The sequence below is a fragment of the Phyllostomus discolor genome, chromosome 2, assembly GCF_004126475.2.
Source record: "Phyllostomus discolor isolate MPI-MPIP mPhyDis1 chromosome 2, mPhyDis1.pri.v3, whole genome shotgun sequence".
Taxonomy (NCBI): Eukaryota; Metazoa; Chordata; class Mammalia; order Chiroptera; family Phyllostomidae; genus Phyllostomus; species Phyllostomus discolor.
In genome coordinates this window covers 200720443-201297158 of record NC_040904.2, presented here as the reverse complement: position 1 = coordinate 201297158, position 576716 = coordinate 200720443, and the positions used below count along the sequence as shown (strand labels likewise).

General features: G+C 41.7%; 4 protein-coding genes, 1 long non-coding RNA gene and 1 other non-coding gene across 14 annotated transcripts; 2 read left to right on the top strand and 4 right to left on the bottom strand.

The window, feature by feature from the left end:
- The first annotated feature begins 16268 nt into the window (after positions 1 to 16268).
- On the top strand, positions 16269 to 27296 carry ARL1 (ADP ribosylation factor like GTPase 1). Its single transcript, XM_028531627.2, has 6 exons — positions 16269 to 16486; positions 18729 to 18866; positions 21046 to 21127; positions 22110 to 22221; positions 25323 to 25501; positions 26223 to 27296. Exons 1-6 carry the CDS (start codon positions 16483 to 16485, stop codon positions 26251 to 26253), a joined length of 546 nt encoding a protein of 181 aa, XP_028387428.1. The 5' UTR covers positions 16269 to 16482; the 3' UTR covers positions 26254 to 27296.
- A 2952-nt stretch (positions 27297 to 30248) lies between these two features.
- UTP20 (UTP20 small subunit processome component) lies at positions 30249 to 118747 on the bottom strand. 2 transcript variants are annotated; one of them, XM_036019468.1, is made up of 62 exons: positions 118519 to 118747; positions 117481 to 117561; positions 114707 to 114773; positions 114467 to 114599; positions 113958 to 114146; positions 111326 to 111407; positions 110479 to 110616; positions 109870 to 110025; positions 109157 to 109303; positions 108939 to 109073; positions 107464 to 107541; positions 105486 to 105664; positions 99522 to 99677; positions 99287 to 99375; positions 97439 to 97544; positions 95358 to 95508; positions 95017 to 95079; positions 94051 to 94209; positions 92666 to 92742; positions 91125 to 91204; positions 90643 to 90886; positions 86626 to 86811; positions 82313 to 82403; positions 81110 to 81195; positions 80406 to 80531; positions 76018 to 76184; positions 74026 to 74234; positions 69174 to 69317; positions 68422 to 68501; positions 65560 to 65777; positions 64917 to 65061; positions 63770 to 63857; positions 61565 to 61708; positions 61396 to 61446; positions 61135 to 61287; positions 59456 to 59611; positions 58983 to 59123; positions 58403 to 58540; positions 55328 to 55467; positions 54996 to 55078; positions 52037 to 52353; positions 50508 to 50647; positions 50122 to 50278; positions 46921 to 47019; positions 45557 to 45724; positions 44180 to 44346; positions 43500 to 43641; positions 42550 to 42666; positions 40907 to 41077; positions 40540 to 40671; positions 39976 to 40086; positions 38903 to 38982; positions 38423 to 38492; positions 38107 to 38289; positions 37246 to 37377; positions 36634 to 36766; positions 34973 to 35160; positions 33627 to 33698; positions 32556 to 32852; positions 32219 to 32345; positions 30876 to 31021; positions 30249 to 30591 (listed from the first exon to the last, which is right to left on the bottom strand). In XM_036019468.1, exons 1-62 carry the CDS (start codon positions 118561 to 118563, stop codon positions 30436 to 30438), a joined length of 8406 nt encoding a protein of 2801 aa, XP_035875361.1. In that variant the 5' UTR covers positions 118564 to 118747; the 3' UTR covers positions 30249 to 30435. The 2 variants fall into 2 exon arrangements, with proteins under 2 accessions (XP_035875361.1, XP_035875363.1); XM_036019470.1 differs by having other exon boundaries at positions 52037 to 52326.
- A 14808-nt stretch (positions 118748 to 133555) lies between these two features.
- LOC118499167 lies at positions 133556 to 137026 on the bottom strand. Its single transcript, XR_004901689.1, has 2 exons — positions 136722 to 137026; positions 133556 to 135439 (listed from the first exon to the last, which is right to left on the bottom strand). It is a non-coding gene; the product is annotated as an uncharacterized LOC118499167 (long non-coding RNA).
- Positions 137027 to 171874: 34848 nt separating this feature from the next.
- On the top strand, positions 171875 to 211869 carry SLC5A8 (solute carrier family 5 member 8). Its single transcript, XM_028532725.2, has 15 exons — positions 171875 to 172263; positions 177096 to 177161; positions 179478 to 179529; positions 185675 to 185742; positions 186903 to 187057; positions 189671 to 189811; positions 192876 to 193005; positions 196025 to 196113; positions 197256 to 197368; positions 199745 to 199812; positions 201349 to 201435; positions 202403 to 202611; positions 205885 to 205988; positions 209524 to 209603; positions 209870 to 211869. Exons 1-15 carry the CDS (start codon positions 171913 to 171915, stop codon positions 209993 to 209995), a joined length of 1839 nt encoding a protein of 612 aa, XP_028388526.1. The 5' UTR covers positions 171875 to 171912; the 3' UTR covers positions 209996 to 211869.
- Positions 211870 to 227383: 15514 nt separating this feature from the next.
- Positions 227384 to 569039, bottom strand: ANO4 (anoctamin 4). Of its 8 annotated transcripts, none has more exons than XM_036019462.1 (30): positions 568498 to 569038; positions 555771 to 555854; positions 548964 to 549215; positions 410945 to 411136; positions 390440 to 390544; positions 376386 to 376522; positions 373282 to 373440; positions 346135 to 346235; positions 342595 to 342639; positions 330611 to 330742; positions 298902 to 299008; positions 291716 to 291771; positions 288444 to 288565; positions 283691 to 283825; positions 282532 to 282628; positions 278095 to 278155; positions 270877 to 270959; positions 267253 to 267393; positions 264423 to 264587; positions 258374 to 258410; positions 256249 to 256360; positions 255207 to 255264; positions 254969 to 255066; positions 253060 to 253202; positions 248423 to 248575; positions 247286 to 247433; positions 242497 to 242616; positions 232287 to 232392; positions 230312 to 230507; positions 227384 to 228150 (listed from the first exon to the last, which is right to left on the bottom strand). In XM_036019462.1, the coding sequence occupies exons 1-29, from the start codon at positions 568616 to 568618 to the stop codon at positions 230316 to 230318; spliced, it is 3462 nt and encodes a 1153-aa protein (XP_035875355.1). In that variant the 5' UTR covers positions 568619 to 569038; the 3' UTR covers positions 227384 to 228150; positions 230312 to 230315. The 8 variants fall into 8 exon arrangements, with proteins under 8 accessions (XP_035875355.1, XP_035875356.1, XP_035875357.1 ...); XM_036019463.1 differs by having other exon boundaries at positions 227384 to 228153; positions 230316 to 230507; XM_036019464.1 differs by lacking the exon at positions 342595 to 342639 and having other exon boundaries at positions 568498 to 569035.
- Positions 515468 to 515630, bottom strand: LOC114514296. The gene has a single exon (XR_003686016.1). It is a non-coding gene; the product is annotated as a U1 spliceosomal RNA (small nuclear RNA).
- Positions 569040 to 576716: the final 7677 nt, after the last annotated feature.

Here is a 576716-nt window from a genome sequence, read left to right as displayed (position 1 = left end):
ACCATTTAGTCCCCTTATGCCCCCTCCCCCTTCATACTATTTTTGAGTTGTCTCAAACATGATATCCATATATAGCTTGTAAAGAATTCTAAGAAAATAAGAAACATTTCTCCATAAAAATACACATATCTAGTATTACATAAGCAAATTTGGGAATCCAAGGCTTTTCAAATATTTTTCTTTTTTAATTAGTGGAACTAGGTTCTATAATAGACTCTCACATGAAATGTCAACATATAAAAGACACAAAAGCTGCCTTGATGGGAGAGGGGGCTGAAGACCCCAACACAATATTAATTTAATATTAATTTCATATAAAATGTTGTATTTGCTTTGCTACTTTATTATCAGAGTCCAGCAGAGGATTTGGCACATAGTATGGACCCAATAAATATTTGTTGACTATATTATGCTGTCTCAGTCAGTATCAAAGAGAGATCATCCCTTATAATATATATTTGAAAATATATAAAAATAACTAAATCATGTAAAAATACAAATTTTTTGTAATAGTAGTTGACCAGGTAGTAGTTGGCCTTTTAAAATATGTTTTAGGGAGAGGAGTGTAAGGGGACTGAATGGTAATGGAAAAAAAATATAATAATGATGATATATTTAAGAAACATATTTTAATACTTGACAAAGCAATGTGAATTCATCTTCATTTGAGAAGTACATCTATTTTTTTCATTGTCTTAAAATGAAAAAAGTTTGTCTTAAAATTTTTTTCAATTACACTTTACAGTCGATATTATTTTGTATTTGCTTCAGGCACATAGGATAATGGTTAGCCAATCATACACTTTAAAAAGCGTCCCCCCCTGGTATCTGCAGTACCCACCCAGCACCACACTCAGTTATGGCAGCATCATTGACGACATTCCCTGCACTGCACTTCACATCCTCATGACTGTTTTGTAACCGCCAATGTGCACAAGAAGTGTATTTTGAGTTCAACGGTGTGCCATGCCAAAGTGAACTGGAGAGATCAAGTAGCTGCCGTCCACTTTGCCTGGACACTCTTCCCCTGTCTTCCCATGGCTGGCTCCTTCTCATCTTTCACCCTTTAGGCTTCAGCTAAAATGTCACTTTCTTCAAGGCCTTCCTTGACCCTTCCATCTAAAATAGCCCTTTCTCCCCAGCTGGGTATTGCATTTCCTTACCCCTTTCCTCCATATAATTTATCACATCCTACAGATATCTTGTTTATTTATTTATCTGCATGTTGAATGGGACATGTTCTGCCTCCTTTGGGGCAAGGCGCCAGGGCCAAGCCGTGTCTGGCCTATCTCCAGGGCTCAATGAATATTTGTTCAATGAATGGAAGAATAAGTAATCAAACTTGTTCAGTGCCCAGCAATGGACAGCAGCCTGTGATGAACTTAGAATCTAGTAGGAGTTTGAATAGAAGTTGTGCTTGGAATGGCTGCAGATGGAGGGGTGCCCCACCCTGGAGAGGCAGTCAGGAGGAACACAAAACTTTAGTATCAGTTATGATCAGTCCTCTGTTTAAATCCCCAGACCCACTCCCTTCCATCTATGGTACTTATCCTCACTTTCCTAAGCTGCAAATGGCAATACTAACATTAATTTGATGCCCATTAATAAAGGTCAGTTTTGATGTCCATTAATTAAAATCCCTTTTCTCCATGAGAAGGGCTCACCTGAGGCAAGGAGGCCTTACAGAAGTGCTTCACTGTGTGTGTTTAGGGAATGAGAGGTAGGGGTTGGGATGACACATCTTGAGCCAATAAATACAGTTTCATTAAATGAAAATGGGAATATTTAAACTTTAGCTGGAAAGGGTCCACCAGAGGTCTGTTTGCATGAAAAGCTCAGAAGCTTCAAGGGAATTACTTAGTTACTGGGGAAGAAAGTCAGTTTCGAAGGCTGCACGGTTGGTTATCACTCAGATTTGAAGAGATGGTGCATCATGCCCAAGCTGGAACTGGACGAGTTGTTCTGAGAGAAAAGCTGTACTGGGACAAGGCAGGGAAAGGCTGCCCTGCTGTCCTATCCAGTGTGGACAGCGTGGTGGAGCTTCCCTGTGTGATGGCCCCAGCGGGTCCACCTGCATCTTTTCCTGTTATTTGGAAGCTGAGAGGCTGTATCTGTGGGATTTGCTAGGGGGCTAGGCATCTTCTAGTCTCTCAGAGAAGACAGAGCCTAAGAAACACTGTTTACTACTGTTAATACATTCCCACCTTTTCATCTTATTTTCTTCCCCCAAACCTCCCCAATATAATATTTTGTCACTGTTAAAAGAATGAGGTAAATCTATGTGTATTGATATAGAATGTTTGCCAAGATATACTGCTGTTAAGTATAAAAAGATGCAGAACAGTGTACATATTATGCTATCATTTATATTAAAGGAAATTTGCATATATATAATACATTTAGATGACTACACAAGAACATTTATAGTAATTAATTCTGGGAAGGTGACTTTGTGTGCAAGTCAGAGTGGGTAAAAGACTTCATTCTTAGCCCTTTTGTATTGTTTGAATTTCCTTTTTAGAGATATATGTGTATAAAATAGATACTCATATATGTCTCTAAAGCATGCATTACAAATCATAAAACTGAAATGGAAAATAACTGGTAAGTTAGTCTGAACTTTCTCATATTGACTATTACTATCTATCCCAAATAAAAGGGAAAGAACACTTTGTTTATTTACTATTATTATATTTTGAATACACCATTTAGAATATGATGTAGATGTTTTCAATTTTCAAATGAATCTATATATTTTTTAAAATTATTTTATTTTTAGACAGAGGGGAAGGCAGGGAGAAACAAAGGGAGAGAAACATTAATGTATGCTTGTCTTTCGCACACCCACTACTGGGGACCTGGCCTGCAACCCAGAAATGTTCCCTGATTGGGAATCAAACCAGCAACCCTTTGGTTTGCAGGCTGGCACTCAACCCACTGAGCCATACCAGCCAGAGCTGCATCCATATTTTTTAATAAGGAATTAGTTTATGGTTAATCCAGTTTCTATCTCAGAAGCAGAACACAACAATGATGCTTAAGAGGGCTGGTTCTTATGTCAGACAGTTTAGGATCTAATCTTAGCTCTGCCACTTAGTTATGGACCTTGGCAAGTTATTTAAACTACCTAAGCTTCAATTTTGTTGTCTTTAACACATGGGAGAATAATGGTATCTACTTTTCAGGGTTGATTATGAAAATTGAAGGAAGTAAAGCAGTTGAAGGGACTAGCCCACTCACGGACCCAAAGTAAGCACTTGATAAGTGTTATTATTAGAAAGTGTATATGGTAAAAATGAAGAGCATAAATAGAGGAGATGCCTAGAATAAAGTCAGCATTTGTTTTTCTTTTTGAAAAATGTGGCCATCCAGCGATAGGTAGTAAAACACATTTAGAGAAGTTTCATTTGTATAATTATCGATCTAGTAATTCCTAGTTTGAAGTTTAACTCCCAAGGGTGGCAGGCCATAGAGAGTTGAATGGGGTGTGGATAAAATGGCAGGGCTTACCATCCAGCCTAGAAGGGACTCTGTTACCTCCTTTGTCTACTTGTCTTTCTGGATGTTCTTACCGCTCTCAGTTTTCCCATATGTCACTTATTGAGGTGGAAAGAACCGAGGACTGAAGGAAAAGAGAAGAGTTCAAGCTTGACTCTAGCTAATGAGCCTGGTGACATGAGGGCCACAGGGTTCCCACTAGTAAAACAAGGCGACTAGCCCAGGTGATCTCCAAGTTTCTTCTGGATCTAATAATTCTATAAAAATGCCATGCATGCTTAGCCCTTCTGGTCTCTGCCAATTGTATATCCTGTATGGCTCCCTTCTGATGAACTCAGGCTAGGAGGTAACAGAGAGCTTTGTAAAACCTGAACTATTAAACTGCTCCCACAACTATTTTATCAGAAGGTAGAGAACTAAATAAAATAAAGATTAGTTAAAAATCAGTGTTAACATCTGTTTTCTGAGAATTTTCACTTTATTATTTATGTTATGAAGAGACATTTTCATCAGAGGCAGGAAAACTAAATTAAGGATGGAAATCTTTTGGAATTTAAAGAAAACAAACTGATTTAAATTACTAAACTCTAGTAAGGATAAGATTCATTGTGCTTTTATATGTCCTATTCAAATGATACAGCACTTTTACCGGATGGACTCATTTAACTTATATTTTTCAGTATTTTGCAGAAATGGAATACCTTACACATAATAATGGTTAAAATACTTATATTTGGGGAGCTGGTGCTTCACAGTTTACCAAGAGATTTTACAGTTCAGTAACTTAAACCCAAAATATCTATCTATCAAGAATTTAATAATATACAATAAGCTTTTTCTCTTGTCAAAAATGATGAATTGCTATTTATGTTAAAACCTACTTTATAAAACAAATATTGCAAATTGGTAAAAAATTGTTTAATGCAAAATGGGGTGGTATGTTCTGAAAGGCTTCTAACTTTTTTCCCACAATAGTGAGTTAAGCAATATTCAAATATTCAAAGAACTTCCTTATTTTAACTTTAAAATTTAAAACGGCTTCTCTATATCAATAATAAAGACTTTGTTTTTCACCAGGCAGGGAGTTCACTTCATTATTTGATATGCAACATGGCATTTGAGATAAAGCAAGTTGTTTAACCAGGCTATTGAAATTATGATATAATACCAAGTCATATTCTATAGAACTAATTTCTTATTGGATATAATGTCATGTTCTCATGCATAATAAAATATGTATATTTGGTTTTGGAAAGTGGGACAGAAACAGCAGTAGCAAATTTCATTATTTCAGAAACTGAAAAGGGAAATTTGAATTCTAATGTAAACTCATTTTAGATATTTTAATGTCATTCATTTTTGAATAAACCAAATTGTTTAAATTAGACTGCCTCATTTGAGTAGACTGGGGAAATTCCATTTTATCTCTTTCCTCCAAGTCCTGGAATATGACAAAAATCAACAGTAAAACATTTGATTTCTTTAAGGAGTAGAAATGCTGAAATGAGCCATTCATTCATTCATTCATATATTCAAGAACAATTTGTTGAGTACTTATTATATGTGAGACATTATGCTGAGCCTCATAGGAAAGTACCCAGTTTCTAACTAGGTACCTGCATACACACAATAATAAACAACTGCTTGTGGATGATGGGCCAAAGCCTAAGCAACAACAATATGTACTTCAAGGGAATTTAAAAAATCAAGAAGTAGAGCACTAGAGTACTGGGGGAAGGCTTTGCTCAAGAGAAAGTGCCTGGAAATGTGGGTTGGATTCATAGAGGGAAATAAATGGAGACAGCACCCCAGGGAGGAAAAGGAATATACAAAACATTAGCATGTCAGTCATGCAGAAGTCATACCCAGGAGATAATAAATAGGTTCTAGAACATAAAATGTTATAATTATTCAAAGAGTGGTCTTTGGACCAGTAAATTAGCATCTCATAGGAGCTTGTAGAAATGCAGAATCAAAATCTGATCCTGCATGCTCAAGGTCTTTTGGTGCTTTATATACACCAGGTCTGTCCAGAAGGTTTCCAGCAATGGAATATGAAAAATAGGCATTTATTGAAGAAGATACAAGAAACATTGTACTTAGGACAATGATGCCCCAGTCCCCTCCAAAGTAGGCACCTTGGGACCTCACACAGTTCTCCCAATGGCCATCAGCTGTCCTGTCATTTTTTCCTGAATCTCATTGGCAGTCTGAAATCTCTTCCCCTTTAAAGGTGATTTTAGTTTTGGGAAAAGCCAGAAGTTGCAGGGCACCAAATATGGGCTGTAGTGGGGCTGAGTCACCTGGGTAATTTGACATTTGCCAAAAAAGTCTACACAAGATGTGATGCATGAGCAGGCGTGTTTGTAATGAAGCTGCCAATCACCAGTTGGCCATAGCTGTAGCCTTCTGAGTCATCCAAATAGTTTTCATGGAGGGATGTTCAAGCTTAATGCAAAATCTGATGCAGATTCATTGTTCTACACACTCAGTCATTTTGAACGTGATGGCCACACAGTACACATGCTCACTCAACGGCATCTACCTGTCCCCTGACTAGTACAGTGAAGCCATCATTGTTCTCATATGCACATTCTAGTCCATTCTCCTCAGCTGCCAGGTTACATCAATGTCATGCAAGCTGTTCTTGTTATATCAACAATGGCTGGACTTTTTCTGGACAGACCTCATGCATTGAAGTCAAGGGGCTTTAATCTAAGTCAATTGTTCATTTTTCAGAGGAATCTGAACCACAGAGTGGCTGGATGGCTTCCTTGATGATAACGCAAACCTCACTTTAGTGAGAACCCTGGAAACTAAAATTTCCCCTCACTTTCTCAATGTTGGCCTGAACAGGAGAGAGTTAGTAAGTTGGATCTGATGGCGAGGTATTTGAATGCCAAGTTAAAAGCTCAGGCCTCATCCATCATTCATGAATTCAACAAACATCTACTGACCCCCAGTGTGGTAGCACTGGGGATAAAGAGAAGAATAAGATGGCCCCTGCCCTTAAGGAGCTCACAGTCTTCTGGGAAAGCAAGGAACCCACAATTATGAATATCTTTGTAGCAAGTTTTAAAGGTTCATAATAGAGAAATTAACCTGACTTATTCATTGAACATTTATTGAGTACCCGCTACCTGCAAAATGAGGGTGTTCAGGGGTATTTGGGAGTGAAGAGAAACAGAGAGATGCATCTGTTCAGAGGCTACTGCCCAAGAGTAAGAGATAAGGGAAGAATGAATGGGTTCCGATCACTGTGAGGTTGATGGGGGGCCAGAGAAAGAAGCAAGTCTGCATTAACCCAGAGGTTACAATAAGGCAAGGTAGAATTCGAACCACTGAGCAGAGCAATGGGGAAGTTGGGAGAGCAAACCCAGTTATTGGGGTTTTGTTTGCTTTACTTTCTAGTTTAGGGGAGAGAGATGTTTGGTTTTAGACATGTAGCTCTTGAGTGAATATCCATAAAGGAGTCTCTGGTAAGGTGTTGGAGAGTCAGAACTGGAGCTTAAAAGAAAAGCAGGGCTGAAGAAATCATGGATTGGATGTTTTGTCTTCCCAGCAACCCACTTTATTAACTGGGATATCAGTAGGATTCATTGTGAGGCTCCAAGTAATCTGTTGGTGGCCAGTTACATTTTGTTTTTAAATAAAGGTCCAAAGCCTTTGCTTTCTCAGCTGCTAGCAACAAAAGCTGATTTAGTGACCTCAGTCACAACCATATGTTCACTAATGTCACTTCATTTCCTTTTCCCGTTAGTCTACAGTAACAGCAAAAATTGCCAATAACCAAGCTGTTTTTAAACTCCATTTTTAAAATTCCACTATAGCACATTTTTTGTCTGCGAATGTTCACTTTTAAAATACATTGACTAACTTCAGAAACCACAGCTATCCTATATCCTATAAAATTCAACCAACTGTATAAATGTTTATTATAGTTAATGCATACCTGGGTGGCTTAAATCCCTCTAAAGTTAATTGGGTAATTTCATTTTAACATTCAGATTTAGGAACTGCTACATGTACCTGCTATGCTCTTGCTCTCTACCCCTCAACCACCTCCCCTCCCACCTCAATAGTGACTATTCAAACTTCTAGCTTCTGTCAGCTCCTCTCTCTGGCACGTATACCTATGGGATCGACCAATCATCTAGTAGGGACTGAATAAATCTTGCTGCGGTAGAACGGGTGGATGGAGTGTCTGGGGTGATTCCTGGGCACTGATGCCATTGCTTAGTAGTAGATCTCTTCTATCTGCCATGCTAACTCGGTTCACATAACAGAGCTTCCATACTGGTTTCCAAAGAGACACTTGTGATCCAAGAATATCAACTTTATGGGGGAGACAACAGAGACTCTGCAGAAGGAAATGTAGAGCTATAGTTGATGGTATGGGCTTTGGAGCTGATAGAATACAGCTCAAATCCAGGCTCTACCCCTTTTAAACCAAGTGATCTTGGGCAAGTAATTTCTAAAAAAAGCTATCTAGTTTACTTTTATTGGAAGTAATCCATGCCCATGGCATAACATTGAAACAGTACAAAAGGTGTACAATAAAAAATAAGTCTCTCTGCAATTCAGATCTGCAAACTCCTCTGTAGAGCAACTACTCTTAAGATTTTCTTGTGTAAACTTTCAGAATTTCCATGCATATACAAGCATGATACACTACAAGTGTGCCTGTGTAAATGTGCAAGCATGTCTATATCAATTCCTAGAAGTGGAATTTTTGCCCCCTGTCTGTGCATTTAGCATTTAGAATTTGGTATGTGGAAACTGCCCGATGGCGTGTCAAAAGATTGCACAGTTGGTGAGAGTGACAATTTTCCCACATGCCACTTCTTAAAAATTTTAACAATTCTATAGATGAAAATGACATTATAATGTGGTTTCTTTAAGTGTTTTTGAAATATAACACATGGAAAAGCCCACAAAACATACATGTGCAGTTTAATTAATTATCAAAGAAGCAAAAAAGTCAAGAAATAAAATATTAGAACATCTCAAAAGCATTCCTCATGCTTCCTCCTAATCATTACCCCTTTTCTCCTTTCTAAAAATGAACATCATAGTTCAGTTTTGCCTGCATTTGAACTTATATACATGGGGTCATACATAGTATGTACTCTTTGGTGTCTGGCTTCTTTTGCTCAATAATGTGTTTGTGGGATGATTTCCCCAGGTTGTTGTGTACAACTCTAGTTTTTTTCATTTGCATTGTTATATAGATTTCCACTATGTGAACACATTGCAAAATCTGGGTTGTTTACAGCTTTTGATTTTTATGAGTAATGCTATATAAATATTCCTGTACATGCCTCTTGATGTATCTGTGCATGCATTTCTATTAGGTTTACACCCAGGAATAAGGCACTGCCATGGCCATGCCAGATTAGTCTAGCTTCTTTAGGATGAAAGACCTCTCTCTCTTTAAGAGAGAGAGGCCAACCAATTTAGCCAATGTGCCAACTGAATACAGCCGCATGAATAATCCCAAGCAAGCCCAGAAAAAGAATTGCTCGGCCGATCCATATGATTTTGATATGTAATAATTATTGTTGGTTTAAGTCCCTACATTTTGAAGCAGTTCATTACATGGCAATGAGTAACTGCCACAGGAATCAGTACCAGAAGTGGTATCTGTCTCTAAAAGAATTACAATTGTAGCCTTTGAAACATAGAATAAACCTCAACAGGATTCTTTGGAAATCTACAGGTTTTAAGAGAGTTATATTGATGAAAGCACTTTCATTTTAGACTGAAAGAGAGAGACAATTACAAATGAAAAGAGACCTATGAGTCCCCAACATTTTAGGAGCAGAAAGCAGGACTTAGCCATGTAACTTGTTTTGGTCATGGGGACGCCAGTATACAATGCAAACAAAGGCTTATTAAAAAGCACATTGGGGTGTGGTCTCTTGGTTTGGAGTAGTTTGTTACACAGCAGCGCATAGTGGAAATACCACCTCCCATCTACAGTGAGATTTAGAAGGAAATAAAGCAAGGAGAGAAAAGCTCTCACTTTGGGTATAGTAACTCTGATAGAGACAAGCCAGTCTTTCCCATCTGAAAAGAGAGAAAATGAGGAGCTTAAGTCCTCCCTATTGAATGAGGATCTGAAATACAGTCCTGCTTTCAGGAACAATGAAGACTGTAACAGCAAACCATCGTTCAGGAGGAGCCATTAATGCTGTACTTCATGCCAGCCACATGCACTCCAAGAGGACAAAGAATGGTATTAGAAAATATTTGTAGTGAATACCTATTGTGTTCCTAGCCCACTTTCTACAAACTTCCCCTTTCTTCACCCTTAGCTATGCATATGGTGCATATAAAGTCAAATGTGACCTTCCAGGGGTTACTCTTCCTCTAGTCATGGTTAATTAGTCCAAGTGTGGGTATCTGATTCCACAGAATTTAGTGGAGAGTGTGAGGAGAGTGGATGCAAAGGGCAGGGATAATTATGAAGCAACACTGGCTATGAACTATGACCATAAGCTGATGACTGTTTGGACAGGTGTTAGGCACATGGAGGTTCACTGAAACTCATCTCTCAATATTTTGAAATTGTGCATTATACTCAGTATATTTTGAATATTTTCACAATGAACATTTTTTAAAAAGCTAAACTGTTCATTTTTGTTTTCTGCAAACCTGTACTTATTTTTCAAGATTAATTTTTAGAAATAAGTTAATAAAATAAATATTCTCATCTGTAGGTGACAGGACCATCCTCAGAGATAGTGAAACCTTGTCATAAAAATGTAATACCCCCAAACATCCTCCCTCTTTAATATAAGGGGAAAGAAAAAGCCCATATGCATATAATCTAGAATAAAAACACTTAACATGGTGTAAAGGAGTAATTCTTAATCCTTGGGGATCACAGAAAGATCCTTTGAGAATCTAATGGAAGTTCTGGATGGTTTTTCTGGAGGGGAAAATGCATGTGCATACAAATATAAAATTCTGGAAACAATTTCAGTACATTTGCAGGCTCCCAGAAGTCTGTCTATGGATTTGTGTGATGCCAGGTTAAGAACTTGTCATTTCAAAAAGGACAAAATACTCAGGAATAAGTTGAACCAAAGTGAGATATCTGTACACTAAAAAATATAACACTTCTCTCTAAGAAATTAAATATATCTTAACAAATGGAAAGACATCCTCTGTTCATGGATTGAAAGACTTAATATTGTTAAGATGACAATACTCCTTAAATGAATCTACACATTCAATACAACTGGTATCAAAATTTCAACTGCCCTTTTTTTCCCTTTTTTTTTTCAGAAATGAACAAGTTGATCCTAAAATTCACATGGATATACAAGGGGTCCTAAATAGACAAGATGATCTTGAAAAAGAAGAACTAAGTTGGAAAGTTCATACTTCCTGATTTCAAAACCTAGTACAAAGCTTCATGGCAGTGTGGTACTGGTATAAGGACACACAAATACATCATGGATTAGAACTGAGAGTCCAGAAATAAATCTGAACATTTGTGGTCAATTATTTTTGACCAGGGTGCCAAGACCATTTAATAAAGAAGGAATAATTTCAACAAACGGTGCTGGACCAACTGAATATCCACATACAAAAGAATGAGTTTGTATTCCTACTTCATACCATACTCAAAAATCAACTAAAAATGTAAAAGTGAAATCTACAAGACTTGCAGAAGAAAACATAGATGTGTATCTTCATGAGTTTGATTAGGAATAGTTTCTTAGGTATGACAAAAAAAAACAAGCTACAAAAGAAAAAATAGATAAACTAGACTTCATCAAAATTCAAAAAACTTTTGTGCATCAAAGGCCACTCTCAACAAAGTGAAAAGGCAACTCACAGAAGAAAGCATCTGTAAATCATATATCTGATAAGGTCTTCTATCCAGAATACATAAAGGATTTTTAGATCTCAACATTAAAGACACAAATAACAACTTAAAATGGGCAAGGAATTTGAAGGACATTTCATCAAAGAAGATACACACATAGCCAATAAGCACATGAAACCATGCTCAACATCATTAGCCATCAGGAAAGTTCAAATCCAAACCCTCCACACCACCATAGCTATAATTCAAAAGGTAAAAAATAAATGTTGGCAAGAATGTGAAGCAGCCAAAACCCTGAAACACTGTTGGTGCAAATGTAAAATGGTGGGAAACCGTTCCACCAAACAATGCAGGCATTGTGGAAAAGTTGAGTAGTTCCTCAAAAAGTTAGAGTTACTGTATGACCCAGCAATTTCACTCCTAGGTGTATATATGCAAGAGTACTAAAAACATATATTCCCACAAAAACTTCTACACAAATGTTTATAGCATCATCATTCAAATAGTCCAAAAGTGGGAATAACCCAAATGTCCATCTACTGATGAATGGATTAAAACAATTATATATCTACACATTAGAATATTACTCAGCCATAAAAAGGAGAATGAAGTTCTGACACATGCTATGGATAAAAATGGAAAACATTATGTTAACTAAAATAAGCCAAAACAAAAGGATAAATATTGTATGATTCCACTTATATAAAATATCTAGAAAAGGCAAACTTATAGTGACAGAAAGTAGATTAGAGGTTAGTAGAGACAAAGAAAGTGAGGAGTTACTGCTTAATGGGTATAGTGTTTCTCTTTGGGGTGATGAAAATGTTTTGGAATTAGATAGCAATGATAGTAACAGACTTCGTGGATATACTGTAAACCATTGATTTGCACACTTAAAAATTGTGAGTATTTTTGTATGTGAATTATATCTCAATTAAAAAAAAACCCTTAGTAAAGAGAAATTCTTCACTGTTGGCAAAATATATGTTAATGAAAGGAAACATCTGAAATATAATACATATTTCAATTTGTGAAAATCACACACCTTGTTATGATTTTAAAATGCTCCTTAGTTTAAAATGCAATTATAAATATATGGTAAGGTAAGTCCTCTGAAGCTTATATTGGTTACACTTATATATTTATACTTATATTCCATAGGTTTCTGCTTCAGGGAATAAAATCTGAGCAAAAAATGTAAGTTCCACAAGGCAGTGGATCACAACAGAAATGTTGCATTTGTAACTTTGGAAACAGCAGCTAATTCTTGAGGCATGGACGTGTGTTTGAAAACCAATTTACCAAATGTGTAAGTCATTTGGTAAATGGCTCCATTATAAAAGGCATTATAATCTAGTTGCCCCAGACCTGGAAACCAAACGATCACAGTTACTGTCCTGGCTCTGCCACTTACCTCGTTTCCAGTTTATCTGTAGTTGAAGTAGTTGGTTGGAATGGAGGTTCCTTCTGGCTTTAAAATTCTGAACTTATTTGACCTTTTTATGACTTTATAGTCATAGGTGCTTTGCAATTGTTTTACTTGCTTGGACTGCATTCAAACATTCACATTTTAAAATCCAGGAAATTATTACCAAACTACAGGATTTGAAATTTGAAAAAGATTATACTGTCCACTCAACTTTTAATAGATTGGACTAATGGATTGCTTTCTGCTGAGACTTTATGTGAAGCAATAGCACCACCTGGTGGCTTCTCTTCTAATATGACAACTTTCTTGAGGACGATAGTTTGGCCTCTCCTAACAAGTTAGGACAAGTGGTTCAGATATGCCTATTTCAGGAAACAAGTTTAATAGTGTTACATGAGATGTGTTCAAATTATCTAATGTTCGTGGCATTGGACCTAGGAACTTATTTTATGATTTAAAAAATTATGTCAACAAATGTTTAGTGTCCAACTACAAGAACAAAATAGATATTTGCATTCAAAATGTTACATTCTACGTGAGAGGATGTAGACAACAAATATTAAGCATAATAAATAAGTAAATTATAATATAGTGGGAAGTTGTATTAAAAAATCAGGATAAGGGGGCTGTTGCATAGGTTGCAAGTTTAAATAGGGTGATATTTGAGCAAAGGATGGAAAGAGGTGAGGTCAATTCTACACGCATGTCTGAAAAATAAAATTCCATAGGCTTACAGTCTAAACATCTAGCTTTAATTGTACAATGCTGCTATAATTCTCCTTCCTCAAGTATATTTTAGGAAGCAGAAGCTATCAAACCAGGTCAATATTAATAGGAATGACTACATTTTGAAAATTGGTGTTTCCTAAAGGTGTATACCTTTCCTAAAGTGTAATGGCTGTCTTTAAATATTCAGAGAAGACACATGAAATGGTTGTTTTCTTACCTTATTTTTCACCACCTTAACATAGCATTTATACATCGGAAATTGTGTTCCTGTGAAAGTAATGACTGTAGTCTTAGGAATTAAAAAGCAGGGAGAAGATGGTGGAGGTGGGATGTAATCACCAACAAAGATTATATTTCTCTAGACACTTTATGGCTTTGTTATGTATAGGTGTCTCGCTTTTTGAAGTTATTTGTGTTTTTTTGATATGAAACTTTTTAAAATGGTATTTTCCATTATTGTTTAACCCCTTTAGACCTCCTTCCTCCACCCCCTTGAAGCCATTTTAATTTTCTGTCTTAAATACGTTTGGGTTAATTAGTGCCTCTAAGAGCTAGAAATTCTGAGAATAGAGACTGTTTTAGACTATTTCATAGGTGTAGCATAGGTGTAACATAGTAAATAGTCATAAGTTATTTGTACAAAACTTACTTTAGAAAAATTTGAAAGGTAACACCTTAAATCTTAGTATGTTGGGATTTATCTTTACATCAAAGCTTTCAGTGAATGGCGAAGAGGTTTTCGTTTTGTTTTCAACACATCCAGGAAATTAGACCAGACCTTCACAAAGTAAAGAACTAAATGGATAAATTTTGGAAAATAAAGTTCTTGATCAATTGCCTAAAGCAGGGGTGCAAAACTCATTTTCACTGGGGGCCACATCAGCCTCACAGTTTGCCTTCAAAGGGCTGAAATAATTTTAGGACTGTATAAATGTAACTACTCCTTAACTGTTAAGGAGCTGAAATTACATTCAGCCCTTTGAAGGCAACTGGGAGGCTGACGTGGCCCCTGGTGAAAATGAGTTTGACACCCTTGGGTTTAAGGGTCTGATTTTTTAAATCACACTATTGTTTCCATAGTGACTTGTAATTTAGGTGCTTAATCTACATTATGAAAGGTCAAAATGCTATCTAGTAGTATTAACACTTTTTTTTAAAACAAGATTTTAGTTATTTATTTTTAGATAGAGGGAAAGAGAGGGAGAAAGAAAGGGAGAGAACATCAATGTGTGGTTGCCTCTGGAGCACCTCCAACCAGGTCCTCACCCACAACTCACTGAGCCTCACTAGGGAGTGTGTATTAACACTTCTTAATTTGTATATAGCACTTAGGTTTACACAACATCCTTATATATATCTCATTTGCTTATTTGGTTCAGACTATGCCATGTGAATGTAAAATTTGCAGTATCTTTCCATTTAGTTCTCCTTCAAGGAGAATCTGTTTTCAGGGAACTATGTGCATTGCACTGGAAACTTAAATCTGACACAGATACAAATTTGAAGAAGCAGTGGTCAAGAAGTGCCAAGTGGCAACAGCTGATCTTGGCAAAAGGAGGGTCTGGGGGTGGATGAACAATAGGTGAGAAAGGTCAGTGGAATCACAGCATGCTGAGGTTCAGCAGCTGAACAAGGCAACCCTGGGAAAGCACAGCATTAAAGGTCCAGGTGTTTAGGTGACAAGTCGGCCAACCCTCCGCTTCTCAAACAACAATAACAACAACAACAAAAAGAAACAAACAAAAGCTCCAAACTTTTCCTTTCAAGAAAAATTCCTGCGAACTTATGATTTGGGAGCAGAAGGGGAGCCAAGAGCCACCAGCAAATCTAGTTCCATGTTTAGATAGCTGGAGCAGTCTGAAAACTGAAGTCAAATCAACAGAGGCAGCCCATAAAGTTCTGTGGAATGGACGAAAATCTCTATTTGAAATAAATACATAATATGTAAAGATTATATTAGGAAGGAGACCCAAGAAAGTGTTAACAATAGTTACTTCTAGGGAGAACTTCAGGATGAGCAGCTAGGCAACTTAGTGTTTTTTTTTTTTTTTTGTCTTTACGAATTTTCAAGAGGCACGCTCAACCTTTCTAAAAAAAAAATCAATGAGTCTATGAGAATCCCGTCTCCCCCACTTTCCAAGCATTGCTGCCTTCCTCCCACACACCTCACTGCCAAGACCTACATTACTCCCAGCCCACGCCCCTAAAAGAAGCAGGTCTCCGCCCCTAATTCCCATAACCTGGACCAGCCGTTCCACACTACAAATCACGGAAAGGTGGTCAGGTGCATAGTCAGGTAGAATAAAGGGGACAGGGCTTCTAACGCTGACCCTGCAGACCAGTGCGACGCCAAAAATATCCAGTTAGCAGCCTTAAGTGTAAGGCTGATGCACATTGGGGGAGGAGGGGGTCTTCCTATTATTATTACGTAGTGCTATTGCCTTGTCGGAAAAAGCACCCAGGCCAACTTGAATCACCCCCCACGCAGTGCGCTTCAGTACTAGCAACTCCTCCGAAACCGCATACTGCGCCCGCGTCCAGTCTGGCAGCTTATCGAAGCCCAACTTGCCTTCCTGGTTAGCGGATTCGCCACTTTTTGGTGTTAGAATTTAAAATGAAATCTCGGAAGCCCTTCCCGTCCAAGAAAGTAGAAGTAGGACACACTGGGGATTCTTGACTTTTTTTTTTTCTCCCTCTTCTGGCTTTCACAGTACCTACAAACACAGCTTGCAGCGAACTTGCGTCGAAAGCGACGACGCGGACGCACAGGCCACGCAGCCCCGGCGCGCAGCCGCGGTGGCCGCTGGCTCCCGCCCACGCCGGGTGGCAGACGTGGAAGTTACTGGCGGAGCGGGCTTCCTAGGAAACCGCCTCCGAGCCCGAGCCGGAGGCCGAAGCGAGCGGAGGTGGCGGCGCCGGGACTCGAGTAGGAGTCGCTGCCGAGGCCTGTCTCTGACGATCGACGAGGGCGGACAGGCGGTTCACCATGGGTGAGAGATCTGGGAGAGACTGGCGCTCTGGCGCGCTTCAGGTGGCTGCGGCCGAGGCGGGGGTCGGAGAGGGTCGCTGAAGACTTCGCCCACCTTGGCGTTGCAGCTGTCGGGGTGGACCCTGCCTGGAACGGCCGCCCCGGCTCGTTTCTCTACGTCCCAGCGGTGTCGGGGTGGGGGCCGCGCGAGGCCGAGCAGCACTGCGCCCTGGGAGCCCAACCCCAAGTCTTGCCCTCGACCACGAACTTTCCCTCACCTCCTCGCCGGCCCTAGGTGGACTTGCTGGGCATAGTCGGTCTTGCACAGCTTGGCCATGAGGGTTCTTGGGTAAAAGATGAGATCTGACCCCATAGTGGAAGCTTGGTTCTCTCTCTGGTCGCTGACTGCATCCGTTTAAAAAATCCAAAGGGAGATGTTGCTCGTAATTTGGTGTTGCAGCCAATTTGGCAGTTGTCTGCTTATCTGTAGCTTTTCCAGTAGAGAATAGAGTAAGATGGAGAAGGAAATGGGGAGGGTAGTATTGGTTAGTAAATGAAATTTTAATCTCAAGTTCTGAAGTGCCAGTTGAGAGAATGACGTGGTCATCACAAGCGTCCGGGAAAGCCTCCTTCCCTGCTGGAGTCCAGAAGGGAAGTACACATTCTGTACCTTGTTTACGATTCTGTAAATGAAGATGGAAATTCTTTAGCTTACTTAAATCCCTCCACGGTTTTCTGGGGATTTTACTTCCTGCTCTGGAACATCACACGCACTTTCCTGTCTTTTTCCAGAGCCACCTTCAGTTTTGCTCTTCCGCCTTTTTTTTTTTTTAAGCCTGTAAGAGATGGAAAGGACTTTGCCAAGTCCCACCCCTTCTATTACACTTTCCCAAGGTTATCGAGCCCATGGTGTGTTCACTGATCCAGCTCTTAACCGTGTCATTTCTTTGTCAAACAACCGTGTATTGTTAGTGGCATCACTTCTGTCTTCAACTTTTATATATTGTTCAGCATACCTTTCAGTCTCATGTTTTTGGTGGAAAGGAATCAAGCCAAGGTGCTTTTTTTTTTTTTTGGTAATCATATAAAAAAAAGTTAAGCTTCTTTTGTTGTAAAAAGAATAACAAAGACTCTAAATTTCCATTTTCCTTAGAGGTTTTCTTGAACACAATCCATACCTAAGAGCCCCTGCTGAGATAAAGAATAGTTTTTTTAAAGTTTTTTTTTACTTTATTTTTATTGTTGACACTATTACAGATGTCCCCATTCCCCTGCCCCTTTGCCCACCTCCACCCAGCCCCCACCCCCAATAATGTTTTTTTAATTTTAATTCTTTCCATCTTTGCTGTTATATGATTGACAAATAAAAATTGTATGTATTTCAGATGTGCGAGATATTTTTTGATATATGTATACCTTGTGAAATAATTACCACAATCAAATTAACACATCCATTACTTCACACAGTTATCTTTTGTGTGTGTGTGTGCACTGAGAACCTCTAGAGAGCTTTCTTAACAAAGTCCAAGTGTACACTATATTATTATTAACTATAGTCGCCATGCAGTACATTCGATCTCCAGAACTATTCACTTTATAACAAAAGTTTGTACATCCTTCCCTTTCCCTGACTCAGCCACAGCTGGTAACCACAATCCTCTCTGCTGATAAGTGCTTTTGTATTACACCATACCTTGTATATAGGAAGCCTTCTGGAAATATTTCATGATGCATTGAATGTAGTTTTGTTAATTTTTAATGATTTTTCTATCAAGTATTCAGGGCTTCTGTGTCTCAATCTCTTGTGCTGGTTTGCTAATAGAAATCTTAGTGATTGAAGGTGGTTATGATGGCACTGCTGCTATGAGGCCACAGTAGTTGCTTTTCGTGTGCGAGGGTCTCCTTGTCCCACTGTCATTCGGACTCGCCCTCTGGTTTTTAAAGGTAGTAGGGGGGTCATGCCAACACACTCATTCTCTTGACCAGAAAGTGAGCTCCATAAGGGCATAAGTGGTCATCTTTCTCTTATTTTTAGTGTATCTTCTGTGCTTGCCTGATATATTATCTGGGACATGCTATTAGTAATTACTTATTTGATGTTGAATAATATATTTCAATGGAGGATGAAAATATTCATCTATGAATTGAGGAAAGTGATGTAATATTTAATTTGGTGTAGCTGTCAAAGGGCAAGATTAAATGTTTCGTGGACCTAGTTCATAAGATGATATTTAATACATTTTTTTGCTTTTATTATTTTTAAGGTGGCTTTTTCTCAAGTATATTTTCAAGTCTGTTTGGAACCCGGGAAATGAGGATTTTAATTTTGGGATTAGATGGAGCAGGAAAAACTACGATTTTGTACAGATTACAGGTTGGAGAAGTCGTTACTACCATTCCTAGTAAGTGTTGGTATGATAAATTGTAGGGGCTGTTTGCCATCTAACAGAACTGTATTTCTGAATTAATAATACACATAGTAAAGTAATTATAAGGGTTGTAAATGATGGTAAACTTCCATTATGAGCATGGTATTGATAATGCATTTTTTTTTCCTGTAACTGAGCAGTTTGGTGTACTATATAGACCTTTGGGCACAATTAGATTTTGCCCTTTAGAGCTGTTTTAAAAATTGCTTGAGTGAACTCAAGCCACTTAATCTCATTGAGAGCCAATCTCTTTATTGATAAAATGAAGATAACAAATATCCACTGGTTTTGAGTGGGGAAATATGTAAAGTGTATCAAATACTTGGTAGACCTCTTTAAAAAAATTATATAGATTTTAAGTGATACTACCTATGGAGTGATTTTTCTCCTTATATTTGTTACTGTGTATTTTAATTAATATTAGTTTCTCTTAAGTAATTGTATTGATTAGTTGTAAAATCTGAGTTGAAAAGTCTGAGTGTTGAATTAATCTTAGACCTAAAAATATCAAGAGAAGAAACGTCTCAACTTTCAATTAGTTGTTGATTGTTCTGGTGGGTGTGGCTCAGTGGATTGAATGCCAGCCCTCGAAATGAGGGATTGCTGGTTCCATTCCCAGTCAGAGCACATGCCTGGGTTGTGGGCTGGGTCCTTAGTGAGGGGCACATGAGAGGCAACCACACGTTGATATTTCTCTCTCTTTCTCTCTCCCTTACCCTCTCTCTAAAAATAAATAAAATCTTAAAAAAATAAATTATTTGTTGATATCTTGAAAAATATTCCCAAGTAGTCCTGTTTGACTCCATAAGAAAACTGTCCTGTTATTTATACTTTTTTTCATTTGTTGACCTGAATTTCCTTATAGATTAATACATTTCAACTAAGTTCTGGTGTTGATCAAGTTTGTTTGAGTGTTTAAATTATGCCTTTAAAGTTACTCTGTCATTGAAGGTATATCTGTGTTTAGTAGTAGTTAAATTTCCAGATTACAAGAAGGCAGCTAGTTTTTATGAAAGAACTTTTAAAACTCTATGGCATCTTCTATTTCTTTTTGCTACTTTCAATAAATTTCGGTCCCCTTGGTTTTTGCTTCTCAAAATTGGGTATGACTGCTGTGTCTGCGTGTTGGTCATCTTACCTGCAGTGCACATGGTCTGGTGGGTGGCTTTTCAGGGAATGCTGATTGACACTCCTTGGCACGTAAGCTGTGTTCCTAATGTTGGTGGCAGTGGCGATGACACTCCCACCTAATTTGTGGGAGATGTTACGAACGTGCTTTTTAGTTTTTCACTCTAATTTCTTACGTTATAGTTATGTTTTTGGTTGTAAAAGGCATACTTGCCACATATGCTTATGAATCATTTACCAATATAAACTTAAATCTAAAATAAAAATTGTTTAGTTACAGCTATCAGTTTGTAATGTGATTTCATAAGCTTGTAAAATCTTAGTAAACTTTGTATATATAACTCCTAAGTTTGTTCTTTTTTAGCATCCTCTGCACTTCCCCTTAGACTCCTTTCCACGAAAACAGTTGCATCCTGCCTTAGCTGAGTGGTACCAGGGCTTCCCCTAAGAAAAATGGCAGGGAAAAGGGATGGGACACCTCCCTTTGACCATGGAGCAGTGACTTTACTACAGATGAGTGCTTGAGCAAGTCCGCAGGGGGTCTCTGAGGTTGCCAGCCTCAGAGAGCCCAGCTTCCATAAAGCAGTATACAGCCGTTGCCATGTCCTTGCCCACTGAAATTTAAGTCCAGGCTTTCTTGGTTTTGCTCCCTGTTTGTTTGCCACCTACCACAATTCAGATTTTCATAATATGCCTGCAGCTGTTCTTTTTAAATATAACTTCCTGAACACTTCTATATGCTAGTTCTGTATTACAGGAGTTGAACATAATAGAATTTCCATTGAGCTAAGAATTATATATTTGCAGAGGTAACTGGGGATTCTTATATAATCTGAGGGTGGTGCTCATCTTGGTAATTGATTGTGTGTGTGTAGCATAGCACACTGTCTTGTCTTAAATGGAATCATATCTCAACCAATAATGTAATTCAACAGTTGCCCTTTGTTGTGGGAACTCCATTAGCCTGGGTACTTTGAAGGTAGAATGCATTAGTGTCTGCATAAACCACTGACTTATCTTTCAGCTATTGGATTCAATGTCGAGACAGTAACATACAAGAACCTTAAATTCCAAGTCTGGGATTTAGGAGGGCAGACCAGTATCAGGTATGGTACAAAGACCAGATTATTTTGTGGTATGTAATGTTGATTGGCTCTTGTAGGGTTAACAGCAATAAACCAAAATATATCTTCTGTTGTCATTTAAATGGAAGCCACTTAGTTTAAAACGAGGTAAAACCGCCTCTTCTTTCCACTGAATTATAATCTTAAGGAAACCAGTTTTTCAGTTACCACTTCATAAAAAATATTTTCATAAGAATTTCGAGATCTAATTTTTTACTAAAAGAGTCCTCCATTTAGTTCTTGTCCCTTTCCTCTGTGAGACAGACTATTCTACATTTCCTAAAAATACCTCCCAGAGCCACTGCTTTGGGCTGATGTGAACACAGATGCCCTCTGGAGCTCAGGTCTTCCACCCCACCCCGGCACTCTGTGCTTGACCCAGCAACGGTGACTATTCCGGTGACCGTCAGTGGTTGCTCACTGTGGTGTCATATTAAAAGAATAGCAGTGCGTTTCCCAAACGTCCTGCTTCCCTTTAACTTGTATTATTCCTTGAACCACTTTCGAGTCTGGTTCTAGCTTTAGCCATTCTACTTCTTGGTATCTTTAGTGAACAGTTTAATGCCTATTATTATATAAAGTCATTAAACAATTTTTTAAAAGAACCCATTCCTCTTAAAGAGTTCTTAGAGATTTAAAGATGTAATGATTAGGTTGAGTACAACTTTTTTGTCTGTACATTTAGTGGTTTAATAGGTTTTGAATATATTCTCTCAGCCTAAAGTCTGAATTCCTTGGTCCTGTGATTTAATGTTTATCAACATTCTTTCCACTGCCATGTCTGAGGGATATGATACATAGATCGATTAGAAGCAATGCCTCATTATGGCATTGATTCTAACATGGGTGGGGCAGGATTGGCACGTAACCCCCACCATCATTGCCAAATCCTAGTGTATAAATGAACATAACAGTTTCTTTTTTTCTAATAATAATATATTCTCTCTTTCTGAATTTTCTCTAGGCCATACTGGAGATGCTATTACTCAAACACAGATGCAGTGATTTATGTAGTAGACAGTTGTGACCGAGACCGAATTGGCATTTCCAAATCAGAGTTAGTTGCCATGTTGGAGGTAAGAAAATCTTACAGAGATGTGGGGAAATCATTTACAGTTGCTTGCTGTTTTCACTTATTATTATTACATGCGGGAATCATTAAAAGGAAAGTAGGGATATTTCCCACCATGCTTTTATTATTATTTTCTTTTATGTGTATTACTTCCTATTCCAGAAACACTGCTGGATAGATGATCACAGACAAAAAAATATCCAGCCTTGGGACTTTCTTTAAATGAGAATCCTTGATTCCCAGGAAGTTCAGAATGGAATATTTTTAAAACTGAACTATTTATTCTGTGACTCCTATGAAGTGATTTTTAAGAAAAATGTATTTCTGGTTCCATAAATTAGTTGATGCACACAGATATGGGTATAAATAATAAGCATGTTTGTTTGCTACAGAACTGTTAAAGTTAAGAGAAATGGATTTCTGGATTTCTGGCATAATTCTGGTCCCCGCTCATCTTTCCCAGCTTTATCATTCTTTACTCTTCCCTGTGCCTCAGCCACACTGACCTTCCTGTTCTTTGAATGCACCCAGCTTCACACGCGACACCGGGCTTAGGGTCTTTTGCATTTGCTCACCCTGCGTGGAATGCTCTCCTCCACCCCCCAAACCTTTGTATGACTATCTTACTGATGTATTTCATCATCCATGTTCCTGCCCCAGAGAGGACTCTGTTATTTTCTGATCCCTTATTCTACTTTGTTCTTTGTACCATTTATCATTTCTTTCCATTATTTAAAAATATTTTTTGTTTGCTTATATATATCTTGCACCCTAAAATGTAAGTTCTTCAAATTTACCCTAATATCCCTTGTATGTGGAATAGTGTACAGCACTTAAGAACTCCATACATTGCATTCGCTGAGATTCGTAAGATTATTTATTGGTTGAGCACGTGCTGCGAACCAAAGTGTCGCAGGTTCGATTCCCAGTCAGGGTACATGCCTGGGTTGCAGGCCGTGACCCCTAGCAACCCCACATTGATGCTTCTCTCTTTCTTTCTCCTTCCCTTCCCTCTCTAAAAATAAATAAATAAAATAAATAAATAAAATCTTTAAAAATAAAAAAAGAATAAGTATCTCTTTATTAAAAAAAGATTATTGGCTGACTGAATTCAGAGGCTGCATTAAATAATCAATTTAAAGTTAAAAAAACCTCCACTTGTTAAATAAACTTTTCAAATGTATTAATGATTAACTTAATAATGAAATTGCCTATGCTCATGAAAATTCAGTTTTTTTCTCACCAAAATTATGATTATGAATTATGTAGTCATCAAATGTTCTAGGCCACTTGATTTCCCTAGTAGAAATATTCTCAGAATACTTTGGATGTCTGACTTGTTAATGACTTGCAAGTCACTGAACTTTGGATTTTTTTTAAACACAATCATGTAGTATTTATCATAAGAGTTTCTTAGACCAAATTCAAGTATAAGGAATTTTATGGGATATTTAATTGCTTTGGGTATGGTGGGTTTTAAAAAATAAAAGCTTTGTTTAGATGTAATTCACATGGTATAGTGCATTTTTATCATATAAAGTTTTGCTTAAAAGAAATGGATTATTAATGTCAGTTTTACGATTCTCAAGTTGTGCTAGATTGTTGGTAGGTTATTTTTGTTAGGATTTCACTTGCATAAATATGGACTAAGAACTAAAAATTATTCTTTAGCAATTAACTTTTAATTGATTCAATCAACACATATTTATTATGTAATATAAAGTACAGGTAAAGTATGAGTCAGGACTATTACATCAAAACTTATTGACATGGCCCTGGTGGAGTGGCTCAGTTGGTTGGAGTGCCTGGAGGGTTGCATGTTCGATACTCAGTCAGGGCGCGGATGGGAGGCAGCCAGTCGATGTTTCTTTCCCACGTCACAATGTTGATGTTTCTCTCTCTCTCTCCCCCCTACTCCCCTCTTTCTCCCAAATCAATAAACATATCCTGGGGTGAGGATTAAATGAAAAAAAAAACTTATACATAATTATGTTATTTTACCTTCTTTGTACACAAAAATAAATTCTAAATGGTATAGAAAATTAAGTGTAAAATGGTTGTTATAACAATATATAAGTAAATATGTATAAAGTTTCTGGCTAAGAAAGGGCTTTCTAAATCAAAGGGTTGGAAGGAATTACAAAAGAAGAGAGAGATTTAATTCTAGTAATACATATAAAAATGCCCCAAAGCTCATCGGCCAGATAATGGGAGCTAAAGTGAGACAGGGAACTGGGACAGTGTTTTACAGCCGGAGCCTGAGGATCGGTGGTTTTAATCATACTGGCCTCTGCCACTCATCGGGTAAGTGAGCATAAGGCATCGACCCACAGTTCACAGGAGAAAAATGTATTGCTGATAACATTTATATTTTTAATACCCCAATAATCATATAATGAGTTGCTGTGTCTGGAAAAATACATAATTTCCAGTTGTACCAAGGCTGAATTACAGATAGGCACTGTCATATACTGTGGGTGGAGTCAAAACATTACAGCTTTTCTGGAAAGCAGTTTGTTTATACATGTAAGAAGACACTGGAAACATTTCATACTTTGATTCCATTTTTAGACAATTATGTTAAAGAAATCGAGATTTATACAAAGACTTTTATATAATGACTTGGGTCACTTGGGTTTCTCTAATAATTAAATGAAAAGAATCTAAAAAGAGTTTAATACTGGAAAAGATACAGTTTATGGTACATGTAATTATAGTATAGAGTATATTTAACTTTCTAAAAAATTTGATTGTTTGGAAAATCATCCACAATTTAATGTTTAGTTTAAATAAACTTCATAGAGCAAGGTATGGAACTATATGTAAATGTGATTAAGTGTATAAATCTATCTGTTAAGTAAACTGTAAATACCTGAATTACAAAGCAGTAAAAAAATACCCAAAATTTTAACAGTGATCATGTTTGGGAGGTCGGATTATGGGTGAAGCTTCTTTTCTTCATATTTCTCTGTAACTTCAAATCATTTATACTGGTCATTACATATTAATAATTAGGAAGTGTACTTTTAAAATTTTTGGCATGTCTTTCTAAACTCAAGTGAGCACACTGATTAAAGGAAATTAAATATCTTCTGTTTAATTTAGGAAGAAGAGCTGAGAAAAGCCATTTTGGTGGTGTTTGCAAATAAGCAGGACATGGAACAGGCCATGACCCCCTCAGAGATGGCAAATGCACTGGGACTACCTGCCTTGAAGGACCGAAAATGGCAGATATTCAAAACTTCAGCAACCAAAGGCACTGGCCTTGATGAGGCAATGGAATGGTAAGCATCATGTTTCCAGAATCCACCTGTGCATATGTGTGTGTTGTATGTGTGCAGCTGTGTACACGTGTAACTTCCCCTTTTGTCCTAAAGATGAAATTTAAATTACTTAGCAGCTTACCACGTTAAGTTCCTCCAGCCTTACCTTCCACTTTTCTTAATGTGCATCGGCTTTTATTTCAACACCTACCTGATCAGTTAGATAAGCCAACTTTCTGCCACTCTCGTCTTTTTCCTGCCTCACTTTGCCCTCTAATTCTTTACCCTTCGGGACTTGGGTTAAGGCTGTCCTCTTCAAGAGTCGTCCCTGATGTGTCTCATGCCCACTGCCTGCCACACACGTGGATGTTCTTGCACAGATCAGTGGTGTAGCACTTGTTACACTGTCCTGTGATTGACTTGTGCATCTCCTTGTTAGATGTGTCAGCTTCTTGAGGACAGAGACTAGTTTTCATCACTGAATTGACTGGCTGTAGAAGTAGCAGCCTGGAAAGTAGATACTTGGTGTTTTGGATTATTCATTCAAAGCATAGACAAAGTGAATACTGAAAGACCCTCTTTGAAGTTGAGTCTATAACATCATTTTCTAATATAACTATCTCAGCCTTCATCATCTAAAGTGCTTTGGAATTCACCTCCATTTTAAAGTTTATAAATGGTCATACTCTATACCTGAAAGTTTGAAGTTAATTTTATGAAACCATTTATTTTCTCTTCACAGGTTAGTTGAAACATTAAAAAGCAGACAGTAATTCAATCACTTCTGCGCCCCTGAAATGAAGACCGTATCACGTATCCCTATGGAAACAGCTGGTGTGCTTCACACTACTAAATGCTAGAACTGTGTGTGATTGTTGGCATATACTGAACTGACCACAGCATTTGTAATAAATATGAAAAATAAGTATTTGGTTGGAAGGGTACCCATCGTGATCGAACCAGCTGAATATCTGGTCTGTGTAATGTAAAATAGTCCTTCCTTTCTTGTGTTAAGGGTATATATTCTATTTGTGTGGAATTCTTATTCAAACACAGTCCTATTTAAAGAATGTGCTCTAATTGAGGGAAAAAACCCTATTTTTGAATTAGTGGTTACAGATTGTTTGTATAAACACTAATAAATATCGTAGCTAAGATATTTTTCCTCTAAAATGAATTAAGTTTTTCCAAAAGTTAGACTCAATAGAGTAGTATAGGAATGTAGTGTGGGCAATATAGTTTTCATTTACTTAAATGACCACTTTATTTAAGCTGTTCCATTTAAAAGCTTTTGGTTATAGGCATGAAGTTGAAATAATTATTTTGGTGGTTAACTTCACTGACTCGTCTGTAATTATCATTTTATAGTACTTTATATAGTTGTTGAAAAGGTTTTACGTATCCTGACCTAGTCAGTTTGTGCGGGAACCCTGTGATGTAGGCAGGACGGGTTGTAAAGTAACGTTGAGGGACGTGCGGCATCTCGGCTTGCTAGGCTGGCTTGCCCGACTGCTCGTAGGCTGGGAGCAGAGCTCAGGATGAGACTTCAGGGTCAGGGTCAGAAGCTGGTCCCGTGAACTACACCTTAAGTTGCTGAAATGTCATCTGTGCAACACAGATGACATAACTCCTTAAGTAAAATTATGCTAACTGAAGGAGACGCTGTACATTCAAAATAATGTCTGTAAATTTATTTGTCCATACTAGTAGAGGTAGCAGAAGCAATCCTAAGTGGTTATATTTGATGAATTCACAACACATTAAAGAAAAAATACGCACTGAAGGAAATAAAAAAGATGTATTTTAAGAAGCATTGTGAAAGATGTCTTTACTGTCTTTCATTCCTTTTATCTACTTTTTATTGGACATGTAAGTTTGGTGAAGTCAAAATCATGTTGGTTTTACAGGGAGAAATTAAGCATTCTTGGTTTTAAAAATTAGGTTTACCACTAGGCTATCAAAAATTTATGTTCGAAGGAGCTTTTCAGACTGCCTAGCTACCCACAGGCGGGACTGGCTGCAGTGTGACAAGTAGATACAGCCCTCAGTAATCACTAAAAATGGGAGAAATTTTTTAATTCTTTAATTTTTAAAAAAGATCTTATTTATTTTTAGGGAGAGGGGAAGGGAAGGAGAAAGAGAGGGAGAGAAACATCAGTTGGTTGCCTCTCACACATCCCCAGCTGGGGACCTGGCCTGCCACCCAGGCATGTGCCCTGACTGGGAATTGAACTGGCGACCCTTTGGTTTGCAGACCAGCACTCAATCCATTGAGCCACGTCAGCCACGGCCATTTTCTCATTTTTTTTTTTAAGTTGAACAGCTAGCATTTAAAAAAATCAGATGCTGGTAAAGTGAGCTTAACACCATTGTGCACCTTGTTTCAGAAACACGAGGTTCATTCTCCTGACCCCAACACTGTCCCATCAGATGTTGGCCTCTGGCCTCCTTCCCTTACACCTGTGGTCATTTTCTCAGCTCAAGTGAATGTGGCTTTCTCGTTTTGCCTGTGGGACTTAGTCTTCTTATTCCCCAGCACTTGGTCCTAATTTGCTGTCAGTGCCAAGTGGAGAAGTTCAGAATCACCGTGAGAACACAAGGATGGGGAAGTGAGGCCCTGGCTGGCAGGTGCTGTCTGGCACTGGGGCCTTGCGGTCTTGAACTCTGAGGAAGACCCATGAAGCTGTAGCCAAGGGCTGACCTTGGATGATCCTGATGTCTCTGGTTTATCACAAAGGCTAGGAGGGGGTATAAGAGTATATGCTTATTTTAATATGGTATAAATTATAAAGAAGGTTCTTTTTGAGTAGGAAGCAACTATACAGGTATTACAGGAGTCTGCATGTTGGTATTTTTAAAAACTAAAAACCAAGTTCTAGGCACAAATGGCCACTCTTTCAGTTCCCCATGCTCTATAAAACAAGACTTGGCCAAGTAATATCAAAGATTTGTTTGAGCTTTAACATTCTATTTTATAACATCAATAGGTGCGCTATGATGTGATTACACTGAAAAAGAAATTGAGAGTGGTGGAATTCTGTTTTCAGGATACTTGAGATGCACTTTAAACTTTGGAAACATAAGCTCGAGGGCAGGGACCATAACTCCCCCCACTCCCCTGCCAAGATTTTCCTTATATAGAGGGGAAGGGAAGGCAATAGAGGGAGAAAAACATCAATGTGTGGTTGCTTCTCATGTGCACCTTACTGGGGACCTGGCTCACAACTCAGGTATGTGCCCTGACTAGGAATCAAACCAGCGGCCCTTTGTTTTGCAGGCCTGCACCCAATCCACTGAGCCACACCAGCAGCCACTCAGTAAATACTGATTAAAACAAAACTGCTCAGTATACCTGAGATACTTGTTCTGATTTTTGCCTTAGTATTAACTTTTGCTTTTGGTATAAAAGCAATATATGCCCTTTAAACAAAGGTGAAGTTATGAATGTTTGAACATTTGATTCCCATGCCACCTGCTATAATATTCTAACCCCATAATTATAAGGAGCACAGACTTTCAGTCCTGGGTTTGCATCTCAATTGTGCCACCTTCAACCTAGCTCACCCTTAGGTAAATGATTTAACCCAAGTCTCAGTTTCCTCATCTGTAAAATAACCAATTTTAGGAAGCTCTGAGGAGTACCAAGAGGATTAAAAAAATGTTTGTGAAACGCATGGCATGTCAGGTGGCTCTTCCTCCCCACCCCCTCCCCGTTGCATTGAGCCCTGAAGAAGACTGCTTCCACAGCAAGTGCAGAATGAGGGAAGACAACACAGATTGAACAAGATGATGCCAAATTACCTTCCAAAGTGGGTTATGAGAGTTCCCTCTGCTCTGCTCGCCAACACTGCTGTCATCGACTTGACCGATCTGAAGTTTTCAAAATGGAGTTTCATTCTGGTGTTAAATTTTCAATTTTCCTTATTATTAATGAGGCTAAGTACAGGAGTCGTTAAAAATATTTAACTACTAGACATAGCTGATGCAGGAGGACCCATGCAGGTACTGACCCTTTAATTTCTGGTGTGGGTGGAAATCCTGAGTGTAGGGACTCAGGCAGCCGAGGTACACTTAGGGGTCTCAAGGAAGTAACTATTTACCAACCGGTGTGTATGTAACCTTACATGTCAGCTGAGCATTAACGTTTAAGGACCATTTGTTTTTTTCTGTGCATTGCTTATTTCTCTCTTTTGCCACTTTTTGGTGTTATCTTTGTTGATTCATAGATTCACTGTGATCCTTTATCAGAATACACCGTATCCCAGTTCCGTCTTGTCCTAAGAAGTCCTCAGTGTCAGTGAAGTAGAGTTTACCACGTGCTCCCTTCACAGATAGCACTTTTTGTATCTCTTTTGATATCTCACAGGAAAAGCCCCTTATCCTGTTCTCTTTTAAGAGCATCATGGCAATGTTCAGCTTATCTTCTGTAAAAATTTTAGAATAATCAGCTTGTTAGGATAATATGGAGAACTCGGGGGATTTTGCTCGGATATGCACTTAACCAGTGGGATTCGGCCTGGGAGAACCAGCACCTTATGACACCGAGTCTTCCCGTCCGTGAGCCTGGTTGTACTTCTCTATTTGTGCCGATTTTTCTGAATGTCCTTTGATGAAGTATCACAGTTTCCTCCAGAACGGTATCGTAAATCATTTGTTCGATTTACTCCTAACTTCTACATTTTGTCTTGCTATTTAAAGTGCATCTTTAAACTTTTTTTCAACTTCATTGCTAGTATCACATGCTTTTTAGACAGTGAAGATACAGTAGTAGTATGAAATGTTTTAATTAAAAAATAAGAGCATAATTATACTAAACTATATACTATACAATCTCTGAGAAAGTTCAGCTTAAATAACAAAGCCCGCTGTGGTATCTGACGGGCAGATACACTGAGAAGTTCGTGCTCTGGGGCACACTGAGACACTGTCCGCTCGGGGAGCACGTCACTCCACTGTCACTCCACCATCGCTAAGTCTTTCAGGCTGTGGCTCTTTTGTCTCTTGGCCTTGTAGCCCGGACGCAGGAGCTCTATCTTCCTTTTCTTTGCTTCACCTTTATTTTTGTGTTTCTTCAGCTTCTTCTTGGCAGCAATATCAGGATTAGTTACGAACTTGAAAAAAGAATAGAAATTTTCTATTACTTTAAAAGTGAATGTTAAACCAATAAAAATCAAATGCACATACAGACCATTTTATTCACCTCTAAACACAAGTGTTTACACGGCCACTAAAGTACATCTGGAGCCCCGGCGATAAAGCCCCCACTTCTCAGACACTTGGGTAAGTTCCTCTTTCCTCCCTGGGTGGGTGTGGTGCACATGTGTGCACACAGCCCCAGTTAAAAAGAGTTACTAAGCCTAACACACAGGTCACATATTTCTAACAGCAGACTCACCTCTAAAGCCTTTCTCTTCTTCCGGAGTGCCCTTTTCTCACTAGCCTGTTTCTGAACAGATGCAAAGGCTAATGAGAAGCTCTCCAGCCCAACCAGCTTTTTAAGTAATTCTATGATTTCCTGGGATAGATTCTTCAGCGAAGGATCTAATCACACAAAAAGTAATAATCAGAGTCAGTGATGTAGGAAAGGATATATCTGAATATAAAATCAACATGCGCGATTTTATTCAACATTAAGCGCTAATCTGACACCAATCCCTACATGTCTGAGATGAGAACCAGAAGTGCTGGACACAGCTCCAAGCCACCACCTCATCCAGGATACAAGGAGAGATGTCCACTTCTAGTGGACTCGGGCTCAGAAGACCTTATTTTGAGAACGAGACAGCAATGTTTTTGGTTACCTTTGTTAATCTGCTCAGCGCTGCAGATGGGGGCAGGTAAGTGTGTTTCTCTAGGCCCTCTCTAATTCACAGGTTACAGAAGCTTAGCTCTGTCCATAACATTTGGGGGTGGGAGGGCGGAGTATTAAAGATTCCTTTGTGAAGCTGATGAAAAGCTATGCTCTCCCATCTTTCCCTGCCTTCTTTCCCCCAAATGCAAATCACTTACAGATATTTGCATCAGTTTCAGGAGAGTTCAGCATACCTGTTCAAGTTTCTTGAAAATAGGCAATAGGCCTTTTCTCATTGTTGAACCCCAATGCCTGGCAAATATTAGGTGCTCAGTAAATGTTGGCTGATGAGAATCAAAGCAGACCTGACCTTTACCATTGCTTTTTCCTCTTTAAAGAGGAAGGAAACTTTCAGGGTTTTAGGACCAACACACTTCATTGTTTTATTTTAAAACTGTGGAAGAGAGGAAGGTAATATCTACTTTACCTTTTCTTTCCAGCCCCCCAATTTCCACTTTTCCTAGTATGAAAATAGGCATTTTAGGATAAGTGAGGCTGATGCACCAAATACACCAGGAAAGAAAAACATAGGAAGAAGTGTTTAAATACTATTTCATGCTTTTGCCTTCTAATTCTTGAGAATATAATGACATTTCATTGTTCATTATTGTTTATAGCGCTATGAGATTCAGAACCACCTCAATTTATAGTTTTCTTTGAGTATTTATGCTTAGGAGTAAAGTATCTCTTAAGGAACATTCACTCTTAGACATGAGAAAGTATAAGGGAAGGTAGTGAAATACAACACAAACACGCCTTATTTGTTTGCTATCAATTATCTCGATGTTTAGCAAGTTCTTTTTCTTACACTCCGCAAGGAGGGAGGACAGAAAAGAAGCAAGCACTCAGGGAGAGGTGCAAGTGTTCAGAAGAGAGGCCGCAGTTACCCTGGTCCGAATAGGTGCTGTTCAGTTCTCGGAACAGAGGATCTATGATCGCTGGGAGATACGGCTTCACCTTGTCTACTCCAAGGTCCATGGCCACAGCTCCGAGAAACTTAAAGATGCATGTTCTCTGAAAATACAGACTGTTTTCATCAGAAGTGTCCCTCTTACACTTACAGCCACACAAACAGTTAATTTACAAAACAAGGTCCACGTTGGGGCAGATACTGCTGCAGTTCTGGATGCAAAAGTTCCTAGGGACTTGGGAGGATCACTGGCGCCACTAAAAATACTTCGAATAAAAATGACTACTTTCAGTCACTCTGCACATTTATCGTACCTTTAAGAGGTTTCTAGGTGAGTAAGCTGCTTCCAGTTTTGCGATCCGAGACAACTTCTGGATCAACCACAGCAGCGTGGCTGGCTTGCTGTGCTCTTCCTTCCCCTCTTCATTCGGTTCTTCATCCGAATCTTTCTTCTCATCCGCACGGGCCTCTTGCTCTGCCTCCTCTTTGGCTACCCCAGGTCCTACAGCTGCTTGTGCTTCCAAGTCTTCTTTCCTCTCACCTTGCTTATCCCCAGAATTAAGTTCCAGTAAATATAAGACTTTGGCTACAAACAACAAATTCTTAACAACCTAAAAAAAAAAAAAAAGTTTGGGTATGCTAGCTGAGATCCCTCTTTACACAGAGCATCCACCTCGTTTCTGGTGCCCCTATTTCTTAGTCTATATTGCTACGCCTGGTCCGTAATGACTCACAGGAGACGTGGTCAGGGCTTGCTTGTATCCACGTAGCACCCGCATCACCGACCAGCCCAACTGCTCTGTCGAAAGGAGGTACAAGGGAGCGAGCAGTAGACTGACTATTCAAAACTATTTATATTTACTGCTTATTTATAAATGCCTTCTCTAAACTTAATTTTACATTATCATTAAATTTTACAACATGAAATCACATAAAGCTTTTTAGTGACAGAATTATTTGTCTTCTGCTGAGGAAAGACAATTCTCAGACCATGCAGTAGTATGAACATTATTTGCTTTCTCTTTAAATTCTAAGAAAAGAAATTCAGTATTGTAATTTAATATAAAAATAATCGGTGCCCTTCAAAGATCTGGTCACTCACTACAGATGAAAAGATTTAATGAACAGCCTCCCACTGCACCATCTTTGCTGGGAATGTTAAATGGCGCCAAGAGTAACCCCAAATGGACCCGAGAGTCAATTAGAAATATGTGCATAACTGAACATGTATTTGAGTGTATGTTTGTATTTCATTTAATTCCCCAAGCAGACTAGGAAAAAAGCCCCCCAAAACAAACCAAACACCAAATGTGAGCCCATTCCTAGAATGTTGGTAGAATAGGTCCCTTCTATTTAACTGGATAAGATTATAATATTGTACTTACCTGCTCTCCTTGAGATTGATCCAGGAATTTGGAATGCAACTGACGGCAGGAGGCTAGGGAGATACTTTTCATCTGTGAAAAGAAAAGGGACATCAGTACAAACAACACAGGGTATCCCTGAGTAACTAGCCATAATACAACAGCTAAGAAACTATATTTTGCTCTGACCACTTGTATACATCTGGAGAGGGAAGGTCCATGACCAAAAATTGTACTGGGTTGGCCAAAAAGTTCATTTGTTTTTTTCCATAAGGTGGCTCTAAGTAGCACTTAGTTGTCTTTACCTTCATTCATTTATTGTGACAGCTTCATTGTATTGTGACAGCTGTCGTATCAGCAGGCATTCAAAAAAAACCATCAAAATTGGTGAATTTTTGTGGGGCCATTTTAAAGATGGAAGAAAATAAGCAATTTTCAGCACATTATGCTTTATTATTTCAAGAAAAGTATTTCAAAAAATGCAACTAAAATGCAAAAAAAGATTTGTGCAGTGTATGGAGAAGGTGCTGTGACTGGTCAAACATGTCAGACGTGGTTTGTGAAGTTTAGTGGTGGCGAGCTCTTGCTGGATGACGCTCCAAGGTCAGGGAGACCAGCTGAAGTTGAGAGCGATCAAATCAAGATACTAATTGAGAAAAGTCAATGTCAGACCACAATGGAGATAGCCAACATACTCAAAATATCCAAGTTAATAAAGTTATTGGTGAGAATGAAAAATGTATCTTTTAGTGCATGGAAAAAACTAAATGTACTTTTTGGCCAACCCAATACAACAGTTCTCTTCTATCTGCCACAAGCATCTAAACCAAAGGAAGTGGGATACTTTTAAGCTCTGGCAAGACACAGCTCATGAGCCCTGAATTACTAGAGGAGAACCTGGCAACATTCCAGTACTTTTTTTTCTTCCCTCCTACCCTCCCTGCAGAGTTCCCACTATGAGCCCGGTGGTGTGTTAGCCCCTAGGAACTGAGAGATGGATGTAACAGGGTCCCCACCTAACATTTTCAGGAACATGATCTTATTTGGTTATAAGGTTTTGCAGGAGGCAGGACAGACAGTATTCATCTTATTTTCCAATGTCGACAGCTTATGCATATAATGAAAAATGAATGTGCTAAATAAAGCAAAAGTCTGACTAGACTGAGAGTCTAAAAATTATCTTTATAAAACCTTGGCCTTCAGGGTGACCCCTCGCTGGCTCCTAATATTCCTGTAGATTCCCATGTGCAACAAGCTGCAGGCTGGAAGGGCTTCTCCCAAGGGCCAACCCCAGGGCGGCTGCAAGAACCAGAATGAGTGTCTCACAATGATCACAAGGAAAGAAAGAGGTTTTAGAGAAACCTTACCTTTTGGTGAAGGTCACTTGTTAGGAACCTGACTGCTACAGGTTCTGAGAGTTTCTTTTTAGCCTTTTTGACATTCTGTTTTCTAATAAGCTCCTCAGGTTGGCAAGAGGCGAAGAGCAATCCAAAAATCTGGGCTGCGGTGAGCCACACCCAGTTGTGCGGGTGTCTCAGGTGAGAGTGCACATGACCTAAGGGAACCAAAATGCGTGCTCAGCTGTCTCACAGCTTTCCGGACTCTGGTGGTAAGCAGGACTAATCTAGGTACTTCTCGAGTACCTATTACACACTCGGATTTGGGAACTGAACACGGATAACACAGTCCCCGCTTCCCAGATGCTCTCACGTAGCCGGGGCGCAGTGAGGTCACGGACGCTGGAAACTGCTAGCAAACCAACTGCTGACTCGGTCAAGGGCACGGGAGAAGGGAGCCCAAAACCAGTTCCGTAACAACTGGTTTCCGATTCAAGGTCGGTAAGACAGCACCAACATTTACGATTTCTAAATTAAAATTAATGTGTGTACGTAATACACGTTATTTGTTTCTCATAACTACTGAAATTGGTGGCTCCAAGTAGCTTCCAGGAAAGCATCATTTATTGATGCTTCCTGTGTGCCAGGTCCAGACCTCTCAGACCTCACAACAGTCCTGCGAGGCCGGAGTCGTCACTTCCATTTCATATTACAGACGAGGAATCGATGTTTCAGAGGGGCTACGTGCCATGGCAGCGGTCACAGGCAGAACCGAGCCTGGGCTCCAGCTCCGCTGACCGCAAAGCTCATCCTCTTACATATGGCTCTTTCAGAGCCACGCGGTTATGCTGCACTGCTGTTCTCCATACACTGCACTTATAACACGGAAAGCCTTGTGGTGTCGGGGAACAGGATTAAAATTCTGCACTAATCATGTCATAGCTGAGTTTTAGTCTCGGTTGCTGTATTTCATGAACGTGGCTTTATTTTGGTTGTGCATGAACTTTTGCAATAACCTGGCCATGTCTCAGCGGAGCCACACCAGAGGAGGCCATACAGTGACTTAGTAATGGTTTGACTTCTCCTAAGATCATGGGGTCTCTTCAGACATATGGGCACTTACAGCATCCATTCTAATGTTTACTTCCTCCTGACTAATCAAAGTTGAACACGTTAAGTTTAAAATTCTGGGATATTCTTTTTCATTCAGAGTGATGTAGGATGATTTATAGCTATTTAAAGGGATATTTACTAACTGCATTATACTAATAGTAACATGATTACTTAGGTACAAACAGGATATAAAAGTCTATATGAAGTTATACAACCTCAAAAAGAAAGGGAAAAAACCCAAAAGCCTGGAGGGAAATACATACCAAATTGTCACCAAGTAGCAAGGAGGACTTTGGAAATTTCTTCCATTCTTATACTCCCCAATAATTAATATTCTTTCTTTTATAAATAAAATGTATTACTTACAAAGTCATAAATATATGTATATATATTCAGAAAGAAACATTTTCACTGTAATCAATACGAAAGGGCCCTTTAAGTCTCTTTCTCACGGACTTTTCCCCTGACATTATATATTTTCTGAAGTATTCATATTCTAATCTGCCAAATCTGCTCTTAATAATTCTATCACAGTTAGCGTGTTTATTTTTAGATTTAAAGAAAAATATAATACTCACTCCAGATTCTACTCAAAGTCTGAGAGGGCTTGGTAAACTGAATAACGTTACATTCCTTGATGAGTTTACTTATCAGTGTAAGAAAACTGAATAGAAGGCGATCTGCAGCTTTTTCTTCAGCCTCTTCCATGATCTAGAGACAGGATGGATGCAGACGAGTTAACACGATTGCAGAGCATCCGATGGACACTTTTATTCCAGCATGTAACTCTACACCCGGGCTTCTCCACCTCAGCACTCCTGACATTTAGACTGGGAGAACCTTTGCGGTAGGAGCCGCCCTGGGCGCTGTGGTGCATTCAGCAACATCCACGGCTCCTCCCCGCTGGACGCCAGGAGTGCCTCCTGCCCTCAGCTGGGACCACCGAACTGCTAACTGACTCCTTTGGGACAGAATCACCCTGCTTGAGAACCTCTGACTGCCCCGTATTACGGAAGATAACTTACTTTAACCCTCATTTAATGAAGAAGATCCAACTGCATTAAATTCTTGCTTTTATACATAAAAAAGCATTTCTGAACACATTATTTAATTTATCCACCATACCATCTGAAGCAAAACTATAAAAATTAGCAAAACTTTTATTTCCTAGCTGCTAGCAAATAACTTACCTCCTCAAAGTTTTCAGGATCAATTTCCTTTTCGATCACAGGGAGAACAGTTCCAAGTCTTCTTTCAAAAGTGAGTCCTTCACTTTCCGCAAACAAGCCACAGACCAGGGCAGCTAGCTGTCTATTTAACCTCTACCAAAAACAAACCACCACAAGACAAGGTCAACACGACGTGGGAGGCTGTTTCCGGTGCTACAAGGGAAGATGGGCATGACGCTGTTCTCAGCCGTCCTTCACAAGACCAGAAATCAATGGAAAACTGATCATTGTGGCTGACAAGAATATGGAGGAATCTTCATACCCAAGGGCATTTCAAAAAAGTGCTATTCATCATTATCTACTTTTCTCATTGTAAATTAAAAAAAAAAGGAAAAAAGTTTCATATCATCCCCTATCCGCCGCCCCCCCGCCAACTTCTACCTTTAATGATATGTAAACCAGTATTAAGACATGCTGTGTTGTTAATGTCCCACAAAAGATGGGCTAGTGGTGACAGTGGCAGAGTCAACAAGTGGACACAATCACTGACAAAAGTTACACTCCATCAACCAAATAAACAAAAAAGCCAAACTGGAAACAAACACTCAGCAGCGGGGGCTGGTAAATGACGAGACATTCATGCAGTGGTGTAATGGCTGGACATTCCCCACGTGGCGGGACTACAGGACACTCTCATGTTGTTACCTCTACAACGTCTCACATTTTCTGAAATCTTACTATGAAATTTTATTATTAACACAATCAAATGCAAATAATAAAGCTATCTGGGAAAAATTAATTCGACGATGTATATGCATTCTTAAAGTACAAACACCAAAAGCTAAGACTTTTCATTGAAACGTGACTAAAAGCAACCCTCACCTTCTTTGCTCCAAACCACTTGGTGACCATTTCGAAAAGCCAATCTTTCTTCTCAAGGTTGATTTTACTGAGTAAGGATTTGATGGTCATGGACGCCATCTTTTTACACATGGCGGAGTCGTCGTTCACCATCATCAGACACAGGGGGATAAAGAACATCCCGCAGTTCTCGTGGAGCAGCCCCTGAAGGAAAACAGGCACTTATGAGCACACCCAGGTGGAAGCTTACAGATGCCCCCCAAAAAGAGGACCTCGGGCTCCCAAGGGCTCATGGGAAACCCAGCTAGCAGCAGTGTGTCTGGGTGACGCACGGTACCTGAGGGAACGTGTCAAAGAGATAAGCAATCATTTCCAAGGTGGACTCTCTCCCAGTCTCGTGTTCATAACTAGGGCAAGAACATCAGAAGGATTTGTTAGTGCCTTTTAATTTTACCAATAATTATTTTTAAGAATTTGTAACACTGTCTTAAGGTGCCAGCCTATTTCTTAAAAAGTGGAAAACATTCCATTTTCCCAATTTTAATGCTTGTATACATCATGCTACTGTGCAGTGTTAAACATAATTTTGTTCGATCTCCTAAGTGGACTCTAATGAAAGCAACAGTTGGACTGAAGTGAAAAGCAATGTACAGAATCGCTACGTGAAGCCACACACAATGTTTGCTGGCTAAGTCAATGATCCACATCAGAGAACGTGCCATTACGTTTAGGTTTGTTCTTTTCAAAACAGCCGCCACATTGAAAGGAGAGAAGAAACTACCCCACTGCCTCTGTGCAGTTTATGGCTTAAACTTACTTCAGCTGAGCGAGCATGAATTCCAAGTTTGGTCTCAATTTATCACCCAGGGGATAGTCAAGAATGTATTTCAGAAAAACCTGGGAACAGAAGCCACACAAAAGGTTACTGGGATCCTATCTCTCCAGGACTCCTGTTTCCTCAGCTGCTTTCTGGGACACATGGGTGGGTGAAGAAGGCCTCTCAGAATAGTGATTGGTTCAGCGAAGTTCACCGCTGCGCCCCTTCCTCTCTCCTCCCCCTTCACCTGTAAAGGCCCTGCCCACAGGCCTGATGGAGTCAGGCCCTGGCCCACCCCTGGCATGCTAGCTAAGGGCTTGCTAAGGGCACCGGCATGCGCCACCCCCCTTTACTGGGAAGGTGAAGCCCTGTTCTTGCCTCCACTCTTGCTTCCACGCCAATGCTCAGGAGACAAGCCTCGCCCGACTCCCAGACTAGGGTGGTGTGGTCGTATGCTCTTACTATATGCTCTTCCGTATTTTATTAATTTTGAGAAGCGCAGTTTTTCACATTTTAACATCTGAAACGGGGATGAGTCTTACAATAGATGGCATGTTACCCTTATCATAGGTTTGGTTTGGTTTGAGACCTATCAATAATGGTGTGTCCTGTGATCAAATCTGATAATACTTCTCTCCCCCGGCACTAACAATGTCTGAAATTAAGTAACTGTTTGAGGAATTTTGTTTTGTGACTGTTGGGGAGAATTTCGCCATCTACTCTTCCGGCAGCCGTGACAGGCAAGGGTGTGTGTAGTCGTCACCGGCCGCACGGCTGCACAGAGATCTTGCCCGCAGGCTGTCATGCCGCAGAAGGAAAAGGCGCTTCTTCGTCTATCTGAACACGCCTCGTACAGGGGGCTACACTCAAACTGCTCCTTGTTAACAGAAAACCTAAGTCGAGGCTGAGACCCCTTCTCACACTTGGAGTGTACATGGGATCCCAAGTCACAGAATAACACATCAACACAATAGCAAGTCGCCTTCAGAACTCAGTCCACATCGACATCTACCTAACACCCATGCAGAGGAGGCAGGGCCAGCCCTTGCTGTGGGAGTGAGCTCTCCACACACCTGTCTGCACTGGACTCGGACGGGTTCGCTTTGTGCAGAAATCGCTAACTTGGACACTTTCCGCATGACGTCATCAATTTCTGGAACCAGCAACTTCCTTGATAAAATAGCCTAAATTACAAAGGAAAAGATATACTCTTCATGTCCATTGCAGTGGGCATAAGCTGACCTGATTAAAGTAGTCAAAGTAGTTAAAGGAAGTTAAAGTAGTCACAGGCAGTTTTCAAACATAATGCAAGTACCTCCAAAACAAAAAGAACGTACACTTAAAAATCATTATAACACGCGATTTTATGTTATGTATATTTCACCATAATTAAATAAAAGAAAAACAATGTCTAGTATGACAAATACAAATACATAGCTGTATTTGTACAGAATTCCTTGAAAGCACTAATATAAAGCTCACATTCAAACATTTTACTAACCACCAAAATTGTCATCTTTATAAATTGCTCAATTTTGAAAGTCTACAGCGAGTCAAAACACCATGTTGCATGTTATTTTAAACACCCGACGCGAGGCTCATGAACTGTAAAATCTGACATTCTGAAGACACCGCACCTTGAGGAGACCAAACGCAGTGGCCTGTCTTGACGTGTCGTAAATATCCTCCTCGGCATATGCTAGCAGAACCTGGAGCTGCTTTTCGGTTACCTGGTAAGTCTTCACTTTCTTCACAAGGATGGTCACACACTGCAAGTTACAACAGGGAGGTTAACGGCCAGGACGCCCCGCAAATCAGGATCCAGTGAAATCGTGAGGACTTAATACAGTAGCAATGCTTTTTCACATAGAAAACCAACCCTCTGACCTTAGCAAGTTAATCTGGAAAAAATTCTGACCAAAATGACAAAGGACAATGCAGAAAACTGACTTTGATGTTGATTCTGGGTCTGGCTTTTCCTAAGCGGAAGTGAAACTGCCTCACCTTGAAACAATTTACCACCAGGTGGAAGTTCTGGCCTTTGGCAGCCCCGAGTTTTGCATAGTCCTTCAGCAACAGGAACAGGTGTTTTGTCAGCTGTTCTGCTTTGGTTTCTATGGAAGGCAGAGGGAACCTCAAGACCCAGATCAGGCACTGCAATGCACCTGTGATCACCTGAAAAGCAAAACCAACAAAACCAATCAACTTACGGTGACCACACTCAACAGCCCAGCACCCGAGGCTGTGCACTCCACAGGCAATCGACGTGAAGGGATGCAACAACGCTCTGCCCAGCACACTCTGGACGAACAGTGCCCAGGGCGTAAGAAGACAGGCACTGTCCCACTCCTTGCCGTGGAAGAGCTGACTGCCTCGCCAAGGCAAGTGAGGATGCATCGCAAGCTCCCTGCCCGTATTCTCAACCTACATGGGTAAATAATAGCATAGGTTGGTCCATTTTTAACAACTTTTTTGAAAAATACATTATAAATGACTTTTCTATTTTCTAAAATGGTACTTCAATTTATTTAATCATTCTTATTAAGTTTGTATTATGTATACAAGACACTAATGAGTATTATAAATACAAAGACAAAAAGGATGCCATTGTCTATTTATGGAGCAGGTAGCCGGCCCAGAAATTAAGCATGGGAAACAACGAACTGTAATTTAAAACAGTTAACTCCTGTGCTAAAAGCATTAAAAAAGTAGGGTGGGACTAACTGATTTACACTAGAATCCCTGAACCACCATGCCGAACCTCAGAGATCGCCTACATCGGCTTGTTCACCTAGTTCCGCGGCACCTTACGGGCTCCTACCGCTCTGGCTGCCGTGATGGCCCTACTGCGCTGGGTTAGATGGAGACACAGAGGAAAAAGCTCCAGGGTTAAAAGACCGGCACATAAATCCCAGCTCTACAACTTTTACCTACTTGACTACAGAGATGTCACTCAATCCCTTGGAACCTTCACAAAATAGACAAGCTGAGGATGTGGGAGGTGGGGGCTTTGGTGTCTGAAACTGAGGCTCACATCCTCTATCACAGGTGGCAAACAAGGCCCTTGGACCGAATCCGGCCCTCCACCTTGTTTCTACCTGGCGGCAGTGCCAAGCTCCTTGCCCCTAGTTAAGGAGCAGTTACATTTACACAGTCCTAACATTACATTTGGCCCTTTGAAGGCAACCTTGAGGCTGATGTGGCCCCCGGTGGAAATGAGTTTGACACCCGTGTCCCGTATCTATGATCTGGGGCAAGTCACTTAGTCTAAGGCCTAGTCTTCTCATCTGTAAAGCAGAAGCAGTACTACTGTATGCCCCTTGGGCTGTTCTGAGGGTTCATGGCAGTGAGTAGTGGCAGTGACGGCGATGATGATCATTGACATGGGGACACCTCCACTCACCCTCATGAAGTTGCTGTGAGGATCCAATAAAGCAATTAATGTACCCAGAAGGGCTTTCCAAACGGTTAAGGGCTATTAAAACATATGGTTACTAAACTGGGGAGCAATTTAATGCAGGGAACAGAGGAGGTTCATGATGTCATAAATCCCTTTAAAAACCCATCTACTGTGTGACACAGGAGCCTGGAAGTTAAGTCCTAGGTGTTCTGCACAGCCCAGCTCAGGCAAAGGAGCAGGGGCTCACCTTCACATCCATGGAGCCCAGGCAGTCTATGAGGAGAGACACAAAGGGATCCAACATCTCCAGAACGTGCTCGCTCGAAGACTTGATCTTGGAAGTCTTCAAACTCAGATGCAGGAGCTAAAACATTTCAAAAGATATCTCACAGCAGGTACTCATAAGACCAAATGGGTTGGGCAGAGGTGAGATGATTTTAAGAGACAACCTGAAATGTCAAGATGCTTCTATTTGATATATAAACATTTTGAAAAAACAGAAAAACTGCAAAGGAGATGGGAGCTCACACTGCAGCTGAGGTTATAAGTTCATTCACCGAGTGGTTACTCGGCATCTACTTTGATCCCAGGCACGGGCTCAGCATGTGGGATGCAGCAATGACCAAGTGGGCAAGGTCCCTGCACGGATGGATCTTAGCCTGGGACACGGACTCGAGGAAATGATTCACTGTAAATGCAGGGTTCTGTGGGGCATCTGGGCAGAGGGAGGCCTGGGAGATGAGGTCCTGGGCAGGAATGGCGTGGAGACTTTAAGAACCGAAGGAAAGTCACGTGTGGCTGGGACACATGTTGAAATGGTGTAATAAGAGGCGAGGCCCTTGCAGCCCAAGTGAAGGGCTAGCTCTCTCCTAGGAAAAACGGAAGCCAATGAAGGGTTTTTAAAAGCTCACTGTCTTTTGAAAACATTCAAAGTAGTTTAGGGGTGCAAACTCATGGGCAAAGCAACAATGAAACCATAATAAATATGAAGTCAGAATCATTAATTTCAGGGAGTTATATCATCAAAGTCAGTACTAGAAAAGATAAATAGTAAATGGACCGATGTACCATTTAAAAAAAGTTCCGTAATTTATTTACGGTAAGGCATTTACAGTGGAAATAAGCAACAGAAATTCAGCAGAGCAGTAAAAGGCACAGACGCACTGTGGGCGGTGAGCCTCACTTTAAGGCGCTTACCCGAAGCCCAGACTCAATAAATATGTGCATGTTGGTCTTCCTGCTCACAACAGCTTTCTGCCCGCCTCGAACTGGAGTTGGGGGGAGCAGAAGACAGCTCTGGGGAGGCAGGCGTAGGTCTGGGGCCGGGGCTGCTGGATTTCTGTCGATCACAGTGAAATAAAAAATAAAGGAAAGAACACCGTGAGTTGCATTCACATAAGCTACTGCGGCCCTCTCTGGGGGCAAGAGCTGAGCACTAAACACAGCGCTGCTTGCTGGGTTTTTCTCTCCCTTGAGCACGAGAAACAGAGGGCAGCCCCGACTTCAGATGAACAGCAAGGGCACTCCTTGCCTTTGATTTCTGAACCCAAGTGCCAAGAGTCTCTTTTAGAACACAAAAAATCTAAAGGAAGCTTCCCAATATAGTATTTTTAAATCTTTTAAGGTCTAAATCTCTATTGGATCAGAACACAAGGTATATATTTAAACTCTATCCTAACTTCGAGTCAATAAATATCCAAAACAGAGATGGTATCAGAGAAATATGCCCCCCCCAAAAAAGTGACTGTCATAGCAACCTCATTCATCAGAAAAATATTAATTTTTTTCTAAACAAATTATTAAAGTAAATAAAAACTGAATGGCTTAACAGAAGCAAACACCTAAATGATAGTTTTTTTTTTTCTTTTTAAACTTACTTTTCTTTCTCTGTTAGCAGGGGGAGATTTTCACTGACCAAACCATAACTGAGCAACAGAATGGATTCTGCCGTCATCTCCCGATTTACAATCAATCCTGCAATGATTCGGCGTAAGGTCTCATGAACTTTCCGGGCCAGTTTTAAACTGGTGGTATTTTGTAAGATCTAAAGGCAAACACAAATGCCATTCTGAGGTAACACAGAATTGTATTTGGATTTGTTGTAACGGTAGTTAAAAAAATATATATATATATATTTATATATATATATATATATATACACACATATATAATTTTTAGTATATATTTTTCTAAATAAAAAGAACGTCCTTAATAAAATTTCAAATAGATATAACACACAAAATCAAATTTACCTATAACCCCAACCCCAGAGAAAACCCCAACCAGCGGCATGAGTGCCTCTGAGTTCCCTGCACTTCTCTCTGCTCTTCGCTGGTGAGGCCCAAGGGTGCACAGCTGGAGACAGGATGTGACACTTGCAAGATGCTGACCCTCCAAGCGCATTAAAAGCTATTCCTTTGTGTAGGACCTGGTAGTAATAACCTTCTTTGCATTGGAGGGATTTGATAACACGCATGGAAAATACCCGTGCTCTGGTCACTTTCCTTTATTCTCAAAACATATCTAACGTTCTTAGATCAGGCTAGATACATTCTAGGAACAAGTATGGAGTGAATCTAGCACCAAAACATTTGGAATTAGAGTTAATTCATGCCATTAGACAGTGCTTTTTGCTCTAGTTTTAGTACTTAAAATGGTGATAAAGAGAATTAATTAGTGTTTATTCAATGTCCACCCATGCAGCAGGCACAGAGAACTCTATGAAGGGAGATGAATTACAGCCCCTGCCCAATAAGGCAGAAAGAGCAGAAAAACATTAGCTTCAGATCAGAAAGGTCTGAAACTAAATCTTGACTTTCCTCCTCAACCATGTTCCTTATTCCCTTCATGAGCCTGAATTTCTCTGTCTCTAAGTTGGAAGTGCCACTGATCTCAGAGGGTGGCTGTGTAGATCAGAACAGGTAACAAAGCACGATGTTTAGAACATAATACACGTTCCACAAATGACAGCTTTCCTCCTCGTGGCAGTCTGGGAGCAGCAGTCTGCCTCCAAAGGCTACATTCTTAGCTGCTGACTGGACCAGCTGTACTACTCACTTGCTCTCTCCTTCTGCATCTCACGGTTCACATCAGGGACTCTGATTCTTGGATTAGAATGCTCAACTCAGGGCTGCCAGCTAGTGGCCACCAGGCACTGGTGTCCTTACACCAGGGAAATCACAGTCAAGTGCAGTGTCAAGGTTTGCCCTGCGAGGCTCTTTTCGAGATCCCCTGTACCGCACCCAAGTCCTCACCTCTTTTAGTGGAAGGATAAGTTTTGTAACCTGATCTTTTCCTACGAACTTGCCCAGGATTTCATACGAATCATAACTCTTGCTTCTTCGTGCCTCCATGACTTTGGAGAGGATCTGCTTTACTTCCTTCTCTTCGGCAATGGCACCAAAAAGCTCGTGATTAAAAATCTTGAAGACAAAAGAGCCAAATGGCAGTTATGCACATTCAGCAAGATACACCAACATAAGCAGTCTTTCAAAAGATCAATGGCAAGTCCAAATCAAGGAAAGCAAGTAGGACTGGACTGAAATTAGATGGTAGGAATTTCTATTAGATTTCACTTTTGTCCATGTAGTTTAGGGACCAGTTACTAAAAAACAAATACAGAAACATCTACAGGTTTATATCAGTGGGAAACAAAAGAACATGGTAAATTTTCAATGTCATCAATAGATTCTGCAACTGTAAGTGAAGTGACGTGTAACAAAACCAGTTTTACCATAGGCTAACTGATATAAACATCTCATCAATGTTGTAATAAAATGACATCATTCAAGGGCCTACTGTACTACAGAGATTTATACATAGAACTGTATAATATATACGGAATCTTAGATATTACCAAATAGCTTAATTTCTTTTTAAGAATTCTCATGACATTTCCAAACCTAGTCATCAAAATTAATGCATTTAATTCAAAACATTAGTGTCTGCAGTTTTAAATAAATGAAATGTGTGGCAAATTTAGTTTCTTCCTAACCTTACCCTCCTCCAACTTATCAAATTATTTGATTTTAAAGTTGTTATTAATTTTTCACTATTATAAGTAAAGCTCTGGCCATGACTGGTGTAGCTCAGTGAATTAAGTGCCAGCCTGTGAACCAAAGGGTTGCTGTTGCTGGTTCAATTCCCAGTCTAAAGCATATGGGTGGGTTGCAGGCCATGTCCCCAGTAGGGGGCACACAAGAGGCAACCACACACTGATGTTTCTCTCCCTCTGTTTCTCCCTCCCTTCCCCTCTCTCTAAAAATAAATAAAGTCTTTAAAAATAAAATAAAGCTCTGGTAAACACACTTTTTATAAAGCCACAGACCACATCTCTGATTACTGTTTTAAAACAGATTTTTGGAAGTGGTTGAAACTGTTGTCCATTTCCAAAGCTCTTGATACATACTGCCAGTTTCTTCCCAGAAAGGTCATACCAACTCATGACCTCCCAGCTCACTTCACTGGAGTCTAGCTTTTTGAACCTGCTCACCTGAGACATGAGACGGTACATTATATTCACTTTCACAGGCTATTACTCTTGCTTATTTTGTGAACTGATTTTTTGGTGTCTTTTGCCCACTTAATGAAAATTAGAATTCCTTTCTCTAAATCTTACCTCAATCATTATATCTAAAGAAGAGTCCAAATCTCCAACTTGTAGCTTGCCTGTGAGGCCATGCAGCAACATGTAAACAGTGAAAGTTAGCACGTGGACCTAAAATGAATGCATTAAAAAAGTATGAATGGTTAAGAACACCACACTAGAAAAAAATAAGAGCTAAAATCTACTGCCAGGGGAACGCTCAGAGTATGTATCTGTCATTATTGCAGGCAGAAGCTCTGACAAATAACACACTCCATCTAAAATCTTTCAACCCAGTGGTCACTTTGTACGAAGATGCTCAGAAACACATAACCATGCTTAGGATGACGGCAACTAAATCAGTCCCAGGATTTATAAAAGCACAAGAGCCTCGAACTTTATAAACCAACCCACAACTAAGGTGCTTGCCAATGCAATCAAAGCTGGTACATACATAGTGTTATGAAGGACACAAATACATTTTTGCCTCCAAGAGTAACCACAACTAACATTCCTAAGAGCTTGCCATAGGCTAGGCGTGTATTAATACCTCACATGTACTGAATCATTTAATGCTCACCCATTCTATGAATGATGTAGGTGCTATGTTATGAGCATTTTTAGGAGAGAAAGCAGAAGCACAGAGGTCAAGTAACTTGCCCAAGGTTACATGGGTAGGAAGCAGTAGAGGCAGGATTTGAAAGCAGATGAGCCGACACCGGAGCCCCAGCTCTGCATCACCCTGCTGAGCGGCCTCTCAAGCTTTCTGATTCTTGATACTGCTTCTCGAGCTGCGGGACTATCCAGGTAAACATCAGACAATGACCACAGGCCAAGGACACACACGTGGTTGTAAGGACATAGACTGGATTCCAGAGGCATAATTTCATATACATCTACTTGTGAACTTGCAGTAATTTTACATATGTAAAATTTTTGTTGAGGGCTTTATGGGATTTTAAAAAATCCTTTTGGGAGGATGAGGAATGGCACCCAAAGAGTACAATTTCGGCAGTGTTTGCATGCTTAACATTAAGATCCAAACCAGCTGTCCTCTATGTTATTATTTTTTATTCAGATTTTTTGGATGACATTGGCTAATGAAATCATGTGTTTCAAGTGTTCAGTTTTATAATACACCATCTGTATGTTGCACTGTTGACCCATTTACCCCTTACTACCTCTCTACTTTAGTTATTTTAATAAATAACAGGATGGACCTGAAAAACAGGTGGTTAAGAGCTACTCATTTAAATACCACTGGTGCTCCATTAAATTTTGAATAAATCCTCTAAGGCAGAGTTGTACTTTATTTATCTTTGTATGCGTAATGCCTGACCCATCAGATGCAGAGTTCAAAACACTGGTGATAAGGATGCTCACAGAACTCATTCAGTACAACAAAAACATAAAGGAAGAAATGAAGGTCACACTAAGTGAAATAAAGAAAAATCTACAGGGAACCAACAGTGAAGGGGAGAAAACCAGGATTCGAACCAACAATTTGGAACAAGGAAGAAATAAGCATTCAACCAAAACAGCAAGAAGAAAAAAAGACAGAGAATCTTAAAAGCAGCAAGAGAAAAGCAGAGAGTTACCTACAAAGGAGTTCTCGTAAGACTGTCAGCTGATTTAAGAAAGAAAGTTTGCAGGCAAGAAGGGACTGGCAATAAGTATTCAAAACGATGAAAAGCAAGGACCTACAATCTAGAGTATTCCAACCAGCAAAGCTATCATTTAGAATGGAAGGGCAGATAAAGTGCTTCCTAGACAAGGTAAAACTAAAGGAGTTCATCATCACCAAGCCATTATTACACAAAATGTTAAAGGGAATTATTTAAGAAAAAGAATATCAAAACTATGAACAGTAAAATGACAACAAATGCACAACTATCAACAACTGAATCTGAAAAAACAAAGTAAGCAAACAACCGGGACACGAACAGAATCATAGATATGGAGATCATTTGGAGGGTTATCAGCTGGGAGGGGGAAGAGGGAGAATCAGAGGAAAAGGTACAGGGATTAAGAAGCATAACTGGTAGGTACAAAATAGGGAGGTTAAGAATAGTATAGAAAATGGAGAAGTCAAAAAACCTTTATGCATGGCCCATGGATATGAACTAAGGTAGGTGGATTGCTGGAGGGAAGAAGGTTACTGGGCAGGAGAATGTAAAGAAGGAAAATTGGAACAAGTCTAACTGCATAATCAATAAAATATATATATATTTTAAAAAGCTTGGAAATTCAGAAATGAAGAAAGAGCAGTAGAAATGATAAATATCGGGACAAAGAAACAGACCACTCTTCTTGAATTCCTTAAAATATGTTTGATGACTAAAAGCAAAACTCTCACACTACCTGATAACGTTTTCGATATACGGCAATGTAATACAAAAAGAGAAGAGTGAAGGGATCTATACGGTATTTACATTCTACTTGAAGTGGTAAAATAGTGACTCTCAGTAGATCATTAAAGGTAAGTGTATATGGTAATCCCTAGAGCACCCACTAAAAAACCATACAAAGAGAGATGGTCAAAATGAACACTGATATTTTTAGTGTGTTAGACTTATGAAGTGTAGAACAGGGACCTTACCTATGAGCAAATGAGGACATGGGAGGGAGAACTACCAGGAATCTTGGCTGGACTTGAAAAGAACGAGCTGCAGTTTCTCTGACTTGAGCTCATCTTATTAAAATGCAGCTTCTGTAAGGTTGGCTGGCTATAGGGCCCTGAATCCTGCATTTCTAACGGACTTCCTGTAGCTGCTGATGGCGCTTGCCCAGCGCCCACACTGGGAGAGATGAGGAGCTAGCAAGTCATGTAACTACTCAGAGAGCTTTGTATTCCCCCCTGGAGATGATATTTTTATGACTTATGTCATATTTTTCAACTCTTAAACAGAGCGTATGTTCTTTACTGTTCACCTTTGTGTCAATACAGTCAATAAGCATTCAGCAAGAATCTTTGGAAAAACTCAGAGAATGCAGAACTTGATATGGTGACTTAAGAGAAAATGACAGGTTATGTAACCTAGACCTATAGTTTTTGCAAAAATCAAATATAGGGGCTTTTTAAAATCCTGATTAGAAACCTCTGACTCTTCTTGATTGCTACCTCGGCAGATCAGCCACACCGAAGACTGGCCCAAGGCACCGTGACTTAGTGTTCCAACTGCACACACGTAAACTCCAATCCAACTGGAAACTGAGGCACGTGATGCAGTTTACCTGATATCCGCGGACAAGGGTAGTCTGTAATTCTTTTAAAATATATTGTAGGTAGTGCACACCCAAATCTTCTATTATTTTCGAAAGAGTGCTGCGTGCAATGTCTCTGACTTCTTGTGCTCTATTCTTGAGAAGGGCACACACTTTCAGCAAAACACTAGAAAATGAGAAAATTAAAAAGTGACAAATAAAAACAAGTAAGCACATAAAGTATTAAGACCCTTTTCTTTCTTAATTGCCCAAAACCCCACACTCCCAATCAGGATTATAAACCACAGCAAATTATGACAGTGCTTCTCTTCTTCCTGATAAAAGAGATTCAGAAGTCAGGAAGAAAGAACCAATGTTTGAGTTCACGAAACTTTTCCAACTGTAACACAACACACCTTGGCAGATTAGTTTCCATAACTTCTCGTGGAAGGGAATGCATCAGTTTAACCATGGCAAAAGCTAAAGGAACTCGAACCACCTCCTCGTCATTCACAACCTTGGATTTTATGAGCTTGTGTTCTTCTTCCCTTTTAGTCTGTGAGAAGAAATTAGGTTAAAGTAAAATTGAAATAAGTGGATCAGGGACCTACCAACACCGCAACCTTTCATTTGCAAGATAAGCTTTTTTGATATAGCTCATGTTCGTTTTTAAGTTAGTGCCTTAAAAAACAGACCTGCAGATTATGATGCTAAGTGAAGTAAACCAGTCAGAGAAAGACAAATACCATATGATGTCACTTCTATGTGGAATCTAACGAACACAATAAACTGATGAACAAAACAGAAACAGGCACGGATACATGGAACAGACTGACGCTGTCAGCGGGGAGAGGGAGGGAGGGGACTGGATGAAAGAAGGGGAAGGGATCAGCTAGAAAACATGTATGTATAACCCACAGACACAGACAACAGTGTGGTGATGGCCAGAGGGAAGGGGGAGCAGGGACTGGGTGGAGGTGGGCAAAGGGGGAGAAAATGGGGACATCTGTAATAGTGCCAACATTAAAAATAAAGTTAAAAAAAAAACCCTAAATTATGGAATTTAAGAAAAAGCCTCTAAGAATTGTATAAATAGTAAGAATACAAGTGTTTTTACAGAGGAACAACCAAAAAAATAATAAAGCCAAGTTTTTACTAATGTGGGTACAACTGCTGTGAAATATATAGAACTCATACAATATTTTTATCAGTTGGGACTTTCAAATATTTGAGTGGCATTGCTGGTACATAAGAAATACAGTGTTTCAAATAAGATTACTTACTAAAATATAAAATGGCCAAGTCAATATTTTACACCAGGGGCTGGCAAACGTTTTTCTTAGAGAGTCAGACAGTAAATATTTTTGGTTGGCCTCCTGTTGGAACGATTCAACTTTGCCGTAGTAATGCAAAAGCAGAACTAGACTATATCTAAATAAATAAGCGTAAGTGTGTTCCAATAAAATTCCATGCACAAAAACAGGCTGCAGGCCAGGTTCAAGGCCAGGGCCACAGTTAACCCATGTTTTATACTTAGTAGGAAGGGCTCTGGCTTCACGAGGACCCACTGCTAAAAGCGCCCTGTTAGCCAGGGGGGAGATAATTTTGGACAGGAGAGAAGTGGCCAAGAAGTAAAAAAGGGAAAGAGGCTCTAATTTTAATAACCTGCTTTAGAAATGGGAGTCATCTCACCACCTACTTCAGAGATGAAAAAGCATATGTCTACCATATGAAAATGATAATGAAGAAGGTACACTACTGCCCAGTTGCAGCAGATGAACCTGAAGATGACATGACGGGAAAGGAGGTGAATCATGAAATGTTGAGATTAAAGAAAATCCAAAAGCTGAAGTCAATCAACAGTTCGGAGCCTAAGGCTGACAGGGCCCCACAAACACCCCAGTTCACACAGACCTGCTGCTGTGGCCCCAGACACAGTGATTACCGTAGATGCCAGGCACTTGTGTAGCCTGGGCAGGATATCCCCTGTTATGGCTCCTTGGATATTTTTAATCGTTCTCTCCAGTTCTTCCTTATTCTGCGGAAGGCAGGAGGAGGACTCGGTGGTACACTCGGTTTCCTTCGCTGGCGTTCCTTCACAACCGACTGGCTCAGGGTGTCCTGGTCCTTCGATGTGGCCTGACACACTCTCACATGGAGTTTCCATCTCCTCCTCACCCGAAAGCTCTAATTCCATGGCTTCAGGCTCTGGTAACCCAATCACTTCTGTTGTGTCTATGTTTAGTAAACGACAAAAGTCACCTTAAGTCAAATAAGGAAACAACACACTTGGGCTGAGCAGTCTTTTCTACCAACATCCAACAAAAAATATCTAGTCACCAACTACAGCAAGCTAAGTGCTGAGGAAACCACAGTCACTGAGGGGGTTACGGGGTTTTTTTTTTGTATTTTTATTTTGTTTTGCTTCCTCAGAGTTTAGAGTCTAATGAAGAAGGGAGACAAGTATACCAATAATCATAAAAGAGAGTGAACTCTGGGCACACACTGGAAGGTTAGTAGGGAAGGAGGGTCTTAAGCAAAAGAAAGCTTCCAAAGTACTGTGGTTGGTGGTTTCTAACAGTAAAAACCTACATTCACAAGCACGAAAATCATGATGGCAGCCACTAGTTCTCATGCAGAAATGCTCTGTACTATGTATGGGGTTCTGTTTATTAAAGAAAGTCCCGCAGCACAGTATCGTGGGTGGCGTCCAGCCAGGGCTCTGCTAACCAGCCCTGTGACCACAGTCAGTAGTTAACTTAACCCCCGGGGCTCTGGAGTCTTCGCCAGTAAAATGGAGACGGCATCTACCCTGCAAGGCTATTGTTAGGATTAAATGTGATAAAGTGTACAATGCGTCTAGAATACAGGGTCTGGCAGAAGTAACACCTGCTTGAGTGTGGCTGGTAGGGTAATGATATGGATGTAGTAATTTATAGTATTAATTTAAACATTTCACCTAAAATGTCATATGGTATGCTTGAGTGTGACATTGTTATGTCACAGAATTACATGTCTATGATTTTGTAATAAAAAAGGTGCCGGACTCTGTATGGTTCTGACACTTCACTGACTTTCCAAAAATGGAAGCTATCAGTCTGTTTTGCCTACTGGTTGTGTAGCTTTGGGAAAGTTACTTTGCATTTCTGAACCTTAATTTCTCCTATCAAACATACTGGGTAACCAGTAACTAAGGTTCTCATGAGAACAAATGACACAGTGTCTATAAAATCCCAGCTCACAGTAGGAGCTCAAAAAAGTGCTTTAAACTTCAGAATATCTAAGAAGAAAAGAAACAGTTAAGCAAATTAATTATTTTAAATTTTTAAGTTTCTATTTATGCAAAATTGCAAAATGCAGATTCAACTGGCTAAAGGTAAACTGTGAAAGGGCTTTAGTGCACTGTTTAAAGCACGAATGGTTCCTACACACCAAACCACCTTCTCCGTTCATTACTGTGGTTCTAGAATGATTTTGCCGTGAATCAAAGAATTAGAAAATTTTGAGTTAGAATGTTGGAGAAATGCAAACTGAGGGCCCGAATATTTCAACCTTTTTACCCCAAACAATCAGGATACATACTTTGGCCTGCCTGAGTATCCATTCTTTTCCTTACTTTTCTGTGCTGGCTAGAACTGCTAGTTTGATATTCGACGTAAGCAGCAGTGGCAGGTCCTTGCCTCACTCTGGCTTTAAAGCAAAGACTTTTAAACCTTTACTACTATGATGTTGCATTAGGTTTTTAAAAGGCATCTTTTAATAGGTTAAATACATGTTATTTATTCCTTGCTTGATAAGTGCTTTTATAACACGTAGATATTGAATTTATTTTTTATTTATTTTTAAAGATTTTATTTACTTATTTTTTAGAGAGGGGAAGGGAGAGAGAGAAATATCAATGTGTGGCTGTCTCTCACGTGGCCCCCACTGGGGACCTGGCCTGCAACTCAGGCAGGTGCCCTGACTAGGAATTGAACCGGCAACCTTTTGGTCCACAGCCCGCACTCACTCCAGTGAGCTATGCCAGCCAGGTAGATGCTGAATTTAATCAAAAGTTTCCCTTGTGTCTATTTAGATGACCAATATTTTTGTATGCTAATGTGTTAAATGCCATTAACCAGTTATTACAACTTCCTGAGTTAGTGGGGTGTGCCCTCTTTCAATCACCTGAAAGAGCTGGTGTTAAGGCTGAAATTACTCATTTCTTGAACGTTTGCAGAAGTTGCCTATAGAACAGTCTGAAGCTAGCATTTTCATCAGGAGAAAGTTTTTAACAACCGATTTCATTCCTTTAGTGGTTATAGGTCCATCCGGATTTTCTATTTCTTCTGAAGTCAGTTTTTAAATTTTATTTTTCTTAAGATTTTGTACATTTCAGTCAAGTACTCAACTTCGCAAATACAAAGATCATAATATATTTTACCTTTTCATTTGATTGTGACCTTTTAAAGTTCCTGATATTATTATGCCTTCCATTTACAGTGACTGGTCCATTTATAATCCTGTCAAATACTTATTTTTAGTTTGAGGATCCTTTTTTATTGTATCTATTTCATATTTCATTAATTCTTACGCTAATTTTTAATTCTTTTCTTATACTTTCTTTGCATTCATTGCTAAATAATCTTTTTAAACATGAATGCAATACTATGGATTTCTATGTAAATAATCTATAGCTCAGATTTTTTCACCTATATAGTTTAGACTGGCCTTCTCTATTGTTAAATAAGTTTTTACAGGTATACTCAAAATATTCATTTTAACTTCTACCTGACTCATTCACTGGTCATTGCTACAAGAGCGAAAAAAGAGGAATAAGTTGAATTTTGCCATCTTTACTTCATTATCATAAATTATCCAAACACAAAATGAAAATCTAGTTTAAGGAAGTTTTAAAAACTTACTTTCTCCATTCTGAATTTTTCTCATTTGTTCTTCAAGAGTTTTGTGGTCAAAGTGGAATGCGTCTAACACTATCACTAGCAAGCTGTTAAGAAAAGGTACACAGAAATACTTGGTTGTTTAATAATATCGTTTGATGATTAAAAGGAGAGGTAATTCAAAGATATAAAAACATCAAAATTATTTTTACCGGTTTATGGTATTTTTGACTTTAACAAACATTACCATCACCTCAATGATAAAATGTAAAATTAGATTACAGGGAGACTATTTGAGAAAATAATAAAACATTTACATTTTAAAAATATAATAAAAATAAGAAGCTTGACCATACCTGACACCCAACTTTTGATTGACCTGCCCTGTCTGTAAGACATGAATGAAGTGTTTCAAGTAATATAAATACGCTGACCACGGGAGATGTCTGCACACAGCTCCAATGATCTCTGTGGCGGCAATGGTTATATTTTCATGCTGCAAAACGAACCAAGAGCATCAGCATAAAGAAGGCATTTGCAAATAAAATACAGAGGTAACTTTGTACATTAAAAAGCTTAGACAAAAGGTGATTTGCAATTATAGAAAAGAATGCTCAAACTATACTCTATTTCCACCTTTGAGAAAAAATGCTGTCCATTAAAGAAATGCCACTGTCCTTTCATTAAAAGATATTAACACATTTTGAACTTACTCAGGCCTCCCCGATAGGTTCAAGCCCACAGACTATGAATGAAGTTAATTCAATGTGGAAAACTTGACAAATGCCCAAGTTAACTATATTCTGCACTGCTCAACATTCAAAAGCACACTCCTTGAAGACCTCGCTTTCCTGCCAGGATGGAGAACAGTAACAGGATTTGCTCTTACACCTTAAACTAGAAAAGCAAACAAAAACATACGAAACAACGGTTTTCAGACTTTAGATGTTACACAGTGCGGGACAGTGTCCCTGGCAGGAAGGGTAACACATGAAGAGCACCTTGCAATCACCCAGTCACTGTGTGCAGAGAATGGCCAGGTCACAGCCAGGAAGGGAAACCCAGGAAGGCCCCGTCCCATGTGAAGGAGGCAGAGCTAGGGAAATAGCTGTCAGAGTCCACAGGCCTACGTACCAGAGAGGAGAGAGCTACACAGACAGGAAAGCTGCACGGGTGCAGAAAGTGGCAGAAAAATCATCTCTAACGAGAAGAAAAATACCAACCAATAGAAACAGACCCAGGGATGACTGGGGTGATAGACAGACTTACAAGGTGAAGGCAGTAAGACAATTGACATACTTTTATTCCATATGATCAAGAATGGAGAGAAAAACATGAGCATACTGAGGAGAAACATGTAAGGTATAAAAAAGGCCCAAACTGAACTTCTGGAAATGGAAAAAACAATTTGTGAGGGATAATATGCAGATGGAATTAAAAGCACATAAGGTAGCGTGGAAGAAAAGATTAGTGTACTTGAAGACGCAGCAATAGAAAATAAAACAAAATGAAAACCTTAACAAAATGTTTAAGAAAAGAGCTTAAACGAGTTATGGACAACTTGGAGTGGCCTAATATACACGGGGTCTCCCAAGGAAAGAAGAGAACCCAAAAATATCTTTGAAAAAAACAATGATCCAAACATTCAAAGTTTTATGAACAGTACAAATCCATAAATCTAAGAAGCTAAATTAACATCAAGCACAAGAAACATGAAGGAAACTACAATAAGATACATTGTAATCAAATGGCTTAAAATGAGTGATAAGGAGAAAAAATTTAAAGGCAGCCAGGAAAAGCAAAAACTACATTACACTCAGAAAAACAAAGATAAGAATGACTTCTTATGGAAAATTATATAACCCAGAAGACAGCAGAGCATTATCTTCATAGTACTAGCAGGGAAAACCCTGAAACATTAGCTCCCAAAAGCAAAGGTGAGAAAAGACAAACACTGAAAGAATTCGTCACCAGCAGAACTGTACCACGAAAAAATTAAAGGAAGTCTTCCTCTCAGAAGTAAAACAATACAGGATTACTATCTGGATCTAGATATGTAAGCAAATAATAAAGATCTTTTCCTTATTTTAAAAGACCTCTCTGAAAGACAATTGTTTAAAGCAAAAGTAACAATGCATTTATTGTGTGAGTGGTTTAAATCTAATGTAGGCGTGAAACCTATACAATGATAACTAATAAACAGGCAGGGCGGAAACCAAATCTTTAAAGAATAACCAACTGATTCGATACAAAGTAGAAGAAAAGGAAAATAAATTGGAACAAGGGAAAAATAACCAACAAGACCACCGACTTAAACCTGATCATTTTAATCACCATGTTGAATGCAGATGGTCTAAAACCAATGAAAAGGCAGAGATTGTCAGACTGGATAAAAAAGCTATCTTACTAGAAAACAACTTTAAATGTAAAGTCACAAACAGGTTAAAAATAAAAGACTACTAAAATATGTATGATACTAAAGCTGGCCAAACCTAAATATAATTTCTTTTCCCACCTACCCCTCTTCCCTATTTTATTGCCATCACACCCCGAGTGGTTGTGCTTACTGGTTCTTTTAACTGGAATTTAAGGGAATATTCTTTTATTTACTTAGGTAATTTTTAAAACATTTTTTAATACCCTGAAACAACAGAGCAAATATATCCTTGTACAAGACCACATGATTAATAAAAGTATAAATTTAAGCCACAAGTCCTGATATTACCTCAATTAGATTTGAATTTCTGGGTACTATCTTTCCTTAATCTATTCAACCAATAAATATTTATCAAGTCCTTACTGTTTGCCAAGCACTATTCTCTTCTATGCACTATGCAGCATAATGGTGAAGGTAGTCCTAGGTTCAAACACTGGGTCTGAAACTGCATGTCTCAGAGAAGGTTACATAACCTCGCTCTCATTTTACTCTCTGATGAAACAGCGATAACAGTCTGGACCAAACAGGGTTGAGCTGTGGTGAGGAAGAAGTAATATTACGTAGTCAAGCACCTACCATAGTGCCTGTAACTGGTGCAGTGCTACAGAAAAGGTAGCTAATGTTTTATTTCATCTCTTGTGAGCCATTTGGGAAGACAACTACTCTACTAATCACTGGAGTTTAAGCTTTATGATACAAAATTAAAAAGTTATGCTGCCTTAGTAATGTGATCACTTCTAACAGGGGAAATATTCTGTGGTTGGCCTTCTGTGACCTAATAATAGCAAAAATAAAAATATAACCACCACTTATAGAGCACTGACTATGTGCCATGCACCATCCACAGGGCTTCAGAACTGTGCCAAGCCTCTAGCTGAGGTGACATCATCAGTTTAGATGCCACGATATTCAGATTCCATTCCGCCACCTGCACTTTGGAAAGCGTGGCAAAACACAGGAAGAAGGTTACCGGTTTCTGGATCTAATGCCCTACCTTGAGCATTTTCTCATCAAAAACTGGAGTCATGGCATAAGGCATGATGTAATTCTGGAGGGATTTAGAGGACAGCATGATTTTGCCTTCCATTAGTTGTTTTGCCAGTTTCTTCAGGGCTCTTGCTCTTCTGTGGATCTATGAGTTAGATAAAATATGAATCAGTTACTGAGTAATCTCACCTACAACCGGCTCCATTTCAGTATCGTGTTCCTTCTGCACGGAAAGATTAAGGGGTGAAATACAGTCTATGTGTTACATGAGCAAACACCTGTGCCTTGACTTGATTCCGGAGACATAATCCTTAGCGCTTGCTTAACAATGGATCGCCAAACATTTAAACTTCTTTTAGAAATGGCAGAGAAAGGTAACACTATTATCGCAGGTTGTGATACCACCAAGGAAATCAGACTCCAGGAAATGATCGTCTCCTATGCAAAGTTGGCTGATATCATGAAGACCAAGGAATGAGATGCTCACAACTTTTTGACAAGTTAAAATATATCTTTTTAAATGAGACAGAACAGTTTGCAATGCTTATTTTATAGGCAGGGGGTTAAAAAGCAGCAGTGTCTTCTACCTGAATGTGCTTCATATTCTCAAAGAAGTCCATTTCCGGGTCATGGCAGTCAGTGAGCTGCACCAAGTCTTTAAATTCTGGCTGATTTGGAAAGGTTTGAATTAAACAAGAAAGCAGTGTGGTATAATCCTGTTGAACACTCTGCAAATACCAAATTGAGAAAAAAAAAACCTTATTTTAAAAAGAATTTGCTTCCTGGATAATACAAAGAAACTCAGCCATTAAATTTTTTTACAAAGTAAAACATTCCCAACGGTATAAACAAACTACATCAAATCATAAACTGATTGCTCTTTCCATTCCCACTCCCAAATATGTGGTAAATATTTTTACATAATTGGCTATTTTAATGAAATATACCAAGACTGACTGCTTTTCTAAACAGAAAAAGCAGGGAAAAACAAAGGCATAACAAAAAACCACAGACAGTAAGAAGTACATAAAAATAAAGTAACAACTGCAAAGCCCGATACCTCTGTCGGGCTCTTCAACCCTCTCCTCAGTTTCTCCAGGAGCGAACGATGAATGATTTCTCTGTAATCTTTCTCCGTGACGTTCAGGGCAGCTAGCTTTTTGATGATACTCATTAAGCACATGCTGGCATTATCACTTAATGACATGTCTCCTAACTGGAAATGAGAAAAACACCCAAATTATTCCATGTAACTAAATATAATAAGGAATATTCTCATAATGAACAAGTTCAAGAAATTCTGCCACTGCACCGTATAAAAATTCCTACTAAGCAATGCCCCATGAGGACTTCACCCCTAAGGAAGAATCAAAGGTAGGGTTGTGAGGGACATAGTAAAATGACTTTGAAGTGCCATGCTTGCTGAGATGTGTCGCCCAGTTTCAGAAAATACTATGACATAGACTTTTTAATTAATTTGACTTCTCAAGGCAAACAGTAAAAGGTTCAGTAAACTGTTTTCAATATTCAGTATTAGATGATCACTGAAAATGACAGAGGTGGCTGGTTATAATTCTGGTTAGTTGCGCTTGAGTTCCTGGTTTGAAAATGCAGGCAGCGAGTACAGGGGAAGTAGTTCTAAGTCTGCCAAACAGGAAGCAATTTAGAATTCCGTGTGTTGGAGAAAACAAACAAAAAAAAAGAACCCCCCCTTTTGAAAACAAAAACAAAAACAAAAACACACAAATAAACAAAGAATTCCTTGTGTTAAAACTGGATATGATATATAGAGAATGAGACCCAAATGGTGAGATTACTTTTTCATGTATCAGATAATCCTTAATATCAAATGAATAACCATAAAATACCACAAAGAAATTACTGGTGCCATTATATGATTAACTATTAATTAAGGATTTCATTTTCCCTGGTTTGGGGTCTCAGTTCAGTTTAGCAACATGGTACTTTATACAGTCTCATCTCCTTTTATTTCTATTATATCAATATGAGAGAGAAAACTGTCAAATACTTAGCTACGTAACTTTGAAAAATTGAGATATAACTGACACATCATAAAATTTACCCTTTTAACAGGTACAATTCAGCAATTTTTAGTATATTCAGAAGGTGCTGCAACCATCACCCCTATCTAAACTCAGAACATTTTTTTATCCTCACCTGAGGACATTTTTTTTTCATTGCTTTTTAGGGAGAGAGGAAGGAAGAGAGAAACATCACTGTGAGAGAGAAGCATCAATTTGGTTGCCTTCCATAGGCACCTGGATCAGGGACTGAACCTGCAACCTAGGTATATGTCCTGACCAGGAGTTGAACCTGCAACCTTTCAGTTACTGGATGATGCTCCAACCAACTGAGCTACACCAGCAGGGATAACTTCAGAACATTTTCGTCATCCTCCACAGAAACTCTGTACCAATAAGCAGTCACTCCCCATCCTGCCCTCCCCCTGGAGCCACTGGTAACCCCTAATTTAATTTCTGCCTCTATGGATTCCTCTATTCTAATACACAGCTTTCTGACTTCCATATATTTCATTCAAAATCTCAGTCTTTCAAATCATGCAAATAACAATCAGGAATATTCTGCAATTAAAATAAATTTTATATTAAAAAACCCTTGTCCTCCTCAAAACACAGATTAAGAAATTAGATCATGTAGTTGTATTATCAAAACACTAAAAAAAAAGACAACTCACAAAGTTTAGCTATAAACGCCTACCTCCAGATTATAGAAACAATTGTGCATCACTGGAATGAGGTAGTTAACATCCACAGTCTGCATCTCTTTGACGTAGGCAGTGATGGTCTGGAACGCTGAGAAGCGGGCATCGAAGTTGATGTCATCAAGGTGTCTTTGATCAAAGGCATTGAGCTACGAGAAATGCCATTGAAACCATATTAAGTGAAGGCGTATAAACCTTAAGTAAACAAAATTGATAGCATTATTGAAACAGAAGTGAAATAAGATTTTCTTTCTTACCTTGACAACATCAGTGATATATTTTAACCCACTCTCGAAATCAGAAAGAGTCTAAAAGGAAGGGAAACAGTGTATTAGTGAATAAAACCTTAACTTTTCTGCCCACCTCCTGTCAATTCCCTGCTCCCACTCACAGAGGTGATTCAGGGTAAAAACGAATATCACAGACCTGGAAAATTGTGCAAAGCAATTGTCTTGACAGCTTGTTCTTAATAACTGAGAAGAGTTTCGCTAGAGGCTTAAGGAAGCTTGTAGGCTCCAGACAATGTTTTAACAGGTTTTGTATTGTCACCAGAATATCCACCTCTGTATCCTTAAGAAGGAATATTAAGAAAAATTATATTTCAGTAATTTATAAAACTGGTCAACTTGGCTTTAATACATTACAGCACAGAAAAGAAATAATTACGTGCACAGCAAAGGAAACAATCAAAATAAAAAGACCCACAGAAAGGGAGAACATATTTGCCTATATATCTGATAAGGGGTTAGTACCCAAATTTATAAAGTACTTACAAAACTCAACACCAAAAAAACAAACAACCCAATTAAAACATGCGTAAAGGACCTGAACAGACACTTCTCAAAAAGGACATACAGATGGCCAGCAGACATATGAAAAGATGCTCAACGTCACTAATCATCAGAAAAATGCAAGTTATAACCACAATGAGATACCACCTCACACCTGTCAGAACGGCTATCATCAATAAATCAACAAACAACAAGTGCTGGCGAGGATGTGGAGAAAGGGGAACCCTCATGTACTGTTGGTGGGTGTGCAGACTGGTGCAGCCACTGTGGAGAGCAGTATGGAGATACCTCAAAAACTTAAAAATGAATCTGTCTTTTGACCCAGCAATTCCACTTCTGGGACTATATCTGAAGGAACCTAAAACACTAATTCAAGAGAACATAAGCACCCCTATGGTCATGGCGGCATTATTAACAATTGCCAAGATATGGAAGCAGTCCAAGTATCCATTTAGTCATCAATAAATGAGAGGATAAAATAACAATAGGATATTTACACAATGGAATACTATTTGGCCATAAAAAAATTTTTACCCTTTACGACAGTATAGATGGAACCGGAGAACATTATGCTAAGTGAAATGAGCCAGTAAGAGGAAGACAAACATGATATAATTTCACTCACATATGGAATCTAATGAACAAACTGAACTAACAAGCAAAAACAGAGACAGACCCATACACAGATGGAGGGAGGGCAGATGACAGCTGGTGGGGGGCAGGGAGGTTGGGGGTGGAAGGACTGAGCAAAAAGGAAAAGGGACTTATGGACATGGACAACAGGGTGGCCACTGCTGGGGGAGGGGGGTAAGGGGAGTAAATGGTATTGGAAAAAATCAATAAAGATTAAATTTAAAAAATAATTAGGAATAAGAAGTAAAACTAGTTATTGGAAAGTTATTCCATAGCCTTTTAAGAGTTCTTAGACATTTTAACATAAAACCCACAATAATGTCCATTAACAATTTCTTCCTTTAATTCTAATAGAAAATAAGCATGGTTTTAAAACAAACTTTCTTCTACTGTAAAGCAAAAAAAGAGCCAAGAAAAATGAGCTTGCTAAAGAAAAATACAGGCCTCAGATTGTCTCCAGACCTGTGGTCTCCTGCACTGAATGACGATGCCATAACGGATGTTCCGTGTCACTACTGAGGCCTCACAGATGAGTGCAGGCCACAGGGAGACTCTTTGAATCAAGTCTGAACTAGGGTTTAAAAATCACATCAGAATCTGGCTGGCATAGCTCAGTGGATTGAGCGCGGGCTATGAACCAGTGTCGCAGGTTCGATTCCCAGTCAGGGTACATGCCTGGGTTGCAGGCTATAACCCCCAGCAACCGCACATTGATGTTTCTCTCTCTCTATCTCCCTCCCTTCCCACTCTAAAAATAAATAAATATAATCTTTAAAAAAAATCATGTCAGAAGCTCTTAGCTGTATCTAAATACTAGAATAGCCTGACTTTTCATTCAGCTTTGCCACTGTGATCCATGTTTAAGATGACACAATGCACTTCTTAGGTTCCAGATTTGTTACTCTAAGAAGTCAGACAGGAAAAACAAAATCCTGAAATGGATGAGAAGCTAAACAGAGGAAAACAATGGGCTAACAATTTTACCGTTACGGTAGATGGTGATGTCTCCATGTTCCTGCCTGCCTGCATTCCCGACTCCGTCCCAATTTTTCTCTTCTATTCTCAGTTTTATATTTCTATTTAAAGTCTTTTCACAAATACTTTGAGATAAACACATCGTAGAACCTAACCGATAAAATCACTGTTCACAAATAAACCTAATGAAGTGCCACTTCACAGACACAGTCCACGCCCTGCACGTTTATACCTGAGGGACATTGCCACGGTGGAGGAAAGGAAGCAGGAGTGTAATGAGCAGAGAACTCTGTTCTTTGTCTTTCATTAGTTTGCTGATCCTGGAGAAGGAAAAAAACCGGTAGGTAATAAAAGTACACAAACTAGGAGTGTTTCTCTAAGGAGTTACTTTTTGTAGACAAACATCAGGGAGGAAAGAAAGGCATAGGCGACGCAAGAGTGTGTGTGTGTGTGTGCGTGTATAAAAAGTTTCACTCGGTAGTGGTAGTGAGCGAGCGTCACTCCTTCTCTCCAGCTGTAGGCTCAGGCTGCTATTCTGTTGCTTTTGTAACATCTGACTGTGTAGGTGGGTTAGGGTAAAGGTCAGAGCTTTTCTGGCAATTAGTCATTTCTTAGTTCAAGGAAGTAACTTTTAAATGCCAAGATTTGTTTAAGAATATGTAAAGCAGTACAATGTAATTCCCACCACAGCTCTACAAGGAAGGGTTTCTGAGCTCCACTTTCCCCAGAGAAAGCCGAGACCCAGAGAGGTGGAGTCACCCAGCAGGGCGGCGGCGGAGCAGGTCTTTCCAACACTGGTCTTTCCAGTGCCCAATCTGTCATCATCTTTGCACCACCATGGCCTGTGATAAAACTTAATGAGTGTGTTTAGTGTGGTTCCCACTCTCTGCGGAACTTTGAAATACAGTAGTATAAATAAAATATTTAAAAGAAGTTTCTGGAAGATTCTAACATATTTTATTGTTGTTGAGAGTAACAAAAAAATAAAATAAACTCTTAACAGCTAAGTCCTAAAACAATTACAGCTTAAGGTACAATCATATTTTTGTACTCAGGTTTACCAACCTTGCGCTTTATAGAAATCATAATTATATATACTATTAGGTCTATTGCCAAAGAGAATCGTAAAAGACCCTTGTGAGATCTACTTGAAACAGAACTGTTCTTTCATGTAACTCAAAATTTTAACCGAACACGCAAAGGTAAATTAAGCAGATCTATTAGTCTACTTTAGAACTTTGCAGTCCATTCTCTTTTTTTAGTTAAATGAAGGCAGATGGATTTCTAATTAAGACTCCAGCAGAGAAACAAAACTCTACACTAACTTAAAATAAAACCATGGATGGTAATGTTATCTTTTAAGGACATGTATCACTTACTTGGAAAGAATGCCAAGTTCCTTACTGACTTGTGTCCTGTTCTTTTTCTTCTTTACTTTCTCTGCACTTATTGTAGTTTTGCTGAGATACTGGAGAATTGCAGGTACATGAGGTAGAATTAATCGTCCTCCTACTGTGATATACTCTGAAATACACAGTGACAAATGTTTTGGTTTTAATTAACTATTCTCTTAGAAGATAACTGAACGATATCTTCATAATGACAGACAAGGAAAGGCACTCAACTACTGTGAAAATTTAATAAACTTCAACTCTAAAGACTAAGTAACTTTTTTCTTAGAATAAGCAGCTGCATCGCTGGCTAAACGACAAATGTGTATAAGACACTCTGAGGCGTTATTTAAACCATTTCTGGCAGCGGTGGGAGAGCCGCAGGACGACACGGCGGGAAGGACTCAGACCTGGCAGCGGGAAGCATCTGATGATGGCCTGGAGGACAGCTGATCTTTCTGGAGCCTAAGTAACCTGAATTTCGACCACGGCAAAGACAACTCAGTTTGTGTAAATTGTTAGAGGAAAGAAACTTAGTAGCATAAGTTATTCAAAGAGTCAAATTTTCCTTCCTGAGGGAAAACGCTACCTCCAAAGTCTAGGAATCATCCGCTTTGTGCGGCACACGTACCATCTGCACTTTCTGGGCACACGCATCCCGTCACGGGCAGGCTCGAGACTGTGTCCATGGGCTCAAAGTCTGGCAGGGAGAGAAGGTCATCGGCTATGTCCATCACAATACTGGCTGTGGCTTCGGAGAGATTCTTTGCTGAGAGAATCGCAAAAACATTGAGCAGGATATCACATTCTGGGTGCCCAGGTTTCTGTTTCGCCAGCAAAGGGAAGTATCTGCAAGAAAAAAGACTGAAATCGTCACCTTATTTCTCAGTACTTATTTCTAAAAACATCCTCCACATGAATCTTTATATTGAGTTTAACAAATAGATGTGTTTGTGAACATTAATAGATACTCACTCAAAAGGGATATTACTGTAAAATCTAAAATTTGAGGGATAGTTATTGTAGGCACCTTACAAACATATATACTTAGGCACTTTATGTACTTTTCTCATCTAATCCTCATCAGATCTCTGGGGTAGTATCATTATCTCTACATTCCAGATGAGGAAAAAGACTTGTCCAAAGCCATTGAGCTAATAAGTGGTAGAGTTGAGATTTGAACCACAAATCTCCAAGTCAAGCCCTTTATAAAACAAAGATATTGAAGACAGGCCATATTTTCCATTGTAAGCCTTCTAGAATGTGAAGGCTTACATTTTTTTATTTGTACACTTATATTTGTACACTTTTATTTGTACACTTATATTTGTACACTCACACAAATGTAATGTACTACAACATGGGAATTAGGGGCAGAGACCAAAAGAAACATTTGCTGTGTCAGGATATGCACTGTTCAGAGATCTGTCGGGGGAGGTGAATGAGTCCATCCCCAATACGGAAAGACTCACAAAGGACGAGTGCACCCTGGCCCATAGACTGGGCAGAAAGCACAAAGGCGTTCCAGCCAAGAGCCAATCAGCAGTTGTTTTGCAGTTAGAGACGCAACGCTACTAGTAGGAAGGTCAACCTGAAAAATTCATCATTACTGGAAAAAGAGCTCAGGCACTTTAACACACTGATAGAAAAGTTCTAAGAGATATTCTTCAAACATTTTTGTCCAACAGATACTGGGCATAGTATGGACAGGCACCAACGAAGACACTTTCCATATTCTTTCCATTTTACAGGTGGTAAAACTGAGGCTCAGAAAAGCCAACTTTGCCAGAAAACACAGTGGTGCTAGGTCTTGGACCTAGGTTTGTGTGGCTTCAGCGACTACTCTTAACCATTACGTACAGTTGTCTTAATTTTTTTTCAAGCAGAAAAGGTAACAGAACTGCTTTCTTTTTTTTCAAAGTTTTATTTTATTTTTTAGTATATTTTATTGATTACACTATTACAGTTGTCCCATTTTTTCTCCCCTTTATTCTCCTCTTCTACCAGCATTCCCCCCATTTAGTTCATGCTCATGGGTCGTACACATAAGTTCTTTGGCTTCTCCATTTCCCATACTATTCTTAACCTCCCCCTGTCTATTTTGTACCTACTATTTATGCTTCTTATTCCCTGCACCTTTTCCCCATTCTCCCCTTCTCCCTCCCCACTGATAACTCTCCATGTGATCTTTATTTCTGTGATTCTGTTCCTGCTCTAGTTGTTTGCTTAGCTTGCTTTTATTTTTTTATTTTGGTTGTTGACAGTTATGAGTTTGTTGTCATTTTACTGTTCGTAGTTTCTGATCATCTTTTTTTTCTTAGATAAGCCCCTTTAACATTTCATATAATAATGGTATGGTTGGTGATGATGAACTCCTTTAACTTGACCTTATCTGAGAAGCACTTTATCTGCCCTTCCATTCTAAATGAAAGCTTTGCTGGATAGAGTGATCTTGGATGTAGGCCTTTGCCTTTCATGACTTTGAATACTTCTTTCTAGCCCCTTCTTTCCTGTAAGGTTTCTTTGGAGGAATTAGTAGATAGTCTTATGGGATTCTCCTTGATTGAGAAGTTCCCACACTTCTCAGTAAACATGTATTTGGTCTGTAACACAGCATCTCTGGGAATTGAACCAGTGACCCTTTGGTTTGCAGGCCAGTGAACACAGCATCTCTGAACCATCAGCAGATACAGGCTCTGTACACAGCCTTTGTCATAAACGAACATCCTGCATGACAACGGTATGTATGGTTCAATGGGACTTTACAAAAATAGAAGACATGCAGAAACATCTAAAAAGCCTGTGAAATTTTTCTGACTTTAAATGGGAACTGGGAAAAGGACAAAGAATGCCAATTACAAACCAGCTTTTATTTCTAAGCAAGCACACAGAAAACGGTAATATTTATGTGCTGATTTCACTATCTGCTGTGTTTCACATTCTGATTTTCCACTTGCCAGGCCAAATCAAACTGCTGATCCAATTATTAACCAATGGAAGAAGATCCCTATCAATTATAGTACTTCTGATTTTTAAGGTTTAATGAAACTGTAAAAATAGGAAGCATGTTTAAGTTTTGATAAAAAATGCTTTCTAACTTTACATTAAATTGCAAAATGTTATTTTATCTATTTTTTTTCCTTTTTAGAATCATAAATAACACAAACGCTCAAAGACACGTCATGCAGAGGCCCCGCCCCCACTCTGGCTCCCAAACCTGCACGGGCTGCAGTATCATGACAGCCTCCCATGTGTCCTAGATGTTTTCTGCTGCATTCCCGACCTGCATACGTGTACAAGCGTTTTCGGGAACTACACTATACATATTGGTCAGCAGCAGTGTTTTGCTTTAAACCATGTATTTTGAGATTCAGTTGCCTTATTCCCTTTAACCATACCTTCAGTAGTTCACTGCGTGGAAAGACCGTAAGTTACATTATTAGTGACCCTGACTAACGTAATCTGCCCTTCTGAAAGGGGGGAAAGGCCATACCTTGCATTTCTGCTCCAGACACTTATTAGTTTCAGCAGAGGAGTAGGGGAGTATTGACTCTCAGATCCAAGCCTGCTGATCTAGGACACAAAATAAAAACAGAATGTAAGATAAAAACATATACGGAACTACAGGACTATAACAACTGAAAGGCCTGACTGAGCACAGAAGCTGCACCAGAGGATGGAAGAGCCAAGGCACAGAGATGAACGGTTAAAGCACAGACTGAGGAAAACGCAGGTAATCCAAAATAACACGTGCCCGGGAAAAACTGCAAAGCAGCGTGTGCAAATGCTTGACGCTTGAGGGAGCAGGCAGTTTAGGCTTCAACTGCTCAGAGATGACGGGCTCAAGCAGCTAGAAATCTCTCCTAAAGTTAAGGCTCTGCTACAGTCAGCTTTGCTACAACCAATCTTAGCTATACCAAGTGGTTACAACCAGAGAATCAAACAAGGGAACGTGTAACAAAAATATGTGTATTTTCCCTCATGCTTGTTAAAATCTAGAGACACATCATGTGAGATGCTAAAAAGTTATGTAATATTTGCTTAAGAGACACAATCATATTCAAATTAGCCTTAAGAATAAATGCCATGGATTGCAGAAACTAGCTCTTGAGCTTTAGGTGGTAGCCTTGATGTAAAAGAAAAGACCAGGACAGGCATTCGCGTCTGGGTTTGGACCATGCCAGTACAGTAATGACAAGGGAAGAAGCAAAGGTATCCAGGCGGAATGCAGAAATCAAGATTTACCTGGGGCCAAACTGCACCATGAAACACGGCATCGATTTCTTCTGTTCTGAACTGATAGGACTCCCAATCCAAAAAGATATCAGTTACCATTTTGATTCCAAGACGCCTTAAATTTTTCAGTGGGTTGATAAACCTCAGCTGTATCTGTAAAACAAAGTTCTTCTCTTAAAAAAATGTGGTAGACATCACTTGAATTCTTGACTTCTCAGGGAAGTGCCCTTGCTCAGACAGCTAACAAACAAACTGGAAATCTTGCTATTAAGTCTGTTGACTTTGGTTCTGGTTCACAAGGAAAGGTCAACTAAGCAAGTCATACTGGTTTTTTCATTGAACAAGATGGGGAAACAGAGACCTAAAGAATCCAATGGAGAGATGTGCTCCATTATCACTACCCAGTAAAATCATACTAGAGTATCACAAAGAGAAAAACCCCCACAACTGAAACAACTGTTTTGTTTCCACATTGTTTTACTTTTCTATTGAAATAATTGTCTCAAATGAAACCCTGATTTCTGCCCTGGCTGGTGTGGCTCAGTGGATTGTGTGCCAGCCTGTGAACCTAAAGGTTGTCTGTTCGATTCCGTCAGGGCACATGCCTGGGTTGCAGGCCAGGTCCCCAGTTGGAGGCGTGAGAGAGGCAACCGATCGATGTATCTCTCACACATCCATGTTTCTCTCCCTCTCTCCCCCTTCCTCTCTCTTTAAAGATAAATAAAATATTTTTTTAAATCCTGATTTCTTCCTATGAACGGAACATTCAACCAAAAAAAAATTTTTTTTTGCCATCACAAAGCCTTAAATGAAAGGAAAAGCCTTCATTTCCAATAAGAGTCACATTCCTTAAAAAAAAAATGTATTTATGTTTAGAGTGAGCGGAACGGAGGGAGGGAGGAGGGAAAGAAACACTGGTGTGAGGAGCACTGACCAGCTGCCTCTTGAATGCGCCCCAACCAGGAACCAAGCCTGCAGCCCAGGTATGCGACTGACCAGGAACCGAACTAGCGACCTTCTGCTTCGCAGGACTACACCCAACCAATGGAGCCACACCGGTCAGAGCCCTTTTTACTTTCACATTTGTATTATTATTATTTTTACCTCTATTAAAACTAGGAGTTTTTAATTATCCTTGTTAAAATTAGTCTTAAGGTTTCATGCTTTCTCCATACGATGGAATACTTTGTGCAGTAAAAGAAAACGAGGCAAATAAGTGAAGGTATGGGAAGATCTCAGAATATGTAATTCAAAGAAAAACACAATTTGGAAGAAAACAACATTTGCTCCCATGGAGGCCCTGAAGCTGGAGTGGGGGGATGTCTGAACGGACAGAGGCTTCTCCTGTAAGAGAGACTGCGTCTTCTGCCGGCACCTCCCCCTCTGTGGAGTCACTGGAGTCCAAACATGGAGGCGCCCTGTTTGGGCTCCGAGCAGGACAACCCATCAAGCCCCCACCTATGGTCCCAATGCTATGACAGCCACAGTCCCAGCCTCAGCCTAAAATCTTTTGAAGGAAAATTTGTTAAATTATGTAGGAGACTGAAAATGCCAAAGACATCCAAGAGGGAGGAATTATAAATTCGAGAAGGGTAAATGAAGCTTTACAGAAGAGGCAGAGTTTCCGCAGGATCTCTGAGGATGCATAGGTTCAGGCCAGGCAGAGGGAGAGAAAGGCCTCACAGGTTGGCTTCTCCCAAGCACAGAATGTTGTAAAAACCAAACACAATGGGGGAGATTCAACCCCTAAATGTTTTTCCACTTGATGAATACACTGTGGACTCTGGATTTATAAGTGGCAACTTATTTTTACATATGAGTTTAATTACCTCTATCAAAATCTGAAAACCACCCTGCATATTAGGAAGATAACACCGATGCTCTAATAAATAAGTATCACGTCTTACGACCAAGATACTATGAAAAAACAAACAGGGGAGTTATTTGGCATGAAAAGCTGATATTCTGAACAACAAAAGGGCTTGAATCTGAGAGAATACATTTTTTACTATTTTTATTTTTTAAAGATTTTATTTATTTACTTCTTAGAGAGAGGGGAGAAGGAGGGAGAAAGAGAGAGAGAAACATCAATGTGCGAGAGATCCATCGACTGACTGGGTGCCTCTCACACGTCCCCACCTGGGGAACGGGCCCTGAACCCGGGCATGTGCTCTGACTGGGAATCAAACCTGCAACCTTTTGGTTCGCAGACCAGCACTCAGTCCACTGAGCCACACCAGCTGGGACTGAAAGAGCACATTTTAAATTTAAGTGAATAGGAATAAAGATGCCATTACTATACAAGTTTGAGGAATCTTATTTCACACACCCATCAAGTTTCTACCATGTACTTGTGATTAATCGTCTCATTATACAAGGTATAAAGACAGAGGAAATGACAGGCAAGGATAAGAAGGTGACACTGTTACAAGTCATTGCTGCTTCAATTCTACTGGTAATATTTTCATTATCAGCTGTATCATGTTTGATAAAAGATAAAAACTATTACTGATATTTGAAAACAACCTGGTATCATGATCCCCTGGAGCAAATGAGAAACTAATCTTAGCACGCATGGTATCAAATCAGACACCACCACCCCCAACCTTTTCCCCAATTGCACCCCCGAGGCCCCTCTCTGTGGGGTAGGATCCCTGAGTTCTATTCACTTCTACAACCATGGCACCAGCTGCCCAGTCTACTCAACAACTACTGAATAAGCTGGAAGAAAGCCCTGCAAGTGAGCAATTGTAAACTTCAGTTTCTAGAGGAATAGCCAACATGAGCGAGTTCATGTACATTTCCAAGTTACTCCATTGTTTAATGTACAGAAAAAATAAAACCAAACTAAAGCAACCCTCACAATACACATTTGATCCTTGGAGGATCAAAAAAAAAATAAATGTATAACAACTCAAACACGCAAATGTAGCATATTATTATGCAATAATTCTTTACAGCACCTCAAAGAAGTCTTTAGATTTGTCCAAAAATTTAAAAAGGAAATAGGAGAACTGCCTCCCCCACTCAGGAAGCTTATTAGCACCTTGCTGACTAATGAACTGTGAAATTGCACAAATGATCCTTTGAGTTACTGACTGTTGACACAGGAGTAAGGCTATATTACTGATTAACTTCGAAGTTAACCATAAACTTGGAGGGCTTACAGAGGGTTTATAACACCTTTAACCATTCAGATTTAGTGTATCAATGTAGAGATAAAGTCACTGTCACCCACTTTAAGGCATAAAAGAAAATTCTCACATAATGTTTGCCTGCTCTTTTCTGGTGGTTTTTCCACTTCCAAGTCAAATGGAGCTGGGGACCAGGTTTAGCCTCCCCTCTCAGACACTGAACAACCGAACCAAACATATGAAACAATAATTTTCAGACACTGGACAGCAGGCAGCAGATGGCAGTAAGCCCCGACAGAGAAGACACAGATGAGGTGAGCTCCACACATCCCCCACCATCCTGCCTGGCCAGTTTCAGGAACCAGTGTGAGAAGAAAGAGCCCAGGCCGAGTCCAGCCCTCTCTATAGGATGGGAAGACACAGCCATGTGGCTTGGGGGGTGGGGCCAAGGCAGCCAGAATTCACAAGGAAAAGTGTACCAGGAAGGAGAAAGCTACATAAAGAATGACTTCAGAGATCTGTAGATGGGTCTCATTTTATTTTCTTCTCAGAATTTGCCACCAACTGACATTATTCTAGTTATTTATTTACAACTTTTCTCCCCACAATACTGAGTCCTTAACTTTCTCATTCCCCCAACCTAGAACAATGCCTGGGACCCGTGTGGGATATTTACTGAATAAGGAAATGGACAAAAGCTTTGTTCACTGCTCCATCCCCAGTGCTTACAACAGTGGCTCACACATAGTGGGGGCTCCATTAATATTTGCTGAAGGAATGAATGAAAGAACGAGGAAGACAAAACCGTGCCTACCAAAATGGAAGGTGTGTTCCAAACCTCTGGATCTTGCTGATCACAGAATATTGTTTCATGACTAAAGCAGATTTGTATCTATGCATAGCCCCAAACGCAGCATACAATTTTGGCTCTCAACTTTTGGTTATCATGACCACATCTGAGAGGCAGTTCACCACCGGGCACAGCCATAAAACAAAGGAGATAAATTTCAGCCCCAGTAAAGCTGTGCCTGTTTATCCTGAACTGAGATTCAATGGCAGAAGCCTGAGTTTGGGTCTGCACTCCAAGCCCGATTTTCTCCAAGAAGCCTTTAGCCCATGAAGATACTAAGTTTCTCTAAACTCCAAACAGTATCCTCTGGCCACATGCCTATTTCAGCAGAATGTGCTGTCTTGAATACGATTCAAAAAACACTTTCTGAGCAGTATCGCATGAAACCTCTTTCTTGGCAGCTGGCTAGCTGACTTGTCTGGTCTGCCCTTGCTTCTGTGTTCAAAACACTGCACTTACACAGCAATCAAGCATTTACTTCTAAGAGAGCTCTGGGAACTCTTTGTCAAAATAACAAGAAGGATGCTAACAGTCTTCTATTCACTCTCCAACTGTTATGGATAAACAAGCATCGGAAGATGTCCTCCATCTCTAGGCTCTTAAAATGAAACTCTGTCTGACTTTGATTTCTGAGATGTATGTAGAAGAACTCCCTATTTTACCTCCTTGTAAATTATATACTTGATATAATTCACATTTTCTGGCTATACGTAAATATTTATAAAAATGGAGATCCTCATTTATGTGGAAAACTGCTTTCAAGACACTTTGCAAAAGAAAGATTTAACCTGGAAAGGCGTTAGGTATCCAGGTCCCAACCCATCTCCCAAAGAAAACACAGACTCCTGTTAGCCCAGGTTCAGCGGATCTCGCTCACCTTCTCCCGCTGATCAAGGATGTGCGACACGGCTGCCGTCATGCAGAGCAGGATCTGCAAAATGTTCGGTAAGTACGCGCTGATCAGGTGACTGATGTTCCTCAGGACCACTTCCAGGCTGTTCAAGATGCCATGCTGGCGACCTAAAGGAAGAACCTGAGACAAGTCCAAGTCCTCCACTGCCCGAATGACGGCGGAGTGGCATTCTCCTAGGGAAACAGACGGACAGAGATGTCATGTAAAAGGAAGTACTACTGTTACCATTTATAATTATGCCTCCTTTCAACTTCCCTCGGTAACACAGCATTTTTTATTACGTAACACTTTATAGATGATAATATACTTTTGTCATTTTTCTCCTGATCCTTACCAAATACATATTCAGTGGTCTAGGTATGGTAGGTTTTACTACAGGATGAGGCAAAGTAGGTTTACCCTTGTTCATTTGGAAAATAATACAAAAATTAATTAATAATACAAGAATAAACTCTTGTGTTTCATGTACTCACAACTATAAACCTACTTTTGCCCACCCTGTATTATCACTCTATAGGTGAGGAAGCTGAGATACAAAAAGAATAAGAAACCTGTAACAGAACGGAGTCTCTGAGCCCAACTCTCATGCTGCTTACCTTTCCCCCGCAAATCTGAGTTCCTGTGTCCTTTATTCCGCCGGGAAACTTGCCAAGCATTTTTCTCACTCACAGCTTTCCCTGACTACGCGGACTACAGTAGTTTTATAGAAAATGTTTCACTACATTTTAAGCTCTTTGAAAGCTAAGAATCAAATGTTTTGTCTTATAGCCCCTGGGAAATAAATAAAGCAATAATCCTTTGTTGTTTTATTTATTCATAATTTTCTTAAAAGACTTGAATTTTTGTTGACTGAGCTTTACTTCCAACCAAATGTATGGGGTCATGGCTCGCTGACACACAGGTCTAGAGTGGCCCGTCAGCAAGAGAGCCATTCACAGCACCCTCTTACAATGGAGGCTACTACACTGAACAGAAACTTGTATTCATTGGAGCCAAATTCCCTCACAGGGCAGTTTTACACCGAGTGAAAACCTTTGTAATGGTTGGATCCATTACCATAGGAAAAAAAAAAAACCAGAAAACAAATGCAACACATTACCCTACACATACAAATACATATATGCTGGCTTCAAGCAAAGCAATTATGGAACTATGTTAGAGGTTCTGTAGTCAAAAAGACCTGGGCTGAATCCCAACCATTTTCTAGCTGAGTAGTCACGGACGAAGCACTTAACCTCTCTAAGCCTCCGTTTCTACATCTGTAAAATGGGGAAAAAAGTAATGATACCTCATGTGGTTGTTTTAAGGCTCAACTGAATTGTCCGTAAAGGGGCCCATCATATCGTCTGGCAGGAAGTAAGCATTCAGTGTTAGCCATTATTATTATTATTGTTATGAATTACTAGCATGGCATGCCAGAGAACATGCCACAGAGCATCACAGCTCACTGAATACACTTACTACACCTACTTCATTTGGACTATGAGGTCAGGAGAGGATATTATAAATACTGAGGTTTCTATTTTCAACAGAGTTTCAGATCACAGGGTGTACTCAACAAGGCATTACTCACTAAGTGAACGACTCGGTGAATGGAAAATGCCAAGACAATTAAGATGAATTTTGTAGCACGCTTTAAGTTTGTAAGGAGAAGCCTATTCATTGTATGTAGATAAGTACCATTCTCAAGTGGCCGAAGTGCACAATCACAACAAAAATACACATTTTCTAATCTGGGGCTTACGAACACAGGTGCTGATCAGGGGTGCTCAACTGTGAGCAGCACCCAATCACTCAAAGTTCACACTGAACAGCATTTCAGTGAAAAAGACCACCACCGAGACGAGGGGAGCAACCCCGTCAGAAAGACCCAGAAGAGCGCAGGAAAGCCAGCCTGGACATCGGAAGTCTACAGCAGACAACACACATTCAAGGTGTCAGGCGGGGGACAGTCACCCTTTCTGAAGTGCTTCACGGGTTCGAACAGCAGGTCCAAGAATATTTCGATCTCCTCGGGTTGGGTCCCGGCGAGGAACCTCAGAACGATGGCCATGCGGGTGCCTGAGGCAGATTTCCCCTGAGTTTTACTCCCGGTCTTATTCTTCATTCGGCCGTACAAAATCCTAAAAGTCAAAAAACATTATTTCATTTGCATATTATACCAAAAGCATAATACTAGTTGTTTTGTTTTCCTGGAAGAGGAAGCAAAGCACCTCAAGAGATTTAAATGGATATACTATAAAACAAGAAAGAGTGAAACAGAAATTAGATAGTTAGCATAGAAATTTAGATAAACGACATCAACCACAAACAAGGAAGCAGGAAGAAAGAAATAATAAAGGAGAAAAAAATGTAATAAAATAGGCCAGCGAATGGTAAGTCTAATTAGAGAATGCAAATAAGTATATATAGACTAAAAGGAAATAAAGTAATACAACTGTAAGTAAAATAAGGAAACTATAAAGTTTTCAATTAAATGGGTAATTTTCTGGGGGAAAAAATCACACGTATAATTAAAAAAAAAAACAACTTAAGAAGAAAACCTAAATAGGCCAGTGATCATGAGTAAAAGTGGAACTCACGGTTTTCCAGAAGAATTTTTTGAACATTCAAGAAAAAACAATGTCCATGCCATAAACTTTCATAGAAAAGAGAAACCAAGAAAAGGTCCTTCACCATTTATGAAGATGGTATAACTATGATATTGCAAAGGGTTAAGGAACAAAAATAAAACCATATACCAGTCTTCCTGTGAACATGAAACATGGTATTTCTAAATACAGGATCCAGGGCTGCAAAAAGCAAGCCAAATAAGGATTACCCCAGAAAGGCAAGAAAGTCTCATTAGTAAAATCTATTAGATTAATATAGGTCAATGGCTCATAGGAAAAAGTTTATATGATCATTTTAATACATGCTTAATAGGCATTTTAATAAAATTAATCATCCATTCCAGATGAAATATTAAGTAACCTAATAATGAAAGCTACTTCCTAACATGATAAAACCTACTGACTTAATTAATAACATCATGAAGCAGGTTTTAACCTTGTGGACCTCATGACAGTGTCTCAGGGACAGCCCAAGTCAAGAAGGACCAGACCACACTTTAACACCAATAGCTGTTTAAGCATTACTGTTAAATCCAGGAGCAAGACAAGAATAACCACCACCACAGCTAATTCCTCTAGGCTATGAGGGTAATACGCACATTAAAAACAAAACAAAACAAAACAAGACTTCCTGTCAAGATGGAGGCCTACTACGTAGACATGCATTAATTCCTTGTGTAACCATACAAAGAATCACAACTAGATCTCAAAACAAATAACACCCAGAACTGTCAGAAAATCAAGCAGTATGGAAGTCTGACAACCAAAGAGATAAAGAAGTCACATTCATCCAGATGGGAAGGAGGGGCGGAGTCACAAGGACGGGGAGGCGGTGTAGTGCAGAATGGTGGCGGCAGTGGAACAGAAAGTCCCATAGTCACATTCATGTGTGGTGGATGAAAATCTGGAGGGACACCTTGGGAGCGAGAGATCCCAGCCCCGGGCCAGACAGCAGAGTCCAGGGTTCCAGCACTGAGAAGATAAATCCCCATTACCTCTGGCTATAAAAACCAGTGGGGGTTGGGAGGGCAGAAGAAACTGCCAGATTTTTGAGACTAAAGGGCCCACACAGACTTAGAAGATACACAAACCCACCCACTCTGGGATTCACCACCAGGGCAGCAGGTGGAAGGGCATCAGTCACATATGGGAAGTGGGTGAAGTGACTAAAAATGGGGCAAGTGTCGAGCAAACTTCCAGAAGCCAGGCAGTAGCACCATTCCCTCTTCAAACCTTCCCCCCCACAGAGCCACAAAGCAGTGAAGCAGGTTGCCCCACTCTGGTGATGACCTGAGACTCCACCCCACACAATTTACAAGTGTCCTTCCTACAACAGGCCACGCTACTAAGACAGGGAGTCAAAGGGACTCTACCTAATTCACGGAAACAAACACTGGAAGGCTGCCAAATAGAGAAGACAAAGAAGTGTGGCCCAAATGAAAGAACGGAACAAAACCCCAGAAAAAGAACTAAATGAAACAGAGACTGTCAACCTATCAGATGCAGAATTCAAAACACTGGTGGTCAGGATGCTCAGAGAAGTAACTGACAACAGTAAAAACATAAGGGAAGAAATGAAGCCTACACTAAGTGAAATAAAGAAAACTACACAGGGAACCAACAGGGAAGGGAAGGAAGCTGGGATTCAAAACAATGAATTGGAACAAAGAGAAGAAATAAACATTCAACCAGAACAGAAAGAAAAAACAAGAATTAAAAAAAAAAATGAGGATAGCGTAAGAAGCCTTTGGGGCATCTCCAAATGTGCCAACATCCAAATCACAGGGATGCCAGAAGGAGAAGAGGAAGAGCAAGAAATTGAAAACTTATTTGAAAAAATAATGAAAGAAAATTTCCCTAATTTGGAGCAGGAAACAGACATAGAAGTCCAGGAAGCACAGAGAGCCCCAAACAAGTTAGACCAAAGGAGGAACACACCAAGACACATCATAATTAAAATGCCAAAGGTTAAAGACAAAGAGAGAAACATAAAAGCATTAAGGGAAAAGCAGAGTTCCTACAAAGGAGTTCCCATAAGGCTATCAGCTGATTTTTGAAAAGAAACTTTGCAGGTAACAAGGGACTAGCAAGAAGTAATCAAAGTGATGAAAAATAAGGACCTACAACCTAGATTACTCTCTCCAGCAAAGCTATCATTTAGAATGGAAGGGCAGATAAAGTGCTTCCCAGATAAGGTTGAGCTAAAGGAGTTAATCATCACCTAGCCACTATTACATGAAACGTTAAAGGGACTTATCTAAGAAAAAGATCAGAGCTATGAACATTAAAAAAGCAACAAATTCACAACTATGAACTGAATTGATGATTAAAAAAAACTAAGCAAACAAGCAGAACAGGAACAGAATCACAGGTATGGTGATCATTTGGAGGGTTATCAGCTAAGAGAGGGAAGGGAAAGAATGGGAGAAATGGTGCAGGAATTAAGAAGCATGATTGGTAGCTACAAAACAGACAAGAGGATGTTAAGAACAGTATAACAAATGGAGAAGTCAAAGAGCTTACAGGCATGACCCATGGACATGAACTAAGGGGGTGGGACTGCTGGAGGGAAGGTGGATACCAGGCAGGGTGTGGGGAGCAGGAGGGGAAAATTGGGACACCTGTAATAGCATAATCAAAATATACTTAAAATCAGAAAAAAAGGTTTTATATCATAAAAAAAAACATAGAATTCATAATGAAAACCATGGAGTTCACCTCCTGGCTAGGGAGGTAATCAACATGAAAGAGGCTATGCTGAGTAATTTAGAACTGTGAAGAAAAATAAAGAGAAGCAAGGGACTAGGAAGTGATAAGGGAGAGGTGTGATTTTATATCAAGAGACCAGGGAGGCACCTCTGAAATGATGTCTGAGAGGAGGCTGAGTGAAGAGGAGTTAAGTGTCGCATGTTCCAGGCCGAGGGATGGCAAGTCCTAAGACTCTGAGGTGGGTTCTGATGGGGCAGTAAATGGGGGAGATGTGGTTAGGGAGTGGGTCTGGGGCTAGGCCATTCTGGGTCCTCTAAGGAGTTGTAAGGACTTCCTATTTTATTCTCAGTAAAATGGTTACCCCTAAGGGTTCTTTACATAGGGACTAACAATCCAAGGGATGACTGTCACTTAGTATTATCGTTTTGACCAAGAAAATCCAATGAAAACTATTAAAACTAATAAAAAAGTTTTGTGATGAGGATGGTTAAATAATTAACACAAAAAGTCAAGAGCACTTATATCCCATACTCAGTTACACACAGAATAAAGGAATTGGTCCTGACTGGTGTGGGTCAATGAGTTGGGAGCTGTCCCGCAAACTGAAAGGTTTCTGGCTGATTCCCAGTCAGGGCACACGCCTGGGTTTTGGGCTAGGACCCCAGCAGGAGGCCTGTGAGAGGCAACCAATCAATGTTTCTCTCCCTCTCTGTCTCCCTCCCTTCCGCTTCCTCTAAAAATAAATAAATAAAATCTTTTCAAAATAAAGGAATTATTTTTATTATTTCTCAATAATAAAACTTAAAGCAATACTGAATTTAATTTTATCATTATTATTTAGGGACAAAATATTCTGAAGTCTCTACAGCAGACTACAAAAGATCCAATTTTAAAAAAAATCCAGAGAAAATGCAAAATGAAATATTCTGTTACAACTACTGAAAGGACCATCATACCACTAATACTCACAATTGTTTTTGTGATCAACTATTAAAATAATCAGACTTTAAACAGTACACATACCTCATCAGAATAGGAAAGAGATCTGCTCGGTGGGCTGTTTTCACCACTGTGTTATCTTCTGAAATGCTGAAATGCACTATCTCTTCCTTAAAGCTTCTGTCTTCAAGCAATCTTTGCAAGTTTTCCCTTTCAAAATAGAATGCAGTACAAATCATCCCTCAATAACCAACAGTATTTTATTTTAAATGCAAGATAGCAAGAAGAGTATACTTGTAACTAAAATAGGTATTAAAGAATAGTCTATATAAAGTAGTTGACATCCATAAAGAAAAATCTTAACAGAAATACCTTTCAAAATGGCAGGTTTTCAAATTTTAAAGGATGAAAGGGATTATAAAGAGCTGGACTTAGTCAATAATTCAGCTGTTTCAAAGAGCGTAATACAAAAGCTTTCTTCAGGTCTTAGACTGATAATTATAATTTGCCAAGTACTCACCAAGATTTTTAAGACATTATATAAGCAAGGAGAAATGATATAATCTTCTCAACACATACTTCTCAATTAACATTCTCTTTCCTACCTTATTGCCTATGGAGGAGCACTCTTAGCAAACACACTCCCTGTTTTCATTTCTTACCTGAAGTAGCATTATGACTGCCTTAGAAAAGAAGGAAATTTCCCAGGCTTTAACAAAATTATTTTAGAAGAGGCCCTCAGGTAGAAAGATAAAAATCAACCACAGAAATAGCTTCAAATAACTCACCTGTAAGGGAGAATATGCGGATGTTTATACGTCATTATACAATCCAGGGTGATTTTCTGAACTGCTTGATCTTGGTGCAGCAACAACTAAGAATGATATTTCACAGATAAATCAATGAAGTTACATATACACATACCACAGGATAGTAATTCTTTTGTGTTAATCTGCAAAATCAGATTTCTTACAATCTAAATTTTTAGACATGGTTTCACACTAACTCCTGACAAAAGCCTAACATGTTCCCGGGATCAAAGGACCAAGAGAATACGTGCAAAGAACTAAAAAACCCCAGCTCTGACATCTGCATTCTGCACCCTAGACCTCCGGGTCCGTCAGTCTTTTGGCCAAGACCAGTTCTCTGCATGATCAGGAGTCGCACCCAATGAGCTGGCCCTGTGCCGAGCGAAAGCTCTTTATGACGCCCTGAAGGTGACTGCTGTCCATGACACGCTAGGGGAGACCTGGCTCTGCGGCCTCTCTGACCAGCAGTTCAGATTTCACTTCCTATGGACAACTGAGACTTTTGAGTTCTGACTTTACAAACAAGTTATACCTGAATTATGGGCAGACATAGATAAAGTCTGCTTAAAAGGAACATGTTTTATCTACAAAAGCATCCAAATGAAAGAAAATTTTGTTTCCTAGTAAGTTAAGAATGATATTCAATTCTTAACCTGCTTCTGATATCAAATTTTTTCTTCAACCTTTTCTAGAATTTGGGGTCATAAAATTGTGACTGTCACGGACTTTAATGCCAACTCTCTGTTTCCACTCAATGTAGAACATCCTGAAACTCTAGCCCTCTACCAGGCTGACCTACCCAGAAGTGAAAAGTAGCCAAGTGCTCTCAGCACAACCTCCACCACCTTCTAAAGCTACTTCCTGAGACAGAACTATGCTTCACTCTGCTCAGTATTAACACAGCCAGCCTGTCAAAGGCAGCCCGAAATGCCTTTAAAGTCAACTAAATCAGTACTGTCTAAAACTTTCTCAAGATACAGAAAATGCGTGTTAGTTTAAAATATATATATTTTATATATATTTTTAGTTAAGTGTGTGGCACTTAAAATGCACTTAATGCACACACTTAAAATGCAGGCATGGGCTCTATTCAGCAATTATTGAAAGCCTAAAAGTTATTTAGACAAAGAACATGGTAGAGAGTAGTGCACAAAAAATTGCAGAGGTGAAAAATTTACTTACCTGAAGATAGAGCTCATATAGTTTGGATTCCAGATACAAGGCCCGTGGGTTGGAAAACTTAGAGAAAACTTGCAAATGAGCAATTAACTGCCTAAGAAAAAGAGACAGAAAGAGGGGGTACTACAAACTTAACCAGAGATTATTTTCTTAAGATGACAGCACTCATCAATATTCGTCTAACAATTATTTCAAAAACCTTGACTATAGTTTGGCTCTTAATTATACAGTGTTAATTATTTGCATTTAGAAAATTACCCTCCCAAAATTCCCAATCTCAGGCAGGCCTTCCCCTTAAAGTCCCACTCCCCACTGCAGAAAGTCATTCAGGATGTGCTTAGGATGGCTCCAATCAAGCCCAAAGTAGACAGAAAAGTAATCAAATACTAATACATTCCAAAGTTGTGTGCAGATGATGATGGAATGATTCCTTGTCTAGTTTCTATGCAGTAAACAGGAAAGTGGTAAAATATATTCTTCCTCACTTCCGTATAACATAAATACTGATGTCAGGCAACAGATGCCGAGGTTCAGGCAACCATGGCTCTTGCTTACCAAGGAGGAAGAAAGGGCAATACTCTGTGGCTGAAAGTTCAATTAGAAGATGGGAGGGACTCAGGGTAAATTACATCATCTACTAAAACAATGAATGAGAAGAGAGCTTTTACTGCACTTACTAAACTTTCTAATCCACAGATGCTATAAGGCTTTAAAAATACTTGAGAAAACTGTTGCCTCTTTGGATATAATTTATAAGATGTATTCAAACTTAAAGGGGGAAAAAAAAAAAAACCCTGAATGAGTAAGCTGTTATGACATGGAGAGATTTCTTTTGCCTATTTCAGGGAGAAGTGAAGAGGTAGAAATCGAACTGCAGATGTACGACCCTGTCATTCTGAGCTTTGTGACACTGGAGAAAGTTACTTAATTCACGTCTCAAACTCCCGGTTTCCTCATCTTGACGAGGACAAGACCTCCAGCGGTGTTCTGGTGAGGACTAGATGAAAGAACACTAGTTATGGGGCTTCTGCTGCTAACCATGCTTTTCTCTGCCCCTGCACTAGAGGAAGCAAAACTCAAAGTCCTACTAGTTAATACAGAGAAAACAACGGGAAATTGTAACCTCATTAGGTACTGCAGAGAAATAGGGGAAAGTAGCTTAAGTGTCTGTGTAGCAGAGTATGATGTGTCCACTTGCCTGAGTCAGAATACTCACTCACGTGGGGTTTCACTGCAGCACTAGCCGAGGTGCTGCAACGGAAGTAATCTATAGACACTAACATCCACAATAAGCAGACTTTTATTAAGAGATTACCCTCAATAATGTGAGTGGGCCTCATCCAATTAGTTGAAGACCTTAACACAAACTGGTATTTCCCAAAGAAGGAATTCTACCTCAAGACTGTAACACAGACATCCTACCCTCTGAATTTCAGACTCAAGGCTATAGCATCAAATCCCACCTGAGTTTTCAGCCTGCCTTCGGGCCCTGTAAATTCTGCACTTGCTGGCTCCCATAATCACGTGAGCCAATGCCTTAAGACCAATCTCTTTGTACATACACACACACACACACACACACACACACACAACATACATAGGAAGTCTGTCCAGAAAAAGTCCAAACATTGTTAATAGAACAAGAACAGTTTGTACAACACTGATGGAATGGGGCAGCCAAAGAGAGTGGGCTGGAATGCGCATGCGTGAACTTCACTGTACTAGTCACTGGGGGTGGCAGACACCACTGAGCGAGCATGTGTCCTGTGTAGCTGTCACACTCAAAATGACTGAGTGAGTAGAACAACGAATCTGCATCAAATTTTGCATGAAGCTTGAACATTTCTCCATGGTAACTATTCAGATGCTTCAGAAGGCCGCAGCTATGGGCAACTGGTGATTGGTAGCTTCATCACAACAAGACAACCTTTCATGCCTCATGTGTAGCACGACATTTTTTGGCAACACATCAAATCACCCAAGTGACTCAGCCCCACTACAGCCCAGATTTGGCACCCTGTGATTTCTGGGCTGTTCCCAAAACTAAAATCACCTTTGAAATGGAAGAGATTTCAGGCCGTTGATGAGATTCAGGAAAACAGGATGGGGCAGCTGATGGCAATTGGGAGAACTGTGTGAGACACCAAGGTGCCTACTTTGGAGGGGACTGAGGCATCATTGTCCTGTGTGCAATGTTTCTCATATCTTGTGTCTTCTTCAGTAAATGTCTCTACTGTTCATATTACATGAATGGACAGTTTCTAGACAGATCTTGTACATATATCTCCATTTTACGGGTTCTATTTCTCTAATGCAATGTCTTTGTGACTACTTATCATGGAGTGCTTACACTTTAACAAGTAAACTTTAAAATCTTTTCCACTGAGACATCCACTCCTCCCCCAACACTTATTAACTATCTTTTTATGCACCAGTGAGCCTTAAATAGCTGCAGGCAACAGGAGCTAATCTTCACGTTCTCATTAAATACTTGCCACTGAGGAGCACGTTCCATGACTCTGAATATACTGAGTCTACGAATATACTGAGAGGCACCAAGAATGTCATTATCAATTTATTCCGTTTCAATCCTGGTATGTATTAGCAATAGCCTAGGTCTGGCTACACGTTTTAGGTAAACCAAGATGTGGACCTTATCCTTGAAGACTTTCTGATTTTCATGTAAGACGTATAAAAATGAACTACTGTTCAAGGCAAGAAGTAGCATCATGACAGAGGCCTTCATTAATGGCTGTTTTGAGAGTTTGAAGTCGGGTAAGAAAACTGTCAGTTTAAAAGACAAGAATGCCTTGGTGAGGGAGCTGTGTCTTGAAGCATGAACAGAATTTCCTTTGGCAGAAGCGAGACAAGGACGCAGCAGAAACTGGGAAGGTTCAGGGTGCGCAAGGAAGAGGTCTGAATGGATAAACAACTTATTCATTTATTCACCAAACAAATAGGACTAATTTTTGCTGGCTATTACGCTGAAGGACGTGAAGAGGAAGACCGGTATCTGTCTCAGAGAAAGCCATGGGGGGCAGGCCGGTGAGGGCTGTGAGGAGGTAGAAGCAGAGAAGAAACTATGCTTCCGACGCTTGGCCATGACCTTTCTTGCCTCTGTGCTTTGCACACTGTTTCCAGTAGCTGGCAAGTCCTCCCCCGCCTTAACTGCCAGCCAACTTTTGTGTTTCAGCGTCAAAGTACCTTATATTTTGTAAAAGTCTTCGCTTTGTGGTAGAATCGCCACTTTTTACTGACAACTCAACACCTTTAAAATATTTCCCCTAAGAAAACGTTTCACCAGGCATTAGACCAGGCTTCCTGCGTGGCAGAGACAATGTACTGTGCATCTCTGCAGCCCAGCAACTGGCAAAAGGCACTCCCGCAGCTGCTGAATGCATGAACTAATAGAAGGCTCATGGGAACAACTCAAGGAGTCGACGTGGATTAAGATTGAAAGTGTTAAACTAAGCCCTGGCTGGCGTAGCTCAGTGGATTGAGCGCGGGCTGCGAACCAAAGCATCGCAGGTTCAATTCCCAGTCAGGGCACATGCCTGGGTTGCAGGCCACGGCCCCAGCAACCGCACATTGATGTTTCTCTCTCTCTCTCTCTCTCTTTCTCCTTTCCCTCTCTGAAAGTAAATAAATAAAATCTTTTTTTTTTTTTTAAAAGAAAGTGTTAAAATAACACAGTAGCACCAAATCCAGGGGATCTCTGACACCCCAAATCAGGTCACCTTCAAGTAACTTTTATAAGCATGATCATTTCCTATTTTTCTAAGGTTTCTAACAATTTCGGTAAACAAACTGCCCAAAGAATGAGAGAGGACACAACAGCTGAAAAAAAGAGGAACCAGAAGGAGACAAGTCAGAAGGCAGAGTGAGACTGCTGACGCACGTATTTGTAAGGGGAGAGACGACCCATTCCGCACTCCCCGGAACACAGACCCGATGCCCTGGCACCAGGAAAAGCAAACACTACAAGTCAAAGAGCATTGAACAGCTCTGGGGCCTAGCACTCTCACACATAAAAAAAGCTATGATTAGGTGATTCTGACTCTTAACATTCTGTGTATAAACAAGAAAAAAAAAAGCAAACCACCACAAATTTTGGAAGACTAAGTTTTCTTTGGGCTGTAAAAAAACAAAGAAAAAAAAACCCCAAACTAGGGAGCTACAGTACTGATGTTATCTGAGCAGGTCACCTCGCCCAAGGCCATTTCCCGTGCAGGCCCAGGAGATCGCAAAACCCTTTTCTCTGAGAACCGAGAACGGAGAACCGCGGGTCTGCAATCTAGCAGCAGCGCTGAACTCACTTCGTTGCAGCTCTTCTTGTCCTTTTCTTCTGTGAGGGTTCGTCTTGGGGCACTACCTCCTCCTCCAACTCTTCCTCGTCTTCAGCAGCAGGTTCTTCTTCTGCCTCCTCCACCACCACTCCTTTGCTTCTCCTTCTCAGATCCTGGGTTGGGGCGACCTGCAGGTCTGCAGGGTAATACTCGTTGCTACAGTGGGAAGGGAGACACATGGCAGATGAAGCAGAAATGTCCTGATTCTGTTTGTGACAGACGTTATGTCCACAGTTCACAGAATCACACACGGAAGAGACATGTGAGGCACCTTAGACAAGCCTGTGCGATACTATTCTTTAGTAGTCAGCCCCTCTGAGGTACCCTATTTAACAGGTCAATCACTAACTACAGAAGACAGTCCACTCCATTGTTACACTGTTGAAAATATTTGAAAAGTCTGGTTTGGACTGAGCTGAAATCAGCCTCCCCATCTCTGAAGACACAACTGGGGAAGGCAGGTGCAGGGGCGGATTACAGTCAACACTGAAAGTACAGCATTAAGACCATGCTAATCATTTTTAAACCTAATATACCTACTTTGTATGGGGCTGTAACGAAATTCAGTCCTCTAGGCATGTGGTCTGATAAGACAGATGGAACTAACAACTGCATTGCCTTTGGGGCAGTCACAACATGACTCAGGCTTAAACTGAATGTCCAGGCAATAAAAATCATCTAAGTCTTTACGTTTGTGTCCTCTAAACTTAGCTTGTGCAGTTGGTATTCACATTTGTTCTCAATGAATTCCATCCTTTAATGTTGGTCCGCTGCTGAAGTTGACTGACACTACCCTGAAGGCTGCTGCTGCCATTCGATTCATTTGTTTTGTGTTCCTCTAGCCCACTCACCCAACAGTTATGTTTTTCTTGTCTGTTTTGTGCATAACACTAAGATACAGATGTAAGGGGATTTAATCAGACATTAAAGTCTTCACTCAAAAATACGCTGATAAAAATAGCGTGTTTTAGGATATTACCTTAACCAACACACCTGCAGGAAAGTCTGGGTTAATACACTAAACTACTATGGAGGGTTGAAATGCTACCATATTCAACTTTGTGTTCCCAGGTAGCAGGATCTAGCAATTACTAAATAAAAAACTGGATGAATAAATGAAATGAGCCAATTTGCTCATTTATAAACTGTATCTCATTGATTTAATAACATCCATATTATGCTCTCAACAGTCAATTAACCACATGGCATGTCTTTAACCTTTATCTCCATGCACAGCATGCTCGCTCATTCATTTATTAAGATATTTCACACAGAGCACTTACAAGAGTGTCTACACAGCAAGCAGTCATTCATTAAGTGTCACTGTTACCTATTATTGGGATGTTTTTGCCATTGTTAGTCATTCATTCCTGCTGGATTCTCATATGATTCTTCTCAGAGAATGTTGACGAGGGATTCGCAAATTAGGGCAACATCAAATTATGTGACACACATTTAGAAAGGTAAATTTCTAGACAAAAATAAATAAGTCCCCAACATATTTCAAAGCCAGAATTAAAGGTGACATTTGGGTTTTCCATTAGTTTGGATCATCTGTAAAAGTATTAGTTACAGGGAGTCAGTGTCAACTAGTTTTAATTTACACATTTTGCGAAATCATCTCTCTTTCATCTCTAAGTTTTCTTGAACTCAGAGACCCACCTCCTGTTATTGGCTCCTTTCTCTATCCCCACCCTCACAGCATCTTGTACTATTAGAGGAAGGTCTTTATCTTTAGGCTAAGGGGTAATCCATTTTTTTCTTGAGGGAAAAACTTAAAAAATTGAACATAATAGGAAATTCATATTCTACTAACACCATTAATACCAGCTTGCATGTGCATAGCTCTCTGCAATTCACAAATAACTGATACACATTATTTTACATGATCTTCAAAACAAGGCAAGGTAGCTAAATATTACTGTTCCCACCTCTATCAATAAATTAAAGACTAACAAGTTTTGTAAAAAAGAAAATCATTACTCTTTTCCCATCCCATCTACTGACCTGCCCACATCTTTGCTTGTGACCTTTGCCAGAATGAATTATTCATTTAAACCTTTTCACTTATTCATGGAATCCTGTCTCCTCTTAACTATTCAAAGACATGGCTTTAGCAATTTTATCTCCTCTTATATTACAAATTTTCCCCTCCCTTCTGGGTCTTTCACAGCAGCATTACACACATACATGCTGCTTAAATCTTAAACAGCAACCTTGACCACGGCTCCCTCTCCGCCCCTATATCTCCCTCCACTTACGTCTGCTTCTTCTTTTTTTCAATAATTGTTCGTACTTGTTATTCCCATTTTTCTTTTCTATTATCTCTTAAACTCATTTTAATCAGGCTCTCATCCTTACCAGATTAACCCAAACAACTCACATTAGGGTCACTTCCAAAGACAATGGGGGGGTCATTTCTTATTCATCACCTGACTGATGTCTCAGACACATTTGATTCCACTGACCACTCCCTCCTTGAAATCCTTCCTTCAAGGAATACTATGTGGTCCAGGTCCTTCTTTTATCATTTTCCTGGCCTGCTTATCTCCCAACTTCTAAATATTGCTATCAGTCCTTAGGAATCTTTCTCTATATTTACATGCTATGATGTGATTTAACTCCTTGCCCATAATTTTTAAAAACCATCTATATACTGACGAGTTTCAAAAGTATTATCTTTAGACCAAAACTTTCCCTTGAACTTGAACTTCCAAATTCAATAACCTATAAGACATCCCTAACTAGACGTCTATTCAGGACCTGAAGCTTACCATGTCTAAAAATGAACTCTTGATCTTCCCCCCAAATCCGTCAATTTCTGCATTTCTCCCAATCTCAGTAAATGGTAACCCTAAGGCCAAACCCTTGGAGACATCGGTTCCTCTCCTTCCTCCTTCCTGCACTTCTCCCAACTCTCAGACTCATCACGACACACCTTACCTGTTGGCAAAGCCTGCAGGCTAATCTAGCAGCAATTCTTCAAACAGGTATCGTATTGAATTGAAATCCTTCAAAACCATCCAGAGTTCAACTACTTCTCATTATCTACACTACTCTAACATTGATCAAGTCACCACCTATTCTTCCCCAGATTTTTGCAGCCTCCTCCAAACTCTCCCCTCTCGCTGCTCTCACCGCCACCATCCTACTGTCGATTCTCAACACAGCAGCCAGAAAACTCCTGAAGAAACCTTAAGTCATGCCGTCATGTTTAAACCTTCCAGTGGCTTCCCACTTCACCGACAATAAACACCCAGGTCCTTACTCTCACTCAAAGGTCCCACACCACTTGGTCTCTTGTTACTTGCCCTCGTCTCCAACTACTTTCTCAGGAGTCACTGCTGTAGCCACTCAGACTTCCTTGCTGTTCCTGAACCAGCCTGCTATGTGTGGTCTGCAGCCTGCTGAACTCAACCCTATGGCATCTTCCCAAGGAATTAAACAGTGTCGGAAAACATGCACGTATTGATTAACTAGGAGTGTTCCGCACACTACTTTATCTTTAGTTTTAAAGCAACCTGATTCTCACACAGCTTATCTGGTCAAAATGGAGCAATGCTCCAGAATGTTGCTATTTTTTTGAGTACATTCCTCAGCATCATGGGAAACATTCAAGAGGTTCAAAACAGAGAGGCTGGGTTGCTGGAAAAACACTTTGAGGCCGCAGGCAGACAACAAAACCATGAACAAACAGTGAGAAACAGCAAGGCCTTTGTACAACGAGCTAACACAGTGTGGCCCTTTTTATTTTGTAACGAGAAGTATTTTATTAACATTCTTTGTTGGCCAGTTAAATTCATGTAAAATTAAGTGGTGAACCAAACTAGTTCAGTTGTTAGCTGACAGCGCCAGGGCTTTACAGATGGGCCAATGATTTACGAACACGGCAGGCGGACAAAGAACTCGGCCAACTCGATACGCTGTACCTTCTCTTGCAGGCACTGAGGACACTCAACCAGGAACATGTCCCACGAGAACACTTACCTGATAAATCTCAAGAAAAGCGGGGAAAGCTCCCTGGACCGTGGCTCTACCCTTTCTGGAAATTTTGCCAGAGCCTTCCACAGCAAAAACCGAAAATTGGTGTGGTCCAGTCTTTCCTGACAGTTGGTTCTCAGTGCCAGCTGCTCAAGGTAAAGTGCTCCCACGTCTCCTTCCTGAGTTTGCTCCCAACTTTCCCCTCCAGAGGACGTCTCCTCATCTCCCATATCATTTTGCAGTTCTTTCTCTGAAAGAAAAAAAAGTCACATAACCACCAGAGAAATGTTAACATTTGTCCTTTGTGTTTCCTTAAGTAGCACCGTTCCTTCCTCTAGTATACAAGGGAACAGGAAATCGCACCCAAAGGCTATCGAAGATAACACAGTTCTCATCTCTGTTCCCCAACCTGATGAGCAGTTGAGCAGCAAAATTCAGCTGAAACCACCGCTGCTCTTCCCAGTCCCACCTGGCGCCCCCTCACATACCGGCATGTGTAGCTGCGTTTTCTAGATGTTCGTAGTAAACTTTCCAAAATTTCTTATTTTCCATTTCATGTGCATGAGAGCTAAGAAAAAAGACCACAAAACAAAATATGTGATATGATCCTTATGTTGTGATATAGGGAGAAAGAGTGAAAGGATATAACTAAAATGTCAGTTAAGTCATTCCTGAATGTGAGGTTATAAAGAACATCTGTATTTTTCTAAAATGCCTGCACTGACCACAAATTATTTTTATCGTCATAAAACACTAAAAGACATATTTAAAAACCTAAGTAGATCTTCATAAGACGACTATTTTTAAAGCTCAGTAATGGGAATGGGACATGGGGTGTGAGATAGAACCCATTAAGTAAAGACAGGCCTGTATTTAGGGGAAAAAAAAAACCCCCCAAAACTCAGTTTGTTCACAGATAACTTTAAAATGTTGGCTTTTCTCCCACCAAATGCAAATATACTTATTAACACAAAGGCAAAATAAATATTCACTAACTGCATGAAACATACCTTCCAGGGCTTTAAGAAATCAGCTCAATCATGTGTTCCCATAATTTATATCCTAGCAATAGTATTCTCAAAATGTTTATATTCTTTTTTGTAGTTAGTTTTCTAAGAATATGCACAACCTTTACACAAGACACAAACTGTGTATGCTGTTGACTATTTGTAAAAAATAAATCAACTTTTAGCCTGAAGGATGAACTCGACAGTGAGCGAGCCCAGCCAGATATGGAGGACCGTAAAAAGCACTCAGGAACTGGGGAGCTAATAATTTTGATAATGGGCTATTGGTAACACATGCCAGATTCTTCCTTAAGCATAATAAACGACATTATGAAGTCGGTGTTAGAGGCCTTGCTCCCAGCATGCTGGTCTGATGGCTTTAAAGGCCAGTAAATGGCAGACAAGGTGGTTCCAAATTGGCGAAGGGTTTGTTTATTCTGCTCTGTCAAATAAAAACTAAGAGTTAGGGTTTTGAGAGGCCACACATGACCTATTTCCAATCTGACAAAAGGCCAGAGTAGACCATCTGAGGTCAAACATCTGCCAAAGAACAGATTTCTACCCATGAGGCACAACACGCGTATTTTCTATGCAGTTATTAAGGTCCTTTTTAGGCTAAAGGGATTTTTGGATACTAGACAGCAAGAGCTTTTAAGTCCTTATTTTTATATTAAAGTTTGGCTCAATGATTCATATACATAAATAAAATTATGCAATTATTATACAGTATTTTGTTACTAAAAAAATTCAACAATACAGATGTCTCATAGAAAGTACAAATAGACAGTCCTTCAAAGTTATTTCAATGTACAAGGAAACAGACACATAACATTTGAACTGTTGAAAAACTTGGCATCAGACAGAATAATTTATGTTTGTTTTCTCTTTGCCTTGTCCCACAAAGGATTTATGGTAGCTATAAATACTGTATACACCTGCTCATTTAAATCATGCCTAGACGGAGTATAATACTGGTTCCACCACTCTGCAGCAGTTAAAACATCCATTTAACTCATGCTTACCTTATGAGTTCAATAACAGGATCCCAGAGAGCGCTAAAGTTAATATACAGCATGCCTAATAGATAGCGAAGTGGCACCTGCAATTAGACTCATTTAGTAAATGGGTAATGAACTACTATAGAACAGCACCGAGATGCAAATATCCCAACTCAGACAACTGGAGGTTTGGAAAGACACTTTATGCTTTACAAAAAAGTTGTAGGTACGAATTCAAAAAGCAGTGAGTAATAATGTTCTGACTCTCCCCAAAATGCCACTTGCTATTTAACACTGAAGAATCACTAAAGCAAACATAGTATTTAAACTCACTCCAGATGCTCATGCTCAAAGGATATATTTAAATAAACAGATTTGACTCATGATTGAATTCCCTCCTAACAAACACTGCCATCCCCATCACCTTAAAAGACAAAACTTGAACAGTAATCAGTGAAGCACAGATGGCAAGGAACCCAAGAAAGTCTGCTGGGAATGGCAGCTGCGGCTTCACAAGCAGATGTCTGAGTTCTCAAAACTATGCATTAGCCCTGGTCGGGTGGCTTAGCTGGTTGGAGCATTATCTCATACACCAAAAAGTTGCAGGTTCGATCCCCGGTCAGGGCACACACCCAGATTGTGGGTTTGATCCCCAATTGGGGAGTGTATGAGAGGCAACCAATAGATGTTTTTCTTTCACACCGATGTCTCTCTCTCTCTCTCTCTTTTCCTTTCTCTCTAAAATCAATAAACATTTCCTTGGGTGAGGATTTAAAAAAGAAGAGAAAAACCCCATGCATTAAAGGAGTTGCATTCAAGGGTCTAAAGTTTTCTCAGTGGCCTTTTGCGGTGAGTGGCTCTGCTAGCATCCCCATGTGCTAGGGAGGCACCATGCAGAACGGTAGTTCTATTACTATTTGGGGACGGGTGTTTGTAACCATTTTAGCAGCAGGACACAACACAGGATAGTAATACATACAGCAGAGTAGGAACAGAACTGGTCTGATGGAAAGGGGGATGCCTCCCACTTGGCCTTCTTCCCAAAGGGACTCGTGAGGTATCTTCAAGGGTCATGGACAGAAAATCTCGCTGCTGACTTTGTACAGCAATGAACAAAGCTGGAGAAGATCAGGCTTTAAACTTGATGTCGAGTCCTCCTGTCGTCACTTACTACCTACCTTCACAGAGGACGCACACCCTCAGGAGAAGGGGGATAGGAAATTACTTCCACTACTGCTGAAGTGGCCGACAGAGCCATCTACCTCAAGGGATCTAAGAAAACTGAGGATTTATCCAATTTCAAAAATTATTATTTTGGGTGACCCCTTGGTATGCTTCTCTTTTCAAAAGCCAGCCAAACAGATCTAAAGGCAAAAACAGAGGAAAACACAAAGGACAGTGTTCTATACCTCCTGCAACGGCCCATCAGGGACTGTGGCCCGCACCACATCGTGTCTGAGCTTTCTCAAATGGAGAAGCTTCTCTCTGTAGTCATTCACCGTTGCCGGGACGAGTTCCGCCTGGCGCAACACGGCGAAGGCAGACTGGCGCTCCGAGGGCACGTCGTCCTGAACAGCCAGGGAGAAGGCAGCAGACATGTCAGTACTGAGATTCTCCAAAAAAAGCATTACATGTGACCAAGGGTCTAAAAAATAAAAACTGGGGTGAGTTCATGTTTTAAGTAAAATAAGCGATATTTTTTGGGGGGGGAGGTGAGGGTAAATGATTCATTTTTCTTCACACAACTGACTTTCCAGTAGACAATTCAGGTTTATATCTAGCATAGAAATAAAGAAATAGGAAAGTGATTCTAAAAATGATTCAAATAGTTTGGTAACATCTGTTGAAATGAAGAAAATGTGTATGCATTTTCACTGTATAATTCTACCTCTGGTAGAAGTCATTTCTACCTCAAGAAGAAATACTCTGCATTATGGAAATACTTCCCTATACAAAAATATCTGTGTAAGGATGTTCACTGAAGTATTACTGGAAATACTGAAAAACTGTGAATAACCTACCTAGCAGCCATCAATAGGGAATTGGTTAAATAAAATATTTTAAACTGTGGGCTGCTATTCAAACTTCAAAAGAAATGACATAGTATGAGAGGTAATGATATGGAAAAACCTTCGTGACACCTTGAGTTTAAATTACGTGTATATATAAAAGTCTGAAATAATATTCACTGATTAATGTGGCTTTTCAGGGGTGGCCTTTGTGTGGTGGGATTAAGAATTACAAAAAAAAAATTCAATCTTTATGGTAGATACTGACCAAGTGAACGTTCTAGGAAAGTATAATTTTGCAAATAAAAACATTTATCAGATGACACATTCAAAAAGCTATCCAAACTGAACAGTTATAAATAATACCTCCATTAGTTCTGGAAGTCGAACCTCAAAGTGGTTTAGGATCCTTATTGTTAAAAGCCGAATCTGGAGAAAGTAAAAGGCACGTTTCAAAGTCCAAAGTTTAAACATAAGAAGAAACTGATGAAGAGTCAGTGAGAGCTAAGTTTCACAAAATTATGAAAAATGCATCCCAACTAAACCTGCTGCCATCAAACCGATGGCAGGTCAGTGCCCGGGGAACCCCTGCTTTACCAGGAATCACCCCCCCAGCAGCAGCTTCTGAAGACGGGGCTGGGACGACCGCCGGCAATCCGTGCAAACAGAATCCGAGAGACAGGGAGCATGCCACGAACCAGTGTTACCTTGGATATGCCAGTTGAAATGTTTGCTTGTAACTTGGGAAATAATTCCATCAAAGCTTCTTCAGAAAGGGGCCCTTTGCAGCCACATAAGGATAATCTCTGATAATAGAGATCAGCCAACAGCAACACAGCTGGCTCCAAAGGAAACCGTCTGTAACAAGATATTTGTTAGGCCCAAACTGTCCCATACACCCCAGAGCATTTGGACTACAATAGCATCCACAGAAAATTATCACTGACGAAGGAGATGGAAAAGGGAACAGGTAAGAGTTTTACTCGGACATTTACCATCATTTTAGAAATAAACCTAGTGACAGTGAGTGACATGCTCCAGGACACACAGCAGGTTGGAGGCAGAGGAAGGATTAGAAATGCTGTTTTGCCTAAAATCCAACGTGGTCTTTTCAGTCTACATCATTGTAAATTATAAGGACTCTGAGCTCCTGAGGGAAGCAGTGCAGAGGAGGGGTCCGGCACCCAGGCCCTGGGGTAGGGCAGCCGCATCACCCATCAGCAGTAAAATCCTGGGCAAGTTGCTTAACCTCTGTGTGCCATCCTCCTTTAACAAATATTTACTATTATGTGCCAGTGACTTTTCTAGACACTGGATACATGGGTAAACCAAAGACAAAGTCTCTATTCTCTTGGCACTTATATTCTAATAGGGGAAGGCAGCCAGTAAATAAATAACAATCAGTGTGACAGCGAGGAGTGTGGTGGAGAGAAGTTAATCAGGGAAAGGAGCCCAGACTGAGAGACTGGACTGTAAGGATGAAGGGGAGTAGGGGAGTGAGGGAGTGGGGGGTGAGGAGGAGTGCTATTTGATGTGGACATGCATGTAAAGAGATCCTAACTGGTTTCTCTTACTCCCCTTCAGTCTCTTCTCAATACAGCAGCTGGGGGGGGGGGGGGGGCCCTATTTAGGCCTAAGTCACTCCCCTGCCCCTAATTCCTTTATGTCCCCTTTCGCTGAAGTAAAAGACAAGGCCCCATGAAGGCCAAAGGTCATACACTGTCTGCCACCCCCACCTCTACGTCCTCTTGTGTTACTATCCACTCCTTGCTCTGCTCAGCCACAGGAGTTCCTTGTTGCTCAAACGGCATGCTTCCCCAGCCCTTGCCACGGACACTCCCTCCTCCCTGGGTCTGGAGGACAGAGAGCCCCAGAGCCCCAACACCCTCCTGCTTCCCGGTTTCTGCTCAGATGTCTCCTGTCGGTGAGGCCCTCCCTCCACTTATGTAAGACTGCTATGGCCCCCAACCTCCAGCCTCTCCCTGTCCCCTTCCTCTGCCTTAATTTTCTTATCACCACCTAACGTGCTATTTATTTTACTTATTTACTTCGTTTGTTGTCTCGTTTTGTTAGCATGTTAGTTCCACGAAGTCGGGGAATTTTCTGTTTCGTTCACAATGTCTCCCAGTGCTTAGAATAGGGTCTGGTACAGGACAAAAGCGAATGAATATTTACGGAAAGGATAGGAATAAATCTGTTTTTTAAACGCAGGGGAATAAAATGTTCTGAGCTTCAGAAACAGAAGCAAACTATTTCACCAGGTTTTCGGAAGGCCTGCCCTTTAAAAGGGTGCTAATGAGGGTGAGCGGCGCATGGCTAATGGCCCTATGTTAATGCCCTGACCAGAAACTTGAGAAAACTGGACTGTTCTGGCATCCGAGAGGGCCACAGGGAAGTGTTCTGGAATGCCGATCCCTTTGAGCCGAGACAGAACATGAAAGTAGCAGGAATGTGTTATGTAGGAGCCGCGCAACTACTGACGAGAGGGCAGCACTGAGCAATGTTACGGCTGGGGGTAACCAGCACTAAATACCCTTCACAGATTCTACAGGACCAGCTCGCACACACCGTAAAATGCCCCTTTGCCAAGATGAATCTGCATTTAAGGACTGCCAAGAACTGTATTTATTTTCATTGGAGTATTTAAATCCATTATAAATCTCCTAGGTGAATACAGCTCAGGTATAAAATAGATCAAAATAGGACTTATTATGCCCACGAGTTAACAAAAACGTAAGCTTTTATAGTTTATTTGTTATTAAGGTAAATGGAGAATATGTTTACTCACGAGACTAGATTCTTCACACGTTCCACAGGAACCAAATTAAGAAGTTCAGAAGATTCTTCTAAACTTAGCAGGGTATTTACAGCTTGACAAAGAACAAATAAGATTCCTGAAGGCAGAAAAAAACAAAGAAACCACATTACTTATACCTCTGACACAGTAACTACCAGGCATCTCGTTTATATGACACTTTATTTACACAAACTTCTTCAATTTGAGCCTTCTATAGAATTATCTGTCAAATGCCAGAACTTAACAGAAGGGAACTAAAACCACAAGGTTCCCTCCCAGTCTTGCATTTTAACTTTCTGAAGAGAAAAACAGATTCAGAATTGGAGAATAAAAATGCGTGTTCCATGAACTGAGATGAGGAAGTCCAATGGTCCCACTGGTTGGCATGATCGAAATGAGAACTTACGAGGGGGGGAGAACTGGACTTTTTAAGAGCTAAGACATTATCTTCATATAAAGCCCATGTGGATTTCACGCCTCCAATTTATAAGGCATTGCATATTCAATGGCTCCTACCCATTATCCACTTAATCAGCACTAACTACACCTTCATTTAATGCTAGAACAGACGTTGGCAAGCTACGACCAACAAGTCAAATCGTGCAGGTAGTCTGTTCTTACCTGGCTGGCAAGGTCAAGTTTTCTTTTACATTGTTAAAGCGTTGTTTAAAACAAACAAACAAGCCCTGGCTGGCGTAGCTCAGTGGATTGAGCGCGGGCTGGGAACCAAAGTGTCCCAGGTTCGATTCCCAGCCAGGGTACATTCTTGGGTTGCAGGCCGTAACCCCCAGCAACCGTACATTGATGTTTCTCTCTCTCTATCTCCCTCCCTTCCCTCTCTAAAAAATAAATAAATAAAATATTTTAAAAACAAACAAACAAACAAAAATATACCTCAAATCTGAATATGGCCAACAAAACCTAAAGCATTTACCAACCAGCCCTCCCTTCACACTGACACTTGCCAAGCCCTGCTCCAGACTCGAGGACGGTCCATCCAGTGAGACTTCCTGTGGCGGCAGCGATGTTCTCACTCAGGCCAAGGAGCAGCCACAGTCCACATGGCAGGTAGCCAGCAGCCACGTGCCGGTGCGCCCTTGAAATGTGGTGAGTTACCTCACGGTCTAATGGGTGCTTAGTATCTCACACAGAGTCTAGCATCTTAACAGTTAAATGAATGAATGACTACTGTTAGAAAAAAAAATACTGTGCTAGAATAAAACAAAACACCTACTTTTAAACTGCTGTTCTCAGGCTAGTGAGGGGTCATGTATAAGAATGCAATAGGAAATGGTGTTTTGGGCAGAGCGGCCAAATTCTGCCTGCAAGAGTCGTGTTCCTAGAGGTGTTGTGCTTAAGCTGAGTTTTGAAAGACACGTGAGAGTTCACCAAACAACAGAGACCTAGAAAGAACTGCAGGAAGAAGGAACAAGGGCATGTCCAAGGGCAGCCAGAGGGCTGGAAGAGGAAGTGCGTTGCTCAGGGCAAGCAAATGCCTGGAGCATAAAGTGCACACCAGGGACAGCCTAGGTGTGGGGACGGCGAACAAAACACAGGTTGGGGCTCAAGGATTGGGGGTGGGGGTGGGGGGGGCTCTCATTTCTTTGACCTTCAGACACAGGTCAAGCCGCCCTTATGTTCAAGCCACCATGACCTGGCCACCAGGTTACAAAGTACAAGTGCAACACCTCCTTCTTGCCCTCTTTTTTTCCCCATATTTCTCACAGGTGGTTCCGCCAGGACACAATGCTAGCACTGTTCCCTGGCGTTCTGTGGATTTACGACGACTGGGTGTGTCAGTAAAGAGAGACAAGAGAACACACGGACATTATTACTGACCTTTACCAAAGCGGCCTCTGTCAACAGCCATGAAGAGCGACTCTGTGAAGCATGCAACCAGCGGTATCACCTTCTCCTTCTCAAGAGGTCTATCCAGGGAGCAGGGAGGAAAAGGAAAGGTTCAAACTGGCTTTTCATGGAACAGGAAGGAATGGAGGTTTTGAAAAACCTAATGAAGGTTTTACTCAACATGCTGAGCGTCTCTTTAGAAATAACACAGAGCGTATTTTCTCACCTAACGTGGGGTAGCACCACAAGGGCTGCCCAGGAATGCGACAGGAAAGTAGCGTCTTCATTTGGGGGTAACTGAATTAGAGACAAAAGGTGGTCCAGCACGGGGTTCTGTTCCTTTCCTCCATGGGACCTGCTCTTCTTCTGCCTCACATAGGATCTGAAAGACGAAAAGACAAACACAAATTTTAAACAGAATGGAAGGCAGTCGCTGTTGCCTGAGGAAGTCTGAAATACGGCGGGGCTCCTTTCCATGGGTGAGCATCCGGGGCGAGGAGGGCATGACAGTGGCGATGGCTGAATACGAACCACCAAACAAACGTGGACCATTTACTGATTTTCGGCGACAGCCTTTTTCAACCCCATTGGTTCTGCTCTCTTCTATTTTCTGCTTTAACTTTCTTCATAACTTAAAGTATTTCCTAGTTTTAAGTACTTCCGAATGTCGCGCAGATAAATGTACAGGGTCCAGCAGAAGTTGAGGCCTGTTGAGGGTGGTTGGTAGGGTAATAATTTATAGTTTTAATTCGAACATTCCACCTAAAATGTCATATGGTGTACCTGTGTGTGATATTGTTGTTACAGAATTACGTGCTTATGATTTTGTAATAAAAGATTTTGTAACAAAAAGGGGCGTTTTTGTGCTGGACCCTATATTTTTAAGAACTGGAGAGTTAATTTATTGGAATACACTGACTTCACCATCCTCTTTCCTTTTTGACATAATATTACCCTAGTAGTTCCCCCCACCCTTTCTCTGCAGTTTTGTTATGAAATTCCATAAACAACTCATACATTTTAAATTGGGTGCTGTTCCCAGGAGTGTGATGAAATCTTGCCCTGTCCTGCTCCATTCCACCCAGGATGTGAGTGATCTCCTCTCCAGCTTCTCCACACTGAAAAGAGGGGACCACCGGCCCGTCAGTCCCTTAGAAGCTGTCCTGCTTATCAGACGAACTACCAAGATATCGCAGTGCTCTTGTTCCAGTGAGCCTTATTTTACTTAATAAGGGCCCCAAAGCACAAAGGCAGTGATCCCGGCAATTCAGGTATGTCAAAAAGAAGCCGCAGACTGCGTCCTTTAAGTGAGAAGGTGAGTGCTGTACAGTGTACTATTCTGTGAGAGGGAGACCACACTCATATCACACTTATTACAGTATATTGTTGTAACTGCTCTATTTCATTATTGGTCATTGTTGTTAACCTCTCACTGTGCCCGAATTATAAGTTAAACTGTATCACAGGCATGTATGCATGTAAAGGAAAAAACACACAGTATACAAAGGGTTCAGTGCCAGCTGGGGTTTCAGGCATCCACTGGGAGCCTTGGCACGTGTCCTCCGCAGGTAAGGGGGGAGCACTGTGCTTTACGAATGTGCAGCGATGTCACAAAGTTACTACAGTGTGCATGACACAAGTCACTAAAACAATTAGGATTTAAAAGTAACTCTCTATGATGCTTTAATCCAATAAATGGTTACTCAGTGATGTTTCCTGATCCGACATTCAGTTTTAAGTATCTGTTACTCTGGCACTCTTCTCGTTAGCCTCTTTATTTTTGCCAATGAAATATACCTCAGTACTCTTTAAGACAGAAATGTAATCAAAAGAAAAAACATAGAAACATGTAAAATGACATATTTATAATTTATCTACCATGTCCAGTTTGCTCACTGTGTTACACAAGAGAAGTGGAATACCAGGTTTGTATTCTTTTTATCATTAAAATGAACCAGAAAGTTGCATTCCATCTTTTTTCATACTTATCAGGGTACTGAATACTTGAAGATTATGATAGTTAATTTCCTCTGCAGTTTCTAAAAGTCACAACATCTTGGAATATAGTCTCTTTCTAGTACTAACCATGACTGAATAATCTGCAAAAACTTGACAAATAAAATATCAAGATGCTTTAAAAAAAACGCATCCTTGGTTGCCATGCCATCCCCTCGTTTCATTACATCTGCCGCAGCTCCTCCCACAAAATCCACACCCCTGGCCTCGCTCTGGGAGGTTCTCAGCGACCTGACCCTCGCCTACTTCGCTCATTCCCTCATTCCCTCACTCCACTCTCCTCCGAGCTCAGTGCTCCTTATCCGCACGGGCTTTCTCTTTGTTCCTTGCACATCCTGGGCTTATTCCAGTCCCAGGGCCTTTGCAGTAACTCCTCCCTCTGCCTGGAAGGCCTGTGACCGAGCCTTTCTTGGCCAGACTGGCTCCTTCCATCGTTACAAGGGACTCAAAGGCCCCTCTCCAGAAAGGAGTAATGCTTTTCCACTCCCTCTGCCTCTCAGCACCCTGCTTTATTTTCCTTTTTACCACTGTCTAAAATGATCTGGTCTGTTTCCCTGCTCCACATACTCCCTCCACCCCAAGAATGTCCTCTTTTCAAAAGAAGAAACCTGCAAGGTGACCGACCGTTCACATGTACCCTATTTCTGTGAAAGTGGCGGAAGGTTTTCTCAGAGAACTAAACACAGAAGCAGTGGCACCGGCCTTGTTAATACGCCTGCATTATTTTTGTTTACACTTACCATGTCACCTTCTAAGAAGGGTCTGAGATGGCCGAGACCACTGTGTGGGGAGGTCTGCCCCGCGGCCTCAGCTGGGCCCTGGGCTTCGCCTTGTGGAGGCTGACCCAGCAGCTCACTCCCACTGCCCAGAACCCACCGTTTTGGTCACTTGCAAGGAATCTGTCTGTTGGGAGACTGGCTTGGTGTTGCAAAATCAAGAGAGAAGTTCCAAAGGAATAATTCTGCAGGGGTTACTCATTACCTATCCCTCAGGAATCAGAGCTCAGCAGAGTTGAGCGTGTTCTCAAAGAGAAGCTAAAGCTACTCTTAAGGTTGGCAAGACCAGCAAAGTGTGAAGAAGACGGGTTTCTTCAGAATCACGTGCTGTTTAGGCTCAAAAACTAACTCTGTGCTGTGACTGTGGGGACGGTGACACCCACCTCAAGGGATGCTGTTGCTTCAAAGCCGATTACTCAGCAGAAACCACGGAATGCAGCAACAGGCCTAACTAATCCAAAAGAAACAAGAGAATCCTTTATCCCTATGTATTCCTACCTATAAACACAAAAAGGAACGGGTTTCCTAATTTACAATTTCTAGAAGCATACCCACTCCAACTATTTGAAAGGTGATAAGAAGAATTCTCCCACATATTTATATAAACTTTGTTTCCATGGAGCCAAGACTATGGACTGTTTTTAATAGGATTAAGAAAGTAACCCACGGCCATTCTAACAATTCAAACATTGCAAAGGTATAGAATCTAAATGTTAACGGTCACTTCTTTCTTCCTCTCACCAGCCTGGTGATGGAAACAAAGCCAACAGTTTCGTGTTTCCTTATGGAGATGTCCATCCTCCCCGAGTTCATCTACAGATTTAATGTGATTCCAAACAGAATCCTGGCAGGGCGTTTTTCTTTTCTGCATACATAGATACATTTCTTCTGAAATTTACATAGAAATGCAAAGAAACAGGAATAGCTGAAACAATTTTGAAAAAGAATAAAGTAGAAGAATATCTTCTCAGGATTTTAAGTCTTATTCTAGAGCTATAGTAACAAGGCAGTGCAGTATTAGAATAGGAAAGACATGCAGATCAGTGGGACAGAGGGAGAATCCAGAAAGAGACCCACACATAAATGCCCGACTGGTTTTCTGACAAAGGTACAAAAGCAGTTCTGTGAGGAAAAAAAGCCTTTTTAGCAAATGCTGTCAGAATAGTGGACATCCATAGGCAAAAAAAAAAAAAGAAACTTGACCAAAACCTCATACCTCACGTAAAAATTAACTCAAAATGAATCATGGACTTACATGTAAAACATAAAACTATAAAACTTTTAGAATAGGAGAAAATATTTCGGACCTATAGCTAAGCAAAGAGTTCTCAAACTTGACATCAAAAGCATATCCATAAAAGAAAGAGCTGATAAACAACCTCATCAAAATTTAAAATTCTGCTTTGTGAAAAATCTTTAAACAAAAAAATCACAAGCCACAGACTGGGAGAAAATATTTGCAAATCATGTATCTGCCATAAGGACTTGTACCTGGAAAATATAAAGCACTCTCAGAACTCCATGGTAAAGAGCCCTGGTGTGGCTCAGTGGACTGAGTCCCGGCCAGCAAACAAAAGGCTTGCTGGTTTGATTCCCAGTCAGGGCACACGCCTGGTGTGGACCAGAGCCCCAGTAGGGGGTATTCGAGAGGCAACCACACATTGATGTTTCTCGTCCTTTCTCCCTCCCTTCTCCTCTAAAAATAACTCCATGTAAAGAAAGAAAGCAACGTTCACAACAGTGCTATTTGCAATAGTGCTGGAAATAGCTTAAGTGCCCATCAGTAAATGAGTGCCCATCAGTAAATGAGTGCATAAAAAAACTGGCAGGCACATTTACACAATGTATGGATGGAACTGGAGAGCATTATGCTAAGTGAAATAAGCCAGGCAGTGAAAGACAAATACCATAAAAGTGGAACCTAATTGGCAAAACCAACAAATGAGCAAACAGAGATTTGGAGATAAAGAACAAACTGACAGCGACCAAAGGGAGAGGGGGATAACGGGGAAAGATGGGGGCAGGCAAAGGAACATGAATAGAGGACTCACAGGCACAGACAATGGGGCAGGGAAGAAATGGGGGAAAAAGGTGGGACAACTGTGACTAAACAACAGGAAATAAAAAAAGAAACAAAACAATTAGAAAATGGGTCAAGGAAATGAACAAGTATATGAATGACAAACACATGAAAAGATATTCAAATCATTAGCCATTAGGGAAATGCAAATTAAACTATACGGAGATATCACTATACCCTGAAACACTGGTAAGCACATAACAGTGTCCCCATCCAGTGCTGTCCCTCACACCTCCGCTGGGGACAGGAAGCAGCACAGCTCCTCCGAACAACCCTGTGGCAGTTTCTCAGAAAACTGAGCCTGCACTTACCACATAATCCAAGTCTGCTTTTGGGCAGTTGCCTCAGAGAAAAAGTTACATACAGTAATTTTGTTATGCACAGGGATGTTCATAACAGCTTCATTCACAATGGCCGAAAACTAGGCTCAACCTAACCATCTTCCAAAAGGTGACTGATTAAACAATAAGCACGTGAAAAGGCGTTTGACATAAAATATGAATGGATTCCTGATGCACACAACTTGGGTACATTTCAAGGGAACTGTGTTGAATGAAAAAAGCCAATCTCAAAAGGTGAACTGTACCACTCCATTTATATAATATTCTTAAAATGACAAAAATGGGGAATAAATTAGTGGTTTAGGGATGGAGAGGGGAGCAGTAGTGCGAGAGTGGCTAGCAGAGCACCAAAGACCCCTGCAGGGATGGAACGGGTCTGCAGCTTGATTCCCGTGCTACACCTGACTTGACCTTTACAGCCATGTACATACACACACACGTAAGTGCCTGCAAAACTGGTAACTCTGAACAAGGTCAGTGCAAGGTCAACTCTTTGATGTCCGGTCTAAGAATTCTTTGCCAAGCTGCAGGTCCCTAATATTATATAAATAGAACTGTGCCTTGTACAATGTCAATTTTCTAGTTGTGATATTGCAGGGAATTTACATAGATGTTATCACCCGCAAAAACTGGGTGAAGGGTGGTATATGGAACCTCTCTGTACTATTTCTTGCAACCGCACATGAATATACATATTTTTTTAAAAGGCTAAAAAAACTTACCAGTCACATTTTCAACTTACTATCCTCCTGACATTACACAAGTTAACCTGTTTGTATCCTCCATGTGTTTTCCTGTGCTTTCTTATTACACTTTTTAACTTTGCAAAATGTGATCATACTTTACACACTGTCCCACAACTGCTTTTTCCACATAATCTGTCATGGACATCTTTGCAGTTTTTACAGTACTGTTCATGCATTATTTTTCAGTGGGCCATCCCACCAACAACACGGGGATGAAGACGGAGCACTTACCCCACAGTCTGCTGTGAGAAAACCAGAGGGTACTTCTCAATTGCCATCGAGCCGGCCGTGGGGGGCGCAGCTTTGTTCAGAATGAGCTTGGCCAGAGTGGCCAAAGCTTCATCTTTGGCTGTTGCGTCATCAATCAAGAAGCAATTCTCAATATATAAAAGAAAACTGGGTAGAAAAAGCTAAAAATAAGAAAGAAAAAATCACACTTACTAACAGATAATAAATTCCAGAACACCTAAGGAAAAGAAGATTCTCACACTTTGGCAAAGAAAAAAATAGATCATAACCAAGGATCAGGAATCCTAGCAGTATCAGACCTTCCCACGGGAACCACGGAAGCCAGAAGACAATGAAGCGATGCCTGAGAAACTGAGGGAAAACAACAGACAACCTAGAATTCTATACCCAGCCTACGAGCAATGTAGCGTGAGGAGAGAATAAAGACAATTTTAGGTGTGCTAAATCTCAAAATTTTACTTCCATTAACCTCTGAGGGAACCTCTGAAGAGTGTTCACCAAAATAGGAGAGTCGACTACAATATAACACCAGAAAGACGTGGAATCTAGCAGACAGGAGAAAAGCAAAGGTTCTCCTGGTCTGACACCTGCGCAGTGGGCTGAGGAAACAACCCAACCAGGCTCGAAGTGCCCCAGGGCGAATGCCTCCGTAGGAGGAAAAGCTGAGCTGCCGAACGTCTGACCACGTGCCACATGGCGACATTCCACCACGGTGCTGGGAAGGGCTCGCTGACCAGCCAGCCAAAGAAAACAACTCCCAGTTGTTCAAGAATGGGGCAATTTCAGGGAAAAAAAATGTATACAAGATTATAATTATAAAAAAAATCCTTTTTGTAAAATAAGGATTAAATATATAGAGAACATAAATTCAGCCCAAACCTGTCATGTGACTGTAACCAGACGGGAGATGGAGAGGAACCAGAATCCACCCGCCACAGGAGGAAGCCTGCAGGTGGGGGCTGCAGCTAACGCACGGAGGAGCAGCAGGAAATGCCGGTGGCTTAAAATACGAAGTAAGTGCCAGAAAACAAGTAGCTAAAAATCATGAGGTGGTTTACTCCTGGTGAGTAATTTGGGAATGGAAATCAAGTGGCTGCCTTTCAGCCCTGTTTGACTTTAAATTTTAAACACCATAGGGTACTCTGGTAAGTATAACATTTTTTTAAGAGACCAAAGGGAACAGGAAAGAAGGAAAAGATGCAGTTGCTAAAAACAAACAAACAAAAAAACACCCAGTGAGATAAAGGGCCTTCACTGGGCAGGAAGGAATAGGGCTAGAACGTGCACAAAGAAGGTTTTTGTTGTTGTTTTGACACAAATGATAATATATGTTACCAAGGGCTAAAGGGAAAAATGAGAGAACAGATAGAGAGATAGATTCCATGAAGTATAACTGTACGATTACCAGTTATGAGGAATGGCAAATATTTGATTGATAGGCACGAGGGGAAAGAGATAAAATAAATTCAGGATTTGATGAGTAAAGATTTGTCTCCATCAGGTATCTATTTTGTAGCAATGAAATGAATTGGCAACATTCCTCCAATGCAATGATCTAGAAACTATTTGCAGTGCTTCCAATAGTAAAAGTTCCTTAAACTTTTTCTTATTCCCAACTTTACCACATGGTTCTGTAACTTCAAAAGGGTTATTTAAAAACAAGCTGGTTCCTGAAACTAATATAATATTGAGTGTCAACTGCAATGAAAAAATAAAAACAAGCTGGTTACCTAATATCATTTTAAATGCCTTGGCATAGGGAATAAAATTTCACTTGTGACCTAAAATTGGAAACATACATGTAATTGTTTTAAGAAGTATATACAAATAAAAACATCCAATACTTACTCTGTTTCTCTACACACACAAACACACACACACACAAATCACAGGATTTTAAATTTATTTTACCATGACAGATTAAAAGCAAAACAAATCAAAACTTAATTATCTTGCTCACCTGCTCAAATTGCTTCATAGCAAACATGACTTCAGAAAAATCCAAAATCAAACGTCTTTCATATTGGCTGTCAAAAGTCTGTGGACCACAAGTAAAAAAATATTAATATAAGTACACAGAGAGTATTTTCCCCATTCAAAACCTTCAAGGTCCTCTAACCTGCAACCAGAAAGTAGTGGGATGCTTGATATAAGTTAACACAGTCGTGGGAGGTGAGAACTTGACTCCTGTGTCTGCAGGTGGGCAGGGGGATGCTCCCAGATGGGAGACACAGCTCTGAGTCCTCCTAGAAAAGCAGCTGGAGCAGGGAGTGGCGGGCACCGGTCACTCAGTATTCTGTCTGTCCACAGGTGAAGCCTTCTCCACAGCAGCTCACACAGAGGTGAAGGGCCCTGAGTTTCTAGTGATCACACTGGGCTCTGCCAGAGCTGCTCACTCCTCTCCAGCTACGGAGAATCAGCTAAGAGCCAGCAGCACGATGTTACATCCTCCCCTACATTTCCTGCTGCTGCACCACATGAAGCTAGGAAGAACCTAATTGATCTGTTTTCAATGCCACTTCCCTCCAATCCATCTTCTAAACTCACTCAAATGCAAATTTCATCAAATTGTTTCTCTGCTAAAAATTTTCCCAGGGCCCTTTACGGCTTGCAAGATAACATCCAACCTAACTTTTCAAAGCCCAGCAGAGCCAAGCTGACAGGATATACATCATACTTCCTCACGTGTCCACATGCCTAGACGGCATAAATTTTTGAACACATCTTTGCTGTTTCCTTTCCTAGAGTGTTTAACCCTTTCTTTGCAGGCAGTCCATTATTTAACCTTCAAGGAGTATCCCAAATACCAGTCCCTTGAAAAGTAATCTCTGTCCCTCGACCCCAGACCGAATTAATTGTTATGTTTCTGTGTGGTGTCAATAGATCAGTTCAACAAATTATAACTACTTACTCTCAGGGCCTTACTTTCATATGGAAAACCACAGACATGCCCTGGCTGGTGTGGCTCAGTGGATTGAGCACCGGCCTATAAACCAAAGAGTCACTGGTCCAATTCCCAGTCAGGGCACGTGCCTGGGTTGTGGGCCAGGTCCCCAGTGTGGGGCACTCAAGAGGCAACCATACCTTGATATTACTCTCCCTTTCTTTCTCCCTCCCTTCCACTTTCTAAAAATAGATAAATAAAACGTTAAAAAAAACAACCAAACAACCAACCAACCAACCAACCCCAGACACTATAGTGTCCACACCCAGCACAATTTAAGCACGTTATATATTTGAGGCACATTTGCCAAACAGCTTTAGTTTTTATCACACTTCGCTTTCCTTATTACAGCATGCAATTCAAAGATTATTACTAAGATTGTAAATTCTCTGAAGGTAGAACCTTTGCCACGCTTCATTTATAGTTCCCAGGAAGCTTACGCAATGCTAAACATATTAACTATTTAATTAATATTTGCTGAAGTAAATTACTTTTTGTACGGTTTCTTTGATGAGGGTCTCAGGCAAGGAAACATTTTCACCTAGGATCAAAGCAGAAATTACATCCAAGAGGCTTTTCCGGCAAGATGTGGAGAGATGGGCTGTTTGTAATGTTTGAGACAATACCTATAAATAAAAGAGAAAACAATGCTCATTTAGCAATTAACTTTTAATGAGCAAACTCTAAGCAAATTAAGTTGGGGACTCACCTTACAAACATCAACAGGCTTGGTTATCTTTGATCCATTTCCATATTTCACAAGTATCAGATATGTTTCTAATAATCTTTTAATCTGTTCAGAACTTTCACCACAGTTAGCTGGGGTTACTTTTGCATGCAGATCCAGGAGTGATTCCTGCAAACAAAGAATTTAATTTGAAAGAGAGACTATTTAATGGGGAGAACTATAAAATATCTAATTCATCTGTTAACTGAATAATAGAAGTATTATGTGAAGCGGTTCAAATTTTCACTGGGAGTCACTTTACTGGGAGTCCCTAAGGATAAAGACAGCTAACCTTTCTGAGTGCACAGCTGTTATTTATAAGCATTCCTTCACAATCCGCAACCACGAAGGAGGAAATCTCAATACTAATACCCCATTCACCAGATGAAAAGGGGGAAGAGAGGCTTAAATTAACTTTCCCTAGTCACACTAACGATACACAACACAGACAAGATGCAAACACAGGCAGTTTGGCTCCAAAGCTTGCTCTTAACCACTGTGCTCTACTGCATCTCAAAGTATGGACGCAAATAAAAATAGTGCAAGGGGTTGATGGAAGGGGAATCCTAGTAAGTGTGTAAAAGTATAAAGGCAATTATAAAATACAATCTCTGGGAGTCGTCTGCTAAACAAGGAAGAATAATCAACTCTTAGACTCTTATTTTATATACAAATCCTGAAAAATGAGAACTCACCTGCAAACATTCAAAAAATATACCAAAATGTTCCTTGTGGATGTAGCACGCAGTAGATTTGACCATGTGTTTTAGTGTTTCTCCAACTAATATCCATGAGAGTTGAGTTTCCATTTCAGTAACTGGCCCTAGTTTTTGCAAAATCAGCTTCACTGCCTGTGGGAATCCAAGAGTCATTAAAATAAACATGTCAACCCTCATTTTCAGTACTACACTGTAATTTCCCACTCTGATTATATTGGTCACCTGAAAATCGAATCTAGGAATAATCATGGATAGGGCACTCTGAGGGTTAACTCTCTCCAAAGGAATTTCCGAACCAGGATGGGAATTTTATCACTCAGCTGCGCCCCCCCCAAACCCACCTTTGCTCATCAATCAACTGATGTTACCATCTAGAGCCCAGGGGGAAAAGAAAGTAGTGATCTTCTAAGTAAAAACACCCAGTGATCCCGAGCCTACATGAGGTAAACGCCGCTATTAAAACCTTAATGCTCCCCATTTAGTCTAATTATTCTCAGCAATCTTCTGTCCATCATGTCAGCAAATCTTTTGTTTTCTTTTTAATCTGTTTCACATAGATTCAAAGTATTCCTCTTGGTTATTTACCTTTCCCGCACAGGAGTGAAACATATTTCTCACTCCTTTGCACATTTCAAAGAGCAACTGTCCAACTCCTTCTACCTTTTCCGGATGTTCATCAAGATCAAGGAACATTAAATTGAAAAGTGCGTTTTTATCAGAAACCTAAAACACAAAATGTAAATGGAAAACTGTATTTAAAACATAAACATAGCCAAATAAAGAAATTCTACTCGCTATTCTACAGACTCATATTTAAAAATGTGATTAGGAAGAAATTCTAAAAGGAACAGACACTTTTATTGATCTCAAACTACTATGATAGTACAGTAAGACCTGTAATGTCACACAAGAGTAATTACTTCATTGGCATAAGGGATATACCAAGAAAACCTATGGTTTTCTACACAGGGAAACATCTGTGTTTTGCAGGAAATCATATATTTTATGAGTATGAAACATTTAAGACCAATGTTCTCATCTTATTACAAAACCCTCTAAAATTTACTATGGAAACCCACAAAAATGATACTATGCAATTGGTTTCTTCCAGGAAATCATTATAAACATTCCTGTTAATCCCATTGTTCATGTATTTACTGGCTTGAATTAGGGGGTACTTGTATGCACACACACTGAAAACTACCAAAAACCTAAAATCTAAATAATAATTTAAAAAATGACCCAAATTATTTGACATTAGGAGAAGACTAAGCCTATACTACCATTATCTCAAAATACAGGTGTGTGTGTGTGTGTGGAGATATATATATAAAATTAGTCCATGATAACCACTTCATAAAAAGATACCAACTTTTGTTCATCAGATTCTTGAGGATTAATGAGCAATAAACATATAAAACATCAGACTAACCTTTCTCATCAAAAAAGTAAAGCTTTCAGCAGCAAAATTTCTTATATGTAGTTTTTTATGAGCCAGGAGTGTACTATACAGCCTATAGACGAGAAATAAGACAATTTTAACAATGCACTGTTACACATCGACTATATATCCAACCAACACTCTACCAGACATGCAAGGAATATGCAGCAGGAATAAAGCAAGAAGTTTAAAATCTCATTCGATTGCCAAGACACCCACACCTTGGAACAGAAGAGTGAGGGTCACAGAAATTAAGAAGCACAGGATCAGTGGCACTGGACTTATGGAAAGGTCTCCAGGAAAAGTTGAAGCTTGTAGTAAGATCTGAACAACAGAAAGAATTCAGGTGGATATCAAAGTGCTTATCACTAAAGATAAACGCAAGATCAAAAATGGGGTGGGAGAAACAGTCACGGTTGACACAGGAGGCGGTGGCCGGGACAGGCAGTGCGGATAAAGCTGCCTCCTGAACTGATGGTTCTGAACACTGAGCACAGGAGTTTGGACTCTTCCTGTCTTGGTCATATCCCTATTACCTGACAGCCCCTCGCTCAGAGCAGGCACTAATACTGGCTAAAAAAGAAATGAACGTCTTCAGAGAGATTAATTCAGCAGCAACATACAGGAAGAAATAAAAGAACAAAGAGGCTAGCACTCCAACTAGAAAGCTACTCAAGCCATACAAGCTTGGGTATGAACACGGGCATGAAAGAGGTTGGTGATGGAAGGGAATGCAAAGGATGGACCCAAGGGACACTTCCAGAGTCCCTGCAATGGAACCAAAGACCTTACAGTGTCCATGAGGCTCTTTATGACCTGGATCCCTAGCTACCATGACCCTGACATCACCTAATTACTCTCCCTTACACACGCTGCTCAAACACTCCAGCTTCCTTGCTAACACCACGCATGCCAGGCATGTGCCCAATATGTTTTCTCTCTGCTAACACGTAAACTTTGAAAGAAGAGGGATTTTTATCTGTTTTATTTGTGACTGAATCTTAAATGCCTGACACACAGCCAATGTTCAGCCCAGTGAATTGAGTGTATGAATAAAAGAATTATGAGGACATGGAGACTGTGTAGACATGGTTGAAGACGCCCCTAAGGCACCAAATCTCAGTGATGGGAGGAAGGTCGGCATCACTATCAGACACGGGGCAACCAAACAGGGCCGGCACTGAGCATGTATTTACTCAACACATGAATGAATGAATGAATGAAAAGACTTAGCTCGAAGGGGGATGTACTGACGTTGGTTTCAGTCATACTGAAGTAAAACCATCCGGGCTGTTGAGGATGTCATACTACAAGCAAATACATTGAGAACTAGAGAGCCTGACTTAGGAGATATAAAAGGAACAGAACTCATGAAACCAAACAAACTGTACATGCCCCCAAGATCTTGTCAGGTTTTAATGAAGTAATCAGGATTTCTGATACATTTGACCAAAAGCTTCATCGAGAACTAGTAAAGACTAGAAAAATATTTTTCTCATTCTTTGTTCAAAAGAAGGTAGGGTCAGGGGAGGGGCGTGACAAAGACAAAATCTATGGTCTTATCCCATACCCGCAACTATATGGCAGGGGAGAAGGGCTCATCTTACATACTCATGTGGCAATTAAAGGATGCAGGACACCAAGTAGAAAATTCCATCAAGTCATGGATTGAAACAGATTATAAATAATCTTTCCCTTATTTTAAACAAACAGCCACTACGGAATTCATTCTCTTTCCCTGTTCACATTTGGTCACAAGTACTGAGCGCCTCTTTTGGCTTAACAGGTATGACAGGGGCTGGAGAAATGTAGATGTTCAAGATGAGGTCCTTAAGGAGTTTGTAGAGGAGAGCATTGCATTATGAACAATTATTAACAGAAGTTGTGTAACGTAAGCGGTATGGAATGCCCAAGGGGTAGAGCACAAAGATCTCGCTTCTGGTCAAGATGCTCTGGTATATTAGTGGAGGTTATGAAATCCCAGCCAGGTGTTAATGGGGTGGGGAATATGATGTCAACAGCTGGATACGAGAGAAGGTCAGGTCAATGCAGCCTGGTGAAGTGAACCGTGGACGACTCTGGCTGGAGAACTGACTTTATTGACGGAAGTAATTAGAGACCGAGCTGGAAAGATAGTTTGGAGTCAGACAGAAGCCAGGGAAAAGATAATTAAAGAACATAGGTAGCTATGTCAGCAGGCACACACGACAGGTGGCAGGCATGTTTTAAGTGAATACACACGAGAATCAGAAATTCTCTCTTGGTGGTCAATATCAATAGAAAGTGCCGTTGACCAAAACATAAAAGCTTATAAACCTAAATTGCAAACATGCTCATCATTGAGGAGGACGATTCTATTTAGGGGCCCCGAGCACACAGCTGTTTTCACAGAGGCGATCCTGAATACTGAACACACACGCATTGCTTCTGCTCTCAGAACTAAAGCAGACGGGGAGCAGGACTGCCTGCAAACAGGCATTAAATGCCTCGCTTATTCCAGGCGTCTTTTGGAGACGATGGAAATGCCATGAATTGTCAATAAAATATAACAAAAGTTAAAAGCAAAAAAGAAAAAAGAAAGAAGGAGAAAGAGAAACTCCTGTATTAGAGAGAAAAGGGTCACCTGTATATATTGGACATGTCCTTCACCATGAGCCTCCACAGGTACTTGTAAAGATACGACAGTGAGGTGAAAGCCCATTCTAACAACTCGGTGTCCTGAGTCTCCAGGATCGAGGTGATAGTCAGGAAAAAATCCTGAAAATGTGGATAGAAGTCTGTTTGCAGATCTCTTGCCAACTGTACAATCAAACTGAATTAAAAATAAGAAAAGCGACATTTGTGAGACATACGGACCAAAAAACAAACATTGAAAATCTATTTCGTGAATGATACATCGATCGCCTGTGATGACAGGATTAATTAAACATAAATCAAGTCTCAAGAGAGGTAAAAGTATATACCTTCAATTCTGCTTTATGGCAATGCACTAATATTCAGACTAACAGGAAAGATAATTTTTTTTATTTTTAAATTACAAACATCACACCTAAGGCACACAGAGCTATTAAACACAACCATTCATAAAATTCAGACAAATGTGCTTGAGCTTTCTCTCAACGTGCTACTCACTCCAAAAGGGGCTGATAGGCAAAACTGTTCTTGATCTGCAGGTGAGTCTTCAGGCTCTGGACTATCTCGTTTTGATGATAGACCAGCTGATTGAATGACTGACATTTGTCAATAACTTCTTTGTAAAATTTTCCTAGATGAAAAAAAAATATGTTCTGCTTTTCCATCACACCACTATTTAGTTGTTTTGAATATATAAAATATAAATGACAGGTAAAACAGAAACAAAATAAAAAATACCAAAGTGTTCCGTAAGGTTCAATTCTCTCCACTTCAGTAGACCCTCAAAAAAGTAGGTTTCGACCTCCTGTGGAGATGAAAGCAGTCCATTAATCAGACGGTTCAAAGACAAACTATATATAATCACAGTAAATAAGAACAGTGGTATATTAGTATCTCAAGAAAATAATGACAGTCGAGTTAAAATCTTATTTTTTTAAAAGGGCATTAACCAAGCCCTGGCTGGCATAGCTCAGTGGATTGAGTGTAGGCTGGGAACCAAAGTGTCCCAGGTTCGATTCCCAGCCAGGGTACACGCCTGGGTTGCAGGCCATAACCCCCAACAACCACACATTGATGTTTCTCTCTATCTTCCTCCCTTCCCTCTCTAAAAATAAATAAATAAAATCTTTAAAAAAAACAAAGGGCATTAACCAGCACACTTCAAAGGTATTCAGGTATACAATAAGGACAGATGCTTAATAAAAAAGTTTCCCTGATTTGGTAGCAGTAAATAATTCTCTAAAACCTGTATAATAGTCGTACTAGGGGAAAAAACCCTTTTTTTCTGTTTTTTACATTTTTAAACCCACAAAAATGCATGGACTTTTCACAGTTCTTTCATTTTACTTTTGGAAATGTGAACTGTACAAGACTACAGGAAAGTTGTATGGCATTTCTATTAAAATTAAAAACAGGTATGCCCTTTGACCCAGTAATGTCCCTTTTGGATATATTTCTTATAAAATTGCAAAGGTATACGTATATACATGTTTAACAGTTTGAAACCTAAACGCAGAGGCATTCCTAGCCTAGCACTCTGACTGGCACATGTCCACCGTTTGTGATGGACTATGCCCCTGCCCCTTGGTAATGAGACATGCAGCCCCCACCCCAAGAGATGGAGTCTATTTCCTCATCCCTTGAATCTGGCCTGGACTCATCCTTGCTGTGACCAATGATATGCAATGGAAATGATCCTGTGACTGCTAGAGCTAGTCTTTAAGAGCCTTTGAAGTTTCTGCTTTCACTCCCCTGGAACAATTCTGCTATCATGAAAAGAAGCCTAGTCTAGCTCATTGGAGAGCAAGAGGCTACAAGGACAACCTAGACCAATAAGTCCTAACTCAATGGTCAGACATTCATTTGATTGAGGCCATTCTGGACCATTCAGCCCAGGATCCTATTCTAGGCTCTCTTCTCTGCTAACTTAACACTTAATCCTCTGCAACTTTCAACCTCTCCGTCATTAAACTATAAACCATATGCTGAATGTTATCTGTAATTCCATCTCTGAAGTCACCAAATCCAAATGTCTTTTAGGCAGGTATATCAAACTTAACAAGCCTTAAACAAAACTAATCCCATGCTCCTCTTCCTATACATCTATCTTGATCAATCAGATCCTCAACAACTTAGGTGTTAAAATAAAGTCTTAACCCCATTCCCTTGCTCCCTGCATATCCGGCAGGTAACAAGTCCTATCAATTCTACTTATTTAATATCTCTGGGATCCTTCCCTTCTCTCCATTTGACTGCCACTACCACAATCATTTCTTACTTAGCTAACCACCAAATCCTCACAACTGGTGACCCTGACCCCAGTCCTGCTCCTTCCTTCACACTAAAGCCACGGAGAGCTACAGTTAAACCTCATCATGTCACTTACTCCGCTGCCTTAAAATCCTAGAATGACATCCCATAGCTTCAGGGTAAAAAGCCAGACTTAGCTTGACATGAGGTCCTTTATGATCCTCAACTACCCCTTCTGCTTTGTCTCTCACCAGGTGCCCATTCTAGCCATCATCAACACATTCAAACATGCACCCTACATACAATTACAACCACAATAAACCACTCTGTCATTCTTGAATGGGACCCGCATTCTCTAGCCTCTGTTCCTTTATACAGGCTTCTCCCTCAGCCTAAACAACCTTTTCCTGTCCTCTTTGCCACGCTAAAACCTATACAAATAACAAGATTAAACTCAGGTATCACTTTGTCTACATTATTGTTCTTGACATCCCACCCCTGACCCCCAAGGAATTTAGATTAGGCTCCCTTCACTGTGAGTTCCCAACACATTATGCGCTCTTACCCAGATAACATCATCTAACACACTGAATACAACACACTTGTCTCATACACTGGAGACAAGGCACTCAACAAGCGAGCAAGCAGAGTCCAACTAGAGCCAAGTGCCACTTAGTGAAGAACTGAGATTAAATCCCTAGGCTGAAAGCATATTACACAGGACCTTTAAAGGCTAGCAGAGAAATAATTATTTGAAACAACATAAAGCACGATTTTTGAATAAAGGTGTGACTGAGTTACAGCACAGTTAAAAGTAGAAAAAAAATGACCTAGTTGTAGCCCCTTTCTTTTTATAAAAGAAGAAACAAAGTACCAGGAAAGTAACTTGCTCAAAATCTCTTTAAAATTGTAGCTCCGCAATATGGTACTGCAACAGTGCTTGGAATGCATGCGGGAAATCCCAGAAGCCACCTGGGTATCAACGCAGTTACCTGATGCAGAATCACCCCAGAGAGCTTTCTGCAACGATGGGAATGTTGCATATATGCACTTGTCCAGTGTGGTAGCAATTAGCCACACGAGACTACTGAGCACTTAAATTTATAATTTAATTTAAACAGAATTTGTCATGTGTCGCTATTGTATGAGGTCTAAATCCATTTTATGTTCATTAAGCTGTAGCTTGAAAAACAATCCAGTTCAAGAGGAGACACTAAAAAACTATGAATACTTGAAGACTGGTTAATATAACATTCTCTTACCTCATCGTAGCTTGCGGTTCTATCGATGCGGTGAATAATATCGATGTTCACATTCCCCAGTCGTTCAGCAAATGTAAGAAACTGAGGGGAGTAGAGAGGCATATTTAAGATACAGCATCATTTAATATTTATCACATCTTCAGTATAGATTTAAACTCTGTATAATAATCACATGTGGCCGATTTCCTCTTGAAAGTTGAAAGGTTAAAACTTCCATAAGCCTCCTTATCTACTATCATTATATATCATTATATATAACGGTGTGCTTCCCTTGCAATTTCAGAATTGTATTTTCAGTCAATCATAAAATGCATGAGTTTTGATACTAAAAGTAGTTATCACTGATAAATCAAAAGATAAGTGTAATAACAAACGGAAAGACATGAAACCTTAAACAAATGCACTGCACTACTATACGGAGATAACATTTAGAATACTTCTATGAATGCGTTTGCATAAGTTCTTTCAGTTATGTAATTTCAAGTAAAATTTCCATGCTAGACTGTGGAAAGCCGGTGATGTGACCTTGCTATTAGCTATTGCTAGATTTCACAGCTCTCTAAAAGCACGGGGACCTGGCTAAATCGTTGCAGTAATAGTGTTATTAGACATATATGAACCTAAGGTTGTACCGTAACAAAGAAACTCTCAACGGACAGAGAGAAAATGGTACAGTAGCCATTGGCTGAAAATCACTCAGTTTCTCCCTCCGCTCCGCCTCCTAATTTGGCATTTAAAGATAAAACTAGCAGGGGAGAGCAGCTCCAAAGGAATTAATCTGTGAGACTGAATTTAACTCTGGACTGAAGGGGCTTCCCACGCACTCCAGAACCCACAAACCGTGGGCGAAATTTGCTGCCAGACCTTCTTCCCACCCCATGTTTACCACGTCCGAAGAGTCCCTCTCTTTTGCCGGAGTCTCCGAGCAAGCGACTCGCGCTTGGCCCAGAACACTGCAGCCCCGGGAGTACCACTCAGAGCCAGTTCCACGGGTGAGACACCAGGCACTCGGCTCCCGGCCCAAGCTCCCTCGCTCACCCGGTGTGTGTTCTCGGTCTTGTGGGAAACGGGCTTTATCTTCATGACTGCAGAGGGGCAGCGGCCCACGAGCGCCTGGGGAAGGGTCGGAGGGATGCAACCGAAGGTGGGGAGCGGAAACTGGATGACCGATTGCACTCTCGGATACCCTGGTAGCCAAACCCTTTCTCACGTGTGCCTTGAGCTCCTGGAGGCCGCCATGTTGGAGACGGGGAGGAGCCTGAGGGGGTCACATGGGCGGAAAAAGGGGACGGAGCAGGCGCACCCTCCGGGAGCTGCCCGGGAGACAGCTGGGCGGAGGCGCGGGCTGGCGAGTACGCGGCTGGTTTCTTATTCCCTCTGGTGAAGACGTGTAAGGAAAATGTGTATCTTTCTCATAAAAGAAAACACGTTTGTCATTATTACCAGGTAACATTCACCAACACTTACTGCGTGTCCTGCACCCTGCGAAGTTCTTTACGTCCGTAATTTCACAATAAAGCATGTACACTGAGCAAATATATCAGGAATCTTTGTCTAGAAGAAATAAGTAATAAAGATTTATTTAAGGTTCTTAGGGTTGCAAACAGAAAACGCAAATAGGCGAAATTGTTCTGAAAAAGAAAGTTAAGCTGAGGTTTCGTATAGTACAAAAGTCGTTGCGAGCAGCCCTGCATTCTTAGCTTCTGGATTGATAAATGATGGTGGTAATCTTGTAGATGATCCGTAGTCTGAATAACCGACCTCAGGTGGTCTGGATCTATGACAATTCTTTCCTGAGTCCTTCAGTGGGGTAAGTCAGAGGCTTACCTGGAGGTTTATTATACAGGGTCCGGCAGAGATAACGTCCCTCCTTTTAATTACAAAATGACAGGCATGTAGTTCTGTAACATCACACTCAAGCACACCATAATGACATTTTAGGTGAAATGTTCAAATTTAAACTATAAATTATTACACCCGTATTCTTACACTACCAACCACACTCAAGCAGGTGTTATGTGTGCCTGACCCTGCATATCCAGGCACTGAGAGAGGACTGGAAAGTTTAAACTCAAACGTTTAAGTCCCCAGGCCAGTTAAAACCATCCTTTCCGCATATCTCGAATACTTGCTTTTAGTAATTTAGCAACTTGACTATAGTGACTCCATTTTATTTCTTCACTCTATTCCTCAAGCACACTGAGTGCTGCATGAATGAGAATGAGGCACGAATTTTTAAGCCCCTTTGGCAAATGAAAAAAGCAAAGTAGGTGGTAGTCTGCCAGAGGTCACTCAGCTCCAGAATCTGATATTTTTAACAGCTATGCTCTAAGTAAAATTGAAAAGTAGAAAAGGAGTTTTAAAAAAATCATATGATTTCATGCTCAACCATTAATATATTTTGGTGTTTTTCCCACCCCTCTACTGTCATGTTATTAACCATAACTGTACAAACAGTTGTGTGTATATATTTTTTTCCACTTATTCACTCAACAAATATTTCTTGAGAGTCTGCTATGGGCCATGCACTATTCTGTGAGCTGAGAAACACAGACAATAATCATAATCATAATCATAATAGCTGTCTTTGGAAATACTTGGTCTGAGGTGCTTACATCTTAAATAACCAAGGAGAGATGTTAAGCAGACAATTGAATACATTCCTGCTTAGAGCTTACTGTAGAGGTCAGGACTGGGAGTGTGGATTAAATACCTTATGTACATTTTACTGAAAGTTTGAGGTATTTAAAGCCATGGAACTGGATGAGATCACTTAGGGAGACTGTGATGAAAAGGAGGATGAAGTCTGGAGTCTCCAGACTTTAACCCTGGAGTCTCCAACAATTATCAGGGCCAGGAAGGTGACTGGGAAGGAGCCTGCAAGATAGAAATGGACTAGTCTTGGCATGGGAACTGAGCAAGTGGCCAACTATACTCAAAGCTGAGGGTAGAGAAGTAGCTGTTGGATCCAACAAGGTGAAGATGACCTTGACAAATACAGTGTTGAGGCAATGAAGCGAAATATGCATGGATTGAGGAGGGAATTAGGTGAATACTTTATATTGTTATTAGCATTACAGCATCAGCATTTTCTGTTATACCAGAGTTGTAAATATTTTTAATGGCTCTACAGCATTTGTGGATTTTATTTTTAATAATAAATAAAGAAGTGTCCAGTGATTAGTTGGCTTCCAGTAAGCTGATTGGTTATTTTTTTCTTTCTTAGGTGATTCTTCTTTTTTTATGTCACAGATCCCTTAAGGAAGCCTTAGAAAGCTGTAGAACTTTTCAGAAAAATGCAGATAAACTCATTCATGCTAAAATGTTAGATGATTTCAGAAGTTTGAAGTCTGAAGTTACCTAAAGGTAAGAGGCCCCACTCTAAGCAATGGTCCCAACCTATTTACAGAATCACTCCCAGGTAATTGTGTTCTTTTCCTTCTCTGTTATTTACTTTTGGTAATGGAGTTAACCAGACAATAAGGAGTAGAGAGAAAAATATAAATCAAGGACTAAAAGAATGGATACAAGTTTCCTATTGCATTATTACTCATATGATTCTCATGTGTTGACAACACTGGTTGAACAATTTATTGACAGAACATGGTGGTTAAAAGCATGGAAGGAACCAGGGGATAAAAGATAATTCTAGGCAGAAGGACAGCAGGAGCAAAGGCCCTGAGGTAGGATTGAACTCTGGTCTGGTCCAGGAATATCCAGGAGCCCAGTGTGTCTGAAACGCAGTGAGTGATAAGAAGAAGAGGAAGTCAGAGGGGGTGGGGAGAGTGGATCACATCGCGTGGGCCAGTTAATCTCACAGATTATAGGAAATTGCTGAAACAGCCTCTTAGAAAGAGCTAGCAGAGCCCCCAAAGAAAGGACAGTGGGAGCGAATTCATGGAAGAGGGAATTGCCAGATGCTTTGTAGTGCCAGGGAAAGGAAGGTTACCATCCTTTTCTGGAGCATCTGTAAGCTGATCTATGCTTCCTATTGATGGGGAATTCCAGAGACAAAGACATGTGATTTCAACATATATTCTTGGAGGTATTATCTTAATCAAATGCTGTATTTGTAATCAAATGCTGTCTGGGAGGACGTACTTTCCAGAGATTCAGTGGTGATTTAATGTAAGTGATCAGTAATACTCCACCAAGAAGTGACCAGAACCCAGGAACTAATGCTCAGGAAGTTCTCTGTCACAAGACCTATGTACTCAGTATTACAAACATTAATCATTTTACAGACTATGGGAACCCAGAGGAATAAAATGACTCACGTGAGATGGCACAGTGAATTAATAGCAGAGCTGGGAGCTGTAATCCAGGAGTCCGGACCTAATTTAATACCCTTACTATTACAATCAGTTTTATTCCATGCTAGAGACAAAAGATGTGGAGGGTATTTCAGATCCCAAAAGAATCCCAATGACTTTTGAACCGGGTTTGGTTGGAGAATATATTATTTTATGTCAGCAACAGATTTTCTTTCCTAATGATTCCTTATGCAAAACAGCCTGGGATGAAAAACTGCCCTAACTGCACACTCATCAGATAATCTGTATGAAGATAATTAGTATTAATAAGGCCTTCTATTTATGAAGGACTTGGAGGTTTTCAAAAACTTTAACCTCCATCATCTCCTCTGACCCTTGTGGCAGCCCTGTGAAGTAAGCTAGGTAGATACTTTCATCATATTGTAGATGAAGAAATAAAATAACCAGAGTGGCAATAAGTGATGTAGACAAGGTCATGCATCTGTCATTGCTGGTGCCACGCATCTCTAACTTCTTATTTGACACTCAAAGGACGTGTCACCACATGAGTTCTCCTAGATGATTAATAGCTGACACTTTATAGCTCTGTGTATGAGATGATATTCTAACTGTTTTGCATGTAATGACTCACTTACTTTTCCTATAAAGTCGATTCAACTATCCCCACTTACTGATGGGAAAACTGAGGCACAGAGAGACTGAGTAACATGCCGAAAGTCACACAGTCTTCGAAAGCAGTCAGAGTTGGAACCCAAACCTAGGCAGGCTGTGTCCAGATTCCGTGCTCTTAGCCACTGCAGTATGCTGCCTCTCCAGTTAGGACTTGGAAGCAAGTTCATGATTCAGATAGTTCATGAGCACACTTCCAAAGTCTCCGAGATGAAGGTCAGATGCCTTATAGCTCCTAGACTGTCACAAGCCCTTCATTTTATCTGTATGGCCACTCGATCTTTTCATCTACTTATGTGATTGAGAGATGTGATCAAAATTTGATTTTTAGACCATTCATCTGGGTGGAGCAGAAGAAGCATTGTACACAACAATAGCTACTTTGGCATCAATGTTGCAAGGTTTTTACAGGTAGGTGTGAACTGCTTTCTGTAGAAGACTCAATGCTAAGTCATCCCTCTCTTTTTTTAAATTCACTAGTCATACTGGGGAGTGTAGAAGACACCTATTCCCCACTCTTTGGTGGCACTGTTTCCATTTCCCTTTAGGGAATCTTGTTCAGTCTTAGTCCATGTGGTTTCAATACTAACCCCTCCCCTATCTGCAAGGTTGCATGCATCATCCCAGCCCGGGTCCAGTGTATCTCCCTGAGAAATCAATGTGGCTTGTCAAGGACAGGTATATGATCCTGATCAATCTGATAAAAGTTGTTCCCAGGACTTTGACTTGAACTGTTGGGAAACAGATATCCTCTTTCGCTTGATAATTAATGCGATAGAGTATAAGCTGATGATTGCATGTGGCCACCTTGCCCCATGGGAGTATTTGTATTAGACAAATATTGGAACAAGACTAGACAGAGACAAAGGTAGAACCAGGATCAAGTTCCTAATGACAGATCTGGGGCATCTTGATCTACCTCTGTATCCTTGGAATTTTCAATAACATAAACCAAAAAATTCCATTGTGTGTTCAAGCAAGCTTAAGTCAGATCTCTGTTGCTTGCAACTAGATTAATTTTCCTGGTTAAATGTTGTTCTGCCTAGTACAGGCCTAATTCCTGCTTTGCCTGAAAAATAAACTGTAGCTGGTGTCTGTTGCCCTGGTAAAGTGACACAGTAAACAGCCACAGTGGCATGCAACAAGGCTGTGGTTGGCTGGGTGATTCTGCTGTTCTGGGCTGGCCCTGGCTGATCTCAGCTGGGCTCATTCAAGCATCTGTGGTCTGCAGACCAAGGCTGGGGACTGAGTAATCTAACATGGCCTTGACTTAGCTGACTTGACTACATGGCTCTGTTATGTGTAGTCTCTCATCGTCTAACAGGCTAGCCTGGGCTTTTCTGGAAGAGTGCAAGGCAGAGGCTCAGAACTGTCACATGTCACATCACCACTCTTACTGTCTGCTATTGGGCAAAGCAAGTCACAAGAACAGCCTGTACTCAAGGGGTAGGGAAATGGCCTCTTGATGGGAGGAGCTGCAATTTCCCATAGCTACAGGGAGGCGTGGAGAATCAGTCTACTACACTCACCCTTGTTCCTTTTGTAAACCAATGGTGGTAAAGAGGTAAAATAAGTAGATGGATACTGGAACATAACCAGGACTCAGCAAAGGAAGAAAATTTCTTTGATGCTACCTTTTCTTTATTTCGCTCACTTAGCAGGGGTAATTTTTCTTGGTCTTGGAAATATGTACAGAAACTCTGTTCTGCAGAGTTTAAGGTCAGCTGGTCCAAGAGTTTAAAGGTCCCCTGGTCCAACCTCCACCTTGTACATAAGAACGGCCAGACCACAAAGTTAGGGAATTTTCCCAGGGCCGTGCAGAGGCAGATCTGGACCCTTACCTGCTGATTCCTAGTGCAGCAGGCATTCACCATCTTATGCTATATCCTTCCCACACCAAGGCAGGACGTAGTAGAAGCCATGTGCTTGAACTTGGGAGTCAGTCAGCATGGGTACTTATCCTGGCCTTGAGAAGTTAAGAAATATGAGACTTTAGACAATTATTTAACCCCTCTGTGGGTGATGGTAATAGTGTTTCCCTCATAGAGTTGTTGTGAGAACTAGATGAGAGAAAACAAATAAAGCACATAGTTAAGTGTTCAATAAATGTTAGGTATCACGTCTCTTAAAACAGGGTATTTTTCTATTTGGCTTATTCCTCTCTGCATTAGTCTGGGTTTAGGTGTTTAGGGGAACTGAAGATATCATAATTCCTAATATTAGATTTCAGGGGTAAACAAGTCTTTTAAATTATGCTGGATGGCAATTCCAAGGTTTCTTATAAGAAGAGATGCTCATAACCTAGTTCTTCTGTGTATTTACTAATAAATGTGTACTGAGGGTATACTCAGAGTTGGGCATTGTATTAGTTTGCTTATTTCTGTACATATTACCACAAATTTAGTGGCTTAAAGCTTCATTTGTGCCCTGGCTGGTGTGGCTCAGTAGACTGAGTGCCAGCCTGCAGACCTTAAAGGTCACTGGTTCAATCCCTGGTCAAGGCACATGCCTGGGTTGTGAGCCAGGTCCCCAGTTGGGGGGTGGGGTGGGCAACCGATTGACATTTCTATCACACATCGGTGTTTCTCTCCATTCCCCCTATCTAAAAATAAATAAAGTCTTAATAAAATAAAATAAAATAAAATAGGAAGCTCTAGAAAGCAATCTGTTTCCTAACTTTCTTCAGATTCTAGATGCTGCCAACATTTCTTGGATTTCTTGGCTCCTGCCCCACATCACTCCAACCTCTGGTTCTATCATATATTCCTTCCCTCTGTCTGCTTCCATGGACTCATTCCTTTCTCCGACCCTCTTACCTCCTCTTACACACCTCTCCATGTGGCTTATGTTTCTTTACAACATGGTGGCCTGTAGTAGTCACTTCTTACATGGTGATTCCAGGCCCTAAAATCAGAGTTCTCAGCAAGGGAGACAGGCTCGTTATGGCCATTTCTGAACTATCCTTAGAAGTCACATAGCTTCATTTCTACCATAGTCCACTGGTCAAAGCAATCCTAAGCTTACCTAGGTTGAAGGGGAAGGGACATAGATCACGTTTTGATGGGAATAATTTTAAGGAATTTTCAGTTATATTTTTAAATTATATTTTATCGATTATGCTATTACAGGTGTCCTAATTTTCCCCCTTTACCCCTCTACCCAGCACCCCTACTCCCTCAGACAATCCCTACACCTTTGTTCATGTCCATGGGTCATGCATATAAGTTCTTTAGCTACTCTTTAGTTTCCTATATTGTACTTTACATCCCCATGGCTATTCTGTAACTACCTATTTGTACTTCTCAATCCCTTCATCTCTTTACCCATTCCCCTATGCCCCCTCTCATCTGGCAACCATCAAAACTCTCTCCATATCCATTATTCTGTCTATGTTCTTCTTGTTTGCTTTGTTTGTTTTTTAGATTCAATTGTTGATATATGTGTATTTATGCCCATTTTATTGTTCATAGTTTTGATCCTCTTCTTTTTCTTAAATAAGTCCCTTGAACATTCCATACAATAACAATTTGGTAGGATGAACTCCTTTAGTTTTTTCTTTTCTGGAAAGCTCTTTATCTACTCTTTGATTCTAAATGATATCTTTGCTGGGTAGAACAATCTTGGCTTTAGGTCCTGCTTCTCATGACTATGAATATCTTTCGCCAATTCCTTCTAGCCTGCAAAGTTTCTTTTGAGAAATCAGCTGACAGTGTTATAGGAACTCCCTTGTAAGTAACTAACTGTTTTCTCTTACTGCATTTAAGATTCTCTCTTTATTTCTAACATTTGGCATTTTAATTATGTGTCTCGGAGTGGGCCTTTTTGCATCCACCTTGTTTGGGACTCTCTGTGCTTCCTGGACTTGCATGTCTACTTCCTTTACAACATTAGGGAAGTTTTCAGTCATCATTTTTTGGAAACCAAATAGGTTTCCAATTTAGTCTTTCTCTTTTCCTTCTGGCACCACTATGATGTGACTATTGGAATGCTCGAATTTGTCCCAGAGGCTGCTTATTACTATCCTTGTTTTCTTGGATTCTTTTTTCTTCTTGTTGTTCTGGTTGGTTGTTTGTTTTTTTTTTCTTCCTTATGTTCCAAATCATTGATTTGATTCTCAGCTTCTACTGTTATTTCCCTATAAATTTTTCTTTATTTCAATTAGTGTATCCTTCATTTTTGACTGGAACTTTTTTATGCTGTTGAGGTCCTTACTAAGTTTCTTGAGCATCCTTATAACCAGTGTTTTAGAATCCTATATCTGATAGATTGCTTATCTCCATTTTGTTTAACTCTTTTTCTGGAGTTTTCATCTGTTCTTTCATTTGGGTGATGTTTCTTTGTCTCTTCATTTGGGAAGCCTCCCTGTGTTTGTTTCTATGTGTTAGGTAGAGCTACTATGACTCATTGTCTTGGTAGAGTGGCCTAATATAGTAGGGGTCCTGTAGGATCCAATGGCACAGCTTCCCCTATCATCCAAGCTGGGTACTTGAGGTGTAGTCTTCATATGGGCTGAGTATACTTCCTCTTGTAATTGAGCCTTGATTGCTGTTGGCAGATCAATGTAAGGGATTTACCAAGGCTAGTCAGCTTCAGAGACTGGCTGTGACCACGGACCACCAACCTCTGCCCTCCGTGGAGGATCAGCTGTGCAGGGGCAGGGTGGTGGTACTCCAAGTGGTCTGTAGCTGTCCACTGGGTATGCAGGCCGTGGCTTTCCTGGGTGGTACAAGCCTAGATCAGCCCCCATCAGTGTTTTGCCCAGGGTCACCCTGCCTGAGCTATAGAGCAATCTGAGATGGCTGTTACTTGTGCTGGGCTTGGAGATTCCCAGGCAAAGCTAAGCTGAGAATGTAAACTGGCTGCTGCTAGTGTCAGACCTGGGGCCACTTAATAAGTGGTTGGAAGGCTGGGGGCCCACTGAGGCTAGCTGTTGCTCCCTAAAGTTGTGAAGCAGGAGCCAAGATCAGCCTTTTTGTATGGAAATACAACTATTAACATCTATAAATTGGGTGGGACAGAGCCCCAGGGGATCTCTAGGGTGGAGCAAACAGTGTTAGCCAAGTTGATGGAGTCTCAGATGTGGCACTTGCCCGCCTGCCAGCTTTGTGCCTCCGTGGGGCTTGGGTTCAGAAAAGGGACAATAGCCTCTACCTGAGAGAAAGCTGTCCCCAAGCTCTTGCCTTGATGCCAGATACTTCAGTTCCTCCCTATATGCCACTGATGCCTTTCAAACTGCTACCCCAGTGCTAGAGCTCAGAGGGAGTGAATCTGAGAAGTTCATGTGTTTAAGAGGAACTGCTGGGACTCCAGAAGTTTCTTGCATTGACTCAATCCCCGCTGGTTTTTGCAGCCAGAAGTTGGGGGACTTATCTTCCTGGCACTGGAACCCTGGGCTCTGGGGCCTGGTGTAGGGCTGGGACTCCTCACTCTTGAGATATTCCTCCCAAATTTTTATCCACCACGTGTGGGTATAGGGCCAGCCTCCTCCATATTTCCACCCCTCCTACTAGTCTGGATGAATGTGGTTTCTTTAATTCCATAGTTGTCAGACTTCCATTCAACTCTATTTCTGATGATTTTGAGTGATGGTTCTTCTATAATTTAGTTGTAATTTTGATGTGGTTGTACAAGGAGGCAAGCTATGTTTACCCGTGTTGCCATCTTGATCAGAAGTCGCAGTCACATTTTTAAAATGCCCAAATAGGCTTCTCAAATGTGAGTTTTTCAGTTGTCACTATATGTTCCTGCCATCTCACTGCCTTGGGACAGGGGAGGTCTCTGAGATTGGCAGCAGTTTCCTGCCAGCTTCTGAGTTGTATGGTAGCGGCTCTCTGGCTCTGAGGCAGTGAAACTGAAAGCTAGCGGAGATCTCCCTTACCTTTGCTGCTCAGGTAAGCACCTAATCTCCTTTCTACTTGACAGGCCTAGAATTGTATTTGTCTTCCCTCTAGGAAGCTGACTGATACAAGCTCCAAGTCTGGTCTCTTAATGGCTGCCTCTCACATTATCAACCTTCACCATCTTTCTCGTGATCTCAACCTGCTCCCTCCCAGCCTGCCCACATGCCTGCACACCCAGCATGCCCTTGAGAAGACAACTCTGCTTCTTATTGCTCAGAAAATAAGTATATATTAGGGACGACCTCCCTCAAATCTCTTTACTCAACTGGATATATAGCTACCCATTTTCTCCACTTATGCTCCATCTTCATCTGTCTTTGTGGAAAAACTAGATAAGAACTTTTTATATTTTGTATGACAGCCTTCATTTACCTTTTCGACCTAATTTTCTTCCACTTTTTCATTATGTGTCTGTATTAATTAAAGTAGATTCTCTGCAGTAATAGACTCATAAAACAGGTGCAATTGTTGCCATAACAAAAACGTCTCAAAGGTCTACAATGGCCCAAATACAATTAAAGTTTTTGTTTTTGTTTTTGTTTTTTTGCTCAAATAACAGTGCTGGGCTGTTGAACAATCAGTGGGACAAACCTTCCTCTACTTAGGGACACAGACTGATGGAGATGAGCCATTTTCAATGTATTCTTCTCAATGTTACCCTTTCCAGACATTCAGAAGGGGAAAAGCAAATGGCCAGGGGGTGTGCATGGGAAGTTTTAATGGGTCTGGCCTGGAAGCAGTGCACCTCTTTTCTGCTTAGATTTCATTGGCTAGATTTCAGTCACTAGGCTATGCCTAACTGCAAAAGAGGCTGGGAAATGTAGTCTAGCTTTGTGCCTAGGAAGAAGAGGTAATAGGTTTTGGTGAATAGCTATCAGTCTGTGGCAATGGGCCTTGAATCTTGGAAAACCTACTTAATTTTTCAATAGTTCAGCTTTGTCATTTCTGAATTGTAGATAACAATAGCATCTCTTCCATAGGGCTGTTGTATGAATTAAATGTGTTAGTTCTATAAAGACCTTAAAACATTGCCTGGTAAATAGTCAGAATCCCACCACAGTAATCTGTTGTTGCTGTTGTTGTCGTCATCATCCTTAGATGTTAGTTCCTATGTGAAGCCTCTCTTCTCTCCTTCCCCTCCTGTTCATTTCTCTGCCAGACTCATACTGTATTATGTCTGTTTAATGGTTGTCTTCATCTACATGTTACTCGAGGACAAAGATTGTGTTAAGTTATTTTTATGTCTCAAGTACCTAGCATAGTCCCTGGATAGTGCAGGTACTCACTAAGTAGTTGCTGAAGGAGGAAGAGAGGAGGTGATGGAGGAAGGAAGGAAGAAAGGAAGGAAAACCAGTAAGGGTCAACATCGTGTTGAAGGTAGATCCATGAAAGGACAGCCCGGCAGCCTGCATAGCACCTTTAGTAGTCACCATACTCTGGGTCCTGTAGGGGTCACTTGGTAATGAACTCCCATCCGCCCAGGGACCAAGGCCGCCTGCACACCTTTCATGCTCCACATTGGGTGCTCCTTATGCACCTCCTGTCAGCCTGATTTCACCCTGCCCCTGCTGCAGCACCAGTGGCCCAAGTCTCTCACCTCAGGTGCGCTATGTCTCCTTCTGCTCTGGGGCTACTCTCCCTCCACTTCTTTGGACACATGAAGCAATGCGCTTTGAGTTTCACACATGCGAACGGGCAAGTGAAAGAGAGTTGGCATCTCATGGGGTAACTTAACTGCTGAAGGATGGAAGCTACTGGAGAAACGTTTCTCTCTTCTGGTTGTTGGGCGGATGATTCTGATCGGGGGACCAACTTGTCCTCGTTTTCCCAGGGCTTTCCTGGTTTTCACACGGAAAGTACCACATTGCTGGAACCCCCTAATTCTGAAAGGCCTTCTACAAGACTCCTCATGGGGTCCCAGTGGGGTAAGTCCCAGTTGCCCAGAGTTTGATACCCACCTGTATTGTCTTTCCCTGCGTCCCTGGGTTATGTCTCAAAAGAAACTACCCCTGTCTCAGGCTCTGTTTTTTGTGGGGAATCTAGGTGGTCCTTGAATTGGGCAGCCCTGAGCTTTCCTGTGCAGTGATGAGTGTTTACAGCTTCAGAAAAACTGGAAAAGGCAGAGACAGAGGAAATGAGTCAGGGCCCCAAGCAGCCAAATTATCACTTTCCTGATGTTGTTACAAAATTAATCTGGAAGATAAGGTAATTTTCAAAGATATCATCATGCAATGTTTATTGTAAGATTTAATCGCTTCAACAGCAAGGTGTTGGAAAGGATTACAGACAGCCAGTCAGAAGACTTAAGTTTTAGTCTCACTTCTAGTATTTAAAATCCTGTATGACCTTTATCGTTTTCCTTTTCCATGGGCCTCAGTTACCTATCCTTAAAATGAGATTTGACTTGTCCTATCATTGGCTGTTGTAGCTACTTATGGGGTGAGGGGCATGGATAGCAAAGGCTTGAGGGGGGCGTCAGTGAGTGCAGTGACTAGGAAGGGAAAGGGGCTGAGGGTTCACATCCGCATCAGTAGCTGAGCACATGCTGCAGGAAGATTTTGTAATGGGTCATGAAAAACCCCTAGCTCATTTCCCTGACGTTCTTGAGACCTTACAATTAATCTCAAGTCCTCTTTCTGTAGTGCCAACTAAACAAGATTTCAGAGCCAAGAATATTCGCCTCTGAGTTTTAAGGAAGATCTTCATAACTGAAGGACTTGAGGTGATGACCCTCCAGGCCAAATCGAACATCCCCCTAATGGTGTGCTGGAGCAGCGTGTACCTGCTTGTAAGAGCTTGATTGCTAAATATTCAGGAATTGTGTGAGCCAGACAACCATGAGAATCTTGAAACCTATATCTTATGAATATGGAAATAGTGACATCATAGAAATTGGCAAATGCTATGAAATGTGACTCCCTCTGCCCCCCAACCTGGTTTACCAGCTCATCACTGCATCCAGCTTTGAACGCTGGTATCTTCTCATCCAGGACTGTGGCTAAATTAAAAATGTGTCTTAAAAATATTCTTTTCTTTCCTACTTTTTGTTTCTATATACGCAGAGCAGAGTCATTAAAACCCGTCTTTCTCCCTCAACAGCGGCTTTCCTTGCAGACTCTTTGAATCTCAAAGATGCAGATTCCTGCAGAGGTCTTGGCAGGACTCCGCATGCCCAAGCCCTGCGGGTTCTGGCAGGGGCTGGGCCCTACCGGGAATTCTCAGAACCACATCAAGGTGTCACACTGCATTTCAAGGGAGTTTGTCCTCACGAATTGCCTATGTGAGGGCTCTAAGCAATTCTTTAAGTGTTTCGGGAGCCTGGTTAGATTCCTTGCTCTGCCGCTTGGTAGCTCTGTGACTTGGCAAGTTTCTTAACCTAGTTGAACTTCCTTATATTTAGAATGGATAACATTACTTGAGAGGGCTTATGGGTTTACCATGAAGGGCCCTTCGACGGGGTGCCTTAGGCATGTTATATATTTAATTTTGTAATTAAAACACCCCTGTCCCCACCCCAAAGTGTGTAGTCTTCAGAGACTCACACAACTTGGATCAGCTCCTGCTCGTGGGAATGAATCACGTAGCACGTGCGGAGCATTTGGCCCAAGGTTCTGTCTGTTCTAGGAGCTTCATAAATAGTCCTTGTCGTAATGCAGGTACTTTCCCTCCATCATCACGTATTTCACATAGTTTTCTCCCTCCCTAAATGTCAGCGCTCATCCACGTTCTGTTCAGAGTTTGGTTCCCTTCCACCTATAACATTGACTCCTTGCCAACAAGGCTGCACTTGCCACTTTGCCAAACTTATTCCAGGAGATACAGCAGGCAGTGCCCTACTGTGTCCTTTGTAATGATGGGAAAACAGTGTTTAGCAATTACGTGCTTCACACAAGTGATGTGACGGCAGGGAGAGATTGTAAATAACTTGCCCATAGCTCCTTGCTGTGATGGGAATCAGAGTCATATTCATGCTTGAGAAAACAGGCAGTAGGACAGGAAAACAAAGGACAATGGAGGCAATGCTGTGATGTTTTGCCAGTTGTTAAAATAAGAGGGCAGTTGTCAGTTGATCATAACGTAGAGATGCTTCCCTTAAGAGCATGTGTATTTCAGAATGATTAAAGAGCTTTAATGGGCTTTCACCTCAAACAAAAAGAATGTAAGCTATGTTTAGTTTTGAAAGACACAGCACTTTGCACTGATGCTGTCACAAGAGTCTGAGACATTGTCTTTGCTCAGGGTGAGTGAGCCTGACTTGGTGCTACTCCTTCCCTGAGCTGTAAGAACAGAACTTGGCTCAGGAGCAAACATAGGTGCAGCCATTATTGATGGCCTGTTTATTGTATACAGGCGCCATGAATGGTGATGAGTAAAACCAGGTCTCCAGCACTTTCTATTATGTTGTGCTGGGAACTGTCCAGTCAGGTGGAGAGAGTGGCCATTGAGATCAGATGGATCTGCTTTTTTTTATAAAGTTTTTATTTTTTAATTTTTTTAGAGAGGGAAGAGAGAGAGAGAGAGAGAGAGAGAGAGAGAGAGGGAGAGAGAGAGAGAAACATCAATGTGCGGTTGCTGGGGGCTGTGGCCTGCAACCCAGGCATGTGCCCTGACTGGGAATCGAACCTGCGATACTTTAGTTCACAGCCTGAGCTCAATCCACTGAGCTACACCAGCCAGGTGGATCTGCTTTAATCCTGGCTCTACTTTGTCCTGGCTCTATGATCGATGTAGACTATTTACATAACCTCCATGAACCTCAAGGCTTCTCATTTGTAAAATGGAAATAATAGCATTAACCTTGAAGAATTGCTGCAACATAGCAAGTACTTAATAAATGCTAATTTTCTTACCCCTTTCTGAAAGCATACACTCTAAGTGCAATTTTGCTGTTCTCGGAAACTGTTTATGTGGCTTTTAAAAATCTTGGGTTATTTTAGTGGTTGAAACACTTTATTATAAAACTGTCTTATTAGAAAAGCATACCTTTTGATAGCACGAGAATTAAAATATTTAGATAAGCAACAAGAAAAAATACATAATTTCAATATGTAGTTGTAACTTCTGTTAACAACCTTGAGTGTGTCCTTCCAGAACATTTTATACCTCTAAATACTTATAAAAATATAATATTATTTCATAACCTGCTTTTAAAAAATACAACAGGCCATTGTTATGGGAAGCCCTTGAGAAAATCTTTCACGGCAAGGCCAGGTAATACATTTTCCTTGTCAAGGGAAGCAGTTGAGATGAACACACTGTGACAATTGTCTCTTGTTATTAAGTTTTACCACAATTTTGGTGCCCCTTTCCCAAAGAAAGAATGCTTTGCTGCTACAACAAAAGAAAACAAGTAACATCCACAAATCCCCTTCTTGAAGTCCCTTTGTTTAGAAATCATGCTTGTCTTCTTTTAGCAGTTGTATAGAAAATAGGAGGAAATATCCCTTTGGTTCAAAACAAGGCAAAAAGAGATTTGTGGTCTGATGTTGTCTTCGTTTGGGCTGTTATAACAAAATACCATCGACTGGGTAGCTTAAACAACAGACACTTATTTTCTCACAGTTCTGGAAGAATGAAAGTCCAAGATCAGGGTGCCAACAGACTTTATTCCTGGTGAGAACTCTGCTCCTGGTTTGCAGATGGCTGCCTTCCAGCTGTGTCCTTACACGGTGGAGAGAGAGCTCTGTTCTCTCCCTCTTCTTTGTGGCCATTCACCCCATCGTGGGGCCTCCACTCTCATGACCTCACCCAAAGCTAATTACTTCTAAAAGCCCAACTCCTAATAACATCACCCTGGGGTTTAGGCATTCACCGCGTGAATTTTAGGAGGGAACACAGACATTCAGATCATAACAGGTACTGTTATAGGCCCATAACTTCTGCCCTAGAGGAGATAATAAAAGGGGGAAAAATACCTCGAGTAGCCCTCTCTGATCCATCTTCTTAGAAAAAAAAATAACTGGGTTGATTCAAACAGGCAACAAGGCCCTTGTGTGGATAGTTGCGGACTCTCACCCCAGCTGAGAGACGGAAGCCGTGCAGCTAATGTCTGTGTATTGCCTAGTGAAGCATGTCACAGGGAGCCAAGGAGGAGCAGGGTCTATTGATCCATCTGCTATTTCTTGTGTCCTCAATATCCTTCTCACTAAAAGAAAACAAGAATCAAAATTAAGTCTTGACAAGAGAGGGGCTAAGTCCCTAATTTGGGCAATAAGACTAGTTGAAACTTATCCTGACTTATCTTTCCACAACAGTACAGACACTATTTGCACAGTATGTAGTTGCACAGATTGTTTATCAATTTTTCAAACAGAGACAGCAATTAAGAGAGTGATCCAGCTATTTACAAAAAGCCTACACTCCCGGGAGTGCCTCTTGTTATCGTTCCATGAGTATCGTTTGAGCTCTTGCAGTGTTCAGGCATTCTTCTGTATGCCGGGGATACTATAGTAAACAAGACAGGTGAAGTTTCTCTTCCCATGCAACTACATCCTGCCACTTGCTGACATATGTTCCTTCATAAGCTTACTGCTGGTGACTCTAAGATGTCTACTCAGCGATGCATCAGAGGCAAGGTGAAGGAAGCCACAGCGTAAACGAGGGCTCTTTTTCTGGAATGTCAATTTCACCTGAGAATGTAAGGGGAAAGAACATCACTTTTTAAAATTCAAACAAATATTAAACATTATATGGAATCGAAGCCTAAATTCCTTAATGAAATTATAGAAGAAACGTGAGGCCGCATACATGTTTCTTGTTTGTAGCATCTGTTCACAGCTACTTCCCAGGATCACACAAGGCTGGGAGCTGGCCCTCCTCTCCATGCTGAGGGCGTTTTGGTGGAATTGTTTTAGAAGGATCACTCTTAAGTTTATAGTTAGACCTTCTTTGTAGAGTTGTTGGAAGAATTAGGTGATGTGAGCCGTGTAAAATGCACAACCCTGGACCGGCACGCGGAGAATTCCCGATGTTGGTTTTCTGTCCTGCCCTCACTCCTCCCAGCAGTCGTGTGAAAAATCAACGGCTTCGCAGTCCACACCAGGGTCTCAGCCCAGGCTCATCACTTCTTTGTTGGGGCATCTCCATCTCTTATTTCATGTGTCAGGATGGCTCTTCCTGGGGGAGGAGAGAGAGAGAGAGAGGGAGCAAGCCTGCGCGTGCTGAGAAGGAAAAATTTAGAACATTCGCATACCAGAACATCTGAGTTACACTGTGAGAAGAGGCCAATGTGAGAAGGAGACTGGTTTGACTCCTGAATGTTTCTCTCACAGGTGGGGAACGAGGGAGCCATTTCCTCCACCCCTTTCCCCCAAGTACAGGGCCTGAAGCCCTTTCTCTCCCAAGGGGAGACTGGGTGGCCCAAATTCCCCAGTTACCTGAGTCATATGCTAGAAAGGATAAAGGAGGCCTTGAGGTAGGACAGAGGGGCAAGAAGACCTGACAAGACCTTGGGACAAAGAGGGAAGAATGTGTCCAGAGGAAAGGATTCCCTGATGGCCCCCTTGATAAAGATGTGGAATGGACCGACAGATGTGGAATGGACCGACAGATGGCTGGAAGGAAGATCTCAGGACAGCGTCCAAGTAAAGAACACAGCAAAGCCACACATTGGAGGGTGATACTACTGCCCTCCCTCTTCACTCTCGCTTCTCTTCTTAATTTCTAAAGGTTTAAGACCTAAGCACTGAGAATACTGTGCTGCTACTCCACCCACCTGCTCACTACTTCCATTTATCATTGTGACTGGTTTACTGATGGAGCTGAACTTGGTGGCATAAAAGTATTTCTGGTAAAGTCCACATTTTAGTGAATTAAGCAATAATTATGACCGACCTGACCCCATTGCTCATGCTTCCATCTATCTTTCATTGGCAAACTTACTAATTCCTCAAAAGCCCTATTAAGGCATCATCTCTAGGAAATCTTCCTTGACCCCATCTTGAGCTTCCACATGATATCTCTACCCTGTGACTGTGTTTTTATGTTACAGTATCTACTGGTAGGCTCCTTGAAGGAAGGAGAAGGATTATAATTATTTTTTCACCCCTAGGATCTTGACCAGGCCTTGCCAAATGAATAGTAGCAGTCATGATTATTATATTTATTGCCCCTTTTATGTTTGGTCAAAATGACAGTACCAGAACCTCCATTTGTGATGGGTTTTCCCAGATTCCCTGGGAAGCAGACTCTGAGATGGAGTTTTATGTGCAGGAAATTTGTTGGAGGGCTCTCAGGATTAATACCTCTAGAGTAATAAATGAAGCAGTGTGTGGCAGAGGGAGAAGTCAGGCTACAAGGCTGCCATAGCAAAGGCCTAGGTTAGTCCTACAGGGACTTCTGGAGCAGGGACGGCTCTGAAGAGTTGCCCTGAATTAGAGCAAGGGACCAAGGCTTTCACCACAGCATCAACCAGGTGAAGCATGCAGGTTGCCTCTGAGATGAGGGCATGGACTTGGGTGAAGACATGCTCTTCTGCTGAGGATGGTGGGACTGTTAGCCATTGCAGCCTCTCCAGCTGAGGGAATGTGTGCTTCAGTCCTGCAGGGGAGATGAAGGGTGTACCCCAGTGTCCATCACGGTTCACACCTGCTGCTACTTGGATCCACCGGCTTCGTGCAAAGGGGCTTTTCCTAAATGGCACCCATGAATACAGTCTTCCCTAAGTGGTTCAGGGATGTCCAACCTTTTGGCGTCTCTGGGCCACACTGGAAGAAGATACATTAAGTACACAGACACTAAGGAAAACTGATAAGCAAAAAAAGAGGTAAATTTACATGTTGGGCTGCATTCATAGTCATCTTGGGTGGCATGCAGCCCATAGGCCATGGGTTGGACACCCCTGCATGGATAAGAGATGACATTCTGGTTTACACTGCAGTCTTTGGTCCGCTGGGTGAGCATGAGTTTTGTCTAAGTAGGTTTCTGCAGCTAAAATTTGAGGAGCAGACACAAAATCTTAGAGAACCTATCAAAATATTTAGAAACCCTTTGAAGACATTTATAAGATACTCCATTCAGCTGTCTCTCTATAAATATGGCATTTCTTGAGTCACAGAAATTTCTTAGAAATGTACCTATCTTCAGAGAAAATTTAAAATCAGTATATAAAAAAGTGAAGTTTCAAGTTGATTTCAACTCCTGGAAATTAGATTTAGACTAGGACCTTCCCATCTACCTGTGACCCTGAAAGTATTGGGTTGGTCAAAAAGTTCATTTGGTTTTTTTTTCCGTAAGGTGGCTGTAGTAGTGCTTAGTTGTCTTTAACTTCATTCAAAATAATTTTGTTAGATTGTTTTGCAACAGCTGTCATATCAGCGTGCATTTAAAAAACTTATCAAAATGGACGAATTTTTGTGTAGCCATTTTAATATTGAAGATGGAAGAAAATAGGCAACATTTTCAGCTTATTATGCTTTATTATTTCAACAAAAGTAAAAACATAACTAAAACATGCAAAAAGATTTGTGCAGTATATGGAGGAGCTGCTGTGACAGATCAAAGGTGTCAAAAGTGGTTTGTGAAGTTTAGTGCTGGAGAGTTCTTGCTGGATGATGATGCTAATGACCAGGTAGACCAGTTCAAATTGTTGGTGATCAAACTGAGACATTAATTGAGAACAATCAACATTATACCATGCAGGAGATAGCTGACATATTCAAAATATCCAAATCAATGGAGTTATTGGTAAAAATGAAAAATGTGTCTTTTATTTTACAGGAAAAAGTAAAATAAACTTTTGGCCTTTGAACTTTTTGGCCACCCCAATAACTTGCAAACTCCTGCCCGAACAGCATGCTGGCCTGCCCTTCATTGATAACTCTCTTTAGATGTAAAAGTTTTAAAATCAAAGATGGGAACCAAAACAACGTGAAGCCTTGTGAGTTTGGCAGTGTAACCTCTGAAGTCTGAGGAGGGTGTTTTAAGAGCACCGCAGTTGCAGTGAGTGGTGTGAGAGGCAAAGAGGATTAAGCCAAGTTTCTGTGCTTAAGTCTTTGGTGATGTTAGAGTTGGTACAGTTTTCTTTGACCTTAAATCCCAACTGTACTTTGAAAACAAAGTGGAGCCATTGTCAAAAATAACCTGCCCCTTGTTTGACCTTAGTATGTTTTTGTAAATCTCACAGGACTTCTAGTCTTACATGGGACTCCTGCTCTTATGGGTTGAATTGTGCCTCTTTAAAATATATACATTGAATATGTCAGAGTCCTAACCCCCAGTACATCAGAATGTGACATTATTTGGAGAGAGGGTCTTTACAGAAGTGATCAAGCATAAATGAGGTTATTAGGGTGACCTCTAGTCCAATATGACTGATGTCTTTATAAAAAGTTTGGAAATTTGGAGACAGACATGCATACAGAGAGAACAACAAACACACATCAAAATGGCCATTTGCAAGCCAAGGAGAGTGCCCTGGAACAAATCCTTCCCTGAGCTATCAAAAGGAACCATCCCTGCCAACACCTTGATTTGGGACTTACCTAGTTTGTGACTTCTAGCCTTACCCAGTTTGTGATACCTGATTACCACAGCCCTAGAAAATGAGTACACCTGCCTAGATGGACTCTTTTCCATTCTCCACAGAGGCACTTATACACTGTGCTGGATGGGTCTTCTGGTAGGAGGTAAGAGAGAGATCTTAAGGGAAACCAACTCAAGCTAGTTTAAGGGGAAGGTGCACATTTATTATAAGGGCAGATGGCCATCTTGGAAACCCAAGGGCAAAGATGTGTGCTGGGCCACAAGGATAAAATGGAATTATGAACTCATTTATGATCATAGCTGGTCACATCTCTGCAGGTGGACGGACTTTGCATCTCCAGACTTTGGAATAGGACAGACATATAGGTTCCCAAGTTTACATAGTTGAGGTCCAGTTATCTGGAGAAGGGCCAACATCTCATAATAGCAAACCAGGAGAAGAGATGCTGGTTCAACCACAGTAACTGGTTTCATTCCTGTTACTCCTGCCTCAGACCAATCACATACCAGAATTAATGCTGAAAGCATCCCCTCTATCCATGTGGGTTGCGAAGGAAGAGGGTTAGGCCATAGTTTCCTAGAGGTTAGCTTCCTAGTGGTGCTATAACAAATTGCCACCAACTGAGTGGCTAAAAACAACGGAACTTCTCACACAGTTCTGGAGGCTAGAAGTCCACAATCAAGGCCCATGCTCTGTCTGAAGTCTCGAAGGAAGAATCCTTCCTTACCTCTTCTAGCTTATATGGGGTGCCAGCAATCCTTGGTGTTTTTGGCATGTGCTGTGTCACTCCAATCTCTACCTGTGCCTTTACATGGCACTCTTCTCTCTGTGCCTCTGTGTTCAAATTTCTTCCTTATTATAAGGATACCAGTTAGTGGACTCTGTATGAACTCATGTTCAATTGGATACAGCTGCAAAGACCCTATTTACAAATAAGGGCATGTTTACAGGTACCAGCCCTTAGGATTTGAACATACCTTTTTGGAGGACACATTTCAACCCACAGTAGATGGGCAATCCAATTGGTATCCACTACACAAACTTCTAACACGGTTACTGGTACCCTCCCTGCTTTGACATTTCTGCCTCCCGAGATCAACCAGAAGCCTTCCTGACACTACCGCCTAGCTTTTCAGCTTCATTGACTGTTGTGTGTTTCCGGTCACCTCTTTCTTCCTTCCCCTTATCTTGGAAATAGTGTCTGGGCAGGGTTGTTAGAGAAAACACAGGACCCACAGTTCTGTTTGAATTTTGGCTAAGCAACGAATAATTTTTGGTGTAAATATGTCCCAAATATTGCATGGGGGTCTTGAATTTTAATCTGCTAACTCTGGCAGCCCGTGTTCTGCACCTACTTTAAAGATCTGGAAATGCTTGATAAAAGCACATGTTGTCCAGCTTGTCACCACATCAGAATATCAACACCTGATCAGTTTTATTTAATTAAGTCACTTTCCTGGAACCTGTAGGTGTTTCAGTTTATGACACCTGTTCTGGAGTTGGAGGCCATTTAAAAGGTAGTCAGGTGGAAGATGATCAGAAACTAAACAAAGGTAAAAATATAGAGACAGAAAGTAGAGGGGTGGATTTAACAGCTATTAGGATATAGAATAAAGTATTTTATGTCTGTTTGAATGACTAGTTTCATCTCTTGGGCTTCAAATGAAGCCAATAACTGAGAAAGGAATGCAGGAGGGAGGAGGTTGTGACACAAGGTGGTAATTTTGTACTTAAACGTGTTGGGTTTGGGGTGCCTTTTAGATGGCTGGCTGTGTGGTGCTCAGGAAAGAAATAGGGACTAAAGATACAAATTTAGAGCTGTAAGCATATGGGTAATAGTTGAGATATGAAAGTAGTTGTGTTTTTCTAAAGAGAAACTGCAGTATTAGAAGAACAAACTCTGTGAAACACCAGTATTTAAAGTGAACAGTGGAAGGAATCCAGCAAGAAAACTGACACAGTTAGGAAGCAGATGAATGAGTCGGCAATTTGGGCTGCATTCAGTGGGGTGGTTCTTCCACTGGCCTCACCTGGGCTCCTTGCACCTGCAGCCAGCGTTTGGTCAGGTAGGCACTCTGCTTCTGCAAGTGCTTTACAAGCGTCTGGTTGTGTCACATTTTCCAGTGCCCAAAGCAAAATTTAAAAGTAGATGACAGTAGACACGAAACCTGGGAGTAGCTGGGTAACAGAAAGGGAGGAGAGAAGCATGAGGCCATTCCAGGTAGGTACTCAGTTACAAAACTTCAGTAGGAATGTGTTTTTTATATATCATTGAAGATAATTGTTTGAATTGAGGTCTCACTATTTTTTTCTGTAAGCTTTCCTTTAGCAATAAAATGATAAATGGGCATGTTTGGCATTATAATATTGTATGAAATAAAATAATGGGCTGAAACCTACACATTCATCTACAGGGCACCGCCCAAATATATTTTTCAACAAGCATACAATGGAAAACTATGCAAATATTGAGGTAGCTCTCATATACTGGTTTGGAAGAATCTCAAAAACACATTACTGCATGAAGAAACCAAAGTGCAAAGGGGTATCTATAGTATGTTGTGACTTTGACTATGAGGACAGGAGATGTGTACTGGTGTTTATTTGTGCATACAGAAAAACAGTCTCCGGAACACTGTTCAAGGAGATGGTCATTAATTGAGGGAAGGGGGGACTGTCTGCATGATGGGGGCACAGGTGGGAGAGACTTCATTGTAATCACTTTCAGACTTTTAGATTCTTCAATCAGGTGGACATATAATGATATATCGTCTGAAATGTGAAATAAGTGGAAAAGAGGAAGGGAGGGGAGGGGAAGGGAGGGGACAAGAAGAGGAAAGAAGGACACGCATAGCTTCCACTAGGGTCTACCTTACAGTACTAAGAAGGTCATTTGGCTCAGGGTGTGATTTTCAAGAGGGTCTCAAAATTTCATCTCCAAATGAGACTTTACCCACACTAACAAAGACTACATTTACCTGCAACTTTAAACTTGTGTCCCATTACCAAGTGCCATCTTCTGTAGTATATTTTGAACTACATAAACCAGGCAGTGAAAGACAAATACCATATGATCTCACCATTTACAGGAACCTAATCAACAAAATGAACAAGCAAGCAAAGCATAGCCTAAGACATTGAAATTGAGAACAGGCTGACAGTGATCAGAGGGGGAAAGGGTGAAGGGTTTGCAGGAACAACTATAAAGGACACATGGACAACGACAAGGGTGGGGTGGAAACAGGGGAGGGAGGTGGGGAGGACTGGGGTGGTGCGGAGGGGTGGGGGGAAAAGGCAAAAAACTGTACTTGAACAACAATAAAAAAAGAAATGAATTTTTAATACATCCATAGGATGGAATAACCTACAGGTATTAAAATAGTGACATGGGAAAACATACATAATATTTTACCAAGTGAAAAATACTTCTAGAAGTGCATTATATCCTTTTCATAATGTATATATATTATGTATATAACAGTGGGGGTCTCCATAATTTGAGTGCACTTCTCCCTTTAATGCTTCTTTATGTTTTACAGATTCCTAGTGTAAGAATGTGTCATTTTGGCAATTGTAAAATGTAAAAATAAAAATGCAAAATGTAAAAAAAAATAATAAAAAAAGAAAAAAGAACTTTATAAATACTGTAATTACCTTTAAATAGCACAATATTTTCTCCATATTATTATGCTTTGTTTACAAATTACCTAGTTAAATTATGAACTTGTGTAAATATTTAAGAAAACCTACACACCAAGAAACCATATGTTTGCATATTTTCACTTTTGAAGCAACTGGGAGCTTCAAAAAATGGTAATGAACTGAACTTCTTTCTGTTTGGCTCCGCATCAACTCTGTCCTGTATAGAGTTCATGATTATACTCAGGGAGACAGTCTGGAGTCTTCTGTAAGTTAAATACATCATTATTCTTCATAGTAAGATCTCAAACCAAAGTCTGGTTCATAAATTTTTTATTGCGGGTAGGTATGTGAGGGTGTGTTTTTACAAGCTATTGTTTAGTTTGAGCTGTGAGATTTTTCTTCCTTATTCAGTTGAAAGGAACAGTATATTTGCAAGTTCTATGGCACTAACTAGATAGAAAAGAGTCCAGAATTTCAGACTGTGCTCCCTTGCCAGGATGTAGGTGTGTATTTTCTAAAACACACATGGCCATACATATGTTCAAGCATTTTTTTGCAAGAGGGCACAGTATAAGTGGAGACTCTGCTTCCATTGTTCTTGTCAGGCAGCATGTCCAGTGGTTAGGAGCGCTGACTCCAGAGCCAGACGCCCCGAGTTTGAACTCAGCTTCACTGCTAGCTGGGCAATCTTGGGCAAGTGCATTGATTTTCATGAGTCTCTATTTTCCCTTGTATACCGTGGGTATAAAATAACTGTTCCTATTAACAATTATATCTACCTCATAAGGTTGTTGCAAGGGTAAAAAAATAATAACTTTATAGGCTCTTAGAACAATGTCTAGCATATAATAGAAACTATGTAAGCGTTAGCTATTGTCACTCTATTAGACTCCCGGCAGGCCACCAAGACTAGCAATTTCCTAAGTGACACTCTTACTTCATTCATTATTCAAACAACACCTGGATGCCTAAATATGTCAGGCATTATGCTAATCTCTGGGCAACTAAGAGACTGTCCATTTTCCACTTTCTTAAAATAGTAATACTGACTCTAGCTTTGACTGGTGTGGCTCAGTGGATTGAGTGCTGGCCTGTGAACTGAGCCCTGGCTGGTGTGGCTCAGTAGATTAAGTGTTGGCCTGCAAAGAGAAAGGTCGCCAGTTCGATTCCCAGTCAGGGCACATGCCTGGGTTTTAGGGCAGGATCCCAGTTGGGGGCATGGAGAAGCAACTGATCCATGTATCTCTCATATACCAATGTTTCACCCCCTCTCTTTCTTCCTCCCTTCCCCTTTCTCTAAAAATAAATAAATAAAATCTAAAAAAAAACACACAAAAAGAAAAACCGACCTGTCATATCTTCTCAAGAATCTTTGTGTCTGGGTTGTGGAGTTCCCTTATCTAGAACAGGATTCCTGGGAGTGCGACCGTGCTCTGCGGCTTGCCTGCAAAAATTCTGTCACTTCATCAAGAATGAATAATGTGGGGAATGTACTGGAATTCCTCAAAGCCAGCTCTTCCCAAACCTGCATCTGCGTCAGACCTGCATGGTGATAGCTGCCAGGACTGGCAGTGTGGGGTGACATCAGGATGGGGCTTGGTGTGGGGACGTACAGTTCCTAGCATTTGCCGGGTTAGCCTCCCAAGGGGTGGCCTCAGCCTTGCTTTCCAATAGCTTTCCTCCAGCCAGTCTTAAGCCAGGATAACAAACAGGGCTACAAAACTATTTACTCTGAAAATCCTGGCTTTAGTTCAGTTAAATCTTTTGTACATGTTGTTAAATGACTTCAGTATTGAAAGGATCCTAGGATTCCTGCAGTGCATCCCTTTTCATTTTACTTAAAAGGAACTCATAAGGCTCTTTTTCTAAGTGTCCCCCCCACCCATATTTTACTTCCAGCACCCACCTGGTACCATACAGCTGTTACAATGTTACTGATTATATTCCCTATGCTGTAATTTATATCCCCGTTACTATTTTGTAACTACCAATCTGTATTTCTTTTTTAAAAAGGTTTATTTATGTATTTGTTTTTAGAAAGAGGAAGGGAGAAGGAAGGGAGAGAGAAACACTGATGTGCGAGAGGAGAGAAACATCCATCAGGCAGCCCTCATGGACCCGCAGTGGGGACCTGGCCCGCAGACCAGGCAGGTGCCCTGACAGGAGTTGAACCAGCGACCTTTTCGTTTCACAGGCGGGCGGTCAATCCACTAAGCCACACCAGTCAGGGCAAGAGGCTCTTTCATTTTGTAGTAAGAACGGAATGTGGAAGGGAGAAAGTGGGGTAAGAGAACTAACATTTATTTAGCACTCTCTATGTGCTGGGAAGTTTATATATGCTGTCTTTTGGGGCACCTTCCAGACGAGGCCCTGTCTTTACTTACCTGTGCATCCCCTACAGCAACGAGCACACCACCTTGTCTACAGTGGGTGCCCTCGTGTTGCATAATATGAGTATATACATGGTATGTGTACACCGGTCTGTCTGTCTGTCTGTCTAATTTTTGCTAAAGCTCACGTCATTTAAAAGTACACACCTTGGTTTCCATCGAAGACCATCCCATAATTTCTCTGTCAAATAACTGATGTTATACTCACTATCATATACCTGCAAAGCTAATTGATTTGACATTATAGTCCTTCGAACTTAAAGATGTTTTCAGTAGTGTGGATTAAATATCTCTGTGGGTGTGATGAAAATAAATTTTTAATTAAAATTATTACACTGAGCTTATTTCCATTACCCATAAAACAGGACTCCCCCGTCTCCTGGTGAAATTCTGGCACTGAGGAACAATTGAAGGAGAAGCACGTATACTGAAAAGCTGAACATGGAGGAGGGAGAGAGAGTCAGACAGAGGAGGGAGCATATTGGCATCTCAGGTTTCACCCCTCCCTCTACTTCTTAGTTATTTCAGGTCAAGATTTAGAACTGAGATGAACCAATTAGACATAAGCTTCTGGGAATTGTTTGTGCCTCATAATTTAAATAAATATCAGGTCAGTGATTCCAAAGTTCTGTCATCCTGAACTACCATTGTAGTGTTTACAAGACCTTGGCATTACCTGTGCTAGTATTTCTTATGTTTTAATCAATTTACTTTCTTAAAATTAATTTTTTTAAGAAAAAGGACTTTCTGTCATACCATAAAACTGGAGACAGGTATAACTTGCTAAACATTGAATGTACCTATAAAAGTAAATCTAATGAAAACAAAGAAAAATTTGGAAAACAATTCAAACTAAACCTCTTTCCTGGTATTTAAGCTTGTGGCATTCTCCCTGTTTAGAGGACTACCGGAAGACCAGCAGCCACTGAGAGTTTTCCCTAGGGGTAATAAGGAAGAATGAAATGAACTTGAAGAGGAGTAACTTTTTCCTTGTGTAATTTAATATATTTTAATGCTTCTGAGCCATCACTCAAAACTATCCTCTATAATATACATCATGCCACACATTGCAAAACATCTTATCAGAGAATCTTTTCATGACTTTGACATTTGCTCACACCCAAGTTTTTGTTAGAAATACCAGTCATCAAATTAGAAGAACTAGTCATTCATGCACTTCCTATATTTCAATTTAATGTGTCTAGTAGAGATTTTCTAGAAGAAAATCTATAAAAGAGAAGAACAAGGCACATTGTCAAAGTCAATGGGGATAAGAGACATTGTAGTCCTAATATTGCTGACCATTTTGGGAGGAAGTCTTTCAGAGAAGCATCTACCATCCCTTGGGGGGAAAATAGGGATGGTTACATTGACTTCTCCCGAACATCAGCCAACAGTCTGGATGGCGTTTCTACCCTTGAGCACTCTTCTTCCTAGAGGTCTTCCAGGCTGCTGCCTGTGGCTGTCAGTGCATTCTCCAGATAGGTCCTGGGTGTTCTCCTTGATGCAACTCAGGTCTCTCATCTCTCCCCGCAGTTCATAGATACTTCAAGTCAAGGGCTGTAGATATTCACTTGATAAAGGATCACAGATTAGCTGCAACCACATGCTTATAGTGGAATTACACTGAATGCATATTAAACTTGCATGAGAGAGGGTACACACTGTAAACATGTCCAAATTGCCATGTTGGTCTCTATCAAGGCTTCTTCTGAGGCTTCAAGCACTTAAAAGTACTCACTATGTGCTAGATACTGTTCCAAGTTGCTCTATAATTATTAGCTCATCTCAACTTTATCACAGCCTTCTGAGCACCTACTATGCGATTGCAAAGCACTGTACTTTATTACATTATCCCTTATTCTTACAATAATCCTTGAAAGTAGTAGTATTCCCACTGTTGTAACCACTCCTCAGAAACAGGAAGAATCCCCCCACGAAACTTGGTTTGTACGTCAAGACTGATGATCACACACACGAAGAGGGTTTGAAAAGATTACTCACATGATGAGTAATCCTGTGGGGCAGGGTGGCTCCCAAGCAGATAAAAAAAATGACGTGAGAGACAGCAAGAAAATGACACTGGCTTGGGGTGTGTGTGTGTGTGTGTGTGTGGTTGGGGGTGGGACGAGGGCGAGGGCCCCCACATTGGGTTTGAACTTTTCATCAGCACCAAAGGAGGGAGCACCGGGGCTTTCTTACCAGATGTGAGGCAGAAGGTGAAAGAGGAAGGGGTGAGGCTTCCAAGTTGTCAGTAGTCAAACATCAAAAAATAGAACCTGATTCTTTATTATGTACATTTTACCAGTGAAGAAACTGAGATTCTATGATATTATGCTTTGGATTAGGCATGATTCTAGATCAGTCCTTCTGTGCGTGATTTAGTCCACATTGTTCTGTGGTCACATACTCGGTCCCCTTCTTGAAAACACACACCCCTGATCATTGAAGGAGGGTGAGAGACAGAGGAAAGCCAAAACACATCGCAAATCCATCTATATTTTGGAGACTAGAAAACCAATGTAGCTTGGCACGGTGGAAGGGGCATGGCCTTAGGAAATAGACAGATTTGCTTATTAGGTCTTCAACTGATGCAAGGGAGATAGGACTCAACACACAGGTATGCTGGGACTTCAGGTAAGTCACATTATTGATGAATATGAACACATAAAACAGCGATTTTCAACCTTTTTCATCTCATGGAACACATAAACTAATACTAAAATTCTGTGGTGCACCAAAAAATATATATTTGTCAATCTGACAAAAAATAGGTATAATTTTGATTCATTCACACTGGAAGACTATTGTTGTGTTGGCTGTTGTCATTTCTTTATTTGACAGTCTAAGGGAAAAGGCGTCAGAGCTCCTGACGAAACAGTCAGGGACTGCATGTTCTAAAAACTCTTGCAGCAGACCTAGTGCCAAGGTCTCCAGGCTGTTGGCTCAGTCCTTCCAGAACTCACGTGCACTTTTTCTATGACAAAGAAAACTGCTACTAACTATAGCTTCAGAACTGTTTTACACTTATCAGAGGTCATGCGGTAATAACTAGTCACTATTTAATGAATGCTTACAAATGAGCTTTTGAAACATTGCCTATTCCTAAGCTTGGAATTGCCTATGCATTTGAGACGGTGTGCCAGCATTAAGCTGCCTGGACATGCTGTATTGGTTATAAATCAACAAGGCTTTATTTTCTTATCCTCGTGCTGTACTGGCACAAACGCCTTTGCTCAAAACCACTCAAGTGTAGCTAGAGAAGTCTTCTTTCTCCGTTTCTCCTTATAACCTCAAGTGGGTAAAGTTGAACTGGAAGTAAGGTGGAAATAAAGATAGAATTTTATCAACTAAAGGGAAAATAATGTGATCTATTTAAACTATGTATCATTTATCTACCTATCTATATTACATAGGGTACATATACTATATAAAAGACTATACTAATACCATACAAAATATAAAAATCATATTATAAATATGATAATTATTAATATGTAATATATTCTGTTTATACATAATTTTCTTTTTTCCAAGTTGTAAATTTGGGGTATCTCTCTGATCATAACCAATTTATCTTGCCTTTCATCTCTAGTGTACATCTGAGAACTTACAGAAGAATCTAAACAGATGACTAACATAAAGGCAATTTGAAGTGCTTGATGGAAAAAAAATAAAGTGCTTGACTGTCAGTATTATCATAGCAAAACTTCCATAAAGTTCACATACTCCTTTTATTTCTCAAGGTTTGAAGAATACAGAAAAATTTTACTACAGAGTGTTTTTCTAATTTGGTTTAGAGATTTAATCTAATTTACATTGTTTCCAAGCTCCTTGACCTTCTGGTCTCCGGGCCACCCTTAATAAATACTTATACTAGTTGTGAATGTGTATCAGGGCAAAACATATGGCTCAGGGAGGTTAGTAATTTGGAGCCCTTCAAACTGATATTATTTAAATGTGTATTCAATTCACCAGTGAGGCCTTCCCAGGAGCCCCCAACCCTGGCTGACATTTGATTGCAGCCTTGTGGGAGACCATGGAGCAGAGGACCAAGCTAAGCCCTGCCTGATCCTTGACCCACAGAAACTGAGAGGTAATAATCATGGGCTGTTTTAATTCACTAAGTTTGTGGTAACTTGTTATACAGCAATAGATTACTATAGGCAGTGAGCAGGGATGGTTGCACAGAGCACCTAGCCAAAGCTCCAGTGCTGACTGGAGTCACATCCTCACAAGGTGATTTGGCACCCAGTTGTGTTCCCTGAACATGCTCCCCAGAGATCTTACCATTGGTACTGGTCACAGATTTTTGCTGCACACCCCAGAAACCCACTCTAATGAGCTTAAGTAAAAATGGGGCTTATTGGCTGACATACCTGAGAATCTACGGGTTTACAAAGCACCCTCAGCCTCAGCTCTGACAGACCCTTTAGGGGGAATGTGCCAATGTTTGAACTGATAACTGTGTCCAGGTAGATTAAGTTCTCTGAGTGGTTGGCATGTTCCCTGTAGTGGGGAAGTGGGGTCCGGGGAGGACATTGCATCTGAAAGCCTTGTCGTGTCATAAATAATTATCCAAATGAAAATTGCAATTGTGCTTCCAGAACAAGAGGTATGCAGGGCAGGCAGAATCTCAGCTATCTGCCATACTATTCTAACCAGAATCTCATGAAAATAGTGCTGCTGACCACACATGAACTTCTCTCCCAGAGAAATCCTGATAAATATGGATTGTTAGATCTGTTTATAATCCTAGTGATTAAAAAACATTTATTAAACTATAATGTACATTATAATCTGCATATTTTATACTGGTGCATACATGAATTTTCATAAACTGAGTGCACCCTGTAATCAGCACCCAGATCAAGAAATATTATCAGTGACACAGAAGTCTTGCTGTGAGTTCCTTTTCAGTCATCATTCCTGCTCCCCTCCCCATCGGGGATGATCACCGTCCTGACTTCTAAGGACATTGATTAGTTTTGCCTACTTTAATATTTCATACAAAGGGAACGATACCATATGCTGTCTTTTGTGTTTGGCTTATCTGCCTAACATTATGTTTCTAAGATTCATCCACATTGCTGTTGTAGCTATAAATTATTAACATTTCTGCATAGGAATTTATTTTGTGATTGTATCACAATTTATGTACCCATTCTGCTATTGATGGCCATTTAGGAAATTTCCATTTGGGGCTACCCTTTAGAGTGCTGCTAGGAACATGCCACTGCACGTCTTTCAGTGACCATGTGAGTGCATTTCAGTTGGAATGCACATAGGAGTAGAATCGCTGGGTCTCAGGGGCTGCTTACCTTCAGCTTTCATACCAAGCAATTTTCCAAGAGATTATATCAATTTATACTCCCACCAGTGGTGTATGCACATCCTGGTTGCTACACATCTTTGTCTGGTCTTTCTATTTTCCACCTTTTTCATTTTAATCATTCTGGTGGTAAGTAGTATATTACATTATGTTTTCATTTGCAATATCTTCGTGACTTATGAAGATGGGCACTTTTTCATGTGCTTATTACCTATTTGAATGCCTTTTTTGGTAAGTCTTCTGGAAAACTTGTTTTATTGAGTGTCTTTTTCTTACTGATTTGTAGAAGCTTTTTTCATGTATTCTGGTTATGTCATTTGCCCAATATAATGATTGCAAATATCTCCTCCAACTTTATCAGTGCTTTTTCATTCGTTTTTTTCAATAAAAAATTAAAGACTTTAGTGCAACAAATGAAAATACATTTTCTCTGAAGTCTTTTGTTCATAGTATTATAAAATATTTTTTCGCTGTTGATTCATCTCATTCAGTGTCACACTTTTTTTCTTTTTCATTATAATTTCTTCCTACATTGAGAGGTGTCAATTTCCAACTAAAGCATCAATAATTAATGCTCTCAAAGGCTATTGTGAATTCATAGCTGCCTCTCTTATATTTGTTATAGCATGCTAAAGTTTTGGTTGCTTTTTCCTTCTTAATCATGTCTTTTGATGAACAAAGTTCTCAATTTTAACATAATCTATTATTGTTTTCCTTTCTTGTTTAGTGGTTTTTGTGTCCTGTTTAAGAAACCTTTGCAAACTTAATTCCATGATGTTTTATCATATCTCAGTGATATTGTAAGGGCCACAAGTTCAGGTTCAGTTCTCATCAATAGTAGACATCAATTTGGGTTGATATTTCAGTTACTTTTGAAAAGATCATTGAATTTGTGGTTTCTGGGTAGAGTCCAATAACCAACTAATGTGTCTTGGCATGTGCCACATTTCAGAAAAATGTTTTCATCTGACTGATTTTTTCGAGTCATTTCTAACATCGAGTCATTCTAACACTCAAATTGGGAAGAAAACTCGAATTGTTGTTTACCTAACTTTTCTCAGAATCAGGTTGACCTAAAGGAAAAAGCACCCATTCAGTACAAATGGGCTTTTGTCTGATGCTTTTTTTAGCAAATCATTGCCTCTCTCTGAACCATAGTAACCTCATCTGCAAAAATTGGGGATTAATTTCTGCCATGTGAATATCATGGTATTGTTATGAAAATAACAACAACGATAACAATGACAATAAAATGATAAAGTGCCTACAGTGCACCAAATACTGTATGGAATATCTACTATGGAAAGACACACTGCCAAGAATTTGGGCAAATAGAGTGAATATGACACACAATCTGAGGTTTACTACTAACTGGGAGTGGCAGGAAAGTATAAAAATGACTGAAATTTACATTAGGGAGTAAACTCACTTGATTTTCTCTGGAGAAATGTTCAGCAAAAGACTTTCTAGTTATATGCAAATGACGAAATGAAGCCAGAATTTATAGGGTCAAATATATAAAAGGTTCAGTAGTTGAATTCTACTCTCTAACCTGATTCTAACATTTGAAACTGTATACAGGTCCATGGCTCTGTTTTATTGATTCCTGCTCAGAATCTGGCTACCCTTTTCACTGCTTATTTTGGAAGGCTAAATACTGTTTCAAAGCCTGCCATTGATAAAAACCACTTTGGAAAACTCTTCAGTGTTACTATGAGAGCCAATTTACAAGGCCCACCATAAAACCTGTCTGCTTCCTTTTCAATGCTGTTTTAACTAAAAACGGCATTATCCTTCTTTGGCATCAGACTTCACCCTGAAAGAATTTAGACTGTTCCTGAAATCACATCCACCTTTCACGGAAGACTGTCACCAGCTAAATTGTTTACCTAGAAGTACTCAAGTGTGGGGTTGCCAGAGTTAGCAAATAAAAACATAGGATACCCAGTTAAAATTGAATTTCAGATAAATGATGAAATTTTTAATATAAATATGTTCCATGCTTGTACCAAAATTAAATTGACCTGGGTGTCTGCACGTTATCGGCATCCCCCCCAGGTGTCGAGGACCTCTGGAAGAGGAGTTGCTGAGACGGCTTTGTGTCCGTAGTCCTGGATGGTGCCATTCCAGGACTACGGACACAGTCGCTCAAGGCAACGACCTCGAGATTTTGTTTCATTTTTTATTTTTTATTTTTGAGGTTTTGTTTTAAAAAGAGGGATCACTTTATATTATTGTCAGATTTTATAACATGATAGCCAAGAAAAGCACACAGGAGGCGACAAGCCACAAAAAGTCTGGGTTTTATTAGTGTGTATTGTTTATTACACTTTGACAATCTTTTCTATTAGTAAATACAGTTCCTTGTAACCTCTCTAAAGTCAACCTAGCTTATTTAATGTCAGACTTTTTTTAAAATAACAAGCCCTATATTGAGGTATGATTGACATGTAATAAGAATACATATTTAATGTGTACAGCTAAATGAGTATGGGCAGACCAACTGATTTTATTGGAATGTCATAGGAAATGCTGAATAGAACAAACAGAAAAGTTGTACCACAGTGAAAAATAAAAAGGGGAATTCCTCCTTGAGGACTGGCCTTACCTTTGACCAGTTCTGGTTGTAACTTTGTTCCTTGTGGCTGCTCTGGTGGAGCCGTCTAAGATTTTCTAAGCAAGTGCCCACTGTATCCAAGAAGCACTGCTTCTTGCCTTTGTTTAACCATTATCTACTAATAGTAACTTGTCTTTAAATAATCCAGACAGTAAGTACCATCAGCATGCTGCTCACTTGTAGAAATGACAGGGCTGATGTTGTGAAGCATGAGGCATGTGGTCAGGTGTTTGTATCCTCTTGAGTTTTTAAATAATGCTTAGTATACACTCAGTGTTTTCCTGACACTGCATGCCTTCTATATGCAACACAAATTTCCTTTGATTCCCTTTTCTTTGTGCTTTGAGTAGTTTCTAGTTTTATTTTTAAAAGTGAAAAGTTACTTTTTTGTACAGGAAAATTAGTAGAAGCATTTTGTGAAGGGTAGGAGCTCCTTCTTTCTTTCTGCTACATAGAATTCCATCGTGTAAATTCACCATAGTTTTTTTGATCCACTCATTTATTGGTGGGCACTTAGGTTGCTTCCAGCACTTGGCTATTGTAAATTGTGCTTCTATGAACACTGGGGTGCATAGGTTCTTTTGAATCGGTGTTTCAGGATTCTTAGGGTATAATCCCAGCAGTGGAATTGCTGGGTCAAAAGGCAGCTCCATTTTCAGTTTTCTGAGGAAACTTGATATTGTCTGGAATAGCCCAACACTACAAGTTCTATTGGCTTGAAATAAATTTCAATCATCGCTCGTCACACACTTGCATTTTGGGGAGCAATATACAATGAGAGAGACTGTCCTGATGCTGTTGGGCCACCTGTAAGTGGAACCTAATCAACAAAACAAGCAAGCAAGCAAAATATAGCCAGAGACATTGAAATAAGGAACAAACTGACAGTAACCAGAGGGGAGGGAGGAGGATAAGGGGAGGAAAAGGGAAGGGTCGTCAAGGAACATGTATAAGGGACACATGGACAAAGTCAAAGGGGGGTAGGATCAAGGGTGGGAGGTAGGGATGGATAGGGGAGGGGAGAGTGGTGGGGGGAAGGTGTAGACATTTGTACTTGAACAACAATTACAAAAATAAAAATTTGTTAAAGATCCCAAAAGCCCTTTTGGGTTAAAACTAAAAAGATTGTTTTAACATTTACTCATAACATATTTTTAAATAACAATAATACACCAATTATGGGTTAATATGAATAAAATATTTACATAAAAATAACTATATTTTCCACAACAAAAACTTTAATAAGAATAGCAACACTGCTTTTACAAATTTGTAAATCTTTTTAATGTCTTGTTGAATAAAAGATAGCTATATTTTCCTGTCTAAAAAAAGGAGGAGAAGAAGAAGAAGAAGAAGAAGAATTTTGCAAGAAAGCAGAAAAGGCAATAAGGAGTCTGTTCTCATTCCATCAATAGTAAATGTCTTTTAAAAACTTAGAGTTTCTTTAATTAGCCAAAAAAATTTTTTGATAATTTTATCTTACTGAGTACAATGTGAGGTTCCTAAACTTGGAAGAAAGTTGAGAATTGTTACTGCTTTTGAAAATTTGAGTCTCGGCCTGTGAACGGGGATCAATTGAAATGTTAAAGACAAAAGAATCGCTAAGAGGTTCAAAGTAAACAAGCCAAGTGGAAAAAAAAAGAGGGAAACCATTAACTCTAGGAAAAGCTAAAGGTTATACATGAAAGTCAATTTTTTCCTTAGTACACATCATATGACTTGGCTGTGAATAAATTTATTAGTCATGATAAAATATCTGCTAATTTTTTCCTCTAACAAAGTATTTATGATATATCTCTGTTGGAAAAATTGGGGACAGAAGGTGTATGAAGGTGGGGAAAAGTGGGGGCCTGATAAGGGTGTGAAATTCTTGGTTTCCCTGGTAAGAAGTTAATAGGAAATACCTAAGCCTTAAAATATTAAGAAATAGGTATAGCACATAGTTGTTTAGAAATTTGGAGTGAACAGCATTATGTCTTGGAAGACAGCAAAGCGCCAGCCTTAACAAAGCTAATGTGTCTAGGTCCATCCAAATTCACTTTTTTCCTAGAAATAAACATGTGAATAAAAATTTTAAAATATGTTTTAGTCATTATGCCATTACAGTTGTCCTAAATTTTCCCTCTTTGCCCCCCTCCACCTGGTATTCCCCTTCCTTCCAGCACCCATCCCCCTTTAGTTCATGCCCTGGGTAATGCATGTAAGTTCTTTGACTTCTCCATTTCCCATACTATTCTTAACCTCCCCTGTCTATTTGGTACCTACCAATTATGCTTCTTAATCTCTACACCTTTTACATCATTCTCCTCCTTCCCCCTCCCAGCTGATAACCCACCAAGTGATCTCCATATGTATGATTCTGTTCTGGTTGTTCACTTAGTTTGTTCTTTTAGATTCAGTTGTTGATGGTTGTGAATTTGTTGCCACTTTAATGTTCATAGTTTTGACCTTCTTCTTTTCCTTAAGTATTTTCCTTGAACATTTCATGCAATAATGGCTGGGTGATAATGAACTCCTTTAGCTTTACTTTGTCTGGAAAGCACTTTATCTGCCTTTTCATTCTAAATGATAACTTTGCTGGATAAAGTAATCTTGGATATAGGTCCTTGCTTTTCATCACTTTGAATACTTCTTGCCAGTCCCTTTTGCCTGCTGACTGTCTTATGAGAACTCCTTTGTATGTAAGTCTCCGCTTTTCTCTTGCTGCTTTTCAGGCTCTTGCTTTGTTATTAACCTTTGGCATTTTAATGATGTGTTTTGGTGTTGTCCTCTTTGGGTCCACTTGTTTGGACTCTGCTTCCTGGTCTTGTATGTCTATTTTCTTTGGCAAATTAGGAAAGTTTTCTTTCATTTTTTTTTCAAATGAGTTTTCAATTTCTTGCTTTTCCTCTTCTCCTTCTGGCATTCCTATGATCCAGATGTTTTTGTGCTTAGAGATGTCCCAGAGGGACCTTATACTATCCTTGTTTTTTTTTTTTTAATTCTTTTTTCTTCTTGCTCTTCTGGTTGAATGTTTATTTCTTCCTTACGTTCTAAATTGTTGATTTGAATCCCAGCTTCCTCCCCTACACTGATAGTTCTCTGTAGTTTTTTCTTTATTTAACTTAGTGTAACCCTCATTTCTTCCCTTATTTTGTTGCCATACTCAGTGAGTTTTTTGAGCATCCTGATCACCAGTTGTTGAACCCTGCATCTGATAGGTTGGCTATCTCCATTTTGTTTAGTTCTTTTTCTGGGGTTTTGTTCGGTTCTTTCATTTGGGCCACATTTCTTTGTCTGCTCCATTTGGCAGCTTCCCTGTGTTTGTTTCTGTGTATTAGGTAGAGCCGCTTTGACTCCCTGTCTTAGTAGCATGGCCTATTGTAGGAAAGGCACCTGTAAATTGTGTGGGGTGGAACCTTAGGTAATCACCAGGGTGGGGCAACCAGCTTCACTGCTAAAGGGGACGAGGTCACTTCCTGGCTTTTGGAGGTGTGCCCAAGACTCACTCCATCTCCAGTTACTTCATTTACTCCCCGTATGTGACTAGCACCATTCCAGCTATTGCCCTGGTGGTGAATCCCAGAGTGGGTGGGCTTGTGTATGTTTTAAGTCCATGTGAGCCCTTTAAATGGAGTCTCCTGAAAATCTGGCAGTTTATTCTGTCACCCCCAACCCCCACTGGTTTTCAAAGCCAGAAGTTGTGGCTTATATTCCTGGTACTGGAATCCTGCACTGTGTGGTCTGGTCTTGAGTTGGGATTGCTCACTCCCAAGGTATCCCTCCTGATTTTTATCCACCACACATGAATGTGAGACTGTCCATTCCATTGCCACCACCGGCTCTCTGTGCTGCACTGCATCTCCACACCTCTCCACCAGTCTCCATGACTGTGCCCCTCCTACCCATCTGGATGAATGTGGCTTCTTTAAATCTCTGGCTGTTGAACTTCCATACAGCTCGCTTTTCTGATGTTTGTGGGTGTTGTTTGTTTTGAGATCTAGTTGTAATTTTTTCTATGGTTGGGTGAGGAGGCGAAGCATGTCTGCCTGCCTATGCCTGCATCTTGACCAGAAGTCAAGAATAAAGTTTTAAACTTGTGGGCCCTTTTCTGATCTGAGAATGAGCTGGGAAACTCTTGCCTCCTTCCTTTCTTTGCTATTTTCTAGGAGGTGAAGGGCCTTGTGATGGCACAAAGGGACGAGCTTTGACTAGATTAAACACTCAGGATGCCATGGGAAATTGATTAAATCAACAATAGAGTCAGCTTATTGAGACTTTGACAACTTTCAGAATTCTTCAGTCAAGCTTCAGATTTCTGAGGACAAGAGAAAGCTCATAGTCTACTAGGTTCAGACTTGGGTTTGGATTGGGTTGTAGGTGCTTTCCACTTGGCTAGCAAAATTGTCCTACTGATAGAATGGGAAAAGCAGCCAGGGCTGAGCTGGGAATATTTCTCATAGCTGTGCTAGGCTAAGTTTCCTCAGAAGCCAGTTATCCTTTGGCATCAGACACCTGGCTGGTCAGTGAAAGTTTCGACACACCACCAGGTCCAGTTGGCTGCCCTTAGAAGAAAGGGACAGAAGGGACACCCACAGTGCCAGTAAGCAGAGCTCCTGCAATGTGGGGATACACTCCTTCCCTTCTACCTTTACAATAAAGGAAGTTTGGAGCATTTGTTTTCTTTTTGGACCCTCTCCTCATCTTAGAGTCTCTGGGACCTTTTGCTGTGGTAGAAAGATCGTTTTGTGCTAGTTCTGTCACGGAGAGGACTGGACTGGACCTTTGCCAAAATCTGTAAAAACAGCCCAAGTCACGTAGACCTTAAAAGTCAAGTACGGTCTTGCTGTTGGGATGCCACATTCATAAAAAATCTCCCTCAGGCATTCTAGGTTTCAGGAACAGGAGAATCACTCCTTATCTCAAGTCTGGAATGCAAATGCTGAGTTATAAAGTCACATAGGCAATCTCCTTTGAGATCGGTGCCTCTACAAAACGAGTTACAACAGGACTTCTTAGACTATTAGATTGATAAAAATTCCACATACAGCCCTGGCCAAGTGGCTCAGTTGGTTGGAGCCCCATCCTGTACATCAGAATTTTGTGGGTTCAATCCCTGGTCAGGGCATATCTCTAGGTTGTGATTTTGATCCCCAATCAGGGTGCACACAGGAAGCAACCAATTGATGTTTCTCTATCACATCAACATTTCTTTCTTTCTCCCTTGCCCTCTCTCTAAAATCAATAAACATATCCTCAGGTGAGGATTACACCAAAAGTTCTTTAAAAATTCCATGTATATTTTTTTTCAAATGTGCATTGTATAGGACAGTAGTGCTTGGGCTGGATATAAATGCTATGTAAAAAAAATCACAATTATTTTTACGGATGATTTTTCTGCTCATGGATTTTTTTTCACTTTTCTCCTAAGTCCTATCTCCACAAATAGAATATAAGGTCCTTGAAGTCAAGGGTTGTGTGACATATTTCTTTTTTATCTACTGATTACCTTTACAAATATTTTCCTCTCTCTCTATAAAATATTGAAGCATATCCATCATAAAATCCTGGGTTAGACTAGGTATATTCAGTCTTCTTTTTGCTTATCTGCATATTCTAATTCTTCTACAATTGAAGGCTTGGGGGAATCTCTGTCCTTGACAACATTCTTCTGTCCTAGAGGGCCAAGGGGCCACACGTGTATTGAATGTAATAATAACAAATAAATAAAACAACCAAAGCTAACTTTTATTGAGCACTTACTATGCCAGGAACTGCTTTACATGTCTAAGCTCACTTAATCTTAAAAATGACTCTTCTAATCACAGATGTCTCAACATTATCTTAAGAAACATCCTGTGCTCAAAAGCGGGGTTGTTTCCTGATTTTTATGTAAGCAGAATGACATACTTACTCTATGATTCTAGTCATAGGGCTGTAACACTTGTACGTTCATTCGAAAGACTTTAGGGGAATGGTCATAGTGTTGGCACCAATGAGTGCCTTCCTGCTATCATGAAATTGGGACTTGTGTGTGTCATGAGTAGATGTACAAACAAACTAAAGCAATTGTTTCTTATGATTAGAGATTTTGAAACTGAGCATCAATGGGGTCCCATGTCACTATTTCATAGCGAGAAGAAAACTTGCCACTAGATAAGAATTCTCCAAGTACCACCATGACTAACTAATTCACCTTATGGCACACAGAGTGATCACACATGCACTTAAAAATGACTCCATTTAAAGTGAAAAAAGCATGTAACATACGGGGTTTTTGAGGTTGGCCTTTTAGCTCTGAGTATTGCCATATCACGTGGGCAGTGAAGCTAGTTTACCTATTCTCTAGTGTCTCCAGGAAAGCAAAAATCATATGTAATGAAAGTAAAGAGAAGTCAGTGCCAGCCCAGGGCCAACCCATCACCCCACCCAAACCAGAAGAACAGGAGCCTAATGCCATATAATGTGCTGTGTTTCTTCCTTCTACAGCCACCAGCTAGACTCATGGCTGCTGGAGGTGTTCCTGAAACTTGGGACAAATGAAATAAGGAGAACAGGTTACACTACACTGTCAGAAACTGGAGCAGTCACTTCAACTACAGCAGAACCAGTCACCTCAAAGGAAATTACAATCATGAAGACTATTGGTAATCAAAACAATTCTACCTACTTAGATTGGCCTACTGCCATTCTAGAACATTTCTACCTTCTGGCCCAGAGTGAAGAATAGGTATGGCACAGGGGCAGGGTATGAGTGGCTAACGTTGGCAGAAAGGAGAATTTGGGAGCTGAAAGTCCTAAGATATTCTACTTCCGAACAGGAACAGAGGCACAGAGAAATTCAGAGACTTGCCCAAGATCACACAGCAGTAGAGGAATCCGGACTCTGGACTTGCGGTTCAATGTGCTTTCACTTGGGACATGATTTTTTAAAAATAAAACAATGTAACATTTCATAAAATTTAGAAATTTTAGCAAAAAATATTACTTGTAATCACAGCTTTTCAGTAATTATTAGCATTTCTTTTTTTTCTTCAAATGTTTTTATTCTTCTATGTCTCACATAATCATAATTAGTGACTGTACATATTCCTATTTTTGAAATCAAAAGAAAAAGTGTTTTCTCATTTGCAATTTAAGTACACTTCTTATGTTCATTCATATGTATTTTTTTTGCATATACATGTATCAGGTATCATTCTAAATAAAACAATGTCCTAGTCCCACAGAATTAATATTTTAATGAGATAGACATAGAATCATAAACAAACAAGGTATGATATTTTCCCACCAAAGTGGATAATTTTTAAGTATATTTTATTGTTTATACTATTACAGTTGTCCCAATTTTCCCATTTTCCCCCCTCTGTCCAGGACCCCCTTCCCTCTGGCAACTCCTCTCCCTTAGTTCATGTCCATGGATGGTGCATATAAGCTCTTTGGCTTCTCCATTTCCTACACTATTCTTAACCTCCCCCTGTCTATTTTCTACCTACCAATTATGCTTCTTAATTCCTGCACCTTTTCCCCATTCTCTCTCTTTCTCCTCTCAGCTGATAGTTCTCCAAATATCTCCATATCTATGATTCTCTTCCTATTCTGGTTGTTTCATTAGTTTGTTTTTGTTTTTTAGATTCAGTTGTTGATAGTTGTGAGTTTGTTATCATTATAATGTTCATAGTTTTGACCTTCTTCTTTTTCTTAAGTATTTTCCTTGAACATTTCATGTAATAATGGCTGGGTGATAATGAACTCCTTTAGCTTTACCTTGTCTGGAAAGCACTTTATCTGCCCTTCCATTCTAAATGACAACTTTGCTGGGTAGAGTAACCTTGGATGTAGGTCCTTGCTTTTCATCACTTTGAATACTTCTTGCCAGTCCCTTTTGCCTGCTGACTGTCTTATGAGAACTCCTTTGTAGGTAAGTTTCTGCTTTTCTCTTGCTGCTTTTCAGGTTCTCGCTTTATTATTAACCTTTGGCATTTTAATTATGATGTGTCTTGGTGTGTTCCTTCTTAGGTCCAACTTGTTTGGGACTTTCTGTGCTTCCTGGACTTGTATGTCTATTTTCTTTGTCAAATTAGGAAAGTTTTCTTTCATTATTTTTTCAAATGAGTTTTTAATTTCTTTCTCTTCCCCGCCTTCTCCTGGCATCCCTATGATTCAAATGGTGGGACTTTTGGAGATGTTCCAGAGTCTTCTTATACTCTCCTTGTTTTCTTGAATTCTTGTTTTGGTTGAATGTTCTGTTCTGGTTGAATTTTTATTTCTTCCTTATGTTCCTCATGTTCAAATACATGATTCAAATCATGTATTTGAATCTTGGCTTCCTTCCCTTCACTGTTGGTGCCCTGTGGAGTTTTCTTTATTTCACTTGGTATAACCTTCATTTCTTCCCTTATGTTGTTGCCATACTCAATGATTTCTCTGAGCATCCTGATCACCAGTTGTTGAACTCTGCATCTGATAGGTTGGTTATCTCCATTTTGTTTAGTTCTTTTTTCTGGGGTTTCGTTCTGTTCTTTCATTTGGGCCACACTTCTTCGTCTCCTCCATTTGGCAGCCTCCCTGTGTTTGTTTCTGTGTATTAGGTAGAGCTGCTTTGACTCTCTGTCTTAGCGTACCTGTTAAGTTGTATGGGGCAGAGCCTTAGGTGTTCACCAGGGCAGGGCAACCCACTTCACTACTTTGTGGCACTGTGTGGAGGTATGGGTCAGAGAGGGGACAATGCCACTGCCTGGCTTCTGGCTATTTGCCTGGCATTTGCCCCACTTCCAGTCACTTCACCCACTCCCTGTGTGTAACTAGCACCCTTCCAGCTGTTGCCCTGGTGTTGAATCCCAGAATGGGTGGGTTTGCATATATTTTAAGACCATTGGGGCCCTTCAAATGGACTCTCCTGAGTAACTAGCAGTTTCTTCCATCACCCTAACCCTGTTTTCTCCAGCCAGAATTTATGAGGCTTTCTCTTCCCAGTGATGAAACCCTGGACTTCACGGTCTAGTCTGGGACTGGGATTGCTCACTCCTAAAGTATCCCCCACCCCAGATTTTTATACACCACACGTGAATGTGGGACTTCCTGGTCCTTCCCAGACCTGTGTCTCTCTGCATCATGCCTCACCACGTCCTCTCTAGCCCAGCTCCCCGGCTCCGTCCCTCCTACCTATCTGGATGAATATGGCTCCTTTAAATCCTTCATTACAGACTTCCATACAGTTTGATTTTTGACAGTTCTGGGTGTTTTTGTTTTGTTTTGTTTTGAGGTTAGTTTTGATTCTTCTTCTTTTTTTAAAGATTTTATTTATTTATTTTTAGAGAGGGAAAGGAGGGAGATAGAGAGAGAAACATCAATGTACGTTTGCTGGGGGTCATGGCCTGCAACCCAGGCATGTACCCTGACTGGGAATTGAACCTGCGACACTTTGGTTCTCAGCCCATGCTCAATCCACTGAACTACGCCAGCCAGGAGTTTTGATTCTTCTTGTGGTTGCACAAGGAGGTGAAGCATGTCTACCTACGCCTCCATCTTGACTGGAAGCCCTAATGTGGATAATTGTTACTGAACAAACGCCATTATGGGGAGAAGATGCAGCTCATTTTCTCATAGGCTGAACATATAATTAACATTAATTTTGACAGGAAAACATTTTTTTTCTTGTGAGCCCCCAAATTAACATCCATTTGTGCTAAAATAACACCAATCCCATCAAAATAGACACAATCACATTAGTCATATCATTGGTAAATAATTATCATAGGACACATGCCTGTGTTCACAGAGCATCCATATGATACCTGGTGTTTATGTAATTAGATGTTTAATGCAAAAAAGAAAAGACAAGCAATAAAGATGAAGGATGTGAATGAAAATGATGAACAAGATGAAAACTTTCATAAGTACTTTAAAAGGATAAACTTAATGCAACCCACATGATTTCTAAGACTGCAAGGATGACACATGGGCACTTACGCTGAACGTGCCCTGTGGCTCCTTAGCCCAAGAAATCCAAATCCATCCTCTAAATGTGAAGAATGCCCTATAAGCTAAAGTGGAAGTATTAAATAAAACTGATTAAGCCTACTTCTTACAATATCTCCTCATCCCCTACCCTCATCTCTCTCTCTCTCTCTCTCTCTCACACACACACACACACACACACGCACGCACACACAGTTCTATATAGGGCAGGATTGAGTAGTATGATGACAAGAAGTTGTAAGTGGTAGGTAAAAAAGAAACAATACATAGTACTGCCTATATCTATATCTACATGACATACATTATATATAAATGTATGTGTCTCCATATATAGAAGGAAAATAAAATATATATCAAGAAGATAGGGAACAACAGAGGTGGAGATGGGGTGAGGAAGGTCACATCTAATACAGGATAATCAGGGAAAGAAGGTCTGACTGGTCAGAGGTGACATTTCAGCTCAGCTGTGAATGACGTGAGAGAGCGAGGCATGGAACTATTTAGGGAAAGAGCATTCTGGCAAGCGAACAGTAAGTACAAAGGCCCTGTGGCAGATCTTGCTATCTATGCTCAAAGAATGGCAAGAAGGCTGGTACAAGGAAGCCCAGTGAAGAAGGGCAAAGTGGTGGGAGTCCACGCTGGCCAGATAGCTAGATGCTAGGTTAGGAAGCCTTGCTGGCAATGCTCAAAACCTGAGTACTTTGGAAGCCACTGGAGGATTTTGAACACGGATGCAATCAGATTTATATCTGAAAAACAGACTATTGGTCAGGAAGAGAAATTAGGAGAATATCATGGCATTCAACCGAGAGGAGGAGATAGTTTGGGTTCAGGTTAAAATTATTCAGACAGAGACAAGTAGGTATACAGTCCTTTAGTTGTATTTTGAATACAAAGTCAACAGAAGTTTATCTGCTTTGGGTTGAATGTAATACATCAGAGAAAAAGAGGAATCAGTACTACTAATAACAGCAACTGCTAACAGTAACCTAATGCATACTCGGTGCCAGGTTCTCTTTCTATGCTTTCCATATATTAATACTGTATGCCTTTCTAGGGCCTTCCCTATGCCAGATTGGCAGTGTTTTAACATACATTCACTCACACCTTCACACCTGTCCCATAGGGTGGACACTTTTATCTCCATTTTTGGGTGAGAGGCACAGACTGGTTTGACAGTTTGTGTAAGGATGACCTAGAGAGGAAGTGACAGAGCCGAGCTCTGACCCCAGGTTCTGGCTGTAGTGTTGAGGTTCATAATCACCGTGCCCAAGGCCTCTTGTGATTACAGTGTTTTGATCTGAGCAGCTGGGTAGGCAGCTGGGTAGGCTGGATGGTGCTATTAACTGAGACAGGAATATCTGAGGCAGGGCAGTGGATTTGGGGGCATGGATGTCAAAAGGTTGGGCTTTGGGTGTGCAGAGTTTGAGACACCTCTTAGACCTCCAAGGGGAGATGTTGTGTGGCCACTGGATGGATATAAAGAATCTGGAGTTCAGGGCTAGAAAGAGCTAGGTGGAATGACCAGCATATAAATGGAATTTAAAGTGATGGGACTGGATGAGATAACCTACCATGTGACCATTGCAGAGGACTAAACCCTGAGACACTCCAACATTGGGAGTTGAGAAATAGAAGGTAGCTCCCGCAAAGGAGACTGGGAAGGAGCAATGTGTGAGGCAGGAGGAACACTAGGAGAATGTGCTGGAAGCCGAGAGTTTCAAGGAGAGAACTATCCACTCTGAGAAATGCTGCTGAGAAGCCAAGTAAAGCAAGCGTGTTTCAGTCCTCATGATGCTGAGTTTAATTGCTGCACTCACTTCCTTCAAGGGGAGGAAGGAGTTCTTTTATTATTTGCTCTCACATGTTCAGTTCCCTCACAGATAGCTCACTAAATAAAGGTCATTTGATTCAAGTTACATTGTTAATTTGAATTCAAATTAAATAACTTTTGGGTATCAGGTATGGTACTAGGCACCAGAAATGTAGGGGTAAGCAAATCACTGATTTTTTGCTTTTGAGAATGGACCAGGCAAGAAGGGAAGGAGGAAGAGGGTGAGGAAGAGGAAGAAAAGGAAGAGAAAGAAGAAGGCAGGGTTTTTGATATCTGAGGGTTGCCTAATGAACTTAGGACACCCTGTAGAAAAGCCCAAAACAGGGATGAGTCATGTAATGATGGAGTTACATTCTTGGCATACGTGTCTTTAGGTGGTTTTGTCATTGTGCAAACATTACAGGGGGCACTTAGACAAACACAGGTGGTGTAGCCTATGACATACACACCTAGGCTATATGTTATGGCCTATCGCTGGCAGGCTACACACCTGTGCAGCATGTTACATGATCAAACACTGTGGGCAATAGTAACACAATTGTAAGTATTTGTATAAACATGTAAACGTTAAAAGGTTACAGTAAAAATAAAATATAAAAGATAAAAATGATACACCTGTGTGGGGCATTTACCATGAGTGGAGCCTGCAGGACTGGACGCCGCTCTGGGTGAGTCAGCGAGCGAGTGAGCGGTGGGTGGTGGGTGAGTGAGAAGGGCCAGGACAGCACCGTGCACTGCACTCTGTAAACTCTGTGCTCGTAGGCCACGCTAAATTTATAAAAACTATTTTTCTTTCTTCAATAATAAATTAACCTTAGTGCCCTGGCTGGTGTGGCTCAGTGGGTTGAGTGCCAGCCTGCGAACCAAAGGGTCATTGGTTCAATTCCCAGTCAGGGCACATGCCTCGGTAGTAGACTAGGTCCCTGGTAGGGGGCGCTTGAGAGGCAACCACACTTTGATGTTTCTCTCCTTCTCTTTCTCCCTCCCTTCCCCTCTGAAAAAATAAATAAATAAAATCTTTTAAAAAATAAATAAATTAACCTTAGCTTACTGTAACATTTTTACTTTATAAACTTGTTTTAGCATTTTGCTTCTTTTGTAATAGCACTTCATCGAACACAAACACCTCAGACAGCTGTACAAAAACAATTGTCTCCATCTCTCTTCTGTATCAGTCACAGTGAGTAATGCACTGCCACGCTATCATGGCTACAAGGTCACTATGCAACAGGAATTTTTCAGCTCCATTACAATTTTATGGAATCATCATTGTATATGCCACCCACCATTGACCAAAACGTCATTTTACGGCTTATGACTGTAGTTGACAAACCTCCCCACCCAATGATCCCCTCTAGAATGAGTGTAGATTTTTCAGACATGCTGGTTCTTAACAGAATTACCCGCTGTGAACTCTTTCTCAGGTACCTACTGGAATGTGTGTGCAGCCCGGACAAAGGAGGCATAGCGAAGAAGAAACATGTGATTCAGGTAGTGAAAGATGGTTGATGAAGACCAGGAAGATCCCCAGAGCGTGGTAAACCGAGATCCCGGGGCCACAACTGTGCAACCACTGGTCTAGAGAGCAAACAGTGTGCAGCGATTGTCTGATGTGGCAAGACGTATCGAGGGGAGATTTATACCCTTGAGGAAAAGTATGGGGAAGCGATGAATGGGGGGCGGAGGTAGGGGGTCTTCTTTTTTGGAGTATGTAGATGTTCCTTTAGTCCCCAGGTTTCAGTATAGAAGCCCCATCACAGTTGTGCCCAGCGTCCTCTCCAGAGTCTCTCTGGGGTCATCTCTGTGAGGGAAGCTTCAGTGTTCTGCTGGCGGGGGGGGGGGGGGGGGGCGGTGGCGGGGGGGAGGGGCAGTTGCTCAGCGGCATAAGGTAGGTGAGGAGATGAAGTAAAATTTCCTCATATACAGATTTGCAGCCAATGCCATCTTCTGCCTTCCTTCCCCATCATCTTCACCACTTCAAGAACTGTTGTCACCACCAATTCCTGATCCCGTTCGGGCTTCTAAGGCATAAGTAAGCCTGCTTTTGGGCCTCCTATGCTGCTGGCTTCAGTTTCAGCCTTTTCTGTTTCTTGTGTGTGTTTTAACTAAATTTTTACTTATTCATCTGTTTTCTGGCTTCCAAAATTTTCTTCCTGTTCTTTTCTTTTTACTCGCCTTATCCTTATGGTTTATGATGTTTTTATTCCACTACAGTCATTTTAGCGAGGTTTAGGAGGAAATGAAAGGTAAATATATGTGTTCAATCTGCCATGCTGTTTAAAAAGGAGTTTTTAAGAAATTGTGAAATATTTGCATAGTTTAATAAATATTTATAATGTGAACAACCACTAAGCAGTACTCGAATCAAGAAATAAAACATTGGGGGCACCCAAAGAGGCCGCCAGGTATCCCTTCCTGATGACAGTTAAATCTCTAAATTTCATTTTTTTTAGACATGTTTGAGGAATTCTCACTACAATACAAGGAGCATTGTAAAGTAGGATCAGTACAATAACAAGTTCAGCATCTTCCTTAGGCAATAAACAGTGGTGGGTGCTTGGCTTTATAAAGATGAACAAGCACAGCCCCGTTCCCCAAGGAGCTTATCCCTCTTTCACAAGAGTGAATTAAGTGGCACAGACTTGGAACAGAGAGGACACCTTTCAGAGAGTCTAGCTAGCTCACCACATTCCTGCAGAGCCTCCCTTCCCCACCCTCAGGGTGGGTCTCTGCAGCCCTAATGGGAACCCTGCTCCTCTGGCCACAGCTGATTGGATTAGAGTTCTAGGGAGTATAACTTGAGTTGCACCAATGAGATTTCCTCCCTAAGGGATTTGAATTAGAATTCAAAGATGCTCATTGGTCTGTGCTGCCCACTGAGTTGAGGGCACATCCACACTGGCCTGGACACTTCTGACCATGTGTCCGTGGCCATGCAGAGAAAACCCATCTGGAGAGGGAGAGGAGGAAACCCAGCAGGCGTGTAGAGTCGCTTTCCAGTTTCTGCTTTCAGACTCGTGGACTCCATGAGATAGTCCCGCCTTGATTAGAACAGCTATAATACTGTGCCACTGTGAAGGCCAAAAAATGAGTATTAACCTGTGAAGAGGGCTCAAAGCAAGAGAGAGGGTATATCTGGTTGAAGAGTAGATAGAATTAGGAGTAGTGAAATATTCCATGAAAAACTTCGACAATTGAGTGCACCAGAAATGATGGGTAAAATTCTAACGGGAGGGGATGGCGTGAGAGCGTTTATAAGCGAAAGGAACCGTGCAGGGAGAGAAAATTGGGGACCTTGTGCCAAGATGGTCCTTGTGAAAATTCGAGAACTCTTCAAGCAGTTTCTGTCTCTGCATGAGCTGTGACACATGCCAGCACATTCTAGGTCCTTTTCCCACTTGGAAGTAATTAACAGCAAGTGTCACTCCATTTTTATAGGCCTCCTTCTAGCTTCTTTGCTTTAAAAAAAATTAAAGAGGCCATCCAGGGAAACTCCTGTATTTCTACAGAAAAAAAAAGCTTCTCCAAAAAGATGTGATGTAACTAATAATGCAATGCTGTGATCTTCAGTATAAATTTCATCCTTGTTTCCTCATTCCAGGATAAGTGGTAATTAAACACTTCCCAGCAGTGTAAGGTGACTTAATAGGAAATCCAAACCCAGTTTCACTCCAGGGAATCCTGTTAGACTGTCTTGGCCCTTTTCTCAATGTCTGTATCCGTGGCCTTTAGATGTATCAGGTCACCCATTTTCAGAGCCACCAATTACTTTTCTAGGAAAATAGGTACTTTGCCAAATTTTAAAAACACACCACAAATGGGACTTTAAAAAGTATGTAAAATACCTCTTGTGGTCTGAACAGCCATTGTCCACAAACTGTGCTTCTAAAATCTGAATGAACTATCCAGTGATAAGGTATTACATAAATAGGCATATTTCATATATTTTAAACAATATTTTACTTATTTATTTTTAGACAGAGGGGAAAGGAAGGAGAAAGAGAGCGAGAGAAATGTCAATGTGTGGTTGCCTCTCACGTGGCTCCCACTGGGGACCTGGCCCACAACCCAGGCATGTGCCCTGACTGGGAATTGAACCAGCAACCCTTTGGTTTGTAGGCTGGTGCCCAGTCCACTGAGCCACACCAGCCAGGGCCATATTTCATATTTTTATATGTTTATAAGTACATTGATTAATGAGAGGAGTAAAACTGAACTCAGTAGGAAAGTTTGGAGAGAAACAAAGAAGTGAGAATTTGTACCTCATAGCTAATATTATTTACCTTATTTAGGGAAAGACCTAGTTTTTATTCCAAAGTAACTTTTAGCCAACAAACCAGTGAAGCTATAAAATTTTTTTGAAGTTATACATTTGGAGGCAGCTTATCTTACTCTCTTAACTATTGACACATTGATAATTTTAACTATTATTCATTCCCAAACCAATCTTTATCATAGTCTTGCAGTTAGAACTTCTCTGATCTCAAAATACTGTCCTTTTTTCACCGAGCACTGACACAGGTATTCCCATTACAACAGATGTCATTGCAACATTTTCTGTATCATGAAGAGATTTTCATATTCCAGCCTTATATAGGTAAATAGTCCAATTTAAAAATGTGCAAAAGACCTCAAAGGTCATTTGGGCAAAGACTCTTATAAAATTGGAAGTTACAAAATAGTCATGATTATGCAAAGTACAGCATAAAGTACATAGTGATATTGTAATAGGTACGGTATCAGGTGAGTGCTTAGATATAATCAAGTGGATCACTTCAGAAGTTATATACTGGTAAATGCCTAACCCCTATGTGGTACACCTGAGGTTAATACAATGTTGAATGACATCTGTAATTGAAAAAAAAATAATTAAAAAATACAATAGAAAAATACCTATACATTGAATAAAAATATTACTACTTAACGTTTTCTCAGCTGAATTTTCTTCTCATGTGTGAAAACAAAACAAGAGATAAACAACTTCATATATTCAAAGGCTCAGAAAATAGAGAATTCACATATTCTTTTTGGTTAAAGAAGTTGGTTAAAGCGTTGTCCTGGTACACCAAGGCTGCAGGTTCAGTTCCCAACCAGGACACACGCTTACACACGCAATGATATATATGTGGAACAACAAATCAATGTCTGTCTGTCTCTCTGTCTCTATCTCTCTCTTTCCCCCTTTCTCTCTCTCGCTCTCTAAAAAATAATCAATAAAGAAAAAAAGAAAACATGATTTGAATATATATATCAGATATTTGAAAGATCTTAAAGAAGAACAATATAGAGTTTATACATAGTTCAGGACATTGTGTGAATGTTATAAAACAAGGGAAACTAACTAGGGAAGATGGGCCATTTCTAATAGCAGTATTTCCAAGACTCACTCGCATCAGCGCCACTCTCAATAAACTGGAAAACAGCTAGGCAATTATATAATGCCAGCACTTTTAGTGCCAGGGGCTATTTGTATATAATCTCATTTACTCCTCTGTCACAAGGTAAGGAAAGAATTATTATCCCCAGTTTGGATGTGGGAAAGTAAAACGTAGCAGTGTGTCCTTGCTCAAGGTATTGTGCCCAGTAGGTAACAAAGTCAGGAAGTCAGGTTGCAAAGTCTAGAGTTTAACCTCAAGCTCTTCTGCCTCTCACATGACGATGAAGACACACTGGTTGTGAGCTGCCTAAGGTTCTGTTCCTTACTCTAAATATCTAAAGAAAATGAGATTTGTTTAAATAGCATTTCTCACACCTAGGGCTATTGGCTTTAAAGGAAGTTTCCAGGAAATTGATTCAACAGCTAAAAGAGTTCTTGTGTTGCATTCCTCTGTGTTATGCTTCCAGGTTGCACTCGATATCCCTTTCTTGCTCTCTCTTTCCCTCTGTGTGTATAGACACAGATATATAGACATAGATATATAGACATATAATAGATATAGGGATAAATATGTATAGTTACAGTAAATTTTATACAGTTGGAACATAATTTCAAACCATATGTTTGTTTAAGTAATTGCATTATTTGGATTAACTTTCATTTCCTTCTTTTTTCTTTGTGAAAATGTAATACAAATAATGCCAGTTTACAAAAAGAGAGAGAGAGAAAGCTTTATTCACGCACTGGACTGGGCTAAATGCGTGCTCAGGATTGTTTACCGAGGACCGACTGATAAATTATGCTGATGTGTGGGAATGAACAAGAATGGCCTGAAATAGACCCATGCCTGGCACATTTGGCTGGAAGGTCTGTTTTAGAAGGAAAACCTGAGAATCGCATTACAAGTGTGACTCACGCGTTGTTAATAATATCTCAAGGCAAGCCACTTAAAATATATCCTGAGCACTGACACTGGAAACGATCTTTTCTTCCATATGCTTTCAAGTGTCTTCCTTTAAGTGTACATATTTATGACCACGTCTAACACATCCGAACTCTGCAAGTACAGCACGTGATGATGAGAACAAGTTCTGAAATCGGACCTCGATTAAACATCTTAATCTCCACCATTCCCCTTGGGCAAGTGATTTAATCTTTCTAAAACAGCTTCCTCATTTGAAAAATGGAGATGATCCCTAACTCAAGGGTCACAGCGAGAATCACGCTCGTCGACGTTTAAGGCGCCCAGCATAGCACATGGTAAGATTCACTAAACAGTGGACAGTAGTGAAATGTGTTATCCAGACTTCCTCCTTGTATAATCGCTTACCTGCGTAAGGACTGGCACTTCAGCTCAATGCTCACCGTCACCCCAATCGCCTGTGAATTTATCAAATAAGGAGATCTAAAAATCCAGTTGTGTCTTGTTATAAGGACCTGGACTTTTGAACTTGGACAGCCTGACAACCGCCCTTCGATCCACGCTCCCGATTCAGTCTCCTGCTTGTGTCAGTAGTAACTCTCGTCGGATGCAGATGATTCAATCTGCGCTGAGCTCTCCCGGTGCTTTCCCCGGACGCGGCTGGCGGCTCCAGTTCTCACCTGCCCAGGTGTCCGCTGCGTCTGGGAGGTCCCGGCTGCTGACGACTCCTTAGCTCGGCTTCGGCGGGTCTGGGAGGTCCCAAATCCAGGGCTCTGTTGGCGGCCGTGGTAGCACGGCGGTTGCTGGTGCGGGTCCTCCTCGCAACCTCGCCGGACTGCGGGCCCGCGGGGACCGGCAGCTGGAGGACTGGAGGACGTCCAATCACCGCAGCGCGCCACGCCACGCCTGCCACGCCCGCGGCGCGGGGAAATAAGAAGTGAGCGCCAGGCGCGCAGGGAAGGCGACAGACGGTTCGGGCTGCGCTCCTTCGGGTCTCCAATTTGCGCTCAGGGCCCCGGCAACCGTGCGGCCATGGACCGGTCGCGGCAAATCGGCGCCTTCGTGGTGTGGGACTACGTGGTGTTCGCCGGCATGCTGCTCATCTCGGCCGTCATCGGCATTTACTACGCCTTCGCGGGGCGCAGCAAGCAGACTTCCAAGGACTTCCTGACGGGCGGCCGCAGGATGACCGCCGTGCCTGTGGCGCTGTCTCTCTCCGCCAGCTTCATGTCCGCCGTCACCGTCCTGGGCACCCCCACCGAGGTGTACCGGTTCGGGGCCATATTCAGCCTCTTTGGCTTCACCTACCTCCTCGTGGTGGTCATCAGCGCGGAGGTCTACCTGCCGGTGTTCTACAAGCTGGGAATTACCAGCACCTACGAGGTAAAGGGTGAGATGGTGGGCTAGGGAGGGGGGCGGGGAGGACTTGCCAGGTTCCTGAAGCGGGTTTCCAGGTGGCAGACTCGCCACCTGGCTGAAATCTCGCCCTGTGCAGGTCCACCTCCGCCCCCGCCCTCCCCTTTCGGGAAGAGGTGTCCTGTAAAGGAGGCAGAAATCTTGGGACTACTCTCAGGATGTCCGTGAAAAGGAGAGGCTTCCAACGTAAATGGAGTGATGTGGACTAGTGCTCGCTAAGGCCCCTTCTGCTTGGATTCCGAGTCAAGAAGAAAGATTTTAAAACTTTTTATCTTGGGGAGGGGAAGCCCTCCAAGTCTCAGCTCCTCCTCCTCCTGGGAATGAATCACCGTGTGCCAGATCCTCAGGCACCACTCACCCTTCCAGGACAGCTGGGGAGACACCTGTACTCCCCTTCGCCCTTCCACAGCACCCCTTCCACAGAGGGGCAGGTGCTCCAGTGAAGCTGCTGTCTCTCTTGTCCCAGTACTTGCTCTTGAGGCCAGGTTCTACCACTTACTCGCTGGGTACCTTCAGTTGACTTACTGAACCTTTTGTGCCTACTTCATCTCAGATCTCAAAGTGAAAATGATGATGCCACCTACCTCACCCAGTGGTTGGGAGGATTAAAAGGCGTGATGCGAGTGTAGCATTTAAAACAGTGTCTGGTACAGGGTCCGTGCTGAATAAATGCTGGCTAGAAGTGTTGGTGTTGAGGTGGTAGAGGTGGTTATTTTGGGATCGCTAGGAAAGTTGGGCTGTGAGGTTCCTAAACAGCTCTGCCTTCTCTACGGGAAGATGCTGAAAGAAAACTGACTTTCCTACTGCACAGGTCCACTGGTTGTAGGTTTTCTCAAGTTGTCTGCAGGAAGGGGCTTCGCAAAGATGGCGAATCTTTGGTTTAGTTTAGAATGTTTGGTTTATTTATTTCTTAATGTTTTTAAGGCTTTTATTTATTTATTTTTAGAGAGAAGGGAAAGGAGGGAGAAAGAGAGGGAGAGAAACGTCTATGTGAGAGAGAAACATTGATGGGTTGCCTCTTGCATGGGTCCCAGCTAGGAACCGGACCTGCAACCCAGGCATGCACCCTGAACAGCAATCGACCTGGCAACGTTTTGGTTTGCAAGAGGATACCCAAACAACTGAGCCACACCAGTTATGGCTGGTTTAGTTTACAGAGCTGTTGAACGGGAGTGTTGGGGGAGGATAAAAGTTCAGGGGATCAGTGAGCGCCCTCAGCGATCTCCTTCACCCAGGCACTAATCTATGAGCCACATACACAAATCTACATAGATTTCCTCTCTAATAGACCATTATCCAGAGGACTCTGCGTCTCATTCTCAGCAGCTGCCTCTGTCCTTGAACTTATATAGTGCTTGCTCCAATCCAGAGTCACTGGAAGTTGGCTTCCTAGTAAGGCTGGTTTAATCGGTTCTGTGGACAGGGTCCCAGTGGCACAGTAAGTGTTAATGACAAACTACGTGGGTTCTAGTGACGTCACCCAGGGCAAGGCAGCCTGGGGACGGCATTGCTTTCCTGCTTTCCTCTGGTCATCGGGTTTGGGAGCCTTCAGTTATCACCCTAGAAGTGAGCAGGATGGAATTTCTGTTTTGCACAAAGGTAACACACTGGCTGCCCCAGGCCAAACTCAATATTCAGTCATGTTTCCCCATACACACTTACAGTGTTTTAAGAAAAAAAAAAGATAATTTAGCACTTACTGATGGTAGAAGTCAAATAAAATTCCAGATCTGGCTTCCTTTGAAACCCCCCAGTACTGGTGACACGGAGCCCACATCCCGAGTGGCCACAGGAACACCAGTTTACAGCCATTGTCATCACTCCCTGTTTCCATACTGAGGGCTCCTCCATGCATTTGCACGGTACTTTCTTGTGCTAGAGAACTGTTCATCAGCATCTATGTCTTCATCATCAAAAATGCAAAAGGGAAAATGGAGAGGGGTGAAGGGAATTATTTTTTCAAGGGAGCTTTGAGAACATATTTCTTAGTGGATGTGAGCAATATTCCAGTACAATAATATATGAACACCTGGCTGATACCACTCACCTCATGTGTTCTACCTGATGGGACCTGTAGGCATTTGAGTCTGTGAGCTCTGATTGTGTAGTTAACCAACAGCACAACTCAGAGTTTGAAGGATCTGGCGAGAGGACATCAGTTCTCACAGGTGAATGCTGCTCTCATAATTACTGACCCGTGCCTCTACAGGGTAGCGACTTAACCCAACCAGAAACAGATTTCCCACACATTTCCAGAGTGGTGGAGGCTAAGTTAGCAGGGTTCCAGCTAACACTGGTAAAAAAGCAAAACAAAATAAAACATTAACATTTACTGAATGTTTAATACATGCTGAGCCTGGCTTTATGTTTTACACACATCATCAACCTCAGTCCTCGGAACAGTCCTTATAAGGGAGGTACTATGAGAGAGCCCCACTTTGCAGACAAAGAGCCACAGAGCAAATTAAGCTGCCTAAGAGAGCATGAAGCAAAGTAGACACCTGCCCGAAGGCTGTGCAGTGGGGCGTATTGGCTGCCTCTGAAGGCTCTAGTGAGTCTTCTAGAGGAGTATTTTGTTTTACAGAGAGACCTGGAGCCACTCATGCAGAAAAAGAAGTCTCAAGTATAAAATCTCTCCCTCTTTCTAGTTTGTTAGCTAACATCAGTTGTTCAGAAGCATTTTTTACATCCACTCACCACTGTCTTCAAAGTACAGTCCTGATAGGAGTCCAGCAACTTCCAGATCCACAGATAAGAAGTAAAATGCAGGAATGTAATTTCCTCATCACTTCTTCATTATCTTTCTGGATCCAGTGAAATCTGTGTGTTTGAACTGAATCGTCCAGACTGTTTTAAAAAATAATGCAGTAGAAGTTTTAGTGTCTCTAAATTATTCGAGGTTCTGAGGATGATGGTAGATCTTGGTTGATCAGCGGCACCTACTGTCATTCTCTAGTTTTGTCTGGAAATCCTAGAGCTATTTTCCAAACCTGCTTCTCAGTCACTTGGGCTCCTGGAAGGTCTCCAGGTATTGCTTTAGCAGCCCAGTAATCACCAATAGCTGAAATAGTGATAGACTTCTTGGTTCTACCTGGAGGTGGTCTTGTGTGAGCTTAAGTCCATAGGTCTGCCTGGATCCAGCTGACATTGGGGGAAAAATAAACTTCATCGAACCAAGTTACTTGGTTCAACTTGCTATGTACATTCAATTATTAGGTTGCAAGGTGGGGGTTCTCTCTGAGCCCAGTGTCTTCATGTGCTTATACTTAGTACCTGCTCATGGAGTTGTTGAGAGGACAGTGTACAGAGCAAATGCTTTATAAATGTTAGCTGAGATTATGGAGCAAAAGTATCTTTTTTCCTCCTTGATTGTTACTTAATGTTAGTTTTTTCTTTCTTCTTTTTTTCTGCTACCTGAAAAGATTATTGTCGTCAGTCTTAAAATCCTCTCTGCATGTAGTAATAACCTTTAAGTGAAAGAATGTCTTGGACTCCAGCTTTCTTCCAGCTCTGAAACTCTAGGATTCTAGCTCTGTAATACATTGTGATGCGTAATATAAGAGATAGCAGACTATATTACGAATATAACGGATGTCAAGGGGATTGGGAAGAATGGCAAGGTTGTTGGTTCTGAACAATAATTGACTTTGGTAGATTTAAGTTAAAAAATGATAGCAAGGATATGGGAGTAGCTCATATAACAGAGAGAAAAGCTAAACAGACTGAAAAGACGGAAGTCAGGGCAGCCTCTGAGGCTACTCTGTCAGAATCAGCCTGCTTCTGCTCCAGTCATATTCTGTCTCTACATCTTGTCTAAGATTCAAATACCGTCCTGGCTGGTATAGCTCAGTCAGTGGATTGAGCATGGGCTACAAACCAGAGGGTTGCTGGTTCGATTCCCAATCAGGGCACATGCCTGGGTTGTGGGCCAGGTCCCCAGTGGGGGCCACGTGTGAGGCAACCACACATTGATGTTTCTCTCCCATTCTTTCTCCCTCCCATCCCCTCTCTCTAAAATAAATAAATAAAAATCTTTGGAAAAAGTTTCAATTCAGCAAATATGCATGAGAAGAGCTGAGAAGAGAAGCTGATGAGGCCAGGCACTTTGATTGACAATTCTATCACAATTGCCTTGCAAGTGGGAATGGATTGATTTGCTAAGTGAACCAGGGAAACTGTACGAAGTAGATATGTAGATACCAAGAGCAAGGGGAGAACTTCGCTCATTCTAAAAATGCAGAATATAATTTCATTTATATGACATCCTGGAAAAGGCAAAACTAGGGTTGGAGAACAAATCAGTTGATTGCCAAGACTGACGGGTGAGGGGAGGGTTTGATTACAAAAGAGCAACCTGAGGGAGTTTTCCAGGGTTAGGGAACTGTTCCATATGTGTTAAAACTCCTTGATCTGGACTCTAAAACAAGAGTCAATTTTGCTGTTTGTAAATAAAAATAATAGTAAAGGAGAAATAGACAATGTAAATTAATCATGAAGTTTAACTTTCTCATTCCTTCACTTCGTAAGCTGCTTATGTCTTTTTTTTTTTTAATTTATTTTTAGAGAGGGAAGGGAGGGAGAGAGAGAGAGAGAGAGATCAATGTGCGGTTGCTGGAGGTTATGGCCTGCAACCCAGGAATGTACGCTGGCTGGGAATCGAACCTGGGACACTTTGGTTCCCAGCCCGCGCTCCATCCACTGAGCTACGCCAGCCAGGGCTTGCTTATGTCTTTAAAAAAAAAGAGTGTCCAGAGATTTTACATATAACCATTTTTCCTTTTCTTTTTTTTGGGAAACAGTATTTAGAACTTCGATTTAACAAATATGTTCGTCTCTGTGGAACAATCATCTACATCATTCAAACAGTAAGTAGCTCTCCATCAGTTTACTTTACCCTTTGTCATCTGTGCTGTTCTTAGTCAGGGCGTCTGGGCCAAGCTTCTTTTTTTGGCGAACACGTGAAAGATGAAAAAGAGATGTTGAAAATAGGAGGGAACAAACAAGGAAAAACACTCATCACCCCACAGTATTAATCCTTCAGATCACTGAACAGTGTTTCAACAAATGAATTTCCTCCTGGGAAAAAAATGATTTAAGTGAATGGCAATATCGTATTGGTCAAGCGACAGTTACGTTGTCTTAGGAAAATAGGCTTTTCCCCATCTCACCTCCCCACCCAAGAGACAGTAAGGACATTGCTGAGGTGACCAAGATTTTTGAAATAGCCATAGTGGCTGAGCCCAGGAATTGTAATAAAGGAAAAACAAGTCGCATGTTTTGTAGTATTTTCGCAACATGTTAAATAATAGGTTTGAAAAAGTTAATTGATGTGGGAAGACATTAGGAAGCAATTTTCTTTGAAATAATACCTAAAAAATGAATCCCTTTTAAAAATTGAACCTTAAGACCCAATTAAAGCAGTCACTGAGGGTAAAAAAATAAAACCATACATTCTGGAGGTGTTTTTATTTTTATTTTATTTTATTTTAATTTATTTTTTAGTTTGGGTTTTTTTTATTTTTTATTTTTTATTTTTTTAATATATTTTATTGATTATGCTATTACAATTGTCCCATTTCCCCCCTCTCTCCCCTCTACCCTGTACCCCCTCTCCCATCCACGTTCCCCCTCTTTAGTTCATGTCCATGTGTCATACTTATGAGTTCTTTAGTTTCTACATTTCCCATACTATTCTTGCCCTCCCCCTATCTATTTTCAACCTACATTCTATGCTACTTATTCTCTATACCTTTTCCCCCTCTCTCCTCCTCCCACCCCCCTGCTGCTGGCCCTCCATGTGCCCTCCATTTCTGTGGTTCTGTTCCTGTTCTAGTTGTTTACTTAGTTTCTTTTGGTTTTTTTAAAGCCACGTAGACAATACAGTAATTTGAGAATATGCAAGTATAGATTTACTGTCTGACAACAATGGAAAGCAAAGACTTGCCAGCAGTCAGTGCCAGAGAATGCTTCCCACCCTTCATTCAGGCTGTTGTCCTGATCAATGCCACGTGATTTATATCCATGTTCCTCTTGGCAGCTAAGTGCTTTAGGGATGGGTTTGGTAATGGAAGTCTAGGAAGAAGTTTTCATTCTTATCTTTACTCACAATAGCATTTCTCCAATCAATAGCTACCTAAGCATTTGCTAGAGCACAACAGAGTACCTTTGTAAGTTCTGTAGCTCAACTCCATTTTTGGTCTGTGTGAATTACACTACTTGAAGGAGCCACTTGGATTCTGGTAGACTTTCTGATGTAGAGCTGAGGCCAGTGCGTGTGTCTGCTAACTACTCAGACCCTCTTTGGATCATTGTTAGAAGGGGCAACAGGAATGAAAAGTGGGGCCTCGGGTTCAGATGGTGGTCAGTGGTCACGTTTCAAATCTACTTGGACAGAATAATGACTGGAAAGCTAGGTTACTTGGACAGAAAGAGGGAAGCTTTAGCATCTCCCATACGGAGGACGTACCTTCAATACTACACGATAACGTTCTTCTCATAATATGGTTCTTTTCATAGTGTTTGTATAGAGTAATCATAGAGTTAACTTTTATGTGATATATTTGAAATGTCAAGAGTGATGGAAATGATGTTTTGAGGAAAAAGACCTTACTTATTCACTATTGTATCACAGATTAATAAATATTTATTAAATGTATAAATGAACAAAATAAATAATATAAAAGGCGGAATGCAGTTTTGGTTGCCTTTCATGAGTTTTTAGAGTAAATTTACACTTTTGTTTAATTAATGGACATGCAAACTTTTACAAACCAGTTTCTAAAATTTTCACTGTTTTCTTAATTTATGCAGTGATTAACAATAGTCTGAAAGCATATAAATGAGGGACCATCCACGTTTAAATTTATTCTTTCTTTCTAATTGTATTAAACGTAGGAATATTAGTTTCTAGCTTGAGTTGATGGATCAGTGACTATCTCCACTAAGCACCACATGAAAAGTCCATATTTTTACACAAAATTGGTCATAAAAGATTTTTGTAATCTATGATTATACCACAAATGGAAAAGGATAATCAACTTTACTTAAATAATATTTTCAAGTTATAAACACATTTTATTAAGTATACCAAACTGCCATTTTAATTTGTAATTGAATTTGTAGAAAACTATTGATATTTTATAATTCATATCATTTATTTGATCTTCTTTTTTTCCCTTTAGGTTCTCTATACTGGAATTGTTATTTATGCCCCTGCCCTGGCTTTGAATCAAGGTACATTTTAGAGTTAAACAAATTATGTTACATTTAGGGTTCATTTTTAATACATATTATTTTCTTGGGAGATGGAGGAATGCTTCCAGTAACCTGCACTAGCTTGAGGGGGAAAAATGGGTTCAGTGTCTACACTAGCAGTTTCCTTGGGTTCCTGAATCCATAGCTCTGAAAGTTTTGTTCATTTTTAGGGTAGATCTCACTAAGCAAATGAGTCCCTGAGACATGTCATTCTCCATTCCTTCAGAATGAGCGCCCCCTATAGTCTAAATCATGAATGGCTGCACTTCTTCCCTTTGTGGTTACAACCTGGAACCCATCTACAAGGTGCTTTTTTTTCTCTTTGGCTCAGTTGCTTTGTAAAATGCCAGGGAGAGAAGTTGTTCTTCTCCTCACTTGTAATGTGGTCCGAAAAGCAAAATAAATAGATCTGTGTGATTTGAATATTAGACTACTACTACTGACAAAAAAAAAACCCACAGATGGCTATAGGGTCCTTATAAACAAATGTAGGAAGGTTGCACTGATCAACACATTACTGTTCTCTCTAGTTTAGGCAGATGATACCTGTGAAGCTGGGACAGCTTATCGAGGCTTAGGTTCATGTTAGTCATATTCTCAATGGACTTCAGCGAAACTCTACATACTTTGAATTCTTATCACTAAGAAGGGAATTTACCTCTAAAACTTCCTTGTGATATTGACAAATGGACTCTGTGATGGGAGGAATATGGTGCAATCCCTGGAGTTAATATAAAATGAAAAAAAACTTGCTAACTCCACACTTTAATTTTTTTCATTTCATGATAGATAGATAGATAGTAGTTATCACTCCATTTTATAAAGTACAACAGCATCATCACAAACAACTCTATTATGTAATGAACACTTGACTTCTGAATGTTAGGCATGTTCCATGTCAATAGCACCAGCATCGTAAATGAATCATTTCACATGTAAAAAACTGAGCTATGAACTTTGTAAGTTGCCTATTGGCTTTAAGTGTTAGTGAAGATTTTTGGCTTTAGGGTTTCAAAGTGCAGTTTTCACATACAGTTCTGGGAAAAAGAGAGCAGTACCTTCACCAAGCACTCCGCTCTTACCATTTTATCGAGCAACTCCCTTGGAATAAATGAGAACCCAAGGGACTGCATGTTGACACTTGAGTATCAGTTGTGTATTTCACAGTGACCAAGGCAGTGGTCACAAGCACAGACATAGTACTTAACGCATCACAGGTGCTCAGTAGAAACTTGTTTCACCAAATTGAAACTTCATCATATTTAAAACATTAACATTAATATCTCATTTTTGTCCAGCAGGAGCCTCATTAAATTGTCTCTTGAATCCAAGTAGTGTTTAATAGCTACCTTGCTTTCTGGGAGACCAAGATGTTTCAGCCTTACCTTACTTCTTGGCCCTGCCTGGGCATCAGCTATTCTTCCCAAGGAGAAATTGTATTTAGAGACCACAACCTAAGTATCAGAGGTATTCATTGCTACTGAGTTGGTCATTTATTCTAGGTCTTTTTAGTGGACACAATTGGGAGATGTATATTAAAGAAAAAAGTAAATGAAGAATTTATACTGATATCTTCAATTTTTAAATTCAAACTTGGGATTACAGGGTGTTTGCCTAACTAATTTGGTTTTATATTTTGTCTTGTATTTTATGCTGAAACTCTTGTTGTTTAAAAAAGTAATATTAATTAGACTATTTATTTTCTTTATGCAAGCATGTAGATGTATATTGTGTTCTCAGGCTTGGCTGCCTGTTGGATCCACCTGGGGAACTTTATAAAACTACTGATGCCTAGTTTTCACTCTTTGCAATACTGAATTAATCAGTGGAGTCACTGAGATTTTTAAAATCTTCTCTGGTGATTTTAATGTACAAAGTTGAAAACCACTAACGTAATAGCTTTCGATTAGCAATTTCAACATTTTTGCTAATAACATGTAGCCAAAAACAGTTAAAATTTATTACTCTGAAGTTTTTTCCCTAGTGTGTATCCCAGTGGAGATATATATAAAATTACTGTGTATTAAAGTTTTTTGACATATTTAATTTCTCTGTGGTTATATCACAAAATCTATATATACCTGCATTCATTTATTTCATTTTGCTTTCAATTTTTAGGGTTGTTTTCATTGAATTTTTATGATTATGTAGAACATTTACACGGTTCCAAAGTCCAGTCTACAAGATCAAATATGTTTAGAGAAGCCTAATTTACATTATGGTCTCTCCTACCCTGTCCCCCTCCCCACGGGTACTTTTATACCTGTTTTTTTAAAATTTATCCTTCCTTTGTAAACAAGTATTTATACTTTTTTAAAGATAATTTTTAGAGCCATTTTAGGTTTCAACAAAATTGAGAGGACGGTGCAGAGATTTCCAATACACATTCTGCCCCACACATGCATCGCTTACTCCAGGACCAATGCCACCCACCAGAGAGGTGTGCTTGTTATCCAGAATGAATCTACATTGACGTGGCATAACTGCTCAAAGTCCACATTTACCTTAGAGTTCACTCTTGGTCTGTAGCTTCTTTGGGTTTGGGCAAAGGTGTGATGACATATATTTGTCATCATAATATCATACAGAGTATTTTTACTGCCCTAAAAGTTCTCTGTGCTCTGGCTGTTCAGCAAGAACTCCCACCAACCCCTTCAGCAAGCACTATTTTTTCTATAGTGTTGCCTTTTTCAGAAAGCATATAGCTGGAATCATGCAGTATGCAGTCTTTTCAGATTGGCTTATATTATGCATTTAAGGTTCCTGCCTGTTGCCCTGGCTGGGTAGCTCCGTTGGTTAGAGCATCGCCTGATACACCAAGGCCACAGGTTTGATCTCCAATCGGGGCACATATAAGAAGCAACCAATGAATGCACAAATAAGTGGCACAAGAAGTTGATGTCTGTGTGTCTGACTGTCTGTCTCTGTCTCTCTCCCCCTCCCTCCTTCTCCCTCTCCTTCTCTCACAACTAAAAAAAGAAAAAAGGTTCCTGCATGTTGTTTTGTGGCTTAATAGCTTATTTCTTTTTAGTGTTGAATAATATTTCATTGTCTGGATGTTCCACAATTGATTTATCCATTGCCTTCCTTAAGGACATCTCAATTGTTTTCAAGTAGTGGCAGCTCTGAACAAAGCTGCTATAAACATACACGTGTAGGGTTTTGTGTGGGCATAGTTTTTTCAACTCTTTTGGGTAAATACCAAGGAGCATGATTGCTGGATTGTATAGCAACAGTGTAGTTTTATAAGAAACTCACAAACTATCTTTTAAAATGGCTATTACTATTTACATTTTCACCAGCAACATGTGAAAGAATTCTTTTGCTCCACATCCTGATCAGCACTTGGTGTTGTCGGTGTTCCAGATTTTGACCATTCTTTTAGGTGTGTACTGGTCTCTTGTTTTTCGGTTTGCATTTCCCTGATCACATATGATGTGGAGGATATTTTCCATCTACATATCTTCTTTGGTGAGGTGTTTGTTAAGATCTTTGGCCTATTTTTGAATTGGGTTGTTTTCTTAACATTTAAGAGATTTAAGACTTTTAAGAGGTTTGTTTTGCTATTTTTTGATAACAGTCCTTTATCAATTTTTTTTTCAAAATTGTCTCCCAGTCTGGATCTTGTCTTCTGATTCTCTTGATACTATCTTTTTTAGAGCAGCTATTTTTAACTTTAATGAAGTCTAACTGATCAATTATTTCATCCATAGAGTTTGTCTTTGGTATTGTATTTATAAAGGCATCACCATATGCTAGATCCCCTTTGTTATACTCTAGAAACTTAATAGTTTTGCATTTAGGTCTATGGGCCATCTTGATTTAATTTTGGTGAAGGGTGTAAGTTCTGTATCTGGAGTCATGTTACTTTGCCTGTGATGTCCAACTGTTCCTCACCATTTATTGATGAAACTGCCTTTACCCCATGGCACTGCCTTGCTACTCTGCTGAAGGTCAGTTGACTATATTTATGAGGTTTATTTGTGAGCTCTCTGTTCTTTTCCACTGGTCTACTTGTCTGTTCTTTTGCCAATACCACACTGTCCTGATTACTGTAGCATTATAGGAAATCTTCAGGGAGAGTCACTTCTCCAGCTTTCTTCTGCTCCTTCAGTATTGTGTTGGCTATTCAGAGTCTTTGCCTCCCCACATAAACTATGAAATCAGTTTGTTGATTCTACATGGTTTGTAGTTATAAACAAAATAACTTGCTGGTATTTTGATTTGGATTGCATTGAATTTATAAATTAAATTGGGAAGAACTGACATCCTAACAATATTCAGGCTTTTTATCCATAAACATGGAATATTTTCCCATTTATTTGGTTCTTTCATTTTATTCATCAGAATTTTGTAGTTTTCCTCATATAGATATTGTGTACATTTTGTTAGATTTTTAGCTAAGTATTATGTTTTATTTAAGTATTTTAAATATTTTATTTTGCTAATATACATGGTAATATGTTATTTTCAGAGTTTAAAAACAATTTTAATGAAATATTAACTTCATATAAAAATTCATAAATTTCAGTCTTTGAAAATTACAATTCAGCTTAAAGGTACAAAAAGGGAGCCAAGAAGAAAGTGGTTGATCCATTTTCTAAGAAAGATTGGTATGGTGTGAAAGCACCAACAAAATTCCACTTGTTTATTGTTGGTATACGGGAAAGCAGTTGACTTCTGTATATTAACCTGTATCCTGCAACCATGCGATAATTCCTTATTAGGAATTAGTTTCAGGAGATGTTTTATTGATTCTTTCAGATTTGCTATTTAGATGATCATGCCATCTGTGAACAAAGAAAGTTTTCTTTCTTTCTTCCCAATCTGTGTATTTTATTTCTTTTTCTTGCTTTATTGTATTGGCAAGGACTTTCAGTATGACATTGAAACATAGTGTTGAGAGGACATGTCTTTGCCTTGTGCCCAATCTTAGTGGGAAGGCTTCCATTTTCTCACCATTAAGTATGATGTTAGCTGTAGGTGTTTGTAAATAGTCGTTATCAAGTGGAGGAATTTCCCCTCTATTTCTAGTTTGCTGAGAATTTTCATTATGAATGGGTGTTGGATTTTGTCAAATGCTTCTTCTGCATCTATTAATATGATAATGTAATATTTCTTTTTTTCTTTCTTAGCCTATTGATGTAATGAATTTCATTATTTGATTTTCAGATATTGAACCAGCCTTGCATATGTGGGATAAATCCCACTTGGTCATGGCATATAATTTTTTGTACACTTTTATGATTTCATTTGCTAATATTTTGTTGAGGACTTTTGCATCTTTGTTCATAAGAGTATTGGTCTGTCGTTTTCTTGTAATGTCTTTTTCTGGGTTTGATATTAGGGTAACGCTGTCCTCATAGAATGAGTTGGGAAGTTATTTCCTCTGCTTCTCTCCTCTGAAAGACATTGTAGAGAGTTGGTATAATATTTTTTCTTAAATGGTTGCTAGGATTCACCAGGAAACCCATCTGGGCTGAAGCTTCCTGTTTTGGAAGATTGTTAATTCAATTTCTTTAATAGATACAGGTCGATGCAGATCGCCTATTTCTTCTTGTGTGAATTGTGGCAAATGATGTCTTTCAAGGAATTGGTTTACTATCAAATTTGTGACCACAGATTGATTCTTCTATTTTATAAAATGTAACATGCCCTCCACTACTTAGATAGATGTCAGCAGTTTATACTGACTTCTCTCTCTCGGTCCCATTTTAGTAAGGTGCACAACTTGTCTATCAGGGACCAGGAGGATAGTGTGTTTATTGGAACTATGAAGACAAATACCCTCAGTCTCCATTCAGTGTGGATAGCTATCTCATAGTAGTAAGCAGTTTTTTAGCTTAATTATAGTGTAAATATTTTTTCATGTATTTAATTTAGCCAATTTTGGATCTATGTATGGTGCCTGAGGGTAGATACCAGGACTATTTAGCTCATCAAATAGAATTTTAAAGCCCAGTTGTTTTAGTACATCTTATGAGACTTGGGTCTAGTTTCAGGCAAGTGGGTATAGAGGTAGGTACCCAATAAATGATATAGCTTCCCCCTGAAGATTTTTTTTGAGAAGTTCTTTTATTATGCATGTTTCACAGTTACACCTGCATTTTCTTTTCTTCCACAGTCACAGGATTTGATCTGTGGGGCGCAGTGGTGGCCACAGGGGTGGTCTGCACGTTCTACTGTACACTGGTATGTCCACGACATTCCTCCTCGCTTCGCTCTGCACACTTGCTTTGCAAAATTGAAAATTCTGGTAGTTGCATGCTCCAGTCTGGGTTGTTCATGCCTACTCTCCTATCTCCCACAGTATAATTTTTTATAAGGAATATTCAACCTGGGATAAATTTTGATCCTTTGTAGAACATTAACCATAACCAAAAAATGTTTTCTTTCATCTGAATCATGCAATGGTCCCTAATCTTGTCTCCTAATTCATCCTTACTGTTGCCAAGTTATTATATAGCTGTGCATATATTATTCCTCAGGTCAGAAACCTGAGATAACTTCTCATCACCTTTAGGGACAGGCAAAATATTTAAGGACCAGTGTGGCTTGGGCACTGACACTCCCAGTGGATCCTTAGCAGTGGTGCAAGTCTTATGGGATCTCTGATAGTCTGGGTTTTAACCCTTTAATTGCTGGATCTTTACAGGGGTGTCAAACTCCTTTTCACTGGGGGCCATATCAGCCTCGAGGTTGCCTTCAAAGGGCCAAATGTAAGTTTAGGACTGTATAAATGTAACTTGGAGCTCAGTTAAGCAAGAGCTCCAAGGTGCCGGGCCAGATAAAACAAGGTGAAGGGCCGGAGTTGGCCCGTGGACCTTGTGTTTACCACCTGTGTTTTAGGAGATAGGTCTTCAAGGAGGGGCAATGTCAGTCAAAGTCAAAGGGACTGGAGGGGGACACTTAGGACTTTTGTGGCAGTGGCTAAGACAACACTATTTTAGTATTTCAAAAATTGGTATGACCATCTGTGTGCATGCAGTTTGAAGACCAGCCCTGCCTATAGGATAAAATCTATGATATTGCTGTTTACCACTTCACTCTGAGTTTTTTGCCCAACAGCCTCTCCGTGCCACTCCACTCTATTCCAAATTATACTTTGACCTATCCATGCTTTTGCCCATGTTTTCTCTGCCGTAAGGACCTTCCATCTCTGCCTCTCGTATGTGTGAAGATTTGGCTTAAATATCACCTTTTCTTGAAGGCTTTCCCAACCTATCTGCTCTGAGTGCACTTCTTGGCCAAAATCCATGTATTCAATAAAGTTGTACAGCTGAATGTGTAAGCACGTAGGTGCTTCATAGTGTCTGATAGAACATTAACCCTAATACGCTTTCCCCTCAAAGGGTGGTCTTAAGGCCGTTATCTGGACGGATGTTTTCCAAGTCGGGATCATGCTGGCTGGGTTTCTGTGTGTAATCATACAAGCCGCAGTGGTTCAAGGTGGAATCAGCAATATCGTAAATGATGCCTATAATGGTGGAAGATTGAACTTCTGGAAGTAAGTTGCTATTTACAGATTGATTAGTAGAATATTTTGTTGTTTTTTTTCTGTAAAAATCTCTGTATTGAAATAGTAAGTTTGCATTAGAAAACACACACACACACACACACACACACACACACACAACACCACTAAGGATGTGATACAGAAATTTGAAGCTGGCATATCAGTGTGGAAGGACTTGTTGCCAGGTCTCTAAAGGGTTAAGACAGTCAGGTGTACTTAGTTCCATGACACTTAGGATGGGGCTTCCTCCTGAGAAGGGACTGATAGTAAAAGAGTATTTTCTTTCAGACAGTAAAGTCTGGGTGAGGTCGAAGAGAGGGATAGGGTGATAAAGGAAGAGATAGTGGAGAAATAAGGAAAGAAACCTTTTACGAGAAAAACACTAAATCACTGTCTAGCGATTCCATTTTGACAGTTCCTTGTTTCAAGTAGCCTGGATAATTTGTAAAAATATTTATGTTGCCATGGTAACATATAGTATATTATTATGCCATATATTTTATATTATTATGCCACATATATGATATGTAAATATAAGTATATAATCTGCATTATATACTATTATACCTTATTTCAAGAGAATTGACTAGAAAAGGAAAGGCCAGTACCTCCAGTGTCAGCATGGCACCTGATAGAAGGTGTTAAACAGCTGTTCAGTTTTCCCAGAGAGACTAATGGAGAAACTAGATATTTCACCACAAATACATCATCCAATTTTAAAGGATGTTTCAAACACCTTTCCTTTTGTGTCATCACTGTCATTCTTGTACATCATGTTCCATGTGGAGAAGGGCTCATTTTACATGAGAACACATAAAGGAGAACAGCTAATTCTCCTTTTCCAAAAAAAAGATTTTATTTATTTATTTTTAGAGAGAGGGGAAGGCAAGGAGAAAGAGAGGGAGAGAAATATCAGTGTGTGGTTGCTTCTTGCACACCATCCACTCGGCTCTCCATCCACTATGCCACACCAGCCAGGGCAGCTCATTGTCTCTTTATGCAGCTCTGTTTTGAGACAGGCATGCCGGCATCATTTCAAGAGGAAAAATATTGTTTTGCTCTTGGTGGCTCTCTTCTGGCTTTCTGAAAACAGGCACTAATGTTTGAGAAAAGCTTTTTCATAAATTGAACAGGGTCATTGTGTTAAGTCGCAGGGATGTGCTACAGAGAATGGACTGTTTCCAATATTCCTTTCTCCTTCTATCTGAAGATTCAGATTCAAGGAAGAGAGCCTCCAATTGGCCAGGCTTGGCCATGACTGCATCACTTAGCTAGGGCAGAGCAGGATACTTTGATTGACAGCCATTTAGGCTATTTATTGGAGAAGTGGCAGTTTCTCCAGAGCAAACCTGGGTTGGTGATACCAGAAGGGAGGCATGGATACAAGAAGCCATGGCCACTCAGGAGACCTTGAGTGCTCCTGCGTCTCTTCCTACTAGGCTACGTTGAGGGGAGAGGATGTGAAACCAATCATTTTCCTGCAAGACAACGGTCACTTTATAACAAGGATAAGCCCATTGCCACAATGAACTGATAACTTATATGTTAAGACGAGATTCTAAAAAGTAAAAGATTAGTCATTTATATGAGTTTACTTTGAAGGTTGCCAACCAGTTAAATAATAATGAAATACGTTATTAATTTTTCCTCGTTATGCAGCTTTGTTTTAAGAATATTGTAGGCAAGAGATCTGCTCTGGTTGAGGAGAAGGATTTTTGTCTTAGTATTTTCTGTACAGTCTGTAGTTGGTACATGTTTTCCATGTGGCCTAAAATCTCTGAGCTGGGTGTTCTGAAGCTTCTATGGCCTCACAGAGCTCACTGAATGCATTTGGCTTTTGGCTTCCATTAGCTAATATAACAGCTTCTTTCTCTGTGGGAGGAAAGGTCAACACTCTAGAAACTCTTAGACGTTGATGTGAAATGTTAGAATATGGAACAAAGGTTCTCATCTTTTCATTGGCATGCCAGAAGATGCACAAAATTGGAACATTTTACTCAACTGATTTGAAACAAATTTCCAGAATTTTATAATGTTCAGAAAGTTTCCCTGATAGCTAATATTGCATACATTTTTCAAGCTCGTGTTATGTATCAGAAATAAAGAGAATCATTCCTCCCAAGGTGATACAGTAAGAAGGGTTAAAGGATGTATAGTAAATGTGGAAGTTGAGCTTTCTTTGTAACAATATTTGGTACAGGTCATAAAGTGACTTTCAACTTTTAGTATTTAGCTTGTGCACATAACATTTTGAGAAAGCACAGTTGTTGTGGCATGGAAGTTTTAGAACATGAACACTTTTATACTATTAATTGACTGAATTCCTAAGCTTAAATACAAACTAAAACGGTATACATGTACTAGGATGGGATTTCCCCAATCCCATCCAGAATTCCCGATTCTCTGAAAGTGTCAATTTTATTTCATTGAACTTAAATTAGGACTATTTCTACATTTTCTAATTACTTAGTAAATTTGTGTGTATATATGTATGTATATATATTTATGTAAGTGTACATTGCTTGCTTCCAAAAATAGTCTGGGGGGATATCTGTAGTTTCTTTCCCAGTAGTTCTGATTTGTTTTCTCTTTGTTTCCATTTAGTTTCGACCCCAACCCTTTGCAAAGACACACGTTCTGGACAATCATTATAGGAGGGACCTTCACATGGACCAGCCTGTATGGTGTCAACCAGTCCCAAGTGCAGAGATACATTTCCTGCAAAAACAGATTCCAGGCAAAACTGTAAGCCAAATTATGCATGTGTATCATTAATAACAATTAATTGACTTTATGGAAACTCTTTCATAAGTCAGACTTAAGTTTGCTTAAGTTTGTGTTTTGAATGATGAAATTCCAACAGATACATGATATACTTATGAAAGGGTGAATTAGAGCAAAGTGGTACTCTATGTTTCAAAGAAGATATTTAAACACATTTACATGAATTATTAAGGAAAACAAATCTTATCAAATAAATAGGTATTTATTGTACATCTGTACAAGGAGGTATGGGGAAAATTACAAATATATGGCTCTTGTCATTAAGTGACTTAGCAGCAAGTTAGGGAAATACACTCAAGTATGTGCAAAGTGAAATAACACTAGAGAGGTACAAGAGTTTCGTGAGACACTGTAACAAAAGAGGAAGTGCTCCAGGGCATAATGGTGCCAGAGGTGTTGGTGTATTTTATTTTCAAACGGTCACAGGTGTATAACTCTGCTCTAATACTTGCTAGCTGAGTGATCTTGGGCAAGTTATATAGTCTCTCCGAACTTCAGTTTCTAAACTTGTAAAATGAGCATAAGAAACATCATACACCCCATGGGAGGTGCTGTAAAATACTATGTTCTATATGCCGATGGTAAGTGTCCAGGAAATGTGAGCTCTTTTCCACCTGAAATCACGGGATGTGAATCCCAATTGAGACATTCCTATCAGCCAGGCAGATCCTAAAGAATGATCGCATGCGGGCAGGGAAAGAGTAAGAGAGCCTTGCAGGCAAGCAGAGTAATTTGGACAAAGCACAGAGATCAGGAGGACGACATCGTCAGAGAACTCTCAAGCCCGTTGGCTTGAGGAAGGAGTATAATCAGTGGCCGGTTCTTCCTCAGGAGACCTCAGATAAGCATGGTGACCACCACTTCCCATGTCGGCAGATGAGGCTGGCTCAGCCCGCAGGTACTTAGGGGCTTAAAAATTCTAAATAGATTAAGAGTAACAGGGTGATTGGAATAGGAGAAGGAGTGGCAATTTTATTTCTGTTCTAAGGAGAACATGAAAATATTGGGATGTCACATGTCAGAACTCAATATATTGAGAATGCATTGGTTCAGACAGTGTCTTTGTGAAAATCCCCCAGTAAAAAATCTATATGAATATGAGTACAACACCTGGACAGGCAGTCACCCAGAATCGAACTTAAGAGTTGTAGTATTTTAAGGAACTTTGAATGAATGTCATTAATATATCTAGTAATCTACCCGACTTTAAATCTACACTAGGACTGATGCCTTAGCCGAAGTATTAATTGTGCACATGTTCTTCTATTTTGTTGGAAACACGAAGTTCCAAGAGCCCACTTTTGTAACTAAAAGAACAGCATTAGAGCTTTCTTAAAAAGAAACAATTTCTTTCAGAATAGCCCAATGGGCCTCCTTAAAAGGGCAGACTGCCTGAGCTCAGGGAGACCATTTTCAGAGGCTTTCTAACACTGGCCCCGTGGGAAGAACGAATCCCAGCCCCAAATCAGACTTACTGACCTTGACTGACTGTGGAGAACATCAGACATTGATAAGTGATCTATCTGAATAGCATTCAAGTCAAATAAAACAACACGGTTAAATATTAAACTCATATATAGGCAAGAGGAGCGTCTGAGCAGGAAAGGATCTGGGTATATTTTCTGATGATTTGGAGATGAGGTATAGTTACTCTTTCTATTTTTAGACAATGACAAAACACAATAAATTTAGCCAATCAAGAAAAACAGCTAGCAGTCTGTTGTTTGGCCCCTGTCGTCGGGTCCGTCCCCCGGGCAGCAGACACTGAGGTGGAGGTTGGCATGCCAGAGTCTTCCAGGGAAGCGAGGGCAGGGAGGAGGGCAGCAAAGCCAGAGGGAGAAGTTGGACCTCAGTGCAGTCTCAACAGAGGCTTAAAGCTCCGATGACTCTTCAGGCTTGTCCCAAGTGAGGGTGAGGAAAGTGAGCTTTTCTTCAGTCTCTGAATCCAGTGCTCCTCAGACTCCCCAGAGAAGGAGCCATGACTGCAGGGGTGGTACCTCCGTTCATCCCAGGGCTGCCCATTGCAGTGTCTGCCATAGCACCACTGGAGAAGACGTAGTGAGAGAAACCTTGACTATTCGACTGATTATCGGGACATGGCATTCAATGGCATCAATATTAGTAATATCAATAACTACTACTTAACAAGTGTTTATTACTGGCCAAGCTCTGTATCATATAATATATACTCTTTCATTTCATCTTATAACTCTATGAGGTAGACATTGTGATCTCTATGTGCAAGTGAAGAAACTGAGGGTCAGACGGGCTAAATTATTTGCGCAGGGTCACATGTGGTAGGTGGAGACATGTTTTAGGTTTAGGCCTGGCTCCAGCACTGTTCTGTAAACGTTCGTACTCTCCTGCAGCACACACCGTGTTGGGGAGGGAGAGTAGGGGGTGGAGGGATTGAGCAAAAAGGAGAAATGACTGACGGACATGGACAGCAGTGTGGTGATTGCAGGGGTTGGGGTATAAGGGGACTTCACGGTAATGGAAAAAATGCAATAAAGATTATATTAAAAAAATAAAAAATAATGCTGACCATTGTTTGGGAAGATACTATTTAAGGAATACAGGTTTGCCTTTCACACTAATGGATGGTATTACAAACCACATTCAAACACATTTGATGAGTTCTATGTAGATGCTAAGTATATTTAGCAGTTTATAATTGTGCTACTTTAAAGGGAAAATGAGCAATAGTTGCTGCTCTGTTGACTATTAAAAAGCTTTACTTCATGACAAGAAGCCCTGAAGTAGTGTAATTAGATACCATCATAAAGGTAATAATGCCCATGGAGCTCTGGGAAAACCTCACCTGTTCTAAGTATTTCCCAACATGTTCATTGACGTCATAAGCAGAGGGCTAGGCCAGGATAAAATAAGTAGCATTTTTGATAAACAGAAGATAACACACACGTATTGAATACAGTCATGAAAGTTTCTTCTGCTTATGTAACCAGTTTCCTCCTTGGCAAGGAAAGTACAGCTGTCATTTGCTGGTTTGTTTTCGCTTCTTCAGGTCTCTCTACATCAATCTGCTGGGACTCTGGGTCATCCTCGTCTGCGCGGTGCTCTGCGGGCTCGCCCTCTATTCCAGGTACCAAGACTGCGATCCCTGGACAAACAAGGAAGTGTCTGCGCCAGACCAGGTTCGGTACCATGTCCTTCTTACACGTGCATTAAGAACATTCAGAAAGTTGAGCTCCAGTGGCGCAATCGGTTAGCGCGCAGTACTTTTAAGAACATTCAGAAAGCTTAACTGTTGGGAAGAAAGACATTCATGTTCTTGTAGATAAACAGTAAATAGGCATAATATGATCATATTTAATTTCTATAAAGCATTTGGCAAAATATGACTTCAGCAGATATAGCAAGGATAAAGAAGGCTGTATCCAAGATTAAAATAATGAAATATCTGAGAAAATTTCAAGTTGGGAGTAGTAATGTAAACACGTTTTTAAAAAGCCAAAACTATACACAAACCATGTTGCCAAAGAACATTTTGTGGTAGTATTAGTTCTCCTATTTATAAATAGTTTACTTTCCGGTTTTTATTGTTCAGAGTATAATTGGTATACAATATTCTATTAGTTGCATTGGTTCCAGGTGTACAATATAGTGATTTGACATTTTCATGCCGTACAGTGTGGTCACCCCCCTGAGTCTAGTGATCAGCTGTCACTGTGCAAACTTATCACAGTGTTGTGGACCTGTCAGTTTTTAAGTGTCAGAGAGATGGATCTAGGCAGTGAACACTTACTGAATACCAACTACATGATAAGATCCTATGCCAAGAGCTTTGCATGCTTTATCTTGTTCTCGCAGCCTTGTCATTCTAGTTTTATAGATAAGGGAATGAATGAATCTCCGAGAAGTTATAGAAATTGCCTAAGGTCACATAGCTAATTGATAAGAAGAGCTGCACACAATCATCAAATATGCACCACGGGTCAGGCACTATCGTAAGTGCTTTGTATAAACTTCAACTTTTAATTCTCACAGCCATACTCTGAGGTAGGTTCTGTGATTATCTCCTGTTTAAAGATGAGGAAACTGAGGCACAGAAAAATTAAATTACCAGCTAGTAAAGCTGGACCCAGGATTCCAGCCCAGGCAGGCTGCACCCAGAGGCCTAACTGAACCTCTGTGCCATAGACTGTCTTTCAGAAAGTGTAACTAGAATTCAAACCCAGGACTACCAGAGTATAAAGCCCGAGTTCTCATTCTCTTAGTTCTTGCCATAATTATGTCCTAAGACTCGCTTATAAATCGAGTGCTCAGAGGACTCATTACAATTAAAGACAGGCTGAATTTCATGTTGGTGCAAATGCATCACATGTTTCCAGAAAAATACTGTCTTTGTGGGATTGGAAAATGAGAGCATCCTTGAGCTGTGCGTCTCAACCCTGTGTCCACACATGCCGTCCTCGTGGCAAACAGACCCTTCCTATTCACCCAGAGGACCCGAGAGTCATGTTTACTCTGAAGATGGAAGCCCTCTTCCAGTGTATCCCCTCTAGTCAAGAATGTTTGTGAGTTTTTGTCAACCCTTATTGTCTGTAGTTTGTATCATGAAGGCAATGGGGATTTTGAGAAAAAAAAAATTCACATACCTTCCCCATCCCCTGGGGAAAAACAACCACTATAACTTCCTCACCTTGAGGCTCCTTGTCATAAAAGCGTTCAAGGGTCTCCCATGCACACACCAATCACTCAGACAGTGTGTGCTGTTTGAAAAAGAAAGAGGTCTTATCCTTACAGAATGTGTCCAGTACTGTATTCTTAATTCATCTAATATCACACTGGGGATACAATTCAATATAAATAAGGCACAGTCAGAGGAAGGTGAGGTCAAAATCTTAACTGAGGAATGCAAAGATACATTGCTGCCCCATTCTGCAGGAGCTCACCCTAGGAAGCAGGATTAGTACCTACATATAGTTTTACTAATTTTCTCTCATCAATCTGACCCCTTTGATTCCATCTATACCTGAGGGGGCTGTTCAGAATATGAAATATCGCACCACAGAATTTGAGAAAGTTGATGACAAGGTAGAAAATTTTAGTTCTTGTTGTAACACTAACAGTAAACACTTTCCCTTTGCTTATGTGTAGAATATTGCTTGAAGTTAGACTTTTAAAATATCTTACAAATATTGGGTCTTAATCTCATAGAGAGAGAAGTGCTAGTCTCATTATCTGTGAATAAAGAGTTAGTAAGCTTTGGAGAACATGGAGGAAGCATTTCTAGAGCAATTCAATGCAGACCCTTGAAACAATGAAGGATGCTCTTCCATCTCCCACCAACAAACCTTTGTTAAGTGAAATCCAACAGTCTGATAAGGTAGGGACTGGCGTCCACCCTGCAGTACGGGAGGAGGAATTAATAATGTTTCAATGCAAGTTAGTGGACATGTTTCTCCTGGAAAATTACCTACTCAGGCCCCTTTTGATTCAGAAATCCATTTTGCTCGAAGACTGCCATGTAACATAGTGATGAAGTCTTATACCTCCCTATCCTTATTGAATATTTATTTTTAAAGTAATTTATGAAAAAAGCAAGTTGGTATCAGGAAGTTTTTAAAAAGCAGCAAGTGTCAGGATTTTGCTGACATTGCTTTCCACTTGTCACTGCGTCTCATGCAGCCATAACGATACTTTCAGTCCTGGGCAGTGCTGCAGGTTCGCAAGGGCAGCCTTGAGTCGCCCAGTAAAGTTAAGTAAATGCTACTTTGCACAGAGGTGTGTAAAATATTTCTTTTAAATTGATCTATTACTTCAAAGAATGAGAATAGCTACTTTTTATAAAGCATTTACTGTATTCCATAGACTATACTAGCAGCTTTATAGAGATTATCTAATTTATCTTTTGTAGCAATTCTATGAGGTTAGTATTATCACCCTTATTTTACAGATGAGGAAACTGAGGATCAGAAAAATTATGTTAAAAAAGCCACATCTGTCTGAATCTCGAGACTGTGGCCTTAACTACCATGCTATTCTTTTCTTTAGGTCTTAGCAGTTAAATAGCTTAATTTGGGGTATTTAGAAATTTCAGTTATACAGAATAGCTACTTTTGGTTCTTGAAAAACAGAAGATAAATGAAGCATTCATTAATTTTACGAGGTAGCCAATAGTACTCAGGAGTAAATTTTGGAATTTTTCAGCTCATGCCGTATTTGGTATTGGACATCCTGCAAGATTACCCAGGACTTCCTGGGCTTTTTGTGGCCTGTGCTTACAGTGGAACGTTAAGGTATGTACGTTGACTCTAATAATACCCCACTGGGTTATTATTAACCCAATAATGTTAATAACCCAATGGGGAACCCAGTTGGTTTCCCCATTGATAGCTTCCTTTTTTATTGGATATCAGTGGGGATAAAGCTGAATCCTGGACATGGGCACAAATGGCTCACTGGAGGCAGTCTACTGCAGTATCTGCTGTTGGTTTGATTCTTACCTCTATGGGTCAGCACTCTGTTACCTGTCTGTACTTTCTACTTGGTCCCATCTACCTAATACACCATCACATGCCCTGTAGAGTCGCAGTAATGGTGATCAATGATGGTAGCTATCAAAAATGGGTGCCTACAGTCTCAGTTTAAAATATACATGTGGCTATGCCCTGGCTGGTGTGGCTCAGTGGACTGAGTTCAGGCCTATGAATCAAAGGGTCTCCAGTTCCATTCCCAGTTGGGGCACATGCCTGGGTTTTGGACCAGGTCCCCAGTAGGGGGTGCATAAGAGGCAACCACACATTGATGTTTCTCTCCCTCTCTGATATTTCTCCTTCCCTTCCCCTCTCTCTAAAAACAAATAAAATCTTTAAAAAATTAAAAAATATATACATGTGGCTAAAGTGTGGCCAAATGGAAAATTAGAATTAAAATTTCCTATTTACATGCTGAATAATATACACTATGTTTGGATTTACTCATTGCACTTTGCTTGTGTTTGCTCCAGGGAATTCATATCATTAACAAACTACAGCATATGTTAGTAAGGAATCAGGAAATTAATATTGATCTTTATGGCATATGTTAGTGAGACTTATGACAGTCCTCTGTGCATAAAGAATAGTATATTTTGAAGTCACTATATAATGATACTGCATAATCTATGTAGATTCTTTCCATAAACACTGATGATTAATTGCAACATGGAAGCAACATTAAATTATCCTTTTTCCCTAGTAAGCCTATAAATGTCACCTGAATCACTCTTAGATAACAGCTTCCAGGAAGAGGAAGCTGTGATCATTAAAAATAATATAGTAGAAATCTGGTTATATTTCAGAAGTAACGATTTGTTTTCCCCTTTCTCATTCCCGCTTAAAGCATTATTATAGTTTACATGTCATCAACCAAAAGTTTTATTTCCTGTTTTCCTTCACAGCACAGTGTCCTCTAGTATTAATGCCTTAGCAGCAGTCACTGTGGAAGATCTGATCAAACCACGCTTGAGATCAGTCTCAGAAAGATCTCTGTCTTGGATTTCCCAAGGAATGAGTGAGTTTCCATTTTCACAATTTACTTTGTAGCTCTGGGGGGTGGTTTTCAGAGATACTCTTTTCCATGAAAGATACAGAGTAGGGACCTCTGAGTGTAAACATATATACATATGTGTGCCTGTGACATATTTGCCATCATGACTTAGAAGACACATCAGTTAATTGGCAGGAACCACAAAGAACAATTTCTTAATCCAAGTCTGTTAAAATCTCAGCCACAGAAAAAAATATTCAACCCCTTTCCTTTTTGACTTTGACCAAAATTTTAAGAAGTATCCTAATTTAATACCAGGAACCACACTTTTTCTATATTCCCTAAGAAGGAACCATCAGTTTAAGGTAACCGTCTGTGTGTACAAACTGAAGACAAAGAAACAGGGCATTGTGACTTTTGACCTGGCTTGATTGTCTGTTTCATCTGTATACATACACCATCCTGGAGACGGCCTGTAAAATTATGCAAGGAACGCTCAAATTCTATTCTTAGATTATAAGACCTAATTTCAGGTTAAATATCAGCTTGAATGGGAAGGTTTAAAGACCTTTATTTCCCAAATGACCCAAATGTAACATCTGACTCATAGAAATCTGCCTAGCGCATTTCATTGGTCATTTCACCTTCTTGTGTGTATGTGTTTTAGAACGAATGACTAACATTTTTAAAAAAAGAATCTTAAGATTCTAAAAGAACCTTAGCAAAATCATGTGAGCAAACTGTCAAAGAAATTATAAATAATACCCAGTTTTGAGCCATAATTCTATATATAACTGCCATGGCTATAACCTGAAACAAGAGCTTAATTTGTATTCTTCACTGTACCTTTAATTTAAATAGTAGTGCATCATTTTATTGTATACCCAGTTTTAATCCTAGAGCATAATTTCAGAATGATACAATACTTCCTGAAGAATAAGACTGGCTTACTAAGAGGTTATTGAAGCTGGATGGTTTAGTAGAATGAATAGATTTGGAAGCCAGACAAACCCCATCTTGCTTCATTAATTTACTTGCTGTTAGGCTTGAGCAAACACAATAACCCATTTGAGCCTCTCTTTCTTTATATGGAAAATATTCCCATTACAGGGATACTGTAAGGTTTAGAGATAATGCATATCAAATAAAAGGCACTAGCTGGTGCTCCAAGAATGATACTGCTGGTGATTAACAATGAGATTTGCATGAAATTATTATCTCAAGGCATTTACAGTAAGGACTTCATCAAGAAAAACATGGCAGCTGATTTGACTGTTTTTTGATAACTTTGAACACCAAAATCCATAGTGGTAGCCGTGCATGAGCTATCAAATGGAGAAGACTCAAGCTAATCCTATTAGGATCAGAGACATTAAAAAATCAGGCACTAAGAGCTCTTTGCAAAAAATTAATGAAAGTTTTTTCCATTTAGCTACAATGAAATTATTTACCCAATATACTTAACAAAGGTGTGAGAATTAGTGCAAGTAAGATAGGAATAACATAATATAAGGAATGCACCAATTTTATGATGAGCAAATTTCTTGTTTATATTACTGTATTTTGAGTTGTATGTGTGGGAAATTATATTGAATGACTTCAGCTGATCTTTGTTGAATGGAAGTCTTTAAAAATAAAGTTGATTTTTTAAAAAAATAAGTTTTCCTATCATTTAAATAGTAAAGTATGCACTCAGAGAAAATCTGGAAAATACTGAAAGTCAAAAAAACCCCATAATCTGACCACCAGTGGAGGCTACAGAATTTCTATCAACAAGTTTTTGGAGAAATTTTTGCAGAAGGGAGAATATGATACTTGTCTTGAAACCGCCTTTCTTTGCTAGCTTAACAGGAAAGGCTTGGGCCTGTTGGTGGAGATTATGAGAGGATTTAAGGTCCTAGACCACCCCTCTGTGTGGATTGCCAATTCCCAGAAGAAACGAACACTTGAAGTCAGAAGACTCTAATTTCCAATGTTTACTACTCCCTTCCCCTACCACGTTGTACAGAGCAGTGTGGAACTGTGTCCTCTTTTTGACCAACTGAAAACAGAGACCCGAGCCTTCTTTTATATTAAAGAAATGTTGATGGAGGATTAGATTAATCATACAATAGTTCTTAGCTTTAAAAATCCCTATAGTTAATTCTAGGGATTCTTTACTTATATAACCTAATGTTGTAATTAATCCTTGGACACAATGTCAGGATTTTCTTTCCTTCACACACTGCTGACTCGGTAGGAAAACACCTCTTTCCTTTTTCAGCGGGCTCTGGTGTATGTGGCCATTCTTCACCGCAGTCATGCTACCTGCCTTGAATCAAAGGTGTGCTGGCTTGTTCTATTGAGAAGTCTAATCCTCTGGGTCTGGGTTTTATACTGCCTTCTACTTCGCCCATCTAGGTGTGCTGTTTGGAATCCTGTGTATTGCAATGGCTGCTCTGGCATCACTCATGGGGGCTTTGTTGCAGGTAAGAGCTGACCCTCAAAGCTTTGAGTCATAATCACTTTTTATTTTTAATGTTGATGTGATCTTTCTTCCAGACGTCTCTTTTTATATATTTACCACATAAAGGAACTGAGGTGACTAAGTTATTTAAAAAATTTTTTTAAATTAAACTTTCCATTTTGAGGTAATTGTAGATTTACACGCAATTGTAAAAAGTCATAGAGAGATCTCATATACATGCTTTACCTGCTTTCCTTCGATGGTCTGGTGACATCTTGCAAATCAGTAGTGCAGCATCATGACCAGGCTGTGGACAGTGATACAGTCAAGCGATGGAACCTTTCCATCTCCACAAGGGTCCCTCGTGTTGCCCTTTTGTAGCCACCCCCACTTCCCTCCTGCCCCTACTTCCTCAACCCCCGGCAACCACTAATTTATTTCCCATTTCTGTAATCTCACCACACCGAGAATGTTATATGAAGGGAATCACATAGTATGTAACCTTTTGAGACTGGCTTTCACAGGAGCTGTGAACGGTCTGACTCCTTGGGTTCATACCATGAGTCCGCATCCTCCTCAGACACATTCTCTGTCACAATACCCACACTCCTTCCCTGGTTCATAAGGTAGGCGTTTTCTCTGTGGACAAATTAATGTGCCCCTGGCACTCCTTTTATGGTTCTGTCCTCTCTCAGAAACTAGCTACCTGATTATTGGGAACACAGATCTCTTGGGAGTTTCAGCTGTTTGCATTTCTCCGTTCTTCCCACAGTAAACTTTGCTCTCATGTTTTTGGCCTCTATACCTCAAAGCAAAGGTTGCCATTGGTCAATTGGATTTTAAGTCTCTTTCCACGTGATTTGATACATCTTTTTTAAAATCACGATTTTCGTTCTAGTTCCATACTTAGGGAACCAAGGGTGGCATTGGGTTTCTTTGCCATCTGCGGTCCCTTAGCGGTACTTATCTACACCCTTGTTTCCAGGGGGACTTTGAGAGAATGAAAGCACAGAGGAGTGATGTGATTAGTCATCAAGGTCTGGGAGAACCAGGCTGGGAGGAGTGTTGTCACTCTTGACTTAGGCTTCCTGTGGGTGCTCCCATTGTCCCCTGAGTCTCCACCTCCCTTACAGTTGGCTTCCCTTTTTTGAGGATGCCCAAGGGAGCATGTGGATACTGGATGCTAAGACGCAGAAGTTTCCAAGTTCTGATGATCTCTCTGCCCATGACAAGGCTGCCATGCTTTGGGGGAGGAGCCTAAATGCTTTAAATCCTCATCTCGATGACATTAATTTGAAACATTTTTTTAAAATATTTTATTTATTTATTTTTAGAGAGGGAAGGGAGGGAGAAAGAGAGAGAGAGAAACATCAATGTGTGGTTGCTGGGGGCCATGGCCTGCAACCCAGGCGTGTGCCCTGACTGGGAATTGAACCTGTGATGCTTTGGTTCATAGCCCGCGCTCAATCCACTGAGCTACGCCAGCCAGGGCTTAATTTGAAACATTTTAACTCTGGACTTGAAATTTCTAATTGCCGACTTTATCTTATTTCTGTAGGCAGCACTCAGCATAATCGGCATGATCGGTGGACCGCTTCTGGGCTTGTTTTCTTTGGGCATTTTGGTTCCCTTTGCCAACTCAACTGTAAGTATAAAGAATGAATAGATGTAAAGCTTTCTTTCCAAAATACAGCAGTGGCTTTACAATTTTTTCTTAGTTGTGAAGATGTGGTTCCTATGACATCCCTCAGCAGTGACTTGTCTCAATGACTTAGACTACTTGTGCCAGCTCGGCTGGGGTGTACGGTGAAGTACTGCGCACCAGGAGCCTGCATTTGTGGAGCCCAGTGTAAACGGCCAGAACAGTATAGTGCAACTTCACATATTCATAATATAAGTAAAGGGCAACATTTCTTGTGCATGTATCCTTTTGTTCTTCTTGAAAATTAACCATTAACAATTAAAGGAGATTGACAGGCTCTGATATGAGAGATTTAAGGAGAGCAGGGCTGAGGATGCCTGTGAATATCCAGAATACAGCAAAGAGAGCAATAAGGTCTTCACCACCTCGACCAGAGAGTTTCTACTTCTGATAGTTAAAGCTACAGTAAGTGTCAGGGCATCAAACATAAAGAACCCCAATTCTGCCTTCAGGGGTTCCCAGCCTAAGGAAACAGCTCACAGTCCTCGTCCATAACATAAATCCTCCAGTCTGGTCAGCAGCCCTCTCACTCTCCCATCGTGCTTTGGCTTATGTTTTCCCCATACCGTCGAATATTCTCCCCTCTCTGCTCTATGTGGAGCCTGAGGTACAGGCTGCCCTCTCTGATCGTTATTCTTAAAGGAAGGAGGGAAATTCCACCCCAGAGGAAGGGGCTTCCAGCTCCAGGTTTGCCTTTATCCCCGTCATTTGGAACTAGGGCTTACATCATTTCAGAGGTCACAAAACACCTGGATTACTGATAACAAGCAAGGGTGGGGGGCCCAAGTTTTCCACAGGCTGGGAAAACTGATGTCTTCAGAGAGGATGTCTCCATCTATAACCTTCTAATATCAACATCCATCTCAAAGCAAACTGTGTTGTTTTTCTTTTAAACACTCTTGTTTTGCAGGGAGCACTCGTTGGTCTGTTGGCTGGATTTGGTGCTTCTTTCTGGGTCGGAATTGGAGCTCAGCTTTATCCCCCTCTTCCGGAGAGATCCATGCCGCTTCCCCTCCAAACCAGTGGCTGTACTAATAGCACAGGCAATGGGACAAATTGGATGACAACTACAGAAATGCCGTTTTCTACTAGTGCTTTGCAAATACACAATGTCGAAAGGTATTGAATTGAGTTTTATAATATCATAATTTTTAAAAATAGATGTAGCAGGTAGAGAACCCCAGTTTCTTTTTTTCCTGCAACACTGTGGTTTTTGCATAATTCTGAAATGAGTAGAGCGCAGTGGCTTTCTGCTATGATAGTTTGTTCAGAAATAGCAAAATAAAAAGCCATACTTTTTCAGTTTCTATAGAAACTTCTGCCTTACCTACAGATCTGGAGAAGGCTTGAATACAACAACAACAACAACAAAAACAAAAATTCCATTATGGGCAAATGCTATGAAGTATCAACTCTAGTTGAATGAAAATTTTCTTTGTCAACTTAAAAACTTTTAAAGTGAAAAGCTCAATTATGGAAAAAAAACCATTGCTTACATTGTCTTTGAAGTATGCAGGTTTTACTGACCAAAGCTACAGTTGTCTAAATATGTGGCTATTAGTTCAGTTTTAAAGATTCCAAATCCTTAGAGCACTAGCAGTGAGTTGGACTTCCTGCTGGAGTTTTCAGCATGCAGTACACTTCTGAGCTTCTGGATACTGATGCTGCCTGATTTACTACAGGGATGTAGCCCTGTCAGTAGATGATTGTTTTATTGCACGGTGGGTGCGAGAGCAAGGCTGTCTTTAGTGAGTATGTAGTTGACCCTTGAACAGTACCGGTCTGAACTGTGCGGGTGCAGTTGTACACAGATGTTTTTCAATGAATACCTAAAGTACTGTAAATACAGTTTTCTTCCCTATGATTTTGTTAATGTTTTCTTTCTCCAGCTTACTTTGTTCTAAGAATACAGTACATAATACATATAACATACAAAATATATGTTCATGGACTGTTTATGTTGTTGGCAAGGCTTCTGGTCAACAGTAGGCTCTTAGCAGTGAAGTTTTGGGGGAGGCAAAAGTTATTACACATTTTCAGCTGCGCAGCTGGCTGGGGCCTCAACCTCCTCATTGTTTATAGGTCAGTTGTGTAAATGTCCAGCCTGAAAGCATAAACCCCGTGGATATGTCCAAGGGCCGGGAAGACGAGACCACTGCCCTCAAAGTATTGGCCCAGTTCCAGCTTGTCCTGAATGAAAAACCACTGGAGAACCATTCCCTTGCAGGGGTGTCCAACCTGTAGCCCACGGACTGCATGCAGCTCAACACAAAATTGCAAATTTACTCAAAACATTATGACAGCTTTTTTGTGATTATGTGTCACAATGTATTTCATGTGTGGCCAAAGACAACTCTTCTTCTTCCAATGTGGCCCAGAGATTGCTAAAAGGTTGGACACCTGTGCTAGGGTCAAAACACGATCTCTCTCTCTTGAGAGAAGTAGTGTGACATTATTAATGATTTATGTCCCACAGGGAATTCAGCTATGAGAATGTTTGTCAGTGGGAGCTCAAGGTTGGAACTCCACACGGGTAGAGACTAAAGGTCATTCCGGAACCTGGGGCATATTTAGAGAGATTTGACTAGGTGGGCTGCTGTGGGGAGAGGGGTACGGAAATGCAGGGAGCAGTCTGGACAGGCACGAAACCACTAATGAGGGCCCTGGTGAGATGTCATTTGTCAGAGTCACGGGGGAGAAAAGATTAATGGGAGGGTAAGTGGGAGGATATTCAGGGTGTACTTATTTTACAATTTTTTAATTGTTGTCCAATTACTATTGTCTCCATTCTCCCCCCCCCATTATTCTCCCGTGCCTTACCCACCCTTACCTCCTGCATTCAATCCTCCCCTGGCCCTTGTCTTTGTCCATGGGTTCTTTATACACGTTCCTTGACTTGACCCTTCCAATTATGTTTATCATTTGTTCTGATTGTGTAAACATCTCTCTTAATCTAAGAGTCTAAGAGAAAAATGGTTATTGGAATTCCTGAAGCAAATAAATCAGCTGAGGTTTATTGTGTTCCTGGTACCTTAATAACACTTTTATATGTTAGCTTATTTATAAAATAACTCAGCTAATAAACAGGTTCTTTTAAATATGAACTGTGTACTCAGCCCTGGGCTGGTTCCTCATGTGGCCGCCACAGAAAGTCTTCCCCTCAGAGTTACTGTGGCTCCTGCCTTACAGGAAATTATCACTTAGCTGGAGAGAGTGTATTAATATACACAAAACAACTAACTCAGTAAGTACAATAAGTATAATAACCAGCACCTGGTAGATAGCTAATAAATGCTTGATAAATACTTATTAAAAGGATGAATATAAACAAAGCTGAAGCATAGATTAGTACGAGGACTTCACAGGTGTCGTCCCACTAAAAGAATGCAGAGGTTGGCTAGAAGGAGAAGGTCTGGAAAGTCGTTCTTGTCACAGAAAATGACCAGAAGGAAAGTCGGACAAGAAAATAAACTATTGAACAATACACTGAGACAGGGGGTAACCCTGGGCTGTCATGGGGGCCAGGAGGAGGAAGAGCCTAACTATTTCTGGGTGGAGCTAAGGAAGCCTTCTTAGAAGAATATTATACGAGCAGGAGTCAATCAGGTGAACGAGGCTGGGAGAAGGGGCAGGAGGAAGGAGGAGTGCACACTGCAGAACGGAGAAACAACATACGCGAAGGCGCGATGGCCTGAATCCGCACAGCGTCTTCGGAAATCATCCAGAGGGCGGTCTCACTGAAGATGGAATAAGAGGCCCATCGGTGGCCTCACTCCTCGGTTTCGGTCACCCGGATTCAGTTTTTATTTTTTAAGTTCCCAGGAGATGCTCACTGTGCTTCCAAGGGCTGGTGTTCGCCCCTCTGTAGGGCGCTTTCCCTCGGAACCTTTTGTGATTCAGATCTCGGTTCAAATGTCACTGCTTCACAAAGGCTCGCTCTGACCACACATCAGGCTGTAGTTCCTTCTTTCCACCCTGTTAATGTCACATGGCCTCGTTTCCTTTTCCATTACAGCACTTTCCATCAGTGGAAGTTACTACACTGATTAATTGACTTGTTTATTGTGTTTATCTCCACGTTTGTATGTAAACTCTATGCATGCAGGAACCTCACCTACCTTTTCAATGGTAGACTTTCAGATGACAAGAACGGTGCCTGGGACACCAACTGGAGTTGAATGAATGTGCGTGGACATTTAGTATTATAGTATAGAGTCAAGGTTAAGTCATACTTTTCATCCCTGATCCAATAAGATAAACTTGGGACAGCAGATTATGACATTAAAATCATTATGAAATATTGCATTTAGAGTTTTCCTTAAGGATTATTGACACTCTTAGTTGTTAGGAGCATTCCGTGACATCTCACAGTTATGCTGTGCTCTCTCTTAGGACTCCACTCATGGATAACTGGTATTCCTTATCGTACCTGTACTTCAGCACCCTTGGGACTTTGGTGACGTTACTCGTGGGAATGCTTATCAGTTTATTAACAGGTAAGTGTATAAACACCAGTGTTGTCTTTTTTTACCTCTACATCAGTTTTTACCACATCTGTTCTCTAGCTGTTTATGTTATTTCACTATAGTCCTGTTAACAGCTAGTTTAATTGTTTGCTGCATTTTACTCATGGGAAGTTTGAGGGCAGGAGACTCATCTCTATTCGAATCTTTGTTCTGCCATTTACTAGCCACATGCACTTGGAGAAGTCTGTATAGCTACGCTGAGCCTTAGCTATCTTTTGTGTGAACTGAGAATAATAATAATCGACCTGCCTATCTCACAGGTTGCTTTAAGACAAAAATAAAATGCTTGAAAGAAATTGCATAACCCCACTATAATGCTAGGGATTTTACATATATTGTTACCACAGCCCTGTGTCATTGTCCCACACCGACCTTTATGAACTGTACAGAAGTACAGACACGTAAGGAGTGATGATTATAAACTTTATAGTAATTAGTGTGTGAGGGCTATTTGCAGATGTTCATAAACTTTAAAAAATAATTTAACAAATCAAATTGATAATACACATAGTATACACTGCTCTCTTGGATTGCTGCAGAACTGTTACCCTGGCACTTTGGTTTGTCCTCTCTCCTTGAATTCCCTTGGTCTCCCTCCTGTGTGAGATTCCCTGCTGTCTGCACCCTACCTCTCCTGATTCTGATTTACCTCCTTAATTGAATGCAGCACATGGAAAGAGGAGATTCTGGAAGTGATGCATGCCTGAAGAAAACGTCTTTAATGCTCCCTTTTACTTGATTGGGTAGAGAATCCTAGGTTGAAAACAACTTTCTTGTCTGTGAGGGAATGTCTTAATTCTTGTCTAGCTTTCCTGTGTTTCTGTTGAGAATGCCAGTGTTGTTTTCTGGCATTCTGGTAGTATTGTCATGATACCTGCCGACCCCTTGCCTGTGGCCCCTTTCATAGTGCTGCCCTGCTCAAGGCCTTCAGTGGGGACTTGCAGTCTGAAGACCCATGATCTTCAGTTCTAGGGCATTTTCTTATATTATTTCTTTTGTAATTTCCTGCTTTCTCTTTCTGCAAAGTCCCTTTAAGTTAAATGTTTCAGTCTTGGAGAGTTCTTCTAATTTTCTTACCTTTTCTCTCCTATTTTCCACCTCTGTGCCTATTAGGTCTACTACATGGGATATTTTCTTCAACTGCTTTTCCAATACTTCTCAAAGGAGCACTCTGATCCAGCCTTGAGAATAGTGTGTAAGGGAAGGAGGGCAGGTAGGAGGCTTTGCAGTAATCAGGTGAGCGGTCACAGTGGCTCAGACCAGGCTAGTAGTGTGGGTTGGGGAAAAGTGCCAGGCTCTCTCGTTTCCTACATTCCTGAACACGGTTGCATCCATAGCCACCAAACTGGGGGAGGTGGTTCCACTGCCCTCTTTATCCGATGTGTAGCAACCAGTCAGACATCCTACACTTGGTCCCAGTGTGTGGGATGTCTTTGCTTTATGCTACAAAGCTACCAGCACCGTGACGCTCGAAGGAATCCTTCTCTCATTGTTTTTTGCTACCTGAATAGCACTGTCTTCCAAACTTCTGACGCTTGTGTTTATAATTAATAAATTATGTGAATAATTATTGGAGAGAGTAATATAATTATATCTATATTGATTATAATATTATTATCTATCACAACGTATAATTATGACCCATTTAGAACAAAGCTTGTAACTATTTGTTAACCATGAAACAGTTGTTTTAAATTATTCTGTTTCTTTTCCAGACAAACTGGGCTTTTTCTCATAAATAAAATTACCAGCACGGTAGGCTTGTTCTCTTGTCTGTTTTGATACACAGGATGGGCAAAAGTACATTTACAGTTGTTCGTATGGAAAATAATACCATCATTAACAAATAATACAACAAGAATAAACTCTGTGTTTCTCATACTCACAACTGTAAACCTACTTTTGCCCCTTCTTGTATATTAAGGCAGATTTTAAATTTTTCTCACCAGTAATCCAATTGTTTAGATCTGGAACACAGCTAACCTGTACTATCAGACGTTTGGTCCTTATTTAACCCATTTTTTTCCCTTTAAGAATGGGGTATTTGCCCTGGCTGGCGTAGCTCAGTCGATTGAGCACGGGCTGCGAACCAAAGTGTCGCAGGTTCCATTCCCAGTCAGGGTACATGCCTGGGTTGCAGGCCATGACCCCCAGCAACTGTACAATGATGTTTCTCTGTCTCTCTCTATCTCTCCCTTTCCTCTCTAAAAATAAAATAAATAAAATCTTTAAAAAATGGGGTATTAGAGAAATCTTTTTTTTCCCCTTAAATGCTTTGATTCTCAAACCCTGCACAACTGTATGTTTTGTTTTAAAAAGTAAAGCTCTTTCCAGGAGAACAGGCATCCAGTTTGGTTAAAAAACACTTCAACTTTATACATTTCATAAAGGACATTCCCACTCCACAGCGGCGGTGAGCACCTTGGAAAGAATCTAGAAACATAAAATTCTGGTGCTCCTTGGGAATTATATTTCAATTCTACTATAGGATGCTGGGAATCTGTAAGACCAGGCCAAATGGACTTGGTGGGTGTTTGAACTTCACCTCACCAGGCCCTGTGCAGTGGGAGCGTGTCTCATCATCGGGAAAGTGGGGTGAAGAGTTCCCTGAGTAGATGGCGAACTGTGAGTGCAGGGACGGTCTTCCTCACTCTGCCTCTCCAGCACCTGGCAGAGTCTCCAGCACGTGGTCGGCAGTGCTGTTGAGTGAATTCATCTGAGGCTGATCTCCTCTTGAGAACAGCAGAGGTTCCCAAAATTAAAACTCTAGTATTTTTACTAAAGTAGTGCTTCTCAAATATTGGAGGGAATAATGACCACTTTGAAAATTTGGTGCAAGTCAGAATTCAGTGCCCATCCCCCCAGAGATTCTAACTGGGCCTTTCCAGGTTGGAGTTGAGGAATCTGCATTTTAAGTAGTTCTCCTAGGTGATTTATGTAGAGGTTCTTTGAGATACACGGTTTTAAAAGCATCCTCTTTGATCCACAAATAAAATATCAAATCAAAGCAAAACCTTCGAGAAGAGGAATTGGATCAAACACCAATCATCATACTGGTTTTTATTTAAATAATTCATTCAACAGTTTATACTTTCCTGCACTTCTTCACACACATCCACATTCATAGCCACCACATAGGGGAAAGGCAACTTGACCATCTGAGGCAGAGGCAAATGCTTTGATATTTTATTTGTAGATCATGAAGGATGCTCTTAAACCGGTTTTCCTACCAGTATTGGACTCATTCTCTAGTTGAGTACCAGATGAGGCAGCTGGCTTGCATTTATCTCGAAACACTGGACTCACACTGATCAGTGCCAGCCTTGCAGAAGGAGGCAAGGGAGACAGTAGGCTAAGTGTCCAGCACTATCTAAAAGCTTTTCTTTCTCTTTGTGTTTTATGTGTGTAGAGTTGAATGTGCATGGTTCAATGCCTGTGTGATGGGTGGTCACTGGGTAGTTATAGGTATCCTTTTAATAATGTAAATAATGTATATATTTTTCAGGAGGAAGAAAACAAAACTTAGACCGCAAATTTCTCTTAACTAAAGAGGACGTCTTATCAAATTTTGACATTTTTAAGAAAGTAAGTTGGCTTTCTTTTTCCTTCAAATTAGTACAACTGCTTTTATCACCTGAATAGATAACTAGTTGGTCTTCGTAGTCCTTTGAACTCTGATGGACAAGGAAGGTCTTTGCCCGATTTCATGACTTGTTTTTGTCCTCTCTCTCCCTTGGTAGACGGCTCCCTTTCCAAAGCCGATTTGGAAAAAGCAAAGTGATAGTGACTATTTAGAATTAAATGGACGAACAGTTCCTTTTTCTAATGACCATGTTAACATTTTCTTTCAGAAGGACCGTGTTTTAAGCTATAAATCTCATCCAGTAGAAGATGGGGGAACTGATAATCCTGCTTTCAACCACATTGAGTTGAACTTCACAGATCAAAGTGGCAAGATCAATGGGACTCATTTGTGAAACAGCTGTGATACTAGATGACCCCACACAGTGTCTCAGTTTTCTGTGTTTTCTAAGATAATCCAATCAGGGTTAGGCATTTTTTTTTGTTCTGTCACGAGTGTTTTGGAGGAAACTTTGGGGGGATAAAATTTTGTTAGGCACAGTCCTGACTTTCCTCATCGACTACACTCATTCGTGATGCTGCTTTGGAGCTCAGAGTGTCTGTGTCAGCATTCCCGTGTCTCACTGCTTTGCATCCATGAAGCTATCATTGTGAAAGGTAGGACCCCCTGCGTGCCAAAAGGATAACACACACATACACACATATCTGATGGTCAAAAGCATATTCTTAAATTCAGACATTATTACAAATATTTTCCACACTTTTGGTGCTAGCATATAAGTTTGAAATGCGCTTCTCTCCCTCCTACTGCATACTCTATTCTTAGGGAGAAATGAGGTGACAGGTCTGCGTTGTGTGTATCTTTGCTTCTCATTGACCACTGTCAGCCCAGGGCACACATCAGCCTTGAAACCAATTCTGGCTCAGGAAGGTAGTAATCAAGAAACGTACTGTTTGGGACAGACTATGGGCCCAATTAGCAAGGTCTTCTTGGTGCCAAGCATCTATGCCTATGCCTTTTTGCTTGTTAGCTAGAGTTCCTGGCCACCTCCTGCTTGTATTGCCTTTCTTAGACTCTGGGTCTCATCTGCACTCCTAGTTTCTTTCGCATCAGCGTTGGTTTTCTTGTGCACTTTACCTTTGCTTGCCTTCCTGATTTCCTGTTTACCCTGTTGTCTTGAGACGCCTCATGGGAATCATGCTAACCCACATCCTGGTTCACTAAGCCCCGGCCTATAAATCATAAACACCCGTGAGCCTAGTACTGACTAAAGTACCTTCCACGTAGGTACTCATGCATTTGGTGATTCAAGGACATTCACATGATTAAAAATGGTTAAGCTCCTTGGAATTTCCCTTGATGATTACAGTGAATGCCATTAAGTTGAATTTTTGAATGTCAACTACTTTGTAATCAACTGAATTTAATGATACATATGCTTAGAAATCCTGAATTCTAGTATATCCTCCCAGTTAAAGAGCTAAACTACATAGGCAAACACTAGTTTTCTTTAATGTTCTGGAATTACTAAATGTATGGTTTGTTCCATGTTTTAACATTTCAAGTAGGAGTCTTGAAGTTTATTTTGTTTATTTTGCTACATTTATAGCTAAGAGTTTGGTAAATATTAAGGCTTTTGTCAATAACTTTTTTTCCCTAAAGTGCCCATATTAGATATTGTTTAGAGGTTTTTTTAGCTTTGCAATGTTTTAAAATAATTTCAGAAGTATTTATGTACATTGATCTATTTTATAATTAAATATATTTTTGCTTTTTTCTGATATTTAGGGAAGCATGCTCATTTATGGTTGCTAATTGAAAGCATTAAGAAATAAAAAAATAGGAAGTACCATTTATCTAAAACAGAGGGATTTATATAACACTTAAGTAACAATGTATTCATATATTTTATATGTGTATAGATGTTATTTTTAAATCAGTATATTTGTAAGCACATTTAATTTTGTAAACCTGTACATTTGAATGAGTAGAAAGACAATCTTTTTTTGTTTTATGTGAGTGTGATTTGAACTGTTGTTATTTATTTCATAATTCTAAATGCACATGTGTGTAGAACTCTTCAATTTTGGAAATCAAAATCAGGTCATTTATTTTCTTCTCGTATCTGACTGCCAAGGGGTTTGCAGTGTATTTTTAGTGAGAGAGAAAGTACTTCCATTTTTTTCCACTTTCTTTTACCACAGTGTGTCTTTGTGATTAGGAGCTGTTGACCTTTTACTTTTATAAATATCCGACTTTCAGATATAAGTTGTTTTTTCTTTTCAATGAGTATATCGGGGTGACACTGGTTAACAAAATTATACAGGTTTCAGGGACACAGTTCTACAGTGCATCATCTGTACTCTGTTGATCTTTTACTTTTAGGGCTATTTGAGTGGCAGATATAATTCTTAAGAAAAGTTATATTATTATTAAAAATTATTTATTTAATCTAAATCTTTGGGCAAAATCAAAGAAATAACCTAATGTTCTTAATTATTTTTTTATCATAACAACTCAAATGAAAGGGAAAAACCCACACAAGTTGTCTGTTTTTATTTTGTCATTGACATGTTGTATAACCTTGAAATTATTTATTTCCTCTAATGATGAAACATAATACTAAACATCTACCTCACAGAAATAATGTGAGTATAGAAGATCTGACAGCACTTTATTAACTCAAATAGTGTTACTTTGAACCTCAGTATGATTGGAAATCAAAATTTGAAATAAAGCTCATTTAGTAATTAAAAATACTGAGCTGTTGCCCTGGCTGGTGTGGCTCAGTGGATTGAGTGCTGGCCTGTGAAGCAAAGAGTTGCCAGTTCAATTCCCAGTCAGGGCACATGCCTGGGTTGTGGACCAGGTCCCCAGTAAGGGGTACCCGAGGCAACCACACATTAATGTTTCTCTCCCTCTCTTTCTTCCTCCATTCCCCTGTCTCTAAAAATAAATTAATTAAATCTCAAAAAAAATACTGAGTTGTTAATAATTTGCAATGTAATAGTATGGAGATTGTTTCTTCTCTGAAAACCGTGTCATAGAAATATCAAAATACAGTTTGTGGTCAGCAGGATTACTCTAACAGAGAGAACACAAACTTTAAAGAAGGCTCTGGACCAGTCATCTTCACTCCACAGAGAAATAAAGTTTTGTATGTAGGATGTAAAAAAGTATAAATCGTATTCATCTATGTAGGTGCTCATGCGGTCATTTTCTCTCCAGACCAATGGTTCTCAATGGGGAAATTTTGCACCTTAGGAGACATTTGGAAATGTTTGGATACATTTTTGGTTGTTCATAGGTGATAAGGAGGTGGTATTGGCATCTAGTGACTAGAACTTAGGGATGGTGCTCAGCATTCTGTGATTTGTACCTCTGCAACAAAAAATGGGCCTGCCCCAGGTATAATAGTGTCGAGTTTGAGAAATCCTGTCCTGGAGGCTAAGGTTGCAATCTTTTTTTTTTAACTTTATTTTTATTGTTTCCACTATTACAGATGTCAGGATTGTAGTCTTGATTTTCCTTAAGTCACACACCCTGGTTACATTCCTTCAGGGAAATTGCCATGAGTCTTCTAACTGAGCTTGCTGACCTACAGGTGAAGAGTAAATGCCACTAGGATATGGAATGTTAAGATGTAGAATAATGACCTGTATTTTCACAGCATTTTGAAAATATTAAGGATAATAGAATTGTAAATAATTGTAGAAACAACTGAGTTTTGTTTCCCAACATGATTTCCAGAATTAACACATGTTAAGATGAAGGAAATATGAATATGAAGATTTTACAATATTGTTTTTTTTATGAAAACCCCATAAAGTATAATTTATTGTTAAGAATTACGTGTCTGTCCAGGATGTACAATAGATACAGAGGGGAACAGGGATGGAGTAGAGGCGGGGGGGAAGTTACCTGCTCTCTGTGTTGATTCTTACAGGAAATTCTGATGTTTTTTCAATAATGATTGTTGATATGAGGTCAAATGAGTTCATGACCATTTAGTTTCTGAAACATCACTGTACAACTTAGTGATGGTAAAATGTACTTTTAAATTGTGTGCCCATTGTTTGTGAAAAAGCTTGAGAGACTTGAAGATTATCATGTAAAACCTGGCTGCATTTCTGATTTTTCAACTTGATTAAATGCTCTACATGTGTCTTTGAAGTTGTCTATTCTTGGGCGATTGAATATAATTAATTTTATCAGCTTTTACAAAGGTTATTTCCACCCTATTTCCCACATAATGGACTCTTCCTATATACTATATATAGTTTATAAAAGTGTAAGCAAATAAACATTCAAAATTTTTTGTCACTGAAGAATATATTATATATATATATATATTAATAGTTTGTTTTCATTGTTTTTTTCATCACCATTTATTCCCCTTATACCCTCTTCCACCTCCACCAACCCCCTCCTCGCTGCAATCTCCACTGTTCTTCATGTCCATGAGTCCCTTTTCTTTTTTGCTTGACCCCTCTACCCCCACCCCCAGCCCCAGCCCCAGTCCTAGAGCTGTCAGCCTGCTTCTCAATGACTCTGTCTCTATTTTTCTTGTTAGTTCAGTTTGTTCATTGGATTCCAAATTTTAGTTAAATCATAGTAATTAACACTATATTTGAAAGTAGAAAGTAATGTCTTTAAAACTGGATATTTCTTAGCCATTATCTCTTTGAATATTCCCCCTTTCTCATTTTCTCTATTCTGTAACTCTTTAACTCCTAGTACATGAGCACTGCAATTTTTTATCCTCTTCTCCATGTCTTCTAATCTGGATCATAACTTCTATCTTTTTATATCTAATGTAATTTTGAAGTAGAGAAATAGGAAGCCTTCTATTCACATGTTTAAGACGGTAAGAAACATGTCTCGGTAATGATGACATGCGAAGTGCGTGCAATTCAAAACAGGACCAGTTGCTAAGGTGGATGGAGGGGCAAATAAAGGGGATAAGGGAGGGAGGTGGAGGGAGAGACAAGAGATAGGAGATAGAATACCTAAATTTACATTCCTTCTGCAGCCATGCAAAGACAAGATTTCAAAAAAATGAAGAGAGTCAAGAAATACCTTGTTTTACACAATGAAGAAGCAAGGGTCTGGCTCAAGGAGGCTGTGAACAGGGGCGGTAATCAAGCAGAGAAGAGAGGCAGGTGAGGAGCTTCAGAGGAAAGTACAGCGGTGAAATAATTCACAAAATATAAGCCATGACCTCCCCCTCTCCCAGAGCACTCAGTTGCCTCCTAGGCTCATTCTCACTGTGCAATAATCAGGCCTTTGGTTTTATAGGGATGCTTCAGCAAATACCAGAGAAAAGAAGGATGTCTTTTGGGATTTTGAGTGTCAAAAATCTAGCTTTTAGGATGAAATATCTTGGAAGGTAAGAGATAGGCTCTCTACAGTAGAAATGGACTCCCTATGCTGGGAAGGTAAGAGAGAAGCGATGAGCGTTAATATATTCGTGGGACTCGGAGGAAGGGTCTCTGTAGGTCACAGCTCCATGTGCTGAGCCCTCGGATGGCAACAGCAAATCATCCTACATTTGTGGGATTTGAAAATCAACAAAACTTTGTGTGCCTCTTCCTGGTTCAAGCACAGAGCATTAAATACATAGCTGAGTGCTATGTCTGGGCAAGCATATGGCTTTGGAGTATTACAGAGACTTTACCATGTTTAATAAGTTCAGAAGCAGAAATTGCTAAATGAGGTATCCAGGCAAATAGGAATTCAGCCTCACAATTTCCTACAACCTAGTGTAGTAAAACGTAAGGAAAGAAACCCGTATGGGATAAGGCTCAAAGAGTCTGAGACCTATTTAGACTTGACAATGAAGAATTTTTCATGGTTTTCGAACAGAGCATGAACATTATAATCTTAGGCAATTAAAAAAATCCAGGCAGGAGGGGGAGTGGTGATGGGAGGAAGAAACACTCTTTATAGCAAGTAATCAGCACTGCAGCTAAAAGTTGATTCCAACCTCTTAATGCTCTTCATGATCTCTTCCTTAAACATAGCCATCTGTGCTCACTGCTGCATGCTCAGCATCTGTAACAGAGTCTGGCCCAATAAATGTTAAATGACTGAATTCACAATTCCTGCCTCTTGGAGTTTTCATCCACCTTTTTGCTCGTTTGTTGGTTTCTAAATGTGTCACCAGTTTGATTCCCTAGCAAGCAGAGTCTGAAATGTAGTTTCATGTGCTTCATGTTTGTTAAGGAGCACCTTTAGGATCAACCCGTGCGGAAGAGGACAGAAGCAGGCATGAGCAGGGATGGAGTTTGAGCTGTAATGCAGACCCAAGGAAATCCCCCCACGGAGACTCTGACTGCAGAGGGGCCCTTTAAAGTGATCCCAAACTGCGCCAAGATGGACAAGCTTTTGCATTCCTGCATCAATTAGCTGTGGTTAGGGGCTGTCACGGGAAGCGGGAAGCAGAGCGTCTTAGGCCAGGTGATCCTCCGCAGCCAGGGCCCGTGAAGGGGTGGAGAGACCAAGGCCCGCTGCCAAGGACCGCCCCCAAGGGCAGGGGCCCCGAGGTCCTTCGTGGAAGGGGGAGCTCCGCAGTGTACTACGGTGTCCACTTCACGAGGTAACTGCATTTTAGAGAACGTAAGTCACGTATCCAAGGTCATCCACCTTGGATCTGAACTTAGTTTTATCTCACTCCAGAGCACGTAATATGAATATTTTTGTTCCATTGTACCTGTTGCCGTAAGCTCATTCCTAAATTGGTGAGGGTGGGGGTTGGAGTTCGGAGGACTTGTCCTCAGGTTTCGGGGCTAATGCAGTGCAGGTCAGGGTGCAGGACCTTTGTGGGGCACTGACTGAGTCCTTTGAGAAATGCCCAGTGTTCCGCTCAGCTAGGGACCTGCGTGATGGTGCCTTGTGTCGAATGATGTGATTATTAGCTGCTAACTGCCACAGCTTGAAATTGCTACCCGCCCACTTTCCCACCAGAATGAGATATTTTCCAAATATTTTACAGTCAGATAAAACTAAGTTCAGCTTGAATTATAGAGCATATTAAAGGAATTCAAATGGTGGCGAATATTGACTAGATCAGTCGTTTTCAAAACATGGGCCCCACTAACAGGATCGACGCCACCTGGGTACTTGAGGCAGTTAAAATTCTCGGGCCCACCTTAAGACTTACCGACTCAGGCGCTGTGGTGTTGGGAGCAGGCAACTCTAAGGCGGGCTAGGGCGAATCTGGGAGCTACTGGACCTGATGATGGTAATGATAACTAGCAGGAAAAACAAACTGGGTTTGTGATTAGCAAATGAACTATATATAAATTATTTCTTTTAAAAAGTTACTTTAGGGGAAGGGAGGGAGAAGGAGAGCAATATCCAAGTGAGATACACTGATGGGTTGGTTTCCCTCCTGAAGGCGCCGCGACGGCGCCCTGACCACGCCTGCAACCCCGCACACGCCCTGATGGAGAATTAAACCCGTGACCCTCGTGCTTACTGATTGACGCCGCAACCAGCTGAGCCACACTGGCCAGGGCTAGAAATTATTTCTTTAAAACTGGTTTGTGCACAGTTTCGTGTTGCTTTGCTTCTTAGACCTCAGTCCTTTCAAATGACCACAACTTCCTAATTAGTAAGGTCTGAATTAATGAAGTTAATTCCTTTCCTGGGAACGGGTGAGGGACGCCGAGGACAGCTCAGCACAGGCCTCACTAGTAACAGCTTTAGCATCTACCTCTCCCTGCCAGGTAATTAAGGGATCCAAACTGATTGCTAAGCCAGCCTTCCTTAATTCTTTTGGTTGGAAGTATTACAGAATTGGTACCTAAATCCAGACAGTTAATTGGTCTGGGGAAATTCCTCTAAGTCGTCATTGGAAAGACAATTGCTAGCCCTTAAATCTGAGTGACTTACTTTTTCACTAGAGTAGAGGATTATATTATAAAGTTGGTGTCTTACCCTTGGCTCTTTTATGGTGAAATGCACTTACAGGAAAATGAGTTCAAAGTGATTGCACACTGTAGACAAAAGTGTGTCTCCCTTTTGACTCATTTAAGAAACACTGGGACTTGACCTGCAGGCATTACACTCTGTTAGGCACTGGGGAAGGGGCAAGGGAAGAGGGGGTTCTTGACTTCCATCACTTACAAACTACCTGAGGCCATGAGGCAGATATGCATGTACTAGCTAAGAGTCCGAGTGAGTGGGGCAGATTATGCAACAGGGGAAGTCTAGGCAGAGGGAGCCCAGTGGACAGGACTTGCTGGGAAATGTACCAGTGCTTGTTGAATAGAGTTTGAACTAGACCTTGAAACTAGAGATGATCTGAACAGGCAAAGAAGAGAGGAAATATGTTTCGCTAGGAAGTGTGGTGCATGAGGAAGGGGATGAGCAACGTTGTGAAAGGAGTGAAGGAGTCTGCTCTTCTGGAGAATGAGAGGAGACCACCTGGTCAACATAGAGTTGGGGCTGAGGCAGAGGAAGACCGTGTAAGTGGAGTGGCCAGCTTTGAAGGCCAGGAGGCAGGGTTAGGACTTGCATCAGAACTTGCCTGAGAATCGTTCAAGGTTGAGGAGCTGTTGAATCCTAGGTCTGCTGCCAGGTCAGCTAAAGCAAAAATTTTCCAGTTCCAAGATTAAGTCCCCTTGCTAACTATTTGGATAATTTTATGTGCAGAATCACTACTTTCCTGAGCTATCCAGACAGCCAAGGTTTGAATGACAATTACAGTGTCAAAGGAGGATATTTTTCCTATTCTAGTTTTATGAAGACTCATAACATTAGGGTAGAAAAATCCTCAAATTATGGCATTAACATTATGCATGATATTTAAAATATTCTACCATCAAGACAGGGAAACGAAGCTCATAAACATGCTAATATTTTGATGGCTATATTACTTGGTGTGTACACATCCATGCAATGGACACTTGATTTGTTTCTAGTTTTATTGAGATGTAATGGACATACAGTGCTGTGTAAGTTTAAGGTGTACAGCAAATGATTCAACTTATATATATTGTGAAATAAAATTGAGTTAACATCTGCCATCTCATATAGATACAAAAAAGAAAAAGAGAAACTGTTTTTTTCCTAATGATGAATACTGTTAGGATCTGCTCTCTTAACAAATTTTAAATATATCCTACAAAAGTATTAACTATAGTCATCATAGTGTACATTACATCCCTAGTACTTATGTCTTTAAAGTGAGACATAATTGGCGTACAACATTATATTAGTTTCAGGTGTTCTACATAATGACTTGGTATTTGTATATATTGCAAAACAACCACCATAACACGTCTCATTAACATTCATCACCAGTTTTTTATGATGAGAATTTTTAAGATCTACTCTCTCAATAAATTTCAAATATACGATAACAGTATTATTAACTATAATCACCATGCTGTACATTACATTTCTAGGACTTATTTATTTTATAACTGGAAGTTTGTATCTTTTGACTGCCTTTTTCTGCATCTCCCACACCCCACCCCCTGCCTCTGACTCCAACCAGTTTGTCCCCTGTATCTATGAGTTGTTTTGTTCTTTCTTTTTTAGATTCCACATATAAGTGAGTTCATACATTATTTGTTCTTCTCTATTTGACTTGCCTCATTTAGCACACTGCTCTCAAGGTCCATGTTGTCACAAAGTGCAAGATTTTCTCCAATTTTATGGCCAAAGAATATTTCATTGTATATATACACCACATTTTTTTTTAATCCACTCATCCATTGATGGACACTGAGGTTGCTTTTATGTCTTGGCTGTTGTAAACAATGCTGCAATGAATATGAGGGTGCAGGTACATTTTTGCATCAGTATTTTCATTTTGTTTGAATAAATACCCAGAAATGGAATTGCTGGTTCCAATTGTGGTTCTACTTTTAGTTTTTCTGAAGACCTCTATACTGTTTTCCATAGTGGCTGTACCAATTTATATTCCCACCAATAGTACAATGCACACGTGTTCCATTTTCTCCACATCCTCACCAACACTTATTTTTCTTCTTTTTGATGATAGCTATTCTAACAGGTGTGAGGTCGTAGCTTCCTGTTGTTTTAATTTGCATTTCTCTGATGATGTAGTGATGTTGTGTAGACATTTCATGTTATAAATCTCTCTCTGAAGTGCTTTTGCTGCATCCCATAAATTCTGCTATGTTGTATGTTCATTTTCATTTATTTCAAGACACTGTATAGTTTTTCCTCCGATTTCATTTTTGATCCACTGCCTGTTCAGAAGAGTGTTGTCATTTCCATGTAGAGTTAGGCATACCTCTGAGACATTGCAGCTTGAGTTCTAGGTCATTGCAATAAAGCCAGTATTGTAATAAAACAAGTCACATGATTTTTTTGGTTTCCCAGTGCACATAGAAGTTATGTTTACAGTATACTGTATTCTATTAAGTGTACAATAGCATTATGTCTGACAAATGTACATACTTTAATTAAAAATAATTTTTTGCTAAAAATGCTAACCATTGTCTGAGATGTTTAGTGTTCATGATTTTTTTGTTGGTGGAGGGTCTTACCTTCAATTTGTAAAGAATGACTATCTCTGAAGTGCAATGTGAAGCACAATAAAACTAGGTATACCTGTACTGGTGAATTTCTCTTTTTTAAATTTTATTTATTCTTTAGAGAGGGGGAGGGAGGGAGAAAGACAGGAAAACTTCACTGTGTGGACGCCTGTCATGCACCCCCTACTGGGGACCTGGCCTGAAACCCAGGCATGTGCCCGGACTGGGAGTCAAACCAGCAAGCAACCTTTTGGTTTGCAGGCCAGCAGTCAATCCACTGAGCCACACCAGCCAGGGCTGGTGGATCTTCAATCTCCCTCCTGTTATTGATTTCCAGTTTCATATCACTATGGTCAGAGTAGATACTTGGTGTAATTTTAATCTTTTAAGTTTGCTAAAAACTGTTTTGTGACCTAGTATATGATCTGTCCTAGAAAATGTTTCATGTGCCCTAGGAAAGAATGTGTGTTCTGCTGCTGTCAAGTGGAAACTTCTGTATGTCCATTGGTTCATTCAGTTTCTAGTCTTGTTCAAATCCTCAGTTTCCTTATTGATTTTCCATTTGGATATCCATCGTTGAGAGTGGGGTCGCCTGCTCTCATTGTATGGCTGTTTATTTCTCCCTTTAGCTCTATTCATTTTTGCTTTATATATGTAAGTGTTCTGACCCTGGGAGAAAATATTTATAATTGTTACATCTTCTAAATGGATCGAGCCCTTTATTACAATGTGATGACCTTCTTTGTCTTGTTTTAACATTTTCGGTTTAACGTCTATACTGTCTGATAGAAGTATAACTACCCCCTGCTTTTTTTTTTTTTTCTGGTGACTATTTGCTTGAAATCCCTTGTTCCGTCTCCTCACGTTCATTGCCACTGTGCGTCCATGGGCTGTAGGCTACGTCAGTCTCTGGCGTAGGCAGCGTGATGTATTGGACCTTGTTCCTTATCCATTTAGCCATTCTGTCTTTTTGGAGAATTTATGTCCAATTTAATTTTTGACAGGGAACACTTTAGCATTGCCATTTTGTTTGGGTTTTTTTTCTGGCTGGTCTGTTCTTTGCTTCTTGTGCTGTTGCCTTTTGTGTCTTGATGTCTTTCGGTATCAGTTTGCTTTGACTTCTTTATTTTGTTCTTTTGTGTAATTACTACAGGCTTTTCCCTTGCGGCTACCACAAGGCTTACATATAATATCTGAAAACATTAGTACCTTATTTTAAACTTCAACAGCGTTCTGAAACTTTCCACTTATACTTTTCCTCTCCCTCACATTTTAGGTTATTAGTGTGAGAGTTCACATTTTTATATTGTGTATCCAGTAACGTTGTAGTTATGGTCATTTTTAATATGTTTGCTTTTAACTTTTAAACTAGAGTTCTAAGTGAATTATGAACCACCATTAATTCCCATATTGCAGAATCTAACTTTGTAAGTATCAGTGAGCTGTCTGCTACCTCCTATGTTTTTATGATGCTAATTAGTGTCCTTGTACTTTGACTCAAAAAATTCCCTTCAGCACTTCTTATAGATTTAGTGGTAATAAAACTCCCTCAGCATTTGTTCATTCAGGAAAACTTTCTCCATTTCCTGGTCATAGAATTTTCAGTTGACAATTTTCTTTTCTTTTTTTTTTTTTTGAGAATATAACTTTTTAAAAATATGTTTTATTGATTATGCTATTACAGTTGTCCCATTTCCCCCCTTCTCTCCCCTCCCCCCTGTACCCCCTCCCACCCACATTTCCCCCTTTAGTTCATGTCCACGTGTCTTACTTATGAGTTCTTTAGTTTCTACATTTCCTGTATTATTCTTGCCCTCCCCCTATCTATTTTCAACCTACATTCTATGCTACTTATTCTCTATACCTTTTCCCCCTCTCTCCTCCTCCCACCCCCCTGCTGCTAACCCTCCATGTGCCCTCCATTTCTGTGGTTCTGTTCCTGTTCTAATTGTTTACTTAGTTTCTTTTGGTTTTGCTTTAGGTGTGGTGGTTGATATTTGTGAGTTTGCTGTCCTTTTACTATACATGTCTTTTCTTTATCTTCTTTTCTTAGATAAGTCCCTTTAGCATTTCATAAAATAAGGGCTTGGTGATGATGAACTCCTTTAACTTGACCTTATCTGAGAAGCACTTTATCTTCCCTTCCATTCTAAATGAGAGCTTTGCTGGATAGAGCAATCTGGGATGTAGGTCCTTGTCTTTCATGACTTGGAATATTTCTTTCCAGCCCCTTCTTGCCTGTAAGGTCTCTTTGGAGAAATCAGCTGACAGTCTGATGGGAACTCCTTTGTAGGTGACTGTCCCCTTACCTCTTGCTGCTTCTAGGATTCTCTCCTTCGTTTTTACCTTGGCTAATGTAATGATGATGTGCCTTGGTGTGTTTCTTCTTGGGTCCAACTTCTTTGGGGCTCTCTGAGCTTCTTGGATTTCTTGGAAGACTGTTCCCTTTGCCAGATTGGGGAAGTGCTCCTTTATTATTTGTTCAAATACGTGCTCAATCTGTTGCTTTTCCCCTTCCGATTCTGGTACCCCTATAATTCGGATATTGGAACGTTTAAAGGTGTCTTGGATGCTCTTAATCTTTTCCTCAATTTTTTGAATTCTTATTTCATCATGCTTTCCTGCTTGGTTGATTCTATCTTCCTTCTGGTCCACTGTATTGTTTTGAGACTTATATTCCTTCCTTTCACTATTGGCTCTCCTCTGCGTGTCTTCCTGCATCTGTTTTATGGTAATCTGCATTCTTTCATCTAAATTTCGTCCAAAATCAACCAGTTCTGTGAGCTTTCTGATCACCAGTGTTTTGAACTGCGCATCTGATAGATTGGCTATTTCTTGGTCGCTCAAAAGGATGAGTCCTGGGGGACTGGTCTGCTCTGTTGAAAACATAGTTTTTTTTCCCCCTGTCTCTCCTTTTTTTTTTTTTTCCCCGGTCTGGTTGCTCTAGTTACGGTGGGGGGCAGAGCCTTAGGTGCTCACCGGGGCTGGGCACCCCGGTCGCTAGATTGTGACGTTATGTGTGGGGGCGGGGCAGGAGAAAACAATGGCGGTAGTTCCGTTCCCCTGGACTCAGACCCTTGTCTGGGCTTCCGGGCCACGAGTTCTGCCCTGGTCCACAATTGCTGCCCCTCTGGGTCTGCCAGCCGCAGCTTGCGTACTCAGGGATCACCGCTGCCTTCTTGTGTGCCGGATGGCTTTTGCGCCGATTTCGCGCCAAACTTTCCCCGACTTACTCACGCCGCCCACCTGCGCCAGCCCCGTGCCCTGTGCCCGCCCGGCTTGTCTTCTCCTACCAGTCCGGATGAACGCGTCTACTTCAACTTCTTGGCTGCCCGACTCCCATTCAGATAAATCCTCTGCCGGATCTGGGTGTTATTCTGATAGTAAATTATTGTTGTATATTATTGGTTTTCTAATCTTGGTTGTACGAGGAGGTACGGTGCGTCCACCTATTCCTCCATCTTGCCGGAAGTCCCAATTTTCTTTCAATACTTTGAATGTACTAGCCCATTCTCTCCTGCCCTGGAAAGGTTCTGTTTTTGAAATCCACTAGGAGGTTCCCTTGTACGTAACCTCTCTCATTTCTCTTGCTGCTTTAAAAATTCTGCTCTGGCTTTGTCTTTTAGTGATTTAGTTATAACGTGTCTCAAGGTAGCTGTACTTGAATTCAACCTATTCTGTAACTTTGGGGCCTCATGGATTTGGATTTCCAGTTTTTCCCCCAGGTTTGAGAATTTTTCAGCCATTAAAGCTTTAAATATGCTTTCTGTCCCCTTCTCTTCTCCTTCTGGACTAACCGTAACTCGAATATCTTTTCTTTAATTGTGTCCTATGTGCCCCACTGTCGTCTTCACCTTTTTTCATTCTTTTTTTCTTTTTGCACATCTGACTGGACACATTCAATAAAACAAGAAGGCAACTAACTGAATGGGAAAGGTCATTTATAAACAATACCTCTAATAAGGGGCTAGCATCCCAAATGTATATGGAGCTCAACAACAAAAAACCAGACAATCTCATTCAAATGGGCAGAGGACCTGAACAGACCCTTTTCCCAAGAAAACATACAAATGGCCAACAGACATCTGAAAATGCTGAACTTTGAGTCTATTTCTGAAGCTCTCTACTGAATGTTCAGTTCAGTTGTGCACCTCAGCTCGAGGTTTCTGTTTGTTTATTTTTTACGGTTTATGCTGCGTGTTCCTTAGTGCACTGAATTTCCTTAAGAGGATTATTCTTTTCTGGCAGGCCACAGATCTCCATTTCCATGGTGTCAGTAATTGAAACTTTATTCGTTTCCTTTGGTGGGGTCATGCTTACCTGATTTTTCCTGGTCCCGGGTTTCTCATGCCAGGCCCTGCACGCCTGAGGGAGTGCTGTTCTCTCCAGACTTCACAGTTTGCTGTGGCAGAGGTCAGCAGTCAGCCTAGGTTGGGGTTTTGGACATGTGCGCTGGTAATGATGTCCTAAGATGGGTGGGGCTTGCTCTTAGGGTCTATTTGGGGGATAAGGCCACTGCCCAAGCTCTGGGTTGTGGGAGGTGCTGCTGACCGAGAAAACTTGGATTGGTCTGCTGGCGTGGTTCCCTGCCCCAGCAAGGGAGCAGGATGGGGCTCCCTCGTGGTCTGGGTTCATCCAGTTGACTAGATGCTCAGGACTGGGTACTATACCCAGCAGCAGGCAGGGCAATGAGTTAGCTTTCCTGCCCAGGCAGGACAATAGGATAGGCCCAGGGTCTGTGTGACCCATAGTTTGGGGACCGAATTAAGTAAAACTGTGAATTTCCCTGGCCTGACAAGGCCACTGGTTTTGCTCTGCAGATGGGAAAAGCCATGAGGTGTGTTCTCTGTCCAGGTGCCACTGTAAGTAGGGCTGTTGAATGGGCTATGACAGCTTCCCGTGTTCTCTAGTTAGGTTCCCAGGTCAGGCAGGTTGCAGCAGTGTTCAGCAGTAAGTGGGACTACGAATTGGTTTTCCTGCCCAGGCAGAGCAGGAGAACTGACACTAAGCCTGGCCAGGCCCTTTGTGGTCTTGACTCAAGCCAACCCACGCCCCATGTTCCATGGCCCAGCAGAGCCACTGGCTTTGCTGTGCAGGCAAGCAGCTCTGCCCACTGTTCTCCTGGGTGAGCCGTGCTGGACTACACAGCTTCTAGGAGTTCTGGCTAGGCTTTCCGGTTGGGAGGGGCTGGGAGCTGTGCTCCACATGGATGGGGCAATAGCACCCCTAGTGGGTGGAAGGGGAAGGCCAGCTCCAAGCAGCCTCCCAGGTGTTCCTGGTCAAACTTCCTGGGAGGGAGTAGAAACCACACTCCACAGTGGGTGGGGCCATGGCTCATAGCTCCCCTGCCTGGGTGGGAGCACACCGGGCTCCAGGCCAGGTGAGGCTTGTCCTTTGAGAACCCAAGCACAGCAGACTTTCACCTTGTCGAGTTCCTTGGTCATGGCTCTGCAGATGAGCAAAGCTCTAGGCTGGGACCACTACTCAGGCTCTGCAGGCAGGAACTCAGTCCCTGGGATCTGGGGGCCAGCTGTTGCCAGCTCCTTCCCATTCGCCATCACAATCAAATACCTAGTGGTCAGGTCTTGCAGATTCTCCTGCAATCCCCGTGCAGTGAGACCTAAGTGGAGGTTCCTGAGAAGTGACCCACAATTCTGGGGGAGCTGGATATCCACACTGGACTCTCTCTTCCCCCTGGAGGAACTGTAGGCCCAGGGAAGACCTTTCGGTGCGGTGCTGCACCAGCCTAGGGAAGGCGCAACTGGTCAGTGCATAGCCACTCCTCTCCGCCTTCCACTGGGGTCTGCTTTGGTCTCCGTGTGCAGTGGGGTGCTTCAGCTTCACCCCCGTGCCCTAGTATTCTCTCAGTGGTGTGTTGTCCATCAGTAGTTGTTTTCTACTTCTGAGGGGGAGCAAAGTCAGGAATGACCTATGGCATCAGCTTGGTGATACTGTTCCCTACACTTGAATTCTTACGACGTTCCTCAGAAATGTCCTCCTATAACCTTCTTTGCCTTTCTCCCCAACAAACCTAAAAACATCTTAAGATATTCACCACAAGTTCCCTCTACCCAAAGCAGGGAAGGCGAATAAGTGCCTTCACTGTGCTGCTAAAAAGAAATGAAGGAAGAGCAGGTGGGTGTGAAGGAGGAAAGAGGAAGAGAGGGAGGGAGGGAGCAAGACAAGGAGGAAAGGAAAGAATTGAATGCTGGCAACGCATCAGGAATTGTGACTGCCAGAGGCACCTGAAACAGCAAAGGCAGAATCCCACCTGGTTCTGACTGTTCGGGGCTCATCTCAAACCCAAGGAGGAGCTCACAATTCCTTCCCCTGCCCCCGCCACTCCCTTTGCCCCGAGGGGTAGGCGAGCAGCGAAGGATGTGTCAAATTTAAGGACTTTTTGGGCCAGGACACTTGGAGTTGCAGCTTCAGGCATAGCAAGCAAAAGTTACAATGCTGAGTCAGGAGAGCCAGTTGTCTTTTTGTAACTGCTCTCTGTACTTTATCTCCTGAGACTTGCCTCGGAAATTCCTCTCCCTGGGGCTAGGGTGAAATAAATATTTCACAGACACCTTGAACAATGCTTAAAAAGAAAACTCTGGCAACAGCTTGTTGCCCTGTCTCCAGTGGAGTGCCTCTCCACAGTTCAGGCCCTGCTAGGGTATCTCGCTCCCAGGAACGGCAGATCCGGAGTACCAGGAAGATGTGAGACTAAGAAGTGGCTGGAGTTCCAGCTTGCCCAAAGCCACTGAAGGATGAGAATCAATGAGCTCAGGTGAACCCACAGCCCACATGAGGCCATGTTTGTTTGACGGGTGTGATGCTGGGAGCCCTGTCCTCTCCCCGCCTGGCCCAGGGGAGATGATAACACGGCTCAAGGGCAGGTTCTACAATCCCTGGAAGAAGTCATTACAGCAACAGGCATTGCTTAGAAACACACCTTTCTTCCCCTAAAAATGGTCCCTGTCCTAGGACTAACAACGTATTAGTCAGCAGGATAATCAAAAGCCTGGTAAGGATCATTAGTCATATTTTCTCAACAAAGTGCATCAGTGGCATTTGCTAAGCTCTTTCTAATTAGTTGGCTCAGTACCCTAAGAAGCAAGATGAAAGAGGTGGGTTAGAAAGAAAAAATGCTGTCTCCTTGCAGGGTAAAGGGGTTTCTGAGGGGTGTTTGGGAGTGACAGATCTTTAAAGATCCTACTCTGCTATGATTCCTCTTATTCCATAAGAAGGAAATACAACAGAATTTCAGAAGACCCAGCTGAAAATATTTCATGTGCATAAATTTATTTTAAATTTTATTGCATCACATTATACAAGCATTAAACATGGCTTTCATGTTGATGACTATTTAAATGTGAAAATTCATCATTCATGTCAGTACCTGTTGGCTATTTACAAGTAAGGAATTTTTATGTACTTTATATATCTCTGTCGTTGTATGTACATATGTAAGAATACATGACTATACATATGTACACACAGAAGTACATCTATGGCCATACACATAGCTATAGATATGTCGTATATAATAATCTCCTCAGAAAGATCTGAAATTAAAAAAAAAAGAAAGAAAAAGTTGTAAACAGGGTCTTGTTTGTGTTGGTTGGGGGACACAGAATTAGGACCACGTGATGACATTCTAGGAATGTGTGTCCAGATGTCCGAATACCCTTTTTAGCCCAGTGTCTGTAAAATTCCCATGGGGTAGAATGCAAAAAGGTAGCAAACAGGCTGAAAAACAGGCCCAGTATACAAGTTCCCCTTGGTTTTAAAAACTCGAGAATGTGACTGCCCGTGACGCGCATGCTTGCTGGGTCAAGAATGGTCTATGGACACAGAGCGGCTGTGCACTGTGCGCCGGCCGCACAGCGACTTCTCCGGCAGTCCGCGCCGGGTGCTGGCCCCCCCGGCGGCTGCCGATGTCTGTGACATGCACTGCGCTTGCGTTTTAGTCATTCACCTGAATGTGCTCTTGCACAGCCAGAAGTAAACAGAGTTCGGGTCCCCGGCCGAGGAAATAAACCATAACCTGGAAGGAGAAAAGCAGGCATTAAAATCCTATGTGCACATGCTGGTTTAAGAACACAAGCGCAATGGTTTGTACGCACCATGAATCAAAGGCATTCCTAGGATCTGTAACCCCGAACGGAGGCCTGTGTGGTATAAACATCACCGTGCCTGCTTTACAGAGGAACGGACTGAGTCCGTCTGCAGCAAGGTGACACCCTGCTGACTGTGAGGGGAGTGCACAGGCAAACACTAGGCTTTTAAGGAAAACTCAGAAATGGCCTTGTTAGGGAGAAAGCACAGAACAAGGAGGCCGGAGGAGACTCGCTTGCAATTGGTTACTGGCCCCGAGGTGCAGAAAACGCCACTGCTGTGCCTCAGTCTCTGGCCCCTGGAGCTCTGGGGAGCAATTCTTTTCACTAATGTCTGCTTTCCACCTCTGCTGAAGCTGCCTGGCAGTCCGCCTTTCTCCTCCCAGGCTGGGCAGAGCCAGAGAGGAGGCAATTCGAATGGGTGTGAGAGCCAGGGGCTCGGGCAAATTATAGAATCCCGGAAGGGGAAAGCAGAAAGGCTCCTTAAAGTGTTGTTCAGTCCGACTTCTTCACTTTTTCAAATGTGGCAGTCTGTCTACTTCAGAGCCACTCCAGGTCATACAGTCAGGGAGTGGAAAAGCCAGGTCTGGAATCCCGGTGACTGCGGCGCGATGCTTAGCAACAGTACAAATGTCCCTTTTAGTATTCAATAGCACTTTCTTGTAGAATAAATGTCTCACATATGGGGACGATTTGAACTGCATATTAGTTCTACCAAATAAGCCAGCTCAGAAAAATTACTTCTCCCAAAGACACATAGCCAAATGGTGGATCTGGGAAATAGCAACATTACTAAGTAGCAAAACATTTCTTGCCTTTGGGGAAGCCAAGGTCTACTCTGGGATGGAGGCAGGGCCAGTGTTCATCCTCTGGACACCGCTGTTACCCTGTGGGCCTAGGGCCTAGTTGATGTCCTCCAAGTCCACGCTCATATCCACCCTACAACAACCTCTTGGACCCTTAACACAGGTCTGACTCGGTAAAACTTCACCGGCTTAACAACAAACATCTCTACAGATATCTGGTACATCTTAATCTATATGAAAAGTGAAAAACATATTTTTCCCCTTGTATATCTCATTTTTCTTTTAGAGGCCAAATTTTGGGAAAAATATATTTTCAAAGTTGTCTTCAAACAAGCAGAGAGAAATGAAGGGCAAAGAAGGCAAACAAAGTGCTATAATATTAGTTTGACAAAGTATCAAAACTGAGCTCATCTAATCATTCCGTCATTGAGGAAACAGGCCCAGAGAAGTCAAGTGACTTGTCCAAGGACACACAGCTAGTAACTGACTTGCCAGGGAGAAGATTTCAGAAAAACTTTTGATACAATATGTGAGCACATTATGGAACTTTCTTACAATGTTTTTAGCCTTCCTCCATCCATCCAACCTTTACTAACTGAATGTGCATTTAAGTGGGTGCCATGTGCTTAACACTGTGCTAACAAGCTGGAAGAATAAAATTACCATTCATAGGGTCTTTTGTACAGATACTTACAATTGTGTTGAGGAAGCCTGATCACTATTTGAAAAATCATAAATTGGTAATACAGATCAATATATGCCAATACATGTGATACTGATGCAACAACCTGAGGAGTTTATAAGCAGTGAGTCTCAGTGGGCTCATGGGGCTGGGAAAAACTTCTTAGACGACATGGCTGGACATGGATCAGCCTGGGAGGAAGCAGTAAATGGGGGATGGAGACAAGGTCATCTTGGATGAGATGAAAAGGTGACTTGAACTAGAAAGAAGGGGCGTATTGCCCTGGGGATCTTAAAGGGAATAGCCCGGCTGGAGGAGAAGGCTGGTTTCAGGGAATGCGTAGGCCAGTCATGAAGACTCAGACTGACAGGCCAGAGTGAGGCAGGAAGGCAGAGAAGACTTGCAGGTGTTGTGTGTAAAGGGAGTAAGTTAAGTTAATGACTTCAGTAGAAAACAGGCTGGTTTTGGAAGCTTCTGAGGAGTTATTTTGATCCTTCTCAGTGGAACAATAGCAAGCTCTGACTCAGGGAGTGTAGAGCTCCCCCCCCCCACCCTGCCTCAATGGAAGAGTGGCTTCGGACTCTGAATGCACCTCGCGCCTACCTGGTCACGGCCACTCGTTGTGGTGTGCTCTGCCATTTTTCTTCCTCTCCTTCCGTTCCTTCTGGAGACGCTCCAGTTCTGCTTCATACATCATCTCCTGAATCAAGTACTTCTCTCTTCTCATTCGATCCCTTAGGTCTTTTGGGAGGTCTGGGATCAGATATGAAATGAGGTGCTTTATACAAAACACGAGGTGCTAAAAACACAGAGGAGAATGCAACAGAGTCAGGTCCACTGTCCATCCTTAGCTGGAAAGAACTCTGGGAGTTGGTTCAGGAACTCTCCTTGCTCCAGGGATGTGGAGCCCCTGGAGTGTCTGGAAAGTGGGGTGAGGCCAGGCGGGGTATGTGCGAGTAAAGACTGTCTCAGGGATAGCATGGCATCACACAGGGAGTGAGGAGAGGAGTCAGAAAAGGAGGTAGAGAAGGAATGGTCAAAGAATGCAAAGGAGAGCCAGAAGAAGGTATGCTGTGGAATCAGACAACCCAGGTTTGAATCCCAGCTCCGCAGCTTTTGCTACTTAAGAACTGTCTACCTACTGGAGGATAAGTCACTCTGAGCCTCAATTTGCTCATGTAGAAAATGGATATTATTGTGAAAATTATAAGAAAATGTTTGAAGATGATCTGTAGATCAGTAAATACTCTGCTAATCTGGATGGCAAGAATTACAAGTGGGTTTACAGAAGTGACCATTTCAGGAAGAAACTTTTTGGGGAGGTGAGCTCCCGCAAATTCTTTACCTGAAAGACTAACAGCCCAAACTCTCGAATCACTGTCACTTCTCTTCGTCTCTATGACAGTGACCAGTGAAGTACCAGGTGACAATTTTAACAGCCCTTACAATTCTAAAGTTGTAAATAAAGACTAAATCACATTCAAATGGGACCAGTAAGTATTCCTAATTTTATTGAAAACTTGGTAAATTTGATGACTCATGGATGGCTTACAATCCCACCAATTAAGATTTTCTATATATTTCTAGTATTTTAAAATAGCTCAATTATAAAATGTTGAAATGAAATGGAAAGTTCTAGATGATAAGCCAAATTACAAATTAGTGCAACTCTGTTTTTACTTTGAGAAATTTTAAGACAGTGATGAGTTAAAAATTTTTTTAAAAAGGGACTGAGCCATTGATAAGCTAATTCCCAGGGAAAAGCAGGTTAATATTGTCTTTTTTTGATTACCTGGAGTGAAGAAAAAAAAGAAAAAACAGTGAGGGAATAGTTTCAAAGAGCTATAGGAAGCGTCTAGTCCAAGCCAAGATGCAGACATGGCTTGTGTTAATTTGGCTTTAATTTATGTGACAGGAGATGCAATATCTATTTATGAGTACAAGTTATAGAAATGCAAACTATTTTTAGCAACAATTTTCTTACAGACTAAAAGAAAATAGGTAATATATTTTTTATTGACATATAATACATGCAATTACTAGGTAGATGGTACTTTTGTATAATTATACTTTTTAAGTCTATTTTGAGTCCTAGGTAATGAACACTTATTTGTGCGCTTGGCCACAAGTAAGGCCATGATGCTACCCAACCTGAGGCTGCCCCTTGTAACACCCAGTTCAGTATTTTCCAAACTCAGTTCCTTGCACACGTGCATTAGTTTCACCCTGGAGGGCTTGTGAAAAGCAGACTGCAGACAGGATGTATCAGAATCTCTGGGGATGGATGAAAAAAAAAAAGGCAATTTTCCTAAAGTTTAAGAACCATGACCCTCTAATATTAAATGTAACACCAATAATTCTTGACTTATCCATGAACAATCAACAAATGGACTTTCGAATATTTCTTGGAAAATTCAAGGACTTTCATTTAGGAGCAAAACAAGAAGATTAAGAGTTTATATAATATTACTATACTGCTTCTGGACATACATAATCACATTCTCATCACATATTTATCCATTACATCTAGTTCCTTCATTATTTCAAAGAGTAAGAAGGAACCATTGAGAAAACTAACCTCAAACACAATGATGAAAGCCAGCCGAGCTGCTAGGACATGCCAGAACTGCAGCGTGTAGCCGTAGGGCACCAGTGAGTGAGGAGGGTCACGGTAGTCTCGGTATCTATAAATATACAGGACAGTGTCACTTTCCAAAGTATGATTTTCCTGACTCCCAGATCTCCTTCATTCCCACTGTATAGCCCTTAGTTGTGGAAGAAACATTTTAAAACGTTCTGTACCCTTGCTTGTCTCCAATTTCTTCTGATAAAAGAATATCTCTTTTATCTGCAGATAAAATATCTGCAGAATCATCTGTGTGGGTTGGGCGGGGCTCACCCTCTCCCCTGACCCCAGCTCAGAAGATGAGCCAGACCTGATCAGGGAGACTCATCACTTCAATTTAGAATGGTCACTTAGTGGATGGTCACCAAGCCCACTGAAAGTAAAAGCCTGGAGCTGCTGGTGGCCCTTACAAACTGTGCAGAGAGCCTGCTTGAGAATGAAGTCACCAGAACAAAGCAGAGCCAGCAGAGGCGCAGTGGCTTGATGACTTGAGATCCAGCCATTACTTAGGCTAATACCACCCCTCCGACCTCTCAGCACCTGAACAAATGAATTTCTTTCTAAGTCAGTTTATACTGGATTTCTGCCACTTGCCATTAAAAAGTCCTTCCTAATGCACGGTGCCACATGGAGTCAGCTGCAAATTCCACAAATGTTTGTTGAGCATCTTATTGGCGACAAAGCATTATCTTAGGAACTTAAATCCATGTGATTTCCTTTTATCCTTACTATACTGTTCCTATTATATCAGGTGGGACCTTGAAAAGTGACTCTCTCAACATCGGACAGTTTTTATGTGTTTTGAATCCAGTATTCTTTCCATAAGCTCTAGAAATGTGAAAAGATCTGAAAATTCTGGTTATTCCAATAGTTCTGTTGTTGGACATACCAAATTCCCTTGTCTGAATAAAAATGATCATTATCCAATGTTGGGAACTGCCCTGCCTGTTTTCGGAAGTTGTAATCCCCCATGGCTAAGGCTGAGTAAGGGACCTTGGAACCATGAGCCACGTAGGAGACAAAGGTTATCTTCCTGTAGGGACGTCACCTCTGCCCCTTTGTCTTTACCCTGCTTGGCCCCAGGTGGATGACTGGTTAGCCATGATGGGTAAGGTTCCTCAAAAGAGGGATGACCTAAGACAGGCATGGTCATGAAGGGGCCCTCGGGGAAGGACTTGGGGGGCTATAGAAAAAGGGGGTGATGGACCCTCGCCCCTCGGCTTTGATATAACCTCAGTTCTCATTCTGCCCACAAGAAGTCTCATCTCTCAGCTGCCTTACTTCCCCTGCCTGACTTAAGCCTGAAACCTTGACTTAAGCCTAAATCAATGATGGTGGTGGGTTTCTTAGAGTGATCAGGCCTAAGAAAGAATGCCTAAAAGCCTATGAAACCTACTTTGCTAATACCCTCAATTTAAATGATAAGGGTCCAAGCAGAAAGTGAGTTTGTTCCTCAAAGTTTTATGGCCCTTTAAGTATCTGAGCCTGACTCAGAATAAGCCCTCAGAGTTCTTTGAATGTTATCTATTGTTTAATCATTTCTGCCAGATAATGATTGATGAGCTTTACATATACACCCTGTATTCCTGTGCAAATTGAACCCAATAAAAGCTTGTCAAGGCAAGGGTCAAGGCGCTCTCCTCTTGAGAGAGAAGCTGAGCCATCCCTTTTCCTCCACAGGGCTCGGTAGTCCGTGTGAATGTCTCGTCTCATCCATAACACCGCAGACCCCAGGAGCTGGGATCCTTGACAATCTAAATTCTCTTATTAGTACTGAACCTCAAGGTCAGCACTAATTTGCATAGGAGGATATAGGACAATTCCTTTGCAGAGTGTCTTTGAAAAGTATCAAGGACTAGAAAAATGACAATAATTATTGGCATTACAATCATCTTTATTATTAGTGTCTATGGAATGTGTTAATAATGTACCATAATTATTTTGTCAGTAAAGTGATATTTATGGTGAATACCTGCTCTGAAATTAAGAATGAATGTCTTAGTATCTTCTGTTGGTTCTCTATGATGATGATGAGGATTAGGTAACCATCTAAACACTGTTCTTTCTACTATGTAGTTATACAACCTGTTCCTGCCATAGGTCCAATAATAATGCCCAGAATTTTAGGAAGAGAATTTTATTCAGGGCTAAAAGTTAGCTTGAACTATTCTAACCTCATTTTACTTTTTGCATAGAACAGCTAGTCAAGATTCAGGGATTGGCCCTGGCTGGTGTGGCTCAGTGAGTTAGCCATTGTCCTACAAACCCAAAGGTCGTCACGGGTTTGATTCCTGGTCAAGGCACATGCCTGGGTTGTGGGCCAGGTCCCCAGCTGGGGGTATGCAAGAGGCAACTAATTGATGTTTCCCTCCCCTTTCCCCTGATCTTCTCTCTAAAAAATAAATAGAAATCTTTAAAAAAAAAAGAACCAGGAATTGTTTTCTGCAATTAAGATAAGCCCTGGCCAGCTCGTTCAGTTGGCTAGAGCATAGTTCTGATACACCAAGGTTATGGGTTTGATCCCCAGTCAGGGCACATATAAGAATCAACCAATGAATACATAAATAAGTGGAACAACAAATTGATGTTTCTTTTTCGGTCTCCCTTCCTCTAAGTCAATAAATTAAAAAAGAAGATAACAAATATAACTCCTTTGTTCATCTTTAGCTATCTGTATTTGAAATATGGTTAAGTAAATATTCTAGAAAATACAGTATGGTTTTAACTACACATGTGATTATTAGACAAAAGTGTGTATGTATATACATGTATATATGTATATATGTGTATGTACATGTACATATATGTACACACACACTTCATTGATTCCTTAAACTTTTTACACAGTAGTATTCACTAAAACAGGAAATTCTTCTCAGGACCCACTGGTTGGTCCCTTCCATATTCCTGTCTTTGCTGTCATCTTTTGCCCTTTATTTTGATGGCTCTATCTCCTAGCTTCTTAGACCCTGTTTGGCTTTTCACTTGAACAATTTTGACAAATCTCTTCCTCCCCAGATTCCTTCTAAGTCCACTGGGTGGAAAATGAATTTTCCTGGACCTTGCAGACCATCTTCCTTAACTGTTTCCAGAAAATACAATTCAGATGTGTCATTCTTAAAGTTCTTAAAACTCTTAAGATTCCTGTAACAAATTCATAGCACATAAATTCATTTATTCAGCACAGCTGAGTAGATTCAAATATATCAAATTAAACAGCTATTAAGTATAACTATGCAAACTAGGAAGTCTCTGTAAAATTGTACATGTATAATATGCAAAGTGAAAACAGTTGTTTTTAGGTGGTGATTTTTCAATTTTAATTTATGGGTTTTTCATATTTAAAAAAACTAATGTTCTTTACATTTTCTTTTTAATATTAGAAAACACACTCGTGGCTATGATGATTTGGCAACATTTTAGGTCATTTCTAGGGGAGGGTCCAGTTGTTGAGAACATGCACCTATTTTTCAGCCTGTGTGGAACACATCCACTGGGGGGTGCATCACAGAGTTCTGCTAACCTGTGCCCAGAGGAATAAATACCACGTGCCTGTGCTGGCCCTTAGGTTCTGAGGACAAAACTCAGCACTTGTGGAATTGTTAAGAGGTTCCAGTCTTCAGAAGCAGCAGGTTTCGGGCTTTCCTACTCTCTTAACTCATTGGACTATGAAGTCAAGTTTCTCTCTAAAGAATTTCTCATTGCAAAAAAAAAAAATGAAACTAGACAACCAACTTATACCATACACATGGATACATTCAAAATGGATAACAGACTTAAATGTAGATTGCGAAACCATAAAAATCCTAGAGGAAAACATAGGCAGTAACATTTCAGATATCCCACGAGGCAATATTTTTACTGATATATCACTTAGGGTGAGGGAAACAAAGAAAAAAAAATGAACAAATGGGACCATATCCAACTAAAAAGCTTCTGTACAGCAAAAGAAACCATCAACAAGATGAAAAGGGAACCCACTGTGTGGGAGAACATACTTGCCAACAATACATCTGATAAGGGGTTAATATCCAAAATATATCAAGAACTTATACAACTGAATACCAGGAAGGTAGAGTCCAATTAAAAAATGGGCAAAGGATCTTTTCCCTTCTCCAAAGGGGGCATACAGATGGTTAATAGACACATGAGAAAATGCTCAGTGTCACTAATCATCAGACGAATGCAAATTAAAACCACAATGAACCTTGAGAACCAAAGACCACCTTGTCTTTGTCAAAATGGCTATCATCAATAAACCAACAGCAAGTGCTGATGAGGATGTGGAGAGAAGGGAACCCTCGTGCACTGTTGGTGAGAATGCAGACTGGTGCAGCCACTGTGGAAAACTGTGGAGTTTCCTAAAAAACTATAAAATGGAACTGCCTTTTGACCCAGTGATCCCAGTTCTGGTAATATATCCTAGGAGTTCTGAAACACCAATTTGAAAGAATATATTATTTACAATAGCTAAGATCTGGAAACAAGCCAAATGCCCATCAGTAGATGAGTGGATAAAAAGGTTGTGGGACATTTACACAATGGAATACTACTAAGCTGTAAAAAAAAGAAGGAAACCTTACTCTTTGTGACAGCACCAATGGACCTGGAGAGTATTATGCTAAGTAAAATAAGCCAGTTGGAGAAAGACAAATAGCATATGATGTCTCTTATATGTGGAATCTAATGAACAAAATAAACTGACAAAAAAACAGAGGCACGGACACAGGGAACAGACTGACAGCTGTCAGAGGGGTGGGAGGTGGAGGAGGGGACTGGATGGAAGAAGGTGAAGGGATCAGCCAAAGAACACAGACGCATAATACGTAAACGCAGACAACAGTGTGGTGATGGCCAGAGGGAAGGTGGGGGCAACAGCTGGTGAAGGTGGGCAAAGCGGGGAGGAATGGGTACATATGTACTAACGTCAACAAAAAGGAAGTTAAAACAATTTCTTATTGTTACTCTAAGGGAGCTAAAATTCAGTGATGCCAGTGAGTTGGCTGTCATCTGATTTGCAGCCTCCAGAATTATGCACAGGCAAGCACGCACCCTGGAACCAAGTTTGGGATTTGCCTGATTAATAAGATCTTGCTTAATACATGAAGCTCATCTGGAAATCAGTTTTCCCTATCAATAAACTTAGGGTCTCCATCTTACCCTGCTCTAAAATTCTGGACTCCCACTCTCGTATTAGTTTTCTGATTGCTGCCAGTGGAACTCTGGGTTCGGGCTCCAGCCCACCTCGCAGCCCGCTGGCCTCTTTCACGAGGCAGAGGTTTGAGGGAGGGCCACGCTCCGATGTCCTTTGTGCCCCACGTCTGTTTTGGGTGTGGTGCTATTTATTTGCATAATGACTTGGCTACAGGCTCCCTGGCACTTGTACAAAGAAAACACTTCCTTGTCCTGCTGTAGCAATAGTCAGGGAGCCCAGCTTCAAGGCTCATTAAATCAAAGTGTTACTCCTCTAATTTTTCAGCCTAGTGCCTTCAAAGTCACTGAGTATTCCAGCATCTTCAGTGTTTGGAGGAATTTTTTCTAGCGAGTCAGAGTTGTTTTCAGAAAGTAACACTTATTTTTAAGAAAATAACACTTTCAATTTTGTGGTTTCAATCTCACGTGTGGGAAAGGTGGGATGTTCCCTTTTGACTTAAATTAGTGCATTTTCTAAAGCTGCTTTTATTTCTCAAGAAATGGATGATGAGCTTGCAAACATCACTTTTCTAGCACTGGGTAGAGTAGATTTATTCCCACTTTTAAGCTGTGAAAATAAAAGTGCACGTGCATTTGAAAGAATGTTAAATGAGCTGCATGAGACTCCCATCCAAGTTAAGACCTAGAACACGGTCAGTGGTTTAGGAATGCCTCCCTGGCCATCCCAGGTGCCCTGAAAGGTAACTTTTTAGTAATTTTCTGCTTTTCTTTATAGTTATACTACTTATGCAAGTGTCCCTAAATAAAACAGTGCTTACTTTTGTCTGCTTGGAACTCTATATAAATGGAATTATATTGTGTTATATGTGATTACATCTTTGTTGTGCAATTTATTTCTGAGTCCTCAATTCTATTCCATTTTCTATTTATCTGTTTCCTCTGACAACACCACATTAATTACTATTATTAACTTTATATTTATTATTGAGATTATTACAGATGACCTCATTTCCCACCACCTTTGATCACTATAATGTTATACTATGTTTAATGTAACGTAAAGTGTCTTGAGTATTCTTCATCCTTTGCATTCTGTATAACATTATTTGGGCCCCCAGTTGCTCAAAACTTGCTTGATCATAATTCTTAAATTCTTATAATTAATCTCTTTGGTCTATTTATGCTGTTTTTCCTCTAACTTTTACATTTATTGTAACACTTTAATAATATAATGAACTCCTGTGAATCCATCGTTCAACCCAAGAATTAAAGCATGACCAGGAACTTACTCAACCTTTGTGCTCCTCCATCTCTTTCCCTTAATTTCCTTATCCTGAATTTCATGTTTATAATTAACACATATTTATGTATGTATATGTATACTAATCTTTCTGAATATTTTACTGTGTAGGTTTGTTTTCAAACTTTCTGGAAAGGATGTTATACTATAGGTATTCTGAGACTTGCTTTTTTTTTTAGTATCATGCTACTATGTAAGATGCATACATACTGTTGCACATAGCCAATTTATTTCACTGCTATAAAATAGATCTTAGTATTCATATATTGCTGTTTTATGCAGTGTATGTTTAGATTTATATTCTGGGGCTGGTCATTTTTCTCTTTTCTTTCAACTTCTTTAACCGTGTAAGGCCTTGAAATGCACAGCTCAAGTGTGTTTGGGTCAGCAAATGACTTTTGGGTAAAAGTTATTGCAAAGTCTGCTACTACTCTGGGCTCTGCCTTAAGTTATTACTTAAGGAATTGTTTTTTCCTGTGATGACAACTTTTAAGATCTACTCCTTTAGCAACTTTTAAATATGCAATACAGTATTGTTAGCTATAGTTGTCATTACATCCCCAGGGCTTTCTTTTGTAACTGGGAGTTTGTACATTTTTTAAACCTTCATACATTTTATCCATCTGTTCTCCAACTCATCTGTTCTCTGAACCTATGAGTTTGAATTTTTTGTTCGTATTTTGATACAAATATTATTTTTTTAGATTCTACCTATAAGCGAGATTATATGGTATTTGTTTTTCTCTGTCTTATTTCACTTAGTATAATGCCCTCAAGGTTATTCATGTTGTTACAAACTGCAGGATATCCTTCTATTTTATGGCCGAGTGATATTCCATCACACACACAAACACACACTATTTTCTTTATCCACTCATCCATCATTGGGCACTTGGGTTGGTTCTATGCCTTGGATATCATAACTAATGCTGCAATAAACATGGGATGCAGATATCTTTTTCAGTTAGTGTTTTTGTTTTCCTTTGGACAAATACCCGGAAGTAGAATTGCTGAGTAATATGGAAGTTCTATTTTTAATTTTTTGAGGAAGCTCCGAGCTGCTTGCATGGTGGCCGCACCAGATTACATTCCCGACAACAGTGCACGAGGGTCCTCTTGGCACCACATCTTCCCCAACACTTGCTATCTCTCATCTCCTTTTAGGATGACTGTGCTAACAAATGTGGGGGGTGTCTTGTGAATAGATTTGCATTTCCCTGGTGATTAGTGATGCTGAGTTTCACGTACCTGTTGGCCATCTGAGTGGCTTCTATGGGAAAAATTTCTATTTAGAACATCTGCCCACTTCTAAATTGGACTGTTTATCTATCTATCTATCTATCTATCTATCTATCTATCTATCTATCTATCTATCTGCCATTAAGTTGTATGAGTCCTTTTTATGTATATATGCTGCTAAAGTGAGCACTATGAGTCCTTTATGTACTTTGGATAATAACCCCTTATTAAACATACGATTTATAAATAGTTTTTCCCATTTGTAGGTTGCCTTTCCATTTTTGTTGGTGGTTTCCTTGGCAATGAGGGAACTTGTTACTCTGATGTGGTCCCACTTGTTTATTTTTCTTTTTGTTGCCTTTGCTTTCGGTGTCAGATTCAAGAAATCATCAAGACCAATGTCAAGGAGCTTACTGCTTATTATTACTTGTAGGAGTTTTATGGTTTTAGGTTTTATATTTAAATCTTTAGTTCATTTGAGTTAATTTTTGTATATTAGTCCAGTTTCATTCTTTTGCATGTGGCTGTCCTGTTTCTTGACACCATTTATTGATGAGACTGTCCTTTCCCCACTGTATCTTCTTGGCTACTTTGTCATAAATAAATTCACCATATATAAATGTATTACCATTAATTTATGGGCCCTCTAGTCTGTTCCAGTGATTTGTATGTCTGTTTTTATGCCAATACCATACTGTTTTGATTACTATAGTTTTATAATATAGTTTGAAATAAGAAAGCTGATGCCTCCAGCTTTGTTCTTTATCAAGAATGCTTTGGCTATTTAGGGTCTTTTGTGGTTCCATACACATTTTAGGTTTGTTTTATATCTGTAAAAAATGCCATTAGATTTTGCTAGAGATTATATTGAATCTGTAGATTTATTTTGGTAGTAGGGACATTTAAAAAATGTCATTTCTTCTAATACATGAGCATGGAATATCTATTCATCTTCAGTTTTATTAATCAATGTCTTACAGTTTCCAGTGTACAGGTCTTCCACTACCATGGTTAAATTTATTCCTAAGTATTTTATCTTTCTGGTGCAACTGTAAATGAAATTTTTTTCTTAATTTCACTGATAGTTCATTATCAGTTATGGAAATGCAATTGACTTTTGTATATTGATTTTGTATCTGCAACTGAGTTTATTCTCTCAGCTTTTTTGTGGGGTCATTAGTGTTTTTCTATAAATAATGTCATCTGCAAATAGTAACAGTTTTACATCATCCTTTATGATTTACATGCCTTTTATTTCTTTTCCTTGTCTAACTGCTCTAAGAATTCCAATATTATGTTGAATAAAAGTGGTAAGAGTGGACCTCCTTGTCTTGTTCCTGATCTTGGAGGAAAAGCTTTCAGCTTTTCACCATTATGTATGACATTAATTGTAGCTTTGCTTGGTAACCACAAGCAAAAACCTAGAGTAGACACATAAAAGATAAAGAGAAATTAATCTAGGCATACCATAAAGAGAGTCACCAAACCACAAAGGAAGACAGTAAGAGAAGAAAGGAACAGAACTACAAAACATCCAAAAACAATTAACAAAATGACAATAAGTATACATTTATTAATAACTACTTTAAATGTAAGTGGACTAAATTCTCCAATCAAAAGACATAGAGTGTCTGAATGAATAAAAAAGAAGACCCACCTATATTCTTGTGGTTACCATGATGATTACCTACAACAGTCTATTTTAAGTTGACAATAGGATCAGTTTGATTGTATTCTAAAGTTCTACATTTTTGCTCTCCTGGTATGTTTTATGTTTTTGATGTCACAGTTTATATCTTTTTTAATCTGTTGTATCTCTTAACTAATTAATTTAGTTATAATTACTTTTACAACTTTTGTCTTTTAGGCTTTCTACTAACATGAGTGATTACCACCTTTTCTATATATTTACTTTACCAGTGAGATTTATAGTTTCATATTTTTTCTTATTGGTTATTTGTACCTGTTTGTTTCAATTTCTAAAAGTCCCTTTAACATTTCTTGTAAGTTCGGTCTAGAGATGCTGAGCTCCTTTAGCTTTGCTTGTCTAGAAAACTTGTCCTTCAAGTCTGAAGGACAGTTGTGCTGGGTAGAACATTCTTGGCTAGAGGTTTTTGTTTTCAGCATTTTGAATATATTGCATTACTCCTGGCCTGCAAAGTTTCTGCTGAAAAATTTGTTGAGACTGTGATTATGGTTCCCTTGTATGTAACAAACTGTTTCTCTTTTTCTGCTTTTAATATTCTCTCCTTAACTTTTGATATTTTAATTATAATATCTTGGTGTCAGTCACATATCTGGAACTCTATGAGTTCCCTGGATCTAGATGTCAGATTTTAAAATTCTCCAGGGGATTTGAATGCATATGAAGGTTGAGACTACTGCTTTAAACGAGCTCAGTCAGAAAGGGCTCTCTGAGCAAAACCTCCCTGGGGCAGAGCCAGCCCATCCTAGGCTAAGCGTGCCCACCTGCAGTACTTGAGAGGAGTCCCCGAGAACTCACTGCCATCAGACTCAGGCTCAGATCGGTTCTCAAAGTCAGCAATTCGAAACACAGACAAGCTGGCATTCACATAGCCAACCATGCACCTAAAAGAGAAAGGAAATTCTATAATTAGACCTCCTATCACCTCTGCATCCAATTCACTTAAGGCTCTTCTTCCTAGAATTTCCTCCAGTTGTGAGTGCTTTTAGCTTGCCCTGTATTGTCATGAGCACTCAAGTTAGGGTACACCGAAAAACCTTGGGTATTAAATCAAGAATGGTCATTTTTTTTGTTCATTTCTGTGCAGAGTCATCGTACAGAGAACATCACTACCCCAATCGATGCCTCAGGGAAAGAGATGAAAGACAACACTGCACCATCAGCACAAATTATAGGTATCACTGCTTCTTTCATTGATGACATACACAGAGAGACAATACACACGCACATATAAACACATTACTTCATTAGTGAATATGCATGCTGTCTCACAATGCCCTGAAGAGAACTGATGTAAATGTAATCTCTTCAACTCACATGCATGCCATAGTCAGGAAAGACTATATTCCCTGCCTGTATCATATGCTTTCATGCCTCTGCTCAGGTTTCCTTTTCTGTTGGGATTCCTACTCATTTCTTTAAAGGGGAAAATAGCACCCATCCTTCAATCACCAACTGAAATGCTGCACCTTCTGGGAAGATGTCCTAATCACTCCTGTCAGAAGCCTCCCTTCTCCCGATGGTCCTGCTACACCTCACAGTTGGCATACAGCTTGTACTAGGGCTGGCAGCTTGCATGTATGTCTTCTCCTTGGCACTATAATTTTTGATGCAAAACAGGTGTCCTGGATATTTTTGTATTCTTGGAGCTAGAACAGTCTCATGCAGTGTAGGAATCCAGTAATGTTGATTTCATTGACTTGACTGGAAGAAAACTAAAGTACCAGAGATTCTATCAAGGTGTTGAAAATGCACCAGGAATTAAAACTATTGCCTAGACTACCAGGGAAGATAAGGTTCTTGAGGGCATGGCTTTCATTCTTTAGCTGGGGTCAGTGTAATACTAAATACTTGGGTTCTGGGGTCAAACTGTAGCTCTGCTGCTTTTCAGACATAATCTCAGAAAATTATGTAACTTCTTTAAGTGACAAAAGCCCCTACCTTATAGGGTCATTGTGGGGACCAAATGAAATGATATATAAAAAGTAAGTGACATAGTGCTTAGCTTACAGTAAGATTTTAACAAATGTGAGTGGCTGTTACTGATTTTATTTACTTTTTGTACCTAGCAGGAGGTCATTAGTAATTATTGGTGGATTGAGTAAGGCATGGTCTTCATACTCTCTTTATTAACACTACCTGTGGGATTATCCCAGGTTGCTGACCACTGAACCGAAATGATGACATGCACAAAGTTCTGAGAGCACATGGGTCCCATATGTTGTCACTTGTCTTTTATTTTTTATTTCATTTGGGTCCTTTCTGTGTTTTTTTCCTAGATGAGTCCAGGTAAAGGTTTATCGACTTTCTCTCTTCAAAGAACTAGCTCTTGGTTTCATCGATCTTTTCTATTGCTCTTTTAGACTCTGATCTTTATTATTTCCTCCCATCTCTTCACTTTGGGCTTTGTTCTTTGTTTTCTGGTTCCTTTAGGTATACAATTGGATTTTTTATTCAATAGTTTTCTTGTTTCTAGAGGTGGGTCTGTATGCTATGCATTTCCATCTTAAAACTGCTTTAGCTGTGTCCCATAAGTTTGGGGTGGTTGTTTTTTTTTCATTTTATCTTGATTTGTTTTGTATTTCTTTGTTGATCTCATTGTCAACCCATTCATTGTTTAGTAGCATATCATTTGGCCTCCATGTGTTTGTGTTTTTCAGTTTTCTTCTTATAATTGTTTATAGTTTCCCACTATTGTGATTGGTGAAGATCATGATTTCAGTATTCTTAAGTTTATTGGGGCTTCTTTTGTGTCCCAACATGTAGTCTATATGGGAAATGTTCCATGTGTACTTAAAATTGTGTATTCTGCTGCTTTTGGGTGAAATACCTAAAAAGATCAATGAAGTCCATCTGGCATAATTTATTATTTAAAACGACTGTTTCCTTTTTTATTTTCTGTCTGGATAATCTATCCATTGATGTTAATGGGTGTTAAAACCCCTACAATTGTATTACTGTCAATCTCTCCCTTTATGTCTGCTAGTGTTGCTTATATATTTAGGTGTTCCTACGTTGGGTGCATAAATGTTTGGTCCAACATCCTCTTGTTGGACTGAGCCCTTTATGATCATGAAATGTCCTTTTTGGTTTCTTATTCCAGACTTTGTGTTAAAGTCTATTTTTGTCTGAAACAAGTGTTGCTACTACAGCTTTTTTGTTCATTTGTTTCCGTTTGCAGGAAATTTCTTTTCTATCTCTTTACTTTTAGTCTGTGTGTGTCTTTCAATCTGAAGTGCATCTCTTATAGGCAGCATATGTACAGGTCTCATTTTTTTAAATCCATCCAGCTGCCCTCTGTCTTTTGATTGGAGCATTTTAGCCCACTTATATTTAAAGCAATTATTGATAGGTATGTAGTTATTGCAGTTTTATTTTTTCTACTTCTTTTCTAATCCTTTATTATTCTCTTGCTTTCATTAATGACTTTCTATGGTGTCGTGTTTGGATTCCTTTCTATATTTCTTGTGTATCTCTTCAAGATTTCTGGTTTGTGTTTACCATGTGTCTCATATACACCAAGCTGTGTTTAGAGCAGTTTTAAGTTGAAGGTCCCTTAAGTTCAAACACATTCTACAATCACTACAGTACGCATCCCCTTCATGTTTGTGTTCTTGTCAGTGAACATGTCCTTCTTTCCTATACTTTCTCATTCATATTTTGGGTCTTTTATTCTCAAAGAGATCCCATTAACATTTCTTGTGATACAGATTTAGTGGTGATGAACTCCTTTAGAATTAGAAGATTAAAGGTAGATCTATAAATATTAAAAGTGGCAGAAGACTCTTAAGTTGAAGAGAAAGGTCATCAAAAAAGCCTGGAGAGCCCAATAAAGCTGGAATAAGGAGGCTATTAGATAAATTTTTTAAGGACCATGAACCCTGTCTGAAATAGAATAGGCTGTTAAAATTCTGAAGTTTTGATTTACTACCAGCTGTGCATAATATTTCCACTTTACTTTTTGGTTCTCCCCCATATTTGGAGTGGGGAAAGAACTACAATAACCATTGGGATTTAACCTTCAGGGACTATGTTAGATGAGCTTTAGAAACACTTACTGGCAAGTGCCCTGGGGGTGTGTGGCTCAGGATAGAGAGAATTGCACAAGTTCTCTCCATGAGAACAGGAGTTTAGGCTTAGTCTATTCACGTGGTTACCCCATAGTCACGCTGCCTTGTGATTCTGGATTCGCTGCTCTTAATTTCTGCTCTTCAAAGTGAGGGTAATAATGCATGACCCAGGTCACTTTTGGAATCAAATGTAAAACATGTGAAGGTGGTTTGAATAAAGGTAAGTGTTTAAAGGCTAAGTCAAGCAGAGAATGTTGACAACAGTTATAATTGGAAAGAAACGTGTGGATAGTACAACATAAGTCTTTAAATCTCTCATAAAGTGGGATGGTACGCTCACTGAAAGCTGCTAGATAATTAGTGTTTAATGGCTGCATGGTTATTGTTGTAACAAACTTTATAAAACCCTCTTCAAATAGCTGGACTTCAAGCCTTTTTGCATTTGATCATCTATGCCCTAGAACATTTACACAGGGTTAATGAACTTGGACTGAGGCCAGGTATACATTAATTCAGTTGTTTTGATTCAGTGGCACTTGACTCCTTGGGGCTACTTGAACTACAATGGCTGCAGAGAACCACTCAGTTTGGCTCAGACTAGTGAACCACAAAGCAGGGCTGCTTCTGTGAGTTGGTAGCAGCCCACATGGGATGATTTCTGAGGCACTGAGAAGACCTTGTGGTCCCAACGCACACCCCACTCAGACCAGCAGACATGGTAAATGCCATAAATTGTATTAGATTATTTTGACATTACCCAGACAGGGACTTCTCTTCCATGACAGTTAAGGTTTCTTGTCTTTTTCCCAAGGGCATAGCAATGAAAACTGTGGGACATGTTATAATTTTGTCAAGGCTTTATTTCACTGAAAATACAGAGCCCTGGCTTTGGGAGTCGTTGGAGTGATGCCACAGAATTGAGCTCCCAGGGAGTTCACCCCATTTGTCTGCGGTAATATAGACACCACTCAGGTCAATAGCCAGGAAATCGTCATTCAGTTGCTTACTTCACAAATATGTATTGAGTACCTCATCAGTGCTCAGCACATGCTTACATATTTCTCATGCGGAATTGGCAGAGTCTACATCTAAAGACACAAGGAGAATCAGATTCCAACTCTCCTTTGATAAACTCATAAAAATGGCATAACTATGCACGACACCATGTACCGCTGCTCAGCCACACACATGGCCACACCACCCGTTTCTGAATCTGTAGTGGTTAGGGGATGGGGAAAATGATGAACTGTTGCACACTCATTGGATTTCATTGAAAACCTGTCTGACTCCCGTCCCTTCAGTAGATCAGGATGTGCTCACTTTGGCTGAAAGTGTTATATTGCAATTTCACCTCCCCGCCACTGGCCTGCCTGTCCTGGTCTTGTGTCCCACATACTCTGGTGCAGAGGCTTCTGTCTGAGGGTCTAACACCACACCATGGCCAGGCAATGAAGGTTCCATGATGGTTTCACAGCAAACTTACTTTTGCCCGGCTTCTCCTTGGCCTGCACAAGGTCCGTACTTATACGCGTACACCAAGCGAGGGATAAAGTCAGATGTTATCGCTATGACAAATGCATTTGTAATAACAGAGAGAATTCCAATGCCTTCAAGAATTCCATACCAAATTCCTATTCAAAGAGAAGTGTTGTATTAATTCCAGACACACGCCAGAGGGAATAAGTATGACATTAACCGGGACAACTAATTTTCAAGAGTTCTTTCCGAGAGTCCTTTCATCTTCCCAAGAGTTGACACTCACAAAGGGGAGTAATTTGTACTTGCAAACACCTTGGCCTTGAAGGAGCATGGGTGAAAGAGCCAGCGCTCATGACTTAAAAACTCAGTCAAGATCAGACGTAAGTAGAGAATTCTGGCCAACGAAAAGGCACCAAAACCCGCTCAGTAAGACTGGCACATGCAATGTCTCGCTGCTACCAGTTCCTTGGGGGCAGAGAGAGGGTCCCTCTGGTTCATCTTTGTGGGCCCAGTTCCTGATGCGCTGACCCAGGGTAGGTGCTCACTGTGTGTATTTATTTCATATGGTGGCTAAAAGCCCACTGTGAGCCCAGAACTTGCACACTCAATCCTCCTCCCAACACACTGGCTGAACACCTGTCCGCCCTGTACAAAGCACTGGACTCGGAGATGAATAAAATACAGCCTCTGGTCTCAGGCACCTCTCGAGAGGCTGCACCTGATTCAACCGAGCATCTCTAGCCAAAGGCCGAAGGCCATTTCTGCCTTTAGAAAAACTGGATGGCGCTCTCTGTGACTCAGGAAAACATTTAGGAAAGAGCGAAACAAAGTTAAGCTATGAAACATTTACAAGCAAATAAGGGATAATCAAAATTTTGGATTCCAAAGTCTTAAGATAGAAATAACTGAATTGAGACTCTATTTAAGTACACATTCTCTAGCACTGGAAATTATAAATCTCCAACTAGGCAATTTTACTTCTTATCGGAAACCATTTAAAGCTAACACAATTATTCCCTTGCATGAGTTGGCTGAGTCGTCTCGCATAAAAACCATAAGTAAAAATCTAAAGTTGGTGGCTGTTTTTCTTTTATCTACCAGATGGTTAATATCTTTGAAAACACATACCCCAAGGACTTACCTATGTCTTTGGCCCTTGAAGCTAAAGGTCGCCTCCATTGGGTGACAAATTTGTAAGCATCAAGTCGAATCTCAATTATGTTATTCAGTAAGGCCAGAAGTGGTGCTAGGGGAAAAGCTGCCACAAAGATAGTTGTGAATCCGAACTGAAGAACTAGAAGTAAAAGAGAAAAAAGTACATTGGTGTCCCATGACTAGTTTCAAAAGGATAAGGACATGAATGTCTCGCTGTTTTAACCCACATTCTCCCCAATGCTGACGCACGGGGGACAGAAAGATGGGCAGGCCCTGGAAGGAAAGGCACTCCTGGCCCTGCAGTGGGGCCATCCTAGAAGCCACGATCATACCCAGAGTCCAGATCTTGGTTTCCAAATACCATTCTCTAAGAAAGGGGCCCGGATTCTTGGAGAAACGTTTAATTCTAAAGGTAGGTAGGGGCAATGTGACATGAGCCTGGAATATCCTGTGATGTCAGAAAGGCAGGAAGTGCTTGAAAAAGGGTGGAACACATCAATTAGGGCACAGGACAAACTTGAAGGCGTGCCTCATGACCAAAGCTGGAACAATTTGTGCAACAAAATGATGGTATGCCATTATAACCTGAAGACTAGGTATCTATATCCATGCTGATACAAATACATACTGATGTAAATAAAGAATTGAACAAATGACTTAAGGGGGTGAGAAATGGCCTTTCGTCCCCAGTATGGTGGAATTTCTTTCTTTCTTCTCTTTCTTTCTTTCTTTCTTTCTTTCTTTTTTTTATTGTTGTTCAAGTACAGTTGTCTCCATTTCCCCACCACCACTTCCCACCCTCAATCCTATCTTTATGGTAGAATTCTAATTAATAAATGTAGAAGGAATGAGAATAGAAAGTCACCATTGATCAAATATCATGGTAATGATTGTTGAAGAACCATTACAGAATGTTAAAATTAGCAGAGAGAAGCATATTTGTATATAATATGAAAGTATTTCCCCACGTGATACTAATTAGTTACAAAGGAATTTAAATTAGTATCTTCACAAGGGAGAAACCTGGTAGAAGTCACTTCAACCAAGCCATCAAAGGTAATATCACCAGTCACAAGACATACTGACATCACGTACCCCTGCTTTGATATGCTGAGGAGGAGACAGAATCATTTCTGCGGTACTCTTGCCAAAAATGCATATCCTCAACCTAATCATAAGAATACATCACACAATCTCAAATTGAAGGACCTTCTACAAACCTACTGACAAGCAATCTTCTAATGTCAAGATCATGACCACATCAAGACAAAGACTAAAGAACTGTCTTAGACTGGAGTAAACTAAGGAGATTATAGCATCTAAATGCAATGTGGAATCCTGGATGGATCATGGACCAGAAATAAGATAGTGGGAAACTGGCATATAGAGTGATATCATACAGAACTTGACTTTCTCTGACTTATCTCACTCAGCATAATATGCTCAAGGAGTATGCATGTTGCTGCCAATGGCAGGATGCCCTCCTTTTACATGGCTGAATAGTATTCCACTGAAGATACTACCACTACTACTACTTTATCCATTCATCCATTGCTGGATACTTAGGTTGTTTCCCTATCTCATCTACATGAATAGTGATGCACTAAACATGGAAGTTGAATATACCTCTTCCATATCCTGTTTTCGTTTTCTTTTCAAGCAGCATACAGTTGAAACTTCTATCCACTTAAATATACTATCAAGAGAGATGTCAAGCTACCAACTGGGAAAGGATGTTTGATTTACAGCATCTGACAAAGGACTCCTAGCCAGAGTAGGTGAATAAATTCTATAAATCACTAAGAAAAAGAGGATATCCAAAGGACCATAAGCATACGAAAAGGTGCTCATCATCATTTGTTGCCATGAAATTTCAAATTAAAATTATGATGAGACACAGCTACCTGTCAACAAGGATGGCTGAAATTTTAAAAAGGATGGCACTAACAAGTTTCAGTCAGTATATGCAATAACTGAAGCTCGTCTACTGCCAGATGGAGTGTAAATTGATACAATTCACCTTTCAAAACATTGCAAGTGTCTGCTGAACATCAATAAATGCGTATCTATGACCTAGTAACTACACTCCTACATAAGTTCCCTTCAGAAATCTGTACATATTTAACCAAAACACATACATCAAAGTGTTCACAGCTGTATTATTTGTCAGAGCCCACACAGGTGTCTATCACCAGTAGAATGTATGGATAATAGTGCATTCCTTTTTTCAGGTGCCTAGAAAATCTGCAAATGCACAAAAGAATTCATCCATTGTCATTCTGATACCTGCCCTTCCACAGGAAAAGTTACCTTTCTTAACTCCAACTCAACAGATGCTTTGATTCCTATTAAAATGCTTCCATCTAGCACATTAACTTTTAGCCATGCTAAGAAGTACATTTCATGATATGGGACAGCTGAGGGATTGGTGGGAGGTTAGGGGGTTCTGGGAGGGAGGAGGAGAAAGTTGGGACTACCTGGGAGAGGAAATGGAAAAAAAATGACCAAAGGAAAGATGGGAGTGGTAATCAAAAACAAACTGTGCCTCTTTCATAATTTTGCTTCAAGTATGCATTCTAGGAATACTACACAGCAATGATAATGAAGTCCTACTACTTGTAACGACATGGAAGACTCTTAATAGCCAGCCTATTGAATAAAAAGGCTACAAAGAGTATGCATACAGTTCCGTATAGAAATCAAGAGAAGGCAAAGTTAATATATGGTGTTAGAGGTCAGGAAAGTGGTTAGGGAGGGCATTATCAGGAAGGGAGGGGACAACGGCGCCTCTTCGACCTTGGGAATATTCTATTTCTTGATCTAGCTCACAGGGTGGCAAACATTTCCTATAAAGAACCAGACAGTAAACATGGCTGGCTTTTAAGGCCATACAGTCTTTGTCAAAACTACTCAACTGTGCTGTTACGGTGCAAAAGCAACTACGTAAATAAATGGGTGTCTCTGTGTACCAATAAAATGTTATTGACAAAAACAGGCAGTGGACTGGGTTCAGCCTATGGACGGTAGTTTGTCAACCCCTCCCCCATACAGATTGGTTACATTTTGTGAAAATTCATTGATCAGCACAGGATTTATATACTTTTACCACTATAATATTATATAACAATGAATAAATTTCTAAAAAATATAACAAAGCAACAAGAATGTAAATAAGCAGTTAGAGTTCACTGAGGCTCACTCCTTGCTGCAAAGATACCACAGTATTCGGAGCACTCCAGGTCTAGCCACATAAAAGTTTCTTTGCGAGCACTCAACATACCCACATTATTTGTTCATTTCCTTTATGGGAGGAGAGTCCATTAAGAGACATCAAAGTGGTTATTTCTCTTAATGAATTCTCTTTATTAAGCTTTATTATTAATACCCAAATTGATTTCTTCTCCAAGTTACATCGCTCTGCCATTTTATAATTGAAACTCTGAAAACAGCAGTGGATACTCAGGACATAAGTGATCTAAGAGATGTTAAGCATCAATTCTACTACTCCTTTCATTTTCAGATTCCCCAGAGAGAACCGCTTCTTGCAGAAGTAATGCATCTTGCCCACCCCCACCCCTAACTTCCACCCCAGTGTTACAAAGCTTACACATAATGTAGAAAAGGAAAGGGACACTATGCACACTCGATTATTATGCTAAGGGATTACATTAGCTTTCTCCCCTGGGAGATAGAATTAGGAAAATAAATAATGATATAAGATAACGCATACAGAGAGCACATTATGAACCAGGCATCGTCCTAAGCCCTCTCCATGCATTAACCCATTTAATCCACACAAAGACCCTATGAAGTAGTAGTTGCTCTTATTATTGTTCCCATTTAGAAATGAGGAAATTAAAAAAAATGAGTGAATAAGCAATTGCCCCAGGTTTCATAGTTAATCAGGGAGAGGGCTGAGACTTGAACCCAGGTAATCTGTTTGCAGACCCCATGCTCTTAGTTCCATGCTACAAGAAATAGCCTGGGTTTGATCACCCAGAAATCTGGTTTCTTAAATAAAAAGGTAGCATAGCTTATCCAGTCTGAAGCTTCCTGCCAGCCCCCTCCAAGGGAAATGACTGTCCCCACTCTACCACATACTGATTCATATTGCAGCATCTCATGACACTTTATTACACTGACTCTTCATATCTCTGGCTTTGCCCCACCAGGCCATGTGTTCTTTGAAAGCTGGGGCTCTGCCTTGTTCCTTCTCATGTGTCTAAGTGCCAAGCATAGTGTCTGCCTAAACGTAACACGGCTCAACAGATGTCTGCAGAGTGGGCAGACACTATGCTTGGCAGAGCCCCCAGGGAAACCTCCTTTCTCTTTGGTTCAGCAAGTTTTCCAACTCATTTTTGCCCCTGGTGATTTGTTACAACAGAGAGAACATGACGTCCTGACAAGTCTGATGTGACTGTAGGCTTTTTGCGCCATCCCTACGGACTGGGCTTCTTACCCCAAGACCCTCACTGCTCTGCATTTAGCTCAGGAATCCCCACACGCTGATGGCCCCTAGGTGATAACTGATATATTTTTGGTTGAATGTAGCTAGAGAGCTCGAATTTGCATTTATATTGAACAGAGTAAAGGATGAAAGGATAACGTGAGACATTTCCATACTCATTTCTAAGTATTCATCGAAGAGTCCGTAGGCATTCATCGGCTGAAGGTTGTAGTCCTTTTCCCACTGTGGGAAACTTATTTTCCTTTCGGGCCCATGCTCTTGTCGCACTTTTCTTCTGGTCCACCAGTTCTGAATTAACCTGCACAATGAGATCAGTTTCTTTAAAAAAAAAAAAAAGTGTAACTCTTTGTAAGACTTAAGTCATAAGAAGCAGGAGCATTTAAATAGAGATTAGGGTTTACAAAAACGGAGGACAGGCTGCCAAGGACACGAAGCCTTGGATCAGGGAGAAAATAACGATGGAGGGAGGCTACAGTTCGTGTGAGCAAACAGAACGACTGATGAACTGATTTTAATCATTCATGAAACTGTCTCATGCTTGGTGTTGCCTATGAGGATTTGATGAAGGACTGAGAACATCTATAACCAGCCCCCCCCCCCCCCCACCGGTACCGAGTCAGCACCCAGATATCTGAGAAGAATAAGGCTTGGATTAGCTGACTTCCTGTCTCCCTGCATGGGTGCTGCCTGGCACCTTCTGACTTGGGGGCCTAGCCAATCAGCAAACCCACAGAATGCCTCCTCCTCCGGCACATGGAAGGTTGCAGTGCCACAGCTGGACTCGCTTGCTTTGGGCTGGAGTTCGACAGGGACTCTGACTCCCAATAAACTGCATCCCACCCTAGGGAGGTCAGCATATGGATCCTTAGCAGTGCTTGGGAGTGCATCTTAGGACCCAGAACAGGCTTGAAGAAATGGGGGTGGGGGGGCAGGATGGTGGGCTGCAGAGGACAAGGAAAAGGTTGAAGGGTTTCCAGGGGCAGACATGCCAAAAAAACAAACAAAAGCAAACGTGAAATGAAGGGAATAGAGGGATGGGTGTCAAAGACAAACTCTGCCTACTTTCACAGCTTTGCACCGTGTCCATATTTCTAGAAGATATAGTTCTCTTGATGTCCATGGCATTTTGACAAATTATGGTTTATAACTTAAAGTAAGATACAGTGCTTCTAAAGTTTTAATTTTATGGTTTATTTTCTTAAAAGGTTTATAGAAAACATAAAACACTTGGAATAAGTTTTCTAAAATTAAATCTAGAAGAGAAAAATTATCAGTAGTGGCTCTGTTAGGGAGCTAAGAGATGACTTTTCAAGGTGGACCAAGTTCTAGCTAATTTTTCTGGCTAAGTGGTCCTCCCTGGAACCTGGAGTTCTCTATGGAGACACCAAGCTGACATGGAAACCAGTAGGTGTGGAATGAAAGCAGAAATGGAAGTATCTCTGATGTCCCCTTAACACTCAAGTGACCAACGCTGAGCAAACACAGCAGAACCCAAGGTTATCCTTACAAAGGTGATGCAAGTTTTTGCCCCTTGTCATCAACACAAACTATTACCACCAGGTAGTAATATGTTTTCCTGGTTAAGATATGCTGATTTACAAATACTCTGGCTTCTTTTCTGAATCCCTAAACTTTTCTCCGTTCCGTAAGTTTCTTTTCTGCACAGTCTAAATTTAAGGTAGTTCAAAAACCGCCACTCCTGGTTTATCTCAGGGGCTGGGGAGGAGAGATCTACTTAACACGTTACAGCGACTCACAGTGCTGGAGCTAAAAGGGCCAGGCACATCATTTAAAGCAGCTCGCACACAAGTATCCAATATTTGGGGGCCCAATCTTCTTTAAAAAATTCACTTTTGTTCTTGTGACTCATACTAAGCCTCCCAAAAGAGCCAACGTTTATTATTTTCACGAGTCTCTTTGAATATCTGAGTGTAAGCACTTAGCTCCAGGCACACGCACGCACGGGCTTAGCTGCTGAGCCGCATTTCTTATCTCACTTGCCACACCTAGAAAAGTCAAAAAAGAGCAATGCTGCCTCTCCACTACAGGCGTGAAGGTACTTACGGGTAGCCGAGCTCCATGAAGTTATTCCAGGTCTGCTTTAGCACCATTATAATACCCATTTGCATACAGAGATCAATAAGGCATCCACTAGGGTGGCACTGCGAGGTAAGCAAACACAGAAATTCAAGAATCAGTGGAGAGGAAGAAAGGGTGTCTGGTTTCCAATCTGCACAAAGCTGCCCAAAGGCTGTTTGAGGGCAGGGCTTTAGGAAACAAGGAATGACGGGAGAATACAGACCTCTTCTAGTCTCCACCTGTTTATCAGCCTCAAGTAGGCACCTGGGTGTCCTGCAAATCTTCAACACACACAGAGAAACAGACCGTTAGCATCCTGTTGGTCTAAGCCTTCAGTGACTATTACAGTCAGGTGAGCACATCTTCCAACAAAGATGAGTGGTACAGTAAGCATCAGGTCTGAGGGAATTAGGAAACTCTCCAGAGCTGTCCTGACGGCAGCTTCTGGAGTTCTCCGGGGGACATGCCCCTTCTGGCCTCTCTGTCCGGCTGCTGAACACAGAGGCCAGTTCTCACTCCTTGCTGTGACTTTGAACGTTTTCTACCAGATATCAAGTGCTCTGGCCTGTGCCAGCAGCAGGTTGGATTGAAACACGTTCTGAACTTCTTCAATAACAGTAATGCTGCTTTTTAAACATCAAATGATTTGACTAGAATTCCATTCCAATACTGAGGCAGGGCTCATTCCATACCTAATACTGAGGCAGGGCTGCTGCATTCATCTCACCAAAACCCAATCCTCAGCCTGTCCTGGTTCTCATCTGCTCAGAAACGTGCCCTGGTGTGAACTCATGAAACATGAATGAATGCAGATCCTTCCCAAATCCTCATAACCACTGGATTCCAAAGTTACCCAGGCTGGCATTCTATGTCAGCCCCTGTCCAGAGGAAGTCCACCCTCTTCTGTGAGGTCAGGGGTCTAGGACATGCTGCAGGCCACCCTGCCCCTCAGGCCACCTGCTCCTATAGGTGTGAGATCCAGGGCCCCGATTCAGGTGCAGACGGAGTCCACAAGTTTTAAGTCCGTCCTTCCTACGTGCAAATAATTTTCCTCCATGTAACCTTAGCAAGAAAAGGCGCATGGGTGCTTACTTGTGAGCGAAAACCATTTCCTGAGACGGGAATGGAAAGGGAAAGGAGGAGGCTGATCTGTTTTTACACTTTGAATAAATCACACTAACCGAGGCACTCCTCTGTTGCCCCTGGTCAGTGACTTCTGAGCGTTCCGTCCCCGGCCCAGGGGTGTGGAGAGACCGGGTTCTTACCTTCCGAGGAAGAAGGCGATGTAAAATGTGGAGCTGTTCAGATTGACAAACTGAAAAAGAAACATTTTCAGGGTGAAGCTGTTCTCCCACTCCGACTCTGTGCGAGGCTGCTCTGTGGATGGAAAGGAAGCAGAGTCTGAAAGGCTGCCTCCGATGCCCCCTTGTCCCCCTCTGTCCTCTCCCCACACACAGGGTGGGGGCACAGGCAGGCTTAGGAGGCTGCGGGGGACACAGTGATGGCCCAAGGCAAAGTGGGCCACCCATGAGATCCTCAAGCTTGCAGACCAGCTCCAGTAAGGGTTTGGTGGGAGGCAGCTGACTTGTCTGAGAGGGTAGAACATACAGTTCATTCCACAGTGCAGGCTGCACAGAGATCCTGGAGCAGTGACAGCCGGGCGGAAGGAGCCCCACAGCCAGTCTCAGCTTCCTGCAGGAGACTTTCCCTTTGCTCTTCATTTTGGCCTGTGTGGGGTCAGGCCCCCTCCCAGCTTCTAATAATTCCTTGGTCTCAACTTCTATTGCTGATGAAAGGCCAGATGCTATCAGGTAAGAGGGGGTCAGACCCCCATCTCAGAATGCTGAGGTATTTGACTCCCTTACCTGTCATCCTCTGCCACCGTGTTCCATTCTCACGGAAAAACACCGAGATGACCTCGCCTTTAGATCTTTGACTATATACCATCACCTGTGTCTCATGATTCCCTCAGTCGCCAATTCTTATCTCCTTACACTTTGACTTTCATAAAGCAAATGCTCTTTGAATACTGTGGTAGGACTGAAAATATGGACCAAGCCTCCAGCATGACATCCCGTGTCAGACGCATTCATCCATCCCCAGGAGCTACATCCCCACCGCCAGCAAAGTCAGAGAAAATGTATTTAATGCAATAGCACTGTCTCTATCTCCACATTCCCTGAGCTTCTAATTGCTCATTTACCATGTCGACCCATTCATTCCCTTTCCAAAAATTACAACTTGAAATGCTTCCTAGGAGCTTATCAGAGAAGGGAGGAGAGAAAGGAGAGTCTGATTTAAAATGATTTAAATGTGAGTTTCAGAACAAGGCTACACTACTCTGGAGGAAAGAAAAGAAAAAGGATTCTTCAAGGGCTTTAGCTTTATTTCACTCTGCTACTGAACTAATGGTTACATAGGAAGGTCTTCCGGATTGTCAGCTAACTGGGTGGGTTCCCAGGTGTCCCCACCATGGGTGAACTGGGGCTATATCTCCACTGGCATCTTTGGCAGCCTGGACGAAGGTGCCACTGGGCACAGCCTACCAAGGCACAGTTACCTCTTCTGTGGACATAAACCTCTTTCTTTTTGGTGAGGGGTGGTGGTGATGGGAGATTTCAATGGCATTGAAGGAGATAGGCCAAGTGCTCAGCTCTGATCTAGTACATAGAAGGGCTCAATAAATGGCATCTTGTATTATAATGATTCTTATAAACAGAAACACATGATTGTTTCCCCTCTGGGCAAGTTACATGTGGGAATGCACTAAAAATGGGCTATGTGTGGGAGTGTGCAATTTCCTCAAATTGCATGGAATAAAGATGACTAATAATAATAAAATTGGGATGCTTTCTGTATCTGGAAAATGTACAGTGCACAGCTGGCTACCAGATTGTTCTAGTGCTCTGTGGAGAGGCAGAAGCGTTCTCAGGGACAACTCGTCCAGGTGCATGCTATTTTCACGAAGGAAAGTGATGGGTAGCCTGCCTACATTCCTGGTAGAAGGCCTGCTGTCTTCCAAGCAAAGAACTCTGCTGCGATTTAATATACCATGAAAATTGGATACAATTTTAAATATATAAAAAATGTGGGCGGTAGCAAATGAACGTTTTTCTAAATGATTCTGGGCACTTTTTATATACACATACTTCTGCGATACTTTATTAGCCCATGATAGATAGTTTGTGACAGGTTTTAAATCTTTAGCTACAAAAGATTCCCCTAATGATTAGGCATATTTAAAATGTCCTGTTGAGGGTAAAGAAATGGCTGTATGCAATTCAAGACAAAGGGAATATTTCTTCCCAGCAGTGTTTCAAAAACGAATCTCTGAAAAGGTACCTTTCAGACCACAATACCGTACCATGAAATAAAAAGGGCTTCACTTACCTAAATTGGTCAGAAAAAGTGCAACTCTTTCATAGAGCTGTAAAACAAATTTCATACGTTTAACAAATGAACTGCAGATGTTCTAAAATCTGTAATTATAAAGGAGATAGGTAATCAAGTCACAAGCGAAAGTAATTTCATATACCCATCCATTGAGCAAACAATAAAAACAATGTGAACAATTGCGTTCTTTCAGGGCAAGACAGAAAGCTACCAGGTCCCATTTCACTCCTTTTAAAACCTCCTCCTTCTGGAAGGAGTAATTCTGTGCTGGCAGGGCTGGCTGCCACTACTTACCAGCTTGCTAAGTGAGGCTGGGCAAGTCAGAACACTGAGGCCTCGGCATCCTGAGGGTAAAATCTCAAAGACTGATTTTGATGGTAAGATTCTGTAGCCGTACTGTTTACGGGCCACTGGATTGTCTAGATTACGGCATTCATGAATACTGAAGTGATCACAGATCACTCGGAACTCCCACGCTTATGGACCTCTGCTTTTCTGTTAGTGCACTGAACGCACCCTTATCCACCTGGTCTCTGGTAAAGGGAGGGTCCTCAGAGGGGAGGGGACTGGAGAGGGGAGTGTGTGCATATGTGCACGCAAGTGCAAGAGGCACAGGTCAGGCCGAACGCGGCTCCAGGTGATTCCTCAGAGAGGATATAAGTTGAGAATAAGAACAAGTGCTCTCTCTAAAATGAAAGATGATAAATAAAAATGAAGAAAAAACTAGTCAAATGGATATGAACAACATGAAAATTAAGATCACGTCCAGACGACAGTAGAGAAAGCGCACGGGTTAAAATTCCCTGGCTGTAGCTGTAACTTCCCCAGCCAGCAGGCTGTAGGGCCCGGGCACCCTCTCTCCCCTCCGCCCCAGGTCATCGTCTCCCTTACATGTGGGTGGGCATCGGCCTCCTTGCTCTCAGGGCACTTCCTAACGTTTGAATTCTTTATCCAAGGTTTCTGATAACTACAGACACGGGTAAAATGTGCAGAGTATATGACTCTAAACTTTCAGCGATGACTGTGGTTTGCTATGGTGATATATAATTAACACGACCATCATATCAATTTTTACTATCGGAAATCTCAGACTCTCGGAGTCCAGTGTTCAAAGAGATTGATGTAATTTTCAATAAGAAATCCTGTGGTATAGATCTGTCATATATTTTAGCTTTATCCAAAAGATAAAATACTGGTAAACAATAAATTAAGACAGATGTTTACACCAAATATATTTTACTATTCCAAGTATACTCTATCTTTAAAGTTATTTAATTAGCCCTGGCTGGTGTAGCTCAGTGGATTGAGCGCAGGCTGGGAACCAAAGTGTCCCAGGTTCGATTCCCAGCCAGGGTACATTCCTGGGTTGCAGGCCATAACCCCCAGCAACCGCACATTGATGTTTCTCTCTCTCTCTCTCCCCCTCCCTCCCTTCCCTCTCTAAAAATAAATAAATAAAATCTTTAAAAAAATAAATAAAGTTATTTAATTATTTAATTATCAAGGAATATTAGGGTTGACTGGTGAGACGAACTTTCTCAAAAATACGGTTATGGATTACCTAGTTTATCTTTTATATCTTTCATGCTGGCACACATTTGTCAAAGTGTCTCACTTTACACACTTGTCCCAAAGGTCTTTGGGGCTGGTGACAGGCCAACGTTATTTTGATTTGGACACTAAAAAAATGAAATGTAAAAACAAAATAGGACAAGAATGGAAATACAATTAATATTAAACTTTTAAGAAATAAGTGTAAGGGAACAATGTGGACACCTATGAACACTTGATGGATATGGGGAAGACACAAGGAGACGGACAGCGAGGCTTTGAGGGGGATGCAGCAGGAAGGACACACAGACAGAGAGACTGATGGTTGATGATGCATCTTCAGCGGAGTGGTTTCTGGAACAGGTCTGACTTCTCTGAGGCAGTTGAGGTAGAAACCAGGGACGATTCGTTTCGGTAAGAGCAGTGGAAAAGCTACATGTCAAAACTGAGTGCCACACTTTGTCAGTGTTAAAATCTGTAACTGATGGAAAGCTTTCTGGTCTTAAGTACATTTTCAAAGAAGCTGTGAGTACTTCTAATTTGATCTTATCCACTTGATCAATGTATGTGGGCTTGTTCTGATGCACGCCATATTTGCTGATTTTCTTCTTTTTGGAGCAAGGCATTGTGGTTTTCATTGCGTACAGTATAATGAAGTATCTGATTCATGTGGGTATGGCTGAATGAGGAGAATGGTAATAAATTTTAGGCTCCTCCTGGCATACAGCGTCTGTTGGCATCCTTTGCTTGCAACCACCATACTGAGATGTTCTTTAATCACTAGAGAAGCTGAATGGAATTGAAACAGCAAGAAAGTCCATCCTATTCACTCCATCTTTGAAGTTTGTATTTTTTAAGAAAATAAATGGAAAACTAGTGAGTGCCCCTTAACCAGTCATTAAGGGGCATAATATTTTGTTGGGATCCAGAATATTTCTGTAAAATAATATGAATTTTATTTTTAAAGTACACATTAAGTAAGAGTAAATGCATATCATCAAATCTAAAAAATAGGCATTCTTGGTCCTGGCTGGTGTGGCTCAGTGGATTGAGTGCCTGCCTGCAAACCAAAGAGTCATTGGTTCAATTCCCAGTCAGGGCACATGCCTGGGTTTTGGGCCAGGTCCTCAGTAGTGGGAATGTGAGAGGTGACCACAAAGTGATGTTTCTCTCACTTTCTCCCTCCTTTTCCTTCTAAAAATAATAAAATCTTTTTAAAAATTAAAAAAATAAAAATAGGCATTCTTTATAGGTCTGCTCCTTCGGTTATGATTGGACAACTTTAGCAAAATGTTAAAAACAGGTGTGTGATCTATAACAGTTATATTATTTAAAAATGATAGGCTTTAATTAACATAAGTTAAAAAAACAATTTAGCTCTTAAGGTTTTTATATTCAATTGGTGAAAAAGCATTAATGATTAATGTGGTTTTTTTTCCCCAAAACCAAAATGGCCAAAATATTAAGTATTTGAAAGCAATTTATATAGCTTAAAAATCTATATTGTGAGGCCATGAAAATATCTTAATTTCAGAAGTCAGTAGTTTAGTTCTGAACTGGTCAAAGCTACAGTATAGCCATTAGTCTGCCATCTGTCCTTTATGTGATATTTGTTTCGTTTAAGGACTTAGTTTTGTAAAAACCCTGATGAAAATCTCTCAAACTGTACTACTCAGTGGTTGCCTTCATAATGGAGCCTGCGAAGTCTCAGGGCCTGAGGCAGGACTGTAACCATAGAGCCAGGACAGGGATGCCATCGGAGACGGGCGGGGTGGGGGTGGGGTGAGGCAACGGGTTCCCACCCAAAAGGACCCTGATGGCACTGCTTTGAGAGGTCCTACGTGCACTTTTCATTTTCCTTCCTTTCCCTTGCTATGGCTTGTCATTTCCTGTCCTTGTCAATGTTCTTGCCTTGGTAACCCTCTGTTATTCTAGTTTGAAGTTGGCTGAGAAATCAGGACACAAATATTCTCACTGTATCTAGCATAAATGAAAATACACTCAAAGGGCAATCACAGGAATAATAAATGTTAGCTTTAGCGTGTGGGCCCTACATCATCCATTTTGGTGACTCTGACACTCTAAAATGCCTACTAGTCTAGCACCCAGCACATAGTAGGTGCTTTGTAATATCCATAATGATACATATTTTCAACTCCATAAGCTCCCTTTTTTCTTGACTGTGTCTCATGAAGGACAGCCTGCTGGATAAGCAATTTCCAGGTAAGTGAGGTGTTACTCTGACAGCATTGGCACCTGCTCAAAATAAACGAGCAAACGTGTATTTATAGACTCACTGCATGTAGACAGAAATTTATTTCTTAAGGTATATAAATTACATTTTAATCAGACATTCCAGCAAAGAGATGATAAAAATGCAGTAAGCTTTAACTGAGTGCATCCTACCTGGCCGCAGAATCTTTCACTGCCCTGGCTCCTTGGTTAATGTCCCTGTGAATCACCCGCCTTCCCAATGTGCATCCCACCCTCCCCCGCTCGGAGACCCACGGAGCCACGCAGTGGGGCTGCCAGGCACCCACTTTCAATCTCCACCTGACGGGCAATGACTGACTTACCCAGTGATGTCAAAACGATCAGCATCTGCCCACTTCTCATTTTTGTAACTTTGGGATTTTGAAATTATTTTCTAAAATAAATTCCTATGTATTTTAATAATAATGATGATAATAAATTACCTATATTTCATTAGCTCAGTGATTACTAGTTCACCAAAGAATCACAAATAAACTTCTTCATTACTGTAGGTGGAATGCTCTTAGGAATCACTCAGACTTCATTGGTTGTAGAATTTAGGATTGTTTAAAGAGCTAGAAATGACAGCCTGAATAGATAAAACTGTGCTGATAACAGTGTTAAATTACTCGGCCTTTAGAAAGCCCTTTTCTAATAATGAGAGCATTTGTCATGGCCCAGATTTAAGATGCAATATGAATGAGGGTGCGGGGAGCGATAATGACCTGAACACCTCTAGACTTCACACTGTGCTTGGCCCTCCACATACATTATCTTGTTTATTCCCTACCACGAACCTCTAACATCAGCATTTTTAGGTACAGGTGGATCTCAAGTCTAACAATGTCAACCATTACCTTTTGTTCTGCAAATAATAACAATTTACTGAGTGCCTACTATATGCCAGGCCCTGTTCCAGACCTTGGTAAAAACAATAGTAATAAAAACAGACAAAACTGTCTGCCCTCATGGGCCTACATTCCAAGGGAGAAGACAGATAAAATACGTGTAAAAAACAGCATATGGGATGGTGATAAATGCTATAGAGAAAAAAAGCAGGCAAGGAGATAGAAAGTTGTCAGATGGTGGGAGTGGGTTGCAATTTTAAATTGAGTGACCAGGGAAGCCATTAGAAAGTCACCTTTGAGCAAAGACCCGAAGGAACCAAGGGACCAGTTGCTATGCAGACCAGGTGGGGAAGGATATTCCAGGCAGAAAGAAGAGCAAGTAAAAAGTCCTAGGATGAGAATGTTGCTGGCACATTTGAGGAACCAAGGGAAGGCCAGCAAGGAGCAGGAGAAGCCGATGAGCAGGGAGGAGCCAGGGTGAGAGAAGTCGCTGGGGCCAGGTGGTAGAGAGCCCCTGGAGGCCACGTGAAGACGTAAACTTTTATTCTGAGCGAGAGGAAAGCCACCGGGCATTGTGAACAGAGGAGGGACATGAGCTGACATCTAGAGAAGAAGCTTGTTCTGTCTACCGTGATGAGAGCAGACAGAAGACAACAAACATGGGAGCCAGGAGGCCCATGAGGAGGGCATAGCTGTCACCCACGTGGGAGTCGGGAATGTGTGAAAAGCGATCAAACTCTGGAAGCATTTTGCTGGTGGGGGAAACAACAGAGGCAAGGATAGCACCAAGGCTTTTGGCCCAGGCAACTACAATGGGGGAGGCTGCAGGAGGAGCAGATTCTGGAGGGAACAGGGGGAGTCTGGCTTTGAATATGTTAGTGAGGATGATTGAGTAGGCAGTTAACATATGTGGGGTTCAGGGGAGACATCCGGACTGAAATATACATTTGAAAAGAGTAACTGAAATCTACACAAGCAACACATACCACCCTGAAATGTTCCTTGCCGGGTCCTCCCAGGAAATGTTGTGGATACTGACAACCTTCGCGGCATTTAGAATCCAAAGAAAACGGGAACCGATAGTGTTGAACTATGTTAGAGATTCTGAGCTGGGCTTTTAAAATAAACTTATTTTCCTAAATTTCCCCAAGAAGTATTCAGTGTTGTCTTATTGGATAAATAAGAAAACTAAGGTTTAGAGAGGGCAAATGCCTTGCCCATAAATCTAACACTAGATTTGACTCAAGCCTTCACAATCCCCCACCAGGAGTATGTCTCATGCCAGACCCTTGGCTGCATGGCTCTGAGGCCAGGCCCCTTCAGCACCAGAGGAAAGCCACCACCTGCAGCCCACAATTTGATCCACGTGGCTAGTTACCTGGCAGCTCACTCACCACATTCAGCAGCATGATGATGCAGAAGTTGATGCACACGGCAGTCCCTGTGGTTGCAACCTGAGAGTTATTCCTGATTAATGCCCACTTGAAGGCAGCAAAAGTGCTGACGGTCACGACCCGGTAAATGACGATCCCAAACACGGCGGCGATCACCACGCAGATCTGGCAGGAAGATGGAGGAGACCCAGTGAGCACTGTGGGGGTATGTTGCAGGAATGTTCCGCCACCTGGAAAACCCTCTGATGAAGCAAGCATGGTCTTGACTCAAGAAGGCACAATACAGGGCATGGTTTCCATTGTGGTTCGTGTGCTCTCTAGTCTGTATGTAAGTGCAATAAGTCAGAGAAAAAACACTACCATGTGACTGACTCATGTGTGGAAGCTAATGAACAAAATGAACAACAAGCAAAATACAGACAGACTCACAGATAGAGAGCAGGCTGACAGCTGTAGGTGGGGGGTGTTGGAGGCTGGGTGTGGGGAGTGAAGGGATGGAGCAAAAAAGGAAAAAAGGGAAAAATGCATTGTTTATATTTTCTTATTCAAATAGAAAACCCATAGTGCTTGAAAGTTAGTAAGTTCTGTAAGCTGTGGGGTAACATTTCATTAAGCAGAATATTAGATTGAGCAGATGAATAAATACTTGTCATGGAAACCTTATGATGTCCCTTTTCTGTTTAGAACTATTTACTGCTTTCCTTTCACTTAGGATAAAAGCAAAGTGGTTATGATGACCTGCAAGGCTCATTCCAGCCCTACTGAGGACCATTTCCCCTCAGCTCGGGGGACTCCGGACCCTCTCTCACTGTTTCCAATGGGCTAAGCACCCTCCATCTTCAAGACCATTTCTTTTGCCTAACATGCTGACGCACCCCCTTCCCCTGACAAACACACATGGGCAGCCTGGTTAACAATTACCCAGCCCTCACACTCAGCACAAAACCACTTCATAACTCAAGCCTTTCATGACTCCCCAGAATTTTTTGTCTGTTATATGGCACCTATACCCTCCTTTCAGTGCCCTCCTTAAAATGCCTGATAATTTGTCAGTTTGATCATAGTCAGGCTCCCCATCAGGCAGGGATGGCGTCTGTGTCTCACATGGTCTTTGCAGCCCCTTAGCGTGACCACAGGTGTTCCGCCATTGGTTGCCGAATAAGCCAACGATGGGATAGGTGCATAATCTCTTATTAATCAGATGTAAACACAGACTGAACTGAGGCATCTTTCTCTGCAGACTTCATAGTATTGGAGAATAATACAGCCTGTCATCTAGCTCTAGAAAGGAATGAGAATCTGAGACTCCAGAAAGTTTTGTGCCTTTCATTAGGTGACTCACTTAATATGGCAGACTAGAGACCTTAGCCTACTTAGTTATCAAATGTAAGATGTTAGAGCTGGGCCTTCGGAAGGCCTTTGCTGACTTCCAGACTTCTTTCTTCATAGAAGCGTGCCTCTGTTTTACACAAGCTCTATTTTTGGCTTACTATGAATGATGCTCTGAAAACCCTCACTGGAACTGGCCAAATAATTATTATATGGTAATAGCAATCAACAAAGGAATGGAAAACTGCCCATGTCTTAATCCTGGAGCTGCTGATGGGGAGCTAGGTGAAATCCATGATGGAATTCAGACGGGGTGGCCATATGATGGAGCGGACAGCTTGCTGGACTTGGAAGTCAGGCCTGAGCCCTGGCTCGGCCCCGACCTAACAGTGTGACCTTGGACAAGTAGCCTGCCCTCTCCGTGGCTTCAGTCTCCTAAGTTCCAGGTTCCTTGTCTACATCTGTAAGTCTTCCTGTGAAGAACAAAAACTGGGACAGCAACTCTGCATGTACTTAGAGAGGGCACAGCATGACGCAACTGCTCACAGAGAGCCTCTGTAGGAGGGCACGGCTCCCGACATGGGTCTGAGCAGAGGGACCCTTAGGCTTGCAGCCTACGCTTTCATCTCCCTGGTTTCTTTCTGGGTAAAGGGGGTGGTTGTCTGGGTCTGCTGCAGGCTTGTTCCTCCCCTCCTACTGACCCAGCAGGTACATATATGTGCATACTTGCCATCTGAGAAGATGAAAGGGGAATCCTAACTATTCCTTGTAGCTCTAAAGTAACATTTCCAAAAAAACTTGCATGTGTTTTGCTCAGTAATCAAGGGCCAAAGTTCATCACCAAATGACTTCTTTTTAGGAAAAGCTAACAAGCCAGCTTCAAATTAGTATTTTTCAAACTGACCCAACCATTCGTGAGTCTAGAAATCAATTTTAGGTGGTTATAAAAAAAAGATTATAATGAAACAGAAAAACATCAGACTATATTAAACATTAAAAAGACTATGATAAAACATAAAAATACAGTTTATTACATATTGTAAAGGTGAGTATTTTTCATTTTAGGTTTATATATCTATTGGCAAAACATATGCTGGGTCATGACAGAGAATGTCTTTCCTACATGGCCATGGGGAAAAAAAATGTCTGGAAAACACTGCTGCCAGTCCTATCTCATTTTTGCTTGCTTTCAGCATGGCACAGGTAAATGGAAAGAATACCGGATTCAAGCAGAGCGTCTGAGCTCTTGGCAGTTCACTGGCTACTCAGTGGCTACCTGGACAGGCCTTTAACCTTTTGGAGTCTCAGTTGCTCCATCTCTAATACACGGACAATGTCCCTGTATTAGCTCACAGAGTTGTTGTGAGAATCACATGAACAGAACATGCAAAAAAATCTTTTGTAAAACTGTGCGAATGCCTAACATGATTATTGTTGCTACCATGCTCCAAGGTTGTACTTTATAAAGCAATTCAAAGAGATTTGTAAAAATGTTTCCAACCATAAAAAATATTCCTGATGCAGAAACGATCAGCCGGCTGCATTTATCTGCAAATGCTTGATATGGTTCTGGCTTTCCCGAAATGGGATTCATCCGCTCTTTCTTGGAATACTTGGCTTCGAACTGGGGCCGTATTTCCTCCTGTAAAACAAGCAGGCACTTTTTTTTTTAATGCTCTGAACAGGAACACACACAATGAGAGGAATCATTTACCTCCCAGGAAAACTGAGTCAATGGCTGCCATGTCACCCAGCCAACCAATGAGGTGCGCTTGAGATCCAGGAATAGATGCTTGGAAATTGGCCACTTGAAGAAAAATCTAAACTCATTATCTAGACTCATTATCATCAAGGCGATGTAATTTAGGCTAATAGTTAAATGTCTGGTACTGAACTCTGTGCTTGAAGAAAGAAATGAAGAATGAGGAGAGGGACCACCTGTCCCATCTCCAGGAGTTTGAAACAGCTAATAATATTTTACTTTCATTACCAGGAAATGATATGAACATAAGGACAAACCTGAACAAGAAAATGTTTAGAATTCTTTTTGTGAGTTATAATGACAATATAATTCTTAGTATTTTTCAATCTTTTTTTCTGTTTTGTTTTTTATTTAGGCAGCTAAAATCATAATGTCTCTATTTTTTTTCAATAAGCTCATATAGGAGTCATTCATGTTAACCACTAATTTTAAATGTTCTTAAAGTGGTATTGAAAACAAAGTAAATACCTTTCAAATCCAGCTAAAATCAAAGCTCCTCCAACTCGAAATCAAGCTGAGATTTTATTTTAATTATTTGGGCCCCATCCAATGTGAAAATCTTCTGAGCAAAAAGCAATTATTGGATTACCAAAAGGTAATCAGCAAGAGGGTGTGCTGAAGTGGTTCCCGTTAATTAAGTGTCCACGTATTTGACACTATTTGAGTGTCTTGGAAGAGGAGAGAAAACAAGCGGAAATGCTGGAGAAGTGGAGACCGATTTAATCTAGGCAGAAATGCTCAAGACCCAGATGAAGGTCCTGGCAGACCGGGAAGCAGCAACTGACAGAAGAGAGGTCGTGAGGAACGGCCACAGCCCGTGGAGCAGGAGGCACAGCCCGGCTCCGGCTGCAGGGCAAGCCCAACGCTGGACTTCACTCGGGGGCTGGTAATGGGGAAGTCAGGGGAGGACACAGTTAGAAACATCTTCTGCCTCCTTTCCTTCATTTTAGGCAGTTACACTTGAGCATTTACATAGAACAGACCTAGAATCTTCTGCTTCTTTGGGAAACTTTTAATTTATCAGGCTGTGTCATCAAGAGATGCTGAGTTAATCATCGAGGAACTGAGGCCAGTCACGGAGCCAGGTCTGTCTTCCTGGGTCTTAGGGGCTGAACTGTGTCCCCCGAGTGAATTTTTATATTGCAGTCCTGATGCCCAGTACATCGGAATGTGATTGTATTTGGAGACAGGGCCTTTGCAGAGGTAATTAAGTTACAAAGAGGTCATTAGGGGAGCCCCTAAACCCACATGACTAGTGTCCTTATAAGAAGAGGAAATTTAGACAGAGACACAAAGAGAAGACAGTGAAAAGGCCTGGGGAGTAGATGGGCATCTACAAGCCCAGGGGAGGGGCCTGGAACAGATCCTTCCCTCACAGCCAGAAGAAACCAGCTCTGTCAATACCTTGATCTCAGACTTCCGGCCTCCAGAACTGAGAGATGACAATACATTTCTGTTGTTTACGCCACCCAGACAGGGGTATGGTACTTTGTTACAGCAGCCCCGGCACACTAACAAACACACTGGGTTACTCTGAAGGAGGCAGGCAGCACGCCTGGGCATTTCTGCACTGCAAGCTGAGAGGTACAGGCTAGAAAGGCATTTCTGCACCGACTCTCAGCTGTGTGAGAATGGGAACTGGGAAATGTGTGAGAAAGCCGAGAGGCGCAGGCTAGAAGAGGCATTTCTGCAAGGACTTTCAGGCTGAGAACTGGAACCTTGCAGGGGTCCTGAGGCCGGCTCCTGCACCAGCGTGTGCTGAGTGAAAGAACAGTTCAAGCTCTTTCACGGGGCTGGGAGACAGAGGGCTCCAGACCTACAAGGGGTGTTTATGCTAATGGTACCCACATCTTAGATGCCCCCAAAGTGCCAACAGCAACTTTTAGACTGCTTCTGTCAATGTTACTGAAATAATGTCACACTGTATAGCCAAAAGAGGACAATTTAGAAACACCTCTTCTCTTTAGAAATGCAAAGGAGTCCAAAGGTGAAATAATTTGTCTGGGATGACATACTTGCTCAGTGGTGACTCGGATTCCCAGAGAAGAACATTTTCCATCCCCTTTGAAAGTCGCTGACATGAACACACGTGACAAAGAGTAGGACAGCTTCCCGGGGGAGGACATCCCAGATGCGGCCTGGAGACTGCCTGGAGACTCCAGTGGCCCGGGCAGTTGCTTCTAACCCAGGAATCCTTGTTTGGGGAATGCTCACTCACCAAAGCAGGACAGAGGCCTTAGCAAAGGAACAGAGACTGCGCAAAACCCCAGTATTATTGCCAGATCTAAAGCTGTCCAAATTGTGCTCATGGGCATGAAGAGGAGAGGCAGCCAGTCATGAGGTACAATTTGAAGAAAAGACAAACAAAAATACCTCTCAAAATTATCTCCCCCACTAAACCAACCGCAGGGCTAAAATTCTCATATATGTTTCTAGAATATTCTTTTCAATATATAAAAATATATCTGCATGAAGGGAAAACGTCCATTAATACCCATCACCACGTTATATATGATTAGTTTGTCTGCTTCACCAGCACAGCGGGGCTCTTAGGAAATGGGACTCGGGAGGTAAGAGACAATGAAGGAGAGGAAGGAAAGAAGAGTTTAAGCCTGGACCGACTGACAAGAGAAGATGGGTCCCTGTGTGGTGACCAAGACGAGCACGAGCACTGGAGAGACTTCTGACGGGACTAGGGCAAGAAGAGAGTACCGAGACCAGAGCCAGGTTAGGAGAGGGCAGTGTCCTGGCCTAGAACAGGAGAGGGATGGAACTGGGAAGTGTGTGAGAGAGTGAAGTCTGAAGGGTGGAGGTCACTTCTCCTTGACAGCTTTTTCTCGAGCTGGCCCTGCATTTAGCCCCATCCACATCAAGGAGGCTGCGTGAACAGTAGTTCCTCCAGCATTTCCCACTGGAGGTGATACTTCCAGGTTAGTGCCCATCTGGGCACTGGCCAGGGTCCTGGAGAGCTCCCGACACATTTCATCAGAGTAGTTCTCTTATGAGTTTTGCTTCCACGTGCCCAGGGTTGTAAAACTGTTACCCTCCTTCTGCTAAGGTAAAGAAATGGATGATATTTAAGAAAACTAAACAAATCTCACAGCCAATCTTTTGGATGCTTCTACATAAAAGTAAAATGATTTACTTAGCTATGGATTTCATTCCACTAAGCAATCAAAATGTCTTTTAAAAAGAATCTGCTCGTAGTTTTATACTGCTTACAGTTTTCTGTAAAAACAGATACTAAAAATGCTTTATGAGTAAACCTGACTTCTGTCACAGAGCAGGGAGTGATAACTCAAGGGGATTGTGTATTTCTTGGTGATTTGCTTTTTAAAAAATTCCAAAGTAAACAATACAAACCTCCTCTTCTTCCCAGTCTATCAAATCCCAGTCATAAGCAATTACTGCTCTTCGTCTTTTCCAAAACTCCAGGAAGACTGTTGCTGCAACAGACATAGAAAGACATGGACATTTTACAACCAAGCAATGTCATTAACTGTGTCACTAAATGACAAAGCCACTGCAAAACAATGACAGCTGTTTGGAAGTGCCCTTGAATGTTAGAACTTCCAGCTAAACTTAACAATGTGAGTAGAAAAGTTTTTTGAGAATTACTAAGCTTGTGTCATGCATAGTGAAAAATTAGAGATTTCATTTAGAACTGAATTAAGTTTATCTGCAAGTTGAGGCAGAACAGATTCATAAGAATGACAAAACTCCCAGGGTGTCGGGATACAGGTAACTACATTACTAACAGCTCTCTAATCAACAGAGTATTTATTTTCAAAAGCGAGAGGCAGGCAGGGACAGAGGCAAAAATAAAACTTCTCAGTATTTGATTGGCAGTGATCACTTGTCCCCCAAACCCCTCTCACAGAAAGTATCTACGTAAAATGGATGTAAAACTTATTTTACTATTTTACTGAAGGAAGCTATCTTATTGGAGGAAGGAATCCTACTGCTTCTCTTTTGCTACAAACCATTTCTATACTGTCACATTGAAGGCAAACACATATAAATTCTTTAAGAACCTTTTCCAACAGGTGCTGGCCTCCCCACCTGTGGAAATATGGGGTTTATCCTCACCCAGATGAAGTAACTTTCTACTCAATTATATTTAAAACCTCTACGAAAATGAATTATTGAGGAGTATACAATGACACAGAGAGAGGAAAAAATGATCGAGACACGATCTTGCTGCCTGGGAAGTCACAAGCAGAATGAGGGATGCACACACACGTGGACACGCACACTTGGAGGACGACTGTAACTGAGGATGTCACGGGGACACCACAGGAGACAGAACCAGTGAGTCTGTCTCTGCTGGGCCTTGCTGTGCACTTAGAATTACAGGGGCAAAAAACATGTCATATATTTGGAATTAGTTTCACGAGCAAATGTAAGTATCCAACTGCCCATTCCAAAGAAAGAAAATTACTTTCTTCTTTCCTATTCTGCCTTGTTCTCATACTACCTCCTCATTCATCATATTCAGACATGGAACATATATTTTTAAAACACGTAACTGGAAAGATAAACTAGGGTAACAATTAAGAGCTCACTGGCATGTGACCTAGACATTCATTCCTGGATCTTAAATCCAGCTGGGTCTGATACAAGCTGTGCTACTGTTGGCAAGTCAGTGCGCTTCTCTAACTCTGTGTCCTCCTAAGCGAAAGAGAAATGGAAGTATAGGTCCGTGATCCCTGTCTGCAAGGCCAACAATCAAAATGAGCTAAAAATTCTAAGTCCCCCCCCCCCCTCAAAGTTTAGAATAAACTCGTGGCAATCTCTGACCTGGGCTGACACTAGGTTACTAATAATCTGCATTATCCCTCTGAGTGAGGACAGTCATGCATTAAGAGCAGCCACATCAATGTATTTGATTCTGGGGTCCTTCCCTGACCTGCTGGGGTATTATATAATATATGGCATGTATACCATAAAGCCTTTCTAAAATCTTAAACTTTCAGAGTAGGTACAGTTGTTAAGAAAGTCACACCTAAAATAATCAAGTGCTTAATTATTATTTTTTTAAATATCCTCACCTGAGGATGTTTTTATTGATTTTTAGAGAGAAGGGATGAGAGAGAGAGAGGTGTGAGAAACATTGACTAGCAGCCTCCTGCACCTGCCCTGACCAGGGATCAAACCTACAATCCAGGTATCTGCCTTGACCGGGAACTCAACCCACAACATGGTGTACAGGACCACGCTCCAACCAAGTGAGCCATGGGGCCAGGGCAAGTGCTTATCTCTTGAAGAGGGAAATTAAAATAATGGATGTCTGCAGAGGTTAATAAAAGTGCCAACACTAAGAAGCCATTTTTCACTGGAGCCCTTCCTGTGAGTCTTGTTGTGTCAGAGGTCCCCAAGACCACCTCCAGGTTTGACGATTTATGAGGAGGACTCACTCAGTGTATGGTGGTACTCATGGCTAAGATTTATCATGGCGAAACGATATAAAGTAAAATCGGCAGAGAAAAAAAGGTGAGTCTCATCCCTCAACATGCATTCTGTTAGGGGTTGAATTGTGTTCCCCACCTCCCAGAAGATATGTTGATGTCCCAAGCTCCAACCTCAGAATGTGACCTTACTTGGAAATAAGGGATTGCAGATTTACTAGTTAAAATGAGTTCATACTGAGCGGGGTGGGCCCTTAGTATGATAGGATTACTATCCTTAAAAGAACACAGATGTGTGAAGGCAGAGACACACAGGGAGAATGCAGATGAAGAAATTGGAGTGATGCATCTATGAGGCAAGGAGCGCCAAGGATCACTGGCTGTCACAAGGAGCTAGGAGAGAGGCATGGAATAGATTCCCCCTCAGAGCAATCCAATCCTGTTGACCCCTGAGTTTGGACTTCAACCCTCTGGAACTATGAAAGAACAAATTTCTGTTGTTTCAAGGAACCTAGTTTGTGGCATTTTGTCATAGCACCCCCATGAAACTAATGCACCCTCTATGTCTCCACTGCACTGAACATCCTTCCTTTTCAGAGCTTCGTCCACACTATTCCCAGCTCTGAATGTTATCTGCACCTTCTCCTACCCCACTCCTTTACCTAGAAAATTTAACACTTGGTTCCAATGTCTTGTCTTTTTGCTTTTCTTTTTTGACTCAGGAAGTTGGCACACGGACCCTCATTGTCCCATTGTAAATAGGACTTAACACCCCATATTATAATTACTGTATTATAGAACTAATTCTGTTCTAAAAAATAAAGTCTATTTTTTAAAAGATAAAACTATATAAATATCTAGAAATAAAAAGCCAATTATTATAAAATTTATTTTAAAAACATGGGACATAGCCCTGGCTGGCGTAGCTCAGTGGATTGAGCGCGGGCTGGGAACCAAAGTGTCCCAGGTTCAATTCCCAGCCAGGGTACATTCCTGGGTTGCAGGCCATAACCCCCAGCAACCGCACATTGATGTTTCTCTCTCTCTCTCTCTCTCTAAAAATAAATAAATAAAATCTTAAAAAAAAAGACTGACTTCAATTAAAAAAAAAAACATGGGACATACTTCATTCACAAATGACTAACAGGACCATATACAGAATCTTTGAATTTGCATCATAGTCTCGTTATTGATTGGAGAGCTCTGAGAGCCTTGGTGTATGTGTTTACTGTGGGGAATTTAATTCTGGGCAACAGTGAAAGTGTGAAAAAAAAACAGAGGAAGGAGAAAAAAACCACAAATGAAGAACTGAGGAAAATAATCTGCTTTCTGACAAGTCTCTACGAACATCTAGTTCCCTAATGACTTTTTTTTTTTTTTTTTGCCTAGGAAGAAAAGCTAATTTAGATCAAAATTGCTTTGTCCTATGAATCTTTCTGAACAAAAATGAGCACTGAGGAGAGAGTCACACTGTGGTTCCAGCCCAGAGCCCAAGGCTCCTAGTGTACCTCGAGGGTCCCCAGGAGGCTCCGCCCTCACAGGCGTGTGGACATGAACAAAGGTAGGGGACCCCTCACTAAGGCTCTCCACATCTGCTACAGATGGGTTCCAAATGCAGCCTTATTTTTTTCTCTGGCGAACTCATAAAGTAAAAGGCAATAAGACAAACACCCGGACCTATTTTTTCTGAGGTCTTGTAAACCACTTATATCTGTTCTCAACATCTCCGTATCTAGCGGTTTCTCAAAAATAAAGTTTATTTTCTGAAATGTTGCAACTTGTCAATCATAGGGGATGACCCTGAGACCATTAAACTGGACACCACTGGGACTGACATACTTTTATAGAACATCAGCATTGCAAAGCCATATGCATGGGGCTCAAAATGAGCCTAAGAGTCCTTTGTCTTAAAGTTCAGATCTCTAAGCAGAAACAGGGTTACAACAGTATCTGAACCTAGGAGTAGAGTATAGGAGCTGAGATTTGCCCATTTAACTCTTGGCTTTGTCGCTTTCTAGCTACTGCCTCAGTTTCCTCATCTATCACGTGGGAGTAATAACAGTACTTAGTACCTTCTTCAAAGGTCGCTGTAAAGGTAAACTGAGATGACACTATACAATGTTTATCACAGTTCCAATACATAGTAAGCCCTCAATCAGTGTACGCTATTATTATAACATTATTACTGGCCGCTCCAGATTTCTGCAGAAGGCATAGCCCTGTCTACAAAGAAACACTTGGGGTAAATCATTCCTTTTCTCATTCTTTTCCTGGGAACAGTATGAGATTTAAGCAGTAAGCTGTCAACTAAAACAAAGCAATTCAGAGGATAAATTATTCTAGGCTCGCATTGCCTGGAGTGAACCTAAAATGTCCCCTTGTGCCCAAAGGTTATTACAAAACATCTGTCAGAGTCTCACTGAGTGCCCTCCAAGGTACAAGAACTGTCAGACATCCAATCCACCTACTTGCAACCTCAGAAGCTTCTCCACTCCATCCTACATGCAGCCAGCACCAATCAATCAGTTGAGGTTGGCAGGGATAAAATAAAACCTACTTATTATGCCCAGCATAAGACGTGCCAGCTTGCAAGGAAGGGATGCCATCCCCTTTGTGACAGTGGTACTGGCTGAGGGGTGGAGGAGATGACAGCCTCTGGCTTATAGGCAAATGTCACTGTACCAGAACTTTACTCCTATATGTAATCTCAGAGGGAAAACTGTGGGAGATGAAAACATTGCTTCAGTTAAAGTATATCTAAAACTGGTGAAATAAAGTGAGTAAGAGAGTTTTGTATGTTAATTCTTCCAGAATACAATTCTCTCTATGGAAGCATTAACTCATTACACAGCAGACTAGCAGCCCAAAGCAGAGCTTCCCAGTGAGATGACAGGTATAGGCTACAGGTCTGCAAGAGGCAATACTCCCGTCAGCCCCTGGGGTGGCTAGGACTGGGGTCCTTTGGGTAGTCTTATCCCAGGCCCTGAGCAGGCTCCTTCATGTGCATCAGTACACTGTGCAAATATTATCATTCTCTATGTGTGTTATGGCTTGAAAACGTTTGAGAACCACTGGTTTAAGAAGTAAATATATTTTAAAAAGTCTCCTCACTCGTAATCATGGCAAAGTTTAAGCACTGGATGGCTTATTATACTAACAACACTAACTGATTACCGATACTAACGTGGTCTAGAAAAACTAAATACAAATTCATGATCTGAGAGCTCAATCCAGTCGCCAAGACTCTGTTAATGATTAGCTTCCTTTGTTTGCAAGGGAAAGAGATGCACAAATAGTGAGGGCTTTTTCTGCAAGGCCTACCAAGGGAGGCAGGGATCATGTGGGAATGAAGATTAGGCCTCTTCAGAGACGGGGTCTGGGAGCCAGCAGCTGGAGACACCTTAGTCACAAGAGACACTGGTTTTCAGGCTGACACCCCACTAATAGCATGGCTTGGCCACATTCTCCCTTTGCTTCTCTTTGGGGCACCATCCCATGTTTTCTCCCAGTTGTGTACCAGCTGTCTTCTGCACCCAGTATTCCGTATCTTTTCCACTAGTCCTTTGTTTCTGCTTATTTGTAGGTTCTGATTTCTCATCACTTCAGCCTGCTCATAATTCTTCCTGGTCCCTACCTCTATCTGATTATCAGTCTCAACCTCTCTCTTCCTCCCTCACACCCTCTCTGCATCTTTCCCTGTCAGCTCCTACTGCCAGTTCTCTGTCTCTGCCCTCATTTTCCAATCCACATTCTTCAAAATGCAAAATCTCAGGTTTTGTCCCAGGCCATTCACTCACCTACAGTTTAACTGATCTTGGATCAACTACCCACTGGCTGAAAGGGGCTGGAGTCACAGAAATCAAAAGATATCCCTTTAACAGAGCTGTGATGGGTGGAACAATTTTCCTTTGATGATGTCTAGGTAGGTCAGCCTCCTCAAGAAAACAATGTTTTATATTTCCACTTGTCAAAGAGCATTTAGACACATTTATCTCATAAACAAATATTTTTGGTAATTTCTTTTTTCCATCCATCCATCCCATCCATTCATGCATCCATCCATCCATGCATTCATCCATCCATCCATCCACCCACCCATCCTTGCATTCATCCATCCACCCACCAAATACTAATCTCTGTGTCTTTAGAAGAAATGCATAAGGTCTCCAGTAACAATAGTGGTCCTTGAGGACCATGAACTTCCAGGGAAACATAAATTATGTATACTCGTCATTATAACTTCCCCCAAAATGATATAAACCAAGTGCTATGAAAGTTCGAAGAAGAAAGACAGCTTCTAGCTGAGAGCAGAGGACGTCGCAGCTGGCCCTGAAAGACGGGGAAGACTCTCATACGTGTCTCACACCGAAGGAACCACACGAGCCTGAGCCTCAAGTTAGTAACATCAGAATTCAGATTTGGTATTTTGAATTCTAGAAAAAATATATAGTCATTGAAAAGAATTCACATCAAACAGAAAAGTGTAAAAAATGTGTCCATCATCACTAGTCATACTTACCCCACTATGAATTCTCCTCTCCAAAGATAACCAGCATTCACTGTTCACTATGAGTTAGTCCAGACTCTTTTCTATACCGTTACATTAAAGCTTTATAATTATTTTACAGAGAAGTGTGTTAAGTAATTCTTAAAGTGAAACTCCCATCACACCTTGTTATTATGGGGCTGTTGGCTTGAACTTGCATAGAAGGACTCAATTCAGCCTTTTAAGCAGCTCTTGTTTACAGGGGGGTCGTTTTGACCAGAACTGGAAGAATATCAGAGGGGGGTACTCATACATTGGCCTGAGGGAAAGATCCCACTAACCATAGAAAGTCCTGTATGTACTGAGGGGGTATTCAGATCTCACCATACCTTTCAATGTACCATAAACTTTATGTTAGTCTCCAACAGAAGGTCAATTTTACACTAATAATGGAATGCTGATAAAATTGTTGAAGGGTTAAGAAAAGGGAAATTAGTAGAAATGTTTCTTTTCTATAGCATCACTTTTTAAATAAGCCAAATGAATTAGTTATTGGCTTGTGTCTAACAGCACAGGCACCTGAACTGATGTGAGCTTCTTGCTTTCCCATCCAAAGTCAGATTTCCAAAGGCACACATCACAGAGCACAGGAGGTGAACTCAAGCTATGAGGGTGTTGAACACTTACCCCAGACCGCCATGAAAACAGCAAAGAAGACAGTGGCTCCGTTGTCAAAAAGGTGGGTGACCTGGGAACATGATGAGTCCTACAGTTAAATAACTTCTTATATGCCAGATTACATACACATTGTTTTTCAAGTTCTATAAAAATAGATGTGATGACACAATACATTTTCCAGGGTTTCTTTGGAAGATAGTCCTTTCGTATCAATCGAGAAGGGAATTCCTCTAAGTGTGAAGTAGTTTGGATATAGAAGAGAGAATTTTTTTTTCCCTTTATGTGGATATCAGCTCATTGTACATTTATCAGCGGCCCCGATAGTGCTACTAAGCAGCTCCTTTTGTGCACTATAAAATGTATTATATGTTCACATATATATATATGGATATATTTAGAACCAGGTAGGTATTATTGTTGCTGCTTTAAAAGTTTCTGATTTCCCAAGCCCTGTTTTTAATGCCTCATTTATTCACTTTGAAAACATCACCACTGTGTTGGGGTAGTTTTGAGCGAACATTTTCTGGGCTGCCCTCTGGGTTTCAGCATATTATAAAGAGGAGAGAGCAGACCATTAACATAATCTACTTCCACCTGCATTTAAATCCTTGGGTAATCACTATATTTACTTACTACATATAACACAAAGACAGCTAGCAACTACTCTGCTGTTAGGATAATATATTCTATCACAAACTCTACAGCAGAAAGCAAAGATAATCTTGCTGCAAAGCCGCCAAGCTCATTTCTGCCTCCAGAGGAAATCACACCAATATTGTGCCAAATTGAAATGATGACGGATAGGTTCATAAAGCATAATTTGGGGGGGGATGCTTTATAGTTCGCTATAAAGTATACTTTACTGTCCCTCGGAGAATGTGCCAAGCATAAACAGATCTTTTCCTGCTATATCAGAGTGTGCAGTACTTCAAAATTTTCCAACAGTTTATGCTCTCTCTTTTTTATGAACATAGGAGAGAAGGCATCATTCAAACATCTAATGTGAGACGTAAGTCTGAAGCCGATTACTTCATATGCCGGGGGAGTGTTAAGTGGCACAGCGGGCACTCAGCATCCAATCAAGCCCGGCAGTCCCTGTGGCTTGTGGTTGGTGTGGGCTCTCCATTAGGGCATTCGTTGTGAGTTGGTAGGACCTGTAGCCAGTGCCTCCAGTGATTGCCATTACTGTGGGTTGCTCAGATCAGCTTTCCTCCCTTCTCCAGGATACAGATCTCTCTCATGCAGGTCACCAGGGAGCACAGCGCTCAAACTGTACCACTACGAGTCCTTCCCTGTGGCCAGAAAGCCAACATTTGGAGAGAGACATTTCTCTGCTGCAGTTAGCAATTTGAGAACACGTGAATCAGAAGGGTGGTGAGTTAACAGGGACTTCCGGTTCCTACTTAGATGGGAAGGTAGCATAAGTGGCTCCCCCTGCCAAAATCAACCCTAGAGAAGCAAGATAATCAATTCTGGAAACTAAGAAAATGCAAAAACAAACACTCAGAGAAACTCCAGGGGAGATGGAAGGTTGCCTTGAACTGGTGTGTGTGTGTGTGTGTGTGGTGTGTGTGGTGGTGTGAGAGAGAGAGAGAGAGAGAGGGAGGGAGGGAGGTACGGGGAGAGAGGGTAGGGTGTGGGGAGAGTTAAGTAGCAGTCCCTAAGCAGAGTGAGAGCACGAGTTCAAGAAATACCCAAGTTCTTCTTCAGTCTCTCCCTCAAGGGTCACTGCACAATTAATTTTCCTGTCCTCAGAAACCTGTTGCAGTAGGCCAAACTGGCGTTCTTAGGGTAATATTGGGGTTGCTCAGAGCCTTGCCTGGCTGAGCAGACGATGACAGTAGGTGCTGCCTGGACAGTGGCCCTCAGGTCTTCACTTGTCAGGGTGTTCCCTCTCAAACCCCAGGCGGGCAGATTACACCCAAGAGAGACGCCTCCTCCAGTGCTCCTCTCTTCTAGACGGGCTTAAAAATGCCACTCCTACCAGAAACGTCCTCTGGAACAGTGACAACACTCAGTGATGCCTGGGACACATTGGCCTCTCTTCTCAGTAGAGTCACCGGAATGGATGACCTAGAACCTAGCCTCTGACCTTTACCCAAAGTGTTTGTTACTTCCACAGGACAAGTATCCACAGGCCAAAATTATGGAACATCTGGGGAAGACAGCTATGTCCCCCAAATTTGAAACTCAGCGACACAGACCTTCTGAAACAGAAGGAAGATATAAGCCTGGGGCTATGGCAGTCAGCAGCCACCTTCCCTATCCTGTGAAGAAGCTGTCTGCAGAATGATCACATGGACAGGTGGCAAGAGAGCGACACCTGGTGGCCTGGAGGACCAGTTCTAGCCCATGAAGCCCTTGTGCTCAGACAGTGTGAACTACTCCAGTGTCTTTTCCAGGGAAATGAGCCAATAAGTTCCTTTATGCTTAAGTCAGTTAAAGTTGGGTGTCTGACCCTTGCAAACCCAAGGGTCAGGGAGAACACTTTCCTGATGAGCAGAGCAGCCACTGATTAAATAGAATCCGGACCCTGATTTGATTCCAATGTCTTCAGTTCCAGGAAATCAGTCTGGCGTTTCTGATAAATTCTTCTAAACGGAAGTCTGTATAGCTTCAATTCTGTCATTCTGAGGCTTTTTAAACTTCCTTTTACTAAGTTCCTAGGCATTACCAAACTTAAAATCCTAATGTAACTTAATCTAAAGTGTCCTGTGACTCAGTGTGGCACAAGGACCTGTTTGGTAGTCAGATAAAGCAAGGCAGAGCTGCCTACTGCTATGCGGTCATGGGTGAGTAGTTTTTTTGCCTCTCTGCATCTCTGAGCAAAATGGGAATAATAACATCAAGGCTTAAAATTGCTATGAGAATTAGAAAGAATAAATGTAGGTTGCCTAGCTGTATTTATAGCTATAGCCTAGCTATTATCATATAATTATTGTTCTAGATGTTATAGCCAGTAGGGTAGCTGCCCAAAGAAGCCCCTATAAAATCTGATGATCCTTTTAAGGAATTATCCTTGATCTCCTAAAGACTGAGAGAACTTCACTCAAGGCATGTTTTTCCATGTGAAAAACAAAGAAACAAATACCCCCATAACCACCACCACCACCACCAACTGGGTCTTTGAGATTCCCCAGAAGTAGGATTTTTGCACCTGAATCATCCAGGCTTAACCCACAATCTATAAACAGAAATTAAATTGTTGATTAAACTCTTTTGATCCTTATTAAAATCTATTTTTCCCTAGCTCACTCTGTTTGTCCTCATCTACTCAGGTCTATTTGGATGTTCTTCAAAGGTAGGGAGAGTCTTTTGTGCTTTTTTGGTTCCTTGCTGCATGTAACAAGATCCCACATCTTTTTAAAATCACAGCTGGCTGCTGTGGTTTGGGCTCTGCACAGACTGGCCACCTGCAGTGTTAAAGACATTGCAGATGGGCGGGCTCCTGGGCTGCCTGTCAAATGTTCTCTCATTTATAAGGGACAAAACTCTGCCTTGCCAGCAGCATAATCAGATAGCTCCACGCTGCAGTGATCACAGAGGTTCCAGGAAGTCTGCCAACCCCTTTCAGATCTGGGACCTGGAAAGGTTAACAGGCAGTAGGTCTTGGAAAAGTCTTCATCAGCCCATACTTCAGCCATTGCCACACATTAGTGACAATGCCCCTAAGTAAAACACCATAGGAATTTGATTCATATGTCTAAAATTTTAATAAAGAAAGGCAGAGCATGAGAAAGGGAGGTGCAATAACCCATCATAGACATAATGGTGCTCTATGTTTCTTTGTTTCAAAACACCTTCCCGGGTACTATCTTTGGTCCTCAGGACACATCATGGGGTACAGAGGGCAGGTGTGCATTTTGGAGATGAGATAGCTCAGCCTCAAAGAGGCTGCACCTGGGCAGGGTCAAGGAGGTAAAAGTAGTTGAATGAGCCTTGAATCTAAGTCTTTTTGCCAATAATGGTGATGACAGAAGAGGAAAGTGATGGCGGCTCTCACCTACTGATACCTTACCATTTCCCAGGCACCTTGCTCAGCACACATCTTATAACAATTATTTGAAACAAGCACCATGTTCTCCATTTTACAAGTGAGAAAACTGAATGAAGCTCAGGGAGGTTAAATAGCTTGTTCCTTAACTGACAAGTGGGGAAGAGCCGAGTGACGATCTGAACCTTTCTCTGACCTCTAACACCTGTCATTTTTGCACTCTGCATGCCGCAGCTTCTTGCGATGATAATTAGAGCCAATATATTTCATATACATATATGGTAAAAAAGATACTTGAAAGAGAATACTGAGGGATGGAGGTAAGTCTGTCCTACAACATGAACTTGAGAATCAAAGACCGGAAAGGGCAGAGAGAGTCTGGTTAGCCTCTGTTCCTCAGGAAGGTGTATGTAAAAGTCAATCAACCTTTAACGCTGCATATTTGAACTTACCTTGGCATAAACGCAGCTGTCTGACAGCCTCATGAATGGACAGTATTTATCGCACACAGGACACATGATGATATCTGTAGCTTGGCAGACTTCTTTACTGGAAAAGAGAACAGGAATGGACATTTTTGACGACATAAGAGCATTTTCCCCTGCCCCACCAATGACGTGAAAATATTCAACCAGTTAATAAGATCCAGAAGATTACATTTTTGTCCTCCAAAGCATCTTAGCCTTATCTGTTATTAACATAAACAAGTTCCTGCACAATTGAATAATTTGATAAACCTACTTATGTATGGGGCTGTTTTCTTGGCTTTACATATTAACAAATAAATACATAAAGCAAAACATTGGTTGTCACACCCCAAATGATACAAAAGTCATTCACAACATTGCACAGGTTTGAAGCAATGTCACACTGAATTATGGGAACAATGAGATACCTAAAAGTGCCTGCCCTGATTTCTATTTGTATAAGTTATAACTAACGATGGAGGAATACATAAAAATATTAGGAATTAGTTCTGGGAGAAAGTTACACCTTGTTAACAATTTCACCAGAAAGTAAAATATGTTTGTAGGCAGGATGATCAATCATTTTTATTTTTGCAATCACTTCTAAAAGGTGCATTTATTATTTAAGAGCACTTTCCAGCCTTGCAATAAGAGCTCTGTGAATACCTTAAACTCTGTTTTGGTGAGAGAGCCAAGGTAACAATCATCAACACTGACTCTTTTGGAAGGCCCCAGCATGTGGGTGGGATTTCTTTCTGGTTTAGGTTTATGTGACCTTGTAAAAGCACAGAATTCATATGAAATGATTGTTAACCCACGATTTTGCAGTATTAGCAGAAAGAAAAAAGTGAAAAAGTCAGAAAGAGCAAATTGTACGGCGAATGAAAGTGATTTGTTCTGCAGACACATCATGGTTTATAGGTCCAGAAATGCAAATCTTGCTCTCTTGGTGGCTGAAGACCATGGCAGCAAGGGCAATGGATGGAGAGACTTAGTAATTTGAACATTTTACATTTTTCCAGAAGAGACTGAGAAGGAAGTTCCAGGGAAAAGCTAAGTGGACCCATGGTCTGTGAATACCCCCAAAGCACACACAGCCATCATTAAATAAAAGCAAAGGCAGGCTCACCCACGCTCTCCGTACCTGACTTGGCAGTGATCCAGAGTAATGACGCCATACAAAAAGACAAATAGTCCAATGAAGGCCGCTGGGAAGAGCATGCCGGTGTACCAGCCCAACCAGGCAAAATACAACCCAATCTTCTCTCCAAAGTACCGCCTGTGTGAGACACAACAGCCTTACAAGTTACAGTGCAGTGTGGAAAGGTAGGTATTGTAACACTCTTCTCAGTCTTTGACTTTGTAGTGGCTTTGCAGCCATAGATGTGGAGACAAAGTAAGCCAAGAGAATGGACCATGTGACTGAATCTAAGCTCTGTATCAGGAATGGGATGAACCCTTTTATAGGAAAACAACATATCCAAGCTTGCTCTGAGAAAATGGAATGAACCCAAACCCATTCAGAAAGATATAATACTGTTATGAATATAAAACCAGAATTTGAAGACCTGGTGCCAATATCTCATTTTTGCCATTTCTTAGTGTGTGTTTGTTTGTAATGTATGTATTATCATTATGTATTTCTTTAAAAAATAAGAAACCAAGTTATTATTAAAAACTTTAAATATCCCTTTCAGAAGGTGAAGGGATTGTTCAGAGAACACGTATGAATGACCCATGGATGTGGACCACAGTGTGGGGATGGACTATGGGGTTGGGGGGCTGGGTGGAGAAGGGCAAAGGGGGGAAACTGGGGCAACTGTGATAGCATAAACAATAAAATATTTAAAAAATAAATATCTCTTTCAGTAATTTGTTGCTTCACCAGATGTTTACAGTGCTAGAATCACAAGATACTGGGAAGAAAACAAACTCTAATTACTAAGATTCAACATGAATATGAGGTATGTCTGGAAGAAGTCCATCCATTGTTAATATAACAAGAATGGTTTGCACAACATCGATGTAACCTGGCAGCCAAGGAGAGTGGACTGGAATGTGCATGTGTGAACAATGACGACTTCACTGTACTAGTCAGTGGGGGCAGTAGACCCCAGTTGAGTAAGCATGTGTACTGTGTGGCTGTCACATTCAAAATGACTGAGTAAATGGAACAATGAATCTGCATCAAATTTTGCATTAAGCTTGAACATTCCTCCATGGAAACTATTTGGATGATTGAGAAGTACACAGCTATGGGCAACTGGTGATTGGCAGCTTCATTATGACAGTGTGCCTGCTCGTGCATTACATCTTTTGCAGAGTTTTTTGGCAAAACGTCAAATTACCCAGGTGACTCAACCCCCCTCAAGTCCAGATTTGGCGTCCTGTGACTTCTGGCTTTTCCCAAAACTAAACTCACCTTTGAGAGGGAGGAGATTTCAGATTGTCAATGAGATTCAGGAAAATACAATGGAGCAGGTTATGGAGATTGGGAGAACTGTGTGAGGTCTCAAAGTGCCTAGTTTGAAGGGGACTGAGGCATCATTGTTTTATGTACAATGTTTCTTGTATCTTATATCTTCTTCAATAAATATCTCTTTCATATTACATGGCTGGATACCTTTTAGACAGACCTCCTAGATACTTAGAACAACTTTCCCTTTTAAGGGATGACTTATAACAGGCTTCAATACCTACCTCTTTAATTTTTTTTCTGAGGCTAACCAGGCTGCCTAGTGCCCTGTGGTCTGTGAAGTTTGAAAGTGTTTAGGACATTCCTTGGTTTTTCTTTTCTTGACTAAACATCAATAATACGATCAACTTGCATTGATATAAGAATACAAACCAAATTGTGCTTTCTGTGCCTTTCAACTGCTACACTTCATCAGTTAGAAGGTAATTATTTCTTAGCCCAATGTACGAATATTCTAATTAGCTTTTTTATTCTCGTTCTAAACATGTGTTATTGACCATCTGTTTCTACATACCAACTACTTCTTTCCTTCCAGAATGTCCAGTGGCTCCTAAGAACATGGGGTTATTTATTTATCCCTCATCCACGGTGTCTTGATAGAAACTTTTCACTCCCAGAAGACTTTCCCAACATGCCTTTATATACCCATATATCTATTTATTCATTCAACAGATAAAAAAATATCTACTATGTACCAAATACTGTGCTAGGTGCTGAGAATACATTGGTAAGAAAAGTAAGCTTGGTTCTTGCTCCTAGAAAGCTTGTTAGGTAACAGAGGAGACTCTTGTAGATCAATTAAAGAGGTAAGTTTATCATTATAATACAAAACAGAGAAAAGAGCTAACAAGGAGAGAAATACAATTCAGTCAGCCTATATAGTGAGGCCATTTGGCCACCCAGGTCAGGGGAGCCTTCTTTGAGAAGGAAACTATTGCGCTAATGCATGAAAGTTAGCTAGGTGGGGTTGATGCCAAGACAGAGTTTCCAGCAGAGAATACAGTTTGGACAAAGATCCTGTGGCAGGAGGGACCAAGTGCAATAAGGGTGGTGTGACTGCAGCATTGAGAACAACAGGTGGGCATGAAGTAGGTTGGTGCTGGGCCTCCATGGATCTTGCAGAACATGCTAAGCACACTGATCTTTGTCCTGAGAGAAATGGAAACTCATGAGAAAGTTTTAACAATCCAGGGACAGGGTCAGATTCACATTCCCAAACAGTCACTCTGCCTGCAGGAAGAGTATGGGCTGGGATGGGCCTGAGTGGGAAAAGGGAGACCAAGCAGGGGACAACAGTGTTAGTCTAGGTGACAGGGGGAAGAAGCAGTATAGTGGAGGAGATGGCGGGTGTGGCCAGACTGGAGAGAGATGGAGCGAGCAACATCTTTAGGACAAGCACTATTTTAGAGACCCAATTCCCTAGATGCCCCACTATTTCTCTCTACTCAAACCTTGCCTGCACTTTTCCTCTCCCTTCCCTTTGGCCAACACCAGCCCCACTGCCCTTCCAGGACTCAGCCCTGCAGAGCCTTCCACAGAGGTGCTGGCCCCCGCCCATCCTTCCCACGTTTCTGAGTTACCGTAAAACTCACCACCTCCATCAGGCATTTTACCTAATTGTGCATGGTCTTGTATTATTTTATACTTGTCTCAAGCATGCAGGGTCTGTGTCCCTGAGGAAATCAAGAGGTTCTCAAAGCCAGAGACTGTAGCTTCTGTGTGTCTTTGCCAATAGTACTTAGCATCGTACTAGAAACACAATGGGCAGTTAATTAATACTCACTGATGAACTGCAAAGTCTTAATCAAAACACTGTCATGAATGAGATGTTTTGCCTGCAGCAACTTCCTGTAATATTTAATCAATATGATACTATAATATGAAACTGAGGCGGGAAGAGAATTTGCTTTTATTTCGCTCCCCCCACTGTTTTATCATGTATTGGAACTAGTCAAAGGAAAATAATTTCCTCTCAGAAAATATTTTCCACTCACACAAATCACCTGGATCATTTATTTTACCAATACAAAGGAGGGAACACAATTCATCAATGCCCTTGAGTCAACAGGAGTAAACACTTGGAAACAAGAGCTCTGGCAGGAAGAATGACTACCCAGGGAGATGAAACATAAAGTGAGTTGTCTCGTTCATTTCTTCTGGGCTCATGTTTTGAGAGCCTCTGTAAAAGTGAAACAAACCCAGCTAGTCTAGGAAATGAGACATGACTTTCTCTTTAATAAGAAATCTGTGAGGTGTGGATTGTTGCTATAACCAGTCTCTAAATAAATAATGAGATGCCAGAGTAGAACCCTGCCATGGCAGAAAGTTGGGCATACATGGACCCTTAAAAATACATTTTCACTTCACAATTGTCATCAGCTACTGCTGGGACTATATCCTAAGAACCCTGAAACACCAATCCAAAAGAACCTATGCTCCCCAATGTTCATAGCAGCACAATTTATAATAGCCAAGTGCTGGAAGCAACCTAAGTGCCCATTAGTAAATGAATGGATAAAAAACTATGGTACATTTACAAAATGGAATTCTATGCAGCAGAAAGAAAGGAGGAGCTCCTACCCTTTGCAACAGCATGGATGGAACTGGAGAGCATTGTGCTAAGTGAAACAAGCCAGGCGATGAGGGACAAATACCATATGATCCCACCTTTAAGTGGAACCCAACCAACAAAACAAACAAGCAAGCAAAATATAGCCAGAGACATTGAAATGAAGAAAATTTTGACAGTAACCAGAGGAAAGGTGGGAGAGGATAATGGGGGGAAGGGTTTCCAGGAACAACTATAAAGGACACATAGACAAAACCAAAGTGGAGGTGGAAGCAAGGGAGGGAGGGAGGAATGTCTGGGGTGGGGGGAAGTGCTGGGGGGTAAATGCAAACAACTGTACTTGAACAACAATAAAGTAATTTTTAAAAAGTCTTAAAAGCTGATAGACTCTCTTACCTGCAGTATTAAAACAATCTTTAAAGGTTTTTGGTTTCAAATGAAAATTAAAATAAACCTGAAATGTATTAGAATGACAGATCCTCATATGTCTTACTAACATCATAGTAACTAATATTCCATTTGTCACTAATATGTGTAAGTAATGTCACCTCTCTACAATTGTCACTAATGTTGATAAGTCACACAGGTGACCTGCTCCGTGTGGAGTTTCATGGAGATCTGGCTAATCTCACAGGCCCCTTCCTAAGGCCTTTTTGGAGGAAACAGCATCCTCATCAGAGGGAGTTCGGGTTTCCCACCATGGCCCATGTGCTCTGAGAGCTGCCCTCTTGGGAGGAAGCCAGATTCCAGTAAGAACCGTGCACCTCCGACCGTTTCCTCTTGTCCCAGCAGACAGCCTGGCCTAATCCCTCTGTGCAAGCTTTTTATATGCGCCGCTGGTTAAAAACTCACCTTACGAGATCCAAAGGCTGGTATTTATACCACACGCCCCAGGAGGCCCAGCACTCATAGAGCAGGTGTCGGTGGTTTTCGGCTCCATGGGTTCTAATGGAGTTTTTGCTTCTGTAACTTCCCTGGGATAAAAACACCATGGCCAGTGAGGCAATACCCACACAAGCCACAAGGAAAGTTAATAGTTATACAGGTCTCCTATGGCAAGAGCAATAGAGGTGATATGAGGCAAAAATGGATCCGTACTATGGAAGGGAAAGACGTTTGATTAGTTACTCTGGTCATTATCTCATTGATGATCCTGTGCAGGAAGAAGCACGTGGCTGCTAGAATCAGGCAGGTTCCTGCTGAGTTCAGATTTGGTTCTGCTGCTTCTTGGCTGGGAGACCGTCAACTCTCTGAGCCTTGGACTCCTAGTTCATAACGGAACTGATAATGTCTGTCTGTCTCATTGGGTTTCTTCTGAGGTTTAAGTGAATAACATGTCTCGCTAGGAGGCCATGCCCCGCACGGAGCAGTTCTCTTTCTCACATGTGTCAAGAGCACTTGGTAAATGGCCATAGCGGTGACCTTGCCACATGGCCTTATCTATGAGAAAACACTGGAATGTAAAAGCTGGCAGTCCCCTCAAAATTAGAAAATTTCACAACTAATTTGACCTCCTCACTGAGGAAAGGAGGAGACCAAGGCCAGAGGGGAGGTGTTTTCTGAGTCCAGCAAATGGCAACGCTGGTTTCACAAACAGAAAATGAACTTCCTAGAGGTGAAGTAATCACTGGGAAGTCCTTTCAACCCGAGAAGCCCCTTTTAGTGGAAAGTAAACGGGGCCAAGAGACCAGAAACTCGGGGGTCAAGTCTCAGCTGAACCATCAACTCCCCGTGTGACGAGAGGTGGGCTAACCCTTCCCTAAACCTCTCAATTCCTTTACATTTCAAGCATGAAACAAGGACACCAATGTCTGCCCTCCGTGTCCCTGAACATTGTTGTGAGGTTAAACAATACAATCAAGTTAACTTGAGAGTAAAAGAGTAAAAAGAACAATTAATTATGTGATTTCAGCGACCATTATTAATTTGGATGTTCTCTTATAAAATACGGGGCTTTATCAAGATATGAAAACCACAGAGAAACCCTTGTGTTACTCTGTAAGGTTTCACAAGTGATCTCCTCCGACACCCTCATGCCTGCCACCCACTCACCCACGCAGGAGCATCTGCCCACCTACCAACTGCCCTCCCCCTGGAGAAGGACTGGGCAGGGGGAGGGTGCAGTACTCACTGACACTTTTTTTTGGCAATGCCAACTAATAACTAACTACAAGAAGCCATGTGACCTTTTGGTGGGAAATTTGTCTTTCGAGCTGAGAAACACCTGTGTGTGGCTCTGGCAGGCAGGAGGGAAGGGGGAACTGGATGAAACAAGGTGGAAAGATCTGCCAGAGAACATATATGGAAGGGAACCCCCAAACCCAGAATTTATAAAAATGTGTGTTCTTATTCTTACATGTTTAAACTTCAGTCATCTTCAAAGTGCTCTCCATCTGATGCAAGACACCTACCAAGAGGTTTTTCCCACTGCTCAAAGCAGCTTTTGAACTTGCTGATTTTTATGCCTTTTAGTGCTTCTGTCGTTTTTTTTGTTTCACTTCTTCCACATCAGCAAAATGTTTCCCTTTGGAAACTTTTTTAATCCAGGGAAACAAAAACAAAGTCACCTGGGGTGATCCTGGGTGAATAGGGAGGGTGGGGCACAAGGCTCATGCCGCTTTTGGTGAAAAACTGCTGAACACTCACTCAATGTGCTTGTAAATCACCCATCATGAAATGGGGAAATACACTGAAAGTCTTAAAAAAAAATTTCACTGAAGCCAAATGCAGTCTCTCACAATAATGCCAGCTGGTACACTGATACAGATGGGTTCCTGGAATGCTCGTTTAGCAGGGGGGGGGGGGGGGGGGCTGTACTAGAAGGGCCCGCCCTCTGGGAGATAATTCTGTTTTTTTATGTTCCTCCTTGTATGTGTGACCCTTAGACACAGACCACAGTATGGTGATGGCCAGAGGGAAGGAGGCGAAGGTGGATAAAGGGGAGGAATGGGGACACCTATAATAGTGTCAACAATAAAAATAAAATTAAAAAAAGTAACCAAACCCAAATATACATTTAAAATAAATACAGAAAGCCATAAGGGTGGGGGAACTCTTTGTGTCAAAATGTTTGCTTCTGTGATACTAAAAGGATCATTCCAAAATTGTTTCATGGCAGACTGTAAATAAGGTCTCAGATCAAAGCTACTAGTTTTGTTAATGAATAAAGTTTTAAAAATTCTAAATCACCTCTCACATCCTCATGGAGTTTGCAATCAAGGGAAGAAACATTGTTCGCCAAAGGAAAAGAGTGGCCATTTGGTGACGGTTGGAATTCTCCTCTAAAGTTTATCAGCGAACTGTTCACATTACTTCTAGTAGAAGATGGTTGCAAACATCCCTAAGAGTAGCTTTCCCCTGGCTAGTTTGTGATGTTCTAGAGCGCATGCACCATGATGTTCATCCTTGTATTCTCTTTCATACGGTGACCAGTATAGGTTAGGGGTCCAATACTATGAAAAAGACAATAACCTCTTGCCAATAATGAAAAATCCATGTGTAGAGAGAATTCTGGGTGAAATACCCTAAGATCTATTGGGGAAATGGAATTAAGAGTAATTACAGTTACATTTACAAAAGCCTTAGAATAGGACAAAGAGCATGTAGTAAATAAGAAAATAAAGAAGGAAAAAGATAAATGCATTTAAAAAATCAGAATGTATGTATCTTAAAAGAGCAATGATAAGTACAATAGTATTCATTTCCCTTTGTCACCCTTTGGTTACCAGAGACCTTGCAAAATGGCTTCCTCCCACTCTTCAAAGAATAACTATACATTCCTTTGTTGCAGAGACTATACCCTTCAGGAACATTTCCCCCCTGGGTCCACTGCCTCATGCAAGTTTTCAATGCCTCATTAATTTTATGACTTGGAGTCCCTCAGCTATTCCTCTGAATGCACGCTGAGTGACTCCTGGTTCAAGAATTCTTGCAATTACATAAAAAGACACACAGATATAAGCCACCCTGTGCTGGGTCACACGGCAAGTAGGCCTAATCACCTACTGTACACAATAAATTCACTCTGAACAAATGTCATATCAACAAACTCAACTAATGACAATCCCCCGAAGCGGATTTAAGAACAAGAAATTGACACGGAAGGAGAAAAGGCAGGACAATACCTCATGCAGAGGGAAGGCAGCTTCATAGGAGCCATTGGTAAGCAAACGATTCAGACCTGAAACAGCAGAAAAGTCCAATTCGAGTTAATACAGAGTTTCAGCCCTTACAATGTTCAAAACTGGTGTAAGGGTGGTACTTTTTGGAGAAAACCATCTAGGTTTTCAAAAGCGATGGAAACCCACTCTTGGGAACACCAGCAGTTTAGAAAGAGAGTTGCTATCTGCTAGGAAACTGGAATCTAGAGTTGGGAATTTTCCAACAGACAACAAGAAAGTGCACCTAGTACAGTGCTTGGCCTGGAGACTGGAACGTGCTGAGAGTAGTGGACACGTTTATCACATCAAAATAAACCCCCCCACAAGATTTTCCACCAGGAGCCCCTCTATTTTTATCCAGAAGCTTCAAAGATGGACACATCTAATTTCCCTACATTGGATGAGTGGTGTGACTTTGGAAAAGTCCTCTTGTCCTCAGGCCTCAATCTTCTCACCTATGATATGGGGAAGGGGTGCTGAACTATGTGGATATATATTTTTGAAACAGCTTTACTGAGGTAAGTGACATATAATAAACAGCATATGTTTAAAACATGCAATTTGAGAAGTTGTGACTTGTATACATCCCGGAAACCATCAGCACAATCAAGAGAGGAAACCTATCCATCACCCCCAAAGTTGTGTTGTGCCACTGTGTAATCTCCCTCTCCTCTCTGTGCCCCCTCCAAGGCAAACGCTCATCTGCTTCCTGTCACTATCAGTTAGCTCGCATTACTAGAGTTTTACATAGATAGAATCACAGCACTTCTTTAACTCAGCATAATTATTTTGAGGTTCATTTCTTTTTATTGCTAAGTACTATTACATCATATGGATGTATAATTATTTGTTTATCTAGTCCCCTCATGAGAGACATTTGAGTGGTTTCCAATCTTGAGCTATTACCAAAAAAATGCTGCTATGAGCATCTGTGTATGAGTCTTTGTATGGATATCTGCTTTCATGTCTTCTGGGTAAATAGAAGTAGAACAGCTAGATGACATGATGGATGTACATTTAACTTTTTGAGAAAATGCCACACTGTTTTCTGATGTGTTTGCACTTTACACTTCCATCAGCAGCACACGAGAATTCAAGTTCCTGCACATCCTTGCCAATACTTGGTATGGTCAGTCTTCAATTTCAGCCCTTCTAGTAGGCGTGCAGTAGTAGCTCATGATTTCAGTTTGCATTTCCCTAATGAATAATGATGTTAAAATCTTCTCATGCACCAATTTACCATCAGTATATCTTCTCTTGTGAAATGTCTGTCTAAATCTTATGCCCATTAAACTGCTATTATTGAGTTAGGAGTGTTCTTTATATGTAGCTATCTATGAGAGAAGCCTAGTAGCGTCTCTTTTCATTTTCTTAAAAATATATTTCAAAAAGCAGAAGTTTTAATTTTGTGAAGTCCAATTTAGCCATTTCTCTCCTTTTATGAATGTGCCTTTCGTATTATATTTAAGAATTCCCTAGCTCAAGGTCACAAAATTTCCTCCTAGAATTTTTATAGTTTTAGGTTTTCATTTAGATCTATGATCCATTTGAGTTAACTTTTGTATATGGGCTCAGGTTCATTACATGGGTATAAATTGTTCTAGCACCATTTGTTGAAAAAACAATCTTTTATCCACTGAATTTCCTCTGAGCCTTTGTCAAAAATCAGTTGTCCATATGTGTGTGGTTTCATTTCTTGATTATCTATTCTGTTCCACGTACCTGCCTTCACACCAACATAATATACTCTTTCTCACTGTAAATTTGTAATAATGCTCGAAATCAGGTAGCTAATACCTTTAACTTGCCATTTGTGTTCTTTTTCAAAGTTATTTTGGCTCTCCCAGATTTCTTCACTTCCTTCGTAATTTTTAAATGTTTGCAAATTCCCCACTTCCCCAACACACACTCTGGGAGTTTGATTGAGATTGCGATGAATCCATAGATTGAATTAGGGATAATTGGTATGTTAACAATATTAAGTTTTCTGATCCATGAACAGGATATATATCTGAATTTATTTAGATTTACAATTAATCAGTGTAAATTGTAGTTTTCAATGGACACATCTTTCATATCTCTTGTCAGTTGAGTATTTCATGTTTTTGATGCTATTGTAAATGGTATTATCTTTAAAATTTCAGTTCCTTGCTGTTTGTTGTTGATTTGTAGACATACTACTGAGTTTTATATATCAATCTTATTTCTTGCAACAAGGCTAAACTCATTAATTTTACTAGTCTTTCAGTGGATTCCACTGGAGTTTCTATATAGATGGTCAAATCATCTGAGAATAAAAGCAGTTGTACTTCTTTTCCAGTTTGGATGTCTCATGCCTTTTCTCATCTTACTGCACAGGCTAGTAGAATGATGAATACAAGAGCAGACATACTTGAACTGTTCCTTATCTAAAGGGGAGAGCATTCAGTCTTTACCGTGAAATATAATATTAACTATAAGCATTTTACAGATGCACTTTATAAGGTTGAGGGAGTTCCTTTCCATTTGTAGTTTGTAGGACTTTGTCAAATGCTTTTTCTGTTCTGTAGAGATTATCAAATGGTTTTCCTTTTTTTTTTTTTTTACTTTGCTAACATGGTAAATCATATCAATTGACTTTCAAATACTAAGTCAGCCTTTCAGTCCTGGATAAACCCTAGTTGGCCATGATGTACTATACTTTTTATATATTATTGGGTTTTATTTGTTTATAACATTGTTTATAATGTTTGCATCCATATTCACAGAGGCTATAAATTTGTAATTTCTTAAATTATTGTCTTTGCCTGGTTTTGGTACCTGAGTAATACTACCCTCATAGAATAAGACGGAAGTACTTCCTACCCCTCAATGTGTGAAAGGCTCTTGTAGAACTGGTATGACTTCTTTCCTGAATGCCTGATAGAGCTCACCAGTGAAATAGTCTGGACCTGGAGTTTTCTTTGTGAGAAGTTTTTAAAATATAAATTTAATTTCTAATTATATACATGGAGAGACAGAGAGAGCCAGTCAAGTTATTTAACACTTTTCTTGTGTTTTTCCTGTTTTGATTATTTCAGGTGGGACAGAAAATCTTGTGTTTTTTACTCCATCTTGGCCAGCAGTGGAAGTTTAATGTGTTGACCTTTAAAGTTTTTTTTTTTTTCAAATAGAGATTTATGATACTCCCTGAAATGTACCTCAGAGAGGATAATTGTATGTCTCTCAAGTGGTTTATAAAGAAATACTCTCTACTATTAGATCATGATTAGAGTCCAGAGCCTGAGCCCAACTGGAAAGAGAAACATGCACTGATCTACTTTGTATTGATGGAGCATCAATGTTTAGGTCCATTTAATCACATTAACACAGGATTGTGATTTATGATGCTTGGCATTAACACTAAGTGTCCAAGAAAAGCATTTGGAATAACAGTATCCACAGGGCTTTGTATTTTGTCTAGCACACAGGAGACCCTCCATAAATACCTGTGAAATGAATGGATAAATGATGGCATAGAAAGCTTTGAGTTCCTGGAGTTTCTGTTGAGAATTCCCCATATCTCATTAATGATTTTCAAACATCCCAGATATTTTATATACATATATAAATGTGTGTGTGTGTGTGTGTGTGTATGCTTCATATGGACCCTGATGATGACCTTTATAAGTTTATCATAATGTATCCAAGTCCTACAAAGTAAGAAAGTAGTTAATATTTGAAGTCTATCAGTTTACTAACCTCCCCTCTGAGCACCAATTTTGAAAACACAAATCAACTTCAAGACTTATTTTATGTGTTTATATAAATCTCTGTTGCTCTATCAATTGCTGTATTTTGAAGATCGATTCCAGCAGGCTTGATTTCCACAGTTGTAATAAATTCAGAGGGAAGCTGAAAAACTTACATAGTGCTAGTTTACACTCCACTGAAATTCTCTTATGAATCATTTTTATAAATCAGTATTTTTTGTTACCTAATCAATACTGGCTTATACAAGATGCCACTTTCAGTAAGAGGTTCAGGCAGAAAATAACATTGGACAGATATTAATTCTGTCAACAAATTAATTTTTTTCCACTAGGCTTTCTCTTCTATTTATGAAACCAAAGATGACAATGAAACATCAGATTAACAGCATTTGTATGTAGTTTTACTTCATATTTTGTTAGCATAGTTCCTGATCCTGGGTTAATAGTTCATTCTGTAATTGGTTATTGCTAATTTTCCAGTTCATCATTACTTATTTTCAAAAGACTGGGGGTGCTTACATAGAATCCTCCGTTTTTCATCAAATGAGAGAACTATTAAGAAAAAAATCATTTCTTACTAGAAATGAGATTACACGTCCTGTGTTCCTTCAGCACACTTAAAACTCACTGTCTCTGCCCTTCTTTCATCTCCATGTTGACTAGTTGTAAAAATAGCTCACATTTTGAGGTGGAAAATTAAGCACAATAATTGCTATGTGGCCTTATTATACACAGTTTTTGACTGTAGAAGGATGCTATGGTTAGGCAGACATTGATCACATTAAAACATTTTCAGTTCAGTTCAACAGCACTTCTGCCATAAGCCAGAGACTGTGCTAGGCAATGATGAAACAAAGACAAATAAGGCAACTTATATACAATGAAGGAACTTATTATTTAGACTAGCAATTTTCTGCTGAAGATTCTCAACACACTAGTATGTCACAGTGAGTTATAAGGTGTGCTGCATGTTATAATACCAATATTAGAAAAGGCAATATTTTTTAAAGAACGATTTGCATTTTATGAGATAATCCAGAATAACACTGCCATAATCATTTCTCTCCCACTCACTCGTGTTCTAGTATGCTCATGAAACAATGTTAACTGAAAAAAAGAGTATGATAATAAAAATGAAGTGTAGCATATCCTGAGTTTGTTTTAAAAATCACATGGACAAATAGGGGATAAACATGAGAAAGTATTAATGTAATATTTAAAGTATTTAACACACCACAATGTTAATATTTGTCCACGTTAGGTGGTAGAATTTTCATAATGTCATTGAAAATACACAATTAAAGACAATACGAGGACAGTTGTGAGTGATTAGTTAGGAAACAAACACACGAAAAACAATTGCCACATGAATTCAGAGGAGGGACTCCGTCCCTGAAGCTAGACGGGGTGTGGAGGACCTGTGCCGAGGGCGTGTCTGAAGGGTGGGTGACTGCCTCAGAGAGCACCGGATGGGCGGCCCCACCGCACTGCTGAAGTTAAGCCAGATCTAAAGCAGGTCCATTTCACCATTCCCACCTACACTGACTCTCACGGAAAGCACCATTCCAGGTATACCCAGCTCTGGACTAAGTAACTGTCTGCTTCTGCCTATCGCATTTCAACTTATACCACCTGGGATCAAAGTAGACTCGGTAGCTTCACTGTACTCGTGACTCACACGGAGCTGCATTCAACTAAACCTCTCAAGCCTGTTCCTCTTCTGATGTTGAGCAACATTTCTCCCACAGGGCCAGGGACATGTAAGACTCTCTATTTACAAATTACCAAATGTCATCTTGTTAGATTTGGCCGAGATTCCCAGATCCCTGAGATCAGTGAGGCTCTTGACTCCGACGATGAACATATTTAATGCCTCCTTCCAGTCTCCACGCCACCCGAAAGCTTGCTGAGCAGGCTGTTTGGGCTAAGTGCCAGTTATCAGTGTATTGTCCCTTTGCTCCGAATATACTTAATTACCTGCTTTGCAATAATGGAGCTGGACCTTGTAAATGATTTCTCCTCTGCCAGATGGTACAATGTGAAGTGATGTTAGCAGAAGGCACTGGGGGGGCACTGGGGGGGCACTGGCGGAGGAAGGAGTTGGTCTTCCTGGTACCAGTATGCTCTCCTCAGCAGGCTTCTGCAATACGTGGCTCCTAGGGTACCCAGTGCCTGCAATGCACGGGCCCAGTGGCACATGGCACCTCCTTGTGCCATGGCAGGAGTCCCTTGAACAGCCTCAGAGTAGTACTGTTGATGCAACACCTCCAAACAAATGGCTTCCCTGGAACCCCTCCAGACAGCTTCTCCAGTACTGGAGGGGGCAGATTCCCAGAGGGTACATCTCACACAGCGCACCCAGCCAACGGCTCTGCTGCCCAGTACACCCCAGCTGCACCCCGTCCAACAGGGCCTGAGCCTCAGCTCTGCTGGGGGAGTCTTTCTACGGGTGGTGGTTGCTCCTAATACTTGTTCTCCCTCTGTTCCTTGGAGGTCTTCTTACTCATTACTAGCCAGCCCTCCATGACCTCAATCCCCTGCCACAGTTCATTTTTTTTCTATTAAGCTTTCCCTCTTCAATTATGTGGTATTTTCGTCTCTTGATTAGACCCTGACTGATAGAGGTCATTAATCAAGCTATTGACAAAAATGTTGCTGGGACAGAGATAAGGACAAAGCCACCCAGCTGTTCCTGATAATATAACGATCTGTTTAATAAGGCAGGATTTTGGTAATATGATATGGGAAAGTTCTCACAAAAATGTCCACAGTATAAATTGTGGAGGCTGTTTAATGGGGGAGGTGATTATCTGGAGAATTTACTTTCGTGTGACAGCTCGCGTGTCTGCACTTGCAGCTTCCTCCGCCCGGAATGCCCACCCCCTGACCCTCCATCTGCCCACACTGGCTCCCTCTGATTGTGTCTCAGTTCAAATTTCAGCTTCTCAGTGAAGCTTTCACTGACCATTCCATCTCAGCTTTATTGCACCCCCAGCCTTTCCCAGTCCATCTCTGAAACACCATCCATTTCAATTTCTTCATGTTATGTATTATATTCACTTCTTAATTGCCTGCTTTTAGCTCTTTCAACATAAGGTCCGGGAGAGACCTGAGCTCATCTCCCAACATCGAGCCCAGTGCCGGGCACATAGTGGGCATTCCACAGATATTTGTTGGCTTGAGAATTGGGAGCATTTCTCCATGACCTTACAGAGATGAAACATGCTATTTAAAAAAGGCATTGAAGGAAGCTGCTACAGTAAGATTTTACACTTGTGAGATATCCTTGAAGGGAAAAGTCAGAGGTTTCACAAATGAGAAACATTTCTAGAATGGATATGAACTTAATGAAACCAAAAGAAAAAAGTTGGTAATCCCCCCAAATCAAACGCAGCTTTTTATACTTAGACATGACTTACCAATTTTGTTTTTTCCTTCTTCATACTTTATTCTTTGTAAAATATGATGTACAATTCTACTTCTTGTGGCGTTGTTGAAGAAAGTGTCTTTGTTGTGTATGATGAAGCTGCACACACACATTGAAAACACAAGTTGAGGATTAACTGGAGGTGAGGAATCTAAGCTTGGGCATCATTTGGTGTCACTCATACAGAGGTGTCTTCAGTCAGTCACAGACAGGCTAAGTCTAAGACAGCATGAGAGAGCCCGGAGGTGACACCAGGGGCGGGAGGCTCACAAATCTCAGTAGTTTGGGTTCTCAGTTTCCTAAGCATTAACACCATTATGTCAGAAAAGAGTTAGAGCTATACAAAAATAAGAAACCTTAAAAGAAATTTATAGCAAGTCTAGGCCTCATATCTTATTTTTTCTCAGTATGATCATTAGGTAAATTCAAGTCAAAATGGATTTTGTCTTTATCTCCTGTTCTCTTTTCCCCCATCCTAATTTTTCCAGGAACTGTATTATCTGAGACCGGCGTGGGCGATGGACACAGGAGTTAGGTAATGAGCTCTTGTCAGGCTAAAGAGTGAGATGAGTATCTGAAAATCACCTCTGTCATGCCTGTCCCATAGTCTTTCCTGGATGAGAGCCTTCTTCTAAAGCATATACTTAAGATTGCTTTCTCTCTCAGCTAGCAGCCCACCCAGCCCCCACAGTTTTTCACAGGGTACACACACACACACACAGTAGGTGTTTCTATGCTACTGAGAGGTTTTCCAGGTGATAGACAGAGCTTCCTGGACCACAAAATTCAGCACGCAACAGCCATGTCTTCCTTTCCCAGGAATGTGTTAAGTGGCAGAATATTACAGATACTCTAAGTATTGTATAATTGTTTCATGAATTGTAAAACACTCAACAAACTTTTTTGGGGTGCTTTGTATGAGCTGGACACCACGCAAGGCACATCGACATGGGTAGCCATCAGCCTCAAAACACAACTCGGAAGCCACCTCTCCCAGCAAGTCTCCCCACTCCTGCCTTGAAAAGAATTCGGCACTGTCTCCTCTGAGCTTTGTCTTATCTTGCAAACACACTAATTTACTGAGCACTCTGGACTGTCATTCGTTTTCATTCATTCGCTCAGCAAATGTTTATTGAGGGCGCTCTGTAAGGTACTGATGATACAATGGTGAGTAAGACAGACAACTCTATCCCTGAGAGGCTTACAGGGTAGCACAGAAGATAAACCATACGGGAAACGAACATGAACCTAGGGCAAAGAGGGGCGGAGTCAACCTCCTTCTGCATGCCTTTCTCTCCCACAAGCCTGTGAGCTCATTCAGGACAAAAAGCCAAATCATCATAATTTCTGCAGCCCCAGGATGTAGTGAGTGCCTGGTATACCACTGAGGGTACAGATTCTTGAGTAGTAGCATGTGAGGGGCATGGGGATTTATGTTGGAAAATATTGCTATTAAGTGTTTTCCTTCAAGAAGATGGATTCTGAAGAATTGTTCAAATGATGGGAGGAAGAGCTAAAACTGGCTTAGAGAAAGGGTGGTTAGGAATGGGGTTTGGTTTGGGAACAGAATGGGAAGGTGAGTTCGGGATAACATACAAAGGAGAGGAAAGCCAGAGGATATGAAGACAAAATGTATGAAATCAAAATATGAAGACACATGAACTGACTCCTTAGAGAAGTATTTCCCTCTCACATGTATTCTTTCCCTGTTACCGAATATTGTTCTCAGAAGAAGGTAACCTGACTGGATGGATGAGCGAGACAGGCTATGTGGATAAATGAAGAAGTCACAGCATTGATCTTCCCTTTTCTCTAGGATTTTCTGAAAACATTTTATGTCATCAGAGAGGAAGAGAGGAAAACCAAGGGTTACCTCCAATGTGGTTCCCTTTTATTTTATCCTCCTCTGCTTTGTCACCTTGAGATAGACCATTACATTTTAATGCTAAATAAAGATGTCAGAAAGAAATAGATGACAGATAAAAAAAGCCCGTTCGGCTCACAATTTCAGAAGATAACTGTGAGTTGATAGACACAGCTACGCCTGACAAGATACTCGGGGCGAGAGCCTGTGTCCCTCCTCCAGCACCTGGGTTTCTGCTTCTTTCTCCTGTTTAGCACACTACATTTTGTGAGCTCATGTAATAGTTCTCTAAAATAAGCACCGTAGACAAGCTTCAAAACTGAGTTTCCTCTTCCTTACATGTACATTGTGTCTGGAGCCTGGAGAGTCTTCAGTGGGAACCAACATGCAGAGCCCGGGCCACGTGCTGTCTAAGCCTCCCAGATACATTAACCTGTTCAATCCTTACAACAACTCAGGTGTTAAGGACCTGAGAGCCTGGTTTTACAGGCGAAGAATCAGAGAGGTCAAGGAATGTGCCCCAAATCACCCAACTAATAAGAGTCAGAGCCAGGATTTGAATTCAAGCAGTCTGGCCCCACAGACTGCCCGCTTATCCATGCCACCCCCCCCTCCGCCTCCCTGGGACAGAACACCTCCTGGAGGTTGGCTCTTCTTGGGATCCGCCCCAGAGTGATTCTGCTTGGAATGCTCTCCTTGCTTCCAATCACCCTTTGAACCTCAGCTCAGGGCACATCCCCCTCTGGGTCTTCCCAACCCTACCACTCTCACCCTAAAATGTAATTTGGGGGAGCTTTAAACATGAAGGAAGCGGCTTTTTGCTCCAATATCACTCCTGCTTTCTCTTAAGACTTTGAAGTGAGATGGCCTCCATCTAAACCTGGCTTTGTCACATGCTATATGGTGTCTGGGCCAGCCCTCACTTCTCTGGGTGTCAGTTTCTTTGTCCGTGAAAGTGGGGATAGCACTGTGATCTCTCCTAGGGTTTCTGTAGAACCAGACGGGAAGACAAGCCCTGCTGAGCTCACTGTCTGGCAGTCAATAAGCTCTCTTAGCTGTCATCACTGCTGTCGCTCCTGTGACGTTCTACAGACCAGCAGCCTACGTGTCTGACTTCTCAGTCTGAGCTTCCTGTGGCAGGGGCCAGCCACGCTCATCTCCGTAGCCCAGCACTAACACAGGGCGTGGCACGTGACACGTCCTTAAAGTTGGCCCCAATGAGCAGACCTTTTGGAGAACACTAGCTAACACTGGAGGTTTCGGGACAATCTCATCACCTTATAACTTTGCCTCTACTCCTGCTTCCTGGACTTCTTTCCACTCACTGTGTCTTCCCAGATACCATTGGAACAATTCTCTGGTTCCAACCTTCCTGTAGGGTGTGGAGCACCTCATTTTATCTGTCACTCCTTCCAACTGGAGGGCTAAGAGAAGAATAGTGACAATTTCCCACATCATGGTTCCCACGCTTTTCTCCAGGGATGTCAAATTCATTTTCACCGGGGGCTGAATTAGCCTTGTGGTTGCCTTCAAAGGGCCAGATATAATTCCAACTTCTTAACAATTAAGGAGTAATAACATTTATACAGCCCTAAAATTATTTCAGCCCTTTGATGGCAACCGAGAGGCTGATGTGGCCCCCGGTGAAAATGAGTTTGACACCCCTGTCTTAGCCACTTAGCCAAAAGAGCTTTCTTCAACTGAAATCTCACACACACACGCGCGTGCGCACATGCACACACATATGATGAAAGCTGAGCTATTTTGGCAAACACAAGACTTGGTGCCCAGTCTCTGAGGCACCCAGGTGTCACACAGGCTTAGACACTCAGTTCTGTGTGCACACATTGCCAGTGGGGCAGCAAATCTGCACAAATTCTCTGAGGGCTACTTGACAAGGTCTATCGGAATTATGCACATACCCTCGTCACATATCTTCTGACCCAGCAATTTCTCTTTTTGGAATTTATTCTACAAATACACTCACCCCCATGCAAAGTGACAGATGTACAAGAATGTTCATTATGGCATGTGTTATAGCGGCAAAGGCCTGGAACTGACCTACATAATTCACCAGTGGGAGATAGGATAAATACATTATGGCACAAATTTCGATGAAATATTCTGCGGCTATGATTAAGGGTGCTCACTGTAGACATAAAAAAATCTCCAGGATACTACAGAGAAAAAAACAAGGTTCAGAACACTCACAGAGCTATTCATGTCCAAGAGGAAAACAAGCACAGTTACAGCTACACACAGGCTGACGTGTGTTTGCTTGTGTGTGCATAGTGATGGTGGGAGGGCGCACACACACATCTGGAAACACTGGTTGCTTCTGGCTGTGAAGGTGGGAAGAAGTTGCACTATACACACTCAAGAAATTTTTATCACACGTACTACCTATAAAAACAAACACACCTTTTAAAAATGTCATTTTAAAGGGAAAACGCAACTTCTGTTCTAGGTCTGTTCTCACCTTCCCGCTGAGGGGTGAGGAGGGGAAGACTGCTGAACTGGGGGAAGCGGATCGGCTCCGTGATCAAGGCTCTACACATACAATTCCTCCAGCTCCCTGGGAGGGGCGGTACTAGGCACCAAGTCACACAAGCAGCAGGTGGTGAGGAGGGATTCAAAAGCCATCTGTCTTGTTCCAAATCTTCCCATTTGCTTGCAAAACCAACTGCTGGGAACATGGGTCTGCCTGTGTGCACGTGTGTGTGTGAAGGGCACTTTCTAGATGCTTCCATATGGCCCTGTGAAGAAGGCCCTTTTCCCCTTACAGACCGCAGGGGCTATGCTGGCAGGGTTGGACCGCCCTGTTCCCAATTCCAGGGCCTGAGGGAACAAGCAGACCATGTGTTCCCCATTTCCCCAGAGGCCCACTGAATGTTCCAGAAATTGTCAGACTATATTACAGATAAGTTTTGCATTTCTTTCTTACTTGATCATTCTAAAAATCAGTTTATCATTATGTTTTCTGTGTGATACTGCTTTGGGGAAAATAAAGGCAATGAAGAGGCTTTTAAAACTTGGTTTAATACCCATATTATGGAATTTCTGAGACTGATAAAACAAACAAGTTTCTTCAAAGGTATGAAAATCTCCATGGTTTGAGCACCCACTTCTGTTGATCTGTCCTGTAAACTTCCATGGTTTAAATCAGTATTTTTTGGACTATAAGGCACGCCCCCCTCAATTTGGGAAGAATAATGGTTTTTAATGCTACTGTTCTGTTTACATTTACATTGGTGAAATATAATGTTATTTATGCTATTAAAATATTTTACCGCAGTTTTTGCCTCAAAATTTTTTTTCTATTTTCCTCCTCTAAAACCCAGGTGTGTCTTATGGTCCAAAAAATATGGTAGTATCTTTCTCAAGAGGCATCTGACTACCTATAGATGGTGCTGTACAGTTATTTTAGACTTACAGTCACACTGTTGACCTCTATCAATCTAAAATCCTAAGGCATATGGCAAGTAGGAAACAGAACCAGCTAACTAATCAAGGCATGTTCCTTGGCCTTAGAGTACAGCAGCTTGAAGAATTGCTCTGTATCTGGGACTACTATATGCTTCCTCCTCTCCATTGTGAATAGAAGCACTGTAATTATCCGGTGCTCGTTTCCCCACTGTCGGTTGGAAATGTATGGGGCAGTTAACTGGTCTTTTTCATCAACAGGTCTCTGGGTCAAGAAGAACCATACCTAAAGGACTGCTTCCAAAGATCCTCATCCCCACCTGAACCTGATGTTGGAACATGAGATCCCGGACTCACTTGAGCCTGATGCCATATTGGGATGAGACCACTGGGGATTCTGTAATGGGAATGACTATATTTTCTTTGTGGGAGAAATGTAAATTATGGCCAGAGAGGAAGCTGTGGTGGATTGCCACAAATGGCCACAATTCTTCCTGTCCCTGGACACACAGTACTCTGTGAATTTCTTAACTTCCTCCATCAACTTCTAGAGTCTGTCTCTCCACTTCTTGAATGTGAGTGGGATTTGTGATGGGCTTTAATCAACAGAATGTGGCAGAAGTGTTGTTTGTGAGAGCTCTGAGCCTAGGCCCAAGCTCCGTAGTTTCTCCTCTTGCCTGCTCGAAATTCTGCCCCAAGGCCACCAAGGTAAAGAAGCCTGGAAATAAATATTTCAGGAAACTTTCTGAATTAGATTTTAAATAGAGATTTCTTTTTTAACATGGAGAAGCAAAGCTGATACAGTTAACCATCACTTAAATTATGTCCTCAAATTAATGAAAATCTAAGTAGGAAGAAAGCAACCAGTTATTTTGTTATGTGACAAGACCTATTTCAAGAGTTTTGGGGGCTTTGGGTAACTGCAGTGCAATAACTAACTGCTTATCTCAAGTATACTCGACTGTTCAGGAAAGATTTTCAAGTCTCATTTTAGGATTAAGGTGATAAGCTCCTGGAATATAAAGCAATATAAGACTTTTTTTTCTTATTTCAATGGTCATTTCTAATTGTACTTCATGATATCATCTCTGCTATTTGAATGTCGAATACAAACTAAGAAATATTTCCTCTTGAGAATTCCAGGTAAAGATGGAAAATTAAACACGTGTATTCAATTTTCCTCTCTCTCAAAACCCCATGAAAGTAAGAGTAGAGTGTGTCTGTGTTTAAATAAAGGTATAAATCCTCAAGGAAGAAAGATAGCAAAGAACAACAGCAACCAAATGTTGAAATGTGAAAAGTAGGTAAGTGATAACAGAATTAGGGGACCAGAAAAAGCTGAATCCTAAACCAGCTTGGGAAAAAAAAAACCAAGAACAATCATATTTATGCTGCAAAACTGTCATAAAACTTTAGAACTGGGGTACCAGTGACCTCCAGAAGTAGGACAAATGGGACTAAAATGGGTACTGGTTAAAAGCTGTTTAGGAAGATGCCAGATGCCCATATCCTCACCTGGACTCTACCAGACAAATGGAGGTTTGATTTTGTTTAGTTTTGTTTTGCTTTGTTTTTAATAGAGTAATGAAGTTTCTGAACTGAAAGACAGCAGGCGTGGTTACTGGTAGAGGTACCATAGCAAAAACTGAAGGATCAATTGCATCCTGGAAGCTGAGACTCCCAGCTGTCTTCATCCCCTCAGGCTCCAGAATATTGGCAGCCAGACCTTGACTTTCCAGGCAGAAGACCAGCAAATTTCTCTCTGGGGAATCTGAGCAGCCTAAGGTGAAGGATCTGAAGGTAGTGACATTGGAGACACCAAGCAGAAAAAAAAATCCCACACAGCCATTTTCCTACAATGAAGCCCACCATGGGAGACCCCACCTATTACTCTGAATTCATACTCAAGTTTTGCATTTCCTAAAGTATAGAATGTCAACCAAAGATTACTAGGTATCTGAAGACATCCATTAACACATTGTTTGTGGGTAGTTTTTATCGCACACTCTACTACCAGTCAACGTAAAATGTATAAATACATTTCCTGCATACAATGTGTTAAAACGCATTAGAAAAATCACAATAAATAATGCCATACATGACAAGCCTCCAGCTAACATCATATTCAACGGTGAAAAGCTGAAAGCTATTCCTCTAATGATCAGGAACAAGTCAAAAATGCCCACTCTCACCACTTTTATGCAACATAGTATTGGATATTTTGAGCCAGAGCAGTTAAACAAGAAAAAGGGAAAAAAAGCATCCCAATTGGAAAGAGAGAAGTAAAACGGTACACCCCTATTTCATAGCAGTGCTATTTACAATAGCCATGTTCTGTAATAGCCTAAGTGCCCATCAGTAAATGAGTGGATCAAAAAACCGTGGAACATTTCCACAATGGAATACTACACAGCAGAAAGAAAGAAGGAACTGCTATGTTTTGCAAGAGCATGGATGGAACTGGAGAATATTATGCTAAGTGAAACATGCCAGTCAGTGAAAGACAAATACCATATTTGAAAGACAAATCCTGATCTCACCAAGAAGAGGAATCTAATAAACAAAATAAACTAATGAACAAAATAGAACCATAAGCATGGAAACATGGAACAGATTGACAGTGAGCAGGAGGAAGGGGGTAATGGTGGAAAGAAAGGGAAGGGACTAGACAAAGGACATGTATGAATGACCCACAGACATGGACAGCATTGAGGGAACTGACTGGGAGAGTAGAGGATGGGATGGGTGGAGGATGGCAAAGGGGAAAAAATTAGGACAACTGTAATAAAATAACAATAAAAAGAAGTAAAACTGTCACTATTTCTAGATGACATAATATTATACACAGGAATTCCTAAAAACTCTACTAAAAGACTGTTAGAACTAATAAACAAATTCACTGAAGTTGCAGAATACAAAATCAACATACATGAAGCTGTTGTACTTGCATATGCTAATGATAAACTATTAGAAAGAAAATTAAGAAAAATACCATATTTATAATTACATCAAAAAGAACACCCAGGAATAAATTCAACCAAGGAGGCAAAAGACCCATATAATGAAAACTATTAGACACTGATGAAACAAACTGAAGCAGACACAAATAAATAAAAAGATATTGTATGCTCATGGTTTAGAAGAATATTGTTAAAATGAACGTGCTATCCAAAGTAATCTGCAGATTCAACGTAATCTCTATAAAGTTTCAATAGCATTTCTCACAGAAATAGAACAATGCTGAAATTTGTATGGAATCACTAAAGACCCTGAATAGCCAAAGCAATCTTGAGAAAGAACAAAGCTAGAGGCCTCATGTTCCCTGATGTCAAACTATATTACAAACCTACAGTAATCAAAGCAGTATGGTATTGGCATAAAAATAGAACAACTGATCAGAATAGGGAGTCCAGAAATAAACCCACACATATATGGTCAATTAATTTATGACAAGGGAGGCAAGTATACACAATGGGAAAAGGACAGTTTCTTCAGTAGATGACGTTGAGAAAACTGGACAGCCATATATATGCAAAAGTATAAAACTGGATTTTATACCATATATAAAAATTAACTCAAAATGGATTAAAAAATTGAACATAGGACCTGAAAAAAACATAAGTGCTAAGCACCTTGACATTGCTTTTGGCAATGAGTTTTTTGGATTTTACACTAAAAGCAATGGCAACAAAATAAGAAAAAAATAAACAAGTGGAACATCATCAAACTAAAAAGCTTATGCACAGCAAAAGAACAAAACCATCAATAAAATGAAAAGGCAGCCTCTGCAATGTGAGAAAAGAGTTGCAAATCATATATCTGATAAGGGGTTAATATCCAAAATATACAAAGAACTCATACAACTTCATAGCAAGAAACAAACAATCTGATTTTTAAAAATGGGCAGAGAACCTGAATGGACATTTTTCCTGAGATGACATACAGAGGGGCAATAGGTTCATAAAAACATGCTCAACATCACTAATCATCAGAGAAATACATATCAAAACCACAATGAGTTATCATTTCACCAAAAGACAAAAAGTAATAAATACTGGAGAAGATGTGGAAACAATGGAACCCTTGCGCCCTATTGGTAGGGTTGTAAATTGGTAGAGCCACCATGGAAAATGGTATGGAAATTGTCTTTCACCGCCTAGCTTGTTTCACTCAGCATAATGCTCTCCAGTTCCGTACGATCTCACCTATAAGTGGAACCTAATCAACAAAACAAACAAGAAAGCAAAATATAACCAGGGACACTGAAATTAAGAACAAACTGACAGTAACCAGAGGGGAGGTGGGAGGGGATAAAGGGGGGGAGAAGAGGGAATGGTTTTCAGGAACAATTCATAAAGGTCACATGGACCCCAAAGGGGGGTAGGATCAAGGGTGGGAGGTGGGGGTGGCTGGGGTGGGGGGGAGTTGTGGGGGGAAAATGGAGAGAACTGTACTTGAACAACAAGAAAAAAATAAAAATAAAAAATTAAGGTCAAGAAAATTAAAAGAAAAAGAAAGAAAATGGTATGGAGTTTCCTCAAATTTGAGACAGAACTACCATATGATCCCGCAATTACACTTCTGGGTGCTGACTGAAGGAAATGTAAACACTAACTTGAGAAGGTATATGAATCCCTATGTTCACTGCAACACTATTTACAATAGCCAAGATATGGACGCATCTGATGTGCCCATTGATGAATGTATAAAGAAAACATGGTATACTATTCCATTATATTTATATATACAGATATACACACACACACTATTCATATATATATATACACACATAGTCATATATATGTAAATAAATACATATACTATTTCATTATATAGGTATATATACATACACTATTCATATGAAGTCAGTCCGGAAAGTATCCAGCCATGTACTATGAAAAATAGAGACAGTTATTGAAGACACTAGATATAAGAAACATTGTACAGAGGACAATGATGCCTCAGTCCCCTTCAAAGTAGGCACCTTGGGACCTCACACAATTCTCCCAGTCACCATCAGCTGCCCCATAGTATTTTCATGAATCTCATGGAGGGTCTGAAAGTTCTTCTCTTTCGAAGGTGATTGTAATTTTGGGGACAGCCAGAAGTCACAGGGCACCAAATCTGGCTGGAGAGGGGCTGATTGATCACCTGGGTTATTTGACATTTCTCAAAAAAACTGCACAAGATGCAACGCATGAGTGGGCACACAGTCATGATGAAGCTGCCAGTCACCAGTTGCCCATAGCTACAGCCTTCTGAATGATCTGAATTGTTTCCATGGGGGAATGCTCAAGCTTAATGCAAAATTTGATTCAGATTCGTTGCTTTACTTGCTCAGTCATTTTGAATGCAACAGCCACACAGTACACACACTCACTCAATGGTGTCTACTGCCCCCACTGACTAGTAGAGTGAAGGTGTCATTGTTCATGCATGTGCATTCCAGTCCACTCTTCTTGGCTGCCAGGTTACATTGATGTTGTGCAAACCATTCTCATTATATCAACAATGGTTGAACTTTTTTCCTGGACAGGCCACGTATACATACACATTATTTATACACACACACACACATTTACTAGTCATATATATGTAAATATATACATAGACTATTTCATTATATATAGAGGAATGGTATGCAGCTGTAAAAACATTGAAATCTTGCCACTTGGGACTACATATATAGACCTTGGGGACATTATGCTAAGTGAAATGTCAGATAAATGAAGACAAATACCATATTACCTCACTTATATGTGGAATCTTAAAAAAAAAAACAAGCTCACAGATACAGAGAATAGATTGATGGTTGCCAGAGGCAGAGGGTTTGGGGTAAAGGTGTGGGCAAAATGGGAGAAGGGGTCAAAAGGTACAAACTTACTGTTACAAAATAAATAAGTGGTGGGGATATAATGCACAGCACAGTTTCTTTAGTTAATAGTACTGTATTGCATATTTAAGAGTTTCTAAGAGAGTAAATGTTAAACGTTCTCATCCTGATAAAACAGTCTAACTATGTATGATGACAAATGTTAAGTAGATTTCTTGTGGGGATCATTTTTCACTATCTACAAACCATTACAGTGATTTGTAGATCATTTCACTACAACATAATCATTATGGTGTACACCTGAAACTAACATGTTATGTGTCAATTAGATCTCAATTAAAAATTCATTATGCTCAGAAAATTAAGATAATGGAATTATGCAAAAAACTCAAAATATGATTTTAAAAAGTCCAAACCTTATAAAAATATAACAGTGCTAGAAACTAAAACAAAATGAGAACAGAAATTAAAACTCAACAGAAAAATTAAAAGTAAGTTGGTTAGATCAGACCAAAAGACCAAAGACCAAAATCTTTTGGTTCTAGATGACAAAATGGAGAGAAAAGATAAGGACTGGAGAGAATCAGCTTTGGAAGTTCAATCTCTGAAAAAATAGGAATTCCAGAAAGAGAAAAAGAACAAATCTTCCACAAAATTCAAGAATTACTCAAGAAAACATCCCTAAACTGACAGACAAGAGTATTCAAGTTGAAAGGGTCTGCAGAGCACCCACTGCAATGGAGGAGCAAAGAGCCACGTCAAGATTCCTAACTACAGTGTCAGAACATCAGGGACAAGCTTCCACAGAGAGGAGAACAAGTGACACAGGGAGAATTAGGGATTCGAATGTTTTGAAGTTCTCTCAGCAATATTACACTTTAGAATCAAAGGAGCAAGACTTCAAAGACTCTGAAGGAAAAGGATTTTGTCTGGATATAGATGTTTATTCCTAGTCAAATTGTTATTAGGAATGAACTATAATAAATATGTGTATCAGTTTGCTACAGATGCCATAACAAAGTACCATGGATTGGGTGGCTTAAGCAACAGAAACATATTTTCTCACAACTTTGGAGGAAGAAGCTGCTTCATGAAGAGGTAGAATATAACATGAACCTAAGAGCTCATTTAGTAACATCTACTTTATTGGTTTAAGGTAAAACAAACCAGAGTTAGGGTCTTGGTTCTGCCCAGTACAGCTGATCCTTGAACAACCACTTCCTCCCACCCCACAGTCAAAAATCTATGTGTAACTTTTGACTCTCCCGAAATATAACTATTAAAAGCTTGCCATTGACTGGAAGCCTTACTGACAACATAAACAACACATATTTAGTATATGACATGTATTATATACTGTATTCTTACAATGAGGTAAGCTGGAGAAAAGAAAATGTTAAGGAAAATACATTTACTGTATTTATTGGAAAATGTGTGCATAAATGAACCCGTGCTGTTCAAACCTGTGCTGTTCCAGGGTGAACTGTACTATTTGAATTTTAAAAAGTAACGTCTCTAATCCTCAGTATTTTTATTTGTCAAATAGCACAACAATAACACCCACTGCAGAGGGAGGATTGAGGGTTAGGAGGTAATGCATGCAGGGTACTGGCATTTCCTCATAAATGGCAGTGGCATGATTTTATTATTAGCTCATTATTTGTCACTTTATATGAAGATTATGGATCCTGATAGTTTTAACACACCCCAGTAAGTACTTGCTATTTTGAAATCAGGTATTGAGATTTTTATGGAAATTTCTATTTCAATAAAATCTTTCAGACACAAAACTAAGAATAATATCAAACACTCGTATGCTCACAACCTAAAGAAATAAATGTTTGCAGATACAGCTGAAGTCCGCCTGTGTGTTCCTCCTCCATTTCATTCCCCTGCCCTAGGAGCAATCCCTACCAGGGATTTTTCATAATCTCTAATGTGTATGTATTCCTAAATATACAACATTATATTGTATGTTTTAAATATTTACAGAAATGATATCACACTGTACTCGTTCTTCTGCAACTGGTTTCCCTTGTGCAACTACGTGAGGTTCACGTTAATACAAGGAGCTCTGGCCCAGTCGTGGGCCCTGCTACTTCCGAGTCTGCTGCCTGAAGACACTGCAGTTTGTCGATTCATTCTCTTCTGGGGGGGTATTTAGGCTATTTCCAATGTCTTATCATTGTAAACAACACTGTCAAACACACATGTACAAATGTTTCTCAAGGAAGATACACCTAGGAGTGGCATTTTTGGTATGCATATTTGGAAAGGTATTATGAAAGGAGCAAGAGTTAAATTTGGGAGCCTAATTCACCCATGTGTCAATACATCCTGACATGACATGATTAATGGTGAGGTTTGTTGCAATTAATTTGATGCTAATAATGACTAAAGTGCCTAAATTTGGGGATGTTTTTAAAAAGAATGTTAAATTAAAACAGATTTGAGGTACATTCATAATAACATCAATTCACTCCCATGTATTCTAATGTGCTCCCTAGAGGAAAAGAAACCATAAAGAGTATGTTACATAAGTAAAAATTACCATGTGTCATGCAAGAAAAAAGTTGGAGAATTGTTGGTTGAATCAATAAATAATTTTAAATGTTAGTTACTTAATAATAGGATATGTATTCATGGGGCCTGAGGTTGAAGATTTATTGGCAAGACACAGTAGGTAGAATAGCGCCTTTGATGTCGGGTAGGTGCACACAGAACCAAGGAAACTGGGGATACGCACTGTAATCTGAATAATTCTGGAGAAAGAAGAGGGAGGCAGAGTAAAGAATAAAGGTCTAAAGAAGGAACCCTATAGGGAAGAGAAAAGAAGGGGAGAAAACAGTAATATCCTGGAATCTGTAACAATTCAGACCAGTCCTCATGTATCTCCGCCTGTAGCAAAAGTGAAAATCAACATATAGACAACTCTGAATTTACAGATGAAGCGAATGAAGCTCTGAACCACCCAGTTTGCAAGTTGCAGAGCAGGGGCGTAGGGACCAGGCCCCACTCATTCCACAGCCAGTGCTCCTAACCGCAGTTTATGTGAGCTCAGCCATTACCCCGCAAGTGCAGACACTGGGACTCACTCCTCTTTGTCCAGCCCTACCCGGTGCCTGTCACTGAACTGGGGCTTGGTGCTGACTGAACTGACGTGGCCGTTCAGAATGAAACCCAAATGCATGGCTCCAATGTATGGGAGACCCCTTTTATCGGCTATGTAAAAGTGAGCCAGAATGAAGAGAAAAGCACTTGTAAAAAATATCTATAAAAACAAATTTGGAAACATAAATGATTTCCTAATGAAGCCTCAGACCAGGAAGACCCAATTTAGAATAACCCAGGCCACGGCTTTCCACTAATGAGGGGCTGCTGTAATTGTGTCCCTAGTAAAGTGTTGCCCGAATTACCTGGGCAACTGTCACTGCACAAACTGATCATCCAGGGACTCACTCACAGCTACCGTCTTAGTCTGGTCTTCCTCCTGGGTCTCGTTTTAACATCCCCTGTTGGAGCTGAGTCAGCCCGAGCGCTGACCAAAGGGGACAGATTCATCTACTTCCCCGCAGCTCATTTATACTGCCGTGGTCAGCAAAGACCTAGACACTCTGCCAAGCATCCACAAAATTTCAAAGTTAGTAAAATTCATTTTCTATAATCCCTGTCTTTGAACAAACTTCTGATCTCTTTTCCCTTTACCATCTTAATGACATTCTCGGTCTAATCCCAGTACAGCCGAAGCACCCCACTAAAGCTCTTCCTTCCATCGCTTCTTTATGTTAACTTTCTAGAAGAGATCCGATAGGCCTAATCATAATGGGGTATAAGTGAAGAATAATGTTAAATATTCATTTTCCCCTGGAATAGTTTAGTTTTAGAGGTAGATGACTTTAGCCAAAGGATTAAAGTTAAAATGGTCAAATTCCAGATCTGAGGGAATCTATATAATAACTATTTATTAAGTTATCTCTCGGCTCCCTCTTCTCCACTCTCCTCTAAGATGCTGGAGCTGGAACTTGGCCACCTACAACATTCTCCTTTGCATCTGGCTCTCTGATATGTTCGGCCAGTAGGGGGCACTACAGGAGACCGAAAGGGGGAAAAAAGGGCATGAGATATTGTACTTGGTTTTTCCTATTTGCCTGTTGTTCCAGTTCATGCCACCCCAGCTGTGATTCTTCAACCTCAAAGTAGCAATTGGTTCCAATGTCTATCATTCTTCTTAAAGAAACACCCCCACCACACTCACTGCATGGCCCCATGCCCCCGGGGCACCAGTGCCAGCAGGGTGGTGTCTCCTCATCAGAGATCTGGGGCTCAGCTGCAGGGGCCCCTCCTCTGGGCTTCCAGGTTCTGACAACTGCACCTCTTATGCTCCCGGAGCCCTGGAGGCAGTAGCTGCTTCACTTCCTGCAGTTATTACCCACGGGGCCTCCGAGCTCCTTTTATGACACTTTAGTTCTCCGATATTTATTTTACCAATTCCCCGTATTAACCTCTCTGTGTTGAAATAACTGCGGGGTTCCGTTTTCCTGAATGGAGCCTGAGCGGTACAGAGAGGTAGAACACGCACATTCTTTGGGGGAGAGGCCGTCCTTCTCTCTCAGAAATCGCAGGCCACCTAAGCAGCCATCACCTGATATCGCCACAAGCAAAAGCTGGTTTCTGAATTTGAGCTTTGAAATATTTCCAACCCCAAGTCTGATTGTGGTCCTGCATCGTTTCGCTTTCTTCTGCCCAAGTCTTTGCTAATTTGCATGGAAACTTCCTTTCCTAACAATACAGAAGGTGCTTGAAACAAAACAAAATAATACAAGACATCCCCTGAGTCCTAAAAGAGCTCGCAGGGCAATGTGTTATATAAATGTGACGGGACAAAAACAATAATAGAGATATTCCCGGGTAAGTTGCACTGTTTGTTATTCCTGATTTGCTGCTTTACTCTGTGAGGATTTCATATTCCTACCCGTTATCATGAACTTGTGCCGCCCTCCCCGGGGGAGAACTATAATTCCCCAGCCCATTATCATGCCTGTCCATGAGACTTGCTTTGCTTAGTGAACTATGACCAGAGTGATGTGTGCCACATCTGAGCAGAAATTCTAAGAACAAATGGGTGGCTCTACCATTACTCTTTCCTTCTGCCATGGGAAGGCATGTCATGGGGCCAGGTTGCTTTTTCAGCCAAGTTCCCACAAGAAAGAAGACAGGAGAAGCAGAGCCTAGGTAGACCCACAGATAATTTGTCATGTGAGCAAGAAACACACCTTTGAGTAAGCCATTGAGATCTGAGGGTTGCTTGTTACCTCAGCAGAACCTAGCATAATCTGACTGGCACAGTCTCTAACCCAACAAAGACAGTCCCACAATTTACACCCTAATTTATCCTTTTCTTTTTTCCTAGTGGAGAAGCTATGTCAGTCCACCTAATAAAGTGATGGGAGAGAAGGGTGAGGTTTTGGGGGAGGAGAAAAACAATAAAGGAAGAGGAAAGAAAAACTGTGCAGGCTCAGGTAGAGGAAGATTGTCTTTGTCAGGGGTGGTAAGGAAGTGTGTAAAGGAAAAGAGGATGATAATAAGCTGTGGCTGAAGACCACGTACTTGACTTCTCTTTGTGTCCTTTGGACACAAAGACTGGAACTCCCTTCTAATTACCTTTGGCTGCTGACTTGTGCTTTGTGCAACACACAAAGCATGGAAAGAGAAGAATTGTGGGGCAATATAATCGGTTCCATAATCTAAACACTTACAAAGGCTAATGGGCCTGGAATTCTATCACCACCTGCCTGAGAAATAAGAGGTTTCATGAAGATGATGGCATCTGAACAGGTTCCTGAGGGAAGCACATGCTCTCACCAGAGTACGAGGAAAGAGAGAGCACCTTAAAAAGAGGGAACAATCATCATGGGGTAGTTAGGTGGCCTCTGAGACCGTGTTGTAGGCATGTCCAGCCCAGGAAACTGGGGAGGGGAGAAGAAGCTGGAAAGGCCGATTTGTGCACCATGGTAAGGAGTTTTAACTCTATCTTAAAGGCCCTGGGGAATCTTTGAAAGCTGTTGTGCAAGGAAGCAATGCTACCACATGTGGCAATCCATATCATTCACTGCTGAAGATGCAAGGCTGCGGAGAGCAGGAAGGGTGGAATTCCATCCAGCCCCTACTCTGCTTGTCAATCTATAAGCTGTGAATTCCTGAAAGAAGGGTGTTCATTTCTAACTCTACAATGGAGCTAGTGGTAGGAGCCTTGCCAATTACCTGTGACATACTTGGGAGTGGAGACAGATAGAAGAGATGAGGAGACTTATAATTGTTCATGCTAGAGACGGTGGCCACTGCAGCTAAGGTGCTGTCGGAGAGATCAGAGAGGAGGAGCTGGGACCAATGGCATTCGGTGGTGATGGTGGATGGTGAGGAAGACTGTAGCACCCAGGCCGGTCAACATGCAGGGGTGATATCATTCATCAGGAGTCGGAAACACAAAACTCACAGTGTGGGTGTAGTACTGGGTGAGGAAAGCAGGAAATGAGAAGAACCCCGTTCATTCCCAGAGGCAGAGATATTTCTAAGACACTGTCCTCAATCAGTGGTCATCGGGATAATGTACTATTCACAAAGATCACAGGTTCAACTCCTGTCCCTTCTTCAGTGCCACTCTTAGATGTGAGTGCGCTGAGCCCTGCCCAGGCCCTGGACTGCAGAGGGCTTATAAATGGGCCACCCCAGCCGTTCTGCTCCCTAGGGAGTGAGGTGTTGGCAAAGCCAAAGGGATGCGCTACCCAGAGCCTGCCTCAAAAGCCCCAGGTCCACTTCTGGGTCTCTGTGGACCTGTACACCTGTACCTGTACCAGGCTTGTCCTCTTGAAGACACCTCTACGCCTGACAAGTAGCCAAGGTGCTTGCAGGTGGCATTGATGACACCTGGGCATGGGTTGGGGTATCCGCAGGTATAAGCCTGAAGCCCATCAGTATGAGCCTGAAGAGAAGCAGGCAGGCCAAGGTAGGTGGAGAACAATTTTCCCCACACCCACCGGTGGAACAGATCACCAAGGGTCCTGAGAACTTGGACTTCCAGGTCATTATGCAGCTGTGCTTGTCAAGGTAGAAGGCAGCACTGTGGAGAAAACACATTTTTCTCCTGGGCACTAATCTGACGTTGATTGGAGTGACCTTGACAAAGCCATTCAGTCTCTCTGACTTTCATCATATTACCCACAGCTTCAGAGCTGCAATGCATCGACGGTGTAACTCTAGAATGCAGGAGTTGTTTATACATGGTGGTCACTGTTGCTTTTATCACTACAATTATTGCTGCCACGACTTGAAAGACTGCCATTTGGTTGATCACTGTGTTGTACTTAATTGTTAACGTGATTTATTACGTTTAATTATTTAGACATATGGTCTATAGGGTTCACTTTTACTCTTGCCCGAGGCCCTGCAATTGTTAGCAGTCCTTCCCGTAGATTCAAAAGAAGTGATTTTGAATCTATTGTCTTTCAGCCCCAAACCCTAACAAGGATAAATATGAGAGCCTCGGGGTGAGGATGCTAGCGGAGTACAGAAGAGTGAGCTCGCAGTCTGTCAGGGGGGCTTCCTGCTCCTGCCAGCCCTGTAACTCAGATCCCTCTCTGTTCCATTTCTCCATCTCTACATGCAGATGCCAATACTCCTAGACTCATGGGCAGCCTGCTGTCTAGTGATGCTCAATAAATGTTAGCAGTGCTATTGAGGATGGAGCATGAGTTTGAAATCAGGCAGATCTGGGTTCAAACCCCAGAGTCTGCTTGTTACTGTGTAGCCCTGGGTAGACTATTTAACTGCTTCGAGCCTAGGTTCCACCTTCTGTAGAGTGAGGATAATGAAATTATGGTGCAGGGTTGTCGCAAAGGTCCAATGAGACAACAGATGAAAAACACACAGCACAGAGCCCAGCACAGCGCCCAGCACAGAACCTACAGGCACAATTGTTTCCTGCCCCTCTCATCCCCGTTCCCTCTCTGACCGCTATTGTTCTTCTGGGTGATGTCACACACAGTGTGATCACACCATACACAGTCTACCCACAGACGCCGTCCCAGTCCCCCGACTTCTCCTTTATGTCGGCCCCTCCTCCCTTTACTGTACCTAAATGTGGCAAACCTCCCCTTTCCCTATAGGCGCTTTAACTGCCTTTTATCACTTCCACTTGTAAAATAGCCTCTTTCCCATCTAATTAAGTGCTTGAGTTCAAATTTTAAATAAAAAATATATACACATACATAAACATACACCTGAACACACAGAAACATATTTCTCTACTACAGTATAATACTTGCACATAACATTAAAAGTATTTGTGGAATGAATGAATTGATTAAAAACTATATTCATTTACAGAGGGATAAATGGCAATAAAAGATTTCTAAGTCACTTATTCCAAGTCGACCCCACAAACACTAAGAAAACACAGCTAACTCCTGAATCTCCCGACACCCAAAGGTGTGCTCTTCCCACAGGACTTGGCAACCTCTTTGTCCCCTTTCAACTAAAGTCATTAAGTTCTGTCCTACTTAAAAGAAGCCACATCATTTTCAGCAGCACAAATCCCAGGCTGCCTGGCTTGTTTCATTTTCATCTCAGCTTCCAGCTTTCCAGGAGAGAGCTACGACGCCCCCGACTCTGCGGATCAATACAAACGACCTGCATATTGAGGATCCTAATGCCAAATAAGTGGCAGCAATAAAACAACTGCTCTGAGACTGCTGCGAGTCGCAGCGCTCTGCAGGAACATCAATCCTGCCCGAATCAATCTCAGTATCTCTTTGCCTAAAGGACTCTCTAAAGATTTTAGATCAATGGAAAAAAAAAAAAAAAGAAGAAGAAGTCTAAACACTGGAGATAAAATATAGAAAAAGGCTGACTGCTAGAAGAATCGGTATCTTCAAATACCTGTGCTGAAAGGGTTTAGAAAACAAATACACACATACTACTGATAAATAAATGTGAGTGGTAATCCTGTTTTATTTGGGCTGCCGTACACAAATTACCATAGACTGGGTGACTTTTAAACAACAAAAATTCATTTCCAGGAGAGCAGGGTGCCGGCAAGGTCAAGTTCTGGTGAAGGCCCTCTTCCAGGCTGCAGAGTTCTCACTGTATCCCCACAGGGTGAAAAGGGAGGGAGCCAGCTCTCTGGCCTCTCCTTTAAGGGCGCTAATGCCCTTCACAAGGCTCCACTCTCACGACCTCGTCACCTCCCAAAGGCCCACCTCTCAATACCATCACTTGGGCGATTAGATTTCAACATACGAATTTGGGGAGGACACAAACATTCAGTCCATAACATTATCTGGAACACGAGTAACATTTATTTTTAAAAGTAATGCTATTCCATTTCAGGTCAGATATGTACCTTTGCAAAAATCAGTCTCTGTCACCTCAGACTTAGATACTAACTGCAAATTGAAGTTCAGAGATTTCCCCAGGGATTCTCATAGTAGTAACAGTAGCGGTAGCAGTAGCAGTAATAATAATAATAATAATAATAATAAATAGCTGTTAACTATCGAGTGTTTGCTACAGGTCAGGTACTGGACTAAATATTTTACATGTCATTTCATTTAATGTCTCCAAACCATACTGCCACAACCCTCCCTTCCTTCCTGCTTTCCTTCCCCCCATTAAAACTTATGTGTCCTCTGTCCTAGACAGACTCTTGGGATTTTCTGGACTGGCAAATTTACATAGCTGTACTAGGCCAAAGGAGACACCCCAAAGAAGTCCCCATCCTAATCCCTAGGACCACAGACTATGTTAAGCTTCATGGCAAAGGGGAATTAATGTCGCAGATGGAATTAAGGTTGCTAATTAGTTGACTTTAAAATACGGGGAGTGTCCTGGACTATCCAGGTGGATCCAATGGGCCAAAAAGTGTCCTAAAAAATGGATGAGGGAGGCAGAAGAGTCAGAGAAGGAGATGGGATGACAGAAGTGAGAGCAGAGTGAAGTGAAGTGAAGTGGAGTGAAGTGGAGTGGAGTGGAGTGGAGTGAAGTGGAGTGAAGTAGAGTGGGTAGGACCGCACTGCCACTGCTGGCTGTGAACGTGAAGGAAGGGGCCAGGAGCCAAGGAACGTGCCAGCCTCTAGCAGCAGGAAAAGGCAAAGGAAGCCCAGCGTGCCCCATGTTGGCCTTCTAACCTACAGGACATAAGATAATGTGTTTGTGCTGTTTTAAGCCACAAAATTCATGGTGCTTTGTTGCAGCAGCCACAGAAACGAGTACATAATGTTCAGAGGGTAAGACCGGAGCCGGAATGCCTGGCCTCAGAATCCAGGCCTTGGGCAAGCCATCTAACCTCTCTGTGCCTCAGTTTCCTCCTCTACAACACTGAGGGAAATAGCTATACCTTATTCACAGGGCTAAGTGAGTTTATAAGTGTGAAGTATTCAGAAACTAGTAGGTACCATATAAATATTAGTTATCGCCATTCCTTTGATAAATTCCCTACTGATATATATCATTGGTCAAAAAGTCCATTTAGTTTTTTTTATGAAGTATAAGACACATTTTTCCTTTTTACTAATAGCTTAACTGATTTGGATATTTTGAGTATGTTGGCTATTTCCTGTGTAGTATAATGTTGATTGCTCTCACGTATTTCTCAATTTGATTGCTATCAACTTCAACTGGTCTGCCCGACCACGGAGCATCATCCAGTAAGGAATCTCCAACATGAAACTTTGCATTCTGCTTTTGACATGTTTGATCAGTCACAGCACCTTTTCCACACACTGCACAAATCTTGTTTTGCATTTCAGTTGCATTTTAACCTTTCTTGAACTAATAAAATATAATATGCCAAAATATTGCATATTTTCTTCCATCTTCAATATTAAAATGGCTACATTAAAAAAAAGCACCAATTTTGATGTTTTTTTAAATGCACACTGATACAACAGCTGTCACAATACAATCTAACAAACTTGTTCTGGATGAAGTTAAAGACAACTACAGGAAAAGCCAGATGAACTTTTTTGCCCAACCCAATATCATTCTATCTTCTCTGAAAGTGAATTTTGAGAGGAGCCTCCTGGCACTAAAATGCTTCAGTGAAATGACCCTCACGCTGACTACCTCGGGTCCCGTAGCTGGCTGATGCAGGGGAGCCTCCATAGGCTCAGATCTTCAGGTGCCCCACGATATGGCTGGGAAGCAGCCTGTGGACCCAGTTCTGTCACCGCCATATAATACAACCAAACAGCACTGCACACTGACTTAACGAAAATGCATACTCACAGGCTGCCTTTATTGCTTCGAGCACAAATATATATATTCAAATGGAATGTGAGGCTATTAGCTTTTTAGTCAGTTCTCAACTTTAATTTTTGTAGACTGCAGTTCAAACAACAAAGATTTACTGTTAGATTAGTTAGGGTATGCGGCAGTATTTTGCTGAAGACATGCCTAAAGTCCTGAAGAATTTTTATGACCACGAGCAATTAATTAGTTCTGCAGACCCATGCTGAGGGGCCTACTGGAAACAGCTCCCAGAAAAGCCCGACAAAGCATTCGCTTGAACACGGTTGCTGAGTGTACTGTCCGCTCCTTCGCTCGGAGCCCCCTTCGCCATGCAGGAGGGTCGTTTCTTGCAAATGCTGGCAAAACACTAGGAAAGTGCTGCTTCACCAGGGATTTCCTTCCTCCCTGACGATCAGCCAACTCAGGTACCAACCCTTGCAGCTATGCTGAGGCCTATGCTGCCCGTCTGAGTCCATTTGTGCCTGGACGTGAATGACTCCTCCAAAGGATATTCTCCTTGGTTTAGAACACTTATTTTCTATCTTATCTTTGTGTTTTCTTTGCCTCTAGCCCACCTGAAAAGCTCTACCAATAAGCTCCAAAGGCAATGAGGTACCTTTACACCCACAGGCTTGTGCAAGCACAACATGGCTGAAAAATTGTATTTTAGTTCTTGTCAGGTGGCACATACAGGAGGTGGCAGCATTGTGGAGAAAACACACTTCTGTCCTGTTCACTCATCTGACACTGACCAGAGTGACCTTGAGCAAGCATCTACAGTGTCACTCTGGAATACAGGAGTTATTTATAAATGGTGGTTACTATTGCTTTTATTACTGCGACTGTTGCTACCACTACCTGAAGACCACTATTTGACCAATCACTATTCTACACCTTGCTGCCATGGCCTGCCCACCTATTTGGTTGAGAGGAAGGTCAAATGATAAGGCATTCGGAGAAAGGTCATAGAGAATCTCCTACCTTCTCGCCCTTCAGAAACTTCCTCCCATCCTTACCAGCCCTCATTGGCCCAGCAGCAAGATTTCCGTGCTTAGCGCTTTCTTAGGCACTATGAGCTGTGTTGTTTTGTTATTCCCTAGACTTTCAAAAATTATTCCCTAGCTCACATCCTAGAACGGAGAAAAAGGTCATGCAGAGCCAACTTGAGGTCAAGTGGTGTTTTTACACTGCCCATTGCATATATGCATGTGACACATCCATTAAAATGTGTGATGCATGAGTTAAACATCTAGGGGTCGAGCATTACTCCTGAGCACAGAATTTAACAGCCATAAAACTTTGGGTAGGGAAAATGGTCTATCAGTAGAACTGAGACCAAAAATAAATCACTAGTTTAGGGACAGATGCAAGTTGAACACAGAGATGACAACTGGCTGGCTAGTTGAAACCATTTTTCAAATTTTCATCTGAATGTTCTGCATTCAGGAGAGAAGAGAACCTGACTCAGGAGCCCAGGCTGTGTTCTTGATGGTGGCACGATGCCAATCCTGCCACACTCGGTTAGACCTTACAACCACTGGGGCCTGTCCTCTGGCGCAGTCTGGTAGGGGGAGAGAGTCGTGTGAGCAAGTTTCATGATAAGGAGTCTTTTTCTAATGTCCATTTCATAGATGCACAGGGAACATTTTGTGTACAACCAAGCTTTTCAAAGAGTTATGTGTAAGTTATTAGAGACTTTGAAAAGCTAGAAACCAAACCGTACGTATAATTATGTCATCTCTCACTTGGCTGACCGTGATTGCCTCCTAACTGTTCCTTCCTTCTACCCTTGCTCTGTATAATCTGCTCTTAACAGAGCAGTCAGAATAGTTTCAAAAGTTCAGTTCATATTGTGTATATCCCACATATGAGTGAAACCATAGGGTTCTTAACTTTTTCTGTCTGACTATTTCACTTAGTATGATCTTCTCAAGATCCATCCCTGGCAGCAACACATGAACAAACAAGAAAAACAAACCCAAACTTTTAGACACAGACAACAGTGTGGTGGTTACCAGAGGGAAGGGAGTGAGGGGGATAATAAAAAGGGGAAAGAGGGTCCAATACATAGTAACGGAAAGAGGTTTGAATTCGTGTGGTGAGCATGCAATGAGATACACAGATGATCTATCACAGAATTATACACTCGAAACCTATACAATCTTATTAACTAATGTCACCCCAATACATTTAATATTTTTTAAAGTGAAAAAATAAGTTCAGTTAGACCCATATCGCTCCTTGTAAAAGTCAAAGTCCTGACGGGGCCGATGAGATTGCAGATAACTGGCCTCCCCGGACCTCTGTAACGCATGCTATTATTGCCCATGTTGTCACCGCATCTATTCCGCTCTGGCCACAAGAGTCTTGCTTTTCCCCAAACCGCACCCTGAGGCTTGCAGACGAGAGCCTTGCTCTGGCTGTTTCCCAGACCTGGAACTCCCTCTCTCTTACCTCCTCCAGGTCTACCTTGGAGACTACAAACTTGGAGACTACAAACAGGGTTTTTAAAGCACGCAAGCTGCACCCTCACCCCAGTGCCAGCATTCTCCATGCCCCTCCCCCGACCCCTCTTTGCTCTTTTTCCATCATATTCGTCACTTTGTAACATGCTTTACTACTGACTTTTTAAAAAAATGTTTACCTCAGCACAACTGAGGCTCAGAGCTGGATAATTCTTCATCATGGGGTGGGGGCTGCCTGTGCACTGGGGATGGTTAGTAGCATCCTCGTCCTCCACCCTCTAGGCACCGGCAGCACGCTTCGGTCCATGCTGTGACAACCAGAGGCACTTCCAGACATCGCCGAATCACGCCCTGGCTGAGCGCCACTGGTGCGTAATCCACTGTGGACGCCACAGCACCCGGAATGACAGTGGGCATGGAACACGTGAACGCATGGACGGGTACTTTAGTCTGTGAATCCACACCAAACACGAATTTCAGATTCCTCTATTAGGAAGAGGTTAATGTTTAATCACATATCACCTTTTATGGATTTTCATAAAGATACAATGATGGCAATGATAGAAACAAAAAACAGAGAAAGCAATGCGTTTCTGTCTGTATCTCCCACAAATATTCTTCTGCAAGGCAATTCAGGACTCATCTATTTATTGAAAGAACACTGTGCATGTCTGTTATAAAAAGTGACACGACACTTCCCCACACTACCTTTCCTCTGTCTGCCCGCAGAAAATGTTTACTATGAGTACTGACCTTAGAAAGTAATTGTCTCACAGGTGCTGCTGCTACTTCCATTTTAAGAATGACAGGGCAGTGAGTGCTACAGGCCAACACAGACAAGCAGGTGAAGAGGAATAAACTAATTTTTAAATGGACTTGTCTGTCATAGCCATCAGATTTCGCTCGAGTTTCCTTTATCTCTGACAGTGGGTGATCTTGCCTGAAGAGTATCACGTGATAAAAGACCGGAGAGCAGGGGGTTACCAAGGGGGAACAGGGTGCAATTTTGTGCCCACGCTACCACTCCCACCAGGAAACACTGGGCAATGTCTGGAGAATTTTGATTTTCACAACTAAGTCAGGAGGAAACTGCTACTACCACCTAATGGGTAGAGGCCAGGGATGCTACTAACCATTCCACGATGCATGGACCGGCTCCCACAACCAAGTTACTCAGCCTGAAATGTCAACAGTACCGAGGTTAAAAAGTCCTGTGGCAGGGCATAATGCTTAAGAGTATGTATAGGGTCTTAAGGCCCCCTGCCTCAATTTGAATTCCTGCTCCATCACCGAGGCAGACTGCCCTGTCATTCGGCAATGCTGTTTCCCCCTTCCTCCTGAGCACACAGGTGAACTAGTTACCCTAGCATCTCTCACGTTAGGAGCAACTACATGGCTGAGGTCCGGACCATGAAATGTGGGTGAAAATACAGTACACCACTTCTAGGCCTGGTCCACAGTCTCTCGTGTCTCTTCCCCCTTGTCTGTCAGCAAGATGCAAGGGACCCAGGGGATGGCACAGTCGCTAGACAGAAGTGGCCCGGTACCTTGAAAGGCTGCCTGGAGCAGAGACATCGCAGCTCTTTCCTCACAGTGACCCACATGGGACAATGACGTGAACCACAGTGAACTTCTGTAGTGTGGAAACGCTGCTATCTGGGGCGGCTCAGGCAGCTCCGCCACCCTAGCTGTGTGACCTGCGACAGTTCCTCAACCTCTCTGTGCTTCACGTTCCTCATCCGTGGCATGGTGGCAACACCTCCTCTCTCATCAGGCTGTTGTGAGGATAAAGAACTTCAAATAATGTCTGGCCTCTAGTAAGAGTTTTCCCATCTGTAGGCCCACCTTGGGTGATACAGTAAAATGACCACTGACATCCTACATTGACTTAGAGAGAGGTGTAGGTGCGGGTTTGCTCTTATTGCTTCCGAAACACTGATATATGTTCAAACACAATGCTATTTGTTTTTAATCAATTCTCAAATTTAAGTTTTTTGTACAATGTAGTTCAAACTATAAACATATATGATTATATTATTTCCTGCTTCTTTTTTAACTTTTACCCTTACTTCATCCATTCAGTAGACAAGCGCGGAGCATCTATTGTGTGACAGGCGTTACGTTAGGTGCTGGAGACACAGTTGTGAGCAAAACCAGACATGGCCTGTGCCTCCATGGAGTCTGAAGTTTAGCAGGAGAGTTGGGCATTAATCACATAATAGCTAAATAATTAAAATATTATTTAAGAAACATACAGCTAAAAGGGTATTCAGCAAGGAGATCTTTTCTTTGGAAAGATGGGAGGACGGCTTCCTTTGGAAGAGTTTTTGGAGCAGAATTTTGAGGGATGGATGAAAGCAAACTAGAAGGGGGAGAATGAGACAAAAATTCTAGGGAAAAAAGAGCATGTGCAAATGCCGCGATGCAGGGAGTGGCGGAAAAACCAAGAGAGAGGCTATGTCTGTCGGATCACAGGAGGTGAGCAGTGGCAGGCAGTGAAGGCAGACAAAGCTGAAAAGGAGTTAGCAGAAAGGAATTACTGAGATGACCTACCAGCCATCCAAGCGCTTGTTGGTCACCTCAGTAATTCTGAGATTTATTCTAAGGTTTTAAAACAGGGCGAAGTGATGGGACTAGATGTACATCTTGAAAACGTCCCTCTGCCTGCACCTGTGAGAATGGATCAGAGGTGGGCGAGGACAGAACGAGGGAGACCTATTATATTACCTCTAGATTTTGCAAGTGAGGTGATGGTGGTCACGACAGAGAGAAGCTGCTGAATTAAAGAGACACTTAGGATGAAGACCATCAGCCCTTGGGGATATATAAGATGTGGGAAGTGAAGGTGAGGAAGGTACCTAGAATACCTTCCAGGCTCTCACTTCAGCAACTGGACAAATATTAGTGCTGCCCACTGGATAGGGGAAAATGAATGTGGGCCAATGTTTGGGGAGGAGATGTTTTCAGTTTGGTTTGAGATGAGTGTGCAATGAGCTAACTTGACATCACCTTTATTCTTTTTTTTTAAGACTTTATTTATTTTTAGAGAGGGAAGGGAGGGAGAAAGAGAGAGAGAGAGAAACATCAATGTGCAGTTGCTGGGGGCTGTGGCCTGCAACCCAGGCATGTGCCCTGACTGGGAATCGAACCTGTGATGCTTTGGTTTGCAGCCTGAGCTCAATCCACTGAGCTATGCCAGCCAGGGCTACATCACCTTTATTCTTTACACATGGTTCCCCTGTTTTCATTTTTATCTATTCACTTATTTTCTCATTTAACAAATCATTATGAAGCACCAACGATGGGATTCAAAGATAATACAGACACAGTCTTTCAAGGAACGTACAGTCTAGGAGAAAGCAATTAAACTTGATGGCATTATTAATAAAGAGCTATAATAGGAAAACATATATTACCAAGACATAGCAGACATCAGCCAGAATTGGGGGTGGAGGCTGGAAATCTTGGAAGAATTTCTGAAGGAAATCTCTCAGATGAAACCTGCAGGAAGGGAGCCTAAGAGACAGGGACTCCCAGACAGAGGGAAGGGCACGTGCAGACAGGAGGCGAGCAGACACCCGAGTTACAGAGATCAAAGTGGCTCAGTGCAGTCACAGCACATGAGCGGGGGTGCAGGCAGGCGTGTGTGAGCTCGCCGAGGAGGCTGGGTTTTCATTCTGAGAGCAGAGTGTGTTTAAGGCCTTTTCCCACTTTGATCACTCTTCATTAAACTTCTGATTCTCTTTGTCTCTTTTCCTACTGCATTTATGTACACAGACACCTACTATTCTCTTCTATTTCTAGACAAACACAATATCAAACATTCTGCAAAACCAAGAAATCACGTGGGATTCGGAATTGCATTTGGAAAACCAGAAGATCATGTTATAACCCCCAAAGCTCATGAACCACCTACTTCTGATTACTTTAAAGCCACTAATATCGCTCCCACAGCATGCTTAGCGGAACGTTTTCCTGACCGCACCGAACGATTGCTTCCAACGTGACAGCCAGCGTTCCGCGCGTCCTACATACACATGTTGGTTAAAGGGGTGTGGTCCGGGTGGCAGGACAATTTTCAAAGAGAGTGAAATCCCTACTGCCCACAGCATTCCAGACCTTGTCCAGACCTCATCTCCCAAGTGCACGATAAAACTGTCCTCTTGGTCCCAGTAAGGTCTGGTTCTTAGGTTCCCTTTGTTCTGGCTGTTCCTCTGCTTTTTCCTTAGTTCTCCTGCCTTGGAAGCTCCTCTTCCACTAATCACTCTGTTTTTTAAAACAGTAACCGGGTGTTCTCTAGCCCTATTCTCATCCACAGAAACTACTTATAGCTCTTCAAACACTCCACTCTGTTTGTCTCAGACCTTTGTTCTTACATGATTCTCTCTTCTTGAGATTTGTTTCCTCCCTTACCCACCTGGACAAGTGTGGTCTTTCAAGACCCATCTCATGCCTTTTCTTGTGACCAACCCTCATCTCTTAGCAACCTCCCAACAAATCTGGAGCATGGAGCACTCTGTCTTTCAAGCCACATCATTCTACAGTTTATAATTATTTTAAATCGTCTTCCATCTTGACTATGCTGGCGTCAACACTGTGTACAATGTATCTGTGTATTCTCTGTACCCAGGCGCTGCCTGACAAGAAGTAGACACCAAACTAGTGACTGTTGAAAGAATCAATTACTCAGTGAATGAATATGCAAACATGTCAGAAAAGGCTTCTCATACATGTGAGAGAGATGGCTGAACACCCCTATTCCACAGGCTATCGTCTGCATTCACCATATACTTTAAAACACTTATCAAGATGTGATTCCTGGTTCTAATACCTAGAGATCCTGATGGGTACCTAGCTTCTCGTTTTTAGGAACATGCTAAAAAATTTTTTTCTGAAGCAAGAACATCAGAAAAACGGAACCAGCATGAAGATGAGCAGTAGGAAACCTTCTTCTTCCGTTTACCTATATATCTGTGAAGTAAAACAAAAACCCAGGCACATACCATAGATTTTATTGATTCTTCATCCATCTATCCACCTATCCATCCATCCAGTTTCTCTTCCATTTATCCTTATTCCTTTTTAAGCAAAGTAACACCCCAGTGCACACACCATATACTTCATTAATTTCTCCATCCATCTTTTCAACCATCCATCCATCCATCCCATTCTTTTTCCATTTACCTATAGTATGTCTTTGAAGTAAAACAAACCCCAGAGTACACACCATATAATTCACTGATCCCTCCCTCCCTCCCTCCACCCCTCCCCTTTCTCTGTCTCCCTCCCTCCTTCCATCCATCCATCAGCCTGTTTGTATATCCGTCCATCCATCCATCCAGCCATCCATCCATCCAGGCAGCCAGCAAGCAAGCAAGCAATGTGCTAGGTACTCTCTTAGGTGGGGGAGAGGCAGAGGGAAAATCTGAATGTGAGTCAGACTCTACTCCAGGAGAATTTTAAACCAAACAATTACTTGTGTAAGAAACTTCAAGTTGAACAACATAGGCATGACGAGGGTTTCAAGTAAGGGCAGGAACATAGTTTTCATCTCTCTTTTTCTCTTAAGAGAACACCTGTAGGTCCTGACCTCCCAGGTAACAGGAAGTCCCTCTCAGTTCTTATTTCCCAGGGAAGACTTAACTAGGACTCTGAGGCCGAGCTGTGAGTTTCCTGTCTTTTTCAGTGACCCCTTTAGGTGTTCACACAATGTGGCTGGGTGGGCCTCACTCTGACCTGTGGGATCTAAGATTTGGTTACTTCAGGGGCTTACTGAATTGCTTCCCTGGCATCATGCATTATTTATTTTGATGCACAAACATCTGTTTTAACTGTCCTTCTCTCTTTTCCTCTCTAGAAGTCCAGAGACTTTAATTTTCTGTTGCTAAAACATGCCCCCGTCTTGCACTCTCTGCAACTTAACAACTGCCATCTGGTTTATTTTTTTCTCAAAGTCAGCAATCTATTCTTTTAAAATCTATCACCTCTTTCCACCCCTCAGGTAAGGCATTTTTACTAAGGCTGTCTCTCTGGCTGGCACAGGGAGAGCCAGGAATTCCTGAAGCTTGGCTGAGAGAGAGGCCGGGCTGGCCTGGGGTACCCTCCCCTCTGGAAAGGCTATTTTTGCCTAGTTGTTTACCACCATTGACAGGCTCTTCTCTCCTACCACCAACCCTGCCATCTGCCCATGGTTTCTTGTCATCTCAGAAGCTTCAGAGTCAATTCTCTATGACTTTTGTAAGTCCTCAGAGGCTCAATTTCTTAGCCAATTCCTCCCCCACCCCTGTATGGCAAAAGTGATTATTTATTGTTCAGAGACTTGTCTGATCGATGAGCCAGGAATCCAGATGCCAGGTAATGTGGCTTTTCCCGGGGCAACTTAGTTGCTGAAGAAAGGGCAACTGAGACGTGAACGAAGGTTTAAAACAAACCAACCAACAACCCCTTTTCCAACAAGAAGAGGTGCAGACCAGCTTCTCTGTCCACTGGGAGGTGCCAGCGAGCCTGCAGGGGCCTCTGAGCACAGGGCATGGGCAGAGCCACAAGGCAGGAATCTGGGTTTCTGCATTACTATGCAGAAGGTCATCCTTTAACATACATGTGGACGTGTGTTCTCTTGTGCTAAGCCACTGAGGTGCAGGGATTGTTGGTTAGAGCAGTCTCCTTACCCTGACTAACGTAAATGGGGTATGAACACTCAGAGGACACCCAGGGGAGAAGGGCCCTATGCCATCGCTCCTTGCACAGGCCGGGGAGCCCGAGGTGTGCAGGACAAGGCTCTCCCACAGTGGCTCGTCCTCGGTCAGACAAGGGCTTCCCGCGGAAACACTCACTGATGGATCCTTTGCTGGCTGAAAGGGGCAGTGTAGCAGTCATTCTCCTCCAGGTCTGGCAGTGTCTCCTTGTCCAGCCTCATTGGCTTCTTAGGTAACCATCTCCGAAACCTGCTTATTTGTTTATCGATCCTGCGGTACATGAAAGGCAAAACCAGAGGATACACAGTGTCAGCGTCACACGGTAACACGGGCGGGAAGTCTCCCCAGGGCCATAATGACAACACCGCACACTCTGGGCACTCTCCCTGCACCTCGGAAACCCATGCCCCCAGCTTGCAGATGGAAAGAAGGGAGCCACAACTCTTATGGCTTTCCAATTTCACCACGGGGCCTCGGTGTCTATGAGGCTGCCGCCATGTGTGGTGCCAGTGAAGGACCAAGGACTCACAACAAGACTGGGAGGCTCTGGAAAGGAAGGTCACAGTCCCTCAAGGAAAGCAGCAGAGATGTTCATGTCTTATATTCTGCAGGTTCTAGAAACTCATTCTGTGCTTGGAAAATTTCATTTTCCCTTGATTAGGGAAGAGCTGGAGCCATATTAACTCCGGGCAGGAGGGCTGAGAGCCCAACCCCGTGGGTGGACTGTGCAGACAGCCTGGGGTCATGGTTTGCTTCCTGCCTCTCACGCCCTCCCCGCACCCTCCCAGCAGACAGCAGGCTCCTTCGTTTTCATGTCTCTCGTTTTACATTGACCACATGGTTCTCGTGCTGCTGGAGCACCTTGACATGCATATATTCTGGCCACAGCACACGCGATATCGAGACGAGGAGAACAGAAGTGCCTTAAATGTAGTTTTCAAGCCACAGTTTTCCACTGGCTACCTCCCATCCCCTCTGACTTCTGCTGATGAAAACATCTGGCTTCCAAGTGACAAGATTCTCAATCACTCACAGCAGCCACCGGCAAAAGGCAAAACCACAGCAGACTTGACAATGATTGTGCTGCTCCAGTGTCTATGCCACAGACTAGGTTTTTTCCCCCCAAGAACACATATCAAATAGCATCTCTGTGAGGCAGACTGAACAGGTATCACACTCATTTTACACATAACGGAAGAGATCCATGGTGGCGAGGGGTGATGACTCAGCCCCTAACACCCAACCAATGAATAAAGCCAAGGCCAGAGTGCAGATTTGGGACCCCTGATTTTAGGAATCACCCCATCGAGCTGGCTGATAATAGAACTCGTCACATCAAGGCCACAGAGGGGACAGATCCCTCTGAAGAAGGAAATATCTAAATGCCTTCCAAGTCTGTGCACTGAAAGCACATGGAACCTGGGTGTGGTTTGCTATTTTCCAATTTTTAAAAAGACTTACATGGCAATTTACCCTTTTCAGTGAAACACCCAACTGCAAAAATTATTTTATATTAACAATTAACTCCAAAATGAAAAATGATAGCAAAGTATTTTTTTTACCATCTCTTTTATTCTCAGCATTGTTCCAGCCTCACCTGACGGCCACTCTGCTTGGTGGTGGCTGTGGTTTTTCGGAACCCCTGACTGTTCAAACTGGAGAGAACCTCTCAGCTTCTCTAGGCCCCTCCTCTCAATAGAGGACCAGTCCTCACCACGTACGCACACAGAAGTAAAGAGTCTACCCAGAGGGCATGTAGTCAGAAAAGAAGAGTAGATTGGGAAGGCCTCAAGCCCTCACAATGGGAAAAAGCTCCCGTCTCCCCCATCCTCCTGGTCCCCACCCCCCACCACTGTCTCTTAAAAGATGCTTAAAATCTCGTGAAGCATGAGTTTCAGAGCAGCAGTATGACAGTGACTGAGGGCAGGGAGCCAGACTGCCTGGATTCAGATCCTGGCTCTGTCAATATTAGCAGCATGACCTTGGGCGAGTTATTTAACGTTTCTATCAGTTTCCTTATCTGTAAAATGGGCATGATAATGATAAATTCACACGGTTGTGATGATTAACTGATATGTCTATAAAGTGTCTAGAACTGTGGGTGGCATACAACGAGCACTGGCTATTATTACTATCTCTTTTTTTCTTTTCAAAAATAAGAATTTGAGCGATCAGCTTGCCTCTTCACATTGCTATCTTTCTTTTCTTTTCAATTCAAAGTTAATTGTGCTTCATCGGCATCCATCACTTGCCCAAGTTCAATGATTTAGTCCTTAAATGGAATCATAAATCAGACTTTCCTCGTCTAGGCTTTCCCCATGGCCTTCAGCTTTATTTTATCCAATTGCCTTAAAGCTCATTCAAGAAAGAGGACATTGTATGGTGATGGATGGTACCTAGACTTACGGTGCTGATCACTTTGTAATGTATGCAGATGTCAAATTATAATGTCATATACCTGAAACTAATATGTTACATACAAAATTTTACTTCCTTAAAAAAAAAAAAAAAAACGAGGACATTGGCTCAGAGGATTTTTAGAATAGAGTTTTTGCCTCCCACACATCTCCAGTCTGCGGCACTGATTGGATCACACTGTGCAAAACCCACATCCGCACGGAATCTGGGCTCTGCGAGCAGGGGCTGTGAATTAAACGTAGCTGGGCACAGGACTTGGCGTGGATACCAACAAATAAAGCTGTGAAAAATCAGGCATAAACACTCTATGGAAATGAAATGGCAGCTTTCAGTAAACAGCTTGTAGCACTGCAACTTAAATGAAGCGTGGGGATGGTGAGGAGAGAGGAGAACAAGGAAAATGATTAATTGAAAAATGAGGAGGCGCAAGGCGAAGCGAAAAGGAAGGGAGGGGAAGCTGCTTGGCATCCTGGAAAGAAGCTGGGATTTGTGATGAGGATGTCTAAATCCCAGCTCTGTGGCTTATCTGCTGTGTGCCCTCCCACAAATGACTCACCTTTTGGAGCCTCATTGGCCAAGCGTTTTTAAATGGGAGTATCATGATCACCATTACAATCACCGTGACCTTCCAGGGCTGTTGGGAGGTTTATAAAAGACAGTGGTGTGCAAGGAATGCTTTGGAGAAGCTACTGGGGAGATAGTGTTATTAAAGACTTCTCGAGGATTGCGGAAGCTAATGTGAAAGGGATGGCAAACCAAGGAACTGGGCTTTTTAAGCACTATCGTGGAAGAAAGATATTCAAAAGATACCTTAAGATTAAAGCTCCTGACACTAACTGGGGCCTGGGGTTGTGGTCTGGCCTTCCCTGGGGCGGCCTGAGCAGAAGCAGGGGGACCAGGCACGGATCGTCCACGTGCCATCACGCACGTCTGTCCACGCTGGGTCCTCCCCACAATGACACAAACCAGTAATCAAATGTGGTCAGCAGTCTGTGCTCCTTTCCAGTTGGCAGAATGGACCCCCAAAGCCGTGTGCATCTCAACCCTCAGGACCTGGGAAAGTGTTATGGGACATGGCAAAGCAGACTTTGATGACGGGAGTGAGGTTACAGACCTAAAACTAGGGAGAGCATGTGGATTACTCAGGTGGACCCAGTTTAATCCCATGAGCCCTTTAAAAGCAAAGAACTTCCTCCACCTGGAGACAGGATAGATGAGAGGAGCCAGAGAGGTTCAAAGTGGGAAAGGAACTCAACCGCCCATCGTTGGCTTTGAAGAGGAAGAGGGCCAGGAGGGCAGGCGGCTGCAGCTGAGAACGACCTTTGCCCACAAGCCGTAAAGACACAGCTCTGAACTGAACCACACGGAACTGAACTGTGCCAGCATCCTGAATTGAGTCTGGGAATAAATTCTGACCAACACCTTGATCTCAGCCTTGGAAGACTCTGAGCAGAGAACTAGCAGTTACATCCCCATTCCCTGGAATTCTGACTTGCAGAACTGTGAGATGAGAAATTTGTGTTGTTTTACGCAGCTATGTTTGCAGGAATGCGCTGCAACAGCAGCAGGAAACCAATACACCTCTTACAGCAATCTTGGTGGGACCTTCCCCTGGAGACCTGGCCACAGCTTGCCTGGCTCCCAGTGCTGGGGCTGACATTCCATATGCTGTCCCCACCTGCCAGTCAGGTGGCTCTGGGAACGAGGGTCTGTTTCTGTGTGGCTGGAGGACAATTGGCTATTCTCTGAAGACATACTCCCATCCCCAAACTGCACCACTCAGATATCACTGAGGGTCCCCTTCTATCATGCAAAGAAGAAACATGAAGCGCAAAAGCCACCAGGCTGGAAAGCGTGGTATTCAAATTAGGTTACCTATTCTACCATTGTATGTCAGCTTGGCCAGGGACAAGTCTTTTATCGTCACTGAACCTTAGTATCCTCTTCAGCTGCTTTTTAGATACTACATATTGGTTGTGACTTGCAGGGACCACCCCAAAAAACTGGAATTAATCTTCTGGAGGGTGGGCCCCTTGTAGTACAGGCTTCCCCCGCCAGGTGAGTGTTCTAGGAACCCATCTGCATCAGTGTACCAGGTGGCGTTGTTGTGAGAGGCTGCTTAGGCTTCAGTGATTGTTTTTAGACTCTTTCAATGACTTTGCCCATTTCACGATGAGTGATTTACAAGCACACATGCCCATACTGCATTGAATGTTTAGCAGTTTTTTGACCAAAAACAACATAATCACCTCAGGGTCCTACCCTGTCTATTTGTCTGATCTCGCCCTAACAATTTTTTTTTTTGTCCCTGGATGAAAAAAGTCCTCAAGGGGAAATGTTTTTGCCATTGTGGAAGAGGTGAAACAAAAAAAACCAGCAGAAGTACTAAAAGGCATCAAAATTAATCAGTCCAAAAACTATTTTGAGCAGTGGATCCACTCATTTACTATTGGGCACTTAGGCTTTGTCCAGCACTTGGCTGTTGCAAATAGCCCTGCTATGAACATAGCGGTACATAGGTTCTTTTGAATTTGTGATTCAGGATTCTTAGGGTATAATCCCAACAATGGTATTGCTGGGTCAAAAGGCAGTTCCACTTAATTTTTTTTGAGGAAATTCCATACTGTTTTCCACCGTGGCTACACCAGTCTGCACTTCCACCAACAGCATCCTAGGGTTCCCTTTTCTCTGCATCCTCACAGGCACTTGTTCGTTGATTTGTTTATGATGGCCATTCTGACAGGTGTGAGGTGATACCTCATTGTGGTTTTAATTTGCATCTCTCTGATGGCTAGTGATGCTGAGCATCTTCTCATATGTCTGTGAGCCATCTGTATATCCTCCTTCTCGATAGATATATTGCATGAAGTGGAGAGTACTTTCAAAGTGACTGAAGTTTAAATGTATAAGAATACACAATTTTTTATAAATAAGTTCTGGGGTTTGTTTGTTTTTTTTTACTAAGTCATTCTAAACAAATTTGAGTTAATAAATAGCCTTCCTTTTCACAATGCATAATGGATAACCTTTCACCTAGAATGAAAGACTTGGGCATCAGCCGGAAGCAGGTTCACATCCAATTGCAGAGCTGGCTAGTGGTGCGTGCCATGCTGGGCAGGTAACTAAACCTCTCTCTCGAGCTAACATACTCATTGTACAAGGCAGTGGTGAGGACGGCACAAGATAATGCACATCAAGTGTTTGCACAATGCCTGGGACATACAAAATGCCAAATTAAGTGGTAGTATCTAGAATGAAGAAAATGATGACAGCGAACTTTGATGCAGAGAGTTCTCAATGGAAATTCCAGCACTAGGGTCCTCAATTGTATATACTGAGGTCTATGCTTCCATGTCACACCCACTAAACTTCCCTGAAGAGGTAGTCCTGAAATTCACTTAGGTACAAATTGAGAAACCAGCCAAGCAAGAAGCATCCCAATTTGCCTCTTCAGTTGAGGAGTGGGGCTTACTTAATGAAGTCTCCACTGATAGGAACGAGAAAAAACACTGGCTTAAAGCTTTAGCACTGATGTGGTTGACTCACTGTCACTTTGTTCCATTCCTGCCACTTGCTAAGCAAAAGCCCTCTTCCAGTCTACACGGGCAAATCAATAAAGACAAGATGGATTGTCTACTCAGGCATTCCTGGCCTTAACTTGTCAAGTTAATATCTGAACTAAAAGGTGAGAACTTGCCCTGGCTGGCGTAGCTCAGTGGATTGAGCACGGGCTGCAAACCAGGCATCGCAGGTTCGATTCCCAGTCAGGGCACATTCCTGGGTTGCAGGCCATGGCCCCCAGCAACTGCACATTGATGTCTCCCTCCCTCTCTCTCTCCCCCTCTCTTTCTCTCTCCCTTCCCTCTCTAAAAATAAATAAACCTTTTTAAAAGGTGAGAACTTTCATGGTAAGTTGGGATAAGTTCGGATGCTGGTTCATGGCAGGCGAGGTTCTGGGTAGGTGGAAATAGCTGGTAGAACATGAGAAGCAAATGGGCAAGGACTTGCCCCCCAGCTGTGCTGGGCCTGCCCAAGGTGAGCCTTGGAAACGTGCCTTGGGAAGGTTCTGCCGGAGCCTCTTTGGCCCTCGGTTCCCTCGGCTGTAAAGGGGAGAAAATCCTAACCTCCAGAGTGGTGATGATGACAGAAAAGGCCACATGCAAAGGACTTCACTACCCCCATGAGAACCTATCAGTAAGCCTTTATAAGTCACCTACTGTGTGCAGAGCCCCAACCTGGACGCTCTGGGTATACCCTACAGGAGCAGAAGACAAAGGCCTTTCCGTTGAGCCACTCACCACCCAAGAGGGAGTTTGTTCTAATGACAACTTAATTAGGCTGAATGAAATGAAACAGGTTACTTCAGGGACACCCGCTTTTCCCCAGACCAGAATATGATAATAATAGCATCACGTTTCAAACAGATAGATTACATTTTGGGGGATGATAGGCCTAGAGGGAACACACAAGTGAGTTCTTTTTTCTTCCTTCCTTCCTTTTTTCTTTCCTTTAATGTAGACTTCATGCACAGCCCCGCATCGCAGTTACTGAAGCCCTCCCAGGCTAATAACAGTTAGACACCCGCAGGCTTGGATTTCTTTTTCCTCTTCTCAGAGCCAATGCCCCTGTACTCACAGCCTCTCTTTGGACAGAAGTTAGGAATCTTTGGAAGTTAATATGATTCTTTTTTAGGTCACAAGGCTACTAATTGGGACACAACCTAAATACCTTATAGAAGGGTACATAGGCTTCGGAACATTAATGTATATTAATTTTTTAAAACTGGGATGGAAATACACAAGGCCTTGTGTCATTTTGCCTGCATACTCATCTGACAAGATTACAACTGTGCTGCATGCATAATGCAGCAGAGTCCAGCGTTCATTCTGACAACAGCTGCACAGGATAGCCTCAGGCAGCGTGTGTGGGGGGGTGGGGGGAGTGGAGGGAAAGGAATGAGTAGCAATGAGGCATCAGCTACAAGCCACCCACGACAACCAGTTAACTTTGTAATTCACTCTTTTACAGACTACAGTTGTACTATTTGGTGAAGGCAAAAACTGTAAGGCAGAAGAAACATGATAAATTCCCTCTGTTGACTGGAGAGGTAACTTAGAATGCCTGTTAAGTCTGCCCCAAGATTAGTCAAAGCAGCACTTAATAGACCAAGTATATGGATGGAAAATAAAAGGAGCATTTACTCCAAAAATATATGTCTGAACTACATAAGTATGCTTTATGGGACTCAGATGACTTTTTAAAATAAAGATGTTTGTGAAAAGATAACTTTATTCCTCTGCCTGCTCAGAAACTTTTTTAATGATATCATTTGTCTTATCCTTAAAGGAGATAGGTGTATCTCAGGGATCCTTTCATGAGTTAATGAAATGAGATATCGTTTATATGGATGAAACTAAAAGCGAAATTAAGTATCCATTCTTGGTATGCCGCGAGAGTTTGAGAGTATTGGAAATCGATGTGGTATCGCTGGTGTACAATCAGAACAACAAATGGTACACGTGCCTCTCAGTTTGTAACATCAGACCGGGTCACAAAGAGACAGACACTCTTCATCACCTAAATCAGCCCGATCAGGGGTGAAAGCAAGAGCTTAAGTACACACAAAACATTTTGACAAACTTCATTTTAAAATTTACACCAGATACTGGGCTTCACCAAGTTATACCACCGCAGGGATATCCAAAATTTAATTCCACATGGTGAAGCAATAAAATGTATCCTAAGAGGCCATTCTGAATCAAAGTGTCATACCACTGTAGTTAGATGATCCCTCCCCAACCCCCGGAATCTTCTAGAGCCATCTAATGCCTAAATTCGTCTGTGGTTGTCATTTACGCACTCAAGGTAGCATCAACTTTTCCAGGCCAGAGATCGGTGTTTAGGAAGTTATTCTTCCAGTTCTAGAAACAAGGATTTTCCAAGCTCTTATTCGCTCAAAGCTTCCCCTCTACACACACGGAGAATACACGATTGAACGTGCCTCTCTGCTTCTCTCCTCTCGGCTCCTGTTCTAAATCCCATCCCCTCTTTCTCCTTTCCTCTGCCATAAAGCTCATGAAGATAGTAGTAACCCTCAATGCTTCTAATCCATCCAGACCTCATTTGTTCTCCACCAGCTGTAGCTGGGTTTCCATGACCCTCCACTTGGTGGCCATCAGTCTGAAAATGGCATCCTAGACCAGCCACATAAGCATCATTTGGGATCCTGATGGAGAAGCCCATTATTGAGCCTCCCCTCAGAAATTCCAGGAATGGGCCCAGTGACTTGAGTACAAAAAAAACCCTGCAGATATCCCGATGCATGCTAAAATCTGAGAACCACCACTCCATGGAGATGCTAGCGTGGTGGTTACCATGGTAGCCAAAAACTGACGTTTCAGTTCTTATCCTTCATCCGTAGCTGCAGAGCAGCCATTCTTTCAGAAGCTCATTCCCGACACTGCCTTCCCTTCGTTCTCCGCCTACTTCTTAAATTGTTCCTTTTCATGCTCTTCGCCTTTCTTCCTGTTTCCTTAATGTAGGGTTTCTAAGGAATGGCCACTGGCCCTCTCCCCTTCTCTCTCTGCATCCCTGCCCTGAAAAAGTCTACCCACCCCCCTGGCTGAAGTCATTACATCTGTGCCTTGCCCCTAAGCTGTACTCTCTAGCTTCTCCTCTAGCTTCAACTGCTTTGCCATCAGTTCTGCAGGCCTGTGGGACCTGATGTCCTATCCAACCTTCAGAGAATATGTTTCCTTTTATCAATTTTTTCTTTCAAGCCCTCATTACCCAGAGCATTAGCAAATGTTTCTGTCCTAAATCTGTCTGACACTTCAGGCAGACCTGGTCTTTCTATGCTTTTCTTTGAGCTCTACTTTCCCCCCACTCCAGTCCTCACAGATGTGTATGGAAATACATTCATTCACTCATTCCACCTACTATGTGCTAGGATATAGAGTTAGATGAGCTATCCTTATCTTTAGACACCATCCAGGTGGAGAGAAAGGCATCTACATAGACTGTAAAACAGGCTAAAGGGGACATAGGGTGCCAGTGGGAGAACTGAGAAAAGGCACCATTTATCCTGGTCAAAATGCCCAGCCATGTGGACTGAGTTCTGAGGACTAAGTGGGCATTACCTTGGTAAACAGGATGGGAAAGAACCTCCCAAAAGGACCACTTAAATGCAAAGGCCCAAGAAAATATAAGGTGTTTGGAAGCCATAAGTGGTTCAATGTGGATGGCACAAAGAGTTACAGGAGAGGAGAGATGCATAAAGACAATTTATAAAGGCTGTGTTTAGAGCCAAAGACTTGTAACTTTAGTCTCCCACTATGGTGAAGCCAACAAGTGATGTGATCAGATTCTCTACTTAGGGAGATGGCCAGAGGAGAGTATGGAAGGGGGTGAGAACAGAGGAGGGAGATAAATTGGTGTAAAATGGGCAAAGGCAATGAGAGCTTCGCTAAGGCAACGGCAGTGGGAATGCAGAATAGTGTACAGATTCAAAGGTATTTCTGGGGCAGCATCTGTAGAACCTGAGAGTGTGATTCCAGGAGGGGGAACATCACCCAGAATGACCCTTGGGTTTTAAATTTGGTTACTGTGTGGGCAGTGGACAGGGCCTGGATGGGGAAGATTAAGTGGAGAAAATGACAAAATCAGAACAGCTGGTAGACTAGTTACTATGGGGTAACAGAAGGGAGAGTAGAGAGCAGATTCCCTTTCAGAGGCAGAAAGGGGATGGGAGGTATAAAAAGATTTGAGGTTATTATTATAAATCCTACATAATCATTGATACTATTTATGATCATAAATAGTACGGTAATACTAATACTATTATGTATGATAATACTATGATAATATTAATACTATTAGATAATAGTATGATAAAATAATCATTGATACTATTTATTGAAGATCCACTACATCCTAGGCACTGACCTCACATCAACCCTACGTGGTGGGAAGTAGTATCCTCATTTTTTACAAATGTGGAAAATTTAGACTCGAAGATGTGGGGAAACCTGCCCAAAGTCTTTTAGTGCCTACTTAAAGATAGGCTTTATGTTTAATAGTTAATGAGGGCTGCTTGGGAAATTTGGGTGAGAGTAGGCATTCCCCCCATCCCCCATTCCGTTAAGCATCTGGGATGTATTGCATTTAACAGGCTGAAATCCAATAGTATGTACAGATCCTATATTTCCACTGTGCCATGAAAGTTGGGAGGGTCTTCTTTTCATTGTGTTTCCTTCAGGTTTTACTTAATTTGGGTTTTAATTCACTCCACTCACAGTCAGGCAAATGCTTAATTTAATGAGGAGGTAGAGAAGGGCCTATCATACTGACCAGTGGTTTGCAAAGCAAGTTTCAGAGCCAGCAGCTAATATTAGCCTCACTTGGGAACCTGTTGGAAATGAAAATTCTCCAGCCTCACGGGAAAGCTACTGAGCCATCCACTCTGGGAAGGAGGCCCGGGTCCCCCAGGTGATTCCGAGGCTGCCTGAAGTTTGAGAACTACTGACACAGGCTTATGAACTGCATCAGGCTTTTACACAATGTATGTGATATGTCCCAAGGGACTAATCTATATTGTGGTGAATTCAAACGTAACAAAGGCTGCCCACAGAAAGACCTGCTGACAAGCCTGCTGCACCGGGAAATCCGGGGAAACTGCATTTCATTTCCTCGGATGCCAGTTCTCATACCACACTCTGTTCAGTGTATGTGCACTTGCGTGGCCCCACTGAAATTATCAATCATCTCACTTATCACTCTGCAGAGCACAAATAGGGTGACCTTGAATCCTAAATCCCACAGAACTGAATTAAGTATCAGACTTTCAGAGAGATGTAGTGGTTACCAAGTTTTAAGCATCAGCTCAGCTCAGGGTGAATGGTCACATAGGACCAATTAAATTTTTAAATTACATGGCTAATGATCATAACAGACTCGAAGTATCAGAGGAAACACTTTGTAAAGTCCACGATTGTCTAAGCACTATGCTGTATACCTGGAACTAATACAAAATAATATTAAATGTAAACTGCCATTACAATTTTTTTTAATTAAAAGAAAATAAAAGTAGAGTTAAAAAGAACATCGTGAATGCTTCCCTTGCCTTCCTGGCTTCTCAACAAACAATGAAAACAAGCTTTGGCAAGACACACTGCATAGTAAGGGCAATCTTCACCCAGTGGATTCTGTTTTTTTGGGGGGGTGGTGGTGAGGTAATGTACCTACATACTTTATTAACAAAATATTGACCACACAGGAGGCCCCCACCCACAGGGGCACCTGGCAGCCATCAGCTTTCTGAGAGGCTGACTGTGTGCACTTCAAGATTTCAAGATATAAAGGACAGAGGAATTTCTGTGGGAAAAAATAACATTCAGGCTGAAGATGCTCTATGCAGCTGGGATGTTTGGTGATTTATCTAACAGAATGGTCTTAAACAAACAAACAGAAACAAACACCCCTGCAGATGAACCGCATCCTCCCAAGTGAGGATAACTCAGAGGAAACACTCTGAGAGGGATGGACATTTTCATCTTTGCTTTTTTTTTTTCAGCCAAAGTGGCTATTTTTGGAATGTGCAGAGCAGCCAGCTTTCCCAGGTGACAAAGGTCCCTCTCTTTGTCATTGTTAGAGCACACAAGGCAACAAACCAGACAAGCGCTACCAGGACAGAGCATGCTACTAACCTGCTCATGAACTTGTACCGGCGGGGCAGGTAATAGATTTTTCTCCTGGAAGAACAGCAAAAATGAAGCCAGTCGAGAAGAAAACCCATCGTCAGTTACAGTTTGAACTAGCAAGGAAGGAAAGGAGATTGAAGATAGAAGCCTGTAAGAGGTGAAGAAGAAAAAACTAAAAAGAGATTAACAGTGAGGAATGTAGTGGGAACACAGGGCATGCGCTTTTGAGTCGTGAAATCGTACGAAACATTTTCCATGGATATTCCTCTCTCTCCTCATTACCAGTTTTTTTAATGGGTGTCACTGGTCTATAAAACCTGTACAGGGCAGTGATGTGGAGAAGCTGGTATTGGTGTGAATTCCACTGAGATCACCTTTTTCTCAGGGGTGCAGAGATGGGCTGCCAGCCTGCTGTCGATGTATGTAACTTAATGGACCAGTATTATACTAAGTAATATTTATATAGCACTTTAAATTTATAGAATCCTTCTCTCATTTGATATAAGCAGGGGTAGTAGGAAAATATAGAAATTTTACAACCAGAATGGGAAGAACACTAACTAGTCAGCATCAACACCGAGCTGGAAATAACCATGCTGCCTAACCAGCGGCCCTGGTTATAGGTGAATTAACAATGTAAACCAAAGGATCCAGGAAAATATTTTTATTAAACTTAATAGGAATATGTCATACTTTTATGTATCTGCATTGTTTAAATATTACCAATGAAAATTCTGGGTATGGTGGAATGAAGAGCACACATATTGGCTGCTTTATTAAAATGTCATCTCTCTTTCCATATTTTGGGCTTTAACTAATGGAGTAGTCATGAAAGAGAGGTGGTTCATATGTATTCTGAGCTGTTATAGAGCTATCTCATTTTTGAAAAAATGGAAAGTTTATACCCTCCAAACTATTTCTCATGTCTATGAAAATTTAAAAACATGTCCATGTTATTAATGGGCAAAACTGTAGAGACAATAAAAAGATCTGTTGCCAGGGTTGGAGGTTGCGGTGGGTGGTGGGGGAGGGATGAACAGGTGGAGCCCAGGGGATTTTTAGGGCCGTGAGACTACTCTATGCAATACCTCAATGCCTAGATACAGGACACATGCATTTACCAAAACCCACAGGACTGTACACAGGAAAAGTGAACCCTAAAGTAATTTATGGACTTTAGTTAATAATGATGTATTAATACTGGTCCACCATTTATAAGAAATATATCATGCTACTGCAAGATAATAAGGAAACCGCATGGGGTAAAAGGGAGTGGATGTATGGAAATACTCTGTTCTATCTACTCAATTTTCTGTAAACCTAAAAATGCTCTAAAATAGTCTATTCAAGAAAAAACCCACATTCACGGACATATAAGTGTTTCAGAAACAGGTTTCATTGGCAATTTCCCACAAGAAACCTATTCCTCAACTTCCTTTTAAATACTGTAGGACTCTAAACCTGGGATTCAGAAGTGTAGTCTGCAGAAAACAATAGATACAGATAAGATTATTTAGGCTGTTCATACTCAGGCAAACTGATGTTTGCACCCTATGTTGAAATAATACAGCAGGGTAGTTCCTCTTTGGGAAATGCATGTCCTCCTTAGGCTAGAGATATTTGTCTGAAATGTTGGCTGACAAGATGATAGCATGAGTTTTTACTGCATTTAGTTGAATCAAGTAAAGCCACGCTCAGGTCAAATCACATCAATATTAATGAGGCCTGTTCGTGTCCACACATTAATAGTGTTTCCTCCTAAAACTATTGCACTACAGGAATTCCTACATTAAAAAAGATTATCATTCATTATTTATGGTTTTCATTTTATTGCTTGGGTCACATTCTCTAACTCCCACATCAGGATAGGATTATTAACATTGCTTGTAGGTGGTGCTCTTCTGCTAGGAAAGGAGCAAGTGGAAGTGCCCCTAGGACGTGGCTGGGTCCTCCAGACAGGAAGTCCTGCTGAGGGCTAAGGGAGCTCGCTCTGGGCTAACAATGCTCCACTTTCCACAATCTGCTTGGGTTCTTGGCTCCTGACAGGTGTTCTTCCAGAAGGTTTTGTGATTTCTGTTGGGGTGGGGGTATCAATTTCACGAAGTTTCACTACATTGCTTTTACCTAAAAGTAGACTTTTGGCTTTATTGGCTAGATGTTGGTCTGATATGTGATACTATCTAAGCATATTTTGTAGTCATCCTTTTGTGTGATATAGTATTAATCTATATTAGATAGTTATAGTATTGATAAATAATTGGCTTTAATTAATTATAATTACCGTGTAGCAATTTTCAATGGAAACTAAATTGATAATCCTTCTCTCCCATAGTGATTTTATACATATAAATCCTTGGGTTCTCAGATTTCCTTTGCAACATTTTAAATACAAAAATAAATCCAAAGATTAGAGCTATGTTTATCTCAAGTCCTTTGAGAATTCTGCCCCAAGGCAAATAGATGCTAGAAATCCAAGCCTCTATTTTGACTTAACATTAGAATATAATGGCACACAAAGAAAAAAACATACACCAGGGAGATATACTATAGGACTATGAATGGAAATTGCCCTTCCCTAAATGTGTCCCTAGTTCCTCTCTGTCTCTATGAATGTAGCGAGTTCTTTGTCTCTATCACTTTCCACAGCTAAATTAAGGGGTACATTTTAGAACTGGCACCAGTTTGCCTAGTTCCTGTTGGCTGACTTGGTCTCAGCGGCAAACCACACACCAGAAGTATGTAATGGTTCATTCCTACAGGAACTGTCCTTGGTACTGAAACCCTCTGCCTCCTGTAGAAGACTCCATTATGGACTTCCCACACATCTGGGCATTTATACTTTCAAGTTCAGTACTTTATTTTATTTCTATCTAGCAAATGAAAATCACTTTTCCTTAACCTCCAGGGAAAACAAGGATATTCACTGTGGGATGAAGGTAAATTAATCCCTTTAAATAACTAAGCCATCCACACAGAGTATTTTTTCTTCCTCTTGAAATAAATAACAATGCCTGTGGTTGTACAATATTTATAAACTGACTTTTTAAAATTTAAAAACAATGGCTATTTCAAAAAATAGAGCACATTTTCATGAAATTTCCTGAGCTTGTTTCTATGGAAGCGGATTGATTTTAATGTTGGTTTGTGGGGTTTAAGTTTGTTTGTTTGTTTTTTTCTGGAAGGGACCTGTCAGGAAGGACCATGAACTTCGCCAGGCACCACTGATGCCCAGAGCCTGACTCATCAAAGCAGCCATATGAAGCCTTCCAAACATGGCACTTTGGAAATGGAAATGCCACTCGGAAAATTCTTTTCACAGACACTTAACATATCCAACTGCTAAGGAATGGATTAGCCAGAAATTTTCTCAAAAGCCCTGAAATCATTACTGGTCATGAAGACCCACTGCTCTTCCTAAACATCTGAAAGGTTTTCTTCCCTAGTAGCATTCCAGTCTACATTTCAGTTATATTTGTCCTGAGAGAGGAGCACATTAGGTTTACAGTGAAGCAGCAGACAGAGTCAGGAAAATACATTTACACCTACCTGAAGGGCATTCTTACATTCATTTGTTCTGCATATCTTCCAAGCACTTCCCACGGGGCATGCAACTTCACAAAGATAATGTCACTATTTATTAAGGAGGACTGAAACAGAAAAAAAGAAACTAAATTGAAAAGTATATCCAAGTCTCCTGTGGTTTCAACTGAGTTGTAACTTACAAGGTATGAACTTGTATGGAGTTTAAGTTTGGGGTATTCTTCGACAATAAGTTGAGCCACTATATGTGCATGTATTCATTCAACAAATGTACCACTGTGTGCCAGGCACTGAAGAACCAGCCCGCTGTGAACCAAAGAGATATCAATGGCATTTACAATTTGCCAAAGTATTTTTAAAAGATAGGCAAAAAGTTAAAAAGAGGGGAAAATTCAGATAGTGATAAGTGTTCTGAAGAAAAAAAAAGTAATGGAAAAGAGCATTATGGGGTGGGGGAACACACTAGAGGTCAAGGTAAGGTCTCTCTGAGGAGGAGAACTTAGATGTCAGCTAAGATGTGAAGAAGGACCCAGAGAGGTAAAGAGCATGGGATGATGTTCCAAGTGCAAAGGCCCTAATTCGGAAAGTTGCTTGGCATGGCCTGTGTTTGAGGGACAGAAAGGAGAGCAGAGTGGCTGGAGTGTTTAGCTGTGACATTGGCATGAGAAGAAGTTGAAAGGTGAGCAGGGGCCAGAGGGTGCAGTGCTTCACAAGCCAGTTTGAATTTAACCTAGGAACATGAGGAAGTCACTTGGATTTGGGATTTCCAAGATCGTGCTGGCTGCCTTGTGGGAACTGGATGCTGAGGGAGAGTTCCCGAGAAAGCAGAGAGAGGGAGAGGTGCTCTCAGTTAGCCAGGCCAAGGGAAGCTGGTGGTGGCGGAGATGGAGGGATTTGAGACATGTGGGACTTAAACCTGGCTCAGAATCAGGCAAAGCATGTTCCTTTTCATAAACCTGGCTTTTTTATTTTTTAGTGCTGACACTATTGCAGATGTCCGCCATTTCCCCACCCCACCTTTCCCCCCCCCTTCACCAACCCCCCCAGTCTAGCAGCCTTTACCACACTGTTGTCTGTCCATGGGATGGACACACACACACACACACACACACACATGTATGATCTTTGGCAAATCTCTTCCAGTGCTCCCCACCCTCCCTCCCCCCTGAGGTCTATTAGTCTCTTCTAGTCATCCATTCCTCTAGTTTTATTTTGTTCATCACTTTATTTTGTTCATTAGATTTCACATATGAATGAGATCGCATGGTATTTATCTTTCTCTGACTGGCTTATTTCGCTTAGCATAATATTCTCCAGGTCCATCCATGCTGTCACAAAAGGTAAGAGTTGTGCTATGTAGTATTCCATTGTGTAAATGTCCCGCAGCTTTTCCATCCACTCATCTACTGGTGGGCACTTGAGCTGTTTCCAGACTGTGGCTATCGTAAATGATGCTGCTATGAACATAGGGGTGGGTGCATGCATTCTTTCTCAAAAAATTAAAAATGGAGCTGCCTTTTGACCCAGTGATCCCACTTCTGGGAACATATCCTAAGAATCCAAAAACACTAGTCAGAAAGAATATAGGCAAAGCCTTTTCAAAGGACCTCCAACCTTTGCCTCCCATGGACTTTACATCGGCACACAATTTAGATGGGGGAATAAACTAGGTATTCCCACCCTCATAGCCACCAAACAGATTTTGGCCTATGACTCTGGCCAAAGGGACATCACCATTTCCCAGGCAGAAGGCTGGAAGGAAGGAGAAGAAAGATGAGAAAACAGTGAGCCAAACCAGTGTAAGTGAGCCCAGTGGCCGATGGTTTATCTACCTCTTTCTCACACAGGGCTTTCCAGGCTACACGCCATTTAAACTTTCATAGTTAACCAACAAAACAAACAAGCGAGCAAAGTACAACCAGAGACACTGAAATAAAGAACAAACTGACAGTAACCAGAGAGGAGGGGGGAGATGGATAGTAGGGGATAGCGGGGGGGTCATCAAGGAACTTGTGTGAAGGACACAGGGACAAAGTCAAAGGGGGTGGGTTCAAGGGTAGGAGGTAGGGATGGGTGAGGTGGGGGGGTGGTAGGGTGAAAATGGAGACAACTGTACTTGAACAACAATTTTTAAAAAAGAATGTTCACAGATACATTAGACCTTTGTGGCTGAAAACTCCTTATAGTGCTATTTAGAAACAATACAATATTTTTACACAGCTGACAGAAATAGAAGCTCAACTTTAGGCTTCTGTGCTACAGGAAATTGTTTTTCAGTTGTAGATGATGCTCAATTATAATTTATTTCTCGTATTTTCATTCAGGGTCTTATTGCAGGGCTTATAAATACCGTACTTAATTCATAAGAACTCCTTGAGATATTATAAAAATCAAACTGGTGTCAGTTACAATGTTCTTAGGACTCTGGTGATGCTGAATTTCCCACAGGGAAGAGAGCTGGGGCCCAAATCCACTATGGTGGGGGGCACCCTCTGATATGGCTCTGAAAAGCCAAATGTTCTGGTGGTTCTGGCTTAAATGAGGTTTTACCTTTAAGCTTAGAACAAGCAGGCCCCTGACTATAAGCCCCATGAGGACAGGGAATGATTTTGTTATTCAAGGTCGATCCCTCTGGGCCCAGCACAGCACCTGCTACAGAGGAAGCGCACAAGCAATATTTGTGTGAGTCATGAATATGGCCAGTGAATGGTGAACAGTCGGTCCTGGCCTAGGGGGAAGGCTGGGGGTCCTGTGAAGCAGGAAGTGACTGTTGTTGAAGTGACTCTTGGAGCCAACACAGCAAGTTACTGTGAATGAGGGGACCATCCAGAAAACGGACAAGCCACTAGCCACCGAAGACATGACGAGCAGGGCTGTGTCTCTTTGCACAAACTGCTTTTCTGTTTAGTAATGTATTACATTCAGTCTTCCCTGAACAGGGCTCTCGGAGCCTAGTAGCCAAGGGCAGCAGCTCACGGGGAGCAATACCTGTGTGGGACATAAACAAAACTCATACACACAAAGCTGTCTCCGCCCATTCGCATCTGCAGATGCACGGATGCCCTGAATGGAGACAGCCTCACAGCTCATGAGTTGAGCAGTTTGTGCTTTGAAAAATATCACCATTTGCGTTTTAATACATAGTATAGTTATCCCAATTATAAAGCAGACTAAAGACTGTGCTTCCTAAAAACGGGTCTTTTTTGTTTAAATCAAAGATACACTGCAGAGTCCAGGAAGGTTTTGTGGCTTCTCTGCTTGGAAATTTTAATTGCGACCACAGAATTCTTTAAATTCACCTAGCTTGGCTGCAAGATTCTACACTCACTGTTGCTTCTTCTTTCATCCAGGAGAAAAACAGTAGAAATGTACAGTGAGGAAAACGATATGGGAATGTGACTGATTCACAGAATCTGACTGATCCATGGAATCAGCCAAACTTTTATTTAGAGCAGCAGAGAATCTTAGAATGTACTCTCTTCATGGAATTGCTCTAATTGCTAGTTTTACAGAAAATAAAACAATCCAGTGGGAGGATAATCATTTTATGGATCCCCATGAATGTATGAAAGCCTCAAGAAGAATACATTAGTATATTCCACGTAGGGCACCTTTTAAAAATGCCACATTTCTGTACATGGAAAAGCCAAGTTCATTATCTGAATACTGAATCAACTAAAATCCTAATGTGGGATCTTATCCATTTTCTGCATAAAAAGCACAGCCATTTTGATTCATTCAGCAGGATTTTTAAAAACTTATTCTTCTTATTATTTCAATTATCATAAGTATAAGGCCACCACTTAATTTTTTTTAGTGCTCTGTAATTTGAAAACATTTTCAGACATTACCTCATTTTATTCCCACACAAACTTGGTGAGAGAGGCCTTCCTTTAAAAAAAAAAAAGATTTTATTTATTTATTTTGAGAGGGGAGGGAGGGAGATAGAGAGAGAGAGAGAAACATTGATGTGGGGTTGCCGGGGGTTATGGCCTGCAACCCAGGCACGTATCCTGGCTGGGAATCAAACCTGTGACACTTTGGTTCGCAGCCTGCACTCAATCCACTGAGCTACGCCAGCCAGGGCGAGGCCTTCCTTTAATGTCTTAAAGAGGGAGGGAGAGAATAGGGCAGTGACCCTACTACCAAACTGAGCATCTGTCCCAGACAGAGCTGAGTCCGCACTCACATCCCTCCACTCCCTTGTCAATTTTATCTAATAAACTCTGTGGCTGAAATAAATCTATGGCTTTGAACCTCCATTGAAGAGGTGTAATCCATGAATTGTCCCTTTATCAGTTTCTACAAACTCATCTGAAAAGAATTTCACATTTTAGAAAACAAAGCAACAAAAAGAAAAAAGGAAAATTAAGCTATGAATGAGTTGAGGTTTGATTTGAGACTATTAAAAGTTATTCTGATAATTTTGAAAAAAAAATGTGAACAGAATACCCTTAAATGATGACGAATGTCTATTCATGGGTTCTGTGTGTGCATGTACATGTGTGTCGGTGGGTATGCACAGGCTTGTTATTTGTATTCAGTTTTTCAAGGAGGAACTGAACTTCAGCCCAGAAAAAAACAAATGTGAAACAGTGATTGCTAATTATATGGCTTATATATCACTCCTTTCTCTACTGCTGAATGATTACACTACTATTTCTAAATAGGTTTTTCCTCATTATTAAGTATTTCTTTCCACATAAATCCAAGTATGAGAGTGCCAATGTGAAGAGAAATTGCTTTTTTGAAACCTGGAGTTGTTTCATTAACACACTGCAATAAAAAATCCCTTAGGTTAGCACGCTGGGGAGAAGAAAAATGACCATTTAGAGAAATTTGGAAAATATCCTTAGAAGAACAACTGGAGAAATTAAGTAGAAGCAGTGAAATTACCTGGAGTAGAAACAGATACGCTCCACAGAAAACACTCCTCCCGCCCCTTCATTCAACGAGAACATACTGAACCCCTTCTATACTAGACGGTAGGAATGCAAAGGTGTATAAATCATGGTCCTTGTCTCGGTTCATCAAAATTTAGTAAGGGAAGGTTAGATAAGGCAAGAGTTAGAAAAAGGAAAAATAGCATGCTATTAATCTAATCCAAGCAAATCCATCTCACATCCCTACACGTCATAACGCCTGACGTCACTGCTGAGGAGGGGACGCTGAGGGACAGGTAGGTTTGGGACTAGGGTCATGAAGGTAGATCATAAATTCAGTTTTGGAAGTGTTAAGTTCAAGATACCCAGGAGAAGATGTGCAGTGGGTAGTTAGACGGATGCGTCTGGAGCTCAGGCGAGCAGTCGGGCCCAGAGATACAAAGTGTGGCCGGGCATAGGCAATATTAAAGCCACAGGATTGGATGGGGTCACTCTGGGAGAGAGTAGGAGTCAAGAATCACAGAAGGAGCTGAGTCACAGAGGTTAGTTGGAAATGCAGATTCCAAGGTTGGCCTGCATATATTCGTATTTGCATGTCTACCTCTTACTGGCTCTGTGCCTCAGCCTGTTCAACTACAAAATGGGTAATGATAGCAATACCTATCTACTGAATTGCATTAAACGACACAATACAGGCAAGATGCACACAGTACATCTAAAAGCATGTTATCCATTAGCATCTCCAAGAAGGGCCACACCATAAGTGGTGGGAAGATCACAGCACTCATCCAAGTGATAATCTGGGAAGACAATGAATAAGAAATTGGTTTCTGTGAAGGGCTTTCCAGTCTTCGGCTACAAGGCCAAACCAGAAGAAAGCCTGAAAGTCAAGGCCCCAAATCCTGTCTCCTGTCCCTCCATAGGACCCAGCATCTACTATGTGTCCTCTAAGGACACTCATTTATTCATCAACATTCAGCAGATTTAATCCCTAGCCTCATGAAGTTCAAGTTCTACTGGGAACACAGACCCTCAATCGACATACCTCTCTGTGCTTAGAAGAAGAATAAAGACGGGTAATGAAATAGTAAGTAATGATGAGGAGATCTATTTTAAGTAGAGTGGACAGGCCTTTTGATAAGGTGACATTTGATCCAAAACCTGAAGACAGTGCAGAGAAAGGCTGTTCCGTGATATAAAAGAGAGCATTCTAGGCCACAGAAGAGTCAAAGGCAAAGAGCCTGAGGCATATACGTATATGCTTGACAGTTGCACTTATCGAGCTCAAAGGGTCAAATCAGGGTAGCCTCTTGCATCTGTTCTGCATCCCTTTAAGCAACCACCTGGATAACACTTTCTCATAACTGTGCTGGCAGTAAGACAAAAGCAAACCCCTAAATGCTGGTGGGAGCAAGAAAGTAAATATTAATTTCCAATTGAGAATTCAGATAAGCCTCTTGAATAAAAAAGCTAGTAGTGGTAGAGGTGGGTGCTTACTACATGCTAGGTGGTGTTTGGGGGCTTCTGAACACATTAAATAATCTAATCTCATAGGGCAGGCATCCTTATTCCCCTGACTGATTGCAGAAGAGGAACTAAAGCCCAGAGGGGATGAGAACGTTAGCTAAGGTCACACCCTGAGTAAGGAAGACACCTGGATTCCCACCAAGGCAGCGGGGCTTCAGAGCTGCTGCTCCACAAGAGGAAGCTGAGGCCAACATGAATTCAATTCCACTGTTTTTGTTTTTTGGAAAAATGCTTAGTCACCTATTGGAACCAAGGGTACAGTGCATACAGATAGATCCCTCTGCACCCTAAAGTGAATGTTAAGGCCAAAGGTAAAAATAAACTTGAAGCCTGGTTCGGTCACTCACTACCCATGTGTCTCTGGGCACATTACTTAGTTCACAAGCCTCAGTTTCCCCATTTGTAAGGTGAGAAAAACAATGCCCACCTTGCAGGGTTGTTCTCAAGCCGATATGGTGGAACAGTAGGTGGTTCAATAAGTAAAAAAAGGAAAAATAAACAAATGAGACTACATGAAACTAAAAAGATTTTGCACAGCAAAGGAAATATCAACAAAATGAAAAAACAACACACTGAATGAGAGAACATAGTCACTCATACATCTGATAAGGGGTTACTATCCAAAATTTTTAAGATAGTCATCAAGGAGCATGTATAAAGGACACATGGACAAAGCCAAAGGGGGTAGGATCAAGGATAGGAGGTGTGGATGGGTGGGGCAGCGGCAGTGGAGGCGGGGAAATGAAGACAACTGTACTTGAACAACAAAAAAGAAACTTAAAAACTCAATACCAAAAAAGCAAAAATTCCAATTACAAAATGGACAAATGAGCTGAATAGACACTTCTCCAAAGAGGACATACAGATGGTCAATAGACATAAAAAGATGCTCAATGTCACTAATCATCAGAGAAATGCAAATTAAAACCACAATGAGACATCACTCTGTCAGAATGGCTACCATCAATAAACCAACAAATCACAAGTGCTGGAGAGGATGTGGAGAAAAGGGAACCCTTGTACACTGTTGGTGGAAATGCAGTCTGGTGCCACCACTGTGGAAAGCAGTATGGAGTTACCAAAAAAAAAAAAGTAAAAATGGAACTGCCATATGACCCAGCAATTCCAATTCTCAGAATATATCCAAAGGAACGTGATACACTAATTCAAAAGAATATTTGCACCCATATGTTCATTGCAGCATTATTTACAATTGCCGAGATCTGGAAGCAGTCCAAGTGCCCGTCAGTAGATGAGTGGATAATAAAGCAATGGTACATTTATGTAGCAATAAAAAAGAAGAAAATTTTACCTTTTGCAACAGCACAGATGGACCTGGAGATTATTATGCTAAGTGAAATAAGCCAATCAGAGAAAGACAAGTAGCATATGATTTCACTTACATGTGGAATCTAATGAACAAAATAAACTAACAAAGTGGAGACAGACTCATGGATACAAAGAACAGACTGGCAGCTGTCATGGGGGAGGGGTGTTGGGGGCTGGGTAAGAAAGGTGAAGGGATTAAGCAAAGAGAAAAACAGAAAGAATCATAGACACAATCAGTATGGTGATTGCCAGAGGGAAGTGGGGCTGGGGGCAGGTGGAAGGGGGATAAATGGTGATAGGAGACTTGACTTGGGGTCACCTCTGACTCCTTTTTTTCCTTGTCCCACCTCCAATTCATCACCATGTCTTCTTGATTCTACCTTTTACGTTGCTCTCAAATCCATCCACTTCTCTCCTACTCCACTGCCACCGTCCTCCACTGAGCCACCATCCTCTATCTCCTTGGCTGCAATAGTCCTGTGGCTGGGCTCCCCCCAGTTCTGTTCTTGCCTCGTACATTCTCGCTGATGTCAGAGACATATTTAAAAATGCATATGATCTATAGTTTCCCATGGTCTCTTGAACACCGCTCAAGTAGCCCATGCATGATCTGGCCACTTCCTTATCTTGTGCTGCTTTTTCTCTCTCTGGGTTATAGTAACAGAGACCTTCTTTTTCCTGGTAAATTCTGCTCTGTCTGGTTTCAAGTTATATAGCAGTGGAATTCTAGGATGGCCCCTGAGACTCCCACTTGCACTGTATACATATCCTGAAAAACCACCCCCTCTTGAGTGTGGGCAGAAACTGTGAATTTGAGGGGCTATCACTCCTGTGATTGGGACGCTGATGCACTGCTACAAGTTAATCCAAAGGGAGATGAACCTGAACTGGCCTGAAGTAATCAGGTGAGTCCTTAAAACAGAATCTTGAGGTCAGAGAGATTCTCCTGTTGGCTTTGAAGAAGGCAGCTGATGTGTTTGTTGTAAAGGCCTGAGAAAGCAGGGAATCATGAGTGGCCTCGGGAGCTGAAAGAAGTCCCTGGTGGGCAGCCAGCAAGACAATGGTGACCTTGGACCAACAGCCACAAATTTTGATAGTATGTGAAAAGACCTTGAACTCCAGGAAGGAATGCATTCTGACTGACACCTGATGGCAGCTTTACGGTGTCCTGATTGGAAGACCCAGTTGAGTTGAACCCGGAGCCCTGACCCCTAGGAACCATGAAATCATAAACATGTTCTTTTAAAACTGTAAGTCTGAGGTAATCTCTGTATGTAGCCATAGAAAACTGGTACAGGTCATATTTCAATTAATTCTGTTGTAATACAAATAAATAGTACAGCAATAATAATAATAGTAGAATAAACTGTGTTTCACATACTCACAACTATACACCTACTTCTGCCCACTCTGTATTTCATGAATGTCTCTAGGAGACCGTACTGCCTCTCCACATCTATATCCCCGGCACCCCGTATGTTACTAAGTACATACTCATTGAGAATGGATGTTTCCTAAATTAATTTATGAACATCTTGAGATCTAGATATGAGTGACTTTCTCACATTACAGATTAGCTTGTTAATATGCTATTATTAGACCAAAAATTTCCATCTTCTTGCCACTACAAAGGTTTCAATATGGTTTAAATTCGTAAGAAGCTCAAGGAAAAACTCCTCTAGGCTGTCATCAGGGGAGGGCACGTGCTGAGCTGTTTAGCACAGATTTTCAAATATTTTATTAAGTGAACAATGATACGACATGTTCTTGGTTACTCTGCATCAACCCTGATAATCCCTACATCAAACCTAGAAAAATCACTGCATCAGGATATTTGGGGCAAATGAATGTTTGGTGTATCAGTCAGGATGGGCTAAATTAAGCTGCAACAATAAATAATTCTGTATGTCAGTGGCTTAACTAGAGCTGTACCAGCAATATGGTAGCTACTCACCACATGTGGCTATTAAGTACTTGAAATATAGTGAGTCCAAATTGAGACATGCTGTCTGTGGAAAATACACACTAAATTTTGAAGACATACAATGTCTGAAAAAAATGTAAAATACCTCCTTAATTTCTATGTTGATTACATATTTATCAAATAATTTAGATCTACTCAAAGAAAACATTAAGATAAATTTCATCTGCTTTTTACTTTTTATAGATGCTGCTAGAAAATCTAAAATTACATTATTTCTCTTGACTGGTCATAGGATGAAGGTTTACTTCTATTTTGCTACCCCTCCACCACAAGTGAGCTCACTGTAGTGACGCAGTGATTCACGCTGCTGGGTCACTGTGCCACAAGGAAGGCAGAGCTCAGAGGGTGTCACGGGGACACGCACCACCTCTGCCCCTGGCTGACTGGAGAGAAGTAGTCATAAGGACCCATTTGTCCACAAGGTCACCAGGAGGAGAAACTGTATCTTCTAACTAGTGTTAATTAGTCCACACTGATGGGGAGAACCCCTCCTCCATCACCTACTTAGGATCACAGATTTATTGTGTAAAGCAAATGTCTTATCTTCCTCACAACATGAGCACTCATAAAGTCACTCAACAAATGCCTTAAAAAATCTCAAGTCCATCCTAGGCATTCTATTGGCCCCCAGAAAGATAGAGAAGACTAAGAACATGGTCCTGGAGCTCAGGGAACTTACATTTCAACCGAACAACTACTATACGTACAAATAATGTGATGGATATGAACAGAAGTTGGTCTAATTTCCCCTAGGAGCACAAGAGAAAAAAGGCTCTCTCCTGGATGCCCCCTCCATGCAGTAATAAATCTGTCCTTAGAAGTAAGCAATGTCAATTCTGATCCACACAACTGCAAAGTTCTTACTCTCGTTAGAGATCATCTTAGCATTTCCTTATTCCTTCGAGGCGGCATATTAGATAAGTTGAACTTGGGGACAACTATATCATCACAGTTATGCTTTATATCATCACAGATAGTCAACCCACTGATAACTATACACGGTTATGGCCCAATCAATAACCCACACCACATTATGCCCTTCGCAAGCTGCAGTGATTCACGGCCACGAAAAAGTGTAACCCAGAAAGGTCAGGTGAGTGGGTGTCTCCTGCCAGGGGGGAGTAATTTAACTTGGGAAATATCCTCTAATGCTCTTAGAAGGTGATGACATCCCTGCTAGGTCTGTTCAATTGATCTCTTGGTGGAATGCTGATTACCATTGGAGAATGCAGAATGATGTATGTGGCAATACAGCTCACAAAGTTCTTTTTAGCTAAACGTTATTAAAAAGCTGTCAAGAAACAGGGCTCATGTGTGTTAATAACAGAAAGATGTAGCTGATAAATTATACCTCAACTCACATCAGTTCCCAGTGGGTATAATGATGATATCACTCCTTTGCTTACTTTACAGGGCTAATTACATTTATTACTAGATAATGTATAGTAATATTGTATATAACTATTATATTAGATCATTATATATTATACATATTAATATTTCTTATACATGTTAATGTATCATAGTGTATTAGATAATGCATTTGAAACCATCTTTTGTAGGTGTCAGCGTGTTCTGACATCTGGCTTTCCTCTCCTTTAGGACAATGGGAGCCTGAGCTTCCTGGCCCACTGTAGCAGGCTGGAGCCACATGATGAGCTGTGACCCCTGAGCAGTGAGCAAGAGCCTTGAAGACTGGTGTTGATTTACCTCTCCATGCGACAGAGGCAGGTGTCTGGATGAAGCTGCTCTAATGCTGGGTCCCTGGTAACTACAAGTGCGGTGCACTTCTTTTCTCCCTCCTATCCTGAGATCAAGAACTAAACCCTGCCCTGGCTGGCGTAGCTCAGTGGATTGAGCGCGGGCTGGGAACCAAAGTGTCCCAGGTTTGATTCCCAGCCAGGGTACATTCCTGGGTTGCAGGCCATAATCCCCAGCAACCGCACATTGATGTTTCTCTCTCTTTCTCTCCCTCTCTTCCCTCTCTAAAAAAATAAATAAATAAAATCTTTAAAAAAAAAAGAACTAAACCCTGTTGACTTAAGCCTCTGAGATGACAAAGTCTTGAGTGATGTGGAGAAGTCATATAAAGATCTGCATGGGACTTCAGGAGATCACAGGGAGAAAGACAGAGAGAGAGAAGGAAAGGGGACCCAGCACCAACTCCTAGGAAGCTCTCACATTTAGAGATCAAATGGAAGAGGACGGCGAGCCAGGAGATTGACAAAGGGCCAGTGAAGAAGGGGGAAATTCAGAAGAGTATGCCACGTCCCCTGAGTCCAGAAAAGAACATTTTCCCAAGGAAAACAAGCCACTCTGTGGGTGAATGCAGCTGACAAGGCCAGTAAGATAACAGGAACGGCATGGCCGCTGGATTTGTTCAGAGCTGACCTCTATAAAAGCAGTTTCTACAGAATGGTTTCTGAGGCAGAAAGCCCAGCCTGACTAACAATAAAAAAATGAACCTGGCAGGCAAGAAAATAGAGATACTGATGCTAGACACATCTTTCAAGATTTTTCTGTGAAGTGCAGAAGAGAAGTAGGGCAGTCATCAGAGGAGCACATGAGGGTCAAGGGATCTTTCTTTTTAGGATATGAGTTACAGAATCATTGCATGTTTGTACTGATTGAATAAGGAGGAAAACTGGATGATGCAGGCGAGAGAGGAGACAATTACAGGAGCGAAGTCCTTGAGAAGGTGGACTGGGAAGGGAGTCAGCGCATAACAGGAAGGCTCCTGGGCTGGCGGCAGACATTCCATTCGTAATCACAGAGGGGAGGCAGAGAGTGTGGGGACAGTGGCGGAAGGCCCTGTCTGATTGCTTGTCATGTCTATCAGAGTCTTAGCAAGGCTATCAGTGAAGCTTGTGTGAGGGAGGATGGGTGGTACAGATGGAGGGAGGAGGGGTGAGGGGTGAGGAGCAAGTACGAAATAACAGTTGGCCAACTCCCTGGCCTGCTCACTCTTTGGTCAGATACCACCTTCAGTGAACCCCTTACCCAGCACCCAACTTACAAGTACTGTCCCTTCACCCCTAGTACTCTTACACCCTGTTCTACTTTTTCCTTTGCCATACCATGCTAGCATACTATGCTATTTACTTGCTAATCAAGTTTATTGCTCACTGCTTCTCCCATTAGAATGTGAGTGCCACTGGATAAGTGCCTATAATTGTGCCAAGCACTACATATTTACCGAATGGCTGAATTTTTAAAAAAATGAATGAATGTATTAAAGAAGCAGGCAAAGAAAGGGAAGAGCGGAGGGAGGAAAGAGGTTAGTTCATGGACACGGTGTGGGGACAGTAGGCCCACTAGCCCCACCAGGCAGTGTTTGGCACTCATCTGAGACAGTGGTCACGATTAAAAGTGGACTGGGCTGCATGTTTTTCTAGCAACATTCAACCATGCAGGTGCAGGCCCAAAGAAGGTGGGGTTTAATCAAGGTCAAGGCTTTGCCATGCAAAAAAAGTCAAAGAAATAAAGGAATGAGAGAATTCAGGTGCTTGTAAGGAATGAGCAGTCATCACGATGGACTATGAAACTGAAGCTAAGCAATGAGTTGAATGAAATGATGGTGAAAGAATTGGCCGGGGCAATTAATCAGTGGGCCTGTTATCATATTCAATACACTTTCCAGTGACACTGTGGAAAATTTAAGCCCGTTCAAAGCATGTTTCAACTCAAAGTGTTACCGCCAAGTATTAAGGGTTCATTTAGAATTCCCCTTCCCTAAAAAGACTTCATTTTAAAGGAAGATTAAGTTATAGCTTTGCTAACCACAAATGGAAAAAGAGAAAGCAAAAAGGAAAATCACGACTAAAATTCAGTACTTACTTGCTGATTGCTTATCTTTGTTTTGCCACCCAAATAAAACACTGTTGACAACAAGAATCAAGACTAGCAGGTTTTCAATCTACTGGAGTTAATGCCGAGTGGGCGAGCCTCCCAGCAATCATAAGCAACATTGGATGCCTGGAACATCACGTATCCATGAGTTCACTAAATGAAGTACTAGATTTCAGAAGACCCATGGGTACTTATTAGAGTCCGAAAAACTAAAGGCAGCCTCAAATGAATGCCAAAGTGATTTACTGCTGTGCAATCCCAAATAATATCCTGGCTAAACCTACAGACTGTGGAGGAGGAGAGGCCCCAAGAGGCGACCTAATGCGTTTCTGAAACACTAATGCGCATGAGGTCTCACTGTGTCGTTTTCCTGCCCACTGGACTGCTAAGTTCAAGGAAAATTGTGTGCAGTGCAGTTTCATCCTTCTGCTGGTTCTCCCTCCTCACAGCCTTCTATAAAGCTCTTTCAATTTCAACATATGTAGAAAAAGTCAAAATGGAGAATGCAGGTGGAAAACAAAAACTCTAGTGAGCAATGAACACCATCTTCTTGGAAGACTGCCATGATCTCCGTTAAGTTGCAGGCAATAACTGCAATACCCTTCACCGGAGAGAAATCCAGCAACGTGATGACTTTCTTTAAACGGAAGTACGATGGATGGATTTGATTGCCTAGAAGCTAAATGGCATTAGGTTAGATCACTTTGACAAAAATGACTAAAAGATGCATATCTGACTAGCATTAGTCCAGTCATTAAGGCCTAGAACTATTACATGATATAAATTATATTCATGGGAAATTGCTAATGAGCATCAACAATGAGCAAGTCAAGATGAAATGATGAGCCGGGCACTGTCCTTATGGGATTCCCACTCCAGCTGGAGAGGCTGAGCTGCACAGAGCGGCCATGACACCTCCATCAGAAGCTGCTACTGCACCTTTGCTCGTACTGCTTCCAGCCTGGAATGCCATGCCTTTCTACCTTCCTGCCTGGTAGGTACCTACTCATCCTTCAGGACTCAGGTCACCTCCTCTAACCTTCCTGAAACCTCTGGGGACAGTCTGAGGTTGCCTTCCGGCTTTTCTAGGAACTCTTCAGGCTGTATTTTAATCATCTATGTCATGCCTGTCTTCATTGCTAATCACTGAGCTCTTCCAAGACACTGAGCCACTGAGGGTGGCAGCTTGTGTTATCCAAAGGTGGCCTTGATAATGGCTTTCATCCCATATCTTCCAGAGCCTCACCACTCTCCAGCAGGAGGTGGGATCTATGTCCCTTTCCGACGACCCTGCCTCTGTCAATGAGGTGCAGCACAAGAAATATTTCTGGGTCCAGGTCATAAATATGCATGTCTGCCTTGTTCTGTTGGAAGCCAGGCACCACGTCATGAGGAGCGGAAAGCAGAGCAGCCTCAGAGGAGCCCATGGAGAGGCCCACGTGGAAAGGCACTGTGGCCTGCAGCCCACAGGCACGGCTCAGCTCTGGGCGGACAGCCAGCACCAACCTTCCCGCTATGCGGAGCAGCCCTCTTGTAAGGGGGTCCACCAGAGCCCTAGAAGCTTTGTTCTAGCTGCTGCCTGATGGAGCACAGAGAAGCCGCTTCTGCTGAGTCCAACAGCAGCTTTGAGAGTGAAATAAATGACTGTTGTTTTAAGTCACAGGTTTTGGAGTTGGGCAACAACAGATAACTGGAATACTTTTTCATTTTTTATTCTCCACTGCCTGGCACAGCGCCCGGAATGTAATGACTGATAACTCTAACACCCTTGTAGGGAAGGAGTTTTCAGCTTTTCTTTCCTTTGTTCTCTCCTTTTCTCTCTGCATCACAAACTCATCGATGTCTTTTTACGTGGACTTGTGACTGCTACTGTCTGACTCTCGAAGATTTGGTCTTAGTGAATTTAGGTTTTCCTTGAACAAAGAGAACTGTCTAGTATTAGCATCAGAACAAAAGTGTGGGTGTGGGGGAGGTTCTGTGACTGTGGGTCATTTGCCCAGCCATGCCCATGTGACACACCAGAGAAAGCTACTCCACCATCACCTTGAGGCGCCATGCAAGATTTGTGACTTAAACTGTAAAGCCATTTGGGTAGGTCAGAGAGGGGGCTGGCACAACTTAAGTGAAGGGATGGGTAGTCAGTCAAATCTGTTAGGTGGAGGACTGGTGGCTGCTCCCTGCATTTGTTGTCAGCTTAGCGTCTCTGCTCCCTCCTTCTGAAGTCTCTACTCTCATTTCCAAGAAGAGCTGGGACTACATTTCCCAGAATTCCCTTCCCTGTGGGATGTTAAGGGGTGCTCAGGTGAAATCTGAAAAGTGGAAAAGAAGAGGCTATTTCTCCCTCCAGGTAAGCTGTTAGAGATAGTTGTGTAAGTTATTTGTGTGAGTTAGAGAGAGCTCCAGCTAAGTTTTTTGAGAATCCTCTATCTGTGCCACCCTCAGGCATTCTTGAGATCCCTAGTGGCTTCCAGGCCAGCTCCGGGGACCCACCAGTGTGGTGCTTCAGGAAGCAGTTGGAGGTCACTTCCTGCCCTTCACTCCCCAGCCTTTTCAGCAGTGGTGTCAGCCTCTGTACTAATCACTCCATTTTTGGAAGACACAGAGTGCTTGCCCTCCTGCAGAACCCTAACTGACAGAGGGGCCAAGCAGTCACAAGTGCTAGGGAAGACTTTAAGAAGAAACTTTAGTCTCTGGATCGACAAAAGTGGGAAGACCACAAAAGGGGTAGCTCCCAAGGTGGTGGAACCTAAACTAATAAACGGCAAAAGACAAGTCAGAGAAGGGGGTTGCAACCAAGTCAGGTCTCCCCAAAGGTCCCGACAATGCTCATGCACTTGATTTGTCCCTGCTGTGTGCCCTGAGAAGAGGTCATTTAGATGCAAACACTGTAGTTTTCCCTGCCCCCTCCCCCAGCCCGCACCAGCCAGTTTCTCTCCTCCTGTATAGTGTGCCCACCCCTCATTCAGTTACTGTTCCATTTCTTTTTCCTACCTTCACCCCAGCCCATGATTGTGAGAACAAATGTGATCGGAATGCAAATTCCTAAGTCTCTCTGCGCTCAGTTCACCCATTATTTTAGGGACCATCCTGGACTCCTGTGATGAAATAGTGACTCCCTCCCAGTATGCCTGCACCTTTTCTCCACAGCACTCATCACACCCAACATATTTATTTACTTAATGCCTCTCTTCCCTCAATAACAGTAAACACTCATCAGAGATGTGACGAATAAATGAAAAATGACTCCATCTAGAAATGGGATCATCAGGTACCATCCACTGCTCTTAAAAGATGCCTAATGAACAATAGGAAGTGAATTAAGCTTTGGTCCCTGCCTCAAAGGACGGTGCTGCGTCAACACTTTTGCAACTAAAGTATATCAGGCTTGGTTAATAAAATTCAGCTCACCATTTATCTTTGTCAAGTTTTCCATTTGTAAGGATTACAAGCAGGAGACCATGGAATTACATTTGTCCGGACTGCTTCGAAGCTTCGAAATCTCTCCATCTCGTTAATAAATAATTAGCGTCATACCCTGAGTATATAGCTGGAGCAATTTTTAGCACTTGAACATAACACGTAGTAAAAGCAACAGGAACAAAACACCATAAAGAAAGGACTTTAGTTCCTTTCATAGCTGCAACAATGCGATGCCTACATTTGGTACGCAATAAATGATGGCAATGCAAAATGCGCTTTATATCAGACAAGTTCAATCTAGACCATTAAGATCTTTCAGGTGAATTATATTTGGGCTTGTGGGATGGTAACAATCCTTAATAGCATCACTTGAGTTCTTCAGCTGCGCCTTGTCTAATGGGCATATATTTCCTTTAATGTTGTGCTGTCTTGAGTGAAGGGGTCCGTGTGAGTCATAAGAAATATGAATTGGTTTGGAACAATGCTTTGAGTAAATCAGCTCAAGATCACTTTGTACTGGTCATCTTGACCTAGCAACAGAAATGTTTTGATTAAACTTTGTCTTCCTAACCAAGCAAAAGCAGTTGAGGCAAAGATTAGGCTCTCAGGTCTTTCACTGAACTCAAAAATTGGAATGAAAGTAGCTAGGGTTGGGAGAGGAAGACAGAAAGACAGAAAAAGAGATGGAGAGAAACAGACAGAAAGACTAAGACAGAGGGAAGGAGAGGACGCCACCCCTTCCCCCAACTTGATGAAGCTGCCTTAAAGAGATGGACCAATGAGAGTGAGGCTGTGATTCTGATGGCTGATGTAGGGCAGTAGTAGGGGACACCAAAAAGGACAGAGTCCCACCCACCAAGACACCTTTAGCATTCCCAGACTCAGGCCAGGGACCCTCAGTCCAAGAGGCGATGATGTTGAATGCTTGATATTAGGAAAGAGGGTGACCAGTGGTTGTAACCACATTTATTTATCAATACCACCAACAAGCATTTATTGAGTACTTATTATGTGCTTGACTCTTCTAAGCATATTATCGTGTACTAACTCATTTTACCCTACTAACAGCCCCACTAGTGAGGATTATCTTCTATTTAATAAATGAAGAAACTGAGGCACAAAGAGGTTAAAAGTCTTACCTAGTTATGTACTGAGAAAGTGATGGAATAGTTAAATGGATCTAAACCCCAGTTGTCTGGTTTGAAAGGCCAATCTTAACTTACCCTAGCCTTGCCCTCAAATATATGTCTTTTCTGATTCAGAGTCTAATGTTATGAGTGGTTTGAGAGTTGGTCCACATGAATGAAAGAATGGAATAATTGCTTTTAATTCTTCCAGCTACCTCATGAACACTGCAACAAACTACCCAATTGGGTCAAAGAATCTTACTCAGTGGTTCTCAACCAGGGATGATTTTATCCCCACTCCACCCTGGGGACACATGACGATGCTAGGAGACATTTTTGATTGTCATAACTTGAGGGAATGCTACTGGGATCCAGTGGGTAGAGGCTGGGGATGCTGATAAATACCCTGTAGTACATAGGCCAGCCCTTCACAGCAAAGACTTATCCTGCACAAAGTGTCAACAATGCTGAGGTTGAGAAACCCTGGAACCGAATTAATTAGTGTTACTGAGACATGGACACGAAAATCAGCTACTCACAGCCTTTTGCAGCAAAATCAAAATTCCATAAACTCAGCACTGGGTTAAGTCCTCAGGGTGTGAAAACCAGCACGATACAGTCTCTGCCATCAAAGTGATTATACCAGCCCCAAGGAATCTTTGCCTTTAAAATGTTGTGTCTTCAACTTAGAAGGCAACTGGGTACCCTGAAGCAGAATCTGTATCTGTGCGTACTTGTTCTCTCTTTCTCCCCATCCATCAAGGGCCCCGGGAATTCCCCCATCGCTGGGAGGTCCAGTTGCGCCAACTGAAACCACAGGTCTGGCAGTGTCTCGACCATGAACTCTTATCAGTAGTAGTGAACATTCAGGGGGCCAGCCAGGAAGTCCAGCTGCCGTAAGTGCCAGAGAATCACCCCCTGCCGAATGGGAGCGGAGCCCGTCCCCCCATCACCTCCACAGACCTCAGCCAGTGACTGACTGATGTGGGACCCTTGCTTTACAGGTGACCCAGCTCTGTGCTGCACTCTGCTCCCAGAACTTCCCTGTTGGATCAGAAAACACATTCCCGGCTTGGCTTTTCTCCCCTGCTGTCTTCTCCTTCCCTCCCTCTCCTTCGCCCTGACGGCACTGCACTAAACAACAACGGTAGCAAGAATCCCCACCTCAAGCTCTACTTCTGCTTAGGAAGTTCTACCTAAGACATCACTTCTTTAAAAAGCTCACTGCAAGCGTGCATCAGCAATGGTAACTCTTGAAAGACACTGCTATGGTCTGAACATTTGTGTACCCCACAAATTCATATGTTGAAATTCTAACTCTTCAAGGGTGACAGTATGAGGGGGTGACGTCTTTGAGAGGTGAGTGGGTCATGGGTGGGATTGTTGCTCCTATATGTGAGGCCCCACAGAGCAAGCTCACCCTTTTCACCACGTGAGGGCACAAGGAAGGCACTTCTTCCTATGAACCAGAAAGTGAGTCCTCAGCAGGCACCGAATCTGCAGGTGACTTGACCTTGCACTTCCTAGTCTCCAGAGCTGTGAGAAACATCTTGTCATTTACAAGCCACCCAGTCTGGGTGTTTTGTTACAGCAGCCCACACAGACCCAGACAGTCCCTCGGGGAATCTCCAGAGCTTCAATGTTCAGGAGGAGGTCTGCTTTCTTCACTCTTTGCTTATGACTATCCTTAATTCTCTTTTCTCTTCACCCCAGCCTGAGACCCCTGGTAATACATACAGGTGGCGCAGAAGCGAGTGGAGAGCACTAAGTGGAGTGAGGTCTAAGTCTCTCTTTTGAGACATTAAAGTCTCTCTGGAAGCACCAAAGGACAGGAATTTAGATAGTGCAGTTTGTCCCGACACCCATTCATTTTAGACCCTCATTAGCATAGTCTTAATGGTGAAGGAAGGGAAGAGTCCCTGGTTCTCTCCTCATATTCTCAAAGCTCTGGATCCTGAGGCAGCATCTCCAGCAACAACCTGGATGTGGCTGCAGAGCACAGACAGAGATGAAACAGAAAAGGCAGCGAGGGCGGGAAGCCTGTGGGGCCGAGATCAGTCTGGGTTGGAGGAGCACGTTAAATGCAAACGTCTTTGTGGAATTTTCCCTTGAACAGGGTAAAGCAAGACTAACACGGGCAATTAAGTACAGTTTCTTAGCTCCGTGTTGATCCATAATTTCATTCCTGGTGAATCCGAACCAAGCCTTCTGAAAGAAGGTAAATGTCTGAACCTTGATGATGCTGAACTTGTTACCTAATGTATTCTGAGTTCTTCCAAGAGCATTAAAATAATCATTCATCTCACTCATGAATAAAATTAGCAATCTATGGTCAGTTGATGTTGCTGTTCCTCATGGTTACATTTGAAGGGATTTCTGAACTGGAAGAAAAATTTTCTGGGAGGGGAGTAAAAGACAAAATTGTACTGCAACAATAATTAAAATAAAATGAAAAAATGAAAAAAATAAAAAATTAAAAGTTTGCCTTGAAAAACTACTTTAAAAGTGTTAATGCATTGTATTCAGCTGTTAAGATAATTGTAATGATGATAATAATAAAGATTCATTAAAGATGCTTATATGACAGGTTCAGAGTTAGCACTTAATATGAATGATCTCAATTATCATAATAACTCATGAAACAGATGTCATTATTAGCCTCATTTTGCTGATGAGCCGGCTCTCCCAAAAGCACACAGATTTTAATGGTGGAAATGAACAAACACATGGCATGTCTGATCCCTGTTCCTTATTGCTCCGTAACAGACCACCAGGAACTTAGAGGCTGAAAAACACACATCAATGCTCTTGCAGTTCCTGTAAGTGAGGGATCCAGGCAGAGCTTAGCTGGGGCCTCTGCTCTGGTGTCACCAGGCTGCAACGGAGGCCTTGGTTGGACCCGCAGTATCATCAGAAGGTTCAACTGCAGGAAGACCAGTTTCCCAGATCCCTCGGTGTTGACAGAATCCGTTTCCCTGTGGTTGCAGAGTGAGGTCCCTGCTGTCTTGCTGGGGGCAGCTCTCAGACACTAAAGGCCACCCCACCTTTCTCTGCACATGGCTCCCTTCACAGACTGTCTCACTGCATGGCAGCTTAGTTCCTCAGAGTCAGCAGAGGAGAGGCTCTCCAACACCTGTCGGCTGAGGCAGGGTTGTATACACCGCCACGGAAGTGACATCCCCGACATTTGCCATATTCTATTGGTTAAAAGGAAGTCACAGATCCTGTCTGTGCTCAAGGGGAGGGAATTACACAAAGGTGCAAAAACCAGATGGCAGACACCACAGACTTTGGGGTCTGCCCACCACAACCACTACCCAGGTAAGGACTGCAGGCATGCGTGCGGCCCTCAATTTTTGCCAAACTTGTATATCATCTACGATACTTCAATTTCCTATGCTTCCTTAAAAGCACTCACTTTTAAAAATAATTGTTTATTTTTAGCCCTGGCTGGCGTAGCTCAGTGGATTGAGCGCCAGCTGTAAACCAAAGTGTCGCAGGTTCGATTCCCAGCCAGGGTACATGCCTGGGTTGCAGGCCATGACCCCCAGCAACCACACATTGATGTTTCTCTCTCTCTCTCTCTATCTCCCTCCCTTCCCTCTCCAAAAATAAAATAAATAAAATCTTTAAAAAAATAATTGTTTATTTTACAAAGAACTTTTATATCACAGTTATAACAGGAAAATCAATGTCACTTGCCATAAAGAGAAGGTAAAGCAAAGGTAAAATGAAAAGGTAAGGTAAAATAATAAACAAAGATTTATGCTGCACAATGTATTCACCTATATGGACTCATTTAATCTTCACATAGTTCATGGTAAATACGATTATCCTCATTATTAAAAATGCGGAAACCGAGGTCCAGAGAAGTTTAATAAACTGCTGAAGACCCCTCAGCTTGCCTGTGATTGAACCCAGATTCTAACCCTTGGATACTGGCACCCCAAGTGCATGAGGACTACGGTCTAGAAAGCACTCGACTTCATGATGCACCCCAATTTTCCTGGTTCCTTTTCCTTCTCCTTTTCCTACTTCCACCTCTTCTCGGCCTGTCTGCTGCCTTCTTCAACCCTGGGATTCATCTTCAGATACAAGGAATCAACATGATACAAGAGGAAAGAGTAAGGATGCTCAGGTTTGAATCCTGGCTTCATTTCTGACCTTTTCACGTGGGGCGAGTTACTGCTTTGCCTCAGTTGTCTCATTTATAAAATGGCAATAATAAAATAATAGTAAGTAAAATAAATGCAAGAGTGAATATTTTAATAATACTACTTTGTCATCATCTCAAAGAAAAATGCTCTAGACACCCAACCTTGAGGGCTGTGCATGTGTTTACTTCAGTTACATTTTCAATTCCTCCGAGACACGAGTGAAAACAGAAGCAAACTGTTTTTGACAGATTGCATTATTTTCTGCATTTCTGTTTCTAAGGCTCCCTCTCTCTCTGTGGGGGCAATGTCCTTGATTAGGACTGACAGAATGAGGCCTTAGCTAGGAGCATGGTCAGGACACCCCCAGCACCAGAGGGGAGGCTGCGCTTGTGGGCACAGACGCAGGCAGGTGGGTCCATGCAAAGGGAGGAACTTGTCTTTTCTTCTTGCTTCAAGGACAATGCTCCCAAAATTTTTTACTTTGCTCTTCCACACCCATTTTGCCTCTCAAGTAAGTGATTTCTGTTCACGTGAAAGCATGCAGTTACCTCTCCCATCTTAAATAGAAAGAGCTCTTTTGTGACCCAACTTCTTACTCCAGTTATCACCCCATTTTTCTATTTTCCTTTATAGTGAGCCCCCTTCAAAGAACTATTTCTAGTTTCTGTCTCCAAATTTTCTCCTTCCATTCTTTCTTAAACATTCTTTAACCATGGTTTTACTTCTGCCTCTCCAGAGAAATTTCTCTTGCCCAGCTCACCAAAACCCTCCACGTTGCTCAAGTCAATGGCTAAGTTTCCAGTCTTCATCTTACTCACCCCGTCAGCAGCATCTGACATAATCAGTCCCTCGCTCCCCCTTGAAACACCCTCCTCCAGGTACCACACCTTCCAGGTGTCCTCCCAGCTCCTTTCTGCTGACTCCTCTGTCCTCCAAATGCATAACACTGGGGTGTCCCGCTGCTCCATATTTGGGTCTCTTTTCCATTTGCGGCTGTTCTTTTGGTGATCTCATCCAAATGTATATTTCCAGCCCAGACCTCTCCCTGCTTTCTAGACTTTTCTATCCTACTCCACATCTCCACCACTGGGACACCTCAAACTTAACACGTCTACAAGGGGACCCACTCCCCTCTACATCCCTATAAATGGTAAATTCTTCCTTTTAACTCATTAAATGAAAAGCATATAACACATGAATAGCCTGTGGTTTCCTCTCTTGCATAACTGATTCAATCTGTCTGTAATTCCCAGAAGTTCTACTCTTCTCAACCTCTCCTCTGCTGTGTGCTTAACCAAGCTACCATCACCTCTTTCTGGATTCTTGCAAAAAAAATCCTGATATTCCTGCTTCTGCCTTTGCCCCCTTTACTCTTCTCCCAGTCTAGTGTCACCAAGAACCAGATTGACCCTAGTAAAATAAAAACCAGATCTTCTCATGCCTCTGCTCAAAACTATCCAAGGATTTCCAGGATCACTCAGAGACAAGCTAAAGTTCCCCAGGGACCACCAAGGCCTGATGTCATCTGGCTTACACTGTCCCTCGGGTGTAATTTCTTACTATTATCCAACTTTCCCAGTCAAATCCTGTCATATTAGCCTCCTCGCTGTTCCATGTGCCTCGGGGCCTTTGCACTGACTGTTCTCTTTCCCTGGAAGACAGGCTCACCTTTGCCAACTTTTATAAAAGTGTAAGTCCCTTGCAACACTTTCTGCTTTACCTTATTCCCCATAGCAATTATTGACATAATATATATGTTTACTTATTTATTTTGGATATAAGTTCCAACAGGGCAGGGATTTTTATCTGTTTTATTCATTGCTGAGTTCTTAGTGCTTAAAGCAGTGCCTGGCATAGAATGAGTGTACAATAAATATTTGTTGAATGAATTAACTATCATCAAGATGGTATGATTTATCTAATTATAGTTATTTTGTAATGATAGTAATGATATGGGTTTTCTCCCATGTTCTGCATGACTCTAGAGAAGAAGAATCGGCTCCATTAATATAACTGCTATTCACACATTCTAAATAATTCAAAAGTTGTCCATGGTTTGACAATTATATGCAAGAAAAGATAAGTTCATATTAATAATAATGATCTCAAGATAGGTACAAAAGTGTTTATGACGGGCATAAAACTAAAAATTAGACATAGCTAAAACAAAGAGTGTGAATTAATACATATGTGTGTAGCTTTAGGAAGGGGATCTCTTTAAATAGACAGATACTAAGAAACAAATCACTTGCTGTTCCTTTGCTTTTTATCCGGGCTAATATGAGTTCTAGAATACCAAAGTCCCGGGGTGCCAAAGCAAGCACGGACCTGCTGACTCATCTGACTGCGGCTAAGGTTTTAAGAAAGATTAAATTTGACTAGGTCCGTCTTCACCCTTACCATGACACAAAGGTTCTCCTAGCTCTGCTTCTAGACACTGGATATTAAAAGAGATAAGGATTCTCTTACTGTCAAACTGTTCAACAACTGAGCCCGTCTTTGCCCATTTGGAAGCATAAACCTCAAAGTCTGTATAACATGTTTTCCATAACTTTTGGACATCAAGATACAGCTAATGAAGAAGATACTAGTAATTCACAAAATGTACTTAGTGTTAATCATTTCAGATGGACAGGGATTCACAGTAAGCTTCCTGGGTATTCTTTTTTCTTTTCCGCTTGAAATAACTTCTTTGCTTTATGTATAAAAAGTTGAAGTAACTTCTGGAAGCTGAAATAGTCATTAAAATTGTATCTCCATTGCAGCTGTTTATAAAACACTTGATTTAAAGAAAACTGCTTCTGATGGTTTCTAAATCTAGTAACACCATGTAGATTCAAGTTTATTGTTTAACCAAGGGACATTATTTTAATGATTTGTGACAGGGAAAATTTAATTTATCTACGATTTCTTGCTGCTTCCTAACCTGCAAAGACCCCTCTTCTTGCTGAGCTGGCTGAGGCTGAGAGATGCACAGCAGAGCTCAGAGGCTGAGTTACAGCCCGTTGTGCCGCTGATGCAAAGTGTGTGGGCGGCAGGAAAGACAGGAGCCAGGCAGTGGGAAAGGCTGCTTGGGAAGAAGGTTGCTAGCTGCTGGCACTCAACAGAAGACTGTGGGATAAAGGGTAACAGGGGTACTGCCACTCAGAAAAGAACCTTTGGAGGGAAGGGGAGGAAGAGATGCATAGAATGTTTCTATGAACTTTCTCCATATGGTGACATGACCCTTTTCCCAATTGCTGTTTTTTTCCCTAGTATACATTAAAAGAGTACCAACTATTAAAAATTTTAAGACTTGTAGTCTGCTCTAATTCTGATAGATGAATACTGTCATCTGGATATTTTAAGGCACAAGTAAGAGATTTGTCATCTCTTTAGTAATGTGTATTGTTTTTTTAAGTATGATGCTTTTTGAGTGTTAATAAGCCCTGAAATGACATTGTAAAAACCTACATAGAAATAAATAGTCATGAAACTTAAAATATAAAGTCACAAAATTTAAACTATAAATGTTTGGTTAATTGAGTAAAGATACCTAGTTTTGATGGGAATTAAAATTTTGAATGACTCAGAATGGATCAGAGAAAGGACTGTTATTATTTAGGACCGTGTGGCAATTCAGAGCTTGTATTTCTTTATATAAAAATCCTGAAATTTAACAGTAAGAATAAAAGATGAAGGAATAAATTTTAAGGTAAAAAACCAATGTACTATTAATGTTAAGGGAAGAGAGTATACAGTTGCCTCAGTAAGAACTTCAAAGAACAGATGTATTTAACTGTCTGTTGCTTGGGGAAACCTCCAGCTGAGGCAGACCTTTGAGCAACCTTGTTCCACTTTCCTAAGAATGAGACCCCTAAGACCACACTCATCTCACTGTTTTTCTAATTCTCTTTCTGGAAACAGTCTAGAAAAATATGCTTGTTTTATAAATTCTCCAGAGCTGAGGCAAGTTTAACAGATCGGAAGAAAATTCCATATATCTGAAGGATCCCAAGATCAGCATGCAACCTGTACCCTACCAGGAGAAACCCAGATACCTGATTTCAAAGCTCTATCCCCTCAGCCTTGAGGGGCATTATCAGAAACAGAAAAAAATTAACTGCCAATATGTCCTTCTTATTGACTAGGAAAAGGTCCAGAATCTTTGTGCAATATTTAGGGAAAATCTGAGAAGAATTACATCTACCTACCAGGACCAAGTTCTGCACATGCACACAGTCTTTCTGGGGACACGGTTATCTCACCGTGTGTTATAAGCAGAGGCTTGGCTGGACCTCTTGTACCTTCCTCACTAAATTGTTCCTTAAAACTCCCCACACCGCGAGGGAGGAGAAAAGGGAAGAGAGAATACTGGTAAGGTAACTCAAGTCTTGGAACACAATAAGAACAGTCTGAATGTTTCTTAAAATTGGAATCATTTTAAGTTCCAGGAGTTTAGGGCCAAATCAGCCAGTCTCTTCTGGAGTATGAGGATGACCGGGCTCAAGAGGTTTCCTGAAATGTAAAAACAGCCTCCAGTGTGGGCGTGATTGCATTTTACCCAAAGTTCTCCTTGATCCATGATACTAGAATGCTCCATTCACATAGAGAAGCAACCGATGAAGGAAGTCAAGTAAATTATAACTTTGAAACAATCAATTCCAATGAAATAGAGTATTGTGATTTTCACAAAATCATTTGGCATTAAAATGCTCTCAGAGAAAACTGTGATGTGAAAGCTTAATTGCTGGAACATTCTCCAAACACTGCAGATTGGCAAACTCTGACCAAATAAAACATTCAGTTAACATAATGACTAATGACTTATTTTTCAAATTGCATCTTGCTGTAATTGATGTATATTTATATTTTTATCATCCAAGCAAACTATTTACCTCTTTCTCCATTTGTAATCCTTCTGCTCTGATATTTCTTTCAAAAACTTCTCTCTTTTCAGTCTGGGGGCTGGATTTTCTGTACACAAGAATGTAGTCAATTCGACACTTCCCATCTCTGAAGTAAAGTCCATTGGATTTGCTCTTTTCCCGCACTGTCTGCATGCAGAGAGAAAGGGACTGGAGTAAGCCACTCATAAAGCTGAGCCTTGGATGACGAGGGGGAAAGGACAATTTAAACTAAATGCATTTTTCTTGTGTTTCAGCAAACATACACGTTTCATTCATTAAAAATATAAACAAGAAGAAACAAAATAAAAATTGGAAAAAGGATTGAGTCAGTTGGGCAAAACTTAGGACACCTAACCACACCGAATGTTGGCAAGGGTATGTAGCAACTGGGAATCCTCATATTCTACAAGTGAGAGTGAAAACTGATAGACTTCCTCTGGAAAACACTGGTATCATCTTGTAAAATCGAACATTTGCATAACATACGACCCTAGAGCAATTTTCGATAAGGCAACAAGGAGACATGTATATGGATTTCATAGCAGCATCGTTCATAAGAGCAGAAAATAAAAAAAACTGAAATCAATTCAAATGTCCATGAACAGGTAAACATATAAATTGTAGAATATTCATAGAGTGGAGTATTTATACAGCACTGAACATGAATGAGCTGTAGTTGCATCTAATAATAAGCATAAATCTTAAAAGCAACACTGACAGAAATAAACCCCAAGTCACGGAAGACTTCATACCACGTGATGCTACTTTTTATAAAACACTAAATAAAATAAATCTAAAAAGAAGTTGTTAAGGTTATATACATATGTGGCAAAACTGTTTTTAGAGCAAGAGAATAAAAAACACAAAAATTCAGGAAGACAGTGTCTCCTGTGGGGTCGAGGGACAGCATCGTCTGCAGCTTTGAAGGTTTGGGTGATATTCTAGTTCAATGTTTCTTGAATTTTTTTGTCCACAATAAAAAATGAATTTTTCTTTGTGATATGTGTATCTATGTAAACATACACACAATATCTGAGACAAAAGTTTTACAAAATAACACCTATTCCTTCTACTTACATATACACTGATATTAATTTTCCATTCCATTAAAAACAATTGGAGCTAATTACCTACAATTAGGCCAAATTATTTTCACATAATTTGAAAAACACCATTCTAATTTATAGGTTGGATGGTGGTTCAAGGTGTTCATTTTATGATTAGGCTCATGGCTTACATATAAGTTACACGTACTATATTGCAGTGATCACATCTACAAAATGTAAAGATCAAACACAGTAGGTGTCATTTTTGTCCAGGCTCCATAGGCTTGCTGTGATCACCCTCATGGGAGGCCATTGGGGATGGCTGGCCAGGCTGGAGCTAGGCTTCTCAGGCAGACAGATTTTCAGAACATGTCTGTAAACTAGTATGTAGAAATGGGGGGCTACCTTTTCTCTAGGCCACTGTATATATCAGCTTCCAAACAATAGGATGAAGAAGGCAAGCATGCCAGACCAACAGGCCATGGCTAGAATCCACACTTTTTTTTCTTCTAATTTTATTGTAATCATTGTTCAAGTACAATTTTCTGTCCTTTACTCCCATCCCAGCCCACCCACCCATCGCTCCCCACCTCCCTCCCATTTCCACCCCCCTAGTTTTTGTCCATGTGTCCTTTATACTTCTTCCTGTAAACCCTTCCCATTCTCCCCTGAAATTCCCCTGCAATTTTCTCCCCTCTCCCCTCTGGTCACTGTCAGCCTGTTCTCTATTTCAGTGTCTTTGGTTATATTTTGCTTGTTTCTTTGTGTTGTTGTTTAGGTTCCTGTTAAAAGTGAGATCATATGGTATTTGTCTTTCACTGCCTATACTCTTGCACACAAGTTCTATACATGTAACCTCACCTAAAAGGTACATTTCAGCCAGGAGAAATGGAAATATCTGTTACCATGGACATTTACCACTGATGACCAATTCTCACTGTTACCATAGACATTTACAAAGGATGACCAATTTTTGGCTTTTGCCTTAAGCGGTACTCAGAAGTCTACCCAAGCAAACACCTTCTTAATGATTTGCCAAGCAAGGGAACTATCCTATAGATTTAGCACATCAGCACCTGCCTGCAATAACAGGGCTTCCGCCAAGGGGTCAAGCAGGAGGGTTAGCAAAACCCTAACCTTCATGAGAATGTTTCCCCTTCTAAATTAAGGGCATGAGACTAGTTGCTTGTTGAGGTCCCCTTCATGATCCCTCCTTTAGTCTACATTATCACATTCAAAATATCTGTGTGAAGAGGATGATGACAAAATGATTTTCTCTTTAAAAGTGAAATAGTGGTTAGTAGTAGCATGTGATATTTGTAGGGAGAAATTTAGGAAACTTGGTAGAAAGAAACAACTTTCCCTGTGACCCTTTCAATGGCAAACTGGCTCTGGAATAACAAAAATATTAAGAGTATGCAGTAAATAAATGACTCTTTCCATATTCCTATTACCTATACCCAGTGCATATACAAAGGAGATATTAAACTCCACTGAGACACAACCTGAGCAACAGTGAATGCCTTTAGCAAAATACTTCTTTTTCCAAAATGACACATGAGCGGACTGGTCTGTTTACAGCTGCAATGAGTTTCCAGATTACAGAGGCAACTGGAAACAGACAGAGCCCCAAGGCAACACAATCTACTAAGGGCCGGCCCAGTCTGTGTCACTGCTCTAGGTGCAAGGGGATTTGCACAAGTAAGTCCATCCTTGTAGAACTTACATGTTATTACTGACATCCAAAACATAAATTTTCTTAAAATAACAGGTAGTTTTAAGAATCTTCCTTTGCATAAACAAAATGCCTTTAGATATAAGGTGGGAAGTGCCAGTTTGCCGTGACAGTTTGCCTTGAGCCTAGGTAGAGTCAGGGCTGCTGAAATACACCAGGCTGTGGCAGGTATCAAAGAATATATGACCTGCCCCTTGGTTGCCAGGAACATGCAGTTCAATGAGAGGATCACATTAAACAGTCCCTCGGAGTATGCTTTACGGGTTCTTGCCTGGACCAAGATGTGTGTTTTTAAGAAATCACAGTCTTACCTCGCCCCCTGCTTCCAATCTGCTAGCATCATCTGAAGTACTGGTCAGGTTTCCAGGGTGAAGGAGAGAATCATCATCTTTGCAAGGACTGTTGACGGCTTCTAATTCATCAAAAAGGATATTGACATCCTTGGCCACTGGAACCAAAGTAAATACATTACCGGTGAGGTGAAGGATCTGGGACCTTAAAAGCAACAGTAAAAGAGAAGACATCTCCCCTTGGCTTTGTACTTTTTTCATTCTTTCAAGAATACCTTGAATGACAGGTATTTCTTCCCTAACAGAAAATGATGTCAGATATAAATCAAGTATGTCTAAACAGACTCTTCATTAGATGAGATTAAAAACAATGTGAAGCAAAGTATCTGCAGAATGTAAATATAACTTGCCTTCCACAGTAACAGGAGGTGTTGTGTTTAGCTTTCCTTCCCTTACGAGCTTAGCACAAGGTACTGCCATTTAAAACTTCTAAGAAGTCACTCTCTGGGCTGGAGATGACCTATACTTTTTCATTGTTATTTCATTTAAGTGCCACACAACTTGCTAAGTGAACCCAGAAATGCCACTTGCATAGTTCAGCAAGAACTGTGATTTCCTTCCTCCGCGGTTACTTATTTAAGACCTAATAGAGGAAGCCCGATGCAGTAATAAAACATGCAGTTAGATTTTCTGCCTTTCTCCTCCTCTAAACATGAACTCAAATCATGAAGTGAGCCATTCAGAAGCTCTCCCAGACGATGGTTGATGCTAACATCTCAATACATATTAATGCACTGCAGATCAGAGTCCCAAACATGGAATACCACGTTCAAATGCCCCAAGCCTTGCAGCATAGCAGAAACAAGCTGGCACTAGTGCATGAGAAAATACAGTGCCAGTATCAGTCCCTGCAACACCAACTCCAATTATGGACCAACACGGAAGTTCACTTTTTCCTCTGATGCTTTAAAATGGTGAAGGATTTTTAGCCTGTCAGAAGTCACTGCACAGAATAATTTGTAGGATTTTGAGTCCTCTCTACCCAAGCATAGAAAAGACTATTCATTCTTTCATTCAAAAAAATCTTTAGAGACAGGCGCGCTACATGTCAGGCACAGAGCTGTGTGACGGCTGCACCTTGGTGAATAACAGTGACACACCTTCTTGCCCTTGTGGTGATAAGAAAAACAAAACAAATAACCAAAGAAATGTGGAGTGCTATAGAGACAAGTACAGAGTCTGGAGAGAGAGAGAATAGAGATGATGTGTTTAGACAGGGTCACCAGAAAGCTACATGCAAGTGTGTGACTTTGGGCAATTCATTTAATTTCCATTTTTTCATCGGTATAATAAAGCGGGTATGGAAATAAAACGAACATTTACTGCTTTCTGTGACAGGCTCAATCACGACCCCCAGAGGTGACCTAACTCCTGGGACATGAGAATATGCAAATTTATATAGCAAAAGGGACTTGCAGATGTGATTACATCAAGGATCTTAAAATGGGGAGATTATCCAGGATTATATGGGTGGGCCAAAGTAAAACCAAGGGAGGCAGGAGGGTTAGATTCAGAGATTGGAAAATGCTACACTGCTGGCTTTGTGAAAAAAGGACAGGGCCACGGGCCAAGGAATGCAGGCAGCCTCCAGAAGATGGAAAAGGCAAGAAAGCAGAATCTCCCCTAGAACCTGCAGAAGGAACACAGTCTTGCTGATAACCTTGACAACTTATGGCCTCTAGAACTGTAAGTTAATAAATTTGTGTTGCCTTAAGTCACTAAGTTTGTGGATTTGTTGCAACAGGGAAAAAAAAAACCAATACACTTACTACAGGTTATTAGACTTTGAGTCTACAAAGAAAAAACATCACGGTCTTTTCATATAACTTAGGTTTAAGAACACCGCTTCCGTGCCAGGTACCCAAGGACAGGTACTCCCACTTTTTCAGGAAGGGCTGCATTTTCAGTGTTGCGGGAGGTGTCAAGATCAAAGACAACTTCCCTGACCACCCTATGTAAAGAAACTCCCTCTCACCCAATTATTCTCCATCTCCTCTCATGGCTCATTCCCTCCCCACAACTTATCACAATTTGTAATTATACTGTTGATTCATTTGTTAACTTGTGGACCAGACATTCGCCCTACTAGAATGTAAGTTCCACAAGGGCCCAGACCTAGTCTGTCCTGGCTGGCATACAGAGGCCCTGGAGTGGAGCAGGCCCTCAACACTATTTGTTGAAATACGGAATGATGATCTTAGCATGGGCACTGTCTGATGATGCCTGACACCTGCATTTTTTCACCATTCTAGGGCTCTAGGACCTTGCATACACCGTCTAACATGATTCTTAATCACAAGCCAGGAGCTCCACAGTTTCAAGTCGATACTGATTAGATTTTTGAGTAGTTATTAAATTTCAAGTAGATATTGGTCAGATTTGAACAACATGATAATGTTATTTCAACAAAGTCAGAAGACCTGCTTTCTATTCCAAACTCTACCACATAGCCATGGGAATCTGTGCTCCTGTTTTCTCATTCGTGAGACGAGTAGAGAAAACTTCTCTGTCAGGGTGGCTGAGAGGGCGACATCAGATAATGTACCTATTAGCAGGTGGCTGACATATAGCAGTTCCACAAAAAAATGTCAGTTTGTCTATTTTAGATCCACGACCTTAAGTTAGCATTTTAGCCTTATCAATTCAGAGGAAAAGTATAGTCAATAATAGTGTGATAAATATGCACAGTGACAGATGATTACTAGACCTAGTGAGGTGATCACTTTATAAGGTATATAAATAAGGAGTCACTATTCTGTATACCTGAAACTATGATAATATTGTATACGAACTACACTTAAATTTTTAAAAAGTCTAAAAATCCGGAACAGTTGTTAAGAGGGATAGATTGGGATGAGATGTGGGACAAAGGAGGAAGCTAAAGAGAACACTGAGATACGAGTCTAGGTGATTGGCTTAGACTGGGGAGAACTCTTGAATATTCATTCCCCCATCCATGAGAATCACCCTATGCTTTTGTCAAGAATAGATAATTACCAGGGCATTTTCTGCCAATATCACTTTCTGGTGCTGGCACAATCAGTTTTAAAAAAAAAAAGCCCTCTATGTTTGTGGTTCTCAGCTGGACCAAACTGTCACTTTGGAGACATCTGGCCTCATTCAGATGTGTGTGTGATCATCAGAGGTGGTGCTAGTTGGACCCCGTGAGCAGAGGCCTGGGATGCTGCCAAACATCCTACACTGCACAGAGTAGGCCTTAATGATTGAGAGTTATCCAGCCCAAAAGGTCAACAGTGCGAAGACTGAGAAATTCTGCCCTAGGTTAAAGCCCCAACTGTTTGGTTCTAGAGAGACCGTCTAACTTGGGAAAAGGGAGGGAAGCCGTACTGCTGCCCATCAGAAACACTCTTGAAAGTCACCATGGAGCTGCTGATCCCTGCGTGCTCGAGAGAAATCGATATGTCATGGCAATCTGATTATTAGAGAAGAAGTGATATTAAGGCACCATTATTACCTGCCAGACTCTCAGGAGCTTTGGCAGAGATTAGAAATGCTGAACTGTCAGAAAGTGCTCAGCTGAACACACGCTCGGAAAGAAGGCTGTAGAATCTAAAAACAATCCACAGCCCTAAGAAACATGTGCCCTTCCACATTTCACCACTGTTGCTGACCTATCAGCTTCAACTGCATGGTCAATTTTAGGAACAAAGTACAATAGCCTTTGATGCAAACTTACGTGATTTTCTTTAAACAGAAAACAACCTCCAACTTCCAAAGTTAACCAATTATTACAAATCTATTTATTCAACAAGTATTTATTACATGCCTACCATGGCCAGACATCGTGCTGGGCTAGGGACTGGGCTCAAGTACTAGCTGTGATAGGCTGGCCCCTGCCCTCACAGAGCCCACCGTCCAGCCAGGATGGAAACAGGGTCTCTCTATCCAGGGGCATGGATATCACAAACATACTCCTCACCCAAACAAGGTCCCTTGTTAATGGATCCCATTGCCTCCCTTATACTTTTTTCTCAAATAAAAAAGTGTTCAGTAAGTACCTGCCTGGAACAGTTCTGCTATTAGTTTCATTAAATGAGAAATGGAACCAAGTGCTCTGAGGAGCTGATTAACAATGACTAGAGGGAGAGGGAATGCAAAAAATGTCATGCAACCCCAATAATGGACATGCATTGCATTCGGGCTCAGGAAGGGCTGTGTGAACAGAACCAGGCAGCTAAGATGGTCAGGGTAGGTAGGCAGCATGCATTTGGGAAAGCAAGGGAGATACCCCAGTGATTGTTTTTGCAAAAAGCATGCATGCAGCCTAAAAAGACCTGCAAACACGATGGAAAACAGTATGGAATTTTCTAAGAAAACTAAAAATGGATCTGCCTTTTGACCCAGCAATTCCATTGCTAGGATTATACCCTAAGAACCCTGAAACAGCAATCCAAAAGAACCTATGCACCCAATGTTCATAGCAGCACAATTTACAATAGCCAAGTGTTGGAAGCAACCTAGGTGCCCATCAGTAAATGAATGGATCAAAAAACTATGGTACATTTACACGATGGAATTCTATGCAGCAGAAGGAGAAAAGGGGCTCCTACCCTTTGGGACAGCACGGTTGGAACTGAAGAGCATTATGTTAAGCGAAATAAGCCAGGTGGTGAAAGACAAATACCATATGATCTCATTTTTAACAGGAACCTAAACAACAAAACAAGCAAACAAGCAAAATATAACCAAAGACACTGAAATAGAGAACAGGCTGACAGTGACCAGAAAGGAGAGGGGAGGGAATTTCAGGGGAAGGGGGAAAGGGTTTACAGGAACAAGTATAAAGGACACATGGACAAAAACTAGAGGGGAGTGGAAATGGGAGGGAGGTGGGGAGGGATGGGTGGGTGGGCTAGGACAGGAGTAAAAGACAGAAAACTGTACTTGAACAACAATGAAAATAAAAATTTTAAAAAGTTAAACATTAAAAAAAGACCTGCAAACAAAACGGCAGGGACACACATGTTAACAACTGAACAAGGGTCAAGAAACTGAAACTGCCCAGGAAGACCAAAACTCAGGAACGGAGTCTGAGGAATTCACCAAATTCAGCACAGCCAAGGGGGCCGGCTCTGTACAGAGGTGGGCAAAAGTAGGTTTACAGTGGTTTCTATGGAAGATAATAACAATAATCAATGAACAATAATACAAGAACTGTTTCATGTACTCACAACCGTCAGCCTAACTTTTGCCCACCCGTGTGTTACCCCAGAGAGCTCAGAGGCTGGGAAGCAGGAGCTGGGGCTATTAAGGCAATGACAACAACAAACAGTGAATACATTTTGTAAAGAGTCTAAAAGAGAATAAGAAATAAATACCAAAACAATCAAATAGTTCGACTCACTGCTCTTCTCTTTAATTCTCTAATTTCCAAATGCAGCAGAACAACCCCACCTTGGTCTTACAGGACAGGAGGACTTGGGTCTTTTCTGAGGCGGAGAAAATGAAGTGAAATTATAGGTCACTGAAGACATGAGAAGGCTGAGCGGCGTAGTCTAAGTATCTATATTTGTTCTCCAGAGTGCCAGTTCATTATACTATTTTTGTCCTGAGCTCCACATTATTACCTTTGATACTCAGAATTCCGAAGGTATTGTGTATTGACCTCAAAGCCTCATTAGAAAATGCAAAAAAGGGACACTTTCAGGAATAATTTAGAATGAAAAAAAAAGCATTGTTTTCTCCATCTGAACACTTACCTGGCTGTTTCATTAACAATTCATCTTTTAGCCCTGGCTGGCGTAGCTCAGTGGATTGAGTGCGGGCTGCGAACCAAAGTGTCGCAGGTTCAATTCCCAGTCAGGGTACATGCCTGGGTTGCAGGCCATGACCCCCAGCAACCGCACATTGATGTTTCTCTCTCTCTCTCTATCTCCCTGCCTTCCCTCTCTAAAAATAAATAAATAAAATCTTAAAAAAAATTCATCTTTTAAAACTAATGTATTTATTTACTTTTAGAGGGAGGGAAAGCAAGGAGAAAGAGAGAGAAAGAAACATCATCAGTTGCCTCTCTCATGCCCCCAACTGGGTACCTGGCCAGCAACCCAGTCATGTGACTTGACCCGGAATCAAACCAGCGACCCTTTGGTCTGCAGGCCGGTGCTCTATCCACTGAGCCACACCAGTCAGGGTGACAAGTTCCTCTTTATGTCTAGGATCTCTTTCAGATGAAGGCCCAAGGTAGCTCCAAAATTGCTAGCAGATAGAAGGCACTCAGTGTCCATTTAAAAATAAATAAAAGCTAGTTGTAAGATGTCATAAACTGTTATCTTTTCCTTTCTAATTATCTTAGTGAGATTTTACTTAAAATAATCTGTTTCTCTCAGGCTCATAGATTCGATATAAAGGAAAGGAGAAGAGACAACAGTTTACTGAAAGCTGACAGTGCATTAAGAATTGTCAGGTCTGTTTCCTCCTTTCAGCCTCAGAACACCTTATCAGACAGGCATTATGAGAAAGAAGGCAGGTTCGAAGATGCTAAGCATGGCCACGTAGCTCGTAAGTGACAGAGATGAGTTTAACCGGGGCTTCACTCTCAAATCCATGCTATTTCTAACTGGCTTTTTTTTTTTTTTTTAATGAAAGGCAGTCTAGTATTCTTAAGCCGTGTTTGGCTTTTGAGAACAGGAAGTCATTTAACCACTAAACAATTATCTTGTCACAGTCGTTAATAAAGCTAGACATTCCATCTACAGCCTGACGGGTCCGACACTTTTTAAAGTTTAACAAACAGATCAAATTAAATGTTTTTAAACTTCAGGGGCATACATAGACTGAGCACAGCTTTGAGAACCTCAGGCTGGGATTAAAAAACTAAGCACTAATTAGCATTTATATCACACTAGCAAGCCTAAGCCTCTCTAGGTGTTCAGTATTCTTCAAGTGAATCCGATAACGTCTCTAAGGCAGAGACTGCCTGGTTTGCCAATAAGAAGAAAACGAGAAAGAGGGCCTAATTTAGAAAACTCAAAATAAGTAAATAGAACATTTAGAAAGGACATAAATCCTCTCTTGGCTGGCTTTAGTCCTTTTCAGCAGGCCAGTGGTTTTCAATGTGGGTTCCCTGGAACCCCAGAATCCATTTGGAAGCTTCAGGAAATGATGGGAGGGGTAAAGAGGAAACGGAGTGGGGGAAACCCTACACCCCCTACCCCCACGCCACACCCCAAACAGTCCCGTTTTCTGTTTTATGCGTTGAGATTCTACATGAAAATGTTTCTGGGAAAAAAGCAACTGGTTCTCCTGCTGCAGAAAATTTGGAAACCTCTGTTAGTGTGTTACGGCAACGATGAAATGTTTACATTAACATACCCCCAAAGAAAAACTGGGGTAAGGAAGCTGGGGTCCTCACTGAGACACATCTGAGAGCAGGCACTTATTTCCTGCCATGCGAAGTTTACTTGAAGTGTTTTGAGATTCAAAAAAAAAAATGTGTGGCCATTAAAAAGTAATTTCACTGGCATTTCCTGGCTCGATAATGATGCTGTTTGTGTAAGCGAGTGCTGACGCCGGCACAGGGTGCCCACGGTACACTCCGCAATGGGGCCAAGATCATGAACTCGTTCCTTGGACAGCATCTTGGAGAGCTTCTCTGGCTCTCACTTCATTCTAAAGCAAAGACAGACACCTTCATTACTTCCGTAACAGGCCAGGCAATGGAGGCACCTCTCACAACCCCATGAGTGGTATTTAGAGAACTGTGTGACCGACTCAAGTTTTGCTCAGTAACACTGATTACCTTTCATGACTTGAAATGAGGTCAATGATGTTCTGCATGAAAGACCCTTGAAGTCTACTGAACATAACTTCCCTTCTCTGAAAGAAGTGTGAGCTTTGGGTTTAGACAAGCCTGAGGTCAAATGCTGGTCCTCCCACTTACTAGCTATTAGATTGGGTTATTACCTTAATTAAGCTTTAATTTCTTTATATGTTGAGCGGGGATAATATGATTTACCATGAAGAATCACTGAGAGAAATGAAGACTAGGAGGAGGCAGCCAACACTTGCAAAGTGCTGTGTGCCAGACCCTACACCGAGGGCTTTGCCTAGATATACTAATATAACTATCTCCCTCTTACAAATGGGGAACTTAAGACAAAGAGAATCCAACACTAAATAAAATAATATGGGTAAGAAGGCCAACCACAGAATTATCAGACAAGATCATTAGTTCAATATGTGAGGTCTGTCCAGAAAGTACCCAGCCATGTAGTATGAAAAATACAGACATTTACTGAAGAAGATACAAGATACAAGAAACATTATACATAGGACAATGATGCCTCAGTCCCCTTCAAAGTAGGCACCTTGGAATTTCACCTCGTTCTCCCAATGGCCATCAGATGCCCCATCATATTTTCCTGAATCTCACTGATGGTCTGAAATCTCTTCCCTTTCTTTCAAAGGTGATTTTAGTTTTGGGAGAAGCCAGAAGTCACAGGGCACCAAATCAGGGCTATACAGGGGCTGAGTCCCTGGGTGGTTTGATGCGTTGCCAAAAAACTCTGTATGAGACGTGATACGTGAAAGGGCATGTTGTTGTGATGAAACTGCTGATCATCAGTTGCCCCTGGCTGCAGCCTTCTGAATCATCCGAACAGTTTCCATTTAACACAAAATGTGATACAGATTCATTGCTCTACTCACTCAGTCATTTTGCATGTGACAGCCACACAGTACATGTGCTCACTCAATGGCGTGTACTGTACCCCCTGACTAGTACAGTGAAATCATTCTTCATGGATGTACATTCCGGCCCACTCTTTTTGGGCTGTCAGGTTACATCGATGTCATAAACTGTTCTCATTATATTAACAATGGTTGGACTTTTTCCACACAGACCCCGTATGTCGGTCCCCCACTCTCCCCCAGCTTTGCCTTTGAAACAGCATGACCATATGGATTCAAAATAAAATTGGAGATCAGAACTCAAGAAATTGGATTCAAAATGACTCACTGGACGGCCCTGAGAAATGATCGGTCTCCCCAGCCACAGAGGCACAGAGCAGCACCAGGGACGAAGCAGCCCCAGGGTTACCAAGGCACGTGTGTGAGCACACAGGGTCGGACTACGGGATGAAAGCCATCCAGCAATCCTTCCAACTCCCGGCTCTCAGCTCAGACTCTCTGCTCTCTTTCCTTCATTAGAACCTAATGGACCGTAACAGAGTAATGTCTGCTAGGGCATGAATGCCACTGAAGAGTCCCCACGGCCTGCATTTGCATACACTGGGAACCAAGAAAGAAGAGTAAGGACAGAGCAGGAAGGGTGGGCAACACAAAGTGGGGGGAGGGAGGAATAATTTCTACACAGGGCTGGGCACTGATAATAATTTAGGGTGAGAATGAAAAGGTTCGATTACCACCGGAATGGTATATTTGTCAATGGTTCGCTTTGCTAATAAATGCTCTTATGCACAGACCTGCTTCATGGACTGCAAATTTTTAATATGTGATTCTCAATCTAATTTCAGAATTAAATTATTTTCAAATGTCTATTTCTCAAAAAATGACTGGATTTCAAAACTCTGGTGATTAAAAAGCAGGGTGTTTTTATTTTAACTGATGTCGTCATACATAATAAAATAGGCATTTGCATTTTTAGAACATATGTAGAGAGTAGGACTCTTAGCAGACACACTCAAGAGTAAATTTCCCCACGGCTTTGTCATCAAGTTAAATTATTCTCCATGTTCCCATCCCACTGGCGTGGTGAACAGTTCAATTTCAGTCATTGCTGGCATTCCCACTCCTCTATCTCACATATGCGGGACAGTATAACGGTTCCAGAGGTTTTGTAAACAGCAGAACATTTAAAGTAACCATCCCGCCCTGGCTGGCGTAGCTCAGTGGATTGAGCGCGGGCTGCGAACCAGTCATCGCAGGTTCGATTCCCAGTCAGGGCACATGCCTGGGTTGCAGGCCATAACCCCCAGCAACCACACATTGATGTCTCTCTCTGTCTCCCTCTTCCAACTCTAAAAATAAAGTAAATAAAATCTTAAAGTAACCATCCCGTCTCCAAGCTGCACTGGCTACTGCTGAGCTGCCCTCTTGCAAGTCTACAATGGAATTCATTCATTCATTCATTCATTCACAAAATGTGTCAAGCAGGAACAGGTATTATATTCCCTATTCTGACCCAAGGGACTAGGGATACAACAAACAAACAGGAAGATAAGACTGCTGCCTTCCCAGCACCTCCAAAGTACCCCGAGCACTGCAGGATCTGTTCCTTCCTCAGGCTGGGGAATCACAGCCAGGGCCGAGGTTCAGGTGACTCAGGTGTAGCTGAACACAGCACAGATCTTCCCTCCCTTTTCACCCACCCACAAGGAGCGACGCGCCCACAGCCCACTGCAGCACACTGCAAGGGCTGGAAAGGAACTGATCTTGGGAATTCTCCCTCTCCCTCTCTCTCTCCCCACCCCCACCCCCCCACCTCTTCCTAGCCAAGCGTCACCCACTTAGAAGCTCAGACTTGCAGAAACAAAAGCCAGGAACTTCAGACAACACAAAACCCTGCTGAGACAAAGGAGTTCAAGGAAGCTGCTGCCATCACGGGAAGAGGAGTCAAAGAAGAGAATAAAGAATGGGGGAAAAACATCAAGGACCGCACACACCCTTACACTATACCGCCACATATAAATGGAGATATAAATAATAGGAGAAAGCAATCAAGTTGTTTTCACTTAAAAAAATGAAATAAAATGTGACCAGTGAACATTTTAATTTTTCCTGAATTAAACTAGGCACCCAAACGTTCAACACTGCTTTAAAATATTATGCCTAGCACAGTGCCTGCCTGGTACGTAACAGGTGAGATGGATAGATGAACAGATAAAGCAAGTCTTTTCTTCCTTATAAGCTATATATCTGATATGAAGGAAGTTGAAAAACAGCTTATGGATGGCCAGCCTCCCGGAGACATCTTTTTTTGAACAAATGAAGCTATTCTTGGGGCATAAGCACTATAGGAAAAATATGCAAATATGTTCTACAGTATAGAAGGATGGGAAGGAATTCTTCCATTAAGAGGTAACAGTAATACAATTTTTAAAATCCAAAGTAGTTCATTTTCCTTAATTACTTTCATTTAAGCTTTTATTTAGCAGAATGAGGGTTGATACATGATTAAATGTTGATTGTCATATATTAACCATACAGCACTGGGGAGGGATACTCAGTTTCTTCACCTTTAAAATAGAGAAATTAGCATCTGTTATTACTTAGGGTTATTTTAAAAAATAAAATTACTAAAACATTTCTTCAGTCTGGCCTATCTCAGACTCAAGAAATGTTTAAAATACATGCAAGTGCACACACATGTGCACACGGGTACACATGTGTACTCTTCTAGCTTGATCTTGAAGGCCATACATATGTGTCCACAAAATTCTAAGAAAACAATGACATCTTTCCATCATCCTGCTAAAAATGTAGGAGAGGAGTTTTACTGATCATAAAGTGCTATATATTTTTGTTTTCTTATTAATGATTTATTGTTTGTGCTATTTCAGATGTCCCAGAATTTCCCCCCTGCACCCCACTTCCAAGCAGCCCATCCCCCACTTCCACAGTCCATCCCCAGACCATTGTCCTTGTCCATGGGCCCTTCATACATGTTCTCTGACTGACCCCTTCCCTTCTTCCATGCAGTCCCTACCTCCCTGCTCCCCTTTTACCGCTGTCAGTCTGTTCCATGATTCTATGCCCCTGATTCCATTTTGCTTATTAGTTTATTTTACTCACTAGTTTCCTCTTATAAGTGAGATCATATGGTATTTGTCTTTCACTGACTGACTTATTTCACTGAGCATAAGTCTCCAGTTCCATCCATGCTATCCTAAAAGGTAGGAATTTCTTTTTCCTTTCTGCTGCGTAGTATTCCATTGTATAAATTATCATTTTTTTAATCCACTCATCAACTGATGGGCACGTAGGCCGTTCCCAGCACTTGGCTATTGTAAATAACGCTGCTATGAACATAGAGGTAATATAAGTTCTTTTGAATTGGTGTTTCAGGATTCCTAGGGTATATTCCCAGCAGTGGAATCGCTGGGTCAGAAGGCATATTCTTTTTATTCTTTTATATGTTGGTCTTTCACAGCTTTCCATAAACAATAATCTGGTACAATCCCTCGAAGAACCAAACAATGAATTTTTATACTTAGAAATGTCAATGAACTGGTTAAACACCTGAAGCACCTATTGAATCTAGACAGAAATTGAAGGTAGGTGAACGGCCCAGATCTGCCCAGCCAGAAGTGGCCCAGGCCACATGCACAGCTTCCGCAAAACGACTTAGCATAACACTTAGTTCTTAACAAGAAAACAGATTAGTTCCAAAGTATCAGGAAGTTCTTAAATCTATAAATTTGGACTTGAATTTTAAATTGAAGTAACAATTCCTTTTTCTTATTTTTAAACTTAAATATTAAGTACTCACAAACTTACATTCTTCCACGTGTTCATAAAGAGGCCAGCATTTGAAATTGGAAAACTATAGCACATTATACAAATGTCTTTACTAAAATATGCTAACAAAAATTACTATAAAAAGCGTCATAAGCATTTAGTTCATTTTGACATAAATTCATTCAGCCCTAAAAAATTTTTTAAATTCATCTCCTCTACTTGCACAGAAGTCATTTTATCATTTATTTAAAAAATTTTAAATCCGTTCAGCACTGAATAATTTATCATCTTCTTTGACACCAAATAAAGTAATTACATAATCTGATAACTTTCCATGAAGAGTTATTTTCTCTCTAATGTCTCTTAATTTGATTTTTATTCTCCTGGGGAGACTTTTTTTTCTTTCTTCAGGAGCCTAATCTAAAGGGATTGCCCAGCCAGAACAAATAGCTGAAGAATAAATATTCTTCATCAAAAATACTCCTCTCAAAACTAGCCATATCTCCTTCCACTTTAGAATCCTTCATGTCAACGTGTGATATAAGTCCCCTTATACTGAGCACATTCATGAAGGAATTAAGCCCCAATCTAGTCTGGTCTTCAATATTTATCTTATCACCTTAGCATCAATACTTAACTTACTGTACCCTAAGTTGTCTGAACTATAGAGCGGAGATATTATCTCATAAGGCCAGGAGGGTGGCACAACGACAAAAGGGGATCATTACTATAAAGATGCTTAAAATTTATTTAAAAATTCATACAGAAATGCAATGTTGCAAAACTAAACGCAGCAAAAAACATTGCAGTGGTTCTTTATGCAATGATTTTCAGATCCAAGTCCTTCAAATGCAACATTATATAACACCCTTTGTAATTAAAAGAGAAGCATCATTATCTAGAACTAGAGCTCTGATAACAAATGTTAATGACTTAGTGTGTGATACCGCATCACCCATCCTCAGGGCTAAATCTATAACTTGAGTAAATGTATAAATTATGATAAAAGTCTCAGTGAAGAGCATTAAACACAAATAAAGTAGTATAAAGAGAGTAAGCCTTGATTAATCAAACAGCTTAGAAGAGAGCAGTCGCTTGTGGGTCACAGCCCACCATCAGTGACTCCTGGTACCCATTTTGGAGAATAAATTCCTGGTTTCGGGTTACTGCATCAATGCTTCCTTCCTACCACTTACATTAGAGCAAAGGAATAGGATTCTGTTTTCTTAAATATTTTTCTTCCAGCATTATTAATCCAGGAAGCTAAAGAATTACAATACTTAGTGGTTTTTAGAATATTATCACATATTACATATACAGAATTTATAATTCCACTACAGTTTCCCACCAGGCTTCTTCAAAGCCCCCAATGTTATGTGGCTCACAGTTTCACAAATTAAACCTGCATTTCACTAACCATCACTTTTGGTCTCAAAATTACTTAACCTGTCCCTTTTTTAAGACATCATTATATATTTTTAAAGCTTGGCATTCAAGGTTTCTAGTTTTAGTACCCCTCCCGAGTATTATAAGTGTTTCTTCTTTCAGGATGAATTTAAAATTTGAGTGAGACTTACTTTCTTGTATTGCATTAAGAATCTCTGAAAAGTCCACATCACTCTTTGGGCCGTCGGGTAGTATTTGCATATCCAGCTGGTAGCCTTGCAAATCCACTCCTCCTTCTAGAGAAATGAAAGATATTCATGGAGTTTGCACTGGTTATCAGAGAGCCCAGCATTAGGGTCCCAAGGAAAAGCAATGTCAAACTCTAAAATGAACAGCCAGCCATTTGCCAGTAATCTTCCCTCACGGACAAATGGCTTTTAAAAAATGAGGAACATCACTAGCTATTTGCTCTGTATGGGACCAAAAAAGGTTTAATGAAAAAATAAGGTCAACCACCTTTCCCTCACAGTTGGACTTCCCTGCTATATCATGTATTTTTTCAATTATATCAGAATATTTTTATTTATTGTATCATGTAATCAAGCCTCTTGCAAGTACTAGGTTTGTCTGATGTATTTTTGGTATATGCTAAAGAAAAAAGATTTTTATGCTGCTCCACACACTTATAGAACATTTAAGGAAGTCAAAGAAACCACGTTATCAAACTATAACTTGATCATAAACAATAACAAACCTCAGAATGCTTCCTAAAGTACCAGTCAGAACATCTCCAATTTGAGGAGTCCGGAAGTGCTAAAAGCCGGTACTAAAACAAACAGATAGCCTGATGAATGGACAGTGGCATGCCCTAGCTCCCAATATTTTTGTAGAAATCATTCTTTCATAAAACTCGGAATTATCCTTAGCCTTGAATAAGATTTCAGTTATAGCCTTAAAACTCAAGAGGAATAAGACACAGTCAGTGCCTTCCAGGGAACACTCATGCCAGGAGAGAAATAAACACAAGTAGCATAATGGAAGGTAAGCTTTAGGGGGGCAGGAACTTTTGTCTGCGTGCTATAACCCAGCACCAAGAATTCTGCGTGAGGGCACAGAGTAGGGCCTCCAAAAATGCCGAGTGAGTGAACACATGGATGAGGTTGTGCAGTAATTACGAAACAAATGCAGTAGAGCTATAAGTAAAGCCAAGGGCTCAGATTCTTGATTCAGACAGACCAGCACTCATATTCTTCGTAGGTAACACCAAATCTCAATAAATCTTAGTTTCCTTATCTATAAAATATGGATGATAGTAATAATCTCACAGACTAGCCAGGAGGACTAAATGAGATAATGCATGAGAAGCTCTTAGCTGTAACACAGTCATCACTCAGTAAGTGGAAGCCATCACTATTGCCATCCATACTCATCTATTAGAGCAGTACTGCCACTTACGTAGAAACTATCTAGCTAGTGAATAATGAGAAGAAACATAAGCCAATTCTTTGGGACGCCAGCATGCATTTAGTGACTGTCAAGTGCTGCAGACACAGCAGTGAACTTTTTAAACGCATGCATGCAGTTGGCTCATCGCAGAGTCTGAAGTTACCTGTAAGACTAAGCTTCTCAATGGGGCCTTCCTGTTGGCCCAGAATTATAATGGGCTATTTTCTCTTTTTCCCCACGGCCAGCTACTTCAAAAATCCTAATGCTTATCAATCTCTACTAAAGCTAATCACCTCTGTTCTGTCCAATGCCCAAAGACTTCACTATGAGGATAAAAATAAAAACGAAAACACAAGAATATTCAATACTGCCTATTGGCCAGGCTCTGTGCTACATACTTCACTATCTCATTTAGTCTTTACTCCAACTTTGAAAAGGAAGCATAATAAGGTAAAATTCACCCTAAGTCACACAGCTGCTAAGTTGTAAAGATATAATGCCAATCTATGCTCTTAACTAGTCTTTAATACCACCTCTATCAAAGCAGTCACAAATACAGGCCATTAGAAACATGAGAATTGGACTTTGACCAACAGTCCCAAGGTCAAACAGGGGTGTCCAGCCTTTTGGCCTCTCTGGGGCACACCCGAAAAACAGGAGTTTTCTTGGGTCACATATTAAATACACTGTGACATGTGATCACAAAAAATCTCATGATGTTTTAACTAAATTTACAATTTTGTGTTGGGCCACATTCATGGTCATCCTGAGCCACATGCGGCCTATGGGCTGCAGGTTGGACACCCCTAGTAGTACATCAAAAGTCATTATGTAACCTAAAAAGCCAAATGACTTCCTAAATAGATTAATAAATAGGAGCCTAATTGATTTATTTACTGCTTGCTGTGGTCAGCAGTTCATAAATTCCAGCAGTAGTTATGACTACTAAATACCAGTTTTAACAACTACAGTTCCACAAAATTTTAATACATTTTTTTTTTTGCTGGAAGACAGTATAAGAGTAGAAGTCATAAAATAAGCAACATGCAGGAGGCATTCAAGTAATTAAAGTCTGTCTTTAAAGAATATTTAGTGATATGGGAAATGCTTAATGTATAATGAAAAAGTGGGGAAAATGGATACAAAAACCAATTTATAAATATGTCTCAAGTACATTTTTAAAAATTCCCTTTTATGTGACTAGGGGAAAAAAAAGACAGAAAACTCCAGATGGGTACAGAAGTTATCTCTCAGCTTTGAAATTATGGGTACATTTTTCTTTTATTCTTTATCTTTTCTATGTTTTTTCACAAGAAGTATAAATTATTTTTATAATTTTAAAGGGATTTAAAAGTTCATATTGTGACACAGTGAAGGATATTAAGTATTTAGAGTTCAGAATTTAGGACAAGAGTATCCATGTTAACCCATTAAGGAACAAATTTAAGATTAGATTTTCTAAATGAATGTCATTCTTGCAATGTGAAATTCAAGTAGCTTCAGTTTTCAAAATGCAATGTCGTCTTCATGGTAAACATTCAGATCACATTTAGAATCCCTAAAATATAAGGTATTTTTCTTCTCTGCTCTAGAAGAAATATGAAATATACTTTCATAATATACTGGAGGCTCTGGCAGTAAGCCATTCATTTATGACTAACACGACAAGGTGGGAGCTGCTGCAAAACGAGGACTTTTGTGAACCTTCTCAACGGGAAGTGGTCACTGTGCAAGGACACTCGCCAGTGATGCCTTCCAGGCGATGATCTTCACTGTCAGCACTCCTGCCCAATGAAAGCGGCTAAATGACTTCAATATGCAAAAGGCTGTATGTCTCCACTGAACTTTTGATATTTAATTATTTACTGTTAGTCTTGTAGATTTTGGGGTTTTTTTTAAGGTTTTATTTATTTATTTATTTATTTATTTGAGAGGGGGAAGGGAGGGAGAAAGAGAGAGAGAGTAACATCAATGTGTGGTTGCTTCTCATGTGGCCCCCACTGGGGACCTGGCCTGCAACCCAGGAATGTGCCCTGACTGGGAATTGAACCTGCGATGCTTTGGATCGCAGCCTGTGCTCAATCCACTGAGCTATGCCAGCCAGGGCTAGTCTTGTAGTTTTGATGTGATTTCTAAAAAGTTGAGAATCTGAGTTCTTCCTGTAGTCATGGATATTTCTACTTTGAGTTAAAGCACAAAGCTCCGAAAACAAGGCAAGATGGTGAAGAGGTCATGGTTTCAAAGCGAAGAATCTTTAAAATAAAGCACAGCGCCACTGGACCTTGGTAATTGACAGGCAACTAAAGTACAACCCCGAGAAAACGAAACCCGTCACATTGAAGAAGGAAGCTAAAAAAGATTCCTACAGATGTAAAGAAATACTGAACAATTAAAAAAATCAAAAATAGATACAAAATTCATGTCTTCTCCACATTTGCCTTTAACTTGTCTTACACCTGACTGACAGGAGCGTTTCTACTCCAATCTTAATTGTGATTCTGTAGTATGAATAAAATCAAAAGTAATTTCAATAAAAAGTGACCTTGATAACAGCATTTCCTTTCAATAAAAGTTCTTCAGCTGAGCAAGCAATATTTTAAACATTCATTTTAGATTCGTATCTAGCTTACATGGATTTTAGCTAAAAGCTTATCTACCAAAGGAACCAAAGAAACAAGCTCCAAACATGAGTTTCTCAATCAGCAAATACGTCCATGCCTCTCCCATCCCATCTCTGTTTATAGAGATCCCTTTTTGCTTATAAAATCTTGTAATTGAATTTACTGCAGTTACACTGGTTAATAAAAACATGTAGGTTTCAAGTGTATAATTCTATAGTACATCATCTGTATATTGCATTCTGTGTTCACCACCCAAAGTCTAGTCTCCTTCTATCACCATTTATTGTCCCTTTATTCTCTTCTACCTCCCCCACTCCCTTTCCCTCTGTTAATCATCATTCCATTGTCTGTATCTGAGGTTTTCGTTTTTTGCTTAATTCTTTCACCTTTTTCACCCAGTCCTTGAACTCCCATTCCCTCTGACAGCTGTCATTCTGTTCTTTGTAGCTATGAGTCTCTATTTTTTCTTTGTCTTAATCATTTTTAATTTTTATTCCATTACAGTTGTCCCAATTTTTCCTCCTTTGCCCTCCTCCGCTCACCCCACCCCCCTCACTCCTACAGTCATGGGCAACAGTGTGGGAGTCTCTCTCTTTCTGTTTTAAGGTGCATCTTAAGTGCTCTGCTTAATCCTAACAAGACCATTTTCCACCTACTGAACCCCCATAGGTATCTATATTTTATCTTTTCTATGGTGTATGTTTTCCATCGAGAGTATGACAGGTAAAGTGCCTAGCACAATGTGGAATAGGCGCAGACAAGATGAGAATGCTCCTCACCATCTAGCTCTCTTCCTCATCTCCAGTACCCTCAGCTAGGCTGCAACATGATCGAGGCCCTGGACCAAACTGCGTCCATCTTTTTATCCCCTATGGAACCTGGAACACGGCCTCAGAAAAACATTAGCTGCTCAGTTATTGCTTTTACTGCAATTTTACTGTTATTGGTAACAGTAATATGTCCATTCTTGGACATATACCAAGAAAATGCCCCAGTTTTCCTTTTCAGTCCACAATTTTAAGGCACCTTAATAGATTATCTATAGATGACTATGAAAGGCATATTCTATATCATGCATTTTCTTTTTTGTAAATTTTTTTAAAATGTTGTCAAATAATAAAGAAAATCTTAATGTACCAGCAGGCTTATAGTGAAAATTAACAGTTGCTAAACCCACCTTTTCCTCAACCTCAGTTCTATTCCCCCTGGTACAACCCCTTTTAGGAATCTGCATTGTTACTTCTTTTGGATACTTTCATGTGTGTAGTCCATTGTTTCTTGATCAATTCCATACACTACTTATTGTTTTCTACTATGATATAAAACAATATAACTTACATTAGTGCTACTTTGCTTTGCCTTCCACCCATCAAATAACTAATCTTCATTACTATATTATATTGCCTCAGTTTAGTAAACTTTTATAAAGTTATTAAAAATTTAACTTCTTGTTCAAGCAAATATAGACACTTCTTATACTTGCAAATGAACACAAAGTGGTTTAAAAAGCAGATTTTGATACTACATTGTCCTGGATTTCAATGCCATTTCCATATGACCCTGAACCATTAAAAAAATTAGTCTCATTTTTCTCATTTACAAAATAAAGAGGATAAAAATTTTTGGAGGTTCTACTAAAAATTATTTAAAATGATTTGGCTTATCATGAGCCAAAATCATCATGATCCACTAAAATTGTTATGTGACATACTCAATCTCTACACACTGAAGGCCAGTTCTGGTTTAGAGCTTAAATTAGACAAAAAAAAAAATCAGTAAAAACCCTGTAGTTTGGACTTGGAATAGTTATTTCTTCCTTAAGCAGGAATAAAGGAAACTGTGATAAGTCACACCTTACCTTCCCTGTGAGACACAAAAGATGGGGGACTCCATAAAGTAGACTTAAGAGGACAATGGGTATTTTCTGTGATTTCCTCATAACAAACGATGTTAGTTAGGCCTGAGCTTCTTTCTGCATTACATTCATCTTCTGACTTAAAAATCAGTAGTTCCTGTCCTGAGAGGTATATTTAATATCAATCCTCAAGTGCAGCATATTTTACAGAAAGGAAGCAGTGATATTTCAAAACTTAATATAACTATCTAAGGTAAATCCTCAAATGTCCTATTTTTGCACTTACTAGGCTTCAAAGACACCATTTTTGAAAGTGGGAGTTTGCTTTCAATTTCCCATAAGCAAACTCAGTATTTCTATGGCATTGTTAAGACACAGAATGAATGGTACTAGGAGGGGAGGGAGGTACAGGCTTTCTTTGCATCTACCAATGTCCCTGATAAATCTTTTAAGAAGGAAGAAAGAAAATGAATTCCGTTCATCTGGAGGATCTGAAATTTTAAACCCTAGATTTACATGTGGGATATTCCACTGGTTCCAGCAAAACTTTCCATCTCTGCTTAACTTCATTTATAGTGTGTTCCAAAACGTCTTCAGTGTGCCATGAGCTCAAAAAGGCTCTGCCATAGAGGATGCCTCATAAGTGCCGCTGGAAAAAGACACACTGATCACCCTCTTTTATATTAGTATTCCTTAACTATAAATCTAGTGATGTGGCAAGATCATTTTTACTTACAGATGAAAGCTCAGCTTTGTGTAAGTAGGAAAAACCAGATCAGTTCACGCATACTGACCGCTACAAAAGCTACAAATATTCCTGCAAATGACTGGCATTGGGCAGTTTCATGGACTCAGTTCTGGACTGAGAGAACCGCTCAGGTGTAAAGACTGGAGAACCACTTTTGGCCAACAGCGGTGGGTGTTTCCCAGGTTGAAAATGGAGGTAACAACCCCACTGCTTCAGCCAGTAATGGCTGCCCTTCAACAAAACTGCTTCCGTGTGTCCCTGGATTGGCAAGATAGTCACCTCCTCAATGATAATGCGCCTCTGCTGCTAAGAGTTTCAAAGAGGTCTTGGAAATCTGAGCTTTGGAGCTCTAAATGGCAGGGAGGATTTGTGCCACTTACACACAGAGCTCAGTGGATGAGGGTCTTCCAGTCTCCTAGAGGCTGAGGTCTTCTGCTATGATGACAGGGACTCACAGAGGAAGGAAAGGGAGAAAGTAGGGATTAGAAGGGGTGATAGAAGAGAAACCATGAAACTTTTAGCATCACTACCCTGTTGTTTATCTCTTAACCTGCATGATAAATCTGGATGTACAGGGAGCTTGGGCTGGATATATGAAGGAGGACGTCCCTACAAGACAACAAGCCTCATGAGAGCTTGCACACCAGCCTCTCGTCTCTCAGTTAGGGAATGAAGGACAGCGGAAGTTACTATTTTCTGATTTCCATGGTCAAGGGCTTAGGCTGGGCTTAGGGTTTAGGCCACTAGTTATACTTGTGTGATCTTGAGTTAATATTACTTAAATCTCTCCAAGCTCCTCAAAAATATAAAATTATCTGAAATAGCCTCAGACAGAAGATGCAGTTTTAAATTCCACAAAACACAGTACTCCTTCCAGAAGTTAATCACCTGGTTTTCTTTGTGGTTCCCTTTTCCACAGCTTTTCTTTATTCGCTTTGCATGTTCAAATGGTTGTGAAAGATTCCTCAGAAAATTTTCTCTAAATGCATCTCATAGGTACAAATATATGTATATGTCCCTCAGTAAAGGGAAAAGAAAATGCAAATATTGAAGGAAAGAATCTGATATGTATTTTTAGACAGTCCCTCATATGATAGCAAGGAGTACAGAATCCAATACCCACATTTGCCAAGGCCCAAAATAGCTTGTTTTCCTAAGCACCCCCTATTTACTAAGCTCACATCACACATCTTTTTAAAAAAAAAAAAAAGCACTCAAAGAGGAAGCAATTCAAATGAGGGATGATTAGTGTTATTTCTAAACCACAGCACACTAACTCTTCTGAGATACATCACGACCTTCAAAGCAATGAGAAATAAAACAGAAGTCCCTTTAAGAAACTCTTATCATTTTTCTTTCACATAATTTGAAAGCCATGTGGAAGATCTTTTCCTGCAGCCACACCAAAAATCCACTCCACAAACAGGAAAACAAATATGTGATTTCATCCATTCTTCCGATCTGCTCGAGAAGGGCAGCCAGATTCTTTGGGCTCAGTAAAGAAGTATCTGCCACAATTAAGAAAAAAAAAAAAAAGGCTCTTTCCAGATAAGGTGCTGAGAAAACACTAAAATTTCACACTCAACTAATTCTCCTCTTCAAGAAAAAGAGAATTGACACAGTGAAGAAAATAAGAAATTAAAGACATAGGTTTTAGTTTGGGTCTGTCATTTACTAATTTTGTAGTTTGGAGCAAATGGTTTCAAGCCCTGAGCTGCAGAGAAAGGGGTGATTCCACCTCACAGACTGTTGCGAGCACTAAATGGGACGTAGGAGAAACAGCAGTAGTGAAAGCCCCTCGGAAACAAGGAAGCAACAGCTGATGTAAGGAGGTAGTGACGGGATTATCACTGTTGTAAAGGCTGGCCGTACATTTACTTTTGCCTTCTTTTCCCCCTAAAGACTAAGTTGAATCTTCACTCTCATCTTGGCAGAACCCAGGACAAGCCAGCCAGAAAAGACCTGTCTGTTGGCTGCCTTCCGCTCTTTAAACCTTTCCTTAATTGTCCCTCATCGTTTGCTCTCCCCACGGACTCTGGTACTGCTGGTTTTGTTTGTTCATTTGTCATTTTTTAGCACATGGGATTCTGTTTAATGGCAGAAATTTTACACTATGATAGCCTCTTCAAGGTAAAGTTGTGGTATAAATTTAAAAGCACAGAGGACTCATTTCTTCTATAGTTGTTTATTTATAAACAAAGTGAAATTGCAACTTTCAGTGTTACTTTAAATAAAATTTATCCTCTTTTTTCCTAGCCATTTAGTATTTTTTTTCACCCTGTGCAAAGAGTTTTCTGTAGTTTGGCTAAAACATGGCACTTCTGTGTATGGTGTGAAACAGCATATGAAAGGCACTGGCTGAGTTCGGTCTGTTCCCTGATTTGATACCAAGTCTTGACACGAAGGCCAGAAAATACCATATTTTGCCATATGTCATGCACAGTTTTTGCCCAAATTTTTGAGGAAAAATAAGGATGCACATTATACATGGGTATAATGATCACATACCATGGGTATAATAATGGGTATAACAATCCCATGTATCATGCACACAAAAACATGGGTGCGCATTATACACAGCAAAATACGGTAATCATTGAAACTCGTGGAAATGGGAATGAGTTTTGTTTGGAACTAGAGAAGGGTAGGATGAGAAAGCAAAAATCTTCTGTAGAGTAGAACAAAAGAGAATCTACGAAATGGGGAATCATTTAATTACAAAGAAACAGTAACATATTAGGGTGACTATGTATGTTTTCAGTCGAACACCAAAGATTCCTTCTTCAGTATAGTCTTCTTATGCTAAGGTCTGAACTCTTACAGGGCTTTTAACTTAAATTTCCCAAGGCTTTGTTACACTAACTTGCCAGGAATGTTGCTATCAAGCTGTCTGAGGAAGAAGGTAACAGCATAATGAATGACAGAATCAAACCGCCAGAGTTGGAATTTTGCCTCTGCCGCTTACTGACTGTGTGTCCTTGGGCAAATTATTTCACTTTTCTGTGGCTTAGTTCCCCCATATCCACCATAAAAAAAGGATAACAGCATGAGCATATTATGGGAATTGAGATAATGAATGCAAATAGCTTAACAGTGCTTGAGGTTGGAAATATGGGAAAGTGCTTAATAAATTGTAGATTTTATTAAAAATAAAATTTTATTGTCATTGAACACTTAAGTCTTCTGTATGCAGACAGCACTACAGATATTCTAGCTCCCTGGCAACAACAACATCTTCCAGCTTCTCTCCTGTGATATCATCTCGGCCCAGCATTTAAATACCACAGCTACACAAGCGAAAAATAACCACGCATAGAGAGGGAAAGGGCTGCTTAGGTTTTAAAAGAGAGATAAAAGAAGGTTAAAATTTCTTGGGAAAATGATCAAACATATCAACAAAACACCATTTTGTAAGCTCTGCAGGAGAACAAAGGACATGCTCTATGACTGCTGACCTTTCTCTAGGACTGTTAGATGGGCCACACAGATAAAGGAATAGCAAGAAATATTTTGGATTTCAGAAGGCTTCTAATTCTACTTTATATTGCATAGTCATTAAAATGGGATCATTTGATCCATGCCCACTATGCTCTACAGTTTCCAATTCAAAAAATTTCAATCAATGCTTCCCTTTGCTCTGCTCTGGACCCTTAGAGTCCCAAGACTGGTGCTCTTAATGCTCTTGTTATTAGCTTATAAAAGGGAATAAAAAATAATATTCATTGATGATGAGTGGCCAAAAGATAAAGTCAAGTGAAATCAATACACAAGAGAAACATCTGACACAAGCAGAAGGAAAGAGGAAGCTCATGAATACAGGAAGACGGTGAACATCCCAGTGCCAGCGTAGCAAGGTGTACGTCCTCTTACTGGTACCTGACAGGTTAACTGGGAAACTGGTCCAACAGAATCATTTCTGAGCAAGAAATGATTCCAAACATATGTATTTTCAGGCTTCAGAGTTTTGCCTATGATGGTAGTGACAACAAAAATCATTGCTGCCATTCATTACTGAGCACCTACTATGTGACAAGGACCATATTGGGCACTTCACATGAATGAATGTACTTAATTGTCATAACAACACTGTAGAGGGTCGCCAGATATTAAATATAAAAATGAAGGGTTACCAGTTAAAATCTGAATTTCAAATAAAAAGCTAATAGTTTTTTTTTCGTATAGGCGTGCCCCCTGTAATATTTGGTACATGCTCTCACCACAAAGGAATCATAGCTAGTCTGGAATTTAACGTAAGATCTATATTTCATCTGGCAAACCTAGCACTGTGAGACAGAAACCTAGCACTCATCAGCAAAAGGGAGGGTATTAAGATTCAGAGCAATTAGGCCATTTGGTCAAGTCCAAATAGCTATATTATGTAGCATCTCTGGGTTTAAAATACCTAACAACAAAGCTTTCATCCATAACCAGTATAATATACTGTCTCCATTACATGCTCTTTCCTCTATCTGGGTGGCCATGCCCCATCCTCCTGTTCAAATCCTGGTTGACCTTCAAAGTCCAATTTGTAAACCACATGCCTTTGGAGGCCTTCTTAAATTTTCCACAATAAGAATGTTCCCATAACTTTCTTTAAATCTCTGCTCCAGCCCTTAATACAGTTTGACTTCTATTCCAGCAGGTGGGCTGTCCCTGCAGTGGACATTCGTCCTTGTCTATTTCCCGTTTCTAACATCGCCTCCATTGCCTTTTGGGCAAGTGTCTTCCCCCTGCTGTGTGCAGTCCGAGAGGGAGGAGAAATCAAGGGGTCCTTCCCTCCTATTATAAAAGCTGACGGAGAGGTCTCCTTCCATCCCCATCCTTTCTCTCACCGCGCTCTGCTCAACCAAGGGAAAGGTGCACGACCAGTAGGATGTCTCTCCCAGGTCTTCCAAATTTGATCCAAATCATGCAAAACTAAAAAAAACCCCTAAGGGTCCATTTCTTCCAGATAATTAAATAGTTCTTTTCTTGGTTTCTGGTTTGTTTGTTTTGTTGGGGTTTTTTCCCCCCCAAGGCTGGTTCTCCAGGCTTTCCTTTCATATCACTCAGATTTAAATTCCTTCCTTGCTTGGATTAAATAATTGGTTTCAGTTATTTGTAACCAAAGAACACTGCCTGACCATCTTTTTGGACATGACTGTGAGCTCCCCAAGGACCATGTGTAAGAAAGTTCTATACCATTTCAGCCCCAAAGAAGTATCTTCCAAATAAATACTTGTTAGTACATGGTAGACACTCAGAAAAGTTTGTAAACTCAAAGGGAAATGAACTAAAATTATGTAGGGCGGACGGCACAGAGAGCTAGAAGACTGTCTTCTTTCTTTTTGTACTTAACAACCCGTGGGTGGGCTTTCAGAAAGCACTTTGGGAATTGGGATTATTAACTTTGTAAAAGGTACATGGATGACTTAATAGGCCTCAATATGACAAAAAAAATGTCCGTGCTGCTCTAAGATCTGTGACTCACTACAAGAAACTCAGTTTGAGAGCTCTTCTGTAATCTCGCAACAGGACCATGATGCATCTGCGTAAGTACACTGAAAGGGAAGGTGAAATTGAAGTCTCATCTACCTTGCAGAATAATATGAGTTTTAAATATATATTCTTCCCCATTTTAATCAGTGTTATTGATTCGTGCTTTCAATTCTTATTCAGTGAAAAACAAGGCACATTAAATACATCCTCTTACTGATGTATAAATGCATGCAGCTCATTCCATGTATCAAAAGTAAAAAAAAAAAAAGGCAATAAAACACCGAGATAGTTATAAAAATGACAACCCAGCCTCACAATGGTATTTCACTATCCAAGCTAGAACAATAAGCCAACATGATACATAAAAGCGCCACATATGAAAACATGCAGTGTGTGTATCCACTGCGGTACTGGGCTTCTACTACTTGATATTTTAAAAACACAGTGGGGCTTTTCTACTCGCTAAACAAAGCTGACATAATGCAAAGCAAGGCAAGTTATAGCATCACTGATGTCAATATCACTACATTCATAAGCCAAAAATCTTTACAAATACACAAAGGAAGAAGGAAATAAGATCCATGACCATTCTTACAGTATGTTTAGCCAAAGCAGAAATGAAATTTTCATTGCACAAAAGAGTAAGCTACACAATCTGAAAAGGACAAAACAAAGCTAGAAACTACAGCATACATTTAATAGTCCGAGCCCTAAAGTTGCACCCAGTATAAACTGATTGAAAGCAAGAACACTGCAAACAGCATGATGGGTATGAGGCAGGCAACCTCAGCTCAACCAACACTCCAGCATCATCACTACTGTTATGACTGTGTGGGGGCTATTTAAAGGCACATCCAGGTCTCCCCCACAGATGGGGGCTCCTTCACCTGAGGCCCCTTAAAGGCTCTTGAAAGAAATCACTGGGTGATAGAGGACAGACCCTACACACCCCACTGCTACCCGAACAGAACCACCTACAGCCCACTTCTACGAAAAGAAAAAAATTCTTTTGCACTTGGAGTATGTTTTGAAGGGGTTAATCCCCCTATGTCTAGCCTCTGTTTCTGAACTCAGGTAAAGAAGCTATGCATTTTTAATGAAGAACTTACAAAAAATGTGCAGATGCTTTATACACAGCAAAGACTTGGAACCAGCTCATCTCCAAGGTGAGTCCCTGGGACTGGTGGAGTATATGACAGAGTTAGCAGATTTTAAGCAAAAAGAAGTATGTTTAAAAGAAGACAAGTGCACTTTTCTTTGTCTTTAAAGGGACTGCCCTCGTAGCAAGGCCTGTGCACAAACACAGTCGTGCCCAGGCTATACACAAACAAAGCCTGTGTCACAAACACAGTAGTGCCCAGGCTGGTCAAGTTTTAAGCCTGGTCCCTGCTGTAGTGGATCCAGTGAGGACACTGGTCCTCCTTATTTTGCTCTAACTAGAAAAGAGAAAGGAAGACATATACATATATATAGAGAGAGAGAGAGAGAATACAAATGTACAGTATTGTGGTACATCATCTATAATGTTTTAAAGGACAGCTCTTTATCTGTTCAGTGTCACTGGATTCTAAACAGTGAAATGTACCATCTTGATAGAAAAACACTAAATTATAAAGCCATGTGCTTCCGTTATTTAAAAAAATAAAGTAGGAGCCAGTGTAAAAAAAAAAATCACACCTTGAAAGAAAAACTTCACAGCGGTCTTGTACCTGGGAGCGTCACTTGCTCTGTTTTAGGTTTTGCTTTCCAAGTCGCAAGTCTAAAATACCCTTTAAAGACAAACAGAGTTAAGCTGCTACCTTAACTGTTGCGGAGGGGAGGGTGGGTGCTTGAGTGAATGAATTTCCAGTGCTTAAATTATGACATATAGGCTCATCCCCTACTAGAATGAGTCATAGAGATATTCATAAACAGAAACTGTTTTGTGCACCCGTTTAAAAAACTAAGACTTCAGGTCTGCGCAATGAAAACCTGACATTAAATAAAGGGTTACATTTCCTATTACATACACAACCTGATCTTAAGAAACAAAACAGGTAGTTCACCTTACAAGAGGAAGCGCGATAAATAAACAATCGGATGACTGGCTGAAATGCCACCGACGTATTGCAAAAGCATACTGAAATGGCCCTTTATATTCAATACATCATTTGTTAAATACAATACAGATTGACTTTTGTTTGCGTTTTGTGTCTCTAAGTGTGTACGTGTGTGTGTCTGTGAGAATGTGTGTGTGTGCTGAGTGTGGTTTTCTTTTTTTCTTTGTGGTGGATTGAGAACTTTTCCACTGAGTTCAGAATGAGGAGGCTTTAAGTAACTAAAAGGACCTTAAGTGTTGTGACTTTTAAAAAATAATTACAAATAAAGTTATCTAAGGACTATTTCTGTCGTTACTGTTTACAAATACTGCCCCCCCAAATGATGTAATAAACTAAGTAAAATAGGCTTATGTTTGATAATATCACATGCTCTAAGATCTAGGATTTGGGGATTAAAAATTATGATATCATAATATATGATAGCATAATGGGGGTAGCATATATGCTAATATACACACACACACACACACACCCCACACACAGAAATTTTTAATTCCTGAATTTGTTACTACTGCAAAGATTTGAGAAATTTAGTGTCATCCCATTACAGCCGACTTACCACTGAAATGGCGGTTTTAAAGTAAAAATAAGCAAGGATCTTTCTGGCAACTATAACAGTCAAAGAAAAGGCGGCAGTCAGTGACTGCGGGGAGTGAATTGCCGAGACAGTTATCACTGCTCGCTCCCAGCAAATGTCAGTGCTATTCTTATCTTACACCTGGGATTCTGGAAGATTTCAGAGTTTCTCGGTGAGACTTGCTCCTCTAACCAGATCTAAATGTTTTCTTCCCTCTTCAGTGTTTATTATTATTATTATTATTATTGCTTTTGGAGAGAGAGGAAGAGGGGAAAGTGGAAGGGAGGGGGAGAGGGAGAGAAACAATCAATGAGAGAGAGAAACCTTGATGGGTTGCCTCCAGTACATGCCCAGACCCAGGAACAGAATCTGTGACCCTTCAGTCTGTGGACCAGGCTCCAACCTACTGAGCCACACTGGTCAGGGCATTTCCTCCCCAGTTTGACCCGTCACGCTGTAGATATAAAATTGTTCAACTGTTTGGATGGGGAATGCAGGCAAGCTGGAGGAAGAAGGGGCCGAGAGGTCTCCAGAAACTATTAATAGGTCACTTCCAGCTTGATTTCTTTTAATAATAAATATCACCTACAAGCTTAATGTCCAGAGTTTTGTATATGTCATATAACTTTTTCAGTTTTTTTTTATTTCAGCCTAAATATTCTGCCTCTAGAGTTGAATTAGAATAAATAAACAAACACTCAAAACGGGAGTCTGCACAATCTAACAGGTCACAAAATGGATATAATGTTAAGTCAGGGCACATTGAAAGTGAGAAAATAGATAAAATACATTAACATGGACCAGACTGAAAGTGACCAGAGGGGGACAGTGGTGGAAAGAAGGGGACAGGACTAGACAAAGAACATGAATGAATGACCCATGGACATGGACAATGGTGCGGGAATTGACTGGGGAGGTGGGATAGATGGAGGAGGGCAAAGGGGTAAACATTGGGACAACTACAATAGAATAAAAATTAAAAATGATTAAATGAAAAAAAGTAAAAAAAAAAAAAGAAAGAAAAGCAGCAGCTAGAGTGAATGGCAAATACAAAAAAAAGGGTATACATCCACAGCCTAAAGCTTTGGAATGTTTCCCAGTGTTTAAAAAAAAAAAAAGGAAAAGGCCGCTATCCATATCCACTATGGTAGACCATGGTATTTTGTAACTGTTATTACATGATGAGTTGTTGTTCCAAAATATGTACTTTAACAAATAGGTTTCTAATTGTGATTTGTTTAACATTAATTTTATTTAATTAGAATTCTGTGCTAAACAATTAGCTTTATAGGGTCCAGCAGGGGTAGTGTCTGCCTGAATGTGGTCGGCAGTGCCAGCTGTACAGGATGACTTTCTGCTTGTGTGTATTGAGAAATGATCACCACAATACATCTACAATAGTTCGCATCGTCACCATACGCAGTTATGAATTTTTTCTCATGATGAGAACTAAGAAGACTTCTTTGAGTCTTAATACCACTTTAGACCACGGTTCTTCCCTTTTCCCTAAACACTTTAAAACACGCAACCATGGAGACTAGCCCTACTTTAATCCGGCCATAAATCTCAAACAGCCCTTGAATGTGACCAATAGTCAAATGTTCTGTTCATCATATCATCACTTGGGATCTCTTTCTCTCTCCCTCCCTTTCTCTGCCTCTCTCTCTCTTTGGCTCCATTCTCATTCTCAGTGATGACCTTGCTCCCCACCTTACAAATGAAACTGACACAGTGGGAAGAGAACTTCTTAGATCCTTCCTCCTCATGCTGCTAGCAACCACATACCCTCCCTTCCCATCTGTTACCACAGGGAAACTATTCATGATGGCATCATGCACGGCTCTCATCCCTCTCACCAACGTCCACATCATGAATTCTCCCCTTTCCGACACCATGAGTTATCTGCTAGAGATTTGCTGTTTGGAAAGGAAACTCTCTCTTGACCTTACTTTTCTTTCAGCTGCTCCCCTATTTCTTCACTATTCTTCATGGCAAACTTAAAAGAAAAAGTTGTCTATATTCAGAGTATCCACTTCATATCCTTCCATTCCCTCTTAAATCTACTTTAATCAGGGTCTCATCGCTACCACTTCACCAAAGCTGCCCTTATCAAAAGCACCACCCATCTTCTAAAACTTTACTGAAATCAATGGCCAGTTCTTTGTCTTTGACTTCTTGACTTTCAGCAATATTTAAGCTAGATAATCATTCCTCCCTTGATAAACTCTCTTAACTTCCAATACACATCATTTCTGGCTACTTTCCATCCTGGCTGGACATTCCTTCTTGGTCTTGTTTGCTGCTGAGTCACGTTCTCGCTTACCTTTACTATTGGAGTAGCCCATATTTCAGCTCTTAATCCTCTCTCCTTCTTCATCTTTCTTTCTTTCTTTTGTCATCTCTTTTCATCTCACTGTTTCAAAGACCATTTGTATGTGAACAAGAGTCAATTTTATATCTCCTTTCCAGACCAATCTCTCAAACTCCTGACATGTTTATCCCACCACCTATCTGATCTTCTTGCCAGTTCTCAGCATTTTCAGGTTCATAATCAGACTTCTGGCCCAGGCCCTACTTCTGCCTTAAAACCCACTGCATCTGCTTCCCCTGCAGCCTTCTCTGTTGGAAACTAATCCAATTTACTCAGACCAAAACCCTTGGAGTCATCCTTAGGACTCCTTTCTCTCTTATGCCACATCCAGTCCATTGGGAAAGCCTGTGGGCCCATCTTTAAAGTCTTCCCAGAATCCAAATTCTCACCACCATTTCTGCAACCCCACTCTCTGGTGGGAGTGACCACCATCTCTTGACTGGATTGCACGGTGACCTCCTGTCTGACCCTTCCCCTTTTACAGTCTATTCTCAAACAATACCCAGTGTTAAAATATAAGTCAGATCATAGGATTCTTCTGCTCCAAACCCTGTAAGTGTCCCATTTCACAGTGTTCAAAGTCCTTACAATGGCCTACATGGCCCTGCTCTGTGTGATCCTGCTGACCTAAGCTGATGTTTTCCCCTCACTTCAGACTCAGGGGTCTCTGCTGTTCCCCGAACTTCCAGATTTACCCCTGTGCTGGGGCCTGTCCACTGCCTAGCCCTCTGCTGGAATTAACTTGCCCACTTATGCCGCTCTCTCAGCCCCTTGTAGTCTTTGATCACACGCCCCATCCACAAGGTGGCCTCCTCTAACCGCCTTATTTAAAACTGCAACATGCAAACCTACCCCTGACTCCCCTACTTTTCCTTTTACCCATAATACTTTTTCTCTTCCTAAACACTGTGTACTTTATCCATTTGTTATGTTTTTGTATTGTCTGTCTCTCCCGGCTAGGTATATGGACTGTCTCATTATTGTATCCCAAGTACTTGAAGGATATCAGGCAACCTAATAAACGCTCAATAAATATTTGTTAAAAGAAAGGCATGTAGAACAATTAGAAAACTACTGTAATTTGTCACCAATAACCCATAAATCTAGAAATATTTGTTTACAAAGAAACCTATTTTAATAGTCTGAAAACCAGCTAATGATGGTTCAGTTCAGTCCTACCTTATACATATTTATTGGGGATACAAATATAAATAACCCAGAATTTCCACCCTTGAAAACCTGATGGTAGAGAAATAAGTAATTTAAAAATGTTAAAATATAAGGGAGCAAAAGCAGGGAATCCCAGAGAGAGCAGCATGAGCAAAGGTGGGGAGACATGAAACAGCACCAGGTGTTTGACGAGCTGAAGTCAGTCCGATCAGATGTCTGATTAAGGTGATTAATGGTCCAGCTGATGTGCCAACACAGCTGGGGTCTAGACCATAGTCCCCAGTCACTCAAGGAACGCCAACCTAGGTATTGCTGTGAAGGGGTTTTGCTGATGTGGTTCAAGTATTGATCCGTTGAAATTAAATAAGGAAGATTATCCTAGATAATCTAGGCAAGACTGATTCAATCATTTGAAAGGCCTTATATGCAGAGCCGAGGCCTCCTTGAAAAAGAAGAAATTCCACCTGTGGACAGCAGCGCCATCGGCACCCGACAGTGCTGGCCTGCACTTTCTGACGACCTGCTCTACAGATTTCAGATGTGCCTCGACAGGCCTCACACTCATGAGCCAATTCTCTGCAATAAGTTTCTAGAATGTATCTTCTACTGGTCTTGATTTTCTGGTTGAACCTTGACTGATACAGTAAAGTTTAAGGCAGAAGGAGGTGAAAAAAGGAAGGATGAGAAGCAATAGGGGCTAAATCACAAAGGCCACTTCTTTTTAACATGCTAAGAGATTTATGCTTTACCCTTTGTTCAGCAGGACAAGCAGGGTGAATGACATAATCAAGGTGGAGATGAACCATTACTGATTTGGTATAAAGGATCTTCCAAGATGGGAGGCAAGAAGAGGAGAGAGATGCTGAAGATCAGAAGACCAAAAAAGTTACATGTGAAAGAAGAAAGGAACCACGAAAGAAGACTCTGTGGAAGCCAGGGTACATGGTTTGGGGAAGGAGTGGTGGTCCATTCTGATGTGCTGTGTCATAAGAGTCTGCCACTTACCAAGCTGTGACAAAAAGGGATCACTAAGGACCTCAAAAACAGATGTGATGGAATGGAGGAGCTAGAAATGAGGTAGTGTTAGGTAGAAAACTGGCTGGGAAGAGAGAGAGAAGAGGAAACGTGGGTAGACTATTCTGTGAGATGTTTGGCTTAGAAGGGAGGGGGAAAGTGGCAGAGGAGATGGCAAATAAAAGAGAAAGCAGCAAATGACCATGATGAGAACAGGAGAGGCCTACATCTATTTCATGGACTGAGGGGAAAGAGCCAACAGTAGGGAGGGGGAAGAGGAGAGAAGGAGGGGTGGCCAGGGCCACAGGTGAAGGTTACAAGTAAAGGGTTATTCAAGGTCATTGGGAGGACCCTCATCTTCTAAAAACTGTAGGAAAGCAGGGAAGGATGGGAATAAACGGAGATACTCCCATTTGGAGATGGAGGGTAAGAAATCTGCAGTAATTTATGCCCAATGGCTCTGGAGTTTCTTGGTGCAGTTAGGAAACAAGGTTGTAGGGGGAGATGGCTAGCTGGGAGGCTTGCTTTAGTTGGGGCTGGATGGCCTCCTGCCAGGACATTACACACAGGAATCAGGATTGGGTGAAAGGTATACTAAATGACTGCTGAATTCCCTCCAAATTCAATGTTTCTGAGTCAGATGGACATTAAAGTTGACTTGTTCACCCATGTTTCCTCATCACCCAAGACAATGCCTGGCATGTAGCAGGTACTCAGTACATTGATTGAATGAATGAATGAATGAATGATACTTAAATGAGTTTCTCCTCCAAACAAGCAAATAAAACCATTTTATTACAATTACCTGCTTTGATATGGACACACTTCAGCATTTTTTTACGTTAAAATGCTTCCTATAGCCTCAAAATTTAACGTGATCCCCTAATCTCAGGAAAGTGTAGGCAAGTCAAACCAGGCATCTTAGGCTTCCATGTGGGTGTTTTCCATTTGACTTTCTCCCTGGTCTATTCTACAGCAAATTATCAAGAAAAAGGCCAAAAATACCTTTTGTTTTATTATACAATAAGCTGGTTTGAACTGAGCAAGTTTATTCACTCAGAATTTTCATTTAGACGCTACCGCTGTAGGAAAAGCATAGCCTTCACCTTTTGGACACGTCAAGCTGTCCCTCCTCTGACTGGTCTTGGTGACATTTTTACCACTGACTCAAGTGAGCAAAGAGAAAGAAGCATGACTCTTTAAAAAAAAAAGCAAGCCTAACTGGAATTATGATGTAATTCGATGATAAAAATATAACACAGGCTGTTTTAGGTTGCCGCTAACGTGGGTCCCTGTTGAAATTTCCCCATGCGTTACCTGGGCGGAAGACTTTGGTTTTCCCATTAGTGAGTCCAGAAGAGCTTGCCTCCATTTTTATTGACCTTCTACTTGGTGGGAGTGAGGAATGCCTGACCACGGGCAGGCGACGGGACCCTGGGTGGCTTGCCACACTTCGCCGTTGATGGATTTGCAAACGCTTTTCAGCCCCATGAATAGATAAACTTAAACCTGGAATGAGAAACAGCACCATTATATTGAAGAAGTCATTTCAGAACTTCTAAAATGCCAGGTTATTTTGGGGCATGACATCCATGGAGCATAAGCAACTCTGCTTATAAATTCTGCTAGTGATGCTAGAAGTATAATACCAACAGATTTTCAGATTACATCATTTGCCCGAACACTGCTGCATTCAAAAGTGGTCAACCTCAGAGAGCATGACAGGAGTTTCATAAACAGGGATCCGATGAAGTCAAATATTAAAATGCTTTCCAGAATCCTGGGAAATATGTACAAATTTGGCATGCTACTGCCAGGGGCTTTGAGGCTGGAATTCCAATAAAAATCAAAGAACTTGTCAAAGAACATGTATGAATGACCCATGGACATGGACAACAGTGTGGGGATTGACTGTGGGAGTGGGGGTGGGGTGGGCTGAGTGGGGGAGGGCAAAGTGGGAAAAGCTGAGATCATTGTAATAGAATAACAATAAACATTTTTTAAATCAAAGAACTTTCTCCACAGGATTCATGTAGAAGCCAGAGTTGAAAACTAAACTCAAATTTACACCTCTGATGACCTTAGAATTAAGTACTTCTAGAGGTATTTTACCTAGAAAAATTTCAAACCTATCAAAAGCAAAAATAACAGTATAATGAACCCCATAACCCACTACCTAGCTTGAAGATACATCAAGCTTTTTTCATAAAGTTGAGAAAAAACATTCTTCCAACCTTTTTTCTATATGTATCACTTTCTTTGTTGTTGGGTTGCTTTGTATGTGCTAGAGTAGTTTGAAGCATGTCAATCTCATCAAAACCAATATTAACTGCACCAAATTACATTGATTATATATCTATATGGATCTTACCTACTGTAATGGTACATATGAAATACATCAAATTCCAAGTTCAAAATATATTTTAAAAAAACATACTGATCAACAATGGAAGTTGCCAAAATCACAATTCATGACTCAAAAATTGATAAGGGAAAGAAGCAAGCATTTGACCTGCCTTTCCTTCATTGACAGTATTTCAAGGTAACCAAATAGTTGACAAGAGAAAGTTCTTCACTCTAATGGGTTATCCAAACTTTGGGCATCTCTGGGCCACACTGGAAGAAGAAGAGTTCTCTTGGGCCACATATTAAATAACAGATACTAACAAAGACTGATCAGCAAAAAAAGGGCTATAAGTAAATATATGATTTTGTGTTGAGCCGCATTCATAGCCGTCCTGGGCCGCACGTGACCCACAAGCCGCAGGCTGGACACTCCTGCAAAAGTTTCATCCAATAAATTACTGATGGAAAAGAGAATTAGAAAATCATTTTAGAAGCCTCAATGAAATATGAAAGGTGATACAGTTTGTCCAGAGAAACGCTCTGAGGACAGCTGGAATGCAAAGTCATGAACAACTGAATCCTGATCTGTTCTTTAAAAAAGCCCAAGGAAACGTGCTGGTCTTACCAATGCCAACCAGCCAGGAGAACACGGTCAGGAATCATGCCATCTAATAGGGGAAAGCTAAGTTTCACAAAATCACAGACTTTTTTTTTTTTTTGAGAGGAGACCCGTTTCAAACTTGAAGGTGGCAATTTCAAGTTAGAATTTACTCTGGTGCCATACAGAGATGAGGTCACTGAGCCCAACAGGGTCAAACCCTCAGTTTACATAGGACCAGGACTGGAAGGCTGTCGTGAGACACCTACGGAAAACCCAGGCATGAGGGAAATAAAAACGCTGTCCAGAGGTACACTGTAAATGAGTAATCATGGATCAAGTGAGAAGTATGAAGGGTTGCCTTACATTTCTCCAAGGGGTGGGGAGAGATATGACTCAGGGCCAATTTGTAAATTCTAACAAATTTTAAGAAAGGATGACTTGAATCAGAATGAGGGTTGGTCAGCCAAGGAAGCATAAAACGAAGCACCAAACAAAATCAGTCTAATGGAGACAAACTGGGCAGTGTCCATCCAGGCAACAGCCTCAAAGTTTGAGAGTCCCAAATGCACAGCCAGATAGATGGTCCTGACACACAATTTTACCCTCCTTTATCCACCTAAGTGCCCTTGCTCTGACAGTGCTCACCAAGCTAGGATATTAGGATGCGGCTTCCCAGGCAGGGAGAGTGACGCAGACAGGGTTCTCAGTGTGGGCTAGCAAACTGGCATCTTGGGTTTCCCCATGTCTACTCCCCATGACCTGCTTGGTATGAGTTTAACCCCAAGGTTTAACCCCATATGGTTTTTAAGCCCATATGCAAGGGGCCTGTGCCTTGGTCTTGGGAAATTCACCCAGGTAAGGCCTGTCATGCTGGGCGACCCCTTGGGAGACAGACAGCCTGGCAGCCTCCCCGTGGCAATGCGTGCCCTGCTCTGGTGCTCAGGTGCCCAGGCAAGTACATCATTAAACTCCTGGTGTCTCTCTCTATGGGCAGAACTAACACCACCCAGCAACAGCCTGGTATTCTTCCACTCCTCTGTGCTCCCTACCGCTGCTGTATTGCTCCACATTTCCAAACAGGTGCAAAATGAATGTCTGTGGGCCCATCAATATTCCAGAAGAAGGCAGGCAGGTTTTCGGGTGGCAGATGAAGGGGCTGGGAGAGATGTTTTATAAGGCAACATCAGATAGTACGTGCAGTCTCAGTCTGCGAATATGAAATACGCTGCTCTGCCCAAAACACTTCATCTTGTCCCTTCTGTGGAGGAGTATTGGGCTGAAGGGACCACAAATGCGAGTCAGCGTGGCACTTCTGGCTCTTGCATAACTCCTCTCAAGGAAACACGAAATGACAAACGAGAATAAAAATTACACAGTGGAAATAACTGGCACAGGTACTTGAAACTGTTGAATTCCATGTTTAATAATACATAATAATAGACATCATGGGGACATGTTAAAAATAAAAAAAGAATTCATGACTATTACCAAGACAGGATGGATATGAGGAAAATGAGCATATTGCCGGAGAATTGGGAGGAACCCCTGATACCTGAGGCAAAGCCATTCAGGCCCTCCAGGTGTTAGGAGCTCACAGAGGTACACCTGTGAAGAGGTACAAAGGGCCTTCATGGGACACCAGAGCTCTGCTCACACAATGGCCATGTCCAGGGAGAGGAGAGATACATCAACAAACAGTATACGAGACAGAAGATCCACTTCAAACAGATGAAAACATTAACATTTACAAAAGATGCAGCAGTCACATCTTCAGAGATGAATTGTCAGCCAATAAATTACATCACCCAATTTGTTCTTAATTACATTTAAAAATACTGGCACACAATATTGACCTGGCATTGTGCTTAGATATTGATTGTTATCCCATTAATGCTTCATCACAACCCTAAAGGACAGAGAATGGGTATCTACGTTTTACAGAGGGGAAACCTGAGGCTTAGTTACAGGTAAAGTTACTGGTCTGAGGTCACATGAGCGATTCACTAGAATCGGAACCCAGCTCTTTTCCATTATACCATGTAGCCTAATGAATTAAATAGCAGAACATAGGCTAATAGTTTTAGGTCTGCAGTGGTTCTGAATAATTTAACGAAGCAGGGCTAGAAGGTCCAGAGTGCTGGCACTCCTCTGACCCAACCTCTTACAGAACTCTTGTTCCCATGCCCCGCGCCACACTTTGCATCACGCTGAAATGTCCTCCGGATTCTTGACTGGCTACCAAACTCCTTAGCCAGCAAGAACCAACTGGAACCTTCACCTGGAAGCCCTTCTAGTTCTTCTGGCCCACAGTCAACACCCAGTTCATTGCAATCAACCTTTGTCAGGCAATGCTCTTGTCCAGGCATTCACCTGCCAGCACGTGGCTGTCCCATTTTTCCAAGTAGCCCAAGAGTCTCTAAGGCAGGGGTCGTACTGCATACTTCTCCGGTTCCTTCCTTGGCTCTGAACAAAGTACACTGCATACAGAGGTGAAGGGTGACAGTCCCCCTTCTGCCGCTTCTCCCCCCACATGTGGCATTCGGCATGGTACATGGACTCCTTGGGCACAGGGAGAGCGCAGGGTCAAGAGCCCGTCAAGGAAATAATGCTGAGCATGTGCACCTGAGCAGCAAAAATTTAACTCAGTGCCTCCTGTCTCACTACACCCTCGTCATCCTCCCTGGGTTTCTTGAGGCCTGACTTGGCTGTCTTCCTCAGTATCAGCAAGCAACTTCCTCTCCAGCTCCGCTGAGAAAGCCCAGGTGAAGCCCAGGTAATGTCATGTCTAACCTTCCCTCCATTCTACCTCAAAATATCTTAAAAAAAAAAACTTTTGTTTTTGAGACCTATTATCTACCTTACATGATGAAAAGATCTAAAATGAGAACCTGGAGAAACGCACACCTTTAGGAATGAGAAGAGGGAAGTATACTGTGTGGTTAAACTGGGCACTGGAGCCAGAGTTTCTGGGTTTAAACGTGGCCACACCATTAATGACCTGTTTTACCTAGTGTACATGATTCAGTCTTGTTGTACTTCAGTTTCCTCACCTGCAAGGTGAGGACGATCGCAGTGTATACCTCACTGAGCTGTAAGAATGAATGAATACCTCTAAAGTGCTTAGGGCAGTGCCTGGCACACAGCAGTTGCCTCGGGGACAAGTTAGCTGTCACCATTAGCTCCCATCATATCAATGACTTCCCCTCAACTCTTCATGCTCACGCCATCTAAGCCCTAGCCTTTCACACCATTACCTCTGCTCGTCTGTTTTAAAACTCTTTTTCTCTTGTTCCCAAAGAGGAGGTATTAGTTTCCTCGGGCTGCTGTAACAAATCACACAACTCTGGTGGCCCGAATCAACAAAAACCAGTATCTCACAGTTTGGGAGCTAGAAGTCTGAAACCAAGGTGTTGTGAGCACCGGGTTTCCCGCAGAAGCTCTGGGGACAGAGTTGGTCCATTGCCTCCTGAAGCACCTCCCGGGGCTGGCATTCCATGGTGTCCTTTGCCTGTGACCACATACATCACTGCAGTCACTGTCTCCATCGTCACATCACCTCCTCTCTGTGTCTGCGTCTAATCTCCCTCTGCCTCTCTCTTATAAGGGCCTTTGTGGTAGCATTTAGCGCCCACCCCAAGAATACATCTCCAAATCCTTACCTTAATCCCATCTGCAAACTCTTCCCAAATAAGGTCACATACATGGGTTCTGGGGTTTAGGACACGGGCATAGATTCGGGAGCCATGGTCAGCCTCCTCCAGTGAGCATCTCCCAAAGCCTGACTCTGGCCTTCCCTCCCCCTACATCCTCTCCAGTGTGATCGTGCACACTCCACGTCTCCAGCAGTCGTCTCTGCCTGGTCAGCTCCCAAAGGCACTCCCGCTTTGCTCTATCTCCTAAACTTCAAGCCCACCTTTCCCACTGGGACTGAGTCTCCTCCTGAGAAATTCAGTGGATCCACAGAAACAGAACACATGTTTAATATTCTGATAACAGAAAACAAAGTGTGTATTTCGTTTAAGCTTCTCATGTATTTTCTTTATGCCTCAGACATCCTCTCTAAAATGTTAGCATTTTCCTCAATAGAATAAAACCCTTCCGCTCCTTCCTTCTCTGGCCGGCTTCCAGGGTGACTAGCTCTGGCTGCGCCGCACGGTGGAAGTGTGCCTGTAAAAGTGATCTGCTTTCATCTAAATGTCACGCCTATGATTCAGAAGAGCTCTGTGCCACAGGAACATTTGTCGTTCTGTCACTGTTTTACAACTAGCGGCAGCCGCATCTACGTGTTGCATCGCTCTCCTTGTCATTTCTTAGATACATTATTTTTTCAGATCGCTGAAATGCTGTGTTTCAATTGTCGCCACCAGGAGCCAAACATCAGACTCGCCTACCCCTAATTAAGAAAAAAAGTCATCTGTGGAATGGGCTGTTTATGTCTAGTTTTCTCTTTCTGTTAGCTTGAACTACAAAGTGAAGGGCAAATGTAGCCCTTTCTCTTGTTGGAACGTTGAGAGAATGGAGGTGAGAATTCTCCTGGCTACTCTCTAGTCTGGATTTACTGCCCCAATTTTTCCGGAGCTTTTCTAACATTCTCTCTTATTTGGTTTAAAACACATTTTATAAAATGTGTATAAAATAGGCTGATACTTTCCCATACCCCAGGGAGAAGAAAGACTTAAACCCACAGAACACCCTTAGCAAGGGTACCACTCATCATTAGCTTGGGTGTACTCCCATCAGAGGGGCAGACTTGGTGCCATCTCAGTCGGACAAGCTCAGGTGGACCCAGAGCCGATGGATCCTGAGGAGCTATGAGTCAGAAAAGGTGGGGAACAGCCTGGGTGCAGTGCAGGGCAGTCACCGATGCTGAGATGAAACCACAGAGCACCCCTGGGCAGGCCTGAAGCCGGAGCACTGCTGAGTCGCAGGCGGCCTGGTGACAGGGGCTGCTGCGACCCCACCTTCCCCCACTGCACCAGGTCCTCGGCTGGGCCGTGCCTCCTTCTGTTCGGTCCTGCTGCACTGTGCACATGACACAAATCTGGCGACACCGGCACACCAACACCAGGAAGAACGTCCTGCCAAGTCGCCCTTATTTGCAATTTTGTGACAGTCATCTCTCTAAAACCCTGTAGGCAGCCAAGCACTTTGAAAAGAGACTAAAACTGCCAAGGACTAGATAGATATCATATTACCCAGATTCCACTTTTGGCTCAATGTCTATATGAAGAATCTCCAGAATCAGAAAGAATAAGAGCCTATAAGAAAGTTTAACCTTGAATTCAATATAATGCACTGGAGATAAATTTCTGGGATTTCTCTAGATTCTTTATGGCTTTTTTGTAATTTCTTTCTCTCCCGCAACTGGGACTGATTTAGAGTCTCATTTCTCCCCTGCTACAGAATTCTAGCAGAAGGACTTCATTTCAGGAAACCACAGTGACAGCCTGGGTTACTGTCCCCCATTTTCCAAATCTTCTCTCTGCCATCTGACCCATCAGCACTTCCCAGCAAAGAAAGAAAATATATTCCCTGCTCCACAGATTTTAGAGTCGATCATCAGAACTTCTGGCCAAGGGGGTGTGAGTGAATGAAAGTGGAGACGTGAAATGTGCTTGCATAGTTTTGGCTTGGTTTCTCCTGTTTCTGCCATCACCATGAAAAGCACGCGTCCCAAGCAGCCATAGGCTCAAAATGAGACACACCAAAACAAACAGCCTGCAACCTGACCCGAAGCCCTGAGCCACGCCCCCTCTCTCCTGGGCCAAGTTCGCTCAGACACCCACTGCTCAAACAGCCCTTAGCAGAAGAGGCAAAGGTCCACTGAGATTGGGGCTGTTGGTACCCAGCAGAGAACTGACAGAGACGGCCCCAGCGATGGTCTTTATCAGGCAGAATGAAAAGGTACTAGTGGTTACAGCTTAGTCATAAGTGGTGAGTTCACAAATAAAACACTCTTGTTCTTGCCTGAAATGTCCTCCCGAAGACCCCCAATTCACACATTCTTCTAGAATCAGCTTATTCATTGTCCTTCTGAAGAAGTTCCATTGTCCTCAATCTCCTACCCAGCCCCTCACCCCCACTACCCTATGCTGACATGTCTCTTCCCTGTACTCTGTTAGCACCCGGTACATACTTATACCAAAGACACCTGTCTGCATTGTCATTGCCTGCACATCTGTGCTCTCAACTAGGGACTGGACTGAGTCTGGGTCTCATTGAATGGCTGTCATCACGTCATCACGCACGGCTCACATTTGGTGCTGATGTAAACGCTTCCAGAAAAGAAGAGAGGGAGAGAGGGGCAAGTGTGGAACACAGCAGGGGAACAGGACATCAACTAACCTCCTCATATCCTCTCAAATTTTCTGTTATGTTGACTTTGTTTGGAGAATGTTTAGTCACTGGAGGGGAGCCGAGGCCTGAGGCCGGTAGGTATGGGGGCTAGGGGCAAGGAAACGGTAAAACCAGGGAGCCTTGAACAGCAGAACTGTGTCTGCTCTCCTGCCCCCATTTCCTCCAGGCCATCAGTTACTATCCTCTGTGAAAATCACCCCTGTGAGCCTTTCTTCCTTCATGAAGCATGATTTTAAACTCCAGGAATGATGCTGGTCACTGCTGGTGAGGACTTTGACGAGATGGGCTCTCAGACGTTGCTATCTCACCATTTGTAATTAGGCAATTTGGTAAATGTTGTATGAGTTCCTGCCTAAAGAATGTTTCCCTCTATAGATATCTAACACATTTCAAACTGCAACTAAATGTTATTCCTTAACACTTAAAAATAAGACTATACGCTTGGACCCATAATTCCATTCCTAAGAAGCAACCCCAAGAACATGATCAGACATATTAAGACTTACGTACAAACGTGTTCCATTCAGAATTTTCTGTAACACAGGGAGGTGATGGAAAGGTGGGCTTCCCTGCAGAATGGAGACTGGGGCACATTCCAGCTCCCTGGAGTGGTGGCTGTGTAACTTTTGGTGAGTTATGGTTGCCTTAGGAGTTATGCCTCAATTTCTTCCTTTGTAAACGGGAGTTTAAATTAATATCTCAAAGACTCGGGATAAGGACTAGCCAGCGTATGTGTTCGCACAGCATGGTGCCTGCCACGTGACAAGCACTCAAAAATGGTACTTAGTGTCACAGTTATAACTGATAATACTAGCATTACAACTACAATTACTATTACGAATGGTGATATTGAAAACTAGAAAAAATGCCTATTAAGAAGGGAATAGATAAATACTTAAATACCTATTAACAGAGTCCACTCATTATGTCATAATGCTATGCAGCAAATATGTTGGTAGAAATGGATTTTAAGACAGGGAAATGCTCACATTCACTTCCTCGTCCTTTTTGATAATCCACTGCCTTTGTCAATAAGCAAAACCATTGAATGCTAAAGTCGAAAGGGATGGATTTACAAGGTTTTCATCTCCTGACATGGGCTCCTTTCCATTTCCTAAATTTATTTTATTTTTCTAAATTTTATTTTTCTATTACCGTTTACATTCAACATGACTGTATATTAGTTTCAGGTGTACGGCATAGCAGTCAGCCAACCAAAACTTTACAAAGTGCTCCCCTTGGTATTTCCAGTACCGGCTTGGCTCCGTATGTAGTTACCACAGTGTTACTGACTGTATTCCCTGCGCTGCGCTTCACGGCCCCGTGACTACTTCGTGACCACCAATCTGTGCTTCTCAGTCTCTTCACCTTCTCCACCAGGCAACCCCTACTCTGTTCTCTGTATCTATGAGCCTGTTTCTGTTTTGCTTGGTTACATTGTTCTTTAGATTCTGCATATAAGTGAAATCATATGGTATTTGTCTTTCTCTGGCTGCCTTATTTCACTTCACAAAAACCCTTACCATTTGTGGCAGCTCCTTTTCATTTTTGAGCCAAAAGGTTGGAGATGGCCTTCATACCAATGCTATTTTGTTGGCACCCACTCAGCTCAAGCCACTCTCTGTCCTTCTCCCCACTCTGTGCCCGGAGAAGCTGAGCCCTGAAAGAGGTGCCCTGGGACACATCACCAGTGCCCCCTCCCTGAGCCCAGTCAGCAGGCTTTCAACCATGGGGGGTGGGGCTGTCAGGGCACCAGCAAACGCTGGAGCATGGGAGGAAAGAGTTTGTCATTCTTCCCTGCTTCAGCATTTCTGTTGGGCGGCTCCCTCCCTAGCTAGGTTACTATTACTTTTATCTCTTTAAACATAGTAAAGACTCTTCACTATTGCTGGAAGCTGGGTGCTTGGCCATCTTGTCATTTCCTTAGCCTTTGCAACATAGAAAGTCCCTTCATTAACATCTGCTCATTTACTGGAACTGCGTTTCTACCTGAATCTTTTTTTTTAAGATTTTATTCATTCATTTTTAGAGAGGGAAGGGAGGGAGACAGAGAGAGAGAGAGAGAGAAACATCACTGTGCGGTTGCTGGGGGTCATGGCCTGCAACCCAGACATGTACCCTGACTGGGAATCGAACCTGTGACACTTTGGTTCGCAGCCCGAGCTCAATCTACCTGAATCTTGATTAGCGGAACCTTCGAATGCCATCTCTTTCCATTTTGACAGTGAATGGTTCCACATCCTCATAAATTAACATCATCACTGAAAGGCTCTCAGGGACTTCACGTTTGCTATCTTTCATCTTTATCTCCCAAGACTTTCTCATTTTGTGTTAGCCGAGGTCATCTTTTTTTTTCTCACTACTCTGAAGGCTAATCTAACTTCACCTCATCCTGTGATACTGCACTTGTCCTAGATCGTTACATTCTCTCTCAGGGAAATGGGGAACAGCCTTGGACTTCCTGCCACCTCGGGAAAGCTATGGGGTTTCCCTTGTGTCCTGTGGACTTAGGCACACTGCGCCCCCTGTCCAGGCAGACACAGGGAGGTGTCAAACTTATCACATGATAACAAAATACAGGGCAGCGCAAAGGCAGATGTAAGCTGTGAGTATGCCAAACACTGAGTTTGTTCTTGTATCATTATTAATTACTGCATTATTTCCCATAGGAACTACTGTGAACCTACTTCTGCCCCGCCCTGTATTGTCATAGGTGATATTAAAGGATGCGAACAAGATGGAGGTAGGCAATTACAAGTATACGGTTCAAACTTAATACCTTGGGAAGGAGTTCTTTTTCGAGATCTTCAATTGTTTATTGATAAATTCATTCAATAAACACTGGTTAAGAGCTTCCTCTCTGCGAAGCAAGGAGGATGCAGAGAGTAAAGGGCAGAGTCCTTGCACTCTCGGAGCTCACAGTCAACGGATGAGGCATTTCCCCAGCACTAACGTAGCTACCTGCTACAATCGAAAGGAGGACATCAATACTCCTGTGCTTAAGAAAAATAATAAACATCAAGGTCATTCGGTCTCTACTCAGATGTTGTGTTCAGATTTGGATATGCCTGTTCTCTGGCTCCCCTGAGACATCCAAACAAAATGTTCACCCAGCTCTGCTGGAAACAGAGGTGTGGCATGTGGGAATGTTTCTGGCCGCAGTTCTTTAACTAGACAGTAATGCCAATGCTCCGAGAAACACGTGGAATTTCTGGAGAAAGGAGATCCCAGATGAAATCCTGAGGGAATATCAACAGAGTAACCAAAATAACAGCAACAATGTAGTTAGTGTCTGTTGAGGGTTTACCATGTGACACACATTGTTCTAAGAGTGTTAACGATATTAACTCATTTAATCATCATATCAAGCATACATGGTATGTGCACTTTCTTTATCCTCATTTTACAAATGAGAAAATTATGGTGAGATAGTAACTTGCCAAAGGTCACGGCCAATATCAGAGCCTAGACAGCCTGGCTAGTGACACTGCTCTCAGCAGGAGAAAGCAGTCAACAGTACTGCGTGCTAACAGAGGCTGAATAGTTCAGAACTGAGAAGAGAAAGCTTTTAAGTGAACTGAGTAAGAAATGGATGGCCAAACACAAGGAAAAGTGAAGAAATAAGTGCTGGAACAATATAGGTGGCCCATCAGTAAACAAGTGGATCAATAAACTGTGGTACATTTACACAATGGAATTCTATGCAGCAGAAAGAAGGAGCTCCTACCCTTTGCAACAGCATGGTTGAAACTGGAAAACATTATGCTAAGTGAAATAAACCAGGTGGTGAAAGACAAATACCATATGATCTCACCTATAAGTGGAACCTAATCAACAAAACAAACAAGCAAAATATAACCAGAGACATTGAAATTAAGAACAAAATGACAGTAACCAGAGGGGAGGTGGGAGGGGATAACGGGAGGAAGAAGGGAGAAGCGTTTTCAGGAACACGTATAAAGGACACATGGACAAAACCAAAGGCAGGTAGGATCTAGGGTGGGAGGTAGGGATGGCTGGGGTGGGAGGAGTGGTGGGGGGAAGCAGACACAACTGTACTTGAACAACAATAAAAAAATATAAAAATACAAAAAAAAAGAATACTAAAAAGAAAAAAAGAGTGAGGTGAGGCAACGAGCACAAGAAGTGCAGACAGTGAATCTGGCACACCACATCTGGGTCCTGTGGCAGATGGAACAATGGCTCCCCAAAAAGTCCAAGTCCTTGTCTCTGGAACCTGCGAATACATCGCCTTCCATGGCAACGGGGATTTTGCATATTTGATTAAGGACTTTGAAATGGAGAGATTATCCTGGGTTACCCAGGGGGAACCAATCTAACTGCACAGGTCTTGAGTCCTCAAAAGCAGAGAGCCTTTATATGCACACACACACAGGAATACTATGCAGCAATAAAAAAAAAAGAGTGAAGTCTTGCCATTTGCAACAACATGGTTGATAAGGGTAACATGCCAAGTGAAGTAACTCAGACAGAGAAAGACAATGTACAGCTTCCCTTTATTGTGAAATCTAATAAAACAAAACAAACAAGCAAACAAAACAAACAAAAACAAATGCACAGGAACAGAAACTAAAGAGACAGCTGACAGAAGGGGGCAGGAGAGGAGAGGAGTGAAAAAGGCGAAGGGGAATGCTGTCAATAATACTGTGATAAATTTGCATAATGATAGATCATCATTAAAATTAGTGGGGTGATCACACTGTAAGGTAAAACAAAATGTTGAATCACTATACTGTACACCTAAACTAATATAACTAATGAAATACTGTGTACCAATTAGATTTAAATTTAAAAAATAAGTAAAGTAATGTAAGACAGGCAGACAGCCTCTGCTGGAGTCAGAGGGATGCTGGGTCGTGGGCTCAGGGAGGGGCCGTGAGCGAGGGAAAGCGGCAGCTCCAGAAGCTGGAAAATGCAAGGAACCAGGTTCTGTCCTACGGGCTCCAGAAAGAACGCAGCCCTGCTAACAACTCTATTTTGGCCCAGTGAGAACAAACTTCTACCTGGCAGAACTCTTAAGATAATAAGTTTGCGTCACTATAAACCACTGAACGTATGGCAATTTGTTACCACAGTAACGGAACACGAATTCACGTCCCTGTCTCTCCTTCACGTGATCAATATTCTGGATAATAAACCTAGCTCTAAAAGTCAACGTGGCTTTACTCCTAGTAAAAAACATAGACAGTAAGGTCCTTGGTATTGGTCTCAGCAAGAGGTTTTTGAATATAATGCCAAAAGCAAAAATGACAACAGAAAAATAAACAAGTGGGACCACGTCAGGCTGAAAAGCAAAGGAAACCATCAACAAACTGAAAAGACAGCCTGTGGGATGGGAGAAAATGCTTGCAAACCACATATCTGGTTAGGATTTAATATCTAGAATACACAAGGAACTCATACAATGCAAGAGTAAAAAACAAAAACAAATAACCCAATTTTAAAATGAACAAACATACTGAAGGGCCAACAAGTAAATGAAAAGATGCTCAACAGCACCAACCATCAGGGAAATGCAAACCAAAGCCACAATGAGCTATCACACCTCATGCCTGTTAGGCTTGTTAGCGCATACTGGCAGAGTATTGTGTATTTTGTGATTGCGTGTACACATAACTCTGTCTCCTCTGGACCACGTTCTTTCATTGATGTATCCCAAGTGTCTGGCACTTAGAAGGCATTCAATAAATTTCCGCAGAAGGATGAAAGAAAAAGAGGAATGGGAGGAGTTAATGAAAAATTACTGAATGCCTATGATTTCTCCTGATGCTGCAAATACAAGATAAACAGGAAATGATCTCTGCCTCATTTTTTCCCCAACCTTATTGAGGAGTATGTCATACATAAAATTGTATATATTTAAAGTGTACAATGTGATGTGTGTGGCGGGGTGGACTCTCCCCAAAATGGAATTATCTTCTGGAGGGCAGGCCCCTTGTAGAACACGCACAGGCTTCCCCCGCTAGGGGAGCATTCTAGAAAACCATCTGGATCAGTGTGCAAGCTGGTGGTGTTGTGACAAGCTGTGTTCAGCTTCAGTAAATTTTTTTTGAAGACTCTTTCAACACGTTTGCCCATTTCATGACAGGCGATTTATGAGGGCACCTGCCCACACTGTGCTGTGTTCAGCAGTTTTTGACCAAAATGGCATGACCCCCATGCCCCACCCTCCCTATTCACCTGATGTTGCCCTGAGAGACCTTTATTGTATTTTCCCGGATGAAAAAAGTCCTCGAAGGGAAATATTTTGCTGATGGGAAAGAGGTCAAACAAAAACAGCAGAAGTACTAAAATACATCAAAATCAATAAGTTCAAAAACTGTTTTGAGCAGTGGAAAAAAAATATCTTAATAGGTAATTGCATCAAATGGAGAGTACTTTGAGGGCAACTGAGGTTTAAATGTATAAGAATAAATATACAATTTTTAATAAATAAACTCAGGTTTTTTGGGTCCCCTTCATATATATATCATCATGGAATGATCATCAAAAATCAAGATAATTAACCCAGCCATCAACTCGCATAGTTAACATTTTTGTGCTTGGTAAGAATGCTTAAGATCCACTCTCAGTAACTTTAAGCATACAAAAAAAAATCCGCATATATATTTTTCTCCAAAGAACAAGTAGAATACTTAACTTTCAATTCGTCGGTTGTTTATTACACTTTTATAATGTGCATAGCACTGTACTAGGTGATGAAATAGATGCGAGAGATCTGTTCTCAGCCCCGAGGGACTCCCAGTCTCACAAGGAGATCACAATTAGATTCACGAGCTCCAATCCCAGCCCTGACCCCCAAATAAACCTGGGGCCCAGAGTCATCCAAAGCTATCTGCTCCATCAGCGGAGGTTGAGACTAACCTACAGGGGTCCAAACTTCTTGCTTTCTTGGCCCTTTAGCTACAACATATCTCCACTTGGAGAGGAATTATATAAAACAAAAAGCTAAATTGAGCATATAATACCATACCTAATATTCACAAGAATGTATTTCAATGATTTTCTTCACTGTCAGAAATTGTAATGGCACTAGAAATTGTAGAAAGTGAGATTTATGGTACTCAACTCTAATACACTGATACCAAGCAAGCCCCTTTCCCCACTGGGGGTCCGTGTCTTCATTCATTAGGCATGCAGAAGGCACTCTGATAACAGCGATGAAAAACAAAACACCTCTCCTCTAGCAGTACAAAATCCAGTCTCATTTGTGCCATAAAACAAGCACCTTCCCAGGGGTGGGCTTCTTGAGACACACTGATTCAAGTGCCATAGACAGAACGTCCAAGATCTGAGGCCCAGTAATAAATATTGACTGGTACCTCAGAGCATGTACTTGTGGAGAAGGTAAAATTTAAGAGCCATCAATGGTTGATTCATTTCATTTAAAAAATTCTCATCGCTTTTTGAAAGCAAATAAACCAAGCAATGGTGATGCTCCTTTCATTAAAAAATAAAATACATACAATAAAATAAATGTCAGCTCGAGAACAAACAGCATGCCAAAAAAACAACAACAAAAAAAAACAAAAAAAAACCCCACCACCAAACCATTCCAACATTGACAGGAGAAAATATGCAAACTTGTGCTATCCTACTGCTTATGAAAGAGATATTATAATTTTTAATTGGTATAGGGAGAGTCAACTCAGTTCTACCTTGATTCTAAGTGGTTGACTGTAGGAGGGCGTTCTGTGTGGTGTGGGCCCAGCTCCCACTCGAAGATGCACAGGACCCACACCCACGGATAGGTTTTCCTGTGGGGGATCAGGCCTGCAATGTACCTAGGCTGCTATGAGTCTTGCCTTTTGCTAAAACTCCCTCACCCTGAACTGAGGACATTTACTGCAAAGTAACTCCCTAAAATCCATGCTAAACCTTCCAAGGATGAGTATAACTGGTTCAACCACTTTTGCCTTTTCATTTGCAAATATCCCTCTTCTGTGATGTAATTAGCAGCATTGGTTCCTTTATTTTCTGTAAAAGGTAACCACCTGAAGTGAACCTGTGCATAGTAAATGAGGACCATCATGTAATGGGCAGAGAAACCCAATAAAGGCCTATCATAGTGGAGGCCGCGGCTTTTGCTCCCCTTGAGAGAAAAGCCATGCTGTCCCTTTTCCTCCACCAGACTTGGTAGTCTCTGTGAGTGTCTCATTTCATCCATAATGACACAGACACTGTGGGCCAGTGTCTGCATCAGTAGATTCTGACTTGGCTGGATGGGGGCCAATTTTTAAATAGTAACATCACTGACTATTTACACATGAGAGGGACCCCAACCTAGTATCTGATCAGGAAATGGAACAAACTTCCCACGGGGTGTTGATGTTCTCTCCAGGAAGTCCCATCCTGTATGGTGGACAAACTGCATTGAGAAGGCTGATAATCAACACGTGTTCAGTGCTCACCTTGTGTGGGACACGACACTGTGCACATAGCACCTCAGTGAATTCGCTGGACTCTGACTCCTGGGGGATAGGACTGGGTCAGATTCACCCCTACCCTCCTTAGCACCTTGCACACTGGCTGGCACACTGTAGGTGCTCAGTCAATGTCAAATGGATTCTCAGACTGTTCTGTAGTCACATGGCAGGTAGGCAGGAGAGCTGCTGTTCAAACTGTAATACTTTTCCCACCACACCAGCATATCTTCAATGGGTAATATTGCTTTGCAATTCTGAAAGCCAGGATTCGGTGCCTAGCTGAGAAACAACATTTTTGGATAATGCCAGAAAAATATTGAGATGCATGTTCCAGTGTTACTTCCTCCTTGCTCACCACTGGGGGAAGGAACGGAATAATGAAGAATCTACACTGCTTAGTGTTTGAGATCAAGAACAACTCTGAAATAGGACAGAGCGCTCAAGCGCTTGGGGTCTGGGTTCAGGGAAGATTTACATCCAAATCTGCCAATTACCACCTCGTTACCTGTTTCTCTGGGCCCCAGTTTCTTCATCTGTAAAACCAGGACAACTGGAGAAGCAATCCTGTGTGAACTCAACCCTCCCACTACCCCATCCTTGCACTTGAGCCGTTTAAAGATGCTGAAAAGGCATCACTCAACCATGCTGACTGTAAATGGATGTTCACAGAATCGTGAATGGGAACTCAGAGCAGGATCGCCCAGCAATTCTACCCTTTTCTAGTATATTTTCAGATGTCAGACCTCTGATGTAACTCACCAGACTCCTGACATCTTCTCCCACCACCTGAGCTACTGACCCCACCTCATATTCCATTAAGGTAAAGAGGCACTCAGCCTAAAACCAACTCCAAGGCACCAACTCCACAGAACCTATAGAACTGCCTTCTATGATCTTGAAATGGGAAGAATGGCTGTTTTTATCATCAGCCCCCGCCCCTGTCCTCCCATCTCTGCCCTCTCACCTACCCGAGCACTTCCTCCTGCGATTCTTTTCCTTCCTCACACATCACGTGTTTCTCCCTCTCTCTTGAATCACTCACACTGCAGATAAACATCCTTTACATGCAGAAACATTCTCGACCCACATCCCCTTCCAGGTGCCCTCCCACTTTCCTGCTCCCTGCCTACTGCAAAACGGTGGGCGTCTTTTCAACAAACTCCAATGGCTTTCGGTCCACTCCACTCTCACAGTGCTTGTCAAAGTCCCCAGAAATCCCCATCTTGAATAAATCCCATGAGTATTTCTCTGTCTTTACTTTCTTTGCTCTCTCACATGTCTTCCTACTTGAAAGCCTTTCTTTTCGTCGCCTTCAGGACTCCACAATCAATAGCAAACCATTAAACCAAGTGCAGACCCTTTGGAGTGTGGGAACCCTGTGCAGCTGCACAGGTCACATGCCCATGAGGCTGGCTCTGGTCCCTCTTTGTCTAAGCTTCTAAGCACAGAGTTGGAGGGTCCCTAAGCACCATCTCAAGTCCTTTTCTTCTTTCTGTGTTCTCCCTCTAAACACTGCATTTGCTCTCAAGGCTAACAACCATATCTATGCTGAAAGCATCTAAATTAAATCTCTACTCCCAACTTCTCCCCTGAACCCCAGATTTCATTATCCCACCACCTCCTTAGCATCTCCTCCAGCACATTCAGAGGTATCTCCAACAAGATAGGGCCAAAAATCCCCTCTTAAGAGCCCCCCAAATCCACCCTAAAAACCTGCCCATTTCAGTACCTCAATTTCAGTAAATGACTCTTTCATTCTCCCAGCTGCTCATGCCCAAGCTTAAAAGTCAGTCTTGATCCCTCTGTTGCTCTATTACCCAGATCCAATCCATCCAAACTTCCTATCAGCTTTATCTTCAAAATATATCCTTAAACTGACTAACTTTTCACCATGTTTGCTACTTCCACTCTAGCTCAATACTTGGCACATAACAGGAACAGAATGAATATTTGTCAGTGAACGAGTAGGTGAATGGGATTGCTATGGGCACTGAGGCCGTCTGTGTAAAGTTATCATTACAAGTTGGTGCTCAGTACATGGCAGCTGTAGATAACGTGATGAATAATAAAAGGAAGTTCAACATCATTGCCACAGAGACTTTCTAGTTATCCACCAAGCCCAGTTCCTTCTTCCCCCAAACACACAGGCTCCCTACCTTGCAGTCTGTGTGCCCAAGGGCCTGAGACCTGCCCAGTGGAACAAGGGCAGACACGATGTGTGCCACCCTGGCTTACAAAACCTGCCTGCAAGAAATCCCCCGCCCCTTTTCTTCACAGTCTGCTGGCTGCTTGGTGTACCCCAGTTTGGCCTTGAAAACCATGTGTTGACAATGGCAGAGCCTAGCCCCGGATCTCTGGAAGGAGGGTAGAACTTCACTCCTCCATGAAGGACGCCTGGACTTGACCTGAGTGAGAAATGTTTGTTGTGCTCAACCATAGGGATTTTGATACTTATCTGCTATAGCAATTAGTTACTTTAATGCAAACTCATCACTCCTCTGGCAGCAGGTCTCTGGGGTGTGTTCAGTTTCAAAAGCAGCAGCATCCTCAAAGGACTGGCTTAGGAATCACAGCGAGCAGGAGGCTGGAAGGAACCTCTAAGGGTATCCATTCCATTAATAAATTATCCTGCATGACCTCACTTAGGAATCAAGCTAAGAGTGACCTTGGGATTTCTGTCATCTTGTTCACTAGCACGTAGCAGGTACTTGGTCAGTATCTGTTAAATAAATAGGGGTGCAGAAGAAAGGCCCTTGGTGGCCTAGGACAGAATATTGTTTACCTTCTATGCAAACTGCAGAACTTAGATGATGACAAGACAATTACTTTCAACGACTTGTAGAAATTACATATCTAAGTACTTTTTAGATATCCAATGTGTCCCATTTCCATAGTGGCTACAATAAATTAAAGTGCAAATATGGTCATTTTTCTGACTTCCTCCTATCAGCATACACATTTATTGTAACACTAATTTGTTAAAGCTAAGAGAGCAGCTAAATTAGACTTACATTTCTTTCTAATGATTTGCTTAGATGAAAATGAAATGCATGTTAATTCTGTGGCTAATCTTCATAATTACTTAGCATCCTACAGTGAAATGCAAATAGTTACTTGGACACATAAACCGATGATTCTGGCTCTGCTGGTTTGCCAGCATTGCTCAGAAATGGAGCAGCTCTCCAAATCACACGTTCACTCTTCCCCGAGGGCTAGTGGGTGTCGTTTAACTGCCCTGGCCCACTCTGGCCCCTGCTGCTCCCTCTCTGCCCTGCAGCAGCATCTACAGCGCTGCCATGCAATTGTTTTGCTTTGACATCCGTCTTCCTGACTGAAGGAAGGGCAGGCCAGGACAAGGTCTTCCTCTTCATTGATTCTCAAAGCTGAAGTCACAGCTCGGCATTCAGCTGGTGCTCAATAAATGCTGAGTGAACCAAAGGACATGGATTAAAAAAGTTAATCCAGTAAATATGTGGCTGCCGAGACTAGGAACACAGCATCATAAACTTGGCAATTTGGGTTATTAGAGACCATTACATATAAATGCAAAGATGTGTCAGCTAAGCCTGTCTCTCGGTATTTTCTCCGTTGGCCCGTCACACATGCACTAAGCAGCCCTGTGTACAGAATGGTGAACAATTAAGTCCGTGTTCTCAGGGCACTCCGTCTCCAGGAGGAGGGAGGCCTGTGTAAGCCACGAGGTGCTCGGTGCTGTGACAGAAGTGCACACAAAGTGCACAGGGGTGCAGTCCTGGACCAGCTCATTGCCTCCAGCAGCCTTGAAATCCATTTCATAGGAAAGCTGACTTTCCAGCTGGAAATTACAAGGCATATAAAAGTTTGGCGTGGAGACAGAGGGGTTCTCACCAACAGCACCCAGTTTATTTTGTGTGAAGTCTGATTTTTAAAAATTGCTACTCATATTAGAATATGGCATAGAAAGTTCCGTGAGTGCTGTGGATTATGTAACAGCTCCGTGTCTTGTCCAGTTCTCCTTTCAAGGAAACATGATGAATAACCTCTCTTTTAACAACAGCTCATCAAAGATTTAAGGTGATAGGAAAACTCGGTTATCACAGAGTGATGGATGGAGCTAGACGACCAGGAACAGCACCAGTGAGAGAATTTCCAGGGGACAATGAATGGCACCATACATGGGGAGCACCCTAAGTGAGGACAATAATGGTAAGAGGCATGTGTGGCACCCATTCGATGGATATTTTGTCATCTCCTAGTGCTGGGAAGGAATAATGCGACGAAGGCAGAGAGTACGTATGCCAACTCCCCAGAGAAATAAGGACATTTCAGTAATACCTGAAGAGTACCACTGTGGAGAAGACTTCTTCAGAACCAATCAACCAACATCCTTAACTTATGGAATCTTATATATGTTTGGAAATCTAAAGCAATTTCTGTATGCCTTGAAAGAAGCCTGGATATTGATTTCCTGAACTATGGGTCACCCTGCCACACTACAAAAGTTTATTTACTGTCCCGCAGTGTCTAAAAAATGGGGCTTGCAAACCCTAATTAAAATTTAAATGAAAGCAGTCATCAGATACAAGGGACCCACAGGCAAAGGGATTAAAATTAATCATGTTGTGATGGTATTTGAAAAAAAAAGATCAGGATGGTTTTCTTCAAAAAAAAAAAAGTTTGCAAACATAAGGAATGATAAACTGTCATGTTTCAAGGACTATGCTGTAAAAAAAATTAATGAAAACTAAAAATAAATCCTCACTCTATTCATTTAGTTTTCAACAGACAACCAAGGCTGCCTAACTGAATTCCATCGGCTGTAGAGTATGATAAGGATGTCTAAAGACAGTGAAACAATTATTGTGTGGACTTTTAAAAATAGGAGTCATAAAACCCCCAGAGTCAAAACTCTGGGGGTTTTAAATAAGGTACATTTAAAATGAGATTTGCTGCATAAAACATTACAGGAAAATGTTAAAAGTGCTAACCGTGTCCCTCAATCTAGGACCCTCTCGGCTCCTTCCTTGGCAACCCTTTCCATAGTTACGGTGCATCTGCCTCAGGTTCCAGCGATGGCTCCTTCCCATCACTGCTGGGGGCCTGCGTCCATCCCTTTAGGGAATTCTCCTCAAATTATCCTAATTTCAGCATGCTATCTGTTTTCTACTGAGACCCTGAAGTGGGATTCCGGTGTTAGATTGCTCACATCATGTGGGGAATGCAGGCAGGACCTTCTTGCTAGGAAGAAATAGAAGACCAATAACCCAGGGCCAGTGGTGACATCAGTTACTCAGACTGTCACATGGGATGAAGTGCAGGTGGAAGGGAAGGTGCTGGGAGGTCAGAGAGCTTAATTACTATGATGACAGTAATGATTATGAAGATTACCAAGTCTCTTGGCTTTTTCTCACAGCTGTGGAAGGTGTATGAAAGGAAATGAGAAATTGAAATCTATGGCCATACAGTTGAGAATAGGCATGCATAAGCCAGAAAGTCTCCAAAGCCACTCATCTCCTATAGCCTCGGCAATCCGTCATCTTGCAGAGTCTCGGGGCACCTGTGGCTGAGGGCCAGGCCCAGAGCCTGACTGTAAAGATTGCTGAGCGGCAGTGCCAACCACACAATCAGCTCCAGTAGGTGTCTGGCACTGAGGTCCGGTGCAGGAGGGAAGGGAGGGCAACTGTGATGAACGGGATGGGATCATTCGGGCAGACACAAACAAAGCTGAGTATCCTGAACCCAAGAAATCCTCCTGCACCTGGGACAGATCTCTCCTAAAGTAAATAGCCCCTAGGGAGGGCTAACCATGCATAGTAATCTGTTGGTGGATCCGCTCCAACCTCCTCTCATTGCCCCTGGGTCTATACTTAAGGTTCCAGCACAGCCCAGAGGGAGAAGCATAAGACAGGCAATATGCCTTAAGATTTACAGAGCCTCGACAGTCTGTAACCAAGGGAGTGTGTATGAGTTCCCAAGGGCACTGGACCAAGAAAGACAAAATATGAGATTTGATCTAGTTTAATTCCTTGACAGGGTACACTTGCCCAGAATTTAAGATTTAATGTTTTAGCACGAGCATCAAACGATCTGCCAAACTGTCAAATTAAAACCTGGGCTCAAAGGTGGCCGACGTTCACGCAGTCGAATTGAACTTCCTTGCTATGCCATAAAGCAAAGGTCAGCAAACTGTGGCCCATGGGCCAAATCTAGACTGCCGTCTGTTTTGCTATGAAGCGCACACAAAGAACATTTTTTTTTTACCATTTTTAAATGGTAAAAAAAACAATCAAAACAAAATGAACTCCTGGCCTTATCAAAAACAGTTACTAAATTTTGCCTCTTGGCTCACCAAGCCTAAACTATTTACCACCTGGCCCTGTACAGAAGTTGGCTGAGCTGACTCCTGCCGTAGGGGACAGACTCCAAAGCCTTAGAGAGATGGGCACGCTGAAGTGGGTCTATTATGAGCAACTGCCACTCCCTAACTGCAAATCCCAGTGGTCAACAAGATTGGGGGAGGAGGGGGGAGGCCCCCTTGAAAAGCTGTGGTGGCTGTCCTCTGCAGGCTAGAGATGGTGGTCAGGGGGATGCGGAAATGGAATCAGGTCCTTTGGTCTCAATGGGGAAAAAGGGGTCCGAGAGCAGCGGAAGCCAGCTGGTGGCACTGGACACAACAAACCACAGGGATGGGTGCGTGGTGACCAGACCTTGACCCACAAGGATTGGGGTAATGACAAAATGCTTACAGGATTCCAAGAAATGAAATAGGTGGGCCTATGATGCTTCTTCTTGATATACAAGAGGAAAAGTTCTAGTTCTGATTATCTGAAACCCAGCACAGTCGCTATGGTAGGGATTCTAGCCTTTCTCCAAGTTCCACGGATCCTCAGCTTCTCAGCAAGGGACAGCTGGTTCTCTTTAAGAAGGAACCTGCCGTGCTGCCTTGGATGGAGATTGTGAATCAACCCTCAAGCCTTCCATGGAGGCTATTTCCAGAGCAACTGTGGATACACCATTCCATCACCACCACATTCATGCACGTGCAGAACGCCTAACCTTTTTTCTGTGGCATCTCAGTCACCATGGCCTTCGTCCGAGGAATGTATTTTAAGGCAAGAGAAGTGCAGCGTTGCACTTCTGTCCACGGATTCATTGCTCTTCCCATGTTTCCCGGGTAAACAGCACTTTACATAATTTATCTCCTTAACCAGAACGCTCAGGTCCAGAAGCAAGGCACAGATGTGAGAGTCTTCCTATCCTAGCTGTAACCCAATGCCCAATAATCTACTTTTGGAATTTTCTCTTCTCATAACCATGACCTGGACCACCCAACTCTAAAAATCCTACTGCCCACGGGAGAAATGCTTCTATCAGGAAACACAGCCAAAGTTCCTGTGAGTTAGAAGCTGAGATTGCCCCTGGGTAGTGTGGCTTAGTCAAAATACTACTAAACCAACAGGCAAAGAAGGACTCACTGATTAATCCCAAATACCACGGGGAAACTGGGCTGCAGCTACCACACAGGGAACTATGCGTGGAACCAGGGAACAGTGGAGTAAAGAAGGAGCTGCCAACGACGGAGATTCTGCAGAAATAAAGGTCTGGGCACCTCCTTCCAGTCCCATCTCAAGGGAACATGGAGTGGAAGTTGGAGAAAGCTTTTGCTATGGAATCAAGAACTCAGCAGATGTGTTTCCTTGGTTCCTTTTTTCCTTTGCTACTAGTTTGAGCGAAAAGTGTCGCTAATACCACTGTTCAACCATGAGCCACAGCTACTCGGACTTCCTGTGTGGTTCCCTCCCTGTGGAGGTAATGAGAACTTTTCACTTAGACAAAAGACATGTACTGAGGGGGGAAAGGGCGGAATGCTGGGTACCATCTGTTCCCCTTGTAGATTTCACCACCCTTCTCCATCCCTCCTTGTGCACCGAGAGGCTGTAACTGGAAGGGATTGGATCAGTGGGCTCCCCTGCTCTCCCTTCCCTGTGGGATCAGAAGCAGTTGGCTGTGTCTGCTTTGTCCCACCCAAGTCTGCCAGCAGCTCTCCCCGCTCCACCCCCTCTCCTTCAGGCTTAGGGGAGGTAAACGGAGCTCCAGTTTCCTAGCCCCAGAGCACTGCGCTGTACTTGTGGTTTCCTTACACCGTGCCCACACCTCTGCAGATGGTTCCATTATTACATGCTTAAATTATCCTAATTCAAGCGTTCCATCTGGTTCCTGCTGAGACCCAGGTTTATATAGCATCAACAGGGCAAAATAAAATGCAGCTTCGGTGAGGCATTATTTTGTTTTTCTGTGCACACACACACACACAAAATATGGTAAATTCAAATGAAGTACTTGAGGCAAAAGCACAGCTTAATTTGAAAGGTGTCTGCATGAGCGTACATGCGTGTATTACGAGTGAGAGATGAAGATGAGATTCTTGCCAAGAATCCTAAGAGCAACTTGTGGTGACAATCAACTCAGGGGTGAGAACTCCGTATCTATGCCCCTGATCTACCAACTGGGAAACCTTTAGGACAGAATTCTGGATAGAAATAGGAAATAATTGCTTATCGTACATGGTTGTCGCTTGAGTACCCTATGTCCATTCTTCCTCCTTCTGCTAACCGCATCCCAACTTTTCTTGGGAGCCAACCCTCTACTACTCTATTTCCATATGATTTAAGTGAAATAACGCCAACGTGGCCCCAGATCTACAAGGGGACAAGAGACCCAGGCCTGACTGGCCAATTAGAGCATCACGTTCCCTAGACCACAGATACTGGTTCAAGAGTGAGCACGTGACAGTACCGGAGTCTCATTCAGGACTTCCGCTCCAATGACCTGGATGGAGCAAGGCATCCAGACAGCTGGAGCCACTGTCAGTCACCTTGCAACTAAGACTAGACAGCTTGTCCGAGAAGAAAATCAACCTAGGGAAGAATACACTGGAATGATGGGGCAGCTCTGATGACACTGTGAGTCCCCTGGGTGAAACCGTGCCCGCAGCCAGACATTCCTTCAGACCTTACTTTTGCTTAAGGCACTTCGTGTTGGGTGTTCTGCCCCTTGCAAGAGAAAAATTCTTAGTATCTGTGACATACCAAGGTCAAGGGTGATGATATCAGCCCACCCTGTATGTGGGCATGAAGATGGTAGATTATAACGAATTTAAAAACAGTAATAGAACCCACTAAGAGTCCATCTGCTTTTTATTATTACCATTCACTGGCAATTTTAAACCTTATTTAAATATTGCTCCCTACCAAAAAATCATTTTATTAGTCAAAATTCTAAATAATTGTTGAAATTACTGTTAAGTTTTAATAGCACAATATACATTAAGCTTTAAATTAGTCTGTTTTTATTGATTATAATTAATATATTCTAATTGGAAATTAATTCAGAGAACTCTTAATTATGGAGTCGTCCTCCAGACCTAACCAGACTCAATTACATACCTTTATTTCAAGTTGAAGTTTGTGGAGCTCAGAAGATGTGGACCCAGCTCAGCCTGCAGGGTTTAGACAAGCTTCCCCAAAGAGCCATCCCTTGAGCTGAGTACCAGAGGTCAAAGCCTTCATGTCAGGCTGGATTAGTCTAACACATCCCTTACTGGTCACCCTTTTCCTGTTCTAGCCACCCCAAAATCTACTCTCATCACACCACCCAGATCCTTTTAAGATGTACCTGTGCTAAAAGCTCACAATAGCTTCTCCCTTCATTTAGGTTCAAGACCAAATTACACCCATCAAAAAGCCCTGCATGACCTGTATAACCCACCCCAGGCCACCGCTCTGACAGACTGCCCTCCAGGAGTGCTCCTGCGTAGAGCCTTTTTATTCCCTGATCTCTCTGCGGAAACACCCGCCACCCCCTTCCCCCCCTCCCCCCGCCCCCCACCTCCTCCAGATCCCAAGTGCCCATGGCCTTCTCCCTCACTTCCTTAAGGCATCAGATGAGCACCTTGTCAGCTAGGCTTTCCTTTCCCAGCAACACTGCCCCATCCCTCCCCCACAGTCATGACCCCACTTACCACCGCCTTTAGTATTTGCAATAGCATGTATAGCCACATGATTTACACTATACTTGTTTGTTAGTTAATCATTTCTCTCTTCCAATACAATGAAAGTTCCAGAAAAGCTGTATTCATAAGGCTTAGACCAACACCTAGCCTAGAGTAGGTTCTTAATACAGATTTCAAAGTAAATGAATGAATCTGTTGGGGCATTGGAGAAACTGCTTAGGAAAAAAACAGAGACATGGGGGAATGTACTGCATTTAGGGGGTTTAAATTTAAGGGGGAGACCATGGAGAGTTAGGCAAGCAGGGACCGCATCACAACAGCCTCGTGTGCCTGTGTCGGTCCTCATGCCTGAAATCCTTTCTGGGAAGAAACAAATAAAAAGGGGGCTGGGGGAGGGCCTGGGATGGAGGCAGGGCTTTCACTGGACCAAGGTGAGCTCACAAAGCAGCCAAGCTGATAATCCCTCAGCACCTCAGAATAGCATGCATTAAGTACCTCTAGAACCCAATAAAATTCTTTGCAATCCCTGGTGAAGTAATAAACTGTAAATCAATAACTATGCACTAGCCAAGCTTTAGCATCGGAATTTCCTCCTAATTCTAATGCCCAGTGGAAAGACGGTCCAGATGCAAGCTCAGCATGCTGCTCCACACCAGTTTGCGTGCAAACACATCATCCCCCCAAGCCAAAGTTGCACTCATGCTCCTTCTGTAAATAAAGCTTTCTAAGGGCCCTGGCGGCAGGGAAAATGCAACTTGAGAATCCACATTCAATTGCTTCTTTGTCCACAGGAAAGTAGCCCCAGAGCGGCCAAGGAGGTGAAATGTCAGCAGTGCACTCTGTGCAACCACAAATAAGAAAACACAAAACATCCTATAGTTGCTGAGCACACAGTCTGTGCCAGGAAATTTTCTGGTCCTGTTTGTTATCTGACTGACACCATCTAGTGCCCGCTAATGCCACACACAGTGCTGGGTGCCCGGGATTAAGAAGGGGGAGGCATCAGTCCTGCCCTCAGAGAGCTTCCGGGACCACGGACAACCTATGAACACTAACTATTGTGCAATAGGTTACACTACTACTGGGATGCAGGAAAAAAGTGTGTTCTCGTGGCATGAATGCTTAATAATACTTTAAAATTCTAAATCTTCCAGTCATCTTTGATCCATGTATAGGAGGTACTATGAGATTTACATGTTACACATTTTTTATGGGCATCAGACGTTAGAAGTGTTTTAGTATATTAGAGTGGACTTAGTTATGCCACAGTAACAAGCAATTCCCAAAATCTCAGTGAATTAAAACAACAAAGATTTATTTGTGGCTCCTGTCACATGTTCCGTTACATGTGAGTCAGCCGGGGACTCTGTTCACACAGTCACTCAGAGACTCAAGTTGGCAGAGCAACTACTGTCGAAAATTAGCATATATGAAAGCATGCATTCATTGCCTCTTAAGGCTCTGCTGAGAAGCGACATGTGTAACAGCCACTGGCATTTAATTGGCTGTAACAAGTCATGTGGCCACATCTGAGTTCAGCATGTGGGGAAGAGCAACTGTACTGTATCCCGGGGAATAAGGAGGGAATCAGATATTTGTGAGCAGCCCTGGAGACCACCTTAAAGGAGTAACAGAAATGGAAGGGGCAGATACTGTTCCTGAATATGTGGATGATGTCACTTTTTAAAAAGTCCTCACCTAAGGATGTGTTTTTTCTATATTGATTTTAGAGAAAGAGAGGGAGCAGAAGGGGGGATTGAGAGGCAGAGAGACAGAGAAACATTGATGTGAGAGGCAAACATCAACAGGTTGCCTGCCATATGCACCCTGATTAGGAATCAAACCCACAACCTAGGTGCATGCCCCAACCGGGATCAAACTCACAACTTTTTTATGTACATGACGATGCTCACGACAACTCAGCCACCGGGCCAGGGAGCTATGATGTTGGTTTTTACTTAAGGCTTGCCTTTCCTGAGAGCTCCTGCTCTTCTTCCCCGGGGCATGGAAATACAGATGCACAATGACTCCTCTTGTAAATATCAAGTATGTGACACCTTCCCATTCCTATTTGGCAACTGCAGGAATCTTGCTTTCGGTGTGTGCTGGACTCACTGCTGTTGGGGTTAATTAGGAAAGGGGAACTGGGGGTGGAAAGAGAAAAAGGAAGCAGGCAGGCAGCAGAGGGGGAGGAAGAGTTTGTACAATGAAGCTACTGGCAAGAAGCAGGAAGCTGAGGGAAATGGACCCCAAATCCTGAAAAGCCACCCAGCATCTGTCAGGAGAAAGAACTCTAAATCTTAGAAGGATTCTAAGTTACACGGCATTGACTATTTGAATGGAGAGCAGGGAAAAGAGTGTAAGGACAAAAGCCTTTTCATGTACAAATTACTTGCCACCAAACAGAGAAATTAAGAGGGATCTTTTTTAAACTTGAAGCAGGATAAAGTTTCTAAGAAGCAAAGGATGATAAGTAGGAGCTCATTATACAATCCATGCCCATACCAATATAGAAAATGCCAATTTTCTCTATTTACTATGAGGTCTATAGCTCTGTTTTAGCAATATAAGATATTATTTGTATGGATTTTCATCCGCTTATTTACAAAGTTGTTTTTCCCAACCCATGAAGCCCTTAACCTCAAATTCTCCTTCCACTGCCCTGGGCAGGTACACAGTTGGTTGGAGCATTGTCCCAATGCATTAAGGTTGTGGGTTCATCTCTGCTCAGGGCACACGGAAGAATCAACCAATGAATGCATCGAGAAGTGGAACAACAAATCGATGTTCTCGCTCTCGCTCTCTTCCTCCTTTCCTTCCCTCCCCCTCTCTCTCTAAAATCAATAAACAAAAATAAAAAATTCTCCTACCAGCAGTGATAGAATTTATATTTTCATACCCATATCCCTGCTAAGGAATTAAGGAATGGTTACACTTCAGTTTTCTTTTTCCTGTTCTAATGGTTTGATTTCAAGTGAGGGCCTTTAATATGATCTTTAATCTGTTTCATTCACATTAATCTGTCTTCTCACATTAACCTATTTAGTAATAGATGCTTTCATAAGAAAAGCAGTCACTGTTCGTTACTGTTACTCCCACCTAGAATTGTGATTCTATAATGGCAAGTTCCACTACCCATAAGAACTTCTGGTTCTGCTTTGCCTGTTGTGCATTTGAGACTGTCTATGTAAGGTTTTCTGAACCTTATAAATGAACTTTTATACCCTGCTGAGCAATAAAGAGGTGCTAGTAAAATTGTAACAATGTGCATGGCCCCTGGCAGTGACCTCCAAGTGTACCTGGATGTCCTCAGGCACTTCGGGAACACCTGAGCCACCACATGCCCCACGAAGACTTCTCCACGGACACATGACACCGCACTGTGCTGCTTCTATGGAAACAAAAGCTCCACCACCTGAAATCTTGATGGAGCCAACTAGAGAAGACAAGTCCACCTGAGAATCATATTTTGCTCATCTCTCCCTCAGCCTTATCCCCATATCCAATCAGTCAGAAAGTCCTGCCAAGTTTCCCTCTTAAATATTTTAAGATCCTCTGCTGTCCTAAAAGATAGTCTCCCCAGTGCTTACCATGGCAAACGTGATCTAGCCCTCTAGCCCCTGCTTCCTACCATCCGCTCTCTGCCTCACACGTGATTCTCACACAGTATGAAACCTCTTTGGCTCCTGTATTTGCCTTACTGTTTCATACCTCATGGCTTTGCTCATGCTGGAGCACCCTTCCCTCACCACGGTCTTGGTATACCCGGCAAGCTTTTTCCTACCCGTCCTTTATAGTACAATATGCCCATCATCTTTCACAATCTGTCCTCACTACCCCCACCATGCCAAGATTAAAAAGCTGCCCCTCTTCTGTGTTTTCAGAGTACCCTCTACTCATCTCTATCATCATTCTCGCCCTGCTGTATTACAAGGATGGATTTTCCTGTTTTCCCCAACTAGCTATAAGAGTTGGCCCTATACGTTAGTCACCTTCTCTCCTCCCAGTGTACACAGCCATGCACAGATGCTCAACAACTATTTCCCGAAAGAGGGAGGAGCTAGTTTATCCTCACAGATACTCCTAGTCATCCATGTAAACTTGGAAAAGTTCCTTAACTTCTGTAGCAATCATTTCCCTTGTTTATAACATAGAAAACCAGCTGGCTAAGTCCTCTGCCAACCATAAGGTACCATGATTCCACAATGCATGCTTTTCTAAAACCTACGTTTGCAATTAGAGGCAGAGATGAAAACATTGGCTGATGACGTCCAAAACCATTGAGCAAAGCACTCAAGATCTACAATCGAAGAGCCTTTCTTTAACTAATTGCCTTTCTAGCCTGCTCTTTTCCTTTCCCCATTAATGCAGCCGCACCGTCAATATCAATGTTCTCCAAACACACCGCAGACTTCTTCATGCCTGTGGTTCTTTGTCCATTAAGTTTTCTCAGCAGGGAACATCCTCCAGCCTTTCTTTGCCCAGGGAAATTTCCCTCCCCTCTACCTGTGGCTGCAATGTCGGCTCTTCGGCAGAATTTCTCCCTTGATTAGATTCTGAGTGCAGCACTTGTTCCTTGTGCCCCAATATTATAAAAGTTGTTAACACATCTACATCTTTGACTTACTTCCTTGTGAGCTTCTTGAAGCTTGAATCTGGGCCGTATTCATCATTATGGCATTCAAAATGCACACAGCTTCCCACACAGTAGGGGTTAAAGAAATGTTTTTTGTTCCATGTGAATGTACTCCTGATGTCACCGTAACACAAGGAAGCCCATTTAAAAGACACACTGGCAGTGCCTGGACAAGAATTGCTAATCTCACGCTCCTTCCTGATATGTTAGCCATAAATAAAAATAATGTAAAAACAACATATGTAAAAATATTCTGAGAAAAATTGTTTATAACAATGAAAAACTAAAACAAGAAACTCTCCAAGCCTGATAGAGTATATCAATTCAAGAGACTATCCAGGAGCCATTAAAAATGGAAATATGAAGATTACTTAAGAAATATGTGAAAATGTAAACCCGAAGAGAAGTAGAACACAAAACATAAACCCAAAGAGAATTAGAATACAAAATTAAATATATGGCATGATTGTAACTACAGAGCATTGTGAATAAAGATTTCAATGATATCCAGAAACTAGAAAATAGACCATTCTGCCCCATTTATGGGATAATGGGGAAATTTTTCTATTCTTTATAAACCTCCTCCCATATTAGCATAAAGTTGTTTTTAGTAAATAATAATTATAATAATAAAATCTCAAGGACAGCAAGTAGAAGTTAATAAAGATAAAGAAATAAGGGACTATATTTTGCTTGTTTCTTTGTTTTGTTGTTTAGGTTCCTGTTAAAGGTACCTATGGTACCTTTATATCATATGGTATTTGTCTTTCACTGCCTGGCTTATTTCACTTAGCATAATTTCCAGCTCCATCCATGCTGTCACAAAAGTATAGGAGCTCCTTCTTTCTTTCTGCTGCATAGAATTCCATTGTGTAAATATGCCATAGTTTTTTGATCCATTCATTTACTGATGGGCACTTAGGTTGCTTCCAGCACTTAGCTATTGTAAATTGTGCTGCTATGAACATTGGGGTGCAAAGGTTCTTTTGGATTGGTGTTTCAGGGTTCTTAGGATATAGTCCCAGCAGTGGAATTGCTGGGTCAAAAGGCAGATCCATTTTTAGTTTTCTGAGGAAGTTCCATAGTGACCAGAGGGGAGAGAAGAGGAAATTTCAGGGGAGAATGGGAAGGGTTTACAGGAACAAATATAAAGGACACATGTCCAAAAAAGGAGGGGGTATGGAGGGGGGTAGGGAGGGAAGGGTGAGTGGGCTGGAATGGGAGTAAAAGGCAGAAAACTGTACTTGACAATGATTAAAATAAACTTAATAAAATAAAATAAATAAGGGAGAGGAAAAAAGGATGTGCTGAACCAAGCTGATGTTTCTAACACATGGAAATGACACACACAGATACAATAAAGTAATACAGGACCAAGTCTGCAAATAAGAAACGGACTGACTACCCCCACAACAGAAATGAAGAAGGGAATCAATTCCCAAGCAGATGTCAATACACATGTGGTCCAAATGGGTTTCCGGTTATGACATATGAACCTAGGAGCTTGAAATGAAGCATAGGAGGAGATAAAAGAAATGGACTTGATTACAAGTGAGATGAAAGCTGGTATGAAGTCTCCCTACATGAAAGCCAGGAATTCAAAGGCGACCCAGTCCATGAAAAGGGCACTGGATAAACTCTGCCCACTCACCCAGGAAACTAGTAAGGACTCTCGTTCATTGCATATGCCATGAAGGAGGGTAAAAGAGAAGTCACTGGTGAGAAATCCAAACCCCAGGCTTGATCACAGATGGATATAAAATTCAAACTCAATTTCCATGCAGGGAGAATCCTGACCTGAGAAATTAAAATGGAGACCAGTTCAAGATCTAGGTTAGTTTGAAACAAACACAAATTGGTTCTGAGAAGATCCGTATAGGAGGCAGGAACTCCTCCCCAGCAAGGCACACAGGGACAATCCCAACAATCGAAACTTCAACTGAAGATAAGCTACAAGGGAAAGCTGGAAAACACGTGAGGAGATACAACATAATGAGGAAGATTTGGTAGATGAAAATAAAATAATCTGTTGTTGGTTTACTCCAACAACAGAAGAAATAGGAAAAAATGTTAAACTATAAAACAAATGTGTTTACCAAGTCGAATGAGTTAAAAGCACTAGGACACAGCTCTATGAAAACAAAATGTTGCGAAAAGAAGCTGACTAAATTAGATTGGTTAACTAATTAGCCCAGGGAAAATCATGTAGAATGCAGGATAGAGAAATGAAGAAATGAAAGATACAATGATCCATTAAGAAATATACTCAATCCTGTACATACCCAAGTTCTAAAATGAAAGAAGAATTGAGAATCAAAGGGAGACACGGGTCTCTAACACTTTAAACCTAACCACAGCTGTTACAACTCCACACTGAATTCCGTAAAAGAAAAAAAAATGGAGGAAATAGCTAAAGAAATAGAGAACAATTACCAACAAGGAAGACGTAATTAGAGAAGATTTTTCATCAGCTACAAAAAATGCAGAAAGCAATGAAAAAATATCTTCTAAGAACCTCTAAAAAATTATCTTCTAAAAACGAAGGGAAAATAACCCAGAATCCTACACTCAGTAACATTATTGTTCATGAATGAAGCAAAACAAAGACATTTTACCACCCACAGAGCCGTAAAGATGCTCCTTGTTAAGAAGCAAACGGAACACTAGGGATGAATGGAATTCAAAAGCAATAACAAGCCAATAAACTAGTTATCATGTTGATAAAGCTACCTAATGCTACAATAGTATTGTTAAGTCAACTGCAGTTTGACTTAAATGATTTTTTAACTTGGTTGAACCTCTGCAGTAGGATTTGTCACATAATATAAATGCAATCTAGCTGAAACTACACGTAAGTAAGAAAGGGACGAATGCAAGTTTCTTAAGTACATTACTCTTTTTATTAATTACTGTTGCAAATATATTTTAGCACATTTATAAGTAAGAAAACACAAATTTCAAAAGGCAAAAGCTATACATGATAGATACAGGTGGATGAAAATTTCTAAGAGAAAATTATACACATCTGAATAATAAAAAAGTATAACTATAAATAGACAATTTTCTAATTAACTATAAACTAGCAAATTAACTTAAGGAATAAAAACTAGATAACCACGAAAGTACGAAACTGGAAGCATATCACTTCCCCCAAAGTTTCTGCCCCTCCCACATTTTCTGACCCCATCTCTACCTCCCACCCCTTCAGCCACCTTGGCTTTTTGCCATTCCTGCCACATGCCAGCCTGCTCCCACGTTAGGCTCCCTTCCCCGGTTTTCCCCTCGGCCTCAATGTTTTCCTTTAGATAGCTACGCTTAGTCCAACAGCTGGAGCAATTTTTAAACAGCAAGTCATGTCATATCATTTTTCTATTTAAACCCTTGCAACATCTCCCACGTCATTAACAGTAAAACCCAAGTACTCAAATGGTTTAAGAATGCAGGGATGCTCCTGTCCCCGGATGGTTCTCTTTCAGACCTCATTTCCTGGCTCTGTCCCACCCACTCACTCTGCCCCACCCACTCCAGCCCTCTCTACTTTCCCTTGGTATGCTGAGCACGCTTCCATTAAGAACCTTTGCACTTGCAGATCCTTCCCCTTGGAACACATGGGCCATCTGCTTAGCTCCTCCCTCACCCCCTCAAGTCTTTGCTCCAGTGTGTCCTGACCAATGAGGTCCTCCCTCACAGCCTCGTTTCGGATATCCCTCTGGGTTGACTCACTTTGTGTCTTTGCATTTAGCACCATCTGACACATTGCAGAACTACTTCTTTAAGAAGTTTTAATTTTTAATAAAATTATAAACACATGTAGGAGAAAATATAGGTAAATATCTATCTGCATGATGGATGCGGAAAGGATTTCTAAACACGAAGTCTAGGAAAGTACTCACAAAGAAAGTGAACAATAGGTCTCGGTCTAAATAAAATTTTTTGAACTTGCCCTCTTCCAGTTGCCCTCAAGTACATTCAACTTGCTCCAACCAACTGTACGTATTAAGGAAGATATTGCCCAACCTGAAAGCCCATGCACTTGATGGTCAGAGCCCACAGGTCCCGGCTAGTCCAGGTACCACTGCAGCTTTGTGGTCACAATTAGCAAGACAACTGATACAATCCCTACATTTGGTGATTTGGTAATATTGCAAGGCATGTATCCATGATCTAATGAGTTGGGATTTTCCTACGCTACATATGTACATACAAAATGACATGTACAAGGAAACTAATTCATAGACATATGGAGTTTCAAATAGGAACCTAAATATCCATCAATAGGTGACTAGTAAAATGAATTGGGATACACTCACACAGAATACACGGAAGCTGTAAAAGAGGTAAAATGCAGCCTTTTACATACTCATTTACATCAGATGCTTACCAAGCTATAGCAGCAAGAGAAAAATCAGAGTAGAACAGTGAGCAGCACGTGTTACCACTCATCTTTTTAAAGGCATAAAACTGGAGCCTTGATTGCCTCTGGGTTGAAGAAATTGGTGCCGGGGGACAGGGGCAGGAAAAAGGCTTTTCCCTGCACACCTTCTTGTACATTTAGAGTTTGTAACAGGTGACTGTATTAACTATATAAAAACAAAACAAAACACTTGAGAAACACATACATGAAAAATTTACCCACATGCTTTTCTGTTTATCTAATACTCACAATAACAATTACTGCTCATGGCCCAAGTTCTTTCTTTATTCTACTAAAATATGCCCATATCGTAATAGGTAAATGTTCTCCAACTCAGAACACTGGCAACTACCCTATCTTTCTACCCAAAGGACAGGAATCTTTTATTTCCGTTATCAGTTAATTCACGGATTTATTCATTTAACTATGTATTAGTTGAATGCTCTCCATGTGCCAACATGTTCACCGGGATTACAAAGCTGGAAAGACAAAGGTCTTATTGTGAGGAGCTCTCAATATAGCAGGGAAGAGGAGAAGGAACTCATTCAGCCCACACCTATTGATTTAACACTCACTATAAGCAAGGCAAATCAATACAATAGAACAACTATGAAAGGAAAAGGAAGTGTAGGCCCCCAAGAGAAACCCAGACAAGGGGAACCCGGCTCAATCTAAAGAGGTAAGAGAAGTCCAAGAGACGAGGGGAAATTAACAGGGCATGGAGGGGGTAAGAAGGCTCTACGGTGTCCAAAAGCTGAAAAAAACTGTCGTACATTCAGGGACCTATGAGTAGTTGCCTTGGCTGGAGAGTGGGAGGGGCTCATGGGTAGACACGAGGCTGGAGCAATGGGCCGAGAGAAGTGAGCTCACAAAGGACCATATTCGTGGATTGGGACTTTAGCCCCAAAGCATCGGAAAGATACAAACACTGTCAAGCATGCAGTCCCAAGTAGTTGCCAAACATGGTCATGCATCAGTATCGCCAACAGAGCTTGATTTCCAGGTCCCACCCAGACATACTGAAATGAGAATTTTAGGGCATGAAGCCCTGAATTTTTTTTAAAGGTTTGGTGATTCTGATGCTAAACCAAGTGTGGGAACCACCAGTATCTAGGATCTCCTGACACAGAAGTTCAAACTACCACCCTGTTGATGACTGGAAAACAGTCAAGGAGAGCAGGTCTCAGCTCCTCCCTCTCAACGGAAGTGTTGAAGAAGCAGAAAGCCAGCTTCTACTGGGCTGTCCCCAACACCCAAGACCAGAGGAAATGGAAAGCAAGAACAATGGCTTAACTCAAGGTGAGTCCCCCACAGGGAAGCATTTGCAAGGCTCATGTAACAAAGGGAAAAGTCAAACATACATATTTGATTTATATATCTATCTATCTATCTATATATATATATATATATATATATATATATTCATATAGCCCAGCTGCTATATAGTAGATTAAAAAAATTTCTTACTTAGATTTTTTTAAAGTCAGTACAAGACACCAAAACAGAGAGTATAATTTCACTTTTTTTTCTCAGCCACAAATTTGGAATCCCAGACTCAGATTGGGCATTTAGATATAAGCAGCGCATACAAACTCAAGTGACCTGAAAACTGGGAGATTCTCTCACTGTGTGAGAGAAAACGAGAAGCAGCAACGCCCCATTGTACCAGGACAACGTCACGCTTTCCTGAGGACTGGCAAGAGCTTTACTCTCACAGCTCTTTAATGCACACTTCTATTTTGGGCTGTCTTCCTTTTTAAAATTTGGCTTGGCCACAGTTTGAGGTATTTTGCAAGACATAATTACACAGCACTCTGACATGAGAACGAAAGGAAAGGAATAAAAAAAATAAGGAAACCAAACCACCCCACTAAGGTCTATTTTTAAACATCTAACAGTCTTAAATTTAGATGAGTCACATGCTAAACAGCAATACCACCCACAATGCTGACCCGCATCGTGTTTTCTTCCAAAGAGCTTAGCATATGTTTGTTAAATGTATGAATTCCTCCCGTTCCCTGGGTATCCACTGAGCACCCACTCTGTGGCAGGCACTGGGATAAATGCGATAAAGTGGTGATCGAGACAATATTCCCCTTGCTTTCACTCACATACTGGTAAAAACAGATGCCAGACAAAAGCACAGGAACATGGGGTAAGTACAGTAGAGTGGAGGCACAGGATGCTAAGGGAACAGATACAACACTGAGACCCAGTCCAGCCTAGGGGGTCATGCAGGGTTTCCCCTAAGGTCTTTGCTAAAGGTGTAATCTGTAAAATACAGAGCTAGAGAGGGAGGAGGGAGGAAAGGAAATGAGTATAATTATGTGTAGATTAGGAGGCAGGGCAGGAAGGGAATGAGGGTATATTCCAGGTAGATGCAATAGTTTAAGACAATGTGCAGAAGTGAGAACATACAATGGCTAGGGAACAGAAAATTCTCACAGGAAGCAAAAAGAGCAAACGGAGAGTATCAAGAAAGGAGGTCAGAGACAGGCAGGAGTGAGACACTGGATTTCTTCAGAACATTCCCATTAATTAGGCAGAGATGGGCGTTTTTTCTCAATTTACAATTAGCTCTATAACAGAAAAGTTAAGTACCTTAGCCAGAGTCACCAGATCAGAGCAAAGTCAGAAGTCCGCTGCACTGGACAGTTTAATGGTTCCAACAAATACTCAGATCAGGATATCATTTCAGCTCCAAATTATGTAAAATTAATAATAATTTTAAAGAGAATCAAAATGCATGCTTTCCATACTTCAGTTTGAGTTATGATGCTATTCAAAAGCTTTGTAATTTTTGTTTTCAATTGAAAAAAAATGTGGTCTAAAGAATAATTTCTGGTGTTTTAATAGATATTAGGATCAATAAAAATTTTTTCTGCTCATAACATCAAATTATTGAGTGTTATTATACTTTTTTAAATTGTTACCTTTAGGGGAAACTAGGTGAACTCTACATAGATTCTCTTTGCACTATTTCTTATAGCTTCGTGTGAATCTGCAATGCTCTAAATAACCATTTCAATTGAAAAATCACATTTTTAGTTTACTTCACAACGAATATGATAAGAAAGAAAAGTATGGCCTTTATATATGATGGAGATCTTCATTTTTTCAGTGTTTAGAGTATTAATTCATTCAAGGTCTTGAGACTCTATACAGCTAACACTTACCAAGGGATTTCCAGGTACCAGATGCCTTGCTAATTAATTTGCAATCTCATCTATGCTTCATAATAACTGTTAGATTAATGTATTCTTATTTCAGACTTATTACTATTACTATTATTACTGTTTACTATTATTCTTATCACTATTTTAAATAGTAGAAAACAAACATAAAACAGTCACATAATTTATACAGTCTCGGGGCTTCTGGGTGGCAGTGCCAGGATTCAAACTCATGTCTGTGTGACCCCAAAGCCCTAGTCTCTAAGTTACAAGCCAGTCCTAGCTCATTCAATTTAATGAAGAGTTTCAAACAGATGACCTCTCATTTCATCTCCAGTTCTAAATAGCTGTTGATTTACACTGAAATGGTAAAATGAATGCTATTAGGTCTGTCCAGAAAAAGTCCAATCATTGCTAATATAATGAGAATGGTTTCTGCAACATAGATGTAACCTAGCAGCCAAGGAGAGTGGACTGGAATGCACATGTGTGAACAATGATGATTTCACTGTGTTACCCATTGAGTGAGCATGTGTACTGTGAGGCTATCACATTCCAAATGACTAAGCGAGTAGAGCAACAAATCTGCATCGAATTTTGCACTAAGCTTGAACATTCCTCATGGAAACTATTCAGAGCATTCAGAAGACCATAGTTATGGGCAACTGGTGATTGACAGTCTCATCATGACAACACGCCTGCTCATACATCATGTCTCATGCAGAATTTTTTGGTGAAACATCAAATCACCCAGGTGACTCAGCCCCCTACAGTCCAGATTTGGTACCCTGTAACTTCAGGCTTTCCAAAAAACTAAAATTACCTTTGAAAAGGAAGAGATTTCAAAACATGGATGAGATTCAGTAAAATATAATGGGGCAGCTGATGGCAATTGGGAGAACTGTGTGAGGTCCCAAGGTGCCCAGTTTGAAGGAGACTGAAGCATCATTGTCCTGTGTACGATGTTTCTTGTGTCTTGTATCTTCTTCAGTAAATGTCTCTATTTTTCATACTACATGGCTGGATACCTTCTGGACAGATGTTGTATATGCTATCTAAAAGCAACTCTATAATAAAACATATTACCTTTTTCCATTTTTTCAATTTCCCCATTTATTTAATCTGAATGGTTATGAGAATGAGTTACAGAGTACATTTTTTAAAATTCTTTGAAACTTTATCATATAAAACAGCCACATAATTTGTATAGTCTCAGGGCTTCTGGGTGGCTGTGCCAGGATTCAAACTCATGTCTGTATGACCCCAAAGCCCTAGTCGCTAAGTTACAAGCCAGTCCGAGGTCTGTCTATGATAAATCATAGAGATTCATATATAGCTATATAATCATAGAGATATGCATCATAATATATAGGTATGTATCACATAAACAACTAAAAAATTCTGTAGCAAGTATCTTAAGCCACTTTTTAACACTAGGCAAGTTTAGTGTTAACAAAATGTGCAGGGACAGGTTAGTTTCAGCCATGGATGGATGCTCAAACAACATGCCCACAGGAGAGACAAATGCAGGAGAAAAAGATTGACCTTAAGCTGAAAACGGGACACAGACCTTGACCACAAGCCATTCCTATCCTTTAAGCCCCAGAGTAACTACTATATACCACCCAGTCCCCTGCCCAGACCAACTATCTTTCGGGTGCCACCTCAAGAATTTCTAATATTCCCCTAAACTCACATCCCCGTCCAGGTTTTCCTTGTCTCTCCCAGCGCCTTCCCAGCTTCTTAAAAGCACAATGTGCATTCACCAGCCCCATATGCCTCATCACCTTCCATCCCCTCTTCAACCACTCCCACTCTCTCCTACCTCCAAATCCCACCAAAACCACTTGTGTTAGGGCACAATGACTTCCAGCTGGCCATTGTGATGATGGTCATCGTCTTCTCTCGGACTCTTAATCTCCCGGGAGGATCTGACATGAAGGACAACTACAGAGGAATTGGTGGGAAATGACATTCAGAGCCTGCCACTCTCCTGCTGAAAGCCCATACATGGCTTCCTAATCCACACAGGATAAAACGTAAAGCAGATTCCCTCAGATCTGCACATTTCATCATTCCCATCTGTGTCCTAAGTATCTCACTTCTTCCCTCCTGGCACTACCCCACTCCTTCATCCTGTTTTGTTTTCTTCACAGCCCTTAGCCCTAGCTGAAATTATCTTTCTGATTTACTCCCTTGTTTAACATTGAATTCCCTCCTCTGAAATGTCAAGTCTATGAAGGCAGGCACCTTGCTTATCTCATTCAGTTCTGTAACTCTCATGTCCAAGCAGTATCTGACATACAGTGGACATGCATTGAATAAATGCTGAATGAATGAATGAATGGATGGATGGATGGATGTGCCACAGACATCAATATGCCTTGTCTTGCCTTTAAGTGAAAGGAATAGAAGCAAAATGATCAGTAGGTTTATTTTTTTTACCTTAACCTCTGTCTGAAGAGAAGTTTCTAATAGCTGCAACATTCTTTCCTTACAGTGAGTTTTTCAATATAAGCAACTCATTACATACCTCAGGTTGGTGTCCAAACTCCCACAATCACACTCCGGTTATTGCATGCCACTCTGTCAGCATGGTATAATTACTTACTCTACAATGACTGATTAAACCATTTCTTTCTCCTTGTTCGAAATTCTAACCAAGTTAAAAGTGATTTTGTATGTACTGGAGGGATAGAAGTCATTCCTAACAATAACAGAATTTTCTTTTGTCATCTAATGGTCCGCCAGCCTGCTAAATTACAGGGTACCTTTTTTTTTTTTTTTTTACTCTGGCAAGGTTCTTTATTCTAGTGAACACCTTGATGAGGGTTTGGATACATAAGCTTGGGGCCAGAAGTTGGGGAGAGTTAAACCGCTCTATCGAAACAAACAAACTCTCAGGAAAAAAAGGTGTGAAGGATATTTCCTTAAACACAGATTAGAAACATTTTTACAGAGTTACAAGATCACAGTGAGAGAGAATGTCAGCCATCCAGACACTTGGAGAACCTGCTCATTCTTGACTTGCCTTGACAATAATTTCTTCTCTCTGAATCATGACTTTGATGATGATGATGATGGTGGTGGTGGTGGTGGTGGTGGTAGTGATGGCCACTTACAATTATTAAGAGCTGATAATAAACCAAGCACTGTCCTAAGCACTTGGGGTACATTATGACAGCCTTCTTTACAGTTTGCCTAGAGTCACCCTGAGAGTAAAGGATGGAGATGGATTTGAACCTGGATTTGCCCATGCTCTTGATCACAATCTCCTCTGTCATGATTCTAACAACAAGGAACCGCTGGGTGGTCAGGCTGGTGTGGCAGAAACTTTGGGGGAAAGAAATTATGTCATCTTCCAGCCAGTCCATGAAAGAAGAGAAAGGCTGGGTTAAGATGTGAACTTAGGATTTTAATAAAAATGTTTATTAAACTTAGAAGTAATATGTCATTGATGTTATGCTCAAAAGTTCTAAATAGAAACCCACCCGCCATAGAGACTCCAAAACAGAGGTCCCTAACCTCTGGCCCACAGACTAGTACTGGTCCAGGCCTGGTAGGCGCTGGGCCCCACAGCAGGAGGTGCGCTAGAATGTAATGCACTTGAATCATCCTGAAACCATGACCCCTACCCCAGTCCATGGAAAAATTGTCTTTCACAAAACTGGTCCCTGGTGCCAAAAAGGTTGGGGACCGCTGCTCTAAGGAATGACATTTCAATACTCACATATATATACGCACACACTTGCAAACAGCTCTAAAGAAAAGGCAAAATGTCAGGCTTCTGGAGAAAATAATATGTGGCTACAAAGGGAATGTTTTGGGGGTTTCAGGCTTTCAAACAACCCCTTAAATGATGGGAAGGGGAAACATATAACAAATAAGAAATCAGATAAGCAGTCCTGACCTCTAAGCAGAATGTCAGGAAAGTTTAACTAACGCCGGGAATGAGCTGGAGCCTGTGAAAAAAATGACAAAGATGACAAAAAGGTGAGGCTGCAAAAACAAACAAACAAAAAAGAACAGCCAGAGCCAGAAAATGAATAAAGGATGTTATGTTCTTGGCTTTGGGTGGGAGGTCAACATTGCAGTGTCAGCGTTTGTCCAAAGGCAGCAGGGGGGTCTGATCTGCGACCCATGGGCTGCGTGTGGCCAGGATGGCTATGAATGTGGCCCGACACGAAATCCTAAAGTTACTTAAAAGGTTTATTTGCTCATCAGTTTTCATTAGTGTCTGTGTATTTAATGTGCAGCCCAAGACAACTGGTCCTCTTCCAGTGCGGCCCAGAGACACCAGAAGGTTGGACACCCCATACAGGATGTCCCGCTGAGATATATGCCAGTGTTGGGCCTGCTAATCTGGCTGACTTGGCTATCAGGAAGATCTGACGCTCACAAGGAGGCTGTGTACCTTCCTTAAAGCACATGGACAAAAAAAATGTCATAGAAGATGCACAACCATGCAACTTCCAGTTAATCATCTACAAAAAGCAAACAGAAAAATGTAGACTAATTATCTGCACTGCTCATGTGTGTGTGTGTGTGTGTGTGTGTGTGTGGCAGGTGGGGGGAGATGGAGAGACACCACACCTTCAGTAGCACCTGACTAAGAAAATTGAAAATGACCAAACGTACGACGGGAAAGTGCCTTGGGGTCTGTGAGGAAGAGTGGTGCAGTTACGTGCAAAGCACGGCTTACTCAGACTTCAGGGGAGACCAACCCTCGTCACAGACTAGTGCACATGTTATAATAACTCATTAGTTTTCTCAGAGTCTAAGCCCACAGGCACAGGATTCTTGTGGTTTTGGGGTGTTTTTGCCTCCCTCAGTTAACCAGTTGGCAGCATCTAAGTCCATTCAAACTACACAAAGGAAACAAAGTTCTGCCTTAAAAAAAAGTCTTTAAAATGCTCATTTATCTTAAATCTTCAGCAAGCAAATTTCTAAGAAGCAGGGTGTCCTGAATATTTTACCTCATTTCATTGACTAGAAGACACCCCCAATGGTCAGATGCCCACTATATGTACTGAGAGTACAAACACCTGCCATCTAAACTATAAAATGATCTTTCTTGTCACTTACGCTTTTTATTTTCTCTTTATTGAAAAGCTCTTGTAAACTTACTTAGACTGATATTGCTATACATCATTCCTCATTCTTGTATATACATTAAAAAGACATAAATTGGTTAAGGTATTCCTAAATTTTCTTCATTTGCAGTTTGATCTCCACATCAGTTTTGACCATGTGCTTCCAGTCTCTGTGCTTTCCACACAAAATCACCCTCGGTGCCATTGACAGGGACCCCATGTCATCTCTGAGATTCTCCTTTGAGCCACTGACACCCATTCTGCAAGGTCTGGTACAAACCACGCAGTCAAAAATGACATCACAACTGTGGTCTGGCCAGCAAGAACAGAGTGCATCTTGGTCCCAGGGAGTTCCAGATAAGCATCTTGGAATCAATAAAATATAGTATATAATTCTGGGACAATCAACTCTGAATAATAACCTTCCAACTAATAATGAAATTGGCTTATCTTCCCAGGTACCTCCTCAGTGGTGTTCTCAGTTTTCCATCCCTCAAAGCTGGATTTGGAACCTACTTTTAACCTCCCTTCTCTTTCACCTACTATATCCAACCATTTGCTTTTCAATCCTCACTTTGCAATGCCCCATAGACTTGTCCCCTTGCTCCTTAGCCCATAGCCTTATGGGGATGACAATGATATTATTTGTCTCATAGGGTTGTTACGAGGATTAAATGAAATTCTTAGAACAGTGCCTGGTACAGAGTAAGGGCTCAATAAATATTAGCAATAACTATCATTATCCTTGTCATTCTCATTATTGTTATTGTTTTCTACTTTTTAAAAACATAGCTAGAAGACCCGTTCCAAACACAAGGCAAAGCCTGGCCTCTTTGGTAATCATTTCTTCAACCCATGCATAAACAGTACTTTTCTCTAATGCCTAGTCATGACCCCTCTCCCCTTCCAAAGTAAATTCTCTCCTCTGGGGACATTACCAACCCAGCCTCCTTCGAGAGTTCCACATAGTCTAAGTGAAGACTCCTCACTGACTCCTCACATCTTCCCTTGATGAGCCTTCCACAGGACGTCAAATACAACACCTCCCTCCAGGCTCTCTGTTACCCATGGGAAAGCTCCTAAACATTCAGCCTAGACTTCCTGTATGGCTCCCACAGGGTGCTCTTAAAGTGCCAACCCTTTCAATTCTCTAGGCTTTGGCACATGCTACTCCCCTCATCTGAAATCCCTTTCCTCCTTTCTCTATTTTAACATAAACTCCTTTGCAAGTATCTCCTGGGCCTTGCTAGAATACCCTCTCTTTCCTCTAGACTTTCAAAGCATTCTATTCCAAATATTCTAGTACGCAGCCCTTATCACATTGTATGGTAGTTATTGGTTTCTGTCTTTCTTGTTAATTAAGAGTTTCAGACTTCATTTTTGTACCCTAATGCCTAGCCCAGTGCCTAACACAAGATGTTTTTCAAATTGATTAATAGGCTTCTGAGCCCAGGCAAAACTTGACTAGGTGTTTTAAATACTTAACACAAATTCACATTTCCATCTGCGTGGACCCTACAAACTTACTGACAGATGGAATATAAAGGAAAGTAAGGGAGATTGTGCAAAAAGTGACTCACTAAGTACTACTTCAATGGACAGAATATTATAAGAAATGCACTTGTGTTTTTTTAGCGCCGTTGTATTTTTTTTCACCTGATAAGTGGGGCCCTCCGGCAGTGGTCCTGCTATCGCTAATTGAAATGTGCTTTCCTGACCTTCAGCGCAGTTTGTTTTGTTGACTCCTATAGCACTTTGCTTAATTAAATAACACAGGTGCTGGATTACATAAGGACACCAAATTTCCATTTTGCAATTCAAGAGGCTGTAGTAGAAAGAGCCACTCAGTCAGCTAATACTACATGGCTGAGTATACTAGCAGGACCAGTTGCAACAGAAAAATTCAAATCGGTCTCTCTGAGAGCTGCCTGCAGCCATACAGGGATGTGGTTCCATTTTACTTGTAGGGCAGGGGGAGGTACACTGAAGAAAAAAACTACAAGCTCAAAATTTTCCATGTGTGGGTAAAACAGCACAATCAAATCAATAAATCCATTGCCTATACTGCAGTAAAATAAGCAACTGCATTAACCTTACAAATCAGGAACCCCGTGCAGACCTTATGTTTACATCTCTGAAATCTTTTCAGCAGCTGTGTTTTCAATACTTCACAACATCAGAGCAATGGCGCCAAGGACAGAAGTACTGCTCAGAGAATAGATTGCCGAGATTAGGCTCTCAGCTCTTCCATCCTCTATGACTTCCTTATTTCCCTTAATCTCCCTAAGCCTCATCTATGTGTGATTAAGGGAAAACCTGCTCCTCACATATTGTGCCCATGCTATCCATCATTCAGTCACTCAAAGTGAATTCAAAATTACATACAAAAGATGCATGCAAGGCTCTACACGCCGTTCCGGATGTGAAAGGAATGCTACATTCTTCCCATAAAGAACTCACTGGCAAGTGGAGATCTAGGCTGAGTATAGTTAGCCCAGCCCTCAAGCCCCATTTTGGTACTTGCTACAGTGTATTGAGTATGTCCTCACCCATCTGTGCCTCCTATTGGGCCAAAACATCCATGGAAACAGAGGCCACATCTTGTGCATGCACAGCAGCCTGCATGGTGGTTCATGCACGGTGGTCCATTTCCCCCTTACACCTCTGACTTCATCTCCAGCCACTTTTTCTCTCCTTCATTTCACTCCAAATACACTGGACTCCAGGCTGTTCCTCAACAGGCCAAGGAAACACATGCCGCAGGGCCTTTGCACATGCTGTTCCCTTTGCTTTGATCCCTCTTCCCCAGATAGCTGCACTGCCTCCTCCCTTCACCCACTGGTTTTTGTTCAGATGTCCCCTTCCCAGGGAGACCTTGCTTGACCACTTTTTACAAGTGCTAGTCCTGTACCATAGCCTTTTTATCTCCCTGCCATGCTTTCCTATATCTCTGAAACACACACCGCTAACACAACTCAGATTTTACTCATCTTGCTCATTGTCTGTTTCACCCCCTCACCAAAAGGCAAGCTCCTGGAAGATAGGAATGCTTACGTGTACACTGCTGTATACACTATTTATACAGCACCCAATGTAGGTGCCAGTACATGCAGAAGAAGGGATAAATAAACATGCAATGGGTAAACAAACTGTAAGAACTATAAAAATAGCATGATACAACCTGTGCTCTCAAGGAAATTAAAACTTCTGGAGATTGAAGGGCAAAACTAATAGGGAACATTTTGTTTGACCACCATCTATTTCTACTTCTTAAGAGCACTCCAGTTTCCCTTTAGGGGTTATCTGTGTATTATGTGTAATCTTTGGGGAATGGTAAGTCCAGGTGCCTGGCCCCCCACTAAGATAATCAAAATTCGCTGCACTGATACAGCTGCACTAAGCCCGTTACACAGTCTCTTCCTATTTGCATCCTGAGTAAGTGACACAAGTGTGGACAAAGTGGCTGGAGTTCATCCATCTCAGCAGTGTTTTGCTGATCATATCGCTCCTGCCCAGGGTCATTCACCACGCTCCTCGCTCCTCATCCACATATGAAAGCCTTGTTCCCGTCCATTTCCAGCCCTGGTTCTCCAGGCGCTGGTGAGTCCAGGGGGCTACACACAGCCTTCCCCCAATTTTCCTCTCTCTACTCAGGTTAGCTAAATCCATTTCTAATGCTTTTATCCGAAGAGCCTCAACTGATACAACATGAAAAAAGCAAATAATTCAGGGCAGTATCTATTAAGTGACAGATAAGTTTCCTTATTGGGCTCAGAGGAGAATGCAATCCCACAGCCTCCAGGTAAGAGATGTGACCAGACAGGGTCTTTGAATAACGGAGAAGACCTAGATGGGCAGAGAAGGGCGGGGCTCTGAAGCACAGGAAGCAAGATCAGTATTTCACGTTGTCTGCCAGACACCTCACTCAAGAATCTGCAACCAGTAGGAAAGCAGTGAAGCGTAGACTGGAGGCCAGATCAAGTGAGGTTTCAAGGGAATATAAGATTAAGTGATTAACAAAACAGCCACTTAATTAGAGGGGATCTGAAAAAGATTTAAGATTAAGTGTAGCTAGTTCATGGGAGAGCTTCTGCATTCGTATCTCCAGGCTGTCACTTTATCTCAGATACAGGCATGAAAGAAAGTCAGGAGCAAGCTTGGTAACAACAAATCTGACCATGTAATGGTGAATGAGTTCTCTAATAAACTAGTGCATTTATGCACATTAATGACAATATCTCCCACTTGCTTATTACTCTTTCACACAATGTTTTTCTTGGGCTTCAATAAACCCCGGGTATTGGAATGAAGGTATTAAATGGAAGAAATAATTATTCTTTGCTTTTCATTTCTCACTTTTAAAAAATATATAGTCTGGCACCATAAATTGCATACTCCGTTTTCATTACTCCGTCCAGTTCCTCAATACTTTTTGTGAAACTATGTATCTCCTCCCCCAGAACCTTCATATGGGCTTAGTTTTGGTGTTCATGAATAAACAGAGAAAATAAAAAGTTTTGAAAAAAAAATATTTTACTTGCTTAGAAGTGTCGGTCCCAGGTGATTAGTCTGCTAGAAAGTCTAAGAAGCATACACAAAAGTTTAAATATTTATTGAGCTAAAATGTTTAGAGCATTAGCAAAAAAAAAGTGAACACAACTCAATACATTAAAAGTAATAAAATGGATCTGGGAAGGAAAGCAATGATTAAAATCTTGTTTCCTTTACCTCCTCCTTATTTAAGACGGTATCTTGAAGACCACGTGGTCTGAAATGATTGTGATAAAATAAAACTGCTCAGCACATCTTGAGAGCCAAGTGCTTTCGACTTGGCAGGTGGCTAGCTGAAATCATCAAGGAGTAGGTCTGAACAAATACATAAGCAAAAAATACAGCGAGAAAATAACTATTAGCTGACTAAAGCAGATGCTCCAACATCAGCAACAGAAAATAATGTTTACATAAGTGAACACTTTACACATGTTTCTGAGAAACCAGAATGACTCCTGAGATGAGGAGTAAAAGCTGACAAATATCGTGAGTTCTTCCTGAAGGACGGGGGGGGGGGGGGGGGGGGGGGGGGGCTCGGTACTTAAAGAGACATTTCACTCTGGGCCAGTTCTCTCTAAAAGGTGTTTAGAAGAAACTACTGGTCTGGCCTCTTTACCAATAGACCCCAACACCTGCCCCCACCCATCATTTAGGAAAGAATTTAATCGTGGATGCTACACAAAGGATGCCTGCGTTGAACAAAAAATAAATTAGGACCTTACAGGGCCTCTCCAGATCCCTAAAATAGAAGGCTACATAATTCTCTTGAAAGAGTGAGTCATCTTTGGTAAGCGGAGCCATTCAGAGGAATCTCCAAAACTTACACAGGGGATCAGGAGAGAATGAGCCTCCCCGCCTTCATCAGCCCTCACTCTGGAGGCCGTGGAGCACAAGGGCGAAACACAGGGGTGGCTGAGACTGGCGGGTCTCCATTCAGATCATGCCTCTGACACCAGAATGGATTTTCGGATTGTTAACTGACGAAGCACATCATTCATAAGATGGGAATAAAGACGGTGACCGCCACACTTTCATTGCCAGCAAACATTAACAATATTTGCATAAAAATTCAGGTCTGCATGCTTCAGGGAGAAAGGGCTCGATACATTTTAGAAATCCTTTTTCCCCATTTTGTCGCCCCCTAATAAGGAAGGGGTAGCCCAGAGAAGTGGAGTGTCCTGATCGAGGGCTCACAGCTGAGTGGCTTGGTGACAGAAAGAGCCGTTCGAACCCATGCTTCCTTCTACCCCGGCCAGGTGGCGTTTCACCATCTCATGGCCTGATGAGGCAGGAGCAAAGATTTACTTTATTAGCTGCATTTTACTGGATTATCATGTATGAAACATCGCTTGTGGTCAAATTTCCACACGCCCCTTTCCTCTCTGCCAGCCCTTTCTCACAGCACTCTGGAGGCAGCTCGAATTGTTTTCTTTCTCTCCGACCCCATCAAAAATAATTCGTCATTCTTCCACAGGTGGAAATGGCTGATTCTAGGACCTTCGCTGGGCCTATCACATATTAGGCACATAGGAAATACTCCTTAAGTGACTTCACTTATGAAGTTACACATTCAAAAACAAAAAAAAAAAAAATCAAACGAAATCAGTCTGGAATTGTAGGCAATCTCTCCATCAGGAAACTCATGGATTAAACATTTTGGGGGGAGGGGCCATGTCCAGGTATGTCTGAAACGTACAATGCACAAGCCTCAAGATACGCAGAAGGCATTATGCAAGGCACCTGGCATCAGGAAAAGTGGCTACATGTCAACTGTGGGATGTTTGCAACAACCTCAAGGAAAAGTCATCCACTGTAACTTGACAATATTAGAAATGTCATTGTGTTTTACCATAGGATCTTTATACAGTGTTAATTATCAGTTCAAAATGGGCTACTTAGCCAAGTTATAATGCATTACAAAAGGCATTGTAACAAAACAAGTTACAAGCACAGTAGAATTTAAAGATGTACAGTACACATGTTAAACTCTTAGTCAGAGGAAAACATATTTTCATGCTGCTCACTGAGCCGTAAGTCTCGCTTACTTTGCACAACAGCCAAGTTTCTGTGTATGATTTATAAGAGCCTTCTCTTATACTCATTGGGACAACAAAATTAAAATCAATTCTTTTCTGTTTTTAAAATCCAGACTTTTGTGCTCCAAGGAGATGCAGAAGCTAAAAATGAAATCACAGCAGAGCTGCCAATAAATGCAGGTCAGATTAACCATGTCTTAGGGTATAGGCGAGAGCAGTGAAACCAAATGTGAGACGGGTTATCCCAGCAGTCGGGTCCCAGCTGGTGGTAGAAAAGTCCTGTGTGAAACCCTTGCCTGAGCAAGAGGATGACTTAGGAGCCCTGGCAGAGAGGCCCACGTGATGTTTACTATTGCCCAAGGAGCTGCCCCGGGAGGGCTATTCATCTGCTATGAGTGCAGAGGGCTGAAGGCCTAGGGGAGTCGGAACCCAATGTGATGCTACCCCAAGTAAAGGAAAAGGCCTTTGGAGATGAGGTAGAAAAACACGTTTGGGTCCTACTCAATGAAAACAATGAAAGACTCAAGTAGGAGAAAAACGCGGCAGACTCCTAAACACCGTCTAACTTCTGAAGTACACTAAACACATTATTTTCTGAGGCAAATATAGAATCATCCCCTAATCCATATCCTGTCTTTCTCTCCAACAGACTTCTTACCACTGCCATTTAGAAAAGAAAGTAGGGAAAGGTGGTTTGCCCGCATCATCTTGGGCCCCTTACACATTCTTGACTTTAAGAGCCCGTGAGTAAGCCACCAGTCTGACAATGAGAAACCACCTCACGGCTAAAGAGCACTTTCCAGGAATCCTCACGGTAACTTAATGAGGCAGGGATTATTAAACTTATTGCACAGATAAGGAAATTGAGAATTAAGAGAGATTTAAAAGGTAATTTGCCCGAAATTACTCACTGAGTAACCAGCAGAGTTTCATTGTAAACCAAGGCCTACGACACTATAGAACTTGACTTTCACCACTCTACTATGACAATATATTGACTCAGCTTTTCCATCCACTAATTTATTTAAAGAAATCAAAATATATGTTTTTCCCACATGGCTCTCTACCAGCAGAATCCTCTATTAGGATAATTGAAGTTTAAATTAATAATTTAGTAAGCTCTGAGTATATTAGGTTGGAGAGAAGAAGAAAATTGTTTGCATATGTATTTCTCTCTCCACCTTTCACCCCTCGCTCTTATGGGATTCTTGTTTAACTCTCGGCAATAGGATGCTGGTGTCCCCATTGGCTTTATAGTCAATCGCATGTCAAAGTTATAAAGAGTGAGAGGTGCTTTGTAGGCTGTTAATTTTCCTGAACTAGCAGAGCATGAACACCAAAAACTCGAAAGCACAGGAGCTCATAAGAATAAATATGAGTCATTTTACACATCATTTTTCTTAAAATTCATCCCCTACACACAAACAAAGCCACCTAGAAGGCTTTCACACGTTTTAGGGAAGCGAGGAAATGCTAAAGGACGGGGAAGAACTAGCAGGGCTCCAGTCCAGGACCCTCCTCACCTGACTCGCGGCCAACATGGCAAATGAGAATGAGGTTATCAGGGACTGAACACAGACCCACATGCAGTGAGAAACCAAATGCTCTCATAACTGCCTTCTCCAATTGGAGAAAATATAGGGGGGTGGGTAGAATTAGGGAAATATCAAATGCAAGTTTATACAAAATGCTGAAAAGTATACCAATAAGAAAATGATTTTGGTGTGTTAGGCTAAACATCCTAACTTGCCAAGCCCCATGAGACTGCATACCCTACTCTGAAAACGAACACCCAGCACCCCCTAGTGGCTGGTGCACATTTATAAAATCTGTTGTTGTTGTTTTTTTTTTTAATCAGGAGCATGTATCAAACCTTGTTTCTAGAAATCAGACTTTAGAAACAACTTACCTCTTTCCACATGAAATGGTTTGAGGAAACACTGCTGTTAGCCCCATACCATGAGAAACCTTCAGTTTTTCTAGGACACATATGCATTAGAAACGAGGACAAATAATGAAGCCAAGAACTATGGGATGGAGGGGGTGGGCTTCATGTTAGCTTTCCCCTGGGGTCTCACCAACCCTGGAGCTTCTGCTGAAGCTCTCTGCGTCTTAAATGGTTGGGCTTCATAACCATCTGGCACCTCCAAACACCAGAATTCAGAACATAAAGTAACCAATGGTAAAAAAACATTTTTCTTTGTTGCCTAAAATAATCATCTGATAGAACGAGATGTTTATTTATATAAGCAAATATTGACATTTAATCTCCCCCAAAGCAATCATTTGTGAATATAATTCCATTCTTAACAAATATTTATTGAGCTCCTATTATGTGCCAGGCATTATGCTAGGCAGAGTGGTAGATAACAGAAAAAAAAAATTGCTACTTTCCTTGAGTTTACATTTTGGAGGAGAAAACAACAACAACAACAATAATATATTTAATCCAAAGATATAGCTTGTTGGATTACAGACATGCTCAGAGGGGAGCATCAGGAAGGGGAGACAAACTGTCACGGGGGGGGGGGGGGGAGGCGCGGGGAGGGGTTTCTTCTTGCTTTTGGCCTTTTACAAGTTTAGGTAGGAAGACCAGGGAGAAGTTCCACAAAAAGAGACTTTGAATGAAGACGCGAAGAAAGTGAGGAAGTGAGCCATGCATATGATGATGCAAGAAATATCCAGGCAGATTGGGGAAGAGCAAAGGGAAAGGCCCTAAAGCAAAACGTAACTGTGTGGGTCACAGGGGGCCTGGGTACAGCTAAAATGGGGTGCACGAGGGGAACAGAAGTACATGAATTCAAGACACAGGCTAGAAAGCTGTATTGACATAACACCAAAAGCACAAACAACAAATGAAAAAAATTCAACAAATGGGGCTAATCAAACTTAAAAGCTTCTGCACAGTGAAAGAAACAATCAACAAAATGAAAAGACAACCTACAGAATGGGAGAAAATTTTCACCAACTACATATCAGATAAGGGGTTAATATCCAAAATTTATTAAAAACTTAGACAACTCAATAAGCAAAAAAAAAATCCAATATAAAAATTGGCAGAGGAACCAAATTGACATGAAAAGGTTCTCAACATCACTAGTACTCAGGAAAATTCAAATCAAAACCACTGTTAGATATTACCTCACACCCTTTAAGTGTTGATAAAGATGCAGAGAAAAAATGACTCTTGTGCACTATTGGTGGGATTGTAAATTTGCTCAGTCACTATGGAGAACAGTGTGAAGGTCCATCAAAAGATAAATAAGACTATCATAAAATCCAGCAATATCACTGCTGCATATATATCCAAAGAAAATAAAAATATTTTACAAAAGAGACATATTACAGTATTATTCACAATAGCCATGAGAAAAAAAGAAAAAAAATCCCATTGCAAACACAAGGATGGACCTTGGGGACATTATGCTAAGTGAGATAAGACAAATACTGTGTGATGTCTCACATGTAGAATCTAAGAAAACTGAAATCGTGGAAGCACAGACCCAAATGGTGTTTACCAGGGCCTGAAGTTGGGGTGATTAGAGAGATGTTGTTTAAGGGTACATACTTACAGTAGATAACTAGTCCTAGAGACCTAATACATAGTACAACAAGTCTTCAATGTCGAGGATAGGTTCTTGGAAACTACGACCCGAAGCAAAACAATGTATAACAAAACCAATTTTACCATAGGCTAACTGATGTAAAGAAGAGTTAAGTTCCAACAACACATTTCTGGTCAAAAAGAAACACATCAAACTTCCAAATATAGACACAAAACACTTCTAAGACTAAACAGTGAAATAAATGTGAGCTGTATACACACCTAAGAACAATTTGTACAAACAAGTAAGATAATGACTTTCCAACCTGCTTGTTCTAGTTTAGAGTCTTGTGTGGTCAAAGCCTATCTCAGCAGCTCAGGGTGCAAAAGAGGAACCCACCCTGGACAGGACACCCTTCCATTGCAAGGTGCACTCATGCACCCCACACTCAATCACACCAGAAGAAATCAGACATGCCATTGTCCTCATATGCACATCTTTGGGACGTGGGAGAAAACCCACACATACATCAGGAGAGCATGCAGCCTCCATACAGACAGTGAGCCCAGTCAGGAATCAATTTCTTTTCTCATCAACACTATAATGAAACAACATTAAAGGAAATGAGGGTTTTTGAGAACTTACCATACAGATATTGCAGACAATAAAACTGTATTATAGACATTAAACTTGCAAAAAAGATATTCAATGATTTTTTAAAAAAGAAAGCTATGTCATGTAAGGGCCATTTTAAGGACTTTGGCTTTACTCTGAAGCAGAAAGTCATCATGGGATTTTCAGCAAAGGAGTGATAGGATCTGACTTAACCTTTTACAAGATTACTCTGGCTACTGTATTGGGAACAAACTTCAAAAGTGGGGATAAGAGGAGCAGGACATAAGCAGAAAGGCCAGTGAGAGGCCTATAACAGTAAGAGATGGTAGCCTGAATGGTCCCAGTGATGTGGTGAAAACTGGTTAGACTCTGAATGTATTTCAAACATAGACCAGACAGATGAGGGATGTAAGGAAGGGAGTGGAGTAAAGGATAGTACCAAAGTTTCAGCTTGAGTAATAAAGAAGAGAGTTGTCTTAAAGTGAGATGGGGAAGACTGAAGGAGGAATTCAGTCAGAAACTCAGTTTTTTAAAAAAAATTTATAGAGACATTTTTTGAGACTTTTAAAATTTGTTTATTTTTTAGAGAGGGAAAGGGGAGAGAAAGAGAGGGAGAGAAACATTAATGTGTGGTTGCCTCTCAGACACCCCCTACTGGGGACCTGGCCTACAACCCAGGCATATGCTCTAGACTGGGAATTGAACCTGTAACCTTTTGATTCACAGGCCAGCACTCAACCACTAAGCTACACCAGTCAGGAGAGAAACTCACTTTTAACCATGTTAAGTTTGGGACTTCTGCTGAGATCCCATATTGAAAATGAAAATGACAAAAATATTACCAAAGATTTATACATTGCACTTGCAATCCAAACGCAGTTAAGGTAAAGAAACTGGAGACTGCTATTGGGAGGAGGAAAACATTCCTTCAAGGTCCTCCAGTAAACACCAGTTCAGCACCATGGACAGTGCCCGACAAAGTGGTAGGGATCGAATACAAAAGAGAAAGTCAGTACGTATATGAGAAGATTAAAGAAACTCAGTGCATCAATGTTAACAGATATCACCGATTTTCTGTAACTATTTTATTAGTTGCATCCATCCAACCATTATGCTGAATGGGGGAGCTCTGTGAATCTTTCTGTGCCCAACCACTGTTTCTCAACTGTATCTACATACATATTTGTTTTTTATCTTTAAACACTAATTACAGGAAATCTGCTTATACATTTTCCAGTGCTCCCCTCTTCAATAATTTTCATATTTCAATTTAAAATTTTACCCCATGTTGTCATTTGCTTGTAAACATTACTCCTCTTCAACTAATCTACGCTCATTATAAAATCTCACATTGACCACAGTGGCACTGAGAATGGTGCAACTATCTTGCCCACCATCAGAGGCTGGTTGAGTTAAGGATGATTGCATTTCTCTGCCTACTGATTTGATTGGCCCAAATTCCTCCATGATGCAGTTGATTTTGGTAACAGGGCCCACGAGAAAGAAATTTTATACAATCTAAACTTTGTGTTTAATAAATTATAGCTAACATTATAAACAGCAACACATTGATGTTCCAGGGAAACAAGTGAAAATGTCCAGTTACAGGCTGTGCATAACCAACACCCAGGATCACATCTTCCCATTTTAAAAGCTAAGAAGACATGCAGGCATGTTTTGGATCATTTATCAAAATGGCATTAGTGTCAATTATATGGGAATATGCTCAAGCCTGTAATTTAATGTTTCAAATTTTCACACCAGGCTGAAAGGCTATTGAAGTCTAATTCAATGTCTAACACGGTCTAGCATGGTCCTTCACATTCTCCTAGTACTTCTTATTACAGAGTCTCTACCCTACCTCAGCTATGTCTTATTTATCATACAAGGTCCATGTTGCTTCTTAGCTATTCGTAGCTAGTTTGTATGCAGAAGTTCAATGGCTTTAAATTTCAGCTCAGCCTATTTATCTGTGTATGACCGCGGGTACATCATAACATCCCTTAGCCTCAGGTTTTACATCAAGAAATTAAAAGCCATGTTTCAGGAGTAGCTGGGAAATTAAATGAGATCATGTACCTAGAGAGTCTAGCATAGCCAGGCCCATAGCAGGCCCTCAAATACTCGCTCTCCAGATAATCAAGTACTTCAGCCCCGGTCAGTTTTCCTAAATGGCTGACTATTCCGTAGATTGGAATACTAATTATTTTCCTATTCAACAGCAGCTCCCACCTGATGCCTTAAATAAGGGATTTAGTATTCTGTATATGAAAATGCATACAGTCGGGACATATATTTTCCCATGTCACTAATTGGTACCAGTTATTTTGATTAGAAGTAAAAAAATACTTTATTGAGAGGAATAAACATGGGAAAGCCCACAATTTCATAACACATAGATTTGATTTCATAGTTTTCCAGCATAAGCATATTGATAATTTATATAAAATACTGTACTACCATCTAGATCTTAAAAGTCTTTTTGAAAATGGACATCACTGAAGCAAGTTAAAAAGAAAACCAGGACATCTGAGTTTAATAGCCATATTACACTTCCTTTAATAAGTCAATACTAGAATTAAAACAGAGGATCTGGCATGGGGGTTTCTATGACAACTTAGTTCTCTGGTTCGTGAAGCTGTTTCCTCTTGAAGTAAACATTCAGAGTTTTGTCTAATTCACTGATAAGATCTTCCCCAGTGGCTGCCAATGTTGCTTTATGCATCACATATTTGAATGTTTTGGACAACTGACTCATCCCCATCTCTGATGCACTGGCATCATCCAGAGTCACATCCCTGCGGAATAGAAAACTCTCTCCAAACCAGTTAAGTATGGAATCACACTCTGAGACCAGAAGTCATGTTTGTGTCTATCAGAGAAAATGTGTTTTTTAGAAAATCTGTAAATCTGCAAACTGAATTCAAACTAAATAGAAGAAAATGTTTAGCTCAAATTTTTGAAACCTGTGCTGCTGTCTTTTTATTTTTTATGCCCAGTGAAATTTCCTAATCTTGAAGAGGAATTTTTGGAAGCTTCAGTCATACTTTTATTCGTTCGACAAGCATTTACTAGGCCCTTGCTCTGTAGCACAGAGTCGTTCTTTTCACATTGGGGAATTTGAGACTTGTAGCAGCAAGTGACATGACTGATTTACAGAGCAGTCAAACCCAAATCCAAAACCATATTTTTCTGCTTCTACTCCAATGTTCTTCCCACAGAACAATGTCAGGCACATCATGGGCATATATGATACACTAGGCATCTCTGCTTTGAAATGCCCGTCTCCTACAGAACCTCAAAAGCTCTCGATTGTGAAAAATAAGCTCAAGAATCCTTAGTTTAATTTTATGTTGACATTGTTTTTTTTAATTTTCTATCTTCCCACTCACACTGAAAATAATTCTCAAGAACCCCAAAACATTTTCCCATCAAGAAAAGCACTGGGTACTGAGTAGGGTGGTGGGGTGTGGGGAAAATAAGTACTCTCATTTAGTGCTGTTGAACATGTCAATTAAAACAGGGTCTTTAAGGAAAAGCAATTTGAAGATATCCATCAGAACTCAAAATACGTGTAACTGTTGAGTGATCAATTCTATTTCTATGTATTAATCCTAGAGAAATATCAGTTTATGTATCCAAGATAGGAGGTCTGTCCAGAAAATATTCAGCCACATAATATGAAACATAGAGACATTTCTTGAAAAAGATGCAAGATACAAGAGACACTGTACATAGGACAATGACGCCTCAGTCCCCTTCAAAGTAGGTACTTTGGGACCTCACATAGTCCTCCCAGTCTCCATTAGCTGCACCATTATATTTTCCTGAATCTCACTGACAGTCTGAAATCTCTTTCAAAGGTAGTTTCAGTTTTGGAGAAAGCCAAAAGTCTCCGGGTGCCAAATCTGGGTTGTATGGGGCGCTGAGTCACCTTGGTGATTTGATGTTTCATAAAATCTCTGCATGAGACATGACACACGAGTGGGCACACTGGCATGACGAAGCTGCCAATCACCAGCTGCCCATAGCTGCGGCCTTCTGAATGATCTGAATAGTTTCCATGGAGGAATGTTCAAGCTTAACACAAAATTTGATGCAGATTCACTGCTCTTCTCACCCAGTCATTTTGAATGCAATGACCACACAGCACACATGCTCAATGGCATATACTGCCCCCACTGACTAGTACCGTAAAGTCATCATTGTTCACACATGCGTATTCTAGTCCACTCTCCTTGACCACCAGGTTATACCAATGTTGTACCAACCATTCTCATGATACTAACAATGGCTGAGCTTTTTCCATACAGACCTCAGACATGCAAGGATGTCCACTAAGTTGTTTACAATGGCAAAAAAATGACAATAACCTCATGTTTATCAGTGGTGGGAGACTTACCTAAATTACAGCATGTTGGGTGTATGATATAACCACACTGCTGTTTATAATGAGTTGGACCGACATAGCCTGTGGCTGCAATTCTCCAAGACATTGAAAAAAAATGAGTTGGATAACTACATATATTATGATCCATTTATATATTTTGAAATTTCATGGACGTGACTCTGGCCCCATGTCTATGCCTTTTTCTGTCTCTATGATTACCTGAACACATATTCCCCAAGAGTGGTGTTAGGGGAGCAAGGAGAAAAATTGAGTCACTCCCTCTTTATTCTTCCATGCCATGCTCCATACTGATTTTTTAATAATCAACATACGTTGATTTTATAATTTTAAAAAATGTGAGTACTTTGCTGGGCATACCTGTTTAAAAAATCCTGTCTCCCAAACAGTCGAGGGAAAGGCAAGGCCCTTCTCAGTGATCCCGCCGCTGGTGTCTACCGTCCTACGCAAAGCTCATCTTGCACACCACATTTGCTTTATTAGTTCTTGGAAACTGGCTCCTAAGCTTTCCTTACCCATTTGATGGCATATTAAGGTACCATATGGCAGCTTACTAGACATGAGTACACTGCATAAACCATTTCCATAAATAAAACAGTTGACAATTACCTTCAGGGCATCAATGGAGGGATTTGGGAGCCAATCAGAAATACAAGAATGTCCCTCCAGTTCTCACAACCATCAGCACATGTATTCAAAAGTATGCTGGCCATGGCATAGTTAGAGAATGCTATGTAAATCAGTTCCAAGGCTATTCATTAGTGCTGACCAATAAAAAAATAAAATATGAGAAATGGTGCCCAGCTGAGCACAACACAGGTAACTGGACCTTGCATGGATAATGAGAATTATCAACCAGCACGACCAGGGTCAGGACAAAACAAAGCAGAGGAAGAAAGACAAGCATCCACTCCTTTATCATTTTCCTCATCGGCACATGAAAAAATGATTAAGAATACAACTCTGCAATGCAAACCAGGGATGAACGGGCCCTTGGGAAATACTTTGGAATAAAATCTGATGATGGAGATAGTCCAGGATCTCAACTGCTGGCTGAAACTTTGTATATACACCCGTTCCATTCAGTGGTGGGTGGGGGAGGGGAGAGGGGGGAGTAATTGACATGGCAGCAGAGAAAGAACTGCACCAATACCTCAGACAGCCCTAAAACGCCCAATTTCTTTTATCACAAGGAGGTACAGATAAGCTTGCTAACTTCCATTTCTCTCAATTTTGAGCCAAGTGTTTGGTTTTCCTTGAGACAGAAATGCCACAAATGTATTTCAACACAGAGGGGGAAAATTGTTTTGTAATCATCCCATCTTTGGTCTGTCAATTCTCATGCTACATAATAATCAGAGGAAAGAAAAGGGAAATTTATTTTGAGAAACCGATTTTCTCACTGGGGTTGAAAGAAAACCAGGCGACCTATCAATTAGCTGTTTGAAACAGGGTTTTTGGTTTGTTTGGTTTTTTTTGGTCAGTAAAATTAAGGAGTGAGATTTTAATAGATTAATAGATTGCAGAATGAATGGGTTCCAGCGTACAGGCTGAGGTCGAGTGGGACAGTTGCCCCTCAATTCTAAACATCTAAAATTGCTAAGTAAAATGTAGCTACACAACCACGAAAGTTGTAAACGCCAAGCCAAGCTGGAAGGAAAGGAGTGGAGGGGCAGGAGGTAGGGAAATGGAGGGAGGGCAAGAGGGAGGGATTCAAAAGTAAGAGCAGAAAACATGCCAGGGCTGCCTTCAGAGAAAGAGCCTGGGGACAGAGAGTGAGTCAGAGCCACTGTATGTCAGACACTAAGAATAAAAAGACACATAAGACATGGCCCACCATCTCAGGAGCCTGGCACGGGCTCCAGCCTGCACTCTATGCATGGTAAGTCAAGTGTGCAGGGTGCCTGGGGCAGGCGGGCCGAGAAGGTAAGTAAGAGAGAGGTGACCAGACCAGAAGAGGGTCAGTCTTTAGAAAAACACTTTAGTCAACAAATGAAACATGTATCTTAAACTTAGAAACATGCAGCTGGCCATTGTGTTGCTGCTTCTGAAATCTAGTTTCAGATTCTTTCCATCAGCCTTTATTTCATAAAAATATGAAGCAACTAGGCCATAACCATTCATCAATACCAAGAATTTATACACTTGCTCCAAAATAACTTCGGATTTTATTAGCATTGATGCTCTTTCTTCACTGATCCTAAGCCATGAAACTCAGTTTTCTAAAATATCATTTTAATACCGCTGATGAATCTTACTTCAAATCATAGAGATGAATACCCACCTTTGAAAGTTACTATTTACTGAAATATAGTTTGCAACTAAATTATAGTATTTAAGCTCTCTAACACGACATAGCTTTCACACTGAAGTACTACTATTACCTCTCTGATAGAATGGGAAACCGTCACACAGCTGAAAAACTTAACATCTTCATCTAGCCTACATTTTCTACGGCTATATTGAACTTACATTTGAGAATGCTGAATCAGAGAAAGAGCTGAGTTATGTTACTATGTGACTTAGTTGATTGAAAATTACTAGGACATCATTTGCAGATCCTGTAGACAACTGAAGTTGTTGAATGTCCTCAGCTGTTTATTATTCGGGTCATTTAAAATAAGAAACAGTAGGTAATCAGCCTGTATTTGAGAGTGAGTGGTACTTAGACTGGAAAAGCCCCTCGTCAGTTATGTAGCCCGGGATTTCTCCGTCTTGGCTCTGTTGAGAGATTTTGGGTGCATGACTCTTTGCTGTTGGCAGCTGTTCTGTGGGATACTTAGCAGTAGCTCTGGCTTCTGTCCACTAAGTGCCAGTAACATCCCTCAAAGCGTGACGATCAAAAATTATCTCCAGACATTTCCAAATATGCCCTGGGAGGCAAAATCACCTGCAGTCGAGAAACATCAGCCTGCAGATTTGGAAGCTGAATCGCAGAGACATTTGGGAATTCACTCAAAGCCGAAAATCTTGAGTGAGGCATCACTGGGAATAAACCCAAATTATCTGAATCGTAGACTAATGTTGTTACCATATTAGGTAACAAAACGGTCATTTTAGTGATCTAATTTATAATGATGAAGCTCAATAATAACAATATTTTAAGCCTTAAAAATTAACTCTATTTGCACTACATGAAAATTTCCCTACCTTCAATTTTTTTAGCTAATTGAGGGAAATCTACGATTATAGAAAGTTAGCCCGGGATAATTTAAGAAGCCCATCTTTAGATAAACATATTTAAGCTTCTGCTGCTTCTATATCTACTATTAAAGCAGACTCAAACTTTTCAAGGTCTGCATGATAATACTAGTATGTAGCCAGGATACAAATCTGTTATTCCTCTAGTAATTTAAAAATGCAATTTTTACATTAACTTCTTTTATTATTTTTGCAACATTTTATTTTTCTTTTTTAATATATAATCTTTATTATATATTTAGTCCCCTTACACCCCCCACCCCCCAGCAATCACCACACTGTTGTCCATATCCAAGAATCCTTTTTCTTTTTTGCTCAATCCCTCCACCCCTGAACCTCCCCCACTAGCTGTCATCTGTTCTCCATCTTTGAGCCTGTCTCTGTTTTGCTCCCATTAACCTCTTTTACTTCTCTGCCAAGTTCCTGCTCTTTATATCCAAACATCGTAAAAGCCTGTCATTAAGGTAAAATTCTGTACCTGAATGATTTTGAACTTTGCAAAACATGAACTGCATGCAGCACATTGTTCTTCAGTAAAACAAATACTGAATGCCCAGCACATTCACTTTGCTAAGTCCTGTGTATAAAGGTGGATGAGACACAGTGCTTACCTTTGAAAGATTTATAATCCAGTATTTAATATACACGGTTAAGTTTTATATCATTCTATATAGCACAGGTGGCAAACACAAGGCCCGCGGGCCCAATCCGGCCCTCCACCTTGTTTTATCCGGCTCGGCACCTTGTTTCTACCTGGAGTCAGTGCCGAGCTCTCGCTTAACAGTTAAAGAGTGGTTACATTTATACAGTCCTAAAGTTACATTCGGCCCTTTGAAGGCAATGGTGAGGCCGACGTGGCCCCCGGTGACAATGAGTTTGACACCCCTGCTGTAAAGAGTGCCATCACACCAAAAATCAAGGGCACTGTTTCCAAACTGAGGTGCTGGGAAAAGTTTTCTAGAGACGGCTGCATTACAGCCAGGGTTTGAAGGATGACATGTTAGAGTGCCTGTCAATCCAAAGTGACAAGAGCATATCAACAAAGATAATGGCAAAAGCAAAGGCAAGAAGCCACGAGACAGTGGGAACTGCAATTTGTTATTCAATCTTTCAAACTAGGAAAAAAACATGGGAAAAAAAGGAAAGAAATGATCAGAGATGAGGTTGGAGAACTAAGAGGAGGCCAGGAGGTAAGGGTTTTCCAAAAATTCATTATTCATTAATATCTTCCAAACCATATGTTTCTTTTTTTTAAGATTTTATTTATTTTTAGAGACAGGGAAGGGAAGGAGAGAGGGACAGAAACATCAGTGTGTGATCACCTCTCACATGACCCCCCAACTGGGAACCTGGCCTGCAACCCAGCCATGTGCCCTAGGCTGGAATTTGAACCAGTGACCCTCTGATTTGCAGTCCCGTGCTCAATCCACTGAGCTATGCAAGCCAAGACCCAAACCATACATTTCTTCAAAAAATAGGATTAATTTTTGCATATGTGAATTGTATATAAATATTTTTGTTAAGTATTGGGTTGGCCAAAATGTCTCCACAGGTTTTTTTCTGCAAAATAAAAGACACACTTTTCATTTTCACCAATAACTACTGATTTGGAGATTTTCAGTATGCTGGCTATCTCCTGCTATTGGCTTCTAGTGGGTAGAGGCCAGAGATGCTGCCAAACATCTTTCAATGCATGAGATAGTCCCACAGCAAAGAATTATTTGGCAAAAATTTCAATAGTACCAAGAGACTTCTCAAACCACTTTTAAAAAAATATTTCATTTATTTATTTTTAGAGAGGGGAAGGGAGGGAGAAAGAGAGAGAGAGAAACATCAATGTGTGGTTGCCTCTGATATGGCCCCCACTGGGGACCTGGCCTGCAACCCAGGTATGTGCCCTGACTGGGAATCGAACTTGCAACCCTTTGGTTCACAGCCTGAGCTCAATCCACTGAGCTATGCCAGCCAGGGCTCAAACCACTTTTGACAGCACCTTGTGCATATACTGCACAAATGTTGATTTGCATTTCAATTGTGTTTTTACCTTTCTTGAAATAATAAAGTATAACACACCAAAACTGTTGCCTATTTTCTTCCATCTTCAATATTAAAATGGCTGCATGAAAATTCACCAATTTTCATAAGTTTTTTAAAAATGCATGCTGATATAACAGCTGTCACAATACAACCTAACAAAATTGATTCAAATGAAGTGAAAGACAACGAAGCATTACTAGAGCCATCGTACGGAAAAAACTAAACAAACTGCTTGGCCAACCCAATATATTATTATAAAACCTACACATGGTTATAAAGTAAAAGTTATGTTTTTTCATATGAGGCATAATCACATGTTTGGAGTGCCAAGTTATGACACAGCCCTCTGTGAAGAAGTGAAGAAGCAGTCAGAAATTAATGTGGATGATCTATTGCATTCTAGGAAAACGGATTCTTCTATCACAGCTTCCCAAAAATGAAGCATTCCCATCACAATCTGCAAGGTCATAATTTACAGAGGTTGTCACCTTAACCAACCTATTGTCAATCGGGAATCTTTCGCCTCTCTATACAACAGAGACTCATTGCTAAGACTGGCTAAGCTTTAGCACATCCACTTCTCGTCTCTTCATTTCAGTTGCATGGTTTTCAGGTTCACTGTGCTTCATCCCAAACCATGCAATGCCATTATACTTATTATTGTAATTATGTGATTTTGTTTAAATGGCACATAAGCCAATGAAATGTGAGTGCAGAAAGAGAGTGGGCGTTTCTGTGAGAAATAAGTTGAAAGCTTTGGAAACACTTCATAAAGCTGAGTCACATATGTAAAAAATTGCTACAGGATAAACGACTGTAGTAATGAGGGGAATCATAAAACACTAAATGAATTCCACACTTAGGTTGTTTTCACATGCATCTAAGTGATGAATTATAGGCACGACTTATGCAAGAAAGATAATGTGAAACATAAATTTATGGACTCTTATTGGAAAAACTATTCTTATCCCCACACCAAAAGATGAGTGAATCAGCTTAATTTAAGTTTTTGGTTAAAATAAAATGTTCAAGAAATGCATATATCACATTGTTTTAATGAATCTGATTTAAACATCTTCCATTGCCCACCCCCCACACCCAAAATAAAATCTGACCTAAGTATTTAGAGTAAAATAGCTTCTAAATCTGTTCCTGGTGACATCAGAAAAGTCCACTCCACAGCATAAGTTAGCAGAAAAATGCATACAAAACAGTCAGATTCAACTGCATAGCTCTAGGCCAAAATCCAGAACACTTGATTGGTGAAGAGCTGGGGGAGCAGGATTTCTCATTCGTTGTTGGTGGGAATACAAAAGAATACAGCCACTTGGGAAGACAGCTTAGCAGTGTCTTATGAAACTAAACATACTCATGTGATTCAGCAATCTTGCTCCTTGGTACTCCCCCAAAGGAACTGAAAACTTATGTGTCTATACAAAAACCTACACACAGATGTTTATAGCAGTTCTATTCATAGTTGCTAAAACTGGAAGCAACAAAAATAACTGAATAAATAAATAAACGCTAATATATCCAGACAATAGATTATTATTCCATGCTAAAAAGAAATGAGCTATCAAGCTATGAACAGACATGGAGGAAGTTTCCATGCATATTGCTAAGTGAAAGAAGCCCACATGAAAAGGCTCATATGAAGACAGAAAAAGATCAGTGGTTGCTAGGGGCTGGGTGGAGGAGAGACGAACACACAGGGCACAGAGGATTTTTAGGGCACCGAGAATACACGGTTGAAACCATAATGATGGATACCCACCATTATACGATACAGTCGTCCAAATCCATAGAATTAACAAAATCAGGAAAGAACCACAAGGCAAACTATGGAGTTTGAGCAACTGTGATATTTCAGTATAGGTTCATCAATTGTGACAAATGTACTACTCTGAGAAGGGATGTTGATGATGGCGGGATGCTATAAATATGTGGAGGTAGGGGTATATGGGAAATATTTGTACCCACCCCTCAATTTTGCTGTGGCTTTAAAACTGCTCTAAAAAATAAGGTCTTGATTTTTTTTTAAAAATAATAAAGCCCACAGTATGGAAGTCAATGGCCTGTTTAGCAGATACAGGTATGGAATCCAATAATGGAACAACAAAGTTTCCTATTGTCACTCATGACTATCAAGTTTGTCCATCCTTTAATAAGGAGATGTGATTATGCTGCAGTAAAAGCTCATTTTGCGTAGATTATAATTAGATACACAGCTAAGTTAGCTCTTCAGTAAATCTGCTCACAGCTTCATTGTCAGACTGCTTTGGTTCTTCTCAATGACTTTGTTCTCAAAATCTCAAATCACATCCAAACCAAGATGCAACCAGGCTTTAACTAGCCTGTGCCTAGGCAGGGACTACCCTTGGTTCTGTCTCTCGGGGATCCGTTACATTACTGAGATACCACAGTTACAGCTAGAATACAAACTGCCTGTTAGGTCTCACTCAGTAGGCAAGGTTCACAAGTGCACCCTCGAGTCAGATAATCAAGTACTTTTTACCTTGTTAAGATGCGGTTTAAAAGGTCTCTACAGCATACATTTAAGGAACTCGAGAAATTCCCAATTATGCTCACTAATTGAACTTCATATTTTCCCAGACTGCTACAAAATAATGACCCAGTGGCAAACCGGTAGTAAATGGCAGTATGGTAATGAAATACCAGGGGGTTCACTGAATTAAACGTTCTATACTACATGCTCGTAGTACCTTCTAATGACTATTTCAGATCTCTAGCTGAATCATGGATATTAATTGCCTATGTAAAACATTTATATACCAAAACAATCGCTTATATAAATAAAATCAAATGTGTTTGTTGCGTGCAGGACAGTGGGTCTTACTACGGATTGGTGGAAAGAAAGCTGCAACTACCAGCACCCCATCCCTGCTTTCGCCACCATAACCAGCGCCATCCAAACAGCTGTCAACACCGGCACCAAAAACTTCAGCTCCGGCACCATCAACACCCCCAGCACCCCCAGCAGCACACACAGACACACACATGCACCTCTGCTATGAGTTCCTAGTTCACTTAGTCAAGGACAGAGACTTGAAAAGTAAAAAAGGCAGCTACACAAGATAGAAGATGCAGCATGTCTTTGCAGAGATTTTCCCCTCTTTCCTGGTTCCCGATGGGGCTTGCTGGTACTGCCAATGACCCTCCCTCTCCACGTGGGCAGGGCACTGCCGGAATGGAGAGAGAAACCCCATCCTCACCAGATTCCTGCCCTTGCCTTCTCAGTTTTAGTTTGCCACTCCAGAAGAATTGAGGCTAACCACCATGTTTTTCCTTCAAAGTGGTGCTACAAACATCTTCTGTTCCTTGAACCCAGCTTGGAACGATCAAGGTTATATTCCCAAGACAGGGAGATGGGAATGGGTCGAGTCAACCCCCAAACATCCGGGCAACATGTCCTCCTCCTCCTCCGGCCTTGCCGTCATCCAGGAAGCCCAGCTGCACGTGGCTACGTCTACCTCAACCCACTCTAAAATGAACTTGCAGCAGTTTAAGAAAAACACATATTTGACCAAAATTGTAAGATGAGCACTCCAATGAAAAATTTAAACAACATGAACACATGACAAAAATAAAATGTAAATTAAACACAATCAACATCAAGGATAAGGGGAGCCCTGGCTGGTGTGGCTCAGTGGATTGAGTGCCACCTGCAAACCAGAGGGTCGCTGGTTCAATTCCCAGTCAGGGCACATGCCTGGGTTGTGGGCCAGGTCCCCAGTAGAGGCGAGTGAGAGGCAACCGCACATTAATGTTCCTCTCCTTCCCTTTCTCCTGCCCTTCCCCTCTGTCTAAAAATAAATAAATAAATAAATAAATAAATAAATAAATAAATTTTAAAGCAGGATAAGGGGGAAAAGGATGAAGAAAAATTTAAACTCAAATTCAGTAAAACACTGAACAATGATTGCTATCATCTCGAGATTCTATGCTAATATTACTTATTTATTCTTTACTACTTATCATGTTTGTAGATAAAATGTAGATAAAACACGAACTCTATGAAAACTACACAAAATGCAGTCATACTCATTTTGATACAGAATTGCATCAAATATAATTGATACAGGATTACAAACATAATTCCTGGTGTATGTAAATAGTGAAATTTTAAAAGAGGACTTTAATACCCCACCTTCACAGCTAATTTTATGTTTCAATCTGACTGAGCCAGAGGGCGCCTAGATTTTGGTCAGACATTATTCCGGGTGCATCTGTGAGGCTATTTGTGGATGAGATTGATGTCGGAATGAGCACAGCAACCTGCCCTCCCGAGTGTGGGCGGGCCTCCTTCACTCAGCTGAAGAACCAGCTAGAACAGGAAGGCTGGGGGAGAGGGGACTCATCCTCCCTGACTGCCTTGAGCGGGACACTGGTCTCTTCCTGCCAGCTTTGGGACTGGCACGGACACCGCTGGCCGTCCAGCTTGCCAGCTGCAGGTCTTGGGACTTCGCTGCCTTTGTAATCGCATGAGTCAATTCCTTATTATCTCTTAATATCTCCCCCCGTCACTCCATGTGAGTGTGAAATGTGTGTATAAAATGTGTGTGTCATTAGCTCTGTTTCTCTAGGGAACTCTGTCTAATAGAAACACCGATATCCATTTTTAAAATCACTGATCAAGTTCAAGCTCCTACTTACCAGTTGGAAAGTTTATGGGTTTTTTTTCCCCCCTTTAATTTTTATACTCCATCCACTTCCCACAGAGCTTTATCCCAATGTAGTATATGTTGGTGTTGGAAAGACTTTTACTGCTCACATGACCATACTTAGTTGGCAAGAAATATTTCAAATTGCTGCTCTGTTCAGAGCCCGGTGCATTTTATACAGTTGAACAATATACTACAGTAATATTTTGCAAGGATAAGAGAGATTCTTTTCTTTGCTAAAACGGAAAAGAGTAATTGTGAAGGGGGAGGGGAGACACGAGACTGAGGATACAGTCCAGACTTCAGGAACGGATGCCTTCAAACCCTTCCATACTTTGGTAAGTGGTTGGATATATCCCAGGAATACCTCTCCAAGCCCCTGGAGTGGACCACCCATTTGTCTGAGCGCTACAGAAGCTTCGGTGTGCAATCGTGGCCTAGCTGCTTGTTTCCCCCAATGCTGCCCTTGGAAACAAGGAGGGCAGCTTGCCATCCAGGCAAATGTGTTTGTTAGCAACACAGCTCGCTCTAAAAGATGCTAACCCCAGCTTTAATTTGGCACTCAGCTAAGGCGCCAAGTCTCTCCTGAACCGGCCACACAGAGTAGCTGTACTACAGGCTTTCTGAGTCTGGGAGTAACACCACCTCAAGTTCAATGTCAATGAATTATTCTCAAAACTTCGGCTGAGAAAAACAACACGCAGGGAGGACTGCTTGAAGGACAAGTGCTCGATGTACTCTTCATAGAGCTGTGACAAATCGCGCCAGCAGGGAGCGGGGCACCTAACCAGAACCTTGCACTTGTAAGAGAGCCTGTTCCAAAATGTTGCTTTGAAGGGATGCTGTTAACACAAACGTGTTTCTTAGGAGGATAAGCCTTATAAAACTCAATGATTTCCATAACAAACCTTAGTGTACATTTTATAGGGATTCCTGGGAGAAATTCATGTCTGATGTCAGTGACCAGAGTAGTTATAATCACACTGAGCACCTGGTTTGTCTTCGCTCCTGCAAGTGTCTCCTCTCCCACTGGCTGACGGGAAGCTTACGAGGTGCGCGTAAAGGGGTGGCCCCTGTACCTTATGCTTAGGTCATTCTGGCACGCAATTTAATTGTGTTCCTGTTTCCATTTTGTTCCCACCATTTCTTTTACTTTTGGATCTAGTTCTACCATGTCAAATATTATGTATTCATACCAGGACTCTAAATTCCTCTGGTATGAGGTTATATGCATATGAATAGCTATATATATACTTTTATGCTGTAATCTCATGCTCCTTCCACATCCATCTACAGAGCTACTGCCCTTGAAAATATTGCCTATTTTTGAATGCCTGGGGTCATAAATATGCTACAGACCATGTTAGAGCACAAGGTACAATCACCAGAGTCTCCAAAAGAAACTCAAAACTAAACAGAGTGCAGGAGTATTTTAGTGAATGCAACAACAACAGGGCAATAACAAAAAACAAAATCTGTTTCTAGGTTTTGCTCAACAACCATTTTTTGAGGTCCTTCTTTGTGCCAGACACTAAGCTAAATGTGAAGAATTAGAAGTAAAAATAAGAATGGTTCACAATTCAAAAAGACTACTACAATCTGGGATCGGGGGAGAAGAGAGGAGTTACATGTGTATGTATGCATGTATGTATGTCTGCATATATGGATACATTCACACACACACATATGGTATATCATGAACACTACAATGCAAACCCATATAAGGTTACAAAAACAGGGGCCAGTTAATGCCACCTACGGGGGTAACAGAAGAAAGGCTTTGTACTGGCTGCCATGGTTTAAGGGACTCCTTTTCATCCATCACTCTGGCTATAATAACTGCCGAGTTCTTCAATTTTGTGACTGTGATGACAACAGGCTAATTCAAGAAAAAAAAAAAAATGAACCCACCCAATTCAATAAAGACTACGCTGGGCTTACCGTACATCCAGCAAACTAGAAAATAACATATCGAACTGCATCATTTCATCAGCATGGCTGAGACAGCAGTCTCTACTCCCGCCCAGTGTGGACCGCTACTTGTCCTGTGCTGTGGAAACTCACCCAGTGCCCAGTGACTAGGGTGGCTTGGGGCACGGCTTTCACCCTCAGTTTTGCTTGGGAAATCTAAAATCTTATCAGCAGCCTAAAACGCTTCCCTGTTGGCAGGGTCTGCCAACAGGGAAATCTGGCTGGGATCCATAAAATCTTTCCTGAATGTATTTTCAGTTTCATGACACAACACGCCACACGATTTATAGAGACACACCCCCAATCTGGGGTGGAGGGCACTGCACCATTCAGAGCGAACTTCCAGAGATGGGGGACCTAGCCATGACTCAACTCTCTGGAACATTTTATACCTTTTGCTAAAGGAAAAAAGTACCCAGGCTTTAGAAAGAACTCTTTCAGCTAAAAAGCACTCGGATAAAATGTTAGGCAATTTATAATTTTCGGCCACATTTTCTTTTCATTTTTCCCCGCACTCCCAAAACCCATGCTCTGTGGGTTCTTTTCTGTGCCCCCTCATTGTTCTTCCATGTCCACTCGAATGGGCTGCCAACTTCTTCCATTACCAGGGCCCTAATTACTAACTGCTGAAAATTCTCAGGATGTGAAATTGCCTGAAGTTAAATTTAACTGTAGTCTCTTTATCAATTTTATTGCTCAGAAAAGTAGGCACCATTTATATACTTCCAATTAACCCTATTTAACACAGCCTCCCCGAGTAAGCAAATTCCCAGAATTCTCTGTTGAATCACTTCATACATTTCAGGGTGGTTGACAAGTATACGGACGCATAAGAGATAGCCCTGCAAGAGTTCATGATGGCCCCCTCACCATACTAACCGCGTTGCCTGCTCTCCCTCAAGTGGCCCTTCCTAGTTCCTCTTTCTCATCTCCCCTTAGGGCATTATTTCCTCCGCAGCAGTTATCCAGTCTATGCTTGCCCATTTTACTTCCTAGGCACATCTCCCTGCATCCTCTCAGCTCCAGGTTGGAGACAGATGCATAATCCTACCACCCCTCATGACTTCCAATGCTGCCCCCACCCCAGGCCCTCCTCACCTCTCTTCTGGATTTCTGCACCAGCCTCCTAACTGATCTGTTTGCACCCGGACTCCCCATGGTCTATTCTCCATGCAGCAGCAAGCGAGATCCTTCTGGGGCTGCCAGTCAAATCATGGAACTTCTATACCCAAAACCCTGGCTTTCCATCTCACTCTGAGCAAACTCTAATCCCTCCTATGACCTCTGGCTCCCAGCCTCGTCCTGTCACTCTGCTCTAGCTCCCCTGGCCCCCTTCCTATTCTGTAATCTGCCAAGCACAGTCTCTTCTCAGGGACTTCGCAGAGGCTGTTCCCTCTGCTTGGCCACCCTTTCCTGTATTTGCCTGGCTCACACCCTTCCTCATGCCCCCCAGCAGGGCCCTCCTCAAGTACTTGCCTTGCTGAGAGAACTGCCCTGGCCAGCATTCGGGTTCATCACATTTACAATTGCCTGACATATCAGTTTATTTATCAACTTCTTCATAAGCCTCTTCCTACTTGAGTGTAATCTCTTTGGGAGCGGGGAACGCACTTATTTTACATGCTGCTGTATCCCTAGAGCCTAGACTAGAGTCTGGCCTTTCAGGGGATTAGAAGAAGCAATTGTTGAATGAATGATTTTTATGTAAGGTTCCTTTGTCATTCCCAATGCCTAATGAAAATGATCTCTCACTGGAGCCACTATTATAATCTCCACACCAGTATTCCTCATTGTATACATGTGTCCTTCTAACCTGGACTGCCTGTGGCCACCAGAGTGCTGTCATCCACAATCCAACCTTGTCTTTCTCCTGCTCAAAATGTTCTCCGGTGCCCACAGAATACAGTAAAACCTCCATGGCCTGTCATATCAAGCCTTTTGAAATCTTGCACGTGCCCACTGGCTAAGCCTCGTCTCCTACCTAGCCCCATCGGCTACATTACTGCCAGCTCACTTATTATGCCTCAGTGCCTTTGCACTCGATAGTTTTGTCTCAGCCAAGAGCAGCATCCCCTGCTTTGCAGCTCATCTCAACAGTCTCAGGTCAGACACTACCTTTCAGTGAAGCTGTCTCCGACCCAGGCCAGCCTTCAGCCCTCCCCTTCCATGCTCCCACTCCATCTTGAATATGTTTTCAAGAAAGTACATTATCTTATTTTATTATAATTATTTTCAGGTCAGCTTCCCAGGGAGCAGCAAACCCCTTCATGAAAAGGACTGTATCCTATTAATATTCATATGCCCGATGCTTGGCCTATAGTAAGTGCTCGTTAAATGCCTCCTGAGTTAATAATAGACAAATTAATTAATGATGAGACAATGTTACAGAATACTTGCAAAAGGATCTGAGCTACTGGTGCTCCGGATTTGGGAATATAAAAAAATATCATTTATTAAATACAACTGCAAATTTAAAACAAATGTTTTGGATGGACAATTCAAAATGTGGTGTTTTTAGAGAACAGGCTGACAGTGACCAGAGGGGAGAGGAGAGGGAATTACAGGGGAGAATGGGAAGGGTTTACAGGAACAAATATAAAGGACCCATGGACAAAAACTAGAGGGGGGTGGAAATGGGAGGGAGATGGGGAGGACTGGGAGGTGGGCTAGGATGGGAATAAAGGGCAGACAAACTGTACTTGAACAATGATTAAAATAAAATTTCAAAAAATCAAGACATGTTAAAAATGTGGGGTTTTAAAGGACTGACTAAAGAAACAAATGTGTCAATCACATCTACCTGGATAAATTTTCGATATTTTCCCCCAGGGAATTTATTCATTCTACAGTGCCTAAAGCACAACTGCCATGCTCTTCTCTTCCCTCAATACTCCTGGAAATGTGTGGAGACTAGACAAGGACCTTTCGTAAAACCATTGTGAATAAGTTATTTAGAGGAAAAAAACACTATCAAGATATATATAAAGAATACTTTAAAACATTACTGGGACTCATAAAAGATATCTTAACAAATAGGAACATATATCCTGTCTTGGGACCGGTTGAAACATTTTCATTCAATAATTCTTCCTAAATTAGCCCTGGCTCATGTGGCTCTGTGGATTGAGCGCAGGCCTGTACACCAAAGGGTCATTGGTTCGATTCCTAGTCAGGGCATATATATGCCTGGGTTGCAGGCCAGGTCCCCAGTAGGGGGCCTGCAAGAGGTAGCCACATATTGATGTTTCTCTCCCTCTCTTTTTCCCTCCTTTCCCCTCTAAAAATAAAATCTTTTTAAAAATTCTCCCTAATCTACCATTTTAATTTAACCCTTCCCCTAAAACATGATTTTTTTAAGAACCAATGTCTAAAGTTTATACAGAAGAAGTAAGCATGTAAGAAGATCCAGAAAAACCCTGAAACAAAAAAATAAAAACAGAAGACCAGCCATACCAGATACTGAAACTTGCGAAGCTAGAGAAGTTGACACAGTGTGGAGCTAGCCAGCAAACTGACAGTCAACAAAACAAAGCAGTCTTTCCAAAAATAGTTCTAGCTGCATAAGGGGATTTCATAGATGATGCTACAGTTTGGGGCAAACTTCACCCTGGTCCAAGTAAATATCCTCTTTCTCAAGAATTACCACATCATAGGCAAGAGAAATACATTGCTCAAAAAAGATTTGGAGGACACTGGGTAGTTATTGGGAAAAATAAAATCGAATTTGTATTTAATTACTACCCCAAAATAAATGTGAACTAAAGACACAGAGAAAAATAATAGAGAAACACAAAATTAAATTGTGAAAGAATCAGTTTTATGTTGCCAGAGAGAGTTAGGCTTTTTTGGTTACCACCCTAAATCCAGAAACTACAAAGGGAACATATGAAAACTTTAACTACATGAAAATAAAAAAGTTCTTATGCTCAGGTATCACATATAATGTCAAAAGACAAGCGATAGATTAGGAGAAAATATTGGGGGGAACTCATAAGGAAATATTCATTTCTTTCACATATAAAGAGCTGCTAAAAAATCAAAAAGGCCCACATGCAAATTTTCCAAGTGAGCTCACAAAGGGCATGAGCAGGCTGCTCACAGAGCAGGAAGATACAAAGTAAACACACAAAAAGATGCTCAGATCAAACTTCTCACCTAGCAGAGGAGCAAGCATTAAAATGGTGGTGGCTTTAAGCCCTGGCCAGCGTAGCTCAGTGGACTGAGCACAGGCTGCGAACCAAAGCATCGCAGGTTTGATTCCCAGCCAGGGCACATGCCTGGGTTGCAGTCCATGGCCCCCAGCACCCGCACATTGATGTTTCTCTCTCTCTCTCTCTCTCTCTCTCTCTCTTTCTCCCTCTCTAAAAATAAATAAATAAATCTTTTTAAAAAATGGTGGTGGCTTTAGCAATGAGGCATTCTCCACTGCTGGTAGGCGTGTAAATTAGCACATTTCTATCCATTCGGTAAGAGCTATCAAAATTGTAAACTCACATGCCCTGTGACCCTGCATTTTACTTTTAGCAACCTTTCCTGTGCATCTACTGGTGCATTACCACTTCTCCCTGCTCACCCTCCCCCCATCCACACCAGGCCCACCACCTCTGCTATTCTCTCCAGGAAACTGCAAGGTTCGGGATCCGGGCAGCAGTAACCTGCCGAGACCACACACCACCTGAGGAGCAACCATCCCTAACCCCTCTCAAATATCAAAAAATTACAAAAATAAATGTTAAAAAAGAATTTAATCTTACTGGCTGCCATCTTTGCTCAGTTTTCCCTTTTCCTGCCAGAAAGTCACTTTTACAAATTACAACAAGCATTTAAGAGACTGATGATAAAAGCTGTGAGATCCCTCTAAAAAGCTTCATCATAAAATCAGTAGTCAGAAATGTGAAGAAGATCATAATTATTAAAAGCCTGCTAAGCAGGTAAATACACACAGACATATGAGAACTTCTCCAAACTCCTAATTTTTTCCATAAAATAAAAGACATATTTTTTCATTTTCACCAATAACTATCGATTTGGATATTTTTGAGTATGTCAGCTATCTCCTGCATGGTATAACATTGATTGGTCTCAATTAATGTCTCCATTGGACCTCCATCAATGTCAACTGGTCTACCCAACCAGGCAGCATTGACCAGCAAGAAATCTCCAGCACAAAACCTCGCAAACCACTTCTGACACGTTCCATCAGTCACAGCACCTTCTCCGTACACTGCGCAGACCTTCTGCGGGTTTCAGTTGCATTTTTACCTTTCTCAAAATAATAAAGCATTATATGTCCAAAATGTGGCATATTTTCTTCCATCTTCAATATTAAAATGGCTACACAAAAAAATTTACTAATTTTGGTAAGATTTTTTAATGCATGCTGATATGACAGCTGTCACCATACAATCTAAGAAAACTGTTTTGAATGAAGTTAAAGGCAACTAAGCACTTAGGTGAAAGAGCCACCTTACAGAAAAAAAACAAATGAACTTTTTGGCCAACCCAATACTATCATATTTAATATTCACAGCAACTGTGTGAGGTAGGGGCTATTAGTTATCCCCATTTTTATCCCTGAGGACAATTATATGCCCGAGGTCCAAAGGGGAGTAAGTGGCGAAGGCAGGATAGGAACTGGACTGCGTGCCCCAGAGCCCAGGCTCGCCAGTTTGGGGCAAACTTCCACCAGGAGCTATTTTCCTGTAAATCCTACTCATTTTACAAGCAAGGTAGAATGTATGGGTGAAAAGCTCGCTTGAGGTAGAATGAAACATGGATACTGAACTAAAGATCACACACAATAGAGATGGGAATCTGGGGAAATCCATAAATAATTGCTTTTTGTTTCCAGGCATAATTTCCATTATACAACTCACCCAGATGTTCTACATTAGGCAGAACCAGTTTTTGTAAATACTGCTCATTGATATGGACACGTCTCTCTGGCATTCTCCCTCTCTCCCTCCATCCCAAATTGAAATTCCTTGCTAAATTTCTTGCATGTTCCCTTTCTAGTTCATGTCCACCTCTCTCCCCTAACGAGCTATGCTCGCTGGTGATTTCAGCCATTCTCTGTCCCTCCCAGGGTCAGAGCTCCCTGCACTCCAGCTCCCAGGCTCCTGGATTTGCTTCCTCAAACACAGGCAAGGAACAGCCCCTTTCCTTTCCCATGTGCTTCATCTAAATTCTGACAGCTTTACCCTTGAGAAAAACACTCACAAGCCTTGAAGTCCACAGTATTTTTCCTTTACGTCAGTTCAAGAACTAAATGCTTGATTATGATTTTTGTTCCCAGTATTCCCAATTGTTGCGACAGCTAAACTTATCTAGGGAAAAGAACCCCTCAAGACTGTGGTTTATGGTAGACTAGACAGAAAATAAATATTAAAAACAGTGAGCTAAAAACAGTGAGTGGAGAGAAGATAATTTAAACATAATACGTACATTAAAGCAATGGAAAGCCGGCCCAAATGTGAAGATGACAGTAGCAAAGACATTCTTTGTTTTCTTTTTCTCCATAGTGCTCATCACCACCTGCCTTGCTCTGTGTATGCGAAGGTGTTTGTCTGTGTCCTACTGATAGCTCCCGGAAGGCAAGAGGTTAACTGCTTTGTTCACTTTGTTGTATCTCCAAGTGCCTAGAACTGGGCCTGGAGCAGCGTAAGGCCTTGATAAGCACTTGTTGAATGAGTGAGTGAATGAATGAAGCTTCTTTTCTATCTCATCATCTCTTGCTCTATAAACAAAACATTTGCTTTCATGCTCTGGCCAAGACTTGAGATTTTCCATGTAACTCTTCAATCTTTTGAGGTTACTTTCAGGCTAAAGAGTCATCTGATGGGATCCAGTTCTGAGATGTATAAAACTTAACTGACCATTCCCTAAACACATGTTCCTTGATTCTTTCAAAACAAACAAAAAAAAAAAAAAAAGGAGAAAGAGGCACAGCAGAAATTGTACTTTAGGAATGAACTGAATCATTGCAGACAGAAGATGCTAAGCTACTTTTCTTCTACATGAAACTAGTTTATGTATGCATTTCCCCCACTGGTTCATAAAATGATTGTATTCCTTCTGAATAGCACAAAGTTCATTGCCAAATAAAAAGAAACATAACTAAGTTATAAGTAATAAAGCACCAAAAGGCCATGGGGTTTTTATATTCTGGGCAGTATGTTAACAGGCACTTCAGTGACCTCAGTCTCTCTCTAAGTCTGAATGGATTGATTTAGGTTAGATTTCCCGGCTTCATTTCCTTGTGATGACTTTGAATGTCAAAGTGTACCTTCAAGGGCAAAACGATGGCTGAGAGACAATCTTACACAGTTCTGTACTGAGCAACTGCCCTTCTTCCCTACTGAATGCAGACTTTTGATTTAATTAAACCTGAGAAAAGATTCCACACAAATTTCCATTTGACTTTTTCTAGATCATATTCATTATCTGCCAACTTTCAGAAACAGATGGCCATTTAGATACTGTTCCCACCTCTGCCATCCAAAGACACCTCAGCTTCCCCTGCACTTTCCACGCCCCTTCCCTCGGCCCCCCAGTCTCCCAACTCCCCGACCAAAGCCACCTCATTGTTGACACATTATCAGATATCTAGGTTCTTGCTCAAGCCAGCCCCTCTGTCTAGAATGCCCTTTGTACACTCTGCCTTACTGTACATCTATAGCCTATTAGAATCTCTGTTTATTAAGAGTATGCCTTGTAACAGGTCATCCACACGTGAAACAAATCCTTACTAATGTCTGGCCTTTTGGAGGACAGAAATTATGCTACTACTTTTTTTAACTCATTTTTTATTTTCCAATTACAGTCAACATACACTATTGTATTACTTTCAGGTGTACACCACAGTGACTAGACATTATTGCTTAACTTACTAAGTCACCATCTTGATAAATCTCATATCCATCTGAAACCATACATAGTTATTAGAATATTATTGACTAGATTCCCTATGCTATACTTTATATCCCCATGACTATTCTGTAATAACTGATTTGTACTTCTTAATCCCTTCACCCTTTTTCACCCACCTCCCAGACCCCCTCCCATCTGGCAACCATCAAAATGTTCTCTGTATCTCTGAGTCTATTTCTATTCGGCTTATTTTTTTTGTTGTTTTTTAGATTCAATCAGTGATAAATATATGTATTGCCATTTTGTTGTTCATATTTTTATCTTGCTTCCCTTAAAGAAAATTCTTTAACATTTCTAATAATACTGGTTTGGTAGTGATAAATTCCTTTAGCTTTTTCATCTGGGCAGTTGTTTATATGTCCTTCAATTCTTAATGATAGCTTTTCTGGACAGAGCAATCTTGGTTGTAGATCCTTGCTTTTCATCACTTTCAATATTTCTTGCCAATCCCTTATGGCCTGCAAAGTTGCTGTTGAGAAATCAGCTGACAGTCTTATGGGAGCTCCCTTGTGAGTAACTAACTGCTTTTCTTTTGCTACTTTTAAGGTTCTCTGTCTTTAACCTTTTACATTTTAATTATTACGTGTTTTGGAGTGGACTTGTTTTGGTTCATCTTGTTTGAGACTCTCTGGGCTTCTTGGACTTATACATCAATTTCCTTCACCAGGTTAGAGAAGTTTTCTGTCATTTTTTTAAATAGGTTTTCAATGTCTTGCTCTCTTTCTACTCCTTCTAACACCCCCATGATGCCCATGTTGGTACACTCGAAGTTGTCCCAGTGGCTCCTTACACTGTTATCATTTTTTTTGTTCTTTTTTCTTTTTTATGTCCTTATATTCTAAATCTCTGATTTGATTCTCAGCATCATCTACCCTACTGTTGAGTTTCTGTAAATTATTCTTCACTTTAGTTAGTGTATCCCTTCATTTCTGTTTTTTTATGATTTCCATGTCTTTTTTGTAGTGATGTGGATGTTCTTACTAAGTTTATTGAGCATCCTTATAACCAGTATTTTGAACTCTGTGCCTAGGAGATGGCTTGTCTCCATTTTGTTTAGTTCTTTTCCTAGAGTTTTATTCTGTTCTTTCATTTGGCCATGTTTCTTTTTCTCCTCATTTTGACAGCCTCCCTGTGTTTGTTTCCATGTATTAGGTAGAACTGCTACATCTCTTGGGATTGGTAGAGTGACTTTATACAGTGGGTGTTCTGTAGGGTCCAGTGGCACAGCCTCCCCAGTCACCAGAACTGGGCATTCCAGCTGCCCACACCCCCACCTGGTAGGCTGTACACACCTTCCTGTTGTAATTGAGCCTTGATTGCTGTTGGCATATCAGTGGGAGGGATTTATCCCCAGGCTCATCTGCTGCAAGGAGTGGCTGTGACAACTGATCATTGTGGTGGATAAGCTGTGTAGGGGCCCACCCCACAGAACAGGACTTACTTCATCAGGGCTCTGGTGCCCACTGAGTCCTCCCCTTGAGTGTGTTGCTTGTGGGGGGGGGGGGGGGGTGTTATGGTGGTGCTTTGACATGGTCTAAAGCTATCACCAGGTGCACTGGCTCCGGGGCCTCCTGGGAGGTGAGGCCAAGGTCAGTCACCACCTGTGTTCTGCCCAGGGCCAGCTGGCATGAGCTACAAAGCGATCTGCAGATGGCTGTTATTTGTGCTGTGCTCAGAGGTGCCCAGGTGATGCCATGCTACTAACCAAGGCTGGCTGCTGTTAGTGCCAGGCTTGGAGCCACTTAGCAAGAGGTCCAGGGCATGCTGAGGCCAGATGCTGCTTATTTGAGAGATTTTTAGGAAAGTCTGAAGCATAAGCCAAGACAGCCCATTTGTATGAGAATGCGATTGGAAACAGCTTGGGTGGGCCAACAAGTTGGGAGGAGTAGGGTCTCAGAAAATCACCAGGGCCAGGTAAAGAGTGTGACCCACGCTGAGGAAGACTCAGCTATGGTGCCCATCTGCTAGCCCTGGGGGTGGGAGTGGTGTCTCAGAAAAGGAAAATGGCCTCTGCAAGCACTTCCATCTGGCAGAAAACTGCCCACCCCAGCTCTCACCCTGATGTCAGACACTCCAGTTCCTCCCCATATGTTCCTGGTGCCTTTCAAGCTGCTGCCCCAACGATGGAGGCTCAAAGGGAGAGTCCAAGTAAATCTGTATGCAGGCCTTTAAGAGGAACTGCCTGGGACTCTTAACAGCCCTCTGTCCCACTCAGCCACAACCCCTTCTGGGTTTTACAGCCCAAAGTTATAAGGGCTTCTCTTCTTGGCACTGGAACCCTGGTCTGGTAGGACTGGTGTGAGGCCGAAACCCCTCGCTCCCCAGAGGGGACCTCGGCAGCTAAGACATCCTCCCGATTTTTATTGGTTGCACACAGATGTGGGACATATCCATTTCACTTCTCCACCCCTCCTACCAGTCTCTAGGTGACTTCCTCTTTAAACCCCTAGTTGTAGGCTTTCCACTCAGCCAGATGTCAGGTGGCTCTGAATGATGGTTGTCTGTAGTTTAGTTGTAATTTTGATGTGGGTGTGAGGCAATGGGAGGACTACATTTATCTACACTGTCATCTTGCCCAGAGTCTACTTTTTTTTTTTAATCTTTCATTTCTGGGCTAACACAATGCTTTGCTTAGTAAATTCTTGTTGTTTGCTTTATTGAAACTCATTCAGAGGCAGAGACATTTTTAGAGGTTTTGCACAGAGCTTCCAATGACTGCCAATCTCTTCATCCTCCTTACTACAATTCATCTGTTTGTACTATTTTGAAAAATTCAGTTGTCTGCATAGAGCAGTCATCACCGATACCAGCACCACTGGTTTTCTATAGTCATTCCTAATCCATGTGTTCAAAAATCATTGGGTATCTGCCATAGCAGTCACTGAACTAGACCTTGTGGTACAGGAATAGCAATGAAGTCTGTGCTTCAAGAAACCCAGGAAACCCAAGAAATTGTCTCTTTGGAAAAGAGAGCTAAGTAGACATAGACAAATAATTACAATGTAGTCTATAAAGTCCTATGAGATATTTGTACCAAGAAATGTAAGAGGACAGACATGGTCTACCAAGCTCAGCTTTGCACCATCAGGGTCACGTAAAGGTGATAAATGTCGAAAAACTCCCACAGGAGATGAAATGTGGACTTGCTCTGGAAGTCAGTTTGAAGAAACAGGAGAGACATCCCAGACAGAGAAAACAGTATGTGCAAAGGCACTAAGGAAAGTGAGAGCTGGGAATTTCTGAGCACTGCAGATGTTTTGGTAATTCTGGAACATTCCAGCAGAGTTGCAGAACAAGAGACAGAACAAGAAAGCAAGGGCTGTACATCATGACAGACCTGGCATGCATGGCCAAGGAGTTAGGTCCTTCACCTGCAACTGGTTCTGTGGGCACTGTCCTATCCAGACCATCAGCTGGGGACTCCAAGGAACAGGTTAGTTTGGCCAAAGAATGGAACTGTCACTTCTGAAATCATAACAACAGTACAAATGAGCTTAGCTAATTAATCTCTTTTGTTCAGTCAGGTAACAAAATTAGAAGCTAAAAATACTGTGTTGGAAATCTAAGATATATGTTCCAAAGACAGCAAAGGTGCCTTTTTACCAAAGGAACTCCTCTGTGGAACAATTATGGGCAAGAACTGCCCAAGCAAATTGTTTTTCAACTGGATTCTTTGAGAAACCACATGAACCAGTAAGCAGATCACTGGCTGAGAATCAAGAGATGATCGACTCTAAGAAGCATAACTAGATCCTGGACGTCCTCAGAGTCTCACCACTGATTGCAACTGCTGGGCATTAGTGTGAATGCAATAGTTGTTCAACAAGTATTACACAATGAACAGTTGAAGGAATGAATCCATAAGCATCACCCCCTCTGCAAAACAAATAAATGATCAGCTAACTACTTGAAGCACAGGGGGAAATTAAGCATAGTGTTTGTAAAATTCTGGAAATGATCATAAGGAAAGCAGAATTTTAATATAAAAAATGCATTTCCACATAAGCATGAACAAATTACCATAAGCATTTGCTGGACGTGACTCACTCTGACTGGTACAGCCACGTAATCTGCATGAAATGAACCCAGAAATAATGGACCCCACTGAGTGAGATGCCACAAAGCAGTTCTGTGAGCAGTGAATGACACAGTAAGTGTCAGCTGTGTTTCATGGAAGGGCCCCACACCAGGAAGGAAACGGGCCTGAGTAAATCCACGAGCACTACCCTAAACTGTCTTTGCCAGGTGCTAACCTGGCCTCCGTCCCTGAGGAAGGCCCTCAACGTCCCTGGGCCTCAGCTTCCTTATCTAGGAAGTAAGAGGGCAGGCAAGATGTTCCTCAAGGTCCCTTCTGATGGTAGGGAGAGACATTTCAAGATGTACCAGGGTACGCAGGTAATCATCACATCCACACGAACCCTATCCCCAAAGGTTCACCGTTATCACATTCTGCTGAGTAACTCACACTCATGTCACTGTCCTAATTCTGTGGGGTTTGTAGGCTCAAGGGAAGGGAAAGCCCAGCCCCTCCAGGAGGAGCCAATTGCCTTAGAAATTACCATCCACCTAGCAAACAATACAAGCGAAATGATAGTTCACAATTTTTCATGGTTGCGGGGAGCCCTCAGAGGTTATCTGACCCAGGCCCAATGTAGAAGACGTGAGTCCGAGCTTACAGCCAGTGAGTGACTGGGGCTGGACTGGAACTGGGGGTCCCGAAGACATCCTGCTATGACTGGCCATGGTCTCTGATGATCTCCAGACACTCGTTCCCTCTCTGACACTCACGGCGGGAGACCAACCGGGAAAATGTAAGTGAATTCCTGCTGTATTACAATATGTCTGCTTTCTATAAGAATGGCTGTTGGCTCACACAAGCCAAAAGGTCACTGAGCAGATGCCTAATTAATGGTCAGAGATTTCTATTAGAGGAAAAGCCCTCCAAAACCTGTCATTATGTGTTTTTAACGATCTCTTGGCTCTTCTGACTTAAGAGCCAATGGTATTTCTGGAGAATCAAATGCTAAATATGGGGAAGTATGTTCCCCTTTCATCTTGCATTATTCTGGGGCTATGATTTGGTTCTCCTCCAAAGTTCTGCCATCTCCCTCTACCACCCAAGAGATATAACTTGCAACATAAACATTTATGAAAGTCTGGCTAGGTTATTATACTACTGAGGACATGGTGTTTTTTTTTCTCTGAAGCCGGTCTAGTGACTGTAGTCCTAAATGAACTCAGTAAGGAGGCACGGATCAAAACGCAGTATTAAACACAGCTCATGAAGCATTTCTCCTATCTTATACAGTCCGTCTGGGTTGCCAGTTGAATAGAATAGCAAGATCCTTTCAAAGTAGATCACCATAGCTGGTGTTAGAAGCGGTTTTGAACCTCTGTTAAAGAATGGTCCTCCCTCGAAGCATATTTATGTGAGTGCTGTACAGAGCCCATTTTATTCTGTAAAAATGGGCTCACAGAGAAATGGCAAAGGTAATATAGTGAGTCAATTACATTGGGAAAAGCAACAGGAAAACTGAGCCAACATCCTTAATGTTCATGCAATTCCCAGGGAAAGATGGTATGACATAATCAAATGGTTTTTCTGGTTTCACCCATAAACTCCCCGCCCTTAACACAAAAACCTTTTAGACTATAAACATGCCAAGGTCTAAGGGCAGTTCAACCTAGACAGACCCAGAATGCCATTAATGAAAATGCAAAACCGATTCTATTTCTGGTCCTGGTAATCAACTATGGAAAGTAGTTTCAATTACAAGAAGGCCTGCAGAAGCGTGAGGTTATATTTATATTAACGGGAGTGAGTTCTTCTTTCAGATACATGAACACAGGTTGAACACCGAAGTTTGGTTACTAAAAGAGAAGCTATAACCAACTCTCCATTAATCTTCAAACAATTTTCACTATCTGAGTTTTTATTTGTACACATATGTGTGTACATATATAGAAACATATATAAAGCAAAAGTGGGGAAGAGAGAAAACAGAAAGAAAGAGGAGAAAAGTGGAAAGGACTGATTCACAATGTAAGGTGCAAGTTTCAAGCTAAAACAACAAAAAGAAGCAGGATAAGAGCACTGTTTCAATGATGGCTGTAATTAAGAAATACGAAAAATGAATAATTGCAATAACACCAATCTAGGCGATTCCGGATCCATTTCAAAATTTGCAGTTGCCTAGGGTTGCCAGCAAAATCCGTTGCAAGGCACGGCAGCTAAATTAGCACGCACAAATAAAAGGTTGTGGTGACTTCATCACGCCAAGAGGCTAACGGTTCTAGTGGGCACTGCTTTTATCAAATTTTCCTGCAGTAGTTTTCTATGCTGCCTTTGGAGACCCTGCAAAGGAACTAACATGACACCGTGCCCTGAGCCAAGGAAAGGCCAAAGGTGCACTCTCCCAATTCAAAGGCATTCCCAAAGGTGTTATGTGGAGGAGGGGTGTGGTAAGTGGGAAAACCCCTATTTTTTTTTAAAGCTAGCTAGGCAGTGGAGAGAGGGTGCTAAGCACCATCTCAGTATCCGAGGAATTCTCCTTCTATTCTCTAAGTGAGCATGTTACAACTATTAAAAATATGAACAGATAATAGTCACAAGTGAACAGTACATTTGTGTATATGCTTGTGTACCCGTGTCTGCAATTCTGATTGCAGAGATAAACGCTGTTCAGCAAAATAAAGAAAGCCTAGGGAATTACTCACCAAGCTGAAGTTGCACTATTTGAAAAAAGTCTTTTCTACATGCATCTGAAATTGCCCACAAATACAGCCTCCCGTTGTATATATAAGTTGAAGAATATTTCAAGTCGAGTTGCCAGGCACCTGATAAAAATCCTTGCAATTAGACAAAAAAAAAATAAGCAAAATAAGAAAACACCGTCAAGGATGAAAGTAAACAACTAAACATTGAAGAATCCTCAGAGAAACACAGAAGTCTGCCAGTCAGAGCCCTACCTTGCTAGGAACCATGACCCAGGTAGAAAAGAGTGGATATTAGGACCACTAATCTAGACAACGCTGAAGGTAATTCAAAATTTGTTAAGAATTCAGAGACTAGAGTCTGCAAGGATCTTAGTTTGTTGGTGTTGTTGTTAACCCATTGCAGTTTTACTCTGTAACTGCACTATCACTTAAATAAAGAGCCAGGAATCTGTAGGTGTTTATATGTATGATTCCATATATGCAAAGAACACTCCACCAAAAATAAAACACCAGATGTTTTTACTTAGGACCCAGGGGGCAGGATAAAGGCATATGTCTGATGTCATTACCACTATTTTAAGAAAAATCCACGTAGACAATGGAAACAAAAGTGGTGAAAATGGGCAGGACATTAAGGAACTTTGCCTTCCAAACTCCCAGTCAACAGGGGGAGAGATCAGAAATTTCACTCCACAGTTTTCTCATTTATTACCTCCCCCAATCACATGTATCTTATAAACTGGGGTCTAGTTCCATTGAATTGGGAACCTTCCCTAGAGTGAAATGGACCAGAATTAGAAAACCCACACAAAATCAAATAAGGGAACCCATCTCCAGACCAAGACTACAAAAGAACTAAGCAGAATTACAACTGTGATGTTTAGTCTTTGGGATGCTGGACTGACCAGAATAATTCAACACACCTGCTACCAAGAAGATAAAAAATAAAAGGAGGAAGATGAAAATTTCCCCGGGGAAGACAGACTCCTTCAATCACAGGTTCCATAAGGTAAGAACTATACCAAAATGTTCTTGGTTTCTTTTGGGCTTCAAGAGGCAGCCAGTAATGGACTTGAAGTTGTGAGGCTTTCTGCAGCAAGCCTTAGGAGACCAGGTGAAAAATGAGAACGCTATTCTAAGAGTAATGCCCTGGAATAAACAGTCTGCCTATGGATGCTGCAACACTCATGTTCTTTCTTAGACACCTGCTCATTTTCTCTTAGAAAAGTCTAACCATTCGAATAGCCTCGAAGCATTTTATCTCCCAGTGAAAGGATGAAACTATGTTGTCAACTCAAAAATGTTCCTATCCTCACTGACCCACCACCCTCTGAAAAGGATGCAAAATACGGTTCACAGAAGAGGCACCCTGAGACTCCAGGGAAAGAAGCAATGAGGTCATGCAATCTACCCCGTCGGCCGGTGCAGGGTTCCTCCCACTGCCAATGTTACTGCCCAAGTTGTGGAACCCACAAGATCCGGGGCCATTCTGGACCCACCGGCAGGTGTGTAAAGCACCATTGCCCACAGTGCACTCCGACATAACTCATGCATGTGCTTGTCTTTACCCGGAAAGATGGAATAGTTTGCTACATGGGTGGATCAGCCCCTAGCCTTCCGGATTTGGAGAGAGTGCCCCTCGGCACGCCAAGAATTCATCTTGCCCAAATTTGTCAGTCACCCTCCACGGATCCCCTGCACACTGCTGCAGTTCACCATCCTGAACACACTTCCCCGGCTGCCGCTTCAAGGACAAAGAGAGAGTGCTTATGTTTCCATCACAGCCGAGGAGCTTGGGTTTATGGCAAAAAATCAAAATAAACAGGCAGGCAATCCGGATGAAGGATCCCTGGCATTTTAGTGAGCTCCCCAGGCTCGGATGCATGAAAACAGGAGAAACATAGAGAGGTAGAGAGAGAAGGTCACTAAGCTGAGCTGGGAAGAGGGAGCCAGCGAGAGCGTTCAGTTCACTGCAGCAGACCAGCTCATTCAAGGCAAGCACTTACCATAAAAATAGAAAGAGTCAACAGAGGGAGAAGGGATCCTTCCTCAGCGTCTTAGGCAGGAAGAAATCCGCCCTGAAGCTCCAGGCAGGGCTGGGGATGCGGCCAGCAAAGTGATGAAAGGCAATCTAACCACCACACACAAGTCCTTTTCAGTTGTCTGTGCTGTAGAAACCCTGAGAAGTCTGCAACAGGACTCTCCCCAGAGCGAGCCGGAGGGAGAGCAGCCTGGTGGAATTCACCAGGCTCCGAGCATCACGCCCAGGACGCGTCCTCCCCCCCAGTGCAGGGGCGGCAAGGTCTGCGGAGGCTGAGCACCAGGCTGGGGTCAGGACAGGGAGAAGAGGAGCCTCTTTGGAGTGGAACTGCCAGCGAGAATATCAGTATTCCACATCAGTTGCTGCCAGCGACCAATCAGCCCAGCCAGGGGGCCGTGTCAGTGTAACCAGAGAGCAGCAGATGACAGCCGGTTCTGGGAGAGGCAGAGCAGCCCCCTGCCTCCACAGAAGTTTGGAAAGACTGGCATTTTACACTCCACTCAGTTGCTGATAATATCTGCTTGTGGTTAAAAACAAGAGCCAAAGCCCCCTAGTTACACCAGCCACTCAGGGTGCTTCCTACACATCCCACAGCGCCTCTGCAAGAAGCCGACTTGAAACCCACTCTAAATGACGTCTGATGGCATCTCACAGACCAGACAGCCCTGCTCCCATGCCCAGAGAGGTCACCATGAGGACAGCAGTGGCACTTTAGACATAAGCTTCTTTATGCCCAAGGCGCAGGGTGAAATGACCAGGGACCAGGCTCCCTATTTCACAAATGAGAAATTTACACAGAAAAGGGTTAAAGGTCTCTCCAGAAATCTGCCTATCAGTTTCATTCATTTTCTTGCATAATATGTGTATAGAAGTACTTGTGCAGGATGGCTTTATGTAGATACTTAATATCTCCCTCTGAGGTCTCTTAAATCATCCATAAAACACAGAATGTGTGGTTTTGGGTAAATAACCCTACAGCATAATTTATAGGCACAATGAAGTTCAAGAAACTCTGAGCTAGACTAATGGAAGAGGCAAAGTGGAAATCCCTTTGTGGTAACAAGAGGAGGAGTGAAGAATTTCACACTCTCCCCACTTGCCTTTTCCCTCCCTCTATTTTTAATATTAAACCTATGAACTTAGTACCCATATTAATTACTTAGAGTTAGGTGATGACGAAGTTAGATCAAGGAGTAGGTTCTAAACTTAAAAATCAGTCACATTGGATTCCACAGGAAAACATCAGAACTTTTTTTTTTTAACATGGAGAGATTATCCTGGGTCACCGTTTTTATCTTTGCAGAAATGATTAATTCCCTTGTGCTAGCCAAGCGTTAATAAGAAAAGTCCCTGAGTTTGTTTTGCAGGTGACTTCCATGATCCAGTTTTTCATTTTAGTTCTCTGTGTTCACCTCCGAGTTGAAGTAGCATTTGGACATCACATTGTGATCCCTGCCCAGAGGCAAGCTCACTTCGGGGAGCCTGGAACTCACAGCTTACAAGGAAGGGCTGGGCTCCAAGGAAGCCATCAGCTCACCATCCAAATGAGTCACTGCAGGAGGCCATCAAATAAATGTTCCACATCACAGATGCACTAGGTAACATGAAATTTTTGAAATGAAGAAAAGATGCTTCGTTAGAGTAGTCCTATGTACGTTAAGTAGGAAAACCTAAGGGCCACAGGCTCCCATTCTGTTTTGCATTCCTTCCAGTTCGACTCCAATGAGCAGACACTGAAAGGCACCAAGTATGTGTCGAAAGTGGCAGGTCCTTCCTTCAAGAAGTTTATAGTCTCAAGGACAAATTTAGATTTTTTTTTCAAAATTTCAACACTGTCATTCTTGCCAAGCCAGAATATGTTCTGCTATTTTAATGTCTCTCAGATAAAACCAAACCATGAGGTTGGACTCTGGACTCAAAGTTCCAATTTAGCCTAATAAGGTGTTTTCCATGGTCAAAACCATTTGAGAAACAGAAATGCACGAGTTATTTTTTTAAATCTAATTAAAATATGGAAAGGGTTTATAACTCAATGTTTGCTTTTAACAGCATCATCAGTTTCTGACACTGCGAAAACAGGGTCAGCATAACAAAGAATATATTTAATAAGGGAATATTATTTAAAGCTCCCAAAGCAATTGAGATTAATACTGTTTATGGAACAGATTCAATACCTTGAATATACAGGGTGATAATGAAGCATGAAAGTGATAAAACTGCAGAAGTACAAATTACTTAGTAGATTAAATAATTAAATTACATAACAGTTGGTGGATGAAGACAGGCATTCCAGTCACTTACTCAAATGTGACTAATTTTTAAAGTCTAGCCACTTCTCCGTCCCTCCCCCCGCAAACAATGATAGAAACACCTCTTGTTTCAGGCAGCAACAAATACCAATTAATCTTTGTAAAGTACAAAATATTTATCCAAGTCAATTAAACTTGGGACAATTTGGGGACTGTCTCTTGCTCACTGGTATAACACCGGTACCTGATACATATCGGGTTCCGAATAACTAATTGTTAAATGGCCATTTGAATGGGCGAAAAGTCAATCTGGCAAAAATTCTACAGCAGCATGATTTAATACCTTTTAAGACTACAAGGTTCTCTAAGTTATGTAGCTATAAATGCCATTTGTTTAAAAAGACAAAAAAAAAGGTAGGTGTTTTTTTTTCCAGGATATGTGCTTCGGAGCAGCTTGTTGACAGAGCTTTATAAAGTCTGAAAGACAAGGATTCTGTTTTTGTTTTTAACCCTTACCCAAGGACATGCTAGAGAGAGGGGAGGGAAAGAGAGAGGGAGAGAAACATTCATTGGTTGCCTCTCGTACATTCCCTGACCAGGGGCTATTCTAGGTGCCCCAACCATCCATCAGGGACACACCGGCAACCTAGGCATATGCCCTGATCGGGAATCGAATCCGAGACCTTGCAGTCTAGAGGATGATGCTCCAACTGACAGTCAGCCTCACGGACCTGGGCTGAAAAAAACAAGAATTCTTAAAGCTCAGCCTTTATCCGCCAAACCGGTTCCTACTTTCTGTGACCAGCCTGGAGAGAATATGTAAAGACACACCTATTTTTCAGCTCACCAAGCAGGTAAATGGCCATGGAAATACCATTTCTGACATGAGAATCCGCCACATCTGTTAATGGAAGGTTAGGCGAATCAATGAATTCTAAACAACAGTCTTCCATCAGGGGTTAGAAAACTAAGTGATAATCTCCTTAACAGAAAAGTTGTTCTCTTTGGCCTAACTTCTAAAGTAAATAGTACTGTCTAAAGGAACTGCTGTTGACGGAAACTTAATCTGTGCCGGACTTGATTCTAGCGGCTTCACATGTCTCTTTTCATTTTCACGGCACTCCTAGGACCTGTAGGATTCGGTACACTGGCTTACCCAGGGGGCAATGCCAGTGTACGAGTACCCAGAACAGCCTCAAAATGCTTCTTCTTCTTCCCCATGGAAATACATTGATTATAACATGGGAGAAGCCCCTCCCCCCCCCAAATGTTTTTGACTAAACATACGAGATGACTCGGGGATCCGCCCCATGGTATTACCTGAATTTGCGTGATACAGAAATGAGGCAAATCCATATTAAGGCAGAAAACCTCATTTTGCCTCAGAGATTCAATGTAACCCCTGCACACAACAGAAATGAATTCTGGATGCTTACAAAGAGCAAGCAATTTGTATTGGCTGATTTGTTTTTTCCCAACTGTGACCCTACGTGGCATTTTAAAGCCAGGATGAACAGTCCTCAATTACTGGAAGAGCAGAACAAAAAAATGTTCCAGAAAAGTGTGGGATCTGAGGTAAACACTGTGGCCCCTTATCTAGCACATGAATTCCCCTTCAGCATCCAGCAGGGGGACTACAATGGAGGGAGCACAGGATGCTCTGTTAGTGTTTCCCTACCAGAGGTCGCTGGATGGGTACAATTGCCCCAAAACACTTAGTAGGCAGGATCTCAAATACGCAGCAACACTTCCAAATACTTCCAAAGATAAATAACCTGTAGCACATAAATATAGCCGTAGCATCCACATCAAAAATTTGTTCACTTTCAGTATCTCTCAGCCCGAAGAATCCTATGGGATCATCAAAGATCAAATCACATGGAAAGAATCCATAAGAACACAGATCTATAACTTTTCCTGTTTTTTTAGGACAGAAAAATAAATCAGTGGCTGGCTTGAAAAGTCAAGGAGAAATCTGGCCAAGTCTGGGGAAGCCATAATAAGGGGGGGGGGCGGGGGGAGAGAGGAAGAGGAAAAGAGAGAGAGAGAGAGAGAGCGAGAGCACGAGCACAAATGGAAAACTAGTGTGTGCATCCAAAATTCAGCTGGTATGTTTCTATATCCAATTTGCCCTTAAGTTTCACCAGTGTTATCACCCCATTTCTCCTTAAGATGTAATTAGGGGTCAGAACCAATTCAGGGCCTTGTTTTTCCTCCTAAACTATTACAGCAGCTTCTATCCTTTCCCCTGTTCCAATCCAACCCCCTTTTCCAACAGCATCTGCTTTCTAAAACATAGCAAATACAACGACACAAATCCCTTGCTAACAAACCTGGGATGGTGAGGCCAAACCCAGCACCTCCCGAGGCTGGCACTCAAGGCCCCCTGCAATGAGACTGCAGCCTATCCCCTTCATTTCCCATCCTAACTCCCCGTACACCCCATGCTCTCCAAACAGACAATTCCTCACTATTCCCCACAGATACCATATTCTTTTATCAAAGTAATCTCTTTTTCCTAGAATACCCTTCCCTGCTTTTCTCCCTGGAGAAATCCTACTATTCATCCTTCAAGGCCCAGTTTTACTGTCATCTTGGCGAGGTCTTCCCCAAACTCTCAAAAGTACTTAATCTCTTCTTCCTCTGTATTCCTATAGCATTTTGTTTTTCTTGTCTTGTATTACAGGGCAAATAACACTATGCTAAGTGAGTACCTTTCAACCTACTTAGTTGGGATCCTTAGACAGTCCCCATGTCTGGCACTCACTAGTTGCTCAGTGAATACATGATGAGTGAGTCCATCCTTCAAGCCTCTTCTTCAGTCAAAAGCACTTTGAGGAAAATACAAATTAGTCTTCTGGAAGTCAGGAGCACTATAAGCTTATGAGCCATCTGTATCTCCTCCTTCGAGCAGGAGTTTCTGTGGTTTAAGGAGAGCGCCCGGATTAGAATCAGGACAGCCACGGTCCAGCCCTGTTCCCTGTGTCACCTCCGGTCATCTCTTCACCTAAATGAGAACAACAAAGCCTGTCCTGCTGACATCTGAGGGCATGTCTGTGCTACACATGAAGACCTGCAAGGCAAAATAATTTACAAACTATAAAAGTATGTGGGAAGGGTCAAGTCAAGGGGCATGTACAAAGGACCCGTGGATGAGGACAGTCGGGTGGGGACTGTCTGTGGGAGTGGCAGTTGGACCGGGCAGGGGAGAGCAGCAGGGGGACATGGGCACTACTGTAACTGAACAATAACAAATGAAAAAATAAAAGTATGTGGTTTCAGCATAGTTGCCGCCACTTTTGTCACCATTGTTTGATAGTTATCGGTGTTAACATCCCATCAGAGCATCACACAATTTGTTAAAGCCGGCCTAGGTGTCCAGTGACTCAGCATTTCCTCGTTCCAGTCGCCTTGCTTCAGTGCTGCTGTCTGCAGCTGGAGGGGGAGGGAAAAGGAGGAGGGCCCCGACTTCGGTCCCCTCTCTGCTACTCCCTAGCTCTGCAGACCTGGTCTCTGGGGCCTGGCTACTTCCATGTTCCATGTAGGCAGCCATCCCTCCCTAACGCTACAACATCTCCAGTACCCTCCGACCCCGGTCCTCCTTCTGTCCCTCGAACTCAGAGAGCTCATTCCCACCCCAGGTCTGCGTCTGCGTGTCCTCGGCCCCACCCTTTCCTCAGGGCCTGGCCCGGCTCTGCCAGAAAGGCTTCCTGGACCCCATCAATCATTTTCCAGCACATTCCTTTCTTCAGTCTTCTCATAACACTTATCTCTACCTGTAACCATTTTATGTCTTTGTCAGCTTAACATTTGTGCTCTGCGGTACAATGTATGCTCCTATCCGTCAACAACTGTTTTTTTTTTTGCAGGGGGGAGGGGTGTGCGCACACTTCTTATTGTGTGCCTAGAAACTAAAATAGTGTCCAGAATGTAATATATAATTGATAGGCATTTCTTGACTATTTACAGTGTAATCAAAGTTTTATCAGTTGTTCCCGTGTGCTTCGCATTTGCACAAAGTACCAATTATCCTTGACTGCTGAGAGGGAATGAAAGCTTGGAGGTCACTTCTGTGGCACACAAGGCAGTACCTCAATGCTCACGTTCATGTAGACACTGAATAATGTGTAACACTCATGAACAGACATTAGAATTGTTATCCAGGGACAAGGAGTACCTACAAGTAACACGCTGACGCCTGCCCCCGTTGGAAACAGACATTACCAAGAAAGGCACGCTGACCCGCATCTGTACAACAGGAACTGAAGGACTGAGCAAAGTGGTAAATTGTGCTTATTTAATAAATCAGCGGGCTTACTTGATACTTAGTTCACGTTTTGAGTTAAAATTGCTCTGGACCGAGCTGATCCTGAAAAGGAGTTGACCAGATCCTTGATCTCTGAAGCATCGACTAGAACAAATGGTTCCAGAGGAATCGGGAGCCCAGGAATCCAGACAATTTCCTCCCAGGGAGCTGTGTCGAAGGCGGGACCCAGAAATCCTCCCGAGCCTGACCATATTGTCCCTGTTTTCTGATCAGCCCAGCCTGAGAGGGGGCCTGATAAATAAATAACCGTGGCAACCTTTTATAATGTATGAAGGTTATTTTCCAATGGTCATTGGGAAGGACACAGTTTTCAAGTACTTTCAATTAGCAATAGCATGCCAATCTACCAAACAGGCATAGGAATTTGTCATCGGCAGGAAAGAGCACACAGGTGGGTTTTTAAAAAAGAATAAACATCCTAGACCCACTATCAAACGCATCTTTTTTCTCCCAAGCCTGCTCTTCCTCTGGCTTTCCTTTCTTCCTATTTAAAAGCATCACTGTCTACTCTGTTGCCCAAAGAAAATGACATTTATTGAACTCTTACATAAAAGACTTTGGGCCACGGCATAGGACACCCAGAAATGTCAGCATCATCCTCCGTTTAACTCATCTGGTCCATATCACCTCCTGAACAGTTCTTCCTTCCTCCCATCACTCCCCCCAAACTGCCACTGCCCCATCCAGCCACAGATTCTCCCCTGGGCTAACGTGATCATCCAGAGGCAGTCAGTCTCCCTACCTCGACACTCACTCTGTCCAACCCATCCTTCCCAGACAGCGAAGGATTTTTAAATGAAAGCACCATCATGTCCTCTCCTACTGCAGACTCTTCTCTGCTTCTTACCACGTGCAGGAGGAAGGGCAACCCTTCACCTGTCATGACAGCCCCCCACCCCCGTGACTGCTCTCCATTATACCCTCCTTGGGTCCTCCCTTTCACCCATGTCCTAATACTCAGAACTCACCAAGCTGCTTAATTTCAGGGTCCTGGAACAAGTTTTTCCACTACCTAGAACTGCTTTTCCCTGCCTCCCTCCTCTGAACTCGTATTCTCCGAGACCCAACTCGAGCATCTCCATCCTCTTGGAAGCATTCCCTGACGCTTCACTGTCTACACTCTAACAGAATTAACCACCTCCAGGGTACGGCACCCATCACACTGTACAATAACTGTCCTGTCATCCGGAAGTCCTGGCCCTGCGTTTTATTCATCTTTGCATCCTCAGAAACAAACTTTCCCTGGAGCCACTCAGATAAGTGGTTATAGAAAGTCTAGGCTTCCCTGTGTATCTGGCCCTCTTACAAGACTATTCCCTGAGGGATGGTGGAGTGCCTTACCTATCTTTCTAACCATTCAGCTTGTCACGGTGCCTGGCACATATGGATGCTCGGTGCATATTTTTTTAATTGCTTTTTTTATATCACATTTTTTAAGGATTTTTTAAAATTTATTTATCTTTAGAGAGGGAAGGGAGGGGGATAGAGAGAGAGAGAGAAACCCCAATGTACAGTTGCTGGGGGTCATGGCCTGCAACCCAGGCATGTGCCCTGACTGGGAATCGAACCTGCGACACTTTGGTTCGCAGCCTGCTCTCAATCCACTGAGCTATGCCAGCCAGGGCTTTGAATTGTTTTTAATACTAGTGGCAAAAAGAAGTCCTTCAGTTCAAGAAATTTAGAAATCCTTCTGAGCTGATTTCTAATTAATTCATTTTTTTAAAAATTAATATCTAAAAATTCTCCTCCTTGAGATTATCAAACACCACAAGTATTCATTTGCTCCACAAAGATTCATCCTCTAAATTCCCAGCTTTTAATGGTGACCCCACCAACTGAGGCAACTGAGGGAAAACAAAGCATTCTGAACATACTTTCTACTTTGCATCGCCTGGCAGAGGAAAGGGTATTGAATCTCTCAAGTAGAAGGGGCTTCTTGGAGATGTTTCACCAGCTTTTAAGTCTGGAGGGGAAAGAGCCCTGTCTTTCTGAGTGCAGAGTTTCACGGTTCAGAGAGGGACTACCAGCGGGCTGTGGAAGGTCCTTAGGAGCCCAGTGCCCCCCACATACAGGCTCATTATAAGAAGGGGTGTGGCTTGAGGACGGCTGGCAAGACCTAGGGCTTACAATGGACCCTCAGGCAGAGGGTTATTCCATTTCCTCACCCACTCCCCCACCTCACAGGAATTAGCTACAGTGCATCCAAAGAACAGGAGTAAAACTTCTCTGTCCATAGATGCAATGGCCATCAACACCTGATGAACTAGTCTCCCCTTGGTGTGGCTAAATGGGGGATACCTAATTGATTGGAAGCCCACCCAAAGTGACTGCAGACACCTGGTCAAGCCAGCTGGGGGGCAGAAGAACACCCGCATCCCCCATCCCTTCCAGAGCTGCTGATCCACAAGCAGCACATTGACAATGAATTATATTACCAGTGCTACAGATGTGATTACCTAGTCTGCCTTTTTTTTTTTTTTTTCGGTCTCATTTCTCTGCGACCAAATTTGAGTTCCATTATTTGAGCTGAGAGGAGAAAGCAGAATGAGCATTTTAAAGGGCTGTGACATGCTTTTATTTTGGTCAAATGAAACTAGGCCATATACTGACCATGCTACACCTTTGTAAGGATGGATTTTTCCTTTATGAATTTTTAAGAAGTCCCTTGAACCCCTAACAAAAGTAGATCTGTATCACTGGGGAAAATGTAAAAATCATACAGCGCCTTCAGAAGACAGTTCACTGGTTTCTTACAAAGTGGTCCGCGCTGCCATGCTCCTACCACACACTCCAGCAGTGACGCTCCTTGGTATTTACCCAAAGGAGCTGAAAACTGACAACCACCCAGAAACCTGCACGCAGATATTTATAGGCGCTTTAGTCATAATTGCCCAAACTGGGAAGCAACCAAGATGCCCTTTAACGGGTGAATGGATAAATAAACTGTGGTACAGCCAGACAATGGGAAAATATTCAGTGCTAAAAAGAAAGGAGCTATCCAAGCCTTGAGAAGTCATGGGGGGACCTTAAATGTATATCGTAACTGAAAGAAGCCAGTCTGAAATGCTACAGAAATGCAATTCCAACTACAAGACGTTCTGGAAAAGGCAAAATGATGAAGACAGATCAACAGTTGCCTGGGGTTGGGAGGGGAGGGAAAGATGAACAGGCAGAACCCAGGAATTTTAGGGCAGTGAAACCGAGGTGCTTTGTATGATTTTATAATGGTGGACACATGGCATTATACATTTGTCAAACCCACAGACAGTTCAACAGCAAGAGTGATCAACCTCTCAGGCAAACTATGAACGCTGAGTGATACTGCATCCATGTAGGTTCACCAGTTGTAACAAATGCACCAGTCTGGTGAGGGATGTTGATAATGGGGGAGGCTGTGGCTGGGAGGGATATAGGGATTCTCTGGGCTTTTTGCTCAGTTTTGTTGGGAACCTAAAACCGCTCTAAAAAATAAAGGCTATGTAAATACCCCCCCCCCAAAAAATCTGAATTTCCCTGTAGCTGAGGTAGTCTCTTTACAAGTTTCAGTTGTCATATGAAATAGGTACTTCTGTAAAACAAGGAGCTTTAAAAAATAGTGAAAGGTCTCCCTACACCCCACACAAAGCAAAGTTCTAAGAAATTCACTGTGACAAACACACAAACAAAGCACATGGCTGTTTTTACATCTCAGAACCCAAACTCTGAGTTTGGCTGAGTGGCTGAAATACTTTGCTGATACAATTTCCATTGTCAGAGGCTAGCAGACCAGAGCACTATGAAGATACTGTGAATCCTACTAACAATTTATAAAGAGACAAAAAAAAATTATTCTTTCCTTCTAAGGCTCCTCCCCTTTTAGGTTTATGTTGTATAACTACCTAGCACTAAAACAGGAAAAATGTGTTTGTATATTAAAAAACAAATAGTGTGCATGTCTCTAGGCATGAGTAATGACAAGACGAAAGCAGCTACAAAAGATTTAAGTACACCTACAAATTATCACATGTCAATGACAATTGCAAGAAAATAGGAGTGAGTGAAAGGAATGTCTTTATAGAAGAAGAGAATTGCTGTGTCTGGAGAAAAAGAGAAAGTGGGGCGAGGGAGGAGGGCACATCAGTGAGTAAAGTAGTCGCTGTGCACAGGGGCTATAAGAAAACGGTGCTGGGTGCAGGGGGCATCCAGGGGAACCCTCCCATCTAAGGAGGGCCTGTCTGAGACAGGGCAGGATTTCAGCAGGTAGAGGAAGTTAGGGCCAGCCAGGAAGGTCACTCCTGCTCAAGTTACGGCCATAAGGTAAGAGAGAACTGGGTCAGAAGTGCATTCATGTCTTCAGTCATACGTTGGACAAATATCTGTTCAGCACCTGCCAGGGACAGATGTTATAGATGGTGGAAGATGAGGAGTTCAGCAAAATGTGGTGAACAGCTCACAAAATCGCACACAGCAGAAAGCCAGGGGAGATGGATACTGGGGGCACTCTCCACCCTGATTCCTAATTCCCTGTAGTCTCCCTTCCCACACAGAGGCTGGCAGACTGACACCTCCGTTTTCCAGACTCCTTGAAGCCAGGACTCTGGAGGAGAATTAGGTTCCACTAATGTGATGCATTTGCATGAGGTTTGGAAGCTGCAAGTGACCTAGAGACCATCTTCCCGACCTCTCCCTGCTGCTTTCCGCTCTGACAAGTCGGATCACAGAGGTGTGAGGCTCTTCCGCAGCACCATTCCAAGACCTGTCATCATTCTGGGTGGGGACAGGCACTTGAGGAGCAGTAGCATCCCTGGTGTCCTGATTCATGAATAATAGCAATGGCTGGAAGTCCTTGAACTCCACATTTCTAATAGAGACCGTAGAGATAGACCCTTTTTCCTGTTCCTGCATTTCTAACCCTCCCCTGATTTTATAATCCCTAACCCCCATGTTAGATCCCTTCCTGATTAAAATGCTTAGGGTAGCCTCTGCTCCCTATACTGAGTCCTGACTGGTGTAGGCAATAGAGAATGTTAAGCAAGGGAGAGATATGATCAGATCTGTGCTTCAGGAAGTGACTTTGGCAGCTGCTTAGACAGTAGATGGGAGAGAAGACAGGTGAACTAGAAATGAGCTGGAAAACTCCCAGCCAAAACTAGTGTGCCTGGAATAATTGGACTGAATGAAACATGTGTCACTGGAATAAAGAAGAGAAGGAAATAAGTTATTTCATAAGTACAATTTACAGAATCAAATGGAAATGGGATGGGTTGAGAGAAATTTAAACTTGACCTACCACTTCATCCCACTTCTGCTGCGGCCCTCTGAAGCGCTCCCTTCACCACCGTAGCATCCATCACACTTACTTGGGACTGCCCCTCTCTTCGGGCTTCAGACTGGCCTTTGGTGCTCTTTGTTGCACCCTCAGTGCAGACAGCAGTGAATGGCCCATAGGAGTGCACACCGGTTGGATGGAAACAAGGGAGGGAGGGAACCTGCGGCCTCAGAGCTGCTGTGAGGATTGAAATTCTGTTAACCAAGGAAGTAATCGCGGGCTGAGTACCGCTTGGACGACATGGGGCATCCAGGTGAAGAGAATTAGCACACCAGTGAAAACATGAGACTGGAGGTTGGGAAATGGGAAGCCGACACAAATTTTGGAGTCACGGCACCAAATGAAAGCTGGCTGCTTCACAGGAAAAGAGGATGCCCCAGCAAACCTTGCACAATGGCCATATTATCACAACTGCACAGAGAAGAGAGCTGATCAAATGCCAGCCACCGTATTAGATACTATACACACATGTACTTTTTAAAAAGCTTAATGTATTTTATTTTTTTTAGGTTCTACATTTTGCTATTTTATTTTTTCATTGTTCATTCTATTACAGTTATCCCATTCTTCTTCCCTTTTGTGCCCCCCCCCACCCAGCCCACTCCTCTCACCCATGGTCAATCCCCTCTCTGTTATCCGTGTCCATGAGTCATTCATACATGTTCTTTGACTAGTCCCTTCCCCTTCTTTCTGCCATTCCCCCTCCCACCTCCCCTCCTAAAGCTGCCAGTCTGTTCCATGTCTTTGGCTCTAATTTCTTCATCAGTTTATTTTGTCCTACCTTTTGCAACAGCATGGATGGAACTGGAGACTATTATGCCTGGTCAAACAGGCCAGACAGCAAGAGAGAAACACCATACGACCTCACTTACAACTGGAATCTGGAATCTAATGAACACATGTATTTTTAATCCATGCAACTTAGAAGTGAGGTAGTCTTACCTCATTTTACAGATGAACAAACTGAAGCTCAAACATAAGCATCGTCCAAGGTCACATAGCTGGTGATGGCAGAGTTGAGGTTCAGAGCCAAGTGTACCTAACTCTAAAATCTATGTTCCTCATTATGCCCCTACAGTTAGAGAACATGAATAAGGACTGGTCAGAGAAGCAGAAAAGAAGCAGATGATATAAAAGGCAAATAAGTGAATCAAAAAAATAAGAGTAGACTAGAAAACGTCCAGTGAAATCCATGGTGTTGAACTTTAAGCAGGTGACCTTGGATAGTGCAAAGTAGGGAAGAAGTAAGAGAAGTCACACTCTTTGGTAGTAAAAGGAGAAAGAACAGGTACTTTCTATGGGCCACATACAAAGAGTTTGATGGTAACTGGAATGATAGAAGTCAGACTGTTATAAGGGGGGGAACGTAGTGAATCATGAGTTTCTTTAACACAAGCAAGATGCTTGCACAACCAAAGGGAATAGTGAAAGGTGGAAATCAGAGACAGAGGAAGTAAAGGTTCCCCCCCAAAAAGGTCCCCAAAAGGTGGAAAGAGTGCACGTCCCAGCCGTTGAGAAAGGAGGGAAGACAGATGAATGATAAGATTGTGTTGTGGTCTCCCATCTGATACCAACAAAGGAAGCAACGAGGATCTCAGGAACTACTTCTAGTTTGCCAACGAGCCTAACAGTATGCATTTGCACTGATCCAGCTACACTCAAACAGAAATGATTTCTTTTCTTTTGGTTGGAATTCTATCAACACATTGTGCAGCACTGATTAATCTCATGCAGAGTGGAAGCTCTAATAAGAAGTTAAATTGGTCTTTCATTAGCCAAAAGAAAGTCACCACTAATTATCATTTATTAAATGCCGCCTTCTGCCACAGTCTTCCAAAATTCATGGTAGGGGACAATGAAAGGATCCTTCATAGCAAAACAATAATTAGCTCTCAGTAGAATGAATGACTATGTCAGCAGAACTAGGAAAAAAAGCATAGAATACAATCAGATATTATTTAAATAGCTACAAATGTTGTGACCAGAAAAAAAATAGAATACTATCAAGCAGTAAATAGATCAGTTCAATCCAGTGGAGCAGTGAAGCAACCCAGGTGGATGATTACAGACCTACTCAGACTACAAAAGATATCATCAGAATCCAAAAGATGGGGACCATAAAGCCATTCCACTTGGATTTGGAGACCTCAGTGACATGACAACTATGGAAGAGAAGTCTACAAGTCCCTCATGGATAGAAGAAAAAGCCACCTGGACACATGCACCCCCAACCTCAAGAACTAGCAGAATGGCTGATGGTAGAATTCCTTCCTTGGTGGGTAAAAATATCCATTAAGCTGGGGAGAACTTAGAGATAAGTGGAAATAATGTTATAAATCAAACCTGTCATGTCAATATCTTTGTGTTTGGTATTTGAAGCATTTATAATATTTAGGAGAATCTGGCACATTAGATTAGCTAGCAGATGATCGCTGTGATTCCAGTGCCAATGCTGTGACTGAGTAACAGACTTGTGATTCTAAGTTAGAAGGTACGGTAGGACTTTGCTACGTTTGTCACAATATTTGGATGTTTAGGAGAATTTAAGTCTCACCACATTTATGCACTTTATTAGATTTATAAGAATTAGGAAAATTTTGTTAGGCAAATGAGGTCTTAAAAAGATAACAGGATATTAAAATTATTACTGCATTAAAATGTTTAGAAGAATTAACTAAATGAGGCCAACCAGTAACCAGATTCCTTGTGACTATTAACACTGATGAATTTAGAACTGAGTAAGGTTTGGGAATTAAACTTAAAAACTTAAGGAAAAACTAGGTTTCTGAATTCATAACTTTAATAAAGTAAATTTCAGTGTTTAGTGGATGGCAAAGACAAATAGTCTGTTGGGAGCAACAAAGCCCCAGCAAGGGTACGTGTTTATTTTTAAAGGCTTCTATTGGGTTGGCCAGAAAGTTTGCTTTTTCCTAAGATGGTTCTAGCAGTGCTTAGTTATCTTCGATTTCATTCAACACAATTTTCTTAGGTTGTATTATGACAGTTGTCATATTTCCATGCATTAAAAAAAAACATCAAAATTGGTGAATTTTTGTGTAGCCACTTTAATATTGAAGATGGAAGAAAATATGCAACATTTTTGGCATGTTACACTTTATTATTTCAAGTAAGGTAAAAATGCAACTGAAGCCCCTGCAAAAAATTTGTGCAGTGTGTGGAGGAGGTGCTGGGACTGAGAAAATGTGACAAAAGTGGTTTGCAAAGTTGCATGCTGGAGATTTCTCCCTGGACAATGCTCTGTGGTTGGGTAGACCAGTTGAAGTTCATGTGATCAAATCAAGACGTTAAGAATAATCAACATTATACCATGGGAGAGATGGTCAACATACTCAAAATACCCAAATCAATAAAGTTATTAGTGAAAATGAAAAATGTGTCTTTTGCTTTAAAGAAAAAAACAAGCATTTTGGTCAACCCAAGGACATATGTGCTCATGGCAGCAGCTGGGTGAGGGCTCTTCACTATAAAATTCTTCTTACATTTCTGCATTGTTTTTAAACTTTTATAATAAAATTTCCAGGAATCCAAAGCTCTCCAAAGGACATTTTCAAAAATTATATGCGTTGTCTTCTGAAGTTAATGAGGGAAACTCACAATGCCATGACAGTATGAGAATATTTCCAATCAGAAGTGAATATTAAGACAGTAATTCACAATTGCTGAACAGAGGATATTAGAATAGACCCAAGCCTAGAAAAGACACTAGATACTAAGATTCACTTTCGTGGAAGGGAGTGGAAAGATAGGGATGAAATTTATACATCTAAATTCCAATAACATTACAAAATAACGGCACTGTTTATTGCCAAATTTTATATGCAGCAGAAGCAGCTTCTTCCTTTCCCCACATGGAACTTAGAAAACGTCTTCTAATTTATGGAATCTCCTTATGGAAAACCTTAAAGTAAGGGAAACGGAAGATCTGCCAGTCTAGGCACAATGCCTCTTTCTCGTGGTCTTTTGCTCTTCCCAGCAGTGGTTCGGCATTTCAGTAGGGCCACAGGAATCTGGAGACCTGGTTTCTGGTCCTAGCTTTGTCACTACACTGCTTTCTCGTCTTCCTTACCTGTAAAAATGAAGACTGAATCGTTTGACAGGTGCCATGTAACTAAAACTGGATGGAATACCTACGTGCCCCATCTAAAACAGGTGGTAAGCATCGTCCCTAAAAGTTAAATAGCGCTACCTGGATGTTTTTCCTCATTCATGTCCTTCTTTCTCACCTTCCTCTCACCCCCAGGCAGTCCTTCAAAACGTTGCCTGCAAGAGAAAGTTACCTTCAAAGAGGCAGAAAAGGCCACGGACCATCGGAAACGCATCTACTTTTCCTTTTTTGATCTTTATAAAAGAAACAGAAGTAACAGTCCAGCGAGCAGTGGGTGGGCCCTGACGATGAGGGGGATTTTTTAAAATCTTAATTTAATTCAATTCATCCTTAAACCCAGCTCTTAAAGATGACCATTATTTTTACAACAAATTCAAGTAGCCCCTTCACGTTAAAAACTACTCTCGTCTGAACAAAGAAGGACCACAAAAAGTATTTCAGCCACGGGTCCCAACAATTACACTAGAACCTGTACCCCTGGGCCCCTGCAATGGGAGGTCTAGAAAGACAAGATGTTTTCCTAGGCAGGCAGTGCCTGGGGCTTTTTTGGTGCCAAATCCCTGGGGTGGTTTTGAACCGGTAACTTCCCTGAGCTGTGGCTTGGGTCTGGATCAGTGCACAGGGCTCTCAGGAGCGAGTTCTGGCCACCCCGATGCCAGCAACCACTGCGCTCACCACCCAGGGCAGGCCCGGGAAGTCTAGCAGCCAGGACCCAGGGACATGCCCAGAACAGGCAACAGACTGCAGGGCTGGAGTCCCAGGTCTGCCCATTCCTGGCTGTGTAACCTGGGCAGGTTTTTTTTACCTCTCAGTGCCTCCACTCCCCCTTTTGTAAAATGGGGATAATACAGCTACTTTATCAGACTTTATGAGGATGAAGGGCACAAATTCATGAATGAACAGCACCAGGCACACAGTAAGCACTCACTACGTGTTAACTATCACTGTCAGTTAACATTTTGGCTCCCTGTCTCAGGGCTGCCTACGTTCATTGATTGGCAACTAAAGTCAGTGGTTCTAGTGCAGACTGCAATTTTTTCAGGGGACAGTGTGAACGCAGTCCCCATCTACGACAAATTATGCAGTCGAGTTTCTCACATTTGGGGAGATCGCAGGGGTCAGCACACCCGGAGTACATAGGTGAGCCTCTCCCTGGGAAAATCACCTTCGTGACCAAGGTATCTCCCCTGCCAGGTAAGTACGGGACTGGGGTTTTTTTTTTTTTTAATCATAGGTGTCTAAAAATACACAGCTTGGAGAAAGCCATTCAATTTTTTTTTCCCTCTTAACAAGTAGAAAGCTTTTATCTGCAAAATGTCAGAATAGCAATTAGGAAAAAAAAAGTCTGTACTAGTTGTTCACAGCTTCATCCCTGGAGTGGCCACTACCAAGCAGAGAATGGCATGCTCAGTCTTCTCTCACTGTTTTACTACATTCCAGGCACTAAGTTAACACCTCTGTATGTATTATTTCATTTAATACTTAAAACGATACTGAGGCAGGGAATTAGTATGACTTCCCTTTTTCAGGTGTGGTATCTAAGATTCTGGGAGCACAGATATCTTCCCCAAGGCCACACAATTACGAGTTGTGGGACCCAGGACTCGAGCCCAGGTCTATTTAACGACAAACACTGAACTCCGGACCACTGCGTCCTGCTGCTGAGTAGCCCGCCCTGCTCTGATGGAGGAGCTAACAATAAAAGGTGCGCACTCACAAGCCCACAGGTCAGTCTTCTTTTAGGTGCAAGGGTTGCAGTTTGGATCTAAGGTCTCTTCCTGAGCTCAAACTCACCCATGTGCTACACATCACTTTTAAGAAATACGTTTCCAAAGACCTATACTTCCCACAATTACTCCACTGGGGAAGGAAAAGTAATTCTCTGTATACTTGAAAGACTGCTCTATTTTAAAGTGCTCATTTTTTCACTCAGACAGCCCCAAACAAGCATTCTTTGAATGTAAATTGAAAAGCAAGGTGTTTTTCTAGGTATTATTTTTAATGGGGCGGGGGGGGCAGGTGGTGTCATAGGCTTTGAATTGTGTCTGTCCATCTCAGATTCTCTCTGTCTCACTCTCTGTCTCAACATGAGAGTTCTTCATGTTGGAATACAGCTGTTTTTTTTTTTAATTAACTTTATACAATCATTTGTGTTCAACTGCACTTCCCCTTTCAGCAGTTAAGTTATTCCCTAATTTTATTTTCATTTATGAGATTGTCTATGGAAAACTAAATTGGTTTTGCTGTTGGGAAATTGATGGTTATAGAAAAGCATTAAAGCCGAAACTTTCTGTGTCAAAGAAGAAGAAAAAACATGGACGGACAACGGCCACCCCATTCTGGTTTGTCTGACTAAGCCTCGTTCCATGCACGTGGGAGTGGGGGCCCCGGCGCAGTTGAGGGGCACATGCACCTCCCCAGTGTCAGTTACAGAATGAGGTATGCTCTAGCTCTGTTTGCCACTAAGTCTTCTCATCTATTTGGATGTTTAACTTCTCACTAAGGGATAAGTTAATCAAAAAAAACTCAGTGTTTCAGCTATTACCTTCTCCAGGGAGGTAATCTCAAGATGTTGATCTCTTCTTCTATTCAATTAGTTATACCTTGTGACCTAAAAAATTATTGGGTTGCTCTAGCCTTCTAGTTATAAAAATTAATGCTGATATAATTCAGCACACCCTTAAGGAGGTCAGCCTCCACAGATAATTTGCTATGGGTTTAGTTTCTGGCTCTTCTCAAGATTTCATTAAAATTGATCCTACAGTTTAATATTTTTGAATGTTGTAATTATTTAACTTCCTTTCCTCAAATAAAGATTTGCTAGACTAGTTTTATTGAGAGGATGAAACCACACAGGACATAGAGGTGGTTATGTTTTTCCAAGTCAGACTCTAGAACAAGGGTTGGCAAATTTTTTCTACAAATGGCCACATAGCAAATAAATATTTTCAACTTTGCAGGCCCACTGTCTCTGCTGCAGCTACTCAACTCTGCTGTTGTAACACGAAAGCAGCCGTAGATAATATGAAGACAAATGAGCAGGACTGTGCTCCAATAAAACTTTATTTACAAAAACAGGTAGTGGGCTGTTGGGAACCGCCCTGCCTAGTATCAGAAGCTGTAACCCCTGCCAAGGCTAAGGCTGAAGAAACGACCTTGGACCATAAGCCACCAAGGAGACAAAAGCTTATCTCCCTGGCAGGAGCTCCGCTTCTGCTCCTTTTACTTCATCCATAACTGGCCCCCAATGCTTGGTCAGTTAGCCAATGACGGGTAAGATTCCCCAAGGGGGGAACAACCTAAGACAGGCATGATCACATGGGAGGCCCCCAAAGGAAGGACTTTGGGGGCTACAGCAAAAGAGGGTGATGGACCCTCGCCCCTCGGCTTTGGCATAGCCTGAGTCTTCATTGTCTGCAAGAGAATCTCCTAATCTCTTGGCTGCCTTATTTCCCTTGCTCCACCTAAGCCTGAAACAATGACAGAGGGTGGTGCAGCCCTGTGTTGGAAAGGGCGGGTTCCCCAGGTGATAAGGCCTAAGAAAGAATATGTAAAATCCTGTGAAACCTGTTTTGTTTAGAATGTTCTCAATTAAATAATAAGAGTCCAAACAAGAACTAAGTTTGTTCCTCAAAGTTTTACAGCTCTTTGGCTATCTGACCCTGACTCAAAATAGGCCCTCAGAGTTCCTTGTTATTTGATCCTTACTTCCTGGCAATGAGTAATGAGCTTTACCTGAATTCCTTTGTAAACAAACCCAATAAAAGCCATTGAGGAAAAGGCTCTTGGTCCTTCTCTGAGAGATTGGCCACCTTTCCTCCCCAAGCAGATCATGTCTTGGTAGACTTATTCTCATCTGTGGCTGGCGGAGGGGGCCCTGTGGGCGGAGCCCCCCCCCATCAGGCCATATGTGGCCCAAGGGCCATAATTCGCCAACCCCCTCTAGGTCATCCCCAGAGGCTGAGTGTGTAAGGGTAGCTGATTCTCTACCTGGCATCACAATAGAGGTTATGGAAAAATTGAGTGGCTTGGGTGCTATACACTATTCCTTACTTTATACATTTGTGTTTTATGCACTTATCTGGATATGTGTGTTCTATTCCATGATTAAAAAAAAAACAAAAACAAAAAAAAACTTTAAGCAAGTGACCAAGTGATCCAGGCATTCTGAATGATCAAGACTTGGTGGCAAGATACAAAGGGGACTTTTCTGGGTAAGTCAAAGATTTTTACAGAGATCAAGAAAGTTTGAAGCTGGAAGAAACTTAATGTTATATAGTCTAACTTCCTTCCCAGTGGATGTTTTTTGCAACATCCCTGGCAGGTATTCCGTTAACCTCTGAAGGAGTATGTCTCTGGCTGGCGTGGTGGAAGAATTACCACTGTATAAAGAAAAACTGGCCCTCGGTAATTATTTCATTAATATCCCTGTGGACACCAAAGGCAAAGACAACAAAACAAAAATAAACAAGTGAGACTACATCAAATTAAAAAGCTTCTGCCCAGCCAAAGGAAACCATCAACAAAATGAAAAGACAACCTAACAAACGGGAGAAAATATTTGTACATCATGTATCTGATAAGAGGTTTATATTTATAATATATAAAGAACTCATATAATTCAACAGAAAAAAAATCTGATTATAAAATGGGCAGAGGAACTGCAAGATAAAAATAGCAAGTGTTGGTGAGGATTTGAAGAAAGGGGAACCCTCAGTTCACTGTTGGTGGGAATGGAAATTGGTACAGTCACTATGGAAAACGGCTTGGAGGGTCCTCAGAAAATTAAAACTACTGTATGATCCAGCAATCCCACTTTTAGGCATATATTCAAGGGAAATAAAAAATAGGGTAATGAAGAGATACCCGCATTCTCATGTTCGTTATAGCAAAATTCACTATTATTCACTACAGCCAAGTGCAAGGGTCCCTACACCCAGTTTCACTGTGTGTGTCTCTGTGTGTGTGTGTGTGGAGGTTTGCCCACACCAACAAGCAATATTTGGATACAAGTAGGGTGCCCAAGAATTCAAATCAATTCTGACATTATCTACTGGGAAATAGAATCCGATTCCATGGGTAAAGGACTTAGTCCCACAAGACCACCCTCCACAGCTTGTTAACTGTGTTCCTAACTGACCAGCTACAAATTGGAGGTTCCAATGCCCCCTCCAACTCAGAATGCCAAGTACAAGTCCAGGCTGTCAACTGTACTTCTGACCAAATGGCCATAAGTTACAGGTTCCCATGACTCTTGCCTTGGGTGGGAGGGAGCAGCTTACAGAACTCAGAGAAACATTTTACTTACTGAATCACCAGTTTATTACAGAAGGATATGACTCAGGAGCAGCCAGATGGAAGAGACACACAGGACAAGCCATGGGGAAAGGGCACAGAGTGTCCAGGCCCTCCCCAGGGACCCCACTCTCCCAGAACCTCCACCTGTCCAAGCTCCAAGCTCTGTCCCTTTTGCCTTTTAATGGAGGCTTCATTAGGTCATCATGATTGATGAAATCATTGGTCATGGGCAACTGATTCACCCTCCAGTGCATCTTCCTCCTGGAGGTCGGTCTAGAGGTGGGACTGAAGTTCCAACCCTCTCATGACAGGGTTGGTTCTCCAGACAACCAGCCCCCATCCTCAGGTGCATTCCAAAAGTCACATCATTAACATAATAAAAGACACCTTAACTGTTCTCCTTACTTAGGAAATCTAAGAGGAGCTCTGTGCCAGAAATGGAGAAAAAGACCAAAAATATTTTATTTCATATTATAAATCACAATATCATACCCAGATGAAAACAACTCCAGTGTCCATGAACGGATAAGTGAATAAAGAAGGTGTGGTGTGTATATCTACACAATGCACTACTAGTCAGCCACAACAAAGAGGGACATCCTGCCATTTGCAACATGGGTGGACCTTGAGGGCCTTATGCTAAGTAAAATAATTCAAAGACAAACACCGCATGATAACGGCATGTGAAATCTAAAAACTAAAAAGGTAAAATTCATGGAAAAACAGTAGAAAAGTAGTTGCTGGGGGCTGTGGGAGTGGGAGAAATAGGAAAATGTTGGTAAAAGGTACAGACTTTCAACAATAGATAGATAACTATTCCTGGCAAGAACCAAGTTCGATTCACAACGCTTGGCTCTGCGAGAACACAAACACCTAAGACACGGTCAGTCCCTTAGGGAGATGACAGTCTAAGGGGAGACATGACAGGACACAAATAATTATAACGAACAGTAGAAAAAATAGTAGAAACTTATGTCTTCAAGATAAAAAGAAATACAAATAATCCTATTAAAAATGGGGAAAGGACTTAGACAGGCACTCCACAGGCATATGAAGAGATGCTCAACCTCATCAGTTATCAGAGAACTACAAAGTGGAAGCACAATAAGGCCCCATTTCCCATCCACCAGGTGGATAAAATATAAGTCAGACAACTTCAGGAGTTGGCAAGGACACAGAGCAATTAGGACACTCAAGGTTATTGTGGGAATTCAATGAATTTACGTATGTAAAGTGCTTCTAGCAGAACAGGTCTTTGAATAACATCACTTAGTTTAACATTGATAAAACATAAATAAATGATTCCGAGCCAGGGCCCAGTCTATGTGAGATTTGCACATTCTCCCCAAGTCTGTGCGGGTTTCCTCCCACATCCCCAGGCTGTGCACGTGAGCTGCACTGGCGTGTCCCCATTGTCCCAGTCTGAGTGGCTGTGGTGGGTGGGAGTGGCCCTATGATGAAGGGCACGTCCTGTCCAGGTGCATTCCTGCCTTGTGCCCTGAGCTGCTGGGAAAGGCACAGGCCACCTGTGACCGTGACCTGGATAAGCAGGTTGGAAAAGTCCTTTTGCTTAAAGCGGGCAGTTTCCAAGAACCTATCAATGGCATTCAGTGAGGACTCTCTGTACAGCCAGGCATGCAGGAAACACTGTGTGAGTTAGCTATCATCAGTCATCATCTTCAGGACTATCACTGAGTTATTATTATGTGCTTAAGGTGGAAGCATAAATTGATATAACTAATTTGGAAATCAATTTGGCCTTTAATACAGCTGAGCAGGTTCATACCCTGTAGCCCAGCAATTCCAATCCTGAGTACAACCCTAGAGAAACGCTTGCACCTGAAGACACATGCAAGACCATCCAAAGCAAAACTGTTCTTGATTCCCCCAAACTGGAATCACACAAGTGTCCATAAATGGTAGAATGGATAAATACAGAGAGTATATGAATATACTGGAATACTACACAGCAGCAAAAATGAATGAATTACACCTTTCAACAACATAGATAAGTCTCGCCAAATTTCCCTTGAAATTGAAAAAATCTCAAAAATAATATACTATCTGATGCTGCTTACATAAAATTCAAAAACAAAACTAAGCTATGTATTGTTTAATGATATCAATGTACAGTAAAGCCATATAAAGCAAAAAATAAATTTAAAACCCCCCAATCTAAGAGAGAGGGTTGCCTCTAATGTGGGGGAGAGAAGGGACAGAGTCAGAGAAAGGCCACGGGAGCCATCAAAGACAATGCTTCTGTTCTTTTGTTTAGACTGAATGGTAGATAAACAGGTGTGTGGGGTCACGTGATCCTTTACAGCTCAAGTACACTTTATAAATATTTCATAGCTACTCAATAATAAATAAAAACCTATTTTTTAAAGCATTAAGGGAGAGAGGTCACTTCAGTCTGGGAGAAAATGGACAGATTGGTTACCATGGCAAATTGGATTTATTTTTTTTTTTTGGTATCAGTTTAACTGGTTGGTGGCAGTTTACTGAAATGCTGCCTTGGGATTCTACAGCTGAATCAGGGTCCGGAGCAGGGGAAAATCTGCAATCAATTAGCAGTGTCTGCCCTGGTCACTGACTTTGAAAGTGTCGACAACTTCCTGAGGTTTTGGCAGCCCTGGGTTGAGGCTTTCCTGGCCCACAGTCATCCATTATGCCACACGGTCTCCAGGTGGATCAGATGCCATCGGCGCTGGGTGTTGAAAGAGATGTGGAGACTCTCGGCGAGGGAAAACAGTGTGCCGGGCAGAGGAGCAAGAACAGTATGAACATTCAAAGAAAACCAGAGCACTTTAGGTCCCAGCCAAAACCTTTTCATTCTAATTTAACACATTTCTTTCCAACAGAGTCAGTGGTGTGGGGAGTATTAGAGGGTAAATCGTATTTTATTTTTTTTTAGATTTTATTTTTAGAGAGAGGGTAAGGGTGGGAGAAAGAGAGGGAGAGAAACATCAATGTGTGGTTGCCTCTCATGTGCCTCCCACCGGGGACCTGGCCTGCAACCCAGGCATGTGCCCTGACTGGGAATCAAACCAACAACCCTTTGGTCTGCAGGCCCACATTCAATCCACTGAGCTATACCAGCCAGGGCGGGTAAATCATATTTTAAAATCACTTAGATTTGGCTCTAAAATGTGTATTTATAAAGATAGATATATCCAATTATATAAAAATTCTCAGCAACTTAAAACAATAGGATAAGTTTGGATTCTGGACACCCAACGACAACACTAATCTTCCCTCCCCACCTCCTTCCCTCCCTCCCACTGTGTTCTAAATGCTAAGCCCTGCCTTGCCTAAGAAATATATAACAAACAGAGAGTCCCTGCTCCCAAGGATCTTAGCATCAAACAGGAGACAGACAGGCAAATACAAAAAAAAAAAAAAAACAAAAAAAAACGCAACACATTGAGACAGGGCGTCTTCCGCTCTGTCACCTGTAAGATCTGGGGATCGATCCCCAGTGCCTTTCTCTATCCCCTGCACCACCACTGCTGCCAGAAGGGGGGGAGGGGGGGGGGTCAAGTATCAGCCAGCAGTCTCTGGCCACAAGTTCTCTTCTCACCTCCTCCAATGCAAGAGAACTGACCGAAGGTCCTTACTTACACCCAAGGAAAAAGAATTCAAGGCAACTGGCAGAAAATACTTTCTGTATTCTGACTCTGCCTTGGTTTTTTATTATCTTTTCCAAATGAACACTTATGTTTTTAGTTAGTTTGCCCTGTCTACCTCTAAGAGGGCTATGTATGGGTGATTATTACATAATAGGGATTTCAACATGAAAATATAAAATCAAAACTCATGTTATGGGAAGAGGAAGCAGGAATCTGAAACCGTAAGCCAGTAATATTAAAACTCTAGTGTGCCTAAGAAAAACCTGTGTTCTGCCTGAAAAGCAGATTTGCAGACCCAGGACCCAAGAAATCTACACCAGTAGATCTGGGGTGAGGTCCAGAGTCCATATGAACAGCACTCCAGGTGCTTCTGACAATAGTAGTCTAAAGAGCGCCCTCTTAAATACCACTGACATTGGCTAAAATACTCGGTGTAATTACAAGTAGAGCTTGAGCTGAACCAGGTGGGTCAGTTGGTGGGAGCATTGTCCCATACACCAAAAAGTCGTGGGTTCGATTCCCGGTCAGGGAGCATACAGGCGGCAACTGATCAATGTTTTCTCTCTCACATTGATGTTTCTCTCTCTCTCTCTCTCTCTACCCCCCACCCCTCTCTCTCACTCTCCATTCCCTCTTTCCCTCCCTCTCCCTTCCTCTCTCCCTAAAATCAACAAACATTTACTTGGGTAAGGATTAAATAAGTAGATAAAGGTAGAGCTTGAGTTTCCCAGTAACCAAAGCAAAAACAAGAAACATGACATAATATATAATCATCATTAAATCCAGAGAGACAAACATTGTATAAATTCTAAAAGTAACACAACATGTTGTTATCACTACCTACATAATAAACAATCCCTAAGCTGAGTTACCTGAAACTTGCAAATGCTATGTCCTGAAAGTTTAGATAATTTGGGTGAGAAAAAATTATATGGAATTACATCAAACAGTACTCGATAAAATTCTAAATTCATTTCATTCCTGGAAATAGGTGTTAAGCCAATATCTTACAACCAACTTGCAATTCTGCCTCTGGCTCCTGAGCCTCCACAAGAGACAGCTTTCACGATAAGCATTTAAGTCCAGGTGACTTCAGGGAGCCCTAACATAGAACAACGGGGTGGAAAGCAAAGAGGTCATACCAGACATGGGAGTGAAAGTGTATTATTGTAAAATGAATCTGTACTTAATTATGTCCAAAGAACTGACAAGGATTTCCTAGGAGTAATGCACAATACAGATGGCCTTCCCTTCTATAATCATAATTCTTCATATTCGTATACCCCTTCACACTTCATGTCAAGACTTTCCACCTTCATTTAAGCACCACAACAACACTGTATGCAAACTTCTAAAAGCCTCATAGCACAAACAGAGAAACTAGGCTCGGAGATGCTAAGGAGTTGCCGGTGGCCAACAGCTGGTGCGGGCAGAGGTGAGAATGAAACCAAGGTGGCCTTTCACTCCAGGGAGAGGACCGCACCATAAACTCTCATTGTTAGATCATAGCACCAAAGCAACAATTACATTTTTATCTTCATGAATATTCTACTAATCTCTCTGCATTATTTATGAGGAGGTCAGATCAACTGCAGGAGCCTGCTAGATCCCTAGCATCTTGGCTTTGTATTAAAATCGCGAGCGCGTACAAGTGCATATCCTCTCCCAAAGCAAGGCTGTCCTTGCGCCCTTGATGAGGGGAGTGAGATTGATAAGGGTGCACAATTTTTTAATGTAATGAATGCCACCCCTAAAAAATTGACTTCAGAAGTCTGTCGGTGAAAAAGTGTAGATTTTTGCAGGTTAAAAATGACTGTGTGAATAGATTTCTTTGTCTTTGTATTTTAATCGTTTTGGGGTTGTTTTTTTTTTTTGGTTTCAGAGAAGCTATTTGGCACATCATAAATAGCTACCCAAACAGATGTTTTTTCACACATTAGAGGCTGTCGCAGGCACAGAGATTCGTGACACGACATTTTTGATATCTGTTAATTACTCAGATTTAAGGGAGTCAAAGTCTTTAAGATTTTATAAAAACAGAATGCGCTACTAAAATTAATGCTACTCCCACTCTCTTAGGAATGGCTGAGTGTATTGTGAACTCACTGTGGAGAAATTTGAAAATAGGAGGAAATTGTAGCATTTCAAGTTACAGAAAAATAAAGTATCTTCTGTCATTCAAAAATATTATTTAAAAAAACATTAGCATGATAGTATGCCATTTACAACTCAAAGCTACAACAAACCAAATAAAGCAATTCCATTCAATGAGTGCATTGAGGGCCTATAGTGCACAGGCCCTGGGCTAACAACACACTGAAAATACAGAAATAAGACAAAGTTCCTGACCTGGGGGCACTCAGAGACCCGAGAGACCTGGATACATAAGCATATAAATTAAAATGCAATGGAATGAAGACAGAAATAAATGCAAAAGGTGCAAGGTCAGAGTCTTAACTTTTTCCACGGGCTTCAAAGAATTTGTCACCTGCACCACCTTCATTTCACCCACTCTAAGAAATGCACGTGTTGCCAAGTACTGAGCACTTGTCTATGGTCCCTCCCTAGACACTGTTGCTGGCCTTGTTTCCTGAAGGTAGAGAGGAGAAAGATTCTTAGATGAGCACTTTACTAAGATTCATATTTTTCATCGCTACAGTGCACTTTGGCATTCCTCACATCATAGCTTGACTATCTCCCACTGTTGCTTATTAATACTTCATTACATTAATTATACTTACTCTTTCAGCATAAACTTGGTGCTTGCAGGCAGCTTATGTACAATCCAAGGGGGGCATTATCAGACGGCAACTTAGATTTGTCTGCAATTCCCTGGCAAATCAGCTGCAGAGCTGGGACCTAATGACTTAGAGCCCGTCTCAAAACCCAGACTCTCAAACAGCCCTTCTCCACAAGAGGCTTGCTTTGCTACTCCCCCAGGACATCAGTAAAGTGTTTCATTCCTCCCAGTTTTAAAAAAACTCAAGGTTTTATGTAACTTTTATTCCCTTTTGATATATGTCTTAAATAAAGCAATTTGACATTTTTACTCACTTGAAGCTCTGTCCTTCTCAGGTGGAACACTTTCTCCTCACAAACCCTGATAGCCATGACGACAGCATAATCGAGCCAGCAGCGCCACGAACTCACCTACCACCAGCACCGGCTGATGGACTCACTTCTTGTCATCCTCAATGACAGTGTGACCAGTACCATCAGTTTTCACTTTCTACATAATCAGCGCTATTCCTTCCGGAGCACATGTGTGATTGAATGATGCCCTGAGGAAGCACGGCAACAAAAATGATCATCTGGGAATTACCCCAGCCACCCACGGGTGTCAGGAGGTTTTCCACAGCTTCACAGCAGCCTGCAGCTGAATGTGCTATGTCTCTGCAGAGGCCTCTCCTAACCAAATATGGCCCCAATCCTCGCTGCCTCTCCTTCAGATGCATCACAGGAGGTCTTTGATTTGGGAACCAAGTGTACTAGGCTTTCTGTGTGGAATTCAGAAAACAAACTTGCCAAGTGGAGGAGCGTGTATTCCTCTCGGATGTCAGGACGCCGCACCAAGCCCGGCATGTGCTCAACACATGAGGAGTGGGTTAATGAATGAACGGAAGAAACAGGGTTGTGAGTCACGGTAGAATAAAAGGCCAGTTCGCGCAAGCCTCCATGGCTGTGATAACACGCCCATCCCACGTGAACTGAGAGTGGTGCACGCTGGACACCAGCAGGCAGGACTGGGGGGTAGCAGGGGGTGGGTGGAGGCCTCAGCCAGAGCAGCACTCTGTGACTGTGGGTGACAAGACAGACAATGTGGACCTTGCTGCAGAGCAGGGCAAGGGGACGCTCACCTGGGGTAACAAATGCCCTGGGGGGTACTTATCCCTCAGTGTGACTTAGCCTGTTTGTTTAGCCTTTTTACTGGTTATGGCCAAACTGCTCCTACACTGTGAAAATCTGAATCTCGTAAGTCAGAAAAAACCTGAAATGGAGGAGAGGATGTAGGAGCCAGGTTGAATATTTCACATTCCTCACCTCTTGGAAACTGGCCCTTCATGACATAAACAAGCCCTCATCCTTGCTCAGCAAGCTGCTGTGTGTGTAGCAAAAGGAACTTCAGAGTGACAGAAAAGTGTGCATCTGAATGTCTGAGAGGGAGACGGGAGGGAAAGGGCCTTAGATAAAACTCCATAGCGTGAAAGCATTTATACCTGTATATTTTTAAGAGATTCATAGAACTTTAAAACAGGAGAAACCTTAGAGATACTTAGAGAAACCTTGACTCAATACTCTTCACTTTAGAGATGAGGGGAGACCAGAGAGGTTGGGAAGCTCATTCAGAGTCACACAGCCAGACCACAGCCAATCAGCACCCTCCTCACCACCCTGTATTGAAAGAGAGAGATGAGCTGCAAGTCGAGGAGAAACAACGGGGTGCAGGCAAATCGGTATTAGCTGTTTGACTTCAGGCAGTTACCACCTCACTCTTTGTTTTGAGGGCTATGAAACAAGGGGACGACTCCAAATGCAGAAGGCTGCAGTCAACGAGTGCACGGAAAACCGCTGACATTGAACCATCACATAGTAGGTGCTCAATAAATATTAGCCCCATCTCTTTCCCCCAGAAGGCCTTCTCCAAAGCCTAAAAAAGCCCTGCATCCCCTTGGGATCGAGATTTTTGTGTCACTTAGGGATGGCGACAATGAAGCAACCATGTTAAAAAAAAAATGTATGGGGCTGTAACCCCAAGTTCAGAGCAGCAGTTATGATAGAGGACTCAAGGCTTGGAAAATTTTAGCTTAAGGTAAAAAGCTGTAAGTCTAGCAAGTAATGTGTATTAATCTTTTGTTTCAGAAACTATAGATAAGGCCCATCCTGACTCCTAGGAAAAGCAGCCGACCCCCTGGGGCACTGATAGAGGATTACCGCCTGGGGACATCCAAACCTTTGTTCCAGGAAGAGCAGATGACCACCCCTTCCCCTTGGAAACAGCTAACTGCCCAGGACAGGAATGTTGCAACTTCTGAATCTCAAAGCCCTCACTGCACCTTGTTTGTCCTCCCCCACCCCCTTATAAAAGATCTGACCAGGAGGGAGAAGAGAAGATGGTTTGTTAGGGTATGAACCTGCCATCTTCTCGGATCGATCGCCGGCCATCTGAATAAAGCACCCATAAAAGATTCAATCACTGTCATTGCTTATTGGATTTGGTAGTGACAGGCAGCCGGAACACCGGTGTCTTTTCCGGTTACAGTTACATCTGTGGGGAAAGAAGGTCACACGGGGGCTTCCAATATATGTGTAATATGTGGCATCTTCTAGTAAGTGTGGGCATGTGCGTTTTCCTATTTTTATGCCTGCTTGTGTGTCTACTTCATGACAAAATGTTTAAGTAAAAAGAGATAAAAGAAAAAGTCCTTGAAAAAAATGGCACATGAGGTCAGAAGGTCTATCTATGGGGCAAAAGGAGAATGTCGACAGAATGGGAGCTGGCCCAGCAGGACAGGTCCAGCAAAGGGGCCCTGGACAGCATTAGGAGGCTGGTGTGCTCCATGAGGAAATGGATGAAGGTGGGCACATCACAACCTTGACCTTGGCCAGCTTCCCTTGGCCTTTCTAGGCAAGCAGGAAAACGAGAAATGTTGTTTATATCGACATTCCCTTTCAAGCTTCACCTCTTTGGTGCAGGAAAGTAAGGAAGGAGCCACGTTGAGGGTGTGCTGTGTTCTCATCAGCGGTGCTACACTGAGCCCAGAACCCTGGCAGCTTGACTACGTGCAGGCGTTCCTGACAGCCCTAAAGACGTGGGGCAGAGAGGGATAAGGAGAGAGCAGCGACCGAGCCCAGAGAGAGAAACCATCACTCACTCACTCACTCTCCCCCGACTCTGGCCTCAGCCATGTTAAGAAAGCTCCGATCTAGCCTGTTCTTAATTTGAAAGGATGTACGCAATGCATTGCACAATGTGTGTAGTAGGTGCCAAATAAATACATGAAATAAAAGCAATGCTGCAACACACACAGATACCCATATAGAGAGAGTATCTGTGTGTAGCCGCACAAGCCAGTGGGAACAAATGAGATGTGATGTCCAAAGACTGGAGCTTAGGTCCATGCTCCAGTGTGTCCGGGAGCAGAACACAGACTCTCCACAGTCTTCACATCCTCCAATGAGCATTCTAACACCTACCAGTGGTGGGCTGAATCATGCCCCCTAAAATATATGCCCACCTGGAAACTCAGAACGTGCCCTTATTCGGAGTTAGGGTCTTTGCACATGTAACTAAGGACCTCAAGAGAAGCTCTTCCTGGATTAGAATGGGCTGTCAATTCAGATTTCCTTATAAGAGACAGAAAAGGGGGAGGCGGACATGCACATTGAAGGCTGTGTGAAGACTGAGGTGTGGAGGCAGGGGCTGGAGTTACGCTGGCACAGAGAACTCCAGGAGCACCAGCGGCTGGAGGAGGAACAGGTGGATTCTTCCCTGGGGCTTCTGGAGGAAGCACAGTGCGGCTGACATCTTGATTTCAAAATTCTAGCCTCCAGAACTCAGAGAGAATAAATTGCTGTTGTTTTATGCCACTGAGTCTGTGGCAATTTGTTGCAGCAGTCCTAGGAAACCACTACACTAGCTTTCGGGGCCAGTGCGAATGTACACTGTGAACTATGTAGAGGGATATGAGTGGTAGCTGTCAATATTAATGACTGCACTCATACGTGGAATCTAATGAACACACTAAACTAACGAGCCAAGTAGAGAGACTCATAGAGAGTAGAGAGGAGGCTGACAGCTCTGAGTGGGCAACAGGGGAGTTAGGGGGTGGAGGGATTGAGCAAAAAGGAAAGAGGATGCATGGACGTGGACAACAGTCGTGACTGCAGGGGGCAGGGGTGCATAAGAGGGATAAATAGTAATGGGAAAAATACAGCTAAAAAAATCACCAAATGTATGAGATAAAACGTCTTCTGTGAGGAACCAAATTCCAGACCTGGGGACACATCCCCAGCAGCTCTTTGCAGAGAAGCCAGTCAGGACACTGGCATCTCGCTCCTTGTTGGATCCAGACGGCCTCACTCCATTTGCACTTAGTGCCTTTAGGAGGATTCCAGTGGAGCTGGTGCAGAGGGAAGGGGCCCGTCTGCTTTCCAACACTGGTCCCACAGCAGGCATCGCGTGCTGAGGCCACTGCTGTCACTGTACAACCCACATCCAAGTACAGTTCAATGCACGTCAGCCTGACTCGAATGCTGCCTGAGCCAGGACCAAGGGCAGGTGACTCTAGGGCCAGAGTCTTCCCCTGAACAGTGTCATTCTCGGTCGGAGCGTTTCAGGGCAGAAGAGCTCCAGGCTGCCGGAGAAAGAGCCCGCTGCAAGGCCCCTTCAATTTCTCACCCACAATGTTCTCACTCAGGACATTGCCCTCACAATACTTTCCAGATACTTGAGTATGGATTTTATTTTTTTCTGTTATATTAGAATCCATAGTCCTTGAAGGAATGAGGAATAAATATATATGGATTAAATTAGGTCAGCAAAAAGCACAAAAGGGGTCAGAAGCATAGACAGATGAAGACACCCAGAAAAGGAAAAACTGCTTCAGAAACCATAAAAAAAAAGAAGGAATGTAAGAGAAAGGTGGGATGGTGGTTGTTGTTGGATCTAATGGTGACTGCAGACTCCGTACTACACTTGTGTAAAATTGGTACCGTTCCCACGTTCGAAATCAGAACAAACCGAGGCCGGCTGGCAATCTGCGTTAGGGAACGGACGTCTATGCATCAGGAATTAATGAGGTGAGTGGACTCCGTGGCCTTCAAAGGTTCCTTCCAAGTCTGAAATTCACCCTCCTCAAATGCAAAGTCTGCACAAGGTCAAGGTTCTTGGCAAGCAGGACACACCACTCAAGGCCCTCACCATCAGACCTACCTCAGGAGTTAAGCCAGGGAGAGGGGAGTACACAGCAGTAATCTGAGATGAGGTTGACAAGGGGCAGGCGGGGGGCGGAGGGTGGGGGCAGTCGTGAAGTGCTGAGACACTGAATTGCATTCTCTGGACAACTGGGAACCACTGAAAGCTCTCCAAAGGGAAGAGGCACAACCAGACGTGCACCTTAATAAAGACAGTAAGCCGACAGCCTTCCTGAGAATGGAGACTTCAGGGAAGACAAAATCACGGCTCAGACGAAAGTGATGAGGTGTGAACCAAGGCCCAGAGAGTGGGGTGGAAAGAAGGAGAATGAGTGACTCACCCTCAGGTGTGGGGAGCAGGGTGGAGAAAAAGGTCAAGGACCAGTCTAGGTTTCTGGCTTGAGCAACCATGTACATTCACCAAGGGAAAAAAAAAAAACAGAAGGGGCAGAAAAGAAATTGGTACAAGAAGATGGGTTTTGGTTAACATGAGTTTAGGTAACTGTGGGGTATCTATATGGAAATGTCTAGAAAGAAGTCAGAAAAGGTCAGGTGGGCAATTTGAGGCAAAAATACAGAATGCAAATTACAAGTAAAACAGGGTCGTGGCTGCAGAGCTTTAAGTTGACCAGCTTCTTAAATCCCCATAAAACACAAAGATACAGATATTATTACCATCCCTACTTTATTTATGTCAATACATTCAGAGCAAATAAATGATAAGACCAAATCAAAAACTCAGATTCTCAGGCTACTACTCTGTGCTTCAGCCAAAGGATAAAAGTCTCTCTCAATAAGTAGCACAACAAAATTTACACGGACAATTTTCCCTCAAGGTGCAAGGTAGATTTTTTTAAACTCAAACGTGGGTGTGGTGAATAGGAAAAGGCTTTGTCTACCTTCTTGTTCTCCTGCCCCATGTTAAGTCCTGGGCTTCCTGGTCAATGCTCACCCCATAATTAAATGACAGTTTCTGTGCACGAATTAAAGTGACGCCTTTGGTTTTATCCTGAATCTTCGTAATCTGCTTTTTATGTAGGAAGGCTCCAAAGTAAAGTATACCTTAAAGCATATAATACCGAAATCTTGGCCTTCTAAAATTAAATGAGGAGAAAAACTTTAAAACATTTTCTTTAGCAGGCTTTCAAATGTTGGAAGGCAAGGTTAGCAGTACAATCCATAAAAATTCTTGAAAAAAAATATAGAGGGGAGTATGTTCCTTGACATCAGTCTTAGCAATGACATTTTGGGTTTGACACCAAAAGCAAAGACAGCAAAAGCAAAAATAAACCAGCAGGACCACAGAAAACTAAAAAGCTCCTGCACAGCCACAGGAAACCAGCAACAAAATGAAGAGGCAACCTAGGGAATAGGAGAAAATATTTACAAATCACACATCTGATAAGGCATTAATATCCAGAGTATATAAAGAACTTACACAAATCAACTGCAAAAGAAAAAGACTAAAAATAGGCAGAGAAACTAAATAGATATTTTTCTTAAAAAAAAAATAAAAGACATACAAATGGCCAACAGGCACATGAGAAGATACTCAACATCGCTCATCATCAAGGAAATGCATGTCAGAAGCACAATGAGACATCACCTTGCACCTTTTAGAATGGCTGTTAGCAACAAGACAAGCCCTAACAAGTGTTGGTGGGGATGCGGAGAAAAGGGAACCCCCATGCACTGCTGGTAGAAATATAAATTGGTGTAGCCACTATGGAAAACAGTATGGAGATTTCTCAAAAAATTTCAAATAGAACTAGTATATGATCTAGCAATCCCACTTCTGGGTATACATCTGAAAAAAAAAAAGCAAAACAAAGTGATTAAGTTGAAGAGAGATCCACACTCCCATGTTCACTGCAGCATTATCATCAAAGCCAAGAAGACATGGAAACATCTGAAGTGTCCATCGACAGATGCACAGGTAAAGAAACGTGATACACGCACACAGGAATATCGGCCATAAGAAAGAAGGGAATCCTGCCATTTGCAACAACATGGATGGAACTTGAGGACAACAAGCTAAGTGCAATAAGACAGAGAGAGGCAAAGACTATACAATAGATCTGAAGTAAAATGTTTAAGAACTGAACTCACAGAAACAGAAAACAGGTTGGTGGTTGCCAGAGGTAGGGGAGGGATGGGAAAAATGATGGAGATGATCAAAAGGTACAAAATCCCAGTTATAAGATGAGTACATTCTAGGGATGTAACGTACAGCATGGTGACTATAGTTAATACTGTATCAAGTAGTTGAAAGTTGCTAAGAGAGTAGATCTGAAAAGTTCTCATCACAAAAAAATAAAACTGCAACTATGTGAGGCGATGGATATTAACCAAACTTACTATGGTAATCATTTTATAATATATACATAAATCATTATGTTCTATACCTTAAACTTACACAGTTATTTATGCCGATTATATCTCAATAAAATGGGGTGGGGAGGCTAGCAGTACAGATGGATAACGTCAAACATCCAAAAGTCACTTAGCTATAACTTTAAAATTTTTGTGGTTACATCTTATTTAATAAGGAGGTGACATCTAATGCTTGAGAAAATAATAACAGTAATAGTAATTAATAATGATGTACGAAGCCCTGACTCAGGATAAGTAGGAGAAAATGCCCCATTTGTCCTAGTGCTTTATCTCTAGGACCCTCTTTGCAAACCATGCAATAGACCAATGATACTCTGATAAAATAGTAAAGGAGTTGACCTTGGCCACTTGCCCCTTCCCTAGAACAGTGAAAATGGCTAAGGGTTAAGATCTGAAAGGACTACTGTGTATGGGGAAGGGAGCTGACAGCACATGAGCTGCAGTGCCAGCAAACCGGAGCACGACGGAGAGGAGAGTCGAGTGAGTGCTCAGACTGTGAAGAAAACAAATATATGACTTGAGCAGGTGGTAGTAAACTAGGAGGAAATCTGTTAAGTCAATTAATGGTAATTAGAAGAAGATAACCAAGGATGATTGTAATCAAAGTATAGTGATTGTTACAAAGAGTTTTACATTAAGAATTCGAGATACAGCATTAGTTTAAGGACACAGTGAATACATAACAACCGAGCCATTCGATGCAGTAAGTACTGATCACCATCATGCATCACACGCTCTTCGAGGCCACAGGGATCCGAATTCTGATCACACAATTTCCCTGCCGGCAGGACACTCACCGTTTAGCACAGCAAAGATACACATTTGCTGTGACTCACTGTGGTTAATTATCTGCTTAAGATGCTGTGGGAACACAAAGGAAAGAGCATGGGAAAGTCCTCACAGAGGAATGGCATTTGAGCAGGATCTTAAATTTCATCAAGCAGAAGAGGATGAGGAACCAGACCCTCCCAGGTGACAGTTCAGCATAAGCAAAGACAGGTTGACACCACAGTACACCAGGCAGAGCCGGAACATAGGATGCCTGGGGCAACAGAGCTAACAAGACAGGTTGGGCCAGACCATAAGGGTCTTGAACCCCATGCTATGATGTTTGAACTCAAATTATAGTCAGCCACAGGACCACTGATGGATTGTTTTACATTTATGTTAGTGTGCTAAAATACACATAAAAAAATTTACTATGAGTACAGGTTTGGCAAAAGTAGGTTTCAGTTGTGAGTATGCAAAACAGAGTTTACTCCATATGAACTGTAAGCCTACATTTGCCCACCCCTGTATATTCAGTAATGTTGTGCAACCATACCACTATCCAGTTCCAGAATCCTTCATCACTCAAAAAAAAAAAAAATCTGTAAACATAGAGCAATCATTCCTCCTCCTTTCCCCTTAGCCCCTGGCGACCACTAACCTGCTTTCTGTCTCTACAGATTTGTCTATTCTGAATAGTTCATATAAATGGGATTGTACAATCTGTGACCCTCTGTGTTTGGTTTCTTTCACTTAACACAGTGTTTTCAAGATTCATCCATGTTGTAGCATACACCAGTACTTAATTCCTTTTAATGGCTGAACAACAGCCCACTGCATAGATACACATTTTGTTTATCCATTCATCCATTGATGGGTGCTTCCTCCTTTTGACTATTGTGACTGGTGCTGCTATGAATGTTGGTGTGCATGTCTGTCTGAACACCTGTTATCCAGTCTTCTGTGTGTATGCCCTGGGGTGAAGTTGCTGGGTTATATGGTAATTCTTTGTTCCACTTATTGTGAAACTACCAAAACCACTGATGGTTCTTAAGCCAAGAAAGGGCGCGTTGGGTTGATATTTTAGACAATGAACATGTGGCTGGGAAGGAGAGAACAGATGGAGAAACCAGTGAAGGCAGGAAAGCCACCCAGGAGGCTACCGCCCCAGCCCAGATGAGAGAGAAGAAAGCTTTAATCCATGGAAGTGACCACAAAAATGAAGAGGACAGATTCAGAGTACATTTCTGAGGCAGAATGAGCAATAATTGATGAGCAGTTACAGGAGAGGACCGAAGAAAACACTATTCATAGCTCCACATTATAATGAGTTAGCTACTGAGCTCCAAAAAGAAGGCATTGTGTCCTAGTCACCCTCGCATCCCCAGTGCTTATCAAAGAACCTGGTCTGATAAACAAAGAACAACTTCAGCGTAGGCTGAATAATGATGTCAGCCTCTATTCACAAGGGAAAACTGATAGACAATGGCTGTAAGTACGGGGGGCGGGGTTTAAGATGACCCTTCCCTGTTGGACACAGAGAATGGAAGGGGATCAGTTTGAGGAAACGGGGAACCCAGGGTGGCGGTGGGGGAGGTGGGGAGACGGGTGCTTGTGGAAACCTGAGGCAGGGGATGTCCAATAGAGAACAAGAAATTCAGAGCTAAGCCTTAGAGGAAAATAGGGACATAAGCCAGTATTTTGATACAGACTGTAGCTTTAGTCATTAAAAATCTCTCATTGAAACATCTACCTTCATAAATCCAAAACTCCGTAACACAATGGCATAAATATCTTCCTAGGAAGAAGCAGAAAAAACGAGAGTAAAAACTATGGTGTGGGTTGTGGTTTAATCTAAATCATGCCCACATCTAGGATTCAGGCAGGCCACTCAGTGCACAAACATTTGCTTTCCTAAAATGATCTGTACTAAGAGAAGAGGTTTTTACTAGGAAGTTTAGGTAAAAGGAGGTCAAACTAACCTGGGTACGAGAACAGCATGACACCTCTTTTCGGGCAGACTGAATGACTCAGCTGTAAAATCTACTGGTAAAAGTGCCACTTCTGAGTCAAGGAGACCATGTGTGTGTAAGATAGGTAGTGGAAAATTGTGTCATTGGCTCCAACCCTTCACCCTTCCCTAATTCCGCATCCTTTTGCCATGCAACTTGGCAATGCCTTCCTACTAACAGATATTATGTCCCATCCCTAACTCTGAGCTCAGTCACGAGACATGGTTTGGTCAATGGAATATTGCCTAATGTGTTCCCAACAGAAGCTTGAAAAGCTTTCATTTGCATGAGACATGCCATGGCTAGCTTACTGGCGGATGAAAGATTTATGGAGCAGAGCCAAGTCCCCCCAGTTGCTCCAGCTGAGAACAGCCTAGATCAGCCAATGGCCAGCCAACTCCAAGACACTGAGTGAGCCCAGCCAAGATCAGCAGAGCCCTCTACTCCCAGATGCATTAGTAAATGCTTAGTACCATGCACTGAGTTTGGGGGGTTGTGCAGTATGCGATATTATTTTAGTAATGACAAATAATAAAGATACGTGTCATTTCCTGAAACATTTTGTCAGGTGTTGGGGAGAGAGGGAAGACTGATAAAATAGATGACATAATGTAAAACTATTTCTTTAGGTAATGGTCAAAAAAAGTTGAAAGCCACAAACTGAGAGAAGGTAGCTGAATGCCACTGCACACCTTGGCAAACTCAGCACCCAAGCCAACCCAGGAGCAACGAGGAGGAGACAAACAGAAGAGTAAAGGACTTGGTGAGCCTGAGTAACGAGTTGAACCAGCAGCTTCACTCACACTTCAGGATTTTAAAAAGACCTTTGTCTATTTCATCTCCTGTGAGTCTCATAACAGCACCACTTGACAGATGAAGAAATTGAGGTTCGCAGAGGTCAAGTCCCCCATGGGAAGGCAACACAGTAAGTGGCAGAGCCGGGGAGAGACACCAGGTCTTTGGTCTCCTGTTGCACATTCTCACCATAATCTTCACCGGCTCCAACACATCCTTGAGATCTTTCAACACATGACACACTCTGCGTCTTCACCTGTTTCCAAAATCCAAATTAAATACCCTCCGGATATACTCACTGATAGTGTTTCTTTTTCTATTTATCTTTTACTTTTCAATTACAATTTACATTCAATATTATTTTGTGGCCCTGGCTGGCGTAGCTCAGTGGATTGAGCACAGGCTGTGAACCAAAGTGTCGCAGGTTCAATTCCCAGTCAGGGTACATGCCTGGGTTGCAGGCCATGACCCCCAGCAACCGCACGTTGATGTTTCTCTCTCTCTCTCTCTTTCTCCTTCCCTTCCCTCTCTAAAAATAAATAAATAAAATCTTTTAAAATATATGTATATTATTTTGTATTAGTGGCAGGTGTACAGCATAGTGGTCAGACAGTCATAACTTTGAAAAGTGTTCCGCCGGTATTTCCAGTACCCACCTGGCACCATATGTAGTTATTACAATATTACTGACTATAGCCCTGGCCGGTGCAGTTCAGTTGGTTGGAGTAAGGACCCATAAACTGAAAGGTTGCGGGTTCCATCCCTGGTTAGGGCACATACCTAGGTTTCAGGTTCGATCCCCAGTAGAAGTAGATACAGGAGGGAATCAATCGATGTTTCTCTCTCTCTCTCCCTCTCTTCCCCCTCCCCCTCCCTCTCTTCTTCTCTCTCTAAAAGCAATGAAATAATATCCTTGGGTGAGGATAAAAAAAATAGTGACTGTTGATTGCTAATAGTGTTTTTGTTTGTCTGGGACAAGTTGATGCTGCATGTTGGAGTTCTCAATACTGGAGCCCTGGGCCCACAGCCCTGGCTCCTCCGCTGGCCAGTGGGGCTTGACTGCACCCCCTCTTGCAGGGCACTAGCTCCATCCCTCCCACCCACCCCCCCCAGCTGCCACAGCCATGGAACTGAGGTGCATCCCAGCCCCAGGCACCCACCTCTGCTGGTCCCACCCTGGTCCCTGGCCAGTGGCAGGGTCACCCATGGCCAACAATGCCTGTGCTGAAATACTGTTTTTTCCTTCATGGAGCCGACTGAATTTTCCTTTCTTGTATGATTATTCAATAGCAGTTTCATCCACTAGCCTGCTCCACTGCCAATCTGTAAAGAAAGGAGCCCTGTTTGGGTCCCCCCCGTGTGCCCGGCACCTTCTGCAGTGCTTGACACATAGTAGGCACTGGATGGACAGCTGTCTAATAAATAAGCCCGAATCACACAGCCTCACATGGAAAAAGTGGAGCCAACTCTCCCAATTCTTCACTTACAACCATAAATCGGTTGTCTCCCTATTTTCTGGAAAAAGAGACTATATAAGCTTTCCAAACACAGACCCTTGTAACTAGATAACCAGGTGAACGGTGATCAGAAGGGTGTCCCTCAGCCCTTTCGTTCCCCTCAGCTGGACGGAACTGTAAGCTGAGCCCGAGTCTGGGAGCTCAGAAAACCTGCCCGGATGCTGGACCTCCTTCTCCACAGAGCTCCAAGCCCTGATCCTCTACTTGGTCTTGGCTCTCACAGTGATTTACAAGTCAGCTGCTGCCCACAAACCCACTGGATGAACTCTGATGAACCGCATCTCCAAAGTCCTAACCTACTTCAGCTCAGCACACTACTGAACAAACAACTTGCCATCAACTCCCCATCCTGACACCAGTCCACAGAGACCTACCCCACTGCGGCCTGAGAACTCCACTGCATTCTCCAACTCACCTGCTCATGGATCCTTCCAATCACTTCACCGCGATCAGCTGATGTAGTGGACGCTGCCTGGCGGCCATCCAACCCCGACACCCGGCTGCTGCGAGTGTTGGCACTCATGGCTGTCAGCTGAGTCTCTCTCTCTGGGCCTAGTCCTCAAAGGGAATTTCTCAAGGTTACACCCCTCCCCCACAGAAGGCAATGAGGGGAGGGTGCAAGACCCCAGCTGTAGGACAATTTTGAAGGGCTGTTCCAGCTCCAGATTTCCCTACATGATTAGCTGAGGCCTCTGTGCATCATCACAGTCCAAATCCTCCATGTGGCCAATCCTTCTTCCTTCTCCCTCCCATCTCCCCCTTCCCCCACCCCATACACATGCGCATTCAGACACACTGGTCCCACACGCACTTCCCAATAAACTCCTTACATGTCCAGTTCTATTCAGAATGTTTCCAAAGGGACCCAAACTAAGAAAATGAAGCTCCCTCTAAAGTCAATAACCATGGTTGTTAGGATTCTTAATTTGATTTTTAGTACGTAAACAATCTATATGAAAAAGTTAGAATCCTTATACTTCACAGGTCAGTAATTTTTCCATAACAAAATATAAGGATCCCTTCCACTTCCAACTGGGGGTAAAACACATGTCTCTATGGCATGTGTTTTGGGAACTCAGAAGCATGTTTGGATAAAGAACAGCAATGCAAGGGTCTTTAAGAAGATCCCTTCATCCCACCTGCCTGTTGGTAACCACACATTCTTTGGTATGGGGAACTTTTTAAAAATGCAAAATTTCACCTACCTGCCCCCCACCACACTACTGAATGAGGTGCTCCAGTTGAACAAGATCTGGGGACTGGTATTCACATTAAAGTCTGAGAAGCTCTGGTTCAGAATTACATGAACCTCAACAAAGGAAGCAAATTCCACTAAAGGCGGGGGGTGCTCTCTCTGGGCCATGGCCCATTCTCTGTCTCACTGCTGCACTAAGAAATTCACTTTCCCTTCCACTTTCAACTCTATGCTGGCTCACGTTTGCATTCTTTTCTGAGTGAAGCCAAGAATCCACAGTGGGCTCAGGATCCTCAGGCCCCCGCACCAGTCCCACCTCACCTCATTCACTCCCTTTCGGCTGCACTGGGTGTATTTTAATGTCTCGTGCTCCTCTTTCCTTCCTACCAGAGGTTCTTTACTTGCTGCTACCACTGTCCTCACTCTCTCTGCACTTCCCTTTATAAAAATAAAACAGATGAGTGGATGAAACAATGATGAGACATTTACAAAATAGAATGATACTTGGCTGTAAAAAAGAAGAAAATTTTACCTTTTGTGACAGTATAGATGGACCTGGAGAACATTATGCCAGGTGAAATAAGCCAGCCAGAGAAAGACAAATATCATATGATTTCACTCACATGTGGCATCTAATGAACAAATGAACTAACAAGGAAAACAGAGACAGACTCATAGATGGAGAGCAGACTGACAGCTAGTGGTGGTTGGAGGTGGGGGCAAGGCTAGGGGGTGGAGGGTTTGAGCAAAAAGGAAAAAGGACTCGTGGACAACAGCGTGGTGATTGCCAGAGGAAGCGGGGTATAAGAGGACTAAAAGGTAATGGAAAAAATATAATAAAGATTAAAAAACTAATAAAATGATATAATAAAATATAATAAAGTTTGAGAAGCATGGATCTAAACTACAAAGGTTCAGTATCATATTTCACCTTGGAGATACTTGGGATACCCACTCACTCACATACCACATCCATTAATCATCAAGTCCTACCGAAGCTATCCCCAAAACATCCCTTTGGGACTGTCTTGCTCAATCCCAGTTCAGACCCTGTTATCTCTTGAGGACTACACTTTGAATAGCAAGAGTTTAGGTGACCAGGTAAATGGATGACTTAATTGGAGCATTGTTATGCCTTGTGATTCTCAAATATATCATTCTTGCAAACCAGATTTAATATACCTTTAAATCATGTTTTTCTGTTTCTTATATCAGAAATCCTCAAGGAACTTCATACTGCATCATTTAATTGACTTTGTCCTCATGTGCCATCAATCATTCCTGCATTCACTGTTTTCAATGTTCCAAACTAAATAACCACAACACATGAAGAAGAAATGAACCGAGCTGTACTAGAATCAGGATGAAATGGGGCAGAGCCTTGAATTCTGAAAAAGACAATATAGCCAAATTTAGAAGAAGAGGAAAACAGGAAACTTGAATAAAGTTCAGTGACTTACTTATCTTAGCCATTTCTCTCATCGAGTGAACATCCCCAATGATCTTCTTAGTTCTAAAGTGATCCCCAACTAAAGTCAGATTTTCTCAGAGAAGTGGCATAGCAAGGTGGTTAAGATTCTGGGCCTGCTTGCAAACGTCAGTTAGTCGTGGAATGCCAAAAATAAATGGAATACCAGAGTAATAGCCCCAGAGAACCCAACCATCCTATGCAATGATATCTCTATGGATAACGCATTCAGTGTTTGACCTTGAGTGTGAAAAGCACACTTACCCCCACCTGCTCTGGAATCAGTCAGCCTTTGCACACCGTCCCGCTGCTTGGAACCCCAGTCCCTCACCTGACCAACCTCTACTCAAAAGCCTGCCCTTCTACTGTGATGTCTCCTACGCAGTCAGCATTCCAGAAAACCACAAATCACCTTCCAAAGTGCCAGGACAAGTGGTTCACTTGTTATGCCTTCCTATATTAAGTAGGTTAACCACCATATAAACCTTAGGAAATGTATTCCAAGATTGAAAATGAGATACTGTTTCAAGAATATTTTGACAAAAAGCAGAGGGAGAAGTGGGCAGATATCCATTCCATTTTTTTAAAAAAAAATAACATAAAATGTTCAATGAAAACCACAGAAGGAAGAGAAAAAGGAGGAGGAAAAAGCAAAGAGCAAACAAATGCAATGCATAGAAAGCTGTTACAAACATGGCAGAGATCAACCCCACTATAGCACTAACCACGATGGGGCAAATGGTTTAACCCCATCAATAAACCCACTCTAAATAGAATGGTTTATGTTGTCTACAAGAAACCCACTCTAAATAGAATGGTTTAGAAACTGTCTAATTCACACGTGTCCTGCTTTTCAGCTTTAGGCTGACCGGGAACATGGTACACCAGTGGGGGCAGGTCTGTGAGCATCTCGGAGCATTACTCAAACGGGGCACGCCATCTCCCAGCTGGGTCAGACTGTTCTCATCTCCTGCTCGCATCCGTAGCTCAAGTTGCAGGGTCCCTTTTTGTGGCGCCCTCCCTTTGAAATTTAAAACCTCCGTGTTCCCTTCAGCATGAATTCTGAATGTACCTGATCACAATTTGTTGAAAGCAATGTGTGCTATTAAATGGGTACCCCTTCTAGGTACTCGACACCTCAGGCAAATTGATAGCATCCCCACAGTGCATCCTATCTCAGATTTTCAGAGCTCGTACATACAGAAGCGCCAGCAAGGCCAACGGAGTCCCTAGGAAAGGTCAGCGAACATACTCCATCCCGTGACAAGACACAGTGCTGTGCTCAGACTATCAGCACATGGGTAAAACCCAGATTCTCGGGAAATGACCACCGATCTGGAATGGAGAACGGTCATTTCACATCTCCCTTCCCTTTCACAAATGGGGAACAAATGTTTACAATCCATAAGGAATGTTTGGAATTCATTAAGGTTCTCCTTCTCAAACTTGATTCTACCAGGAGACCACTGCGGCGGGGAAGAGGTGAGACACAGGAAACTGGGAAAGGAGGGCAAAAGGCAAAAGGGATGGGTTCTCACTTATTCCTGTGTGTGGGGAGATGCAGGGAGATTGCCACTGGCCTTGAACACAAATAAAGCAGCTGTGATTTACAACAGAATTTCAGAGGACTGTACACTGGGGGCTGGTGGGCAAGTAGCGAAGGTGTCACCTGTATCCTCAGGGAGAAAAACCTCCCTCTTAGGAGAGAAATTCACTCTGGGATTTTGATTGAGGTATTGTTTGCAAATGGCCCTTGTTAAATATTGGGTAAAACTCATTATAACCCACGAACCCATTCTCAATGATGAGACTACCAGATCACCCCCACCAAACAGAGCTCCAGAGAACAGGACCACGCCTGATTGGTGTTAATCAGTGGCCCTCAGCTGGGGGTGATCCCCCCACCCCTGGACATCTGGCAGTGTCTGGGGATGTTTTTGCTTCTCACAGCTGGCATCCAGTTGGGTAGAGACTTAGAGATGCTACAGGGCACAGGAGAGCCCCCATGGCAAAAAATGACTCAGCCTAAAATGGTAAGAGTGCCAAGGCTGAGAAACTGCTATAAGTTTGAAAGAGAAAACCCTAGGTACAGTGTGAGATACAACATAGGGTGAGTTAAAGGACTGGAGAAACATGAGAAAGGGAAAGTCAAAAGTGCTAAGGACATGCTTTTTCAAGGACAGTCCCAGGGGAGAGAGCAGAGCCCTGGGAATGCCATAAAGGCAGGGTCCATTGCAAGGTCAAGGTACAGCACACAGGAAGAGAAATGCAAAAGGAAGCAGCAGCACTGAGAACTAATGATGAATGGGACAATGAGTTAGGCATCGGGTCACATGTACTGCATTTCTGGCCTCTACCCAGTAGATGCCTGTAATACTCCCTGCCCAGTTGTAACAACCAAAAATATCTCCAGCCATTGTCAGATGTTCCCGGAGCAACTAAATCGTTTCTGGTTGAAAACAATTCTTCCAGAGGGACCTTTTTGAATTAAATACATAAATATAGTTTCTCTCATCTTCTTCATCTTAGTCCTGTCTTCTAGTTCCAGTTCCTACTTTTCTAAAATAGGCTCCTTTTCTAAAATAGGCTTCTTGATCACTTCTAAGTAGATGTGCACTGGGTAAACGCTCCCAGTCTTTTTCCAAAAATATTCGTATGCTGACCTCGCTCTTCGGTGATCATGGAGCTGGACCTGGAATTCTGCACTGACTGCCTTCCCTCCAGTGCACGGAGGAGAGCAAGGCTCTGTCTCTGGGCGTTCATCATTCCTACTGGAAAGTTCAGCCTCAGTTTGTTTCCCATTTGCAGGCAATCTTTGCCCCTTAGGTTGTTTCTAAGATTTTTTTTCCCTTTATTTTTTGCTTACTCACCATAATATGTTTGCATGTGGATTTATTTTTATTTCTTCTTCATTGTTTCATGAATCAAAGGATTTGCATTTCTCTTCAGTTCTGGAAAATTCTCCGACATTGGCCCTTTTCTTTGGTTCTCTCTCCCCACCACCCCTCTCTCTCTATTTTCTAATCCAGAGCAGCATTTCTAACCAATGTATGTTGGAATTTCTCAATTTGTCTTCTATATTTCAATCTCTTCCTCCTTATTTTTCTAGCTCCTATTTCTCTAACGTGCATTTGGGGTAATTTCTACAAAGGTACCTTCCATGCCTGATTCTCTCTTCAACTATGTCTAATCTGCAGTGTAAGTGGTCATAGAAAACATACTTTCTAATGTTTGGTTGTACACTGACCAGACAAATACACAATTAAGACACTAATTCTCAATTCAAGAACTGTACATCTAGTAGACTAACCAGACATATAAAAAGAATATTATGTTGCAGTATAGTAAGAGCAGAATTCAAGATGTCTATAGTACCTATCCACAGAACAGAAAGAATGACTAAATATGCCAAGGGAAAAAGGAAAAAATTCATAGAGGAAGTCACCTCTTAGCTAGGTTTGAAATCTTTACAGGAGATATAAGGAAGAGCATCCAAGTGGATGGCACAGCATGTGCCAAATCATCAATCTTTAGGGAACAGTGAAGAATTAACTGTAACTACTGTGTGGCTATATCTGTAGAGGTTGGTGAGAGATGTTAGAGAGGCACTTAAAGCTAGTGAGGCAGGCCCTCATGCACCACAAATGAAGTGTTTACACTGCATTCTTCTGGCAATGGAGAAGCGACAGAAGTGGTCAAGGAGGTGTGGGTAGAAGGAGAAAGGACTCATAGGGGAAGGAAGGGAGGGAATGAGGGAGATAGACAGACTTGGGAAAGGTAACCCTGTGGACATGAAAGAAATTAAGATGTAGGGAGGCTGGTTACAAGACAACTGCACTCATCTAAGTGGAGCTCATGAGAACCTGAGCTGAGATAGTATTGGTAGGGATGGAAAGGAGGCTCTGAAATAGAGACATTTCTAAGATGGCCCACAGAGGGGTAGGCACAAGGACACCAGTTTTTGGATTGGCAATCTGAATGGACAGTGAGAGCATTAAACAATAAGAAACTGAACTTTTAAAGCAACCAGAAAAAAAGTTCCATTTGGGGAACATAAGTTTTGAAAGGTATGGGATGCATGCAGCCTGAAAAGCCTGGTAGGCAGCTGTAAGTACGTCTTTAAAGCTTGTCAGGCGGGGAGGTACTGCTTTGGAGTCACCAGATGCAGCGAGTAACTGCGTACAGTGAAAGGCAGTGACCGAGAATCAGCTGGCGGCGGGAGTGGCCGAAAACATCAGTGGTGTCTTGGTGACGTGAGTTGTAAAGCCTGGTCATTGAAAACTGCGTCAAATATGCATGGAATATCTGAGATGGAGGGAGTTTCCCAACTTTCCCCCAACGGTTCTTTCAAATTTATCTTCTTTTAATTGGAAGAAATAATTTAGTAATATATTTTGCACTCGACGTATTTTACTAAAATATTTTATTGTTATAATTTTATAATACCATATTTTAATACTATGTTATTAGTATTTTACTAGTAATTTAAAAATTTAATAACAAAAATGTGTGTATGACAATCTAACAAGAATCATCTAAGTACTTATTCCACTGAATTAAAATATTTGATTTACTTATCTGTCCCCTCCTGTAGACTCTGACCACCTTAGACAGGGGTGCTGCCTTACTCGATTTTCCATTCCAGGGATTTATTACAGCACCTGACATAGAGTGAGAACTTCGTATGTATTGGATGCAGGGGTAACGCCAAGGTGATGCATGGGTGATGCATGGGTGATGCACAGGTGATGCATGGGTGAGCACGAGTAGGTGAACTGAACAAGCTCAAAACTGGACACTGTTTTTCCCACTTAACCTGCTGCAACTTATATACTGACTAAAACATTGGGTAAATTCTTAAACATAAGAAAATTCAAACAATCCATAAATAATTATATAGTTATTTTGTGTCTGTAACTTGTCAGCTCCTCCACATCAGACCTGCAGTTTATGCAGAAGAAAGACAGCTTGGAAATATGAAGGGATATATGTGTAGCGAAGTCTGGAATTTGTAGGACACTCTGATACACTTGCACAGAGTTTTCTTCAAACTAGTGACAGAAATATATATGGAGAATAAAATTAACTTTAAAAAAAACAAAAAGAAAAAATGAAACTGGAAGCTTTCACACAAAAATACCTATTGAGATCAATAAATTCCTATAAGAAATCAAATAAATGTAGTAACTAACCTACATATAATCATAATTGAGACTTACAGAAGCTGTATTAGCATCTTAGTTTTTCTATAATAAAATATGACATGCCTGTGTAATACATCTTTAAATGTTCCAGCTTACTTTGTAAGTATATGAATAATAATAATAATGCCACTTGTTTGGGAAATTCAATATTTTATTACCAATGGAAAGTTCCAAGGAGTGAAGGGAATTATGGGCTTTTCACTTGTTTTTGGAAACCTACAAGTTAAAAATAGAAACCTCTTCCAAAAGTCAGACTACAGGCCCTATGCAAAGAAAACAGCCAACTCAATGGCGAAGGTGGTGAAATGCTAATCTGCCATTCCACACGCTTCTTTGTCAAGAAATGTCATAACCTTCCAGCTAGCCGGGCCAAAGGCAGCACTTTCTCAGCTTGAGATTTTATGAAGCTTTTAAAGTAAGGAGAGGCAGTTCTCCTTCATGATAACAAAGCCCAGCAGATTTCAAACTTACATGTGGAAAAATGTTCCCATTCTCGATCATGATATTTCTACTCTCAAACTAATCTTCCACGAAGACAACCAGAGAGGTGGGCAGTCTTGCCATGGCAGAGCTGACGGCATGCATATGTCCCCCAGTGCTCTACAATATCAATCTTTCAGATTTCCACCTAGCCATTTAACCACAGACACTTTGGAGAGGGTGTCCCCCAACGTGAGTATGGAAACCTCAGAAATCCAAGTCCCCAGAGGAACAGCTTGGAGCATGCAGACTGCTAAAGCTCACTCTGTTCTGTGGACACAGCATCCCCTGGGGTGGAGCCCAGGAATCTTCACTGTTAACAAGTTCAAGTGGAATCTGCAATCTGCTGTTTTTAGAGATCGCTTTCGATAATCTGAAACTTCTGCAACACCAGTGTCTCACCTCTAGGTGGCAGCATCTGTGAATTGTTGAGTGACATTGTAATGCTGAGCTTACTTCCAGAACAGGAATTTCAGGTTGGATTTGGGTGATTGAACGATATCCCTAAGTGCTATCGCTACATGAGAAAAACGTGGCAGAATAGATTTTACATCATTTAAACCTCCAACTCAGACTTTTTATTCTGAATACGATTAACTGGCTATCCTTGTACAGATAGGTAAAACTTTCTGTAACTCATCTGAAGTGTAATGTAAATTATAAATTTTAAGGCAAGATGTTATAAGCAGCTTTCTTGCCTTGATTGCTTAAGTTGCACCTCCCAGGGATCACACAGATCAGCAGTCAGCGGACGTTTTCTGCCAAGGGCCTGAGAGTAAATATTTAAGTGTTTACAGGACAGATGGTCTCTGTCACAATTACTCAATTCTGCTGTTGTCACCCGAAAGCGACCATAGACTACACATACATATATGAATGAGTGTGGCTGTGTTGCAATAAAAATTTATATACAAATACTAAAACCTGAATTTCATAAAACTTTCATGTGTCTCAAAATAGCATTACTTCCTTAATTTTTTTTCGCTGTATGGACTACACGTTTGTGTCACCCCCAAAATTCACATGTTGAAATCCTAATGCTGGATGTGATGGTAGTAGGGCCCCTGGGAGATGCTTAGGTCATAAAGGTGAGGCCCTCATGCATGGGGCTGGTGTTCTTATAAACGAGACCCCACAGAGCTCCCTTACCCCTTCAGCTGTGTGGGGGCCCGGTGGGAAGTCTGACCCCCAGGAGAGAGCCCTCATCCATCCAGCCATGTGGGCCCCCTGACCTTGAACTCCAGCAGCATGAGAAATAAATTTCTGTTGTTTATAAACTACTAGTCTGTGGCATTTTATTACAGCAGCTGTAGTAGACTGAGACACCAATCATTTCTACAAAGTAAAAGCTATTCTTAGTTCTTGCACCAAACTCAGCAGGCCCAACCTGGCGTCACTGGCATCGATGCGCAGACCCCCGGCACAGGTCAAATTGGTGGTGGAGTAACATGAACTGGTAGTAACTGAGGCATTCAAAATGATTTTTCAATGACTTTTTTGAATTCAAGGGTTTCGTACAAGACAGATGCCTTGTCATTAAATAGAGGATTAAAGAAAATTAAACAAACCAATACAAAGTCACACGACAAAACTTGGAATTCTGACGCAGGGTTGATTTCCAGATGGTCATTTTACCAAACAGCACCAGGTCAAATACAGGCTTAGGCCAAATATTTACAAGCACATCCAAACTTCCTTCTGGTGCAGCCAAGCTATTGATATGGGGGAGGGTAGGGGGGAATTACAGGAGCCTATGACACCACACAAGAAGAAACACAGACGCAATTTGGTCAGCAGGCGAACGCGTGAACCTTAAATAGACGGAGACCTGAATCTCCACCAGGAAGCCAGCTAGTCCTACCTGTTGTGTCTTGACTCAGGGTTTCCTGGCTGCTGCTACTGTAAGAAGGCACTGGAGTGATGGACAGTGACGCTGGGCAGGACAAAGGCGTGGCCAGCTCCGTCTTGCGGGTGAGGGTCTGGTGATACACGGGGATGCCTGCATCCTTGGAGATGAAGAGAGGCAGATCTGACGGGAGGGTAGGTCGGCCTTGAGCATAAGGATTTTTCCAGTGGGTGAGCCCAATTGCAACAGGCCCAGAAATGTCATAACCTAGAGAGACAAACACATTATTAGGTCAGGAGCAGCCATAGAAGCCTTATGCTATAGAGCTTTTTATCGGCAAGTCAAATCAAACACCACTCGAGATAAAGATAAATGTTACTTTACAAATATGCAGCCTACAATCATCACACTTGGCAGATCTTGTCCACTTATTGGACGTACGTTTCTTTGCACATACTACGAGCTAGGGGCCCAGTCGGTTCCATTAAGGAGCTCAGAGTCTAGTAAGGGCAGTTTGTGGGGAAACGGGCCCCACTTCTGAACAATTTTCTGAATAACTTTTCACTGAAGAATCCTGGCTGACGAGAATGCCCAAGGAAAGGAAAACTTTAGAACAGTCTGATTGGATTGTTTGAACCCTTCTTAGCAGGTGACCTTCCTAAAAGGTGACTAATTGGAATTCAGCGAAACGAGAAAATTGGAATGCAAGAAAGCTCAGTCTTTCTTGAGCGAGGGCTCCGGGGCCTCTGGAGATATTCAATGAGAACACAAACTCTCAATGTTCACACTGCAGGGAGCCAGGGCCACAGTGGGAGACTGGGGCGAACATTACCGACCCAGGACTAGCGCTGAGCGTGTTCGCTGGACTGAGCTTCTGATGCAAATTTATTTTTTGCGATCAGTATTCTTGGATCTCCCACACCTGCTAAGAGTGTACTGAGTCACAGACGTGAAATTCCAGAATGCTCCCTTTAAATCAATGTCCCATTATGTTTTTATTAGAAATGTGAAAACACATTACTTTCTGTTTACACCAGAGAATTCTTTTACAAGAAGAATAATTACAGGGCCATGTTTTCCCTTGCCTGGGTGCTTTATTCAGAAACGCACTGAAATCCCTCCTCTCTTTTCATATTCCCGAGCTCCTGAGGATTCATTAATATGGAACAGAGCACAGCATGAAGCATCATGTGTAGCCGCCCCAAGGAACTGTGGACTAGCCACAATTTCAGGTTTTACCACTTTTTTAAAATAAAATTATAGCTGATTTATAGCACATACTCAATTTTGAAAAGATATTGTTCACATAACAAGCTTTTTTTTTTAAGTTTAGGAAATTATTGCATTTACTCCAAAATGGTGTTCATTAATTAGCAAATATTTTAACCCATGTTATTGATACACATGAGCTGTGAGAAGAGCTGCACAATGATGTTGGCATGGGAGGGAACCAGCCTAAATTTAAAAGTAGCAATGAGGTCAACGTCTTTTGCGAGGACAACCAACCATCCAGAGGAACAGCTGGAGTCCGAGTATCAAGTGGCAAGTTCCAGGAATGCCGCACTGGTGGCCTGCCCCTTCTCCCTCACCCGCCAGCCTGCCCCTGCTGGGCAGCGGGGCTCAGCTCTCTTTGAGAGCCAGACCCAAAATCACGGAGAGAGACGTGTAAGCAACACTCAAAATTGCAGGCTGTCTTAAGAATGATGTTCACTAACTATAAAGTTTTCAAATCTCTCATACATGGGTAAAGTGGGAGCTTACTACCAGAAAATAAGGAGTTATCTAAGGGTCTCATGAATAAATAGATCTCAGAAGGAATCAGTTTTTTGTTTCTGGCAATTTTTTGGCACCCTCTGCTTTGGGCAGGACATGGGCTCCTACAGGAACTCCACGAGTGCGCTATTTCCTGGAGTGAAATCCCCCCACAAAGGTGACACTAGACGAAGAGTCATCTCACACAGAAGAACAGAAGTGCAGGAGATGAAGGACAACAAAAGGAGCTTTTAAAACAGGACTCCTTGGATGACCCAGCAATCTCTCTTCCCTTCAGGACTTGGAGTCTGAGGCTGTTGATTATTTTCTACTTTTACAATAAATATTGCAAAAGTGCTTTGTGCTGAACAGACTGTGGGCATTGGACACTGTGTGGTGCTTGCGCAGAATCTCTCCACTGTTCTTCACCCCAACCAGGTTGTATTTCATTTGGGGAGTCATCCCAACCCTGCTCAACCACGTGACTCAGCAGAGGTGGACCTCACCCTCACCTCTATCCCCCTGGGGGAGGGTCTAAAGAGAGTCTCATCTCGCTTGCCAATGATTGGTTCAAGGGAGGGTGATCATGTGACCTAATCTCACCCAATGAGATAGGAGTAGGCAATGAGGCACTTCAGAGGGAAGCTTCTCAGTTCTACGAGTGAAAGCAGAAGGGAGGCCCCAAAGCTCCTTCCCCTCCGATCACTGTTGTGTCTAAATGCAATCCTTGGCACCATGGTGGCCATCTGGCTGCCACCATGGAGATAATTATCTGAGGAAAGCAAAGGGGACACAGTATGTCACATCATCATTGGACAGCTCTCTCCACCTGTCCTCAGGACAGGCCTGCCTCTGGCTGTCCTGTTACGTGAAATAATACATCCCCTTATAGTTTCAGCCATTGTGAGTTGGGGAACAGAAGACACATTCAGGGACCTTTCATCATCCCATCACCTCTGAGAAAACTGTCATACCCACCTCCCCTTCACCGGCAATGATGTGGGTCAGTAAGAACCTGTTACATTAGTTTCCTGGGGTGCCTGTACCAAACTACCACAACCCGGGTGGCTTAAAACCACAGAAATGTATTGTCTCACAGTTTTGGAGCTAACAGTATAGAAGCAAGCTGTCAGCAGAGCCCGGCTCACTCTGAAATCCCTAGAGGAGAATCTGTTCCATGCCCTTCCATAGCTTCTGATTTTGCAGACAATGCTTGGCGTTCTTTCACTTACTGACACGTCGCTCTAATCCCTGCCTCCATCATCACGGGATCCTCCCTGCGTCTCTTCTCCTGTTATAAGGACACCGGTCACGGTGGATTAGGACTCACCCTAATCAAGTGTGACCTCATCTTAATGTGACTCCACCTGCAAAGACCCCATTTCTGAATTAGGTCACATTCACAGGTACCAGGCGTTGGGACTTCAATATATCCTTTTTGGGGAAGACAAGGCAACCCACAACACCTGGTGGCCACAGCTAACTGGACCAGGGAAGGACGCTTGGCCCATGGCCAGCCACTTTGCAAGATGGCAAGTGACAAAGTCTTGTCCAATGGGAGACAGATTAGCTGGGTTCTAATCCCAGTTCTTACTACCCATGTCTCTTTAAGTGGCTTTCCTAATCTCAACAGAATTTAGTTTCTTCATCTGTTTAAAATGGGGGAAATAGCAGCATCTACCTTAGGATTATTGTGAGGATTAAATGAGTGAACAGAGAAGTACCTAGAACAGTGCTTGGCACACAGAAAGCTCCCAGAGCATCATCCACCAGATGTCCTCACTACTGACACCTCCGCTTTCACTGAGAAGTGTCTTAGAAGAGAAGCCTCTGGCCACAGTCCATCATTCCTTATTCGGAGCTTTGCAGCCTGGTCCCCGTCCCCTAATCCACTGACAAGGCTCTCGGGGATGTCACCAGAGCAGACCCTAACTTGAACTCTCCACAGTCTCCCTTTCTAGATATTCTTTGGGCTTCCCAGGAAATGCGCTCAGTTCATCTTCCTACCGCTGTCATTGCTTCTACCCCAATGGTGTCTCCCCTAGAGACTGGCGCTTGGCCCGCTACACACTCAAAGTTGTCTTCATCTCCAGCCCATCTCTCCTTACTTCCAATTTGACACGCCCTCACCGGACTGCAGTGAGCACAGAACACTGCAGATAGCTCATCGAACCACGAGAAAAACATACACAGAGACAACAAAGTCCTGTGGGGAAATAGGTATGAAATGGCCACTCTCTATAGTGGGGAGCACCATGGCCACCCTCCCTAGGGGAGAGCACCCTGTTCTCCCACCCGAGCAGGCTTTTATTGGGTTTGTTTGCATCAGAATTCAAGTAAAGTTCATTACTCATTGCCAGGAAGTAAGGATCAAATAACAAGGAACTCTGAGGGCCTATTTTGAGTCAGGGTCAGATAGCTAAAGAGCTGTAAAAAACTTTAAGGAAGGAACTTACTTCTTCCTTGGACCCTTAGCATTCAACTAAGAGCATTCTAAACAAAGCAGGTTTCACAGGATTTTACATATTCTTTCTTAGGCCTGATCACCTGGGGAACCCGCCCTTTCCAGCACAGAGCTGCACCACCCTCCGTCATTGTTTCAGGCTTAGGTGGAGCAAGGGAAGTAAGGCAGCCAAGAGATTAGGAGATTCTCTTGCAGACAACGAGGATTCAGGCTATGTCAAAGCTGAGGGGTGAGGGTCCATCACCCCCTTTTGCTGTAGCCCCAAAGTCCTTCCTTGGGGGCCTCCCATGGGATCGTGCCTGTCTTAAGTCATTTCCCCCTTGGGGAATCTTACCCGTCATTGGCTAACCGACCAAGCACTGGGGGCCAGTTATGGATGAAGTAGCAGAAGCCGAGCTCCTTCCAGGGAGATAAGCTTTTGTCTCCTTAGTGGCTTATGGTCCAAGGTCATTCCCTCAGCCTTAGCCTTGGTGGGGGTTACAGCTTCTGATACCAGGCAGGGCAGTTCCCAACACCAATTTCTGGTAGGGCATTTCAAGGTAGGGGTGGTTTCATGGGCACCTCGAACTCAACCTGTCTAATCTGTAGCCATCACATCCTTTTCCTGACTTCTGTATTTCTAGGAAGGGTTCAGACTCCCTGTGACCCTGACTCAAAATCTCAGGGCACACTTGTCTTTCCCCAGATCTAGTCAATGACTAGTCCTGGCAACTCCTCCGAGCCTTCCCCTCCAGACCTGCCTTTTATCCCACCTCCCAAGTTCTTCACTGTCTCATGTCAAGACTACAGTCATAGCCACTCTCTCTGTTATGACCCCAGATTCTCTCACATGAAATCCATTCTGTTTGCCCCTAAAAAAACCTTTCATCCATGAGTTCATCTGTCGCTCTCCTAGTCTGAACTCCAAGTGGCCTCCCAGTGCTTAGCAAATGTCTTTAGGAATGACGTTTCAGGTTATTCAGTGTTTTCAAACCAGGGGGCCCAGGAGCACTCTGCAAGACTTTTTTTTTACTTTTTTAAATTTTTCATTTAAAAGTGAATTTAATCACCTAAAATTAATAGATGCCTATTGTGAACCAGGTTCTGTCGCCCAATTGTAGTGCCTGGGTTTGTTTTGGCCTTCCATCAAGTTGGCACCAACTGGCACACTTAGTGAGAGAAGGAGAGAGACGAATACGTCACGGTACATTCGTGTCACTGAAGGGCCGATAACCTCACCTGAGGGAGCACTGACAGAGATCCCGCAGTGGGTTAAGCAAAGAGGGGTGGCAGCAGTGCAGAGCTGTCATACCATACCCAGCAGTAAGTGTCCGGACCCGCACCTCTGCAGCCAGTGCCACAGTGCCTCACAAGTGGTGTCTGCGTTCTAGCAAAATAACAACATCCACCGTATTCAATTAATGTGGTAAGTTTCTATTTTTGTTTTTGCTTTACAATGTTTTAAAAATGCATTGGCGAACTTGATTTTATTTTATGGCTATTTGAAATACAGCAATGATCTTAGGTTTATGTCTGAATATATATATGTAAGTATCCTCATAGTAAAAATAATTTGAATCCATTTGAGAGGTTCATAATTAGTATTTCTTTGTGTAGGGGTCCCCATTGCTGGAATTGGAGAAACCGTGAGCTTTTGTGTCAAGCAGACCTAGATTCCAACCTTGGGGACATTTGTTTCTGGCTGGGCGGCAAAGAGCCGGTTTCCTCATCTGTAAAATGAGGAAGTAAGAGTACCTTTCTCAGAGAGTTCTGTTTAAGTAAAATAATATACATCAAGGGCCAAGAGCAACTGGCATGTAAGAAAAACAAATAATGTCGGCTGCAATTATCATCAGCATTTTTTTCTTCTAAGGCCATGGCCAAGATTCTGGAATCAAAAAAAATTTTGAAAGCATGTGGAACGGAGAGGATGGATTCAGCAAACAGAAAAGTAATCAGGGTCACACTTCCCTTTTTGACAGAAAGAAACCATGTGTAAAGCTGAGGAAGGCGGCTGGGAGAGAGGGTTTGGTGAGCACACAGTGTCCCACCATCTTTTGGAAAGGTCCTCCCCCCACCATCAGAAAGGGGAGGGATAGAAAGCAACTGGCCTCAAACTGCAGACTTTAACTTTCGGAGAAGTCAGGGGACAGGGCCACCAGTACACACAGCAGAGCTAGCATTCAGTAGAGCTGATATGTTGTTGTATGCATACATCTCATCACACTTACAGGAACTATCGTACATTTTCAACGTACAGTGGTGATATAAAATTTCTTTTTAAACTAGGTGGACATAAATCTTAAAAACTAATCCAGTTTTAATATTAAGCACACAGTCATGCAGGTGATACACCAATGAAAGTGTTAAAGCAAATGATGAAAATTTAGGTAAACCCAGATTTTAAAAATCTCCCTGGACCACCCTGCCTCCTCCGTCCTTTCCTGTGTAAATGCAATGAGGATCCACAAGAGGGCGCCCAGGAAGTGCATCCACAAGCAAGTGCTGATTCTGAAAATAAATGCTCATGTGATTGTATTTTCTACTCACTCCTTCCTTAGTGCTCAAACCCTTCACCCTTCCAGGCAATAATAAATTTAATAAAACAAAATAACACAATTTCTCACCTATGGTGATCTGGCTGACACAGCTGTAGTAGCTGCCTGTTGTGGCGGTGGAAAGGTTATAACTCCCGCTGCTCACATCTTTGTCTGTTAAGAAAATAAAAGAGGTCAATTATATTCTGGGAGACACTGTGACCACAGTGTAACTATATGACTGCATAAATGAACCAGCTTTCTGCATCTCATACTCCTCCAGTCATCATGCTTAGGGGTGCTGGGTGCCAGGCACTCAGCACATTTCAACGAACAACCTAGACTGCCCACACAGAGGATTCCGATTCAATGCCACAGTTATTATAATGGAGGCTGACAAGTGCTTTGGGGTGGTGCGGGGGACAGCATGGAAAACAGGACAGGAGGGCAGAAAGACTCCTCTAAGAGGCAGCTGCAATAAACTGATGAGAAGCAAGGTGGCCAAACTGTAAGAGACCTGAAGTCACACAGAGAGAAGTGGATGTGACTCCCTTCAAGGCTAAAAGTGTAACAACAAACCGCAATGGATTCCCCAGGATTGTGCACAGAAAATGTTCTAGACAGAAGGGGCAAAAGAAATGCAAGTCTCACATTTACATAACATCTTAGCATTTCACCCACATCATCTCCTGCACCAGGTACAAAGGGGCAGACTCCACCCCACGTCTGGGATGGAAAGGCTGGGACTCTGGCAGCGGAGGGCCTGGCCAGAGGTCACACTATGGCATGTGGCAGAACAGAGCTCAAACTGAGATGAGAACTTCTTCTAATTGCTTATGAAACATGGACGGGCATAAATAACTGATTTCAAAACATCAAAATCAATACATAGTATCATCTGATATAAAATACTACAGGTCAGAGACAAAGAATCATTATAGTAATGGTTGCAGAAAAGTATAGGTGTGAGGGAGAAAATAATTATAAAGAATTAGCCAAATGCATTCAGAGAAGGGATTTCTGGAAACAGATTTGAAAGAGAGTGTTGTAAAGTTGGTAGAGAAGATGGTTTCGAACTGCAGGTCGCGGGTCAGAGAAGGCAGGAAGTGCCAGCAGTCTGCAGGGGCGGCTGCATGTGAGCAGTTGTGACAGCAGTTGGAAAGTATTGACAAAAGCAGATGGCGAACCAAAGAACAGAAACACAGTGGTGGCCCTCAGTGTCCACAACAAGGCCACTCACTGCAGGTCCACAAACGGGAGGGAAAATGCAAAAACATATTTTTAAGCTATTTTAACATGGGAAATACAATTCTAGCAAGTGCATGTGGCCAACTCCTCCTCTGAGGATCATCCCCAGACCATGTCCACTCTCCAGTGTCCTTCCTGAGTAAGGGGCACACCGCCAGCAGCGCTGAGCAGGTGGGATCGTGCCGGCAGGCCTCGGACACAGTGTGGGTTTGGCTCCAGACCACAGTGCTACAGCCGGTACCACAATAAGGCAAGGCACACAGATTTTCTGGGTTCCCAGTAGACTGCAGTCTAAGTGTGCAGTACCATCATGTCTAAAAAAAAAATGTGCATAACTTAATTTAAAAATACTTTATTGCTAAAAAAATAACCACCATCAGAGCCTGTTGGAATAAAGGTGCTGATATAGGGTTGCCACAAACCTTCCATGGATAAATAACACAGTATCTGTGAATGGAATACTATGCAGCAGAGAGAAAGAAGGAGCTCCTACCCTTTGCGCAACAGCATGGATGGAACTAGAGAACATTATGCTAAGTGAAATAAGCCAGGTGCTGAGGGACAAATACCATATGATCTCACCTTTAACTGGAACCTGATCAACAAAAAAAAAAGCAAGCAAAATATAACCAGGGACACTGAAATTAAGAACAATCTGACAGTAACCACAGGGGAGGTGGGAGGGAATAATGGAGGGAAGGGTTTTCAGGAACTATTGTAAAGGACACATGGACAAAACCAAGGTGGGGGGTGGAAGCAAGGGAGGGAGGGAGGTTTGGCTGGGTTTTGAGGGAGTGGTAGAGGGTAAAAGCAGACAACTGTAATTGAACAATAATAAAATACCTTTTAAAAAAACACAATATCTGTGAAGAGAAGGGAAACAAAACGAGGTGTGGCTATACAGTTTCCCACTATCCAAAAGTAGAGCATTCCTGATGAAAACTTTTATAAGCCAAAATGGACTAAAAGCAAAGAAACAATTACCGTTCATCTAAAAGCAAAAGTCCTCTTCATGTTTCTTTCAGTTAGCGGAAGCAGGTACCAATGTTGGTCTTTCATAAAAGCAAAGTGGTGTACCGTGAACTTCTGAAAAGCAGCGACTACCTGTACTGCTTTACAGGTATGTCTCCGACACCATGTGCTTGGCCAGGGCAGGCTCAGGGCTCTTCACTGGTGTCATTCCCGGAGCCTAGAACTGTCCCTGGCATAAGGCAAATCCTCGACACATGTTCATTGGTTGAAAGAAAAAAGGAGCGCCTGAAATTAAAGAATAAACAAAGGGCCATTCCCCCTTCCTCTCGGTTGTAACTTCATTAGAGGCTGCTGAGATCACAGACAAAAAGCAGTAGACCAGGAGGCGGCAGACGTGCGTCTGCAGCCCAGTTCTGCTGCACACAGACTGTTTGAACTTGCTCAGACACCACTTTGCTTTTATGCAAGACCTGCATTAGTACCCGCTTGCACTATCCAAAAGAAACCCGAAGACGATTTTTGCTTTTAGATGAATAGTAATTGCTTCTTCATTTTATTCCATTTTGGCTTCTTTTTAGTACTGTGTTTTCCACCTGAAAACAGTGAAAATAATGCTTATCTGACTTTGGGGGCGTAGGTGAGGGATGAGGTATGGTTAATAAAAATAATTCAGCTATATAAATGCATAGTTAGCAAATAACTCAGTACATATTTGTAGAATGAGCTGAATCAACAAAATCCAGACCTAAAAGCATATCAAACTACTCTCCTCTAAAGTTGTCATTCCTAATTCTTTTTAAATACTTCACTCGTAATCTATCCTTAAAAGATTTTGGAAGTGAGGAGACCTTCAAGGGACAAGGTCAATGGCATCAAAGGTAGCAAGAGAGAGAAAGCAGGGAGGGGGAGAGAAAAGCAGAGCGAGACTGACTGAGGCTTGCAAGCACAGAAATGCCTATGGATGGGGAGAAGAAAAGACAAATGAGAGAAGAAAAAAACAAATGAAGGAGAAAAACATACTGAGGAATTAGTAATCGACAAAGCAGAATACTTAAATTCAGAATGAATGCCTGGAAGAGGCTATGCATAAATTTGTTGGTAAAACTATTGAAATATAGCCCTGGCTAGTGTGGCTCAGTGGGCTGAGTGCCAGCTTGAGAACCAAAGGCTTGCTGGATGGATACCCAGTCAGGACACATGCCTGGGTTATGTGCCAGGTCCCCAGTAGGGGGCGCACGAGAGGCAACCACACATCAATGTTTCTCTTCCTCTCTCCCTTCCTTCCCCTCTCTCTAAAAATAAATAAAATCTTTTTCAAAAATAAAACTATTGAGATATAAATCATATCTGACTGGTAAAACTAGGGCATAATTTTGGTGGCAATATTTCAAAAAGACTCAAAAAGCAAAAGTACAAAGGCAGGTGGCAGTTAAGGTACAAGGTAACTCTGAATAAAGGAAGGTGTGTCCTCTGTGTAGGAATTGAACAAAGATGCAAGATTGCATAGGAGAGCTTAAATATCCATTTAATCCTTTAGGAACCAACTGCAGCTACATTTTTTAAAATCAGGTAATTCATGGAAAAACTTGAGACTCTGAATTAGATCAATAAACTTGGTGAATTCTGGAGTCAGTATTTAGATTAGATACCTAGTGCTGACCCATGGGGACATTATTTCATCTCTCTGTGGCTCCATTTCCCCACATGTACAATAGGAATAATAAAGGCACCTACCTTAAAGGGCAGCACATAAAAAGTGTTCATTTAGTGCTAGCCATTATTTTTATTTTATACTTAAAAAGACCGAGGCTATCCATAAATTGGAATACCCTACAGCAAAGAAAATGAAGTAAAGCTCCACCAAATATTACGGATGGATCTCACAATCATAATGTTAAATGACAGAGGCAACCCAAAACGATACAGGATTCTATTTGTGAAAACTTCACAACAAACTAAATTCTATTCTTTACAGAGGCATACAGCGATGGTAAAAAGGTACAGTACCCCAATAATCAGCACAGAAGTGAGTGAGGGGGCTCCCCCGGGTGGAGAAGAAATCAGCCGGAACTGTGGAAGGGTTGGAGAGTGCAGGGCAGGCTCCATGCCCTGGGGATGCTTGGTTTCTTGTCCAAAGTGATGGTCACACAGCAGTCACTATGTGATTATTTGTTATAGTATAACTTTGTCTTACCCAACTGTCTGTATGTAAGGACAGACAGCACAGCACACAATAATGTTTTGTTTAAGAAACAAAGAGGGGCAGAAATCACGGCAGGGCCAACTAGCAATGTAAGTTCTGAGAAAACAACTAACAAAATGAGAAGGCGGTCGACTTCGATGACTTTCTCTCTACCAGGCACTGTGCTAAACATTCATTATTTCACTTGCATCCATTATTTCATCTAAGCTTCAAAACAACTCACTTAAGGTAGCTATGATTATCCACCACCCAGATGAGGAACTAGAGGGCCACAAAAGGAAGGAACTGGATCTGAGTCACACTTCTGAAAGGTCACAAAGCGGGAATTAAAACCCAGGTTTATCTTGACTAGGCAAACATTTGAAAGGGAGGTCAAGTGTGGAGAGCAGGACCAATAAAATGGCATTGGTCCGATCAAGAGAGCATAAAGTATATAAAACAAAGTGGAGTCACTCATGTCAACCACCATGTCTGTCAGTCAGCCAGGACACTTTGGTCCAAGAGGGAAACCACCTAGGTCAGGGCAGGCGCAACTAGCAAGGAGACACACTAAGATATCTGCACAAGTGATCAGAACAGCCATGTCTGCAGAGCAGGACTACCCATAGATGGGCTCCTGGGCAAACTCCTCACTTGCCAGCTAATGGTACCAAGACACTTATCAAAAAGACCCAGAAGACTGGAGTCCGCCACTCCCAAGGTATAACGGAGGCAGGCTCCAGACCACTGCTGAGACAGCCGAGCTCCACACCCCAGAGTGCTGCTCCATGCCACGCTGATCTCCCTTGGCATCTGCCACTGGCGGCTCTGTCCTGCTGGACTGAGGACTTTGTCTGCCCTGCTGCCCACCTGGCTCCGGAGATCCTTCCCTGCACGACGCTGTCTCCCCGGCCTGCAGACTGAGACTCTGGGACTTGGGTTCATTATCCCTCATTGATTGCTATGTGTGTTACAATTCTCTGAGATTGTTAGAGTGTGAGCAGGATATTAATGTGTGTTGATGTTCTACTCTGAGCGAACCTGCACTCAACAAAAGCCGAGTCAGTAGCATAGTTACCGTGTGTGACTCCTGTCTGTTCCCTGGTGCCAGGCTGCTCAGCAGGCAGCGAGCGGAGCAGTTGCCGGGCTGACTCACAGCACAGACTGTATCGCAAACCTGCGCTCCTGACACAAAGACAGAAGGAGGACAGATGACTATCGCAGTCTGGTGGGGTGGATTCCTGCCATACCTGGTGCCACACTGTTGACGGCCTTTTATCTGGTGTGCTGAGCATTGAGGTTCTATAGGGAACCAGACAGACACCATCTCGTGTGTGCTGTGTTCAGAGGCCAACCTAACAGAAATGTGTGACAAAATTAACACACTTTGTCACACATTATTTTGCATGGACTCATAAACTGGATGATCTTCCAGCCACAACAAAAATTAGACCCATGTCAATATTCAAACTATTTTACCTTGCATCTTAACCACAGGGAGAAAGCCAGTGTCAAGCCTATTTATGACATTCCACTGAATGTGGAATTCTGGTAAATACGTAGGCAAATCGAAACGAAAACTGTCAACATTAAATGATTATAATGTCTAATTTGGGAGATTTGAGAAAAAAACAGAACTCAAATACTAAATAATTGTAGTATACAAGCCAGGAGCTGGGTGTGCAAAGTTGAGGGATTATTCAGGGGAGAAGTTGACAGATTCAATTTAGAGTTACTAAAACCAAATGTAATGAATAAACATAAAACATGTTCAAATGTAAGTAAAAGTGCACAGATAATTATTAAAACAAGAGAAATAGACAATATTTCCAAACCCGTTTGTTGTGCTGGAGAGGGTAGCAGACAGATGGTGGGAAAGAATGGGAGAGACGATGTAGCAGAAAATTCAACTTAGAAAAGGGAAATAAATGAGAATAAAGCATAAGAGAAAAAAAAACAGGAGAAAAAGAAAATACACAGTAAAATGGTAGAATTAAATTCAAATATATTTGTAATAACAATATATGCAAATGGTATAAATTTGCTTTTTAAGAGATTATGAGATGAATTTCTAAAAAATAAAAAAATAATCCATTAAATGCAGTTTATAAGAAAAACACCTCAAACATATGGACACAGAAATATTTACTGTAAAAGATATAAAAATATACAACAAGCAAATACTAACCAAAGTAAAGGTGGAGAAGCCTTTTACATTTTAGATGAAAAAGGCTTTAAGACAAAAAGTATTATTAAAGATAAAAAAGGGTCAATAAATTATGACAAAAGGTTCAGGGTAAATTCTTTGGGAAGATATTTTTTTAATGGGCCTCAACTTTCTCCTTTACTTTGTGACTGAAATTCATTCATTCAGAAATTACTGACTGCCACATACGGTAGACTTGGGCTGCCCCCAGGTGGGAATTGATGCTTCGGCAGGTCTCTCTAAGGTGCTGATGAATCAAAATCTAGAAAGTGTGTTTCCACTCACCGGAGCTTTTCCTATAAAAACAGATCTCTTTAACACTATCGGGTACAATAAAGACAGTAAACACAACATTGCTACAGGGCCTTCTAGGTTCTCAGGCAACTTTTGCATTTGCTCTTTCATGTGATTTTTGCAATGGCAGGAGGAGACCAACGGGGCAGGTACTAGCAGTAGCAGCACCGTCCTCCATGCCTTCCATGGCGTCGGGTCAGACCCACACTCCTGGAGGGCAAGGCATCCCCTGTTCATCTTCTGACAGTTCCTGGCTCTGCCCAAGGCATAGAAGGCACCATAAATGTTTGCCAAAGCCGGTAGTAAGCTCTCAAATACTTTAATCCCTGTTCCTGCACTTTAAACACTGTGCCTGATCCTCAATTATCTCAGCTTCCCTTTGATTCCACTCTCAACGGCAGGAATCCTGAGGAAAGAGAAGCCTTTTCTTTCTTTCCTACTTGCACCTACTCCATTCCGTGTTGAAAATCCTATTCTGTTTCCAATTTTCCCAGAACCATGTAAGATTCATAAAAAGCTTTTTGTTTCTGTTTTTACTTTAGAACTACAATAGTGCCTCACAAAACATACAATGAATTGTTTGTTCTAGAAACTTCCTTGGTAGCTGCGGACTGTTTGTCTAGGACTCTGTTCTAATAGAAAATCCACATGCCTGTTACAAAGAACATAATGTGTTCAAGGAATAGATTAAAATGTTTCTTTAAAGGATCAAAATAAATATTTAATTTATCTGTACCACAGAAAGAAGCTTCTAAAATGTGAAGGGCTAAAGGTCAAAGGATAATCTGTATGTGCTTTGCTGCGACTTCTTAATCAAAGGATCCTAAGCAGGGTTGACCATCAGTGTGTAGATTGCATAGTAACAGGCGTGCCAGGTGGCGGAGGGCAAAAACAAGGCAGTCATCAAATAGCCCTTTGGGTTGATTTTGTAGCTAAATCATGACTTACTGTCAGGTGCAATGCATCTGATTTTACTACATAGTATGGACATATTTGCTCTTTTGTTTGTTCAATGAGAAAAGTTATTTTGCTTGTTTGCAATAGGAAAATGGGGTTTTAACCACTTGTGCATGGTGTGCTGCCCCCCACTACCCTTCACTCTGCCCTTCAGTCAGTCGGACAGTCAGGTATTGATCACCTACTGTGTGCCCTTTGGGCTTTTACAACCCACAGCAGGGAGTACTCCTTATAGTCCAAAATGAAGGCTGTTGCTGGGAGGACTTACCCTGAGAGGTCCCAAGGGAGGATCCAAGTCCGATAGGAAGGGTCAACATGCAGAGACGGAGTGAGCAAAGTCCAGACACCTGAGAAAACCTGGTGTAATCAGTCACACTAAACCACCTCCCACCCTAGAAGGTGGGGTGCTGGGGCCTCGGGAAGCCAGAAAGAAGGGTGGTCGGCCCCTGGCAAGCCTTGTTTGCCAAACTAGGAAGGTTAGACTCTGACCTGTGAGCAGAGAGGAGCCCCTGAAGAGTCTGAAGCAGAGGAGTAACAGGGTCAGGTTTGCAAGTGGGATCGGGAGTGGCCAGGGGTAGGGGCAGGGAGAACTGCAGTCAGAGTAAACAACGACGGTGGCCTGGTCAGGCATCAGAGCAGTGGGCAAGGAGAGCAGAACACAGAGGAAGGCTTTAAGGAAAAAGAATAGAGTAGAACTTGGTGATGGAGAGAGTATTTCGGCTGGGAGAGGCAGCTGATAATAATAGCTAAGGCTTACTGAGTACTATATACCACTCATGCACTTACAAGTACTATTGCATGTAAACCTTACAGTGACCCCATTTTACAGATACGAAAACTGAGGCACAGGATATGAATTAATTTGCCCAAGGTCACTATGAGTACATAATAGAAAGAGAAGACACAAAGAGGACTCCAGAATTCTGACTTGGGTGACTGAATAGAGCACACTTGCCCCTGACAGCCTGTCCTAGCTTGGATGCCATGCTTCCCCAACACTGTGCTATACTAGCAGCTGCCTCTAAGCCCCCTGCCACCTCTCCCTTTCATCTTTGTTCATGCTGGGGCCCCTCCCTGGAATGTCTTCCTTCTCCCCACTGGCCTTTTAACAGTCTCCTCCAGGTAACCGTTCCTCCTGACCTATCCCTCACCCCTCCCAAACCCTCCCCTACAATGGTGCATTGTAATTCTCAGTTTAGAAACCTGTTCTCCAGATGACAGAAATGGCGAGATCTTGGTTATTCTGGTCCCCTGGATCCAGGCTACAGCCTGGGGCACAGTTTGAGCTCAGTAGTCCTGGTTATGCCACAGGAAACGCGAGTGGGAGAGGACTTCAGTTTTAGACATACTGCGTTTCAGATGTTAGAGCAGCGCACAGGTAGAGAAGCCTAGCAGATGGTTGGGTGTACAAGCGCAGCACACACTAGGGAGCATTTTGGAGGTGGCAGTTTTGATGTGGGAGTCACAGGAGCAGAAATTGTGTCCTGGGGTCTCATCTCTTTGCCTCTCTCCATTCCCATGTTGCAGGGTTACGCTTACCTGTCACTCCACTCCTCACCTGTACCCCCTTCCAAACACAGGTCCTGAAGGTCTGGGCATCCACTGCCTTTTTGACTTTGCTCAAGCCACACCTTGTGCCTGGAACTATTTACACACATTCATTCATTTTCTGCGTCTTCCTGACTACCCCGAGCCCCAGAGTCCACAGCCAAAGTCTGCATTTGGACTCCACCCTCATTGTGCAAGGCTAAGTAAATTCTCCAATCTGTCAGTGCCTCACTTTCTTCAGATGAATATGGGGCTAACATTGGACTGACTTCTTAAAAGCTGCTATGAGACTGAAATGAGATAATTCACATAAAGTACCATTATCTTTCATGTCTCAGCATACCCCACCCTTCAACTTACAATGCAGAAAACTTTGTGGCCCCAGTTCACAGGCCCCCAGCTAAGAGACTGATTATGCCCTTGGGGCCCTTGTGTCACACTTGATAGATTTCCGATCAATGTCATCCTCATGGATGAGAGTGGGATTATAAAGTCAAGGACAGAACCCAGGCAAACACCAATATAAATAGAAAGAAGAGTCCACGAAAAAGATGTAATTTAATAGGAAGGAGGAAAGTGAGAGAGAATCGTATTATAACAATACTTGCTCTGACTGCATTTCCTTGCCTTCCACTTGCACACTCTGCTCTAGCCACACTAACCTTCCAGTTAGCCTTGACTATGACAAGCTCATGCTTGCCCCAGGGCCTTTGCACTTACCATCCCCTTTGTCAGGAATGCTCTTTCTCTGCATAATAGAATGGCTTGTGCCTTCATTTAGTTCTCTGCTCAAACATCTCCTCAGAGAGGCTTTCCCTATCTGAAATAGCCCCACTCTATTCTACAAGGTCCTCGGGCCCCTTATTAAGCCTCCTCAGATCTGAAACTAACAGCTCAATGCCAGGCTGGCAGGTCCAACCGCAAGTCCCTTCCTGGTTCAGCCTGGGACACGGCCCTGTGTCGTCTTTTGCGTGGCCAAGAACAAACCAAGTCCCAGGCACTTCTCTCCAAAAGAGACCTGTCACCCTTCGTTGGTCTCATGTACAAGGTTATATAATGAGCTAAAAACAGTTAAGAACCTAAACCATTGAAAGGACAAGGAAAGAAAAAAAAACAGCATTGAGTACAAAACGTCAAAGCATTTAAAACAAAATTTTTTAAACTGTGTCCTTCATTGAACATACATTTTTAGAGGGCACAGTATACTTACTGATTTCCCTAATCTCGTTCCACAGGTCTAGAATATAGGAGTCTAGATGGCTACCTGAATGTAAAAACTCATGCTAAAGTGCAGAGAGTGTTCCAACATAGGATCACAAACGCACATTTAGATGGGAAGCTAATGAGGTTTACTGAAAGCTGCTCCTAACGAAATGCATACGGAAGCCAAATTTCTCTCTCGTCTTAGGAACCGAACACACACAGTCCGCAGGGGAACTGCCCCTTCTCTTGGAAGCCCCCGTGCGAGAGCTAGAATCCAGGGCCTTTAGTCAATGGAGCAAATGAACATAAAAATGGAACCCTACAGATTCCAGGCAAGAAACTTAGATCATCCCCCCTCGTGATATCTAAACCCAAATCCAAGAAAATTGAATGCAGACATTTTTTTAAGCAGTTTCATTTCCAGAGAGCTGATCTGTGGAACGCTGGTTCCGGAGCTGCCCCGAGCTCTCATCAGATAACAACCTCGATAGCATCCAGAGGGCGAGGAATACATTCCAGGTGCTCAACTTTGTTTTCCCGTAACTTGTCAGCTAGGTTGAAAAAACCCTGCAGGACTCCCTCACTCATCTGTCTCACCTGGGGTCGCATTGGTGCAGGTCAGAGAACCGGCCAAGTGTATTCACCATTTATGTGATGGAGGAGAGAGCAACGTGTCAAGAACATATTTAAAATAGTACAAATTCTATACAATATATTTGTTTAAATCTGTTTCAGTCCCCTCTAAGGTTCTAAAGAGAAAACCGTGTAATTCTTAATTGCAAAAAAAAAAATGCTACCCTTTCCATTTAATTACTGAAACATACTTGCTTTTCAAAACCAGCTCCACTACTTCTGCCTTCATTGACTCCACCTGGGTGACCAATTAAGCTTTTAGAGCTTCTAGAAATGTACAGAAATGATTACTATGTAAGCCTATTAGTGACAGGTAAATTACTCCCAGGTGGTGACCCCAGACTGACAATGGTGTGTGTTACCTGGGCAGAAGGGGCAAGAACAGCTCCTAACCCAGCAGAAAAGGCTCTGAGACAGGAGGAAAAAAAAAAATGTCACTAGCATTCAATTTGTAACCAGCTCACAATTTGTTAGCAGTTCCCAAGCCTCAATTGCAAGCCCTCAGAGACACCTGAGTGATCATCTGAAGCAGTTTAAATCCTAAGAAAGAGAGACCGACCTCTTTAACCTTGGGAAAAGGAGCAGGGAACCTCACTGGCCTGGTGAAAGGAGCCTCCACGCCAAAGGGCGGCAGTTTCTCTCCCACCAACTCCAGGCCTGGGGATGTCCCTTCAGGGCATTCCCCGGCAATTGCTCAGTACCTTCACCTTTAAAACGCCCAAACTCGATGTTATCACGGCCACTGACTGCAGCAGGGGAAGGGAGGGAGTCCACTTGAGTTTCTGCCTTTTATAATCCAGTCTCGGTGGCATCTCTGACAAAGGACTACAGAGAAACCGCTTTTTCCACGCAAGCAGGAATACTGATAAAAAGCCTCCTCGGCTTCCCCAGCACACTGGGACTTCTAACTCTGAAAGCTTCACACTGTCATTTTGTTTTCCATCAGAACTGCTCAATGCCTCTTAAAAAAATAGACACATATATTTCTTTACCCTAAAATAAAAAAGGAGGGAGGAATAATGCCTTGTATTTCCATGGAGTTTTTCTTTCCTAGCTGATTTTTTGGCATTGAAAACATATTTTGTGTATATTATTTAACCCCCATAGCATCTGTCAGAGATATCCTCATCTCTAATTGACAGATGGGGAAAAAATGCAAGAACAGAAAAGTTTCAGTAACTTCCTCAAGGTCAGTCAGGGACAAGATAAGCGCTGACTGAAGGCAGATCTCCGAACTCCAAGCCACGCACGGTTAAAACAGTCTCAACACCGTGTCCCTTCCCCTTGGTGGTCTGAAGCGAGTTGGGTATCTCTGGGGTCCCAGAGCTCCCAGATGCCTTCTAAATTCCAGGCCTTTTTACTCCACCGACTCTTTTTGCAAACACCCCCTTTTCCAGGTTCCAGGAAGCCTCCAACCCCGCAGGACATCAGTCCCCCCAAGCCGGCGCGCGCTGCAGCCGACACCCTCTGTTCCCCACCTTCCCAGAGCCGAACCCCGAAGTTTCCCGGCGTTACCAGATGGCTCCCCGGGCCCGCCCCAGCCGCCCCGAGCGCCCACGACCGCCCACCTTTACCGTGTGCCGCGAGGGAGGCCATCCGGGCCGTCGTCCTGTCCAGGCTGGCCAGGGCGTCGGCGAGAGCGGCCGCCTGCGCGCCGCGCCCCTGGACGGCCGGCGCCCGGCCTGGCGACTGCATGCGCTTGGCTGCCACGGCGCCCCGGCGCCCCGCTCTGGAGCATGCCCAGTTAGCCCTCCGCGGTCGCCCCGGAGAGGTGCCGGAGGCGCGCGGGTGTCCCCGGCCGAGGCTCCGCCGCAAGGGGGTGGGGAGCGTGGGTGCAGACGGGCTGCCGCGCTCCGGGTGCCCGCGCGGGGATTAAACCTGCTGCGGAGGACGCGGGGTCAGGAAAGAGGAGGGGCGAAGCAGGCGGTGGGAGGTGCCGCGCGGAAAGCCGCGGCCGCTGCGGCCCCGCAGGGCTGGCGTCCCGCCGGACCCCTTACTAGGTCTACGCCGACAGGGTGACCCTCTCAGAGGCGACGGTGGCAGGGTGACGCGGAGAAAGGCGGGATCTGGGAGTACGGAGCGTGGAACTGCCTCCCGGACCCCGGGCCTTCAGCTCCCTTAATAGGGACATGCCCGTGGAGAGCACGCCTGGGGACGCAGGGGGTGGGCCCGGTCGCCAGTGACTCGGGCGTGACTCCCACCCTGGGGGACACTCTGGAGAAGCGCGTGCCCCCGAGGCCAATGTCCGTGGGAGAATAGTCCGTAGACTTGCACTAGGGAAGTCGTTAACCGCTAAGTACCGAGTTCTGACACCTACAGGTCAGACCGTCCCAGCTCATCCTCCTGCGTTTCGTGCGTCTCTCTCTCCCCACGAGGTTGTACCAGGGTCCTATTCCGCTCTGCCCCGCCTCGATCAGGGAGCGGACTCAAATAAGATTTGCTGAAGGATTCAATGCCCGAGCGCCTCTCCGCTCGCTCTCCCGGGAGCCCACCCATCCTGTTGTGGGAGTTCTCGGCTTGGAATAGGATGGCTGGAAAATGGGGAGAGAGAGAGTCTCAAGAAGCCATTGGCACCCATAGGAAGTGGATTGGGGCAGTGGGGAGAGTAAGAGAAAAGGAGAGGCCACCTAACCTCCCCTGGGGGTCAGGTGCACCGGAGGCTTACAAATTCCCAGGTGTAAGGACACCACCACACCGTGCCTCCTGGCGCGGGCTGACCTGGTCACTGGGGAATCGCAGTGAAAAACGCCCGCGCCCGAGGAAAGGAAAGACTGGGCCGTCAAGGGTATTTAATTGCCTTTGAGGTTGTGCTAACTAGGGTGCAAGCACCGAGAGGGCAGAGAAAACTTGCAGAGGCGAAACCCGGCGTTTCTTTAGGAAGCTTCGCGCGCGCTCCTGCTCTCCCCTCCGCAGCTCCTGGGCGCCCGCCGTCCTAAACCACTCGGCAGGCTTTTGCTCTTGTGATCTTCCCATCCCACTGAGCCTTCATCTCCCCCGTCTGTAAAGTGGCCGTACCCGTTCTTACTGCCATGACCACTGCCCAGGACGGTGGCAGTGGTCAGGTGGGATGCGGACAATATCACCATAATCTCGGAGGTTTTATCTCGAACGCTGCTCTGTGCCGGGAGCCTGCCCCAGAAGGGCCCCCCACCTGCCTCTCCGCCTGGGTGCCTTCAACCTCACACTGCTCCCCATCCCACACTAATTTGTTGCCCGCAAGGCTAGAGTGGTTTGGAAGCCTGCTCTCAGCTCTGGGTTTTGGGAGCTGAGGTAGACTCCAGGGTGGGCTTCGAAGCAGGTCTGGCTCCCGCAACCTTTACGTCCTCCGGAGCCTCCCTGCTTCCCCTACTCGTCCTCCAGTTCCTCGACACGGGGGGCTGCGCTCTTGCATCAGCCTGTACTACCCGGAGTCCCCCTTCACGCGCCCTGGGGTCTGAGCCTGGAGCTGCTCCCTGGGGACCTGTCCGTGCCTCCGCTGGGATCCCAGGCTACTTGCAAGCTGTCTTCTGACCTCCAGCTCTTTCCCCTCTCTTTACCTCCACGTTTCAGCTCAGGTAGGGGTCATGAGGAAAAGCAATCAAAACGAGTTACAAAGTGCACTTTAATTCTTCTTGGCAGTCCTTTCTAATGAAGGAGACCTAAAATGTAGTGCCTAATTAATGAACCTCTCTTGAGGCCACCTGAACTCCTTGTCCACACAATACCATCCCAAGTCCTTGCGATATTCAGTCCCCTCAATCGAATTAAGATTGAGAACACCGGGTCTCTTGGTTGAGGAACTGGTGGGTAAATACACGCGGTGCCTTCATTGTCTGGTTTGCTGAGAACCTTCCTGCTCTACGCCCGGCCGTCTGTGCTGCAGGTGGCACAGACCCTTAAAGCAGCCTCCCTGTCTCCTGGTCTGCGGCGGGAGCTGGAGGTCTCTCTGCCTCGCATTCTCGAGGGGAGATGGAGGCCAACAAAGAACTAAGACACTGCGATGAAGAAGAGGGTGTTAAAGACACCGCGTAGTGAACAAGTGATTCTGTCTTTGCAGCGTTCACAGATGAAAGACGAGTTCCAGGATTTGTGTTGTTGCCAATAAGTTCTTACAGGCAAGCTCGTTATTCAAATTTTCTTGTTTTGTTCATTCTCCACGTTTTCAGGACTAAAATATGAACTACCACAAGCTGGATGAAAGCTGTGTCCTAAATCCTCCCAGGAAAATGCTTTGTTCAGATGACAGATTGAAGGAAAATTCTTTTCAGCATGCTCTGCACTTGAACTATTTGACTTACTATCAACTGCTCTGAACATGATTATATTGCATTTGACACTGGGAGAGACCAACTCTCTGTGATTAGCATTTTTAATAACTTATTTTAATTTTGTGGTTTAGTAACTACTCTACAAATGCTCATTCCATAAAGCTAGTTGCATCTGAAAAGTAATATACCGTAGTTTTCAATTGCCCACAGTCCACTTGACTTAGAATTTAATCCATTACTGAAGACTTAACAAATTGGACATTTAAAAATATTGCTGCTTTTGACTTTTATGTCCCTATCGCCTCTGTTTTCCCACAATGTTTAGATTTGGAAATTTTTTCCACATAATTTATCACATCATATTATAATTTCTCTATGTACCCATCCATCTCTCTGTCTTATAAACAGGGGCCATGTCTTACACTTCATTGTATCCCAATACTTACCCATTACTTGGCCCATAGTGGTTACTCAGTAAATACTGGCCCAATGCATAAGAGTGAATATGGGGAGGAGGGGTTGGGAAGGGGTCAGTGCTTAGGAGACCTGAGCTGCGGGAGACTTTATTCTGTAAATCTCAACTCTCTTCACCCAGGAAAGACTATTGCATGAAAACCATTGTACAACATGCTTTGGCCAGGCAAGGCAACTGTGTCAAAACTGCAGTGTCTCTTCTGTTGAGGCGCAAAAAAAACCGCCATTCTTACTCCAGAATCTATGAAACTTCCCGTGGAAATGGAGTGTTTGGGAAAGTGTCCAAAGGTGGGCTTTGTGGGGTTCCTGAGTCCCCTGAAAATGACATTCAAAACTGGGTGTATACACATATTTTTGAGATGGGGAGGGGATCCATAGTTTTCATCAGATTTTTAGTGGTGAGCCTGATCCAACAGAGATAAAAAACTAATGGCACAGCAAATCATTAATATCCCAAATATAGCCGTTAAAGAAGGCTAATTACAATGATGGAGAATTATAGCTGCATAGTAGATCCTTTTTTTTAAGATTTTTTATTTATTTATTTTTAGACAGAGGGGAAGAGAGGGAGGAAGGGAGGGAGAAAGAGAGGGAGAGAAACATCAGTGTGCAGTTGCCTCTTCCATAATCCCCACTGGGGACCTGACCTGTAACCCAGGCATGTGCCCTGACTGGGAATCGAACCAGGGACCCTTTGGTTTGCAGACCAGCACTCAATCCACTGAGCCACACCAGCCAGGGCATAGTAGATCCTTTTGCTATTACAATAATGGCCCCCTTAAAACTGTGCTATAATTTGATACACCTCAAAAAAATATATAACTAAAATGAAATGACAACGTTTTTTAAAATTCCAAAATAAATAAATTTGAATTATATAGAACTGTTAGTCCCTCACAGTTAAATTTGGGTTTTTTAAGTAGAAATGTTGTATAACCCTCAAACTATTTTCTAAAAAAACCAAGATGTCAGAAAAACATTTATCAAATTCATATTTTAAATTTTAACTGAATGTTTATAACAAATTCCTATAAAGTTTGGCAAATTTGTAACAATAAATGTAGCTGAAATTTATTTGTACCATGAACTGTTCATACATATAATACCCATATTCATTCTCAATATATATTTATATTATCATATCTTTATATTTAATATGTTTATGTTCAATCAATATTAAGACTAATGAAATAGATACTATTGTCATCACCATTTGACAATGAGGGAAACTGAGTCACAGAGTGGCCAACTAACTGTTAGTAAAGTTTGTACCTAAGATTTGAAACCAGATTCCAGAGCTCACGATATGCTTGCAAATGTTGTTGAATATGCATAAATCATCTGATGGTTTTGCCTTCTACGTCTTATATTTAAAATACCACTTTGCTTGTACTTTTTCTTTAAGAAAAAAAATAGGTAAATTGTACTGAAAGGCAGTGAGGAGCGATGGTGGAGAGACTAAGAGAGGCTCTCCTGAGTACTTGCAGACCAGCCAGTCGAAGCAAACTTCGACTGAGTTCTTATCTCAAGGAGAGTGGATTATTTTAGTTCTGGCTTCGTGGTCTCCATTTCTCAAGTGTCAAGACAATCTCCAATTTACAGCAGAAAAGCTTTTACATGTAAGACATGTTTGGAAACTGCTTCATGCATTCTGTCCTTGGATGAATGCCTTTTATAACATTCCACACCAATTACTGTCACGACAACTTAACCGAATGGAGGATGAAATAGAATTTGCTTTGGGGGGGCATTGCCTTCTTATCAAATGCGGTGCATTAACACAGAGAAAATTTATTCTAGGATCCAATCATATTTACCTTAAATAAGCTTTATGTTGTTATGTAAGTGGCATGATTCTTTTCTAAAGTGACATGTGTATCTCATCCTAAAATGTTGCATGTTGTGATGGCTGTAGAGATGAAAATGTTTTATATTCGCATCCATTTGTACAGAGTTTAAGTTGACTCACCTTACTCTGAATTCATATTGATGTAAACACTACCACAAACTTCCATCTCAATGTGAAAGGCAAAAATTTCTGTATTAAAAAACAATTTCTCATTTCCTTGAAAGCAACCTATGAAAATATTGCCCCGCCAATCCGCAATGAACACCATCAAATAAGAGTCCTTTATACCAACTATTTCCTCCAGAATTTGCTCATCAAATGCTCCCTCTGACGGGGAAAGGATTGGGTGGGACCTGAGACATCCAGAACAGGAGAGGGGGAACTGAACTGAATTCACTAGATAAGGAACGAAACAAAGGCCAGGTGGAGTGTAGGTCTTAACTTTCTTTATTTTGCCCACAGTGCCCAGCATACTGCTCTCCATGGCAAGAGCCCAGTACCTGTTTATTGCTTAGAGACTCATGGAAGCTCAGAGTCATGAGGAGGCTTAGAAAAGAGCATTGATTCTGGGGCCAACCTGAATTCAAAGTCGAACTCTAATAGATATTACTGGTGCAACCTTGGACAGATTAGCTCACCTGGGCCTCGGTTTTGCATCTGCAAAATAAGGGTAAAATAATAGCTACAGCACAGGATACAGCACAGGTGAGGGTGCTGAATGAATAAATGTGTATAAAGCCCTTAGGACTTCTCAATAGATGTTAACCTTTATATTATTATTATTATTAATAATAATTAATTAAATTCCACTTTTTCAAGTGGAATTCCCTCAGGAATGCCAATCAAGTAGTAATTCCTCTCTATTCCTTTCACCAAGGAGTGATAATCATAATACTGAACAACCAAAACTCAACCAGGCACCCGCAGTTAAACAGGGACTGCTGGCATGCCAGAGTCAACCCTTTAGCTGCTGGGTTGTGGGGAAGTCCGAGGGAACCAAGGTGCCAAGCAATAGGGGTCTTGGGGCAGTGCGTGTTTAGTACCAACCAGTATGGAGGTATGTCCATAGTTGAAGACTAGCCTGGGTCAGTGTGTCCTGGGTCTATCAGTTCTGCTTCACACTTCCCCACCCTACACGTTTGGACCACTGCACATCCTGATTACTCCGCGGAGCAAACTAGACCTCCTCCTCCAAGATGTGTTTTAGTTTCTAAATCCTTACTGAGAGAAGTAAAAGCAAACATAATAGGATTATCAGAATGCACAGAGCAAATTGATATTTGACATATAAATACTCTATTTATGAGCACATTTTAAGAAGAGATATTTTACATATCTGTTGAATAGACCATGTATGGGAAATGAGGGGTAAACTCCAAGGGATTAAAATAACATCAACCAAGTCATCCAAAATAAATAAATCAATAACCAAGAAAATTGCTGAATGAACTTTGCTAGCTGCCTGCTGAGAAGACATTTTATGTGAGAAGAACATGGTCATTAGGGAGGAGCAAATTTGCCTCTGCTGCAGAAAAGCAGGCTGAGAAGTAAACAAAACCTGCAGAAGATTTAAAAACCAGTGGCAGCAGAGTTCTGAAGGAAAAAGAACGTGTTGAATGAAAAGAAAGGATTCCCCGATTCTTCATTTATTGACTTGAACTGAGGTTTCTCCCTTTGGTGAAACAACCCGAAGCCTGTAAGAGCGAACACTGGATCACAACAAATTTGGCCTTCACGTCCAGTTAGATCTTTCTCTCTCGTGGGGCCTTTTTGTAGGTTTCTCAGAGATTTCTCTTCTGGGAACACCCATGGAAACTTCCCATGACACAGAAAATGCATTTGACTAGCTCTTCCTGATTCTTCTCTCAGCCCATAGGGTCTGGTAGTTAATCCTGCTCATTTCAACAGATATTCTTAAGGGGAGTGCAGGAGGCTGGGTGCTGCAAAACCAGTGTTTGATCGGATCGCCTCATTTGCACGTTCTGGATGAGGAATGTAACCTCTTTTTTGGAATGGGACACTTGCCTTGTTTGGCTTTTGGCCTTGGGGCATCAGCCAAAAAAAAAGTAAATTTTTTTTTTATTTTTTAAATTAAGAATATATTTCTTTAGAGAAGTTTTAGGGTCATACCAAAATTGAAGGGAAGGTACAGAGGTTTCCCATCTACCCCCTCTGCCCACCCAAGCCTCCCCCAAAATCGACATCCCCCACCAGAGTTCTACCAGAGTAGTGCAGTTGTCTGCCACAATGTGCAATGATGAGTCTATATTGACACAATCATCACTCGAAGTCCACAGTTTACATTAGTGTCCAGTCTTGGGGTTGTACATTCTATGAGTTTGGACAGATGTATGATGGCAGGTATTCATCATTATAGTATCATAAAGAGTATTTTTACTGCCTAAAAACCCTCTACGCTCTGCTGATTCATCTTTCTCCCCCTAACTCCAACCCTGGCAACCACTGATCTTTTTATTGTTCCATAGTTTTGCCTTTTCCAGGATGTTACCTGGTAGTTGGGACCACATAGTATGTGTAGCCCTTTCAGGCTGGCTTCTTTCACTTAGTAAAATGTATTTACATTTCTTCCATAGCTCATTCCTTTCTTAGCACAGAAAAATATTCCACTGTTTAGATACACTACAGTTTATTTATCGATTTACCTACAGAAAGCCATCTTGGTTGCTTCCAAGTTTTGGCAATTATGAATAAAGATGCTATAAACAACCATGTGCATTATTTTTTGTGTGGACATGTTTTCAACTCCTTTCGGTAAGGACCATATGATAAGAGTATGTTCAGTTTTGTAAGAAACTGCTAAATTGTCTTTCAAAGTGGTTCCATCATTTTCCATTGTCATCGTCAATGAATGGAAGTCCCTGTCGCTCCACATCCTCACCAGCATTTGGTATTGTCAGTGTTCTAGACTCCGGCCATGCTAGTGAGTATGTGGTGGCATCTCATTGGTTTTTTTTTTTAACTTGCTTTTCGTAATGACAGATATGGAGCATCTTTTCATTTGCCTATTTGCCATCTGTATATCTTATTTGGTGAGTTGCCTGTTAAAGTCTTTGGCCCAATTTTAATTGGGTTGTTTGTTTTCTTTTTGTTGAATTCTAAGAGTTCTTTGTAAATTTTGGATAACAGCCTATTATCAGTGTGTCTTTTGCAAATATTTCTTCCAATTTGTGGCTTGTCATCCCTTTCTCTTACCAATTATTTC

What these genes read in the sequence shown, in the direction of transcription:
- UTP20 (XM_036019468.1), bottom strand. Translation starts at nt 118,563, where the DNA reads ATGAAGATAAAGCCCGTTTCCCACAAGACCGAGAACACACACCGG. An exon ending in TTTCAACTGGCATATCCAAG is followed by an intron (nt 95,080 to 95,357) that starts GTAACACTGGTT and finishes TACTTTCTCCAG; the next exon opens with ATTCGGCTTTTAACAATAAG. An exon ending in ATCCTGAAAACTTTGAGGAG is followed by an intron (nt 36,767 to 37,245) that starts GTAAGTTATTTG and finishes TCCTGTCTCTAG; the next exon opens with ATCATGGAAGAGGCTGAAGA.
- ARL1 (XM_028531627.2), top strand. An exon ending in AGTCGTTACTACCATTCCTA is followed by an intron (nt 18,867 to 21,045) that starts GTAAGTGTTGGT and finishes CTTATCTTTCAG; the next exon opens with CTATTGGATTCAATGTCGAG. An exon ending in AGTTAGTTGCCATGTTGGAG is followed by an intron (nt 22,222 to 25,322) that starts GTAAGAAAATCT and finishes TGTTTAATTTAG; the next exon opens with GAAGAAGAGCTGAGAAAAGC.
- SLC5A8 (XM_028532725.2), top strand. Translation starts at nt 171,913, where the DNA reads ATGGACCGGTCGCGGCAAATCGGCGCCTTCGTGGTGTGGGACTACGTG. An exon ending in GGAAGATTGAACTTCTGGAA is followed by an intron (nt 187,058 to 189,670) that starts GTAAGTTGCTAT and finishes GTTTCCATTTAG; the next exon opens with TTTCGACCCCAACCCTTTGC. An exon ending in GCTTACAGTGGAACGTTAAG is followed by an intron (nt 196,114 to 197,255) that starts GTATGTACGTTG and finishes TTTCCTTCACAG; the next exon opens with CACAGTGTCCTCTAGTATTA.
- ANO4 (XM_036019462.1), bottom strand. Translation starts at nt 568,618, where the DNA reads ATGCAGTCGCCAGGCCGGGCGCCGGCCGTCCAGGGGCGCGGCGCGCAG. An exon ending in CAGCCTTTGGATCTCGTAAG is followed by an intron (nt 283,826 to 288,443) that starts GTGAGTTTTTAA and finishes TGTCTCACACAG; the next exon opens with GCGGTACTTTGGAGAGAAGA. An exon ending in CAAGGAGAAGCCGGGCAAAA is followed by an intron (nt 242,617 to 247,285) that starts GTAAGTTTGCTG and finishes TTTCTCTTTTAG; the next exon opens with GTGCATGGTTGGCTATGTGA.